Genomic DNA, 575,336 nt, shown 5'->3' on the forward strand with positions numbered 1-575,336 from the left:
AGAGGAGCCGAGGAGGAGAAACGCCTCGTGCGAACAGAGTCCATATCTTGGCGGAGTTCCTGACGCCTTTCGGAAAAACGCATGTCAATGCGAGTGGCTAGGTGAATAAGTTCATGTAGATTAGCAGGAATTTCTCGTGCGGCCAGAACATCTTTAATGTTGCTGGATAGGCCTTTTTTGAAGGTCGCGCAGAGGGCCTCATTATTCCAGGACAATTCTGAAGCAAGAGTACGGAATTGTACGGCATACTCGCCAACGGAAGAATTACCCTGGACCAGGTTCAACAGGGCAGTCTCAGCAGAAGAGGCTCGGGCAGGTTCCTCAAAGACACTTCGGATTTCCGAGAAGAAGGAGTGTACAGAGGCAGTGACGGGGTCATTGCGGTCCCAGAGCGGTGTGGCCCATGACAGGGCTTTTCCGGACAGAAGGCTGACTACGAAAGCCACTTTAGACCTTTCAGTGGGAAACAGGTCCGACATCATCTCCAGATGCAGGGAACACTGGGAAAGAAAGCCACGGCAAAACTTAGAGTCCCCATCAAATTTATCCGGCAAGGATAGGCGTAGCCCAGGAGCGGCCACTCGCTGCGGAGGAGGTGCAGGAGCTGGCGGCGGAGATGACTGCTGAAGCTGTGGTAGTAACTGTTGTAGCATAACGGTCAGTTGAGACAGCTGTTGGCCTTGTTGCGCTATCTGTTGTGACTGCTGGGCGACCACCGTGGTGAGGTCAGCGACAACTGGCAGAGGAACTTCAGCGGGATCCATGGCCGGATCTACTGTCACGATGCCGGCTGGCAGGTAGTGGATCCTCTGTGCCAGAGAGGGATTGGCGTGGACCGTGCTAGTGGACCGGTTCTAAGCCACTACTGGTTTTCACCAGAGCCCGCCGCAAAGCGGGATGGTCTTGCTGCGGCGGTAGTGACCAGGTCGTATCCACTAGCAACGGCTCACCTCTCTGGCTGCTGAAGATAGGCGCGGTACAAGGGAGTAGGCAGAAGCAAGGTCGGACGTAGCAGAAGGTCGGGGCAGGCAGCAAGGATCGTAGTCAGGGGCAACGGCAGAAGGTCTGGAAACACAGGCAAGGAACACACAAGGAACGCTTTCACTGGCACTAAGGCAACAAGATCCGGCAAGGGAGTGCAAGGGAAGTGAGGTAATATAGGGAAGTGCACAGGTGATTACCCTAATTGGAACCACTGCGCCAATCAGCGGCGCAGTGGCCCTTTAAATCGCAGAGACCCGGCGCGCGCGCGCCCTAGGGAGCGGGGCCGCGCGCGCCGGGACAGAACAGACGGGGAGCGAGTCAGGTAGGGGAGCCGGGGTGCGCATCGCGAGCGGGCGCTACCCGCATCGCGAATCGCATCCCGGCTGGCAGCGGGATCGCAGCGCCCCGGGTCAGAGGACGTGACCGGAGCGCTGCAGCGGAGAGAGAGAAGCGAGCGCTCCGGGGAGGAGCGGGGACCCGGAGCGCTCGGCGTAACAGTCAGCAGTTCCTGCAAGAGGAAGGCATTGATGCTATGGACTGGCCCGTCCGTTCCCCAGACCTGAATCTGATTGAGCACATCTGGGACATCATGTCTCGCTCCATCCACCAACGCCACGTTGCACCACAGACTGTCCAGGAGTTGGCGGATGCTTTAGTCCAGGTCTGGGAGGACATCCCTAAGGAGACCATCCTCCACCTCATCAGGAGCATGCCCAGGCATTGTAGGGAGGTCATACAGGCACACGGAGGCCACACACACTACTGAGCCTCATTGTGACTTATTTTAAGGACATTACATTAAAGTTGGATCAGCCTGTAGTGTGGTTTTCCACTTTGATTTTGAGTGTGACTCTATATCCAGACCTCCATGGGTTGATAAATTTGATTTCCATTGATCATTTTTGTGTGATTTTGTTGTCAGCGCATTCAACTATGTAAAGACGAAAGTATTTCATACGATTAGTTCATTCATTCAGATTTAGGATGTGTTATCTTAGTGTCCCCTTTATTTTTTTGAGCAGTGTATCTCTGTGGGAGAGCCGAATTGCTTTCCTGCAGGTAGGGGATACTTTTTTTTTTAATTTTCTAGGATGAGACATCTCCTTTATTGTGACCCCCATCATTTACTGCCTGAGGGGCTGTGTTCCTATAATGCAGAGTAAGCCACTATCACTCAGTTATATAACAATGACTCTATTGTATGGAATGCCCTATTGTATGGAATAGGGAACGCATGTTTAACTAGACGCACCATTGTTTGGGATAACTCCTTTATGGCTGAGTTCACACTAATATGGAGGAAAGTTCCGGTTCGACTGTTGGTCTGATGACCCGAACTAATGGCATTATAGCGATCTATAATGCTGCCGATTCAGGCAACAGAACAACAGTCGAACCAGAACCTACATCCCTATAACACTCCTGTGAACTCAGCCGTAAAGGAGTTATCCAGGATTAGAAAATTAGAGCTGATTTTTTATTTTTTTTAAACAGCACCACACCTGTCCTCAGGTTGTGTGTGGTATTACAGCTTGGCTCCATTGAAGTAAATTGGTTGCCATGGTAACCCATTGGCATCCTGCGTTTAGGGCTAATGGGATAACAGAAGTAATTGACTCCTCGGTCAGTCCCTTAAGGGACATTCCCATCTGGGACATTTAAAGCATAACCACAGGATGTCTGATCGATGTGAGTCTAACCTTGGGTTTTGCCCCATCTGCTTGTGGCCACCAATGGTGGTTGGGAAGCTGAGAAAAGCCGAGTGGGCTGTTTTACATAGTTTTGGTAACTGCTATACAGGTTAAAAAATGGCTTAGCTAGCGATACTACAATGTTTACACAACTTCCATTAATTTATTTCGGAGTTGTATAAAATAGTCATAGGTGAATGATTTCAGAGGAGGAATCTGCATCAGACATTTACAGCATATCCTGTGGATAATCCATAAATGTCCTGGATATGATGCAGTATTGGCAGTAGCATCTTAGGGGTTAAACAGTCCGTATCAGAGGTTGTTAAGGAGGACTGAGGGCTCTGCATTATAGCTGGGATCACGCAGACCGTTAGTTTTTCATGTTTTATAGTCTTTTGAAGGCATATACAAGAAGCTCTACATTGTTCTAATAACAGCCATGCTGCACTATATACGCAAAAACAAATCCCTGGAATGCTTTTTTAATGGGGTACTCCACTGTCCAGCGTTCGGAACATTTAGCTCCAAACACTGTGCACGCACTTTGGGGGTCGGCCACACCCCATCAATGCAAGTCTATGGGAGGGGACGTGGTGGCCATCATAGACTTCCATTGAGGGGGCAGGGTGTGATGTCACGCGCACAGCGTTCGGAACTAAATAACCTGAACGCTGGTCAGTGGAGTACCCCTTTAATACCTTGTGACATGGAGAATGTCACAGCTTTCTTATGGTTTAGTATAGGGTTACCACAACATAGGGCTATGGGACATGTAGTTTCGATCTGCAAACAAAGAACTGTCATACAGCTGCACACATGAGACTCAAGTAATGTATATTGTGTAGAAGCTGGTGCAAAACTCATAAATGTAATTTTACTACATATTTATTTTCTTTTTTTTTTATATGCAAGACAATAGGTATCTAAAATACATGTGATTTGAGATTCATTTGCCAGTGGAGATGAATCAGTGCACGTCATGTAATACTCTGTACATCCACCTCCTCTCCCTGGTAGTTGAGGTTCCAGGTATCCATTAGCAAGCCATTCTGGGTAGTAACACCTCAGTATAGAGCTTTGTATGCCTTATTCACACTGTGCAGTTTTTGGAATGAGTGTGTGTTCTGCCAGGTGCCAGGTCTGTGTTTCATCATTAGCATATATTCACATGTTGGGGTCTTATCCCTTCTTTTTGGCACCATTAGCAAAAGAAAACTGTTGCAAAACAGTAGTGCAGTGCTTTCCAAACTTAGTGCCGTGCCACAATAGTGTGCCAGTGCCAGTCCCCAGCTGCTGTTTACTGTTCTTAGGTGGTCTGCGATCTGTGATTGTGAACTGGCAGCCAGGACCTGCCAGTACCTGAAGAGTGACACCCCTGACATTGTGCCGAGGAGTGAAGCTGGAGGAATTGACATGTCAGACGTTAGCGGGGGCCACTGAGATGTAGTGGCCCAGCATGGGATCAAGTGGGAAAATAAAGTCATACAGGGGGGAAACAAGGTGGAGAATTAAGTGATACAGGGGGGGGGGAGGAAGTTACATGGGGGGGAACAAGTAGAAGAATGAAATTATACGGAGGGAGAATGATCTGGCACAAAGGGTGTTTTTTATAGAGGGGTAATGAAATGGCACAGGGAGGGATGAAGTGGCACAGCTGGGGTTCGAGGGGGAGAACAAAGTGACGCAGGTGGGGAATTGAATGGCACAGGAGTTGATCAAGGTGGGGGATGAATGGCACAAGGGGGAAATGAAATGGCACAGCCACACTTGTAATGCTAATACTGGATACTGGTATCACATTGTGCATCTTAGGACGCCCGGTACAATACGTGCAATTATCAGTATGGCACGGAGTGTGTCACCAAACTATGCATGTGTAATGTCCCAGTACAGGACATGGTCCAGCACTACACTTAGGCCCTGTCAGGTTGAGTCCCTCAATGACCTGGGGGCTCTCCTGCAGTGTCTCCTCTGCTGTTACTGTACTGTTATCTATTTTATGGATAGTCAGTATCCTAATGTATAGTCAGAATAAAGTTATGTATTTTGTGTATAAGGTGTTGAGGACCTGTGGAGGTCACATGATATGTACACATGATGTTATCGCATGATTACCCAGAGAGCACCAGTAAAACACATGACCTGCAGCTTGACCTATGGGCTTCTGGCTCAGCCCCCCTCTATATAAGGGGGCAGCCATTACAATCTCTCTCTTTCTGCCGAGGACAGCAAAGCACAGACTTCACAGATCCTGTGTCCAGTACACCTGAAGGCCACAAAGCACACCAGCCACATTGTCAGTAAGTCATCTCATCTATGTCTGCTGTCTCTACTAATGTCAAGACACTGATCAAGTCTATTCTAGTCTGCGTGGCTGAACTAAAGTCTATTACAATAACTACAAGTCCCAGCAAGTTGCATGGCCCTTTCAGAGTTACTGGTCTACTCACTTGGATTCTGGCCGAGCTGTAAAGACTATAACAAATATCTGACCTCAGTAAAGCCTCCGTTAAACCATAACCTGGTTGTGGACTCTCATTTCACTGCCTAGCCATTGGAATAGCAGAGATATTGTTTTGGTGGTTCCCGATACCCAAAAACCACACTGGCGTTATGAACATTAGGGGTTAATAACACCTTGCCCCTTGGGTTAATACCATTTGCCCAATCTACCTACGCCTCTACACCCCTTGGTCCCGCCATACATAATGGGTCACCACACATATATAAGGGTCACCGCACATATATAAGGGTCACCACACATACCGTGTTTCTCCGAAAATAAGACCGGGTCTTATATTAATTTTAGTCACAAAAAACACACTAGGGATTATTTTCCGGGTAGGGCATATTTTTTACGGCCGGCTCCTTACATGACAATGCGCTCAGCCTATCATCGGCAGAGGCGGGACATCGCTGCGGCCGGTGATAGGCTGAAGGCTCTGAGACGTCACAACACCAGGAAGCAGCTAGAGCATCGGAGAACAGTGAGGCCGGTTCCTTAGCAACGGGGGAACGGAGGACGAAGGTAAGTTAAAGTTTTTGTTTTTTTAATATTTGCAGCCCGGGCATTGCCTAGGTCAGTGTTCTTTAACCTGCGGACCTCCAGCTGTTGCAAAACTACAACTCCCAGCATGCCCGGACAGCCATTGGCTGTCCGGGCATGCTGGGAGTTGTAGTTTTGCAACAATTTATCAAAACCTGTGCAGGGGAAAATTTGCCCAGTTGCCCATAGCAACCAATCAGATCGCTTCTTTCATTTCTAACAACGCCTCTGAAAAATGAAAGAAGTGATCTGATTGGTTGCTATGGGCAACTGGGCAATTTTCCTCTGCACAGGTTTTGATAAATCTCCCCCAATATGACTGCAGAATGTTACTATTTATCATTGGTGTATCATGTGCCCAGTATCTAGATTCACTTGACACCTACTTCCCCTGGTAATAATATGTAATGTAGAACAAATAAACCCTGTTCTCCATTTGTGTAACAATGTCAGATGTTTGTCCCAGACTGACCCTCCCCCTCTCTGAAGCCTTCCTTTGAGAAGATAATAGATAATCCAACCACAAGCTGCTTTACTGCTCTTTGAGAATCAGCAAATCTCAATGTCTCCCAACCCCCCAGCTCTACAGGAACAACTGGATGTGTGGCCTTGTGTCTAGCACCTGTCAATGGCTGGATGGATGGATCAATCAATAGTTTGAGTGCAATGTTCACTAGGAGTATGTTCACATGGGTGGATTACCTGCGGAATTTCTGCAGCGTATTTGCTGCAGAAAATTGGTAGCGGATTTTGCTATCATTGATTTCAATGGGTCCAAAGGAAAATCTGCAAATCTGCCTCTATTGCTGATTTTCTGCTGACCCATTGAAGTCAATGGTAGCAAAATCTGCTGCAAATTATCCGCAGCAAATATGCTGCAGAAATTCCGCAGGTAATCCGCCTGTGTGAACGTACCTTTACGCAAGTGTATGGGTATATAGATGTTACGCCGAGCGCTCCGGGTCCCCGCTCCTCCCCGGAGCGCTCGCTACACTCTCACTCCCGCAGCGCCCCGGTCAGATCCACTGACCGGGTGCGCTGCGATACTGCCTCCAGCCGGGATGCGATTCGCGATGCGGGTGGCGCCCGCTCGCGATGCGCACCCCGGCTCCCTTACCTGACTCGCTCTCCGTCGGTCCTGTCCCGGCGCGCGCGGCCCCGCTCCCTAGGGCGCGCGCGCGCCGGGTCTCTGCGATTTAAAGGGCCACTGCGACGCTGATTGGCGCAGTGGTTCTAATCAGTGTGTTCACCTGTGCACTCCCTATGTATACCTCACTTCCCCTGCACTCCCTCGCCGGATCTTGTTGCCATTGTGCCAGTGAAAGCGTTCCCTTGTGTGTTCCTAGCCTGTGTTCCAGACCTCCTGCCGTTGCCCCTGACTACGATCCTTGCTGCCTGCCCCGACCTTCTGCTACGTCCGACCTTGCTTCTGTCTACTCCCTTGTACCGCGCCTATCTTCAGCAGTCAGAGAGGTTGAGCCGTTGCTAGTGGATACGACCTGGTCACTACCGCCGCAGCAAGTCCATCCCGCTTTGCGGCGGGCTCTGGTGAACACCAGTAGTGACTTAGAACCGGTCCACTAGCACGGTCCTCGCCAATCCCTCTCTGGCACAGAGGATCCACCTCCTGCCAGCCGGCATCGTGACAGTAGATCCGGCCATGGATCCCGCTGAAGTTCCTCTGCCAGTTGTCGCCGACCTCACCACGGTGGTCGCCCAGCAGTCACAACAGATAGCGCAACAAGGCCACCAGCTGTCTCAACTGACCGTGATGCTACAGCAGCTACTACCTCAGCTTCAGCAATCATCTCCTCCGCCAGCTCCTGCACCTCCTCCGCACCGAGTGGCCGCCTCAGGCCTACGACTATCCTTGCCGGATAAATTTGATGGGGACTCTAAGTTTTGCCGCGGCTTTCTTTCACAATGTTCCCTGCACTTGGAGATGATGTCGGACCAGTTTCCTACTGAAAGGTCTAAGGTGGCTTTCGTAGTCAGCCTTCTGTCTGGAAAAGCTCTGTCATGGGCCACACCGCTCTGGGACCGCAATGACCCCGTCACTGCCTCTGTACACTCCTTCTTCTCGGAAATTCGAAGTGTCTTTGAGGAACCTGCCCGAGCCTCTTCTGCTGAGACTGCCCTGCTGAACCTGGTCCAGGGTAATTCTTCCGTTGGCGAGTACGCCGTGCAATTCCGTACTCTTGCTTCAGAACTTTCCTGGAATAATGAGGCCCTCTGTGCGACCTTTAAAAAAGGCCTATCCAGCAACATTAAAGATGTTCTGGCCGCACGAGAAATTCCTGCTAACCTACATGAACTCATTCATCTTGCCACTCGCATTGACATGCGTTTTTCCGAAAGGCGTCAGGAGCTCCGCCAGGATATGGACTTTGTTCGCACGAGGCGTTTTTTCTCCCCGGCTCCTCTCTCCTCTGGTCCTCTGCAATCCGTTCCTGTGCCTCCCGCCGTGGAGGCTATGCAAGTTGACCGGTCTCGCCTGACACCTCAAGAGAGGACACGACGCCGCATGGAGAATCTCTGCCTGTACTGTGCCGGTACCGAACACTTCCTGAAGGATTGTCCTATCCGTCCTCCCCGCCTGGAAAGACGTACGCTGACTCCGCACAAAGGTGAAACAGTCCTTGATGTCAACTCTGCTTCTCCACGTCTTACTGTGCCTGTGCGGATATCTGCCTCTACCTTCTCCTTCTCCACTAAGGCCTTCTTGGATTCCGGATCTGCAGGAAACTTTATTTTGGCCTCTCTCATCAACAGGTTCAACATCCCAGTGACCAGTCTCGCCAGACCTCTCTACATCAATTGCGTTAACAATGAAAGATTGGACTGTGCCGTGCGTTACCGCACGGAACCCCTCCTAATGTGCATCGGACCTCATCACTAAAAAATTGAGTTTTTGGTCCTCTCCAATTGCACTTCCGAAATTCTCCTTGGACTACCCTGGCTTCAACACCATTCCCCAACCCTGGATTGGTCCACAGGGGAGATCAAGAGTTGGGGTACCTCTTGTTTCAAGGACTGCCTTAAACCGGTTACCAGTACTCCCTGCCGTGACCCTGTGGTTCCCCCTGTAACCGGTCTCCCTAAGGCCTATATGGACTTTGCTGATGTGTTTTGCAAAAAACAAGCTGAGACTCTTCCTCCTCACAGGCCTTATGACTGTCCTATTGACCTCCTCCCGGGCACTACTCCACCCCGGGGCAGAATTTATCCTCTGTCCGCCCCAGAGACTCTTGCTATGTCTGAGTACATCCAGGAAAATTTAAAAAAGGGCTTTATCCGCAAATGTCCAAAAAAGATGGCTCCCTACGCCCTTGCATTGACTACCGCGGTCTTAACAAAATCACGGTAAAGAACCGCTACCCTCTACCTCTTATCTCTGAACTCTTTGATCGCCTCCAAGGTGCCCACATCTTTACCAAACTGGACTTAAGAGGTGCTTATAATCTCATCCGCATCAGAGAGGGGGATGAATGGAAAACGGCATTTAACACTAGAGATGGACACTTTGAGTATCTGGTCATGCCCTTTGGCCTGTGCAACGCCCCTGCCGTCTTCCAAGACTTTGTTAATGAAATTTTTCGTGATCTCTTATATTCCTGTGTTGTTGTGTATCTGGACGATATCCTGATTTTTTCTGCCAACCTAGAAGAACACCGCCAGCATGTCCGCATGGTTCTTCAGAGACTTCGTGACAATCAACTTTATGCCAAGATGGAGAAATGTCTGTTTGAATGTCAATCTCTTCCTTTCCTAGGATACTTGGTCTCTGGCCAGGGACTACAAATGGATCCAGACAAACTCTCTGCCGTCTTAGATTGGCCACGCCCCTCCGGACTCCGTGCTATCCAACGTTTTTTGGGGTTCGCCAATTATTACAGACAATTTATTCCACATTTTTCCACCATTGTGGCTCCTATCGTGGCTTTAACCAAAAAGAATGCCAATCCTAAGTCATGGCCTCCTCAAGCGGAAGACGCCTTTAAACAGCTCAAGTCTGCCTTTTCTTCTGCTCCCGTGCTCTCCAGACCTGACCCATCTAAACCCTTCCTATTGGAGGTAGATGCCTCCTCAGTAGGAGCGGGAGCGGTCCTTCTACAAAAAAATTCTTCCGGGCATGCTGTTACTTGTGTTTTTTTTTCTAGGACCTTCTCTCCGGCGGAGAGGAACTACTCCATCGGGGATCGAGAGCTACTAGCCATTAAATTAGCACTTGAGGAATGGAGGCATCTGCTGGAGGGATCAAGATTTCCAGTTATTATTTACACCGATCACAAAAATCTCTCCTATCTCCAGTCTGCCCAACGGCTGAATCCTCGCCAGGCCAGGTGGTCTCTGTTCTTTGCCCGATTTAATTTTGAAATTCACTTTCGGCCTGCCGATAAGAACATCAGGGCCGATGCTCTCTCTCGTTCCTCGGATGCCTCGGAAGTAGAGCTCTCTCCGCAACACATCATTCCTCCTGACTGCCTGATCTCCACTTCTCCAGCCTCCATCAGGCAAACTCCTCCAGGGAAGACCTTCGTCACTCCACGCCAACGCCTCGGAATCCTCAAATGGGGTCACTCCTCCCATCTCGCAGGCCATGCGGGCATCAAGAAATCCATGCAACTCATCTCTCGTTTCTATTGGTGGCCGACTCTGGAGACGGATGTTGTTGATTTTGTGCGGGCCTGCACTGTCTGTGCCCGGGATAAGACTCCTCGCCAGAAGCCCGCTGGTCTTCTTCATCCTCTGCCTGTTCCCGAACAGCCTTGGTCTCTGATTGGTATGGACTTTATTACAGACTTACCCCCATCCCGTGGCAACACTGTTGTTTGGGTGGTCGTTGATCGATTCTCCAAGATGGCACATTTCATCCCTCTTCCTGGTCTCCCTTCAGCGCCTCAGTTGGGAAAACAATTTTTTGTACACATTTTTCGTCTTCACGGGTTGCCCACGCAGATCGTCTCGGACAGAGGCGTCCAATTCGTGTCAAAATTCTGGAGGGCTCTCTGTAAACAACTCAAGATTAAATTAAACTTTTCTTCTGCTTATCATCCTCAATCCAATGGGCAAGTAGAAAGAATTAACCAGGTCCTGGGTGATTATTTACGGCATTTTGTTTCCTCCCGCCAGGATGACTGGGCAGATCTTCTACCATGGGCCGAATTCTCGTATAACTTCAGAGTTTCTGAATCTTCTTCCAAATCCCCATTTTTCGTGGTGTACGGCCGTCACCCTCTTCCCCCCCTCCCTACTCCCTTACCCTCTGGTTTGCCCGCTGTGGATGAAATAACTCGTGATCTTTCCACCATATGGAAAGAGACCCAAAATTCTCTCTTACAGGCTTCATCACGCATGAAGAAGTTTGCTGATAAGAAAAGAAGAGCTCCCCCCATTTTTTCTCCCGGAGACAAGGTATGGCTCTCCGCTAAATATGTCCGCTTCCGTGTTCCCAGCTACAAATTGGGACCACGCTATCTTGGTCCTTTCAAAATTTTGTGCCAGATCAATCCTGTCTCTTATAAACTTCTTCTCCCTCCTTCTCTTCGTATTCCTAATGCCTTTCACGTTTCTCTTCTTAAACCACTCATCATCAACCGTTTCTCTCCTAAACTTATCTCTCCCACTCCTGTCTCCGGTTCTTCAGATATCTTTCCTGTAAAGGAGATACTGGCCTCCAAAAAGGTCAGAGGAAAAACCTTCTTTTTGGTTGACTGGGAGGGCTGTGGTCCTGAAGAGAGATCCTGGGAACCTGAGGACAATATCCTAGATAAAAGTCTGGTCCTCAGGTTCTCAGGCTCCAAGAAGAGGGGGAGACCCAAGGGGGGGGGTACTGTTACGCCGAGCGCTCCGGGTCCCCGCTCCTCCCCGGAGCGCTCGCTACACTCTCACTCCCGCAGCGCCCCGGTCAGATCCACTGACCGGGTGCGCTGCGATACTGCCTCCAGCCGGGATGCGATTCGCGATGCGGGTGGCGCCCGCTCGCGATGCGCACCCCGGCTCCCGTACCTGACTCGCTCTCCGTCGGTCCTGTCCCGGCGCGCGCGGCCCCGCTCCCTAGGGCGCGCGCGCGCCGGGTCTCTGCGATTTAAAGGGCCACTGCGACGCTGATTGGCGCAGTGGTTCTAATCAGTGTGTTCACCTGTGCACTCCCTATGTATACCTCACTTCCCCTGCACTCCCTCGCCGGATCTTGTTGCCATTGTGCCAGTGAAAGCGTTCCCTTGTGTGTTCCTAGCCTGTGTTCCAGACCTCCTGCCGTTGCCCCTGACTACGATCCTTGCTGCCTGCCCCGACCTTCTGCTACGTCCGACCTTGCTTCTGTCTACTCCCTTGTACCGCGCCTATCTTCAGCAGTCAGAGAGGTTGAGCCGTTGCTAGTGGATACGACCTGGTCACTACCGCCGCAGCAAGTCCATCCCGCTTTGCGGCGGGCTCTGGTGAACACCAGTAGTGACTTAGAACCGGTCCACTAGCACGGTCCTCGCCAATCCCTCTCTGGCACAGAGGATCCACCTCCTGCCAGCCGGCATCGTGACAATAGACTTCCACAATACAGATCTGAATACCATCAGTATATGATCTGTGTATGTGTACGGTAAATATTAATGAGCTGGCTTCACACAGGTGTATTACGATAGACAGGCCGGGACTTGTGGCCGCAAGGCTACGTTTCCACTCGATTTTATATGGCTAGGTTTCCACAAAGGTTTTTTTTCTGGCATTTTTAGGAATAGTGCCACTGCAGTTTTTGAACCAAAGTCAGAAGTGGATCCAGTACGAAGGCAAGGTATACATTATTACCTTATACGTCCTATTACTTTTGAATACACTTCTGGCTTTGGCTTAAAAATGCAGTGGCAGTTTTCCAAAAAACGCCAGAAAAAACCTGTGTGGAAACCGAACCTACCAGTGTTTTTTACCAAAAAAGGCAGGAAAAAATGCCAGAAAAACTGCCACTGCATACTGCCAGAAAAAAACATCTGCCACTGTGTTTTTTTCCACCCAAAAAAAAAATAATTGCAGCTGTTTGGATATTGTTGTGGTGCAACACTTCATTTCCCCTATTCCCAGGCTGTAAAAACTAAAACAACAAACTTTAACTCGCCTTCCTACGTTCCCCCGTTGTGCCGATATCGGCGTCCCGGTCCTCTGGTGCTGCTGGCTTCTTTCTGCTTCCTGGGCCCGGTGGCTCATACTGCACCCAGTGTATCGCCTGCCGCAGCGATGTCCTCCTAGGCCGGTGATAGGCTGAGCACAGGGAGAAGGCGGGGCCCAGGCCCCTTACATAACAGTGCGCTCAGCCTATCACCGGTCAAGGAGGACATCACTGCGGCAGGCGATACACTGGGCGCAGTATGAGTCACCGTGCCCAGGAAGCAGAAAGAAGCCAGCAGCACCGGAGGACCGGGACGCCGATATCGGTGCAACGGGGGAATGTAGTAAGATGAGTTAAAGTTACTTTTTTTTGTTTTTGCAGCCCAAGCACAGGGGAAATGAAGTGTTGCACCACAGTTCTCCTTTAAAAAAAAAATTAACAGGTGGAAACTTAGCCTAATACAGATACTAATACGCTGCAGTAATGCCCTCATGACAAGCCGGCCATAGACAGAAAATTATTCTTTTTAAAACATATGCAAAATAAAAAATACTGATGAAATGCTGCTGCAGTGCAGATCAAATGCAGATGCATCTGTATTTTAATCCCTTAGCATTGACTTCAATGGGCACATTCCATAGGCAAAATGGATTCAAGTAGCACATGCTGTGTTTTTACAATATGCATGTTTTTACAGCCATGTAAATAGCTACATAGATTAACAAAAACCAAACCAAAAATGCCAGAAAAACTACCACTGATTTTCCTTGCGTTTTTTCTGGTGTTTTTCCCTTTGAGTGACAACTGCATTTTTGGTCCCTTTGGCGTTTTTTTCTATTTTGTTGGGTACCAAAAACAAACAAAAAAAAAAATGCAGTAGGGATGGAAAAAGATGTATTAAAATAAATTTTTATTTTTTAAAACAACATTTTCATTAATTTTTAAACAGGGACCAATTTATGTAGGCGGGCAGGGACCTAAAAATGTAGCCAACAATAATAAAAATGTAGAAAGGGGCCATTTAAATGTAAAATCATATATCTTTTATAATAAATTTTGTTAAAATTTGTATTAGTAATATATTTTAATAATGTATTGCAAGAAGGAAGAAAGAGGCTGCACTCACCATGTAGACTTGAGCTGTGCTTTATTTACGGCAAATCATGGGGTACATTCAGTTCCTGTTCTAATAGACAGATCGCCCCGGGTATCACTCCTGACATCCGCTGTGATCGTCTTGTCTATTGCAGAGATGTGGAGCGGCTCTTTACAGCGCTAGCATCTCTGCTCTGAACTCCGGGCCACTCATTCATATTTTCCGCTCAGAGTGGTGATTGGACTGATGGTTGCAGCAAATTCCCGCTCTCAGTGGGAAATATGAATCAGTGATGCGAATTTATATTCACTTCACTGGCCGGCCGGAGTACAGAGCAGAGATGCGGAGCGCAGGAAAAAGCAGCACCGCATCTCAGGGATGAAGGACGATCGCAGCGGGTGTCAGGAGTGACACCTGCTGTGATCTGTCCTTAACTGCAGGTACTACAGCTCCCAACATGGAGCACATTCAGCACTATGCTGGGAGCTGTAGTACCTGCATTAATAGACAGATCGCAGCGTATGTCACTTCTGACACCTGTTGCTATCTGTCTATTAATGCAGGTACTACAGCTCCCAGCATGGAGCAGTCTGTGCTCCATGTTGGGAGCAATAGTACCTGCAGTTAAAGAAAGATCACAGCGGGTGTCACTTCTGATACCTGCTGCGATCCTCCTGTATAATGTATAGATGCGGCCGACCGCTCTTCTATGGTCCCCTGCACTGCCGTATATATACACCTATTCATATTTCCCGCAGAGAGCTGTGATTGGCTGGAACCATATGGCCAATCACAGCTCTCTGCGGGAAGTATATACGGCAGTGCAGGGGACCATAGAAGAGCGCCCGCCCGCATCTATACATTATACAGGAGGATCGCAACGGGTGTCACTTCTGACGATTTGTCAATTAGTACATGTACTACTACTCCCATCATCGAACAGTGTGTTCCATGCTGGGAGTAGTAGTACTACCTAAAAAAAAAATTTAAAATAAAGAAGAAAAAGTTAAAAACACACACACACACTTTATTCAACACATTATTAAAATACATTATTAATAAAAAGTTTAACAAAATTAATTATAACATATAATATTTTTACATTTAAATGACCGCTTTCTAAATTTTTATTATTGTCGGCTACAGTTTTAGTTCCCTGCCTGCCCACATAAATTGATCCCTGTTTCAAAATTCTTAAAACATTTTGTTATAAAAAAAGATACATTTTGTTAAATACTATTTTTTCCATCACTACTGTATCTTTTTTATTTTTTTTAATAGTACCCTACGAAATTTTATTTAAAGAAAGTGTATCTTTTTTGGATCGCTAAAGTCCAAAAAAGAATAATAAACGCCTACAAAAACTTCAGAGTTAAAACTCACATGGCGTTTTTCTTGGCGTTTTTTTTCTCTCCCATAGACTTCTATGGGAGAAAAACGCCAAGATTTTCCTTAAAAAAACGCCAAAGTCTCAACAAGAGGTCATTTTTGAAAAACTGCCAAGGAGCCAAAAATAGCTGAAAAACGCCAAAAGGATTTAAAAAATGCAAAACTGAAAAATGCCAAGTGGATATGGCATTTTGCAGTTCTCTATTGACTTGCAGCTAACGTCTGGCCGCAGCGTTTTTTCACCAAAAAAAGCCATGCGGCAGAATGGGCGTTTTTATTGGGGTTTTTGCCAAAAAAAATGAGGATAGAATTCCACTGAGTTTTTTTCCCACCACCAAAAATGCCAGGAAAAACTGCCAGAAAAACCTGCCACAGCTTTTTCCTGCGTTTTGGCAGTTTTTCTGGCATTTTCCCTGGTGTAGAAACAGACAGTTTTGTACCCTGTGGCAGTTTTCTCACTGTCTTCAGGTGCCAGTCTGCCAATCTGAGCGCCAAGTCGGCAGAGTGTAAGGAGATGAGGAGTGATGTACAGCATCCCTACTCACCTCTGCCGGCTGTATAGTATACAGGGGGGCATAGTGTACTCATGTATACTATACAGGAGCCGGGAATCCGGTCACTATACTGACAGGACTCCCTGCTCCTATAGCCCCTTTGGGCGCTATACACTATATACAGCTATCTATAAATAGCTGTATATAGTGTATACAGAAGAGACTCCCATACCTACATCACTCCCTGTCCCCGCCGGGTCTATGTAGCTCCACCCCTAGTGATGACATCAATAGGTGGCGGAGCTACAGACGGGAGCCAGGCTGGTAAGGGTGTGAGGCTCTGTTCACATTGTCCGTTTTGTATAATGTGAACAGAACCATCTTGCAGTGTCCTCCCAGACAGGGAGACTCCAGCTGTTGCAAAACTACAACTCCCAGCATGCTGGGAGTTGTAGTTCTGCAACAATTGTAGGCTCACTGGGAAGACATTGCACTTTGGGCGCTCTCCCCAGCAGAAAGCGCCAAAAATGTCCTAATCAATTTTTTGTGTTTCTTTTTTCTTCTCATTTCAGATCCATGTCTGCAGAGGATTGTGGTAGATTTGGTGGACTACTGCGGATGAACTGTATTTTTTTCTTTTAATAAAATGGCTAACGAAGGCTATGGGGGAGTGTTTTTTAAAATAACATTTTTCCAATATGTCGTGTTTTTTTTCTTAAAGTTTCAGGCTTAGTAGTGGAAGCAGTCTTATTGACAGAATCCATTACTAAGCCAGGGATTAGCGTTAGCCCCAAAAACAGCTAGCGCTAACCCCCCCCAATTATTACCCCGGTACCCACCGCCACAGGGGTTCTGGGAAGAGCTAGTACCGACAGGCCTGGAGCATAAAAAATGGCGCTCCTGGGCCTAGGCGGTAACAGGCTGGCATTATTTAGGCTGGGGAGGGCCAGTAACAATGGTCCTCGCCCACCCTGGTAACGTCAGGCTGTTGCTGCTTGATTGGTATCTGGCTGAGAATAAAAATATGGGGAACCCTATGTGTTTGTTTTTTTAATTTATTTATGAAAAAAAACTCATATGGTTCCCCGTATTTTTATTCACAGCCAGATACCAACCAAGCAACAACAGCCTGAGGTTACCAGGGTGGGCGAGGGCCATTGTTACTGGCTCTCCCCAGCCTAAATAACGCCAGCCTGTTACCGCCTAGGCCCAGGAGTGCCATTTTTGATGTTCCAGGCCTGTTGGAGTAAATAGTATTGTAACTCACAGCAGATTTCCCCCAATGGGTAGCCCACTGCAAGATACAAGCATGTGCGTATGTATTTTGCTGCAGATTTTCTGCAGTGGATTTTGCTACCCATTTAAGTCAATGGGAAGCAAAATCAGCTGCAGATATATGCACTTGTGAACATACCCTTAATTTTTTTTTCAGCATTATAAAACCTGAAGAGGAAAAATGCATTCTACGGTGCTGGGTCTCTTGCTGGAGATGCAGCATGAAGCTTCGTCTTCTATTGTTTAATTAGATAAGGTGGGAAAAATGGGCACTCAGAAGCTATTTAAGTGCAGAATTAACAAACATATAAAAGTGAAAATTATCGGGGATACACTTTAAGGGTACATTCACAAGGGCGTATTTCTTTTCAAACTCGCAGCATATTTCTCGCTGCAAGTTTGAAAAGGGGCAGGGTCTTCATAGGCTATCGGCAGCGGAAAATTTGCCCCAGACCCTATTGTCTTTAATGGGATCTTTGGCATATTTTCCACAGCGGAGATTCCACTGCTGATAATTTGCTGTGGATAGCCCGCGGAGACCCCACCCCTTTTCAAACTTGCAGTGGGAAATAAGCTGCCAGTTTGAAAAGAAATACGCCTGTGTGAACGTACCCTAAGAATTTAAAGGGGAATTTTACTGGCCAGCATTCAGAACATTTAGTTTCAAATGCTGTGTGTGCGCTGCGAGTGTTGGCCACGCCTCTCGTGACGTCACACCACGCGCCCTCAATGCAAGTCTATCGGAGGGGCATGGCGGTTATCACGCCCCCTCCTATAGACTTGCATTGAGAGAGTGTGGCATCACGAGGGTCGTGGCTGACCCCGCAGCACGCACACAACATTTGGAACTAAATGTTTTGAGTGCTGACCAATCAGATCGCTTCATTTTTAAAAAGGCCTCTAAAAAATAAAAGAAGTGATCTGACTGGTTGCCATGAGCAACTGGTAAACTTTTCCTCTAATCAAGTCTTGATGAATCTCCACCTAATCTTTACACAAAGTGTAGTAATTTTTTTATCACCATGTATTACATATTGTGCAATGGTTCTTTGTTATATCGAAGTCATTGTTAACCCTGTTACCATGAGGAACCCCTGAATGTTTGCATAACAGTTAAGCTGGCAAATATTATAAAGAATATGTAACCTTGCTCTTTTTGTAAACTCCAGGCAGGCTTTTATTTGTCTTTTACTAAGGAAAGGATTCCCTCTGCCATAATGCCCAGATAATTGGAGTGCTGCCACTTTCTAGAAGCTTCCCCATCTGCACACAGGATCTTTGCCACTTAGCTAAAGTAACTATTGTGTTTTTGGTCATCCCTCCAAAGCTAGGTTTCCACACATGTTTTTATTTCTGGCGTTTTTCGAAAAACTGCAGATGCAGCCAGAAGTGTATTAAACAAATTGTAAATATAAAGAAAGGACTTATACTTTTCCTTCCTACTTGATCCGTTTCTTACTTTGGCTCAAAAATTGCATTGGCAGTATTCCAAAAACGACCGGAAAAAAACCTGTGTGTAAACCTAGCCTTAACCAGGCCCTTCTATTCTTATTACTTAGTTTGGTGGGACAGGCAGCTATAAAATAGAACCACTTGTTCCGAAATACAAGTTATGGAGGTCACTGCTCTCTTGGGAAGTTTTAGTGCAGCAGTATTTTTTTTGTATCCCTCTACATCAAGCATGTCAAACTCAAAGGCTAACATGGCCCAAAAAAACAAGGCTTAAGTTTATATGGGCCGCATCCAAAAAAGGACGTAGTAACGCCGGCCCTTGAATTCTGGGAGCGTGACGTGACGTGAGCGAATGTCAATAAGAGGCCCCCACATTAGGTGCAGGAGAGTTCCCCCACATTAGGTTGGCAGTATAGTTCCCCACATTAGGTTGGCAGTATAGTTCCCCACATTAGGTTGGCAGTATAGTTCCCCCACATTAGGTTGGCAGTATAGTTCCCCACATTAGGTTGGCAGTATAGTTCCCCACATTAGGGTGGCAGTATAGTTCCCCACATTAGGTTGGCAGTATAGTTCCCCACATTAGGTTGGCAGTATAGTTCCCCACATTAGGTTGGCAGTATAGTTCCCCACATTAGGTTGGCAGTATAGTTCCCCACATTAGGTTGGCAGTATAGTTCCCCACATTAGGTTGGCAGTATAGTTCCCCCAAATTAGGTTGGCAGTATGTTCCCCACATTAGGTTGGCAGTATAGTTCCCCACATTAGGGTGGCAGTATAGTTCCCCACATTAGGTTGGCAGTATAGTTCCCCACATTAGGTTGGCAGTATAGTTCCCCACATTAGGTTGGCAGTATAGTTCCCCACATTAGGTTGGCAGTATAGTTCCCCACATTAGGTTGGCAGTATAGTTCCCCACATTAGGTTGGCAGTATAGTTCCCCCATATTAGGTTGGCAGTATGTTCCCCCACATTAGGTTGGCAGTATAGTTCACGTTCTTGTTATGTGGTAGACGGCAGAATAATGGGGAAAATTTGATTTTTTTAACACAAGGATCACAAATTGTGAAAAAGTGTAAGGGTCTCAATACTTTCAGAATGCATTATAGCTACTGGAACCAAGATAATGTAAAAAAATATATACATAAAGGAAACAATATTATGAATGAAGACTTTTGATAAGGGCTGCATCGAGCTAGGCCGGTACCACAGAAAGCGACGTAGCAGGGATCATGGGGAAATGAGGATTAGCTAGCTCCAAGGACACAGTCGTCTTAAGACTGCGAGCAGCTGGGGAGAGATCTACAAGCTTCCAGCATGAGACTGTACAACCACTGAGAGGTAGGAGATTTCACAAATATTTTATTTTAATCGTATATATTTAGAGCACAAACGATAAGGAGATCACATTTTATTGGATGATACAAACTGTGTCTGTATGCTGCTGAACTCCAACGCTCTTCATCCTCAAATCCTCCAACACAACGACTGAAGTATTTTTATGAAATTTATCATTCAAACCAGGTATTTCGGAAGTATTTTCTTCATAGTAGAAGTACAGGTAGGAGACATAATGCTACTTTCATGAGTAATTTTAATATAATGCAACTTGGAAAATGTATGTAAAGAAGTTCTTGTACAGAGAAGTTAAGTCGCAGTAGCTGTTATATAAAAATAGAAATCCAACATTTCTCTTCCTCGTAAAGTAACAAGAATATGCTCTTCTCCTTTTTGTTCTTCTTTTCCATAATATGGTTTGGTCAGAAACTACGATTTATTCAGTATGTAAAAGTTTTTTATGGTGGTGAGTAACAGACTAACTTGTGATCACAACACAACAGATATTGACAGCCTGTATTATATTAATGTACAAGTAAAGAATATCACAACATTTTATTGAGAGACACAGTATTACGACACCAGGGACGAACACCATCGATAGACGCCCCTGCACAAGTAAAGTACAATATATGGGCTGTTGGATTTCCAACTGTTAATTTGATGTAAGATTCCTTGTGATGTCACACAATAGATGTCACAATAACTGACAACTATTTAGCCAACTAAAATTCACTTGTCATCAAGTGAAAAGAAGATAGCGGAGCACTCACCAGGTCAGTAAAAGGCTTCTTTATTGATCATGTCGATCAGTTGGGATACATGCAGGGGAGGATGTAATGGACGCGGGGGTACAGGGAACAGCGACAGACCGTTTACATGCCAGAGCGCTAGCACCGGCCTGACGAAGCGCTCCGGCGCGTAAACGGTCCGTCGCTGTTCCCTGTACCCCCGCGTCCATTCCATCCTCCCCTGCATGTATCCTGATTGATCGACATGATCAATAAAGAAGCCTTTTACTGACCTGGTGAGTGCTCCACTATCTTCTTTTCACTTGATGTAATTTGCTGTTTATGCTTGGCGTGGTAGCACTGAAGAGGTTGAAGTTACTTGTTTCCAGGGACTGTGTGGATCAGGTGTCCATCCATTTGAGTTGTATGCAACGTAAGGAAAGGTGCTGAGACCTATCTTCTATGTGTATGTAAAATACACTTGTGATGTCACAGTGACCTAAAGAGGTTATCCAGCTATTAAAAACATATCCCCTATCCACAAGATAGGGCATAAGTGTCTGATTGCGAGGGCACTGGGACCCCTTTGCTATCTCCAAAACGGGGCCCGACTCTTCTCATTGAATGCTCTGGTCCCCAACTTTTTGAGACACACTGGTCTCGGCTGTGATGACCCACTCAGCCCCTCACCGACTGAGACAGGATACAACTGTGGCTGGTGATTGATTGAGCGGCTATCACTGTACATCTCAGTAGGTGGGGCCAAAGTGCTCAGTGTAAAGAGTTGGGCCCGTTCTGGAGATCGCGAGGGCGGGGGGTTTGTACCCCCTGTGAATAGACACTTATCCCCTATTCTGTGGAAAGGGGATCCATTTTTAAAAGCTAAAGGAACTGAAGGAAACACACTCTTGATGTCACTGTAGCTTAACTGACTGAAACCAACATGTGATGTCACAGAAGTTACCTTATGAAAACTCAGTTCTGATGTCACAGCAGATTACAGTTATGGAACCTACTTGTGATACCATAGCCACATTACTGATGAAAACACACACTTGATGTCCCAATAGCTTATATGCCTGAAACCCACTTAGGATGTCATAGAAGCTTACCTGCAGAAATGCAGTTATGATGTCACAGTAAGGTACCTGGCAAATTCCCTCTTGTGATGTCACAGCAGATTACTTAAAGGGGTACTCCCGCCCTAGACATCTTAACCCCTATCCAAGGATAGAGGATAAGATATCTGGTTGCGGGGGTCCGGCCACTGGGGACCCCCGCGATCTCTCCTGCAGCCCTTAGTCATCTGCAGAATGGAGCCGAAGTTTGCTCCGTGCCTGATGACTCACGGTACAGGGATCTGTGATTTGTGATGTCATGGCCCCACCCCCTTAAAGCAAGTCTATGTGAGGGGCGTGACGATGGCCCCTCCCCCTCCCATAGATTGCATGATTGCATTAAGGGGTGGGATGTGGTGTCATGAGGAGGCATCACAAACCACCAGTCCCTGTATCGTGAGTCATCAGGCACAGAGAAAACTTTGGCTCCATGCTGCAGATGACTAGGGTCTACAGGAGAGATCACGGGGGTCCCCAGCGGCCAGACCCCCCCAATCAGACATCTTATATCCTATCCTTGGATAGGGGATAAGATGTCTAGGGGCGGCGTACCCCTTTAATGGAAACACATCTGTGATTGCAAACCATCTGTAGCCTCATGGGAAGTAAAAATAGGGGAATTTTTCCCAGTGTCCACAAAAAAAGAAAAATGAATAGGGGGAGATTTATAAAAACATGTGCAGAGGAAAAGTGGAACAGTTGCCTATAGAAACCATCAGATTGCTTCTTTAATTTTAAGTTGGAGTAGCTTCTGTAGGTTATTGTGACTGTATTTATTATCATTTACAGTAAATTCTGCTAATGTGTTCACATCAGTATATATCACTCATAATCTTTATGATATATATATTTTTTTTTTTTTTTGTTTCACTATGACTGGCCATGATTTTCAGATATTTATAGGGAGATATATCAAAACCTGAGTAGAGGAAGAGTGGTGAGCTGCCCATAGCAACCAATCATTTCTTCTTTCATTTTTAGAGAGGCCTCTGATAAATAAGAGAAACTATCTGATTGGATACAATCAAAAGAAAAAAACTGTAGCCAGCTCTCCGCTTTTGTAGACCTTGAGACCTTGTAGACCTTTGTAGACCATGCACTCAATTAGAATCTGGAAGCCAGAAAAATGCCGAGCCGTATCCTCGGTATAGATGCAATGCAGGAGAAATTCCAAAACAGGAAAAAGTTTCCAGCTCCCAGGAAAAAATTATATTAAAAGTTCAAAATTTAATCAATCCATTTAAAAATCAGCATGAAAGAAAAAAACACCCAATGAGTCAAAAACACAACGCCAACGGCATTATCTTTTTCACTGTATCAGTTCCACTTCTGGTTCTGGTAAAAAATAGTGACCTAAATGAGGATAAAAATACCCTTTGTAAACATAGATAATTTCCCACTTGGTTTTCTTTCTGGCAGTTTTTGGAGATCTGCCACTGCAGCTTTTCAGCCAAAGCCAGAAGTGTATTCAAAAGGCATAGGACATATAAAGGAAGGAATTACACTTCTCCTCCCTTATGGATCCACTTCTGACATTGGCTCAAAAACTGCAGTGGCAGCTATCCAAAAACTGCCAGAAAAAAACCCAAGTGGAAACCTAGCCTAAAGGAGTACAAATGACCTACATCCCTGTTCTGTTGTTCTTACCCAGGGATCTCATTACTTGCTGGTTTACTCTCTGAACTGTGACCCTTCTGTTGCCAGGCAACAGAGCACACACTTTCCCACAATCCCCTGTGTCTACATACACAGTAAAGACTAACAACTGATATGCAGGTAAACGGAGCATGCTTACCTACCTCAAGGAATGCCCCAAGATGGTGGTAACCAAGGACAACGGCCAAACAAGTATCTATTCTAAGGCTATGTTGACACAATGGAAGTTTTGTGTGGAATTCCACAGGGAGATTTTCCATGCAGACATTAGCCCATGTGAACATAGCCTAACACCTAAAGATCTGTCCCACAATTAGAGAAAAACTATCTTATCACCTGGGTCTGACCTCTGAGGTCTCAGGTTATAGAGCAGCAGTTATGCTTGCGCATTACCACTCCATTCATTGTCTATGGCATCTGCTGGAGATAGCTCAATACAGTGCTTGCCTCTGGCAGCTGTCATATAGAATGGAGGGAGAGGTGGTCACATGTGTGCATTGCAGCTCCATTCTTATAGGAGACTTGGATACCCATTTATGAGGGGGGTTCCAGAGGTTGGAACTCCTGAGCGATTAGTTAACCCCTTAAGGACTCAGGGTTTTTCCGTTTTTGCACTTTCGTTTTTTCCTCCTTACCTTTTAAAAATCATAACCCTTTCAATTTTCCACCTAAAAATCCATATTATGGCTTATTTTTTGCGTTGCCAATTCTACTTTGCAGTAACATTAGTCATTTTACCCAAAAATGCACGGCGAAACGGAAAAAAAAATCATTGTGCGACAAAATCGAAAAAAAAACGCCATTTTGTAACTTTTGGGGGCTTCCGTTTCTACGCAGTGCATATTTCGGTAAAAATTACACCTTATCATTATTCTGTAGGTCCATACGGTTAAAATGATACCCTACTTATATAGGTTTGATTTTGTCGCACTTCTGGAAAAAATCATAACTACATGCAGGAAAATTTTTACGTTTAAAAATGTCATCTTCTGACCCCTATAACTTTTTTATTTTTCCACGTACGGGGCGGTATGAGGACTCATTTTTTGCGCCGTGATCTGAAGTTTTTATTGGTATGATTTTTGTTTTGATATGACTTTTTGATCACTTTTTATTCATTTTTTTATGTTATAAAAAGTTACCAAAATACGCTTTTTTGGACTTTGGAATTTTTTTGCGCGTACGCCATTGACCGTACGGCTTAATTAATGATATATTTTTATAGTTCGGACATTTACGCACGCGGCGATACCACATATGTTTATTTTTATTTTTTTTTACACTGTTTTATTTTTTTTATGGGAAAAGGGGGGTGATTCAAACTTTTATTAGGGAAGGGGTTAAATGACCTTTATTAACACTTTTTTTTAACTTTTTTTTTTGCAGTGTTATAGGTCCCATAGGGACCTATAACACTGCACACACTGATCTCTCATCCTGATCACAGGCGTGTATTAACACGCCTGTGATCAGCATTATCGGCGCTTGACTGCTCCTGCCTGGATCTCAGGCACGGAGCAGTCATTCGTCGATCGGACACCGAGGAGGCAGGTAAGAGCCCTCCCGGTGTCCGATCAGCTGTTCGGGACGCCGCGATTTCACCGCGGCGGTCCCGAACAGCCCGACTGAGCAGCCGGGATACTTTCAGTTTCACTTTAGAAGCGGCGGTCAGCTTTGACCGCCGCTTCTAAAGGGTTAATACCGCACATCGCCGCGATCGGCGATGTGTGGTATTAGCCGCGGGTCCCGGCCGTTGATTAGCGCCGGGACCCACGCGATATGATGCGGGATCGCGGCGCGATCCCGCTTCATATCGCGGGAGCCAGCGCAGGACGTAAATATACGTCCTGCGTCGTTAAGGGTTTAAAGGGGTACTCCGCCCCTGGACATCTTATCCACGTCCCAGCGACCAGACCCCTGCAATCAGACATCTTATCCCCTAGAGTACCCCTTTAACCCTATTCTGTAAAGCATACATACCTTCTAATGGTGGGACAACACTGTTAAGCTGCCCATACATTTTAGATCTCCCAATTCCCCCATACACAAGGCCTGGCCAATTGTGCATGTATCCTGAAAGAGAAGGAAAGGTGCTGTTAGATACCTCTGGCAGCAGCCTATTTCCCTGAGAACAAGAGGACCGGACATGCCGAAATTTAACATTCCCAATTGTATCTCTAAAGACCCTGAGAGTAAGGCCAAAACAAGGCAACCAATGCATGATTTTGACGGCATTGAATGTTACATTTCGGCCACATGTACAGTAGCTGACTGCTTGCATGGCTGAATCCTAAGTTTATGGGGATCTTTAAATGGGCACTGTCAGATACAAAAACTTTTGATATGTTGTAAAGCATTCAAAAAACAGTAGGTTATGCAATTGCTCTCTTTAGAACATTTTCAGTATTTCATACTGAAAAAGCCAGTCAAACAACTGCCCCCCCTGCCTGCTTGGACACATACTAGTCCTGCTGTGTCCGTGCTTCATCACCTATGTCATGGACACACTTCCTTGATTGACAGCTGTGAGTGCAGGGCTCACAGCTGGAGGAAAAACCCTCTCACTGTCAACTTGTTTCCCGCTACTTTCAGTGAGGAAAAGCTGGGAGTTGTAGTTTTGCTAATGCTAGGGGAGATGTGAGCAGACAGCATACTGAGGGAGGGGGCGGAGACCCGCACAGTGAGGCCACACCCCCTCCCTTTGAGAGAAATTCAGACTAGTAAGCTAAATTAAAAGTGTAAAAAAATAAATAAATAAAGGTGCTAGACCCATACAAATTAGATTTACATGGTCAGGATTAGGTACTGAGTGATATATAAAATTTTTTTTTTTTTTTTGTTGGATCTGACGGGTACGCTTTAAGCCTATTAAATAGGCAGAACCAGAGTATTGGCACAACCTGAGTTCTCTTGTCTGCTGTTGCATGATTGTCCATCAAAATGTAAGTGACTTAAGTCTTATTGTCACTGAAACACATAAATCAATGGCAGAAAAGTAAAACATTTTTTTTTTAATTTCTAGGAGGCATCATGAATGAAGTGTCGGTCCTTCGCCTGCCAGTAAAGGAGGATGTAAATGAAGTGATCCATGGCTTGGAAGGGGCAGCACTCAAACACAGTGATAGCCGTCTGCCTTTTCAGGTAATGGGAAATAATACCATAAGTAATATCTGTTTGAGCTTCTTTCCCATAATCACTCTGACTGCAAAATAAATGTGTATCAGTTGAAAAAAGATACTTTACCTCTACGAGTATCTTGAATTTGTTTTTACCCACATTGAAAATGATGTTGACTATCAAGGCTGCATTCTATCCTCACTGTTTCCTATGATGTCTTCACAAAAATAAGGTTCATATTAGAGCTTATGCAATGTCTGTCAGTCTATTAGGCTCTCTTTACATCTGGTTATGGATTGTTTTTTTAATGGAGGTCACAACGCAGGCGAGACATTCTCTATTACAGACACAAGGGTTCTGAGGTGGTGCCCAGTGTCTTGAAAGGAAGAATAGTGCACCATGCAGTCCTATGGCTTTTCTCAAATCTATGCTACTATGTGCATGTCTTCTCAGCAGGGAGAGGAGAATAGTCCACTAGCAACGCACCTCTGTCTGCAGTTTATCTCCCTTGAGAACAAAAAGACCAGGCACTGAAATTCAACATTGTAAACTCTTGCACAATCATCCACCCATACAAATATGCCAGTAATCCAGTTCCATTGAAATTATTTGTGTTGGTACCTTAAGAGGTGGTTATTTACATAATTGGGGAGAGTTTTTAAATCTTGTACAAAGGCAGTTTCCCCCTATGAACTAATCAGATTCCAGTTTTGGGCCCATTAAAATTAATCTTTCCTTGTCCATGCCTACTTCAAGCATTGAGTTAGCTTTAAATGGTCACTATCGTTTCAAAAAACTTCCCTCCTTGTGATAGCCTATGTGATTCCTAACACATCTGTAAATCAATTCATATTCCAAAAGGATTCTTTACCCTAGAAACACTTTTCTAAAGCCTTGGCCACTAAGTGTCTCTTTTTCCTGCAATCTTCTGTCCACTGCCTGTTGTTAGGGTTAAAGGGGTGCTCCGCCCCTAGACATCTTATCCCTTATCCAAAGGATAGGGAATAAGATGTCTGATCTCGGCTGCAGCACCCCGCTATCATTACTGCACAGAGCTAACTCGCTCCATGCGTAATGACGGGCAATACAAGGGCCGGAGCATAGACTTGTATTGAGAAGGGTACTGATGCGTCCACCATTACCTCAACACGTGTTTTGTTCCTCGTCAGGATCTCACATACAGGGCGAAATATAATCCCCCTCATAATTTTCAAAATCAAAATTTTTAAAAGTCTCATTTAGGCTAAGTTTCCACTTGGTTTTTATTGTGTCTTTTTTACAAAAAAAATGCCAAAACGCCCCCCCCCCCCCCATGGTGTTTTTTCATTGAAAAAACGCTGCAGCCAGATGTTAGCTGTAAATCAATGAGAAATTGCAAAATTATTTTTCCACTTTGCGTTTTTCAGTTTGGCATTTTTATAATCCTTTTGGCGTTGTTTTACTCTTTGATGGAGATACCTTTTTTAATAAAATTTTGTAGGGTATCATTAAAAAGAAATTATAAAAAAGATACAGTAGTAATGGAAAAAATTGTATTTATAGAAATGTATCTTTTTTATAACAAAATGTTATTAATTTTTAAACAGGGATCAATTTATGTGGGCGGGCAGGGCACTAAAAATGTAGCCGACAATGATAAAAATGTAGTGTGTGTGTTTTTCACTTTAGTGAATCAGTACTACTACTCGCAAGGGGGAGTAGTAGTACCTGAATTAATTGACAGATCGCCCCGGGTGTCCTTTCTGACACCCCTTGCGATCGTCCTGTATAATGTATAGATGCGGCCGGCTGTTCTTCTCTGGTCCCCTGCACTGCCGTATATATACACATATTCATATTTCCCGTAAAGAGCTGTGATTGGCCAGACAGTTCCAGCCAATCACAACTAACTCTATGTGGGAAATATGAATAGGTGTATATACATCAGTGCAGGGGACCAAAGAAAAGTGGCCGGTGTGAGGTGCAAATTTGCGCCTCGTGCAGACTTGCTTCTGCCCCTCCTCTCAGCTCTCCAAAGATTTCCGAAGTTAGAGCTGGGTGGGAGGGCAGAGCGAAGACAGAGCAGGTGGAGAGAGCAGGTACATGCCCCCCTCCCCTTCCTCTGCCTTCGGAGGACGCAGGTCTGCACAGGAGAAAGAACACAGAGCAGGGGAGAGAGGACGTACACGCCTCCCTCATCTCCCATCCCTGAGCTCTGCCTGTGTTCTCTGAACGGGAGGATGACAAAGTGCACAGGCTGTGGATTTATAGACTTTATGGCTGGGGACTAAAGCTGGGGATGATCTCGATGTGTGAAAGGGGGGGGGGGAATACTTCACAGACTGGTGATAATTCCTATAATGTGCTGTGTATAACTCTGCACGGGCTGTATATATATATTTGTGTACTGTGTATAACTCTGTACGGGCTGAACATATATTAGTGTGCTGTGTATAACACAGGTTTCTTTGAACTGCAAGGGGGAGGACGAACTGCACGTGCTGTTTTCTGATTTTTCATGGGGTGTTCATTAGTCCCATAAAGAGGACACAGAAATGAATGGGGTTTGTACAGGACATGAACATCACTGTATGAACCCTGTTCAGCGTTCATACAGGGACATAGAAATACACAGTATTCATACAGGGAAGCAGAAATGCACGGGGTTCATACAGGAAAGCAGAAAAGCACGGGGTTCATACAGGGACATAAAAATGCACGGGGTCCATACAGGGAAGCAGAAATGCACGGGGTCCATACAGGGAAGCAGAAATGCATGGGGTCCATACAGGGAAGCGGAAATGCACGGGGTTCATACAGGGAAGTAGAAAGGCACTGTAGGAAACACATGCGTAACCCACCCATATAAGCCTACCCTTAGGGTACGTTCACAGGAGCGGACCCACAGCGTATTTTACACTGCAGATCCGCCGTTGAAGAACCGCTGCATGGTGGCTTTACATGTGCCTGCTCGGAACGGCAATATGCAGCTTTGTGCGAGTTGTTGCGCATGCGTGGTGTCCTTTCACAAACCGCGGGTGCTCCCCCTGCTCCATGAGCTAGGCAGAGAGCAGCTGCAATGTGCGAGTATACTGTGCATGCGTGCTGCGACTCGCACATTGCAGTGTGTCTGCTCGTAGCTGCATATTGCCGCTTCGAGCACGCACATGTAAAGTCACCATTCAGGGGTCCTTCAGCGGCGGATCCGCAGCGTAAAATATACTGTGGGTCTGCTTGTGTGAACATACCCTAAGGGAGTACCTGCTGCTGGTTTGAGTGGTGGTTGGTGTTTTGCGGCAGATTTTTCACAGCAGAAAAACACCTGTGAAACATTAGCTGCAGAAACCCACAGCGAGAAACTGACGGGTAATCCATCCTTGTGAATGTATCGTTTATAGTAAATTGTTCCTAATGCTTTCTCCTCTCTGCACTTCTTTTAGATCTTCCCAGACCCTTGTGAAGAAGAAGAGGTCCCAGTGAAAATGAGAGGAAGATTGCCTTCCATTGTGGTGGAGCCAACAGATATAATAGATGTGGAAAGCGGTGAGCTGAGATGGCCACCAGAGTCTGCAAGAAGAGAAAGAGAGAAGGGTGAACATGATGGAGAAAAAGCAGAAGAAGGTATCTAATTTTATCAACTAAAAACCTATTGTCTCACTGCTGTAGGTCACATGTGTACATTGTTATTTCCCTAAGAATTTGACAAATGCTGTAGAAATGTTTTGTTAGCTTATAAATCAATCCTATATAATATGGCCTTCAAAGGTGGTCACCTTAAACTTAAAATTTTGATATTGGAATAGGACCTTGAAAGGATACTGAACTTAGTAGAAAGCTTATAATATTAAACTTAAAATATAAATGCTAATATAAATCACATACAGTAATGTATTTCCTACAAAGAAGGGAAAAAAAAAAAATGCCCACAAATCCGCAAACACAGTGGGGGAGATTTATCAAAACCTGTCCAGAGGAAAAGTTGCTGAGATGCCCATAGCAACCAATCAGATCACTTCTTTCATTTTTAAATAGGCCTATGAAAAATGAAAGAAGCGATCTGATTGGTTGCTATGGGCATCTCAGCAACTTTTCCTCTGGACAGGTTTTGATAAATCCCCCCCAGTGTTCTTTAAGAAATATTTTTTATTTATGAAAGGTGTACTGCAGTGTAGGACGATTTATCCCCTAGGGCAGTGATGGCGAACCTATGGCACGCGTGCTACAGGTGGCACGCCGAGCCCCCTCTGAGGGCACGTGGCCATAGTTCGCCATTAGCCCATTCGGGACATCCCTGTGTTCCGAAAGATCTTTTTGGGACACAAGGATGCCCCAGTTACCTTTCTGCGGCCCCACGTTAACTTTAAAATCGCAGGGGCCGCTGGGAGGTAGTGCAAGCAGGGACGTCACTGATGTCCCATGTGTGAGCCCATAGCAACAGCAGAGCGGAGCAATGCAGCGAGGAGGAGGACACACGTGCATGGTAAGTTACCTGTATGTACGTCATCTTCAGCGTTCCGACGACCGCTCCTCCGGTCCCGGGACCTACTGCTATGGCATGTAGGCCATAGCAGTAGACTGTGACCCCAGACCGGAGGAGCGGTTGTCGGAACACTGAAGTGGGGCAGTACAAAGGCATACAGCCTCCAGCCATACACTGTATATGGCTGAACGCTGTATGTCTGTGGGGGAGCTATCCTGCACATAATGTGGGGGGGAACTATACCGTACCCAATGTGGGGAACTATACTGTACCTAATGTGGGGGAACTATACTGCACCTAATGTGGGGGAACTATACTGCCAACCTAATGTGGGGGAACTATACTGCCAACCTAATGTGGGGGAACTATACTGCCAACCTAATGTGGGGGAACTATACTGCACCTAATGTGGGGGAACTATACTGCCAACCTAATGTGGGGGAACTACAACCTAATGTGGGGGGAACTATACTGCTCCTAATGTGGGGGAAGTATACTGCACCTCATGTGCGGGGAACTACAACTTAATGTGGGGGGACTTATACTGCCAGCCTAATGTGGGGGAATTGTGCTGCCAATCTAATGTGGGGGAACTATAAACAATAAATTAAAAAAATAAAAGTTTGGATCATTGAACTCTGCTGTTGTGTTCTTCTTTTAAATCAAAATATATTAATTAGTTATGGCAACTGTATGAGTTGTTTTTTCTAAACTTAAACCTCAGTATTCTGATTTAATTGCTGTGCTGGCACTTTGAGGGAAAAAAGTTGGCGTGCATTACGGTTTGGGCACTCAGGCTCAAAAAGGTTCGCCATCACTGCCCTAGGGGATAAGTGTCTAATCACGGGGGTCTGACCGCAGGGGGCCCCCCTGCGAGCTCCTGCACTGTGCTCCGGCTCTCCTTGCGCACAGAGCGGGAGTCAGCACGCAATCTTCATTCATCTCTTTGGGAGAGCCAGTATCTTCAGCTCCCCCATATGAATGGAGGGCACATGCCGAATCCTGCTCCGTGCACGAGGAGAGCTGGATGCAGGAGATCTCAAGAGTCCCAGCAGTCAGACCCCCTTGATCCTGTAGATACTGTGGGTATCAAAAGTTTGGGCACCCCAGGTAAAAATTTGTATTAATGTGCATAAAGAAGCCAAGGAAAGATGGAAAAATCTCCAAAAGGCATCAAATTACAGATTAGACATTCTTATAATATGTCAACAAAAGTTAGATTTTATTTCCATCATTTACACTTTCAAAATAACAGAAAACAAAAAAATGGCGTCTGCAAAAGTTTGGGCACCCTGCAGAATTTATAGCATGCACTGCCCCCTTTTCAAAGCTGAGACCTGCCAGTGACATGTATTGTTCTCAATCATCATCTGGAAAGACCAGGTGATGTCAATCTCAAAGGTTTTAAATGCCCAGACTCATCTGACCTTGCCCCAACAATCAGCACCATGGGTTCTTCTAAGCAGTTGTTTAGAAATCTGAAACTGAAAATAGTTGACGCCCACAAAGCTGGAGAAGGCTATAAGAAGATAGCAAAACGTTTTCAGTTGTCAATATTCTCTGTTCGGAATGTAATTAAGAAATTGCAGTAATCACGAACAGTGGAAGATAAAGCAAGATCTGGAAGACCAAGAAAAATATCAGACAGAACAGCTCGCAGGATTGTGAGAAAAACTATTCAAAACCCACATTTGACTGCACAATCCCTCCAGAAAGATCTGGCAGACACTGGAGTTGTGGTACACTATTCCACTATGAAGAGATCCTTGTACAAAAATGGTCTTCATGGAAGAGTCATCAGAAGAAAACCTCTTCTACGTCCTCACCACAAAAATTCAGCGTTTGAACTTTGCAAATGAACATATAGACAAACCTGATCGATTTTGGAAACAAGTTCTGTGGACCGATGAAATTGAACTTTTTGGCCGGAATGAGCAAAGGTACGTTTGGAAAAGAAGGAGAACAGAATTTAATGAAAAGAACCTCTGTCCAACTGTTAAGCATGGGGGTGGATCAATCATGCTTTGGGGTTGTATTGCAGCCAGTGGCACAGGGAACATCTCACGAGTAGAAGGAAAAATGGATTCAATAAAATTTCAGCAAATTTTGGATGCTAACTTGATGCCATCTGTGAAAAAGCTGAAGTTAAAGAGAGGATGGCTTCTACAAATGGATAATGATCCTAAACACACCTCAAAATCCACTGAAGGTTTTGCCATGGCCTTCACAATCTCCTGACCTCCACATAATTGAAAATCTATGGATAGACCTTAAAAGAGCAGTGTGTGACAGACAGCCCAGAAATCTCAAAGAACTGGAAGACTTTTGTAAGGAACAATGGGCAAGGATACCTCAAACAAGAATTGAAAGACTCTTGGCTGGCTACAAAATGCATTTACAAGCTGTGATGTTTGCCAAAGGGGGCAGTACAAGATATTAACTCTGCAGGGTGCCCAAACTTTTGCAAACGCCATTTTTTTTGTTTTCTGTTATTTTGAAAGTGTAAATGATGGAAATAAAATCTAACTTTTGGTGACATATAAGAATGTCTAATCTGTAATTTGATGCCTTTTGGAGATTTTTCCATCTTTCCTTGGCTTCTTTATGCACATTAATACAAATTTTTACCTGGGGTGCCCAAACTTTTGATCCCCACTGTAGGGGATAAATTGTCATACACTGCAGTACTCCTTTAAATTTATCACAAACATAACTTTAACCCCAACCCAAATTATTATTATTATATTTTTGCATAATTCATGAAATAAAAATGTAGGACACAAAGAAGAGGGACATGCAATAGACACTGCATGGGCTCATAATACTTGGAAGGTACATAGCAACTATTAAGTGCACATATGCTACTATGATATTATTGTAAACTATCAAACTCCCCATTGCTGCTCTCTATATAATAACCTTGCAAAAACAGTATCTCTCTATGTAAATCTCACATATGACTCATACAACTACCCCTCATTGTAAGGACCATATGTGAAATGCATATGGTGAACATATCGGTACAAACCAAAAGGATGAATTATACTCACCAATAATTCCTTTTCTGGGAGTCTCCACGAAAGCACCCATGAGATTAACTCCTCCTGATTGGGACTGGAAAAACACTGATCTTTCAAGGTCATTTTTTTGGATTTGAGCAGAAGGACGGAATTACAATTGTTACGCCGAGCGCTCCGGGTCCCTGCTCCTCCCCGGAGCGCTCACGGCGTCTCTCTCCCTGCAGCGCCCCGGTCGGTCCCGCTGACCGGGAGCGCTGCACTGACATGGCCGTCGGGGATGCGATTTGCACAGCGGGACGCGCCCGCTCGCGAATCGCATCCCAACTCACTTACCCGTCCCGGTCCCCTGCTGTCATGTGCTGGCGCGCGCGGCTCCGCTCTCTAGGGCGCGCGCGCGCCAGCTCTCTGAGGCTTAAAGGGCCAGTGCACCAATGATTGGTGCCTGGCCCAATTAGCTTAATTGGCTTCCACCTGCTCCCTGGCTATATCTGCTCACTGCCCCTGCACTCCCTTGCCGGATCTTGTTGCCTTGTGCCAGTGAAAGCGTTTAGTGTTGTCCAAAGCCTGTGTTACCTGAACTCCTGCTATCCATCTTGACTACGAACCTTGCCACCTGCCCCGACCTTCTGCTACGTCTGACCTTGCCTCTGCCTAGTCCTTCTGTCCCACGCCTTCTCAGCAGTCAGCGAGGTTGAGCCGTTGCTAGTGGATACGACCTGGTTGCTACTGCCGCAGCAAGACCATCCCACTTTGCGGCGGGCTCTGGTGAACACCAGTAGCCTCTTAGAACCGGTCCACCAGCACGGTCCACGCCAATCCCTCGCTGACACAGAGGATCCACTACCTGTAAGCCAAATCGTGACAGTAGATCCGGCCATGGATCCCGCTGAGGTGCCGCTGCCAAGTCTCGCTGACCTTACCACGGTGGTCGCTCAGCAATCGCAGCAGATTGCCCAACAAGGACAGCAGCTGTCGCAGTTGACCGCCACGTTACAGCAACTTCTGCCTCTGCTACAGCAGCAACCATCTCCTCCGCCAGCTCCTGCACCTCCTCCGCAGCGAGTGGCCGCTCCTAGCCTCCGCTTGTCCCTGCCGGACAAATTTGATGGGGACTCTAGACTCTGCCGTGGATTTCTGTCTCAATGTTCCCTGCACATGGAGATGTTGTCGGACTTGTTTCCTACAGAACGGTCTAAGGTGGCGTTCGTAGTGAGCCTTCTTTCAGGAAAGGCCTTGTCTTGGGCCACACCGCTCTGGGACCGCAATGATCCTGCCACAGCCACAGTCCAGTCCTTCTTCGCTGAAGTCCGTAGTGTCTTCGAGGAACCAGCCCGAGCTTCTTCTGCCGAGACTGCCCTGCTGAACCTGGTCCAGGGTAATTCTTCAGTGGGCGAGTACGCCATCCAATTTCGTACTCTTGCTTCCGAATTATCATGGAATAACGAGGCTCTCTGCGCGACCTTTAAAAAAGGCCTATCCAGTAGCATCAAGGATGTGCTGGCCGCACGAGAGATTCCTGCCAACCTGCAAGAACTTATCCATTTGGCCACCCGCATTGACATGCGTTTTTCTGAGAGACATCAGGAGCTCCGCCAGGAAAAAGACTTAGATCTCTGGGCACCTCTCCCACAGAATCCTTTGCAGTCTACGCCTGGGCCTCCCGCCGAGGAGGCCATGCAAGTGGATCGGTCTCGCCTGACCCAGGAAGAGAGGAATCGCCGTAGGGAAGAAAATCTTTGTCTGTACTGTGCCAGTACCGAGCATTTCTTGGTGGATTGCCCTATTCGTCCTCCACGTCTGGGGAACGCACGCACGCACCCAGCTCACGTGGGTGTGGCGTCTCTTGGTTCAAAGTCTGCTTCTCCACGTCTCACGGTGCCCGTGCGGATTTCTCCTTCAGCCAACTCCTCCCTCTTAGCCGTGGCCTGCTTGGACTCTGGTGCCTCTGGGAATTTCATTTTGGAGTCTTTGGTGAATAAATTCTGCATCCCGGTGACCCGTCTCGTCAAGCCGCTCTACATTTTTGCGGTCAACGGAGTCAGATTGGATTGCACCGTGCGTTACCGCACAGAACCCCTCTTGATGTGTATTGGACCCCATCACGAACTGATTGAGTTCTTCGTCCTTCCCAACTGCACCTCTGAGGTCCTCCTCGGTCTGCCATGGCTCCGGCTTCATTCTCCCACCCTTGACTGGACCACCGGGGACATCAAGAACTGGGACTCTGCTTGCCATAGGAAGTGCCTCTCCCCCCCTCCCAGTCCCGTCAGGCAAGCCTCAGTGCCTCCTCATGGCCCCCGTCCTGGTGACACACTGCCCCGTGCCAGGCTTCGCCCTCTGCCCTCCCTCCCCATTCCCACTCCTGCTGTACTGCCTGCCTTTGAGGAAACCCTCCATTCACTCCCGGTGTCCTCGTCCCAGGTAAAGCAGTTGTCGGACAAAAAAAGGGGGAGACCTAAGGGGGGGGGGGTACTGTTACGCCGAGCACTCCGGGTCCCTGCTCCTCCCCGGAGCGCTCACGGCGTGTCTCTCCCTGCAGCACCCCGGTCGGTCCCGCTGACCGGGAGCGCTGCACTGACATGGCCGTCGGGGATGCGATTCGCACAGCGGGACGCGCCCGCTCGCGAATCGCATCCCAACTCACTTACCCGTCCCGGTCCCCTGCTGTCATGTGCTGGCGCGCGCGGCTCCGCTCTCTAGGGCGCGCGCGCGCCAGCTCTCTGAGACTTAAAGGGCCAGTGCACCAATGATTGGTGCCTGGCCCAATTAGCTTAATTGGCTTCCACCTGCTCCCTGGCTATATCTGCTCACTGCCCCTGCACTCCCTTGCCGGATCTTGTTGCCTTGTGCCAGTGAAAGCGTTTAGTGTTGTCCAAAGCCTGTGTTACCTGAACTCCTGCTATTCATCTTGACTACGAACCTTGCCGCCTGCCCCGACCTTCTGCTACGTCTGACCTTGCCTCTGCCTAGTCCTTCTGTCCCACGCCTTCTCAGCAGTCAGCGAGGTTGAGCCGTTGCTAGTGGATACGACCTGGTTGCTACTGCCGCAGCAAGACCATCCCGCTTTGCGGCGGGCTCTGGTGAACACCAGTAGCCTCTTAGAACCGGTCCACCAGCACGGTCCACGCCAATCCCTCGCTGACACAGAGGATCCACTACCTGTAAGGCGAATCGTGACAACAATGTCCTGAGATCTATGAAAAGTAGACCCAACTTTAGGCAAAAAATTTGGTTCAAATTTAAAGGGGTACTCCTGTGGAAAACTTTTTTTTTTATCAACTGGTGCCAGAAAGTTAAACAGATTTGTAAATGACTTCTATTAAAAAATCTTAATCCTTCCAGTACTTATTAGCTGCTGAATACTACAGAGGAAATTATTTTCTTTTTGGAACACATAGCTCTCTGCTGACATCATGACCACAGTGCTCTCTGCTGACACCTCTGTCCATTTTAAGAACTGTCCAGAGTATGAGAAAATCCCCATAGAAAACATATGCTGCTCTGGTCAGCTCCTAAAATGGACAGAGGTGTCAGCAGAGAGCACTGTGTTCCAAAAAGAAAATAATTTCCTCTGTAGTATTCAGCAGCTAATAAGTACTGGAAGGTTAAGATTTTTTAATAGAAGTAATTTGCAAATATGTTTAACTTTCTGGCACCAGTTGATTTAAAAAAAAAAAAAAGTTTTCCACCGGAGTACCCCTTTAATATATGACTTTGTCATCCAAGATTCTAAGATAAAGTTCCTGAATAGAAAGTGCCTGGATTTCACCGATTCTTCTAGCTGTAGAGATGGCTACTAAGAGTGTATTTAGGCTCCACTGAGGACATATATTTAGTATTTTTGGTCTGAGACTAATAGTGGCTTTGATGAACCTTGAAATCCACATATTATCAGCTAGTTAAACCTGATAAAGAGCAATAAGGGCTGACACCAGTACTTTGAGGGTACTAGGGGAAAGGCCCAAGTCAAATCCATGCTGAAGGAAGTCTAACATTTTAGAAATAATTTTAGGGTGTCAATAGAAAAGTCATCCCCACACCAAGAAATATATTTCTTCCACACTTTAAAATAGGCTTTAGAAGTAGTAGTTTTACGGCTTGCTAGAAGCGTACTTACTACTCTCTCGGAGAACCCTTCCTTCAGCAGAATGGACTTTTCAATTTCCAAGCTGTCAAGCTGAGGTATTGAATCTGGTCGTGAAGAAACTGTCCCTGGGACAAAAGTTCTTTTTTGAGGGGAACCCTGATAGAGAGAACCACCCCTTCTTCGGCCAGTATGGAGCTACTAGGATAAGAGTGCAAGGACTGTTCATAAGCTTTTGAAGGACTCAGGAAATCAATGGAATGGGAGGAAATGCATAACCTATCTTGAATGTCCAATCCTAGGCTAGGGCATTGACTGCTAATGGACAGTTCCTTAGATTTAAGGAATAAAATAGATCTAATTTGTGATTCTACCTTGTAGCAAAGAGATCCACTTGTGGAACTCCCAATTGATTCGTTAACATTTTGAACCCCCAGAGAGCTAGGAGACCATTCCCCTGGATCTATTAGGTGTCTGCTTAGAAAGTCTGCTTCCAGATTCCAGGCCCCTTTGAGGTGTATTGCCATGATGGAATGTATATTGTTTTCTGCCCAAGAAAATATTTGTTTTGATATCGATTGGAGGGCAGTATGTCTTGGGCTTCCCTGATGGCGTATGTAAACTACTGCTGTGGTGTTGTCCGTATAGATAAAGATGTGACGATTTCTGCAATTTTTCTCCAACTCCTGAAGTGTCATCCAGATGGCCATAATTCCCTGAAATTCTAAAGTTTCTTTACTGTTTGAGAGTCCCACTTTCCTTGGACTGCCTGACCCTCTGAGTGAGCTCCTCATCCCCATGTACTTGCATCGGTTGTTATCAGCAGAGGATTAGTTTGAAACCAGTTCACTCCTTTCTCCAGGTTCTTTGGCTTTTGGCTGGAATTTTAGATGTAAGGGAATAACTACTCTTTTGTCTAATGTTAGTTGAGACCTGTTCCAAATGGATAATATCCATTTTTGAAGAGGCCTGGAATGAAACTGGGCCCAGGCTACAGAAGGGATGAAGGATGTCATATCGCCCAGAGTAGACATTGCTGTCCTGATCGAACAAGAGTGCAGGGTTAGAAACTGAGAAATTAGAGCTCGAAGATTTACCCTCTTGGAATCTGGAAGAAAAGAGGACTGGACTCTCGAGTCAAAATGTTGTCTAGATAAGGGATGATTAGAATTTACTCCGTCCTGAGAAGGGCCACCACTTCTACTATGACTTTGGTGAAAATGCGAGGGGCAGAAGACCGTCCGAATGGAAGACAGACAAACTGAAAGTGGCGCACACTGGACCCCCATCGGATGGCAAATCTCAAAAATTTTTGGGAATCTGAATGGCTGGGAAGATCATAATAAGCGTCCCTCAGATCGATAGTCGCCATAACGGCCCCCTCCTTTATTAACTGAACAGCAGACTTTACAGTTTCCATCTTGAACTTCCTTTAAACATCAAATTTGCTCAAAGGCTTTAGATTTATAATTGTATGATACTTCCCGTTGGGTTTAGAAACTAGAAACAGGGAACAATAATGACCTAGGCCCCTCTGAAGGAAAGGGACCTCCCGGATAGCCCCTAGGCTGAAAAGGTCCTGAATGCCATTGAGAATTGGTTTCTGGACTCTTGGAATGTGCTGAGTGATGACAAATCTTGGAGGGGGAGGTGATGACAACTAGATCTGGTAACCCTGAGATATGACCTCCCACTATCCAGGGATTGGGAATCAGAGACTCCCAAACTGGGACAAAATGGCAAAGCCTTGCCCCGACAGGCCTGGCGTCATTGTGGGTGAGGATTGGATGAGGTCTGGCTGGAATTAAGAAGGCCATTTCTGCCTCTGCCTCCTTTCTTATATGACCAATGCCCTGATTTTCCTCTACCTCCCCTGGAAGATTGGTCTGGCTGACTGAAGAGACAAAAAGAGAACAAAGTTTGTTTTTAGAAGTCATATCTTCAGACCAGGATCTTAACCACAGCACCCGGCTAGTAGTGTTAGACAAATCGTCAGCGCGGGCAGCTTATTTTACTGACTCAGCAGAAGCATCGGACAAGAAATTAGAAGCCATTTTTTGTAGAGGCAGGGACTCTAGAATCTGCTCTTTTGGAGTATCAGACTAAAGATGAAATTCCAGTAGATCTATCCAAACTCCAGGGGTTCTGGCCACACAAGTAGAGGCTACATTAGGTCTGAATATGGAAGCCGCAGCCTCCCAGGTCTTTTTTAATAAACTTTTTGCCTTTCTGTCCATAGGATTTTTCAATTGTGTGACATGTTCAAAAAGCAGAGAGGTATGTTTGGCTACTTTAGCAACTGGGACATCAACTTTCAGTATGGCGTCCCAAGTTCTGGAGTCTGAATCACTGAAAGGATAGCGTCTTTTCAGACCCTTAGGAATAATTGCATTTTTCTCCGGTCTTCCCCATTCATCCTTAATAATCTTATACAAATTAGGGTGAACAGGAAAAGAGCAAGTTTTCCTATCTCCTAACCCCCCAAACAGTTCATTCTGGATAGATTAGTCTCCTGAACTTCAAGATTTAAAGTAGTACGGATAGAAGTGAAGAATCTTCCTCCTCATGAGGATCTTCTACACATTCCCCTACTCTATTTCTGGGGGAACACTCTCTTCAGAATCAGAGAAGGCAACTGTCTTAGCTTTTTTGGCTGTTGAAATAGTAACTGTACTAGATGAAGTAGCCGGGACTAGTGTTGAGCGGCATAGGCCATATTCGAATTCGCGAATATTCGCGAATATATGGACGAATATTCGTCATATATTCGCGAATATTCGCATATTCCCGGTTTATTTTCGCATATGCGAAAATATGTGTATGCAAAATTAACATATGCGAAAATTCGCACATGCGAAAATTAGCATATGCGAATTTACGCATATGCGAATTTTCGCACGCCTGTCTCACACAGTAGTATTAGAGCGTTCTTTACACCACACAAGCTGGAAGCAGAGAGGGGTGATCACTGTGATGTGTACTGTGAAGAAAAAAAAAAACGAATATTCGTAATTACGAATATATAGCGCTATATTCGCGAAATTCGCGAATTCGCGAATATGCGATATTCGCGAATAATATTCGAATTGCGAATATTCGCGAGCAACACTAGCCGGGACAGGGGGTGGAGTAAAGAAGGCTAAAGCAGAATGAATCTCCGAGTGAACCATAGATTTTATTTCATGCTTAAGGGGGGGAACTCATCTCTAGCCACAGATTCAGTGTTGTACAGAGTGGTTCAGTTATATAGAAACCAATAGCAATCAATCAAACCATAGCAACCAATCAAATTGCTGTTTTCATTTTGTAGATGCCTTTTTAAAAAAGAAAAAAAAAAGAAAAGAAACAATCTGGTTGATATACTCCCCCAAAATTCTGTTGCATGGTAATTTCTGTTGCATGGTTCTGTCGCATGGTAATTTCTGTTGCATTGTAAATTCTGCCGCAGGCAGGTTTATTTATGTCGCAGGGTTTCTTCTACAGAAGTACAGATGTGAGAAGTGGGAATCCCAGCAGGGGTTTCCTTGACCTTCCAGTGAATATTCGACTTCGGCACTGGAGCGCTACACCGGCGTGGTGATGCAGGAGTCGGGTATAGATTCGTAATTGCTTTTTATTGAAAATCATAAGTGGCAATACATCTACGCGTTTCTGAGGGGCTCCCTCCTTCCTCAGGTCCGAGTTACAGTGTGTGGATACAGTACTTTATATATACATATTTCCATGAATACATGAACCCATTAAACATTTGAAGTTTGCCGGGTCTGAATGCCATTGGAGGCTGAGTTTGACGTCAGCCTCCAGGGTCTGTTGGTGGTGTATAGGAATGAATGGGCTAGATTTATAACATTGTGATTTTTGACCTATTGAAATCAATGGGCCCATTGTGGTCTATGAAGATCTTGTTGCAAACGGGTTAAAAAAGTAAACAGCAGGGTCCTGGTAGCAATGTAGATGGGAGACCCTGGTGTAGGTTCAATTTCCAGGTTGATGTACAGTGTTGGGATTATACTTTAATTAGGATAGACATGGGGGGAGATTTATGAAAACCTGTCCAGAGAAAAAGTTGCTGAGTTGCCCATAGCATCCAATCAGATCATATCTTTCATTTATAAAGAGGCCTGTGAAAAATGAAAGAAGCGATCTGATTGGTTGCTATGGGCAACTCAGTAACTTTTCCTCTGGGCAAGTTTCGATAAATCTCCCCCCATGATTTTTTGAACCGTGGGAATTAGATCATTTGGATACCACACGTTAACTCCGGTTTCAATTAACCTAGTTGCCCATTTATGGTATCCAATTGACCTAGTTAGGTTCAAACACTTTCTTAACTAACAATTGACCCATACATGTCTATCCTAATTAAAGTATAATCCCAATACTGTATATCAACCCGGGAATTGAACCCACACCAGGGTCTCCTATGCACATTGGGCCCATTGATTTCAATGGGCAAAAAATCACAATGTTATAGATCTAGCCCATTCATTCCTATACACCACCAATAGACCCCGGAGGCTGACATCATACTCAGCCTCAAATGGCATTTAGACCCGGCAAACTTCAAATGTTTAATGGGTTAATGTATTCATGGAAATATGTATATATAAAGTACTGTATCCACACACTGTAACTCGGACCTGAGGAAGGAGGGAGACACATATAGATAGATGTATTAAATGAGTATATATATATATATATATATATATATATATACACATGGTGGGCCATATCTATGGATACACCTTAATTAAATGTGAATGGTTGGTGATTGTAACTTCATGTTTGTGGCACATTAGTATATGTGAGGGGGGAAATTTTTCAAGATGGGTGGTGACCATGGTGGCCATTTTGAATCCAACTTTTGTTTTTTCAATAGGAAGAGGGTCATGTGACACATCAAACTTATTGGGAATTTCACAAGAAAAACAATGATGTGCTCGGTTTTAACGTAACTTTATTCTTTCATGAGTTATTTACAAGTTTCTGACCACTTATAAAATGTGTTCAATGTGCTGCCCATTGTGTTGGATTGTCAATGCAACCCTCTTCTCCCACTCTTCACACACTGATAGCAACACCGCAGGAGAAATGCTAGCACAGGCTTCCAGTATCCGTAGTTTCAGGTGCTGCAGGACAAAACAAAAAATGGAACAGGACCCTCAGTTTACACAGAAGATTTTGTTCAGTGATGAGGCAAACTTTTATGTGAATGGTGAAGTTAACAAACAAAATCACTGCTATTGGTATGACACTAACCCACATTGGATAGATCCCTCCAAGACTGTTGGAACACAAAAATTGATGGTATGGTGTGGTATATGGGGTACAAAGATAGTGGGGCCATTCTTCATCAATGGAAACCTCAAGGCCACTGGATATGTGAAATTGCTACATGATGATGTGTTTCCCTCTTTATGCACTGAAGCTGGCACGTTCCCTGAGTTTTTCCAGCAAGATGGTGCACCACCACAATATGGGTGTCAGGTCCGAGCATTCCTAGGTGAACAGTTTCCTGGAAAGTGGATTGGTCGTCATGGGCCAGTTGAATGGCCCTCAAGGTCTCCCCATCTGACCCCCTTAGACTTTTATCTTTGGGGTCATCTGAAGGCAATTGTCTATGCTGTGAAGATACGAGATGTGCAGCACCTGATACTACGGATACTGGAAGTCTGTGCTAGCATTTCTCCTGCGGTGTTGCTATCAGTGTGTGAAGAGCGGGAGACACAACACAATGGGCAGCACATTGAACACATTTTATAAGTGGTCAGAAACGTGTAAATAACTCATGAAAGAATAAGGTTACGTTAAAACCAAGCACATCATTGTTTTTCTTGTGAAATTCCCAATAAGTTTGATGTGTCACATGACCCTCTTCCTATTGAAAAAACAAAAGTTGGATTCAAAATGTCCGACTTCAAAATGGCAAGCATGGTCACCACCCATCTTGAAAAGTTTCCCCCCTCACATATACTAATGTGCCACAAACAGAAAGTTAATATCACCAACCATTCCAATTTTATTAAGGTGTATCCATATAAATGGCCCACCCTGTATATATATATATATATATATATATATGTGTGTGTATTATTATAATTTTTTCTTTTTTTTTTTTGGAATCGCCATCATTACTGAAACGATGGGAAACAAAGTGTTGAAAAGACTCATAAAAAATGTGTTAATAAAGCTAAAACCTTGCTTAAAAATTTAATTGTGCAAAAAAAATTAAAAATTACAAGTAAGAATTGCTTGAAAAAGAGGAGGCAGGCAAAGGAGCAAACAGCCAGAGAATTTACTCGACTTTCTGAAACTTTATACATGCTTTAAAGTGTCAGGTTTTCTTCCCAGATAATTCACATGAATTTCAGAGTGGTTTTAGGAAAAGACGAGTGATTTTGGCTGAAATGTAGGGAACACGGCCTTTTTCCCGAAAACAACGCCCATTTTGTAGGGTGTTGTTTTTCACTCTGAGTGATTCAGATTCTGTCGGGTTTTTTCTGTCGCACATTCTGTTGCACGTTCGGTGCGACAGAATTTAGGCGCAAAATCCGACAAAAAGAGTTGGAATCATGTTAGTAAATGAGGGCCATTGTGTGTGTTTGTGTGTGTATATATATATATATATATATATATACAGTACAGACCAAAAGTTTGGACACACCTTCTCATTCAAAAAGTTTTCTTTATTTTCATGACTATGAAAATTGTAGATTCACACTGAAGGCATCAAAACTATGAATTAACACATGTGGAATTATAGACATAACAAAAAAGTGTGAAACAACTGAAAATATGTCATATTCTAGGTGGAAAGTGTCCCCAAGTGCAGTCACAAAAACCATCAAGAGCTACAAAGCAATTGGCTCACATGCGGAAAGGAAGACCAAGAGTCACCTCTGCTGCGGAGGATAAGTTCATCCGAGTCACCAGCCTCAGAAATCGCAGGTTAACAGCAGCTCAGATTAGAGACCAGGTCAATGTCATACAGAGTTCTAGCAGCAGACACATCTCTAGAACAACTATTAAGAGGAGACTGTGTGAATCAGGCCTTCATGGTAGAATATCTGCTAGGAAACCACTGCTAAGGACAGGCAACAAGCAGAAGAGACTTGTTTGGGCTAAAGAACACAAGGAATGGACATTAGACCAATGGAAATCTGTGCTTTGGTCTGATGAGTCTGATGAGTCCAAATTTGAGATCTTTGGTTCCAACGATGTGCAAAGCAGAAAAGGTGAACGGATGGACTCTAAATGCCTGGTTCCCACCGTGAAGCATGGAGGAGGAGGTGTGATGGTGTGGGGTGCTTTGCTGGTGACACTGTTGGGGATTTAGTCAAAATGGAAGGCATACTGAACCAGCTTGGCTACCACAGCATCTTGCAGTGGCATGCTATTCCATCCGGTTTGCATTTAGTTGGACCATCATTTATTTTTCAACAGGACAATGACCCCAAACACACCTCCAGGCTGTGTAAGGGCTATTTGACCAAGAAGGAGAGTGATGGGGTGCTGTGCCTGATGACCTGGCCTCCACAGTCACCAGTCCTGAACCAAATGAAGGCAAAAGGGCCAACAAGTGCTAAGCATCTCTGGGAACTCCTTCAAGACTGTTGGAAGACCATTTCAGGTGACTACCTCTTGAAGCTCATCAAGAGAATGCCAAGAGTGTGCAAAAGCAGTAATCAAAGCAAAAGGTGGCTACTTTAAAGAACCAAGAATATGACATATTTTCAGTTGTTTCACACTTTTTTATGTCTATAATTCCACATGTGTTAATTCATAGTTTTGATGCCTTCAGTGTGAATGTACAATTTTCATAGTCATGAAAATAAAGAAAACTCTTTGAATGAGAAGGTGTGTCCAAACTTTTGGTCTGTACTGTGTATATATATTATATATATATAGTCATGGCCGTAAATGTTGGCACCCCTGATATTTTTAAAGAAAATTAAGTATTTCTCACAGAAAAGACTGCAGTAACACATGTTTTGCTATACACATGATTATTTCCTTTGTGTGTATTAAAACTAAACCCAAAAAAAGAGGAAAAAAAGCAAATTGGATATAATGTCACACCAAACTCCAAGAATGGGCTGGACAAAATTATTGGCACCCTTAACTTAATATTTGGTTGCACACCCTTTGGAAAAAAGAACTGAAATCAGTCGCTTCCTATAACCATCAATAAGATTCTTACACCTCTCAGCTGGAATGTTGGACCACTCTTCCTTTGCAAACTGCTCCAGGTCTCTCTTATTGGAAGGGCGCCTCTTCCCAACAGCAATTTTAAGATCTCTCCACAGGTGTTCAATGGGATTTAGATCTGGACTCATTGCTGCCACTTCAGAACTCTCCAACGCTTTGTTGCCATCCATTTCTGGGTGCTTTTTGATGTATGTTTGGGGTCATTGTCCTGCTGGAAGACCCAAGATCTTGGACGCAACCCAGCTTTTTGACACTGGGCTGTACAGTGCGACCCAAAATCCATTGGTTATCCTCAAATTTTATGATGCCTTGCACACATTCAAGGCACCCAGTCCCAGAGGCAGCATAACAACTCCAAAACATCATTGAACCTCCACCATATTTCACTGTAGGTACTGTGTTATTTTCTTTGTAGGCCTATTTCTGTTTTCAGTAAACAGTAGAATGTTGTGCTTTACCAAAAAGCTCTATCTTGGTCTCATCTGTCCACAAGACGTTTTCCCAAAAGGATTTTGGCTTACTCAAGTTCATTTTGTCAAAATGTAGTCTTGCTTTTTATGTCTTTGTGTCAGCAGTGGGGTCCTCCTGGGTCTCCTGCCATAGCGTTTCATTTAATTTAAATGTCGCCGGATAGTTCGTGCTGACACTGATGCTCCCTGAGCCTGCAGGACAGCTTCAATATCTTTGGAACTTGTTTGGGGCTGCTTATCCAACATCCGGACTATCCTGTGTTGACACCTTTCATCAATTTTTCTCTTCCATCCACGAAGAGGGAGATTAGCTACAGTACCATGGGTTGCAAACTTCTTGATAATGTTGCGCACTGTGGACAAAGGCAAATCTAGATCTCTGGAGATGGACTTGTAACCTTGAGATTGTTGATATTTTTCCACAATTTTGGTTCTCAAGTCCTCGGACAGTTCTCTTCTCCTCTTTCTGTTGTCCATGCTTAGTGTGGCACACACAGACACATAATGCAAAGACTAGGTGAACTTCTCTCATTTTTATCTGCTTTCAGGGGTGATTTTTATATTACCTACACCTGTTACCCCAGGTGAGTTTAAAGGAGCATCACCTGTTACCCCAGGTGAGTTTAAAGGAGCATCACATACTTGAAACAATCTTATTTATTCACAATTTTGAAAGGGTGCCAATAATTTTGTCCAGCCCATTTTTGAAGTTTGGTGTGACATTATGTCCAATTAGCTTTTTTCTTCCCTGGTTTAGTTCCAATACACACAAAGGGAATAAACATGTGTATAGCAAAACATGTGTCACTGCAATCCTTTTATGTGAGAATTACTTCATTTTCTTGAAAAATATCAGGGGTGCCAACATTTACGGCCATGACTGTATATATATTTGTATAATTGCCTATTGTGTGGCATGTTTGTAATGTACATACATTAAAGGGAACCAATCATCAGATTTTACCCTACATAACGCTTGGCAAAGCGTTATATAGGGTAAAATCTTTATTTTCACCATTCCCGGGGGATGCTCCTGCCCCCAGGGATGGTGAAGATATGAAGTTATAAACTAGTCACTGCCGCCGCCGTAAGTAGTCCCCTGGGCGGGGAGCTCTTCTCACCTACTCCCGTTCTTCGGCCGGGAGCGACGCCCCCTCCGCTTGATTGATGGGCAGCGTCATCGCTCTGCTCCGTCTGTTCAGTGAGCATCTTCTTGGAGAACTAGTCACAGATCTTCTTGGAGAACTAGCCACAGATCCTGAGTGGATGTAGACTGCACAAATCCTTCTCTTCACGTAATCTCAGACAGACTGGATGATGTGGAGATCAGGGCTCTGTTATCAGGGTTATATAATCACTTCCAATTTTCCTTGTCCTTCTTTAAATTGAAGATAGTTCTAAATGCCTTTGGTTGTATGTTTGAAGTCATTGTACTCCTGCTGAATAAATTTGGAGCCAATCAGATGCCTCTTTGTTGGTATTACTAAATAAGGGTCTGCCTCTATTTCTCAGTATTAAAGATACAATTAATCCTGACCCAATCCACACCTTCACATGTTGTAACGCAGCCCCAAACTTGCAAACACCCTAAACCAAGCTTTACCGAATACATGCATAAGCTCATCATTTGCTCCACTCTCCAGCCCTTCAGTTAACAAACTGTTTTACAGCCAAATATTTGAAGTAAAGGGTATGGCTTTTTGGACGCAATACTTGCATGAAGATCACTTCTAGCCAGACATCTCTGAACAGTAGATAGGTGTGCATAAGTCCCACAGATTTCTGCCACTTCTGAACTGATGGCACTGCTACATATTCCAATTGGTATGGTAAGTGAGCATGATGGGGAAGAATTAGCAAAACCTGTCCAGAGGAAAAGTTGATGAGTTGTCCATAGCAACCAATCTGAAGGCCTCTGAAAAATGAAAGAAGCGATCTGATTGGTTGCTATGGGCAACTCAGCAACTTTTTCTCTACACCGGTTTTGATAAATCTCCTCCGATGTGTCTTTCACCTGCTGGAATAAATTTAGCCGACCAGTGTGCCTACGGTCCACATGGTTGCCTGTTACTTTGTGCTTTTTCAAAAGAGCTTAAACAGCACATTTTCAAACCCCAATCTGCTTCAAAAATATTTGATATTCACAATCCGAAAAGAACCAATTATGTAAAATCTTAATATTTTATTGAACAGATATCAAAGCAGACATACATTTAAAAATAGAAAGGACATTAAAATGTAGGTGCTGTGGGTGACAAAAACAGAAGACTGGAGATGGTACAAAAGGTGCAACAATATATGGAATACGGGAACAGAAGCAAGATATGATAAGATTAGCTCTCTGAAAAGTCTGACAAAAGGATTTACATATGGAAAAGGATAGTACCATAAAGTAAGCCAGAGAGAAGGAATCATAACATAGAAAACATCCTATATGCTCAAAGCTGGAATGAAAAAGAGACAACAGCCAACAGAAACTACCCGCCATGCAAGTTACCACCTACCAACTCCAACCCCAACGTATGTTTCACGATATGCTTCATTCTATAACAAAAGGTTACGATGGTATATGGGTATTATTGATGTATATATAAAAATGCAACAAGCGCTGAAAGAGTTAAATTCTTGTAACATACCAGTGTATTTAACCCAGCTCAGACTCCACATCTGTGCGCATTATTAAGGGGTGTTCCCCGCAACGTAGCACGGCAGGCTGGAGCTGAGGCATTTGTCATCTTGCCCACTTGGGATGTAAACTATCGTACCCCATGCATCTCTATAAGAAATTGTGATGATTCTGAAAATAACATATGAATAAAAAGAAAAACTTCAAGAAGACCTGAACGTGTTGGTCGTGAGTAATTCATAAAAATGTTCTTGTGCAGCTGTATATGCTCGCCACATGCTATCCAGGTCAGTTGAATAGAGTTTGCAATGGTGGTGAACGATAGCACCACGTACTTGTGATGGACTTGGTATATATACATCAATAATACCCATATACCATTGTATCCGTTTGTTATTGAATGAAGCATTACGTGAAGCATACGTTGGGGTTGGAGTTGGTAGGTGGTAACTTGCATGGCGGGTATCATCTAAATTTGCTTGTGCAGCTGTATATGCCCGCTGCATGCTATCCAGGTCAGTTGAATAGAGTTTGAGTTATGCTTCATCAGGGGGCGTGTCTAAACCTCCATACAGCTGGTGCTGTGCTATGAAGGGGCGGGGAACGCTCCGGAAATGGTCCGGCTGCATCACATGACCTGGGAGGGTCACATGATGCACCAGCAGCTCCGTCAGAGAGCGGGGCAGGGCAGACTCTGCTCCGTCTCGATTACTGAGGGAGAATGAATGGCCAGATCACAGGGAAGGAGAGGCCGCCGGCGTGGAACTGCCTACATGTAAAACAGGAGGCCTCCCTATAGTAACTAATGGCAACAATGAGAAGACAAACACAAAACACAGAACAACTAGATGCAGGACAAAACATAAACACCCAATGAACATAGAAATGCAAAAACACATATAACCCTTAATGTGCCATTCCACAAAACACACTGTGTACCACACCCAGACAAAAATAAGATATGCGTGAATGAAAAAATGTGAGACTGTGAAGTACAATGCAGAATAAATAATAATAAAATATATACCAATAAAGAAGTGTATAGAATACATAAGAGTGAGTAAAGGAAAAGTGAATAAAATGAATGTGTGCTAGTGAGTGACCAGTAAAAGAGTGAAAAGTGCATGGTCAATAAATAGTGAAAAAGTGTGTGTTACGCCGAGCGCTCCGGGTCCCTGCTCCTCCCGGAGCGCTCGCGGCATTTTCCTCTTTGCAGCGCCCCGGTCAGACCCGATGACCGGGAGCGCTGCACTGACACCGCTCGCGAATCGCATCCCAAGCTACTCACCTGTCCCGGTCCCCGGCTGTCACGTCCTGGCGCGCGCGGCTCCGCTCTCTAGGGCGCGCGCGCGCCAGCTCTCTAGGATTTAAAGGGCCAGTGCACCACTGATTGGTGCCTGGCCCAATCACTGTAATTAGCTTCCACCTGCTCCTTGCTCATATAACCTCACTTCCCCTTCCCAGCATTGCCGTATCTTGTTGCCCTTATGCCTAGAGAAAGCGTTTCCTGTGTTTGCCATACCAGTGTTTCCAGACCTTCTGCTATCACCATTCACTACGAACCTTGCCGCCTGCCCTGACCTTCTGCAACGTCTGACCTCGCCTCTGTCTAGTCTTTCTGCCCCACACCTTCTCAGCAGTCAGCGAGGTTGAGCCGTTGCCGGTGGATGCGACCTGTTTGCTACCGCCGCAGCAAGACCATCCCGCTTTGCGGCGGGCTCTGGTGAATACCAGTAGCAACCTAGAACCGGTCCACCGGTACGGTCCACGTCAATCCCTCGCTGACACAGAGGATCCACATCCAGCCTGCCGAATCCTAACAGTGTGCAGGAGGAAAAAGTGTTGAAAGAAGGTGTATGGTAACATGAATGTAAATAATGGGAAAGTGCCAAGTGCTATATACTAATAATGCACATTGGCAATAAGTGGAGTGCAAACTATATATTTTTATTTCTTTAAGCAAGCGCTTACAAAGAAAGTGCATGGGTGCCACCCAGAATCAATTAAAGGGGTACTCCGGTGAAAACCTTTTTTCTTTTAAATAAACTGGTGGCAGAAAGTTAAACATATTTGTAAATTACTTCTATTAAAAAATCTTAATCCTTCCAGTACTTATTAGCTGCTGAATGCTACAGAGGAAATTCCTTTCTTTTTGGAACACTGATGACATCACGAACACAGTGCTCTCTGCTGACATCTCTGTCCATTTTAGAAACCATGCATAGCAGATGCATAGCAGATGTATGCTAAGGGCAGCATGGTGGCTCAGTGGTTAGCACTGCTGCCTTGCAGTGCTGGGGACTTGGGTTCTAATCCCACTAAGGACAACAATAAATAAAGCGTTATTATTATTATAATAATGTCAGCAGAGAGAACTGATGTCGTGATGTCATCAGAGAGCATTCCAAAAGGAAAAGAATTTCCTCTGTATTATTCAGCTGCTAATAAGTAAAGGAAGGATTAAGATATTTTAATAGAAGTAATTTACAAATATGTTTAACTTTCTGCCACCAGCTGATTTAAAAGAAAAAAGGTTTTCACCGGAGTACCCCTTTAAATATTAAAGAATAGCAGCAATGAAAAATAGGATTGGTGCAAATAATGCCAAGAAAACTGGGTTGTTTTAAGAAAGAGATAGAGTGTGGGAGTGCCATAGAGAAATGAGGAGTACAGTGGTGCCACAACAATTATGATAAAAAGTGCAGCCAAAATGTGTCACTTACAATGGTCAAATGGTAAAATTATGAATGAATAATAAAATACATGGTCATATGGCGAGAATTAAGTGCAAAAATTATCAAAAAGCAGCCTATAAATGATCAAAAAGCAGCATATAATTTGGAAATGCCATGGAAAAAAACGGGGTTGCATTGGCGCCACAGAAAACTGTAGTAAAAAGTGGCGCCAAATAGGCCACTCAATAGTAAAATACTGAATGAATAATGCAGTGCATAATAGTATGGCGAGAATCACAAAAAGTGAGTGAAAGTGCAGAAAACATCGAAGAGCAGCATGTCCAAAGGACAGTAGGTCCAAATGAAAGACAGCCACTGGACCATGGTAAAGTGACCATGATATTGTGTAAACCACTGAAGATAGTGGTAGACTAATAGATAACTATAACAGTAAATGGTTATATGGCGTGACTGGTCAAAAAACTGCATATGTGGCAAACTATTGATCCACAAGAAAAAATGTATAGTGGTGGATAGAACTGTTTTATTGTGTTACAAACCACTGTACGTAACAAAAGTAATGAAACCTCAAAAAATAAAATAAAATGTAATACATATTAAAATATAGTGTGTATATATATATATATATATATATATATATGTGTGTATATATAATGGCATTGAGTAACATGCATGGCAGCATAGAAAAGAGTATAAATTGATCTGTGCAGATAAGGAGGAAGATGTGCATCTTCATGGATGTAGGCTTATAAATCTAAAACCAAAGAAAAAGAAAAAAAGAAGGGTAAGTATTAAAAACAACATTAAATAAAACCAATAAACACCAACCCGAAGGAGGGAATTAAACACTAGATCAGGAGCGGAATAAATACAAAGTGTCTATATAGGTCAGTTATCTTATAGAAATGGCACAAAGCTGGCATGATCATTTAATCCATTCGGTCATAGTGTTTTGAGCCTGTAAATCCATTTGGTTTCAAGTTGTGCTAGTTTAATCTTCCAATTTCCTCCCCTGATACCCACAAAAATGTGGTCAATGCCCTTCACCTGTAAATCACTTGGATCGCTTCCATGATGGGTCTTAAAGTGTCGAAGAACTGTAGTCAGTCGAGATAGATCATCTTCCTCCTTGGCTGCCATAATTCCTAGGACATGTTCCCTTGTTCTCTTTAGTTCGCTGGTAGTCATCCCTACATAAATCAAACCACATGGGCAGGTAGCATGGTATATAACCCCCAATGTGTTACATGAGATAGTATGTCTAATATCAAAGGAACGTGTGCCATCAGAATTACAAAAAGTAGAATCTGAGCAGATATTGGGACAGGCAACACATTTCCCACAGGGGCGACAACCCCATTTCGGTTTGTCAGCTCCAAAGAGGTTAGTGGATTTTTTGCCCTTGTGATGGCTATGTACCAGCATATCTCTAAGATTAGCACTCCTTCTGAATGTAATAGATGGTTGTTTAGGAAGGCATAGTCTCAAAACCGGATCGGCTAGTAGAATATTCAAATTTTTAGACAGAATCTCCTTATCTTGGGGAACCTGTGCATGGTAAGATGAGATAAATCTTTCCTGATCGTCTTTGGAATTCCTAATTTTCGGTTGTAGCAGACTCCTCCTACTTGTATGTTTGTCCCTCAGATAAGCCCGGCGGGCGGATCCAGGTTTCTTTGTATCTTCTCTCAGAGAATCTATTCCAGAGTTCCATAGCACAATTTTCAAATGCCTCATCTGTGGAGCAGATATGTCTCAATCTCAAAAATTGTCCAGTGGGAATGACCTTAATGAAATTCTGGGGATATGATTGTGCGTGAAGTATGGAGTTGGTCGCAGTGGGTTTACGGAAGAGGTCGGACTGTACCCTTGTTCTTCTACGGCAAAGGAGATGTCCAGGAAGTCCATATGTTTCCTTCCAGCTTTGTAGGTGAGTCTAATGTTCAGATTATTTGTATTTAACGTTGTCATGAATGTCTGCAACTCCTTCAGCGATCCCTTCCAAACAAAAATGACATTGTCAATATACCGAGCCCACTTCTGTACTTTCTCAATACTAGGGGGAGGGTCTGTCAAAAATATAGATCTTTCCCATGCCCCTAAGAACAGGTTTGCATAAAATGGTGCACATGTCGCCCCATTGCGGTGCTTTGTATTTGTAAATAGTACACCTCTTTAAAGAGAAAAAAGTTATGGGTCAAGAAAAAAATTGAGGAGTTTAAGCACAAACTCACCCATTGTTCTGTGAATCCCGGACATCATCAGAAATTTACCTACAGCCCGAACTCCATCTTGTTGGCGAATGGATGTGTACAAGGACTCCACGTCGCTTGTTACAATCAACATATCGTCACCTAATTGGATATCCTCCAGTCTCCATAGGGCATCTGTGGTATCTTTTATGTAAGACAGCAGAGTTTCCACCAGGGGTCTGAGGATCAAATTAATAAGTTTACAAATAGGTTTGCACATATTATTACGCCCAGACACAATGGGTCTACCTGGTGGAGTTGCAGCTTGTTTGTGTACTTTGGGAAGTACAAAGTACGAAGTGGCAATCGTGGGACTGTCAATCATCAGATATTCCGTTGTTTGGAAGTGATGATGCCTTTGGAAGTGGCCTGTGATAAAATATAAGAAAGTTCCCCCTGAAATTTGCTTAAAGGGTTGAAAGTCAACTTTTTACAGCATGTTGTATCTTTCAACTGTCTATGAACCTTTTTCATAGAGATCAAGGGGCCATAGAACAACATTGCCCCCTTTGATTACAATGTCCGACATTGCTTGAAGTTGCTCGATGGCCAATTTCTCAGATTGCGAACAGTTGTAAAACTTCCGAAAGGATGACAACTGCTCGATGTCCCTTGATGTAACTTGAACAAATATGTCAATATTAGAGGACAGTGAAAGAGGGGGGAACTTACGTGAGCGTGCAGCCAGTGCGCTTGGAAACCACTCCGTGTTAGATGTATTCTGCTCTTCTGACAATTGTTCCAGTGCTTGTAATGCTAGAGTTTCTTCACGTGTGGAACAAAAAAATGCTGAAGACCGATTATTAATTTATTTTTTTAAATAAGTTTTGTTGCAAACAGTTGCATGTCTTTCAAGACCTCAAATGAGTCCACGCTGGAAGTAGGGGAGAAAGATAAACCTCGATTGAGTATTTTGATTTGGTCATCAGTGAGTACATGTTTAGATAGATTGATTACCTTGGATGCTCCTCGTTGTGTGTCCTCTACTGCTGCTCTTTCCATTCTGCTCCTCGTAGCGGGACCATGATATGAATCATAATTGTTTCTATGGTATCTCCGATGTGAGGAGACACTGAGGATGTATCTGACATAACTTCCTGAGACATCCCAGATGATACTGATGAACTGCGGATCCTATTGGTGGGGTTGTTAAACTTCCACTTGAATACTCGCTGGTTCTGGAAATCTAGAACATCTTTCTGAAATGTCTTCGTTTTTTGCTCTTGAATCTGCTTTTCCTCCACTATATACAGATCATTCATTTCTTTTTTTAACAAGTCGTTTTCATCTGGAGATAGTATATCTTGCAGTTGTTTACAACAACAAGATATTTGTTTTATTCCGCTCCTGATCTAGTGTTTAATTTCCTCCCTCGGGTGGGTGTTTATTGGTTTTATTGAATTTTTTTTTTTTAATACTTACCCTTCTTTCTTTTTTCTTTGGTTTTAGATTTATCAGCCTACGTCCATGAAGAAGCACATCTTCCTCCTTATCTGCACAGATCTATATATACTCTTTTCTATGCCGCCATGCATGTTACCCGATGCCAATATATATAATAAAATTCATATTTTTTTTTTTAGGTTTTATTATTTTTCTTACGTACAGTGGTTTGTACAACAATAAAACAGTTCTATCCGCCACTATACATTCTTTCTTGTGGATCAATAGTTTGCCACATATGCCGTTTTTTGACACTGTGTGCACTTTATTGCTTCTGGCCATTCACGCCATTTAACCATTTACTGTTATAGTTATCTACTAGTGTACCACTGTCTTCAGTGGTTTACACAATATCATGGTCACTTTACCTTGGTCCATTCATTTGGACCTACTGTCCTTTGGACATGCTGCTCTTCGATATTTTCTGGACTTTTACTCATTTTTGTGATTCTCGCCATACTATTATGCACTGCATTATTAATTCAGTACTTTACTATTTGATTATTGTGAGTGGCCTATTTGGCGCCACTTTTTACTACAGTTTTCTGTGGCGCCAATGTACCCCGGGTTTTTTCCATGGCATTCCCAAATGATATGCTGTTTTTTGATAATTTATATGCTGCTTTTTGAAAATGTTTGCACTTTATTCTCGCCATATGACCATGTATTGTATTATTCATTCATAATTTTACCATTTGACCATTGGCACATTTTGGCTGCACTTTTTATCATAATTGTTGTGGTGCCACTGTACACCTCGTTTCTCTATGGCACTCCTACACTCTCTCTTTCTTAATGCAACCCAGTTTTCTTGGCATCATTTGCACCAATCCTATTTTTCAATGCTGCTATTCTTTAATATTTAATTGATTCTGGGTGGCACCCATGCACTTTATTTGTAAGCGCTTGCTTAAAGAAATAAAAGTATATAGTTTTCTCTCCACTTATTGACGTTGTACATTATTAGTATATAGCACTTTGCACTTTCACATTATTTATATTCATGTTACCATGCACTTTCAACACTTTTTCACTATTCATTGACCATGCACTTTTCACTCTTTCACTGGTCACTCACTAGCACACATTCATTTTATTCACTTTTCCTTCACTCACTCTTATGTATTCTATACACTTCTTCAGTTATTTATTTTATTATTATTTATTCCGCATTGTACTTCACATTCTCACATTTTTTCATTTTTGTACCTAGAATATTTGATGTGTTTTGAAAGTAAAGGATGGTCACACTAAATATCAATTTAATTTAGATTTCTCTCCTGTTTTTTTTACTTAGCAATTTGTTTATTGATAAAAAATAATTAACACTTTTTTTTACTGCCCATTCCCCCCCCCCCCCCACCATCTGCTAAAACTTTTGTACCATACTGTATATAGATGTAAATCTATATGGACTAGTTACGATTTAAAATAAAGTCCTGACTTCCACAGGCTTGGCAAAACCTGTCTTTACCAAGGCTAGAAGTATTTTTTATAAGCTAATACCTCATTTAAAGGAGCTTTCTCAGGTGACTTATATTGAGTGAAGCTAACTCAACATATGAACAAAGTGGATGGAGTAGACGATGGCCTTCTCTCCCCCAACTCCAGCAATTCCATGTTTTAAACTAACCCAATTTTTTTTTAAAAATTTATTTTTCTCTGCAGCACACACCCTGTTTTTCAGAAATATGACACTTTATTAATCCAAAAATACCCCTACATGAACTATATTGCCACTGTATACATAAAAAAAGAATATTTGGCATATACTTTAGATAAATAGGACATGCTGGAAAACTGGGATGTAGACTACATAAAACAGTTAGGGTATGTTCACACTACGGATTTGTAGATAAATCTCTGCTCTCGGAATTCAGCGAGCAGAGATTCAGCCTGACAGCCGGCGGTAGACCGCACGGCACTGCGCCGTCACCATTGACGGCTATGCAGTGCTCGCGGACTTCCACGCAAAGAGTGAACATCTTCTTTCTTTGCGCGGAACACAATTCTGCAGTGTGAACGGGTCTCGGGGAAGACCCATTCACACAGATGCTAACATTCACAGTGCGGAATTTTACTCGCGGAATTCTGCTCACGGAATTTCGGAGTGTGAACATACCCTTAGTGTACATTAATTTCTACAATCAGCTTAAAAAGGTCATAGAATTACCCTTCTCAGTGTCAAGAGGTTACAGAAATGACTAAAGATGATGGAAAACAATGGTACATCTTATTATATTGTATGACTTGGTGGAAAAAGCACTTGGTATTCTAGATGGATAACATGACTGATTTCAAGCCAGGAGCAAATGACTGCTGGAGATATTTCTGCTGATTACTCTGTTGTGTGTCAACCATGTCCTTACTTCCTGCAGACTAAGGGAAACCTAATACTAACATGAACAGTCTTTGGCTTAACTTTACAGGGGTATGTGGTATCTGTCAGACTCATAACATGTTCACTTCGACAAGTTTATATCTGGTTGTTCCCTGGAACAAAAGTGTTTTTTTCCCCACTACCAATTGTTTGTGAACGTTGATGAAGATTTCACAAAAATATGCTTGTATTTTAAAAACTTAACTTATACTGTATGGCTGAAATAGTAGAAGAGATTTTAATGAACCAAAAATACCAACATATAAATTTGTTAAATGTATAACACCCCAACGGGTGTGGACCCACTGTGTTACCTTACTGGTTTGATTTAGGAGCAAACTAATTAACAGTATTAGCAATCAAATGATTGCTATAGATAGTGCCTTATGGGGACATAAAAAGTGTTTCAAAAAAAATTGAAAAATGAAAAAATAAAAAATAAAGTGAAAAAACCCCTCCCCCAATAAAAATGAAAATTGTCAGTTTTTCTCATTTTACCCCCAAAAAGAGTAAAAAAAAAATTATAAACATATTTGGTATGTCTGAACTATCAAAATATAATGTTAATTATCCCGTACGGTGAATGGCGTAAACGTAAAAAATAAAAAAAAAGTACAAAAATGCTGCTTTTTAGTCACATTTTATTCCCCAAAAAAATTATAAAAACTTATCTAAAAGTTTTATATACGCAAATGTGGTATCAATAAAAAGTACAGATGATGGCGCAAAAAATGAGCCCTCATACCGCCCTATATACAGAAAAATAAAGTTATAGGTGGTCAAAATAGGGCGATTTTAGATTACTGATTTTATACAAAAAGTTTTAGAATTTTTTTAAGCGGTACAAAAATATAAAAGTATCTAGCCATGGGTATCACTTTAATCGTATTGACCCACAGAATAAAGAACACATATCTTTTTACAGTAAAGTGTATAGTGTGAAAACAAAACCCTTCAAAATTGTGGTTTTCATTTACATTTAATTCCTAAAAAAAAATAATTTTTTGGGTTCGCAGTACATTTTACAGTAAAATGAGAGATTTCACTACAAAATACAATTGGTCATGCAAAAAACAAGCCCTTATATGGGTCTGTAGATGGAAATATAAAGGAGTTATGGATTTTAGGCAAGGAGGAAAAAAGGAAAACGCAAAAATAAAACTGGCCTGGTCCTTAAGGTGAAAATGGGCTTGGTCCTTAAAGGGTTGAAGGAGTACTTTGGGATATGAAAACTTATCCCCTATCCTAAGCATAGGGGATAAGTTTCAGATTAAGGGGGGGGGGTCCAATCTCCCGTACAGAGCCCCGACTCTACGGCCAAATAACGTGTGTCGACGATCGCACAAAGAGGCGGCCGACACCCCACCTCAATGCAGTTCTATGGCAGAGCTGGAGATTGCTGAATGCAGCACTCCAGCTCTCCCATAGAGTTTTACTGAGGGGGGAGCGTGTCAGCTGCCACTTCATCCAGTGGTCGAACACGCCGAAGGTCAAATCCTTCCTGCGGACTGCCAGGGCCCTGTACGGAGACCGCGGGGGTTCTCAGCAGTCGGACTCCCAGAAATCTGGAACTTATCCCCTATCCTTAGGATAGGGGATGTTTTCATATCCCGGAGTACTACTTTAGGCTGTGGAAATTAAAGGAGAATTAGCCTGCTATATCATCTATTGCTACTCTTCATGCCTCAAGGGCAAATCCAAAAGGAGTCATTTTTAAAATAGTAAAAAAAAAAAAAAAGAAAAGCTGAGGAATTGTAAGGTACAATTTATTGATTTAGAAGTAAGAACAGTGTGGGAAACCTAAAAGGCTATGAACATCTTTAAAAGTTTTTATTTTGTTTAATTCTTACTTTGTACTTATTGTACAAAAAAACATTTTCTTCATAGGTTTTTGGAAAATTGATAAAATTTTGTTCTACAGCTTCTGTAATTAGTGAAGTCCCTCAGAAAAGCAATGCTTTGATGGATTTCTTCTCAGCATTCTCATCTCTCCTGAGCAATCATCTAAGCTTCTCATCTTTAATGTAGTCATGAAGTAATGTAGAAATTCTATGAAGAGAACAAAGAAAGGCTGATAAGCCCATCAAATAATTGCTTCTCTGATGGACTTATAATAAAAGTTGGAAAACACAAACTTAACATTTTGAAACAATTGGTAAAATGTAAACCAATATAAACACCTATGGAGAAAGTATTTTTCTACTATAATAAGTACAAAGCACGGATAAAAAATATTTTTCAAAAGGTGTACATAACCTTTAAAGGGGTACTCCGATGAAAACCTTTTTTCTTTTAAATCAACTGGTGGCAGAAAGTTAAACATATTTGTAAATTACTTCTATTAAAAAATCTTAATCCTTCCTGTACTTATTAGCTGCTGAATACTACAGAGGAAATTATTTTCTTTTTGGAATGCTCTCTGATGACATCACAAGCACAGTTCTCTCTGCTGACGTTATTATAATAATAATAACACTTTATTTATTGTTGTCCTTAGTGGGATTTGAACCCAAGTCCCCAGCACTGCAAGGCAGCAGTGCTAACCACTGAGCCACCATGCTGCCCTTAGTATACATCTGCTATGCTAAAATGGACAGAGATGTCAGCAGAGAGCACTGTTCTCGTGATGTCATCAGTGTTCCAAAAAGAAAGGAATTTCCTCTGTAGCATTCAGCAGCTAATAAGTACTGGAAGGATTAAGATTTTCTTAATAGAAGTAATTTACAAATATGTTTAACTTTCTGCCACCAGTTGATTTAAAAGAAAAAAGGTTTTCACCGGAGTACCCCTTTAAGGAACTCCTTTTATTCCATAGTGACACTATATTTCACCACTGTGTCAAGTTTATAAGTCAGGATCTCTTTAAAGAAGGCAATAACAAAGTACTGCCGACGGCAACAGCATTTTCCTTGGCTTAAACGGGGGGATAATTATTTAGAGCAAAAATATAAAGCAGCTGCCTGAGCTGGAAATAATATTTTTCTAGACTTGATAGAATTGACATACAATTTATGGTATTTCTCAGGTTGTGCCATTACGGTGTTCTCATTGGCTTGTTTTAATTATTTCACTATTAGGATACAATAATTCCCTCCCTACGCTGTTTATAATACAGTATATATGTTCTGTTCCATAGCAACATCCTATGTCTGGTTGACATCATTTTGTAACCTCTCTATTTTCCTATCATTACAGAGGACAAGGATCAACCTCCAGTGATACCATCATGGTGGACTCGTGGAAACAGAATTACGGGTAAGAACCTGTTCTTTTTCTTCTAGATACAACAATAGCGAACAGGTCTGGCAATATTAAAGCACAATAATTTACCTTAAATGTTCATGCTACTGTATGACAATTATGTATGTCCCTCTGCCTTTCAGACAAAATAAAAGAGGCAACAGAAGACCCAGAACCTGAGCAGAAATAACATTTACAATACTGGCACCTTGGATCTTGCACTCCGCAAGAGGAATGGCGAATTCTAGAGACTGTAACAGATAGATAACTGACAGATAAGCATGGTCAGGTTTATACTACATTAAAAACAAGGGAATTTTACACCTGTAAATTAAAAGGTTAACAAAAACTAGATTTCATATGTCCTTTGCTTGTAATTTACTAATGTAAGTCTATGTAATGTAATAAATAACATAGTAAGTGAATGTATATTTTTAAGTTTTACATTGTGTCGATTGTATTTCATGTTTTACAAAATCTTTAAAGGGGTACTCCGCACCCCTAGACATCTTATCCCCTATCCAAAGGATAGGGGATAAGATGTCAGATCGCCGGGGCCCGCTGCTGGGGACCCCCAGGATCTCGGCTACAGCACCCACCTGTATGGCTTCCACCTCACACTGGCAGCGCTGGAGTCTATGGGAGGTCCGCCACGCCCCCTCCCATAGACTTGCATTGAGGGGGTGGGGCGTGATGTCACACTGGGCGGAGTCGTGACGTCACGCTCGTCCGCCATTGTGGTCGGGATCCGAAGCCTCCAGCATTGCCGGTGTGAGGTGGAAGCCGTACAGGTGGGTGCTGCTGCCGAGATCCCGGGGGTCCCCAGCAGCGAGACCCCGGCGATCTGACATCTTATCCCCTATCCTTTGGATAGGGGATATGATTCTAGGGGTGTGGAGTACCCCTTTAAATGACAGCTCCCAAGCTAACTCGGCCCACTCTCCCAATAGCTTGGAAGCCATAGATTGGAGACCAATGCTATATAAAACATTTTAAATGTAATTGACTAAATATAATTTTTGAACAAATACAATATGAATGTATTTAAACTGACAAATGTCTGTAGCGCATAACATTTACCCATATTATCAGCTACTTAACTCTTACCTTCAATTTTAACAGTCTACTCTGAGACATTATTTTACTAACATTTTGTGATATATCAGTTGTACATACCATAAATGCCCAATCATTGGGGCTTGAGCCACTAGGACACCCAATCCAATACTTTACTGAACAGGAGTGATCTGTGGACAATCTTTAAAAAAGTGGTCCAGTAAAAAAAAAAATAGGGGGTAAGTCTCAGATCACGAGAGTCTCACGGCTGGGATCCCCTGCGATCTTCTGCCTGGTGCCCCAGCTCTTCACCTGAATAAAGTGTGTCAACCACGGCATGAAGCGGTGGCTACACGAACGCTGTATCTCCAGTCGACAGAATTTATTCATGCAAGTAGCAGGGGCGCTGGGCAGCAGATCAGTGTTCGGACCGATCCCCGATCTGATACTTATCCCCTATCTGCATCTGCAGGATTTTTTAGACCGGATAACTCCTTTAAAGTCCACATTGAATTTGGCAACAGCCTCATATCAACAACAGTATGTCCAAATGTTATTGCCTATTTTAAGTCCTAAACTCTACTTTTCATATCCTCATGCCTTAGAGTTACAGCATTGAAGACAAATGTCCTTTTTCATGAGGTTCGATAACATGAGGCAAAGAGGTCATTGTGAATATTTATTTGAAATGTTCCCATGTTAGCCATATGCCTGTACAAAATAAAAAACATAGTAAATGAAAACTGTAATATACATGTACAAATGTTGTAACAAGTGTTAGGCTGGAATGCCACTAAGGATTCTCAACCAAAAATTATTTTAAATGATTTTTTCCTTGAAAAAAACGCTACGACCAGATGTAAGCTGCAGGTCAATAGGGAACTGCAAAATGCCATATGCCCTTGGCGTTTTTCAGTTTGGTGTTTTTTTTAATCCTTTTGGCGTTTTTCTGATATTTTGGACTTATGTTGAGACTTTGGTGTTTTTTCGGTAAAATCTTGATTTTTTTCCCCAAAGGGGTCTTCAGAAGTGAAAAAAACCACAAAAAAGAAGCCATGTGGGTTTTAACATTGCCGCTTTTGTGTGCGTTTTTTTTTCTTCTTTATTTAGCAATCTTAAAAAGGGATGAAGTTAGCTTTTTTTTTCATTACATTTTGCAGGTTACCATTAAAAAAAGAAAAAAGATGCAGTAGGGATTGAAAAAATTGTATGGAACGAAATTTATATTTTTTAGAACATCGTTTTTATTATTTTTCAATCAGGGACCAATTTATGTGTGCGGGCAGGGATATAAAAATGTAGCCCCAATATTAAAAATGGATAAAGGGGCCATGTAATTGTAAAACTAATAAATTTTTTACAATAATTTTGTAAAACTTTTTATTATAAATGTATTTTAATACAGTGATCCCTCAACTTACAATGGCCTCAACATACAATAGTTTCAACATACAATGGTCTTTTTTGGACCATTGTAACTTAAAACCAGACTCCACATCCAATGCTACAGACAGTCCAGATCTGTGAAACATGTCAATGGCGGGAAGAACTGAACAATTGGAACGGACATTTCACTGGTAAAACCCCTGTATTCTTAAACTGTATGCACTGACTGGCTGTCTGGTAGCGCCCCCGAAAGTACAGGGAGGTATTACATGTTCTGTACTACTCTTTACCTGTGCCAGGGATACCTGCTCCAGGTGAGGCAGCTCCATTTTACTTTTTGGACACTGTGTAGTGTACAGGACCCTGATGAAGCTCCTTTCCTCTACATAGACAATGATTTACAGCTCCCAGCAGATCTTTCTTAATTTTATATGTAAGGATTTGCTTTATCTATATTAGTTTTCTACTTATTTTTTAATCCTCACTTTTTCCTATTTTTGGATGACATTTTGGGGGCTTCAGAACTAATTACCAGGTTTCCATTGAGTTGTGGTCTCAACATACAATGGTTTTAACATACAATGGTCATCCTGGAACAAATTAATATTGTAACTTGAGGGACCACTTTAATTTCATTTTTAAACTGTGATTTATTTTAACTAATCTCAAACTTTATTTTCTATATGTCTGTCATTATTTAAGTACCTGTACTACTCCCAGAATGGAAAAAAAAAAACTCTGTTCCATGCTGGGATCTGTAGTACCTGCACTAAGAGACAGATCGCAGTGGGTGTCACTCCTGACACCTGTTGCGATCATCCTTTATAATCGGGAGAAGCACGCCTAACCTCTCCGCTTCCCCTCCCTCCAGCAGTGATGTGAAGTTTTCTTCACATCACAGATTCATATTTCTGGACGGCACTTTGCAGCGCATCGGTCCTCTGCTATGAACTCTGGCCGGCCAGTGATCTGAATAAAAATTCACATCACTGATTCAGAATTGCCACTCAGAGCGGTGATTGGCCAGGTCATCCCCAGCCAATCCCTGCTGTGAGTGGCAAATATGAATCAGTGATTTGAATTTCTATTCATAGTACAGGCCGGAGTTCATAGCAGAGATTGTGGAGCAGAGTGCCACCCGCTTCTCTGGATTATAAATCTAAATCGCAACGGGTCTCAAGTGTGAGAACCGGTGTGATCTATCCTTTAGTGCAGGTACTACAGCTCCCAGCATTTAACAGACTCTGTTCCATGCTGGGACTAGTAATAGTACCTAAATAATGATGGAAATATAGCTAATATTTAGCTAATAGCTAATAAAAAGTAGTTAAAAGTAGTTAAAATAAATCACAATTCATAACTTACATTATTAATAAGTTTTACAAAATTAATTTTAGGTGACTGTACTAAATAGACAGAAGTAGTTTAATAGTTAACAGCCATTGAATAAATGATCATCTGATGAACAATCATTGTGCTGGCACAACATTCTTTATTTGACAAAAAAATCTTTCATCCAAATACAGTATTGGCTAAAAAGCTAACTTATTTTTAGACAATAATAGTCGGCCAAAACAATTGTTCATTGTTACATTTCACCAATTGTTTTTATTATCTTTATCCTAACGTCTATGGGTACTTTTGTTTTAGTCCCATCGATTCACAAGAAAGACTGCTAAAATCTGAAGGATATCACTGAAACCTTTGTTACAACAGTTTGCACTCACCAAATGTATAATAAGGCCTTATTTCTCAGTCAAAGACACACGATGATTGCCATTGAATAAAGACTTTCTATTTGCTAAAACTAAAACAAGACAAATCATTTCATATTCACATCCAAATGGGAATGTTGCTATTTGAGTATCTGGCTTGCTGCTTTGTAATAATAAATCTAGGTTTCCATGTGGCACATTAAGGGCTCGTTCACACTGCAGAATTCATTCCTCTTTGGATCAGTACCCTTTCTGCTCCGTGGTAAATGAAGCAGAAATTATGAAACGTAGCAGAAATATGAATTATGTAATTATGAATAATCGGTACTTATTTTGCACAGAATTTACCACCGAAAATCAAAGTCCAATTGACTTATGGGCTTTTACTACTGTTTTCCGATCCTTGTCTGGGATTTTCGCCAGGAGATTATTCTGTGTGAACAGAGTCCCTGAAATCCCATTGAAGTCAATGGAAGTGGTGTGGTGCAAGGCGGAATGTGCACAGAATTCTTTATGGATTGCGCAGTGCTTTTCCATAGTGTGAACATACCCTTACTTGTTAATATGATAAGTTACATTTGACAGCAGTTACTAGAACAAATGCATGTTGTAAGATTATTTATGAATGACTATGATGACATCCTATGAAAACACATGTTATATATAGTTTTATTGTATACTATTTATATCTTAAAGAACTGCATCAACATCAATTACTAAATATATACTTCTGTTTTTGGAATCTCTTTCTGTGTATAGGAAATACCGTATTTATCGGGGTATACCACGCACCGGCCTATAACACGCACCCTCATTTTACCAAGGATATTTGGGTAAAAAAAGTTTTTTACCCAAATATCCATGGTAAAATGAGGGTGCATGTGTGCGCGTGTATACCCCGATACACCCCCAGGAAAGGCAGGGGGAGAGAGGCCGTCGCTGCCCGCTTCTCTCCCCCTGCCTTTCCTGGGGTCTAGAGCCCTGCCGCCGGCCCTTCTCTCCCCCTGGTTATCGGCGCCGCCGCCCGTTCTGTCCCCCTGACTATCGGCAGCAGGGCTCTAGACCCCAGGGAAGGCAGGGGGAGAGAAGCGGGCAGCGACGGCCTCTCTCCCCCTGCCTTTCCTGGGGGTGTATCGGCGCATAACACGCACATAGACTTTAGGCTAAAAATTTTTGCCTAAAAAGTGCGTGTTATACGCCGATAAATACGGTATTTGATAACATATCATGGTAGAGGTAGGGCAATTTGAAATTCTGCAAAACTGTGCTGTGTAATAGTACGCAAAACTGGCGCAGGAGACACATACTTTGGTGGTACAGCGTGTATCTTCTGACAGGAAAGCTGCAACAAATTTTACATCCCCTTTGCTTTCTTTATTTTGATAAAAGGACTCTATGAAGAGTTGCTGTATAAGCAATTCCAATCAATGGGGAGATTTATCAAAACCTGTGCAGAGGAAGAGTGGTGCAGTTGCCCATAGCAACCAATCAGATTGCTTCTTTCATTTTCCACAGGCCTCTAAAGAGGCCTGTGGAAAATGAAAGAAGCAATCTGATTGGTTGCTATGGGCAACTACACCACTCTTCCTCTGCACAGGTTTTGATAAATCTCCCCAAATGTGTATAGATGTAGTGTAAGTTCAATAAGGGTTAACAAATTCTTTTAGGCTATGTTTCCACCGAGTAAAAAATTACAGTCCTAAAATGAAGCTGTGTGAACAAAAATATAAATATTTTTTCCCCCTTTAAATACAAAAAGGAAAAATCTGGCAGAAAATTAGTCATATTTTTTGCATAGGATCCTATTGAATTCAATGAGAAACAGATCATTATTTACAGACGGTTTCATTTTATGGCTGTAATTTTTTTTTATCCATTCACAAGCCAAAATATGGCCACAAAATAGGCATACTTTGGGATGTAATTTGGGACCTATTTTTGGGACATAAATATACGATTCCAACAGCAAAATCAGCAGTTTTTTGTCGCAGTTACTTTTTTGCAAATTTTTAAATTAGACAATGTTCTAATAATTGTGTGGGTATGTCAGAACCAATAGTTTTTCTGCAGTGGTCATGAATTTATCAAGTGCAACTTTTAGGGACAAGTGGCACATTTTGTTGCACAGCCCTAAAAATGTTGCAAATCTACACACAGACCTGGCTAAGGGTGCTTTCATACCACGTTTTCAGCCTACGGCTGTCGAATCCGGCTGGGGGAGGGAAAAAGCGTGCGCTCCCGTACCCCATTCGGACCGGCGCTGAAATCCATTGACTCCGTTTGACTCCGATTGGCTCCTTTCTGCCCCGTATCCGGTTTTGTGACCGGACCGAAAACCATAGTATGCTACGGTTTTAGGTCCGGTCAGGAAACTGGATACGGGTCGATAATGAGCCAACCGGAGTCAAACGGTGACTCCGGTCGATTCATTAAAGTCAATGGATTTCAGCGCCGCTCCAGCTGGGGTACGGGAGCGCATGGTTTTCCCCTCCCCCAGCCAGATCCGGCAACCATAGGCTGAAAACGTGGTGTGAAAGCACCCTTACATAACTAGCTGTGGACAGCATTTGTAAACAATCACATATTTTCACACAATGGGTTTAAAAGACACAGAGGAGGAACTTTATGAAAACCTGTGCAGAGGAAAAGTTGACCAGTTGCCCATAGCAACCAATCAGATTTTTGAGAGGCCCTGCACAGGTTTTGATAAATCTCCCCAATTATATCCTTAGTGAAATTCATTGCTATATGTGTGGAAAAATCTCTATTCAATAGGTGGGAGATTTGATATTTGTGAATATCCTTTTAAATCCTTTTGCATTGTTTGTCCTGTTGAGATTTGTATAAATTATATGTAGAATAATTGCATTATAGTAGGATTTTGCATAACACATAGGCCCAGATTTAGCCTAAAACTCAATCACAGCTCAGCTTTCATATCTTAACAAGCTCTGGTAAAATGAAAGCTGAGCTGTGATTGGTTGCTGTTGGCAAAACCAGACAGTTTTGGTTTTGGGCAGATTAATAAATATAGGGCATAGAATGATACAAACAGATCAATGTGTGAAAAATATATAATATTGTAAATAATATTTTTAAGAATGATCTGTACACAAGTTATTCATATGTACTGCTGTCAGTGTTGCATTTCAAATAAAAAACGAGAAGATTCGGTAATCAAGTGTTCTATGTAAACTTATAAAGAGAAGAAAATCTGTTATATCTGTTCAGTGATACATTAACAAAGCAGCAGAGGAGCAAACTAGGATGTAACAGCACATGGATAATGTACACAGGGATGTCACGACAAACAATATACAGTCAGTGATGTTGTTGTATAGAGATTATGCACGCCTTAGGCTTAAATTGATGTTACAGTCAGGGCCGGCGCCACCTATAGGCCAGGTAGGCACCGAGACTCACATCCCAGTAGCCCTGAGAAAGCGCAGCTTTGAACTTTGTGTGTGCCTTTAAGAAGCACACTTACTTCTAAACACACTCCTGTAGAAACAGGATGGCGCAGCTTGGCTCCATCCAGTCACTGCAGACTGGGCTTCCTGTGCATGCACCAACTGTATGACATCTCTGTATGATGCTGCGTGCACAGAAAAAATAGGAGCTACGTGGAGAAGAGTGCCTGCAGCTTTGGGGAAACGATGAAGAGGTGAGGTGTTTTTTTTTCTTTTTCATTTGGCCGGCAGTATGGAGGCAATGGCTGGGGGCAATGTATGTGAGGGGGATATGTATGTGAGGAGGAAATGGCTGGAGGCAATGTATGTGAGGAGAAGCAGTCTCTGGGGGCAATGGCTGGAAGCAATGTATTATAAGGGGGCAATCTCTGGGGCAATGTATAAGAGGGGACAATGGCTGGGGGCAATGAATGTGAAGGAGCAATGTGAGACGGACATGGCTGGGGCAGTGTGAGGGGGCATCACTGGGGGCGATGTGAAGGGACATGGCTGGGGCCAATGATGGGACATGGCTGGGGCTAAGGGAAGGGACATGGCTGGGGCAACGTGAAGGAATATGGAGGGAACTGTGCTAGAACGAGGAGTCTAAAATGTTTGTCTGACAGATTCTGCAAAGACCAGTTGGGGTTAAGGAATTTTTCATGATGGTCCCGGCCAGATGAGGAAGAAAAAGAAAAATGACTCCGATCAAAGATGTCACCTACATGTAGCTGCAATCACTTATACGGTCTGCAGAGAATGTGAAGAGCTGTTATTTATATGGTCACTGTATATGGGAATATTGGGGGAGAGTTATCAAAACCTGTGCAGAGGAAGAGTGGTGCAATTGCCCATGGCGACCAGTCAGATTGCTTCTTTCATTTTAAAAGAGGCCTGTGAAAAATGAAAGAAGAAATCTGATTGGTTTCTATCAGCAACTGCACCACCCCTCCTCTACACAGTTTTTGAGAAATCTCCCCCATTGATCTCTCTATAGTAGATTTTATTAAGTAACAGTTTAGTGAAAAACAAAGGGTGCGACCAAGGGGCGGGGCTAAAGGGGCAGCAAAATTAGGTTTTGCCTAGGGTGGCAAAAATTCTTGCACTAGCCCTGGTTACAGTAGAGAGATAAGAGGGATATTAAACATATGATGCCCAGTAATGTCACAGAACAGAGACAATGAATATAACATGTGACAGTGCAGGCATAATAATAAACACAGTGATAACACAGTACAAGGATAATAATCACAGTGATGTCACAGTAGAGGGAAAATGTATGCAGTATGGTACAGATATTAGTGATGTCAAAGTACAGGAATGATAAACATAGTGATAACAGGGCCGGCGCAAGCCCAAGGAAGCTAAGGCAGCTGCCTTAGGGTGCTGGCGGGTAGAAAAATCTGTATTCCCAGCCACTGGCAGGGGATTCGAATCACAGGCCTAAAATGAGTGGCAATGCGGATTGTCAGTCATTACTGTACGGAAGCGGGGAACATGAATTTCCGCTCTTGTAAGTGCGCTGCTTTGCTCCCCATGTGCCCCCCCACATGTATTGCCATGACAATGTCATGATCATCAGATGCGAAACTCCAATTTTTAGTCGCATGACTCTTGTCACAACCAGAATAGTCATTGAGCCACAGCCTTAAATTCTTCCCGACACCCCATCAACACAATTTTGATTTGTTGCTAAGGTTTACTTCCTCCTCACCTTCTAAGACCCATACCTTTTTTATTTTGAGAGCGCCGTGGGATCCCGCCAGGACAGGTAAGCCAACACTGTCCTGCAACTTCCAAACTTTGTTCAATTTCATTACATAAGATTGTTGAAGTCTCTGTAAGCTATACGGAACTATATCCACTGGATTACAAATTGTGCAATATTGCATTCGAAATTTCTGCCTATCCTTTGGATTGCATAATATGGGGGGGCCAAGACCTCTCTCAGGACACCTGCTTTATCTCAACATAATAATATGCAGTGCATAGTGAAAGTATTCGGCCCCCTTGAACTTTTCGACGTTTCAGGCTTCAAACATAAAGATATAAAACTGTAATTTTTTGTGAAGAATCAACAACAAGTGGGACACAATCATGAAGTGGAACGAAATTTATTGGATTTTTCAAACTTTTTTAACAAATAAAAAACTGAAAAATTGGGCGTGCAAAATTATTCAGCCCCCTTAAGTTAATACTTTGTAGCGCCACCTTTTGCTGCGATTACAGCTGTAAGTCACTTGGGGTATGTCTCTATCAGTTTTGCACATCGAGAGACTGAAATTTTTGCCCATTCCTCCTTGCAAAACAGCTGGAGCTCAGTGAGGTTGGATGGAGAGCGTTTGTGAACAGCAGTTTTCAGTTCTTTCCACAGATTCTCGATTGGATTTAGGTCTGGACTTTGACTTGGCCATTCTAACACCTGGATATGTATATTTGTGAACCATTCCATTGTAGATTTTGCTTTATGTTTTGGATCATTGTCTTGTTGGAAGACAAATCTCCATCCCAGTCTCAGGTCTTTTGCAGACTCCATCAGGTTTTCTTCCAGAATGGTCCTTTATTTGGCTCAATCCATCTTCCCATCAATTTTAACCATCTTCCCTGTCCCTGCTGAAGAAAAGCAGGCCCAAACCATGATGCTGCCACCACCATGTTTGACAGTGGGGATGGTGTGTTCAGGGTGATGAGCTGTGTTGCTTTTAAGCCAAACATAATGTTTTGCGTTGTTGCCAAAAAGTTTGCTTTTGGTTTCATCTGACCAGAGCACCTTATTCCACATGTTTGGTGTGTCTCCCAGGTGGCTTGTGGCAAACTTCATACAACACTTTTTATGGATATCTTTAAGAAATGGCTTTCTTCTTGCCACTCTTCCATAAAGGCCAGATTTGTGCAGTATACAACTGATTGTTGTCCTATGGACAGAGTCTCCCACCTCAGCTGTAGATCTCTGCATTTCATCCAGAGTGATCATGGGCCTCTTGGCTGCATGTCTGATCAGTCTTCTCCTTGTATGAGCTAAAAGTTTAGAGGGATGGCCAGGTCTTCGTAGACTTGCAGTGGTCTGATACTCCTCCCATTTCAATATTATCACTTGCACAGTGCTCCTTGGGATGTTTAAAGCTTCAGAAATTGTTTTGTATCCAAATCCGGCTTTAAACTTCTCCACAACGGTATCTCGGACCTGCCTGGTGTGTTCCTTGTTCTTCATGATGCTTTCTGCGCTTTAAACGGACCTCTGAGACTATCACAGTGCAGGTGCAATTATACAGAGACTTGATTACACACAGGTGGATTCTATTTATCATCATTAGTCATTTAGGTCAACATTGGATCATTCAGAGATTCTCACTGAACTTCTGGAGAGAGTTTGCTGCACTGAAAGTAAAGGGGCTGAATAATTTTGCACGCCCAATTTTTCAGTTTTTTATTTGTTAAAGAAGTTTGAAATATCCAATAAATTTTGTTCCACTTCATGATTGTGTCCCACTTGTTGTTGATTCTTCACAAAAAATTACAGTTTTATATCTTTATGTTTGAAGCCTGAAAAGTGGCAAAAGGTCGAAAAGTTCAAGGGGGCCGAATACTTTCACTATGCACTGTACCAGTCACAGTAGCCTATTGTATAAACCACTGAACAATACAATAAGATATGAACACTTCCCTCAGAGCAAATGACAATTATACAACCTGTCAGGAGGAGGTACCTGGTGATCCATGTCACAATACATGCCTGCATACCTAGATGCCAGCAGGCGCCCGCTGGTACTTATGGGCAATCGCCGGGTCACATCCGCTCTGTCATACTATTCATGCGCATGCAAATATCCTTTCATCAAGTTTGCATCAATCACAGATTCAAAGCAAAATATACAGCACCACTACCAATTCCATACAAATTATCAGAGGCAGCCATAATTACATAGTACCTACATGTCACCATCTTATATAGTTCTAATATTTTACATTATTTCAACATATATTATTTAAAGGGTACCTCTCATCAAATAAACTTTTGATATATTTTAGATGAATGAATGTTGAATAACTTTCCAAAAGCATGTTAATGAAAAATATGCTTCTTTCTATTGTATTTTTCCCGATCAGTCCTGGCAGCAAGCATTTCTGACTCATGCTGGAGTCCTAAACACTCAGAGCTGCCAGCCTGCTTTGTTCACAGCCAAACAGGCTGTGAACAAAGCAGGCTGGCAGCTCTGAGTGTTTAGGACTCCAGCATGAGTCTGAAATGCTTGCTGCCAGGACTGGTAGGGAGACCCCTAGTGGTCATTTCTTCAAAGTGGAAAATTAAATAGAAAGAAGCATATTTTTTAATAATATGCAATTGTAAAGTTATTCTGCATACATTAATCTATAATATATCAAAAGTTTTTTTGATGAGAGGTACCCTTTAAACATTAAACCCATTAGTATTCATATAGAATCCACCACAATTCATGTATATATGTAAGATTCCAACATACATCACTTCAACATTAAATAATTCGACCCACCAGTATTTACATATGACATGCTGTAACGTACAGCGCTCCGGCCGGACATTCCGGCCGTGAGCGCACCTCTCCCTGCATGTTGGCCACCGGCATGGCTGGGATTCGCATCGCGGGACGCGCCCACATGTGAGTCCCAGCCCGTCACTCACCTCCATCCCCGGTCTCTGTCCCTCAGCTCCGGCGCGCGTGCCCCGCCTCCCAGCGCACGTGCCGGAGCTTTGAAATTTAAAGGGCCAGTGCACCCGTAATTAGTTTCACACCTGCACCACTGTTATAAGTTTTAACAACTCCCTATTACCCTTGTCGGATCTTTGTTTGCCTTGCGCCTTAGAGAAAGCAGTCTTAGTGTTTCCTTGCCGTGTACCAGACCTTAGTATTCCGTGATCTGACAGTGTTCCTAGCCGCCTGCCGACCTGGGTGCCGCCTGCCGCAGCAAGTCCAAGCCGCTTTGCGGCGGGCTTTGGTGAAAACCAGTGGCACCTTAGACTCCGCTCCCTGGCACGGCCTGCGTCATCTGCCTCACAGGACCAGCGGATCCACTACATCATCTGCTCCAGATTACCGTGGTGTTACAGATCTACTACTCCCTGGGTACCTGTCGTCTGCGGTGAGTCTAACACATGCTCAATCCATCTATATATATACTCTATGATAATGCATGGCCACCGGTTACATATGAATATATCTCATGTGTTCTTAATTCCTAAGCATCAATCTAACAGTATACCTCCTATGTTCTTAACTCTATACATATATGCAGCATACCAGTATTCCTCCTATGTTCTTACGTCCATACATATATGCATCAATATACTAGTATACCTTCTGTGTTCTTTAAGTATATATATATATATATATATATATAATCTTCAATAATACATATCCATCAAATAAACATCACTATATACCGCATGTTCTTGTTTAATGTAACCCCACATCAGAGCATACCTTATTCATTGCACAGTATTATGTACCATACCATTTTAGATATACTAACTCTTTAGCATATCATCATTATTTCTGAACATGACAAAATAATCAAAATTACCAATATACCTCTAATAGTGCACCCCCCACATATCAAAATATATCATAATTAATGCCCAATATAGTACCCATAATGTACCAAGCAATATATATATATATATATCATATTTTGTGTACATAACTACGTATATCATACCATCAAATATATCATATTTATGTGCATAGCTGTATATACCTTATCCTAATTTTGTGTGTCTTTATACACTGCTCAAAAAAATTAAGGGAACATTAAGATAACACATCCTGGATCTGAATGAACGAACTAATCGAAAAAAATACTTCGTCTTTACATAGTTGAATGTGCTGACAACAGAATCTCACAAAAATTATCAATGGAAAGTTTGGAAAATTTGAGTCACACTCAAAATCAAAGTGGAAAACCACACTACAGGCTGATCCAACTTTGATGTAATGTCCTTGAAACAAGTCAAAATGAGGCTCAGTAGTGTGTGTGGCCTCCACGTGCCCGTATGACCTCCCTACAATGCCTGGGCATGCTCCTGATGAGGTGGCGGAAGGTCTCCTGAGGGATGTCCTCCTAGACCTGGACTAAAGCATCCGCCAACTCCTAAACAGTCTGTGGTGCAACGTGGCGTTGGTGGATGGAGCGAGACATGATGTCCCAGATGTGCTCAATCTGATTCAGGTCTGGGGAACAGGCGGGCCAGTCCATACCATCAATGCCTTCCTCTTGCAGGAACTGCTGACACACTGCAGCCACATGAGGTCTAGCATTGTCTTGCATTAGGAGGAACCCAGGACCAACCAAACCGGAATATGGTCTCACAAGGGGTCTGAGGATCTCATCTCGGTACCTAATGGCAGTCAAGCTACCTCTGGCAAGCACATGGAGGGCTGTGTAGCCCCCCCAAAGAAATGCCACCCTACACCATTACTGACCCACCGCAAAACCGGTCATGCTGGAGGATGTTGCAGGCAGCAGAACGTTCTCAAAGGCGTCTCCAGACTCTGTCACATGTGGTCAGTGTGGACCTGCTTTCATCTGTGAAGAGCACAGGGCGCCAGTGGCAAATTTGCCAATCTTGGTGTTCTCTGGCAAATGCCAAACATCCTGCATGGTGTTGGGCTGTAAGCACAACCCCCACCTATGGAAGTCGGGCTCTCATACCACCCTCATGGAGTCTGTGTCTGACCGTTTGAGTGGATACATGCACATTTGTGGAGGGAATTTTGCGGGGCTCTGGCAGTGCTCCTCCTTGCACAAAGGCGGATATAGCGGTCCTGCTGCTAGGTTGTTGCGCTCCTACGGCCTCCTCCACGGCTCCTGATGTACTGATCTGTCTCCTGGTGGTGCCTCCATGCTCTGGACACTACGCTGACAGACACAGCAAACCTTCTTGCCAAAGCCCGCATTGATGTGCCATCCTGGATGAGCTGCACTATCTGAGCCACTTGTGTGGGTTGTAGACTCTGTCTCATTCTACCGCTAGAGTAAAAGCACCGCCAGCATTCAAAAGTGACCAGAAGCGGTCTGTGGTCACCACCTGCAGAACCACTCCTTTATTGGGGGTGTCTTGCTAATTGTCTATATTTTCCACCTGTTGTCTGTTCCATTTGCACAACAGCATGTGAAATTGATTGATAATCAGTGTTGCTTCCTGAGTGGACAGTGTGATCTCACAGAAGTGTCATTGACTTGGAGTTACATTGTGTTGTTTAAGTGTCCCCTTTATTTTTTTAAACAGTGTATATACCATACCATACATTGTGCTTAATTGCATGTACCTTATCTTTAAACATATATAACACACTAATTCTGTATACAATATCTTTAACCCTATATAGCACAGCTGTAAGCGCAGACCTCACATTTTTAGATAAATTCTAGTAGAACATTACATTATGGGTACTATATTACATTGGGCATTAATTTTGATATATTTTGATATGTGGGGTGCACTATTAGAAGTATATTGGTAATTTGGATTATTTTGTCATGTTAAGAAATAATGATAATATGCTAAAGAGTTAGTATCTGTATGCTTAGATATGTGTGACGGTATAGTATATGGATAATGGTATACCTAAGGGGTAATGTAATGGCACATGGCTAATGGTATGGTACATAATACTGTGAATAAGGTATGCTCTGATGTGGGGTTATATTAAACAAGAACATGCGATATATAGTGATGTTTATTTGTTTATTTGATGGATATGTATTATTGAAGATTATATATATATATATATATGTGGTGTCCCAGTACTGTATTTCATACTGTACCTTGTGTGCTGGGTCCCCAAAGTCAGAGTTCCTTGGTACCGTTGGGGTCCGCTTGCTGAGATAGTCCCTGATCTATCTAGTGTCTGCAGGACCTTAGGTCACATGACTAATGTTTCTACTGTGATGGCATGCTAAAGAACCTTCCAGGTCACGTGGGTAGTCACATGTTCTACCATAATCCTTTGTGTAAAGGACTGACAGTTGGGATGAACCAATCCGCTCAAGGGCAGGCCCCGCCCATATAAGGGAGCTGCCAGCCAATCCTCGCTCTCTTGGGTTCCAGACTAGCAAAGAGAGGAGATCCGTGCGACTTACAAGACAAAACCAGGCCTGAAGCCTAACAATCCCGCAACTTACTAATCGTGAGTTACTAAATCAAATCCCCGCTAAAGCTAGCGTGACTGGTGGACCTAAAACCAATCCTCTAAATCCAGCGGAACAGCGTAAATCAATCTACAGAGCTTATACTCACAAGGTCCCAACCAACTGTCAGGATCCTCATAGACTGTACATATGTAAAGAATGTTCCTGTTTCACCTCTGCATAAAATCTGCAGTAAAGTTTCCTACGGTTTTCTGAATCTCCGGTCGTGGACAATCATTTATTCCTCCCTATTGTTCTTGGGACGGGTGGCGATAGGACAAGTATATATTGAGGAGCCCTCACCCTGGTGACACTACAGTTAAGGGTTAAACGAGCACCCTTTCATCACTGCACAGCTACAACCCATATACCCTATACCCCCACAAGCTTACCACATATATATATATATATATATATATATATTAGGGATGCACCGATATATCGGCGGCCGATACATATCGGCCGAAAATAGCTATTTCGGCAAAATGCCGAAACAACAAAAAATGTGCCGATAATGACCACCTCCCCTGCCCGCCCACAGCACAAGTTACAAACACTGCCAGTGGCAGAGGCACTCGTGGGGGGTGCAGGGGGGGCCGGCCGCAACATCTGGGGGGGGGGGAGGGGGGGTTGCGCCCTCCGGGATAGGAATACTTCTTTTTATGTGCCCGGGCCGGCTCCCGTGTGTGGCTGCAGGCGGGGGCCGGCCAGAGCATATAAAAACTAATACTGTGTACTAAAAACCAGGGGGCCTCCAGCTGTTGTGAAACTACAACTCCCAGCATGCCCGGATCGGCAAAGTCTGTCCGGGCATGCTGGGAGTTGTAGTTTCACAACAGCTGGAGGCCCCCTGGTTTTTAGTATACAGTATTAGTTTTTATATGCTCTGGTCGGCCCCCGCCTGCAGCCACACACGGGAGCCGGTCCGGGCACATTAAAAGAAGTATTCCTAATCCTATCCCGGACATCCCTGTGTCCCGAAAAATCTTTTCGGGACATAAGGATGTCCGGCGGTCACTCACCATTCCCCGGCGTCCTCCTGCGATCCTCCCGTGATCCTCCTTCGGTCCTTCGCTTCTCCGCCTCTATGGTCGTACGCACGGGACGTCACTGACGTCCCGTGCGTACAACCATAGAGACGCAGGAGGACCGCAGGATCGTCGCAGGAGAACGCGCGTGACCGTGTCATCTTCTTCAGTGTTCCGGTCACCGCTCCTCCGGTCCCGGCACCTACTGCTATGGTCCATAGGCCATAGCAGTAGATGTGACCCCGGGCCGGAGGAGCGGTGACCGGAACACTGTGGGGGCAGCAGTACAGACATACAGCCTCCAGTTATACACTGTATATGGCTGGAAGCTGTATGTCTGTGGGGTGGGTGGAAGCTGCCTACTATTGTGGGGGAACTACTGACCTAATGTGGGGGGGAGCTGCCTAATATTGTGGGGTGGGGGGAGCTGCCTAATATTGTGAGGGGGGGCTGCCTAATATTGTGGGGGGGGAGCTGTCTAATATTGTTGGGGGGAGCTGCCTAATATTGTGGGGGGGGGAGCTGCCTAATATTGTGGGGGGGGGGGAGCTGCCTAATATTGTGGGGGGGGGGCTGCCTGATATTGTGGGGGAGCTGCCTAATATTGTTGGGGGGAGCTGCCTAATATTGTGGGGGGAGCTGCCTAATATTGCGGGGGGAGCTGCCTAATATTGTTGGGGGGAGCTGCCTGATATTGTTGGAGGGAGCTGCCTAATATTGTGGGGGGGAGCTGCCTACAAATGTGGGGGGAGCTGCCTAATATTGTGGGGGAACTGCCTACTATTGTGGGGAAACTGCTGACCTAATGTGGGGGGGAGCTGCCTACAAATGTGGGGGAGCTGCCTAATATTGTTGGGGGGAGCTGCCTAATATTGTGTGGGAACTGCCTACTATTGTTGGGGGGAGCTGCCTACTATTGTGGGGGAAATGCTGACCTAATGTGGGGGAGCTGCCTACTATTGTGAGGAACCTGCCTACTATTGTGGGGGAACTGCTGACCTAATGTGGGGGGGAGCTGCCTAAAAATGTGGGGGGAGCTGCCTAATATTGTTGGGGGGAGCTGCCTAATATTGTGTGGGAACTGCCTACTATTGTTGGGGGGAGCTGCCTACTATTGTGGGGAACCTGCCTACTATTGTGGGGGAGCTGCCTACTATTGTGGGGGAAATGCTGACCTAATTTGGGAACCTGCCTACTGTTGTGGGGGAGCTGCCTACTATTGTGGGGGAGCTGCCTACTATTGTGGGGGAGCTGCCTACTATTGTGGGGGAGCTGCCTACTAATGTGGGGGAACTCCTGACCTAATGTGGGGGAGCTGGCAATCTAATGTGGGGGAATCTAATCTAATGAGCGGAGCGCTGCATTTTACCAGAAGACGGGGAGAAGTCATTTTCGGTATCGGTTTCGGCCGGACATTTTTTTTTATTTCGGTTTCGTTTCTGAAATTTCCATTTCGGTGCACCTCTAATATATATATGTGGACTTGAAGAACACAGAAGGTATACTAGTATATTGATGAATATATGTATGGACGTAAGAATGTGTGTGGACTTAAAGAATACAGGAGATATACTGGTATATTGATGCATATATGTATGGACTTAAGAACATAGGAGGTATACTGTTAGATTGATGCATAGGAATTAAAGGGGTACTCCGGTAAAAAAAAACGTTATTTTTTATTTTTTCTTAAATCAACTGGTTTCAGAAAGTTAAACAGATTTGTAAATTAATTTTATAAAAAAATATTTGTCCTTCCAGTACTTATTAGCAGCTGTATGCTACAGAGGAAATTCTTCTTTTGAATTTCTTTTTTGTCTTGTCCGCAGTGCTCTCTGCTGACACCTGATGCCTGTATCAGGAACTGTCCAGAGCAGGAGAAAATCCCCATAGCAAACCTATACTGCTCTGGACAGTTCCTGACATGGACGGAGGTGTCAGCAGAGAGCACTGTGGACAAGACAAAAAGAAATTCAAAAAGAAAAGAATTTCATCTGTAGCATGCAGCTGCTAATAAGTACTGGAAGGACAACTATTTTTTAATAGAAGTAATTTACAAATTTGTTTAACTTTCTGGCACCAGTTCATAAAAAAAAAGTTTTCCATCGGAGTACCCCTTTAAGAACACATGAGATATATCGATATGTAACCGGTCATGCATTATCATAGAGTTTATATATATATATATATATATATATATATATATATATATTTGGATGGATTGGGGCATGTCATATGTAAACACTAGTGGGTCGAATTATATAATGTTGAAGTGATGTATGTTGGAATCTTACATATATTCTGCCTATGCAGAATTATAAAACTACATCCCTTCCCCTTATCCCCTTACACCCTTCCCTTCAATCCCCTGGTTGGACTTGATGGACGTATGTCTTTTTTCAACCATACGAACTATGTAACTAATATATACATGAATTGTGGTGGATTCTATATGAATACTAATGGGTTTAATGTTTAAATAATATATGTTGAAATAATGTAAAATATTAGAACTATATAAGATGGTGACATGTAGGTACTATGTAATTATGGCTGCCTCTGATAATTTGTATGGAATTGGTAGTGGTGCTGTAAATTTTGCTTTGAATGGGTTGGATTGGAATGCAGGAACGGATTGTATGGATGTTAGTGCGCAGGCACAAGGGGGGATCGAGGCGCAGGCGCATAAGTGGATTTATGTGAGTCCTGATGGATGCAAATGCGCAATAAGGATCTATTTGAGTTGTGATTGATGCTAGTGTGGTGTCCCGGTACCGTATTGCATACTGTACCTTGTATGGTGGTCCCCAAAGTCAGAGTAACTATGTTCAGGTAGTGTCCCCCAGGTGGGACAGCCCCTAGTCGCTTCTCTTCTACTCTAATGCTATAGTGTTTCTATATGTACATATTTAATAATAATGTGTATATTTAATGTAATGTATAGTATACTTACCTTGTTAGCGTCGCAGGACTTTCGGTCATGTGACCATGTCAATTCCTCTATGGTATGTTGGAGGACCTTTGGAGGTCCTTGGGTCACATGCTACCCATAATTCTGTGTGAAGGTGATTGACAGACGTATTGGACCAATTAGCTCTAGTCCAGCCCCTGCCCATTTAAGGGAGCTGTAGCCAATTATCGCTCTCTTGGGTTGCTGCTCTCGTGGATGCCGAACTAGCAGGACGGATCTGCGCAACTTTCAAAGACACGCTAGGCCAGAAAATCTACCGGCCTCAGCCTAAATTAAACCGTGAATTCTAAACTAATCCACGCTAAAGCTAGCGTGACTACTGGACCGCAACTAAATCCCCTAAATCCAGTGGAACAGCGCATATCAGTCTAAGGACTCTAAAATGCTTAAGGTCCCAACCTTTGTCAATCTCTGAGAGACTTTGAATTTATAGAGACTGTTCCGGTTATGAAGCTTGCATAAAATCTTCAGTAAAGTTCCAACTGTTTTCAGCAAACTCTCCGGTTGTGGACATTCAATTGTTCTATACCTCCCTATCTCTCTTGGGAAGGGTGGCGGTAGGACAAGCATTACAGAGGAGCCCTCACCCTGGCATCACGAATGGAAAGGGTTAACCAGACACCCTTTAGTCACCGCACAGCTACACCCCATATACCCTACTCTCCCAGGCTATCACACTAGTGTGCAGGCTGATTGATGCAAACTTGATGAAAGGATATGTGCATGCGCATGAATAGTATGACAGAGCGGATGTGAACCGGTGATTGCCAATAAGTACCAGCGGGCGCCTGCTGCCGTCTAGGTATGCAGGCATGTATTGTGAAATGGATCACCAGGTACCTCCTCCTGATAGTTATTTACTTGATTAGAGTGTATATATAAGGCAGAAGATGTTGAAAATGAGCACAACAACCCTGAGGAAGTTGCCGACAGGCAACGTAACGCGTGGGGTCTAGGGGGGCACCTGCATGGTCCATTCTCCATCTGCCATCCTCAACCTTGCTTTCCCAGCATCATATTGGTTGTATAATCGTCATTTGCTCTGAGGGAAGTGTTCATATCATATTGTATTGTCCAGTGGTTCATACAATAGGCTACTGTGACTGCTATATTATTATGTTGAGATAAAGCAGGTGTCCAGGGAGGGGTCTTGGTCCCACCCCTGTTTGTGTAGCGGCCTTTGTGCCTTTTAGATGTTAAAGGAGTAGTCCAGTGGTGAAAAACTTATCCCCTATCCTAAGGATAGGGGATAAGTTTGAGATCGCAGGGGGTCCGACCGCTGGGGACCCCTGCGATCTCTCTGTACGGGGGCCAGGCTCTCCGGCCAGATAGCGGGTGTCGACCACCGCACGAAGCAGCGGCCGACACGCCCCCTCAATACATCTCTATGGCAGAACCGGAGATTGCCGAAGGCAGCGCTGCCGGGCCCCGTACAGGAGATCGCGGGGGGCCCCAGCGGTCGGACCCCCCGTGTGATCGTGGGGCCCCAGAATGTGAAGACCAGGGCCCACAAGACAGCAGATCATTATCGGCACATCGGGGGAGCGGCGGAAGGTGAATTTTTATTATTACAGCCTAGACAGAATGCAAAAAAAATTAAAAATGGATAACCCCTTTAAGGCCCAGATCACACTACAGAAATTCTAGATGGATTCCGCTTGGAGCAGTTTCTCACTGATTTCAATGGAACAGTTCACACTGCGGAATCTATTTGTTCACTATCACTATCCACGGTTATTTCTAGGGTTAAATTCCACGCAAAATAAACACCATTTCTTGGTGGCACCGAGTCCACGAGTACAAGATGAATTATGCTCAACACTTTGTTTAAGTGTTCTATCTGTATACAGTGACCCCCCGACATACGATCATTTCAACATACGATGGCCTCTCAGAGGCCATCACATGTTGAAGGCAGCATCAACATACGATGCTTTTGTATGTCGGGGCCATCGCATAAACGGCTATCCGGCAGCGCAGACTGCTTCAGCTGCCACCGGATAGCTGTTTACGATGCCCCGTGTGCTGCGGTGATGATCACTTACCTGTCCTCGGGGCTCCGGCGCGTCCTCTTCGGGATCCCCTGCATCGTCGGCGCTCTCCATCGTCATCATCACGTCGCTGCGCACGCCGTCGCGTCATCCAATAGGAGCGGCGTGTGTAGTGACGTGATGGCGGCGACGGAGAGCGCGGATGCCAGGGAAGCAGAGGCCTTGCCGAAGCATCGGGGATGCGGCGACAGGGATGGACGGTGACATTTCGGGCAGCGGTGACGGTCCGGAGCGACGGAGACACGTTAGTACAACTTCCTCCAACAGTGGTCTACATCCTGCGGACCTCCAGATGTTGCAAAACTACAACACCCAGCATGCCCGGACAGCCGTTGGTTGTAGACCACTTTACATTGAACGGATCCCTCAACATGCGATGGTTTCAACAAATGATGGTCCGTTTGGAACGGATTACCATTATATGTTGAGGGACCACTGTACTGTGGTGACAGGAGTGTGTGTATATCGGGGGGCAGTTTTCTGGGAGCACACCCCCATTCTACCAGGGCAGGGTGAGGATCTAGCGCTGGGACCAGGATCTCGCACCATAATAAGAGCTCGTGTTGTGGAGACATTCCCGTACGTCACAATAAAGAGGGAACAGCGTAACACAACCGAACGAAAACTACAACTCCCGGCATTCCATTCTCTCCCACCAACGTCACTGCTGATCTCACGAGAAAAAAAACGTCACCAGCCGTCGCTATGGTAACGGAGTGACGTAGGAGCCAGTGACAGTGGAGATCTTAACCGGCATCTCTCCGAGGTCAGACTAGGGGAGTCCGGCCAAGCAGCGGCTCCTCCCAAGCAACACTCCGGTCTCTGTCAGCTTTCTCCCCGGATTTGTAGCGATGGCCGCCAAGTGCGCGGGACGCCTTACGGGTGTGGGGGCGCGCTCCCTGAGTGACTGGGTCGGGCTCCAGACATTCCAGGGGCTCCGGGGCTGCCGGGCGAGGGCGCAGCGTCATCCAATCAGGTGAGAGCAATTACGGGGGGCGCGTGTGGGTGCGGGCGGGGCCAGGGGGCAGTCACGTGAAGTTAGTAGTAAGAAAGTGTGAGGGTGGGGGTGTCCTACGGCGCCTGCCATGTGGGGGAGAACGGTACTTGGGGGACACGGGAGTAATATGGTGTATTGTGGACAGTCAGCTGGTAGCCGGATGTAAGAAGCACAGGAATGTGCGGGGCTATCAGCTGTGTTATTATCCCCCTCCCACCCCCTGGGCCTGTAATGGTCGCTTCCAGTAAAGAGTAGGTTTCTGTTTATGAAACCAAAACAAGTAGATTCCAATAAGTGAATCAGGGGGTGTTCCCTATTATCAGTGATGGTGACCTGTGTCAGTGTGGACAGCATTATATTCACTGGTTGTTTTTATAGGACACTTTATGAACAGTTCTCATCTAAAAGACGTAGATTGTTTATCTTTGGGATCTGTAGCGACCCTCCAAGCTGTAGCTCACTGGCTGTTGAAAAACTACAACTATCAGCATGCCCTGACACCCTATACCAGTGACCCCCAAGCCATGGCCCTCTACCAGTTGCATAACAACAACCTTAGGCCGCCATGGCATGCTGGGAGTTGTTGTTTTCCCTTTCTCTGCCCTATACAGTAGTTGGCCTTATTCTATGTAGCTGTTCTCACGTGTACCTTTCTATTTGCCCATATTTCTTTGCACCTTCCAGATATTTGGGCATGCTGTGTCCTCCCATAGGAATCTGCTGGGTTTGAGTAAAATACATCCATTGTATTGATCACAGAATATGCTTTTGGTGGACCACAGTATATAATGCATGTACATGACTGGGTCATACGCCTTTAGGTGCAGCGTATTCTACCATCCCCATTGTATTGATCACAGCATATTCTCCTGGACATCCGCAGTATATGATGCATGTACATGACTGGGTCATACGCCTTTAGGTGCAGCGTATTCTACCATCCCCATTGTATTGATCACAGAATATGCTTTTGGTGGACCACAGTATATAATGCATGTACATGACTGGGTCATACGCCTTTAGGTGCAGCGTATTCTACCATCCCCATTGTATTGATCACAGAATATGCTTTTGGTGGACCACAGTATATAATGCATGTACATGACTGGGTCATACGCCTTTAGGTGCAGCATATTCTATCCATCCCCATTGTATTGATCACAGAATATGCTTTTGGTGGACCACAGTATATAATGCATGTACATGACTGGGTCATACGCCTTTAGGTGCAGCGTATTCTACCATCCCCATTGTATTGATCACGGAATATTCTCCTGGACATCCGCAGTATATAATGCATGTACATGACTGGGTCATAAGCCTTTAGGTGCAGCATATTCTATCATCCCCATTGCCGTGTATCTGCTCAGTCCTCATTCTAGTGTGTATGTGAGCTTGTAAACCTACATATTTGTACAGAGATATAAGACACAGCCATGTGTATACAGTGGTCCCTCAAGGTACAATATTAATTGGTTCCAGGATGGCCATTGTATGTTGAAACCATTGTATGTTGAGACCATAACTCTATGGAACACTGGTAATTGGTTCTGAAGCCACCAAAATGTCATCCAAAAATAGGAAAAAGTGAGAATTAAAGAAAAATAAGTAGATAACTAATAAAGATAAAGCAAATCCTTACATATAAAAGTAAGAAAGAGCTGCTGGGAGCTGTAAATCACTGTCTATGTCAGTGTTTCCCAAGCAGGGAGCCTCCAGCTGTTGCAAAACTACAACTCCCAGCATGCCCGGACAGCCAAAGGCTGTCCGGGCATGCTGGGAGTTGTAGTTTTGCAACAGCTGGGGGCACCCCGCTTGGGAAGCACTGGTCTATGGAGAGGACAGGAGCTTCTTCAGGGTCCTGTACAGTACACGCAATGTCCTAAAAAAAAAAAAAAAAAAAAAAAAAAAAGCAATGGAGTTGCCATCACCTGGTGTCCAAAGGAGCAGCTAACCCTGGCCCAAAGAGTAGTACAGAACATGTAGTACCACCCTGTACTGTAGGGGGGCGCTACCAGACACCAGTCAGTGCATACACATACACAGTAATACAGGGGTTTTACAAGTGAATGCCCATTCTGATTGGTCGGTTCATTGACACGTTTCACAGATCTAGACTGTCCATAACATTGTATGTTGAGTCTGGATTCAACTTACAATGGTCCAGAAAAGACCATTGTATGTTGAAACTATTGTATGTTGAGGCCATTGTAAGTTGAGGGATCACTGTATACTGCAGACCACCAGGAATGTTTATTTGTAATGGGGGAGGGTGATGCTTCTAGCAGTGGATTGTCCTCTGGCACAACAAAGGATCGTGTGAATTGAAATACAATGTGGCCGATCATCTCCTCCCTCTACTTGGTGAGAGGCTTTCATGCAAATCCTAATTTAGGTGGGATTATTTGATGTTAATTGGCTCCAACTAGCTTTAGGGTGTGCAAAGAGAGAACCATGCAGAACACTGTAGATCCATGCAAAAATACGCACCCATAAGTGTAGACTCGGTATGTTCACATGTGTGTATTTTCTACTGCAGACATATTGTATGTCAGTTATAAAATCTGCAGCACAATACTCCTGAGCATACCTTTAGGGTACGTTCGCAAGGGTGGATGTGCAGAGAGTTTCCCGCTACGTGTTGGAGCCGTGGCAGGTGTTCTGCTGCAGATTTTCTGCTGTGGAAATTCTTTTGTGTAGTGATGTGTGGATTTGGAACACATCTGCCTGTGTAAATATACCCTTGGGCTATGTTCAGGTTTTTATTGCAATTAGACTGCGTTCACATCACGATTTCTCCATCTGACGGGTTGGACCACGATTTCAGACCTGAACAAAAATCGTGTGAAATCTGATCAAATGTGGATCAAATCTGATGTGGATCAAATCGGATGTGTGTACTGGATATGGTTTTTTAATGGAGGTCAATGGATCCGACTTTATATACGATTTCATACAATTTTAAGTTATAAAATCGTTTACTCAAGTCGGATGGAGAAATCGTGATGGGAAAGCAGCCTAATTGAATACAGAGCCAGGAGCGGATTATTACTAGAAGGCCCGTATAAAAAAGCCTAAGGCTTCTCCTCTTTCCAATTTCAATCAAAATTGTATTCAGTATTTGTAATTAACCCTAATGTGTGAACGCAGTCTTAGGCTTTACCTTTTATTCCATTATTTGACAGTTTTTACTGTAAGGAATAGTCTGAAAGGGAATAAAAACCATTGAATTATCTTCCACTACCCCCAAAAAATGATCTGGCCTGTATAAACAAATCGCCTCTGCATGTTGGGGGGATTGGTCATTGGACATATATTTGGTGATAACTGCACATTATTTATACCGCTGCCACATGTATTATCCTACTCAATAAATAAAAAAAGATATAATATATTTATATTTTTTTTATCTATCTATTTATAATATTTGTTATTGTTAACATTCCCACCTTAGGCTAAGTTCACATCATCGCTGTGCTCCGCCCCATTCTGGGTCCATTAGGCATCACCAGGTCCTGATAGATCCCATTGGCTTTGAATGGGATCAGTCGGGTGTCCTTTATCTTAGGAGAGTTAAAAGAGTAGTCCAGTGGTGACCCAGTGGTGAACAACTTATCCCCTATCCACACACTGACTGAACAAACATTTTTACCACATGATAAACTGACAAAAAAAAAAAATGGGGTAAGTAGGCAGAATTTGGGTAAAAATAGGCAGAATTTGGCACACGGGGACAAATGACAAGTTTTGGTACACGACCTGACTGGGCAAATTTATCAAGAAACTTGTGCCAACATCATAAATGTCTGAAGAACCACCAACTGCAAATCCACCAGTATTGGTTACGTCCCCCCATTGTTATGACTATGATTCCAGCATGGCATTGGTGTTGGGGGCCATGTTTGCTTTGTCTCTGCTTCTTTGTGCTTCATTGTTTTATAAGTGTATTGACCAGTCTTATGTAAAAGAGAAGCTGACATCATGGAGGATTAACTATTGTATGTTAGCCCATCCCTTAGGCTGGGTTCACACCACGTGTTTGCAATACAGTTCCTGTATACCAAATACAAAATAAAACAAAAATGTAGCCAGCACCTGAACCCAATACACGGGTGCACTCTGCTGTGGCAAGTACAAGACGTGTTAAAAAATTTTTTTTTTAAATGGCGGCTGTTAGCGCACTTTTTTATCAAACCAGGGTGCCTCCAGCTGTTGCCAAGCTACAACTCCCATGCTTCTAGGAGTTGTAATTGGGCAGCAGCTGGAGGCACTCTGGTTGGAATACACTGGCCTATAGATAAAAAGCTAGAATGGAGGTAAGACGCAGGCGATCCGGTGTGGACCTGGCTATACACCAGTATTTCCTGCCTTCAGGGACTCGCATTCATCAGCATCAGCTTTCATAAAAGGTAACATGAAGGTTACACTGTAAAAGCTACAGGAAAATTCCAGAAGCTCAGCTGACAATTTTTTCTTTTTTCTTGCCCATGTAGTCATTTTTATATAGAAGGTTTCTACAGTGTACATTTAGGATTACCTTGTGTTTAGATTTGCTGTACACCATACACACAGCAGAAGAACAGGCGCAATGTCGCATAGTATTTTGATCAGTATTTTATGCCAGAAGTAGAACATAAAGATTTGAACCTTATTTTAGTTTTGGATTTGCTGCTGGTTTTGGCTAAAAATAGTGATCAGAATACCATGAATAAACCCAAGTATAGGCCACTGCAGTTTTTTATGCAATTCAACCCCTTTAGCACACAGGACTTACATATTTATGTCCAGGCTGCACTAGGGGACTTTGAAGCAAGCTCAGAAGCTGTGCTCTCTTCAAAGCCGGTGAGTAATGGCTGCTGTCAGCAGCCAGGACTCACCACTACAGCCGGACATCAGCATTCAAGCTGATGTCTGGCATTAAAGGGGTATTCCAGGCCAAAACTTTCTTTTATATATCAACTGGCTCTGGAAAGTTAAACAGATTTGTAAATTACTTCTATTAAAAATTCTTAATCCTTCCAATAGTTATTAGCTTCTGAAGTTGAGTTGTTGTTGTTTTCTGTCTAACTGCTCTCTGATTACTCACGTCCTGGGAGCTGTGCAGTTCCTATGGGGATATTCTCCCATCATGCACAGCTTTCGAGACGTGACATCATCATTGAGCAGTTAGACAGAAAACTTCAGAAGCTAATAACTATTGGAAGGATTAAGATTTTTTTAATAGAAGTAATTTACAAATCTGTTTAACTTTCTGGAGGCAGTTGAGAGATATATATATATATATTGCCTGGAATACCCCTTTAACCTTTTAGTTCCCATAATCAAAGTGTTAAATGCATGTGCCAGTCAGTAAGTGAGGCTGATCAGGATCTCCACAGCACATTTGCGGGGTCCTGATCAGCAAAGATGGCGGCTGGTGGTCTCCAGCTTACCTCTGTGCTACTTACTAAATCTCATCCTGTATAGTCTGCCTCAGCCATGGTGTAAAAGAAATGTGCCAATAACACTGATTAATGCAATGGCATGGCATTGAACAATGAAGATCTTGTGTAATAGTCCCCTATGGGGCTATTAGTGCACAAAGGGGTCGGGGGACACCCCTGGTGCACCAAAGGAACTCTCATTACATATGACTATTTTTACCATTTATATGGCAGTGCCAGGAGGTTTGTGCAGTTGGCAATTTCTCTTTTTTTTCCATAAAAAGGGATAGATTTATAAAAAGAGTTTTTTGAGCAAAGCTCATTAAGAAATGAAAGCTGAGCTCCGGTTTTTATGTGCTACAAAGACAGTTTCTCCTTAAAGGGGTACCCCACATAGGAAATAAATGTTCTGAACACGGTTTTCTCGCTGCTGGGGTCTGCCACGCCCCCTCAATCCAAGTCTATGTGAGAGAGCGTGATGCCGTCACTCCCCCTCCCATTGACTTGCATTGAGGGGGCGTGACCATGACTTCACGAGGAGTGTGGCCGACCCCTGCAGCGCGAAAACAGCATCTGGAACATTTACTTTGGAACGCTGGCCAGTGGAGTACCCCTTTTTCTTTTTTGAATTTCAGGGGAGTACTCCTTTAAGGCACTTTGATAAATCTGCCCCCCTCCAAGATGCTATTTCCACCTCCAGACACTTGTGGTGTATCCATAGGGTATGATACTGGTCTTGCCTTATCCCTTAACTTCCATAGAAGCGACTGAAGAAAGTTGTGCGTATGTTCACCCTCTCTTTCTTCATTCATTCAAGGGTCAGGGAATCCTGGTTCTTGACATACTTTTGGTTTTTCCAGGTGTGGAACCCACATCAGTCAGACATTTTATGAAATGTCCATCGAACATGCAGTCAATATCTAAAATATAAATACTGCTTTAGGGTAGGCTCCAATGTAGTGTATTTGCTGCTGTGTATATTTCTACCCTCTGAAGTCAGTGGGTAGCAAAATCAGCTACAGAAAATATGCAGCATGTACTATGCAGCATTGTGTGTGACTCTACCCTTTAAGTGTACTTGTCATTTGCAAAAACTTCTTATATAATGTTGTTAATAACATTTATATGTATATTTGTAATATACATTGGTTGCAAAATGTCTAAATTTTTGGGTGAAAAAATGCTGTATCGTCCCTGCAGCTATTGCCAGACAAAATACAGTGACCCCCCCCCCCCCCCCCAACCTACGATGGCCCTGACATACGATAATTTCAACATGTGATGGCCTCTGAGAGGCAGCATCAACATACGATGCTTTTGTATGTCGGGGCCATCGCATAAATGGCTATCCTGCAGCGCAGACTGCTTCAGCTGCCACCGGATAGCCGTTTACGGTGCCCCGTGTGGTCCGCTGATGATCACTTACCTGTGCTCGGGGCTCCGGACCGTCCTCTTCGGGATCCCCTGCATCGTTGGCGCTCTCCTCCATCGTCATCACGTCGCTGCGCACGCCGTCCCGTCATCCAATAGGAGCGGCGTGCGTAACGACGTGATTGCGGCGACGGAGAGCGAGGATGCTGGGAAAGCGGAGGCCTTGCCGGAGCGTCGGGGGACACCCCAGGGACGCGGTGACAGCGACGGACGGTGACATCCCGGGCAGCGGTGACGAGCGGTGATGGTCCGGAGCGAAGGGGACAGGCGAGTACAACTTCATATACCAGGGGTCTACAACCTGTGGACCTCCAGATGTTGCAAAACTACAACACCCAGCATGCCCGGACAGCCAACGGCTGTAAAAAGTTTTTGCAAATGACGGGTACACTTTAACCCCTTAAGGACCAGGACATTTTACACCTTAGGACCAGAGCGTTTTTCGCAATTCTGACCACCGTCACTTTAAGCATTAATAACTCTAAGATGTTTTTACCGAATATTCTGATTCTGAGATTGTTTTTTTTCGTGACATTTTCTACTTTATTTTGGTGGTAAATTTTCGGCGTTACTTGCATCCTTTTTTTGTGAAAAATTCCCAAATTTCATGAAAATTTTCAATTTTTCTAACTTTGAAGCTCTCTGCTTGTAAGGAAAATGGATATTCCAAATACATTTTATTTTTCTTCACAAATACAATATGTCTACTTTATGTTGGCATCATAAAATGGACATATTTTTACTTTTTGAAAAAATTAGAGGGCTTCAAAGTATAGCAGCAATTTTAAAAAATGTCATGAAAATTGCAAAATCTGAAGGGGCAGATGTTACAGAACTACAACTCCCAGCATGCCTGGGCAGTCTAGGCATGCTGAGAGTTGTAGTTTTGCACCGTTTGGAGGGCTACAGTTTGGGCACCACTGTAACAGTGGTCCCCAAACGGTGACCCTCCAGATGTTGCAAAACTACAACTCCCAGCCTTTGTCTGTCTGGGCATGCTGGGAGTTGCAGTTCGGCCTTCCTAGTGGTTGCCACAGTAAAAATCACTTTACTTTCAGTTTCATTTCAACCCCCCCCCCCCCCCCCCATCCCCCCACTGTCGATTCCCTACCTGAGCCGGGATCTCCGGTGAATATCTGCGATGATTGCCGGGCCCCATGAGTCTTCTCCTCCAGGTACCGGCCTCCATGTTCTCCCCCCGTTCTGCCTTACATCCAGGGGTGGGCAGAATTCCATGGCAACCCACCGTCCTGACCAATGGCAGGGGATGGGAGGAGATCGCAGCATTGCGACCTCACTCCTACCCTGCAGGATGCTGGGGCCTGTCACTGACAGGTCCGAGCATCCCCATTTTCCGGGTGATCGGGTCACCAGAGACCCGATCAGCCCGGAATAGGAGAATTTAGATGCGATTTTCTGCGATCACCGACATGCGGGGGTCCCGGGACCCCCCTAGGCATTTGCACGGCATGCCTGCTGAACGATTTCAGCAGGCATGCCGTTCCGATCTCTGCCCGGCGAGCGGCAGGGACCGGAAAACGCCATGACGTTGTGGTACGTCATTGGTCCTTAAAGCCCAGGGTGCCATGACGTTCCACAACGTCATTGGTCCTTAAGAGGTTAAAGAAAAAACTGTCACCCTGACCACCCAATACAATAATTTATGTGTGGATGACCAGGAGTCCAAGGAGGAGTCCAAAATCGGTCCAGTGGTTCCTCTGATATTGCCCGTAGAAGTTCTGTTGCTCAATTGAGTTAATTGCGCACAGGAGGCGGGGCCCTGCTGGCTGGCCGCCCCCTGCTTCTTTCATCCTCCTTTACTGCCACCCTCCCCCTTATTATCATATTCAGAGACAACATCCTAGTGACCTATGTCATGTGAGTGCAGCGCTCAGAGCAAGGAGTGCATGCGCCGTTCTTTTACAGTTGCTCTCGCAAGATTGAGATCTCACGTGATTAGGACGTGAGGGCCGACTGTAAAATAATGGCGCATGCGCTCCTTTCTCTGAGCGCTGCACTTCTGTGTCATGTGACTGGCGTCACTAGGACGTTGAGTAGCTGATTATGATAGGGGGCTAGCAGTAGAGGAGTCTGAAAGAAGCAGGGGGCAAGCAGTCATGGGGGCCCCGCCTCCTGCACGCATATAACTCAATTGAGTAACAGAACTTCCCTGGGGAATATCAGAGGAACCACTGGACAGATTTTGGTAAGTGACCCCTCCTTGGACTCCTGGTCACCCGCACTATAAACCAGTGTATTGGGTTTAGTGTGAGTGGTGAGGTTGACAATTGCCCCACCCCCTGGGATTAATGTCCCCCATCAGTATTAAGGACATCCCTGTGTCCCAAAAGATCTTTTGGGGACACAAGGATGCCCTGGTTAACTCTCTGCGGCCCCACGTTAACTTTAAGGGTGCGTTCCCACAGGGCGTTCACTCATCTCTAATCATGACCTCTGACCGGAGGAGCGGTGGTCGGAGCACTGAAGTGGGGCAGTATACAGGCATACAGCCTCCAGCCATACACTGTATATGTCTGAAGGCTGTATATCTGTGGGGTCCACTGCCTACCTAATGTTGGGGGGGGGGGGGGGGGAATATATACTGCCAACCTAATGTGGGGGGGAAATATATACTGCCAACTTAATTGGGGGGGGGGGGGGGAGACTATGCTGCGTACTTATGGGGTAGTCCACTGCCCTAGTGTTCAGAACATTATGTTCTGAATGCTGGGTGCAGGCTGCAGGGGTTGACACGCCCCCTCCCATAGACTTGCATAGAGGGGGGTGTGGTGTGACATCAAGAGGGGCGTGGATGCGATGTTCCACCACGCCCCTCAATGAAAATCTTTGGGAGGGGGCGTGTCAACCACACAATACTCTGTGCCCCTCCCAAGAATAGACTCTGCATCCGCCCCTGGTGCATACACTGTACTCCTGTAAGCTATGGCATTGGTTGGCGTGGCGGCTGTGCCGGACTATGTAGTTTCTCTTACCTTTTCACATGGGTTTTATTGGTTTGGATGTTCAGACCCACACTAGAACAAACTGGGAGAAGCACAAAGCTTATCTCCCGATCACTCTGCTGTTAGCACTAGCGATTATTGCGGGTTATTTGTGACATATGAAATGACAGGGACACTTCAATACTACGGTAAGCTATAAAATGTAATAACACTTCTCAAGAGTACAGAAAAAACAGCGCCACTAAATCCACGATTATGGACCAAGGACAGCTCTGGGAGTCTCTGTTCAAAAACCTGCGGCGGTGCTAGGACAGAGAATCAATCGACTTCAGTATACATAGTACAATCAAAGAGAAAACGTAGCCTGCACTCACCGCACAGTACGGGTATCACGGCCTCGGATTCCGGACCTCCTCGGTGATGTGAGAGTAACAGCCGCTGCTGACAGCGCTCAGAAAAAGTTGTTGTTTTCTGTCTAACTGCTCAATGATGATGTCACGTCCCGGGAGCTGTGCATGATGGGAGAATATCCCCATAGGAACTGCACAGCTCTCAGGACGTGAGTCATCAGAGAGCAGTTAGACAGAAAACAACAACTCAACTTCAGAAGCTAATAACTATTGGAAGGATTAAGATTTTTTAATAGAAGTAATTTACAAATCTGTTTAACTTTCCTGGAGCCAGTTGAAATATATAAAAAAATAAAAAAAAAGTTTTGTCCGGGAATACCCCTTTAATCCTTCCAGTACTTATCAGCTGCTGCATGCTCCACAGGGGGTATTCCGGCCTTATACATCTTATCCCCTATCCAAAGCATAGGGGATAAGATGTATGATCGCAGGGCTCCTGCTGCTGGGTCAGCAGAGAGCACTGTGGTCAGACAGAAAGGAAATAAAAAAAATTAAATAAAAACTTCCTCTATAGTATACAGCAGCTAATGGATCTGGAAGGATTAAGATTTTTTAATTAGAAGTAATTTACAAATCTTTTTAACTTTCTGGCACCAGTTGAACAGTCTGACAGTGTGGCCCAAATAAAAAAATAAAAAAAGTTATTTACCCCTTCTCTTTGCATTTGTTGCATTTATTTTAGTTTACTTTTTACTTATCTTTGATGCCTTACAAGATTTACATCATTGAATGTATCGGTTGTGACATCTGCACCTTGGTTGTGCAAGAAGCCAAGGGGGTGTGCGACGTAGGTATGTAGCTTTCTAGCCTATTGACATGAGAGCTGTATTAACAGTGTACAGCTAAAAATTGAGCAATGATATTTGATAGCCAAACTAGCATTAAAAGGAGACCCGTGAACCCATGATACATCTGTCATCTGACTGAAGTGGGCACGATGCTGAGCTGTCTGCATGCAAACCAAATACATGGCATACAAACAGGGTAACAACACTGTGGAAAAATGTAGGAAATTAAATTAGCTGAATAATTTATAAATCATGATACATAAAGGAGGATTCTGCTTGGATTTCCTTGTTACATTTTTCATTTGGTTTGCATCAGAATCTATAGCAGAGCCCTGTGGGAAACTGTTTTCTTAAAGGGATATTATAGGATTTTTTTTTACATTTTATTTGACTATGCTACAGGGCTGTAAAATTTGTATAGTTCATAATAAAGTGTCTGTACCTGTGTGTAATGGTGATCTCGCAATTATGTGATCTTTGCCCAGAAGTTTATTTTTAACAGCATACAAAATGAGTATCATCTCAGGTTTTTCCAGGTTGCAGTGAGGCCCGAGACATTACATCATTAGTCAGATGATGACAGAGAGCCTGTCCTGCTTCAATGGGTGGATCGACCACTGTGTGTGTGTGTGTGTGTTTGTATAACTTGAGGCACCCTGGTTAGAAAACACTGGTCTATTGCATTGAAGGGAGCACAGGTGTGTTTCAATGGATGGGGTGGCTGATGTGTGGGGGAGAAAAATTGCCTCACCTACACAAGGAATTATGGGACTTGTAAATGGAGAGAGAGGGGCAACTCCTACAGTAAATGACCCGTTCACAAAAAGCTAGCCACAGTGTTATGATGATCTCACAACATAGCCGTTTAGCCCCAGGACAATCACAGATCCTTCCTTTCCCCACTAGAACTGGATGAAGAAGAAAGGCTTCCTAGTTGTGTTACCAGCCCTACAAGGCTCGGAGATATTTAAATTAGCACATTTTCTCAGCTGTGTGTATGTAAAGGAGGGGAAAAAAAATAAAATGTATATTATTTGATATTAACCCTTTAAAGGGGTACTCCGCCCCTAGACAAAGGATCCCCTATCCAAAGGATAGGGGATAAGATGTCAGATCGCTGCGGTCCCGCTGCTGGGGACCCCTGGGATCGCTGCTGCAGCACCCCGCTGTCATTACTGCACAGAGAGTTCGCTCTGCAAGTAATGACGGGCAATACAGGGGCCGGAGCATCGTTACGTCATGGCCCCACCCCTCGTGACATCACTGCCCGCCCCCTTAATGCAAGTATATGGCAGGGGCGTGACTACAGATACGCCCCCTCCCATAGACACGTATTGAGGGGGCGGGCCGTGACGTAACGAGGGGTGGAGCCGTGACGTAACGATGCTCCGGCCCCTGTATTGCCCGTCATTACTTGCAGAGCGAACTCTCTCTGTGCAGTAATGACAGCGGGGTGCTGCAGCAGCGATCCCAGGGGTCCCCAGCAGCGGGACCGCGGTGATCTGACATCTTATCCCCTATCCTTTGGATAGGGGATAAGATGTCTAAGGGCGGAGTACCCCTTTAAGGACCAAGCCCATTTTGGCCTTAAGGACCATGACTTTTTTTTGTTTTTGCACTTTAGATTCTTCTAAAAATCATACCTCTTTCATAAATTTTGCACCCACAGATGCATATAAGGGCACCTACACCTACACCTACAGACCCATATGATGACCTCAATTATTTTATAACAAAATCTACGGCGAAACAAATAAAATGCCAGTGCACTTTTCGATAAAAATGATACCTTATGTTTATTCTGTAGGTCCATACGGTTACAAGGATACCCAATTTATATAGGTTTTATTTTACTACTACCCCTTATAATAACTAGATACACCAAAATTAGTTCGCTTGAAAAAATATCCTCTTCCGACCCTTTAACTTTTTTATAAAAAATTTCCCGCATACGGGGCTATATGAGGGCTCTTTTTTTTTTTTTTTTTTTTCTTTTTTTTTTATTCTGTAGTTTTTATCTGTACCATTTTTGTTTTCATGGGAGTTATTGATTGCTTTTTATTACTTTTTTTTTTTGTTTTAATGGTATATAAAGTGCATTCAATAGCAATAGGTTACGCTCATGTATGAACTGAATTATTCAGAATGATTAAGGGGTTGTTCCCCCGCAACGTAGTGTGACAGGCTGGAGCTGAGGTATATGTCATCTTACCTGTTTGGGATGTAAACAATCGTACCCCATGTATTTTCGTGTATGTTTGAAGATAAATATCTAATGTGATCGGAAAGAAATCATGCAAATAAATAAGGCATCTGCAAGAAGACCTGAATATTTTGGTCATGAGAAATTCACTGACATTTATATTCCTTCATATAAGTGCATGCTTGCTTCATGCAATTCAGGTAAATTTAACGAAGATGGTATATAAAGTGACCAAAAAATTACCAATTTTGGACGTTTATGAATGCGGTGTTACTACATTTGATTGTTTATTTTTTAGTACATTATTTTTTAAAAATGGGGGAGGGAAGGGGGGTGATTCAAATTTTTATTAGGGAAGGGATTTATTAACTTTTATTTAACTCTTTAGTTCCTACAATGGGCTATAACATGCAATCTTGCGATTGCATACACTGTTTAATGCTGCTCTTTGGCTCAGCATTGATCAGTGTTATACTTGTTCTGCTGCTCTAGCCTGCCATGGCTGGGGACATCAGATCACCGATCAGGTAAGGGCTCTCCTGTCATCTACACAGCTGATTGGGACCTGCAGTTTCACAGAGGATATTCCAATCAGCTCTGCTGAGCTAACCGACAGTTAACTTCCGCATTTAGATGCCGCGATCAACTTTGATCTCAACGTCTAAAGGGTTAATGTCGGGCATCAGCCTGATCAGCCATGCTTGGCATTAATCGTGGGTCCTGGCTGCTGATGGCAAACAGGACCCACCAGGTATGAAGTGTGCTCCAACCTGGGTAATGGAACCAGGGCGTACAGGTATGCCCTTGGTCCTTAAAGGGGTACTCCAGCACTTAGACATCTTATCCCCTATCCAAAGGAGGGACCCCCGCGATCAGGCATCTTATCCCTATCCTTTAGATAGGGGATAAGATGTCTAAGCGCCGGAGTACCCCTTTAAGTACCAGGACTCAAGGGCGTACCTGTATGCTTTTCATCCTTAAGAGGTTAAAACCCCTGCCGCTAAAGGAAATAACACTGTAAATGGATGGGATACATTTGGCAGCAAAAGTGCTCTAAGAAAGGAGAATCAGTGAAGCTGGGCCGAGTTCATTTTCACCCAGGGCTCATTGATGTATGTGGGAAGCAATGGCTATCCATCTGGTCCAAACCAACAGAAGAGCTACTGTAGCTTTGTTGCTGATTATGAAGGAAAGGTGTTAGAACGAAAGCTTGCTGCATATGGATCTTCGTTTCTGCAAGACTGGTCAGAGCCCATGCTGATCCATGTCCACTGACAAATGTGCCTGCAATGGGCATATGAGCATCAGAACGGCACCTTGAGCAAAGGAAAAGGATGTGTAGCTTTCCTGGGTTAAAATAAAGAGGATGCACTGTGGTGAGAAGGCACAAGGGTTCCCGTTTCCTGCTCCTTTCGGCTACTTCCTGTGATGTGTGGTCTCTGTAGGAGACATCTAGGCTGAGGGGCGTCCCTGCTGTGGACTGACTGGGGGGGGTTCCTGCAGGGATATCACATCACATGAAACTGCAGTGAGCAGTGTGGACAAGGAGTCATTGGAATGACAGCAGTGGGGGATCAGGGTAGGGGAGTATGTGGTTTTATTTTATTTTTGTTTTTTAAAGCAGTATCTGAAAAATCATTGGCCTTCCCATGTATGTGTGTGTCTCTAGCTGAAAGGGTGATTGTGGGTGATTTTCTGTACAAAGAATGTGGTGAGCACTAGTGCCATTGTCCTTAGGGGGAGGCAGGACTAAGGATTGGGTTATCTTTGTGTTTCCTGCAGCTCTTTGTCCTCAGAACACTTGTGCCTGAGCTCCGAGGCATGGAACACAACCTGGTCATTTTGGTATTAGAGGAAGTCCTCGCGCTGTAATGCGTACATCTACAGTCGTAGGATTGTTAGGACTTGCAGTGCTGCCAAGCAAGGGCCTCTCTGGCAAACACCGCAGAGCTGGAAGTGAACTGGCAATAGACGACCTGACAGGTGGGGGGGAGGTGGGGGGACTCTCAGCATCTGCAACATGTTTAGCTGGAGATCTCTATTATAGAACTCACTTTAACAGTGCATTATGGGTGGAAACAATCCCTCCATTACAATATTACAGTAGAGAACAGTTCTGCCCTCAGGGAAGTTATTGTGATGTTCCTATCCACCCTGTAGAAAACAAAAAAAAGCTATTAAAGTACAGTGTAATATAAACTGTAGTCTACACCGACATAATCGCGCTACTGACTAGTCAGCAGGATGTAAGGGGATGGTGATCGGCTGCTGCATACTCGCCTATAGTCCCATAACCGGTCTTTACCATGAAACCTAGCCAGGGTCGTATCAAGGTGAGATGATCCTAATGACTGGTATTGTGCCATCTTATGCAATGCCCATTCCCTGACTTCACCCTGTGCTAATGTTTGCTACACAGTTTCTGTTTATTGCTTCTTGTATTCATGGGTTTAATGCATTAGATAATGCTCTGCGGCTCAAACCTATTTACCGTCTGGTCCATTTGTTTTGGTTACATGCCACACAGCCTTATGTTGGAGAACTTGTCAGTTGTGTAAGTGGTAAATCTGATCACCGTCCCTGCGGATAGTGTTCATGTTACCCTTTACTTTAAATATCCTCCTATATGGAACTCGGGGGATCACGAGAACTCCTTGTAATGTACACTGCTTACAGCCTCGTCCTATTTCATTACTTATACCCCTCCAATTAAAGGGGTACCCCGGCCGTGAGACATCGTATCCCCCATCCAAAGGATAGGGGATAAGATGTCTCACCACGGGGGTCCCGCCGCGGCGGGACCCCCGTGGTGAGACATCTTATCCCCTATCCTTTGGATGGGGGATAAGATGTCTCCGGGCCGGAGTACCCCTTTAAAGTGTACCTGTCATTTCATTGAACTTTTAGGAATGCAGTCCTGTGTGTGCACAGAAAACGTAGCACTATTTCTAGTCATTATATTGTATTCAGGCCCTGTAAATTTTTCACATTTTATTATAAAAATTAAATGTGTTTTTTTTTTTTTTTTTTTCCTCTCTCTTCCCTCATCATTTTGCACACGGAACCCCATAATGAGAATGTAAAAGCAGAATTTGAGAAATGTATGCCAATTTGTTAAAAAAAATCAAATAAAATGTTGCATGGTCAAAAGTATTCAGACCCTTTGCTATGACACATGAAATTTTAGTTCTGGGGCCTCCCATTTTTACTTATTTATTGTCCCTGAACTACTTGGGGGGAGCCTAGCCTCTATGATGTCTCTCATACCCTCCATGTTTACAGAGGCGGGATGCTACTCTTCTTCTGTCTGTATAGTACATCCTACAAAGCAGAAACAGCGGTATGGAGGGTATTATAGAGCTCTGGGGAACAGATCTGTGAATCAAGCCCAGGGGGGAGACCTAATAATTACCGTTAGCTAGTGTAATCTTTTTGTGGTCTCTCTGTGCTTATGCTCTCTAAAGTTACCCCCCCCCCCCATCTTCCCCCTCACCCTTTCCTTCTCTCTACACTTGTATTGGCAGCATGTAACCTAATCTCTTAGTGAGCTGCTATTTGCTCTTGTAAACACTGAATAGAAGTGAGCAGTTTCCAGAGTGAATGAAGGTTTAGTGGAGTGGGGGACAGGGAATAAGCTTGCTCAGAGGAGAAAGAAGCCTTTTTCCTCTAATAAGATACATCACAAAGAATGGGATTGGCAATTAAAGGGGTAGTCCAGTGGTGAACAACTTATCCCCTATCCTAAGGATAGGGGATAAGTTTGAGATCGCGGGGGTCCGACCGCTGGGGCCCCCTGCGATCTCCTGTACGGAGCCCCGACAGCCCGCGGGAAGGGGGCGTGTCGACCTCCGCACGAAGCGGCGGCCGACACGCACCCTCAATACAACTCTATGGCAGAGCCGAAGCGCTGCCTTCGGCAATCTCCGGCTCTGCCATAGAGATGTATTGAGGGGGCGTGTCGGCCACTGCTTCGTGCGGAGGTCGACACCCGCTATCTGGCCGGAGAGCCTGGCCCCCATACAGAGAGATCGCAGGGGACCCCAGCGGTCGGACCCCCTGCGATCTCAAACTTATCCCCTATCCTTAGGATAGGGGATACGTTTTTCACCACTGGACTACCCCTTTAATTCAATGAACTTGATCACCCACTCAATGATTTTAGATTTTTTTTCCAAAAAAAGCTGGGTGACTGCTTCCCTGTGAGTGTTGTAGCTGTTGGCCTTCAGCTTTCCAGGGCTGCTGAATGGTAAATGTTTCCCGTTGGGGTATAATACATAATTTTAGTTATTTCTCGCATTGTAGAATTACTAAGCAGATCTGCCTGTCATTTGGGCAACTGTGAATGTGTTATTTGATATCCTTCGATAAAGAGAGAGCGGAAGGCGGGAAATATATCCATCTTATTTATTAGCATGTTTGGCCTCTTAATCATTCATTAATCACAATTGCAATAAAAAAAAAACCTGAACGTGTGAACACAGCCTTACAAAGTTTCTTATAGTCTCTTGTACTATTCATTTATTCAGTTTGTTGAAATGACTGTGACCAGTTCAATGTGTAGTTGTGACAATCCATTATAAGTACATAGATGTTTTTAAAACGATATCTTTAAATGGCCACTCATTAAAAAATTTTTTTGCTATTGCACTCCTTATGGTAAATAAAAAAAATCTTTCTAATGTACTTGTACTTTGTTAAAAAGAAAAAAAAAAGTTTTCTATGTTTCATTTGTGTAAAAAAAAATAAAATAAATAAATTTAAAAAAGTCACTCGGTGTGTCTCCCCACTTGTCCAGAGCACATTTACACCCCCCCCCCCATATTTTGCTCAGACTTTTGACTTGGCACTGCTTGCCTGGCAGAAATCAGGAAATGCTGAGAGGGGTTGGGGGAGGGGGGTGCAGCCTTAGCCAATCTTACCTCATCGCACACTGAACTGCTCTGGGTTGTGTGTAGCAGAGTGAGGGAGGAAGTTCTCCCCTGTATGGCTTCAGATGATGTCATGCCTGCTGGGTAACGCCCCTTCCCAGTCTGTGAATATGACTTAGACTGAGAAGAAAATGCAGAGCAATATCACGGTAGGAAACTAAAAAATAATAAAAATTAAAGGCAGGGGGTGGTTTATCATGATGGGGGGCAGTGAACTGGGAGGATTATTAAATTTTAACAAGATCATGACAGGTACTCTTTAAGATCACATGCCCTCCAGCTGAAGCTGAAAACAGTTGTGGTGCCTACATGTAGGTGTTGGAGCCTTTTCTTCCAGCGTCAGCCCTGCGTTACATTGTGCCGGTGACAAAGGCTGGCCAAGATATTCCTTAGACCCACTTCTCATAGATGTCCATAAGAATAAACAGTTTTTGCGTCGGCTGAATGTCACCTCTTGTTCTCCTGACTCCTTTTGTACTCTTGCAGACATCTGTCGTCCTGCGGCATACTCATGACAAGAGCATCAAAGGGGATTTTGCAAGATGTCACCAACCCCTGTGTGCAGCATTGCCGAGGCTTCCTTGGATTTGGTGGGCCATTTACCAACAAGAGGAAAGAATACTCCGAGAGAAGAATCATAGGGTAAATAGATTATTGTTGCTTGTACATCTTTAATCACATCTTGAGCTCCCTGTATATGTTTCTCTTAAAAACAGGTGAGATGTCTTCCAGCCATTATCACAATTTTGAGGGAATCTGGAAGTTAAGGGGTACTCCGCCCCTAGACTTCTTATCCTCTATGCACAGGATAGGGGATAAGATGTCTGAACGCAGGGGGTCCCACCGCTGGGGACCCCCGCGATATCTTTGCTGCACCCGGCGTTTGCTTAGAGCGTCAGGTGCAGCGCCGGAGGCTCGTAATGTCACAGCCACACACCCTCAATGCAAGTCTATGGGAGGGGGAATGACTGACATCACTCCCCCTCCTATAGACTTGCATTGAGTGGCCGTGACGTCATGAGCCTCCAACCCGCATCACCAGTCATCCGGTATGGCGCGAAGTTCGCTTTGTGCACCGGATATCTGGGGTGCTGCAGCAGAGATCGTGGGGGTCCCCAGCAGCAGGAACCCTGCAGTCAGACATTTTATTGCCTATCCTTTGGATAGGGGATAAGATGTCTAGGGGTGGAGTACCCCTTTAAATCATTACTCTTTCCATGGTCAGGCAGCAGGATACGTTAAAACTTCCAGGGCAATCTTACAGCCCGAGACTTCATGTAATTTTGACAGATTCCGGAAGTCTATGGGATTTAGGGGAATCCTTTGCATTGCGGCAAGTCTTTGCCTACAAGCTAGTCCTTGAGGTTTAAACGTATCCTGCTGCTGGACGCCTGAATATCCTACAGCCAATATCATCTTGGTGAGTGATCCCTGAGGCTGGGACGTTAACATATATTTCTTCTACTGCCGGTTTACATAAATTCACATTAGCTTCAAACATTAGTGTAATCTTCCATCAAAGAGGGACTAGACGGTGCAGTTGTGCCTCCTAAATGGCGCACGAAACATCCACTAAGAGAGAATTGAGCCCTGTATTTGTGATGGCTCCTCCTGCCAGCAGTATGTGTTACTGGGAAGTTTGTCATATGATTCCTCTGTCTGCTTAAATAGCTGAGTGTTCTTTTACTGATGACCATTGAGAGTATGGGCTTATCTGTAATCAACAATCATGCCTCTAAGGGGAGACTAGTAAATATTCTGCTGTATAAAACCCTCTATTTAATGTACCTTTGTCTTTTAAGCACACAGAAAAAAAAAACACATAAGCAAGATGCACCAAAGAATTACTAAAGCTGGCCATACACTCATTCTACAAATATCTCTCTTGATCCCCCCCCCCCCCCCCCCCCCCGCATATAAGTTTTTGGCTTAGGATGGGTTTACCCCTCATTTTTGTCTTTCACTGTTTCCAGAACAATGTTTTTGAATGCAGCAAAATTAGAGGGATACTCTGGTAAAAAAAAAATATTTTTATTTAGTTATACAGATTTGTAAATTACTTCTATTAAAAAACATAACTACTGGAAGGATTAATCAGCTGCTGTATACTACAGAGGAAGTTGACAACAGTGCTCTCTGCTGACACCTCTGTCCATGTCAGGAACTGTCTAGAGCAGGATAGGTTTGCTATGGGGATTTGCTCCTACTCTGGACATTTCCTGACATGGACAGAGGTGTCAGCAGAGAGCACTGTGGTCAGACAGAAAAGAAATTCTAAAAGAAAAGAACTTCCTCTGTAGTATACAGCAGCTGATAGGTACTGGCAGGTTAAGATTTTTTTAATAGAAGTAATTTCTAGACTAGTAAGTCTAGTTAACTTTCTGGCACCAGTTGATTTGAAAAAATAAATAGTTTTCCACCGGAGTACCCCTTTAACTACACTATTGTGGACAAGTAAACTTACGGTATATGTTGCAGTCCTTTTCACTTCTCTGCCATTAAAAGGTTGAAGAATCGGGAAGCTCGTGTAAACATTGGATGTTTGGACACTCTTGCCAAAATTATTCGGGTCAGCTGGTGCATGTCTAATTTGTAGGCCAGCTTTATATTATGATATTTGTAGTAATGAATAGAGGGTCCTCAAACAATCAAGTGAATCCAGCACCTCATCAAATGAGAATTTTTTTTTTTTTTTTTTTATTGTGAATATTGCATACACGCAAGCTACTTCATTTCAGTATTTGCATGTATACATAATTCATGATATAAATGTCCGAAGTCTGACATGTTTTAGCTACTAAACCTTACTCATGGCCTCTCAAATGTAATGAGTAAGACTTATTAGTTGAAACGTGTCAGACTTCTAAAGTTTGTTTGTTTGAATGTATTGATTACAATAAGGCCTTGTTCGCACAGCGTAAAATGTGCACAATGTCCGTATAGAAAACACGGGTGGACATTCGGCACATTTGAATAATTCGGTGGGGGTTAGCACTGCACGGAAATGCATTGCATACTATGAGATTGCGCATTTCTGAGCAGTGATAACCCCCACCTGATTATTCAAGTGTGCCGAATCGGACGTCTATTCTTTTTGCAGCCTACGGAATCAGGATTTCTGCAGCAGAAACATCTTCCGCAGAAATTCCACAGTGTGAACAGAGCAGCAGAATCACAATAAAAATCAATGGGACTTTTTTGGTAAAAAAAAAAAAAGCATAATGAAATGTGGCTTACACATGACTCATACATTGACTTTTAATCATAACTACACTGCTCAAAAAAATAAAGAGAACACTAAAATAACACATCCTAGATCTGAATGAATGAACTAATCAATGAAATACTTTCGTCTTTACATAGCTGTATGTGCTGACAACAAAATCCCACAAATTATCAATGGAAATCAAATGTATGAACCCATGGAGGTCTGGATATGGAGTCACACTCAAAATCAAAGTGGAAAACCGCACTACAGGCTGATCCAACTTTGATGTAATGTCTTTAAAACAAGTCACAATGAGGCTCAGTAGTGTGTGTGTGTGTGTGTGTGTGTGTGTGTGTGTGTGGCCTCCACGTGCCCTTATGACCTCCCTACAATGCCTGGGCATGCTCCTGATGAGGTGGCCAATTACTGGACAGTCTTTTGTGCAACAGGGCATTGGTGGATGGAGAAAGACATGATGTCCCAGATGTGCTCAATCTTATTCAGGTCTGGGGAATGGGCAGGCCAGTCCATAGCCTCAATGCCTTCCTCTTGCAGGAACTGCTGACATACTCCAGCCACATGAGGTCAAGCATTGTCCAACTGCACCAGCATATGGTCTCACAAGGGGTCTGAGGATCTCATCTCTGTACCTAATGGCAGTCAGGCTACCTCTGGCAAGCACATGGAGGGCTGTGCGGCCCCCTCCCCACACCATTACTTACCCACCACCAAACCGGTCATGCTGGAGGATGTTGCAGGCAGCAGAAAGTTCTCCACAGCGTCTCCAGACTGTCACGTCTGTCACATGTGCTCAGTGTGAACCTGTTTTCATCTGTGAAGAGCACAGGGCGCCAGTGAAAAATTTGCCAATCTTGGTGTTCTCTAGCAAATTGTAAACGTCCTGCACGGAGTTGGGCTGTAAGCCCAACCCCCACCTGTGGACATCGGGCCTTCATACCACCCTCAAGGAGTTTGTTTCTGATCGTTTGAGTGGACACATGCACATTTGTGGCCTGCTGGAGGTAATTTTGCAGGGCTCTGGCAGTTCTCCTCCTGCTCCTCCTTGCACAAAGGCAGAGGTAGCGGTCCTGCTGCTGGGTTGTCGCCCTCCTACACGTCTCCTGATGTACTGGCCTGTCTTCTGGTAGAGCCTCCATGCTCTGGACACTACGCTGACAGACACAGCAAACCTTCTTGCCACAGCTCGCATTGATGTGCCATCCTGGATGAGCTGCACTACCTGAGCCACTTGTGTGGGTTGTAGACTCCGTCTTATGCTACCACTAGAGTGAAAGCACCGCCAGTATTCAAAAGTGACCAAAATATCAGCCAGGAAGCATAGGAACTGATAAGTGGTCTGTGGTCACCACATGCAGAACCACTCCTTTATTGGGGGTGTCTTGCTAATTGCCTATAACTTCCACCTGTTGTCTGTTTCATTTGCACAACAGCATGTGAAATTGATTGTCAATCAGTGTTGCTTCCTGAGTGGACAGTGTGATCTCACAGAAGTGTCATTGACTTGGAGTTACATTGTGTTGTTTGACCCCTTAAGGACCCGGGGTTTTTCCGTTTTTGCGCTTTAACTTTTTTCTTCCTTACCTTTAAAAAAATCATAACTTTCAATTTTGCAGCTAAAAATCCATATGATGGCTTATTTTTTGCGCAACCAATTATACTTTGCAGTGACATTAGTCATTTTACCCAAAAATCAACGACTAAACGGAAAAGAAAATAATAGTGTGACAAAATTGAAGAAAAAACACAATTTTGTAAGTTTTGGGGGCTTCCGTTTTTATGCAGTAAATTTTTTTCGGTAAAAATGACACCTTATCTTTATTCTGTAGGTCCATACGATTAAAATGATGCCCTACTTATATAGGTTTGATTTTGTCGTACTTCTGGAAAAAAAATCATAACTACATGCAGGAAAATGTATGCATTTAAAATTGTCATCTATATAACTTCATTTTTCCACGTACGGGGCGGTATGAGGGCTAATTTTTTGTGCCGTGACCTCAAGTTTTTAGCGGTGCTGTTTTTGTATTGATCTGACTTTTTTGATTGCTTTTTATTCAATTTTTCATGATATAAAAAGTGACCAAAAATACACTATTTTGGACTTTGGATTTTTTTTTGCGCGTACGCCATTGACCGTGCGGTTTAATTGATGAGATATTTTTATAATTCAGACATTTCCGCACGCGGCGATACCACATATGTTTATTTTTATTTACACTTTTTTAATGGGAAAAGAGGGGTGATTCAAACTTTTATTAGGGAAGGGGGTTAAATTATCACTTTTTTTTTTTTTTGCAGAGTTATAGCTCCCATAGAGGGCTATAACACTGCACACACTGATCTTTTACATTGATCAATGGTTTCTCATGGGAAACAGGTTAAAGGGGTATTCCAGGAAAAAAAAAATTATATATCAAAAGTTAAACAGATTTGTAAATGACTTCTATAAAAAAAAAAATCTTAATTCTTTCAGTACTTATGAGCTTCTGAAGTTAAGGTTGTTCTTTTCTGTCTAAGTGCTCTCTGATGACACCTGTCTCGGGAACCACCCAGTTTAGAAGAGGTTTGCTATGGGGATTTGCTTCTAAACTGGGGGTTCCCGAGACACGTGTCATCAGAGAGCACTTAGACTGAAAAGAACAACTCAACTTCATCAGCTCATAAGTACTGAAAGGATTAAGATTTTTTTAATAGAAGTAATTTACATATCTGTTTAACTTTCTGGAGCCAGTTGGGAAAAAAAAATAAACATTTTTTCCTGGATAACCCCTTTAAGGCTGGGATTACACTTGGCATTATTGTCAAAAATGTCTCAAAATAATGTAGCCAGATGTTGTTTGAGTCAATAGAGCAGTGTTTCCCAACCAGGGAGCCTCCAGCTGTTGCAAAACTACAACTCCCAGCATGCCCAGACAGCCGAAGGCTGTCTGGGCATGCTGGGAGTTGTAGTTTTGCAACAGCTGGAGGCACCCTGGTTGGGAAACACTGCAATAGAGAAATATGAAACGCTTTACTCACTGCAGGTTTTTGTTTTTGTTTTTTTTTTTGTATTTGACATGCTTCTATAGGGGAACAAAACAGCAGAAAAAGCTCTGTGTATTTTTTTATTTTATTTTTTTGTGTGGCAATTCTTCTGTAGAAATCTTTACTTGTAATGAGAAAAACGCAGCGGATAAACACCTATTCTATTACACAATGTTTTTGTGTGTGGGGTGGAGTCGCAACAAAAACAACATCTTGGGTATTAAAAATTGGGGGGCATTTTTTTTTTTTTTTTTTTTTCCTGGCTTAAAAAAAAAGCAGAACAAAAGTTGTGTAGTTTTGCCATCTGATTGGCTACTGTGCAGAACAATGAAGCATTACTCTTTCTTGGCCTATGCTCACATAACATTACCAGCCACAATGCAAGGGATAAAAGAAAAACAGGAAATGTGAACAGCTGGAGCCTTATCCGTCCTCCAGCAGCTCTTACTGGACAGACCCCGCTGTGTGGAGACCCTCCTGCCCCTAACATTCCTGGAACTGAGAAAACCTTACACCAGATGATTACATAAGCCTGATCATATGATGCTGAAAGTGAAAGTATGCTTTATATTGTGTGGTAAGAGGATGTATCTGGAGAGGACATGATCATAAGCCACCAGTCTTATTTGACTCTCTGTGGCACGTTGAGATGTAATGGTTTTATGTCATCTCCAATTGAAAACTTATTTCTTATGTACTGCATTAGGCAGGGTGTACACCTGAAAATTCACAAAAGGGGGTGTAGACTCTTTAACACATTACTTTTACTACAAAAGTCACACGGCCGTCTAGACCCGTCCCATTCTTCTCCCATCAAAAATAAAAACTGACTTAAAAAAAAAACAATAACTGATGCAAACGGATGTTATCCGTTTGTATCCGTTATTGTTTAGTTAATAAACAGAAAAAAAGATTTTTGTTCTGAGCATGCTCAGAAGTAAAAAAAATACAGATTGGAAAAACGGATGCAAACGGATGAAATTAAAGGTTCATCAGTTTTCCATAGACTTCAATGTTAAACTTACTGTATCCGTTTTTTGGACTGAAGAAAAAATACTGCATGTGCTGTTTTTTTTTTTTCTGCTGCCAAAAAAAATGGAAATGAGTGCAGACGTGTGCAAACGGATCTAAGCTGATTGTAAAAAAAAAAAAAAAAAATCCCATTGACATGAATGTGATTTTTTTATTTTACTTATTTTTATTTTTTTTTTTATAGCCATTTTTAATCCATTTACAGCCTGCAAGAACGGAACCGAAACTGGGATAAAAAAACTGGGACAGACGGCCGTGTGACTGCACCCATAACATTTCATACTCCACAAAACAAATACAGTCACTGGAGTCATACCACCCAATGAGTCTTTTATATGGACACACGCTGGTGACCTCAGTTACCATCAGTAACAGTCATTGAAAAAAAGGAGAGAATTAGAACAGCATACAAAATGACTGTTGTCTCTGATTTTTCCCAGCATGCAATGCGGCCCGAGACCTGACTCACTAGTCATCTGATGACAAGGAGCCTGTCTGCTTCAATGGGTGGAGAGATCGCTTGGTGGGAGAGAAAACCACACTGATTTGAATGGATGCAGCTCATTGATGTTTCAATGGGTGGGTGGCTGATGTGTGGGAGGGAGGAAAATGGAGTTCTGGTATTTTTAGGCAAAAGAAGAAAACTCAAACAAGAAATACCAGTTCACAAACCGCTAGCCACAGTGTTATGGTAATCTCCCTACATAGCCATTTAGTCCCAAGACAATCACAGATCCTTCCTAAGCACGTCCATTACTGTCTGGCAGGTACATACTAAAATCACCTTATGGTGGAGAACCCCTTTAATGGCTTGACTACATTTGGGCCATTTCCCACACACATACATACGAGTAAGGTTAGTATACCTGGCTGAAACGCATTACTGTTTTATCCGGTTGGTGCTTTAACCCCTTAAGGACGCTGGACAATTAAATTTTTACGTTTTCGTTTTTTCCTCCTCGCCTTGTAAAAATCATAACTCTTTTATATTTTCATCCACAGACTAGTATGAGGGCTTGTTTTTTGCGCGACCAGTTGTCCTTTGTAATGACATCACTCATTATATCATAAAATGTATGACGCAACCAAAAAACACTATTTTTGTGGGGAAATTAAAACGAAAAACGCAATTTTGCTAATTTTGGAAGGTTTTGTTTTCACGCCGTACAATTTATGGTAAAAATTACATGTGTTCTTTATTCTGAGGGTCAATACGATTAAAATGATACCCATTATTATATACTTTTATATTATTGTTGCGCTTAAAAAAAAATCACAAACTTTTTAACCAAATTAGTACGTTTATAATCCCTTTATTTTGATGACCTCTAACTTTTTTATTTTTCCGTATAAGTGGCGGTATGGGGGCTCATTTTTTGCGCCATGATCTGTACTTTTTTTTGATACCACATTTGCATATAAAAAACTTTTAATACATTTTTTATATATATTTTGTTTTAATAAAATGTATTAAAAAAGTAGGAATTTTGGACTTTTTTTTTTTTTTCGTTCACGCCGTTCACCGTACGGGATCATTAACATTTTATTTTAATAGTTCGGACATTTACGCACGCGGCGATACCAAATATGTCTATAAAAAATGTTTTTTACGCTTTTTGGGGGTAAAATAGGAAAAAACGGACGTTTTACTTTTTTATTGGGGGAGGGGATTTTTTCACTTTTTTTTTTACTTTTACATTTTTTTACATTTTTTTTTACACTTGAATAGTCCCCATAGGGGACTATTCATAGCAATACCATGATTGCTAATACTGATCTGTTCTATGTATAGGACATAGAACAGATCAGTATTTTCGGTCATCTCCTGCTCTGGTCTGCTCGATCACAGACCAGAGCAGGAGACGCCGGGAGCCGCACGGAGGAAGGAGAGGGGACCTCCATGCGGCGTTATGAATGATCGGATCCCCGCAGCAGCGCTGCGGGCGATCCGATCGTTCATTTAAATGGCGAACTGCCGCAGATGCCGGGATCTGTATTGATCCCGGCACCTGAGGGGTTAATGGCGGACGCCCGCGAGATCGCGGGCGTCGGCCATTGCCGGCGGGTCCCTGGCTGCGATCAGCAGCCGGGATTAGCCGCGCATGACACGGGCATCGCTCCGATGCCCGCGGTTATGCTTAGGACGTAAATGTACGTCCTGGTGCGTTAAGTACCACCTCACCAGGACGTACATTTACGTCCTGCGTCCTTAAGGGGTTAACCAAATTAGTACGTTTAAAATCCCCCTATTTTGAAGACCTATAACTTTTTTTCATTTTTCCGTATAAGCGGCGGTTTGAGGGCTCATTTTTTGCACTGTGATCTGTACCTTTTATTGATACCATATTTGCTTATATAAAACTTTAAATACTTGTTTTTTATTTAAAAAAAAATTGGGAATAAAATGTTATAAAAAAAGCAGCTATTTAGGACTTTTTTTTTTTTTCTTTTTACGTTCACGCCGTTCACTGTACGGTATCATTAACATTTTATTTTAATAGTTGGGATATTTACGCATGCGGCGATACCAAATATGTATATAAAATATATTTTTTTTTACACTTTTTGGGGTGAAATAGGGAAAATGGGACAATTTCCTTTTTTATTGGGGGAGGTGGTTTTTCAAATGTTTTTTAACTTTTATTTTTAACTTTTTTTGCTTTTATTTTTACACTTTAATAGTCCCCATAGCAATCATTCGATTGCTAATACTGTGCAGTGCTATGCATAGGACACAGCACTGCTCAGCATTATCGGTGATCTTCTGCTCTGGTCTGCTCGATCTCAGACCAGAGCAGAAGACCTCAGGAGACGGCCGGAGCCAGGTGAGGGGACCTCCGGCCGCCATGCTGGATGACCGGATCTCCGGCAGCGCTGCGGGCGATCCGATCATCCATTTAAAGTACCGCAATGCTGCAGATGCCATGATCTGTATAGATCGCGGTATCTGAGGGATTAATGGCTGACATCTGCGTGATCGCGGATGTCCGCCATTACGAGCGGGTCCCTGGCTGCTATCAGCAGCCGGGACCTGCCGTGCATGACGTGAGCATCGCGCCGATGCTCGCGGTTAAGCTTAGGACGTAAATGTATGTCCTGGTGCGTTAAGTACTTGCTCACCAGGACGTACATTTACGTCCTGCATCGTTAAGGGGTTAATGGAGAAGTCGATTTGTACGCGTTACAGCACTGGATCCATCCTTTCTTCTGCACACACACACACACACACACACACACACACACACACACACATACATACATACATACACACACACACACACACACACACACACACACACATACATACATACATACATACATACATACATACATACATACACTCAATGTCAGCTGTGCTTTTGAGTCCAAATAAATGTTGGCGCCCTTACCATCCGTTTCATGAGCTAGCTCTATTTACTTGCGTTCTAGATAAAAGATGACCTTACATTTTAGTGTTACATGGGCTCTTTGCGGCCGCATCGCACCAAAACTTTGTAGGTAAGAAAACCTTAGTACATGGCTTGGCCTGCTGCAAGTTAGAATCAAATGCTTTTACAGGCACAATAGAGATCTTAAAATCTTTGCTATAGTAAAGCCTATGCCACGTGATGCATTTAACTTTTTAGAACAAGTCAATGAGTTATGTGACATAGTTGAGAAAAAGCTACAATCTACAATTTGTGCATTCGATACATAGTCAGTGAATGTAACCTGTCACATGTCTGATGGTTTTCTTCAGGTATTCTATGCAGGAGATGTACGAAGTGGTGTCCAATGTGGAAGAATACAAACTGTTTGTGCCTTGGTGTAAAACATCCACAGTCATCTCCAAGCGTACTGGATATGCTAAAGCACAGCTGGAGGTTGGCTTCCCTCCTATCCTGGAACGGTACACCTCTATCCTCACCCTAGTGCGTCCTCATCTAGTCAAAGTAAGTGCATTATTTATGGAAAGGCCTTGTGTAAGCTATAGAAAAAACTGTGTAAATCATATAGCATTGAAGAACTATACAGAAACCTGTACACATTAGAGGGGTACTCCGCTGCCCCAGCGTTTGGAACGGGCGACGTGGGTCATAACGTCACGGCCACGTTCCTTGTGATGTCACGCCACGCCCCCTCCCATAGACTTGCATTGAGGGGGCATGGCCATGACATCACAACGCCCGCACCCAGCATTCTAGAGGAACGTTGGGTGCCACTCAGAGATTGTGGGGGTCCCAGCTGGTGTCAGAACGTTTAAACAGATTTGTAAGTTACTTATGTACTGGGAGGATTAAGATTTTTAAATATATCAGCTGCTGTATACTACAGAGGAAATACTTTTCTTTTTTAAATTATTATTTTTTTTTCTGTTTGACCACAGTGCTCTCTGCTGACACCTCTGTCCATATTAGGAACTGTCCAGAGCAAGATAGGTTTGCTATGGGGATTTGCTTGTACTCTGGACAGTTCCTGACATGGACAGAGCTGTCAGCAGAGAGCACTGTGGTCAGACAGAAAGGAAATTCAAAAATAAAAGAACTTTCTCTGTAGTATACAGCAGCTAAGTACGGAAAGGATTAAGATTTTTAAATAGAAGTAATTTACAAATCTGTTTTGAAGGAAAACTGTCATATGTTTTCTCCCACACTATCCACACGTACTGATGGATAGTGCCGGAGACGCTGAACATTTTGAGTCCTACCTTGCCCGGATGCGCTGCGCCATTCGTCCATTGTAGCAGTTTTTCTGTATATTTAAATTAGCTGCTAACTGGCACGGGCGGGGTTACTGCCTTCATCTGGCACTGTGACTTAACCGCTGCCCGGCCCACAGCACGGCTAATGAATATTCATATAATGTCTTACACTCTCCTTCTCATTCCGGCCGATACTGCGGATGTGCGGGATTTCCTACTATACCCGGAAGAGGTCTTCAGCGCTGCTTCATTATATTTCTAATAGATGGTCGGCATGAACATGCCTACAACCTTACTCCAGCACTGCTCCGGACTAATGAAGCAGCGCTGAAGACCGCTTCCGGGTATAGTAGGAAATCCTGCACATGCACAGTATCGGCCGGGATGAGAAGGAGAGTGTAAGACAAACATTATATGAATATTTATTAGCCGGGCGGTGCTGCGGGCCGGGCGGCGGTTACGTCACAGTGCCAGATGAAGGCAGTAACCCCGCCCGTGCCAGTTAGCAGCTAATTTAAATATACAGAAAAAGTGCTATAACAGGCGAACGGCGCAGCGCATCCGGGCAAGGTAGGACTCAAAATGTTCAGCGTCTCCTGCACTATCCATCGGTACCTGTCGATATTGCGGGAGAAAACGTATGACCGTTTTCCTTTTAACTTTCTGGCACTAGTTGATTTAAAAAATAAAAGTATTCCAGAGGAGTACCCCTTTTAAGCAGAGTGTGCATATGATCTCAATAGGTAAAAAGGAGAAAAAACTGCTGGTACACATACCTGATCCCTTGTCAGTAGATAAAGCCAACACATCTGTAATGTACTTTATACAGTCAGGTAGTTTTCCACTTTTATATAAATTAACTTTAGTGTGATCAGCCAACCTAATTTGTATGATATATTTTGTGACATTGATTCAGGATATGCCAGGGGATTATTTAAAAAAAATTTTTTTTAATTAATTGTACATTTTTAGTCTCCTAACGCATACTGAATGAATGTCGCCAGACACCTTATACAAATTAGGTTGGATGAAGCGGACTGTTTGGGTGACTGTATAATTGTATTTTCTTTCTATGGATTGAAATCTTAAAGGAAATCTCTTGCAAAAATTAAATTATCCCCCTATCCACAGTATATGTAGCTGATTGTGGGGGGTCCAACCACTGGGGCCCCCCGTGATCACTGGGACAGGACCAGTCGCTTAGTGAGGATCGTGTGCTGCAGCTGGGACGCTCTCCATTCATTTCTATGGGAGCGGCGAAAAGACCAGAGTACAGCTCTCGGCATCATTGGCGCTCCCATAGAAATTAATGGAGTATGTGCCGTCTACCAGTAGATTACACGGCTCCTCACTGAGAGCGCTGGGGTCCTGTCATGGAAATCCCAGGGGGCCCCAGTTGTTGAACGCCCCATGATCAGCTACTTATCCCCTATCCTGTGGATAGGGGATAAGTTTTTAAGGGTGCGGTCACTTGTGTCATAGTTTTATACAACGAACAGATCTGCAGCAAAATCTGGTGTATTTCCTACTCTGCAAGGTAAAGATTCAGGGGGAGATTTATGAAAACCTGTCCAAAGGAAAAGTTGCCCATAGCAACAAAACAGATCGCTTCTTTCATTTTTAACATGGCTTCTGCAAAATGAAAGAAGCAATCTGATTGGTTGCTATGGGCAGCTGGGCAACTTTTCCTCTGCACAGGTTTTGCTAAATCTCCCCCTCAGTGTGTACATTCAAATCCTAAAATCTGTCCTGAACCAAAGAACATCACAAGGTTGCAGAACTAATACAGTGAGTAGGGTCTTTAAACAAAAAGAAAGAAATTTGTTTTAAAAAAAAATGCCCCATTAATTAACACATATACGAAATGGGAAATAAAAGATATGTGTAACATTAGACCTGAAATGGTAAATTGAAGATATTGTTATATGCTCCATCGGGGAGATTTATCAAAACCTGTGCTGGGAAAAAGGTTGTCCAGTTGCCCATAGCAACCAATCAAATTGCTTCTTTCATTTTGCAGAGGCCTTGTTAAAAATGAAAGAAGCGATCTGATTGGTTGCTATGGGCAACTGGGCAACTTTTCCTCTACACAGGTTTTGATAAATCTCCCTCCATATTCCCAGGTATACAGAAATGTGTCCATATTGCATAATATGGGGGACATCCGTCTGCAGTATGATTTCATTGTCGCTCTCTTTACTCCACATGAATACATTATGGTCTCTGCCATCTTGGACATGGGCCAGATATATTTTAAAGGGTAAGGTAGATTTCAAGGTCACAAGATGTTGTAGGAGACTATATTACTTGAGATTGCTTCATGCCAGGAAAGTTGGAACCTGTGCCAGCTCACAAGCAAGTCTGTTCATAGTGTCTTGTGCATGGCGGTGTGATAAAGATATTCATTCTACTTTCAGGCTGTTTGTACGGACGGTCGTCTTTTCAACCATTTGGAGACCATTTGGCGCTTTAGTCCTGGCATCCCTGGCTATCCTCGTACCTGCACTGTAGACTTCTCGGTATGTAATGTATCTGGTAATAAATAATTTGAGAGGTATTAGAAACAAGGAAATCTCAGGAAAATGTTACTTTACTGGACCTTGTATTAATAATAATAATTTCAACATGCCCCATGCTTTTTGTTTTCGGGGCAGTAATCTGCTGCCAGACTGCTCTGACATGAGCTTATCCCCTTGTCTTTTATTGAGAACACATGAAAGCACAGTAAGAGTGCCGGTGTATTAAAGGGCAGCATTAGGAATAGCTATTGGAGGTCTATGGCCACCTTTAGGCTACTTACACACTGGTGGAATAGGCTGCAGATAGGTGTGTGGAAAGTCCCATTAACAATAAAGGGGTTGGCCACCTTTTTGTGTGTGTTTTTAAATAAATCACTGCTGTGATTATAAAGATAATATGGCTTTCTTCCTGCTCAGTCCTTTTGTGTCTCTGCCTGCAGCCGGACTGCTTATCAGCCATACATGGCCGCCTACGGAGGAGCAGGTGATGATACACGTCACTGAGCCGCCTACGCTCCTTTCTTAAAGGGGTATTCCGGCCAAATACATCGTATCCCCTATCCAAAGGATGGGGGATAAGATGTCTGATCGCGGGGGTCCCGCCGCTGGGACCACCCGTGATCTCTGCAGCACCTTTGGATAGGGAATAAGATGTATTTGGCTGGAATGCTCCTTTAAGCGCAGTGTACTGCCATGAAGGAGGCTCAGTGACGTGTATAGTCACATTCTCCTCCATGGGCCCCCATGTGACTATAAGCAGGCTGTGCAGAAAAACAGCGGGAGCGTAGCCAGGTGATGTAAGAGAAGGGGGCTGAAGGGTAGCCTCATACATGTGTAAGTATTATCTTTATAATCACAGCAGTGATTTTATAAAAAAAAAAAAAACTTAAAGATGGCCAACCTCTTTTATAGGATCAAGTCAAAATCCACAATAAATCTGCAGCGTTATGGATCTTGTAGAATCCTCAGCATATCGGACCTGTGTTCAGGTAGTCTTATGGGGAGGTTACAGGGGAGGGGTTTTGAAGACATTTAGCTCAGGTATGAGAAGGGAATGTACAGACAGTTGTGCATAATACCATTTATTGTTCTTGCAGCTAGTAGCTTAAGTCAGTCTGTACATATGATAGTGAATAAAGCCCATCCAAATAGATCTTTAGCTTTAAAGTGTACCTGTCGTCAACAAAAACTTTGTATAATGTAGATAATACAATTATATGTATATTTGTAATATAAATTGGTTAAAAAAGGTGTATATTTATGGGTGAAAAGTCCTGTCCCTGCAGCTATTGCCTGTGTGTCTCTGTGTGGAGTCCAAATACAGGAAGTGAGGACAGAAGAAGTAGGGCTCTGTCAATCATCCTCATGTGTGAGCCCGCTTGTCCTCGGTGCGCAGAGGCCCGCTTGTCCTCGGTGCGCAGAGGCCCGCTTGTCCACCCTCACTTCCTTTATTTGGACTCCTCATAGACACACAGGCAATAGCTACAGGGACAAAAAATATACATATAATGGTATTATCTACATTTTATATAAAAAGTTTTTGTTGATGGCAGGTACTTTGTTTTTGTAGCTTAGTTCTTAAATTTTGTTAACATCTGTGTCGGAGGTGCTATTGTTTATAAGTTCATCAGCTTCATCATTGCATGACAGACACCAACAGAGACTGATTGGCCCTATTGATTTAGACTAGTTTCACGCTGCACTATACAGCAGGATCTGCATAATGTAAGCACCGGGATAGGTCCCGGCACATATGTTATTTTGGCCTCTGTTGATATGCAGCACTGACCTCCATTCTATTCTGTATGGCAGATGTCCTTTTACTATGGGATCCTATGTATGACAGATGTGGTGTATGGCCAACATACTTCTGATGTATGCTAATTCATATCAGGGTCTCCTCCCTCACATGTACCTCTGCAGACACTGCATAATGAAGGATCCTTACAGGGGTTATCTATGATTAGAAAAATAAAGCCGATTTCTTCACAACGCAGCACCACACCTGTTCTCATATATAGGACTATGTTAGAAAATTTGATCTGATTGTATGAACCTCAAACTACCACATAGAATACTTCTCCTCAGGTTGTGCAGCTCAGTATCATTGAAGTGAATGGAACAGAGTTATAATACCACATATAATGAAAAAATAAAAATAAATACTAGCTCATAAGTCAGTGTTTCCCAACCAGTGCCCCTCCAGCTGTTGCAAAACTACAACTCCCAGCATGCCCGGACAGCCTTTGGCTGTCTGGGCATGCTGGGAGTTGTAGTTTTGCAACAGCTGGAGGCGCACTGGTTGGGAAAACACGGTCATAAGTCCATTGGGGGTCCTTTCTGGAATGGTGTTGCTCATTTTACTGGACTTTGACGAACAAGGACATTTGTGGGACATAGCCTTACAACATATTACAAAGTATATGAAAAAAGTAACTTATCTGGTACTTGAGAATGGGATGATACCGAAGTGTAATGTAAGGTTTTCTTAAATTTTTCTAGGAATGTTTGTATAGGCTGAAAGATGTCTACTAGAGATGAGCAAACTTACAGTAAATTCGATTCATCACGGACTTCTCGGCTCGACAGTTGATGACTTATCCTGCGTAAATGAGTTCAGCTTTCAGGTGCTCCGGTGGGTTGGAAAAGGTGGATACAGTCCTAGGAGACTCTTTCCTAGGACTGTATCCACCTTTTCCAGCCCACCGGAGCACCTGAAAGCTGAACTAATTTACGCAGGATAAGTAATCAACTGCCGAGCCGAGAAGTTCGTGACGAATCGAATTTACTGTAAGTTCGCTCATCTCTAATGTCTACATTAGTATATTCCAGGAAAAATACTATTATTTTATTTTTTTAACAACTGGCTCCAGAAAGTTAAACAGACTTGTAAATTACTAGGGCTGCAGCTAACGATTATTTTAATAATCAATTAGTTGTCGATTATTTTATCGATTAATTGGATAAAAAAAACGTCAAAATGCCCAAATAAGGGGTCCAGCTGATTCTACTTGAAGAATTATGTACAATGGCCATATTAAAAGTATTCTAGCATGTGATGTGACCAAACAGCTATTTTATTTTTATTTATTTTTTTAAGTTTACGCCGGTTGCTGTACAGGGTCATTATTAATGATCCTGTACAGAAACCAGAGTAAATTTGATACTGCTGCATGGGTAACTGTCTGAACTGTCAAAATAAAATGTTAATGATTTACTAACCTTTAATTTTAATAGTTCAGACAATTAGCCATGCGACACTATCAGATATGTAAAAAAAAGGAAAAAAAAAAAAATTTGTAATTTTTTTTTATTTTGTAACGATTTTTGTATAGCAATAGGAAAAGGTGGAGCTAATTTTTATTGGGGGGCGGTTTATTTACATTTAATTTGTTTTTACTTTACACTTTTTCCATAGCACTTCTATACACATGGGGGTATTTGCAAACTGCAGAGCATTGCACCCGACCCATGGATGCACTAGGATGCAATGCTCTGCACCCCCCCCCCCCCCCCCCCCCCCAAAATCATGTGTATATGTACTACATACACACTGTTTTACCCATGGGGGTATGTGCAGAGCATTGCACCCTTGTGTCTGCACAAACCCCCATGGGTAAAGCGGTGTGCACTGCTTACCGATATTCACATAGGGGTATAGGCAGAGCATTGCACCCCTGTGTCTGTAGTACAGACACTAGGATGCAATGCTCTTCACATACTACCATGTGTATAGCAGTGTGCATGTAATACACACTTACACTACTATACACATGGGGGTATGTGCAGAGCATTGCAGCCTAGTGTCTGTAGATGACACTAATGTGCAATTCTCTGCAGATATTTCCCATGTGTGTGTCGATAAGCAATGCGGCAGTAACAGGGGCTGGGTGCATTCAACTGCAGGAAACGGTCCTACCGGCGGTGTGAGGTGAGATTTCTGAACCCATGCAAAAAACCGAACCGCTCCTCCCCTTTGCTCTCCAAAGTTTTCCAGAGCTAGGAGGAGCGAAGGCAGAGCCCGAGCTTGCATGTCTGCAGGAGATAATTAAGCCACGCCCCTTAGGTTCGGAAATCTCACTTCACACCCCCCCACTCTGTGGCAGTAGTACGGAGTCCTCCACGGCAGGCTGAGGCTCCATAAGTGTAGAGTGTCCACAAGCGGCGGGGGAGGGGAGGAGTTCAGAGAAGCAGCCGCACACATGATTGGTGAGCAGTGGGTAGTGAAGGGTGGGACAGGGATTAGACTAACTTAACAGAGACTGCGGCGGTGCGGACTAGCGTCTGACCGCGCGCCCGCAGCAGTGTTATCACAGCCGGAACCCGGACAACGAAACGGCCGACTATTCGATAACGGGATTCGTCGACAATGAATCCCGTTATCAAATCTTATCGATGATGTCTGTTTACAAGTAATTTACAAGTCCGTTTAACTTTTTGGACCCAGTTGATATATAAAAAATGTTTTCCTTTTTAACTTCCCTTTTTGTTCCAATATCCACCTTTATGCCTCATGTCCCTATTTAAACATACATTTAATTTCTAATCTCTTTTCTCCAACCTCCAGATATCCTTTGAGTTTCGGTCCTTGCTGCATTCTCAGCTGGCCACTGTCTTTTTTGATGAAGTAGTGAAGCAGATGGTCGCAGCCTTTGAGAGACGGGCAGGGAAGACCTTCGGTCCCGAAACATCAATTCCCCGTGAACTGATGTTTCATGAAATACACCAGACATGATGCCCTCACCTCAGCTGTACTGTCTAGGGAGAGACCGTGACAATACATCAGCGCAAGCCAACCCAAAGTTCACACAATGAATACGGAACATGAGTCTCAAACTTTGTGCACTCACTGGGACTTAAGAGCTCAGAACCACATCTAGGTTATTTTTTTTTTTTTAACCCTATTTATTTAATTTCACATCTGATTGTGCTGAGAAATATATTGTATAAGTTATCAATAGTGTCCATTGGAGGTGGAGAGAGGCCAGTACGCTGCACCACCTGCCACCGAGTCATTTTTAACAGTGTGTTATCCTATTTTTGTTTTAAGATCTCAGATATGAAGAGATGGGTGCTGCATCCCTCTGCTCATTTATAGGGAAGGGACTTTTATCTTATCCTGTGCTAGTGGTAGCAATGATGAAAACTAGGCTTATATTCCTAAGTTACCGTGTTACAGTACGGCACCGCCGGCTCCTCACCACATACACCTTTTGTTTGTTGTTCATTCCTCTTGTTCACTGATCACCTGGGTCCTCTCCGTCACACGTGACCATTTCCATTCATTGTACCCAATAACTCATAATACTGTATGCATTCTGGGGATTTTCCTTTCCTAACGTGACATGATGGGATTGCAACCATCTTTTGGAAGACCGTATCTGATTTTGTGTGTCCACCAGAGAAAAGAAAACAGCAGTAGGTTTGAGAGTCACACCAGCCACCATGCTTTGTAAGCATACTATTCTATGCAAAGAAGTGTGATTTGGATTAGCAGGGTAACCCAGTAGATCCTTTGTGCCAAATGCCCAATAGCGCTCTATTATAAGGTATATATTTCTAAATGGGATTGGTGAAGAGAAGAGCGAGCGAATACAGAATGGATAGTGCCACAACTACTGCCATTGTCTTTAAAGGCCCTAATACAATATACATACATGGCATAACGTTTTGCTTTGATCCAATGAAAGGTTAGTGATGGTTGAGTGTATGTAAATGTTCATGCAAAGTTCCATGTGGGGAAAAAGTGAAGAACATTGAAGTTGACTCTTGGGTCTCCAAAAGCACAAAAAGATGGAAATCTGATCCTAGTGCAAGAGTTTACAAAAAAAAGTGCAATACTGCCCACCTACCACATTGCTGCTGTACGAACCAGGAGCATGTAATGAAAAAACCTACAGAAAAAAGTGCTGTGTATCAGAGATTTTATTGAACCACTTTTATTTTTATTTTTTATTTTTTTGCTGTTTTGTTGACAGGCGTCTGACTCCTTGCTGGAATCCATTTTCATTTTGTTATAATTCTCTGTTGCCTTTTACTGGGTGCAAAAAAACAGGGACCATGTGTATTGGTTATTGCTTAACGTACTGGGACCTCAGGAATAGAAAGCAGAGCCTTCTCTGTGTGAAACATGCTGTCTTCAACTCCCACCTATGTGCCGTGTTCTTATTGTCGTTCAGTACAACCTATATTACTACTTACTGGTAATATTGACTGACAAACATAACAAAATATAAATATATATATTGGAAAGGTGCAATCTTATGCTATAGATAGGTCATGATGTAATAGATCTTACCAGTCCCTAAATAGCTTGACATTTTACACAACTGCATAAGCCTTTCCCCACACCATAAACTCTCCTACAAACTGTACCTTGTAGCAATTCCTATTCAAGTGCCCATGATGGGATAGCAGAGTACAAGCTGTAACTATATTCAGGGTGCTGTTTGCTGTTATATCTGAAGTAGAGATGAGGGAAATTACAGTGACTCGATTCGTCACGAACTTCTCGGCTCGGCAGTTGCTGACTTTAGACTGTATAAATGAGTTCAGCTTTCAGGTGCTCCGGTGGGCTGGAGACTCTCTCCTAGGAATGTATCCACCTTTTCCAGCCACCGGAGCACCTGAAAGCTGAACTCATTTATGCAGGATAAAGTCATCAACTGCCGAGCCGAGAAGTTTGTGATTAATCGAATCACTGAAAGTTCACTTATCTCTAATCCTAAGAAGTCTTGTTTAGTTCTTCAGGAGTAGAAGTCATTACAGCCGGACTTCTTGAGGACTGAATTTTTCCCCCTGGGATGTCAGTAGCAGTTGTATGTGTTGCTGACTCTTGCAGTAGTTGGCAGTAAATATACCTGTATGATGTCACTAGTGAGCTGCCTATTATAAAGGGAAAAATACAGTGTTTTACAGAAACATCTGCTTTAATCTTGACTTTTTTTTTCTTCTATATTTTCTAATGTGTGTGAGTAGGTGTATTCAAGATTATTATAATACTTGGGTTGGTTTTGAGAGAGCAACAATATGTGTGGAACAAATCAGAAGAATTCCCCAATGATAAGCTTGTACCTGGGTGTTACATTGCTATGGTGCCAAAAGATCAGCTGTAATATGTGGGGAAGTCGGACATTAATAGTTCAAAGAAGCACTCCTTAAAAAAACAAAACACTTCATTACATATATAGACTCCCTGGCCCTTTTATTTGGTATACCTAGCTAATAGCAGATTGGGTGCTCTTTTGCCTTTATGGTTCATGGCATGCTTTCTACAAGGTGCTGAAAACATTCCTTCAGAGGGTGTGGTTTATATGGACATGACGACATCACGCAGTTCCTCCATATGGACAGGACGACATCACGCAGTTCCTCCATATGAACAGGACGACATCACGCAGTTCCTCCATATGGACAGGACGACATCACGCAGTTCCTCCATATGGACAGGACGACATCACGCAGTTCCTCCATATGGACAGGACGACATCACGCAGTTCCTCCATATGGACAGGACGACATCACGCAGTTCCTCCATATGGACAGGACGACATCACGCAGTTCCTCCATATGGACAGGACGACATCACGCAGTTCCTCCATATGGACAGGACGACATCACGCAGTTCCTCCATATGGACAGGACGACATCACGCAGTTCCTCCATATGGACATGACGACATCACGCAGTTCCTCCATATGGACATGACGACATCACGCAGTTCCTCCATATGGACATGACGACATCACGCAGTTCCTCCATATGGACATGACGACATCACGCAGTTCCTCCATATGGACATGACGACATCACGCAGTTCCTCCATATGGACAGGACGACATCACGCAGTTCCTCCATATGGACAGGACGACATCACGCAGTTCCTCCATATGGACAGGACGACATCACGCAGTTCCTCCATATGGACATGACGACATCACGCAGTTCCTCCATATGGATATGATGACATCATGCAGTTGCTGCAAATTTGTCAGCTGCTCATCCATGATAGGAATGACATGTAGGGGTACAGCTGGGCTGGGATATAAGAGATGACACTGCAGGAACCATGGTGGAGAGTGTGCATTATATGGTTAAATGGGCACTGTCAGATACAAAAACTTTCTATATGTTATACATCTTGGCAAAATATAAATTTTTTCCAATATACTTCATCAGAAAATGTTATTTAATTTTTATAGAAATCGTGGCTTAAACCGCCCACTAGGGGGTCCCCATACTTGCCGGGACACCAACAAATCCAGCTGGAGCGTCATGATGACGCATGGACACTGCTCTGCCTGCAGGAGCGCACAGTGGCCGAGAGTGAGCAAACAGTAAGTAAAGTCCGGGCGCAGTAGTTTTTATCACAATGGAGCTCCACTCCACAATGGCCGACGTCAGCTATTTTCCCCACAGTGCCCTCCTAGCAGATTACTGATGCTGTAAGTGCTAGGAGCTCAGGGGGAAAGATCCTGGTGTCGGCTGTTGCTGAGCTCCTGGGAACCCCGGCAGTGCTGCACGCCGCACATGTCAGCCCTCCACAGCTCATATCTCAACTGACCCCCTCACTGCCCATGTCTCTCCCCGCTGCTGCTCACCTGTGTTCAAGCTGTACACCCTAACCTCTCTGCCAGCCCCTTACATCTCCCCTAGCATTAGAAAAACTACAACTCCCAGCATGTCCTCACTGTCAGGGAATGCTTGGAGTTGTAGTTTTTCTAATACTAGGGGAGATAGTAAGGGAGGAGGCTGAGGCATGCACAGTGTGGCCACCCCCCCCCTTTTAGAGGAATTGAACCTAAGTGAGCAATGTAAAAGGTGTATTTTTAAAAGAAATAAAGGTGCTTGAAACAAACAAAAAAAATATGTATACAGCATTAGGTACTTACTAACAATTTTTTTATTTTTTTGCATCTACGCTTTAAAACGATAACACAAAGTTCTTTTATTTTTTTTTTTTCATCATTTTTTTAATAGTGCCAGCGAGAGAGAATAGTGTCAATGGGATTTTAATGGAAAACATGGATGTATGTGGTTCTCCACCACAAGATTATATATTTGCTTAAATATTGAATAACAGACCCTGCTCTATTATTGCAGGATTCCCATATAGATACATTTACATGAGTTTTCTAATGACAGCCATCACGCCTAGAGATGAGCGAACTTACAGTAAATTCGATTCATCATAAACTTCTCGGCTCGGCAGTTGGACTTCTTCATAAATGAGTTCAGCTTTCAGGTGCTCCGGTGGGCTGGAAAAGGTGGATACAGTCCTAGGAAAGAGTCTCCTAGGACTGTATCCACCTTTTCCAGCCCACCGGAGCACCTGAAAGCTGAACTCATTTATGCAGGAAAAGTCATCAACTGCCGAATCGAATTCACTGTAAGTTCGCTCATCTCTAATCACGCCCCCTCCCATAGACTTGCATTGAGGGGGTGTGGCTGACCTGTGCAGCACGCACGTGCGCACACAGCGTTCAGAACTAAAATGTTCCGATCGCCGACAATACTGGTCAGTGCAATGCCCTATGCATAGCTCTGTTCAGTATCTACAATAAAGTGTAAAAAAAAAAATAACAGTAAAGTAAAAAATAACAGTAAAGTAAAATATAAAAGTAAAAAGTAGAAGTAAAAAAAATTTAAGGGAAACTAAATGTGTAAAGTCCCTCCCCCAATAAAATTGTATAGTCCCTTTTTCCCATTTCACCCCCAAAAAGTGAAAAAAAGCAAAAAAAAAACAAAAAAACATCTTTGGGATCCCCTACGGTGAATAGCGTAAACATAAGAAAAAAAAAAAGGTCCAAACACTGCTTGTCACATCATATTAAAAATTTTTTTTTTTTATTTACTAAAAGTTTTATATGCAAATGTGGTACCAATAAAAAGTAAAGATCACGGTGCAAAAAAATGAGCCATCATACTGCCGCTTATATGGAAAAATGAAAAATTTATAGGTAGTCAAAATAGAGGGAGTTTAAATGTACTAAGGCTGGGTTCACACTACGTTTTGTCCCATACGGGAGCGCATACGGCAGGGGGGAGCTAAAAGCTCGCGCTCCCGTATGTGACCGTATGCGCTCCCGTATGTCATTCATTTCAATGAGCCGACCGGAGTGAAACGTTCGGGCCGGTCGGCTCATTTTTGCGCCGTATGCGCTTTTACAACCGGACCTAAAACCGTGGTTGACCACGGTTTTAGGTCCGGTTGTAAAAGCGCATACGGCGCAAAAATGAGCCGACCGGACCGAACGTTTCACTCCGGTCGGCTCATTGAAATGAATGACATACGGGAGCGCATACGGTCACATACGGGAGCGCGAGGTTTTAGCTCCCCCCTGCCGTATGCGCTCCCGTATGCGACAAAACGTAGTGTGAACCCAGCCTAATTTGGTTAAAAAGTTTGAGATTTTTTTTTTTTTAAGCGGTACAATAATAGAAAAGTTTGTAATCATGGGAATCATTTTAATCGTATTGACCCTCAGAATAAAGAACACAATTTTTACCGTAAATTGTACGGCGTGAAATCAAAACCTTCCAAAATTGGCAAAATTGCAGTTTTCTTATAAATTACCCCACACACAGTATTTTTTTGGTTGCGCCATACATTTTATGGTAAAATGAGTGATGTCATTACAAAGGACAACTGGTCATGCAAAAAACAAGCCCTCATACTAGTCTGTGGATGAAAATATAAGAGTTATGATTTTTAGAAGGCGAGGAGGAAAAAACAAAAATGCAAAAATAAAATTTGCTGAGTCCTTTAGGGGTTAAACCATGAGTCATCAGGGCGTCTACTAGTGGCTTCTGCCCGTCGTGGGCCTTGAGATATAGATCCTCCTATACTAAACATGGAGAGATCTATCAATCAAGGCTGATTGGGTGAGGAACGCCCTGATGACATGATTCAGGCAGCATGGAAGGAATGACATGTTCCCTATAGAGGACTATCCTGTCACTTGAATAAAAATGAATATGTTGCTTGGACCAGAGCTGCAGAGGGACTGAGGTTAGGAATGCCAGCTTGTCAATCAGTGGCCACAGCAGTGTCCCGTCAGTGCCAGTGGTTGGTAGGTCCTACACCGAGCACTTGTCTCTGAAGCAGAAAGACAGAAGATTGGGGGACTGGAGAGCGCTGCAGGGAATCTGTAATAAGAAAGGATGTTTTTTTTATTTATTTATTATTATTATTATTATTATTTTAAACAAACCCCAGCAATAATTTTTATTCAATCAGTATTTTGGATCAGTTTTAAAGTGTGAATGAGGCTTTAGTCCTGGCTACAGTTTATTTTATTTTATAAATCATCCCTGTAACAAATGGGTGACCCGTGAGGTAAAGGCGGCCAACATACATGTATTACAGCCCCAGCTCCTGCAGAGGGAGGGTATGGACTAAATTTGGATCTCAAAGCACTTCTGGACTGAAGGACACACTGTACAGAAATATGATATCGGGCAACTCCAGCCAAACCATCCTGAACTTTACAAGTGTCGCAATCCCTCATTCGAAAATCGAAAGTCACTTTATAAGTACAGTTATGTTATTGCTGTAGATACCTACCTTCACCATTGTCCACCAAACCACTGGAGAGATCACTTCCTCCATCTGCTAGATTCCCTATGATACACTTAGGGTGCGTTCACATGGCCGTCTGCCCCGTTTTTTTAAATCTCTTGTTTAGTTTCCGTTCTTGCAGGCTGTAAACGGATTAAAAACATTTTTTTTTAAATCCCATTCATGTCAATGGGATTTTTTATACAATCCGTTTACATCCGTTTGTACCCGTCCACTCATTTCCTTTTTTTGAAAGCAGAAAAAACGGCACATGCAGTATTTATTCTTCCGCCAATAAAACGGAAGAAAAAATAGATACAGTAAATTTTACAATTAAGTCTATGGAAAGCAAATGAGCATTTAAAGTCATCCATTTGCATCCGTTTTTTGATCAGTTTTTTTTTTACTTTTGAGCATGCTCCGAACAAAAAAAATTATTTTTTTTTATTTATTAACTGAGCAATAACGGATCCAAACAGACACAAATGGATAACATCTGTTTGGATCCGTTATTATATTTTGACAGGAGAAGAATGGGACGGGTCTAGACAGCCGTGTGAACACAGCCTTACAGTAAAATGCATTCATTAGGTAACCTGGTCAGCAGAACTGGAGTTTCACTGTGACGCAATAAACAGTCTGCATACGGGTAGATACACACACAGCATCTGTATTCTGCACAGATCTATTTTTACTGCAAAAGTTTTTCAAAAATTAAAAGGGGTACTCCGCTGCTCGGCGTTTGGAACAAATTGTTCCAAACGCCGGAGTCGGGAGCTTATGATGTCATAGTCCCGCCCCCTCATGAAGTCACATCCCGCCCCCTCAATGCAAGTCTATGGGAGGGGGCATGGTGCCTGCCACGCCCCCTCCCATAGACTTGCATTGATGGGGCGGGGTGTGACATCACAAGCACCCGGGGCCAGTGTTCGGAACAGTTTGTTCCAAACGCTGAGCAGCGGAGTACCCCTTTAAAGCAGCAATCTTTTTTTGAATTTTTTTTTTTTTTTTAAAGTATTTAAGTTTTGCATATAAAGATAAACATCGCCCCAAGGCGAAATAACATTTACAGAAAGAACAGCACCTCCCAAAGGTCCCAGAGTACCCCAACAATAAGGAGATCAGGTACACCAAAAGGGATCCACAAGGTACACAGGAGGCCCCGAGAGGGATCCAACATAGACAAACATCCATACACACTTCCCGGCACCATCCCCCATCCCCCCCCCCCCCAAAGCCTGGACACTTTAAGGAAGCAATCTGATTGGTTGCTATGGGCAACTGGGCAACTATTCCTCTACACTTTTTTTTTATAAATCTCCCCCCCTCCCAATGTCTCCATTATGAAGGTTTTTACCCATTTGCTCAAGCTTTGTTTGAGGCAACGTGCTAAGGCTATTTTTTAATCATCTGTTCACATGTTCTGTGCTTAGGGCTTTGCCTGGCAGTGAGGGTACCGCCAGGTAGCATGCCCTGCAGATACTGTTGTAATATTGACAGCCATGTGGTACAGTAAATAATAGACAGAGGCCGCCATGATCAAAATGTACAAAGAACCACCCAATTAAAAATGAAATTTCAGCAAAGATGCACATGTATGAGGCAAGACGACAAAATAGCTTGGCTTGTTGGGCCAACAGCTTTTCAACACCAAAATCCATGCCAAATTGGTGCAGATCATAATAAAGGAGTATTCTGAGTGTTTGTTTTTGTTTTTTTTTATTAATATCCTCAGCCTGGGGAGGTAGAAACAAACAAAAGACAAAATTCCACCTTTGTACCTTCATCACCACCGCATCCATTCTGCGGGTCTTGTTGTGTTTGGGGTTGTTGCGTTTACCGCCTGCTCAGCAAATCAACAGCTGTGGTTGTTGACTGGGGTTGGTGCATGCAATGCCAACTATATACGTTTCCCCCAGGATGAGCTCTTAAACGAAATAACCCTTTAATGCAGTCAAAAAACAAATGTATTTGAAATCTCCACTGCAGGTGAATTTAATGTCTTTTTAATGCAGTGTGCGGATAAAATTTCTAGGAATGTCATCCACTTTGCGCAAAATCCAGTGGATTACTGTAACAGCAAACACAATATTATCCACCCTGTATCCCCATAACTTTAGGGTGCATTCACATGTACTGCAGATTTCATGCTGCTAAAAAATGCGCCCAATCTGCCACCATTGTTGATTTTCTGGAAACCCATTGAAATCCGCATCAGACTGAATGTACCCTAAAAGTTAAAGGAGATATCCAGTCCAAAAAATTTATCCCCTATCCTATTTCAGATCGCGGAGGGTCCGCCCGCTGTGCCCCTCCCCCTGCGATCTCATGTACGGAGCCCCGGCAGCGGGGAGGGGGCGTTTACCACGGCACGAAGCGGTGGCCGACATGCCCCCCCTCAATACAGCGCTATGGCAGAGCCGGAGATTGCCAAAGGCAGCGCTCCGGCTCTGCCATAGAGTTGTATTGAGGGGGCGTGTCAGCCGCCGCATCGCGCCGTGGTTAACACGCCCCCTCCCCCCTGCCGGGGCTCCGTACAGGAGATCGCAGGGGGGAGGGGCACAGCGGGCGGACCCTCCGCGATCTGAAACTTATTTCAGCACTTGATATCTCCTTTAAAAGGGAACCTGTCATGAGATTTTACCATATAACATGTGGCAACGAGTTAAATGCTAAAATCTTCTTTCTCACCAACTCCCGGGAGACGTTTCTGCCCACAGAGATGGTGAAAATATGAAGTTAGAAAGTGTCCCCCGCTGGCCCTGTAAGTAGTCCGCTGGGCAGAGAGCTATACTTACCTAGTCACGTCTTCTCGCAGTAATCACCCCCCCCCTCCCTCAGCGTGATTGACCATCCTTATGACCGCTCTGTTCCCCAAGCAGACAGAGCTGAGTGAAGACGTGGACCGTGCTCGGCTGTCAATCACATTAAGGGGGCGTGATTACAGCCAGAGAAGACGGAACTAGGCGAGTATACCTCCCCGCCCAGGGGAATACTTACAGGGCCGGTGGGGGACATTTTTTAGCTTCATATCCTCAACATCCCTGCAGGCAGAAATGTGTCCCGGGGATGGAGAAGATAAAGATTTTACCATATACAATGGATTGCCACTTGAGATATATGGTAAAATCTCATGACTGGTTCCCTTTAATACAGCGGAAAAACACAACAGATTGTACCACTGTCACCCTAGAGCAGCTAATAATGGGGGAGATTTATCAAAACCTGCACAGAGGAAGAGCGGTGCAGTTACCCATAGCAACCAATAAGTTTCTTTCGTTTTTAAAAAGGCTTCAGAAAAATGAAACAATCTGATTTGTTGCTATGGGCGACTGCACAACTCTTCCTCTACGCAGTTTTTGATAAATCTCCCCCAATGTTCTGCACTTGCAGAGTTATAAAGTGTCTTATGCAGAATGGACAAACCTGTGCCGCAATATTGCAATTGTGGGTTTGTTTCCTTCGACCTTGAGCACATTCACACAGCAGGGAACAAGGGCATATCCTATTTTTGAAGAAATGTATAAAATTTGTCTTATTAGAAGAGGAGGATGACAACTAAACACAAGTAACTGGACAAGACATCCAAAGAGAACTGGATTGTTGTGGAATAAAAATAAGGATATTAAAACTGACAACACTCGTTAACGGATCATAATGTAAATCTGTGTTTCCCAACCAGTGTGCCTCCAGTTGTTGCAAACCTACAACTCCCAGCATGCCCGGACAGCCAAAGGCTGGGAGTTGTAGTTTTGCAACAGCTGGAGGCACCCTGGTTAGGAAACACTGAATGTGTGTGACATACTAATTTAAAGAATTATTGTCAAAAGTTTAGATCGCACCAGGTCAAACTCCTGAGACCGACTGAGATGACGACTTATAACTTTATGAAGTGCGCAGCAGCCCCACCTGACTCATTCACTTCATTATAGAAGTGGAATTCAACATCAAATCAACTCCCCTACCATAGCACTCCTGCCAGTTCCTCACCCAGAGCTGCTGCATTTCACAGCACACTATCGCATAGTGAGGTTGCAGCACCTACTATTCATTACCTATCTGCTCCTCTGCCTGTGACATACTCCCCTTCATCCCCACCATACCCCCTTCCCCTTCATCCCCACCATACCCCCTTCATCCCCACCATACCCCCTTCCCCTTCATCCCCACCATACCCCCTTCCCTTGAATACCCTGGTTGAACTTGGACGTATGTCTTTTTTCGACCATACTATGTAACTACGACATTTCTCAGAACAAAGCAGCTTGCTGTAAACTGATGTATATTGAAACGAATACAACATAAGCAATTGAGGAAAATCCCTTAAAAATATCAAGCAAACGCACACGTGATGTAGTTAATAAAAACATTTATTTTTGCATTTATACAGAACAACCTTAAGTCTATTGTGAATCTGAACATCCATCTGTAATTTGCACAGCGTTTGCTGGTACGTTCTGCCTGCACAGACAAGAGGGGGGCAGGAATATAACACAGAGGGCGGTGGAGGAGTGTATTATATATAGTTCAGCCTTACAGATTCCCTTTCTTTCTATATGTATATGGGCGATTTCCAGTGCTGCCGAGGAAGATGGCTTTGCCAGACGCGTTTTACCAGGTTTGGAGCAATTAGTGTGATCTTAGAGATGGTAGCAGCAGTAATACGAGATAATACCATATGACTTCCCACATTGCATCAGGAATCTGTTATTTCCAATCGCTACTTTCCTATTAACATAGTTGTAATAGCAATTCTAGCAAGAAACAGCTTCAAGCTGAAGCAGAAAATAATAAAAAAAACCTGGTATAGAAGCAGCTTAGAAAAGAATTCAGCAACTTGTACAATCCAGACATGGCTAGATATCTCTCAGTACGATACTGTGGGATTACTAAGGAAGCAAAGCAGCTTTTAAAGGGGTACTCCGCTGCTCAGCGTTTTGAACAAACTAATCCGAATGCTTGAGCCGGGAGCTAGTGATGTCATAGCCCCGCCCCCTCATGATGTCACACCCCGCCCCCTCAATCCAAGTCTATGGGAGGGGGCGTGACACCCCCTCCCATAGACTTGCATTGAGGGGGCGGGGCTATGACTTCACAAGCTGCCGGCTCCAGCATTCGGAATAGTTTGTTCCAAACGCTGAGCAGCGGAGTACCCCTTTAACTAGAAACAAAACTAAAGACCTGAAACACCTCCATCACAGTGGCTTTACCTTTTATCACGCACAAAAGAAAAATAAACATTCATGACGGATAATTTGGGGAAGGCAAGAATCTACACATAAAAAAACTAAACAAACCAAAATAAAAGAGTTATTTAAGAAAAGGACCAGAACCAGGAATAAAAGCTGCACATCCTCGCAGGAAACGTGTCTGCGAGACAGTTCTCGGTTCTCTAGTGAACTCAGAAGGGAACATTCTCTGATATAAAAACAATATAAAAATTCTTGAAAAGCAGCCAGCAGGGAGTCAGAGTTGCCCACGACAAATTTGTTTCCAATATATGTATTAGACATGCCTGGAACGGATGAGCTTCACAATTCACCGCACATGAACGGAGCAGCATTGTCAAGCTTTGTGTGTTTTTTTCTTCCCCCCAAATTCCCATTCAAAGAAAGGGCCTTAAAGATGTTAACGGATGAATGGTGTAAATTAAAGAAGGCAACACTAACTTACATAGTGTTTAGCCAAAAAAATTATGTAAAGATATGTTCCTTTGCTAGAACAATTGCAAAGGCCACTGCTTTTTCACAGTTTAACTAGCGCATTGCGTGCATCGAGTCCTGCAGGCTATACATTTACACAGCTGGTTTATAAATAAGTAAAATGGAGGGTACAAGTAACCACTGAATCACCAATCACAAGTCTGATCCCTACCGGCAGCACATGAACCCTTTCCTGGCGGAGAGCTGACCGTCTCCAGCAGGGAGGGAAGATGAACAGAATATGTTGTGAAGATAACGCGTTTCAGCATAAATAACCAGAAGAATTTTTCTTGTCAGCGCTGAGAAGACATGGGGTGCAAAGCAGTCTGTTGAAACGAAAGGTGAACTGTCTTTTACTTGGCTCTTCACCCAGAACGAGTGAAGCCTTCGGTTTTCCATTCTTATTAACCAGATTTTGTTGAGACTATCTGCATGAGGCCATCTGTGCTCATGGATTTAGGCCTCTCCAGAGGGAACCCAAGTGCACGGCTCCAGATGAGCTGAGATAGGACGCCCAACGCTCTTGACACACCAAAGAGGACTGTGTAGTAATTCATCTCCTTCATGCCATAATACTGTGGGAAAGTAAAAACAATCAGTTATAGGCAAAATGCATCACACTGTGGTATCACCCTTTATATAGAAGTGATACCCCCCACCAGGGTGACAGTGCCCGAGTCACGTAATGTCCACGGGGGGTGCCGCGACAACCTAATGGGCAAATGGCATCAGATTTTTTTTTTTTTAAATGTTCCGTCCAAAGCCCAGGAGGCAGAATTGCGCCCCAGAAGGAGGTCTCTGAACTGAAACAAATGTTGGAAGGGGGTTGGGCATCCCGGGACTTGTATGACCGCCTCACTGCCTTTGGTTGGTATTTAGATTTTATGACCTGTTTTCTGTGCTCTGATCTATTGCTCCATTTTCACAGCTACTGCACTATTGATCCCCTATATAGGATCTTTTTAGTAGCTTTTTCATATATATTTTACATTGTGTACAACAGAGTTCCCATCTTCTGTACATGCCTTATGCCTCTGCATTATCTCCACATTTATATGTCCCGGTAAAGCCCCCCACCTTTTTTCCATTCCTCCTGTTTTAGATGTTTTTATTGTATATTGCATATGTTCAAATAAAATCTATATCTTTTGCACTCTCTCTCGCTTAGGTAGCTCCATTTTTCTCATATTTGCATTTGCTAGGAGTCTATAGTTAGGCAGACTGTACCCCCAACATGTGAAAAGCCTAAAGGAAGACCGTATAAGCAGATCTACAGAGTGGCACAGAGATATGTGGGGACTGCTGCTGCCATCTTAACTGATCAGGCCACCACAAGCGCACAATGGAGAGTGGAGGTCCCAATTAGGCACCCAGAAGCACCAGCACATTAATTTTTAGATGCCTTTATAGCATTTATGTTACATGTTACTTAACTGGGTATAAAGCAAACTTCATACAGAATGACCAAGACCAGGGCTTACATGTACGCCCCATGTAGTTAAGAGGTTAATCTCAAGATGGTAACATGCTATAATTTTATGAGAAGGGAAACTCTCTTAAATGGCTTTATCACAAGAAGCATTTAATACCTAAAGACCACCAAAATGCTGTTCATTTTTTAACCACAATGTGCAATGTTTTTTGGATTTTTTTTTTATCATGTATTTCTTCCATGTGTCCCACTTTGTGGTGGTACTACTCTATGCTGCTTGGGGAAGAGGGGGGGGGGGGGGGAATGGGGGGTCCGCCCTTCTTTTTGCCCAGCAGAAGGAATCGTATTAGCTGTAGTGCTCAGCTACCCCAGCAGCTCTTATTTTTCCCTGAAATACAGAGAAGAAAAGCAATGCAAAGAAATCCAAGGCCGTAGCACCAGTAATTGAAGACTCCATCTTATAGAAAGAGCTGCAATGTATTGCTTCCCCAAGAAAGCCATTCATCTTGGCTGATCTGTAGACATGTGACGGTGGGGACAGTGACTGAGCATGTGTGTCCTTTAGCACTCCGATTACTAGGTGGATGGTGCACATTGCTATACACTATGAACATTTGGTGGCACCATACTAAGTAAATTTAAACAGCATGTACATGAAAACCTTTTTCTCATTGTTACGAGAAATAAGATAATGGTGGGATTAACAGCAAGCAAAATGTGGGAGAAAAAAACAAGTATATCATTACAGCTCACACAAAATACGAGTCTTTTTCCTTGCAATACATAGAACAAAGTGAAGACTGTTCCATAGAAAACATTTTTTTTGTTTGCCATATTCCTACCTGTAGGAGGACACCACTGTGAGCATCTACATTGGGCCAGGGGTTCTTGGCTTTTCCTTGCTCCAATAACACATTTGGTACAATCTTGTAGAGCTGAGCCACGAGCTTGAACATAGGATCATTGGGAAGATGCTTAAGGGCAAACTCCCTCTGACAAGTGTAGCGTGGGTCTGTCTTCCTGAGGACAGCATGACCGTAACCAGGAACCACCTGTCATGAACAATATTAAGTGTGAAACACGAATGATACTACTACAATGACAGGAGAATACAGCCTGCACCTACCCTGCCAGAATTCAGTGTATTCCAGATGTAGTCTCTGAGTTGCTCATCTGATACCTCTCCGCCCAAATCCTTCTGTAGGCTTGTTAACCAAACTAGTACTTCCTGCAAGAGAAACACTTTTCATAATCTGTACAGGGAAAAAACAAAGTTCACTTAAAGCAGATAAATGATAATCTACCGACCTGATTGGCCAATCCATGGAGAGGACCAGCAAGTCCATTCATCGCAGCAGAAAAAGAGAGGTAAGGATCAGACAAGGCACTGCCAACCAAATGACTGGTATGTGCACTTACATTTCCTCCTTCATGGTCACTGGAATTTAAAGAAAACAACTGTCAGTCAATGAAGAGAGAAGAAAAAATAAACCCAAAAAATAAGGCCCAAAATACTGTGTGTGAACAAGCATCAAAGTCAGCAGTAAGATATGCAAAAACACCAATACCCTCTAGTCAAAAATAGCAACTGTGATCCTAGCCTAATAAAACTAATGTAGCGTCCAACATTTATTGAGATTATTAAGAGATTAAGAGGGGGTATCCAGGTATGGAAAACCAGAGCTTGTTTATTCCAAAAACTACACCACACCTGCCTCCTGGCTGTGTGTGGTATTACAACTTGGCTTCATTCACTTCAATGGAATTGAGATGTAATACCACACAGCATGAGGAAGATGTGGTGCTCTTTTTTGAAGAAATGAGCTCTGTTCTTCTAATCCTGAATTAGACCTTTAAAAGGGGTTATCCAGGAAAAAAAGAATATATATCATATATATCTATCTATCTCTATCTCTATCTCTATCTCTATCTCTATCTCTATCTCTATCTCTATCTCTATCTCTCAACTGGCTCCAGAAAGTTAAAAAGATTTGTAAATTACTTCTATTAAAAAATCTTAATCCTTTCAGTACTTATGAGCTTCTGAAGTTAAGGTTGTTCTTTTCTGTCTAAATCCTCTCTGATGACACCTGTCTCGGGAAACGCCCAGTTTAGAAGAGGTTTGCTATGGGGATTTGCTTCTAAACTGGGCGGTTCCCGAGACACGTGTCATCAGAGAGCACTTAGAAAAAAACAACCTTAACTTCAAAAGCTCAAAAGTACTGAAAGGATTAAGATTTTTAATAGAAGTAATTTACAAATCTGTTTAACTTTCTAAAGCCAGTTGATATATATAAAAAAAAAGTTTTTCCCTGGTTAACCCCTTTAACCCCTTAACGACAATGGACGTAAATGTACGTCATGGTGACGTGGTACTTAGCGCACCATGACATACATTTACACGCCGACATGATCGCGAGCACCGGAGCAGTGCTCGCGTCATGCCCAGCAGGTCTCGGCTGCTATCAGCAGCCAGGGACCCGCCGGTAACCACGATCACGCGGATGTCCACCATTAACCCCTCCGATGCCGTGATCAATAGAGATCACGGCATCTGCAGCAGTGCGGTACTTTGAATGGATGATCGGATCGCCAGCAGAGCTGCCACTCCGATCATCCAGCGTGGTGGCCTGAGGTCCCCTCACCTACCTCCGGCCGTCTCCTGGGATCTTCTGCTCTGGTCTGAGATCGAGCAGACCAGAGCAGAAGATGACCGATAATACTGATCAGTGCTGTGTCCTATACATAGCACTGCACAGTATTAACAATCAATTGATTGCAATGAATAGTCCCCTATGGGGACATAAAAAGTGTAAAAATAAAAAATAAAGTTAAAAAATGTAAAAGTAAAAAAAAAAAAAAAAAAAATCCCCTACCCGTAATGACGGGCGATACAGGGGCCGGAGCAGCGTGACGTCATGGCTCCGCCCCTCATGACATCACGTCCCGTCCCCTTAATGCAAGTCTATGGCAGGGGGCGTGACGACCACCACGCCCCCTTCCCATAGACTTGTATTGACGGGGCGGGCCGTGACATCACGAGGGGCGGAGCCGTGACGTAACGATGGTCCGGCCCCTGTATTGCCCGTCACTACGTGCAGAGCGATCTCGCTCTGCGCAGTAATGATAGGGGGGTGCTGCAGCAGCGATCCCCGGGGTCCCCAGCAGCCTAGGGGCGGAGTACCCCTTTAAGGCCAAAATGGGCCAGGTCCTTAAGGGGGTTAAATAGCTACCCAGTGTCAACTAAGTGTGACCTTTCCAATCGCTGACAGCAGAGAGCAAGTGGATTAGCCAGATCCTGTGACTGCTACCTGGTGATCTTGTTCTTTCTTCACACAGCAGAACCGGAAGCATCAACTGATCCTGCTATGTGAACAGTACAAAACAAAGGAGAGGTGCTCCATGGTGCAGCAAACGCTTCGTGTGAACAGGCACTTACCTTCTGTAGCCTTCCCATCAACAACAACGCGATATTCCAAATTTCCAAACAAAAATGGGATAACTTGGGTGCTGAGAGAACTTCAAGATAACCGTGGACAGGTAAAGGTTTAATACCAAGCATGCAATGCGTTTCACAGGTCAACCCCACTTCTTCAGGCAGAAGCAGGATTGGCCCATAAAAAGTGCTGCATGCTGGGTATTAAACTTACCTCTCTACAGCTGTCTTGAAGTTTTCTTTGCACCCAAGTAGTCCCAAGTAAAAATAAAAAATATATATGTCAGTGTTTCCCAACAAGGGTGCCTCTCCAGCTGTTGCAAAACTACAACTCCCAGCATGCCCGGACAGCCTTTGGCTGTCCGGGCATGCTGGGAGTTGCAGTTTTGCAACAGCTGGAGGCACCCTTGTTGGGAAACACTACTGGCAAACTATGCTATATCTGTATCTGCTTCCATATAAATCCCAAGTACCTGTGGATGGTGAGATAGAGTCTCATGAGCTCTGTGAACTCGGGATCTGTGTATCCCAGCATATTGGTGAAATTGTAGGACCAGTCAAGGTTGGAATCAATGGCTCCAATGCTGCTTCCCTCACGGTAAAGGTTACGGTAGATCTTTGCTGCAATGCATGGAAGTTTTGCAATCAAGTCCATTGAGTCTTCATAGACCAACTTTAAAGAAGAAGAAAAATTAATACTGTATTAATAAAACAAGAACGCTGCAGAATGTTACATCATAAAGCTGGCCATACAGAGTCTGCAATCTGACCAATTTCCGCAGGATCAGATCGATTTAATCCCAGCTTGAAAATGTCCTGTGTAAGGCTGGGTTCCCACCACGTTTTTCAAATACGGTTACTGTATACGGTTTTCCGCTAAAAACATATGGCAAAAACCGTATGCAAACGTATACAACCGTATGACTCCAAATTAAAACGTATATGGTTTTTCCCCGTCCCTTTGCATCAGTTTTTGCCAACGGTTTTGCTATTTTGTTGGAATTAGTTTTCCAGCTATTTAATAAAGTTACTATTGTTCTATTGAAATTCCAATCTGCGCATGTGTCAACTCCAAAAACGGATTAGAAAAACCGTGTGCAACCGTATTCTGAAATTCTGTGTACGGTTCTCATAGACAACAATGTTAAAAGAACCGCATACGGTTCGCATACGGTTTTCTAACCGGAGGCAAAAACGTGGTCGACAGCGTTTTTGCCTACGGTTGAAAAATCAGCAAAACCGTATCCGAGGCAAAACGGATGCAACCGTACACAACATTTGGAATACGGTTTACAATGCATTCTCTATGCATACGGTTTCGGATACGGTCGTATACGTTTTTTGCAGAAAACTGTATACGGTTACCGTATTTGAAAAACGTGGTGTGAACCCAGCCTAAATGAGATTGGACTTGCTGGATTTGAACTTGCCAGATCATTCGGTCCTGTTGTCTCTCTCCTTGGGGAGAAAATCAAGCTAGCTCACCTTGCATACTTTCCTGTAAAAGCTAAGCAACTAGAAGTAGTATTTCAGCAGTTTAAAGGGGTACTCCAGAGGAAATTTTTTTTTTTTTTACTCAACTAGTGCCAGAAAGTTTAACAGATTTGTAAATAACTTGTATAAAAAAAAAAAAAAACCTCTATCCTTCCAGTACTACTTAGCTGCTATATACTACAGAGAAAGTTCTTTTCTTTTTGGATTTCTTCTTCTTTTCCGTCCACGGTGCTCTCTGCTGACACCTCTGTCCGTATCAGGAACTGTCCAGAACAGGAGCAAATCCCAATAGCAAACCTATGCTTCTCTGGACAGTTCCTGATCCAGACAGAGGTATCAGCAGAGAGCACAGTGGACAGAAAAAACAATGTAATCCAGAAAACAAAAAGCACTTTCTTTGTAATATACAGCCGCTAATAAGTACTGGAAGGATAAAGATTTTTTTAATAGAAGAAGTAATTTACAAATATCTAACTTTCTGGCACCAGTTGATCTAATAATAAATTTTTTTTTAAAAATAAGGTTTTCCACCGGAGTACCCCTTTAAACACTTTCCTCATAGACATAAACAAATACATGGCTGACCATGTTCATGATGAATCCTGGTGAAAAGGCAGTCAGTCAAACTAGTTTTTAGCTGACAAGAATCGTGTATTCCTATCTAGCTTAAAAGTAACCTGTTTTAAAAATCTTATCTGCAGGTATCATATTTAGGTCATGAGGCGCCGAGAAGATTAATATACTGAGTCTTTTTAGACAGAAAACTATATAACTAGTACATACCGTGTTTCCCCAAAACTACACCCTACCCCGAAAATAGGCCCTAGCTGTATTATCGGGGTTGGGCTGCAATATAAGCCCTACCCCGAAAATAAGACCTAGGCCAGTGGTCTTCAACCTGCAGACCTCCAGATGTTGCAAAACTACAACTCCCAGCATGCCCGGACAGCCAACGGCTGTCCGGGCATGATGGGAGTTGTAGTTTTGCAAAAGCTGCAGGTTGAAGACCACTAACCTAGACAATGCTCGGGCTGCAAATATTAAAAAACAAACTTAAAAACTTACCTTCGTCCTCCGTTTCCCCGTTGCTAAGGAACCGGCCTCTGGCAATGATAGGCTGAGCCCAGTGTGATGTAAGAAGCCGGCCGGCTTCTTACATGACAGTGGGCTCAGCCTATCATCGGCCGAGGCGGGACATCGCTGCGGCAGGTGATAGGCTGAAGGATCTGTGACGTCCCAACCCCAGGAAGCAGCGATAACAAGGGAGGGACCATGAGGCCGGTTCCTTAGCAACGGGGGAACGGAGGACGAGGGGGGGTGGTAGGTTGAAATAGCCAATAACTTATCCCCGAATCAAAATTAGTATATTTAAAATTGTACAATTTTGACCACCTATGACTTCCGTATACAGGGCTGTATGAGGGCTCATTTTTTGCGCTGTGATCTGTAGTTTTTTATCGGTACCACAATTGCGCAAGTGTGATATTAGTTACATTTTTGGAATATGACAAAAAAAAGCAGCAATTTTGTTTCTTTTTATGTTTACGTTGTTCACCGTATGAAATCATTAGAATTATATTTTGATAGTTCTGACATTTACGCACACGGCAATACCAAATATGTTTATTCATTTTTTTTTTTTAAGCTTTTGGGGGTAAAAATGGGAAAAAAAGAGGCCACTGAATTCTGTATTCACATTAAAAAAATAATTTGTTTATTTTTTTTACACTTATGTCTAGGGATGTCCCGATACCATATATATATATATTTTTTTTTAAGACCGAGTACGAGTACCAATACTTTAATTCTAGTACTCGCCGATACCAAGTATGAGTACTTTTATTTTAAAGGAAATCTGACCACAGGGTGACCCGGTTTCTGGCGCTGCTTACCGTATAATATGTGGGTTCCTTGTTGTGTACAATGGAGGCGGCTGCTGTAGTATGAGCCAAAATTTCTCTCTTCTCCATTGGGCAGAACAGGGAATTTGCATTGGCGGCGAGATCGATGTCTCCAGAGCGATTGCGCTGACGTCCACATGATGAGCAGCGGTAGAAACCAGGTCACCTGACATATCTACATATAAATTGAAGTTAGTGCAGGTGACTCTGCTGTAAGATTGCCTTAAATAGTAGGTAGTATCCCCTTGTAGGTAGTATGGATAGTTGCAGACATTAGTAGCAGCCCCCCTGAAGACCGCAGCACCCCCTCTTGCCCCCCCCTGTAGACAGTGGCCCCCCCCCCCCCTGTACCCCTTGTAGACAACAGGCCCCCCCCCCTTGTAGACGTTCCCTCTGCCCAAGGGCCCCCCCCCATGCCCCATTCCCTCCATCACAACCCCCCCCCCCCCCCCCCGCATACCCCGTTCCCTCCATCACAAACCCCCCGCCCGAATACCCCGTTCCCTCTTACTTACAGATACTGCAGAGTCCGGCAGCGGGCGTGCATGGGCAGCGACGACACGTGCGGGAGGAGTGGCCTCCCAGCCAGTGGCCGGGGAGCCAATGCGCTCGCTCCCATCTGTCTGATTGACAGGCAGGGAGCAAGAGCAGCCTAAATGAAAAAGGACTAAATGCCAGGCAAAAATCTGTCATTTTTCAGGCGTGACGTCACGGCAGGCTGCAGCCGGCCACTAGGAGGGAGATGCCCCTTTTGGGGGGCATGTCACATTTATGAAGCCCCTATGGTGCCAGAACAGCAGAAAACCCCCACCATGGCATACCATTTTGGAAACTACACCCCTCAAGGCATGTAACAAGGGGTCCAATGAGCCTTAACACCCCACAGGTGTTGGACGACTTTTTGTTAAAGTTTGATGTGTAAATGAAAAAAAAAATTTCTTCACTAAAGTGCAGTTTTTTCCCCAAATTTATCCTTTTTACAAAGGGTAATGGGAGGAAATGCCCCCCAAAATTTGTAACCCCATCTCTTCCGAGTATATAAATACCCCATGTTAGGACGTAAAATGCTCTGCGAGCGAACTACAATGCTCAGAAGAGAAGGAGTCACATTTAGCTTTTGGAAAGAAAATTTTGCTGAAATGGTGTTTGGGGGGCATGTCGCATTTAGGAAGCACCTAGGGTGCCAGAACAGCAAAAAAAAAAAAACACATGGCATACTATTTTGGACACTACACCCCTCAAGGAACGTAACAAGGGGTACAGTGAGTCTTAACACCTCACAGGTATTTCACAACTTTTTGTGAAAGTTGGATGTGTAAATGAAAAAACATTTTTTTCACTAAATGCTGTGTTTTCCCCAAATTTTACATTTTTACAAGGGGTAATAGGAGGAAATGACCACCAAAATTTGTAACCCCATTTCTTCTGAGTATAGAAATACCCCATGTGTGGATGTCAAGTACTCTGCTGGCGCACTACAATGCTCAGAAGAGGAGGAGCGCCATTGAGCTTTTTGAAAGAGAATTTGTTTGGAATGGAAGTCGGGGGCCATGTGCGTTTACAAAGCCCCCCGTGGTGCCAGAACCGTCAACCCCCCCCCCCCCCCCCCCCACATGTGACCCCATTTTGGAAACTACACCCCTCACAGAATTTAATAAGGGGTGCAGTGAGTATTTACACCCCACTGGCATTTGACAGATCTTTGGAACAGTGGGCTGTGCAAATGAAAACATTTTTCATTTTCACGGATCACTGTTCCAAAAATCTGTCAGACACCTGTGGTGCGTAAATGCTCACTGTACCCCTTATTACATTACATGAGGGGTGTAGTTTCCAAAACGGGGTCATATGTTGGGGGGGAGGGGGGTCCATTGTTCTGGCACTATGGGGGCTTTTAAACACACGTGGCCTTCAATTCCGGACAAATTTTCTCTTCAAAATCCTAATGGCGCTCCTCTTCTGAGCATTGTAGTGTGCCAGCAGAGCACTTTACATCCACACATGGGGTATTTTCTTACTCAGAAGAAATGGGGTTACAAATTTTGGGGGGCTTTTTTTCCTATTTTCCCTTGAGAAAATGAAAAATTTAGGGTAACACCAGCATTTTAGCGAAAAAAAATTTTTTCCCTCATTTTCCCATCCAACTATTTTGTCAAACACCTGTGGGGCGTAAATGCTCACTATACCCCTTGTTACGTTCCATGAGGGGTGTAGTTTCCAAAATGGGGTCACATGTGGGTATTTATTTTTTTGTGTTTATGGAAGAACCGCTGTAAAATCAGCCACCCCTGTGCAAATCACCAATTTAGGCCTCAAATGTACATGGTGCACTCTCACTCCTGAGCCTTGTTGTGCGTCCGCAGAAAATTTTACGCCCACATATGGGGTATTTCCGTACTCAGGAGAAATTGCGTTACAAATTTTGGGGGTCTTTTTTTGCTTTTACCGCTTGTCAAAATAAAAAGTATGGGGCAAAACCAGCATGTTAGTTTAACATTTTTTTTTTTTTTACACTAACAGGCTGGTGTAGACCCCAACTTTTCCTTTTCATAAGGGGTAAAAGGAAAAAAAGCCCCCCATATTTGTAGTGCAATTTCTCCCGAGTTCGGAAATACCCCATATGTGGCCCTAAACCTTGAAATACGACAGGGCTCCGAAGTGAGAGAGCGCCATGCGCATTTGAGGACTTCATGGGGATTGCATAAGGGGTGGACATTGGGTATCACTGGCGTAGAATACCCCTAACAGGGAGCCTCCAGCTGTTGCTAAACTCACAGCATGCCTGGACAGTCAGTGGCTGTCCGGAAATGCTGGGAGTTGGTGATTTGCAACAGCTGGAGGCTCCGTTTTGGAAACACTGCCGTACAATACGTTTTTCATTTTTATTGGGGGGGGGGGGGGTGTAAGAGGGTGTATATGTAGTGTTTTACTCTTTATTTTGTGGTAGTTTAGTGAAGTGTTTTTAGGGTACATTCACACTGGCGGGCATTTACAGTAAGTTTACCGCTAGGAGTTTGTGCTGCGGCGAAAAATTTGCCGCAGCCCAAACTTGAAGCAGAAAACTAACTGTAAACCTGCCTGTGTGAATGTACCCTGTACATTCACATGGGGGGGAAACCTCCAGCTGTTTCAAAACTACAACTCCCAGCATGTACTGACAGACCGTGCATGCTGGGAGTTGTACTTTTGCAACAGCTGGAGGCACACTGGTCGGAAAACCTTCAGTTACCTAACTCAGCATTTTCCAACACTACAACTCCCAGCATGTACTGATCGCCGAAGGGCATGCTGGGAAATTTAGTTATACTGGAGGTACACAACTACAACTCCCAGCATGCTGGGATTTGCAGTTTTGCAACAGCTGGAGAGCTATAGTTTATAGAGACCACTGCACAGTGATCTCCAAACTGTCGACCTCCAGATGTTGCAAAACTACAAATCCCAGCATGCTCAGACCGCAAGCTGCTATGTGGGCATGCTGGGAGTTGTAGTTTTGCAAGCTCTGGAGAGTGACAGTGTAGAGATCATTGTGCAGTGGTCTCAAACTGTAGCTCTCCAGCTGTTGCAAAACTACAAATCCCAGCATGCCTAAACAGCTCTCTGTGCATGCTGGGAGTTGTAGTTTTGCAACATCTGGAGGGCTACAGTTTAGAGACCACTCTATAGTGGTCTCAGACTGTAGCCCTCCAGATGTTGCCAAGCAACTCACCAGCTTCCGTTGGATCCACGGAGCTGCTTCGCCGTCCTCTTCTTCCGTCGATTGTCGCCCGCTGCCGTCGCCGATGGGTGAGTGGACTTTGGCGCCGGTCCTGTGTAGTTTCCTTGTTCTGCCCCACCTATTGTGGGTGGGCAGGACAGGGAAACCGAAAGTAAAGCCCCCGATCTGCTATTGGTCATCGCGTCTTTATGACCAATAGCAGGGATAGGAGGGGTGGCACCCCTGCCACCTCACTCCTATTGCTTCAGGGGGATCGTGGGTGTCTTGGACACCCGCGATCCCCCTTCTATTCCGGGTCATCGGGTCACCATAGACCCGAATCGGCGCAAATCGCAAGTGTGAATTCACTTGCGATTTGCGCCGATCGCCGACATGGGGGGGTCTGATGACCCCCCTGGGCATTTGCGCGGGGTGCCTGCTGATCGATATCAGCAGGCGGTCCGGTCCCCGCCCGGCATGCGGCGGGGACAGAAATTACCATGGGCATATGGATACGTCCTGGGGCCTTAAGTACCAGAAAGCCAGGGCGTATCCATACGCCCTAGGTCCTTAAAGGGTTAAGGTTAAAATGGGCTTCATCCTTAAGGGGTTAAGTGGCAAAAAAATAAATCTATTGATGCCAGAGCCTGCATTTACACCAAAGAGGGAAAGAATAAAGACTACTTTAACAAGGACACCGCGAAAAGGAATTTGTTCTAGTCTAGGCTAAAATTTTATACATCATGGATATTTTAAGAACTGACAAGGAAAAAGTGGACCCTCAAATATGTAGTGTACATCCTTTGCTTTGTGCATTGCTGTCTGGGTCACCAGAAAATGCTTTCCATATTTTACTGTTCTAGAAGGACATTGCATTCCATAAAACCTAAGCAAATTGTTGCCTATGAGAGAGAAACAAAGTTATCTGTAGGACAAACTTGTCTTCCTGCACGGCATGAAGGAGAGCGACACAAAGTACGTCAACCCTTGTGCCCAGCACGTACATCACATACTCTGCATGCCCTGAACTGAGCGACTACATACAAGCCAATGGGAGGGAATCTACCTCAGACTCCAAGGGCTGGATGACATTGAGAAGTCACATGAGCTTCCCTGGCTGCTTCACATTAACAAACAATAGTTTCTCTTTACCAACTGAGCTTTGCTATTCTAGAACAGGAAGCTAAAACAAGCTCAGCACAGGAATCTCTGCTCACCCTGCCATGCACTGGTGACAACCGCAGAGCTTGCTGTGTAAATGTGTGACAGACCTGTCAAAAAGCCAAGGACATTGATGGGTGGAGAGGGGACATGGAAATTCCTTGCCCCTCCTTCAAAAACAGACCTATAATGGTGGAGAAGGTGACACAAGGACACGTCTGATTTTATGCAGTGAAAAGGCCTTATATCCCATAACAAAAAGAGGTAAACAGCTAAGAATGAAACCATAGCGGTATATTTACATATATGCAGATACTGGATATCTCGCACAGCTTCCACAGATGGGCCATTTTCACGCAGAGTAAAATGTGCGGAACAAAAACACACCACACATAATGTAGTGTGTATGTATGCGTGTGCGTGCGTGCGTGTACGTGTGCGCATGTATGTATTAGGGATCGACCAATTATCGGGTTGGCCGATATCAGCCGATATTCACGATTTTGGACATTATCGGTATCCAGATAATGCCAACCCCCCCCCCCCCTCCGGAATATCGGTATAAGTTATCGGCCTGAAAGGTCACAGATTGTCGGTATCTGCCCTAAAAAAAAATTATATTGGTCGATCCCTATTGTGTGTGTGTGTGTGTGTGTGTGTGTGTGTGTGTGTGTGTGTGTGTGTGTGTGTGTGTGTGTGTGCGCGCGCGCGTATGTCTGTATATATACATATTTATATTCTTTTTTTCTCCAATAAAACATGGGCACAGTAGCCTGTGCTGTTCCGTACAGAAAAAAAATGAACCCTGAGAGAGACCATTCTAATGAAGGCCAAAATTACACTCCTTTGGCCTTTATAGAGGATAGATAGGTTTGCTGTGTGCATTGGGCGAGCCTTAGATTCTTCTGCTTGGTTATTGGTATAATTTAGGTGCAGCTGGGAGGGTTCATTAACCTAGAAAATACAGGCTGCCCCCTACAGGATTTTTTTGATATTACATAATGTCATTAGAACTGATTTTTACTTAGAACTACATTATTTTTCCTCCTCATTTCTAAATAAATGACAGCTCACCTCTTTGAATAAGTACTCAAAAAAAAATTATATTTGGTAGAATTCTTACCTCCCAGTATTTGGCCTTGTTAACGCCTTCAGCATAAGCCCGAGCAAAGTTGCTCTCGCTGTTTAGGGCGGTGATTGCTGCACTTAATTGAGACATGGGATGTAGATTGGTGGGAAAGTTGTCCAGCATAGTTACCACGTGGGAAGGTAGAGCAGCCCGCTTGGCCCATTCTTTAGAAAGCCAATTAACCTGTCAAACAGAAAAGATGCAACAGTGACATGAACAGATAGAATATATAACATCAGGTTTAACAAAAATAAAATAAATAAAAAAGTCTCCCACACAACAATGGGTTTGTAATATTACAGTTAAAAGAGAATTTCCACCTCGAGGTTATCCCCTATTCACTGGACAGGGAATATAACGCTGATAGGACAACACCATTTCCTATTCACACAGTGCACTTTAAGGTTATGTTCTCTTTATTCTGTAAGCTCATACGATTACAAGGATATCCAATTTATACGGGTTGTGTGTTAATTTACTACTTTAAAAAATGATAACTTTTGTAGGAAAATTTATATGCTTAAAATCAGCCTCTTACCCCTATAACACTATGAGGGCTGATTTTTGTGCTGTAGCTTTGATGGGTCTTTTTGCTCACTTTCTGCAATATGAAGTGACACAACAACTCTGGAATTTTTTTATGTCTATCCCCTTAAGGACTTAGGGTTTTTCAGTTTTTCCATTTTCGTTTTTTTCCTTACCTTTTAGAAATCATAACTAGAGATGAGCGAACTTACAGTAAATTCGATTCGTCATGAACTTCTCGGCTCGGCAGTTGATGACTTTTCCTGCATAAATTAGTTCAGCTTTCAGGTGCTCCCGTGGGCTGGAAAAGGTGGATACAGTCCTAGGAGACTCTTTCCTAGGACTGTATCAACCTTTTCCAGCCCATGGGAGCACCTGAAGGCTGAACTAATTTATGCAGGATAAGTCATCAACTGCCGAGCCGAGAAGTTCGTGACGAATCGAATTTACTGTAAGTTTGCTCATCTCTAATCATAACCCTTTCAAATTTTCCACCTAAAAATCCATATTATGGCTTATTTCTTGCATCACCAATTCTACTTTGCAGTGACATTAGTCATTTTACCCAAAAATCCACAGCGAAATGGAAAAAAAATTAATTGTGCGACAAAATCAAAGAAAAAAACGCCATTTTGTAACTTTTGGGGGCTTCCGTTTCTACGCAGTGCACATTTCGGTGAAAATGACACCTTATCTTTATTCTGTAGGTCCATACGGTTAAAATGATACCCTACTTATATAGGTTTAATTTTGTTGTACTTCTGGAAAAAATCATAATTACATGCAGGAAAATGTATACGTTTAAAAATGTCGTCTTCTGACCCCTATAACTTTTTTATTTTTCCATGTACAGGGCGGTATGAGGACTCATTTTTTGCGCCATGATCTGAAGTTTTTATTGATACCATTTTTGTAATGATTATAATGGTATAATGATTTGTAATGGTATAAAAAGTGACCAAAAATGCGCTTTTTTGGACTTTTTTTTTACGTGTATGCCATTGACCCTGCGGTTTAATTAACGATATATTTTTATAATTCGGACATTTACGCACGCGGCGATACCACATATGTTTTACTTTTATTTACTTGTTTACTGTTTATTTTTATTTACACTTATTTTTTTTAATGGGAAAAGGGGGGTGATTCAAATAAATGATATTTATTAAGACTTTTTTTAAACTTTTTTTGCAATGTTATAGGTCCCATAGGAACCTATAACACTGCACACACTGATCTCTCATCCTGATCACAGGCGTGTATTAACACGCCTGTGATCAGTGTTATCGGCGCTTGGAATCGCAACAAAGAAGCAGAGAAATAATCGGCAACTCACCGCGGCCAGCTGAGTAAATCTTCTTTTATTTCATACTCACAAAAGTATCAAATGGGAAGAGGGTAGTGGGGGGACACAGGATGGCGACCAAGCTCCGTTTCGCACGATGATCGTGCTTCCTCCGGCCTCCGGTTATCGGCGCTTGACTGCTCCTTCCTGGATCTCAGGCATGGAGCAGTCATTCGCCGATCGGACACCGAGGAGGCAGGTAAGGTCCCTCCCGGTGTCCTGTAATCTGTTTGGGACGCCGCAATTTCACCGCAGTGGTCCCGAACAGCCCGACTGAGCAGCCGGGATAGTTTCACTTTCGCTTCAAACGTGGTGGTCAGCTTTGATCGCCACGTCTGAGGGGTTAATACAGGGCATCACCGCGATCAGTTATGTCCTGTATTAGCCGCGGGTCCCGGCCGTTGATGGCCGCCGGGACCGACCCGATATGACGCGGGGTCACCGCGTGAACCCGCGGCATATCGTGGGAGCCGGCGGAGGAAGTAAATATACGTCCGTCGTTAAGGAGTTATGCCACTGACCATGCAGTTTAATTAAAGTTAGATTAATCTAGTTCGGACATCTTCGCATGCAGCAATGCCATTTTAATTTTTGCTTACACTTTTATTTTAATTTTAAAAAGGTGTGTGATAAAAATTTTCACATTTCTTTCACAATTTTTTAGTTCCCATAGAGAACTTTTACCTGCAATCTTGATTCATAAACTGAACAATGTTGCTCTACATTGATCAGTGTTATTGGCGCGCCATTTGTACAGGCTACTGAGACTGCCTGCAAATTTGGAGCCCTGATCAGATAATAGACCTCCAGCCGTCCTCCCAGATGATCGGACCCTGCAATTTTGCCGCAGAGGTCCTGGTCAGCATCCCTAAGCAACCGGCAGTTCAATTTTTTTTTTTTTTTTTTTGCAGCCCGGGCACAGGGGACAGGAAATGTGTTGCACCATAGTTCTCTTTTAATGCTTATTATCTAGTATTTTGTTTCTTTAACAAAAAAAACTGTATAAAAAGTTTTTGATAGTAACTATATACCTAAACCAACGATCCTGCCCAACCATACTCCCAAAACAGATTGCAGGATTACCATTGTGACTGCCAGCTGAAGTTCTCAAAACCTGTCCTGCAATGAACCTGAGGTTTCTACTGGAATCTTACCTGTTCTTGTGTGGGCACCTCCCCTGTGACTAAGAGCCAGAAAAGTCCCTCTGGTAGTGGCTCCTCACCTCCTGGTGCCTTAGGCAGCAGCTTCTGGCATTCAGGGATGCTGTAACCACGGAAGCGGATGCCCTAGAAACAAATGCATTTTTGAGTACAAGAAAAACCAGTCTCCGGGCAGATTCAGGGTTGTTCCAGATGTGCTATGATAAGACAGATATTCTACATGTTTTGGAGCTATCCACACCTCAAGGTTTACTGTATCTGAACATGTGAGAAACTCCCTAATCATTCTAGATATACCCCAGCACCTACACAGATCAAAATCTCACATCTTTGACATATCAATCTGGTTTTTTTTTCTATGAACTGACATTTTATTGATCGCACTGGTAAATCAGCAACTGAAGACTAGGTAGTCAGGAAATTACACTGCACCACACTGACAACTAAAGTCCCTTCATCCAGTAGAGAATAGATTTATGTGAATATTATAATGCAATTTGAAAAAGATGGCAGACATTGGGGAGAGAATATTCCAGTATACTTTGTTCTCAGCCAGATAAGCCTCTGCCGGAGGATTCTGGCACTGGCTCTCCCCTAGTTTACAGTGTTTTTACACATTCTAATTCTACTGGGGTAAATTGTACAGTCAATCTGTTTGTGCACATATTTTGGCATCCTTGGATACCAATGGTTGGTTTGCACTGCTTTGTTTTAACAAAACTTAACAAAAAACAAGAACAGATTTTTCCACAAATAAAAAAGGTAATACTGCAATACTTGCTCTGGCCATAAGTCTTACCTCATCAGGATCAAGCACAGATGTTTCATAGACTAATCCTTTCATGCCTCTCATGCCTCCATATACCTAGTAGACAGATACAGCAGAACAAGTAAATAATCAGGTTTGTGCCATAAACAGGTTTATTCTTATTGTTGCAGCCAACATTGGCCACACTAATATAATTTTGATGTGTTTTTATTATGGACTCGAATATATTGGAATGCAGTGGAATTTTCATGGATGGAATGGTGTAGGGTGTCTGCAGGACTGGCTTCAAGAATTGTGGTTGATGCAAACAGCTGATTAGACAATCATTTGCTTTCATCCTGTTTAAAGCCATACGATAAGCCTGGCACCTGAGTGATAAGAATGGAGGGGAGCTACAGTTCCTGTTGCCTCAAATAATAAGCCATGAAACCAGCCCCTGCCGTGTTGGATACAATGGACTGCAAATCATCCTGTCAGCCCACCAAGGTGTGGTTCTCAAGGAAACTTGGATATCTATCAACACAGTATGGGACAACAAAGAAGACCCCCCCCCCCCCCCCCCCACTCAAGAAGACATCAAAAGGACAAGAACTGATTGCAATGCAAATAAACTGTAACTGTTCTGATTGGCCATGGAGATATCTTGGGATGGGCAATGTATGGGTTATGTGTGTGGATGACTGCTATATATGTGTTACTTATAGGATGATGAGAGAGAGAGCACTTCCTTCCCCCTTCCTATCACCTTCCCCTCTTCCTTGCACCCCTATCCCTTAATTAGTCAGGTTCCCCCTTTGTATTTATATGTATATGTGTAGCTTGTAATAAACCCCCATAAAGATCCAGTTGTCCTCAATCAATTAGTAAGGCACCCCAAAAACAAAGCAGTTTCTACATTTGGCACCCCAGATGGGACTGTGATTTAAAATTCCACAGAGGATCCACAGGAAAGGAATCTGCTTTGATCCAAATTTCTAAGAGGAAAAGATCGAGAAACGAGGAATCTGGATCTTGGATACAAAGGAAATCCTGGTGAGTGTATTGTTTCATTTATGTTATTTGTAAGCTGATCCTAGCAAGTTTGGTGTAACTATTAATCAGGTTGTGTATGACATTTTATTGGTAGTGATTACTTATGGCTGTATAGGAAGTGTGACTTATTTTGTGTTTTTAGAAGTGAGTTTTACATTGAAGTAGGCCGAATATATGTTGTGAGAGACCATTGTTCTAGATAAGTTACTGGTCAGGTGAGGCCTAGGATTTGCTTGTTGGTGTAGGAGTGGTTGCATTGTTAGTTTTGTTTGTTGTATATTACTGTATTGTCAATATGGAACTTGTGGAGAAGTTTGTGGAGAAGCATGCCTCTGCTAAGTACCAGACATGTGTAGATGGGTCTCTGGGAGATCAGTTTTTGGCATTGAGGATGCAGTGCCAGGAGTATAATGGTAACATTGATTGTAAAAAGAATAGCAAGAAGTGGAAGAAAGAAAAGTTAGGTAATGAAATCTTATTGCTTATGAAAATTAAGGAGATAGCGGAAGAGAAGGAGACCAAGTGGCAGAATGAGAGGAGGCAGATGAAAGAGAGTTTAGATAAGATTGCAGAGTCTGTTCTTGAAATTTCTGCAGAGTCCAGTAATGAATTGGGACATTTAAAGGCAGAAATAGAGGAATTAACCGAAAGTAACAAAGGGCTGGTGGAGTTGGCAGAGAGGTATGAGCTTAAGGTTCGCTCTAACAGGTCCCATTTATTGTCTTTAGAGAATAAAATTAGTCAGATGGAGGTGATGATAGCTGATTTAGAAGGGCAGCTGTCTAAAGCAAGATCCCAGCTAGTCAGCCAAGAGCAGCACATTCGGTCCCTTACATTGCATAAATGTGAAGCAACAAATATCTGCACAATCTCATCTATAGATTGGGGCGAGGTAACAGGCATGGTAGCTGATAGTCCTCCAGCTTTGACCATCCAGGACAGACTCCATTTGTGTAAAGTTATTGGAGACTGTAATACTAGCGAATCACCCATAACTTTATCCAATAGGTTTGAAGCTGTAGTGAAGCAGTATCACCTAGATAACAAAGATGCCTGGTCTCTGCTCCGAGCTTGGCTTCCAGGGCCACTGGCAGCGCAGTTAACATGTGCCCACATAGATAATGACTGTAGAGGTGCAGAATTCAGGAGGAAGGAGCTGCAGCATGTTTTGGGTGGGCGAGACATTAGGGGTGAAGATGCCCTAAGAAAATTGCGGTTCAGGCGATGTGATGATCCGGTCATGTTTTGCAATGATTATCTCTCCCTATATAAGTGTGTTTATAACTGCCCAGAAATGTCTCAGGATGATACCAATTTCCTGTATTCCATGGCAAATAGATGTAACGTAGATTACAGCACGAGATTGGCGCTGAGAAATACCAGCTCCCATGAGAAATTTATCAATATTTTGAGGGACTGGTGTGAAGGGTCTGGAGACAGGAATGAGACACCCGAAAACATATCTGTTGTGTATAGACCTAGGAGGAAATGGTGGGTTAGATATTGTTACAAATGTGGGAGACCAGGACATATTAAAAGATATTGTGAGACATCTAATGTGTATTCTGAGCCTATAGACAATTCATCACAGCAGGAGGTTAGCAGCATTCAGCCTGAGGGGGAGAATACCACCCAGAATAAAGAGGTCACACAAAGGTGTGAAGAGATGGGTGATATGGAGACTAACCCTGTTACATTTGCATCAAAATCCCCAACAAAACAGTCGCCTAATGTGAATAAAGTAGAGACAAAGAAACAGAAAGACACATCCCCTTGTGAACAGCAAAAGGCAGGCAGTAATATCCCAATGTACAATCCATGGGGAAATCTGCCATTTTTGCTATTCTTGAGTTGGTCACAGATTGCTCTACCCCTATTGATTAATAGCACAGCACAGTGTGATAATATGTGTTGGTAAACATTGAGGAACTTTGTTGTGCTAGATATGGACATATTGGTATAGATATAAATGACAGAACTATATTTGTTTTACATGTGTGTTTTTGTATTCTAATTGTGTTTGTGTTTCCTTACAGACTGACCACCATTGTCATGTGATGTTGCAGCAAAGATACTAATCTCTATGCTTCTTCAACAGGTTATAAACTGTGAGATGTCAACAAATGAAACTGGTTATTATAGTAGATAATCTAGTGTATTTGGCCAATTCACTAATTTAAAGTCCACGTGGTTTTATCAATGAGCTCAAGTGTAGAGGGTCAATTGTTTGCAAACAATTATACAAATTAACATCCCATTGTGATGTGGAGGTGTTGTGCTAGACAAGTGTCTTTTAAGTGTCTTTTGTAGGTGTATGTTTGTTTGTTTTCTTATGTCTTTTTCCAAACAGATCACAGACTTCAATCATGAGCTGAAGATTGATAATTGAAATGTATGAAGAGCGACCACTACAAATCTGGGATTCCAGTGTGAATGCTATAGAATTGATTAGACCTTTACTCAGAATTACCTAAAGATGCATCATGAGATAGATAAAAGTTGAGTTAATCTATGATATGTTTTATGTTGTCTGTTTATGTCCTGTTCATTGTGTATCTTGTGTCGGCATTATGTTATTTCTTTTATGCTCCAGATGACCAGGAGTATGTTTTTTTCTATTAAGCATATATTTTTGCTTTTGAAACAGCTGTGTTCATTGCTTAGATTTTTTTATTTTTTTTTTGCTTTTTCCCTAAAATTATTTTTCTTCCAATGCATTCTACCTTTTATTTTTTGATTGGTACCATTTTGTTTTTTTCCTTTTGGTACCAAAGGGGCGTTCAAATGTTTATTGGTCCAAAAAAAAAGTTAATTGGTATTAAAGATTTTAATGATTTTTGTGAAACATTTTTCCCATTTGCATGCATTCGGGTTATATATAAGGGAATTGGTGTAACAAGCCCAATCAGGGATAAAGCGAGTGCAGCCATTTCAGGAGTTTACCTTGCTTGTTAAATCTAGGAAATGTCTTCCTCCCTGTCAGTTATTTAGGGATATGTCTTAATGTTAGACTAGAAAGAAGGAACCCAGCTTGGATCTGGTTATTAGGACACAATGAATGGAGGAGGCACTATATGGACCATGGGTCAGAATTTTTAGAATTATTAGGCAATCAGTGTACAGCAACTGCTTGACAGGTTCTTATGTAGGAAGTTTTGATGTTATGGCATATATTAAATTATACTGCTAAGAATCTGATACTGCTCTTGTTCTTTTGTTCCCAGGATCCTTTGTGAAGCAAATACAAGATTGGCATGTGCTGGTTCCTGGATGTGTGTATAAGCCATACATGTGATGGCAACTAAATTAATCCCTCTGTCGGTCAAAGATTTCTTCAAATAATCCTATTAACAATTAAAAAGCAATGGTCTATCTACTGGTCACCAAGAGAGATCAGCTGGTGCAAACATGGCAAAATACATTCAATGGAAAGTGCCAAAACATGATGTCATGGAACACATACCCATAAACTTAATTTGTTCAAAGAAATGAGAAACCCGATGGATACAGTTTCAGCTTGTCAGTTTGTTTTATACATGTAATCATGATATTGTCTTTTACTATTATGTATCTGTCAATGACACAGGTAGCTGTGTGTATAGGGGAACATGATATTTTATATAATTTATGTTGTTGGATACCCATTGATAGGAGTGTGAATGTGAGTGAATGGTGCGATGTTCATTTATGCCCAGTCTCTTCAAAATTGTTACCTCTACCAGTATGGCCCTGAGGAGGATCCAGAAGCTAAATGGACTTTTGTAATCTAGAGGACTGTGCAGAAGACTGTGGACTTCATTTTGGGTGTGGCTCAAGTGTTTGTGTGCCATTCAGGCCCAAAGGGGCGTATGTTGCAGCCAACATTGGCCACACTAATATAATTTTGATGTGTTTTTATTATGGACTCGAATATATTGGAATGCAGTGGAATTTTCATGGATGGAATGGTGTAGGGTGTCTGCAGGACTGGCTTCAAGAATTGTGGTTGATGCAAACAGCTGATTAGACAATCATTTGCTTTCATCCTGTTTAAAGCCATACGATAAGCCTGGCACCTGAGTGATAAGAATGGAGGGGAGCTACAGTTCCTGTTGCCTCAAATAATAAGCCATGAAACCAGCCCCTGCCGTGTTGGATACAATGGACTGCAAATCATCCTGTCAGCCCACCAAGGTGTGGTTCTCAAGGAAACTTGGATATCTATCAACACAGTATGGGACAACAAAGAAGACCCCCCCCCCCCCCCCCCACTCAAGAAGACATCAAAAGGACAAGAACTGATTGCAATGCAAATAAACTGTAACTGTTCTGATTGGCCATGGAGATATCTTGGGATGGGCAATGTATGGGTTATGTGTGTGGATGACTGCTATATATGTGTTACTTATAGGATGATGAGAGAGAGAGCACTTCCTTCCCCCTTCCTATCACCTTCCCCTCTTCCTTGCACCCCTATCCCTTAATTAGTCAGGTTCCCCCTTTGTATTTATATGTATATGTGTAGCTTGTAATAAACCCCCATAAAGATCCAGTTGTCCTCAATCAATTAGTAAGGCACCCCAAAAACAAAGCAGTTTCTACACTTATTATTAACTTTATTTTACTTTTTAAAGGGGAATCGGTCACACTGAAATGACAGTCCAAATCCAGGCATCATACTACAGAGCAGGACATTATACATATTACATTACATTTATATACACATAGTTTTGTGAAAAAAGTTCCCGGATAACTTTAGTCATGTAAATTTCTGCTCATTCACATGGGTGGTCCTAGTCAGTGCCTGCCCGCTATCTGTGCATAAGATTGCATACAGATTGCTGTCAATCACCATCCACATGACTATTTATCCCAGAATGATCAGAGATTTACATAAATAAGTTATCCTGAAACATTTCCCACAAAGTTATACATCAATCTGCTCAGCGCCTCCTGCTCCATTACATGACACCTGCAGAATACATTTTCAATGGGACAGGTTTTCTTTTACCCCTTCCTGCTATAGGGCGTATGCATACATCCAACACCCCTCATGTTCGCGCGCTGGGACGTATGCATACGTCCTAGCGATCTCCTGCACTGCCGCGTGCAGTCAAAGCCGGTAGTTCCGCCGCAGCTGCCGGTCCCGGCAGCTTGAACCCCATAGATGCCGCGATCAATCCTGATCACACATCTATGGTGTTGACTTTTATTTAAGAACAAAACGTTCTTAAATAAAAGTATGAAGTGTAAAAATTAAATAAATGCCCCTTTCCTTATAAAAGCCCTGTATTATCACCAAAAAAAGATCAAAAACACAAATCATATACATAATAGGTATTGCCATGTCCGTAATGACGTGTACTATAAAACTATAATGTAAATTATCCCGCACGGAGATCCACAAGGTATATGCCAAGATGCATCACAGGGCCTGTCCCGATTAGACCTTTTCCCAGAATGAAGCTGCCCCAGTTATCAGTTGCCGTAGGCATATGTTACCCTAAAATAAAGAATACAGGTATTTTTCTGGTGTCTCTTACCATGTCAACAGTGATCTGGCCAATAACAGTCTTCCCATATTGCTGTTTAAAGTTCTTGATTCTTGTTTGTTCTTTAGGAATAAGTTCTGACAGGACATCTTTTAGGTTCTTTAACAACAAAAAAAAGCTAGGCAGTAAATCCTGAACGTTTAGCAAGTTGGAGTTACCAATCACATTAAATAATGTGCCCAAGATCAACCCAACAGGAAAACAAAAGGCCCAGAACTTACCGTGGAAGAGCTGGCATGGCGAGCAGCAATCAGAACACAAGGGGAGTTCTGTTTGGAGAAGAAAGAAGAGATTGTGCCCATTATTCAGCTGTTTAGACAACAGAGAATGGAAATAACATGTCGCCTGCCAATGAGAGGACGAAACGCAGTCTAGGAAACCCAAGGGATGGGGAAGGCGTTCATACACCAATACATAAGGATTCTCTGAGGTGTTCGCAATACTTGATCAACTGCAGCATTTCCCAGGCTCTTGTTTTACCCAAACAATATAGGGTTTAAAAGACAAAACCACATTGGGGTTAATGGAAGGAAACCTGAGCTGGAGAGGCAACACCGGTTACCATGGGGAGTTACCTACAGGGTTTACCAGGCACCACATAATAAACACAACAATTATGGCATAAGAAACCAGCAGAAATCTAGTTAAAGTGTTATACATATAAAGGAGGCGCTGAAGCAGCAGCACTCTCTACCACACAAGATACAAACTAACCAGAAAAATCATGTAATCACTTATCTCTGGAATGTGCCATCACGTCATGATCAGTGGGGTCCGAGCTCTGCTGAATCTGAAGGGGGGGGGGTGGGGATTGTAATGGCAAAGACTGGGATGTTGTTACATTCTTAACACAGTCACTGAGCGGGAGCGGCTATGTGAGGGAAAAAATTGTTTTTTGCCCCTGAGGATAATTGACATACAGTGATCCCTCAACTTACAGTGGCATCAACATACAATAGTTTCAACATACAATGGTCTTTTCTGGACCATTGTAAGTTGAAACCAGACTCAACATACAATGCTACAGACAGTCCAGATCTATGAAACGTGTCAATGGCTGGAAGAACTGACCAATCAGAATGGACATTCACTGGTAAAATCCCTGTATTAGGCTGGGTTCACACTACGTTTTTGCCATACTGTTTTCAATCCGTTTTTCTAAAGAAAACCGTATGGCAAAAAAAACGGATGGCACAGTATGGAAAAAAGTAAACCGTATGCGTTTTTAAACAGTATACTGTTTTTAAAAGTGCATACAGTTCCGTCAGTTTTTATAGAAAAAAAAACCATGCATTTTTGAAAATGTTGTCCATTTTTAATAGGAGGGGTCTTGGGTGGGGACTTTAGGATTCAAATGCGCATGTGCAAAGTAAAAACGTATACGTTTTTCCCGTATGGAACCGTATACATGTGCGTTTCCCATTGCCGTCCATGTTAAAAAAAACGTATGCGGTTGCAGTACGATTTTTAAACCGGAGACAAAATCGGAGGTCCGCAGGTTGAAGACCACTGCACTAAAGTAACAAAAAAAAAACTACCCAAGTTGAAAATAAAATCCATGTCACATGGTGACTATAAACCCCACAAAAGAAAATAACTCATGTCGCTTGCTGATATACTGCAGGAGGGACTCCGAAATGGCTGCTCTACAGGGTAAAATACGCGTCCTCTGTGGCGGTAAGTTCTGTGTAAAAGGCGCTGTGAACAGCTGATTTCAACATTTGAGCCAAAATTACTAACAACTTGCACCAAATGATAAATTTGGCGCATGTCCACGAAAACCAAAGTGAAAAAAAAAAGGGTAAAAAGAAACTGTCAACAGGCAAAATTGATAAATACTTTTGATGTGAAACTGCTGTCACCAAGGTGTAGGTCACCTAACATTTATTTAAACAAATGAGCTGCCGGGGCGGTCTGCAGGCAACCACAAGCCATGGAAGCGTCCAGCACAGCTCCAAACACGCCTCCGGCTCAGAGACTTGACATTTCCCCATGAATGTGTTTTACCTCTGTTTGGACTGATGTCACAATAATAGTACAAATGCCTGACATACCATATGCTTCTCCAAAAAAAGCCAAACATCAGGCTTAGCTAAAGCCAATCTGGTTCTATCTGCAATAAGCAATAAAGAACCAGGAGGAGAACGGTGACATTATCTGATCACACACCCAAGGCACAAATGTATCCCAACACTTTTCATGCAGCATACCAGCATCATCAGGGTATTAGATAAGGGCGACGGAACAATAGGGCACTCTCTAATCTACAGGCAGTGTTCAGTTATGTTCACATTGGATAAGTACCCCATGTTTAGGGCATACTTCAGCAGAATGGTGGACAGACGAATACTGTAGTCTATCTGTGCAGGGTTGATCGAGTTCAATGGACTGAATGTAGTCTACTAGTGACTTAGTTTGATCCATTTAAAGGGGTACTTGAGGAAAATGTTTAAAAATCAACTGGTGCCAGAAAGTTAAACAAATTTGTAAATTACTTCTATTTAAAAATCTTAATCCTTCCAGTACTTATCAGCTGCTGTATGCTGCAGAGGAAGTTGTGTAGTTCTTTTCTGTCTGACCACACTGCTCTCTGCTGACACCTCTGTCCATGTCAGGAACTGTCCAGAGCAGGAGAAGTTTACTATGTCAGCAGAAAGCAATGTGGTCAGACAGAAAAGAACTACACAACTTCCTCTAGTGTACAGCAGCTAAGTACTGGAAGGATTAAGATTTTTTAATAGAAGTAATTAACTTTCTGGCACCAGTTCATTAAAAAAAAAAAATGTTTTCCAGCAGAGTAGTCTTAGGCTAGGATCACACTACGGGATCTCCGGGCATAACATTTCCGCCCGGAGATTCCAAGTGCGGCAAACACCGACTGAATCAGTCAGCGCTAGGACCGCACGGACACTGCTGTCTCCAATAGACTGCAATGTGCTCGGCGAGTATTTCAGCCTGAAGAATGAGCAGCGCCATTCTTCAGGCGGAAATTTTAAAGCGGATTTTCCGTTCACAAATTCTAAAGTGTGAATTTGTAAACGGAAACCCAGTCACTATACTATACATCTTAGTAAGCAGAATTTCTGACTGCAATTTCAAAGCAGAATTGCAGGCGGAAATACCATAGTGTAAACCTAGCCTAAGAGTTTATAGCAGTTTATAGAGTACATAGCATTCTAGGAATATAGCAATTGCCAGAACAGTCCGTAATGTACTATAGTCGCTTTTTTTTCCATTTCTATGGCAGTGGTCTCCAAACTGTGGGCCTCCAGCTGTTGCAGAACTACAACTTTCGTCATGCTGAAAGTTGTAGTTCTGCAACAGCTGGGGGTCCACAGTTTGGAGACTGTTTTATTGTAATTGTCCGGGTGTGTAGAACAACGACCATAAGATGTTTCTGTCTTATACAAGGGGTGACCTATAAAGGGAACAGCAGATACCTATGCCTTCTGTGGGGCAGGAGGTTGTAATACCAGAACATGTATACACACCCTTACATATGTCTGAGGGGCTGTAATCCCCACCATCTTGGTCAATAAAAAAAAAAAAAAAACCACACTAAAAGCCATATGAATTCCAGGGAACACGATACAATTCCCTTATACACTTGTGCAGGTACAAGACAAACCTTAACTTTTCATACATTTTATTTTCCCTTGTTAAACCTAAAAATAAAACCCACCCCTGCACGTGTCAGACAAAGGTGTAAAAATATACCAACGGCAACCTGGACTATGAAAAGACACGTGTGTCTGAACACCTCACCTATCACTTTATAGTGTCATCTTCCAAAGTGCATTGTCAGCACAACCTTTAGATATTTCACAACTACAGTCATAAAATAGCGCTGCAGCTCCTACATGACCAGGACATTATTACTTACAGCGGAGGCCCTTTAGATGGTACAAAACTACAACTCCCATCATGCTCTGACAGCTGCCATCACATTACCATACAGAAAGGCTGTGTGTCTAGGGAGAATTCCCAAGCAGAAATATAGTTGGGCGAGGATATAAACCAGTTGAAAAACTTTCTTAGTTATCTAATATTATAGAGGTAGCTGAGCCGGAAGCTCTGACTAGGTAGAATTATCATGCAGGAGTCTAGCAAAGTTGGGTGAGAATGAAGAGGGGAGCTATGAACAAGTTGTCACCCAAATTGCCCAGACTCCTGAATGGAAATTTGTCTTACCTATATGCTAATATAGAGGCAGGTGAGCCATGGTTGTGTGCCTAGGATAAAATTCTCAAACAGGGATCTAGGAAAGTTGGGTGAGAGGTAGAGGATATGAGTTGTCACTCAGACTTTATCAGACTCCTGATTAGCTGTTGCAAAACTAAAACTACCAGCATGCCTAGACGGAGTGTTCCAAACTGTGTGCCCCCAGCTGTTGCTAAACTACAACTGCCAGCATTCCCACACAGCCGTTGGTTGTCCGGGCATGCTGGGAGTAGTGGTTTTGCAACCGCAGGAAGTCATGGCTATAAGGGAGCAGTTGACCAGATATCACCCAGCTCTCCCAGGACTTACAGGTAGAAGATGATCTACCATTATTTGTTGTATGATACCATAGGATAGAGACAGTAATATGAAGACTGTGCAATACCTACCTACTGTCCCCCTATAACAACCCTCCCCAACTTCCAGCTGCCAGCGAGATGCTCAGGGCAGCCTTACATAGACACCCAGTCCTCTGCAGCGATAGATTTTTGCTCTCCTTATTGCACTTTTGTCCTGGCATGTGGTGCGGTAAGAGGTGGATGAAGGCGCTGGCTGCAGTTCGCTGCTAGCGGGAGGCCCCATGCAGCCCGGGTAGCATAACCCGCAGCGGGTTGGAGACTCTGCCCCCTCTGCCGCACTGTTTACATTTGCACAGATTTTCTTGGCAGGATGCAGGTCAAGGCGGCCTGAAGAGGGCTGACAAAAATCTAGGGACCACAATGACATTTTTAGTCACCATGGCGACCTGGTGTGTGGGATTTGTCGAGCCCTAATTTATGAGAAGTGCACGGAACAAGCTTGAAACCGTCTGTGGGTGTATGACTGCCCACAGGCTTCGATACAGATCCCATGTTCTTATTTATTTAAAAAGCAGCATTCATCGCAGAGCACTGTACACATTACAATTATTTAGTCATAGCTGTGACATCTAACGAAAAATAGATATACATAGTATGGGGCAGAGCATGATTGGAACTGCTCTACAAGAAGGACTGATCTGACTTCTTAATAGCTCAATATTGGGATTTTGTACCTATTCAAATACAGTGATCCCTCAACTTACAATGGCCTCAACATACAATAGTTTCAACATACAATGGTCTTTTCTGGACCATTGTAAGTTGAAATCAGACTCAACATACGATGTACGGACAGTACAGATCTGTGAAATATGTCAATAGCTGGAAGAACTGATCAATCAGAATGGATATTTCCCAGGTAAAACCCCTGTATTACTGAAGCGTATGCACTGACTGATGTCTGGTAGCGCCCCCTACAGTACAGGGAGGTATTACATGTTCTGTACTCTTTACCTGTACCAGGGTTAGCTGCTCCTTTGGACACCAGGTAAGGACGGCTCCATGTTACTTTTTTAGGACAGTGTGTGTACTGTACAAGACCCTGAAGAAGCTCCTGTCCTCTACATAGACCAGTGTTTCCCAAGCAGGGTGTCCCCAGCTGTTGCAAAACTACAACTCCCAGCATGCCCGGACAGCCTTTGGCTGTCCGGGCATGCTGGGAGTTGTAGTTTTGCAACAGCTGGAGGCTCCCTGCATGGGAAACACTGACATAGACAGTGATTACAGCTCCCAGCAGATCTTTCTTACTTTTATATGTAAGGATTTGTTTTATCTGTATTAGTTATCTACTTTTTTTTCTTTAATCCTCACTTTTTCCTATTTTTGGATGACATTTTGGGCCTTTAGAACCAATTACCAGTGTTCCATAGAGTTATGGTCTCAACATACAATGGTCTCAACATACAATGGTCGTCCTGGAACCGATTAATATTGTAACTTGAGGCAACACTGTACACACTATCATGAAAGGATCTTACAGAAATGTAAAAAAATAAATAAAAATAAAAATAAAAAAAAGGTCACAATATACTAATTATGCAACTATAACAGTCACTTTCTACTGGCAGGTAAAGTTTCCAAACAGATACAACACGTCACACCCACTGACCTAGAAACCAAAGGCTTGTCACAGAAGCTGCCCAAGACAACACCCATCCACATACAATGTGCTTCAGAACCAGTTTGGCCCTTGTTCACACTTTCAAAAGGAAGGAAAACGAAACATTTCCAGTTCTACTTCTCTAGATTAAGAATGCCCACCCCAGGAGGTCTCAGGACCCCCGCCTTCAGGCCATACATCTCAGGCACAAACTGGTTTCATAGATGCAACAGAAAAGATTATACAATTCCAATAACCCGGCATCCAGCGATCCCAGAACAACCAGACTAGCAGTAAGAATAGGAAAAAAGAAGACAGACTTGTCACATTACCCAATGCTTCTACCTAATGGAGGACGTAACACTAAACAGATAGAAGAGGAGTCTGTGTAACTGAAGATGTGTCTTCCCTGAAGAGTTTCTGATCATATGATACTGGTGCACGTGGAGTCATCCTAGAAAGCTACAGTACACTTCATATTCTAACCTATTGTTTCCCAACCAGGGTGCCTCCAGCTGTTGCAAAGCTACAACTCCCAGCATGCCCAGACAGCCGCATGCTGGGAGTTGTAGTTTTGCAGCAGCTGGAGGCGGCACCCTGGTTGGGAAACACTAACCACATGCAATGTACACAATCTGAATTCCTCAAATGCTGACAACCACTATGTTTGTGAACCCTGTAGCTGTTGTAGATAGTATTGGATATATACATTTCCCAGTACATAGGACAAGCACATGATCGCCTTATCTACCATCTCATTGATTGGACTGGAACTCGACCTTCAGGGCCAAGGACACGTCATTGAGTGAAGAACTGCTGGTCACTTACTCTAGGCCAGTGGTTCTCAACCTTTTTGTTGACTGTACCCCCAAAGGCTGAAAGTATATCTGCAGGTACCCCTCACGAGGAACTTATGCGCAAGGGGTACCTGCGGCCAAAAAGGAGTGTGCTTACTTTTATTCTAATGTGATAATTCCCTTCTGCCATTACCCCCCCCCCCCCCCCTCTCAGATCCCCTTATGCCATTGTTCTCCACTCCATCTTAATCCCCTTGTGCCATTATTACCAGATATGGCAAAAGGGAATCAGAGGGGGGGGGGGGGGGGGGGAGAATAATAGTAAAATAAACATGGAGGGGGGTGGGATAATCATTACCCCACCCCCAATCTTAATGCCCCTGTGCCAAAATTCCCCCTTTGCCATTATTTCTCTCCCCCCACCCATCCCCCTGGGCTAATATATATATCATCCCTCCCATACACTTAATTTTTACATTTTTTCCCCCATTACCCAGCTTGTTCGGGCACCGCTCCCAAAGTCCTGTTCCCGGAGTCCCATTCGGCAACGCACAGAAGGGTGACATCCTCCTGCGCTGTGCGGCATCTCTACGTGACGTCACATCTCCCCAGCAACCACACAGCTCCAATAAAGTAGCCGCAGACGCGATACTTTACTGAGAGCTGCCGCAGCCATTACCCACAATGCACTGACAAATACTGGCCAATGCATGGCCGGTATTTGTCAGCGCATTGCATAGCACCACACAATGGGTGGCGTACACCTAGGGGTATGGGTACCACAGGTTGGGAACCCCTGCTCTAGGCTACTCTGTCTTCTGCAGGTTATAGGTAGTGTAAGCAGGTCAATAGAAGTCAGTAAGTTCTGGAATAACCTTACAATATTTAGCAACATACAAAAAACATTCTCCTTCCTCTGTTACAGATATCTAGGCCATTCTCATGTGTACCTGTATGCGGCACTCTCCATACTATGATAAGGGGCTCTATCATGGTCTATAAAGTGGTCCACAGTGTACAGTGCTAGGCTGGAAAGAACTGAAGCAAACATTAGTGACAAGTGTCAGGGCCCAGTCACACAGCCCCAGGCACAGCCACTGCTAAATGTACAGAGATCTGCCGCAGCACCAGGCACAGCCACTGCTAAATGTACAGAGATCTGCCGCAGCCCCAGCCACTACTAAATGTACAGAGATCTGCCGCAGCCCCAGGCACAGCCACTGCTAAATGTACAGAGATCTGCCGCAGCACCAGGCACAGCCACTGCTAAATGTACAGAGATCTGCCGCAGCCCCAGGCACAGCCACTGCTAAATGTACAGAGATCTGCCGCAGCACCAGGCACAGCCACTGCTAAATGTACAGAGATCTGCCGCAGCCCCAGCCACTACTAAATGTACAGAGATCTGCCGCAGCCCCAGGCACAGCCACTGCTAAATGTACAGAGATCTGCCGCAGCACCAGGCACAGCCACTGCTAAATGTACAGAGATCTGCCACAGCCCCAGGCACAGCCACTGCTAAATGTACAGAGATCTGCCGCAGCCCCAGGCACAGCCACTGCTAAATGTACAGAGATCTGCCGCAGCCCCAGGCACAGCCACTGCAGACTGTACAGAGATCTGCTTGGTAAACTAGGAAGAGATTCAGCAGCATTGGGCAAGTTACAGCACCCCCTCCAACCAGCTGATCAGTGGGCATGCTGGGAGTCAGAAAAATCCCAAGATTACGAATCAGTAGAGTATCCGGTACTAGAAGCCCCGCCAATCATGAGAACATAGGTCGCCAATAACCCTGTGTAAATGAAGCGGTGGTCAAGCAGGGGGCACAGCTGTTACAATCACTAAGATACTGACAGAGACAGCAGAATACTGAACTATTTTGTGGATAGATCAAATGTTGTGATCTTAGGATAATCCCTTTAAAAGGAGATCTGTGGATTTGGGGGGGGGGGGGGGTCCTAGCGGTCAGAACCCCAGAGATCAGCTACTTATATCTTATGGTATGTGGATAAGTTAGTTTTGGCTGGTTTTCTCCTTTAAACAGATTCAAGTCTTTAGTTTTCGTTGTTTTCCTTTTCACTGATGACAAACAGAACTTTCGAATGATGAGGAATTAGAACAACTGATAGAATCTTATTAAAAGAAAGTTTAACTCTTCTGCTCTATCACCACCAAGCATTGAACACATCCTGTGGTGACATATTTCATCCAAAATTCAGGACCTCTGCAAAACCTGACGACAAGTTGACCAGTTGTCCATAGCAACAGAAACATAAAAGCAGCAATCTTCTTGGTTGCTATGGGCAACTAGTCAATGTTTCCTCTCCACATGTTTTGATAAATTTCCCCCCCCATAGTCTCCCAAATGTTGCTTTTGAGGCTTTAATTCATAGCGTGTCTTAAATGGGTATTCCCACAGCAGCATGTTAGATCGGTGGAGGTCCACGTACTGGGACCTCTGTCAATCTTTAAAATGCTGGTAAATTGTGTCCCTGAATGAATAGAGCAACCGGTACATGTGCAGTCAGGGAACCATTCATTCTTTGTGGAGCTTCCAAAGAGCAGATCATTTTAGCATTGGGCCCTGACCGATCCGTATGTTATTGCCTATACCAGTGTTAACCAACCAGCGTGCCTCCAGCTGTTGCTTAGAGTTGTAGTTTTGCAACATCTGGAGGCACGCAGGTTTGGAAAAACTGGTCTATACTGTGGATAGTGTATAACTTGCTAAAGAGAATCTTCCTTTAAAGAAGTCCTCAAAGTATTAATAGGTATTAAAGGAGAAGTCCAGAATATAAAAATTGTCCCCCATACTGCCAGCAGTAAAAAAAATAAAGATGTACATACCTTCCTCCTCTCCCCCGATGCCTCCGGTAATACTCTCCGGTCTCTGCCACGATCCTCTTCCTGGTTGCCGGTGGTCGGCAAGTCATTACTGGCCGCAATGAAGTCAGACTTGGCCGGGGATAGGCTGAGCGGCAGTATGAAAACGCTTCAGGACACAAAATTCTTCACTACACCGGCACCTGCTGCTGGGGCCGAAAACATCACACTGCCGCTCAGCCTATCGCCGACCGAGTCGGGACTTCGCTGCGGCTGGTGATTGGCTGAGCGCAGTAAGACTCTCCGACCACCGGCAACCAGGAAGAGGATCGCAGCGGAGACCAGAGCCGGTTACCGGAGGCACCGGGGGAGCGGAGGAAGGTATGTACAACTTAAAGTATGGGGGACAATTTTTATATGCTGGAGTTCTCCTTTAATTCATGATCGAATAACTGGCATTTTGCAATTAATACTAGAGATGAGCGAACTTACAGTAAATTTGATTCGTCATGAACTTCTCGGCTCGGCAGTTGATGACTTATCCTGCATAAATGAGTTCAGCTTTCAGGTGCTCCGGTGGGCTGGAAAAGGTGGATACAGTCCTAGGAGACTCTTTCCTAGGACTGTATCCACCTTTTCCAGCCCACCGGAGCACCGGAAAGCTGAACTAATTTATGCAGGATAAGTCATCAATCGCTGACCTGAGAAGTTCGTGACGAATCGAATTTACTGTAAGTTCGCTCATCTCTAATGTCAATTCTTTCTGTGGAGGGCGGAATCTGAAATTCTGCCGTGGGCACGGTGCAGCAGAATCCCATGAAAACAATGAGACTCTGCTGCAACAGACTTTTTCCACTAGATTCCACTGTGTGAATGAGGCCTGGCCAGCGATCCCTGACAATTCTCTGTGACTGAACCTTGACTAGCGCAAAGGGTTATGGTGCCTTATAGCAGTGCAGTTCCATTTACTTAGAAAGTGGCAAGGATCCAAGCTTACCCCACCCTCTCCTGACACTGACAGAAAATCTTCAGTATCAAAACCTTTCCTGACAAATAGAGTCACCGTTACCTATAGGAACCAATATAATTCCAACTTAGGTCTTCAGAGCAGATTATAGAGAACCTGAACAGCATGACCGCTGTTATTATAAGCATTTTGGAGAGTAGGTAAAGTTATTCAAAATTCTAGAAATTATTGTTTTATTCTTGCACACGTCATATGCATATTAGCCCCCCAGTTGTCATCGGGGCCTGGAGCAGGGCACTACTAGTCACAGCTCTCTGCAGACACGATTGACAGGAATGGAGGCTTCTACGTCACTAGCTTTGCCCGTCAATCACACCAGCAGAGCCGTGACTAGTTGGGCTCCGCTCCCGATGACAACTGGGGGCTAATTTGCTTATGGCATGCGTATTTCCGGAATAAATAACTAAACCTATGCTGCAAAACATGGTGGAGATGCTTGTAAGAGCTGTAAAGGGGTTCCAGTGTTTATATACACTAAATTCTGATGACAGGTTCCCTTATTATTAAAGGGGAACTCCGGCGCAGTTTGTTCCAAACGCTGAGCAGTGAACACTGGAGCCGGCGCCGGGAGCCCGTGACAGCATAGCCCCACCCCCTCATGATGTCACACCCCACCCTCTCAATGCAAGTGTATGGGAGGGGCCGTGACGGCCGTCACGCCCCCTCCGATGGACTTGCATTGAGAGGGTGGGGTGTGACGTCATGAGGGGGTGGGGCTATGCTGTCACAGGCTCCCGGCGCCGGCTCCAGTGTTCGGAACATTTTGTTCCAAACACTGAGCAGCAGAGTTCCCCTTTAAAGTAATTGCACTGGCTTTATGAAGTAGGGATCGACCGATATCGATTTTTTAGGGCAGATACCGATAATCTGTGGATGTTAAGGCCGATAGCCGATAACTTATACCAATATTCCGGTATAAGTTATTGTCTATTTACGGCTAATTAGCGGTGGTGGTCTCTGGCCGGGGCGGTGCGGTGGGGGGGGAGGGGGTCTCGGTACGGGGCATTATTGGCAAGGTAATTGCCGATAGCGATACCGTCCAAAATAGTGAATATCGGCGATATCAGCCAAACCAATAGGGATGTAAGAAAAAAATCGATTCTCGCGATAATCGCGATTTTTCATTTGCCGATACAGAATCGATTCAAAATATTTTTGAATCGATTCTTTTAGGGATGTGGAATTTCTAATAAAACGCACTTTATCTTACCTGCCAACGAGCCCCCGGAGCTCCGGTACAGGTGTTCGGTCCCCGGGCTGTATTCTTCTTACTTCCTGTTAGTCCGGCACGTCACATGGAGCTTCAGCCTATCACCAGCCGCAGCGATGTCCCGCCTCCGCTGGTGATAGGCTGAAGCTCCATGTGACGTGCCGGACTAACAGGAAGTAAGAAGAATACAGCCCGGGGACCGAACACCTGTACCGGAGCTCCGCGGGCTCGTTGGCAGGTAAGATAAAGTGCGTTTTATTTTATTTTGCAGCCCGGACGGAATAACATGAGAAAAGTGAGCACCGGAGTACTAGATCGCCGCTGTCAAAGCTGACAGCGGCGTCTATTGGGATCTATGAATGCTCCCAGGTGGGCGATATATCGCGATGTATCGTCACCTAGACGGTATCGCGATATATCGCGATATATCGAATCGCCACACTGGTATCGCGATTCGAATCGAATCGCCAAATTCTTGGCGATTCACACCCCTACAAACCAATAATCAGTCGATCCCTAGTATGAAGCAGGAAGGTCTTGCAGCCTAATCATGTTCTTTATGGACATTAGATATATCTCCTTTAAAAGGAACGTATCACATGGGTTTTTATTTGTTTCCTGAATAGAGCCAGATACTGAAACATGTTCTTTTTCTAAGGTGTTTATTTTTTTACTGTAATTTTTTGGCATATTATAACGGGGTGAGCCAACTTGTCTGAGCTGTTTTTATCAGCATTTAGACACATGCTATCTAGCGAGCCTCATGTACACGGAATCTCTATATACTGACGTCACCTTTTACTGTAATGCTGTACAGATCACTTTCCAGCTGCCTCCTCCTCCTCATTACAGACAGAACCAGAATTCTCTGCTTAGTTTTAGGCTATGTTCACACATCGGGAAATTCTGGGCGGAATTCGGCAGAGGGATTCTACCGATGAAGTCAACTGGATTCTGCTGTGCACACGGACGAATTCCTGTGCCTGATGTTTCTGGATTGGAAATTGAGATTTCTGTGTCTGCACAAAGAATGAACCTGTCTATTCTTTCTGCGGACTCCGCACAGAATACATAGCTGTCTATGAGATGGCGCATTCCTGTGTTGTCTTAGCGCTGCGGCCTTCGGAATGTCTGCACAGAGATATTCTGTAGTGTGAACATAGCCTTCGTATTTGACAATCTAGACCAGTGGTCTTCAACCTGCGGACCTCCAGATGTTGCAAAACAACAACTCCCAGCATGCCCAGACAGCCAACGGCTGTCCGGGCATGCTGGGAGTTGTAGTTTTGCAACATCTGGAGGTCCGCAGGTTGAAGACCACTGATCTAGACAGTAAAGTACCCCAAGATGTTTATGTAGCCCTGGCTTCCGGAGAGAACACGTGCTGTAGACTGCATGCACTCCATTCATTTGTTTGGGGGCGCCAAAGATGCCCTAGTGCTGTATTTTGGCATCTCTGGCACTGCCATAAAAAATAATAAAATGTGCGCAGTCAACCGCACGTGCTCTTGGAAGCCAGGGCCAAGTTCTAAGGATGGCGAGGGGCCTTGGTGATCGGAGTTTTCACTTGACAACCCATTCAAAAAGGAGCCTTTTACCAGTGCATACTCTATAGAGCAGCGTTTCCCAACCCATGGGGAGAATTGTAGTTTTGAAACAGCTGGAGAACCTCAGGTTGGGGAACACTGCTCTACAGGCCAGGCCTTCTGTGTTTAACCTGAATTTTCTGAGGTAAAAGCTTGCTAAAGGAATTTGGAAACCAGAAGACATAAACCTTGACTTTCCCCTCCCCCTACAGTAGATGGACTATTCCAGACATGCGAGGTATCAGATGACCTCTCCTTGCTCTGTGGAATAAGGAAGGGCACGACATGTTTAAACCTCCCCAACCCTCAGAACTCAGCATTTATTTACATATACAAAATGCCCTAACAATGCAAGAGGCCTAGACTCCCCAGTCCTCAACCATTAAAGGGGTACTCCACTGGAAAACTTTTTTTTAAATCAACTGATGACAAAGTTAAACAGATTTGTAAATTATTTCTATTAAAAAATCTTAGGCTAAGTTCCTAATTATTATTTTTTTTTGGGGGGGGTCGAAGAACGCAGAGAAAAACGCCAAATCTGCCGCAAGGCATTTTTTCGGCCAAAAACGCTGCGGCCAAAAACGCTGCGGCCAGAATATAGCTGTAAATCAATAAGAAATTGCTAAATTCTTTTCCCACTTGGCGTTTTACATTTTGGCTTTTTTTTTTTAATCCTTTTGCAGTTTTCTCTTTTTTTTTTTTTTTTTTTGAGTTTTTCAAAGTCGCAGCATGTTGACCATCTGGTGGGTTTTTTTTTCTCAAAACTGTGGCTTTTTTTCTCCCATAGCAGTTTATGGGAGTGGGAAAAAAAAACGCCATTAAAAACGCCATGTGTTTTGCATTTGGCGTTTTTTCACCTGTGGAACAAAAGGGGCTGGTGCCAGGAAGATGAGCAGCCGCCATTTTCTCTGGAGTTAGCCAAAAAGTTCAAAAAATCCAACTTTGAAAGGATGGAAAAACTGCCAAGGTGCCAAAAATGCAATTTCCAAACAAATGAGAAAACACATGGAAAACGCCAGAAAAAAAGCCAGATGCAGGCGGTTTTTTTTTATTTATTTTTTAAATGCAGGACAAAAAACAAATAGAAACTTGGCCTCAATCCTTTTAGTACTTATAGGCTTCTGTATGCTCCACAGGAAGTTATTTTCTTTTTTATTTAGAAAAAGAAAATTACTTCCTGTGGAACATACAGAAGCCTATAAGTACTAAAAGGATTAAGGGAGTAGTCCAGTGGTGACCCAGTGGTGAACAACTTATCCCCTATCCTAAGGATAGGGGATAAGTTTGAGATCGTGGGGGTCCGACCCCCTGGGGCCTCCCGCGATCTCCTGTACGGAGCCCCGACAGCTCGCGGGAAGGGGGCGTGTCAACCTCCGCACGAAGCGCTGCCTTCGGCAATCTCCGGCTCTGCCATTGAGATGTATTGAGGGGGCGTGTCGGCCGCCGCTTCGTGCGGAGGTCGACACCCGCTATCTGGCCGGAGAGCCTGGCCCCCGTACAGGAGATCACAGGGGGCCCCAGCGGTCAGACCCCCCGCGATCTCAAACTTATCCCCTATCCTTAGGGTATAAGTTTTTCACCACTGGACTACCCCTTTAAGATTTTTTTAATAGAAGTAATTCACAAATCTGTTTAGCTTTCTGGCACCAGTTTATTTAAAAATAAAAAATATCCCAGAGGAGTACCCCTTTAAAGAGCCGCACTGTACACACAGGACAGCAACAGGACGTGACCTTCCCATACTCATGAGTTATGTAGATCCAGCAGCCAAACCTGACAGATTGATCTAGTTGCGCCTCCTGTTGGTGAACATTCCCTGCAGAACATGGACACTATGGAGCTATTACTTGCTGTGATTTATAACCTGACATGCTTCGCCTGTGTGCATTGCGTCCTGCAGGGAGACTATGGCAGAACACAGGGTTCACAGGATTCCACCTCAGAGCTTTGTCTGTAGACTCCCTGGTAACCTGTGTGACACAGTCTCCTTGGTAAGGTGACCGGACAGAACATTACTTCACCTCCACTAACTAGAACCACATGTCTCCAGGCGTCCTGGAACTACTTACCCTTCACTGTCACAGTGCACTGAACTGTAACCATCAACTGACCTCTAACCCACTGAGCAGAGGAATCACATGGAACGTCCCGCTGGAATGTGTCCAGCTACAGGATTCCTCTACGACTCTAAAGTCCTGTTCACGTGGCACAATTTCCTACCGGAAACTGGTAGAAAAATTCTGCAGTGAAATTTTGTTGCAGCAGAGTCCCAATGTTTTCAATCGGATTCTGCTCCACCACACACACGGCAGAATTTACACACCAGAAACATCTGGCACGGAAATTCGAATTCGGGCCTCGGCAGTAAGAACAGACATGTGTTTTGGTGGATTCTGCATTGCCGTCTTTGAAGATGGCGTTATGTCCGAGCGGCCCTAGCGCCAGTGCCCGCTGTCTGCGAAATATCCGGGGGAAACTTTATGGGCACACATTCCACAAATAAATGCAATTTATTACATTATATGAATAATTTCCTCAGTGAAATCCTTTCTGCACCTGGAGCAGAAGTGATGCAGAGTTGGTGCTTACTTTTTTTTTTTTTTCTTACAAAAATGTAAAGTGCCCCTGATTTAAAGGGCCCATTCACACAGCAGAATATCCATCCAAAGAAATACAGAGTGGACACTCCATGTGAACCAGGTAGTGACTGGTCAGCGCTCGGACATGCGGCATCTCGATAGATGGCAATGCATATCCAACTGGATCCCGACGAAAATGTTAATTCATTCTATGGATTCTGGAATTTTAATTGCTGCTGCAGAAATTTAGCAGGGTGTACGATGCAGCAGAACAGCTGCACCGGAATTACCGTTCTTAGTGTATGTTCACACGGCGGAATTCTGCACGGACGTTCTGCTGCAGTGGGATTCTGCTGTACTGTTCACACCGCGGCAGATGTATCTGCCGCAGAAATCCCGATTCTGTGGTCCTCAAAAAAGAACAGACATGTCTATTCTTTTTAAAGGGGTTGTCCGCTGCCCTGTCTTCCGGACCTCCGCTCACAGCGTTCGGAAGTTTATTACTCCGGACGCTGTGTACGGGCTTCCGTGTTCGAGGCCGCACCCTCGTGACATCAGGCCCGCCTCCTCGGGGGGGTCGCAGTGGCCCCCCCCTTCCCGTAGACTTTCGTTCAGGGGGCGGGTGTGACGTTACAAGGGGGCGGCCTTGGACACGGAAGCCCGCACACAGCGTTCGGAGTAATGAACTTCCGGATGCTGCGAGCGGAGCTCCGGAAGGCAGGGCAGCGCACAACCCCTTTAACAGATTTCGCTCGAAAATGCATTGCCGTCTATGGGAAGACGCATTTCCGATGGGTCCTAGTGCCCGCCAGATTCTTCAAATGTACGGAGTGTCCACCCGTGTATTTCCCATAGGAAATGCAGATTGGCATAAAAAGCATCGATAATCAAAAACAAAACATAAAGACCCTTAAAAAAAAATGTAAATGTGCTTTCACACGTTATTACTAGCGGCAGATTTTTCCGCTGCGGAAACCCGCTACGAGTTACGCTACCATTCATTTGAATGGGTCCGCGGACAGGTTCCAAATCTGACACTATAGCGGCACTATGACACTATGGGTCTGTGGACCCATATAAATCAATGGCAGCATAACTCGTAGCGGGTTTCCGCAGCGGAAAAATCCGCTGCTAGTAATAGCGTGTGAACGCACCATAAGGTTAATTTTGCTAAGTCAAGCGCATTTTTCATCATTAATCTACAATACATAAAGATAATCTAATGTAGCCAATAACTGGGCGGGCATGCTGGGAGTTGTAGTTTAGCAACAGCTGGAGACACACTAAGGATAGTCTAATGCGGTGTTTTCAAAACAGTGTGCCACAAGCTTTTGCAAAACTACAACTCCCAGCATGCCCGGACAGCCAACGGCTGTCCGGGCATGCTGGGAGTTGTAGTTTTCCACACAATGGTTTAATGAGACAATATTCTGACATTCCCCCTGGAGGTTGGGAGATGAACCATCTATTTATATGGCTTCCTGGTGTATGTTTACACAGGACTCACATGAAGTGGGAAAAACCGCAGCATTCCAGTCCAGTGTGAACATAGCCCTCAGTGTGACAGGACACGGGCCGACCCTATAGACAGGACACGGGTTGACCCTATAGACAGGACACGGGCCGATCCTATAGACAGGACACGGGCCGATCCTATAGACAGGACACGGGCCGATCCTATAGACAGGACACGGGCCGATCCTATAGACAGGACACGGGCCGATCCTATAGACAGGACACGGGCCGATCCTATAGACAGGACATGTCTTCATCTATCAGGTCACATAGTGTCCGCTCAGAGCCCTGCAGAAATGACAGTGACTCGTATCCCTGATATACCGCCCATTATAAGATCCCCGCAGGGGGTTGTGGGACACACAGCGGCTCCTAAACTGGGGGAGCGCTAAAGAAAAAAGCCGGCCGGCACAGTACGGGGCTCCCCCGCACACCTGGCAGGGGTCTGGCGGCCGTAGTATGTCCCCCGTACCGCCCGCTCCTCATGCTCACCTTGGCCCCGAGGATACGAGCGCACAGGCGTCCGGCGGTGATGAGAGACATGTTGAGGGCGGCACGAGTTCGGTGTGTGTAACCGGGAAGGAGGCGGAGGCCGTGACTGGGCCCGGAGCACTGGCAGCGTCTGACTTAGACCGGCAAAGCCGAAGGCGCCTGAAAGGCCGGAGCCGGGACAAGGTTGAAAAGGAGGACTCAGGCTCCGCCTCCTGTCTAATGACGTCACGAGCGTCGACACCCTCACGCATGGCCGCCATCTTACGAGGGGCGCAGCCCTGACCTTTCTTCCTTTATTCAATCCCCTTACTCAGGGTCGTACCTCTAGCAATATGACGCTGGGGACGCATGCGCAGACGGTGGAAGGAGGCGGGCGCGAGCTTCCATTTTACGAGGCTCGAGTCACCGGGTGCGGGGGAGGGTGTACAGTACCAGGCTGGTTAGGTCATGTGACTAGCGATACAGTACAGCTGCTATAACATGTCAAAGCTCGGCTCCTGTTATAGGCCGGCCGCGCACATGTGATGCGTTGCGGAAGCTTTGATTGGCTGGTAAGAAAGCTGTGACTTTCTGCCATAGCTCTGTGTGTGAACTACACCTCCCATAGTGCCCTAAGAGCAACATTTTAATGTCACCTGGCCTGTTAGTTATATTAACCCTTTAGCTCCTTTTGTTTTTTGCACTTTTGTATTTCCCACCTAACGTTCTAAAAATCAGAACACTTTCAATTCTGCACATACAGACTCATATGAGGGCTTGTTTTTTGCGCCACCAATTGTACTTTGGAATGACATCAATCATTTCACCCAAAAATTTATGGCGAAACCAGAAAAAATTATTTGTGGGGCAAATTGGAAAAAAAAAACAACGCTATTTTGTAACTTTTGGGGGCTTCCGATTCTATGCAGTGCACTTTTCTGTAAAAATGATATTTATACTGTAGGTCCGTACCGTTAGAAGGATACCCAGCACATATAGTTTTTTATTTTATTTTACTACTTAAAGGGGTTCTCCACCATAAGGTGATTTTAGTATGTACCTGGCAGACAGTAATGGACATGCTTAGGAAGGATCTGCGCTTGTCTTGGGGCTAAATGGCTATGCTGTGAGATTACCATAATACTGTGGCTAGTGGTTTGTGAACTGGTATTTTCTGTTTGAGTTTTCTTTTTTTGACTACAAATCCCACAATTCCATTTTCCTCCCTCTCACACATCCACCCCACCCATTGAAACATAAATGAGCTGCATCCGTTCAAAAGTAGTACAACCAAAGCAGGTAGGGGGTCCAGCTCACAAAAATAGATAAAACTTAACTTTTACTTCACATAGGTAAAAAAATATGGACAACAAACAGGGAAAATAAAAACCTATAGGTGCATTAAAAACAAATGCCATGACATGTATAAAAACCTTTTCTCTTTTATTTATCATTTGCCATGACTAAGAACTCGTAAGTTCGAAACGCGTCAGCGTTTGTTTTTAATGCACCTATAGGTTTTTGTTTTCCCTGTTTGTCCATATTTTTTACCTATGTGAAGTAAAAGTTAAGTTTTATCTATTTTTGTGAGCTGGACCCCCTACCTGCTTTGGTTGTACTACCTTTTCTGGGATTCGGCCCGCTCTGTCCGAGCTCCAAGCTCCACTACAAAGGCACATGAAAGCCGCAATTCTATCTACTGATGTCCACAGTGAGTGGTGAGCTGAACAAAGTTTCTTTCTTTTTATCCATTCAAAAGACCTGTGGTTTTCAATCAGGGTGCCTATAGCTGTTGCATTAGTTGCAGATTGATCTCTCTCCCACCAAGCGATCCCTCCACCCATTGAAGCAGACAAGCTCCCTGTCATCAGCTGACTAGTGAGTCATGTCTCGGCCACATTGCAGCCTGGGAAAAATCTGAGACAACAGTAATTTTGTATGCTGGTAAAAAATAAATATTGGGGTGAAAATCACATAAGAATTGTGAGAAAACCGTCACACACAGGTACAGACACTATATTATGAACTACACTAACTTTACAGCCCCTGTAGCATAGTCAAATAAAAAAAAATCCTGGAATACCCCTTTAAAAAAATTATAACTACATGCACCAAAATTAGTATGTTTAAAATTGTCCGCTTCTGACCCCTATAACTTTTATTTTTCCGCTCTTCACATAACGGCCACGAACATAAATATACATCTGTGGTCGTTAAGGGGTTAAGGTCGCAGCGATCTTTCATCTTTGCCTCCTCCCTTTCTAATAGCCATAACACTTTCAATGTTGCACCATATAAGGCTAGGTTTCTACTTGGTTTTTTTTCTGGCAGTTTTTGGAGATCTGCCACTGCAGTTTTTGAGCCAAAGCCAGAAGTGTATTCAAAAGGAATAGGACATATAAAGGAAGGACTTACACTTCTCCTCCCTCATGGATCCACTTCTGACTTTGGCTCAAAAACTGCAGTGGCAGTATTCCAAAAACTGCCAGAAAAAAAACCCAAGTGGAAACTTAGCCTAAGGGCTTGTTTTTTGCACCTCCAATTGTTCTTTTGTAATGACATCACTCATTTTACCACAAAGCTTTATGGTGACAGATTGCCAATTTGCAACTTATGGGGACTTCTGTTTCTACACACTTTTTTGGTAAAAACAATATGTTATAATTATTCTGTAGGTCCATACGATGACAAAGATGCCCAATAGGTTTTATTTTACTACTACAAAATATTTAAAATTGTCCTATTCTTACCCCCTATAACTTTATTTTCCATATACGGGGCTGTATGAGGGCTTATCTTTTGCCCCACCATCTGTAGTTTTTATCAGTACCACTTTTAATATCTTTTTTTTTTCTGGGATATGATGGACCAAAAATCAGCATATTTGGACTTTGGTATTTTTTTCACATTTACATTGTTCCCCGTACAGCATCATTAACATAATATTTTAACAGGCTGGACATTTCCGCACGCGGTGATACTAAGTACCGTTTTTTTTTGCCGTATAAGACGCACTTTTTCTTCCCCAAAACTGGGGGGAAAAAGTCGGTGCGTCTTATACGGCGAATACACCCCTATCGCGGCGGTCCCTGCGGCCATCAACGGCCGGGACCCGCGGCTAATACAGGACAACACCGATCGCGGTGATGCCCTGTATTAACCCTTCAGACGCGGTGATCAAAGCTGACCGCCGCGTCTGAAGGGAAAGTGACACTAACCCGGCTGTTCAGTCGGGCTGTTCGGGACCGCCGTGATTTCACCGCGGCGGTCCTGAACAGCCTGACTGAATAACCAGGTTAGTGCTTACAGGACACCGGGGGGAACCTTACCTGCCTCCTCGGTGTTTTCTCTGTTCAGGGATCCCCTGTATGGCCGGCGCTCTCCTTCCTCGTCATCACGTCGTCGCGTACGTGCGTCGGCGTGCGTAACGACGTGATGGCGGCGACGGAGAGCGAGGATACCCGGCCGGCAGCAGAGACGTTCCGAAGCGACAGGGACACGGCGACAGCGATGGAGCAACATCCAGGGCAGCGGTGACGGGTCCGGAGCGGCGGGGACACATGAGTATTACCTCCTCCTGCAGTGGTCTTCAATCTGCGGACCTCCAGATGTTGCAAAACTACAACTCCCAGCATGCCCGGACAGCCAACGGCTGTCCGGGCATGCTGGGAGTTGTAGTTTTGCAACATCTGGAGGTCCGCAGGTTGAAGACCACTATTGGGTTCAAAATCTTTATTTTTTAAGATTTTGCCCCTAAAAATTGGGTGCGTCTTATACGCCGGTGCGTCCTATAGGGTGAAAAATACGGTAAGTTGATTTTTTTTGTAAAATGGGAAAAGAGGGGAATTTTTGTTTTTCATTTTTATTGGGGGAGGGGCTTATTCACATTTATTAAAACTTTTCTTTATTTTTTTTTACACTTTTTTAAGTCCCCACAGGGAACTATTTATTGAAATTTTTATATTGCAAATACTGATGAGTTCTATGCATAGCCTTGATAAGTGTTACCTGCAATCTATTTCTCTCCTCTGCTCGAAGGCCCACCAGAGAATAAGACCCCATGATGACGGCAGGAGGCAGTTAAGGAGACATCTAGACTGATTTGATCTTCACGGTAATGTTGCATTGCCGCAGATGCCCTGATCAATATTGATCACAGCATCTGAGGGGTTAAAGGAGTACCATTGTGCAGAACAAGTTATCCCCTATCCAAAGGATAGGAGATAAGTGTCTGATCACGGGGGTCCGACCAATCTCTTGCATGGCACCCCAGCACTCCCCAGGAACAGAGCGCGTCGGCCGCTGCTTTGTGCGGGGGGTCACCAGCCAGGGACCCGCTGGTAATGGCGGACATCAGCACAGAGCGGCGGCTGACACTCCCCCTCCATGTATCTCTATGGGAGAGCCGGAGATACAGAGTTCGGGCATCCCCGGCTCTCCCATAGAGATACAGATACATGGAGGGGGCGTGTCAGCTGCCGCTCCGTGCTGATGTCCGCCATTACCAGCGGGTCCCTAGTTGCTGATAGCAGCGGGGACCCATGGTCTATGATGCAAGCGGCGCGGTCTTAGGCAGGCTTTAGCAACCAATCACCAATTACATGGCTCAATGTAATGCACTACCATTACATTGATCTATGATAACCATTTACTGATGATTTATATTAGGTCCCTAGAGGGGGGCAAAATGAATGTCCCTTTTCAAATTTTTTAAAAATAAAACACTGTAAAAAAAAAACAAAAAAAAAAACGTACATGTATGTCCATAATTGTCCAACCTATTAAATTATTACATTCATGAGCCCACACGGTCAAGGGTGTAAACGCCAAAAAAAATAAAATTCCAAAAGCAAAAATTGCTGATTTCTGGTCACATCACATTCCAAAAATTTTATAAAAAGTGATCAAAAGGCCAGGTACAGTTAAAAACTACAAATGAATCCTAACACGGCTCCGTAGGTGGGAAAATAACGTTATAGGGGTAAAAAAAACGGCAATAAAAAACGTCAATAAACTGATTTAATTTTCACCGTAAAACGAAACATAAATTATCCACGTTTGGTATCATTGGAATCGTACTGACCCATAGAATTCATTTAGAATGTCAGTTTACTGTATTGGGAACTTTTTTTTATTTTTTTATTTTGTCCTACAAAAAACTAGTTTCTGGCTTTGTAATACATTCAATGATAAAATAAAGCGCGTCAAGGAAAAGTACAACTTGACCCAGAAAAAATAATCCCTAATACAACTTTATCATTGGAAAAATAAACAAGTTAAAGGGGTACTCCCGTGGAAAACTTTTTTTTTTAAATCAACTGGTGTCAGAAAGTTAAACAGATTTGTAAATTACTTCTATTAAAAAATCTTAATCCTTCCAGTACCTTTTAGTGGCTATATACTTCAGAGGAAATGCTTATATTTTTAGATTTCTCTGATGTCATGACCACAGTCCTCTCTGCTGACCTCTTCTGTCCATTTTAGGAACTGTCCAGAGCAGCATATATTTGCTATGGGGATTTTCTCCTGCTCTGGACAGTTCTTAAAGTGGTATTCCAGGAAAAAACTTTTTTTATATATATATCAACTGGCTCCAGAAAGTTAAACAGATTTGTAAATTACTTCTATTAAAAAATCTTAATCCTTTCAGTACTTATGAGCTTCTTAAGTTAAGGTTGTTCTTTTCTGTCTAAGTGCTCTCTGATGACACCTGTCTCGGGAAACGCCCAGTTTAGAAGCAAATCCCCATAGCAAACCTCTTCTAAACTGGGCGGTTCCCGAGACACGTGTCATCAGAGAGCACTTAGACAGAAAAGAACAACCTTAACTTCAGAAGCTCATAAGTACTGAAAGGATTAAACATTTTTAATAGAAGTAATTTACAAATCTGTTTAACTTCCTGGAGCCAGTTGATATATATATATATATATATATATATATATATATATAAAAAAAAGTTTTTTCCTGGATAACCCCTTTAAAATTCACAGCAGAGGTCAGCAAAGAGCACTGTAGTCATGACATCAGAGAAATCTAAAAAGAAAAGCATTTCCTATATAGTATACAGCCCCTAAAAAGTACTGGAAGGATTAAGATTTTTTAATAGAAGTAATTAACAAATTTTCTTTCTGGCACCAGTTGATATAAAAAAAAAAAGGTTTTCCACTGGAGTACCCCTTTAAGGGTCTTAATGAAAAGGTAGAAAACGTAAGCCACGAATCAAAATTTGAGGTATTGTGACGGGGTTAATTCTTGGTAACCATTCAATGTGCCTAAAGGCCCGCCCAAATACGACTGGTATGTTCATATGTTTACAGGCAACAGCTTGAATATATTATGTTTTGGCCATTTTACCAAGCAAGTCCCAAATAGACTTTTAAGTAATTCTAATAATTACAGGACGGTGCTTTGCATACTTACCACATAGTAATCCCATTCTGGCCTGAAAGAGTATAGGGCAGTGCGTCCCAACCAGGGTGCCTCCAGCTGTTGCAAGACTACAACTCCCAGCATGGCCGGTCAACCTTTGATTGTCCGGGCATGCTGGGAGTTGTAGTTTTGTAACAGCAGGAGACTTCCAGTTTGGGAAACACTGGTATATGGAGTGATTGGAAAGGGAAATAACACTGACATACATGGCACGTCTACTTTTTATGTTCTTTTTACAGACGTTTTATTCACCGCAGCAAAGCCGACATTTTATGCCTTTAGATATGGACGTTACCACCAAACAAGCGGAGAATTAGAAGTCATTTCTAGCCTGTCATGGTCCATCAAATCCTGTAACTCAGACACTGGACAAACTAGATCAGATGTGCATAGTTCCCATTAGTCTCTGAGGATAGTTTAACCTCTTAAGGACCCAGGGCGTACGGGGACGTCCCCGCACCCTGGGCCTTAAGGACCCAGGACGTCCCCGTACGTCCTGGCGTTTTGTAATAGGACCCTGTAAACTACAACTCCCAGCATGCCCAGACAGCCCTTGGCGTCTGGGCATGCTGGGAGTTGCAGTTTTGCAACATCTGGAGGACCACAGTTTTTGGACCACTGTGCCCTTCCAGATGTTGCAAAACTACACATCCTCAGCATGCCCTTACTGTCCAGGCATGCTGGGAGTTGTAGTGCTGTAACATCTGGCCCTTCAGATGTTGCAGAACTACAACTCCCAGCATGCATGGACAGTTTTGGCATACTGGGGGTTGTAGTTTTGCAACATCTGGAAGGGCACAGATTGGGAACCACTGTATTAGTGGTCTGCAAACTGTAGTCCTCCAGATGTTGCAAAACTACAAATCCAAGCATGCTGGGAGTTGTAGTTCGGCAACATCTGGCTCTAAAGATGTTGCCGAACTACTACTCACAGCATGCCTGAGAATGTTTGGAAGTTGTGGTTTTGCAACAGCTGGAGGCACACTGGTTGGGAAACATTGTTTCCTAACTCAGTGTTTCCCAACCCGTGTGCCTCCAGCTGTTGCAAAACCACAACTCCCAAACATTCTCAGGCATGCTGGGAGTAGTAGTTTTGCAACAACTGGAGGTCCCCCCCTGTGAATGTACAGGGTACATTCACATGGGCAGGGGGCTTACAGTGAGTATCGGGCTGCAAGTTTGCAATGCAGCTAATTTTGCGCGGTAGCTCAAACTCGCTGTAATCCCCCGCCCGTGTGACTGTACCCTAAAAACACTACACTACACTAACACAAAATAAAATAAAAAGTAAAAAACACTACATATACACATACCCCTACACAGCCCCCCTCCCCAATAAAAATGAAAAACGTCTGGTACACCACTGTTTCCAAAATGGAGCCTCCAGCTGTTGCAAAACAACAACTCCCAGTATTGCCGGACAGCCGTTGACTGTCCAGGCATGCTGGGAGTTTTTCAACAGCTGGAGGCACCCTGTTTGGGAATCACTGGCGTAGAATACCCCTATGTCCACCCCTATGCAAATCCCTAATTCAGGCCTCAAATGCACATGGCGCTCTCACTTTGGAGCCCTGTCGTATTTCAAGGCAACAGTTTAGGGCCACATATGGGGTATCGCCGTACTTGGGAGAAATTGCCTAACAAATCTTGGGGGTCTTTTTCTCCTTTCACCCCTTATGAAAAGGGGAAGTTGGGGTCTACACCAGCATGTTAGTGTAAAAAAAATAAACTTTTTACACTAACATGCTGGTGTTGCCCTATACTTTTCATTTTGACAAGAGGTAAAGGGGAAAAAAGCCCCCCAAAATTTGTAACGCAATTTCTCCCGAGTATAGAGATACCTCATATGTGGGCGCAAAGTGCTCTGGGGGCGCACAACAATACCCAGAAGGGAGAGTGCGCCATGTACATTTGAGGTGATTTGCACAGGGGTGGCTGATTGTTACAGCGGTTTTGACAAACGCAAAAAAAACAAAACCCCACATGTGACCCCATTTCGGAAACTACACCCCTCACGGAATGTAATGAGGGGTGCAGTGAGAATTTACACCCCACAGGTGTCTGACAGATCCTTGGAAGAGTGGGTTGTGCAAATTAAAAATGTTGTACAGACCACTGTTCCAAAGATATGACAGATACCAGTGGGGGGTAAATGCTCACTGTACCCCTTGTTACGTTCCTCAAGGGGTCTAGTTTCCAAAATGGTATGCCATGTGGGGGTTATTTTGCTGTCCTGGCACCATATGGGCTTCCTAAATGCGACATGCCCCCCGAGCAAAATTTGCTCTCAAAAAGTCAAATATGACTCCTTCTCTTCTGAGCATTGTAGTTCGCCCATAGTGCACTTCAGGTCAACTTATGGGGTACCTCCATACTCAGAAGAGATGGGGTTACAAATTTTGGGGGGTATTTTCTGCTATTAACCCTTGCAAAAATGTGAAATTTGGGATTTTTCACCAAGAAAGGATGCAAGATACCACAAAATTTTACCACTATGTTAAAGTAGAATATGTCACGAAAAAACAATCTCGGAATCAGAATGATAACTAAAAGCATTCCAGAGTTATTAATGTTTAAAGTGACAGTGGTCAGATGTGCAAAAAATGGCCGGGTCCTGAGGTGTAAAATGGCTGGGTCCTTAAGGGGTTAAAGGGGTACTCCCATGGAAAACTTTCTATATTTTTTTTTTTAAATCAACTGGTGCCAGAAAGTTAAACAGATTTGTAAATTACTTCTATTAAAAAATCATAATCTTTCCAGTACTTTTTAGGGTCTGTATACTAAAGAGGAAATGTTTTTTCTTTTTGGAACACAGAGCTCTCTGCTGACATCATGACCACAGTGCTCTCTGCTGACATCTCTGTCCATTTTAGGAACTGTCCAGAGCAGCGTATGTTTGCTATGGGGATTTTCTCCTACTCTGGACAGTTCTTAAAATGGACAGAGATGTCAGCAGAGAGCACTGTGCTCGCGATGTCAGCAGAGAGCTCTGTGTTCCAAAAAGAAAACCATTTCCTCTGTAGCATTCAGCAGCTAATAAGTACTGGAAGGATTAAGAATTTTTAATAGAAGTAATTTACAAATCTCGGCCTGACGAAGCACCAGTGGGCGTGATACGGTCCGTGGCCGGCGTCTGAGGCTCCCCTCGTTACACCTGCCGCCTCCCCGCCAAGGACACCCGGGACTGAGACCATCTTCAGACGACAACCTTCGCTCAAGTGTCACAGTGTGAGTGCTCCGTATCTGTTTCTCTACCACAGTTACTATATTCCATTGCTATTTTCCGATATACGTTGAGCACCTCCAGACACAAAGGGTTACCTCATACTCACAACTCCAGAGTGGAGGTTATATATCCACCTGCTAGTTGAGTGCACTGAGAACACTCACAATAGACTGAAAAACCGCATCACTAGTGCCGTCCCCATTAATTTTCTTTAAGATTGGATAATTTACAAATCTGTTTTTCTGGCACCAGTTGATTTAAAAAAAAAAAAAAAGTTTTCCATGGGAGTACCCCTTTAAGGGGCTTGTGAGTGCTGCCAGAAGATAAGGACAAAAACTGGGAACACTTTGAAGGACAACTATCCTCTGAGGCAGTGGTTTCCAAACAGTGTGTCTCCAGCTGTTGCAAAACTACAACTCCCAGCATGCCCGGACAGCCGCAGGCTATAGTGCTGGGAGTTGTATTTTTGCCAGATTCCATTATGAATCTGTGCATTCAGAAAAACAATGTCCTGTGCAGACTTGCAAAGGACCAGGAATTACATGATTTCTTTCTGTTCTACCAGGCAGAAATGGTAGAATCATGGTGAAGGTATGTGTTGTGCAGGCTGCATAGTAGGTAAAGGGGTACTCCAGTGGAAAACATTTTATTATTTTTTTTAAATCAACTGGTACCAGAAAGTTAAACAGGGAGTGTTTTTTTTTAAAGAAAGTAGCTGTATTTTTCTATTCCTGGACAACCCCTTTAACCCTTTCCCTTTCGGGCCATTTTTCATGTTTACACTTTAGTTTTTTCCTCCTAACCTTCTTAAAATCATAACACTTTCAATTTTACACCTACAGACCCATATGAGGGCTTGTTTTTACACAGGCTTCTGCGTCATACAGTGGGAGCCCGCAGTGGACTTACATATACGTCCATTTGCGGGAAAGGGTTAAGAAAACGGCTCCTAAATATCCCACCACTAGGGGTTCCCATACCTACTGGGACACCAATCAGTCCTGCAGCAGCATCAGGCTTGTCAATGAGTCATGGACAACAGATGACTCATGTACAAGGCTGCATGAGCAGACACACCAATCACCTCCCACCACCCTGAGAGGATTTCTAACACTGTGAGCTAATTAAAAGAGGGATTTAAAAAATAAAAAATAAATGTAGGTGATAGAGGGATCTAACAGGTACACTATAATAATAATAATAATAATTTTAAAAAAACGCAGAGAATGCCTTATTCTCTACTACAAACTTCTATTGTGACAAAACTGGATTTGTCAGGATCCAAATTTAACAGGACAAAAAGAATTCCGATAGAGCCCCCTCTCTCTTCCTACATGAAACATGAAATAGTTTAATTGCGTAATATTGTAGTGAATTTTAGTAGAAAAACAAGAGCATGTGAAAAGGCAAGTTTTGTATACAGCAATGGGCTGGATTCACACACAAACACAGGGCAGAATATATCACTTATATAAATGCTTTTAGGCACGCTTACAATATGAGAAGCATTACTATAGCACCTGTAAAACAAGGATTGGTCACACACAGTGGTATCTATAAGGGTGGCTTCTCACATAGTAATTTTAAACTATGGTCCCCCTGCCATCCCCAGGACATACGTATCTTTCTGCTTTGTTGACGGCAAACAATAAAAGAAGCAGCTTAAAGAAAATGATCTATCATATTTAGCAATATGCTCCATCACACAGTGTGCCACTGGCATAAATATGGCGTATGTTCTGGCGGTCTACTCTGGATTCATAGTCTAAGAAAAGAAATCAGAATGTGTCATCAGAGACTGACCTATTGTTTATATCCAAGTTATGTTAAATATAAAATAGTCTAGATAGGGTACAAGGTTTATTCTGGCATTTTTTAGCTGTGCTACTACTTCTGGCACCAATTTGGTAAATATCCTTGGTGCAAACAATAGACCGAATGGAAGGGTTGTATAAGAGGTAACATTTCGGATACTGACGATGGATTGGAATATGATAATAGGCATCCTGTAGGTCTATCGTTGATATCCACTGACCTTTCCCAAATAACTGGATGGTGGACTTCATCTTGAACTGAAGATAAGCAACAAATTTGTTGAGCGGCTTTAGCTGTATGATGGTTTGATAAGAACCAATGGATTTCTACACTAGGAATAGATAGGAATAATTTCCAATCACTTTTTCTGACAGTGAGACTGGAACCTAAGTTTCTATATCGATCCAAAAGAAAAATGTGGAGGCACTCGGATCTTCTGGGTCTTTCTTTATTCCAACAGGTCAGATAACAATGCCTGGCCCATGGCCAGGCATTGTTATCTGACCTGTTGGAATAAAGAAAGACCCAGAAGATCCGAGTGCCTCCGCATTTTTCTTTTCGATCAGATTGGAGCTGTTTCATGGATGAGCACCGGTAGTACATTGCTTCAAAAGGGTTCAAGTGTAGCGGTTGCAGTGCTGTTTTAGCCGGTCCGGAGAGGCAGTGCCCACAGTGAACTACGGTATCTGGATTTTTTGCAAGAAGTTTCTATATGTTGTTGTATATTCTTGAGGACTCAAGATGAAGGCTGTTACAGCAAACTACTTCAGAGGACGGGAGAACGCGCTTGACTCCAACTCCATGGCACAGCATTGTGGTTGTACACCAAACAATGGCTTTAGCTTATATTTACCTAAACAGTGCGAACTAGTGTGTATACAATGAAACAAAGCAGGAAATGTAACATTGCCCAAGATTAATGAGGTCCAGTTTACACACGTAAACAACTTGTTTCAATGTTAATAGGGGCAAAAATAGGGATGTAAAAAAAAAAGCAAACGGATAGATAGGACTTAGGCTGCATTCACACCTCGTTTTCAGCCTACGGTTGCCGGATCCGGCTGGGTGAGGGGAAAACCGTGCAATCCCGTACCCCAGCCAGACCGGCGCTGAAATCCATTTACTTTAATAAGCCGACCGGAATCAAACGGTGACTCCGGTGGGCTCATTTTTGACCCATATCCGGTTTTGTGACCGGACCTAAAACCATAGCATACCACGGTTTTAGTTCCGGTCAAGAAACCGCATACCGATGCTCATAGCAAATGTTTAAATACCCCCTTGTAATACTGAGGCTTGCATTGATCAGCATCAGAAGATTTCCTTTTTAGGGTAGGGTCACAGTGTATTTGATTTTGCGGATGCACTACTGCCCGTCCCTAGAGTGTGCCTCCAGCTGTGCCTGTGTGTCCTGCTCGCAGTAGCAATTCGCTGCTACGGGCAGACACAGAGTGAGCCGAGAGTCGCACGTGGATGCACAGCTCACCAGACATTGCGGACACTCCCCTTGCTCCCTGAGATAGGCTGAGAGTGGAAGCAATGTCTGGAGTACACCCTCTGTGGCGGCGGATTGCTGCTGCGAGCAGGACACACGGGCACAGCTGGAGGCACACTCTAGGGAGGGCAGTAGCGTCAAATACGCAGTGGACAGTATCCTGCTGTAGATTTCACAATGTAAACTAAATGAATACAGCTTCACATCCTGCGAATTAAATATGCGCAGCATACTGTACGTGTGAATACACCCAAAAGTTGTCTGAACCCACCACTGCTGATGGGTTAGGCAGACTAAGCCAGTGTTTCCCAACCAGGGTGCCTCCAGCTGTTGCAAAACTACAACTCCCAGCATTCCCGGACAGCCAAAGGCTGTCCGGGCATGCTGGGAGTTGTAGTTTTGCAACAGCTGGAGGCACCCTGGTTGGGAAACACTGGTCTGTATGGTGGCCTCTCGACTCAAACCCAAAGTTAAGACCATGTTTAAATGGAATTTTCTAGCGGAATTGGGGAAAAAAAATTAGTCAATTCCACTCTTCCAATGAGACTCTGCCGCACAGAGCACACAGCAGAATCTGCTTGGAAATGCATTGCAGTCTATGGAAATGTTGCATTTCCGAGGCGGTCCTATTGTTGGCATGTTCCATGCAGTGTCTGCTATTTGCGAAACGTCCGCTTAGGTTTTCTGGACTGGGTTGTTCTCTGAAGGATAAGCTGGTACCTGAACCGTCTGTCAGCAGAGAGAACTTCAGTTGAACAAATGATCATGTGTTATAAAGATTATATAGGGTTTAACCCACTTTTAGATAACACCGGATGAAATGCCTTTTTGGACTGTTTGGCATTCCCTGTTGGGACTCACTTTTCAATCAGCTAAAAAATAGGACTATGTGGGAACCCTGAAAGTTAGTGTAGGTATCCAGCTCACCCCTGTGTCCCATTGCGCACGGACCGATGCAGGCTCCACCGATGCAGATATCCAAGACAAAGAATAATGTCTAGCGCGAAACTCCCGTTCCAACAATGCAAGTTTATTAATATTCACCTCAGGTACATGGATGGTGTGAACAAAGGTGACGCGTTTCAGCCCCACAAATGGGCCTTAGTCATAACAAAGTATGACTAAGGCCCATTTGTAGGGCCGAAACGCGTCACCTGTGTTCACACTGTCCATGTACCTGAGGTGAATATTAATAAAATTGCATTGTTGGAACGGGAGTTTCACGCTAGACATTATTCTTTGTCTCTGATATGTGGGAACCCTGCCCAATAAGTCCTTTTATGTCTGTAGAGAGTGGTATAGTATTAGGAAAAAGAAAACAAACACAGTACATGCATACAGCACATGTTGACAAATAGTTTTTATATTAATGTAAAAAATATTTAAGAAACATGATGCACTAAGTCCCCATTCACATTCCATTTTTTTCTTCTTTTATGATTTTTTATGGACCATCTTAGAGGAAGAAGCAGCAGGTCAAAGTTCATCATGTGGTATGTGCACAGCATGATCACACAGATCTACAGAGAGGGGAAAAAAAGAACAATTACTCATCAGGCACATGAGTAACATTATTAACATGAAAAGGAGGAAGAGAGTGTCGTGAGGCGCGGTCAGCGGGGAAACACCCGGCACTTGCAACATCAACAATATACAGTAGTAGGAGCCTAGTACAACTTCTCTACGGTGCCAGAAGCGGCTGTGATTTTAAAAACCAGTTTGCTGGAACCAGGAAGAACAAGCGGGTTTCCACCTGTGTGTGTCAAACACAGAGAAAAATGTGCGACAGCCACAGATTGTTATTGTATTGTTTACCCTCTGACAAAGCTATGTGTCTCCAGAGTAGTGTTTCCCAATCAGAGTGCCTCCAGCTGTTGCAAAACTACAACTCCCAGCATGCCCGGACAGCCAACGGCTGTCCGGGCATGCTGGGAGTTGTAGTTTTGCAACAGCTGGAGGCACCCTGAATGGGAAACCCTGCCCTAAGCTCTTATTTCTCTTCCATGTGTATTCCTGCATGGTACAATCTCTACTTACATAACCGCGCACTGTCCTCCACTGTATGTATTTCTATGCTGGGGATCGCCCTTAGCAACAGACCACAAGGGCAGGATCTGCTCCCCCAGTATAAATGCACAACCGCATTTGGGGTTGAGCACCTCCAGCCATTTGATGTAATGAGCCTTGAACATTTTCTAGGCAGCATTATGGTAGCACCTGTGAGGCCATGCACCTTTATTAGCCAACTGAGGTGGGGCTTGCAGGTTGCCTCCCTCCTCTCATTGTACGTGTGCTCAGTCACGCTGGAGGGTACCTGGGAGGACTCTGTGAGCCGACCTGGTACTATCGTAATTGCCCACTGGCCCGTTTTGCTTATCACGCACAGGTAGGTTAGCGTTAGGTCCTGTGCCATTTGAGAAACCTTGGCGTTGGTGTGCGGGCTCAGGTATGTCCTTCATATAAGGATACACTGGCGAATGTCTCAATTTTAATGTCAGTGTTGAGGGATTAGCCAATGTCACTGTATACATCTACCACAGTAGTGCACCTAAATTCCTGTTTTGTATTGTTCTAATTGTTACACATCCACACCATTTATCTGGTGTAGGATTCTATTGTGGCACTTGTAGTCCGCTGCAGGCATCCTCCATTGTATGCATTTTTATGCTGGGGATCGTCCCTAGCAATGGACTACAAGGGCAGGATCTGCTCCCCCAGTATAAATGCACAACTGCATTTGGGGTTGAGCACCTCCAGCCATTTGAGACCATGTTTTTTGTTGTTGTTGTTGTTTAAATTACAAACATAGAAGTTACCAGTGACCTTCAGTATGTCACCTAATAGGCTTCTTATAAAGGCAGATGACGCCCATAAAAGTGCAGATCAATATCAAGTCTACTGGTGTGCGCTTACTTATATTTTCACAGCCAATCATTGGGAGGGAAAGGAACAATCGTTCAAACCCCTTTTCTCATAGAAATATATTGTTAACAGCATATTTCCTGTTTACTGCCCAATTTTATTTATTTATTATTATTTTTTTAAGGGAATGTATCATCAACAAATAATCCATTGTTTGGATCAAGTTTTTATGTTGAATATTTTTTTTAAAGAATTTTTTGTTGAATGATTTTCTTTGACTATCTATAGTAGAAAATAATTCTGAAAACTCGCAGTTCATTCTGATCACTAGGCCTAAAACTAAGCAGAGATGTCTGTCCCCATAATAATGTATATGAAATGAAAATGTAAAAAAAAAAAAAAAAAAATGTAAAAAATTTATAGAGAGAGATCGAGAGAGAGAGATCGAGAGAGAGAGAGAGATCGAGAGAGAGAGAGAGAGATCGAGAGAGAGAGATCGAGAGAGAGAGAGAGAGAGAGAGATCGAGAGAGAGAGAGAGATCGAGAGAGAGAGAGAGATCGAGAGAGAGATCGAGAGAGAGATCGAGAGAGATCGAGAGAGAGATCGAGAGAGAGATCGAGAGAGAGATCGAGAGAGAGATCGAGAGAGAGATCGAGAGAGAGATCGAGAGAGAGATCGAGAGAGAGATCGAGAGAGAGATCGAGAGAGAGATCGAGAGAGAGATCGAGAGAGATCGAGAGAGATCGAGAGAGATCGAGAGAGATCGAGAGAGATCGAGAGAGATCGAGAGAGATCGAGAGAGATCGAGAGAGATCGAGAGAGAGAGAGAGATCGAGAGAGAGAGATCGAGAGAGATCGAGAGATCGAGAGAGAGATCGAGAGAGAGAGAGAGAGAGATAGAGAGAGAGAGAGATAGAGAGAGAGAGAGATCGAGAGAGAGAGAGAGATCGAGAGAGAGAGATCGAGAGATCGAGAGAGAGATCGAGAGAGAGAGAGAGAGATCGAGAGAGAGAGAGAGAGATCGAGAGAGAGATCGAGAGAGAGATCGAGAGATCGAGAGAGAGATCGAGAGATCGAGAGAGAGAGATCGAGAGAGAGAGAGATCGAGAGAGAGAGATCAAGAGATCGAGAGATCAAGAGAGAGATATCATGAGAGAGAGAGAGATCGAGAGAGAGAGAGAGATCGAGAGAGAGAGAGAGATCGAGAGAGAGAGAGAGATCGAGAGAGAGAGAGATCGAGATCGAGAGAGATCGAGAGAGAGAGAGAGATCGAGAGAGAGATCGAGAGAGAGATCGAGAGAGAGATCGAGAGAGAGAGAGAGATCGAGAGAGAGATCGAGATCACAGGATAAGGGTAGATAAGTTCAAAGAAGACCACAGCACTCCAAGATCAAATTAAATTGTAGATAGCGTTTATTCCATCTAGTTCAAGGCAACGTTTCGGCTGCGTACCTGCAGCCTTTTTCAAGCCGATATAATATCTCTCTCTCTCTATCTATCTATATCTCTATTAGAGAAGCGAACTTACAGTAAATTCGATTCGTCACCAACTTCTCGGCTCAGCAGTTGATATCTTATCCTGCATAAATTTGTTCAGCTTTCCGGTGCTCCGGTGGGCTGGAAAAGGTGGCTACAGTCCTAGGAAAGAGTCTTCTAGGACTGTATCCACCTTTTCCAGCCCACGGGAGCACCGGAAAGCTGAACTCATTTATGCAGGATAAGTCATCAATCGCTGACCTGAGAAGTTCGTGACGAATCGAATTTACTGTAAGTTCGCTCATCTCTACTCTCTCTATAAAATTAAATCAAATTATTTACAGGACCAACATAAAGGATCAATATATTTTCAGGTCTATGATTCATTACCTGTCCGTTTACTGCAGAGTTTGTCCTTTACATTTTCTTTCTCATGAGAGAAGAATTCTATTAGCTCATCTTCGTATTCCTCAACTATGCGTTCACACTGAAAGCAGCAGAAGACACACGTCATGTTCATATCTAATTTTGCTTTAGAAATATTGTTGGCAACAGAAGCGACAAATTGACAGTAACACAGAAAGCTGTAAATAAAAGACAATGCAATAATTGTGGAGATGTCGTCATTTACCAAAGACCTCGGTCACCAGTTTCTGATTTGTGGTGTTCTGGCCGTAATTGCAGGAAGTAAATGCTATGTACACATTGGTAACCATCTTTTTATACTGATCCAATGCACAGACAATAAGATAAAGCAACTTTCCAAATAGTTTTTATTACAAGTTTTAATGATCGTATGTCCAGCTCATCAAGGCTATTTACAAAGTTTTGCAAATATTTATTTATATGTCCTCGTATTCCAAGTTTTAGGAACATTTAACCCTACATCAGTGTTTCTGAAGCGCGGTCCTCAAGTCCCCCCAACAGGTCATGTTTTTAGGATTTCCTTAGTCTTTCCCAGGTGATATAATTATGGTCAGTGAATCAGGCATCACCACAGTTATATCACCTGTGAAAGACTAAGGAAATCCAGAAAACATGACCTGTTGGGGGGACTTGAGGACCGCGCTTGAGAAACACTGCCCTTCATTATATACGCAGAAGTTTAAAGGGTGCCTGTAACGTAGAAACTCCTGTCCATTTTTTAGATTGGGTGGGGAAAGACGCAGTCCACGCAGAATAGTCAGACTGGCAACACCCAGCAAGTTCCCTGCATGAGACTTGCTAAAGGGGTTATCCAGGAAGGGGGAGGGGGTATTTAAGAGTGGCCATTGTACATTACATTAAAAAAAATAACTTTCCTTACCTCCAGCTGTGCCTCCGGTGTTCCACTCTGCTCCCAGGCTACGATTCTCTTCCTGTGAAAAAGAATGACACCTGGGCCTGAAGTGTTGTCAGGGCCCAAAGTATCATACTGCAGCTCAACCAATCACTGGCAGAGGTGAGACATCACTGTGTCCAATGATTGGCTAAGGCTGCATTCACATCTCGTTTTTGCAATACGGTTGCCGTATCCGGTTTCATTGAAAAAAACGTATTGAACCGTATATATAGACATTTAATTGTAAACCGTATGCCAACCGTAGCATCAGGTTGTGTACGTTTTGCATCATTTACGGGTTTATATGGTTTTTAACGGTACATCAAACCGTAGTCTACTACGATTGTGTGTCCCGGTCAAAAACCGTATCCAACCTGTATACGGTTATTTTAAAATGGAGTTCTATGGTAACCGTATTGAACCGTATGTGTGTATGGTTACATCCGGTTTGCACAATACTGTTTTTAATAATTCTTTTTTTTGGAAATTCAATAAAATAACTTTAAGAACTCCATTTAAAATGTTTTTTTCAAAGAAAACTTATTAAAACGTATGCAAACGGATACAGTTTAAAAACGTGAGGAGGCATATACGGTTGCATATGTTTTGGCCCGGTTTGGTGACATACGTTTTTTGTACAGAAACGGGATACGGGACCCGTATTGCAAAAACGAGATGTGAATGCAGCCTTAGTGGCAGTATGACCCTCTGGGCCCTGACATCACTCCAGACCCAAGTGTTAGGTTTTTTCACAGGAAGTGGATCGCAGCCGGGGACCAGAGTGGAACACAGTGAGGCACAGTGGAAGCACTGGAGGTAAGTTTAGTTTTTTGTTTTATTATATAATTTAGAACTCTTATAAACTGCCCCTCCAGTCATAACTCCAGTAATTAGAATTGGGCTTTCACACGCAATTCGGGCCGATTGCCTTTAAGTGTAAGGCTATATTCCAACTCCGTATTTTGAGCCTTATTATGGTCAATATTTTTACCAAAACCAGGAGTGGGTCTAAAACACAGAAAGAAGTGCAAACCTTTCCATTACAGTTTTCTCTGTGTTGGTTCCACTTGTGGTTTTGGTAAAATACTGACCAATCAAAGGACAAAAATCAACTAAAAAAAAGAAGTGGAAACATAGCCTGACACTGTATTGTAAATAAATCCAGTACATACATAGTAAGGGGAATTCCTCAAAACATTTAGACTGCTCTTTTGTCTAAATTTGACGCATGAAAAGTTGTAGGCTGGCCCAGTGCGACATTTTATTCAGAACTTCAAATTTCATTGCCATGTTCTTAATTGTATTAAAGTCCATGCACCAGTTAATACATTTGGTGAATGTCTGACACTTTCTTTGCGACATTTGCGGACTAATAATGGCCAAAACTCACATCAGATTTGATAAATCCCCTCATTGTGTGTATGCACTAGACTTCCTTCAAGAACAACCCATTACGCAATATAGTTCTTGTATATCCCACCATCTAACACACACACACCTGCCCCTGTCCCCAATGAGGTTCACAATCTAATTTTCCTATCAATGATACACACTATAAAATAATAAATTATATATTATATATATACACACACACACACACAGTAGAATCTCCCAATAGCGGACACTCACAGGGAATAAGTGTCCACTATTGAGAGATGTCAAAAATCTTTCTAAATGACGGAATACTGTCCTGTACTCACTCCAGAGTATAATTACTTATAAAACATGATAGAAAGCCATATTACAGTAGAATCTCCCAGTGCTGTTTAATCACTCCTTACCACCCCCTATATCATTTCATCCCCTCTTTATACCCTGTGCCACCTTATTCACCCTGTGCCTTGTGCCAAAATACCCCCTTTACCACATAATTTCCCCTTGATCCCCCCCCCCGTGCCATTTCACTTACCCTTTATTACCGTCTGTGTAAATTCATCAGCCCTCCCCCCCCACCCCTTTATGAAGTGGCACAAGGGGAGGGGAAGAAATGGCACAGGAGGTGGTAAAGAGGGGGTGATGAATTTGCACAGAGGTTAATAAAGGAGGAATGAAATAGCACAGGGAGGGATCAAGAGGAAATTATGTGGCACAGGGGGTAATAAAGCTAAGGATGATTTGGCACAGGGCAATAAAGTGGCACGCAGGGGATCAGGGAAGGAGGGGGGGGGGGTGAATTATGTGGCCGGCAGATGTACAAAAGCAGGAGACCACTGTTTAAACACCAGTCTTCTGCTTCTGTGTTGGGGCTTCTGCAGGGGGTGCAGCTGGTGCCCCTTACTGGGGTATTGGCTGTAACCCCTGAAGGCGGCCCTGTGTACAAGGTAGGGCCGGCACATAAGCCTGGTTGTCCTCTATTTGGAGTGTTTTGTCCCCTTTCAGGTGTGTCTGCACCTGCTATTGGGAGTGTCCCCTATTCGGAGGGTGCAAATACATTAAGTCTTATGGGACTCTGCTGGGGAATTAAAAACTCTCCACTATTGGGAGGTGTCCACTAAGGGAGATTTTAATATTATATATATATATTCCAAACAAAGAGGCTGCACGTCCCAACAAAAGCTTGTGTCCGGGTGCCTGCTGTGTCCAGTCCGGGTCAGGACCCCCAGTAGTAGTAATCCAAAAGACAGCAGCACTCCAATGGATGCATAAAGTGAGGTTTATTGTATACAAACATGAGCCTCATAGTCTATAGAACCAAAAAAGATATCCGCACTCACCGCAGGATTCGCAACTTGATCCTCCTATATAGAGCAGCCGGTGGGTCTCAGTGACCGGTGATGCAGAGCGTTCAGAGGCCATTACCGGCAATTTAGTGCACAAATCGCTTCTTCCGGTCTGTGGTGAGTGCGGATATATCTATTTTGTTTCTATAGACCGTATATGTGACGCACCTATCCTTTTTATTACCCTAGCACCACCGATGACTTATTGTAAATAAGAATGGTCTCCACTATCGCTATTTCATACAATACCTGGGCACTCCTTATACTGATAGTTATTTACCCTTTCATTACCTGCTATGACAGTAGTGCCAACTGGTTTAACACTATATACACTAGAGACACTATATATATATATATATATATATATATATATATATATATATATATATATATATATATATATATATATATATATATATATATTTATATTATTAGGAGTCAACTGTCTGATTTCTGTTGGCTGGAGGGATTTTATGGAGAATTCAGGCTTAACTATTTTCAGTTTCATGTGTAAAAATTTAGATACAGCCAAATGTGGTGACCTTGATCAAAAGTATTGCAGCGTATTTCCCGCTGTGCAGCAGATTTGCCCCGTGTGAAATACGATACATATATCCTATGTGTGACCCTGCCCTAAGGGTGTATTCACACGTACAGTATCTGCTGCATATTTGATGCTGCAGATTGCAATATAAAAGTAATTGAACACAGCGTCAAATCTGCAGCACATCCTGTATGTGTGAATAGACCGTTAAGAGAATACTCACATGGAAAGAGTATTTCCTGCTGATTCACGAGCCCACAGCATATTACTGTGGCAGTAAAGTTAATAGGATACATAGAAATATTGCTCACACACTGCAGAAAAATTAAATGCACAACAACGTCAAAGTTCATTGTAGTATACCTAGAGACAACTGAGCCATCACCACTCCAACACATCAATAGGTATAATATTAGGCACTGGATCTGCATAGACTGGTATTACCGTATACACTCTAGTATAAGCAGAGTTTTTCAGCACAATTTTTCGTGCTGAAAACGCCCCCCCCTCTGCTTATACTTGAGTGAACTCTCCGCCTGTCAATCCCTTCTCAGTAGTCTTCAACGTGCGGACCTCCAGATGTTGCAAAACTACAACTCCCAGCATGCCCGGACAGCCATTGGCTGTCCGGGCATGCTGGGAGTTATAGTTTTGAAACCTCTGGAGGTCCACAGGTTGAAGACCACTGCGGCCTCCGTCATCATCCAGACCCCCCTTTAGTTTTCTACTCACCTCCCCTCGGTGGGAAGGAAGGGTGAGATGGTCCGGCCCATCTATGCTTCAGGGACCGTCCTGTGGGGAGGGTTAGCCGTTCCGGGCTGTCCATTTTCACCGGGGGGGCCCTCTTCTCCGCGCTCGGCCCCAGGCTAGGGACGTTGCCTTGACGAAGACGCACAGGGATGCGCATGAACGTCCCTGTGCGTCGTCGTCAAGGCAACGTCACTAGTCCGGGGCCGGGCCCTGAGAAGAGGGCCCCCCCCCCCGGTGAAAATGGACAGCCCGGAACGACTAACCCTCCCCACCGGACGGTCCCTGCAGCATAGATGGGCCGGACCAGCACACCCTTCCTTCCCACCGAGGGGAGGCGAGTAGAAAACTAAAGGGGGTGTCTGGATGATGACGAAGGCCGCAGTGGTCTTCAACCTGCGGAACTCCAGAGGTTTCAAAACTACAACTCCCAGCATGCCAAGACAGCCAGGCATGCTGGGAGTTGTAGTTTTGCAACATCTGGAGGTCCGCAGGTTGAAGACCACTGATGAAGGGATTGACAGGCGGTGATGATGAAGGGGGGGGGGGATGACGACGGGGGTCTGGATGATGACATGGGGGGATGATGTATTTCCCACCCTAGGCTTATAGTAGAGTCAATAACTTTTCCTGGGTTTTTGGGGTGAAATTAGGGGCCTCGGCTTATATTCGGGTCGGCTTATACTCGAGTATATACGGTATGTAGGATTTAGAATTAGTCTGTTAGTAGGAAGGCAGCTGGGGTAAAGCGTATCACACAGCAACCCACCCATAACAATGTAACAAACTGCTGTACAGGGGTCCAGATAAATGAAAATGCTGTAAGGACAGGAAGAGAGAAAAAAAAGTTAGGAATTGTAAAGTACAAAGGTCTCTAATTTGAAATGAACAATTGTCATTTACTGATGAATTCTAACATTCTACTACAAATTATACTGAAGCGACAACAGTTTCTGCTCGTGACAACAAGGTTTTCAGATCACCGCCCGCTACTTTTATCTGTAGCTCCTGGACCATGCTCCGAGGTGGCTGCAGTTCCTCCTTCAGTCTCCATTTACCACTGATACCTTTAAGGTGCCCGTATCCTTTTAATAGCTGCACGGTCAAGGAAGAACAACTGGAGTAACATTACTTTAGTATCAAACTTTACATGTGCAAATAGCACGATCAACAAGATAGGCCATCAATCGTTGACTGGTGCAGACACTCGCAATACACAATGAATACACAACCCCCCCCCTCAATACATCTCTATGCACTCGGCAATCTCTAACTCTCCCATAGAGCTGCTTTGAGGGGACATGTCTGCTGCCGCTTCGTGCAGCGATTGGCATGTACCAATTGGATGGAGAGCCAGAGCCCCTTACAGGAGTTTGCGAGGGGGGTATCTCGGGACAGCAGTCGGACCCCCCATGATCTGACGCTTATCCCCTATTTTTAGGATAGGGGATACGTTTTTCTATCTTGGAGTACCGCTTTAACTCAATATTTAGAAGGGGTTGTCCCATATCCTGATTTCCACTTTTCTGCACATATCATGCCTGTGACTGTAGGTGGTTGGCCTCTGTGTAAATTGGAGTTACAGATAGCTACGTGGGGCTACGCCATTTGAACCTTTCCCATTAAAGTCAATGGGAGTTACATATATTGAGCAACTTTACTGATTTGGCTATTTTAAACTTTTCTGTTTACTGGCCACCACTGCAAACAGACAAAAGGCAGAAAAAGTGTAAGTAAGGAGATGGCACAGCCTCTTCAATCCTTCATGGGGAAGCCGTATGTATTCACTCCAGTGACAAATGCCCCGTTTTAGGATTGTACCCCAGTGGTCAGACCCTCACAAATCAGATCTTTATCACCTATCCTGTAGGCAGGCCAGAAGTTTAAATCTTAGGATAACTTCTCTAACTCTCCCCCAGTTCCAGCGATCCTTGCTGGTCCTGCACCGATGATATCATTCAATCACTGGCATCGGTTGACTTGAGCGATATGTGCAAGAAGAGCGGTATTTGGTTGCAGTAGTCACATAAATGATGGAGATGACTACATCACTGGAGCAGTCGTGATGGGGAATAATGGATGGAGTCTTTTTTTTTAAATTGTTTTATTTTAAAGAGTACCTCATGATCTTGATAAATTTATAATCCTCCCAGTTCACTGCCCCCATCATGATAAACCACCCCCTGCCTTTATTTATTTTTTTTGTTCTCTACCTTGATATTGCTCTGTATTTTCTGCTCAGTCTCACAGACTGGGAAGGGGCATTACCCAGCAGGCGTAACATCATCTGAAGCCATACAGGGGAGAACTTCCTCCCTCACTCTGCTACACAGAGCCCAGAGCAGTTCAGTGCGAGATGAGCTATGATTGGCTAAGGCTACACACACCCCTCAGCACTCCAGACTGAATTTCCTGATTTTGGATGTCTGCCAGGCCAGCAGGAGTCCAAAGTCTGTGCAAGAGATGGGGGAAAATGTGCTCTGGCTTTTTTAATCCCTTAACGACAATGGACGTAAATGTATGTCATGGTGCCATGGTACTGATACCAGCAGCCAGGGACCCGCCGTAATGGCGGACATCTGTGATCGCACGGATGTCCGCCATTAACCCCTCAGATGCCATGATCAATATAGATCACTGCATCTGCAGCAGTGCGGTACTTTAAATAGATGATCGGATCGCCTGCAGCGCTGCCACAGGGATCCCATCATCCAGCATGGCAGCCGGAGGTCCCCTCACCTGGCTCCGCCTGTCTCCCGGGGTCTTCTGCTCTGGTCTGAGATCGAGCAGACCAGAGCAAAAGAATATAGACTATTAAAGTGTAAAAAAAAAAAAAAAAAAAAAAAAAAGGAAAAATGTGAAAAATACCCTCCCACAAAAAAAGGTATAACTTAAGTTTTGCCCATTTTATCCCCAAAAAGCGTAAAAAAAAAAATTAATGCACATATTTGGTATCACCGCGTGTGTAAAAGGCTGAACTATTAAAATATATTGTTAATTATTCCATACGGTGAAAGGCGTAAACGTAAAAAAAAAAAAAAATCCTAAATTGCATCTTTTTTGTCACATTTTATTCTAAAAAAAAATTAAAGGAGAACTCCAGAACATAAAAATTGTCGCCCATACTGCCGGCAGTAAAAAAAAAATAAAGATGTACATACCTTCCTCCGCTCCCCCGGGGCCTTCGGTAACTGGCTCCGGCCTCCAGCATGATCCAATTCCTGGTTGCCGGTGGTCGGATAAATCATACTGCGCTCAGCCAATCACCGGCCGGCGATGGGCTGAGCGGCAGTGTGACGTTTTCGGCCCCGGCAACAGGTGCCGATGTAGTGAAGGATTTTGTGTCCTGAAGCGTTTTCACACTGCCGCTCAGCCTATCGCCGGCCGATTCGGGACTTCACTGCGGCTGGTGATTGACTGAGCGCAGTATGATTCATCCGACCACCGGCAACCAGGAAGTGGATCACGGCGGAGACCGGAGCCGGTTACCGGAGGCCCGGGGGAGCGGAGGAAGGTATGTACATCTTCATTTTTTTTTACTGCCGGCAGTATGGGCGACAATTTTTATATTCCGGAGTTCTCCTTTAATAAAAACATTTATAAAAAAGTAAAATCTAAGCAAATGTGGTACCGATAAAAACTACAGATCATGGTGCAAAAAATGAGCCCTCATACCGCCCCATATACAGAAGAATTAGGAAGTTATAGGTAGTCAAAATAGGGCAATTTCAAACATAATATTTTGTTAAAATAGTTAGTTTTTTTTAAGCGGTACAATTATAGAAAAGAATGTAATCATGGGTATCATTTTAATCGTATTGGCCCACATAATAAAGAAAACATGTCATTTTGACCATAAATTGTACAGCGTGAAAACAAAACCTTCCAAAATTTGCTAAATGGCGGTTTTCTTTTCAATTTTCCCACATAAATAATATTTGTTTGGTTGCGCCGTACATTTTATGGTAAAATAAGTGAAGTAATTACAAAGTACAATTGGTGACGCAAAAACAAGCCCTCATATGGGTCTGTGGATGGAAATATAAAAGTTATGATTTTTAGAAGGCGAGGAGGAAAAAATGAAAATGCAAAAATAAAATTGGTCTGGTCCTTAAAACATAGAAAACTTTTTTTTAAACAAAGTACATTAGAAAGATTTTTTTTTTTTTTTTTACCATAAGGAGTGCAATAGCAAAAATTTGATTTAATAAGAGTGCCCGTTTAAAGCATTTTCTGCCTTAGTGTAAGGTCACATGTACAGGATCTGTTACAGATTTTACTACCTATTGAAGTCAATGGGTAGCAAAATTAGCAGCAGAAAATCAGCACCAGGTCTTGTACCTGTAAGCATAACCTTAGTTGATCATTTCAAAGCCATATGCCACTCAAAATGGACAGTGGTGTCTGTACCCCCTTTGAGCCATGTTCACAACCATCCATGATGAGGTGTTACAGACTAAACACTGTGGTAGTTCTCTTCCCCTGACTAGCAGAACAGCAGCTGTAGGAATTCTATTTTTGGCTCTTTGATTCTGAAGTGCTGTCATTTTGTCAGGGAATACAAAATCACTAAGAAGGAAGCTCTGTAGTAGATTTTATTTGCGTAAAAAAGTTGCACGTACTTGAACACGTGCAACTTTTTTTGATCAAAAATGTATACTAACAACCTGTTAGTTTTTGATATTATGCTGAGAAGCAATCAGATCATTATACAAGATTGTAGATGTGCACCATGTCTGTTTTTCTACCCGAATTCAAACTTTTCTATACATGCTGTGACTTTTTGATTTTTGCTTATTCCAAAGCACATTTCTGAAATCTGCTCACATAGTAATTATTTTTTGTTTTTTACTCAGCAGTGGTCATGTATTTATCAAATGCGATAGTCGCTATTTATGGAGAAAAAAGTCCAACCTGGCTTACAGTAAGTACATACGTCCGCAGAAAAGGACATTACCACCCACTTTACAGTGGGGATCAAAAGTTTGGGCACCCCAGGTAAAAATTTGTATTAATGTGCATAAAGAAGCCAAGGAAAGATGGAAAAAATCTCCAAAAGGCATCAAATTACAGATTAGACATTCTTATAATATGTCAACAAAAGTTAGATTTTATTTCCATCATTTACACTTTCAAAATAACAGAAAACAAAAAAAAATGGCGTCTGCAAAAGTTTGGGCACCCTGCAGAGTTTATAGCATGCACTGCCCCCTTTGCAAAGCTGAGACCTGCCAGTGTCATGGATTGTTCTCAATCATCATCTGGGAAGACCAGGTTATGTCAATCTCTAAGGTTTTAAATGCCCAGACTCATCTGACCTTGCCCCAACAATCAGCACCATGGGTTCTTCTAAGCAGTTGTCTAGAAATCTGAAACTGAAAATAGTTGACGCTCACAAAGCTGGAGAAGGCTATAAGAAGATAGCAAAACGGTTTCAGATGTCAATATCCTCTGTTCGGAATGTAATTAAGAAATGGCAGTTGTCAGGAACAGTGGAAGTCAAAGCAAGATCTGGAAGACCAAGAAAAATATCAGAACAGTTCGCAGGATTGTGAGAAAAACAATTCAAAACCCACGTTTGACTGCACAATCCCTCCAGAAAGATCTGGCAGACACTGGAGTTGTGGTACACTATTCCACTATAAAGATATACTTTTACAAATATGGTCTTCAAGGAAGAGTCATCAGAAGAAAACTTCTTCTACGTCCTCACCACAAAAATCAGCGTTTGAACTTTGCAACTGAACATATAGGCAAGCCTGATGCATTTTGGAAACAAGTTCTGTGGACCAATGAGGTTACAATTGAACTTTTTGACCAGAATGAGCAAAGGTACGTTTGGAGAAGAAGGGGAACAGAATTTAATGAAAAGAACCTCTGTCCAACTGTTAAGCATGGGGGTGGATCAATCATGCTTTGGGGTTGTATTGCAGCCAGTGGCACAGGGAACATCTCACGAGTAGAAGGAAAAATGGATTCAATAAAATTTCAGCAAATTTTGGATGCTAACTTGATGCCATCTGTGAAAAAGTTGAAGTTAAAGAGAGGATGGCTTCTACAAATGGATAATGATCCTAAACACACCTTGAAATCCACGGGGGATTACATCATGGCCTTCAATATCTCCTGACCTCAACATAATTGAAAATCTATGGATAGACCTTAAAAGAGCAGTGCGTGACAGACAGCCCAGAAGTCTCAAAGAACTGGAAGACTTTTGTAAGGAAGAATGGGCAAAGATACCTCTAACAAGAATTGAAAGACTCTTGGCTTTTTGATCACTTTTTATTCATTTTTTATGGTATAAGTGACCAAAGATACGCTATTTTGGACTTTGGAATCCACACCACTGGACCACCAGGGATGGAATAAAGGCACCTTTAGATGCCGCTGTCAGCTTTGACAGCAGCGATCTAAAAAGGTTAGTAGCCGGCCGTGGCTATTAACGCTGGCCACCAGCTACAGGAATCACCTGGGGGCCGGCCGGTATGACGCGGGCTCGAGTTGGGAGCCCGCGTCATACCCCTTTAACGGCACATGGATGAGCATAGACACCCATGGTCGTTAACGGGTTAAGGTTGAAAATACACACTGCACAGCTTGTTAATTTTAGGACACGTACATGCTGGCGTACCCACTACATTTTAAAACTAATGTTGTGTTAAAATAGAATAAGGCACAAAATAATTGTGTAAGAATTTTTACAGATCTCGTAAATAACCCATATGTGGCACTAAAAGGTTTCCTTAAAAAAACGAAAAATCCATAGTAATACAGCTTCATGCACATTTTGGGGTGGGTAACGTACCGAGCCTTTTTTTTGTGGCTTCACTATTGCTTGTGCCTGTTTGTGCTGCGCTGTCTTCCTTCCTGACGTAAACTTCGGGCCTCAGCGAAGCGACGCAAGACTCCGCACACCAACGTCACAAAATGCGGGCTCAAAATTAAACAAAAAAGCCTCTAGAGTACAGATATTCATAATGCGGCATAGTATGTTTTTAATATTTTTTAATTTCTGAGGAGGGTGAATGGGTTGTTGTGGGATAGTAGGGAGTGCAGCTATTTAGTGCCAGGCAGGCCAGTCAGGGTGTCACCCGATGCGGTACGCCCCCCCTTCCCGTCACTCTCTAGCAACGCTACTGGTAACAAAGGGCAGACCAAGAACTTTGGCGATTAACATAAGGGAAAACTCTTCTGCTTTAAAAAATGCTTTTGTAAGCGGGTTTCCCAGGTTTTGCTTACATGCGATTTATTTCTCAAGGTCATGTGACTGTTTGATAAATAGGTCGCATGTAAGCAAAAGTAAATAAAAAAAAAATTGTCATTTAAAAGCCATACGTTTGAAAAGAATGATAAATCTCCTTTATGGTATAGGAAGGCTGGCATAGGGACTCATAAGGCAAACATAAATCTCGTGGACAGTTGTGTAACTCCTATGAATTCAATGGGATCGTAAATAGTTTTAATATCTTCTAAACATTTTTTTTAAATGACCCTGGGAAAGTGGTCGCTGAGTGGAGCCCCAAGGCTATTCTTGGACTACAGTAGGCTTGTCAGCACTTTACAGACATCCCAGACAGTGAATAGAGTGCACCCTGTCATTTCATTCATTTGGAGGAAAATTTACCTCCGGTTTCATAATTGGTGTGGGATAATCTTTTAAACATAACATAGAATGGAGATTGTATTCCTTAGACCAGTGTTTCCCAGTGTGCCTCCAGCTGTTGCAAAACTACAACTCCCAGCATGCCCGGACAGCCGAAGGCTGTCCGGGCATGCTGGGAGTTGTAGCTTTGAAACAGCTGGAGGCGCACTGGTTGGGAAACGCTGCCTCAGACACTAATGAGAATACTGATATGTATATAGTGCATTGCTACAAACTACAAACTATAGTCTGGCAGCCAATATGTTCTAACCTCAGCAAAGTGTATGTCTGCACGTAAAGACAAATGGACTAAGAACACAGAAGCCATATACCAGTTACTGTTTAGCAAGTCATATGCCCACGAAAAGCAGGCACCTTCTGTGAAAAAAACAAAAAACAAACTCTAATACATTACCTATTTAAATACCACATTTTTATAACACAGAACTCTTCAGGTCCCAAAGTACTGCTGAAGTAATAAATCAGCTATTTCAAGCATGTTAAAGAAGTGAAAATATAAAAAATAGATACATTTTAACTAAGGTTAAAATAATAAATATATTTCCACAGCTATAATTTGCATTCGTATTTAAATCGGCACTATCAGATTTAAAGTGTACCTGTCGTCAACAAAAACTTTTTACATATGTAGATAATTCAATTATATGTATATTTGCAATATACATTGGTAAAAAAGGAGATTTATTTTTTTTACACTTAACGTAAAAGCCCTCTTTCTCGAAGGATCCATTGGGGGACACAGACCGTGGGTGTATGCTGCTGTCTCTAGGAGGTATGACACTATGGCAACAAAGAAGTCGGCTCCCCCCAGCAGGATATACCCGCCTCCAGGCCCTGAGGTAATCAGTTTTTGTACCAGAGCAATAGGAGAGGACCGACAGGTCAAGGAAAAAACACGAACTGTCCAAGAACCAGACGAAAATATATAACTGAACACACCCTCGGACAGAGAACCAAAGAGAAACCCAAAAAGGGCGGGAGCTGTGTCCCCCCATGGATCATTCGAGAAAGAGATTTTACGGTTAGTGTTAAAAAAAATCTCCTTTTCTCTATCGGCTCCAGAGGCGGCTCTCTAATTAGGCGATTTAGGCGGCCGCCTAAGGCCTCGTGCTAAAAGGTGCCTCACGGCCGCCTAAATCGTATGGTTAGAGCAGTAATTTGGGCGACATTATTATTATTTTTTTTTTCAAATGTCCCTACCCGGCCTGCGCCCAGATGGGAAGGGAAGCCTGGGTGCGCACTGCGCACACAGCGTCCTCCTGCGTGACCCTCCCCCTCCCCTCCCCCTTGCAGTGCAGTGAGCCGAAAATGGTGCCAGACGGCGGAGCGAGTTGCATTTGCGCCGGACTGCCGTGGAACTGCAAGCTGCGCGGGCCGATGTGAGGTGAGATTTCCAAAAGTACCGTACCCTTTCCACCCCCCTGTTACCCCTTCTCAACAATGTCCAACCCCCCCCCCCACCGTCACCCAGGTCCACCCTCTGCACCCCCCCTGTCACACATGTCCACCCCCCCGTCATTTATGTCCGTCTTGTCTACCTCCCTGTCACCCATGTCCTACCCCCCCTGTCACCCATGTCTACCCCCCCCCCCCCCCCCATCACCCATGTCTAGCCCCCCTCAAACCCCCGCCCGTCCAGTGTTTCCCAACCAGGGTGCCTCCAGCTATTGCGAAACTACAACTCCCAGCATGCCCGGACAGCCCAAGTCTGTCCAGGCATGCTGGGAGTTATAGTTTTGCAACAGCTGGAGGCACCCTGGTTGGGAAACAACGATCCAGTCCATACTCATCCCACACCATGGCCAGTTAGGATGTCAGGTGTGTACACTGTCCGTAATAATGTTATAATAACATGTCCACCCCCCTGGTCACCCCTGTCCACGCCCCCTGGTCACCCCACTCCTCTACACCCCTCTGTACACTCCTCTGTCACCCATGTACACTCCTCTACACCCCTCTGTCACCCATGTACACTCCTCTACACCCCTCTGTCACCCATGTACACTCCTCTACACCCCTCTGTCACACATGTAAACTCCTCTACACCCCTCTGTCACCCATGTACACTCCTCTACACCCCTCTGTCACCCATGTACACTCCTCTACACCCCTCTGTCACCCATGTACACTCCTCTACACCCCTCTGTCACCCATGTGCACTCTTCTACACCCCTCTGTCACCCATGGAAAAAAAAAAAAAGTGCGGAGCCTAATAGGTTTGTTTTGCAGGTTTAACAGTGAAGAACTGTGGGTGGAAGAAATTGTCATGATGGCCCCGACCAAATGGAGAAGAGAAGGCAACTAAGCAAATTAGAGAAGACGTCATTGGTGAGTTGCTGTATAAAGCAGCACTTTAAACTACATACCCACTGATAAATAGATATAGTGCTTAGCGCTTTTTTTTTTTTATCGCGCTTGGGGGGCCTCAGATATATTTTTGCCTAAGGCCTCAAAAAGTCTAGAACCGCCTTTGATCGGCTCCATTGGGGGACACAGACTGTGGGACGTACCAAAGCCGTCCCTTGGGTGGGCAGATAGTCAGGCAGACTGCTGTTCCACTGCCGCCTGCAGCAGTTTACGGCCCAGACTAGCATCAGCCGATGCGAAGGTATGAACCCGGTAGAACCTTGAGAAAGTGTGCAAAGACGACCAAGTAGCCGCCTTGCAAATCTGCGAGGCCGAGGCTTTGTTCTGGAGAGCCCAGGATGCCCCAACAGAAACGGGTAGAATGAGCCAAAACCCTGAAGGGAGGAATCGTCCCCCTACAGCGATAGGCTTCCGAAATGGCAGACCGGATCCACCGAGAAGTGGTAGCCTTGGAAGCAGGTTGTCCCTTACGACGACCTTCCGTAAGGACGAAAAAGGAATCGCACTGACGAAACGAAGAAGAGATAGAGAGGTAATACCTAACAGCCCAAACCACATCCAGTTTGTGGAGTAAATGCTCCCTAGAATGAGAAGGAGCGGGATAAAAGGACGAAAAAAACAACGTCCTCATTGAGATGAAAGGCCGAAACAACCTTAGGCAAAAAGGAAGGATCTAGCCGGAAGACAACCTTGTCCTGGTGAAGCACCAGAAACTGAGAACGGCAGGAGAAAACTGCCAATTCAGACACTCTCCGAATGGAGTAGATAACAACAAGAAAACGCCACTTTCCAAGAAAGGAAGCGCAGGGACACCTCACCAAGGGGTTCAAAAGGTTCACCTTGGAGTACCCCCCAGAACCAGATTCAAGTCCCAAGGGGGAGAAGGTGACCGATAAGGAGGGGCAGCATGCGCCACTCCTTGAAGGAAGGTTCGGACATGAGAATTAGAAGCCAGAGGACGATGGAAAAGAAAGAAAGGGCCGAAACATGACCCTTAAGGGAACTGAGAGACAACCTCAGTTCCAATCCTGACTGCAAGAGAGAGAGAAGACAGGAAACCGAAAAGGTAACAGGACACACCAACTAAAATAAGACCGCCAGGTACGGTGGTAAATTTTTGCCGAGGCGGACTTATGAGCCTTGAGCATGGTGCGAATGACTTGGGAAGAGAAACTGCGGCTCTCAAAACCGCGGTCTCGACCGCCAAGCCGTCAAAGCAGAGACAGTAATAGGGGTGGCACAGGAGACCTGAGATAGGGGGTCTGGACGATAGGGAAGGCGCAACGTTAAGTCGTTCAGGAGCCTGACAATGACGACGTACCACGCCCGCCGGGCCCAGGCTGGGCCACTAGAATGGCGGAAACGTCCCACTGAGAGTTTCCTCAAGACCCCGAAAAGAGAAGAAAGGGAGGAAACAAATAAAGTAGGGCAAAGCCCGACCACCAAATAGACAAGGTAGGGCAAGGCTCGACCAAGAGAGGAACGCTTCGGTTGTGGCGGGACAAGCAGAGGTCCACGCCTGGAGCGCCCCAGGGGTTGCAGATCACAGCAAACACCCCTGGATGTAGGGACCAGTGCCTTGGACGACTGAGGACCGGCCGAGAAGATCACATCCCAGGGATGGCCAGACCGGGCAGTCCCTGAAAACACCTCCCCAGTCTGATAGACTGGCAGGGATGGACAGGAAGGAACACCTCCGAAAAAAATGAGGGGGTAAAACGAAGCCACTATAGAAGGGACCAACAAGACTGACGAGAGAGGACGATCAGCCGAGAGACAATGAAGACCTGTCACACCGGCAGAAAATCACCAGTTGAAGAGATCGGTGATGAAACTGGGCAAACGGCACGGCCTCCACGGCCGCTGCCAATCGACCCACGACATCCATGCAAAAGCGAATGGAAATTGGAGCAGGGAGCCGAAGGCATCAGACTAATGAAAAGAGTTAGCGGAGTCGAAAGCGGGTAGAGGCCACATCGAACTGGAGCCCCAGAAGAGCGGTTGGGCTTGTCCCAAATGACCATCCAACCAAAGTGAGACAAGATCTGAAGGTTGAGACTAAGACTCTCCAGGATCTGGGTCCTGGCTGGAGCTCAGATCAGGAGGTAGTCCAAATAAGGAATCACGGAAAAAAACCGTTGTCCGTAAAAAAAGCTATCACAGGCGCCAGGACTTTGGTAAAGGTCCGCGGAGAAGTGGCCAGACCGAAATGGATAGCCACAATAGAAAATTACCGTCCGGAACTGCAGAGCGGGGGATCCGCTGATGACCGGGAAACAATGAGAAGTGGAGGCAGGCATCCTTGATGTCCACTGAGGAACGAAAACTCCCCTTGAACCATGGACGCCAGCACCGAACGGAGAGACTCCATCGGGATGGGAACGCAAGATGCAGGCTGAGATACTCGAGAACCAAGACTGGGCGAACAGAAACGCCTTTCTTGGAGACCACAAAGAGGTTGGAATAAACCTTGAAAACGTTCCCCTGAAGTTGCATGTCCAGGCATCCTGGAGGGTAAGAGGCGACCAACCACCCGAGAGAGGTCGGCGGGTGCCTGATGGGGCCGCCAAACGGCCAGAACGGATAGCCGACCTCCAGGAGGAATGGGATTGGAAAGAGGAGCCCTCTTCCCATGAAGGCGCCTGGATGGACCCTTTGTTGGTACCCTTCATTGGTGCCAAAGGTCCGCAGAACCGGAAGGAGAACTTACGACGGAAAGCGGTTCTGTGAGTCTTACCAGAGGTAATAAAGAAGTCTTTTTTCGCCCGTCACCTCACTTCCTGAAGGTGGCGTCCGCATTCCAGGCTTAAAGCCACATGAAGGGACGGTGGCTACCAGGTATCTTGTGGTAAAGGCAGCACAGTGGCTGCACATGGAAGCAGAACACAGAAAAATCTCCGGCTGCAGAGCATCGGAGAGCTAGATTAAATAAATCCTCTGGAGGGATCTTGAAGACTACCCTGGCAGAGTTGGAAGACCATACTAAAAGGGCCTTTGACACCCAGTCAGAAGCAAAAGCAGGAAAAACCTGCTGCCTCAAGGGATTGCCAAAATATCAGAGACTGCCAAAATATCCACCTTCATGTCCGCTGGATTCTTGAAGTCAGCCGCATCAGCCAACAGCCGGGTACGTGCCTTAGAGAGGCGGGAGACCGGCGGATCCACAGTTGGAGAGGAGGTCCACCGAGCAATGAGGTCCTTGGCGAAGGAATACCATGCTTGAACATTCTTCGTTTCCTGAAACTTCTTGTCAGGGTGACTTCAGGCAGATACCCGCAGGCAGCTGAAAGTCTTGAGTGCCAGTCGGGCACAAAAAAGGAGACTTTTGGAGCCAAGTCCGAAGTTCCTGGGTCCTTTAGCTGGAAGGTGTCTCTTATGGCTGCAATTAATGAGTACACCACATCAGGCACATCTGTGCGGTCCTCTGAGTCAGAGGCCGAATCAGAAACTTCTTCAAGTTCTCCAGGTGAATGGGAACGTGCGAGGCGGCCCTGGAAGAGAGAGAGAGACTGACCTGGTACGCGGGTCTGGAGAGCCAGAGCGGGGACCCTGGGAGCATTCTCTAGAGGAGCGACGCTTGCTACAGGTCGGAGTAAACGTGTCTAAAATAGCATAAAATGATATCATTTATTTATAACATGATGTGAGGGCTGCGGCAGGGCCCTTGTCGCAGATTGGTCACTAGATAAAATGGTTACAATGGTATAAAATGCTAAAAATATAAAATATACACAGTGGTATTGCACTTTACTAATTGGACAATGAGACAATGAAAGTGGGGCAATGGGACAGTGCAAACAGTATCTGTTTAGTTATACTGTAAAGTCATATTATAAGAGCCAGGATTAATCCAGATGAAAGTACATAGCAAAAAAGTTGATAATCCAATAAGGCAAATTTTCGGTAGCTCTGGAGCCTCCCAGATTGGGGCCCACTATAAACGTTTTTAGGTGCAGAGATACAGGCGATGCCCCCTCTACCCCGACGGCACTGGGACTGAATGCAAGAGGGCAATCGCTATACAGTTCAGGCACTTAGTGCCTCTTACAGGCTACAGTGTGCACAGTCAGGTGAGTACAGCTGTGCTTGCGATCCGGATACACGTCCCTCTGTCCCAGGAGAAATGTAGGAGGGGTGATATGATCTGGTGCTGGGGGGTCGGAGATGATGGCTGGGAAGCAGCGTGTGGCAGCGCTGTGAAGCCTAGCGGTCGTAGCAGCATATGGCAACGCTGGAGGTATCCTCTCTACCCCGACGGCACGGGGAGCAGGTGAGAGAGTAGGTGAGGACCGGCAATGCGGTAATGATTGTCTCAAATGATGTGCAGGGTTGTCTCAACATCAGACGCGTTTCGGGGAACTGCGTCCCCTTTTTCAATGGTGGAGGTTCAGGAAGACTGTATATCAGTCTATAGGATATAGTCTGGGAGAGGGAGGGAACCCACGCTGGAGGGGCGGCCGAACCCACAGGGTCGGGAAGAACAACCGGGGTAGAGTAGCAGGGGGGGTCTGGGTGGAGCAGGCAGAACAAGTGGTTCAGCAGAACCAGACAGTTTAGAGTTACAGTATTGACAGAGTAAAGGAGTGGCTAACACTCCAGTTAACTGTTTAGAGGGAGGCCGTTCTGGGCCTCTCTCACCCAAGACTGTGTTCTATTTCACTGTGTTGCTTATACAGTCTGCTTATCTTACTGTTTCACATGCCTTGAGATCCTCATAGACCACAATGGGCCTATTTAAAAAATTGTAATGGCGCCCGCTCCTTGCCCCGAGTGCACATGCGAATGCATGTGCGCTTGAGGGGAACTGAGCGGACTAGACGCCGCCGGCAGCAGCCGCTGCCAAAAGTGAAAGTAAACCGGTGCTCAGAGCGCCCGCATAGAGAACACCATGGCTGTCAGACGCTTCAATGTAAAAACACACACACAGACGTTCCACACATACACACAGTATATATGAATAAAGTGTAGAGAGTTGTGCCCCATCCAAACTGCCACTGCTCCCACCAGTAATAAAGGACCCCCTGTCCAAACCAGCCCCATTAGACCCATGAGAAAAGTGGGCCAAAAACTGAGGGTCTCCAGCTGTTGCAAATCTGCACCTAAGGAGAAAGGGAAATATACTCACCTCAGTCAGAAGAACTTACCTCATGAAGTCTTCCTATGAAGTCTTCAGCCAGCTTTTATCACCTGCATCATGCCGGGCGACCATGTGCGAGCGAGGCGAGCAAGGAGATAGGGTGATCCGTAACCATGAGGTACAACCCCAGACGCTGACCGTTGGCGAGAGGGGGTGAACAGAGCATTTACGCAATGTCTGTGCCCCCTTAGTCGCAATGGGGAAACAGTGAGACGCAGTTCCTGCGTCCCCACCTGAAAACATGAAAGAAAATGGAATAAAAAAAAAACACATTCCCTAACTAGGAAAATAATAAAACATAAGACCTGGTCTGGAGAAATCCAGACCATGTCCACCTCCTTCAGACACTAAGCTTAAACTGATTACCTCAGGGCCTGGAGGCGGGTATATCCTGCTGGGAGGAGCCGACTTCTTTGTTGCCATAGTGTCATACCTCCTAGAGACAGCAGCATACACCCACGGTCTGTGTCCCCCAATGGAGCTGATAGAGAATAAATGTTTATATTTATGGGTGAAAAAGAGCCCCGCTTGTCCTCAGTGTACAGAGCCCCGCTTGTCCTCACTGCACAGAACCCTGCTTGTCCACCCTCACTTCCTGTATTTGGACTCCTCCTAGAAACGCACGGACAATAGCTGTAGCGACAAAAATATACATAGTTTTTTAACCAATGTATATTACAAATATACATATAATGGCAATCTACATTATATAAAAAGTTTTTGTTGATGACAGGTACACTTTAAAAACTTTTATACGTTGTACATCTTGACCAAACATTAACCTTTTTAATATACTGCAAAAGAAAATATTTCCTTTTTATAGAAATCGTGGCATATAAAAAAAATTTTTTTTAAGTAAGTGAGTGCGAGACTAGGACTCCTCCGTGCCCACTCCTGTCCTATCAGACTGCAGCATGAAAACAGAGAGAAGGGTTACAGAGCAAACTGCAGTGACTGAATTAAAGCGCAGCTGTCACTATTTTGTACCCCCATAAACTATTCCCAGGATGACAAAGTTGTTAACATTTACAATTCAGGCATACCTTTTGCTGATTTCTAGCAGCTTTGATCGAGCTAAAAAAAATAAATAAAATTTAAAAAAATAAAAGCTTTATAAGACAGTCAGCAACAGTCGGATAGGCTTGGCTATGGCCTGCGGCCACCACGCCTGTCCCCTGCATGTTAGCACTAGGATCGCAGTGTAACTGACACACAGGTCCCAGCACATAGACCCTTGTTCTTCTTACATGTGGGCAGCGAGTTTTCTACTATAGAAGAAAAAACAGTGCTCGCTCTCCTGACTTCTTAGAGTCCTCACTGGTGATGCAAAGCTGGCGGACAGTTTTCACAGCAAGCGCCCGCTCTCTCCGCTGCTGCTAGCATTACGCAGCACACTGGGGCCATCAGGAGCAAGCGCGCAAAGAGAGAGCAAGTGCTTGATGTGAAAACTGGCCACCCGCATTGCATCACCGGTGTGCACTCTAGGGAGTCAGTATAAAGTTTTGTTTTTTTTCTACAGTAGAAAACCCGCCACCCGCATGTAAGAAGAATAAGGGGCCTATGTGCTGGGACCTGTGTGTCAGTCACACAACGGTCCCAGCACTGACATACAGGTGTATGTGTATGCCTATCTGTCTTCTAAAGCATTTTTTTGCCTGATCAAAGCAGCTAGAAAGTAGCAAAAAGGTATGCCTTAATTGTAAATGTTAGCAACTTTGTCATCCTGGGAATAGTTTATGTGGGTACACATTAGTGACAGCTGCGCTTTAAGAGACCCAGCCCAGCAGACTCAGGTTGGAAGAGGAGTCATGCAGAGAGAGCACATGCCCCCTGCAAAACACAGATACATTTTCTGCACATTCGCAACTTTCACTGCGACATTTGGGCTCTAGAACTGTTGAAAATGTACAACGTCCTTTGTAAATGCCCCCACGGTGAGGAGACAGATAGTATATTTATGACTTAAGATTTTATTTTTACCACTTTTGGCCATCTCTCTCTTAATATCTATGGGAAAACAATGTTCAGAATTTCTGGCTTTTTTTTCTTTTGGCAGAACTATAAAATTAAAGATGAAATTCCAAATAGCTGGGTTCACACTACGTTTTTGCCATACTGTTTTCAATCCGTTTTTCTAAAGAAAACCGTATGGCAAAAAAAAGGATGGAACAGTATGGAAAAAAGTAAGGCTGGGTTCACACTACGTTTTGTCCCATACGGGAGCGCATACGGCAGGGGGGAGCTAAAACCTCGCGCTCCCGTATGTGACCGTATGCGCTCCCGTATGTCATTCATTTCAATGAGCCGACCGGAGTGAAACGTTCGGTCCGGTCGGCTCATTTTTGCGCCGTATGCGCTTTTACAACCGGACCTAAAACTGTGGTCAACCACGGTTTTAGGTCCGGTTGTAAAAGCGTATACAGCGCAAAAATGAGCCGACCGGACCGAACGTTTCACTCCGGTCGGCTCATTGAAATGAATGACATACGGGAGCGCATACGGTGACATACGGGAGCGCGAGCTTTTAGCTCCCCCCTGCCGTATGCGCTCCCGTATGGGACAAAACGTAGTGTGGACCCAGCCTAACAGAGGTGGCAATAAAATACTGGTGGAGGTGATACAGTGGTGTGGGGGAGTCACACCCTGGGTTATCTGATACCTGTGGATGAATGTTTAGACTGTATATCTTATCTAAGCATTGTGGCTGACCAAACTGCTTCTTTGATGGCAGCTGTTTACACTATGGCAGAAGGACAATGCAACACACCACTAAGGTTATATAACTGCTATGGGCAAACCAAAGGAGGTCCAACATGGAAAAGATTTGGGGTCTATAATAAAGTGACAATTTAGTGTATTGTTCTCTAGATGAGATTAGAGATAACCATATCCTAGTTAGGCAGCAGCCATGACAAGTCAGAGGAGACAAAAAACAGATGTATTACACTGTATCATTAGGCTTTGTCCCAGCAGTCTCACTTTGCTATAAGGCTGGGTTCACACCACGTTTTTCAAATATGGTTACCGTATACGGTTTTCCGCTAAAACACGTATTGGCAAAAACCGTATGCAACCGAATGACTCCAAATTAAAACGTATATGGTTTTTCCCCGTACGGTTCTATCAGTTTGCCTAAGTTTTTGCCAACGGTTTTGCTATTTTGTTGGAATTAGTTTTCCAGCAATTTAATAAAGTTACTATTGTTCTATTGAAATTCCAATCTGCGCATGTGTCAACTCCAAAAACGGATTAGAAAAACCGTGTGCAACCGTATTCTGAAATTCTGTGTACGGTTCTCATAGACAACAATGTTAAAAGAACCGCATACGGTTCGCATACGGTTTTCCAACCGGAGGCAAAAACGTGGTCGACAGCGTTTTTGCCTACGGTTGAAAAATCAGCAAAACCGTATCCGAGGCAAAACAGATGCAACCGTACACAACATTTGGAATACGGTTTACAATGCATTCTCTATGCATACGGTTTCGGATACGGTCGGATACGTTTTTTGCGGAAAACCGTATACGGTTACCGTATTTGAAAAACGTGGTGTGAACCCAGCCTAACCTAGCTTTTCCAGTGGCAGCATGGAACATCATTGAGTTGTATCCAAGCTTTACCAGTATCAGCAGCATTCTTAGACCGTATCACCACGGTGATAAGTTGTAGCCCAGCTTTCCCAGTCCCAGCAGCAGTCCCAGAACATATAGTCATTAAGCTGTAACCCAGCTTTCCCAGTAGCAGTAATTCACTGCTCTACTGGAAGGCTTCCTTTCATATACAGGGTCCCCTCCCCCGAGGTACATTTCAGCCAAATTAAATACATCACAGTCTATGGGTGCGTTCACACAGCTGTCTGTCCCCGTTTTGTTTCCTTTTTGCAGGCTGTAAACGGATTCAAACAGTCTAAAAAAAATTAAAAATCCCATTCATGTCAATGGGATTTTTTTTACAATCCGTTGCTGCACTAATTTCGTATTTATTTTTTTTTTGACGGCAGAAAAAACAGCAGATGCAGTATTTTTTTCTTCCGTCCAAAAAACAGAAGAAAAGATGGATACAGTAAATTTAACACTGAAGTCTATGGAACATGAGCCTTTAATGTCATCTGTTTGCATCCGTTTTTTGATCCGTTTTTACTTTTGAGCATGCTCAGAACGAAAAAAAAGGTTTTGTTTGTTTATTAACTGAACAAAAACAGATCAAAAGGGATAACATCCGTTTGCATTCGTTATTGTCCGTTTTTTTTAAGTCCGTTTTTAATATTGATGGGAGGAGAACGGAATGGGTCTAGACGGCCGTGTGAATGCAGCCTATGTTATAGGCCACATATGGATTTACAATTTCGCAGACTGCTTACCATCTCACACCCCTAACCGCCTAGCTGAGCTCCTGTAGTGCAGGGGGACTAAACAAGATTACATTGCAGTATTTGGAGTAAAACCTATATATCTCCCTGAATGGAAACCTCAATCTGTATGCAGACATTGGCCCCCAATTCCTATTGTGTGTTTGACTATTTTGGCGCACGATGTCTGCATCAGCACATACACCAAAATAACCAATCCAACCATTTTAACTCTTCAGATATCAGTGAAAACCTGAACAAGGGCCACCTGTCCTCACATTACCCCACCAGTTTTATAAGGGTTTCAGTGAATTAGCACCGTGAACTGGAACCTGGTTGAGTTTTGAAATCTCAAAAAAAATGTAAATAAATTTATATACTGTTATCAAATTTGTATTTATCGTATCAGTAACTCTAATTATACACTCCAATTAATTATTTTTGTATCCATAATTTTATCATGTTTGATGTTTTTTTTCCAAATGACATACCTGAATCTGAGGACAAAACCTGTGCAGAGTAGAAACTGAACAGTTTCCCATAGCAACCAATCAGATCGCTTCTTTCATTTTTAAAAAGGCCTCTGAAAAATGAAAGAAGCAATCTGATTGGTTGCTATGGACAACTCAGAACCTTTTCCTCTGCACAGGTTTTGATAAATCTTATTAATCATCTTATATATTTTTTTGGGGAAAAAAGCTCCACGTCGTTTTTTAAATGTCAATATACAATGTAACTTGTGGCATGGTTTGCTCAAGGCTCCTCAGGGATCTCCAATCACAGAGTGACAGCCAATGTACTTGGTCACACTGCAACAAAATTTGGGCTAGAATAGTAAATACAGTCAAAAACAGCAAGTTGGGAATGAAATTCAACTAAACAGAAAACCCAATTACAATAGTAAATCAGGGCCATTAAAGGGGTACTCCACTGGCCAGTGTTCCGAACATATAGTTCCAAAGGCTGTGTGCGTGCTGTAGGGGTCAGCCACGCCCCTCGTAACATCACACCACGCCCCCTCAATGCAAGTCTATGGGAGCGGGCGTGGCGGCCGCCACGCCCACTCCCATAGACTTGCATTGAGGGGGCGTGGCTGGCCAGTGAAGTACCCCTTTAAAGGAGAGGAAATGCTTTACTTTTTTAGATTTCTCTGATGTCATGACCACAGTGCTCTCTGCTGTCCATTTTAGGAACTGTCCAGAGCAGCATATGTTTGCTATGGGGATTTTCTCCTGCTCTGGACAGTTCCTAAAATGGACAGCAGAGGTCAGCAGAGAGCACCGTGGTCATGACATCAGAGAAATCTAAAAAGTAAAGCATTTCCTCTGTAGTATACAGTCCCTAAAAAGTACTGGAAGGATTAAGATTTTTTAGTAGAAGTAATTTACAAATCTGTTTCTGGCATCAGTTGAATAAAAAAAAAAAAAAAAAGTTTTCCATGGGAGTACCCCTTTAAGTCAGTAAGTAATGCTGGCAGAATGCATCCCTGAATGCAGTGAATGGCGTTAAAAAGGGCTATCCAGGCAGCAGAAAGGGTAATACCCTCAGAGAAGCCTTGAGCAAACGGCAAAGACCTTTCCAGCGCAACCTTGTAGTTATCTCAGAGACAGAGGGTGGGTACTGCAAGAGTTCACACTTATGTTCTATAAATCAATATAAACAAACCGTTGAACAGAACATAACATCCTAATTTAGGATCAGTACAAGACATAATACAGTCACTACGAGATAGGGAACTATATACAAGTTCAGTATTGACAAAAAAAATATATAAAAAAGTAATAAAATGCAGTATTATACCACTGTTTTTTGAGCATTTTTGTAATGATCATACCTAGAGAGCAGTAATAGTATACAGTGATTGTCACATTCACATACACAAAAAACAATAAACAAAAAACACACTCACTGTAAATTTCAAATCGGATATCACTTTTCTGTCAATGTTGGTGTTTGAGGCATCCATTCTTTTGCCGTCACGAGAAAGGACACGTACGTAGGTTTTCCGATGTGTTTCTGGGTCTATCTTCTCACCGTAATCTTTCATGTTTTCACAAACCTGTTCGAGCAGCTCCATAAGATGAGCTTCTGTTCGGGCGTAGGGCACCTAAATTTAGCAACAAACGTATAAAATTTTATTCGCAATAAGAATCAGATGCACATAATAGCACACATTTCGGGACGCAACCAGAGACAAAGCAAGATCAGTAATCATAACAAAATAACCAAAACAGTGGGCACAGAAATAAACAAAGAGGTAGGAAGAATGTATGAATATACATTTAATATGGTAAGAGATACTGGAAGATCGGATTGTTTGGCAAAAAGAAACAGAAAGGTGTAAAACAGTTTAGTGCTGTAGCTTTTAAGACGAGACGTGTGCGGCAAGGTAGCAGAAATATTGAGGACGCTAAATTTACTGTCTCACAATATTCCTTAGGTGGCCATACATATTTGATCGGTGTTTTTTGAACCAATGTCACAATAGGGCTGGGCGGTATACCGGTTCATAGCGAATACTGAAATTTTTGTGCTGCACGATATGAATTTTAACCCATACCGCAATACCGGTTTGGCCCCTCCCCCTCGGGAAAGAATGTATTATCAGCCCAGCACTGCGCTTGTCCCCACATCGGGGAACTAATCATATGTGACCCGCGAGCGCTGTTCTGCCCCCCCCCCAAAAAAATGTAATTATTAGCCCAGCCCAGCGCTGTCCCCATCAGGGTACTAATCACATGTCACCCGCATGCGCTGCCCTCCTCATCCTGTTTGTTGCGGCCGCCGGCGCTGACACTCTATACCAGTGGTTTCCAACCTGCGGATCTCCAGATGTTGCAAAACTACAACTCCCAGCATGCCCGGACAGCCGTTGGCTGTCCGGGCATGCTGGGAGTTGTAGTTTTGCAACATCTGGAGATCCGCAGGTTGGAAACCACTGCTCTATACTGTGCGGTATCCCTATGCCCAGGCTGCAAAAAATAAACAAAATTAACTTTAGCTTACCTCCCGTTAGTCCGGTACTGGCTTCACTTGTTTGCTGGGGATGGGAACGTCGGACAGCCGTCAGCCTATCACTGCCCGCAACTATGTTCTGCCTCGGCTTGTGATAGGTTGAGCCCACTGTCATGTAAGAAGCCGGCTTCTTACATGACAGTGGGCTCATCAGCCTATCACAGTCCGAGGCGGAACATCGCTGCGGCTGGTGATAGGCAGACGGCTGTCCGACGTTCCCAGCGTAAGGCCGACGTAGGTGCGTTAAGGTTTATTTTGTTTACCTTTTGCAGCCCGGCCAGCGACGGCGGCCGCAACAATCAGGACGAGGAGGGCAACGCATGCGGGTGACATGTGAGTATTTACCGATGTGGGCTGATAATTAAAATGGGGGGTATGGGGGCTAGGAAATATCGTTATATACCGTGGAACCGCCAAAAGTTTAAAAAATACTGCGATACACACATTTGGTCATACCGCCCAGCCCTATGTCACAATTTAATGACTATGGAAGCCTTCTGACTGTCCCCCTACAGCAGAGGTTAGAGATGAAAGAAAGGACTGGACTGTTATTTAGGCATCCCCCGTCCTTTCATTCAGAAGGGAGGATTCTGGCAGGGATGTATTACACAGGCAGACTGCTGCCCGAAGACACAAGCACTGATGGAGTAGATCAGGATTGTTTAGGGAGCCTACTACTGTGCAGGCAGGACACACAAATGGCGCTTTATCTTTAAATGATCACTGGACTTTTATATGGGAAAATATCGAACTATACAGCCGATAATTGTTCTGTGTAATATGGCCTTAATTCCCCTATCCCCATTCAGTATATCATGTATATAAGGCTTTATCTATCATTTTAAGACCTGAAAATAAGAGTTCAAACAACACCTAGTTTGAAAGAGTGCTGAGTACCTCTTGAGAAAGGGAAACTGAAACGATCGTATGGGTCGGGGCTTTGGCTGCTTTCCCACATGGGTAAGGTTATGTTATCATGCTTCTTATTGCTTATCATCCTTGTAGTTAGTGCGGACTATGTCTGCATTTACCCGGTACCTGTCACATATATATATATATATATATATATATATATATATATATATATATATATATATATATATATTATGCACTGGCATTTAATGTTAAACCTATATGATTTATCTATGTGTGGGGTTAACTAATTGTTACCCTAATAGGTACTATGTATTGATATAGGATATAATCTATCTATAGCAAAAAACATTGTAATTTTTGTATTACACTCATTATTGAGGAAAATAATATACATTGTAACTGTGATTTGTGCATAGGTAAATGTTATTATCCTTTTGTACTTTGATGATCTGCCCTTTATATACAAAATCTGAGCAACCATTTATTGCCCCTCTTTTTGTATTGGATACTCCTTTTTGTCTCTTGTCCATTGCTGCATAATACATGTTTTTAATGAAATGTGTGTTTAATAAAGATGTATACTCTTTCAAAATAGGTGTTGTTTGAACTCTTATTTTCATGTCTTAAATGTATATTTTGGAGTTCCCCTGTTGTTGACCGGATTTTTTCTGCACTCCCTGATGTTTTTGCAAAAGACTAGAACTGTGTTATTTATTTTTTTATCTATAATTTGCAGTTCTCCTAGAGCTGGTGGCCGGAGCTCCCTTCTCCCCCTCCATAGACTTGTATGGATTGTCTTGCAGACACAGGACAAAGTAATGCGCCCAGACTGTACTTTAAAATAAATAAAAAAGCCATAGCCTCTGTGTCTGGTCTCTGCCGCTGAAGCGGGAATTTTTTTTTAGCTGAATAACCAATTTAACACCTGCAATGTTGTACTTTGTTTTTATATGCAAGTGTTTATATTGCAAATCATTATAACATTATAGACACAAAACATATCATTCCTGCAATAAAAGTGTATAAGGAAAATTGGTCAACATGTATATTTAACCATGTGTGAAGATTTTACATATAAAGGACTATTATAAATAAAAGCTAGCTGTATTACTGATCGGTTAGTGCATTTACACTAAACAATTGTCATTCTGATCGCTTCAGAATGTGTGAAGTGTAACGATAATTGTTTCTATAAATGGCTTTTTAGCTCCATAGAAATATTTTAAAGGGGAATTCCGCTGCTCAGCGTTTGGAACAAACTGTTCCGAACGCTGGAGCCGGCGTTGGGAGCTTGTGATGTCATAGCCCTGCCCCCTCATATCACATCCCTCCCCTTCAATGCAAGTCTATGGGAGGGGGCGTGACGTCTGTCACGCCCCCTGCCATAGACTTGCATTGAGGGGGCGGAGTGTGACGTCATTAGGGGTTAGGGCCATGACGTCACAAGCTCCCGGCGCCAGCGTTTGGAACAGTTTGTTCCAAACGCTGAGCATCGGAGTACCCCTTTAAGCGTACAAGGTGTTACTCAATGGTATATAGACTAAGCCAGAATATTTTTCAATGTAAATGCCCCACAACTGATATACCTCTATTATAGATTGGGAGCCGTCAGGGTTTATTCTAAAGGATCCTTTCTGAATAGTCTTCTTGGGATCTACCTGTGAGATCTCCCACTCCAGTTCCTCCACAAGAGCCCGGCAAGCTGAAAAAGAAGACACAAGGCATTATTCCAAACGAGACTATAAAAGCAATACATTGGAAACATTGGGGGTAAATCATCATTCACTGTCTACTCTCCGGCCAGGTTTAGAACACAAATGTTGTGGTGATTTTGACATGTGTGGGACAAATTCATCAAATGTCGCACAACACTTGATAAATCTGTCGCAATGCCAAATCATGCTGACAGCTTGAAGGGGGCGTGTTGACCACCGCATGAAGCGGCGGCTGACACGCCCCCTCAATACAACTCTATGGCAGAGCCGGAGCGATGTCTTCAGCAATCTCCGGCTCTGCCATAGAGTAGTATTGAGGGAGCATGTCGGCCGCCGCTTTGTGTGGTGGTCAACACCCGCTACCTGGCCAGCGAGCCGGGGCCCCGTACAGGAGATCGCGGGGGGCCCCAGCAGTCAGACCACCCGCGATCTGAAACTTATCCCCTTTCCTTAGGATAGGGGATACGTTTTTCACCACTGGACTACTCCCTTTAACATTGAAGTCTATGGAAAACGGATGAGCCTTAAAGTCATCCGTTTGCATCCGTTTTTTTCAATCCCTTTTTACTTCTGAGCATGAACACCACAAGAACAGGGTTAAACCAATCATAAATTCCCCCATAGTTAAAAAAAAAATAAAAAATGCATAAAATGGTTTATCCAGCCTTACAAAACTGATCTATCCTCAGGACGGCCATCGATGTTGGATTGGCCTAGACTGGGGTATACTGTTGGAGTTGATGACTTGTCCTAAGGACAGGACATCCATTTTGTTAGGTTGAAGCTTACACCAGAAAAAGCTCCTAACACATGACAGAAGGCTGTAAGGTATTCCACAAAAAAACATAGTGGGATACGTTTCCCATAGGCTCCCGTTGTGTAAAGAAAGTGTACACTGCACATTATTACTTTCTGTGTACCTTTGTATAGAATACTCCGCTATGATACTGCATATTGTAGAACATAATCTATTCCAGCCCCACAGAGGAACAAGATCACTACTACAAGTGAATGCAGCCCTAGGAACATAATACTACTAGATGACCTATGGATGGAGGGTTAATTAAACACTTGTATATACCATTGACCACTGTGTGTTTACAGGAGCCCTTACTTGCCATCCACCATTTATTAAAACGTATCTTACATTGAAAGTCTTATAAAGTTAAAAACCTGGACGCACTGGTCTCATCATTATCAACAGAGAAAAATCTATTCAAAAACATGTAAATGCATTCAAGTGTATGTGTATCAAATTGTCGCTGCTGCAGTCCGCAACTACTTGCTGGAGACCTAGCAGATGATTTTAAAACTGAAAAGGGGTACTCCGCTGCTCAGCGTTTGGAACAAACTGTTCTGAACGCTGGAGCTCGTGACGTAATAGCCCCGCCCCTGCATGACGTTTCACCCCACCCCCTCAATGCAAGTCTATGGGAGGGGGAGGGGCTATGACACCACAAGCTTCCGGTGCCGACTCCAGCAGTTTGTTCCAAATGATGAGCAGTGGAGTACCCCTTTAAAGGGGTACTCCCGTGGAAAACTTTTTATTTATTTTTTTTAAATCAATTGGTGCCAGAAAGTTAAACAGATTTGTAAATTACTTCTATAAAAAAAATCTTAATCCTTCCAGTACTTATTAACTGCTGAAACTACAGAGGAAATTAATTTTCTTTTTGGAACACAGAGCTCTCTGCTGACATCACGAGCACAGTGCTCTCTGCTGACATCTCTGTCCAGAGCAACATATGTTTGCTATGGGGATTTTCTCTTACTCTGGACAGTTCTCAAAATGGACAGAGATGTCAGCAGAGAGCCCTGTGCTTGTGATGTCAGCAGAGAGCACTGTGTTCCAAAAAGAAAACCATTTCTTCTGTAGTATTCTGCAGCTAATAAGTACTGGAAGGATTAAGATTTTTTAACAGAAGTAATTAACAAATCTGTTTAACTTTCTGGCACCAGTTGATTTAAAAGAAAAAAAGGTTTTCCACGATAGTACCTCTAAGTTTTAAAATCATCTGCTAGGTCTCCAGCAAGTAGTAGTCATGTCTAGCCTAGCCCCTCAGAATCCACATTGCAATATAAAGTATATCCCAAGAACAAGTTCAAGCTAAATAAAAATGATTATTGTCATGTCATTTTGTGTGTTAAACTTGATATAGGATACAAAAGCAGAAATGTAATGTGATGTATGATCAGAATCTATAGCGCAGAAAGCGTACAAGCATGTTGCTTAATTTCAGACTCCTGAATTCTTTAAGTATATGTAGTATATGTAGCAGAGTCGGCTGAGGATCCTGTCACTAGCTGATGCTTTGGGTAGGAGTGCAGCATTATAGACTGAGCGTTGCCAGAAGTCAGGAAGATCCTGGCACCTCTGATGTACAAATTGACATGTAGGCTGCATCCAAAACTTACTGTGTCAAGGGTTGCACCCCCAGCCCCACGCCTCTGTAACACAACACACAGTTGTTAGGAGGCGCTATATCACATTAATATTAATGTGGCTGTCAGGATTCGAACATTTATTTTCAGTTCATGATACTCATCTATTAGTCAGCTGAAAAATTGCGCAACAGAGCATCTCATGTACTTTAGGATCCACTCTGTCTATGCATAACATGTACAGTCCATTGGTTACAGTAGGAATTGTGTTACGCTGTATTCTCCCTCACATGGTGCTGTATGAAAACTGAACACTTGCTTCTATGTTCGTGGCACTGCACTTGCCATCATATGGACTAGTCAGAAGTACTCACTAGACCCCTGCACCTCCAGCCATAACAAATTGGTCACGCTCTCCAGTAGTTTGTACAGAGAAATTTAAAGGGGTACTCCGCTGCTCAGCGTTTGGAACAAACTGTTCTGAACGCAGGAGCCGGGAGCTCGTGACGTCATAGCCCAGCCCCCTCATGAGGTCACACCCAGCCCCCTCAATGCAAGTCTATGGGAGAGGGCGTGACAGCCGCCACGCCCCCTCCCATAGACTTGCATTGAGGAGGTGGGGCATGATGTCATGAGGGGGCGTGGCTATGACGTCACAAGCTCCCAGCGCTGTCTCCAGCGTTCGGAACAGTTTGTTCCAAAGGCTGAGCAGTGGAGTACCCCTTTAACCCATGTCTTTTAGAGAGACACAACTCTCTATTTTTTTTTCATCCACTGAGCCATATGAGGGCTTGTTTTCTGCGGGGCCAAACATACTTTGCAATGACACCTTTCATTTTACCATAAAATGTACAGTAAAAATGACGTCACTTTTATTCTGTGGGTCAACATGATTACAAAGATACCCATGTTTACATGCTTGTCTATTATTAGGGTACGTTCACACGTACAGGATCTGATGCATATTTTGTGCAGCTGATCTGTTATCCACTAACTTCAATGGGTAGACAAATCAGGTGCACAAAATATGCAGCAGATCCTGTAAGTGTGAACATACTCTTATACTACTTGTAAAAACAGTCACTTTTTTGATAAAATAATTATACTTAAAATTGCCCTGTTATGGGCTCAATCAAATTTTTATTTTTTCCTATACGGGGCTGTATGAGGGCTCATTTTTTACGCTGTGATTTGTAGCAACATCTTTAACCTTGACCTTGCTGGGTTTCACTTTCTCCAGCCGGCAGTAATGTTTTAAAAAGGTACATTTACCTTTTACCCAGAATTTTAAGGAGTTTTTCTAAGATTACAACTTATCAGCATCTGACAGTTTGGGCTCCTCTGGTCATTCAAACTAAGGTCCTCTGTCCTCCTCTAGTGAATGGAGAGGCAGGCAAGTCTCTTATCACTATGGGTCTGCCAAAAGATAACCAAGCCCTGTACTTGTTTATTTCAGTCAGTCCCATACAGAGTAAATGCAGCCTTGGGGTACACAGATGAACAAGGGACCACCGTTCTTGTGGTTGGGGGGGGATGATACCCATCATATACCCACTACACAGGTGAAAGGTAAAATCTTTTTTTTTTTTTCACGGGAGAAGAACGGGACAGGTCTAGACGGCTGTGTGAACGCAGCATTATTCTTAGATTCCAAGGGTTCATTTACTTCAACTTTATCAACTTGTATTGTTTGTAGTCCCCCTCCCCCAATGAATGTGATATTCTATGTAAATGAGTGGGAGGAGGTAGATTAAGCAACATTCTAAGTGCAAGACATAAAAAAAAAAAAAAAAAATTATGGATTTTCGTGCAACAACCAGGTTGCCATACAGTGATTGCGGAAGTAATTTATTTGCAAAAAAAAAAAAAAACGGCTGCTGAAATACAGCGGCCGGCACTTCTCAGCACAGAACGTGTGCAAAACAGAGAAGATATAACCGCTTGTCTTCACTCTACTAGGAAGGTTTCTTACATTTGATAAATAATTATACAGCATTTCAGGCTCGTGTTTTCTTACCTGTCTGCACTAGATGTGGCCTCTACATCAGCCGTCAAACTTGCAGTTCTCCAGCTGTTGAGAAACTACAACCACCATCATGCCCTGAAAGCCGTTGGCATAGACACCAGTCAGAAATAATATAGGACACTGTACACCAACCAGTAGCTGACTACAACTCCCATGAGGTCAATGATGATTTAGATCACTGTTCCCAACCTGTTCTCCTGCCGCAGCCGTCAGCTGTCAGGGCATGATGGGAATTGTAGTTTTGCAAAAGCCTGAGAGCCACTGCTGTACACAGTAGACTCCTGAGCCTAGCAAAGTGTTTCCCAACCAGGGTGCCTCCAGCTGTTGCAAAACTACAACTCCCAGCATGCCTGGACAGTGTTTCCCAACCAGGGTGCCTCCAGCTGTTGCAAAACTACAACTCCCAGCATGCCTGGACAGTGTTTCCCAACCAGAGTGCCTCCAGCTGTTGCAAAACTACAACTCCCAGCATGCCTGGACAGCCTACGGCTGTCCAGGCATGCTGGGAGTTGTAGTTTTGCAACAGCTGGAGGCACCCTGGTTGGGAAACACTGGCCTAGCAGCTTCACCAGACCCTACACAGAACCTGTACTGTACACTAGTTTTATTTTACAAATATTCGGGCCCAGAACCAATGACGTCTCAAAGGCCGGGCAGACGCAGCTTTCCTGGATATTATTAGGAGCACAATGGCTTCATTCAGGAATCACATCTTACCTCCACAGTGCACATCCTGCCCTCTTCTGGCCAGAGAGCAACCAAAGTATGGAACCAACATTACAGCCAGCAGAAGACAGCGGGCTCTAGGGATCACCATCTCTATAGAGTGTCCACCGCAAAACCTGTGGATTGATCAAACACAATGAAGATGAGTGTTATGTAAACTAAAGAACAGGCAGAGTCATCTTTATCAGATTGTCACAGAAACACGAGAACAATGATTACAGAAGAGCAGAGGATTATGGGAAATCTTATACAAAACTGTGCTAAACCAAAAAGAAGAAAATTAAAATTGATTCCATAAGACCCTGGCAGGGAATATTTGTCATAATATTAAATACAAAAAAGTAGTCCCTATGTATTGTCTGGTGTTGAGTATATGTTCTTATAGATTATTGCAATTTACAGATAAGCTGTTACAGCTTTCATCCTGCCCGAATCACGAGCAATCGGTCGCCCCCAAAGGCTTCTCTCCCCCCCCCCCCCCCCCCCAGCCGGCCTTGACTGATAGATCTCTGTATATCCACAGAGCTGGTGGCGCAGGGAGAAGCTGGCAAGGACGACCGCTGGCAGCATGAATGTGATAGAAGGGGTACTTTAAAGGGGTACTCCGGTGGAAAACTTTTTATTTTATTTTATTTTTTATAAATGAACTGGTGCCAGAAAGTTAAACAGATTTGTAATTTACTTCTATTAAAAAATCTTTACCCTTCCAGTACTTATTAGCAGCTGTATGCTACAGAGGAAATTCTTTGCTTTTTGAATTTCTTTTTTGTGTTGTCCACAGTGCTCTCTGCTGACACCTCTGTCCGTGTCAGGAACTGTCCAGAGCAGCATAGGTTTGCTAAAGGGATTTTCTCCTGCTCTAGACAGTTCCTGATACGGACAGAGGTGTCAGCAGAGAGCACTATGGACAAGACAAAAAATAACTTAAAAAAATAGAATGAATTTCCTCTGTAGCATACAGCTGCTAAGAAGTACTAAAAGGATTAAGATTTTTTAATAGAAGTAATTTACAAATCTGTTTAACTTTCTGGCACCAGTTGATTTAAAAAAAAATGTTTTCCACCGGAGTACCCCTTTAACCCCATTTTTACACAGAGATTAGAATTTAATTTATATAATTTATTTTATTCATTTTAATTGTTTTATTTCTATTCGCTCAGTGTCAATGAATAGGGCCAATCCATGTATAAATCCACGACACAGGAAACTACACAATGCAGCATCTGAGGTTCTGCTGATTGGGATGACAAACCACAACCGATGTCATAAGAAGATTTCTCCAGGTTCAGAATATGGACCATCACCAATCCAATAGGTCTATAAAAATATTAGAAGGAAGGGGATACCCAGCACTCACCAGTAATGCACAGTAAATATTTATTATGCCATAGTCTAGCACAAGGATGCGTTTTGGCGTGGGAGCCTTCCTCAGCTGTCTGCCTATAGGCAGACAGCTGAGGAAGGCTCCCACGCCGAAACGCGTCCTTGTACTACATTATGACATAATAAAATTTACCCTACCTCGTGCACCACCGCAGATTCCACGGAAGTGCAGACATATCCCTATATGAAAAAATATTAGACATATTCTATAACTGGGGTACATTTGTTATTTGAGAGCAAGATGCGTAACAGCTCACCCCGTTGCAGGCACACGGAACAGACGTGGACTCTGTCCAGAAACTTGAAGAGAAAGGCAATGTCCAGCACTGGACTAAGGATCAATGCTTTATTAATACACCAGGATAGACATACAGGAAAATGATAAAAAGTGACATGTTTCGGCTTGCACTAGAAAGCCTTAGTCAAAAAAAAGTATGACTAAGGCTTTCTAGTGCAAGCCGAAACGTGTCACTTTTTATCATTTTCCTGTATGTCTATCCTGGCATATTAATAAAGAATTGTTCCTTAGTCCAGCGCTGGACATTGCCTTTCTCTTCCAATTTGCTATTTCAGTTTAAATTTTTTTTACATTTTTTTTATTATTCACCCCAAGACTGAACAATAAGGTAGTCATAAACATTAAAGGGGTCCTCCGGTGGAAAACTATTTTTTTCATATCAAGTGGCTCCTGCAAGTTAAACAGATTTGTAAATTACTTCTATTAAAAAATCTTGTATGCTTCACAGGAAGTTGAGTAGCTCTTTTCTGTCTGACCGCAGTGTCCTCTGCTGACACCTCTGTCTGTGTCAGGAACTGTCCAGAGTAGGAGCAAATCTCCTTAACAACCCTTTCCTACTTAGTTCTTTTCTGTCTGACATGGACAGAGGTGTCAGACAGAAAAGAACTAACCAACTTCCTCTTAGCATACAGCAGCTGATAAGTACTGGAAGGATTAAAGGGGTATTCCAGGCCAAAACTTTTTTTTAATATATCAACTGGCTCTGGAAAGTTAAACAGATTTGTAAATAACTTCTATTAAAAAATCTTAATCCTTCCAATAGTTATTAGCTTCTGAAGTTGAGTTGTTGTTTTCTGTCTAACTGCTCTCTGATGACTCACGTCCCGGGAGCTGTGCAGTTCCTATGGGGATATTCTCCCATAATGCACAGCTCCCGGGACGTGACATCATTGAGCAGTTAGACAGAAAACTTCAGAAGCTAATAACTATTGGAAGGATTAAGATTTTTTAATAGAAGTAATGTACAAATCTGTTAAACTTTCTGGCACCAGTTTTTTTTCACTTGAGCACCCCTTTAAAAAGGAAATGTAAGTCTACAGGACTTTCGGCAACTCTGTATACTGGAAGTCCCATAGACATTCATTTTAGATGTAAACTGCAGTTTAGCACTTCTGCTCCTTTATTCTAACAATCGGTGGGGGTCTCAGCACCTGGACCCCACCAATGCAAACTAGTTTATTAAAATTATAAGTACGGTCAAATTACAGCTATTTATCCTGACTTCCCCATAGGCATGCACATTTGGCCCATTGATAGCCATCAATTCATGGGGGTCAGACTCCCAGCCATCGATGAACTCTTTAAGGGACTACGGTGCTTATCCAAGTGCTCAAGCCTCTTAGATTTTTTACAAGTGCTCATACATACAATCGTCATACTGTTTCCATTATGTTCCCTACTATATTAGGGAAGTATTTTCCAACCAGTGTGTCTCCAGCTGTTGCAAAACTACAACTCCCAGCATGTCCGGACAGCGCCGCTCTCAGGATCTCCGGCCAGAAATTTCATGGTGCAAACCCACCTTAAAAGGGGTTATCCAGGAAAAAAAACAAAACTTTTTTTTTCTATATCAACTGGCTCCAGAAAGATAAACAGATTTGTAAATTACTAATATTAAAAAAATCTTAATCCTTTCAGTACTTATGAGTTGCTGAAGTTGAGTTGTTCTTTCTAAGTGCTCTCTGATGACACGTGTCTCAGGAACCGCCCAGTTTAGAAGCAAATCCCCATAGCAAACCTCTTATACTCTGTGCAGTTCCCGAGACAAGCAGAGATGTCAGCAGAGAGCACTGTTGCCAGACAGAAAACAACAACTCAACTTCAGCAGCTGATCATTATTGAAAGGATTAAGATTTTTTAATAGAAGTAATTTACATATCTGTTTAACTTTCTGGAGCCAGTTGATATAGAAAAAAAAAAAAAGTTTTTTCCTGAAATACCCCTTTAACCCCTTAACGACGCAGAACGTATATTTACGTCCTGCGCCGGCTCCCGCGATATGAAGCGGGATCGCGCCGCGATCCTGCATCATATCGCGTCGGTCCAGGCGCTCATCAACGGCCGGGACCCGCGGTTAATACCACACATCGCCTATCGCGGCAATGTGCGGTATTAACCCTTCAAAGCTGACCGCCGCTTCTAAAGTGAAACTGAAAGTGACCCGGCTGCTCAGTCGGGCTGTTCGGGACCGCCGCGGTGAAATCGCGGCGTCCCGAACAGCTGATCGGACACCGGGAGGGCTCTTACCTGCCTCCTCGGTGTCCGATCGACGAATGACTGCTCCGTGCCTGAGATCCAGGCAGGAGCAGTCAAGCGCCGATAATGCTGATCAGAGGCGTGTTAATACACGCCTGTGATCAGGATGAGAGATCAGTGTGTGCAGTGTTATAGGTCCCTATGGGACCTATAACACTGCATAAAAAATGTAAAAAAAAGTGTTAATAAAGGTCATTTAACCCCTTCCCTAATAAAAGTTTGAATCACCCCCCTTTTCCCATAAAAAAAATAAAACAGTGTAAAAAAAAAAAAAAAAAAAACATATGTGGTATCGCCGCGTGCGTAAATGTCCGAACTATAAAAATATATCATTAATTAAACCGCACGGTCAATGGCGTACGCGCAAAAAAATTCCAAAGTCCAAAAAAGCATATTTTGGTCACTTTTTACACCATTAAAAAAAAATGAATAAAAAGTGATCAAAAAGTCCGATGAAAACAAAAATCATACCAATAAAAACTTCAGATCACGGCGCAAAAAATGAGTCCTCATACCGCCCTGTACGTGGAAAAATAAAAAAGTTATAGGGGTCAGAAGATGACATTTTTAAACGTATAAATTTTCATGCATGTAGTTATGATTTTTTCCAGGAGTGCGACAAAATCAAACCTATATAAGTAGGGGATCATTTTAACCGTATGGACTTACAGAATAATTATAAGGTGTCATTTTTACCGAAATATGCACTGCGTAGAAACAGAAGCCCCCAAAATTACAAAATGGCGGTTTTTTTTCGATTTTGTCAAACAATTATTTTTTTTTCCGTTTCACCGTGCATTTTTGGGTAAAATGACTAATGTCACTGCAAAGTAGAATTGGCGACGCAAAAAATAAGCCATAATATGGATTTTTAGGTGGAAAATTGAAAGGGTTATGATTTTTAAAAGGTAAGGAGGAAAAAACGAAAGTGCAAAAACTGGAAAACCCTGCGTCCTTAAGGGGTTAAGCCTGCATTTCTCTGGCCTTGTTTTGATTGGTGGAGGTCTGAACACACAGACCCCGACTGACCAATAATTTTGGTATATCAAATAAATATATATATATATATATATATATATATATATATATATATATAATTATTATTATTATTATTTTTTTTTAAAGGACAGGTACCATTTAAGTGTGTTTGTTATAATGATCGGTGCGGGTCTGAACATCCAAGCACTGTCCAAATAAAACTTCACATACCCCTATGACCGGTCAAAAGTATTTATTTATTTAGCAAATGAGAGGGACTATTTAAAAAAGCAGCTGTGTTATGTATACCATACTGTGAATAGTGTAAAGAAATGCAAACAGGAGATGTAATTGCTTTTTTTTTTTTTTTTTTTTTATATATAAAATTCCCCACTTAAAATTAACCAATATTAATCAAAATGTAAAATGTTTCCCCCAAAAAGGACTGATTTGGAAAGAAAAAAATATATACAGTGATCCCTCAACTTACAATGGCCTCAACATACAATAGTTTCAACATACAATGGTCTTTTCTGGACCATTGTAACTTGAAACCAGACTCAACATACAATGTACAGACAGTCCAGATCTATGAAATGTGTCAATGGCTGGAAGAACTGATTAATCAGAATGGGCAATTTACTGGTAAAACACCTCTATTACTGAGGTGTATGCACTGACTGATGTCTAGTAGTGCCCCCTACAGTTCAGATAGGTATTACATGTTCTGTACTCCATGTTTTTTTTTTTTTAAGGACATTGCGTGTTCTGTACAGGACTCTGAAGAAGCTCCTGTCCTCTACATAGACCAGTGCTTCCCAAGCAGGGTGCCCCCAGCTGTTGCAAAACTACAACTCCCAGCATGCCCGGACAGCCTTTGGCTGTCCGGGCATGCTGGGAGTTGTAGTTTTGCAACAGCTGGAGGCTCCCTGCTTGGAAAATACTGACATAGACAGTGATTACAGCTCCCAGCAGATCTTTCTTACTTTTATATGTAAGGATTTGCTTTATCTATATTAGTTATCTACTTATTTTTCTTTAATCCTCACTTTTTCCTATTTTTGGATGACATTTTGGGGCTTTAGAACCAATTACCAGGTTTCCATAGAGTTCTGGTCTCAACTTACAATGGTTTCAACATACAATGGTCGTCCTGGAACCGATTAATATTGTAACTTGAGGGACCACTGTATAGCTATTTATTCGCTTTAACGTGCAAAAGTGATAAAGTGATAAAACATGATTGATGCTGCAGACCAGTTTGCAACCATCTGTTGCAAAACTACAACTCCCAGCATGCCCGGACAGCCAAAGGCTGTCCGGGCATGCTGGGAGTTGTAGTTTTGCAACAGCTGAAGGCACCCTGGTTGGGAAACACTTGACATATGTTCTCCAGCCTTATGGGGGTTGTTCATACACATCAGTGAGTTCAATATCTCTGAATGAGGAGATTTCAGACCAACAGGGCAGAATTTTTTGCAACAAGTCTGCCAAGTGTGAATTCAGGCATACAGCAGAAACGCAGCTTACTATTACAACCCTATATAAGTCACTGCAGCTGATACTATTATGGCATTCATCGTCCTAACCCGACTTTACTGTATGACTCTATAGCTCCCCAATAACAAACCCCCCCATCATCACCTCCACCCCGACCACCTAGCGGGTTACCGGCTCCTGTCCACATCGGCAGCTTCAGCAACACTGGCAGTAGTGAGGCCCCCGCCAAGGCTGCCCTGTCCGCCACCTTACTACACTGAGGAGAGCAGCCAGGATATTAACCGTTTAAAGTAGACGCCATTGCCTGTCACTCCACTGAACACAGTAATCATATTCAGTATATCTGTCTGGGGTAATTTACTAAGACATTACTTGTGATCAGGCACGCTGCGGACAGCTACAGCTACATCTCCCCCCGGGTAGGACCCCAGTCGCGTGGCGCGCCTTGGCACCTATTTCTCGAAAGACCTTGATTACGGCGTGGTCACATGACCATGACGTCGGCGAGCCATGTGACGGTTAAATGTCTCAAGCGGTGCCGTTTGTACTTTGACCTGTTACTTTCCAGCTGTTGTAAAACTATAACCACCTGACAACAAAGCATGATGGGAGTTGTAGTTTTGCAATAGCTGGAGAACCACAGGTTTTTTTTTAGTATTTCGCTATATAATTGGGGTATTTGAAGCCAATTTTTCCAGCCATTGCCTATAGCTGTGTCCCCCAATCTGTGTCGCTCCAGCTGCTGCAAAACTACAACTCCCATCATTCCCTGGCAGGGCATGCTGGTAGCTGTAGTTTTAAAACAGGTGGAGAGTTTCAGGTTGGTAACTTTTGCCTCATACAAAAAATAGTATGCTTAAAATCGTGCTCTTCAGACCCCTATACCTTTTTTTTATTTCTTCATATACGGGATTGTAGGAGCGCTTTTTATTTTTGTTGGGGGGGTGATCTCTAGTTTTTATTTGGACATTTTTTTCACATTATTTTATAAAAAGGGGGTAATCCCTTAAGGACATGCGCCGTAAATGTACGGCGCTGTATAGCACCTCTTAGCGCACAGGGCTATGCGCTCGCTTCCCGCCTGTCAGCAGCAGCGGACCCGCTGGTAATGACGGACATCAGCGATCGCGCTGATGTCTGCCATTAATCCCTCAGGTCCTTTGATCAATACAGATCACGGCATCTGCGGCAGTGCGGCACTTATAATGGCTGATCTGATCACTGCCGCACAGATCAGATAAGCCAAGATGGCGGACGGAGGTCCCCTCACCTGCCTCTGTCCGTCTCACGGGGTCTTTTGCACTGATCTGCCTTCCAGCAGACCAGAGCAGAAAATCGCCGATAATACTGATCAGTGCTATGCCCTATGCATAGCACTGAACAGTATTAGCAATCTAATGACTGCTATAAATAGTCCCCTATTAGGACTAAAAAAGTGTAAAATGAATGTAAAAAAGAAAGAAAAAAAGAAAATCCCCTCCTTCAATAAAGTTTTAAATCACCCTTTTTCCCCATATTAATACATAAAAGCGTAAAAAAATGATAAATAATAAACATATTTGGTATCGTTGCATGCGTAAATGTCTGAACTATAAATATATAATGTTAATGATCCCCTACGGCGAATGGCGTAAACGTAAAAAAAAAAAGTAAACAATTCAGCTTTTTTTGTCACATCAAACTGCAATTTTGTTTTTAATAAAAAGCGATCAAAAAGTCACATATACACAAATCTGGTACCAAAACAAACTACAGATCATGGCGCAAAAAATTAGCCCTGACACATCCCTTAATACGGAAAAATAAGAAAGTTATAGGTGGTCAAAATAGGGCAATTTTGAAAAAAAAGTTTGAGATTTTTTAAAAGCAGTACAATAATAGAAATGTATGTAACATGGGTATCATTTTAATCGTATTGACCCAGAGTATAAAGAAAACATGTATTTTTTACCGTAAAGTGTACAGCGCGAAAACGAAACCCCCCAAATTAGAAAAATTATGATTTTCATTAAAATTTCCTTACACAAATTTTTTTTTGGGGGGGGGGGGGGGGGTTTACCATACATTTTAGGGTATAATGAGTGATGTCATTACAAAGTAAAACTGGTCATGCAAAAAACAAGCCCTCATATGGGTCTGAGAACGGAAATATAAGAGTTATAAATTTTAGAAGGTGAGGAGGAAAAAACTAAAATGCAAAAATAAAATTGGCTGCGTCCTTAAGGTGAAAATGGGCTGAGTCCTAAAGGGGTTAAACTTTTATTAGGGGGAGGGGTTAAACACATTTATCCCTATTTTTTAAGTCCCCATAGTGGACTATTACATGGAATCGTTCAATTCAATCAGTGTTCTCTGCGCTCTGCTGCTCTGGCCTGCCATCATTGAATGGTATGGTGGAAGGTGGGGACCCCGAAATTACTCTTCAGTGGTCCTGATCAATATAATGGAGCAGGGGGCCCTTTTTGATCCCTACCTGATAAAGCGACATACCTACCTGAAGGGGGACTACCTACTTAAAGGAATACTGTAGTGCAAAATCACTTATCCCCATAAGTGATCGCGGGGGTCTAACTGCTGGGACAACCCCCCCCATCTCTTGTATGAGCCCCCAGCAGACGGCATGAAGGCAATGTTCGGTCTCTGCATGACACGGCTGCTGAAATGCCCCCTCCATGTATCTATGGGGGGGCGAGTCAGACGCTGCGTCGTGCAGACAAGCCCCCATTTGTGCCAGGGCCCCTTACAAAAGATCAGGGGGAGGGGTTTCCCAGCGGTCAGGATAAGTTATTTTGCACTGCAGTATTCTATTAATGGGGCAGACTTACTTATCAGGGACCGTATACACCTAATGGGGTGACATACTGGTCTGCCTATCAAGTTTTTATTGATTATAGACCTTATTTACATACTATTTGGGTTAAAATTATTTTGTACCAGGACAAGTGAATTTTTATGAGGGACAAGTAGATTCTGCTCCGTTTTAGTCCCTTGGACAAGTAGTTTTTTTTTTAAATTTCCACACCCCTGTGGATGACATCACAATTCCGCTCCATAGCCGCCCCCCTTCCTAGGACGCAACCATACGTCATGGGGAGAAGAGGGGTTAAAAAAAAATAAAAAATGAAAGCTGTAATCTGATAGGTTGCACCACTGTTCCTTTGCCCATCGTTTGATAAATCTCGCCCATAGAGTTTTTTGCAACCATGCTTTGTAAGGGAAAAAAAAAACTTTGATGAGGCTGTTTCTATGCAACTTATTTAAAAAAAATTTTTTTTTTACACTCCCCCTCATTTTGCACTCTTTTTTTTTAACTAGTGGGATTTAGCATAGGCGTTTTAATATGGAGCTTTTTTTTTCTCATTACAAGTCATTAAATTTTTCTTGGTCTTTTTTTTTTTCTCCCATAGAAGTCTTTTATATGTCCAAAGTACAACACTTCAAGAAGTGATGCAAGTTTACTGGACATTGTTTTTTATAATTGCATTTTCAGGCTTCGTAGTGGCAGCCGTCTTGTAGACGGAATCCATTACTAAGCCGGGCTTAGCGTTCGCCCCACAAACAGCTAGCCCCTAAATATTACCCCGATACTGGGAAAAGCCGTTACCAAACAGGCCCGGAGCATCAAATATGGTGCTCCTGGGTCTAGGCGGTAAAAGGCTGGCATTATTTAGGCTGAGGATGGCAGGTAACAATGGTCCTCGCCCACCCTGGTAACCTCAACCTTTTTATTGGAAAAAAAAAATAAAAATGCTGGTCATCATCACATTCCACCAAATCTGATGTAGTCATTCACGTATCTGAAATTAGGGGAAAAAAAATGTTAGTACTTTTTTGGCGCTCTTCTATAGGGGGTGCGCCCATACTGCAGTGTGTTCCTAAATAGGGAGCCTCCAATTGTTAATGTCTGCATACTGTATACACAGTCATCTATAGATGGCTGTATATACAGGATAGCGCACAAAGACTTAACCAAGAACTGCTCAGCAGCAGCGTGGCTTAACTCTTTCCAAGCTGCACTCCTGTTTAGTATACATGGGAACACTATGCACCCCTGTATACTATATGGCCCGGGGAGGTGAATAGTTATGCTATACATCACTCCTGACCTCCTTACACTCTGTAGGACGGGACCCTAAAAAAAACCCCAAAAACTGCCAAAATGCTGGAAAAAGCTGTGGCAGTTTTTCTGGGGTTTTTGCTGGTGGACAAAAAACATCTATGGAATCCGCGCCTCAAAGCAACAGAACAAAATACCAGTATCCAGGACACACCACTTTTCCTGTGAGGTGCAGCTCAGGTGTACAAATAGAACTGTGTGGAGATTTAGAACTTTGCACAAAATTTATCATGCGCCTTGCACAAGTATGGTGAATTGCACCAAATTTAGACCGAAAAAAAACCCATCTACCTACACCAATGGTTCTCTGGAATGCTATCCCTCAATACCTCAGACTCAACAACAACATCCATAGTTTCAAACGTGGCCTAAAAACACATCTCTTCAGACAGGCCTATAACAGTCTCTAATTGGCCTCAACATATCCCCAACATATCCCCACACCTCGTTTGAATAGTTATTGTGTAATTTTATGTCTGATACTTGTCTTTGTTTGTACCCCATAATTGTAAGCGCTGCGGAATCTGTAGGAGTTATATAAATAAATAAAACATGTCCCCCATTGACTCTGGTGAAACGATGCTGTCTAAGTGTCTTGTGACCCATAAGTTCATGGTTGTATGATCACTCACCAATAGGGATTACAGATGTTGCATAACAGCACGTCCGTACAGCCAAAGGTTAGTAGTTGTAGTTTTGCACTAGCTAGCGGCCCACTGGTTGGGAAACACTGGGTTAACCCGCTTAAGGGTACGTTCACACGTGCAGATTTTCGCAGCGTATTTAGCTGCGTATCCGCTGGTGAAGGCCCCGCTGTATGCTGGCTTTACATGTGCCTGCTGGTAGCGGCAATACACCGCTACCAGCAGACACAGTGCAGAGATGTGTGCGGCCTACTCCCACATCGCGGCCACTCTCCCTGCTCTGAGCTAGGCAGAGAGCTCCCGCAATGTGAGAGTATACTGCGACTCGCACATCGCAGTGTGCCTGCTGGTAGCGGCGTATTGCTACTACGAGCAGGCACATGTGAAGACAGCATAGAGCAGGCCTTCACCAGCGGATTTGCAGCGTAAAATAAAAAAAATGAACGGGGTGCAGTGCGGTCCGGCAGAGGCCAAATTTTTTTTTTTTTTTATTATTATTTTTATTATTATTATTATTTTATTATTATTATTATTCTCCCACCGGATCTGGCTGCCATACCCCCATATGGTGTGAATGCAGCCTTACTCTATATACCCCCAATACCAGTAAATGTCAGTATGAACTTACAGATGTGTCAGTGTTACAGCTTATCACAATGGAGGCACAGTGTATTGTGAATCTGGCCATACACCAAAGGGGGTGGCATAAATAAAGATATATGATCATTGCTCAACATGCATATTTCAGAATATACTCTATTAAAAAAGTGACAAGTTAAAAATGTTATATTTGTACTTGCGCTGCCAAAGAGGGAAAACAACATTAAAAAAAAAAAAAAACAGCCAGTTATTTCCAAACGCCAATTTTGATTGCAGTTTGTTCATGTGATGCAATTTCATCCAAATAAATATACCTCCTCATGCCCAGCAGCAGCACATACAGGTCTGGGGTATAATTGATGGTCTGATCAGATGACATTTTATATTGGGAAGAGACTAGCTGGAATGACATAGGTCTCTGCCAGTTCATTTCCCCATCAGGGTAGGATTACATGTTAAATGGGACAGTCATAAATATGAATTTCCTGGTCATCTCCAGCAGAGGCTATTTTTGATCCGTTCCTGTTGTACCGTACACCCCAAACCTAAGAAGAAAAAGCAAATCAGTCATTTTTACAAAATACTTGGATCTACTTATAAAGGACAGATATTTTGCAAAGAATCAATAGTCCACAGCAAGCAGATTCCAACTTTTCAGAGAATAACAGGACTATAAACACGAGAATATATTTTATTGAGAGAGTAGTAGATTCTTAAAGTGTACCTGTCAGATCCCACAAAAAAAATAAAAATTATGTTACTCAATACCTCATCCACATATAATTTTTATGTCTCTATCACCAATATCTCAAACAAATTGCATATGACAGCTGCTCAATATCTTCTTCATCTTCCCAGAGGGAGGTGGGTGTGTCCCTCTCTTGCCTGCACTGTGAGGACTCATCCCCCTCCCTCCCTCACTCTGCTGACTCACATGCAATATGGTGAGTGTATAACTTACATCTTGCTAAATTAGTGCAAAGGTTTAGTGCTAAAAGTACAGTGGTTTCCTATGTAATTCAGGTGTATCATCCTTTGCCAGTCCTGTAATCCTGGGACTTTTAGTTTTGGAATAGTTGGAGGTACAGTGTTTAGATAACTCTTTTGCAACAGTGTTGCCTACAGCTTTTGCAAAACTACAACTTCCAGCATGCCCAGACATCCTTTGACTGTCCAGGCATTATTGGACTTGTAGTATTGCAACAGCTGGAGGCACATGTTTGGTAAAATTCTGTTGCAGCAGTGTTGCTGCAGGTTGTGTTCCTCCTGCAGCCTTGTCAATCAGCCATCTTGTGTCCATGACCCTTGGACATGCTCATGCTGCTGTGGAACTCAGTGTCCCAGGAGGTATGGGGACCCCTAGTGGTTTTCTTTAATTCAATATGGAATTTTTTTTATTACCTACGTTTTTATAGCCGACAGTGACCATTTAAAACAAATGTCCAGCAGATGTGGTTGGTCATTCCACAGTAAGTGAATAAAAACCTGCCTGGAATAAACATTTATACCAAGATAACAAAAAAGGAAATATAAAAAAAAAGGCAGACAACATGGACCAGGTAGTCTTTTTCTGCCAACAATCTTCTAAGTTTCTAATACTTTGCTGCTATGAGCAACCAATCTATTATTTCTTCTACAAGCACATCAGTTATTAGGAACTACTGTTTATTTTTTATTAAAGGAGATCTCCGGCACAAAATAACTTATCCCCTAGCCACAGGATAGGTGATAAGTAGCTGATCTTGGGGGGGTCAGACCGCTGGGGCCCCACGCGATCACCAGTATGGGACCTGGCGCTCAGTGAGGAGCACAAGCTGCCTACCTTCCCATGGGAATGCATGGAGCATGTGCCATCTACTGGTAAAGAACACGAGCTCCTCACTGAGAGCACAAGAATCCCGTCCCAATAATTGCAAACAAAAAAGACAAAAACAACTGCTTTGTTACCTGTTCTTGGTGATCAAAGAAAGTATGAACACAAGTTCTGCTGGCAACATCCCACACTTTTACACTTTTGTCAGAAGAGCTAAAAGAGATGACAGATGCTTTAATATGTCAAAGTCACAGATCCCTTACACTGACGTTCTATATACATTCCACCATACTTCCTACCTAGAGACAAAGTGAGCATCATCAGGAGAGAAAGCCACAGTCAGCACCCAGGAGCCGTGTCCACTGAGTGTTCCGGCCAAACTGGCGTGTTGTCTAAGGAAAGAAATACAAACAGAACACTTTGTCTTACTGTTCTTTATATTTTATGTATGCAACTTATCGTATTTTTCGCCCTATAGGACACACCAGCGTATAAGACGCACCCAATTTATAGGTGCAAAATCAAAAAAAATAAAGATTTTGAACCCAATAGTGGTCTTCAACCTGCAGACCTCCAGATGTTACAAAACTACAACTCCCAGCATGCCCGGACAGCCAACGGCTGTCCGGGCATGCTGGGAGTTGTAGTTTTGTAACATCTGGAGGTCCACAGGTTGAAGACCACTGTATGGGAGGTAATACTCACGTGTCCCCGCCGCTCCGGACCCTTCACCGCTGCCCTGGATGTCGCTACATCGCTGTCGCCGTGTCCCCGTCGCTCCGGAACGTCTCTGCTGCCGGCCGGGTATCCTTGCTCTCCGTCGCCGCCATCACATCATTACGCACGCCGACGCACGTACACGACGACGTGATGACGAGGAAGGAGAGCGCCGGCCATACAGGGGATCCCTGAACGGAGAAGACACCGAGGAGGCAAGTAAGGTCCCCCCCGGTGTCCTGTAAACACTGACCCGGCTATTCAGTCGGGCTGTTCGGGACCGCCGCAGTGAAATCGCGGCGGTCCCGAACAGCCCGACTGAACAGCCGGGTTAGTGTCACTTTCCCTTCAGTCGCGGCGGTCAGCTTTGATCGCCGCGTCTGAAGGGTTAATACAGGGCATCACCGCGATCGGTGATGTCCTGTATTAGCCGCGGGTCCCGGCCGTTGATGGCCGCAGGGACCGGCGCGATAGGGGTGTATTCGATGTATAAGACGCACCGACTTTTTCCCCAAAGTTTTGGGGAAGAAAAAGTGCGTCTTATACGGCGAAAAATACGGTAAGTCTTACTAACAAAATGAACAAACTTTATTTCAAAATCAGATAAGCACAGCAACAAATTATAGAACATTACCGATTCTAAAATTTAACTTTGGGGCTTTATTTATTTATATTTAACCACAACAGGGAAGTCAGTAAGCCAAACTCCTATTTCCAACACTGACTCTGGTTCAATTGCCAACTACTTCATGAATGAGACTTATAAATATTGAGTAAGGCTGCATTCACATCTCGTTTTTGCAATACGTAGCTGGTTTTAGAGAAAGAAAAACTTATTGCAAACTGTATGTAGAGACACTTCATAGAAAACCGCATGCCAATAGTAGCATCCGGTTGTGTACGTTTTGCATCATTTACTGTTTTGTCCGTTTTTTTCCCGTACACAAAACTGTAGTCTACTACGATTTTATGTCCGGGTGAAAAACCAGATACAACCCGTATCCTTTTTTTTTTTAAAATGGTGGTCTATGGGAACCGTACGTGCATACGGTTCCATCCGGTTTGCACAATACGGTTTTGCAGTTTTCACATGCGCAGTGCACACCTAAAGTTCTTCCCACAAATAGAACAAGAAGAACATTATTTTTTAATTAAGTACAAATATAAAACCGTTTTTTTTTTTTTTTTTTTTTTACGTATTAAACCGCATCAAACTGTATACCGTACTGAGGTATACACGGTTCAGTCCGGTTTTGAGACTTTTTTGTTTGTTTGTTTTTTACAAAAGACCTGATACGGGAACCATATTGCAAAAACGAGATGTGAATGCAGCCTTACTGCAGTAAAATGATATCAGGACTTTTAATGAGCTAAAAACCTGTTACGATCATGATGCCCAAACCAAGGGCAGCATAAAAGACTGACTGGCTCCCTATTTACACTGAATCATGATTGACGTTATATGACTGTGCAAATTCAGAGTAATCATAACTAAGTTTATTCGGAAACTGTGCTTTAAATGGGCACTGTCCGATACAAAAACTTTTGATATGTTGTAAAGCATGTATAACCAATAGGTTTTGCAATTGTTTTCATTAGAACATTTTCTGTATTTCATACTGAAAAAGCCAGTCAAACAACTGCCCCCCCCGCCTGCTTGGACACATACTAGTCCTGCTGTGTCCATGCATCATGTCATGGACACACTTCCTTGATTTACAGGCTGGTTTTTCAAAACGCCCGACAAAACCTAGTTTGGCATTCTTTGCACAGAAATCGTGGCGTTTTTCTCCCATAGAAGTCTATGGGAGAGCAAAAACACCAAGAAAAACGCAATGTCTGTTTTAACTTTGGCGTTTTTGCTGGCGGTTTTTATTCTTTTTTTGGACTTTAGCGATCCAAAAAAGTGATGGAGATACCTTTTTTTTTTTAATTATAATTTCGTAGGGTACTATTAAAAAATAAATAAAAAGATACAGAAGTGATGGAAAAATTGTTTATTACAACATTTTTATAAATTTTTAAACACGGATCAGTTTATGTGGGCGGGTAAAGCACTAAAAATGTAGCAGACAATAAAAATGTAGTGTGTGTTTTTCCCTTTTTTTTTTTTAAACATTTTTTTTTTTAGGTAGTACTACTACTCCAAGCATGGAACACACTGTTCTATGATGGGAGTAGTAGTACCTGTGCTAATTGACAGATCGCCTGTTGCGATCCTTCTGTATAATTAATAAATGCGGCCAGCCGCTCTTCTATGATCCCTTGCACCGACGTATATATATACACACCTATTCATATTTCCAGCAGAGAGCTGTGATTGGCCAGATGGTTCAAGCCAATCACAGCTGTCTGTGGAAAATATGAATAGGTGTATATATACGGCCGTGCAGAGGACCATAGAAGAGCGGCCGCCCGCATCTATACATTATACAGGAGGATCGCAGTGGGTGTCAGGAGTGATACTCGCTGTGATCTGTCTATTAATGCAGGTACTACAGCTCCCAGCATGGAGCAGAGTGTGCTCCATGCTGGGAGTAGTAGTACTTGTAGTTAAGGACACATCATAGCAGATTTCACTCCTGACACCCGCTGAGATCGTCCTATCTATTGCAGAGATGGAGCGGCTGTATACAGCGCTCACATCTCTGCACTATACTCCGGGCCGGTCAGTGATGTGACTAGAACATCACTCATTCATATTTCCCTCAGAGCTGTGATTGGCTGCCACCATCCGGCCAATCACCCCTCTGGGCGGAAAATATGAATGTGTGATATTCTATTCACATCACCGGCCGGAGTACAGAGCAGAGATGCGAGCGCTGTATAGAGCCGCATCTCAGCTATATTAAGGACGATCACATCGGGTGTCACGAATGACACCTGGGGCAATATATCTATTAGTACAGGTCCTACTCCCATCATGCAACAGTGTATTCCATGCTGGGAGTAGTAGTACTACCTAAAAAAATAAAATAAAATGAATAAAAAATAGGAGAGAAGTTAAACACACACTTTATAGAAAAAAAAAAAAAAAGGAACAGTGGTCCCTCAACATACGATGGTAATTCGTTCCAAACGAGCCATCGTTTGTCGAAGCCATCGTATGTTGAGGGATTCGTGCAATGTAAAGTATAGGAAGCTGTACTCACCTGTCCCGGCCGCTTGCGATGGTGTCCCCGCCTTTCCCGATGGTGACCCCGGGCCTCCGCTGTCTTCTCCGGACCTCTGCTGTCTTCCGCAAGGCCTTACTGGGCCTGCATAGCGATGTCATTACGCCGCTGCGTACGCCATTCCTATTGGAGGACGTGCGCAGTAGTGTATTGACGTCATCGGAGAGGGCCGAGAAGACACCGGAAGACCAGCGCTGGACCCGGAGGGCACCCCGGATCATCGTGGAGGGGTAAGTAATACTTACCGCACCACACGGGGAACATTAAGCTGCTATCCGGCAGCAGCTTAAGCATTTTGCGCTGCCGGATAGCACTTAATGCGATGGCCCCGACATAAAAAAGCATCGTATGTCGATGCTGTCCAACATGCGATGGCCTCTGAGAGGCCATCGTATGTCGATCTGATCATATGTCGGGGCCATCGTAGGCCTGGGCCATTGTCGGAGGGTCACTGTATTAAAATTTCGTTATAAGAAAAAAAAAAAACTAATACATTTTTTTTTACATCCCTAATGCATCTTTTTTTTTGGTACCCAACAAATTTTGTACAAAAAAATGGGCCAAGAAAGGCAAATTCCATACAAGTTTAAAAACGCCAGAAAAAACGCCAAAACGCTGGGAAAACTGTGGCAGTTTTTCTAGCGTTTTCTGGTGTTTTAAGCCCCCCCCCCCCCAAAAAAAAATAAATTAATAAATAGGGCAAAAACCTCAGTGGAATTCAAGCCTAAAGCCAGAAGCAGAGTTGGTATATTTTTTTTACCAATTCCACAGCCCTGTTTGCAATTTCATAATTTTAAAAGCACCTCCACAGGTAAGATTTCAGCAAGAGACAGAATCCTTAAAGAAAACAAAATGTTATATACACTAGGGATGTAAGAAAAAAATCGATTCTCGCGATAATCGCGATTTTTCATTTGCCGATACAGAATCGATTCAAAATATTTTTGAATCGATTCTTTTAGGGATGTGGAATTTTTAATAAAACGCACTTTTCTTACCTGCCAACGAGCCCGCGGAGCTCCGGTACAGGTGTTGGGTCCCCGGGCTGTATTCTTCTTACTTCCTGTTAGTCCGGCACGTCACATGGAGCTTCAGCCTATCACCAGCCGCAGCGATGTCCCGCCTCCGCTGGTGATAGGCTGAAGCTCCATGTGACGTGCCGGACTAACAGGAAGTAAGAAGAATACAGCCCGGGGACCGAACACCTGTACCGGAGCTCCGGGGGCTCGTTGGCAGGTAAGATAAAGTGCGTTTTATTTTATTTTGCAGCCCGGACGGGATAACATGAGAAAAGTGAGCACCGGAGTACTAGATCGCCGCTGTCAAAGCTGACAGCGGCGTCTATTGGGATCTATGAATGCTCCCAGGTGGGCGATATATCGCGATGTATCGTCACCTAGACGGTATCGCGATATATCGCGATATATCGAATCGCCACACTGGTATCGCGATTCGAATCGAATCGCCAAATTCTTGGCGATTCACACCCCTAATATACACACACTGAATACACTTATTTAAATGTAAATAACATTTTTGTTTCAGGCTATAGAAAGCAGCAACTCACACGTCATAGATTTTGATATATCCATCATCAGAACCTGTAACTAGCAGCTGAGAATCTGGGGAGAACGTCAATGATCTGATTGGCATAGCATGACCTGGAGGGGGAATAGAATAATAGATACATCAAGATCTTCTCAGTTAAAAATTAGAAGAAATGCAAAAAAAAAAAAAAAAAAACACAGATATATATTATTAGGGAAATGAAAAACATCTTAGAATTCTGACAAACCCTTTAAAACTGGGGCTCATTGATGCATCTGTATTCAATGTCTTTTGTACTGATACCAAAGCAAAATTCATTTTCACTTATACAACTTATTTTTTTTTTAAGTTTCTGACCACTCTTTTGACTAAGAGCATATTTGATTTGGTTTGATTTCCTTACACTACAATACTGCAAAATAATAATGCACAAATAGTAATAACACATTTACTTTATGTATTTTTTGCAACATCCGATATAACACCAGAAAATATAACAAAAAATAGTAGCTGTGGACATAAAACTCAATGAGGGATCCATGGATGCATAGAAAGCAGTGATGGGACCTTTTCCTAAACAATATGGAAAAGGTGCTTTCGGGAGCACTGTCTTACCGACACTCACATTAACACCTAACACAGGGGACCCTGGCATAATCGGAGCCAGGGCATAGCAATACTTGTGTCCTACTGCAAACAGGGCAAAGGGGGGAGGCTCCTGCTGCAGGCAGTTATCTTACAGCCAAATGCAGAAGGAGGGAGAGACATTGCTCACACACAATTCTTGTTGAATGTCTCAGTTTAAATAGCAATATGAAACAATGTTCAATATGAGAAAAATATTAGTGAAGAAACTATTAATTATGTTTTGTTTTTATTGATAAGAGAGCCTTTTACCTTCCAACGTGTGGAGAAGCTTCCCAGTGGCAATATCAAAGATATTGATGATCCCATCTATGGCACCACTAGCCAGATACTTTCCATCTGGGCTCTGTAGTTTAAAAAAAAGGGAGGAGGAGTCAAAAGAGTCAAACAACATTTGTCAAGCCAGCATAAGGCCCCATTCACACCAGTGTGTCAAAATCTGTATATTGTATCACTGTATGAGGGCTAAAAACCAGGAGTGGGGCCAGATCCCAAGAGATGCAGATCTACTGCTGCTTTCAGTTTACAAATACAAAAGCAAAATACTTTTGCACTTGTTTCCTAAATGTAATCTTAATGAGGGACATTTATCAATGTTTGCTTATGTATTCTTTTTTTTTCTTTACTTTTTTTTGCTTATGTGCGACTTATTTATCAACTGCTTTCAGCCTGTTTATAATTTTCTTTCACATAAGCAATTTTTCCTTTTTTATTTTGGTAGTAGCTTTTTCTGCTCCTTGTTTGAGCTGGAGTAAATTTAGTCAATTTTTACCCCTGTTGCGACTTTTTTTTGCGCAGTTGCGACTGTGGCAGTTAATAAATACCTGACTACCCGTAGTCCATTTTAACCCCTTAAGGACTCAGGGTTTTTCCACTTTCGTTTTTTCCTCCTTACCTTTTAAAAATCATAACCCTTTCAATTTTCCACCTAAAAATCCATATTATGGCTTATTTTTTGCGTCGCCAGCTCTACTTTGCAGTGACATTAGTCATTTTACCCAAAAATGCACGGCGAAACGCTAAAAAGAGATCATTGTGCGACAAAATAGAAGAAAAAACGCCATTTTGTAACTTTTGGGGGCTTCCGTTTCTACACAGTACATTTTTCGGTAAAAATTACACCTTATTATTCTGTAGGTCCATATGGTTAAAATGATACCCTACTTATATAGGTTTGATTTTGTCGCACTTCTGGAAAAAATCATAACTACATGCAGGAAAATTTATACGTTTAAAAATGTCCTATTCTGACCCCTATAACTATTTTATTTTTCCATGTACAGGGCGGTATGAGGGCTCATTTTGAAGTTTTTATCGGTATGATTTTTGTTTTGAGCGGACTTTTTCACTTTTTATTCATTTTTTAATGGTATAAAAAGTGACCAAAATACGCTTTTTTGGACTTTGGAATTTTTTTGCGCGTACGCCATTGACCGTGCGGTTTAATTAATGATATATTTTTATAGTTCGGACATTTACGCACGCGGCGATACCACATGTTTGTTTATTTATTTTTTTTTACACTGTTTTATTTTTTTTTATGGGAAAAGGGGGGTGATTGAAACTTTTATTAGGGAAGGGGTTAAATGACCTTTATTAACAGGGACCTATAACACTGCACACACTGATCTCCTATGCTGATCACTGGCGTGTATTAACGATTTCACCGCGGCGGTCCCGAACAGCCCGACTGAGCAGCCGGATCACTTTCACTTTAGAAGCGGCGGCTTTGACCGCCGCTTCTAAAGGGTTCATACCGCACATTGCCGCGATCGGCGATGTGTGGTATTAGCCGCGGGTCCCGGCCATTGATGAGCGACGGGACCGACGCAGGACGTAAATATACGTCCTGCGTCGTTAAGGGGTTAAAATTACTACTACGTAGTTAATTTTTGGAAAACTTGCTTTTCTCGCTTTCTAGTCAAAATGTCGCACAAAAAAAATCACGTAGTCGCAGTTGCGACAATTTTGCCACAATTATAGTAAAGAAAACCTGACTAAACCCGTTGATAAATGTCCATAAATAAACTTACATAAGCAATACTAAGGATGAATTTGCCTCTGGTGTCCAGGGAGTATTCTTTCTTTCCAGTCTCTACACCAAAGATGTTCACTTTTCCAACATGACTTCCAGTAGCCAAATGCTGAGAGTCCGGTGAAAAGGCAACAGACCAAGCATCCACTACGGAAACATAGCTGTTAGTCAATATATCTGTGCATGGAAGCCAATGTTCATCTTCTTACATGGAGTAAAAACACACCCATAAAGAAATGCTACTATGTGATTTAAATGTTATAGAGAAGAAACTAGAATCTTAGTGTTCATACCTGGTCCAGCATCGATGGAGCGGATCTGCTTGCCAGACTCAAGGTCCCATAGTCGGATGTGAGCATCTAAAGAACTAGAGGCGGCAATATTACCATTGGGACACACATCCACAGATACCACTCCTAGCTGGTGGCCTTCAAGTGTCCATTGTAGGTCTAAGCGCTCATCAGTCCTGTGGGAGGAAGAATCAATATCTAACAATACTTTTTGGTGACCAGGGCATTTAAGGTTTTTTCAGACAAAACCACATCTGTGCTAAGTTAACCAAAGAACATAAAATCAGACCAGTAAACTATCAGGGAAAAGAAAATACACACATACTGAGGGGGAATGAGAATTAAAGGGGTACTCCGCCCCTAGACATCTTATCCCCTATCCAAAGGATAGGGGATAAGATGTCAGATCGCCACGGTCCCGCTGCTGGGGAGCCCCGGGATCCCCGCTGCGGCACCCCGCTATCATTACAGCACAGAGCGAGTTCGCTCTGCCCATAATGACGGGCAATACAGGGGCCGGAGCATCGTTACGTCACGGCCCACCCCTTTCAATACAAGTCTATGGGAGGGGGCGTGACGACCGCCACGCCCCCTCCCATAGACTTGTATTGAAAGGGGTGGGCCGTGACGTCACGAGGGGCGGAGCCATGACGTCAGGCTGCTCCGTCCCCTGTATTGCCCGTCATTATGTGCAGAGCGAACTCGCTCTGTGCTGTAATGATAGCGGGGTGCCGCAGCGGGGATCCCGGGGCTCCCCAGCAGCGGGACCGCGGCAATCTGACATCTTATCCCCTATCCTTTGGATAGGGGATAAGATGTCTAGGGGCGGAGACTTTTCTCTTTGTAGCAACAAAGCAGATCAGATTTAAAAAATTTTAACCACAGCCGGCGGAAAAAAATACCATCTTAAATCCCCAACAAATCAACTGTTGTGTCAGATCCGCTGTGTGTTTATTACAGATTTTCTTCACCGACTTCAAAGCTGAAATTACCACCCCCCCCCCCCCCCCCATCTGCTGGTTCTGCATCAAATCTGCAACTGTGTATGCCAAAAACAATTACTTATTTTAAAATATTAGCACATCTGTCCTCAAATCTGCAGCAAAACTACAGCGTATCCCTATATTTCAGAAGAAAACTGAAGGGAAAATAAAAAACAAAAAAATAAAAAACATACCATATAAAAAGGTGGTTTACGAAAATAGGATCAGGCCAAAAAAAAAAAATATATATATATACTTAAATATCTAAAAGGGAATCTATGATGCTCAGGGCTGAAATGTCAAGAAGGCTGTGCACACCCATTCTCCCTCCTTGCCTTGTCTGATTGACTTACATGGCTCAGTGCTGGGAAAAATAAAAAGAAAACTCCAGTGGTAAAATGAAGTATTCTGCTATACCTGTCTCACTTGCTGGAGCACTTATTTGATAGCTGCTGCTTTTTAAAGAGAACCTACCACATTATAGAATGCAGTCCAATCTGTAGGGTATTCTCGAGAAGACTGATATACAACGTGGTAGAACATAGTTTACAGTATAACTTTAATTTGACTGAGCTAAATCTTGCTCACTCCTGGCTTAGGAGTCCAGTGGATTGCTGATTGACAGCTTTTGCTATACAAATTAGCATACAGAGAAAACTGTCAATCACTAAGTAGGTCCACCCACTGGACTCCTAAGCGCAGATTGCTAAGAGATTGTGATCCATGATATTAAAGTTATAATGAATCTTTCTCATTCAGCAATATATAGCCCCTGTGCCAAAGTTACAATATTTCTTGTCTACGGGTCTGGGGATCATGGCGGAGTACAGCTACTGGCTATTTCTGGCAGCCCGCCTAGACAATGAAGGAGATGGCAGTGGGCACATGACTGCTACTGAATTCTATTGGGAGCTTAAAAGGGAATCGGTCAGGTCCATTTTCTGTTAAGAGCTGCAGATACCGCTGTATATGAAATTGTCTTTCCTGATGGTGGTTGCCAAACTTATAAAATTGCCTTTTCATTGCTCAGTAAAGTGTCAAAGAGGCGGTGCCAAAGTGCTCAAAAGCCAGAACCTGGCGGCACACCTCTTCACTTGTCCTCCCCTCCCAGCTATCCGTGGCAAGCAAAGAGGCTGTGGCAGTTTCTCCCACTTGGCTGAGAAGTAAAAAAAGCAACTTTAAAAATTGGCAACCACTGCCAGCTCCACAAAAGGTACAGATTAGCTATCAGCAGCAAATACAGCTGACTGATTCCCTTTCAGGACTCCCGTTTTTGAGATCGTGGTGAATCCCAGTGGACCATGCTTAATCATTACTTACCATTTCCAAACTTTCACCAAATCATCTAGGGAACCACTAATCACTGTTTCTGTTCCATCATTTTTATTCTTCCCCCATGCAACAGACCATACGGCATCATTATGGGCTGAAAAACAAAATAAAAATTATATATAAATTAGAAAAGTACTAACGTACTAAAACTTATGATTAAAAGAGTTCTCTCATCACATCACGTGGAACACCACTGGCTGACTAGACAGTTCCTGCTGCGTCAACACCTCACAGTATTAAGGAAGCATCGCTGACCAGGAGATGTTGGCTCAGGGCAGATATGTATTGCTTCTTTCTTACATAGCCCTGGGACACGTTCTACATTTTTTTCTGAGGCTGTAATATCCCTTTAAGTAGGCTTGTTGCATCGGCAGAGTACAGCGCACAAGCAATGATTTAAAGGAGAGATACACAAGGCTGGGCTTTGTGGCATTGTTGTTTTGCAGCACCGAAGTCATCAGTTCAAATCCAAGCAAGGAGAACATCTGCATGGAGTCTGTCTGTTCTTTCCACATTTGCCTTGGTGATCTCTAGTTTCCTCCATCACTGACTGGTTAACTGGCCTTAGTGTGTCTGAGATGGGAAATTAGTTTGAGATTCAGTGGGACAGGGACAATCTCTGTACAGCACTTAATGATATTTTGAGCTATATAAAACAAGTAAAATAAAAATGGCAGAACATATTACTATATGAGCGGTTCTGTTGTGACCAATCTTTTTTAGAACATGTCTGGATTACTCCTTTACTAGGAGGCGGCTTACCTTGGTCTTGCTTGTAGAGGATACTATACTGTTAAAAGATAAAAGGAAAAATCTAAATCAGTCAAATAACACTGAGGCTGTTGTGTAACTATTAGTCTCAGTACAATACACTAACGGAGCTAAAGGAAGCTGGAGGTCAGAGAGGGCCATTCAATTCAAAGGGGTTTTGGGCACCCCCAAAATCAGTCACAAGTGATTCATAATGTTAAAAAAATATATATATTAGAATATATCCATCTATATATCTATCTGACTACTTAGGACCTCCACTGCCACTTGAGTAAGTGCACTGCTGCTACAGTATCCATCTATGGGACTTATGAGTTCAGTGCTGCCCTATGTCTAACAGTCCCTTAGAAATTGGACAGACTTGAATTCTAGATTGTCAATCTAGTCAACAAGCATGACATGGCATCACCTGTTTTCCAGATCAGTAGGGGTCGCATCATCCACGTAAGTATCCTAACTAATTTACTTCAGATCCTGCGCATTAAATAGGCCCAGGATACTGAACATGTGACTAGACCCTTAAACACCCTCACTAACAACATTTATCTCCTATCCACAGCCCTGTGCGAATGGAGCCAGTGTACCTGCTTAAGTGCTGCTCTATTAAAGGGGTATTCCGGGCAAAGGACATGAATGGAGGGGCGTGGCATGACGTCACGTCCTCATTCCCAGAGGTTTCCGGAACTGAAGACGCAGCCCCGCATAGAATGCAGGTGCTGCAGGGAAATTTTGGGAGGTTCCAGCAGCAGACCCCCTGCTATCAGACATCTTAACCCCTATCCTTTGGATAGGGGCTAAAAAATGTTTGCCCGGAATACCCCTTTAACTGTGTAAGGCTACATTCACACTACTGTTGCCCCCTTTCAGAGAGAACAGCAGGAGAAAGATGGTGCAAGCACTATTTCTTCCCCGCTATTCTCCCTGGCGGTCCTGACGGCCGTCACACTACCATGGCATAACGGTAGTGTGGAAGCAGCCTAAGGCAGTGTTTTCCAACCAGGGTGCCTCCAGCTGTTGCAAAACTAGAACTCCCAGCATTCCCATACAGTCAGCACAATAGACAGTAATAAAGTCACACTGGTTACTGGTGGATCACGGTCCTCATGATGGGTGGAGGTTTATGTCCTGCGCAGGGGTGATAGAACTTATGTTGGAATACTTATTTAAAAGGCAGGGAATGGGCGCAACATAAAAGCGTGCACATGATATGGGGGGTGATTGTTTTTGCTGTTCCCCATTCCCAGGCTAAGAGACGTATCCTGGACCCTCCAGCTCTAGAACACGTGACATGGAGGCTGTTCTGGGATAATATGTACAGCGGCCTTACCTGGGTGCTCATGTCCACATAGATCAGACTAAACCACCTGAAAGACACAAGACGGAGGCCGGTTACTACCCTTCTCACACAGCACGCACGCTCAGCTCCTGCACTCCCATCCCACCTATTGTATCCTTCCCGTTGCTATAGGCAGTTTACAAGTTCCAGCGCTGACATAGATGTCGCCGCTTGATGACGTCAGCACGGAACTTACAGAACGATGGAAGAGAGCGCGCGCTAATCATGTGACTCCAATCTGCGGCTACTGGAATGGCATGAGTGGACAAATCATGTGACCGAGGAGGAGGCGGGGCTTAGTGCTGACACTGCTCTGTGCTGGAAAGATAGGGGGCGCACTGATCCTCTAAAGCAGTGTTCTCTAACCAGTGTGCCTGCAGCTATGCGGACATGGGAGTTGTAGTTTCGCAACAGCTGGAGGCACACTGGTTGGGAAACACTGCTGTGAAGAAGCAGAAGTTTTGTTTAGATCAGTTAAACAATCTTCATCATTCCTTACTGGAAGTTGTAGTTTTACAACAGCTGGCGGCACCCTGTTGGGAAACACTGATCGATCGATCTATGTTATATCTATCTATATCTATCTATCTCATGATCTATCTATCTAATCTCATATCTATCTCATATCAATCTATCTAATATATATCTATCTATATCTATTATCTATCTATCTATCTATCTATCTCATGATCTATCTATCTAATCTCATCTATCTATCTATCTAATATATATCTATCTATATCTATTATCTATCTATCTATCTAATCTCATCTATCTCTATCTATCTATCTCATATCTATCTATCTATCTATCTAATATATATCTATCTATCTCTTATATCTATCTAATCTATATCTATCTCCTATCTATCTCCTATCTATCTTATATCTATCTAATCTATCTCCTATCTATCTATCTCATATCTATCTGTCTATCCCACAGCTGCAAGCATCTTTTGTTCATTTACTTTCAGCATATTTAGACAGTTTCTTTACCCCCCCTCTCACCGCACGATGGGGACACATTTTTCCGCATATCACCCCATCACTTAGGGTGCGTTCAGACTACGCAATTCCCACGGAATTCTGCGGGCGGAATTTTGCTAGTGGAATTACGCTAACGGAATTACGCGCGGTGAACTTTTGCGTCAGTGTGAATGGGTTTTCGCTAGACCTGTTCACATTGAGCAATTTCCATGGCAGAAAATTCCGCTGCTGAAATTGTTCCGCACAGAGAATAAACATGTTCATTCTTTGTGCTGAATTCCGTGAGCACTAAATAGCCATCAATGGTGACGGCGCAGTGCCACGGGGTCCTAATGCCGCCGACGGCTGCCAGGCTTAATCTCCGCTCACTGAATTCCGCGAGCGGAGAATTAGCGCGCATTCCGCTGTGTAAACACGCCACAGCTTTTCTCCCTTTCTTCCACCTGTCCGCACCGCACATCTACCACCTGCCCGTCAGCTGTTGCAAGACTATAACCCCCGGCATGTTCTGACTGTAAGGGCATGTTGGAAATTGTAGTCTTGCAACAGCTAGCGGGCAGGTGGTAGATGTGCAGTACATGTGCAGGGTGGTAGATGTGCAGTACGTGTGCAGGGTGGTAGATGTGCAGTACATGTGCAGGGTGGTAGATGTGCAGTACATGTGCAGGGTGGTAGATGTGCGGTACATGTGCAGGGTGGTAGATGTGCGGTACATGTGCAGGGTGGTAGATGTGCGGTACATGTTCAGGGTGGTAGATGTGCGGTACATGTGCAGGGTGGTAGATGTGCGGTACATGTGCAGGGTGGTAGATGTGCAGTACATGTGCAGGGTGGTAGATGTGCGGTACATGTGCAGGGTGGTAGATGTGCGGTACATGTGCAGGGTGGTAGATGTGCGGTACATGTGCAGGGTGGTAGATGTGCAGTACATGTGCAGGGTGGTAGATGTGCAGTACATGTGCAGGGTGGTAGATGTGCAGTACATGTGCAGGGTGGTAAATGTGCAGTACATGTGCAGGGTGGTAGATGTGCAGTACATGTGCAGGGTGGTAGATGTGCAGTACATGTGCAGGATGGTAAATGTGCAGTACATGTGCAGGGTGGTAGATGTGCAGTACATGTGCAGGGTGGTAGATGTGCAGTACATGTGCAGGATGGTAGATGTGCGGTACATGTGCAGGATGGTAGATGTGCGGTACATGTGCAGGGTGGTAGATGTGCAGTACATGTGCAGGGTGGTAGATGTGCAGTACATGTGCAGGATGGTAGATGTGCAGTACATGTGCAGGGTGGTAGATGTGCAGTACATGTGCAGGGTGGTAGATGTGCAGTACATGTGCAGGGTGGTAGATGTGCAGTACATGTGCAGGGTGGTAGATGTGCAGTACATGTGCAGGGTGGTAGATGTGCAGTACATGTGCAGGGTGGTAGATGTGCAGTACATGTGCAGGGTGGTAAATGTGCAGTACATGTGCAGGGTGGTAGATGTGCAGTACATGTGCAGGGTGGTAGATGTGCGGTACATGTGCAGGGTGGTAGATGTGCAGTACATGTGCAGGATGGTAAATGTGCAGTACATGTGCAGGGTGGTAGATGTGCAGTACATGTGCAGGGTGGTAGATGTGCAGTACATGTGCAGGATGGTAGATGTGCGGTACATGTGCAGGGTGGTAGATGTGCGGTACATGTGCAGGGTGGTAGATGTGCGGTACATGTGCAGGGTGGTAGATGTGCGGTACATGTGCAGGGTGGTAGATGTGCGGTACATGTGCAGGGTGGTAGATGTGCGGTACATGTGCAGGATGGTAGATGTGCGGTACATGTGCAGGGTAGTAGATGTGCAGTACATGTGCAGGATGGTAAATGTGCAGTACATGTGCAGGATGGTAAATGTGCAGTACATGTGCAGGGTGGTAGATGTGCAGTACATGTGCAGGGTGGTAGATGTGCAGTACATGTGCAGGGTGGTAGACGTGCGGTACATGTGCAGGGTGGTAGATGTGCGGTACGTGTGCAGGGTGGTAGATGTGCGGTACATGTGCAGGGTGGTAGATGTGCGGTACATGTGCAGGGTGGTAGATGTGCGGTACATGTGCAGGGTGGTAGATGTGCAGTACATGTGCAGGGTGGTAGATGTGCGGTACATGTGCAGGGTGGTAGATGTGCGGTACATGTGCAGGGTGGTAGATGTGCGGTACATGTGCAGGGTGGTAGATGTGCGGTACATGTGCAGGGTGGTAGATGTGCGGTACATGTGCAGGGTGGTAGATGTGCAGTACATGTGCAGGGTGGTAGATGTGCAGTACATGTGCAGGGTGGTAAATGTGCAGTACATGTGCAGGGTGGTAGATGTGCAGTACATGTGCAGGGTGGTAGATGTGCAGTACATGTGCAGGATGGTAAATGTGCAGTACATGTGCAGGGTGGTAGATGTGCAGTACATGTGCAGGGTGGTAGATGTGCAGTACATGTGCAGGATGGTAGATGTGCGGTACATGTGCAGGGTGGTAGATGTGCGGTACATGTGCAGGGTGGTAGATGTGCGGTACATGTGCAGGGTGGTAGATGTGCGGTACATGTGCAGGGTGGTAGATGTGCGGTACATGTGCAGGGTGGTAGATGTGCGGTACATGTGCAGGATGGTAGATGTGCAGTACATGTGCAGGGTGGTAGATGTGCAGTACATGTGCAGGATGGTAAATGTGCAGTACATGTGCAGGATGGTAAATGTGCAGTACATGTGCAGGGTGGTAGATGTGCAGTACATGTGCAGGGTGGTAGATGTGCAGTACATGTGCAGGGTGGTAGATGTGCGGTACATGTGCAGGGTGGTAGATGTGCGGTACGTGTGCAGGGTGGTAGATGTGCGGTACATGTGCAGGGTGGTAGATGTGCAGTACATGTGCAGGGTGGTAGATGTGCAGTACATGTGCAGGGTGGTAGATGTGCAGTACATGTGCAGGGTGGTAGATGTGCGGTACATGTGCAGGGTGGTAGATGTGCGGTACATGTGCAGGGTGGTAGATGTGCGGTACATGTGCAGGGTGGTAGATGTGCGGTACATGTGCAGGGTGGTAGATGTGCGGTACATGTGCAGGGTGGTAGATGTGCGGTACATGTGCAGGGTGGTAGATGTGCAGTACATGTGCAGGGTGGTAGATGTGCGGTACATGTGCAGGGTGGTAGATGTGCGGTACATGTGCAGGGTGGTAGATGTGCGGTACATGTGCAGGATGGTAGATGTGCGGTACATGTGCAGGATGGTAGATGTGCAGTACATGTGCAGGGTGGTAGATGTGCAGTACATGTGCAGGGTGGTAGATGTGCAGTACATGTGCAGGGTGGTAGATGTGCAATACATGTGCAGGGTGGTAGATGTGCAGTACATGTGCAGGGTGGTAGATGTGCAGTACATGTGCAGGGTGGTAGATGTGCAGTACATGTGCAGGGTGGTAGATGTGCAGTACATGTGCAGGGTGGTAGATGTGCGGCGCGGGTGGGAAACATTTTTTTCCATTTGCACTGCCCACTGTTCCAAGGATCTGTTAAACGCCAGTGGGGTGTAAATGCTCACTGCACCTCTTATTACATTCTGTGAGTGGTGTAGTTTCCAAATGGGGTCACATGTGGGGGTCCACTGTTCTGGCACCACGGGGGGCTTTGTAAATGTACCTGGCCCCCGACTTCCATTCCAAACAAATTCTCTCTCGAAAAGCCCAATGGCGCTCCTTCTCTTCTGAGCCTTGTAGTTCACTCGCAGAGCACTTTATATCCACATATGGGGTATTTCCATACTCAGAAGAAATGGGGTCACACATTTTGGGGGGGATTTTTCTCCTATTTCCCCTTGTGAAAATGAAAAAATTGGGGTAACTCCAGCATTTTAGTGAAAAAAAATCAAATTTTTTATTTTCATGTCCCACTTAACGACGCTCGTTAATCACCTCTGGGATGTTAAGGCTCACTATACACCTTATTACGTTCCTTGTGGGGTGTACTTTCCCAAATAGTATGCCATGTGGGGGGAGTTTGCTGTTCTGGCACCATGGGGGCTTTCTAAATGCGACATTCCCCCCAAAAACCATGACAGCGAAATTTGCTCTCCAAAAGCACAATGTTGCTCCTTCCCTTCTGAGCCCTCTACTGCGACCACAAAGCACTTTACATCCACATATGAGGTATTTCCTTAATCAAGAAAAATGGGGTCACACATTTTGGGGGATATTTTCTCCTATCACACCTTATGAAAAGGAAAAATTTGGGGTAAAACCAGCATTTTAGTGAAAAAAAATAAAATTTTTCATTTTCAAGACCCACTTTAAGGAAAGTTCTTCAACCACCTGTGGGGTATTAAGGCTCATTTCACCCCTTGTTACATTCCTTGAGGGGTGTCGTTTCCCAAATAGTATGCCATGTGGGGTGGTTTTGCTGTTCTGGCATCATGGGGGCTTCCTAAATGCGACATGCCCCCCAAAAAAACATTTCAGCAAAATTCGCTCTCCAAAATCCCACTGTCGCTCCTTCCCTTCTAAGCCCTGTAGAGCACTTTACATCCACATATGTATATTCTCACTCATGAGGAATTTGTCTTTTTCACCTTTAACCCCTTGTAAAAAAAAAAATGGGGCTACAAGAATACAAGAACACGGTGTAAAAAAATTTTGATTTTGAATTTTCTCCTCTATTTTGCTGCTATTCCTGTGAAACACCTAAATGGGTTAACAAACTTTCTGAATGCCATTTTGAATACTTTGAGGGGTGCAGTTTTCCTAATGGGGTCCATTATGGGGGATTTCTAACATAAAGACCCTAAAAATTAACTTCAAAACTGAACTGGTCCCTGAAGAATACCGATTTTGAAATTTTCCTGAAAAATAAGAAAATTGATGCTAAACGTTGATGCCCTCTGATGTCTTCAAAAAGTAAAAACATGTCAACTTTATGATGCCAACATACAGTAGACATATTGTATATGGAAATCAATATTTAATTTATTTGGTATGTCCATTTTCCTTACAAGCAGAGAGCTTCAAAGTTTGAAAAATGAAAATTTCATGAAATTCTGGAATTTTTCACCAAGAAATGATGCAAGTATCAACGAAAATTTACCACTATCTTAAAGTAGAATATGTCACGAATAAACAATTTCGGAATTAAATTCATAAGTAAAAGCATCCCAGAGTTATTAATGCTTAAAGTGACAGAGGTCAGATTTGCAAAAAATGCTCTGGTCCTTAGGGTCAAATTGGGCTCTGTCCCCAAGGGGTTAAACACGGTTATACAGGCTGTGCACTCACTACTTTACATTGTAGCAGAGGGTCATTTCTTCAGTGTTGTCACATGACAAGGCATAATAAAATAGCTATGAAAAAGAAAAACATTGTTAATAGGGATTATTGTGGATGATGTTCCTATAAAAACAAAAAAAACAACAACAAAAAAATGATGATCCCTTCTTGGATCAATGTAGATGTAGTTTAGGCTCTGTTCACATCAGTGTCCTTGTAACACTCACGGTAGTGGTCGTAGCGCTGCTGGATGTGAATCCTCCAACCTGTGTGGCAGATGACATGGGCCGTATCGGGGAGTCTAAGGTGCCGATTCACCAGAGCCCGCCAGGTTCACCAGAGCCCGCCACAAGGCAGGATGGGCTTGCTGCGGCAGGCAACACCCAGGTCGCTACCCCAGATACGACTCGGCCACTCGGCAAGATGAGGTATAGAAGGATGAGGCACAGGCGTGGTCAGACTTAGCAGAAGGTCAGGGCAGGCGGCAAAGGTGGGTGGTCAAATAATGAAGCGGAAGGGTCAAATACACGGGCAAGGCAACAGACAATAGGAATACTTAATCTAAGATAAGATCCGGCAGGGAAGTGTGGGAGGTGCAGGGACTTATAGAGTAGTGTCAGGTGTTACACATAATGATGGGCGTACTGGCCCTTTAAATTTCAGAGCTCCGGTGACACAGTGGAGGAGGCGGCAGAGGACCATGGTAAGTGACGGGCTGGGAGGCACAGCCCGTGATGCAAATGGCCGGAGCGCATTATGTAACAGTCCTGACTTTATATCAGATGTTTTTGATTATTTTATGGTAACTCGGGAGGTTTCTGGGTAATTGCAGAGAACCCAGGAAAATTACAGGCTGATAGAAAGTTAGAAACATTCAACGTCATCATTTATTCTGATGACATTCTAAGAATAGAAACATTTTAATCTAGGAATTAGATTACTAGAAGCACTCATTTGTGTCCATTGGCTGTTGGTTGATTTCTCTTGTTCACCCCCTAATAAAGAGACAAAAGGCATAAAGGACATATTATATACAAGTTTGGCAAGAGACTAAATTGTCTTTGCGGCCCTGGAAAACAGTAATTAGAGCTGACATTTATGGGTATGTGATTATATACTGTATGTTTTCTTAGGCCCTTGGTGCAAAATGCTGTATTTTCTGGAGCCAGAGCCATGTAGTAATCAGAAAGCATCATAAATGTAAAGCACTAAAAATGGTGATGGGTTTATTACAGTTGAGCAATACAATCCTTCAGATGCCATCACACCCGCATTGTGATTGTGAGGCACTTAATGGGTCTGCCACATGTTTAACCCCTTAAAGGGGTTGTCCAGGAAAAAACTTTTTTATATATATCAACTGGCTCCAGAAAGTTAAACAGATTTGTAAATTACTTCTATTAAAAAATCTTAATCCTTTCAGTACTTATGAGCTGCTGAAGTTGAGTTGTTCTTTTCTAAGATGACACCTGTCTCGGGAAGTTTAGAAGCAAATCCCCATAGCAAACCTGTTCTACTCTGTGCAGTTCCCGAGACAAGCAGAGATGTCAGCAGAGAGCACTGTTGCCAGACAGAAAACAACAATTCAACTTCAGCAGCTGATAATTATTGAAAGGATTAAGATTTTTTAATAGAAGTAATTCACAAATCTGTTTAACTTTCTGGAGCCAGTTGATATAAGAAGCCCCCTATAGGAGCTATAATATTGCATAAGAAAAGTGTAAAAAAATCATTAACCCTTTCAATTATCCCTTCCCCTAATAAAAGTTTGAATCACCCGGCATTTCCAAGAATAAAAAAAAAAACTGTGTAAATAAAAATAAGCATATGTGGTATCGCCATGTGTGGAAATGTCCGAGTTATAAAAATATACCGCTTTTTAAACCGCACGTTCAATGGCGTACGCGCAAAAAAATTACAAAGTCCAAAATAGCGCATTTTTGATCACTTTTTATACCACAAAAAGGTGAATAAAAAGTGATGAAAAAGTCTGATCAGAACAAAAATGGTACCAGTAAAAACTTCAGATCATGGCGCAAAAAATGAGCTCTCATAGCGCCCTGAACACAGGAAAAGAAAAAAGTTATAGGGCTCAGAAAATGACAATTTTAAACGTATAAATTTTCCTGCATGTATTCATGATTTTTTTCAAAATACAAAATCAAACCTATATAAGTAGGGGATCATTTTAACCGTATGGACCTACAGAATAAAGATAAGGTGTCATTTATGCCAAAAAATGTACTGCGTAAAAACGGAAGCCCACAAATCTTATAAAACAGTGTTTTTTCATCAATTTTGTCGCACATTGATTTTTCTTTCCTGTTTCACCGTAGATTTTTGGGTAAAATGTCTAATGTCACTACAAAGTAGAATTAATGATGCAAAAAATAAGCCATAATATAGAATTTTAGGTGAAAATTTTAAAGAGTTATTATTTTTTAAAGTTAAGGAGGAAAAAATAGAAAATGAAAAAACGGAAAAAGCCCGGGTCCTTAAAGGGTTAAGGACGCAGGGTTTTTCAGTTTTTGCATTTTCGTTTTTTCCTCATCACCTTTTAATAATCATAACACTTTCAATTTTGCACCTATGGACCCATATGAGGGCTTATTTTTTGCACCAACAATTGTCCTTTATAATGACATCAATCATTTCAGCACAAAATTTACAGCGAAAGCAGAAAAAAAATATTTGTGGGGCAAAAATTAAAAACGCCATTTTGTAACTTTTGGGGTCTTCTGATTCTATGCAGTACACTTTTTGGTAAAAAATGACACCATATCTTTATTCTGTAGGTCCATACGGTTACAAGGATACCTAATTTATATAAGTTTTATTTTATTTTACTACTTAAAAAATATTATAACTACATGCACCAAAATTAGTATGTGTAAAATTGTCATCTTCTGACCCCTATAACTTTTTTTTAATTTTTCTGTATATGGAGATATATGAGGGCTCATTTTTTGCGCCATCATCTGAAGTTTTTATCTGTACCCATTTTTGTTTTGATGGGACTTTTTGATTGCCTTTTATACTTTTTTTATGGTATACAAAATGAACCAAAAATACACAAATTTGGACTTTGTAATTTTTTACGTGTACGCCCTTAACCATGCGGTTTAATTAACATTATATATTCATATTTCAGATCATTTATGCACGTGGGGATACCACATATGTTTATTTTTATTTATATTTTATTTTTTTTATGGGAAAAGGGGGTGATTCAAACTTTTATTAGGGAAGGGGTTAAATCACATTAACTATTTTTTTACACTTTTTTTTTTTGCAATGTTATAGCCACCATAGGGGACTATAACATGCAATACCTTGACTGCAGACACTGATCAGTGCAAAGCCATAGCATTACATTGATCAGTGTTATCGGTGCTCTGCTGCTCCAGCCTGGATCTCAGGCATGGAGCAGCAGATTGACGATCATGCGGGAGACAAGGTAAGCATCCTCCCGCTGTCCTCTCAGATGTTCGGGATGCTGCAATTTCAACGCGGTGGTCCCGAACAGCCCACTGAGCTAATCGGTAACGCTTTTCCTACTAGCTGCGGGTCCTGGTTCCTGATAGCAAATGGGACCTGCTGGGTATGAAGCACGCTCAGCTCCTGAGCGTGCTTTACATAACGGGAGCCGGCCACGAGTGTAAGTTTACGCTCATGGTCGTTAAGGGGTTAAAGTGGTACTCTGGTGGAAAACATTTTTTTTTAAATCAACTCCTGCCAGAAAGTTAAACAGATATTTCAATTACTTTTATTAAAAAATCTTAATCCTTCCATTACTTATCAGATGCTGTATACTGCAGAGGAAGTTGAGTTGTTCTTTTCAGTCTGACCACAGTGCTCTCTGTTGACACCTCTGTCCATGTCAGGAACTGTCCAGAGTAGGAGAAAATCCCTATAGCTAACCTATCCTGCTTTGGACAGTTCCTGACATGGTCAGAGAGGTGGCAGCAGAGAGCACTGTGGTCATACAAAAAAGAACAATTCAATTTCCCCTGTAGTATACAGCAGCTGATAAGTACTGGAAGGATTAAGATTTTTTTGTAGTAATTTACAAATTTGTTTAACTTTCTGGAGCCAGTTGATATGAAAAAATAATAATTTTTTTCCACCGGAGTACCCCTTTAAGTTTTATAGAAAGTGCAACTTGCACTAGTAAGTGCAAAAACAAACAAAAAGAAGCCTTAATAAAGCGCTGTTGACAGTAGAAACATAGAATGTGTGAGCACATGAAAACCTTTTGGCCCATCTAGTCTGCCCAATATTCTATGAATAGTCCCCGGCCCTATCTTATATGAAGGATAGCCTTATGCTTATCCCTATCTTATATGAAGGATAGCCTTATGTCTATCACTATCTTATATGAAGGATAGCCTTATACCGATGCCTATCTTATATGAAGGATAGCCTTATGTCTATCCCTATCTTATATGAAGGATAGCCTTATGCCTATCCCTATCTTATATGAAGGATAGCCTTATGTCTATCTCTATCTTATATGAAGGATAGCCTTATGTCTATCTCTATCTTATATGAAGGATAACCTTATGCCTATCCCTATCTTATATGAAGGATAGCCTTATGCTTATCCCATGTATGCTTAAACTCCTTCACTGTATTTGCAGCAACCACTTCTGCAGGAAGGCTATTCCATGCATCCACTACTCTCTCAGTAAAGAAATACTTCCTGATATTACTGCAGAAACCTTTACCCCTCTAATATAAAACTATGTCCTATTGTGGAAGTTTTTTTCTTTTAAATCTCCTCTCCTCCTTTACCGTGTTGATTCCCTTTATGTATATAAAAGTTTCTAATTTATCCCCTCTGTCTCTTCTTTTTTTCAAGCTATATATATATATATATATATATATATATATATATATATATATATATATTAAAGGGGTACTCCGGTGGAAAACATTTATTTTTTCATATCAACTGGTGCTAGAAAGTTAGACCGATTTGTAAATGACTTCTATTGAAAAATCTTGATCCTGTCAGTACTTATCAGCTGCTGTATACCAAAGAGTAAGTTGAGTTGTTCTTTTCTGTCTGACCACAGTGCTCTCTGCTGACACCTCTGTCCATGTCAGGAACTGTCTAGAGTAGAAGCAAATCCCCATAGCAAACCTCTCCTGCTCCAGACAGTTCCTGGCACGGACAGAGGTGTCAGCAGAGAGTACTGGGGTTAGACTGAAAAGAACAAGTCATCTTCCTTTGTAGTATACAGCAGCTGTTAAGTACTGGAAGGCTTAAGATTTTTTAATAAAAGTTATTTAAAAATCTCTAACTTTCTGGCACCAGTTGATTAAATTTTTTTTTTTCCCCTTTAAGGTCCTTTAACTTTTCCTGGTAAGTTTAACCTTTCCTGGTACTAGTTTAGTAGCTCTTCTTTGAAGTCTGTCTAAAGTGTCTATATCCTTTTGGAGACTCGATCATCAGTACTGTGCACAATACTCCAAGTGAGGTCTCACCATTGCTCTGTAGAACGGCATGAGCACTTTTCTCTTTCTTCTGCTAATACCTCTTCCTATACATCTATATTCACTTCCCTCTTTCTACTACTAAAACCTCTCCCTATACACCCATGAGCATTTCACTATTGTAACCATCCAGGATGTGGATCCACTGACCTGTGAGGCAGATGACTTGGGCCGTATCGGGTAGCGGAGTCTAAGGTGCCGCTGGTCTTCACCAGAGCCCACCGCAAGGCAGGATGGGCTTGCTGTGGCAGGCGGCACCCAGGTCGCTACCCCCGATATGACTCAACCACACAGGTAGCTGGGCAAAGCAAGGTACAGTAGGATGAGGTAGAGGTGTAGTCGGACTTAGCAGAAGGTCAAGGCAGGCGGAAAAGTGGCGTAGTCAGGAAACGTAGCGGAAGGGTCTAATACACAGGCAAACAACAGACTTGGGAACGCTTAATCTCAGGCTATGGGGCACTGAAGATCTGTCAGGGAAGAGGGGGAGGTGCAGGAACTTATATAGTGGGGACAGGTGTAAGACATAATTATGGGGGTACTGGCCCTTTAAATTTCAGAGCTCCAGCGCGTGCGATCCCTAAGGGAGGGGGACGCGTGCGCCGGAGCTGAGACACAGCGGAGGCAGCAGGGGAGCGAGGAGGTGAGTGACGGGCTGGGAATCGCATACAGTCGCGTTCCGGGATACGAATCCCAGCCCCGCTGGCAGTAGCAGGAGACTGGGCCATAGCAGAGGCAGGCGAGAAGCAGGGAAGTGAGCGCTAACAGTCGGAGCGCCGCACCGGAGCGCTCACCGTGACACTTATTTCCTCTGCTAATACCTCTCCTTACACACCCATGAGCCCTTCCCTCTTTTCTCTGCTAATACCTCTTCCTATACACCCATGAGCACTTACCGCTCTACTGCTAATACCTCTCTCTATACACCCAAGCATTCTGCTAGCATTTCTTGCGGCTCTATGACATTGTCTGCCTAAATTTAATTCTTCTGGAATAATGACCCTTAAACCCGATTCCTCAAATACTGCGGTTAGGACTGACAAATTCTAGACTGTACCCTTGGGTTTTTACCCTCAGGTCCATTATCTTAAACTTATCCACTCTTCTAGTTTACATACATCATTTGCCATTTGGTGTATCCTTCCAGGAACATCAACCCTGTTAAAAATCTATGTCATCAAGTAAAGAAATAAAAAGTTATGACTCTAAGAATATGGGGGGAGGTTTATTATTGCTTTTAGAGCAGTTTTTTTGTCTATGTTTTGGCGCAGTCCAGTATATTTTGTGACTTTGGTGCGTCTTTCGATTATAGACAATTTCAGTCTTTTTGCCTACCCGTAGACCTCTTTCTTTTTCACCATGCAGTGGTCATGTATTTATTATGTGCGACTTTTCACAAAAGTCGCTATTTTTACCTACCAGTAGACATGAGAAGCCTATCTACCTTTTGCAATTTAGCTGTAACCTTTAACCTCTTGGGGATGACGGCGTACCTTGACGCCCTTGTCCCGCTCCCCTTCTATACACGCCCTGAGGAGCTGAGCGCGGGTCATTGCTGGGTGGTCCTGGCGGCTGTCTGCCACCAGGACCCATGTCTATTGCTGGACTTCACCGATCATGGGGATGCCCGGCATTAACCCCTTAGACGCTGTAATTAAATTTGATTGCGGCGTCTATGATGCAATTCTCATCCAGATCATCAGCCATATTATCACTTGCCATGCTGAGCAAAAGATCACAAGCTGCCGAGGTGGAAGGTCTGGCCTGATCCCTCGACATCCCTGCCTTTGCCATAGCCTCCTGAGCTGGCACACTAGTGGCTGAAGAGCAAAATAAATAAAAACTCCTAACCCGCCAAATTGAGGACCCGGGAAAGTGTCAGCGTCTACAAAAAATTTATGTGGTAGAGCTTTTCTCGCCACAGCAGAGCTGCGCAAAATTCATCATCCTGCTGCACATTCTTGATAAATAAGACGCACGCTATTCAAACCTACCGCCCAAATAAATGCGGGAAAATAGCTCTACCATAGACATTCTTTGATAAATCTACCCCATGGAGTCACAAAACATAGTGGAACTGCTCCCCCCATAAAAAAAAAAAAAAATAAAACTTTTAAAATGGTTCTAGTACAAAGTGAAACTTGCTGAAAAAATCCTGGAATAAACATTTGGATAGAATACAGTAACCCCTCTAGATACGATGGCCTCGACATATGTTATTTTCAACATACGATGGCCTCTCAAAGGCAGTATCGACATGCAATACTTTTTGTCGGGCCATCATGAAAATAAACGGTTCTCCGGCGGCGCTGGTTGCTGCAGCTGCTGCTGGGCCGCCGCGCCGGGCTGTTTCAATTGCGGAGGAGCGGAGCTTCAAATATCCCGGGTATGTCATGTGACGTTACATCGTCACATGCAGGAGCGGACATATAACATGTGCAACATGTTCAACTGCACAGGGGCCCAGCGTGAGAGGGGGCCCGTCGGCGGCAGGCCCCCTCTCATGCTGGGTCGGCCCTACCATGGGACCTGAATGATGCAGGCGGCATTTGTATCTCTCGTGCAGGGCCGCCATTAGGGGGGTACAGCCCAGTGGCGTTGCGACCCGGGTGCGGGGGGTGCGGCCCGCACCGGGTGACACCAACCTAATGGGGTGACACCAAGACGCTCCGCAGCATCCACACCCCCTCCCCAGCTACACTGACACCCCCCTACTGTGCCCAACCGGCCTCCCATCCGTCAGCACCCCCCCCCCCCCCTGTGCTGTGTGTGCGGTGCGCCCGTCCGTTAGCAACCCCCCCCCCCTTTCAGTGCGCCCGTCCGTCATCACGCCCCCCCCCCCTCACCTTCACCAGTACTGTGCCCGGCCTCCGCTCCCACGTCTGCGCCGGCCTGACGTCACACCGCATGGCCGCGCAGGGGGACGTCAGTTACGTCACTCGCATTGCGCCCGGTGAGAAGGATCGCTGCGCTGGATGGGTGAGTGTGTATGTCTGTCTGTCTGTCGCTATCTATGTTTGTGTGTGTGACTCTGTGTGTGTGTGTGTGTGACTGTGTGTGTGTTTGTGTGACTCTCTGAGTGTGTGTGTGACTCTGTGTATTTGTGTGACTCTGTGTGTGACTGTGTGTTTGTGTGACTCTGTGTGTGTGTGTGACTCTGTGTGTGTGTGACTCTCTGACTGTGTGTGTGTGTTTGTGTGTGTGTCTCTCTGTGTTGTATGTGTTGTTTTTTGTGTGTGTGTGTGTGTGTGTGGGGGGGGGAGACTTTGAAGCATTGTGGGGAACCTGCGGCCTAATGTGCTGAGTCTATGCTACCTAATGTGGGGAGTCTATGCTACCTAATGTGCGGAGTATATGCTACCTAATGTGCGGAGTCTATGATACCTAATGTGCGGAGTCTATGATACCTAATGTGCGGAGTCTATGCTACCTAATGTGGGGAGTCTATGCTAGCTAATGTGGGGAATCTGTGCTACTGAATGTTGGGAAACTGCTACCTAATTGGGGAATCTGTGCTACCTAATATGGGGAAATTGATACCTAATATGGGGTAACTGGTACCTACCTAATGTGGGGAAACTGGTACCAAATGTGGGGAATCTATGCTGCCTAATGTGGGGAAAAGATGCTACCTAATGTGGGGAAACTGCTACCTACCTAATGTGGGGGAACTGCTGCCTACCTAATGCTCCCCCCCCCTGGCAGTAGCACCCTCATCATCCGCCAGCAACTACCCCCCCCCCCCCCCCAGCAGCACCTCCATCAGCAGATCCTGATGGTGGATGATGGCGATGCTCCTGCCAGGAGGATGATCCTGCCGATGGATGATGGGGGTGATACTGCCAGGGGGGATGGCCAGTAGCACCCTCATCATCCTTTAGCAACACCCCCCCCCCCCCCCCCAGTAGTAGCACCCCGATCATCCACTAGCAACACCACCAATACCCCCCTCCCGTGGTAATAGCATCAGCTAATGGATGTTGAGGGGTGTTACTGCGGTTGTGGTATTATATTCAGAGGGTGCACTGTATGGCAACGTTATATTCAGAGGGCGTAGTTTGTGGTAGTGTTATATTCATAGGGCACAGTGGGTGGTAGTATTATATTCAGAGGGCGCAGTTTGTGGTAGTATTATATTCAGAGGGCGCAGTTTGTGGTAGTATTATATTCAGAGGGTGCAGTGGGTGGTAGTATTATATTCAGAGGGCGCAGTTTGTGGTAGTATTATTAGAGATGAGCGAACTTACAGTAAATTTGATTCGTCACGAACTTGTCGGCTCAGCAGTTGATGACTTATCCTGCGTAAATTAGTTCAGCCTTCAGGTGCTCCGGTGGGCTGGAAAAGGTGGATACAGTCCTAGGAAAGAGTCTCCTAGGACTGTATCCACCTTTTCCAGCCCACCGGAGCACCGGAAAGCTGAACTAATTTATGCAGGAAAAGCCATCAACTGCCGAGCCGAGAAGTTTGTGACTAGTTGAATTTACTGTAGTTTGCTCATCTCTAAGTATTATATTCAGAGGGCGCAGTGGGTGGTAGTAATATATTCAGAGTGTACAGTATGTGTTGGTATTATATTCAGAGGGTACAGTATGTGATAGTATTATATTCAGGGGTACAGTATGTGATAGTATTATATTCAGGGGTACAGTATGTGGCAGATTAATATTCAGAGGGTACAGTATATGGTAGTATTATATTCAGAGGGTACAGTATATGGTAGTATTATATTCAGAGGGTACAGTATGTGATAGTATTATATTCAGGGGTACAGTATGTGGCAGATTTATATTCAGAGTGTACAGTATGTGTTGGTATTATATTCAGAATGTACAGTGTGTGGTATTATTATATTCAGTGGGTATGGTGTATGGAAGGTTTATAATCAAAGAGTATAGTGTATAGTAGTATTATATTTAGAGGATACAATGTCTGGCAGGTTTATAATAATAATTGTTTTCATATAGAGGATGAGAATGCGCTGACATAGTGAGGAGACGTCTGGGCGTCACATTCTACAGAAATAAGTTTTAGCTGGACCAGGCGGTATGTACCATCTGAATTAGATAAGGGAAGACTATAGAGAAGACGTCACTGATATCATTGTACATTCTCCTCTCTGTGTCCTATCAGAGCTGTAGTCGCTTGTCAGTTCTACAGTTATGGTAAGTGAAACTACAACTCCCAGCATAACCTCACCACTGCATAAAGGGGTACTCTACTGGCAAAATTTTTTTTTTAATCAACTGGTGCTACAAAGTTAAACAGATTTGTAAATTACTTCTATTTAAAAATCTTAATCCTTCCAGTACTTATTAGCTGCTGTATAAGCGATTCACAGGAAGTTATTTTCTTTTTTAATTTCTTTTCTGTCTGACCACAGTGCTCTGTGCTGACACCTCTGTCCATGTCAAGAACTGTCCATAGTAGGAGCAAATCCCCATAGCAAACCTATCCTGCTCTGGACAGTTCCTGACATGGACAGAGGTGTCAGCAAATAGCACTGTGGTCAGATTGGAAAGAACTACGCAACTTCCTGTGGAGCATACACCAGCTTATAAGTACTGTAAGTATTAAGATTTTAAATAGAAGTAATTTAAAAATCTGTTTAACTTTCTGGCACCAGTTGATATAAAAGTAAATGTTTTCCAGTGGAGTACCCCTTTAAGTAATTCTGGGAGCTGTATATTTAAATGGTGAAAACTTCTTTAACACTTTCCTATTCTGTGGCAACTGGTATATCTGATTATTATACTGGAATTTCTCACAATGCGCTACAACAGTGATGTCTGTCACAACAGGCTAAAAACTTACTGAGGGGGGGGGGAGGTATGGGGTGACACCATTTTCTACTGCACCGGGTGACACCAACCCTAGCAACGCCACTGGTACAGCCAGTACTCCAGTAAGGGGCCCCATCTCCCAGCAGCACCCCCCTGCAGCAGCCCCAGCACTGAATACTGCTGTTTAAGCAGCAGCCTCCTGCTTTCACTGGCAGCTGCAAAATACTTCCTGCCATCTGTCCTCTCCTCTCTGGATAAGGCTCTTACAGACGACAGCAGCACAATGGAGGATAACTGCCGAACATCGGGCTGTGTATGGGAGGCAGAGGACCTTTGGTGATGTCATTACCATGTGATCAGTCACATGGGTGGGAGGAGCCTGACTAATATGCAATGGAGGCCCAGGAAGAAGTTCCTGTATAGGGGAATGTGTATCATGTGAAGGTAACCTATACTACATACTCACACACAAATTACTATGTCTGTGTTTTCCAAACAGTGTGCCTCCAGCTGTTACAAAACTACAACTCCCAGTATGCCTAGAAAGCCAACAGCTGTCTGGGCATGCTGGGAGTTGTAGTTTTACAACAGCTGGAGATACATTGTTTGGAAAACACTGCACTATATAATTCCCACACACTGCATTTAGCACTCCCACCACATTTATTGATTTAAGAATCAATAAATAAATGTCCAAACTATTCCAATATAACGTTAATTATCCCACACGGTCAATGGCATAATTGTTAAAAAATACCAAAGTCCACAATTGCTAATTTTTAGTAATTTCATATACCATTAAAAAAAAATTAACAAAAAAGCGATCGAAAAGTCGCATCAAAACAAAAATGGGACCAGTAAAAACTACGGGTCAAAGCTCAAAAGATGAGCCCTCAGACATCCCAGTATATGGAGAAATGCTAAAGTTATAGGGGTCAGAAGAGGAGGATTTTCAGTATACTACTTTTTGTATAAACGGAAGCCCCCAAAAGTTGCAAAATGGCGTTTTTTTTACTGTGTATTTCATGGTAGCATGATTGATGCCATTACAAAGTAAAATTGGTGGCTCAAAAAGTAACAAGCGTCATATAGGTCTGAAAGTGTAAAATGAAAAGTATTCTGGCTGTAATACACAAGTGGTATAAATATCATGACTGAGCCCCCTGTGACCGACCACCACTGCTGCCACAATATCTGGCGGATCTGGACTGAGCCGACTGTAACTGTAAGGGTAAAACTCCAAAACAAAACAAAAAAAGGGTCCACATATCGCTAAAAGTTTATTTTGTTAGCACCAACCAAATTATAAACCTGTATATGAGGCATCAGGAGAAAACCACAAGTAATCACAGAGGCCACAACACATGAAATTCACAGATAATGGGGGAGATTTATCAAATCCTGTGCAGAGGGAAAGTGGAGCAGTTGCCCATAGCAACCAGATTGTTCCTTTTTTTTTTTTTTTTTTTTTAAAGGCATCTGAAAAATTTAAGAAACGATCTACAACTGCTCCACTTTCCCTCTGCACAGGATCTGATAATTCTTCCCCATTATCTCTGAATAAAGTGGCGGGGGGGGGGGGGATAAAGTGGCAGGGGGGATCGGGGGAGGAATAAAGTGGCAGGGGGGGGATCGGGGGAGGAATAAAGTGGCAGGGGGGATCGGGGGAGGAATAAAGTGGCAGGGGGGGGGGGGATTGGGGGAGGAATAAAGTGGCAGGGGGGATCGGGGGAGGAATAAAGTGGCAGGGGGATCAGAGAGTGGAAATAAAGTGGCAGGGGAGGATCAGGGGGGGGGCAAATGACATAGCACAGTGGGGAGTGGTTGAAATGGCAGAGGAGGTTGATCAAGGGGGAGAATGCATGGGGGTAGCAGCCCAATTTGTAATGCTGATACTGGTATCAGGTTATACGTCGTAGGACATGCAACGCGATATGTGCAATTGGCGGTACTGTGAGGGGTGTCCAGGGGGCCCAGGCCTGAGCTGTGTAAGGGGCCCAAAAATTTCTGATGGCAGCCCTGCTCTTGTGTCCCGACGCCCGGGACATGCAGTCCCGGGGCGCCGGGCAGAGGATTTCTGCTAATGGCTACTTACATCTGCCTGCGGGTCACTGGATGCGGGTACTTCCTGGCGGAGGTGCGCGTAGTGTCGTCATTGCAAGCGCTGCGCCGCTACGCCGACTTCCTGCGCGGCACATGCGATGACGTGCACACATCACTTATAGCGCGCACCTCCAAGAAGTCCCCACATCCCGCGACCCGCCAGCAGATGTAAGTATGCTGCCAGTGCCTGATGTGGGGGCTCTAAATATCTGCTGCCTAAAGGGGATCTAAAGCTATGCTGCCTAAAGGGGGGCTCTAAATCTACAACATAGATTTAGAGCCCCCCTTTAGGCAGCATAGATTTAGATCCCCTTTAGGCAGCAGATATTTAGAGCCCCCCTTTAGGCAGCATAGCTTAAAGGAGGGCTCTAAATCTATTCTGCCTAAAGGGGGGCTCTAAATCTATGCTGCCTAAAGGGGGGCTCTAAAGCTATGCTGCCTAAAGGGGGGCTCTAAAACTATGCTGCCTAAAGGGGGGCTCTAAAACTATGCTGCCTAAAGGGGGGCTCTAAATCTATGCTGTAGATATAGGGCTCCCCTTTAGGCAGCATAGATTTAGATCCCCCTTTAGGCAGCATAGATTTAGAGCCCCCCTTTAGGCAGCATAGATTTAGATCCCCTTTAGGCAGCAGAGCCTAAGGGGGGGCTCTAAATCTATGCTGCTTAATGGGGGATCTAAATCTATGCTGCCTAAAGGGGGGCTCTAAATCTATGCTGCCTAAAGGGGATCTAAATCTATGCTGCCTAAAGGGGAGCCCTATATCTACAGCATAGATTTAGAGCCCCCCTTTAGGCAGCATAGATTTGGAGCCCCCCTTTAGGCAGCATAGATTTATTTGCATTTATATGTTCATCTGTGTTGGGGGTGGAGGGGGGGGGGGGGGGGGGGGCCCAGGCACATTTTTTGCACAGGGGCCCTCTGCTGTCTGTGTCCGCCCTTGGTCACATGCCATTGTCGCGTTACACATAGATTCACTTCGTGACTGTCTGCTGCGGGCCGAGTGGTGAGTCCTCTCTGCGCATTAACCCCCATGCACATTAACCCCCGAATCCCTTAACCTGTTAACGACTGGAGCCCGCGCCATACCGGCCGGCCCTCAGCTGATTCCTGCAGCAATCGCCGCGGCCGGCTATTAACCCTTTAGATCGCCGCTGTCAAAGCTGACAGAGGCATCTAAAGGAAGCTGTGAACGCTTCCTGGTGGTCCAGTGGGGTGGATCGCCCCCCCCTCTGCTTCCATGCTGCCGGCTGCTGTGCTCTGAATGATAAAGCCTGGCAGGGCCAGGCTTTATCAATCGAGCACAGAGCACACAGATCAATATGGTTCCATGCAACCATAATGCTCTGTATGAGGAACCCAATGATTCCTCCTAAAAGTGTAAAAAAAAAAACACATTAACCCCTTCCTTCCAAATTTCATATAAAAAATATATAAGCATAATAAAAATAAAGATATGTGGTATCGCCGCGTGCGTAAATGTCCGACCTATAAAATATATCATTAATTAAACCACATGGTCAATGGCGTACATGCAAAAAAAATTCCAATGTCCAAAATAGCATATTTCTGGTCACTTTTTATACCATAAAAAATTATAAAAAGTGATCAAAAAGTCTGATCAAAACAAAAATGGTACCGATAAAACTTTAGATCACGACTCAGGAACCAATTACCAGTTTTCCATAGAGATATGTACTCAACCTATGATGGTCTCGGGGCTCCGGAACCAATTACCAGTTTTCCATAGACATATGTACTCAACATATGATGGTTTCAACATACAATGGTCCTCCCAGAACCAATTACCATCATATGTTGAGGCACCACTGTAATGTAAAATTTTTTTAAAAGGGATGAAAAAACATTCAAAACAGTTGCTTACTCAAAAGGGAAGGTACATTCAGAAAATAATCTATTGTTGAAATCATGTTTTTATGTTAGACAAAATTTTCTATAATTTTTTGTGAGTTTTTTTCTAATTTCTCATTTTGCTATCTATATGATATATAAAATAATATAGAAGTCTTGCTAAGACTTCCTTTTCTGTACAGATCACTTTCCAACACTGTCCTCCTTATCATCACATTTTATCATCCCCTCCATGTAAAATGATCTCTGGACAGGTTCCAGAGTATTCCCAGAAACCTCATCCATTCATGTCACTGGGGGAGCACCAAACTATTGTTGTCTATATTCATCGGGCCTACTGTAAAATGCATATGTAAAATGCATGTGATATTACTGCTGTAGTACCTAAAAATTTCCAGTAGATGGTGGACTACAATCACAAATGAACTAAGCAATTTTACTGAAGGCAAAATTGTTACATAGTTACATAGTTAGTACGGTCGAATGTCCATCAAGTTCAACCAGGGAATTGAAGGGTAGGGGTGTGGCGTGATATTGGGGAAGGGATGGGATTTTATATTTCTTCATAAGCATTAATGATATTTTGTTCCAGGAATGTATCTAATCCTGTTTTAAAGCTGTTAATTTTTCCTGCTGTGACCAGTTCCTGAGGTAGACTGTTCCATAAGTTCACAGTTCTCATGGTAAAGAAGGTGTGTCGCCCCTTGAGACTAAACTTTTTTTTCTCCAGACGGAGGGAGTGCCCCCTCGTCCTTTGGGGGGGTTTGACCTGGAACAGTTTTTCTCCATATTTTTTGTATGGGCCATTAATATACTTATATACGTTTATCATATCCCCCCTTAAACGTCTCTTCTCAGGACTAAACATCAGCAGCCATTTTAGGAGAGATGATTCAGCATTGGTTGAGACACAGGTCACATGATTTTGACATCACACAGGTGTTGTGCACCAGAGGGAGAATGTGCTGAGGAGGAGCTGAGAGACCTTGCTTAACAGAGAACAGCACCCGCTCGGAGAGAAAGACCTGCAAGCAGAATTCGAGAGACAAGCACAAAGTCCAGATATCTGGTGAATGCAGTGAGAGAACACTGCAACTGGACTGGCCTGGTTATGGATGTTGTGAGGGTAAGGCTGCTTTCACACTATTAAGTTTACCCGTTAATAAATGTACGTTATAATGTATTGTTAACGGACGTTTAATAATGGATGCTAACGGCTATTCATCCATTAAGACCCGTTATAACATCCGTCATGTACGGACGTTTTAACACCTCTGCTTACAGACTTCCACAGCCAGGACTACTACTACTCCCATCATGGAACAGACTTGTTTCCATGATGGGAGTAGTAGTTCCTCGGCTGCGGGAGTCTGCTGGTGGCTGGGGAGGTTACATTAGTGTTTGTTCTACTACAGAGTTTGTTCCATGATGGGGGTTGTAGTACAAGGGCTGAGGGATTGATCGTACTTGGTCTCACTTCTGACACCCTATCCGATCAGAAGTTATTAAGCAGGGGAGCGGGTGGGATGGTCCGCAACCCTGCGATCACGATATATTTTTTACTTTCATTTTTATTTTCCCCGCGGGGAGCCCTGAATGGTCGGTACTGAGGAGCCATTCAGGGATCCCAGTGGGGTTTTTAAAATGGACAATGTTTTTAAAGAATACATTGTGATCGCAGGGTTGCGGAGTATGCCGCCTGCTCCCCGGCTTAATAACTTCTGATCGCATCGGGTGTCAGAAGTGAGACCCGGTGAGATCAATCCCTCAGCCCCTGTACTACAACCCCCGTCATGGAACAGAGTAGTAGTAGTACAAACAGTAATGTAACCTCCCCAGCCACAGGCAGACTCCTGCAGTGGGGAATTACTACTCCCATCATGGAAACAAGTCTGTTCCATATGGGAGTAGTAGTAGTCCCTCAGCACTGCAGGAGTCTGCTGATGTCACTTCTGAGCATGCTCAGTAAAAATAACGTCAGTTATAATAATGGGCATTAACGGTTGTATTTACTAAAGTCTGTTGGCCATAGACTTCAATGTTAAATATAACGTCCGTTAATTTACCCGTTTCTTGTGACGGGCGAAAAATTTGTGCAACAACTAATGCCCTTTAGTCATGATGGGCTATAACGGGTGATAAAGGGTAAACGAAAAAACCCATTGACTTGAATGGGGTTGTTTACAGGGCATTAATAATTATTTTTCAAACGTATGTTTATTAACGGGTGAACTTCATAGTGTGAAAGCAGCCTAAGCCTAAAGCCCTCTCTCCCCTGTCCCACAACAGGGCACCCCTAAGAATCTAACCAGGAGTTTACCTTTCTACATTACTGACAATCTCTGCAAATGACTACAATATGTGATTACAACAGGCTATAGGACTTTGTACAAGGTATGGCTTTAGTTTATTACAGTTTTTCCAGTGCAAAACAAATGTACAGGTAATAAACAGCTTGCTTTACATGCACAAAATATATATATCTAAAAGAAGAAAAACACTTCATTAGATATCCACAAATAGAATAAATTCCCATTCAAGATGCATACATACGGAGTGGCGCTTTGCTGCCCTCTAGATTTAGAGAAGAGCACAACAGTTTAATTCAGCTACCGTAACAACCTTTGCAAAGTTTTGTACCCAAGATAGTGTAATGCCACCCATAGGTAACAATGTATGGTGGATTCTTCCAACTAATGCTTACAGAAGCCTCCTAAAGCCAAATGTTGGGGTTAAAAGAGGATTCGCCATGTAAGATTTTTTTTTTTTTTTTTTAAATAAGTCACTGCAAGAATTGCCTCCCCGTTCCTGTTGAAATAAACAAGCATGCTGGGATGAGCTGAGTTGCATGAGCTACATGTTTCTGGAAGATATCTGTAGGTCAAAAGTCTATCTTGTGTGTATGGCCAGCTTTAGGTAGAAGTGATGATATTTATTATGTAATTACTTTATAGTCTCTATCTTCAAAAATGCTTCAACCAAGATGAGTCTGAGAGTTGATATGGTCACAAGTTCATTCTTAAATTCTGAGATGATTTTGGCCTCCAAGGTTCTCCGCAGAGACATCTATCAATGTTCATTCTGGCTTCTTGTAGACCATCCCCATGTTGTGCTCTATGTGAGTGTCACCGAGTCGGCACTCACTGGTCTCCGATTCCTCCGCTCTGAAGGCAGCTCTGCAGATAGGACACAAGTGACAGGTTCAGGTGCTGTTGGCTGCTCTTCGACAGGAAGAAATGGTCTTCATCAGGATAAATCTAGGAGCAAGAGAAAAAAAAAAGAACTTATTTTAGAACCCTCCTGTATGCAACTGGGTATAAAAAACATGGCTGGACCATTGTATCAATAAAGCACTTTCTGCCTTTTGTCTCAGCCCCATCCCTCATAGTCTGTAAGCTCTCACATGCAGGGCCCTCACTCCTCCTGGCTGAATATTTAGTGTGTTATATTGTAATGTCTGATACTTGTCTTTACTTTTACACCGGAATCTGTTGGCGCTATATAAATAAAATAATTATTATTAAAGGGGTATTCCAGGAAAAAATTTTTTATACCCTATCCAAAGGATAGGGGATAAGGTGTCTGATCGCGGGGGCCCCGCTGCTGAGACCCCCCGCGATCTCCCTGCAGCACCCGCATTCTATATGGGTGCTGAATCTCCAGTTTCGGAAACCTGTAGGTTTCCAGGACTGGGGACGTGATGTCACACCACGCCCCCGCCATTCATGTCTATGGGAGGGGACATGACAGCCGTCATGCCCCCTCCTATAGACATGAATGGAGGGGGCTTGGCGTGACGTCACGTCCCCAGTCCCAGAAACCCAGAGGCTTCTGAAACTAGAGACGCAGTCCCCGCATAGAATGCGGCTGCTGCAGGGAGATCGTGGAGGGTCTTAGCAGCGGGGCCCCCGCGATCAGAAACCTTATCCCCTATCCTTTGGATAGGGGATACATTTTTTTGCCCGGAATACCCCTTTAATATTATTATTATTATTACCACCAGTATTTCTTGAGTCTTCACGGAACCTCACCTGGTCATACCTTGTATTTCTCATGGGCAGGACACCTTCTACTTACTTAAAAAAATTCTGCACATTCTCAAATAAAAGGACCTCTTTTTTTTAAAGGGGTACTCCGGTGGAAAACTTTTTTTTTGTTTTTTAATCGACTGGTGCCAGAAAGTGAAACAAATTTGTAAATTACTTCTGCTCTCTGCAGACATCATGAGCACAGTGCTCTCTGCTGACATCTCTGTCCATTTTAAGAACTGTCCAAGGTGGGTGCTGAATGCAAGATTGCGGGGGTATAGGATAGGGGATTAGATGTCTTAGGGCCGGAGTACCCCTATAAAATTAAAGTAATTCAATTTCAAACCTATGCGTCATGGTAACAGACTACAAACAAACCCCTCTGTAGTCTGATCCTGCAGTCATACTGCCACCTATCTGTCTCACCAACTTACAGTCTATAGCTCAAAAGTATAAGGGGACAGATGGATGGAATATCACTGCAATATTAGACTACTGGTTTGTTTGTTCTTTCTTACTTTGTAGAGACAGGTCTGAATAGAAGTTTTAAGACAATATGATAGGAATTCTTTATAATTAAGAATATTTGCAAAGTTGCTATATTTTTAATGCTGGAGGCAATAGAACAATGGAAACAAATTGGATTTGAAAGTGTACAGAACAAACAAAGCTCAAACAGAAATAGGCACTGCACTGCACTATATTTGAAAGTGTACATAGTCTTTAGATCAGGGTGCCAGGTCACCATGGCGACTGAGAATTTCGTCCTGGCATCTACCTCTAGCCCAACTGCTTCCTGTGCCCACATCATACCTGGCAGGTGACACCTGCTGGAAATGACAGACACCGGAGGACACTGGTGTGACAGACTGACTCCGCCAAAAGTGACTTCTCCTTCCGGATGACAAGCCCCAGCATATCACAGGCAATATCCCCAGGCAGAACTAGAGATTATTGAATCCTTGTACCCAAAGAACCAGGCAACACCAGTCTACATGTATAAAATCAGAACTCTTTATTGTGGAACAAGTGTCTTCTTTTATAGGAAGGACATCACAGGGGAAGGGTCAGTAAAGACAATACAGGTGACAGGGAGTCTGGGAGATAATCCAATAAAGGTGGTTAGCTCCCCATATACAGTGCCTTGAGGTGTGCAGAAGTTGGACTGTGTGCAAAAAGGAGAAGCATGTGTAGAATTAGTGTATTGTACAAAAGGTGAACCGTGTGCAAAAAGTGGACCATGTGCAAAATGTGAACCATGTGCAAAAGGTGTATTGTGTAAAGGAGGTGGACAGTGTGCAAAAGGTCGACAGTGTGCAAAAGGTAGACCATGTGCAAAAATGTGTATTGTGCACAGAAAGTGGACCGTGTGCAGAAAGTGTATGAAAACAGTAAATAAAAGTATTTTAACTCTGAGCTTTAAGTCACTGGACAACATCAACTGAGGGGTACAATTTCACATAAGTATTCTATGCTAAATATGGATCAGCAGCATATCAGTATTAACAGTCATAGGCGTGCACAGCACAGCCTATTGCATTGGGATGTGCACCCTTAAGCACAAACTCACGCCGCGTGTGTGCGTATATATATATATATATATATATATATATATATATATATATATCTCTTTCTGAATTGCACTCAGTAAACCAGCCCAGGTCAGTTGCTCTGTGTGAACAATATGTAGTATCATGCAAGTTTAAAACAATAAATCAGAACAATCTGTATTTGAATCTGAACTCAGTAGGTAGCCATTTGCCCCTTTAATATGTGACACAGATGGGTCTGACTGAGGCTGAACGAATGAGTAAATGAAATAAAAATGCAGCATGAAGGCAGAAGAAATAAACTCTGTGTACATGGCTGAGGAAAAAAAAAAATCTGAAAACTATATATAAAATAAACAAACAATAGCTGTTTTCATGGCCGCGTCGCCCTCACCCTTGCGTTTCCGTGACTCCGCCTCCACGTGAGGTCATGGAATGCACCACGCATGCTACAGGGGAGGTCTGGAGGAGGAGCATGTCTGTCCTAGCAGGGCCGGTTTTAGGCTTAGCGTGGCCCTGGGCAAAATCAAAAGTGGGACCCCAAAAGTCGTAATAGTGCACTAACCAGATTTACAAATTTTTGGTCACGTCAAATACCATAAAAAATATCTAAAAAGCAATTGAAAAGTCCCATCAAAACAAAAATGGTACCGATAAAAACTACAAATCACAGCGCAAAAATGACCCTCATATTTCTCCATAAACAGAAAAATAAGAGTTATAGGGATCAGACTAATAGAATTTTATATTTTTGTATAGTTCCCCCACATTAGTCAGTGACGTCCCTGCGTGCGCTACCTCCTACGTCCCTGCGTTGTTAAAGTTAACGCGGGGACGCAGAAAGGTAACCGGGACATCCTTGTGTCCCAAAAAAGATCTTTCGGGACACAGGGATGTCCCGAATGTGATGGGGCCCCCTGCTGGCTGCTCAGTGGCGGATCCCCCCCAGGATCCGCCACTGAGCATCCAGCAGGTGATAGAGCCTCAAGTTTGAGCCTTGGTTAGGGTCTGCCCAGGCACCCCCGACACACCCTGTGTGCACGCCTATGTTTACAGTATAGATAATGTAGGATTTGTGTATGTATTGTGTGGTGTCCCGGTACAGGACATGTCCTGACCCTTTTGTCTGGAGTCCCCTCAGCCAGAGTCCCTCCATGTTAATGGAGTCCGCCTCTTAATATTGTGATATTTAATGTATATATTGATATATTTAATCCGTATAGGATACCTATGTATAGGACCTTAGAGGTCACATGCCTTTAAAATATGTTCTGCTATGGTTTAAGGACCTTTGGGTCATGTGATATACCCAGGGTTCCATGAGTCAGGACTGACAGGTTTGGCTGACCAATGAGCTTTGTCCTTCCCTCTTGATATATAAGGGGCTGCTGCCACTAAATTCTTGCTCTTAGTTCCGGATTATCAGAGAAAGCACATCTCAGCACATTCATCAATTCAAGCTAGGCCTGAAGCCTTATCTTCCGCAGCCACTAAACCGTGATTCATCCAACTCAAAACTACTTAAATCTTGTGTGACTACTGCAACTCAATTATCTTCAAGTCAGTAGCACAGTGGCTAGCAAACCAAAGCTCACTGTATTCCAAAGTCCCAGCAAACCTGTGAGCAACCTGAACTACCTCCTCCAAACAAAGACTGTTTTGTTAACTGCAGTTGCATAAAATATGCAGTAAACTTTATTCCGGTTTCATCAGATATTTGCTGTGGACATTCAATTATTTCTCCCTACCGTTTCTGGGACGGTTGGAGGTAGGACATAAAAGAAGCCCCGCAGTGCGACCTCTTCAGTCTGGAGATGGAAGCAAGGAGTACAGACATGGTGGAGCACAGTGCTACATGTGAGGAGAGTATCAAGATGGCACCCAAACAGCGAAAAATTGCCGCGGCGCAACTTTTTCAAGACTTGGCCGATCGCTTGCAGCAGTTGTCCATCAGCGCCGAGGGAACCTACAACCTACCACCGCTGCCTGAGGACGACAAGTCGTCGGCTATCCCGAAAGGTGGATAACCTGGGACATCGCACGCGGCATCACCGGTGAGACTGTCCCCTCACCATCGGATATGGGGGGTCCTGGGCCGAGATCCCAACGGAGGAATCAGATGTGTGTACCCCGGCGGAAGCCGCGTTGTACTCTTCATCCAGCCCAGAGCCAGAGACCCCCTTGTCCCGGGTCACCCTGCCGAGTGCACGCCCGCGCTCACCCCCTTTTCCGAAGTGGGTATTTGGTGATGAGCCTGAGCTGATCGAGTACATGTGGGACCATGTTCTTCCCCTGCCAGGGAAGTCCCATCCACCGGTTCCCACAGCGCAGAGAGAAAGGGCCCGCAGGGAGGCTGAAATTAATGACATCATGGAAAAATTGAGAGCTGAGCACAGGGAGCGGTATGGGCCAAAGTATCTCCCCTATGAAGTGAGGGAAGAGCAGCAATGTGAAACTAAAAAGTTGGAGGCCCTATATATAAGGAAGTTGGGCTACCCCCGAGAGGGTGAAGCACCTTTAGAGCGCCGACGCGCCTCTGTGCTGAAGTTTGATAAGACCAAAGGTTTTGGTACCCTCCTGGATTGCAAGCATGGAGGGACCATCCTAGTGAACAGGAGGGCTGTGCAGAGGGACTATCTACCCAAGAGATATCACTCCCTGGAGCGAGGGGAGATTGTCAAATATACCCCTGTTCAGAGTCTGCGGGGTGAATGGGCTGCAGCAGTCACGAGGCCCAAGAACCCTACCCAACTTCCTTTCACCTATTTTCCGGCGGATGACTGGGAGGTAGACCCACATGGTATTCGGCCGATGAGGCTGCCTAGCAACGACGAGGAAGAAGAGGGATTCAAAACCCCCATCATGCATCTCAAGTATCTGCAATCAAACTCTGATGTCTCAGCGTCTGAAGATGTGCCCAGGCCTACTCCCCCTGAGGAGGTTTGGCCTAATCAGTGGGCACCAACCTCAAAAGTGCCCAGGCCTACTCCCCCCTGAGGAGGTTTGACCTAACCAGCGGGCACCAACCTCAGCAGTGCCTAGGCCTACTCCATGCCCGGAGGTTTGGCCTGACCCGCAGGCACCAACAAAAGTGCCGCGGCCTTCTCCGCTTAAGGAGGTGAGGCTGGATCAACCGGCACCAACAGGAGTTCCAGCGGCCTCAGCAGCGGTCATTTACTTTGTCGTGAGTGTGAATCCCTCCGTTTCCCATTCTACGCTTACAAATGTTTTGTGGGACACTGCAATTCACCCTCTAAGAGAGTCCCCACCTCGCTCTCCTTGTTATATGTCTGAGAGGAGAAATAATCCTGACAGGCGAGTGTGGGGATACAGAAGAAATCCCTTATAAAGTCTTTTTGAGCTGCTGTTTTTGTTTGTCATTAACTCTCTGGTACCCAGTACCTTTGTTTTTCAACAGACTACGCTGTTTGTAACCTGTTAAAGAAAAGTGCCTGGCAGGACTATGCCATGAAAGTTCTGGTTCAGCAATGCAGCCACTAAGCTTTTGCCCGGCCCCTTGGCCGAGAGACTCCTGGTTCAGGGAGATTCGTAAGTGTGTGCCCGACCTTGGTACAGCCGTGTTAAAATATGGACTCATAACACAGGTGGACTGTTGATCCTTGTGTGTCTGTTTAATGTAAATATTCCTAAAGTAATATATTTTGTGTACAACAGCGTACACCTTATTGTCAGGAGAAAAGTACCTGAAATATCTTTATGTTCTGCTGTTATGATGTGTAAAATAAAATGTCAGTTGACATCAAATGTCAACACTGTGTAGAGTGTTATTGTATAAAAGTGTCTCCTGTACACCAAATGCATATTTTCTTCAGGTGTTATAGTGGTCACTTTAAGGTACCCTCCCAGCTCCTCTGGGAGTAACATTACTACTACCTCTCACTTGCACCCACTGAAACATTCCTATCAGATATCAAAACTGACTGCACTCATAAAATATATTGTACACATAGTACATCTCATAGCTCATTAGTGTAGTCTCCAATAAACTTCAGTACACAATTCCAAAACATATCTCACAAAAACAACAAAAAAGTATTTCTTAGGGACTGTAACATGCTATAACTCAGTTCCATACCACTGTTTATGTACTAACATGTGTTTTCTTTTGTCCTATACGTGTTCAGGATGCTCTACCTGGCCAGAAGATGCTCCTGTAGCTCACTTAAATTCACGTATCCTGAAAGGTAACAGTATGTAAGTGTTATCTAGACAGAGTTCTAGGGGTAAGAGTGTAATACCAATAGACCCTAGTAGCTAAGGCATTGGTCAGAAAGCCTCAGGCAAACCAATCCGAACCAAGTGTATAACTCCGATAATGAATATGTGGTATAATAAATAGTTGTTATATGTCAACAAGCAAACAAATGGTGGGATCTGTTAAAATATGTAGTAGCATTATTGTCAGTCAATATACATACTTCTAGTTATATATTAGCCTATTTGTCAGTCAAGAAAATAAAAAATAATAAAATATCAGTCAAATGTTGTTTGGTATTACATTTCATGCATAGTCAATAGATGCATAATAAAGTAAAGTAAAATGTAGATATCAAAAGGATCTCTAGATAAGGTTATACTATCCTGGTCGTGATCCAATCCCCAACAATCCTGTTTATATTGATTTTAGAGCTTGTATGGACATTCTATAATGCACAAGGACTCTTTGTCTTTTCATCTACAGCCTGATTAAGGACATTTGCAAATATGCACTGGACTGTTTTGGACTTTATCATTCTGTCCCTCTGTCTTTGGGGACCTTCGTCAAGGATGACTTATTTTAAGTAAGGGGATTTGTGGTGTCCCGGTACAGGACATGTCTTGTCCCTTTTGTCTGGAGTCCCCTCAGCCAGAGTCCCTCCATGATATTGGAGGGCTAACCCCTAGTCGCCTCTTAATATTGTGATATTTAATGTATATATTTATATAGTTAATTCGTATAGGATACCTATGTATAGGACCTTAGAGGTCATGTGCCTTTAATATATGTTATGCTATGGTTGAAGGACCTTTGGGTCATGTGATATACCCAGGGTTCCATGTGTCAGGACTGACAGGTTTGGCTGACCAATGAGCTCTCTTGATATATAAGGGGCTGCTGCCACTAAATTCTCGCTCTTAGTTCCGGATTATCAGAGAAAGCACATCTCAGCACTTTCATCAATTCAAGCTAGGCCTGAAGCCTTATCTTCCGCAGCCATTAAACCGTGAGTCATCCAACTCAAAACTACTAAAATCCTGTGTGACTACTGCAACTTAATTATCTTTAAACGAGTAGCACAGTGGCTAGCAAACCAAAGCTCATTGTATTCAGAACTCCCAGCAAACCTGTGAGGAACCTGAACTACGGTCCTCTATACAAAGACTGTTTTGTTACCTGCAGTTGCATAAAATATGCAGTAAAGTTTATTCCGGTTTCATCAGATATCTGCTGTGGACATTATTTCTCCCTACCGTTTCTGGGACTGTTGGCGGTAGGACCATTTATCTATGGAAACTTCATCCTGGCATCACGACAACATAGGATTAATACCAGCATACCCTACACTATTACCTGCACCACCTAGGCACCACAATTGTGTTTATCCTTTATTTTCTTATGCTACAAACTGTGTATTTATGTATTTTATTTTCTCCTCTCAAGAAATAGTTTTGAACGATCAGCATAGACTTCAGTGTATCTACACATGTAGACTTACCCTGCTAGTGACATTGGATCCAGCCTGGATCAGACGGTTCAGGAGTTCAGCTGTATGCTGGAAGTGCACTTTGGCTTTTAAAAGATACAGAAGGAAATAGATGGTTATTAAACAATATCAAAATCACACTTTGTATAAAAAAATGACATTTCGAACCAGAGAAGAGCAGAAACAGTTTAAATTTATAAAATATGTATTAATAATTCCAGCCCAGTCATCACTTATTAATAAACAATAACCTGGAAGCACAGAAAATCATATAGTATTACAATATTATAAACAGAAATACATTATAAAGATTTGGTAGATCTGACTGCATGCATACCTATTTACTGTTTCCCAAATGTAGCATTCAAGTTATGGTCCCTAAACTGGACTGAAATTCACATCTTTTCATGTTTTACAATTTATCATGAAATGAAATATTTATCAGGTGCTCTCATATTCAGTAATAACTTTTTGGCCCAATGGTGAGTAGGCATGCAGAGCAAAATGCATTGCAGATCATTTCCAGGCAATCTTATTAAAATGTCAGAATATATTTTATGCAAACGGATTGTATTCCGCACAGACATATCATCAACAACACATTATTAGCTTTTGCAAACAAACGGAGGCCCTTGGCCATCAGACTCCCTCCTAGAATAGGCCATCAGTTTTGTTCAATCATTTGGTTTTATGCCATAAGCTATTTATCAATTATATTGGAATTTCATCATGAAGCTTTTTTTTTTTTTAGCCTTTTTATTTTAATTTATTTATTTTGCAATACAGATTTGTGCACAATAAGGCTGACTTCACAAAAGCTTAAAGGGGTACTCCGCTGCTCAGCATTTGGAACAAACTGTTCTGAACGCTGGAGCCGGGAGCTTGTGACGTCATAGCCTGGCCCCATCATGATGTCACGCCCCGCCCCCTCAATGCAAGTCTATGGGAGGGGGCGTGACAGTCATCACGCCCCCTCCCATAGACTTGCATTGAGGGGGTCGGGCATGATGTCATAAGGGGCGGGGCTATTACATCACAAGCTCCCGACACCGGCTCCAGCATTCGAAACAGTTTGTTCCAAACGCTGAGCAGCGGAGTACCCCTTTAAGCTGAGAGCAAGTCCTGGCCTGACCGCGGATCTGATGACCTGAACTGACAGCTGCTAGTGTGAACCCAGACTTAGTGGGTGGAGATTTATCAAAACCTGACTAGAGTAAAAGTTGCTGAGTTCTCCATAGCAACCTATCAGATCACTTCTTTCATTTCTGAAAAGGCCTCTGAAAAATGAAAGAAGCGATCTGATTGGTTGCTATGGGCAACTCAGCAACTTTTCCTTTGGACAGGTTTTGATAAATCTCCCCCAGTGTGCCTAAAGAGAACCTGCCGCTAGGTAAAACTTTATTAAACGAACAGGAACACATAATACCTCTTACAATACTGTGCCCGACTGTGTCCTGGGTAGTTCAAGCCGATTCTGCAATGTTCAGAAAATTGACTTGGAGCCATGTAGCTATTCATTTGGGTGGGCAACTTCCGAGAACTAGTCACAGTCTCACGGTTGTAATCACGCCAATGAGATGTGACTGACAAGCCAGAGGGGCCCACATCATCCACTTGGAGTTCTGGGGAATGACGTAGAACACTCAATGGCTTGCCAGTTACGTGTCAGTAGGCATGTCTACAGCCATAGACCGTGACTAGTTCTCTGACGTTGCCCACCTCAAAGAATAGTTACAGGGCATTAGCATACAGCGCGGGACAGTTTAAAAGTCAATTTTATGATTGGGTTATGCTCTCTGGAAAAAGGTCAGGAGCAGTATTATAAGGGGTGTTGTGTGTTCCTGTTGGTTTAATAAAGTTTTACCTTGAAATTGCTAATGGTATTTAACAAAACTTTTTACATGTCACAGAGACATGTTTAAAGTTTTGATTGATCAGGGTCTGAATGGTCAGACCTCCACTGATTGTTAGAATGAGCAGAACATGCGTACACCTCTGTGCTCTTCACTTCTTGGATTGCTGGGATCCAGTTGCACTAGACTGGCTCCATCCCGTTGATTCCTATTTTTCAGACTGTAAAGCTCATGCATTTTCCATTATGACGTTGCTGTTTAGCTCTAGAGCATTCTACATTAGTCTTTCTCACAGGCTTTGGCCATCCATCATGCATACCAGAAGGGTTATTTACTGAAAGCACAAATGGGCAGTAACCCACAGCAGGCAGATATACATTATTTTCTTTATACTTGATTGTTCAGTATAAAATGGTGATGGATTTGTGTAAATAGGTATCCTCAATGTGTGTGCATTCCTGATCTGTAAGAAACACATGCCATGTATTATAATGCATTTCAAATGAAGTGGACCAACATGCACCTGTTCATTCCATGGAGGGTGTCTCACCATCTGCAGTGCCATGGACCAGTAGAAATCGCTGGTCCCGTAGCCTGTGAATGTTATTCAATACAGAGGCCACCTAGCAAGACAGACACAAAAAAGAGAAAAGATAATGGCCACTTGCATGCGATAATGAATCTTTTTTCTCCAGACAACTGCAATATATGTTTCAGACGTGAGGTCGGTTATTAAGGGCACTGTTGACGAATATCAAAAAGAATATCTAAAAAACACATAAGCATAAAGCCTTTTACTGGGAGTATGCTATCAATTTAAAAACCTCCGTGTGGATAGGGAGGGGTGCATGGCTAACATATACCCACTTAGAGGCTTAAAAGGGTACTCCGCTGCTCAGCGTTTGGAACAAAATGTTCAGAATGCTGGAGCCAGTGCTTGGAGCTCGTGACATCATAGCCACACCCCCTCATTACATCACACTCCGCCCCCTCAATGCAAGTCTATGGGAAGGGCCGTGATGGCTGTCACGCCCCCTCCCATAGACTTGCATTGAGGGGTGGGGCGTGATGTCATGAGGGGGCGGGGCTATGACATCACAAGCTCCCAGCGCCGGCTCCAGCGTTCGGAACAGTTTGTTCCAAACACTGAGCAGCGGAGTACCCCTTAAATGCCCAGAAGAGGAGAATAGAGTGAGAGTGTTAGGTTCCCATCTGAAAATGAGGCCTCCCCTGCATGGTGAAATGGGGACACTTTTTGATTTTACTTTTGTTATCAAATATAGAGTGCTGCTGCACATTTTTTTTTGTGTAAAAAGTATATCTAAAAATAATATATAATAATTTTTTTCTACATATGCTCCTAATCTCAGTATACATACCATGTAAGCTGAACCTTCTTGTGATGGCATCCCCAGGTAACGCTCTGAAAGTACTGCCGCTGCATCGCAAAAATGGAATTACTATGTCATTAGTTCATATAAACTCCAAAAATTAAAAAGAAAATGCTGCTATATACTTATGGCACCCATTGGTTTTCTCTTATCTCCCTTTCATATCAGTCACATATTGTGTCCAGTGCCAGTATGGAAATATCACCTATAGTGCACTGATCCTTAGAGCCCAATTACATGGGGTGATTATTGGCTAAATAGGACCATATAAGATGTAATATAAGATGTGCTGCCAACAATGATAGAAATAAGGAGCCAAACAAACATCCACAGATGGTTGGTGCATCCCTGGCCACATAATAATCCACCTATAAACTGATCTTCTTGATCAGCATTCGCATTGGGAACAGATCTGCCTGTGCACTACCACCCTTAGTGGCTACCCTGCATAATAGCAGGAATCACTCTGCCAACACAAGGATCCAGGTCAGGGAACTGAGCATATGTGACCACCAGCATCAAACACAATCTGTGACCACCAGCATCAAACAGGAATCTGTAGATACAGGAGCATTTCAAAGATTCCTGTCTATAGATTATTATAATTTAGTAAATGAATATTAAAAAGGTTATCTACCTTTAAAAAGGATTGATGGTCTATTACTGGGTAGTGTTGCTCGTGAATATTCGCAATGCGAATTTTATTTGCGAATATCGTATATTCGCGAATTCACGAATATTCGCGAATATAGCACTATATATTCGTAATTACGAATATTCGTTTTATTTTTTTTATTTTTATTTTTTCACAGTACACATCACAGTGATCATCCTTCTCTGCTTCCAGCTTGTGTGGTGTAAAGAAGACTCTAATACTACTGTGCGAATTTTCGTATATGCGAAAATTTGTATATGCGAATTTTCGCTTATGCTGATTTTGTATATGTTAATTTTCGCATTCGCGAATTTTCGCTTGTGCGAAAATATAAATATTACGAATATGCAAATATTCGCGAATATATGACGAATATTCGGCCATATATTCGCGAATATTCGCAAATTCGAATATGGCCTATGCCGCTCAACACTATTACTGGGATAGGCCATCAACATTAGATTGGTGAAAGCCTGACTATGATCAGCTAAAAGTACATCAGGTACATCGATTAGGGTATAAATACATACGGCACATGGCCAATGATCAGCAGTACAAAATATATAAAACAGGTGGCATCTATGTCAGAAAGACGTCTGCTCAATTATAGAGGGAGAGCATCAATAATTATCTGTGGGTCCCAAGAGGGACACCTACTTGTCCATGAAGGCCAGTCATGGATGCTAGATTTTAATGTTCCATACTTTTTATAGAGACTGTGATCTGTAATGCAATGTTGTGTTCATAGTGTGAACAGGATGCAATGCGAAGCTGTAAAAACAGCTTTTAAATTCACATTCTCTATCAATAGAAAACCACAAGGAACAGCATGTCTGCATAATTTTTTTTATCATTGGGGGCGACCACAGGACCCAACCCTAGCACTTAGGCTAAGTTTCCTCTTGGGTTTTTTTCTGGCAGTTTTTGAGCCAAAGCCAGAATTGTATTCAAAAGGAATAGGACATATAAATGAAGGACTTACACTTCTCCTCCCTTATGGATCCATGTCTGACTTTGGCTCAAAAACTTCAGTGGCAGTATTCCAAAAACTGCCAGAAAAAAAAAACAAGTGGAAACTTAAAGGGGTACTCCGGTGAAAAACTTTTTTTTAATTTATTTTTTTAAATCAACTGGTGCCAGAAAGTTAAACATATTTGTAAATTTTTTTCTATTAAAAAATCTTAATCCTTCCTGTACTTATTAGCTGCTGAATACTACAGAGGAAATTCTTTTCTTTTTGAAACACAGAGCTGTCTGCTGAATCACGAGCACAGTGCTCTCTGCTGACATCTCTGTCCATTTTTAGGAACTGTCCAGGGTAAAAGGATATCCCCATAGCAAACATATGCTGTTCTGGACAGTTCATAAAATGGACAGAGATGTCAGCAGAGAGCACTGTGCTCGTGATGTCAGCAGACAGTTCTGTGTTTCAAAAGGAAAAGAATTTCCGCTGTAGTATTCAGCAGCTAATAAGTACAGGAAGGATTAAGATTTTTTAATAGAAGTAATTTACAAATCAGTTTAACTTTCTGGCACCAGTTGATTAAAAAAAAAAAAGTTTTTCACCAAAGTACCCCTTTAACCTTATACTTGTGAACTTATGCCTTTAAAGGGGTACTCCGGTGCTTAGACATCTTATCCCCTATCCAAAGGATAAGATGCCTGATCGTGGGAGTCCCGCCGCTGGGGACCCGCAGGATCATGCACGCGTGTTCGCTCCGGGACTGATTACTGGCGACTACAGGGCGGGCGGCGTGTGACGTCATGCCCCCACCCCCGTGTGATGTCACGCCCCCTCCCGTAGGCTTGCATTGAGGGGCGGAGGGTGACATCACACGGGGGCGTGACGTCACACGCTGCCCGCCCTGTAGTCGCTGGTAATCAGTCCCGGAGCGAACACGCTCCGGGGACTGATTACAAACGGGGTGCCACGTGCATGATCCCGCGGGTACCCAGCGGCGGGACTCCCGCGATCAGGCATCTTATCCCCTATCCTTTGGATAGGGGATAACATGTCTAAGCACCGGATTACCCCTTTAAACAATGTTTTTTTTTTTTTTTTTTTTTTTAAAGTGTTAAAGTTGTATGTATCCCCTGGACAAGAGCAGTGCTCTGGGTGGAATAACATAAAAAAAAAAAAAAAAAAAGAAGAAGAAACAAAGACAGCTAAAATATTACAGTTTTATTTTTTTTAATGAATGGTGTAATGTTTATATGTTTGTGTCACAATTCTGCAAGGATTAACAGTATAGCATGGGACTCCATGGTTTCTCCTTGAAGAGTGCACCAAAAGGCTTGTGGAGACTACTAAGGGCCCTATTATCTGGTAGATCAGCACTTGTTTACTGAGCCTATACAAGAATCTTGTAAATATTTCACACATATTAAGTAGGACAGACTTAAAACATACAGCAAAAGGCATGCATCCTGCACTATACATGACATGTCTGTACTACATTATGCAACTATCAAGTGGGGAGAGCTGCACAAACAATCGCACAATCATTTATGCAGCCCTCTGCTCGCATGACTTATTAGCCGCATATCCCCTATTACACGGGGAGATTTGTAGCCGACAAGCGATTATTTGTTAGCAGGTCAGAACAAAGTGATCAGCTGACGAACAAAAGTTTGCTTGTTTGTCACATTATCACTGGTGCTACTATGCCTTTTTGGTCAGTAATCACTCCATGTAAAAGGGCCCCTATAGACCATTCATGGACAACTGGGAATTTTGTGAAAAGAATATGAAAAGTATCTCTCACAGAAAGAAAAGAGATTCCTCTCTGGTCTCTGTGGTGTCCCGGTACAGGACCTTGTCCTGTTCCTGTCTTAAGTCCCCTCAGGAAGAGTCCCTACAGTCCATAGGGCTCTCCTGTAGGACTTCACCCCTTACTCATCGGTTCCTGCCTCATATAAATTCATTGTAAGTGTATTGTACATATTGTTCAGTGTATATAAAGAATGTACAAATGTATAAAATGTATAGTACCTTCCTGGGTCATGTGATACTGTCATGTGATGTACCCAGAGTTCACAGGGTACAGGACCTCCAGGCTTGGCAATCAATGGGATTAGTCCAGCCCCCCTAGTATATAAGGGGCTGTAGTCTCTAAATTCACTCTCTTATCCAGTGGCGTTGCGACCCGGGTGCGGGGGGTGCAGCCCACATCGGGTGACACCAACCTAATGGGGTGACACCAAGACGCTCCGCAGCAACCCTCCCCCCCCCCAGCTACACCGACACCCCCCGTCTGTACCCGACCGGCAGCACCACCCATCCCCCCCCCTTCACCTGCGTTGTGCGCCCGTCCGACAGCAAACCCCCCCCCCCGGCATTCACTTGTGCTGTGCGCCCGTCAGCACCCCCCCGCCCCCGCCCTTCATCTCCGCTGTGCGCCCGTCCGTCAGCTGCCCCCCCCCGGCCTTCATCGCCGCTGTGCGCCCGTCCGTCAGCACCACCGCATGGGACGTCAGTGACGTCACTCGCAGGGCGCCAGGAGAGAAGGAGCGCTGCGCTGGATGGGTGAGTGTGTGTGTCTGTCTGTCGCTATCTCTGTCTGTGTGTGACTGTCTGTGTGTGACTCTGTGTGTGTGTCTGTCTGTCGCTATCTCTGTCTGTGTGTGACTGTCTGTGTGTGACTCTGTGTGTGTGTGTGTGTGTATGTATGTGACTGTGTGGGACTCTGTGTGTGTGTGTATGTATGTGACTGTGTGTGACTCTGTGCGTGTGTGTGTGTGTATGTGACTGTGTGTGTGTGTTGCAGGGGGACCCAGGAGCGCTACACCCCTGCCCAAAATCATTTCTTGTATTGGAATTATGTAGGAGGCCTTCTGGTGTGCCAAGTATGCCTTATTTTCTGTGTGTGACTCTGTGTGTGACTGTGTGACTCTGTGTGTGTGACTGTGTGTGTGTGTGTGTGTGACTGTGTGTGACTATGTGACTCTGTGTGTGTGTGACTCTGTGTGTGTGACTGTGACTCTGTGTGTGTGCCTGTCTGTGTTGTAAGTGTTTTTTGTGTGTGTGTGTGTGTGTGTGGGGGGGGGGGGGGGGTTAAACAGCGATCTAATGTGGGGAGACTTTGACCCATTGTGGGGAACCTGCGGCCTAATGGTGGGTAACTACTACCAAATGTGTGGAGTCTATGCTACCTAATGTGGGGAAACTGCTACCTAATGTGGGGAATCTGTGCTACCAAATGTGGGGAGTCTATGCTACCTAATGTGGGAATCTGTGCTACCGAATGGGGGGAATCTATGCTACCTAATGTGGGGAAACTGCTACCTAATGTGGGGAATCTGTGCTACCTAATGTGGGGAAATTGCTACCTAATGTGGGGGAACACGTACCAAATGTGGGGAATCTATGCTGCCTAATGTGGGGAAAATATGCTACCTAATGTGGGGGAACTGCTGCCTACCTAAAGTGGGGGAACTGCTGCCTACCTAATGCTCCCCCCTGGCAGTAGCACCCTCATCATCCACCAGCAACACCCCCCCCCCCAGCAGTAGCACCTCCATCAGCAGATCCTGATGGTGGATGAGAGCGGTGCTCCTGCCAGGAGGATGATCCTGCGGATGGATGATGGGGGTGATACTGCCAGGGGGGGATGGCCAGTTGCACCCTCATCATCCTCCAGCAACACCCCCCCCCCAGTAGTAGCACCCCCATCATCCACTAGCAACACCACCAAAACCCCCCTCCCGTGGTAATAGCATCAGCTAACGAATGTTGAGGGGTATTACTGCGGTTGTGGTATTATATTCAGAGGGTGCACTGTATGGCAACGTTAAATTCAGAGGGCGCAGTTTGTGGTAGTATTATATTCAGAGGGTACAGTGGGTGGTAATATTATATTCAGGGGTACAGTGTGTGGCGGTTTTATATTCAGAGGTACAGTATGTGGTAGATTTATATTCAGAGGGTACAGTATGTGATGGTATTATATTCATAATGTACAGTGTGGTAGTATTATATTCAGAGGGTACAGTGTGTGGCGGTATTATATTCAGGGGTACAGTATGTGGCAGATTTATATTCAGAGTGTACAGTATGTGTTGGCATAATATTCAGAATGTACAGTGTGTGGTAGTATTATATTCAGTGGGTATGGTGTATGGAAGGTTTATAATCAAAGAGTATAGTGTATAGTAGTATTATATTTAGAGGATACAGTGTCTGGCAGGTTTATATTGTTTTAATACTTGTTTTCATATAGAGGATGAGAATGCGCTGACATAGTGAGGAGACATCTGGGCGTCACATTCTACAGACAGAAGTTTTAGCTGGAACAAGTCCTGGCGGTATGTACCATCTGAATTAGATAAGTGAAGACTATAGAGAAAACGTCACCTGTAGTCACTGATGTCATTGTACATTCTCCTCTCTATGTCCTATCAGAGCTGTAGTCACTTGTAAATTCTACAGTTATGGTGAGTGAAACTACAACTTCCAGCATAACCTTACCACTGCATAAAGGGGTACTCTACTGGAAAACATTTATTTTTTTATCAATTGGTGCTACAAAGTTAAACAGATTTGTAAATTACTTCTATTTAAAAATCTTAATCCTTCCAGTACTTATTAGCTGCTGTATAAGTGATTCACAGGAAGTTCTTTTCTTTTTTAATTTATTTTCTGTCTGACCACAGTGCTTTGTGCTGACACCTTTGTCCATGTCAAGAACTGTCCATAGTAGGAGCAAATCCCCATAGCAAACCTATCCTGCTCTGGACAGTTCCTGACATGGACAGAGGTGTCAGCAAATAGCACTGTGGTCAGACTGGAAAGAACTACACAAATTCCTGTGGAGCATACAGCAGCTGATAAGTACTGTAAGGATTAAGATTTTAAATAGAAGTAATTAAAAAATCTGTTTAACTTTCTGGCACCAGTTGATATAAAAGTAAATGTTTTCCAGTGGAGTACCCCTTTAAGTAATTCTGGGAGCTGTATATTTAAATGGTGAAAACTTCTTTAACACTTTCCTATTCTGTGGCAACTGGTATATCTGATTATTGTACTGGAATTTCTCACAATGCGCTACAACAGTGGTGTCTGTCACAACAGGCTAAAAACTTACTGAGGGGGGGGGGAGGTATGGGGGTGACACCATTTTCTACCGCACCGGGTGACACCAACCCTAGCAACGCCACTGCTCTTATCTCCTGAATCCAAAGCAAGCACAATCAGCATATATACTAAATTCATCTCATCTAGGCCAAAGCCTCAGGAATCTGAAGCCACTAAAAACGTGAGTTGCCAAGCTCTATCTACAATTCTAGTGACTACTATTCAACTCAAGCATATTATTAGTAGCACAGTGGCCTGCATAAATCTCAATACTACAAGTCCCAGCAAGCCTGCGAGGTATCCTGCATCCCGGTTGCCTCTAGAGAAACAGCATAATTGTAAAGACTGTTCTATAAGAAGTTTAAGTAAAAGTTCCAGTTATCTCATAATTCCTGCTGTGGACATTCCATTAGTTCCTGACGTTTCTGGGTTGGTTGTCGGCAGGGCCTTATACAGAAAACAACCACATTCTGACGTCACGACAAATCAGGGGTTAATAACACCTTGCCCCACAGGGTTAATACCACCGCACCCTGCTACATCATTGCAACACCCCAGACACCACATCTCCAATAGATGGCACCTTAGAGCGAGCTCTTTTCCTTCTGTGAGAGATACTTTTCATTGTAGATTGTTGTTGTATTAATGTATTTAGCTGTACAATAACAAAATCCAATACAATAAAAAATACAATACAATACAATACAAAAAAAAATACAATAAAAAAAGCCAATATGGTTAATGTGCTTTTAAAGATCAATAATGCACTGTGTAAAGGTTTAGTTAATCTGTAATCTGTCAGTCTTTTCTAATCGATACTTACAGTATAGGTGGAAACTTGTTATAGGTGCAACTGCTACACCACAAGCAAACAGCTCTTCAGGCAGTGATAGCAGCTTGAGAGCCAAAAACCCACCATAAGCCTAAAAAACAATAATATAAAAGATTCAATAATTCACTTAGTTTTTTTGTTTGAACATTTAAAGGGGTACTCTGCTGCTCAGTATTTGGAACAAACTGTTCCGAATGCTGTAGCCGGCGCCGGCAGCTTGTAATGTCATAGCCCCACTCCCTCATAATGTCACGCTCCGCCCCCTCAATGCAAGTCTATGGGAGGGGGCGTGACAGTGTCACGCCCCCTCCCATAGACTTGCTTTGAGGGGGAGGGGCTGTGGCGTCACAAGCTCCCGGTGCCGGCTCCAGCGTTCAGAACAGTATGTTCCAAATGCTGAGCAGCAGAGTACCCCTTTAAAGAAATCACTCTGCCAACCAGTGATGGACAGAGATAACGCACTTCTGCCAAGAGATTGGATGACTGAGTTGCGGAGGGGTATAATATTTATTCAATACAAGGCAAAGCGTTTTGAATCTGTACTGGATTCTTCATCAGGCAATTAACTAGAATGGGACAACACTGGGTGTCATCTGAATTAGAGATGAGCGAATTTCCAGTAATTCGATTCATCACAAACTTCTCGGCTCGGCAGTTGATGACTTATCCTGCATAAATTAGTTCAACTTTCAGGTGCTCCCGTGGGCTTGAAAAGGTGGATACAGTCCTAGGACACCCCCTTCTAGGACTGTATCCACCTTTCCCAGCCCACCGGAGCACCTGAAAGCTGAACTAATTTATGCAGGCTAAAGTTATCAACTGCCGAGCCGAGAAGTTCATGACGAATCAAATTACTGTAAATTCGCTCATCTCTAATGTGAATCAATCCAACATACGTCATCTCCATTGATGGCAATGAATTTCCGATGTGGAATTTTCTAGCAAAAAAAAATTCCAACAGTATCCATAATGCAGCAGAATCCCAACGGAAAATACATAGTATGAATAGGCTGTTAATAAAAGTATGTCGATGCAAGGAAGAGTAGATATACACATTAAGAGGTTACAGCACATAAACACGATAGACCCTTAGAACCTGATTGCTGGGAGTTGGAAGAAAAAAACAAAAAAACCCTCTGCTTTTTAAATAAAAGTTATATATACACATACAAAAACCCACCAACATAATATAATAATAACACTACATAACAACAGCTGGTCCAACTGCCCTTTTCTTATGGTTAATGCTACATAATATAAAACAATATACATAACACAAAATACATAACACAATACACCAACAAATAAATAATATAAAACAATATACATAACACAGTATACATACAAATATAATAAATGTGCCTCACAAATATACCTACAAAAACCCTAAAATAAATCCTACACTAAAACTGTGCCCTCTCCCACACCACCCCTCCTGTACATGGGTCAGTCCACAACCGTTCATACAGTTCTTAAGTCCAGTCCTTAACTGACCCATGTCAGGTGCCATAAGATACAAAACCCCACCACCCACAAATACACCCTCCCCACCTAGCACTCCAACCAACCAACTAAATACAACCTTATATACAAGACCACAACCGAATTTAGGCCCAAGTTCAGTGCCTGTAAGCCCTTCATACCACATCAGCAGAAAACAAAACAAAAAGCTATGGTGCACATGCAACAGCCCACCACCAGGGAGAAGGATGGCAGATCTGATACACTGAAGAAATTTTAACTCTTTCCCTAACTCCCCCTACTATTCTCCCTAATTCTATCCCTTCATTAAAGCTAACCCTACTATCACCCTATCCCTATCCCTGTATGCCTGTCCCTAACCAAAATAAAGGTACTCTACCAAAAAGGTCTAGTACCTAGGGTACATGAAAAGAAAACCCTCTCCAGAGAGAAGCCCTACTGGTATCAAGACTGCCATACTCCAAAGACCTGATCTTCCCGAGGTCACCGGTGATGTTCCTACAGACCTCCACCTCGGAGAGGACTTTCTGTTGGGTGGACACTAAACACCGTGCATTCCACGTGTGATACTTAACCACTAAGCTGACTAAAAATAAAGTGCCCCGATCTCGGTCACTGAGGGTCCTGAATGCCCCATAAGGCCAGCAAGTTGACTCCAGCTGATAGAAGCGCCCACCCGGTTCTAGACCCCTACGTTAAAGGGACAATGAAGCAGGAAGTGGTCCATGCTTTCCAGCGTGTCCACACACTCTTCTCGGGGACACCCCCGGTCATAAGAGTTCCTGTACTTCAGGTTGTCCCTTACACCTAGCTTCCCCTGAAAGCAGCACCAGGCCAAGTCCCCAAACTTCTGGGGGATCCTTTTCAAGTTTAAATGATACAACCCCACCCTCAGATCCCGACCTGGGCAGTCCCTGAGCATCAGAGGCTTCTGGAAGTGGGTCAACAGAACCCGTTTGTCAAGGAAACGCCTTGACTGGGTCCTGATCTCCCACACTCCCAGACCCCACCGACATAACGCCTTCAGAGTCGGGGTAGCGTAAGCCGGAAGATATCCATGGGGCGTAGAGAGGTCCTTCACTTGCCCTCCTCTCTCCCATTCCTTGAAGAAAGGCCGAAACCACTCCCTGCAGGAGAGTACCCACGGAGAAGCCCTCTCCTTCCAGAGGTTTGAGATGTTAGCTTTCAAGAAGGTGTTGGTTAAGAACACCACGGGGTTTATCATAGATAAACCTCCTAGCCTCCTCGTGCGGTACGTAACCTCCCTCTTGACTAGGTTCAACCTGTTCCCCATAACAGTTGGAAAAACAGGCTGTAAACCCTAGAGTAGTAAGCCTCTGGCAAGATACATACGCTGCCCAGATAGATAAACAAGGGGAGCAGGTACGATTTGATCAGGTGTACCCTTTCCCTGAGGGTCATAGACCAACCCTTCCACTGGTTCACCCTCCGAGTGGCATCCTGGAGCTTACCGTCCCAGTTTTTGGTGGGATAATCATCCTGGCCGAATGTGATGCCCAGAATTTTTGCTGAGTCTTGGGGCCCTGGGAGGGTGTCCGGGAGATCAAACGTGGGATCCCCCCCATCCCAGCCAGAGACTTTCACACTTATCCTGGTTGATCTTGGACCCGGATGCCTCCGAGTAGTGGTCCACCTCCGACATCACCACATCGACCTCCTCCCTCAAAGAGACGAAAATAGTGACATTATCAGCGTACGCCACCACTTTCTGGGTGACATCCAGCTCTGCCAGACTCATCCTGACTCCCGCCAAGGGCCCACAATCTACCCTCCGGACGAAGGGATCAATCGCTAACACGTATAAAAGCGGGCTCAAAGGACAACCCTGACGGACTCTGGACCCCACCTCAAAAGAGCGGCCAGACCACCCATTCACCAGCGGGAAACTCTCTGCCCCTGCATATAAGATATAAGCCGATTTACAAAAGTACTCGGTAAGCCATATTTCAGGAGGATGGACCAGAGGTACTCGTGGTTCACCCGATCAAATGCTTTGGCCTGATCCAAGGACAGTAAGTACCCCTTCCAGAGACCCGCACTACTCCGCACTACACTGCCTCCCTGACACTGAGGACAGCACTTAAGGTGCTTCGGCCTGGAACAGAGCAGTGCTGAGCCCCCGAAAGGAGCCGGGGTGCAAACTTCACCAACCGATTAAACAGTATCTTGGCCAGAAGCTTCCTGTCCGTATTGAGAAGAGCTATGGGCCTCCAATTTTCAATCCGGCTAGGATCTTTACCTTTTGAGAGAAGAATCAGGGCTGACCTCCTCATTGACTTTGGCAGAGTGCCCGAGGAGAGACACTCATTGAATACCTTGGTCAAGAGGGGAGCTAAAAACTCCTTAAAGGTCCTGTACCACTCGGATGTTAAGCCATCCGGACCTGGCGACTTCTTGGGGGCGAGACCCTCGATCGCCAGTCTCACTTCCTCTTCCCTGATATCTTCTGCCAAAACATCAAGAGAGGGGTCTACCTCTGGCTCAGGAATGGTTTCAGCCAGGAAAGCCGACATCCTGTCTCGATCTAGATCCTTCCTCCCCAAGAGGTGCAAGTAGAAGGATCTGACGACCTCCAGGATCCCTGATCTGGACCGATTCAGGGATCCCGTACTATCAACCAGTCCTGAGAATACTTTACTACTCACTGACGTCTTGCAGTTCCTGTAAGGGTCGGGCGAGCGGTACTTTCCGTAATCCCTCTCAAAAACCAAAGATGCGTGCCTATCGTACTGACACCTCATCAGCAAGGACTTCACTCTGGAGATATCATCACGACTACCTCCAGTAGAGACAAGAAGCTCGAGTTTCCTCCTCAGACCCTGATACAAGTGATACCTGTTCAGGGACCTGAGGCTCGAGAGCTGGCGGAAGAACCCCGCAACCCGCTTCTTGAATATCTCCCACCAGAAAATCCTCAAAGGACTGTCTTATCTCCGCTTCCTCCAGGAGGGACGAATTCAAATAAAACCTGTCTATCTTAGACCTGCTGCTGCTACCTCGATGATAGGTGAAACCCGCATGGCCTGAGGGGCTCCGGATGTGGGCATCCTCTAGGCGAGCTTCCCTAACTATATTATTAAGGGCCACACTGTCGCAATCCAGCGGACCATTGGAGCCTCTCCTAATTTGGGACCTCGTGACATTATTGAAGTCCCCTCCAAAGATCACCTGCCGGCTTTTAAAAAGGAAGGGATTAATCCTCATAAAAAGATTTTTACGGCCCAGCTTAGTTTGTGGGGCATAGATGTTTGTGAGCCGGAGCTCTTGTCCCTTCATGAGGACATCTAAGATCAGGCACCTCCCCATTTCTAACTCAATAACCCGTCTGCATTCAACCGGAGCGGTAAAAAGGACCGCCACCCCACTATACGGCTCAGCCACAAGAGACCAGTGGGAGGGCCCGCGCCTCCACTCTCTTCTGGCTTTCACCAGAGAGGCTAGATCTGACAACCTGGTCTCCTGTAAAAAGAAAATATCGGCTTCAACACAGCCGAGAAAATCGAAGGCTGCAAATCTAGCCGGATCAGACTTTATACTGGCACAATTAATAGATGCCAACGTCAGTGAGGTGAGTGACGCCATCATGGGTGATTGAGTTAGACGGCTACACCTTTTTCCCCTTCTTTTTCGCTCCCTCATCCCCTGAAGAAGAGGAAAAGGCAGGACCACTTTTGGACCTTTTCTTAGACTCTAATTGGTCCATGTGGTCCCCGTCTCCGTCCGGCCCCAGTCTAGCCCTGCCCTCCGAGAAAGGTGCCTCTGCAGGACAGGGCCCAGTTCCCCCCAGAGGCTCTCTCACCCTAGGCACCCCACCCTCACCTTCCCCCTCCAAGGAGGGGGAGGAGATGGTATCGAGGACAAGGTACCGGTTTGACAGGTCAATCAGAGGGGGGGCAGTCAGGCTTCCGTTTTGGACCTGGTCCGTAGTACAAGGCTTAACAGAGGGCTCTTCTTTCTCCCTTTCCTTTTGCCCTTGTCTTTCTTTTTTTGGCCTTTCCCCACTCTCCTCATCCACACTTTCATAGTGGGAGGAATCGGAAGGGTCGGCCATATTGCCTTCGTCTCTGTGCAGCCTCCTTATCTCCTCATCCAGCACGTTCTCCCCCAGGGCTTCAGTGGTTACAGGACCAGCTTCAAGAGCAGGGGCCGGAGCTACCCCAGTCACCTGGGCACTCTCTAGCTCCCTACTCCTCCTACAATTTTCCTCCCGCCTTAGTTTGGCGGGGGCCCTTTTTCCTCGTCACTAGCCCTATTATGCCCCCATCCCTGCTCGTACCCTCCCCAGCCGGGGTAACTTCACAGCTCTCCCTGGCCGGAGTGGCCGCAGCACGGGCGAAGGCGCTCGGACAACGGCTGAAAGGGTGCCCAAGGACACCACACAGGTGGCACCGGATCTCCCCCCAGCAGCGACATGAGCATAGCTCCTAGGAGCAGTCACTACCGGGGGGGGGGGGGGAAGCCGAACCAGACTCAGACCCAGGACCACCATTCACACCACTACACCCACCGACATTCACACCACAATTCTCATCATCCATACCAGAATTTGTATTCATACCACCACTACTCCCACCATCATTCACTCCACTAACACTCCCACATGCACTCTTCTCATTCACAACACTACCACACCCATCATCCTCACATCCTACACTCGCGTCCTGCCTAATGTATCCTGGGCTGGCTGGGACCTGTAGTACTGTCTTTTTTGCTGGCTTAGCTGTTGCTGGGGTCGACTCTGATGGCTCCTCCTCCATGGACGATGTTACTGCCTAAGCCTGGGGCTGCCCCTCCGAGCGCACGCCAGCTCCTCCCACAACACCATCACCATGTCTGCCCAACTGCACGGGCTCTGCGGCTGGCACTGGTGCTCGGACACTCTCCACCCTCACAGGAGAGTGCCCCGCAGCACCCACAGAACACACAGACCGACCGTTTTCCGCTCCCGACGCCCGGACACTCCCCCCCCCTCACAGAGGAGTGCCCTGCAGCGCCGTTAATGTTCAAGGCACTCAGGGAACCGCCCCCCAAGCACACAGACATATCACTTATCTGGACACTCCCCCCCCCCCTCACAGGGAAGTGCCCCGCAGTGCCAGCAAAACCCGGGGAACCGCTCCCCGAGCAAACAGTAGCATAGCTTGCCCCGCAGTGCCTGGACATGCCCCCCACCACCCTGGGGCGGTCCCGCAGCACCAGGGCTGCCCACCTTAAGCCCAATAGGACTTGCTGGCTCTTAAGCGTCCTCTGCCATCTTGGACACCATGCTGTTCCCCCCTTTCTGGCCCCGCTTCACCACAGAAACGGGGACTGGCAATTTGGGGAGCCCAGCAGTCTGAACCAACTTTACAGCTGGCTCAGACTGCTGGAAAGGACGAAACACTTAAGTCACAGTCTCCTGAACCTTCTGCCTTTTCTTCCTTTTCTTTACCAGATCATCTTTACCGAGATCCTCACCAAAGGCAAACAAATCCATACGGGTAGGGGACTCCTGCTGTATAATGGCTTGCAGCAAACCTCCACTGGCCAGCTCCTCCTCACCGCTCTCCTCTGTCTCCCCATCACTGGAGGGTAGCGCCACCTGGGCGGGCTCAGGGTAGCTATCTTGGGGGGGCTGGGGGTCACACACACTAGGGGTGGCATCCATTTCACTTCCCACAGCCGACTCTCCGCCATCTTCCTCCCCTACTTCCTCCTCCTCCTCACTGCCCTCCTGAGGGCAGCCTGCACCATATTTCCTCTCTTTGAATTTCACATCATTAATCAGTTTTTCTTTTAGGAATCCTGCCCCCTCAGAGATTTTTCTTTTGGCCTCCTCCACCTCCGCCACCTCTATATTCAGAGCCCGCACCCATGCAGTGAACTTCTGCCTCTTACCTGTAGAGGCCTGGTCAGCCTGGTAGCGGGCAAATCTCAGGTCCTCAGCTTCCTGCCCAGCTCTTCATACTCTGCCATCTTGGTTTGTATCCTTGAGCCATAGGTCGCCAATGACTCCCTTGGTCCCTGTGCCCCCATTGCTGGGGTTCCGGGGTAGCAGAAGGACCGCTGGTCTTTGCTGTTGCCTTATGTCCCTCTGATCCGGTCGGGGGAGTGGGCTCCACATTTCTGAGGGCCCTGCTGGAACGTCTCACCCTGACCTTGAATCCGGCTGTAGACACTTTCTTCCCTCCTCTCGCCAGCCGGGAACAAGAGGTAGAAGCCCGAGGCTCCATGCAGGAAAGCCCTCCCAGGGAGCCTGCCACGCTCCTGGGAAAGCCTGATGTAAAAACCTGCTTCTCTGCCTGGAAGTCTGGAGAGCAAAAGGAGCCACACCCGACAGCTGCACACACTGAAACCACAGGATGTGCTCTCTGCTGACACCTCTGTCCATGTCAGGAACTGTCCAGAGTAGTAGAGGTTTGCAATTGGGATTTGTTCCTGCTCTGGACAGTTCCTGACATGGACAGAGGTGTCAGCAGAGAGCACTGTGGTCAGACAGAACGGAATTTCATAACTTCCTGTGTAGTATACAGCAGCTGATAAGTATTGGAAGGATTGAGGCTTTTAAATAGAAGTAATTTACAAATCTGTTTAACTTTTTGGCACCAGTTGATAAAAAAAAAAAAAATATTCCACTGGCGTACCCCTTTATGCTCTTTACACTGCAGCAACTATATATATGATAAATAGGACATCATCATGCACTGCTATCATTCATATAAATGAGCCTTCCCCTTCATTCTCTGTAAATCATAATCCACAGCAGTGCCGTCTTGAATTTATTATCCATACCGAGAACTTTTATTTCCCTTTATTTAAAGAGGGTGGAAGGAGTAGTGCATTGTTGATCTTCCTGCTTCTACCCTGTGAATAATGTAATTGAGCACTCAAGATGAGGCCAACGGAGAACAAAGACATGTTTTATAACTGGAGGGAGAATAATCAATGGATATTGGTCTTACAACAAGTGGAACCCAATGAAATTATTATCTGGTTACGAGATGCACAAGCAGCGAGTATTTTAATATAATTTGGCCAGGCGCTCCCGGTGTGGTCGTTTTGTGTGATCTGTTTACAAACTCGCAGGTTGAATTGAATGGGAGGATAGTGTCATGGGCTTATGGGTTATGTGTACCCCAAAACACCATCACAGCAATCAGGGGCAGCACTGGAACCATTACAACATGTAGCAGGCCTCAACCTCTGCCTTGTGGATCATGTGAACATTTTTAGGATTGCAGAAGGGAGGTGGAGGCTTGTTGTGACTGTAGCTCGAATAACAGCTCCTTGTCCTGACTCCTCCAGCCGATCTGCTCAGCTGTGTGTGCATGTGTTCAATGAGAAACCACTGCCATAAATAACTAAGAGTCCAATATTCAGACTCAACATAAGATACTTATAGCTGACATTGGTTCTAGTAAATAAGATTAATAGTCTGCAGTCAGTAAGAGTCAGATATCCAGCTACCTAGTTACTCTGTATAAAATAAGTACCGTATTTATCGGGGTATACCACGCACCGGCCTATAACATGCACCCTCATTTTACCAAGGATATTTGGGTAAAAAAGTTTTTTACCCAAATATCCTTGGTAAAATGAGGGTGCATGTGTGTGCATGTGTATACCCTGATGTTTCTGACCCCACAGAATCCCCCAGGAAAGGCAGGGGGAGAGAGGCCGTCGCTGCCCGCTTCTCTCCCCCTGCCTTTCCTGGGGTCTAGAGCCCTGCTTCTCTCCCCCTGGCTATCGGCGCTGGTGCCCCATTGCCGGCGCCACGACCACATTGCCTCCCCCCATCCCCGGTTTTATAATTACCTGTTGCCGGGGTTGGGTCTGCGCTGCTTATGGCTCCGGTGTCGCATATCCTGTGTTGTTGCTATGCGCTGCGAGGCGCAGTGACATCTTCAATGCGACGTCACTCGTCATTAAGTAGCGCAGTGCATAGCAACGACGCAGGAGATCGGCACCGTAGCCAGAAGCAGCGCAGACCTGACCCCGGCAACAGGTAATTATAAAACCGGGGATGGGGAGAGGCAATGGGGCAGCGGCGCCGATAGCGAGGGGGAGAGAAGCGGCGGCAGAAGGGCTATAGACCCCAGGGAAGGCAGGGGGAGAGAAGCGGGCAGCGACGGCCTCTCTCCCCCTGCCTTTCCTGGGGGCTTCTGCGGGGGGCAGAAAAACCGTGGGGCAGCCCATCTCTGGACCCCAGGATAGGCAGGGGCAGAGAAGCCGGCAGCAACGGCAGGTCTCTGGACCTGCAAAAGCCGTTGCAGTTCATTGATTTAAAGCACCCGCTTTAAATCATTGAACTGCAGCGGCTTATCGCCGTATAACACGCAGATAGACTTCAGGCTAAAAATTTTAGCCTAAAAAATGCGTGTTATACGCCGATAAATACGGTATTAAAGGGAACTCTGCTGGAAATAAAATATTTTTCAATCAACTGGTGCCAGAAAGTTATATAGATTTGTAAATTACTTCTCTTTAACAATCTTAATCCTCCCAGCACTTATCAGGTGCTGTATACTACAGAGGAAGTTGTGTAGTTCTTTTAAATCTGACCACAGTGCTCTCTGCTGCCACCTCTGTTGATGTCAGGAACTGTCCAGAGCAGGAGAGGTTTTCTATGGGGATTTGCTCCTACTCTGGACAGTTCCTGACACGGACAGAGGTGTCAGCAGAGAGCACTGTGGTCAGACTGGAAAGAACTTCACAACTTCCTCTGTTTAAAGTATTTTTTTAATTTAATTTTTAAACATACAATTACATGTAAGAATATTAGTGGTCGTATCCCAGCCTTGTTAAACAGTTAAGTGTAAAGGTTACATCATCTTAACAGAGAGTACCCCTTAAACTCCTCATGCACAAGGCCAATACATATTTTCTCTAGTAGCATACAAGTGTTTTGGGTGACACCCTATGTTTGTTGCTTTGTTGTTTCATGGTATAATAGCAGCATATAATATACCCAATTGTTTGTAGGAAAGAAATAGATCAATAAATATTCTAGTTTTGTACTTATTAAGGTGCAAAAAAAATTCTCAATAGGCTTCTTTTTTTACTTATTTTTTTTTTTTAAGTTTAAATTACTAATGAAAACCATTAACACCCTACCCAACACCCCCTTCCTCCCACATACGCAAACATAAAACCAAAACACCAGTGTAAAGGTATCCATAGCCTTTTTATAGGTTATGTATAACACAGAGTGGTAAGACAACTGAATGTATAAGGCTTAAAGGGGTACTCCAGCCCTAGACTTCTTATCCCCTATCCAAAGGATAAGGAATAAGATGTCTGATCGCGGGGGTCCCCGCGGGACTCCCCGCGATCTCTGTGCAGCACCCGGCGTTCTGAACATTCCCGTTCCCGTGGGGTATGGGTGGTGGGGACATAAGATGTCTAGGAGCGGAGTACCCCTTTAAGCTGCCTATATGCTTACAATAGCTTGTTTTTTCAACAGCTATTTCTTTCATCTCACTGTGGCTTAAGGGGGTATTCCAGGCAAAACCTTTTTTTATATATATCAACTGGCTCCGGAAAGTTAAACAGATTTGTAAATTACTTCTATTAAAAAATCTTAATCCTTCCAATAGTTATTAGCTTCTGAAGTTTTCTGTCTAACTGCTCAATGATGATGTCACGTCCCGGGAGCTGTGCATGATGGGAGAATATCCCCATAGGAGCTGCACAGCTCCCGGGACGTGAGTCATCAGAGAGCAGTTAGACAGAAAACAACAACTCAACTTCAGAAGCTAATAACTATCGGAAGGATTAATATTTTTTAATAGAAGTAATTTACAAATCTGTTTAACTTTCCGGAGCCAGTTGATATATATATATAAAAAAAAGTTTTGGCCTGGAATACCCCTTTAACTATCATGAGACTATTCATGGTATTCAGAATATTGGGCAGACTAGATAAAACAATATTATTGTTTTTGCAATTGAAGTACACGGTTCAGGCATTATGTAGAAAAAAATTCCAGCATGTTCTAACAATGCTCTGTTTCCAGATATTTCATATGAATGTGGATCAGTAAATCTCAGTCACTTCAATGTAATATATGTCTGTTTTTCCATAGGTGAAAGCACTGCAGATAAAGTACCGCAATGTCTACATCATAGGGGGTATTTATCAATTTTGCCTATTGACAGTTTCTTTTTACCCTTTTTTTTCACTTTGGTTTTCGTGGACATGAACCAAATTTATCATTTGGTGCAAGTTGTTAGTAATTGTGGCTCAAATGTTGAAATCAGCCGTTCACAGCGCCTTTTACACAGAACTTACCGCCACAGAGGACGCGTATTTTACCCTGTAGAGCAGCCATTTCGGAGTCCCTCCTGTAGTATATCAGCAAGCGACATGAGTTATTTTCTTTTGTGGGGTTTCTAGTCACCATGTGAAATGGATTTTATTTTTAACTTGAGTAGTTTTTTTTTTTTTGTTACTTTAGTGCAGTGGTCTTCAACCTGCGGACCTCCAGATGTTGCAAAACTACAATTCCCAGCATGCCCGGACAGCCGTTGGCTGTCCGGGCATGCTGGGAGTTGTAGTTTTGCAACATCTGGAGGTCTGCAGGTTGGAGACCACTGCTTTAGTGCTTACCTTTCCTGAACCTGTGCGGCCATGTCCAATGCTGGCTCAACGGAGGGTGAAGGTCCCTCAGAGATAACTATGTAGCAGGATAGTATTGCGCAGCCCCGGAGGCGTCGCTGCATTCACAAAAGAAATTTTTAATGTATTTTGACGCCTTTACATTTTCTGACATTGCTATGTGTGTTTTCCATGTGCAAAATTTCTTGGCGGTGATATGCGCCCAAAAAAACCCTAAAGGCGTAAAATTGCGCCAATGATCGATTGGCGCAAATAATGAATTACTGACTAAAGTTAAAATCACACACAGGACCGTGTGATTTTGAGAAAGTTGTACAAATGACAGTGGAGAAGATGCGCCAAAAGTTACATGAAAAAAACACATAAATCCTTTGATAAATACCCCCCCATGTGTACATTAGGCCCCTTACACACAGCCTGATGATTGGGCTAACAAACGTTCCTATGACAAATGGTTGTTCCTGATCAATGTCCTGTATAAACATCAGTGATCATTGAATAATAAAGCACATGCTCATTTGTATCCCTATTAAACCTTTTAACAAATAAAAATCATTATTTGTAAGCAGCACATCTCATGTAAACAGGGAATTTGCTGCCTATTAGAGATGAGCGAACTTACAGTAAATTCGATTCGTCATGAACTTCTCAGCTCGGCGGTTGCTGACTTTTCCTGCATAAATTTAGTTCAGCTTTCCGGTGCTCCAGTGGGCTGAAAAAGGTTTATACATTCCTAGGAAAGAGTCTCCTAGGACTGTATCCACCTTTTCCAGCCCATGGGAGCACCTGACGGCTGAACTAATTTATGCAGGAAAAGTCATCAACTGCCGAGCCGAGAAGTACGTGACGAATCAGCAGGCGCTGATCGACTTTCTTTATTTCTGACTGGTGCTTGTAAATCTATTTGACACATGAAGTTAGAAAAATGAAACTTAAATTATTATTATAATATGGAAATACTTGATTAAATCCATGTTCTAAAAGCTTAAATCTGTGTTTGGGGTAATGTAAGTTAAAGGGGTTATCCAGGCCAAAACTTTTTTTTATATATCAACTGGCTCCGGAAAGTTAAACAGATTTGTAAATTACTTCTACCGTATATACTTGAGTATAAGCCGAGTTTTTCAGCACGATTTTTCGTGCTGAAAACACCCCCCCCCTCGGCTTATACTCGAGTGAACTCCCCCACCCGCAGTGGTCTTCAACCTGCGGACCTCCAGAGGTTTCAAAACTACAACTCCCAGCAAGCCCGGGCAGCCATCGGCTGTCCGGGCTTGCTGGGAGTTGTAGTTTTGAAACCTCCGGAGGTCCGCAGGTTGAAGACCACTGCGGCCTTCGACATCATCCAGCCCCCTCTCACCCCCCTTTAGTTCTGAGTACTCACCTCCGCTCGGCGCTGGTCCGGTGCTGCAGGTCTGTCCGGAGAGGAGGTGGTCCGGTGGGATAGTGGTTCCGGGCTGCTATCTTCACCGGGGAGGCCTCGTCTAAGCGCTTCGGGTCCGGCCTCAGAATAGTCACGTTGCCTTGACAACGACGCAGAGGTGCGTTCATTGCCAACGTACTTCTGCGTCGTTGTCAAGGCAACGCCTCTATTCCGGGCCGGAAGCGCGGAGAAGAGGCGCCCCCGGTGAAGATAGCAGCCCGGACCACCTCCTCACCGGACAGCCCTGCAGGACCGGACCAGCGCCGAGCAGAGGTGAGTACTCAGAACTAAAGGGGGGTGAGAGGGGGCTGGATGATGTCGAAGGCCGCAGTGGTCTTCAACCTGCGGACCTCCGGAGGTTTCAAAACTACAACTCCCAGCAAGCCCGGACAGCCGATGGCTGCCCGGGCTTGCTGGGAGTTGTAGTTTTGAAACCTCTGGAGGTCCGCAGGTTGAAGACCACTGAGGGCGAATGATGAGAAGAGGATGATGAAGGGGGGGGGGGGGTGTGGGATGATGACAAGGGGATGATGAAGGGGGGATGTGTGGGATGATAAGGGGATGATTAAGGGGGGATGTGCGGGATGATAAGGGCATGATGAAGGGGGGATGTGTGGGATGATAAGGGGATGATGAAGGGGGGATGTGTGGGATGATAAGGGGATGATGAAGGGGGGATGTGTGGGATGATAAGGGGATGATGAAGGGGGGATGTGTGGGATGATGACAAGGGGATGATGATGAGGATGTTAATGACGGGGGTCTGGATGATGACAGGGGGGGATGATGTATTTCCCACCCTAGGCTTATACTCGAGTCAATAACTTTTCCTGGGATTTTGGGTTGAAATTAGGGGTCTCGGCTTATACTCGGGTCGGCTTATACTCGAGTATATACGGTATTTAAAAAATCTTAATCCTTCCAATAGTTATTAGCTTCTGAAGTTGAGTTGTTGTTTTCTGTCTAACTGCTCTCTGATGACTCACATCCCGGGAGCTGTGCATGATGGGAGAATATCCCCATAGGAACTGCACAGCTCCCGGGACGTGACATCATCATTGAGCAGTTAGACTTTCCTATTTTATAACAAAAAAAGTTAAAATATTTTTTTACATATTTGATATTGCCAAATGGGTTACTGTCTGAACTATCAAAATTAAAATGCTGGTGAGTCATTAACATTTTTTTTTTTTACCCCACCAGGACGAAGGGCGTAAAGGTACGCCCTTGCATACTGGTACTTAAGGACTGAGGGCGTACCTGTACGTCATTTAAAAATCTTAATCCTTCTAGTACTTATCAGCTGCTGTATGCTCCAGAGGGAGTTCTTTTCTCTTTGAATTTATTTTCTGTCTGACCACAGTGCTCTCTGCTGACACCTCTGTCCATGTCAGAAACTGTCCAGAGCAGGAGAGGAGAGGTTTGCTATGGGGATTTGCTCCTACTCTGGATAGTTCCCAAAATGTACAGAGGTGTCAGCAGAGGTCAGACAGAAAGGAAATTTAAAAAATAAAAAATAAGTAATGGAAGGATTAAGATTTTTTATTAGAAGTTATTTACAACTTTCTGGCAACAGTTGCCAATTTTGACCTTAAAGGGGTATTCCAGGCAAAACCTTTTTCTATATATATCAACTGGCTCCGGAAAGTTAAACAGATTTGTAAATTACTTCTATTAAAAAATCTTAATCCTTCCAATAGTTATTAGCTTCTGAAGTTGAGTTGTTGTTTTCTGTCTAACTGCTCTCTGATGACTCACATCCCGGGAGCTGTGCATGATGGGAGAATATCCCCATAGGAACTGCACAGCTCCCGGGACGTGACATCATCATTGAGCAGTTAGACAGAAAACTTCAGAAGCTAATAACTATTGGAAGGATTAAGATTTTTTAATAGAAGTAATTTACAAATCTGTTTAACTTTCCGGAGCCAGTTGATATATATAAAAAAAAGGTTTTGCCTGGAATACCCCTTTAAAGGGGTACTCTGGTGGAAATTATTATTTTTTTAAATCAACTGGTGTCAGAAAGTTAAACAGATTTGTAAATTACTTCTATTTAAAAATCTTAATCCTTCCAGTACTTATCAGCTGCTGTATACTACAGAGGAAGTTCTTTTCTTTTTGAATTCCTTTTCTGTCAGACCACAGTGCTCTCTGCTGACACCTCTGTCTATGTCAGGAACTGTCCAGAGCAGGAGAGGTTTGCTATGGGGATTTGCTCCTGCTCTGGACAGTTCCTGATGTGGATAGAGGTGTCAACAGTTGTCAGACTAGAATGAACTACATAATTTTCTCTGTAACATACAGCAGCTGATAAGTACTGGAAGGATTAATATTTTGAAATAGAAGTAATTTAGAAATCTGTTTATCTTTTTGGCACCAGTTGATTTTAAAAAATAGTTTTCCACCGGAGTACCCCTTTAACATACATTACTACCCATTTTTTTTTTGTTTTACTGCCAGTACAGCGTTCAATGAGGTTTCACAACAGTGTAAGATTTATTAAAACCTATGCAGAAGAAAAGTGGAGCAGTTGCCCATAGCAACCAAGCAGTTTGCTTTGCTTGCTGAAAAATAGAAGTAGCGATTGGTTGCTATGAGCAACTGCTCCACTTTTCTTCTGCATAGGTTTTAATAAATCTCCCTCAGGCTAAGTTCCCACTTGGTTTTTTTTCTGGCAGTTTTTGGAGATCTGCCACTGCAGTTTTTGAGCCAAAGCCAGAAATGTATTTAAAATGAATAGGACATATAAAGGAAGGACTTACACTTCTCCTCCCTTATGGATCCACTTCTGACTTTGGCTCAAAAACTGCAGTGGCAGTATTCCAAAAACTGCCAGAAAAAACCCAAGTGGAAACTTAGCCTCACAGTATCTAAATAGTGATCAAAGTGCAAATTTTCAGATTCTCTGTGTGGATAAATAACAAATGTATGGGTGTGGTCCAGTTTCGGAGGTCCCAGCTGTACACAGGCACTTTTGCTAATCCCCCCTGTGCAGTGGAGGTGGCAGCCGGTCCACAGAGCTTCCCTGCCTCCATCCTCTTCTCCCATATGCCCGCCCACCTTGTACTCGTATGAGCAAAGGGTCTATGAATATTTATGAGGCGGGTGGGCATATGAAAGCAGATTGATCTAAGCAGTGTGAGCCACTGTGATAAATCTGGAAAATTATTCGACTATCTATTCTGAGGTTACACTGTCTAAGAATTAGACACTACAGCAGAATCTCCCATTAGCGGGCACTTACAGGGGAAAAAAAAGTGTCCACTATTGGGAAAAAACCCTTTTTAAAAGACTGAATATTGTATTCACTCCAGAGTGTACCGTATTTTTCGCCGTATAAGACGCACTTTTTCTTCCCCCAAAACTGGGGGGGAAAAGTTGATGCGTCTTATACGGCGAATACACATTAAAACCCTGTCCTATCAGTTCCGTCCCGGAGGCCATCAACGGCCGGGACCCGTGGCTAATACAGGACATCACCGATCGCGGTGATTCCCTGTATTAACCCTTCAGACGTGGCGATCAAAGCTGATCGCCGCGTCTGAAAGGAAAGTGACACTAACCCGGCTGCACTGGGAGGGACCTTACCTGCCTCCTCGGTGTCTGCTCCGTGCCGGGATCCCCTGCATGGCCGGCGCTCTCCTTCATTGTCAACACGTCGTTGCGCACGCAGTCCCATCATCCAATAGGAGCGGCGTGCGTAGCGACATGATGGTGGCGACGGAAAGCAAGGATAACAGGCAGCAGAGACGTTCCGGAGCGACGGGGACACCCCGGGGACGCGGCGACAGCGATGGAGGGCGACATCCAGGGCAGCGGTGATGAGCGGTGACGGGTCCAGAGCGGCGGCGACATGTGAGTATTACCTCCTATACCAGTGGTCTTCAACCTGTGGACCTCCAGATGTTGCAAAACTACAACTCCCCGCATGCCCGGACAGCCAACGGCTGTCCGGGCATGCTGGGAGTTGTAGTTTTGCAACATCTGGAGGTCCGCAGGTTGAAGATCACTGTCCTATACTTAACATTGTATTCTAGATTTTCCTCCTTTAAAATTGGGTGCGTCTTATATGCCGGAGCGTCCTATATGGCGAAAAAATACGATAATTACTATAAAACACGATAAAAAGCTATATTTTAAAGAAACAATGTTGCACTGTAATAAGGCTTTTTTATTTATTTTTTATTTTTTTAAACTCAACATTTTAATCAATTATTTAGAAAAAGTAATGATTTATTATGCTTGCACCTTCACTGCAACGTCCACTTTTTCCTCCAGCGTTTATCGCTTTCGCGCAGTGGGTGGGATTGGGGGGCATGGTTGACCTTTTTAGCAAATCTAGGCAAGTGTTTTACCAAAATAACCGTCAATGTAATTTTTTTCCAGTAATTTAAAATGATAAGGTTTTACAGTAAACTACCAAGACTTTTGCCTGCAAATTTTTTACTGGTAAAATGCAATAAAAAATGTCAAAGCAAAAAACTGCATTGCAGTACCAGCACCGATTAGACAGACATACTTTTCCAACTTCCAGCATACGAATGACCCATGAAATAGAAGGTTTAGTGTATTCGACAGCAGACAAGATTTACTTACCTTTCCATATACTCCAATGCGATTTTGGTCAACAAATGGCAACTTCTTCAATTGCCTAAAAAAAATAAAAAAAAGTGCTTGGTGAAGTCTAGAGTGAATCAAACCTTCTCAAATCTGCTGCATTGATCCCCCTGTCCTACGATCATTATTATACAGAATTATGGGATATCTAATTTACTGAAGACTCTGCTTTATTATAAATGTGTGCATTACATCTCTAATCTGATAATATGGGAGATAAATAAAAAATAAACGTATAACACAGTATAAAACACAGGGATAAGAGAGAAGGTTCTTCTCATCAGCTTCTAAAGCTACAGCTCAGTAAGGTTATCGAAATGTGCTGCATCAAAGCTTGCCAAATAAACTGAGAATACTGCCACTAAGGGAAAATGTATGTAAATAGGTTAATACTTGGCTTAAAGATAGAAGACGAAGTGTCATTAAGAGAAGCCATTCTGAGTTGAAAACAGTAATCGCTGAGGGTCCCCTGGGCTCAGCATTGTGGACTATGGCTTTGATAATGTGTACTGATCTTTTAGGGGACCTAAAGGGAATGTACAGCCTAGATTTTGTTATTACCGATTAGAGCCAGATAACAAAATGTTTTTCTTTTTTAACATGTTTCTATTCTCCGGTGATAATTTTTTATTAGATTTTTTCTTTTATATTATTATGGTGGCAGCCATCTTGCCTGACCTGCTTTTACCAGCATTTAAAGATATGCTTTGCAGCAAACTACAGTAACCCCCCGACCTGCGATGGCCCCGACATATGATAAAATCGACATACGATGGCCTCTCAGAGGCCATCGCATGTCGATGTCAGCATCGACACACGATGCTTTTATATGTCGGGGCCATCGCATTAACTGCTATCCGACAGCGCAAAATACTTAAGCTGCTGTCGGATAGCAGTTTAAGCATCCCGGGCAGGTTTGCCTACCTATTCCCGCTGCTCTGGGTCCACTTCGCGATCCTCTGGCGCCTTCTGCATCTTCTCCAGGGTCCGGGCCTCGCTTTCCGGCGTCGTTATTACGTCACTACGCGCGCAGCGCTGGCGCAGCAGCGTAATAACGTCACCAGAAAGCGAGGCCCGGACCCTGCAGGAGATGCGGAAGAAGCCAGAGGATCGCGAAGAAGACACTGGAGCAGCGGGAAAGCATCGGGAGCCCCCGGGACAGCATCGGGAGCGGTGAGGACTTGGTCCGGAGTGGCGGGGACAGGTGAGTACAGCTTCCTATACTTTACATTGCACGGATCCCTCAGCATCCGATGGATTCAACAAACGATGGCTCGTTTGGAACAAATTACCATCGTATGTTGAGGGACCACTGTATTTCACTATATATCTGCCTGTGATGATAAGGAGGACACTCCTGGAAAGTCATCTGCACAGAACATGAAGCCTTAGACTAGGTTTCCACTTGGTTTTTTTTCTGGCAGTTTTTGGATATCTGCCACTGCAGTTTTTGAGCCAAAGTCAGAAGTGGATCCATAAGGGAGGAGAAGTATAAGTCCTTCCTTTATATGTCCTATTCCTTTCGAATACACTTCTGGTTTTGGCTCAAAACCTGCAGTGACAGTTTTCCAAAAACTGCCAGAAAAAAACCCAAGGGGAGACCTAGCCTTAGCTTATAGCATTACGGCAATATGAAATGTTACAACTCACCATCGCAGCTGACTGAAATTTTTGGCACGTCCGGACAACATGTCAATAGTTTTATTAAATAACAGTAACATTTTAATATTAGGCCTAGTGGCCAGACTGAAATTTGCAAGGTTTCAGGATTATTTTATACTATAAAAAAATCATCAAGTATTCTTTAAAAATATGTTTAGCATAAAAACTTGATTTAAACAATAGGTTATTTTTTGATTACACATTTGCTTTAAGAACAATAATAATATAGTATTGTAATAGTATAAGTAATATAGAAAATATGGGACAATAGATCTAATTGCTGTGTATCGGTTTAATCGTGCTTACATTTATTTTTATTCTACGTTAGTGGTGTCTTTTTGTAGTTTTCTTCATTAAATCTCCCAATACATAAAGTAACATTATCCATAGACCCCAATCACCAAACAGAGGCCAGAAAGAGAAGTGACCAAGAACTCAATAGTCACTTTGGCTGAGCTCCAAAGGTCCTGTATGCAGAGGGGAGAAACTTCCAGGAGGTCAACCACTACTGCAGCCTCCACCAATATGGGCTTTATGGCCGATTGCCCAGAAAGAACTCTACTCTCAGTAAAATACACATGAAAGTCTTTCTTCAGTGTGCAAAAAGCACGTACAGGATTTTCAGACTGTGAGAAAGAAGATTTTCTAGTCTGATGAAATCAAGATTTAAATTTTTGGCCTCAGTTCTAAGAATTGTGTCTGAAGGACGACCTTGCCAATACCATCTTTACAGTAAAGCATGATGATGGCAGCATCATACTGTGTTGTTTTTCAGTGGATAGGACAGGGAGACTGATCAGTAAGCAACATAGGAGGGGCTTATGGACAACTCTGTGAATGTTCATGAGTGGTCCACCCTGACTTGAACCCAATAGAACATACAGTGATCCCTCAACATACGATGGTAATTCGTTCCAAATGAACCATCGTTAGTTGAAACCATTGTATGTTGAGGGATCTGGCAATCATAAGTATAGGAAGTTATACTCACCTGTCCCCGCCGCTCCAGACCGTCACCGCTGCCCTGGATGTTGCCCTCCATCGCTGTCACCGCGTCCCCGGGGTGTCCCCGCCGCTCCGGACCATCACTACTGCCCAGGATCGTCACTCTTCATCACCATCATCACGTCGCTGCACACGCCGCTCCTATTGGATGACGGGGTGGCATGCGAGGTGACGTGATGACGACGAAGGAGAGCGACGGCCATGCAGGGGATCCTAAAGAGAACGATCCGGAGCGCCGGGGACAGGTGAGTGATCATCACCATAGCACATGGGGCACCTTAAATGGCTATCCGGTGGCAGCTGAAGCAGTCTGCGCTGCCGGATAGCCGTTTATGCGATGGCCCCGACATACAAAAGCATCACGTATTGATGCTGCTTTCAACATGCGATGGCCTCTGAGAGGCCATCGTATGTTGAAATTGTCGTATGTCGGGGCCATCGTAGGTCGGGGGTCACTGTATCTGGAGAGACCTATTAATGACTTCCACTGACAGTCCATAAACAACCTGACAGAGCTTGAGTAGATCTTGAGAAAACAATGGCAGAAAAACTCCAAATCCTGGTGTGTAAACCTTGTGGTATCATCCCCAAGAAGACTGGAGGCTGTAATCTCTGCCAAAGGGGCTTCAACTAAGTACTGAGTAAGGGGTCTGAATACTTATATCAATGCAATATTTAAGTTTTTGCATTTGCATTCCTTTTTTTTTATTTTGTCATTATGGGGTATTGAGTGCAGAATAACGAGGAAATTTTTTTTTTTTTTATCTTAACACAAAGCCGCAACATAAAAAAAAGGTCTCAAAACTTTCAAAATGCATTGTATATAAAGCTGTACAGATTTGTCTAATTTTCCAGTGCAATCATGTGGAATTGGTTTATGCCGCACTAAAGATGTTTTGCGTCTAGAGGTAAATATGTATTAAAGATGTATTGTCTCTAGTGCTGTAGAACGGTCCATATGTCGGCACACAGCACTTGCGGCTCCATATTATAGAATTACACAGACCCCCCCCCCATGTGCTGTGTTCATGAGACCTAGGTCAACTCTGATCTTGTTGCCAATCAGATAGTAAAGCCATGTTTTACATACAACTATTGGCGCAAATCCAGTACAAGAAATCTACAGCAAATACTGAAGAATACATAAGTCATGCAGCAAAATGTCTTCAGATTTTTAAATCATGCTTTTTTATTTTTTAAATCTGAATTTAATACAATATTTCTGCTCAGTGAGTAATGAATATTAGTGCTATTGTAAAATTAGCCATTAGAATAGCATAATAATATCAGATAATATCCTATAAGAGTGAATTAAATATACTGTATAAAACAGACATACTGCACCACAGGGATGTAATCTTTTGCATCAACAGAGCCAAGTTTCCGGTCAGTTTCATGAAGCAAATTCAGTCCTTGATTTTTGGATCCCCGGCCATCAAAATGGGCCACAATTATATGGAATGAGCTGACAAGCGCTGACTCCCATCCAAGCGAGAACTCCTCTGTGACCTGCTGTGAACCTGGAGTTTCGGGTCTATAAGGGAAGAGGATGTATAGCGTTATGGTTTGGGAAAATAAACTCATTCCTTATATACACCAGAAGAATTTTTTTTTGTAAATGTCTAGTGTATAAAGCCATAAGTAGTTTTGGGCAATTTATTTAAAGTCTTTTATATAAAACAAAGTACAGCTTTTAACTTCAGGAATAAAAAATACAAAATAAATCCTAGGTACACTACAAGTAGGTTTTGAACACTGGCGCTTATGGGATTACTGGCAGCTGCTAAGACACACACTAGTGGTTCCCTGCTGAGCCACTAAGTAGTAAGAATAATAATAAAACAAAATATATTTGTGGTGTTAGCGCTAATATGTATGATTGATACTGTGGTTATAGATATCCTGTGGTACTGAGAATGGTACACAGGCTGTTAGTGCTATAGTTACATTAGCCTTATATTTTTAATTATGCAGAGAGATGTGCCTTGCTGTTACGTGAGACGGTGAAAATAATGAATTTGAATGTATCCTCACTTATTTCGTTGGTGTGGCAGTACGAAGATTTTTGCCTTCAGCTTCAAGCCTTTGATGTGATCGTTGTTCTCGTGTTCGATGCGATGTCTGAAGTGGCGCGTGCCAGAAGACTGCCCTGGCCGGTGGCATCTGCAACTGGCAGTTCGCACTCCGGTGGGATAGTTTGAATGACCTACGGCTGATAGTGACGTCACTACAGTACCCAGTATGGGTCAATCTAACGCATTTCAGAAATGGCGATTTCCTTCCTCAGAGATCTTGCGTTAGATTGACCCATACTGGGTACTGTAGTGATGTCACTATCAGCTGTAGGTCATTCAAACTATCCCACCGGAGCGCGAACTACCAATTCTAGACGCTGCCAATCGGGGCAGTCTCCTTCAGACATCGCATCGAACACGAGAACAATGATCACATCAAAGGCTGGAAGTTGAAGACAAAAATCTTCGTACTGCCACACCAACAAAGTAAGTGAGGATATATTCAAATACATTATTTTCACTGTCTCACGTAACAGCAAGGCACATCTCTCTGCATAATTAAAAATATAAGGCTAATGTAACTATAGCACTAACAGCCTGTGTACCATTCTCAGTACCACAGTATATCTATAATCACAGTATCAATCATACATATTAGCGCTGACACCACAAATATATTTTGTTTTACAAAATAAATCCTGCTTGTCAAAGTGCTCACTAACACAGTATTCCCTAACTTTACAGATGACATGCTACTAGTCCCCCTACTAAAACAATAGGCATCCAATGTGTTACTCAGTTGAGACTTGAAGATTTGAGATGCAAATCTCAGGATTTAAACTCAAATCAAAGCTCCAGTTTCCTTACATATTCCCCTACAGACTTTACTTTTTTTTGTAAGACTAGTAATGAGCAGTCTTCAGCACCTGTGCTGATTTCAACCAAGCTAAAAACCTGGACTGGCTAGGAGGTAAATGACCAGCCCCACTACAAAACCTGCCTGTCATTTCATAGAATCCAGGCCCATAACCAGACCCTTAGCAGCTATGGTCAGCTAGGAATTTCAAACTATTCCTGGATTTCTCATATCTACCCCAGCTTTCCTTGGATGAAATGTGAAATTGCTTGTGTCTCATGGACATAAGGGGGAAACCTTGCAGAAGTATAGCAATCCCTGACCACCATTCCTGTCCCTATTTCACATTATGCAAAGCATTTCTATGACTTATGCTAAGTACACCTGAAGATATAATAACTCTCTATAATTCTATGGAAAGTGATTGTTAGCTACATAAGATATGCTAGTCATTATAAAAATTACTTACAGCCATAGAACCAAAGGGTACTCAGAATCTTCATATCCTGATGGAAGAGTCAGGCGGACAGGAAGATCTGGAAGGTAGGAAATTTAATGATAGGTACTTAGCCTTTTGCACATAGTGTGGGAGATTTACTAAACAGTTAACCAGAAATTGCACCCAAAACATGGACTTAATGCCATTTTTGACTCCTATTACAAACAAATGAAAAACATAAAAAGTGTATAGAAAAAGAGACATGGCTGAAAGGAGTAATACAATGTAAGGGAATGCAGCTCTATTACATTGTTTTTCATTCAAGTAAATTGGGCAGCAGTTCCCTTTATTTCATGATCAATGAAGGTCCCAGAGGATGGATTCCCACCAATCATATTCTAGTGATATATCATCACTTTATGGTGGAAAAAACCTTTACTATCTAACATCACTACAAATTGACACCATAAAAGTCCATAAATTTCAAAAATACTTTGCCCTCTTAAACTTTTGGTACCATTTATTTTTAGCTAAATTTTGACTGTCTATTGACAACTGTCTGTAGCTGCCCCCATCTTGTACATCAAATGTATCTGTTATCAAGTGGCTTTGTCTACAACAAAGGCCCTAAAGAAACATTTGTGATGTCCTTATACACACAGAGCAGTATTTGATCATATCAATTATACCGGTTATGTGTTTTATCTAAATGAAATGTTTCATAGTGGCAATATGACATCAAACTTTATATTAAGATTTACTCTGTAGATTACATCAGGGAATGGTTGTGCTTAACCCCTTAAGGACTCAGGGTTTTTCCGTTTTTGCACTTTCGTTTTTTCCTCCTTACCTTTTAAAAATCATAACCCTCTCAATTTTCCACCTAAAAATCCATATTATGGCTTATTTTTTGCGTCACTAATTCTACTTTCCAGTGACATTAGTCATTTTACCCAAAAATTCACGGCGAAACGGAAAAAAAAAATCATTGTGCGACAAAATCGAAGAAAAAACGCCATTTTGTAACTTTTGGGGGCTTCCGTTTCTACGCAGTGCATATTTCGGTAAAAATGACACCTTATCATTATTCTGTAGGTCCACACGGTTAAAATGATACCCTACTTATATAGGTTGGATATTGTCGTACTTCTGGAAAACATGCAGGAAAATTTATACGTTTAAAAATGTCATCTTCTGACCCCTATAACTTTTTTATTTTTCCACATACAGGGTGGTATGAGGGCTCATTTTTTGCGCCGTGATCTGAAGTTTTTAACGGTATGATTTTTGTTTTGATCTGACTTTTTGATCACTTTTTATTCATTTTTTAATGGTATAAAAAGTGACCAAAATACGCTTTTTTGGACTTTGTTTTTTTTTTGCGCGTACACCATTGACCGTGCGGTTTAATTAATGATATATTTTTATAGTTCGGACATTTACGCACGCGGCGATACCACATATGTTTATTTTTTATTTTATTTACACTGTTTTATTTTTTTTATGGGAAAAGGGGGGTGATTCAAACTTTTATTAGGGAAGGGGTTAAATGACCTTTATTAACACTTTTTTTTTAACTTTTACTGATCTCCTATGCTGATCACTGGCGTGTATTAACACGCCTGTGATCAGTCTTATCGGCGCTTGACTGCTCCTGCCTGGATCTCAGGCACGGAGCAGTCATTCGGGGATCGGACACCGAGGAGGCAGGTAAGGGCCCTCCCGGTGTCCTGTAAACTGTTCGGGACGCGGCGGTCCCGAACAGCCCGACTGAATAGCTGGGATACTTTCGCTTTAGAAGCGGCGGTCAGCTTTGACCGCCGCTTCTAAAGGGTTAATACCACACATTGCCGCGATCGGCGATGTGTGGTATTAGCCGCGGGTCCTGGCCGTTGATGAGCGCCGGGACCGATGCGATGTGATGCGGGGTCGCAGCGTGACCCTGCTTCATATCGCGGGAGCCGGCGCAGGACGTAAATATACGTCCTGTGTCGTTAAGGGGTTAAAGGGGTACTCCGGTGGAAAACATATATTTTTTTCAAATCAACTGGTGTCAGAAAGTTATACAGATTCGTAAATTTACTTCTTCTAAAAAATATTAACCCTTCCAGTACTTCTCAGCTGCTGTATACTAAAGAGGAAGTTGAGTAGTTCTTTTCTGTCTGACCACAGGGCTCTCTGCTGACATCTCTCTCCATGTCAGGTACTGTCCGGAGCAGGAGAGGTTTGCTATGGGGATTTGCTCCTGCTCTGGACAGTTCCTGACATGGACAGAGGTGTCAGCAGAGAACACTGTGGCCAGACAGAAAAGAACAACTCAACTTCCTCTGTAGTATACAGCAGCTAAGTACTGGAAGGATTAAGATTTTTTTTTAATAGAAGTAATTTACAAATCTGTTTAAAGAGTACCTGTCATCAAACCATATTTTCTAAACCTATCTCAGATTATATTCCCTAAATACTCCTAACACTCCTCCTGCTTTAAAAAACTCTGTATCATCCAATTCCCCTTGCTCACATAGTGTGAGCTCCTGGCTGGAGAAAGTGGGCATTCCCCAGCAGGCGTGACATTACTGAAGCCTGTGAGAGCTGTGCCTCGCCATGCCCCACATGCACTTCCTGAGTTTGGTCTCCTGCAAAACTGTTTGACTTGCGTCAGGGAACATAACAGAGCCACCTAGTGGGACGCACCAAGACCTGGTGGGTCTCAAGGGTACATCCCATACAAGTAGTAGAATACAAATAAAAGAAGATCTCCAACACCATTTTAGCTGCTTGGAGGAGATGTCCAGCCAATGACTTTTTGTAACTGGATAGAGCTAAGGGGACATGTAAAGAAGAATGGCCTCAGGTGTACTACTAGGAACAGAAACCCCTGTGACCCCTGCAATATAACCTTAAGCACCATTTCCCAAAATGAGGTGAGTTTAGGACAATCCCACCATATTTGTAATATCATACCCACAGCACCACCACAATGCCAACAGGTGTCTGGCACGGAACGGTTACCATCTATGAATGGCAGTTGCCGCTTTGTTCCAATGTGACTAGATCTTAAAGCTAGCCTTCTGAGCTTTTGTTGCAATAACCACCTTGTGAGTTAGAAAAAAAGCACTTGGTTTACCAGAAAAATTGTTTGCCAGAAAAAATTGTTTACATAGCTCAGTAAGGTGGGAGAAATTCATTTTTAGCATGTATGATTAGCAAGTATGTTGTTAATATCATGCCTGATGTATTATTTACAGAACATTTTACTTACCATAGTTATCAATATGGATAGACCTGTATAAGATCTCCGGCATGTCCTTCTCAGAAAGAGACGTTTTCAGTACTTGGTTGTCCTCCAGCATCTGAAAATCTATAAATTTAACATTTAACTGAAACTTTGTATCGTGTACATGGAGATACTGTACGTGATGGATTTTTACTTGTCAATAAAGGTAGCTTGGAAGACTGGCCTGTCATGGACAGCCTATCGCACTTACCTTTTGGGTTGTGGGTTTGGTGCACAGATACCTGAGGAACTCCAGGACCTTTGGGGCAAATAATCATTTTTTAATCATAACATATATTGTATGTATCTTTAATGCGAAATGGAAATACATTGAATTATACTAAAAATACTGGGCATGCAACGAGTATAAGGCTGTTCACACAGGGCAGTTAGCTGCATTTGATACCTCATTTTTGCAAAGTAAGTTATGTGCAAAGGGATGAAAAGTATGTAAGGAAAGGCCTGTATGTCTCTTTGATTCATAATAGGGATTTAAGAGATATTATTGTCACCAAATATGTCTACAAAAACCTAAGGAAAACATTGATTGACTAACTGTAGTCTCAGTGGTCCCTGAATACCCCATTTTCACATCAAGCTTAAGTCCTGTTTAAAAATTCTCATCTCATAGCATCTTTATATGTAAATCTTACAACTATTTGTAAACTTGGCTAATGCTGAAGAAAACAAACTAGTTGCTCCATTCTCCCAGTTATTTGGGCCTCTGTGTGGATATTTACCAGTATGAGATAATGTCTGATCACAATGGGGGAGATTTATCAAAACCAGTGCAGAGGAAGAGTGGTGCAGTTGCCCATAGCAACCAATCAGATTGCTTCTTTCATTTTCCACAGGCCTCTTTAGAGGCCTGTGGAAAATGAAAGAAGCAATCTGATTGGTTGCTATGGGCAACTGCACCACTCTTCCTCTGCACAGGTTTTGAAAAATCTCCCCCAATGTCCATAAATAACCAATTGCACAAGGCTAAAGTACTTGATCAGGTTCACTAATCCTTCTCAGATACCCTAGAATGCTTATTCCTGTCACAATCTGCAAACACTACTTCCCAACACCTCACAGGATGGTTTTGACTGAATTCTGAGCTTCAAAATCAGATGGTAGACGATCAGCATTTTAATGGCTTCAATGGGTGGATTCTATTTGGCCATGAGCTAAGTGATCATAGACAATTATAACCAGTTACCTTTACAGAACAGGATGAAGAAGTTGCTTCCAGGACTAAATTCCACATCCACAAAATGGCAGCCTGGGATTAGGTCACAAGTCAAACATGTGTGGTTAAGAGAACCTGATGTTTCCACGCTGCATTAAAACGAGGAAATACACTATGTCAATTTTACCTTATCTATACGCATATACATTGGTTTGCCATGTACTTTAAAGGGGTACTTTGCTGCCCCATCGTTCAGAACATTTTGTGGGTGGTGACGTCGTGACCACGCCCCTTGTGGTGTCACATGACCGCCATGCACCCTCCCATAGACTGGCATTGAGGGGGCGTGGTGTGACATCACGAGGGGCATGGGCGTGACGTCATGACCCCCCTGCCAGCGGCACCCAGTGTTCTATAAGAACGACGGGTGCTACATAGATTGCGGGGGTCCCAGCTGCGGCGCCCCCACAATCAGACATCTCATCTTAGGGTATAAGATGTCTAGGGACAGAGTACCCCTTTTAAGGAGATACTAACCTGCTTTTTGTCCTCCTATATAGTACTATAATATTGCTTCCTTATGAATAGAATGTAAACTCTTGAACAACTATGTATATACCTCGTAGCATGTTGTTTTTTTTGGCACATACATGACAATAGAAACGTAGGCTATGTTCCCACTACAAAGACCTCTATGGGCCATAAAGATTGTCCTTTTGATATCCACTAGACCACTATACATCTGCATACCTTTTTCTCGCCTGTAGTGTTTTAGTTTACAGTCAGCTATTGAAAAAAATTATACTTTGGTGGCCTTTGGGTGTTCAATACTTAGGCTAGGGCTATGTAGCAACTTCTGGACGAGTGACATCGGATCATAAAGTCTCGCTGCTGAAAATCTTAACTAAACCTAGTGAATATGTTTGTGGAACCCACCTACATATGGTGGGGGGAATCTGGGAGGGACAAAAGAAAACTGTGGCTTTTTATTTCTTACCTGTAAAGGTGTCTTGTTCTGGGTTTGTCTTCAGTGCTCAGGAAATAACTGGTATATACAGAATACACAGTAGAGATGAAAGGTCAGAACAAAGTCATTTTGAAGAAAATTGCATTAAGGTTTTCTTATAATCTAATAGAAAGACCTTATATATCGATTGCGGATCTTGTTCCTTGCTAACTGGGGATAGATCAAATAGCATAAAAGGTTCAATTATCTTAGCAGGTCTATTAGATCATGTAGCGTGGGTTGTCTAAGCCATAACATTAGGGATAATCACAAACAATATTGTGACAGTACATATGGGATGACTTGCTTGCATTGTATAAAGACACAATTGCTTATCCTGTGGAGGACAGAGGTCAGGAAGAATGAAAGCATTTTATAAACTGTGTTATATACTGCATCCTGGAGGCTTCTGTCTATAGGCAATTCTTTTGTATGCAAGGACAAAGATCTATAGGCCAATGTATGTATAAGGGGCAATGGTTTACATGGAGATCTATGACATATTAAGTATTATTTTGATAAAAAAAATAATTATGCCTATATGTATGACTGAATTTCAACAACTGGATCGGTTTCAATATTCATCCTTATTTTCCAAAATAATATCCTCATCCAACATGTCTTCAACTTTCCCTCTGTTGCCCATCCTATATGGACATGTTATGACATTTGTGATGTTTGTACCCATCTCTTCCATTGCAATAGCTCTATACCGTTATAAAAATGGAGAATGGATGGGTTCTTAAAGGGGTTTTTGCATGAAAAATATCATAATTTTATAATATCCACAGGATAGTTATAAATGTATGATCACTGAGGGCCCTACTAAGCCATAGAATGGGGGCCCTGAGCCCCTGTAACTCCTCACTGCAGGATTATGATTGGAGTAGTGATCCTGCATGTGCCCTGCCTCTCCATTTACTGTCTATGGAGCTGACCAATAAAGAACAGCGGTCGGCTCCTGCCACTGGTTGTATCAATGGCACTTGCATGTGTGACCACCATTTCATTCATTCTCCTTCAATCTCCTTGTTATTGGGGTTGACAGGCGTTGTTTTGTGAGATTCCCTTTAAACCTCATAATCTCCTATTAGTCATTCCACAGTTTCACTAGTAACTCACACTGTTTTGTTGTCTGTATTGTAGGCCACAATCCTCGTGACATCCCATTCCCCAGAAGTCAACATTTGTAAAGAGTTTTCTTTTCCCCCCAGCTGCAGTAAAAATAAAAGGACATTAGTTACTTACACACTACTTAATTGTGATTAGGGGATCTAATGTAGTGGAAAACAACAGTCAATGAGAAGGAAAACCAGCCATAGAGAAGGAAGCATTAAAGGAGTACTCCGGAGCTAACCTTTTATGGGGGAATTGGAGCATGAGGCAAAGTTATTTAACATTCTAATATACTCACGTTTTCCATATGGTCTTCTTCCCGGTCTTCTCCTCGCTTTTCTCTCCGGCCGGAAGCTGGGTCTTTTGATGACGCTCGACCTGTATTTCTTCTTGATCCGCCGCCATCTTCGCCCGGTGACTCATCGCTCCCATGAGTCACTGCGGGCTGCGCCGGCCTCCCCGCCCGGAGTCGGCTACTCCCCCAAAGTTAATTTATTCTGCGCATGCGCAGTACTACACAAATAGCGTAGGGCTAACGCTAGGCTCCTATCGCTGCATACGTTAGCCCTACGCTATTTGCGTAGTGCTGCGGCATTCTTGTGACACCGCTAGTGCAGTGTTTCCCAACCAGGGTGCCTCCAACTGTTGTGAAACTACAACTCCCAGCATGCCCGGACAGCCTTCGGCGGTCCGGGCTTGTTGGGAGTTGAAGTTTTGCAACAGCTGGAGGCACCCTGGTTGGGAAACACTGCGCTAGTGGGCACATGGATCAGTGGGCTAGTGGGCACATGGATGGGTGGATCAGTGGGCTAGTGGGCACATTGAGAGGGCTGATGAGCTGGGAGGGGGAGGATGGGAGGAGATAACCACAAGGGAAGGAGCTGTAGGCCTCACTTTATTATAATTTATTATAATTTCCTGGGGGGGGGGGGGGGGAGAGGAGGGGGAGAGAGCAGCAGCAAACAGCAAGCTGGAGCAGGGAGTCATGGGAAATGTAGTCTTCATGACATGGCTGCTTACTGCTACAGGTGGCAACTACAAGAGAATGGCTGGGCCAAATTTGACAAATGAGGTATCGTTGGAAAGGTCTTTGAAAGAGCTATCAGATGAGGTAAACTTTTTTTTTAAGTACCAGCGCTCTGGAGTACTCCTTTAAAGGACAAAACACTTGTCGTATAACTATCCTTATAATTCAATACAAGAGGATCTATTTAATGTACCTGTCACTGTAAATTAAAGAAGCACTCCTGGATTTTTGTTTTTGCTTTTAAAGTGCAGCACAGGCTATTAAAAGGGTTGTGATATCTCCTTACCTCCGCTTTTTCTGTCTCCTCCTGTCTGTTTGCTGTGGCCGAAGGTGATCATGAAAGATGAAAGCAGCAAAGTGGAGAAGTTCCTCGATTTGCATAACTCTCATTGACAATAATAGGAGTTCCACTAATGGCATAGCCCCCATGCACTACTCTGATTGCGTAACTCCAGGAGTTGCACCGTTTGCACAACTCCCATTAAAGTCAATGGGTGTTTTGCAAACTGCGTATCTTCCCTACTTTGGCTGCTTTCGGCTTTCCTCACCACATCTGGCCGCTGCAAACAGGCATTAGATGGCCCGAAAAAGTGGATGTTAGGAAATGGAACAACCCCTTTAACCTCTGCTCTGCGCCCTGTGCCTGGTCCCGGTATAAAACAACTAATGGCAGCCGGGACCCTGGACTAATAGCGTGTGGCACCGATCATTGTGCCGCGCTATTAACCCTTTAGACGCGGCGTTCAAAGTTGATCGCTGCGTCCCTAAGGGGGTTAAAGAATAATGTAGACTTTTTTGTGTTCACCTGTTTTAGTTGATGTGGTAGGCATGGGTTTTTAGCCACACTGTTTTTAATTTCATACCTTAAATAATTTTGTAATGTTGCGTGAATATTCTGCGTGAATAGTCTGGCTATGCAGAAAAAGGGGGAGGAGTCTCATCACTGCAATTCCTCCTCGTTTAGCCCAGTGTCTGCAGGAGGGATATAACTGTTAGTGGGAGTTAACACTCTTTTGCTTGTCTGCCTCCTAGTGGCAGCAGATAAGCCGAGGGTGATCATTTATATACGGTATATCCCAAGGACAAGAAATTACAATTTAGCTATTTCTGTAGATTCTTCCTGTAGCTGGGAGTGAAGGTAAGTATTATAGGTATTAACCAATACATAAACTGTACATGAAGCACATTTTGTTCAGGGCAGGGCATGTGAGTATGAACTATTTTTTGCTTCTATATCATCCAGAGCCCAAATTTATATTTTTTTCTGGGGCAGGACAACCCCTTTAATCCAACTGTCATATAACACACTGAGTTTCCTTTTCAGACTAATAATTTAGGATTTTAAATATACTATGATGACCTTACTCATATGTAATCGTTACCTGTGTGGAAAACATGGCAATATGGACATACTCCCCTTGTCCTCCTTGCTTCACTGGCACCAGGAGGAAAGTAAAATCTACAGAAAACACAGGGGCAGCCTGCAAAAAGATCAGAGTACTGAGGTAAAACAAAGAGACAGAGCCACAGAGAAGAATCTTCTTTAGCAATTTTAAGAAAATAACATAATGTAGTGTAGGAAATTCTGCAATCGTTTTAGCCTAGAAGAAAGTAGGACATCTAAGATCTTTCTCAGATTTTCTATGCACCGGATGCAGCATTAAACTAATTAAAATGGTGCCACAGGGATAACATTGTAGCACTACAGCAGCTTGCCTTTGGAGGTTGGATTATTAGAAACATGCTTATTTTTCAACTACAAAAAAACAAAGCACTTTTATAATGAAATCTCTTCTCTTATTCTGGCTTCTTTGGGGAGTAATTTAAAAGAAGATGTATTGAGGGTTTTCCAAGCCAAGTATGGATGAGACACATCAATATGTTCTCATATGTATAGCTGAGCGCACAAGAGATTTTCTCATATAGAAAATGATGATTTATATTAATGGGTTTGTCCCACAAAGGCAAACAATACAAAGCCAGCTCAGCAGTGGGATGCCGACATACATTTTAGCTGCAGTAATTGAATGGATGATCATGTATTATGTGGACAGGCTGGGGTTACTACGGCAAGAGTTTGTGTGTGGCTTTCCTTTCCAACTTATAGTGTCAGGTCTAAGTGAAGGATCTTCCAAGGCATCCATATGCCTCAATATGGTGTGCAGACCTCCCATCAACAATTCACTGATTTAGACATAGTCAGATTGTTTATGCATATAAGGCGACCCTTAATAAAGAGACTTTTATTATATGTTCGCTTCAAGTGTTTGAAGTTTTTGCTCAGAGATTTAGCACTTAGGTTTAAATTTAAGAGTATGGGAAAATGGGAGAAGGATGTGGGAATTCAGAAAGACGCCCAGTGGAAGCAATTTCTGAATAGTACGCAAGAAATATATTTGAACGAGAATCACAAGCTGGTCCAATTCAGAATTGTGCATAGGTTGCTTTACTCCCCTGAGGATTTCAGTAGGTTTGGGAGATGTCAGTTCATTGGTTGTCCGAAAGGCCAGGTTCTTAACACAGATCTGATTCATATGTTCTGGCTATGCAAGGGAATACAAGAATTTTGGATAGAAATCCGTAATGTAATTGAGATTAAGACAGAGGTGGCCCTGGATGTGGAGGTTGGAACTCTACTGTCAGATACGCTCCTCACAATGATGATTCAAAAGAATTTAATTAAAAGAAGTTCTTGGGGAGACTGTTGATTGAGAGAAATCAGAAGAACCTCCAATGGTGATAGCGTGGGAGAAAGAGGTGGAAAAGGACAGTCCAACAATGTGCAAGCCCTGGGCAAATGGGGTACGATTTGGAATCAGTGGCCAGGTTGAGATCTGTGTGTTCAGTGAGGTTTTGAGGCGGGGCAACGTGTTGACGTAACTGTGAAGCGTGGCTCTGTCTCCAAACCTCACTGAACACACGGCTGCTGCCGGGTTGCCCTGTGTGTCAGCTAACAGAAGAATACACAGCGATTTCCCAATGTGCAGTGGATTTTGTGACCCTACCCATATAGTAAATTTTCTCCATTATCGTAGTAACACAATGGATACACAGCACAAATGTTAATCCAGCCTTACATTTATTTTTTTTATTTTTTTATTTTTTCAATCATTTTAATATGATTTCTAGGGGATCAAAAAACCCAGAGATGTCTTTACCTGAATGCTTGTCCACACATCCGAGGACGTTCTGTACTTCTAAACATACAATAAGTAATAGCATTATTATCTTGAAGGGGTGCTGATGGGGTGAGCATGATGGCAATGTGTGAAGATACTTATGCTTCTGCTGACAATGAAGCATCTCTTGAAAACTATGAGATCTGTAACAGACAAGGCTGCATTGTCCTCTTGTGTTAGAGATGACATAAGGGATTGCTGTTCTGAAGATGGGTGATCACTGGGTGATAATGAAAATAATTTGTAATTGTTATCATGGAACAAATGAAGACATTTCACTAACTACATGAAAGAATGGGCATGGCATTAGTAAAACACTTAATAATAACATTTAATGTTCTCCTCTTAGCTTAATGTAGACACGGACATACCTAAAGCTATTACAAACGTGGATAGTCTAGGATTGTTCGGTAGGATCAAGCCTTGTGGCTGGGTGTTTTGGCTGTAATAGGAATCCTAAGATGTGCCCATATTATGGCTGTCTGACAATAGCCTTATATGGAAATTCTTATCATGGTTATTAATAAAGTTATGACTGTAGCTATAATGGTCATCAACTAGATGTAAACACTTGAATTTTAATAGATCAGGCAATTGTTTCACTGGGCTTTCTGCCACACCAGAGAATCCCAGATTCTCTGGATCAAATCCCAGATTAAGTTACACCCATGTGTGCAAAAACTGCACTGTGTGAACCAAATCTTTCGGCACAATTTTGAAAACCACAACAATGTTTCGGAATTCTTTCGTCTTTCTTATAGATTTAACCCATTGCACTGCAATTCTTTTGCCAAATCCACACGAGCCTGAATTGCCATAAATTTGAGGCCATTTCTCAAAAAACTATTGGAAATGTAGCCTTCCAGTGATGAACTAAAACTGTCTAAAGGTGGAGCTCTTTATCTGTAAACACAACCCTACACTTTTTAATAAATTATTCAAGTCCTTCGATTCACTTGTGTCTCCTTCCTGTTTTCCAGGAACAATATAACATTTTATAGTATGTTTGTATAATTTATAGCTGCCATTGGTTTTATAGAAAATGACTACAATGGAAGATATCATAGAGATGAAATAAAGCAGTGCTCATAAAACTTTCAGTGTTTACTGAAATTTTTGGATATAGAACATAAAAAATGTATCCAGAATTGATAAGTTTGTAATGAACCATGTGTGGGAACTGCCCCGGCAGAACATTTTGTGGTCCGGTTGCTGTTTCATGTTACGGTGACTGTAAAAAATTAAATCCAGATGAATGTTTTCTTCTCATTCTTCTTTGCCTGATGCTCTAATAATACATAGACATGCACTATTAAAATGAATGCAGCACTGTATATTGCTCTTAGGCTAGGTTTCCACTAGCTTTTTTCCAGCAAAAGGTCGAGAAATGGCAAAAAAGCAGCAGCCAAATATTAGCTGAAATTGGCAGTTTTGTAAAATCGAAGCTTGCTGAGACCATGTTTAAAAAAAAAAAAAAAAATCTCTAAAAAAATAAAAACGCCATAAAATATCATGCGGGTTTGGCATTGGCCTTTTTTCTGGAATTTTTTCCCTCTATTTTTTTAATAAAAGAATCACATGACTAAGGCTAAGTTTCCACTTTTAATACATTTTTAATACATTTTTAAACAGGGATCTATTGTGAGTGGGCAGGGCACTAAAAATGTAGCTGACAATAATAAAAATGTAGTGCGTGTGTGTGTGTTTCCCTTTTTAAAAAAAAATTATTTAGGTAGGACTACTACTCCCAGCATAAAAAACACTGTTCTATGATGGTAGTAGTAATACCTGTACTAATTGACAGATTGCTGTGTCACTTCTGACACCCGTTGCGATCCTCCTGTATAATGTATAGATGCAGCCACTCTTCTATGGTCGGCTGCACTGCCGTATATATACACATATTCATATTTCCCGCATAGAGCTGTGATTGGCCAGATGGTTTCAGCCAATCACAAGTCTCTGTGGGAAATATGGTGTATATACACGTCAGTGCAGGGGACCATAGAAGACCGGCCGGCCACCCGCATCTATACATTATACAGGAGGATCACAGCGGTGACACTCGCTGTGATCTTTCTATTAATGCAGGTACTACAGCTCCTGCAGTTAAGGACAGATCACAGCGGGTGTCACTCCTGACACCCGCTGCAATCATCCTTCATCCCTTAGATGCGGAGTGGCTTACTCTGCGCTCACCTCTCTGCTCTGTACTCCGGCCGCCCACTCACTCATTCATATTCCCCGCAGAGGGCGGGGATTGGCTGCTACCATCCGGCCAATCCCCACTCTGGGTGGAAAATACCAATGAATGATGAGAATTTCTATTCACATTACTGCCCAGAGTATAATGCAGAGATGCGAGCGCTGTATAGAGCCACTCCGCATCTCTGCTATATTATGGACAATCGCATCTGCTGTCAGGAGTGATACCTGGGGAGATCTGTCTATTAGTACAGGAACTACTACTCCCATAATGGAACAGTGAGTCCATGCTGAGAGTAGTAGTACCACCTTAAAAATATTTAAAAAAAAAGAAGGAAAAAAAAGTAAAAAACACACACACTACATTTTTATTATTGTCGGCTATATTTTTAGTGCCCTGCCCACCTACATAACCCCTTAAGGACTCAGCCCATTTTGGCCTTAAGGACTTAATTTTTACGTTTTCATTTTTTCCTCCTCGCCTTCTAAAAATCATAACTCTTATATTTTCATCCACAGACTAGTATGAGGGCTTGTTTTTTGCGCGACCAGTTGTCCTTTGCAATGACATAACTGATTATATCATAAAATGTATGGCGCAACCAAAAAACACTATTTTTGTGGGGAAATTAAAAAGAAAAACGCAATTTTGCTAATTTTGGAAGGTTTCCTTTTCACGCCATACAATTTATGGTAAAAATGACTTGTTCTTTATTCTGAGGGTCAATAGGATTAAAATGATACCCATTATTACATACTTTTCTATTGTTGTGCTTAAAAAAATCACAAACTTTTTAACCAAATTAGTACGTTTATAATCCCTTTAATTTTTTGTGCCATGATCTGTACTTTTTTTTTATACCACATTTGCATATAAAAAACTTTTAATACATTTTTTATAATTTTTTTTTAATAAAATGTAATTTTGGACTTTTTTTTTATTTTATTTTTTCACGCTGTTCACCGTACGGGATCATTAACATTTTATTTTAATAGTTCGGACATTTACGCACGCGGCGATACCAAATATGTCTATAAAATTTATTTTTTACGCTTTTTGGGGGTAAAATAGGAAAAAACGGACGTTTTACTTTTTATTGGGGGAGGGGATTTTTCACTTTTTTTTTACTTTTACTTTTACATTTTTTGAAATTTTTTTTTACACTTGAATAGTCCCCATAGGGGACTATTCATAGCAATACCATGATTGCTAATACTGATCTGTTCTATGTATAGGACATAGAACAGATCAGTGTTATCGGCGATCTTCTGCTCTGGTCTGCTCGATCTCAGACCAGAGCAGGAGATGCCGGGAGCCGGAAGGAGGAAGGTGAGGGGACCTCCGTGCTGCATTCTGAATGATCGGATCCCCGCAGTCGCGCTGCGGGCGATCCGATCATTCATTGAAATCGCGCACTGCCGCAGATGCCGGGATCTGTATTGATCCCGGCACCTGAGGGGTTAATTGCGGACGCCCGCGAGATCGCGGGCGTCGGCCATTGCCGGCGAGTCCCTGGCTGCGATCAGCAGCCGGGATCAGCCGCGCATGACACGGGCATCGCTCCGAGGCCCGCGGTTATGCACAGGACGTAAATGTACGTCCTGGTGCGTTAAGTACCACCGCACCAGGACGTACATTTACATCCTGCGTCCTTAAGGGGTTAAATTGATCCCTGTTTAAAAATTTATAAAACATTTTTTTTATAAAAATATAAATTTCGTTAAATAATTTTACCATTTTTTTCATCACTACTGCATTCTTATTTTTATTTTTTGGTACCTAGCAAATTTAGAAAAAAGGGGCCAAAAATGCAATTTCCACTCAAATGCAAAAACGCCAGAAAAAACGCCAGACGTGAGAAATTGCACTGATGTTTTTTCTGGCATTTAAAAAAAAATGCAGGAAAAAAAAAAAATAAGTGGAAACTTAGCCTAAAATCAGTTTTTAAAAAAAAACTAACAAAAACTGCATCTTTGGAGTGCAAAATAACAGGGCAGTTTTTTTTTTCATGTCGAAGAAACACACACCTTCAAAAGGTTTTGTTCCTTTTGCATTTAAACTCTATCACCTCCAATGACGTCAATGTGTAAATATACAGCAGGTTTTAAAATTGCATTTTTTGGGGAGACTGCACCTGCAATTTTGTTTAGGTAAAGCCATAAGTGGATTCTTCAGGAAGGAAAAGTATACATTCTTGTCTTATTGTTCCCATTTTTTCTCCTTTATGCTTTGGCTCAAAAAAGGTGAACGAGAACATGGCCACAAGAACTGTAGCATTTTCCCTAAAAGCACCACCCTAGATTAACTATTGCAAATGTGTCAGAATTCTAAAATTATTTGCACCCAAAAAAAAAAACTAAATCTAAAAATTTAGTTTTAGACGCTTTTTTATGCAATTTTCTGCTGGTTCTGAAAAAGGGCAAGCCTCTGTTTAAAATGGGTTGGGGGTTATGTATATGGGATGTAGCCGAAATACATCAAAAGAACACCAAAATTTTGGTTTACTATTCTGTTTTAAAGTAAGGTAAAAGTTGGTCTAAACTCATACTAGACAGTTTTGAGATACGCCACATATTACAAACAGCCTGCCCTATTTCAAGAGTAGACTATGGGCCAGATTTATCAATCTGGCTGAAACTAAAATGGTGGGATTTTGCCCATAATAGTCACAGCCCAGTTTTTATTTTACCAGAGCTCATTAAGATATGAAAGCTGAGCTGTGATTGGTTGCAGTTTTGGTTTCAGAAAGACTGATATGTTTAAATATGACAGTCTATTGAAGGGGGCATTCACACCACGCTGGATCATGTGGGAGAATTTCCAAACTATTTGCCACCGTATCTCTGCTAGACCGGTGCCTTACCCTTATTCAATTCAATGAGCTGAATGGAGTCAGCTAGGGACTCCTCTGGTCGGGAAATTTTCCAACCATATCCAGCTTTTGGCCCGGACTGAAAACCTTAGCAAACCACAGTATTCAGTCTGGTCAAAAGCTAGATGCAGTCCGAAAATCACCCGACCAGAGGAGTCATTAGTTGACGCTGTATCCAGCCACTGGAGGCTCAATTCTCCCACTGTATCCAGCTGTATCCAGCCACTGGAGGCTCAATTCTCCCACTGTATCCAGCCACTGGAGGCTCAATTCTCCCGCTGTATCCAGCCACTGGAGGCTCAATTCTCCCGCTGTATCCAGCCACTGAAGGCTCAATTCTCCCGCTGTATCCAGCCACTGGAGGCTCAATTCTCCCACTGTATCCAGCCACTGGAGGCTCAATTCTCCCGCTGTATCCAGCTGTATCCAGCCACTGGGTGCTCAATTCTCCCGCTGTATGCAGCCACTGGAGGCTCAATTCTCCCGCTGTATCCAGCCACTGGAGGCTCAATTCTCCCCCTGTATCCAGCCACTGGAGGCTCAATTCTCCCGCTGTATCCAGCCACTGGAGGCTCAAAACTTGGTGTGAATGCTCCCTAAGTAAAGACAGTTTTAGTAAATTCAGATCACCGGGAGTGACCCCAGCCTAAGCAAGTCTGAAAAAGGAGTATGCATCTGCCACTTTGAGAATAAATCAAAGAATAAAGAAATAACATACAAGTCTGTTAGGTGATTTCTGCCAGATATATTGTATTTTGCCCTCCTACTTAGAGGTTACATAGGTGCATAATTGTTAATAGACATGAAATAAGCACCCACCTCCACACAGGAACCAGTAGTTGCATCACAAATGGTGAGAAGTGACAGATTTTGTGGGCGGTTCAGCCATTGCACGGCAAGTTGAATGTTAGTTACCCACATTACCAGGGTGATATAGAACTCCCTAGAAGGAAAAGACGAGATCAATCAGCACTAAAAGCAGAATGGTAAGAAAGATTCCAGTGGATGCCATTGTCTTTAAGCAATTAGAAATGTTGTGCTTACTAAATTAGTAATGTACACTATACACAGGTTCAATGGAGATGTGCATTGTTGCATAATGACCACCAGGGAATGGGGTTTGTTGTATAATGGGCCACAAAGGGATTGGATTATTGAATAATTGCCACAATGAGTTACATTCTTTAATGCATTGTCAATACATGTTAAAGGTTGCCCCAGCAACATACATTGGTCACCACGGAATGACCGCTAGAGTATTTTATCTAACAAGAAGTGAAATGTTATCGTTTCTATAAGGACTGATCATTAATCCACAATGAAAAATAAAGAAAGAAACTGAAAAATGGGAGTGAATTTTCATTACTGTCCTATAGTTTGGATAAAACGTGTGACCCTTGGCTAGTTAAGGCTTGGTTTATATTAGGAAAGTTGGTTTATGTTGGGATACTGGCAGAGAGTTATGATACCATACCTGCAGCATGCCTATTTACTTTAAAAAGGGTTATCCAGGGATAGGAAAACAGAGCTAATTTCTTCCAAAAAGAGCACCACACTTGTCCTCAGGTTGTTTGTGGTATTACAACTTGGCAGCATGCACTTGCATTTTCGCTTTTCCTCATAGGCTTTTAAGAGCCATACACAGAGCCAATTGTACTTTATAATGACATTTTACAGGGAAAATTGGAAAAAACAAACAAAGAAAACCCAGCAATTTTGTAGCCTGTGTGGTTTTAGTTTTTATGCAAAGCACTTTTTGGGGACAAATTACATAATAGCCCTGATCTATGAAAATTTGTGAGAGAAAAACTGGAGAGATTTTATCATAATGAGCTCAGGTAAAGTGAAAGCTGAGCTGTGATTGGTTGTTATGCGAAATTCTTTCCATTTTTTTTCATTTTCATAAATGAGGGCCATTATCTTTATTCTGTGGGTCAATATGATTAAAGCAATACCCATGTTTATATGATTTCTATTATTGCACTGCTTTTAAAAAAGGCCAGTGATTGGGAGTGGCGCAGTGTGTCACCCCTCCCCCAGCAAAACACTAAGTGCAAGATGATTGTGGTGGTGTTGAAGGTTTACATGACTCTACTATGCATGTTGCATAGTATACTATGCAGCAGGCTTAAAGGGGTACTCCAGTGCAAACAGCTTATCCCCTATCTAAAGGGTAGCGGGGGACCCCCGTGTTCTCCGATGCGGCACCCCGTCATTCGGCGCTCCGTGCTCGATGACTGGCGATGCGGCCGCCATGCCCCCTCTATTAACTTCTATGGGACGAGGCATGACGGCTACGTCATAGCTGTCACGCCTCCTCCCATTGACATGAATGGAGGGAGCGTGGCGTGACATCACGAAAGCGGAAGCTGCAAGCTTCCCCATTTCTGACGGTGCCGTTGCTGTCACAGATATTGTGGGGGTCCCCAGCGGCGGGACCCGCGTAATCTAACATCTTATCCACTATAAGATAAGATTTTTAAGAACCCTTTAAGAACCTTTAAGAACGTGAATTTAAATGCCACTGAGGCTCCCTTGGAGGTCTCTGCACCAGCCCCAAGGCATTTCTTTCTTCACTGCTTCTCTCACAAAATGATATATAATAAAATATATATGAAAAGACTCTGGAGATAGTTGAAACTTTGCTGCTGTTCACATTGTGGAAGAAAACCTTTTCATGCTTTTCACTACTAGAGAGTACAATAGCAAATTGTAAAAGTTTTTCTTAAGCTATATTCCATTTACCCCATGTTTTGCAAATTCAAAATCACGAGTTTGTTTCGGCTTAGTTCGACTCGAACCGGCAATAAAATAAGCCCCTAAACACGGCCATAGATTTGCCGGCCACCATGTTCCCTCCCATAGACTTGCATTGAGGGGGCGTGGCGTGACGTCACGAGGGAGCGTGGCCGAGCGCAGCATACACACAGCCGGCCAGTGGAGTACCCCTTTATGGGGTTAAGGACCAGGCCAATTTTCATTTTTGCATTTTCTTCCTCCTCTGCTTCTAAAAATCATAACACATTCAATTTTGCCCCTACAGACACATATAAGGGCCCCCTACCCGGAGTAATATGTAAACAGGTCCCGACAAGTCTTCGTAGCAGAATGTCTTATAGTAAAAAAAACTGCCAGTAATGTATTATTTTGTAAAGCTTTATTAATAGAAGTAATCATATATTCAAACACGTTTCAAAGAATTGTTTCAACTTCATTTATAGGAATAAATACATTTTATATAGGTATTAAAATATATATCAAAATAGTACCTCTCACAAAAAAATTCCCACACTCTGAGCAGTCTCTTGACTATTAGTTAAATACATTCCAGCTGTTAATTAGAGCACGGGGCTCATAGTATAACAGCCATATGTCAGGTATACATTTCATAGTAAAAAGGACGGGGGTGCAACAGGGAGAAATTTCTTTAGGTCACAGAGAGGCAGTGATTATATCACATTATATAGAAACTGTTACGCCGAGCGCTCCGGGTCCCCGCTCCTCCCCGGAGCGCTCGCTTCACTCTCCCCGCTGCAGCGCTCCGGTCACGTCCTCTGACCCGGGGCGCTGCGATTCCGCTGCCAGCCGGGATGCGATCCGCGATGCGGGTAGCGCCCGCTCGCGATGCGCACCCCGGCTCCCCTACCTGACTCGCTCTCCGTCTGTTCTGTCCCTAGGGCGCGCGCGCGCCGGGTCTCTGCGATTTAAAGGGCCACTGCGCCGCTGATTGGCGCAGTGGTTCCAATTAGTGTGTTCACCTGTGCACTTCCCTATATCACCTCACTTCCCCTGCACTCCCTTGCCGGATCTTGTTGCCATTGTGCCAGTGAAAGCGTTCCTTGTGTGTTCCTAGCCTGTGTTCCAGACCTTCTGCCGTTGCCCCTGACTACGATCCTTGCTGCCTGCCCCGACCTTCTGCTACGTCCGACCTTGCTTCTGCCTACTCCCTTGTACCGCGCCTATCTTCAGCAGCCAGAGAGGTGAGCCGTTGCTAGTGGATACGACCTGGTCACTACCGCCGCAGCAAGACCATCCCGCTTTGCGGCGGGCTCTGGTGAAAACCAGTAGTGGCTTAGAACCGGTCCACTAGCACGGTCCACGCCAATCCCTCTCTGGCACAGAGGATCCACTACCTGCCAGCCGGCATCGTGACAGTAGATCCGGCCATGGATCCCGCTGAAGTTCCTCTGCCAGTTGTCGCTGACCTCACCACGGTGGTCGCCCAGCAGTCACAACAGATAGCGCAACAAGGCCAACAGCTGTCTCAACTGACCGTTATGCTACAACAGTTACTACCACAGCTTCAGCAGTCATCTCCTCCGCCAGCTCCTGCACCTCCTCCGCAGCGAGTGGCCGCTCCTGGGATACGCTTATCCTTGCCGGATAAATTTGATGGGGACTCTAAGTTTTGCCGTGGCTTTCTTTCCCAATGTTCCCTGCATCTGGAGATGATGTCGGACCTGTTTCCCACTGAAAGGTCTAAGGTGGCTTTCGTAGTCAGCCTTCTGTCCGGAAAAGCCCTGTCATGGGCCACACCGCTCTGGGACCGCAATGACCCCGTCACTGCCTCTGTACACTCCTTCTTCTCGGAAATTCGAAGTGTCTTTGAGGAACCTGCCCGAGCCTCTTCTGCTGAGACTGCCCTGTTGAACCTGGTCCAGGGTAATTCTTCCGTTGGCGAGTATGCCGTACAATTCCGTACTCTTGCTTCAGAATTGTCCTGGAATAATGAGGCCCTCTGCGCGACCTTCAAAAAAGGCCTATCCAGCAACATTAAAGATGTTCTGGCCGCACGAGAAATTCCTGCTAATCTACATGAACTTATTCACCTAGCCACTCGCATTGACATGCGTTTTTCCGAAAGGCGTCAGGAACTCCGCCAAGATATGGACTCTGTTCGCACGAGGCGTTTCTTCTCCTCGGCTCCTCTCTCCTCTGGTCCCCTGCAATCTGTTCCTGTGCCTCCCGCCGTGGAGGCTATGCAGGTCGACCGGTCTCGCCTGACACCTCAAGAGAGGACACGACGCCGTATGGAGAACCTCTGCCTGTACTGTGCCAGTACCGAACACTTCCTGAGGGATTGTCCTATCCGTCCTCCCCGCCTGGAAAGACGTACGCCGACTCCGCACAAAGGTGAGACAGTCCTTGATGTCTACTCTGCTTCTCCACGTCTTACGGTGCCTGTGCGGATGTCTGCCTCTGCCTTCTCCTTCTCTACAGCGGCCTTCTTGGACTCTGGATCTGCAGGAAATTTTATTTTGGCCTCTCTCGTCAACAGGTTCAACATCCCCGTGACCAGTCTCGCCAGACCCCTCTACATCAATTGTGTAAATAATGAAAGATTGGACTGTACCATACGTTTCCGCACGGAGCCCCTTCTTATGAGCATCGGATCTCATCATGAGAGGATTTAACTTTTGGTCCTCCCCAATTGCACCTCGGAAATTCTCCTTGGACTTCCCTGGCTTCAACTTCATTCCCCAACCCTGGATTGGTCCACTGGGGAGATCAAGAGTTGGGGGTCCTCTTGTTCCAAGAACTGTCTAAAACCGGTTCCCAGTAACCCTTGCCGTAACTCTGTGGTTCCTCCAGTAACCGGTCTCCCTAAGGCCTATATGGACTTCGCTGATGTTTTCTGCAAAAAACAAGCTGAGACTCTACCTCCTCACAGGCCTTATGATTGCCCTATCGACCTCCTCCCGGGCACTTCTCCACCCCGGGGCAGAATTTATCCTCTCTCTGCCCCAGAGACTCTTGCCATGTCCGAATACGTCCAGGAGAATCTAAAAAAGGGCTTTATCCGTAAATCCTCCTCTCCTGCCGGAGCCGGATTTTTCTTTGTGTCCAAAAAAGATGGCTCCCTACGTCCTTGCATTGACTACCGCGGTCTTAATAAAATCACGGTTAAGAACCGCTACCCCTTACCCCTCATCTCTGAACTCTTTGATCGCCTCCAAGGTGCCCACATCTTTACTAAATTGGACTTAAGAGGCGCCTATAACCTCATCCGCATCAGAGAGGGGGACGAGTGGAAAACGGCATTTAACACCAGAGATGGACACTTTGAGTATCTGGTCATGCCCTTTGGCCTGTGCAACGCCCCTGCCGTCTTCCAAGACTTTGTCAATGAAATTTTTCGTGATCTGTTATACTCCTGTGTTCTTGTATATCTGGACGATATCCTAATTTTTTCTGCCAATCTAGAAGAACACCGCCAGCATGTCCGTATGGTTCTTCAGAGACTTCGTGACAACCAACTCTACGCCAAAATTGAGAAATGTCTGTTTGAATGCCAATCTCTTCCTTTTCTAGGATATTTGGTCTCTGGCCAGGGACTACAGATGGATCCAGACAAACTCTCTGCCGTCTTAGATTGGCCACGCCCCTCCGGACTCCGTGCTATCCAACGCTTTTTGGGGTTCGCCAATTATTACAGGCAATTTATTCCACATTTTTCTACCATTGTGGCTCCTATCGTGGCTCTAACCAAAAAAAATGCTGATCCCAAGTCCTGGCCTCCTCAAGCAGAAGACGCCTTTAAACGACTCAAGTCTGCCTTTTCTTCGGCTCCCGTCCTCTCCAGACCTGACCCTTCCAAACCCTTCCTATTGGAGGTTGATGCCTCCTCAGTGGGAGCTGGAGCTGTTCTTCTACAAAAAAATTCTTCCGGGCATGCTGTCACTTGTGGTTTTTTCTCTAGGACCTTCTCTCCAGCGGAGAGGAACTACTCCATCGGGGATCGAGAGCTTCTAGCCATTAAATTAGCACTTGAGGAATGGAGGCATCTGCTGGAGGGATCAAGTTCTCCTGTTATTATCTACACCGACCACAAGAACCTCTCCTACCTCCAGTCTGCCCAACGGCTGAATCCTCGCCAGGCCCGGTGGTCTCTGTTCTTTGCCCGATTTAATTTTGAGATTCACTTTCGTCCTGCCGATAAGAACATTAGGGCCGATGCTCTCTCTCGTTCCTCGGATGCCTCAGAAGTTGAACTCTCTCCGCAACACATCATTCCACCTGACTGCCTGATCTCCACTTCTCCTGCCTCCATCAGACAGACTCCTCCAGGAAAGACCTTTGTTTCTCCTCGCCAACGCCTCGGAATCCTCAAATGGGGTCACTCCTCCCATCTCGCAGGTCATGCGGGTATCAAGAAATCTGTGCAACTCATCTCCCGCTTCTATTGGTGGCCGACTCTGGAGACGGATGTTGTGGACTTTGTGCGAGCCTGCACTATCTGTGCCCGGGATAAGACTCCTCGCCAGAAGCCCGCTGGTTTTCTTCATCCTCTGCCTGTCCCCGAACAGCCTTGGTCTCTGATTGGTATGGATTTTATTACTGATTTACCCCCTTCCCGTGGCAACACTGTTATTTGGGTGGTCGTTGATCGATTCTCCAAAATGGCACATTTCATCCCTCTTCCTGGTCTTCCTTCTGCGCCTCAGTTGGCTAAACAATTTTTTGTACACATTTTTCGTCTTCACGGGTTGCCTACGCAGATTGTCTCGGATAGAGGCGTCCAATTCGTGTCTAAATTCTGGAGGGCTCTCTGTAAACAACTCAAGATTAAATTAAATTTTTCTTCTGCATATCATCCCCAGTCCAATGGACAAGTAGAAAGAATTAACCAGATCTTGGGTGATTATTTGCGACATTTTGTTTCCTCCCGCCAGGATGACTGGGCAGACCTCCTCCCATGGGCCGAATTCTCGTATAACTTCAGGGTCTCTGAGTCTTCCTCCAAATCCCCATTTTTTGTGGTGTACGGCCGTCACCCTCTTCCCCCCCTCCCTACTCCCTTGCCCTCTGGTCTGCCCGCTGTGGATGAAATTTCTCGTGACCTTTCCATCATATGGAGAGAGACCCAAAATTCTCTCTTACAGGCTTCTTCACGCATGAAGAAGTTCGCGGATAAGAAAAGAAGAGCTCCTCCCGTTTTTTCCCCTGGAGACAAGGTATGGCTCTCCGCTAAATATGTCCGCTTCCGTGTCCCTAGCTACAAGTTGGGACCACGCTATCTTGGTCCTTTCAAAATTTTGTGTCAAATTAATCCTGTCTCTTATAAACTTCTTCTTCCTCCTTCTCTTCGTATCCCTAATGCCTTTCACGTCTCTCTTCTCAAACCACTCATCCTCAACCGTTTTTCTCCCAAATCTGTTCCTCCCACTCCTGTTTCCGGCTCCTCGGACATCTTCTCGGTCAAGGAAATCTTAGCTGCCAAAAAGGTCAGAGGAAAAAAATTTTTTTTAGTGGACTGGGAGGGTTGTGGTCCTGAAGAGAGATCCTGGGAACCTGAAGACAACATCCTAGACAAAAGTCTGCTCCTCAGGTTCTCAGGCTCTAAGAAGAGGGGGAGACCCAAGGGGGGGGGTACTGTTACGCCGAGCGCTCCGGGTCCCCGCTCCTCCCCGGAGCGCTCGCTTCACTCTCCCCGCTGCAGCGCTCCGGTCACGTCCTCTGACCCGGGGCGCTGCGATTCCGCTGCCAGCCGGGATGCGATCCGCGATGCGGGTAGCGCCCGCTCGCGATGCGCACCCCGGCTCCCCTACCTGACTCGCTCTCCGTCTGTTCTGTCCCGGCGCGCGCGGCCCCGCTCCCTAGGGCGCGCGCGCGCCGGGTCTCTGCGATTTAAAGGGCCACTGCGCCGCTGATTGGCGCAGTGGTTCCAATTAGTGTGTTCACCTGTGCACTTCCCTATATCACCTCACTTCCCCTGCACTCCCTTGCCGGATCTTGTTGCCATTGTGCCAGTGAAAGCGTTCCTTGTGTGTTCCTAGCCTGTGTTCCAGACCTTCTGCCGTTGCCCCTGACTACGATCCTTGCTGCCTGCCCCGACCTTCTGCTACGTCCGACCTTGCTTCTGCCTACTCCCTTGTACCGCGCCTATCTTCAGCAGCCAGAGAGGTGAGCCGTTGCTAATGGATACGACCTGGTCACTACCACCGCAGCAAGACCATCCCGCTTTGCGGCGGGCTCTGGTGAAAACCAGTAGTGGCTTAGAACCGGTCCACTAGCACGGTCCACGCCAATCCCTCTCTGGCACAGAGGATCCACTACCTGCCAGCCGGCATCGTGACAGAAACAGATGCACAGAATGTTATATAAATGTATAGCCCATGTGAAAGCCTGCATAGCTTCACCCCCTTTGTCACACATTCACTGTTGTTACATGTTGTTTGCTAAATAGAAGTGAATGTCAGTTAAATGCATTCCAGCTGTTTGAGCGTTTCTATATTTGTAGGGATAAATACATTTTATATAGTTTTTGAAACCTATATCAAACACATTTCATAGAATAAGATGTTTAGTTTTGTACATTTGTAAGGTTAAATACAGTTTACAGGAATAAAGAGCTGTAGCAGAGTGAAAGGCAAAAACGATAGCTGTATGTAATTATATGGATTTTAGTCTAACAGCTAAATTCTTTCCATGTGTATATGGTAGATAAATATTTACATAGAAACTATTCTGCTAACATCTTTTCAGGTGAGTATTTATACCTCCTAATATTGTGACCCATCAGCCATACAATTAATAACACTGCCTAATATTGTGTCCCCACAGCTATAATATTAATACCAAAGCCTAATATCCCCTTAAGGACGCAGGGTTTTTCAGTTTTTGCATTTTCTTTTTTTCCTCCTTACATTTTAAAAATCATAACCCTTTCAATTTTCCACCTAAAAAATCATTGTGCGACAAAATCGAAGAAAAAATGCCATTTTGTAAATTTTGGGGGCTTCCGTTTCTACTCATATTTCCATAAAAATGACACCTTTTCCTTATTCTGTAGGTCCATACGGTTAAAATGGTACCCTACTTATATAGGTTTAATTTTGTCTTACTTCTGGAAAAAATCATAACTATATGCAGGAAAATGTATCTGTTTAAAAATGTCCTCTTCTGACCCCTATAACTTTTGTATTTTTCCACGTACAGGGAGGTATGATGGCTCATTTTTTGTGCCGTGATCTGAAGTTTTTATCGGTATCATTTTTGTATTCAAAAATGATCACTTGATCACTTTTTATTTATTTTTTAATGGTATAAAAAGTGACCAAAAATACGCTTTTTTTTGGACTGTGGAAATTTTTTACGTGTACGCCATTGACCGTGCAGTTTAATTAAATATATATTTTTATAGTTCGGACATTTACGCACGCAGCGATACCACATATGTTTATTTTTATTTACACAGTTTTATTACTTTAATGGGAAAAGGGGGGGGGGGGTGATTCAAACTTTTATTAGGGAAGGGGTTAAATGATCTTTATTAACACTATTTTTTAAACTTTTTTTTGCAGTGTTATAGCCCCCATAGGGGCCTATAACATTACATACACTGATCTTTTACACAGATCACTGGCATGTATTAACACGCCTGTGATCAGTGTTATCGGCGCTTGACTGCTCCTGCCTGGATCTCAGGCATGGAGCAGTCATTCGCCGATCAGACACCGAGGAGGCAGGTAGGGTCCCTCCCGGTGTCCTGTAAGCTGTTCGGGATGCCGCGGTGATCCCGAACAGCCTAACTGAGCAGCTGGGATAGTTTCACTTTCGCTTCAGAAGCGATGGTGAGCTTTGATCACCGCATCTGAAGGGTTAATACAGGGCATCACCGCGATCGGTGATGTCCTGTATTAGCCGCAGGTCCCGGCAGTTGATGGCCGCCAGGACCGACCCGATATGACGCAGGGTCACCGCGTGACCCTGCGGCATATCGCGGGAGCCGGCGCAGGACGTAAATATATGTCCTTCGTCATTAAGGAGTTAAGTGCCATCAGCCATAATATTAATACCACTGCATAATATTGTGTCTCTAGGTTGAACTAGACGACCTCTTGTCTTTTTTCAACCTTACGAACTGTTACTATGTTTCCCTTTGAAGCATTCTGGGTTTTGTTTTCTTTCTTTGTAAACTGTGATATTCTCAAAGTTTACAACTTATAGTTACAGTTATTTTACACAGCTCTATAAGTGGTTACACAGCTCTTTAGGTACTGTATACATGACAAAGATTCAGGAAAATATTACCCCCAATAATATACATTGCAACCAGGTATTGTTCCAAATGTAAGGAAAAGAAATATATCAAACCAAGCTGTATAAATGGAGTTTTCCAGCAGAAGCACATTTTTACTGTACAGAAGCCATACATTACACAGAGTAGTGAAACGGGGTACAGGCAGGTTTTTTCTATTATTCCCTTAAAAACTGTGCAAAAGCAGCGTACGGACAGCTGTATAAACAAAACGGTTTCCAACAGGCAATCCCCCTATTTCTCACATTAGACACTCCTAAAAGTAACATAGCTGTGTATGTAGGGGCTATATCAATGAATAGAGACGCCTCTATGTAAGGGATCTTGAATTATTTTAGTGTGGGATCTAAAACAGATCGTTTATAGTATCGTACATTGCATAACATAAAAACCACACCTAATATTGTGTTTCATCAGACAGAACATTAATATGACCTCATAATATTGTGCCCCATCAGCCATAACATGAATACCACCACCTTAAATCCATGCATATATTGTATAAACAAACTATTCAGCTGTATTGATGGATTAACACTCACATTTCAGAAGACAGGAACCCCGGTGGATGTGGATCCGCTGGACCTGTGTGGCAGATGACTCTGACCGTACCAGGGAGCGGAGTCAAAGGTGACGCTGGTTTTCACCAGAGCCCGCTGCAAAGCAGGATGGACTTGCTGCAGCAGGCGCCACCCAGGTCGCTATCCCTGGCATGGCTCGACCACACCGGCGGCTGCGGAGATGCGAGGCACAGGAGAGATAAGGCAGCTCGTAGTCAGGATAGCAGAAGGTCAGGGCAGGCGGCACAGTTGCATAGTCAGGAACATAGCAAATGGTCAGTAGGCAGGCAGCAAGGAGAAAGGTCAGGTAACAGAGCAAAGGATCAGATACACAGCAAGGCAATAACAGGAATGCTTTCTCTCCGGCTCAAGGCAACAAAGATCCGACAGGGAAGTGAGGAGGGTGGAGAAATTTATCAATGAGCCACAGGTGAATTACACTAATGAGTGAACTGGCCCTTTAAATCTTAAAGCACCAGCATGCACGCATCCTAGGGGACGGAAACACGCGTGTCGGAGCGGAGAGAGGCAGAGGCGGGGGCAGGAGAAACCCCCGGTGAGTGACGGACTGGGGCTCGCATGTGGGCACGTCTCGAGATGCGAGTCCCAGCCCCGTCGGCAGCAGCAGGTAACGGGACCATGCACTCACGGCCAGCGTGTGCGGCCGGAGCGCATAACGTAACAGTGACTTCACTATAGAATGTGAGCTTGTATAGTTCTTAGAGATGAGATCCAGGCCTCAGATTTATTTTGTCTATGTTACTTACTTGCGTTCTCTAACAGCCCTTTTATTGTATAAAATTAAGATTTCTATTAAATGAATGGGACCCTGTTCGTGTAAATGCTTTGACTCAGAAGCCTAAAATACATCTACTCTATTATTTACTATGTATTCATACATGTCCTGTTATTATTATTACTGTCACAGATAATAAATGAAATTATTTATGTATTATAATTATATAACATCATCAATATAGTATTTTCTTTTAGTTTATATGTTAGTAATATTTGTATGATTGGATATATTTATTTTCCTTACATTTGGAACAATACCTGGTTGCAATGTATATTATATACATCACAACCAGGTATTGTTCCAAATAACACACTAAAATGATCAAGACCCCTTACTTAGTTGCGTCTATATTCATTGATATAGCCCCTACACTGCTATGTTACTTTTAGTATTGTCTAATGTGGGAAATAGGGGGCTTTGTTTATACAATTGGTCTGGGATAAGGCTATGTACGCTGCTTTTGTACAGTTTTTAAGGGTGTAATAGTAAAAACCTGCCTGTACCCTGTTTCACTACTCTGTAGAATGTGTGGCTTCTGTTTGGATATCTTTCTTTTCCTTATACTTGGTTGCAATGTATATTATTGGGGGTAATATTTTCCTAAATCTTTGTCATGTATTCAGTACCTAAAGCACTTATAGAGCGGTGTAAAATAACTGTAACTTTAAGTTGTGAACTTTGAGAATATCATGGTTTACAAAGAACGAAAACAAAACTCAGAATGCTCTAAAGGAAAACATAGTAACAGTTTGTAAGGTTGAAAAAAGACGAGAGTCCATCGAGTTCAACCTAGAGACACGATATTAGGTGGTGGTATTAATATTATGCAATGTACGATACTATAAATGATTTTTGTTAGATCCCACACTAAAATAATTCAAGAGCCCTTACATAGAGGTATCTATATTCATTGATATAGCCCCTACATACACAGCTATGTTACTTTTAGGAGTGTCTAATGTGAGAAATATGGGCATAGCCTGTTGGAAAATGCTTTGTTTATACAGATTGGTTTGGATATATTTATTTTCCTTACATTTGGAACAATACCTGGTTGCAATGTATATTATTGAGGGTAATATTTTCCTAAATCTTTGTCATGTATACAGTACCTAAATCACTTCTAGAGCAGTGTAAAATAACTGTAACTGTAAGTTGTGAACTTTGAGAATATCATGGTTTACAAAGAAAGAAAAACAAAACCCAGAATGCTCCATGTTATGCCAGCGCTCCAGCCGGACTTGCCGGCCGTGAGCGCTCTCTGTCCCCGCTGTTGGCTGGGCTGAGATTTGCATTGCGGGACGCGCCCGCATGTGAATCTCAGCCCATCATTCACTATCCTCGGTGTCTGCTTCCTGGTGTTCCTGCAGCCCTGGCGCGTGCCTCCGCCTTCTAGGGCACGCGTGCGCCGGAGCTCTTACTCTTAGAGGGCCAGTACCCAATTAATTAAAGTGCCTGCACCTGTCCCCTGGTCCATAAGTATCTGCTCCTCCCTGGTTTCCCTGCCGGATCTTTGGTTGTCTTAGCCATTGTGAAGTCCTGTGTCCCAGTTACTGTGTCTCTGTTCCTAGCTTACGTCCTATCCTGTACCTGTGTTCCTGCCCTGACCTGCTGCCATCCTGCCCCATCCTGCCAGTCTCCTTCTGTACCATGCCACCCCCCCAGCTACCTGTGTGGATGAGTCGTGCCAGGGGTTACGACCTGGGTGCCACCTGCCGCAGCAAGACCATCGTGCTTTAGGCTTTGCGGCGGGCTCTGGTGAAAACCAGTGGCACCTTAGACTCCACTCCCTGGCATGACTCAAGTCTCCATCCACACAGGCCCAGAGGATCCACCACCTGCCATGATTCCTAACACTCCAAAGGTTGATAAAAGACAAGAGGCCGTCGAGTTCAACCTAGAGACAAAATATTAGGCAGTGGTATTAATATTATGGCTGATGGGACAGAATATTAGTTTTATTAATATTATAGCTGCTGGGACACAATAGTTGTTATTAATTTAATGGCTGATGCGTCACAATATTAGGCATTGTTATTCATTTTATGGCTGATGGGTCATTAATACTTAAATCTAACATATACACACTTTTCAGTGTATTCTTTGATTAAAAATCACCTGAAAAGATGTTAGCAGAATAGTTTCTATGTAAATATTTATGTTACGCCTAGCGCTCCGGGTCCCCGCTCCTCCCCGGAGCGCTTACGGCGTCTCTCTCTCCGCAGCGCCCCGGTCGGTCCCGCTGACCGGGAGCGCTGCACTGTCATGGCCGTCGGGGATGCGATTCGCACAGCGGGACGCGCCCGCTCGCGAATCGCATCCCAGGTCACTTACCCGTTCCGGTCCCCTGCTGTCATGTGCTGGCGCGCGCGGCTCCGCTCTCTAGGGCGCGCGCGCGCCAGCTCCCTGAGACTTAAAGGGCCAGTGCACCAATGATTGGTGCCTGGCCCAATTAGCTTAATTGGCTTCCACCTGCTCCCAGACTATATCTGATCTCTGCCCCTGCACTCCCCTGCCGGATCTTGTTGCCTTAGAGCCTAGTGAAAGCGTTACTGTGTTTGTCCATACTGTGTACTTGACCTCCTGCTATTACCTTATTGACTACGATCCTTGCTGCCTGCCCCAACCTTCTGCTACGTCCGACCTTGCTTCTGTCTACTCCCTTGTACCGCGCCTATCTTCAGCAGTCAGAGAGGTTGAGCCGTTGCTAGTGGATACGACCTGGTCACTACCGCCGCAGCAAGACCTTCCCGCTTTGCGGCGGGCTCTGGTGAACACCAGTAGTGACTTAGAACCGGTCCACTAGCACGGTCCACGTCAATCCCTCTCTGGCACAGAGGATCCACCTCCTGCCAGCCGGCATCGTGACAGTAGATCCGGCCATGGATCCCGCTGAGGTTCCCCTGCCAGCTATCTCTGATCTCACCACGGTGGTCGCCCAGCAATCCCGACAGATCGCCCATCTAACCCACCAGCTGTCGGAAGTGTCCACCATGGTGCAGCAACTTCAGTCGCAACTTCTGCCTCTGCTACAGCAGCAACCATCTCCTCCGCCAGCTCCTGCACCCCTTCCGCAGCGAGTGGCCACTCCTAGCCTCCGCCTGTCCCTGCCGGACAAATTTGATGGGGACTCTAAGTTTTGCCGTGGCTTTCTTTCGCAATGTTCCCTGCACTTGGAGATGATGTCGGACCAGTTTCCTACTGAAAGGTCTAAGGTGGCTTTCGTAGTCAGCCTTCTGTCTGGAAAAGCCCTGTCATGGGCCACACCGCTCTGGGACCGCGATGACCCCGTCACTGCCTCTGTACACTCCTTCTTCTCGGAAATTCGAAGTGTCTTTGAGGAACCTGCCCGAGCCTCTTCTGCTGAGACTGCCCTGCTGAACCTGGTCCAGGGTAATTCTTCCGTTGGCGAGTACGCCATACAATTCCGTACTCTTGCTTCTGAACTATCCTGGAATAATGAGGCCCTCTGCGCGACCTTTAAAAAAGGCCTATCCAGCAACATTAAAGATGTTCTGGCCGCACGAGAAATTCCTGCTAACCTGCATGAACTCATTCATCTAGCCACTCGCATTGACATGCGTTTTTCTGAGAGACATCAAGAGCTCCGCCAGGAAAAAGACTTAGATCTCTGGGCACCTCTCCCACAGTCTCCGTTGCAATCTACGCCTAGGCCTCCCGCCGAGGAGGCCATGCAAGTGGATCGGTCTCGCCTGACCCAGGAGGAGAGGAATCGCCGTAGGGAAGAAAATCTTTGTCTGTACTGTGCCAGTACCGAACATTTCTTGGTGGATTGCCCTATCCGTCCTCCACGTCTGGGAGACGCACGCTCGCACCCAGCTCTCGTGGGTGTGGCGTCTCTTGATTCAAAGTCGGCTTCTCCACGTCTCACGGTGCCCGTGCGGATTTCTCCTTCAGCCTACTCCTCCCTCTCAGCCGTGGCCTGCCTGGACTCTGGTGCCTCTGGGAATTTTATTCGGGAGTCCTTGGTGAATAAATTCCGCATCCCGGTGACCCGTCTCGTCAAGCCACTCTACATTTCCGCGGTCAACGGAGTCAGGTTGGATTGCACCGTGCGTTACCGCACGGAGCCCCTCCTAATGTGCATCGGACCTCATCACGAAAAAATTGAGTTTTTGGTCCTCTCCAATTGCACTTCCGAAATTCTCCTTGGACTACCCTGGCTTCAACACCATTCCCCAACCCTGGATTGGTCCACAGGGGAGATCAAGAGCTGGGGTACCTCTTGTTTCAAGGACTGCCTTAAACCGGTTCCCAGTACTCCCTGCCGTGACCCTGTGGTTCCCCCTGTATCCGGTCTCCCTAAGGTCTTTATGGACTCTGCCTGCCATAAGAAGTGCCTCTCCCCCCCTCCCAGTCCAGTCAGGCAAGCCTCGGTGCCTCCTCATGGCCCCCGTCCTGGTGTCACACTGCCCCGTGCCAGGCCTCGCCCTCTGCCCTCCCTCCCCATTCCCACTCCTGCTGTACTGCCTGCCGTTGAGGAATCCCTCCATTCTTTCCCGGTGTCCTCATCCCAGGGGAGGCAGTTACCGGACAAAGAGAAGGGGAGACCTAAGGGGGGGTACTGTTACGCCTAGCGCTCCGGGTCCCCGCTCCTCCCCGGAGCGCTTACGGCGTCTCTCTCTCCGCAGCGCCCCGGTCGGTCCCGCTGACCGGGAGCGCTGCACTGTCATGGCCGTCGGGGATGCGATTCGCACAGCGGGACGCGCCCGCTCGCGAATCGCATCCCAGGTCACTTACCCGTTCCGGTCCCCTGCTGTCATGTGCTGGCGCGCGCGGCTCCGCTCTCTAGGGCGCTCGCGCCAGCTCCCTGAGACTTAAAGGGCCAGTGCACCAATGATTGGTGCCTGGCCCAATTAGCTTAATTGGCTTCCACCTGCTCCCAGACTATATCTGATCTCTGCCCCTGCACTCCCCTGCCGGATCTTGTTGCCTTAGAGCCTAGTGAAAGCGTTACTGTGTTTGTCCATACTGTGTACTTGACCTCCTGCTATTACCTTATTGACTACGATCCTTGCTGCCTGCCCCGACCTTCTGCTACGTCCGACCTTGCTTCTGTCTACTCCCTTGTACCGCGCCTATCTTCAGCAGTCAGAGAGGTTGAGCCGTTGCTAGTGGATACGACCTGGTCACTACCGCTGCAGCAAGACCATCCCGCTTTGCGGCGGGCTCTGGTGAACACCAGTAGTGACTTAGAACCGGTCCACTAGCACGGTCCACGCCAATCCCTCTCTGGCACAGAGGATCCACCTCCTGCCAGCCGGCATCGTGACAATTTATCTTCCATATACACATGGAAGAATTTAGACTAGAATCCATATAATTACATACAGCTATCGTTTATGCCCTTCACTCTGCTACAGCTCTTTATTCCTGTAAATTGTATTTAACCTTACAAATGTACAAAAGAAAACATCTTGTTCTATGAAATTTTTTGATATATGTTTTAAAAACTATATAAAATGCATTTATCCCTACAAATGTAGAAACACTCAAACTGCTGGAATGCATTTAACTTCCATTTGGGAAACTATGTGTAATGTCAGTGAATGTGGGAGAAAAGGGGGTGGGGGGGGGGGGGCAAAGATATGCAGGCTTTGACATGGGGCTATAAGTTTATTGAAATTTTTCCCCCATTGCACCCCATCCATTTTACTATGAAATGTATACCATGGCATATTGCTGTTATACTATGAGCCCCATGCTATAATTAACAATAGCTGGAATGTATTTAACTGACAGTCAAGAGACTTTGAGCCTGTGGGAATTTTTTGTGAGAGGTACTATTTTGGTATATGTTTTAATAACTATATAAAATGTATTTATCCCTATAAAGGTAGAAACAATTCTTTGAAACGTGTTTAAATATATGATTACTTCTATTAATAAAGCTTTCTAAAATGATACAATACTGGCTGTTTTTTTTTACTATAAGACATTCTGCTACGCAGACTTGTCGGGACCTGTTTACATATTACTTGGGTTGGGGGGGCTACACACTATAAGTATTCACATCCATTTAGGAGACTACATGAGTGAATGTGAAAGAAACAGGGGCGAAGCTATGCAGGGAATGGTGCATTCTGCTATGCAGACTTGTCACGACATGTTTACATATTACTCAGGGGGCCGCACACTATAAACATTCACATTCATTTAGGAGACTAAATGCGTGAATGTGTGAGAAAGGGTGGGCAAAGCTATGTAGGGAAGGGGGCATGGCCTAGTGATGGGTAGGAGGCATGGCCTAGTGATGATCTGTTAGAAAAGGGGGCATTGCACCTATCACTTTACTTCCGATGGGCGGTTTGACAAAAGGTATCCCCCAGAAAAGGGGGCGTGGCACCCGTCACTTTACTTCCGGTGGGGGGTTTGACCAAAGGTATCCCCCCTCACTACTAATGTAGACTAAAAAAAACACTACAGTGCCTTAGTGTCCTCAGTTTCTGTGTGGTAATACAACTCTAAATTCATGTCAGTGGAGCTGATTTGCAATGCCACACACAACCTGAGGACAAGAGTGGTGCTATTTCTGCAAGAAAGCAGCTATCTTTTTTTCATGCCAGATAATTCCTTTAGTCCTAAATAAGTACACTAGACACCAGGTTTGGTCCATTTCCTGAACATATATTTTCTCTGAAAAGTGTGGCCTACAAAATAAAAATACACATTTGGAAACAAACCAAATGTAGTCACTAGCAGAGAAGAGAGCACAATGGAGATCAAAACTGCTTTAAAAAAACTATACGCGATACATTACAAGAACAGCAATTAATATTTTCCTGTTCGCTCAAAGCAAACATCTGGTCCCTGCATGAAGCAAAACTTTGCATTCAATCATTAACCTCTTCCCCCGAAAGCAATTTCTGGCAGATTTTATAACTCTTCGTCTTCTAAGAGCCATCATTTTTTTTTTCCATCTACAGAGCCACATGAGGGCTGGATTTTTGGAAGACCATTTGTACCTTTTTAAAATCACCATTGATTTTACCCTAAAATGTACTGGGAAACCGAAAAAAAAGGTATTTGTGGGCTGACACTGAAAAAGAACCCTGCAATTTACAAAATTATGATGGATTTCGTTCTTATACCATTCACCTGGAGTAAAACTCATGTTATCTTTATCCTGCATGTCCCTACAATTACAGTGAAACCCATTTTATATCATTTTTGTAATTTTTTTTACTTCTTTACAAAAACTCAAACTTAAAGGGGTACTCTGCCCCTAGACATCTTATCCCCTATCCAAAGGATAGGGGATAAGATGTTAGATCGCCGCGGTGCCGCTGCTGGGGAGCCCCGGGATTCCAGCTGCGGCACTGCACTATCATTACAGCACAGAGCGAGTTCGCTCTGTGCGTAATGACGGGCGATACAGGGGACGGAGCCGCGTGACGTCATGGCTCCGCCCCTCGTGACATCACGGCCCATCCCCTTAATGCAAGTCTATGGCAGGGGGCTTGACGACCGCCGCGCCCCCTCCCATAGACTTGTATTGAAAGGGGCGGGCTGTGACATCACGAGGGGCGGAGCCGTGACGTAACGATGCTCCGGCCCCTGTATTACACGTCATTACGTGCAGAGCGAACTCGTTTTGTGCTGTAATGATAGCGCAGTGCTGCAGCGGGGATCCCGGGGATCCCCAGCAGCGGCACCGTGGTGATCAGACATCTTATCCCCTAACCTTTGGATAGAGGATAAGATGTTTAGGGGCGGAGTACCCCTTTAAGCAAAATATATACATAAAAATGTTTTGAATCACCATATACTGATTCATATAATCTCTTTTTTAAATCTACGGTGATATCTGAGGGCTCGTTCGGTGATCTGAAGTTTTTATTGTTGTTACCGTTTTGGGGTAGATAAGACTTTTTAATAATTAGTAAAATACAAAACATATGTATGATATGCTTCGTACTTTACTAATTATTAAAAAGTCTTATCTACCCCAAAATGGTAGCAACAGTAAAAACTTCAGATCCCCGAACCAGCCCTCAAATATCACCCTAGATTAAAAAATCTCACCGGTCGCTTCTTTACTGGCGGTCCCCAAATGCTGACGAAGCGCCAAGAGGCATGATACGGTCATCTGAACTTCCCCATTAACATTGATCTCCTCCCTGCTTCCATATGAAGATGACAGCATTCGGTGACAGCCAGTAAAGAAGCGATCGGGTGAGTGCTCCATATGATATGTTTCGGATTTTACTACTGTCAATGGACTATACTCTCCACGTAGAGCACCACTGAAGGTCCTTAAGAATTGAGTGATTAATGCATCCTATGTGTTTGGTAACTCAGTACTATTGCAGGAATATTAGCAGTGCCAGTTTGTTTTTCTCTTGGGTGGTATAATACTTTTAAATTAAATTTTTATTCAATTTTTTATGGAACATGATATGACAAAAACAAAACAAAAAAAACAGCATTTGGTATTTTTCTTTATCTACACTTAACCATAATTTTCATTACTTATAATTATTATTTAAATGGGGCGGGTGCAGCTGTGCTTGGGGAGAAGATGGCTAGAAGGGTGGAGGAGTGTTTAAACTAGGTACTGGGGGGGGGGGGGGGGAGCCTACAACATAGAGGGGGAAGATAGTGTAGATAGAGAGTGGGGACTTATTAATGTATCTGGGGGTGGTGCGGAGGGAGGGGTTAGAATAGTTAATAGGGATAGGCTTCAAAGGAAGAAAAACCATATGCCATTGAATTGCATGTTGACTAATGCCAGAAGTCTGACCAATAAAACTGAGGAACTGGAGTGGATGATATCTGAGGAGGATTATGACATAGTGGGTATAACAGAGACTTGGTTGGACGATACCTGTGACTGGGAGGTCAACATACAGGGTTATAGTCTATTCAGGAAGGATCAGACAAAACGGAAAGCAGGAGGAGTTTGTCTTTATGTAAAGTCAAGGCCGCACTGCAGGAGGATATACGGGAGGGAAATGATAATGTAGAGTCATTATGGGTAGAAATATATGGAGATAAAAATAATAAAATTCTGATAGGGGTTTGCTATAAGTCACCAAACATAATGGAAGAAGCAGAAGATCAATTAATGAAGCAAATAAACAAGGCAGAAAATCAGAATGAGGTGACAAATCGCCAGGTCCAGATGGCATATATCCCCGTGTTCTAAAGGAATTAAGTACTGTAATAGACAGACCCCTATTTTTAATATTAATGGACTCTATAGTAACAGGGACTGTTCCCCAGGACTGGCGGATGGCAAATGTTGTGCCAATATTTAAAAAGGGGACAAAAGATGACCGCAGAAATTATAGGACTGTTAGTTTAACCTCTGTTGTATGTAAATTGTTTGATGGTTTTCTAAGAGATGCTATTTTGGAGTATATTGATAAAAATAAATGTATGACACCATATCAGCATGGCTTTATGAGGGATCGGTCCTGTCAAACTAACCTGATCAGCTTTTATGAGGAGGTGAGCTCCAGACTGGACCAAGGGGAATAGCTGGATGTCGCATACCTGGATTTTTACAAAGCATTTGATATGGTGCCACATAAACGGTTGGTGCATTAAATGAGAAGGATTGGGCTGGGGGAGAATGTGTGTAAGTGGGTAAGTAACTGGCTCAGTAATAGGAAACAGAGGGTGGTTATTAATGGTACCTATTCTGATTGGGTGACTGTTACTAATGGGGTACCACAGGGGTCAGTCTTGGGTCCTGTTCTATTTAATATATTTATTAATGACCTTGTTGAGGGGGTGAATAGTAAAGTAGCAATCTTTGCAGATGATACTAAACTCTGTAATACGGTAAACACAATAGAGGACAGGGCACTGTTACAAATGCATCTGGATAGGTTGGAGGTTTGGGCTGGGAAGTGGCAGATGAGGTTTAACACTGATAAATGTAAGGTACTGCACATGGGGAGGAAAAATCGGGGCTGGGATTATGTATTAAATGGGAGCACACTTGGGACGTCTGACGTGGAAAAGGACTTGGGAGTTTTAGTTAACAGTAAATTTAGCTGTAGTGACCAGTGTCGGGCAGCTGTTGTCAACGCAAATAAAATCATGGGGTGCATCAATAGGGGCATAGATGCCCACGACAAGGAAATAATTCTATCGCTGTACAAATGACTAGTCAGACCACACATAGAATACTGTGAACAAGAAAGATATAGTGGAGCTGGAGAGGGTTCAAAGACGGGCAACCAGAGTAATATGGGGAATGGGAGGACTACAGTACCCAGAAAGATTATCAGAATTAGGGTTATTTAGTTTAGAAAAAAAGAAGGCTTAGGGGTGACCTAATAACTATGTATAAATATATCAGGGGACAGTACAGAGATCTCTTCCATGATCTATTTATACCCAGGACTGTATCTATAACAAGGGGGCCTCCTCTACATCTAAAGGAAAGAAGGTTTCTACACCAGCACAGACGGGGGTTCTTTACTGTAAGAGCAGTGAGACTGTGGAATTCTCTCCCGGAGGAGGTGGTCATGGTGAACTCTGTAAAAGAATTTAGAAGGGGTCTGGATGCATTTTTGGAGAGTAAGAACATTGCTGGTTATGTATATTAGATTTATAGGGACAGAACATTGACCCAGGGATTTATTCTGACTGCCATACTTGGAGCCGGGAAGGAATTTTAACCTCTAGTATGAGTTTTTTTTGCCTTCCCCTGGATAAACTCAGTAGGGACTCATTAGGGATATAGGTTGAAATTGATGGACTCTGGTCTTTTTTTTTTAACCTTATAAACTATGTTACTATGTTATTTATAATTATTAATATTTATTACATTATTTAAATTTCATTATTATTCTAATATTTTTTAATACACTTCTGCACACAGTGATACCAAATATGTTTTTTTTTTTTTTTTGTTAACATTTTTTTTTTGACATTTTTTCATGGGGGTATCTTTTTATACAAATGCTTTAACTTTTTTTTTTCATATGCAATTACTAGATTGCATAAACTAATCAAGTATTTTAGGTTCCTTCCGCTCTCCCCAATATTTGAATTAATGTAGTAGTCCCCCTGTAAGTAAATAAAGATAAGTGCATATAAAAAAAACTTTATTCTACATTAGAAAATTGCATTTCTAGAATTATGTTTTAACATCTGTAACATTTTTATTAAAAGATGCCTTGACAAATGCTAAGAATTGCCTTACCTGTACTCAAACGCATCAGGACGAATGATCTCCATGGTGTGTGATGGGCCGTGCAGATTGACAACAAAGACCTTCACTTCAGGAATCGGTTGTCCAGCCTATAAGTGTTGAATACAATATCTGGTGACTGAATAGGGAAGATGCTTACTATACATAACATAATCTGTGAACTTAACTATGCCGTAATACACACTAAGTATATTGACTGTAGGTATTGTAGCCTTTACCCCTGCTGCTTTAAACACCTGGATTCAGAAAAAAAATCAGTATATACCTACCTTTGTATATGTGGTTATAATTCTTGCTGGAGTTTTGTATACCCTCTATGTAGTCCCATTCAAGTAAATGGGATATTGCTGCAGTAACGTACATCGCCACCACCAAAGCTATGTTAACACATAGTATTTGCTCAGTATTTTTAACCAAAACCAGGAGTGGAGCCAACACAGAAAAAGGTGCAAATCTTTCCATTTGAGATTTTTCTGTGTTGGTTCTACTCCTGGTTTTATTTAAAATTACAGAGCAAAATGTTGACCGAAATACTATGTGTGAATTAGCCCTATAGTATGACAAAGTCCGACTAAGATTTCACCAGATTTATTTCAGTGACTCAGGCTGTTAAAAAATCTGGTACATCTTACACTGTCTATTCTAAGTCTGCACCACCTTTTAGGTGGTATAGTTAACAGCAAGAATATTTTGGTGCACAATATTGATTTGTTGGTGCAAATTAAAGCCCTGTACCACAGCTTTTGAAAAAAAAATTGATGCACATTGCATAAACAAGGTAAAATTCATTTTCACACAATCTGGCTCAAATTATTACCATGAAATACAGTGAGCTCAGTAAGCAATCTTAGGTTGAGAATAGGTAGCCCCCATATGTACAGGGCAAGACAACAGAGATTGTATAGTGCATATGATTGCTTTCTGTAATCTTGCTTCATTTTAAGCTAACAAAATAAAAGGCATTCCCACTAGTATGTACTGATATTCTTTGCAAACACATTCTTTGAAGCAATGTATGTCAGTACTGATGTGCATTACAGTGGGGATCAAAAGTTTGGGCACCCCAGGTAAAAATTTGTATTAATGTGCATAAAGAAGCCAAGGAAAGATGGAAAAATCTCCAAAAGGCATCAAATTACAGATTAGACATTTTTATAATATGTCAACAAAAGTTAGATCTTATTTTCATAATTTACACTTTCAAAATAACAGAAAACAAAAAAAATGGCATCTGCAAAAGTTTGGGCAACCTGCAGAGTTAATATCTTCTACTGCCCCCTTTGGCAAGTATCACAGCTTGTAAACGCTTTTTATAGCAAGCCAAGAGTCTTTCAATTCTTGTTTGAGGTATTTTTGCCCATTCTTCCTTACAAAAGTCTTCCTGTTCTTTGAGATTTCTGGGCTGTCTGTCACGCACTGCTCTTTTAAGTTCTATCCAAAGATTTTCAATTATGTTGAGGTCAGGAGATTGTGAAGGCCATGGCAAAACCTTCAGTTTACGCCTCTTGATGTAATCCCCCGTAGATTTCAAGGTGTGTTTAGGATCATTATCCATTTGTAGAAGCCATCCTCTCTTTGACTTCAGCTTTTTCACAGATGGCATCAAGTTAGCATCCAAAATTTGCTGAAATTTTGTTGAATCCATTTTTCCTTCTACTCGTTCCCTGTGCCACTGGCTGCAATACAACCCTAAAGCATGATTGATCCACCCCATGCTTAACAGTTGGACAGTGGTTCTTTTCATTAAATTCTGTTCCCCTTCTCCAAATGCACCTTTGCTCATTCCGGCCAAAAAGTTAAATTTTAACTTCATCGGTCCACAGAACTTGTTTCCAAAATGCATCAGGCTTGTCTATATGTTCATTTGCAAAGTTCAAATGCTGATTTTTGTGGTGAGGACGTAGAAGAGGTTTTCTTCTGATGACTCTTCCATGAAGACCATATTTGTACAAGTATCTCTTTATAGTGGAATAGTGTACCACAACTCCAGTGTCTGCCAGATGTTTCTGGAGGGATTGTGCAGTCAAACGTGGGTTTTGAATTGTTTTTCTCACAATCCCGTGAGCTGTTCTGTCTGATATTTTTCTTGGTCTTCCAGATCTTGCTTTAACTTCCACTGTTCCTGATGACTGCCATTTCTTAATTACATTCCAAACAGAGGATATTGGCATCTGATAACGTTTTGCTATCTTCTTATAGCCTTCTCTAGCTTTGTGAGCGTAAACTATTTTCAGTTTCAGATTTCTAGACAACTGCTTAGAAGAACCCATGGTGCTGATCGTTGGGGCAAGGTTAGATGAGTCTGGGCATTTATAACCTTTGAGATTGACATCAACTGGTCTTCCCAGATGATGATTGAGAACAATCCATGACACTGGCAGGTCTCAGCTTTGCAAAAGGGGCAGTGCATGCTATAAATTCTGCAGGGTGCCCAAACTTTTGCAGATGCCATTTTATTGTTTTCTGTTATTTTGAAAGTGTAAATGATGGAAATAAAATCTAACTTTTGTAGACATATTATAAGAATGTCTAATCTGTAATTTGATACCTTTTGGAGATTTTTCCATCTTTCCTTGGCTTCTTTATGCACATTAATACAAATTTTTACCTGGGGTGCCCAAACTTTTGATCCCCACTGTATTACCCAGGAATTGGCAAGAAAGTTAATGTTTCTTCTGAGAATTTCTCCAGTGCTATAAACTTCATAAAAGTAATAATCCAGCAAATGGATCACTTTAATAATAAAAAAAACAATTCTCAAATAAATGCCAATGACAGGCATGATTTTTATTCGGTTGTATTCTTGGGATGGTAGAAACATAGAATGTGTCGGCAGATAAGAACCATTTGGCCCATCTAGTCTGCCCAATAATCTGAATACTATGAATAGTCCCTGGCCCTACCTTAGTCCTTGGCCCTATCAGGAGTTCAGATTTAACAATTTCACTAGATAATATGAGCTATTTCTTTATGGAACTGATGGGAGTGATGTGTGATACTGTCTGCACCAAGTTGAAGAAGTGTCTAATGGTTTTTTGATGGATCAAGTACAGCAATTATGGGGCACATAATGTTCTACTTATTAATTAAATGGGCACTGTCACAAATGATCGGTCAAGGTCTGAGTGTCTGACCCCAGACCGATCACTAGAAAGAACTGGAAGAAGAGTGCACTAAGCAAGACAAACTTCCAATGTATTCCTATGCAATTGTCTTGGTCAGTTGTGATTTTCTCCCAGATCTATTTAGCACTCAGACCCTTAGACAAGAATTACAACTTTTGATGTGTCTTTAGGACATGTCAAAAGTTTTTTTTAAGCAACAGGTACGCTTTAAATGGGTATTCCAGGATTTTTTAAAGTGACCTCACACTTACAAACAAGGAATTCTGGGACTTGTAGTTGGGGGGAAGGAACTTCAACAGGAAATAGCTAGTCAACAAAAATAAATCAGCAGCGTTATAGTAAACTCACAACATAGCCATTTAACCCCAAGACAAGCAAGAATCCTTCCTAAGCATGTCCTTTAGTGTCTGCCAGGTACGTACTAAAATCACCTTATGGTGGATAACCCATTTAAGGTTACCAAGGGTATTGTATTGGTGGGAGGGCCTAGACGCATACAAAGATATAACCCTTAAAATATATGTGTACATTTTAAATAGCAAACCTATTATAGGGAAATGCAACACCAATTTCCTTAGATATATTTATATACTTGCAAGTATTAGCATGTAATGATTATGTATTGTGTCTACTGAGTTGACAGGTAAAATGCTGCAGAGAGTTCCTGCTGTGTTTTTATGATGACAATGGCCCAGATTTATTAGACTGTGTGAGAGAAAAAATTGAGTGATTTTCCCACAGCAACCAATCACAGCTCAGCTTTCACTTTACCAGAGCTTGTTAGCTGAGCTGTGATTGGCTGCTCTGAGAAAATCACAACATTTTTTCTCTCACACAGTTTGATAAATCTGGGCCAATCTCTCTTGTAAAATGAGCTAAACCAATGGCAAGCATAGTCGTGATGTTTATTTAGTGTACGGCTGCATTCACACCACGTTTTCGCAATACAGTTCCCGTATACGTTTTCAATGTGAAAACCGTACGGAACCGTATTGAAAACCGTATGTGTCATATACCATGGCAAAATATGTATCCATGTTGCAGGGTGATTGTTGTCATTTGTGATATTTGTCCTGTAAAATGTCCATTTGTATGTACATCTTGTAAATTCAATTACCCTTACCTGTGAGTTTAGCATTTCAACAATAATTAATTCTCTTTGATCAGGGCACCATGGAGCCTACATGTCTATCCAGCCTGGGTATAGGTGTGACTAATCCTAGCAGGGGGTTCATTAACACAGCTGCTCTATGACAGGAAAGGTAACACCATTTTAGCCAGCAAGGCACCAGCCTGGGTGTCAATAGATGAAAGAGATGTATGAAGTTGACCCAATTGGAAAATCCTATATTTTTCCATATTAAATATGGGGGTCAGGGAAGTGCCCTATTATATATGGTTGGATTCTCCATCATATTACCTTTAAAATTAGTCCTCACATGACCCTTGTGTGTTGATCCCTGCCCGATCTGCCCGCACTGGTAAACTGTACACAATAAGGGGGTCATGCGATACATACTTTTTATGATTATTTTCGGTCTAGTGTAGACAAATAGTGATTTTAGAGATAACCCTTCCACCCGCACGTCTCGGTTCGTGACAGCATGCATTGACTCTCCATTGAAAACCGTATGCCAAAAGATGCATCAGGTTGTGTCTGTTTTGCATCCTGTATGGTTTTGTCAGTTTTTTTTTAAAACTAAACTGTATTAAACGTATACGTTTTTTTTAAAACATGGGAGTAAATGGGAACCATACAGAACCGTATGTGTATAAGGTTCCATCCGGTTTTCACCATATGGTTTTTGACTTTGCAGTTTTTTTCTTGGAATTTCAATCAAACAAGTGAAACTTTATTCAAAATGTAGTGAAAAGTTAAAACGTATACGTTTTTTCTTACAAAACGGATGCAACCGGACATCATTTTGCCAACCATATATAGTTTTTAACTGTATACGGGTTGAAATTTGTACACACGTTTTGATACAGTTTAGTCAGGTTTTGAGGAATCAGTTTTTCATCAAAAACCTGAGACGGAAACTGTATTGCAAAAACGTGGTGTGAATGCAGCCTAAGTTTACCTTTCCTTACCTTAGTGTAAGTTTATAAGTGTATATGTGCAAGAAAAACTAGATGTACTCCGTGAAGGGTGACTTCTCCAGATGGCATGCTTCAGCACCTTTGTTGCTATAAAGAGTTTTATAAATACATTTTTTTTTATTTTTAAAACAAAATCATTTTTAAAATTGACTGGTGCCAGAAAGTTAAACAGATTTGTAAATTACTTCTATTCTTATTCCTTCCAGTACTTATCAGCTGCTGTATACTACAGAGGAAGTTGTGTAGTTCTTTTCTGTCTGACCACAGTGCTATCTGCTGACATCTCTGTCTGTGTCAGGAACTGTTGAGAGCAGGAGAGGTTTGCTATGGGGATTTGCTTTTACTGTGGACAGTTCCTGATATGGACAGAGGTGTCAGCAGAGAACACTGTGGTCAGACAGAAAAGAACAACTCAATTTCCTTTAGAACATACAGCAGCTGATAAGTACTGGAAGGGCTACAAATTTTTAATTGGCCCCACCAGTTTCATTAGTATGTTGAACCACAATTCAAAAGCAATGTCTAATTTTTTTTTTCCAGTAAATTTTTATTCATTATTACTTTTGTCAAGTTATTTCAGGGAGCATTGTGGGGTTTCCCGTCTTTATCTGAAGGACACCAGCAATTTTGCCTTGTCTGTGTATCCTATAAAAATATAAACCAAGGACAACCCAAACAACAATTCATATCCCACTAATATTGTGTGTCATTAAAGGAGTACTCCAGGATATGAAACTTATCTGCTATCCTAAGGAAACCTTTTTTTTTTTTTGCAATGAATTACATGACCCAGTATATGCTTTTTGAATTTCCATTTTGTTTGCAGCCTTTGTTCAATACAAACATCAAGTTAATTTCATGATTAGGGCTCGGTTCACACTTAGTACTTTGGTCAATGTGATGGACTGACCAGGGACCTCTCAGTGTCCTCCTCCGCCAAGAGCAACTTCTCCTTCCAGACGACAAGCCCCAGCATACCACAAGCAATATCCCTAGGCAGAACTAGAGATTATTGCATCCTCGTACCCAAAGAACCAGGCAACACCTGTCTTCAGGTATAAAAATCAATCTCTCTTTATTGGGGAACAATTTTCAAAACTCTTCACATCCAAAATTTTGGCGCGAAAAAGTTTACATCAGACAGTGTTTTTCATGAGAATTATTCAAGGTTTATTCTAGTCACACCAGTTTTGCAAAAGTGGGCGTGGTTATGTAAATGTCATGTTTTACATGATATTTTAAAAAGGGTGAGAGTCCAGTTTACATAAAAAACTGTCACACATATTTTTGCTTGTGAAGAAATCACAGAAATGGTTATTTTTTTTTTCTTTTTGTTTAGCTTTTTCTTTAGTTATTTTTTTTTTGGAAAAGGTGTTATTTAAAAAGTACCTGTCACCAAATAAAACTTTTAATATAGTGTTCCTTGTGTAATTAACAGACACTTTCCCATTCATTTGCATTTAAAATTATCAACATAAATATCAGAAAATTATCAGAAAAAAATGGTCACTTGGTGGCTCTGTTCTGTTCCCTGTCACAATTAGTACAGTGAGTTTGGTCTCCTCATGGCCTGGTTGGAGACCAAACTCAGGAACGGATTCTGCTGGGGATTCAGACGCTGAGTGCACTGAAGGTACAAAAGGTTCATATGGTCTGTGTAGATACTGAATGGATGAGTAGAGCCTTCGAGTAGGTGACACCATTGATCCAAGGTGAGCTTAATGGCCAATAGTTCACAATCTCCAATGGAATAATTCCTCTCAACAGACAAAAAGGTCTTGGAGAAAAAAACACAAGTCACGGTTTTACCAACAGAGGTCTTTTGGGTAAGAATAGCTCCAGCTGCTACCATAGAGGCATCTACTTCGAGGAAGAAGTTTTTTTCTAGGTCAGGTCTTGATAAAACTGGAGCAGAGGCAAACGCCGATTTCAATCAGGAGAAGTTTTTTTCGGCCTCAGGAGGCCAGGATTTGGGGTCACTGTTCTTCTTAATAAGAGCCAATATCAGAGCAACCAAGGAGTAGAAGTGTGGAATAAACTGCCGATAATAATTGGCAAACCCCAGAAAGCATTGTATAGCACGTAGGCCAGAAGGTCGAGGCCAGTTAAGAACCAAACACAACTTATCAGGGTCCATTTGGAGGCCTTGATTGGAGACTATATTTCCAAGAAATGGAAGACTTGTCTTCTAGAAGAGGCATTTCTCAAGTTTTGTCTAGAGACGATTGTCCCTTAGGCGTCGTAGGACCTGTCGCACATGTGTGCGATGAAGCTCCAAGTTGGGTGAGAAGATCAGGATATCATCCAGATACACCATGACACGTGTAGAGAAGATCACAGAAGATGTAATTGACAAATTCTTGGAAAATGGCTGGGGCGTTACAGAGACCAAATGGTATCACAAGGTACTCGAGGTGCCCATCACGTGTATTAAAGGCCGTCTTCCATTTGTCTCCTTCCCGAATTCTGATGAGGTTGTATGCTCTTCACAGGTCCAACTTGGAGAAAACCTTGGCACCCCACAGGCGATCAAAGAGCTCAGAAATCAAAGGTAAGGGGTACCAGTTTTTGATTGTGATCTTATTAAGTCCTTGGTAATCAATACAAGGATGGAGAGACCCGTCCTTCTTTTCTACAAAGAAGAATCCAGCACCAGCAGGGGATGAGGACTTCCGGGTGAAGCCCTTCTGGAGATTCTCCTTTATGTATTGTGCCATGGCTTGCGTTTCAGGAACTTACAAGGGATTGATTCTTCCCCGAAGAGGCGTAGTCCCTGGCAGAAGGTCAATCGGGCAATCATAAGGCCGATGTGGAGGAAGACTCTCAGCCTGCTTTTCACAGAAGACATCAGAATAGTCCTGATAAGGAAGAGGAAGACCTGGCAGGGAAGGAGATGGCAAGACACTCTTGGGTAGTGGAGTCGCCAGACAGTGGTTCTGGCAGTGGGATCCCCAGCGGGTGATCTCACCAGTTTGTCAGTCTAGAGCCGGGGTGTGATGTTGTAGCCAAAGGAGACCGAGATGAAGCTCTAAAGTGAGGAAGCACACAGAACTCGATCTTCTCCTTGTGAAAAACTCCTCCTTGCAACAAAAGTGGTTCAGTGCGTTATTGTATCGCACAGTTAAGGCATTCTCCGTTGATGGAGGAAATGTACAAAGGCTTAACGAGCCGTGTGACCGGGAGATGGTATTCATGGACCAGGGATTTGATAAAGTTTCCAGCAGATCCTGAAACCAGGAAGGCTGTGGCGTGGAATGATGCTCCGATAAGGATATAGACTTGAACCAGTAAGGTCAGTTGAGGAGAGGTGGAATTCACACTTAGGGACGCCTCTCCCCCATTTCCTAGGTGCGTGCATTTCCCGAACATGGAGGTCGCAAAGGACAATCTTTGAGGAAATGCTCCGGGCTGGCACAGTAGAGACACAAATTTTCATTTAGTCGGCAGAACCTCTCCTGCAGGATTAGACGGCATGATCAACCTGTGTAGCTTTTTCTGCTGAGGGCAAAGAAGGTGGTTGAGGTGGCCGCTGAAACACAGGTGCCAAACGGAATGGATGACGTGTCCGAACTGGTTCACGTTCTTTGCGAAGTTCCTCCTGCCTCTTGGCAAATTGCACATCTATTCGAGTGAATAACTGAATGAGGTCACTCAGGGAAGTTGGAGGATCCCGTGCAGCGGGAGCATCCTTCACTCTACTGGAAAGTCCTTTTTAAAGGTAGCACACAGGGCCTCATCATTCCCAGCCAATTCACAGGCAAGGGTGCGGAACTGGAACGCCTAGTCACCAACAGTAGAGTCCCCTTGGCGAAGGTTTAAAATTGCGGTTTCGGCCGAGGAGGCCCGTGCAGGCTCCTCCAAAAACACTGCTGAAAGCTGAGAGGAAGGCTTGCAAGTTGGAAGATACAGGATCAATTTGGGCCAAGAGAGGAGTAGCCAGGGCTTTCCCAGAGAGTAGACTGACCACAAATGCCACCTTAGCTCGCTCAGTGGGGAACTGGCCAGTAATTCCAGATGCATTGAACACTGAGTCACAAACCCTCTGCACAATTTTGGATCTCCTTCATACCTGGTCGGCAGGGACAGACGTAGCTTGGAGCCGACGGAGACCATGGAAGCTGCAGACACCGAAGGAGCCACAGGAACAGGTTGAGGCTGCTTCAGCTGTTGAACAGAGAGGAGCTGATGCATCATGGCGGATAATTGATTCAACTGTTGTGCTTGATGAGCTAGCTGCTGCGACTGTTGAGCTACGACGGTGGTGAGGTCAGCCATGTTAGGCAAAGGAACCTCAGCGGGATCCATGGCCGGATCTTACTGTAACGGCAGTGGTGAAGAGGATCCGCTGAGCCTGTGTGGATGATGGCATGGGCCGTACCAGGGAGCGGATTCTAAGGTGTCGGTGGTTTCCTCCAGAGCACACCGCAGAGCGGGATAAACTTGCTGCAGCAGGCAGCACCCAGGTCGCTACCCCTGATACGACTCCTCCACACCGGCTGCCGAGGTGAAGCGTGGCATAGGAAGGAAAAGGCAAACTCTTAGTCAGAGAAAGGCAAGAAGGTCAGGACTGGCGGCACTGGAGCATGGTCAGGAAACGTAGCAAGGTGGTCAGGTACACAGTAAGGCAGAACACAAGTATGGAACGCTTTCTCTAAGGCTGTGAGGCACAAAGATCCGGCAGGGGTTAAAGGAAGTGCAGACATATATAGGGGCAGGAAACAACAAGGACAAATTAGTGGCATACTGGCCCTTTAAATTTCAGAGAGCCGGCGCGCGCACCCTGAGAGGCGGGGATGCACGTGCCGGCAGGCAGAAAGAACAGAGGAGACACGGGGAGGATGGGGAAGGTAACGGGCAGTGGGCTGGGTGAGATCGCATCGTGGGATGTGAATTGCAGCGCAGACCGCACCGTGCAGCGGAGAAGGAGTGTGTCTGCACCCACCATGTCTGGCCGCGGCACGACTCCTAACAGTAATCATAGAATATTACATGAGATGCTTCCGACATAATTTTCCGGGATGTAAAATTTGGCACCAAATTCTGCAATTTTGGTGGAAAAATCCAATATGGCGGCAACAAAAAAAATTTTATGCCAAAATTGGCACGGAAATGAACTTTCACATATTTTCATATTTTTAAAGCAGCACAAGAGACCTTTGAAAATGTGAGGAGAAAAAAACAAATGTGTAATTAATATCGCTGGAACAGAAATTACAGTAGCTTTTGAAAATCTCCCCCTTATGTTAATCTCAACTCCAAAACAGACCGCCTAAATATAGTCAACCACCAGACCTCTAATGTAATTGAACTCCAGATCAAACATAAAAACCATTCAGCCCGACAATACAGGCTCAGCCTTGGGCAACTATGCACAAGGTTCTGATGCCATTCAGTATCATGACACTCTGTGCACTAATGCAATGGGATTAATTCTGGGGGATTATACAGAATGGGCTGTAGTTTAACAAGAGGCAGGAGAGAGGAAGGTAAGTATCCAAAATATAATATCCAACATTTATTAAATGTAGAGAGGCTTATGCTGTATCCCCACCCTAGGTCAACTGGGTAAAGACTAGAAAGCGACAGGGTGAGGAAGGCTATAAATAGGGTGGCTCCTCGTAAACCCTCGTAAAAAACCCTCGTAAAAAGTGAATTGACACATCTGCCCACTGTGTACAGCACTATGGAGGGAAAAGTGGTAGTAGTATGAAACAGGAATGTACATCTTCTCTGCCGCAGCTAAAGTATGAGGGAAATGCAAAACAAGAATGTCATTATTTCTCATTGGCGTCAAGGCCAGGAAAATGTTTTACATAAATCAATAACTGATGGTGACATTTATAACAGTCAAAGCGAAACAAGAAGACATGCAAAATGGCTGTAGTAAAGTTTATTTGCAGATCTATATGCTAATGTCTACCTTAATAATCACTTGGCGGGTAATTAACATGCGCTCCACACCTTGCGGTACTTCACTTTCTCTGGATTAGTAAGACATTCTTCCAAGGACAAGTGATATGATGTAACCCAGATTTGATTAAAGGGCACATAGACCCAGACTGAGGTGCAGAAGTGGCCTTGGAGGACATTGAATCACAACTGATTGATTTTAACTCTCACATTAAGCTGAAGCCTATAATCATGCATTCAGTTTCATGCAATCTTGTAGCCCGCAGCTGTTGAATTGGTTGTGCTATGAACTGTAGGAGAGGCATAGTTGGACTCTCTATGAATACAATTTAAACTTAAAGGGGTTATCCAGGAAAAAACTTTTTTATATATATCAACTGGCTCCAGAAAGTTAAACAGATTTGTAAATTACTTCTATTAAAAAATCTTAATCCTTTCAGTACTTATGAGCTTCTGAAGTTAAGGTTGTTCTTTTCTGTCTAAGTGCTCTCTGATGACACGTGTCTCGGGAACCGCTCAGTTTAGAAGAGGTTTGCTATGGGGATTTGCTTCTAAACTGGGCGTTTCCCGAGACGCGTGTCATCAGAGAGGACTTAGACAGAAAAGAACTACCTTAACTTCAGAAGCTAATAAGTTTTTACCTGGATAACCCCTTTAAACCCTGCATATGTACATATTATAAAATGTTAAGAAATGTGTTTTTAAGGTGCATACATACATATATTCATACATTGGTGGACAGTGTTGAGGTTTGTAAGGTGTGTGTTTTTAGTAATACATTCCTATAAGGGATAACAAGGGGATGGCACAACTGACATCTCCTCAAAGTCATATATATTCCATTCCAGTTTTCACAAACCAAAAGTGTACCTGTCATTATACGAATTTTTTTTTTACATGTCTCAGGGAACCTTATCAATCTTTAGTTATGGCCAGGAGAATTGTGGGGCTGAGTGCTGCACTACCCACCTCTCTGCAATCTCTGTCTCACTACACAGGACAAGCACCATAGACCTATCTTGAGACTGTAGGAAGCTGGGTAGTGAAGCACTCAGCCAGGCTATATCTTAAGATTGTGGGGGTTTAAACACTCAGAGGGAAATTTATCAATGTTGGTGTAGGTAGAATTTTTTTGTAGATTGTTTTGGATGGTCTAAAATTGGTGCAATTGCACCAAATCTAACATACTTGTGCAAGGCACATGATAAATTTTGTGCAAAGTCCTAAATCTCCACACAGTTCTATTTGTACACCTGAGCTGCACCTCACAGGAAAAGTGGACACTTGTATTTTGTTCTATTGCTTTGAGGCTCAGATTCCATTTTTCCACCAGAAAAAACGCCAGAAAAACTGTCACAGCTTTTTCCTGCATTTTGTCAGTTTTTCTAGCGTTTTTGCTGGTGTACGGAAACAGTAATTTTTGTACCCTGAGGTAATTTTTTCACTGCCTTCAGGGTACCACTCCATGGGTCAGATGCTGAGCGCCTGGTCCACAGAGTGTAAGGAGGTGAGGAGTGATGTATAGCATATACAGGGTGCAGAGCATCACTACTTACCTCAGCCGGATGTATAGTATACAGGGGTGCATAGTGTACCCATGTATACTATACAGGAGCCCAGCAAGGAAAGTGTTAACCCATGCTGCTGCTGAGCAGTTCTGGGTTAAGTCTTTGTGCGCTATCCTGTATATACAGCTGTCTATAGATGACTGTATATAGAGGATACAGTAGGCACACGTCAACAATTGGAGGAACACACTGCAATATGGGCGCACTCCCCAGGGGAGAGTGCCAAAAATGTACTAACCTTTTTTTGTTTTCTTCGCATTTCAGATATGTGAATGGGGAGGACTACGTCAGATTCGGTGGATTGCGACGATGACCAGTATTTTTTTTTATATCAATAAAAGGTATAACAAATGCTGTGGGGGAGTGTTTTTTTTTTAAATAAAATGTTTTTTTTCAATGTGTTGTGTTTTTTATAATTGAATTTTCAGACTTAGTAGTGGAAGCCGTCTTGTAGACAGAATCCATTTCTATGCCAAGGCTTAGCATTAGCCTCAAAAACAGCTAGCACTAAGTCCCAACTATTACTCCGGTACCCACCTCCACAGGGGTGCCGGGAAGAGCCGGTACCAACAGGCCCGGCACGTCAAATATGGCGCTCATGGGCCTAAGCAGTAACAGGCTGGTGTTAATTAGGCTGGGGAGGGCCAGTAACAATGGTCCTCGCCCACCCTGGTAACATCAGGCTGTTGCTACTTGGTTGGTATCTGGCTGATACTGAAAATAGGGGGAACCACGCCTAGGGTTACCCCTATTTTCAGTATCAGCCAGATACCAACCAAGCAGCAACAGCCTGACATTCCCAGGGTGGTCGTGGACTAGGGCTGCACGATATATCGCAAAAGCAATTGAATCGCTATTTTTTTTTTCAATATAGCGATATGGCCCCCCGAGAAAACTTGCGATTATCTGTTGGCGCCGTCTCTGTGCTGCTGCGGGCGGGGGCCGGCCAGAGCAGGTAAAAACTAATTTAAATACAAAAAATCAGTGTTTCCCAACCAGGGTGCCTCTAGTTGTTGCAAAACTACAACTCCCAGTATGCCTGTACCGGCAAAGGCTGTCCGGGCATGCTGTTAGTAATAGTTTCACAACAGCTGGAGGCACCCTGGTAGAAAAACACTGAGCTAAGTAAAAGGGCACAGGGAGAAAAATAAAAGAAAAACCTTCTGCTCACCTACTCCTGGTCCTTGCAGATGCTCCATGCGGTCCGGTGTCTCCTCTTTACCATACAAGTAGTAGGACCTTTCCCTTTTCAGCCACTGGACACAGCTGTGTCACGTGTCAAGCCAGTGATTGGCTGATAGGGAAAGGTCTTTTTCGGCTGCAAACACACTGGGTTTCCCGGAACCAGTGGGAGATTTGAAAAACGTCCGGGAAACCCAGTGTATTGCTGCAGTACAAAAAGCTACCTACAGGGGGTAGAATGTGACAGGAGGGGGGATAATGTGACAGAGGGGATATTGTGACAGAGGGGATAATGTGACAGGGGGGGGTGTGTGATAAGGGGGATAATGTGACAGGGGGGAATGTGACGGTGGAGGGGGAAGATGACGGGGAAGAATGTGACAGGGGGGAGATGTGATATGGGGGAGAATGTGACAGGGGGGAATGTGACAGAGGGTGGAAATGTGATGGGGTGGAATGTGACAGGGGAGGGGGAATGTGACAGGGGGGGGAATGTGACAGGGTGGAATGTGACAGGGGAGGGGGAATGTGACGGGAGGGGAATGTGACAAGGGAGGGGGAATGTGACAGGGGGATGTGATGGGAGGGGAAGAATGTGATGGACGGGGGGGAATGTGACTGGGGGGGAAAATGATACAGGGGAGGGTGGAATGTGACGGACGGGGGGGGGAGGAATGTGACAGGGGGAGTGGGGAATGTGACAGGGGAGAATGTGACGGGGAGTGGGGAATGTGATAGGGGAGGGGGGAATATGACAGGGGGGAGAATGTGACAAGGGGAGGGGAGAATGTGACGGGGGAGGGGATAATGTGACAGGGGATAATGTGACAGGGGGAGGGATGCAACAAGGGGGGGAATGTGACAGGGAGGGTTATGTGAAAGGGAAGGGATAATGTGACAGTGGGGGAATGAGATGGGGAATAATGTGACGGGGGGGGAATGTGAGGGGGAGGGGGGAAAGGTGACGGAGGGAATGTGACAGTGGGGGGGAGAATGTGACAGGGGGAGATGTGATATGGGGGGGGAATGTGACAGAGGGGGGGTATGTAAAGGGGGGAATGTGACAGGGGAGGGGGAATGTGATGGGGGGGGAATGTGACAAGGGAGAGGGAATGTGATGGGGGGATGTGACGGGAGGGGGGAATGTGACGGGGGGAGAATGTGATGGGGGGGAGAATGTGACAGGGGGAGGGGGGAAATGTGAAAGGGGGAGGGGAGGAATGTGGCAGGGGGGATAATGTGACGGGGAGTGGGGAATGTGACAGGGGGAGGGGGAATGTGACAGGGGGAGGGGGGAATGTTACAGGGGGGAGATTGTGACGGGGGAGGGGAGAATGTTGCAGAGGGGATAGTGTGACGGGGGAGGGATGTGACAAGGGGGGAAATGTGACAGTGGGGGATAATGTGACAGGGGGAAGGGATAATGTGACAGGGGGTGGGGATAATGTGACAGGGTGGCGGAATGTGACGAGAATGTGACAGGGGGGAAGAATGTGACAGGGGGAGATGTGATATGGGGGAGAATGTGACAGGGGGGAATGTGACAGGGAGGAGATGTGATATGGGGGAGAATGTGACAGGGGGGGAATGTGACAGAGGTGGGGAATGTGACGGGAGGGGGAGGGATGTGACAAGGGAGGGGGAATGTGACGGGAGAGGGGGTAATGTGAGGGACGGGGGGAATGTGACTTGGGGGGAGAATGTGACAGGGGAAGGGGAGGAATGTGACAGGGGGAGAATGTGACGGGGAGTGGGGAATATGACAGGGGGAGGGGGAATGTGACGGGGAGAATGTGAAGGGGGAGAATGTGACGGGGGGAATGTGACGGGGGAGAATGTGACGGGGAGTGGGGAATGTGACAGGGGAGGGGGGATGTGATGGGGGAATGTGACAAGGGAGAGGGAATGTGATGGGGGGATGTGACGGGAGGGGGGAATGTGACGGGGGAGAATATGACAGGGGGATGGGGGAATGTGACGGGGGGGGGGAGAATGTGACAGGGGGAGGGGGGAAATGTGAAAGGGGGAGGGGAGGAATGTGACAGGGGGGATAATGTGAAGGGGAGTGGGGAATGTGACAGGGGGAGGGGGAATGTGACAGGGGGAGGGGGAATGTCACAGGGGGGGAGATTGTGACGGGGGAGGGGAGAATGTTACAGGGGGAGGGGATAATGTGACAGAGGGGAAAGTGTGACGGGGGAGGGATGTGAAAAGGGGGGGAATGTGGCAGTGGGGGATAATTTGACAGGGGGAAGGGATAATGTGACAGGGGCGGGGATAATGTGACAGGGTGGCGGAATGTGACGGGGGAATGTGACAGGGGGGGACGAATGTGACAGGGGGAGATGTGATATGGGGGAGAATGTGACAGGGAGGAGATGTGATATGTGGGGGAATGTGACAGGGGGAATGTGACAGAGGTGGGGAATGTGACGGGGGGGGATGTGACAAGGGAGGGGGAATGTGACGGACGGGGGGGAATGTGACTGGGGGGGAGAATGTGACAGGGGGAGGGGAGGAATGTGACAGGGGGGGGGAGAATGTGACAGGGAGTGGAGAATGTGACGGGGGAGGGGAGAATGTGACAGGGGAGAATGTGACGGGGGAGGGGAGAATGTGATTGGGGAGGGGAGAATGTGACGGGGGGAGGGGAGAATGTGAAGGGGGGAGAATGTGATGGGGGGAATGTGACGGGGAAAATGTGACGGGGGGAGAATGTGACGGGGAGTGGGGAATGTGACAGGGGAGGGGGGAATGTGACAGGGGGGAGATTATGATTGGGGGAGGGGAGAATGTTACAGGGGGAGTGGATAATGTGACAGATTGGATAGTGTGATAGGAGGAGGGATGTGACAAGGGGGGGAATGTGACAAGGGGGATAATGTGACAGGGGAAGAGATAATGTGACAGGGGGTGGGGATAATGTGACAGGGTGGGGGAATGTGATGGGGGAATGTGACAGGGGGAGAAGAATGTGACAGGGGAGATGTGATATGGGGGAGAATGTGACAGGGGGAATGTGACAGGGATGAGATGTGATATGGGGGAGAATGTGACAGGGGGTGGAATGTGACAGAGGGGGGGGGATGTGACAGGGGAGGGGGAATGTGACGGGAGGGGGGATGAGACAAGGGAGGGGGAGTGTGACGGGAGGGGGGGGAATGTGACAGATGGGGGGAATGTGACTGGGGGGAGAATGTTCCACCCCTGGGGCGGTGAGTACCGGGGTAATAATTGGAGGTTAGCGCTAGCTGTTTTGGGGCTGGCCCGGCTTAGTAATGGATTCCGTCTACAAGACGACTTCCACTACTAAGCCTCAAAACATTGAATTTTTATTTTATTTAAATAAACACCCCCCCCCCACAGCCCTCTTTAACCATTTTATTGAAATTTTTAAAAACGCCGGTCATCGTCGCAGTCCACCGAATATGACGTAGTCCTCCGCGTTCATGTCTCTGAAAAGAAAAACACGAAAAATGGGTTAGTAAATTTTTTGTTGCTAAACTACAACTCCCAACATTGGGGGGGGGGGCTGTAGTTAAGCAACAGCTGGAGTCTCTCTGTTTGGGAACACACTGACAGAAAGGCTCTGTTCCCATTATGCAAAACGCATAATGATAACAGAGTCAGGCCTGGACGTGTAGCTCCACCCCTAATGATGTCATCACTAGGGGGGGGGGAGCAGTAATGGTCGCGGGGGGGTCTTAGGAGTGAGACCCCCTTTTGATCTGTCCCTCTGCCATGGTAGTAGTTGCAGTACCACAGCACTGAGCGATGGTACTTGCACATCCCCTGGCTGCGAGACTCTTTTGGGGCTTTTAGGATTACTACTCCCATCATGGACAGACTCTGGCCATGTTGGGAGTTATAGTCCAGAGGCTGAGGGGCAGATCGCACAGGATCATTCTCCAGAGCCCCGCTGCGATCTGCATATATTAAGTTAACATGCCGGCGGCACATGCAGATCCACTGTATACGCTGCCACAATTCATAATCCCCACCGCTGGGAGATGGGAGCTCTGATTGGTGAAAAGCTATTCACCAATCAGAGCTCCCATCTCCCGATGGTAGAAAACAGAAGAGAAAAAAGACGGGGCGCTCTCTCGTAGGACAGGAAATGGGGGGGGGGAAGAAGTTGAGGGGTAAAAGTGGGGAGTGGTGTAGAGCGCTCCTGCTGAATAAGGACAGACTCCACATGTTGCACAGGACTATTTATTAGAAAATAAAGGACTAAATAAAGGAATAAAGAAATAAAGGAATAAAGAAATGAAGGAATAAAGAAATAAAGAAATACATTTTCTAATAAATAGTCCTGTGCTACACGTGGAGTCTGTCCTCATTCAGCAGGAGCGCTCTACACCACTCCCCACTTTTACCCGCCTTTTCTCCATCTCCCAGTGGTGGGGATTATGAATTATGATAGCTGTATACAGGAGCCGGGAGCCGGCGAGGAGCGCAGTGGAGCCGCATGTGCCTCTGGCATGTTAACTGAATATATGCGGATCACAGCGGGTCTCTGGAGAATGACCAAGTGTGATCTGCCCCTCAGGCTCTGGACTATAACGGAGTCTGTCCATGATGGGAGTAGTAGTCCTAACTGTCCCAAAAGAGTCCCACAGCCGGGGAATGTGCAAGTGCCATGGGACAATGCGACAGACTCTGATGGGAGTTATAGTCCAGGCACTGAGGGGCAGATCGCAGCAGGTCATTCTCCAGAGACCCACTGCAATCAGCATTTATTAACTGTACAAACCAAAGGCACATGCGGCTCCACTGCGCTCTGCGCCGGCTCCTATATACAGCTCTAACAATTCATAATCCCCGCCTCCGGGAGATGGGAGCTCTGATTGGTGAATAGCTATTCACCAATCAGAGCTCCCGTCTCCCGGCGGCGGAGATCATGAAATGCGTCCCTCTGATTGGTGAATAGCTAATTCACCAATCAGAGCTCTCGACAGCGAGGGATTATGAAATGCGTCCCTCTGATTGGTGAATAGCTATTCACCAATCAGATCTCCCTTCTCCCGGCAGCGGGGATTATGAATCATGACAGCTGTATACAAGAGCCGGTGGGGAGCGCAGTGTAGCCGCATGTGCCTCCGGCTTGTGCAGTTAATAAATGCAGATTGCAGCGGGTCTCTGGAGAATTACCTGCTGCGATCTGCCCCTCGCACTATAACTCCCATCATGGGCAGAGTCTGTCCAAGATGGGAGTAGTAGTCCTAATTGTCCCAAAAGAGTCCCGCAGCCGGGGGATGTGCAAGTGCTGTCCCTCAGAGCTGTGGTACTACAACTACTCCCATCATAGGACAGACTCTGTCCCATGATGGGAATAGTTGTAGTTTAGCAGTGTTGAGGGACGGCTCCTGCATCCCCCCGGCTGTCTCGGTAGAACACTTTCCTATGTGTCCTTTTTGATGGTGTATTTTTGCGTAAAAAAAAAGGATTTGCGCAAAAAAAATGTGTCTAAACAAGAAAAAAAAACGGACATGATAAATTAGTATCCATTGCAAAATGCATTCCACAATACACAAAAAATAGAGTACTTGCTTTTTGCCCTATCAAAAAAGACGCACAAAAAATAACTCACTGCGCAAAAATTTGCACTACATATAGAAAAGATAAAGCTTCCACCACTAATGATAAATTACCCCCACAGACCCTATTAATCACTTGTAAACTATGTTTGGTTTATTAAAGTGAATATGAGCACCAGGAATTTAATACAGTTTTCTTTTACTTTTGTTTTTGAAGGAATTTTGATGTATGACGTGAATGAAGCACTTAAACGTGACGCCAATGGCACCTTAGGCTGGGTCCACACTACGTTTTGTCCCATACGGGAGCGCATACGGCAGGGGGGAGCTAAAAGCTCACGCTCCCGTATGTCACCGTATGCGCTCCCGTATGTCATTCATTTCAATGAGCCGACCGGAGTGAAACGTTCGGTCCGGTCGGCTCATTTTTGCGCCGTATGCGCTTTTACAACCGGACCTAAAACTGTGGTCAACCACGGTTTTAGGTCCGGTTGTAAAAGCGCATACGGCGCAAAAATGAGCCGACCGGACCGAACTTTTCACTCCGGTCGGCTCATTGAAATGAATGACATACGGGAGCGCATACGGTAACATACGGGAGCGCAAGCTTTTAGCTCCCCCCTGCCGTATGCGCTCCCGTATGGGACAAAACGTAGTGTGGACCCAGCCTTACTCAGAAGATGATAATCTTGAAACATGTTTTCAAACGTGATTGAAAATACAGAAGCAAAGATGACACAATGACAATCCTAGGCACCTACCTTAGGATAGGCATAGCGTGCACATATTGAGTAATCAGCCCCAACAAAGTATGGCAGCTCCATCTTAGGTACAAGAGTGTTGTTGATAGTCAGATAGGCAAGTCTTGTCCCATCTGGAGACCACCAGTGAGCAGCATAGCTATGAAGTACTTCCTCTGCAACACAAACACATTGAACACTATTGGGCAATACTAGCCGGTTACACACTTCAACATTTTAAAGGGGTACTCAGGTGGAAAACTTTTTTTTTTTTTTAAATCAACTGGTGCCAGAAAGTTAAACAGATTTGTAAATGACTTCTATTAAAAAATCTTAATCCTTCCAGTACTTATTAACTGCTGAATATTACAGAGGAAATTATTTTCTTTCTGAAACACAGCGCTCTCTGCTGACATCACAAGCACAGTGCTCTCTGCTGACATCTCTGTCCATTTTAGGAACTGTCCAGAGCAGCATATGTTTGCTATGGGGATTTTCTCCTACTCTGGACAGTTCTTAAAGTGGACAGAGATGTCAGCAGAGAGCCCTGTGCTCGTGATGTCAGCAGAGAGCTCTGTGTTCCAAAAAGAAAATAATTTTCTCTGTAGTATTCAGCGGCTAATAAGTACTGGAAGGATTAAGATTTTTTAATAGAAGTAATTTACAATCTGTCTAACTTTCTGGCACCAGTTGATTTAAATAAATAAAAAAAGTTTTCCACCGGAGTACCCCTTTAAATGGTCTAATAATAATGCAGGAAGACGATAACTAGTCAATATATTAATAGGACTTGACCATGTAAAGGAATAGGAAAACAAATGTTCAGTTGTTAAAGGCTTAGGCTACATTCACACTACAATTTGGGCATACAGCGGGGAAATTTCCACCGTAGTACCCATTTAATGCTGAGCCACATTGGCTGCGGAAGAGGAGAACACATTATCCCTTTTAGGAGCAAGATGCTGAACACTGCTGTGGGTTAGTCAGCACAGCATGACAGTACCACTGCCACTACAATCACTTTGTCATGTAAAGAGATCATTGCATGCTTTATAAAACTCAGCTTTCATTTAAAAAAAAGCCATACAGTTTTGTGTACTTCTCCTCTTCCGCATACAAACATTTTGCTGCAGTAACATATGCACTGCCATGCCCTTTGGACTAAGCCAAGCAGAATTAGTAGAAAACAGCAGTTAACCTGCCCCAGGCGATTAACCGTTGCCTGGTACTAGATGCAGTCTGCCTGACATTCCAGAAAGCTGCACCTATGTCATGCTGAAAAGAGAGGAGACATCTATACCTTTTACCATGGACAGCTTCTAGGCTCATCAATGTTTGCTTATGTATTCTTTTTTTTAGTAATTTTTTCCTTACTTTTTTTTGCTTATGTGCGACGTATTTATCAACTGGTTTCAGCCTGTTGATAATTTTCTTTCACGTAAGCAATTTTTCCTTTTTTACTTTGGTAGTAGCTTTTTCTGCTCCATGTTTGAGCTGGAGTAAATTTAGTCAATTTTTAACGCTGTTGCGACTTTTTTTTGCGCAGTTGCACCCTAAGGGTGCATTCCCACATGGCGTATTTTGCTGCGTATTTGCTGCGTATTTGGTGCTGCGTATTTTCCTACCCATTGACTTCAACAGGGAAAATAAAATACGCAGCAGCAAATACGCAGCAAATACGCCATGTGGGAACGTACCCTAAAGCTAAGTTTCCACTTGTTTTTTTTCTGGCAGTTTTTGGAAAACTGCCACTGCAGTTTTTGAGCCAAAGCCAGAAGTGTATTCAAAAGGAATAGGACATATAAAGGAAGGCATTACACATATCCTCCCTTATGGATCCACTTCTGACTTTGGCTCAAAAACTGTAGTGGCAGTATTCCAAAAACTGCCAGAAAAAAAAGTGGAAAGTTAGCCTAAAGGTACATTCACACAAATAGGATCTGCTGGATATTTTGTGCAACTGATTTTGCTACCCATTGAAGTTAATGGGGAGTAAAATCAGCTGCATACGCGTGAACACAGTTTCCAATTAGAAATGCATTGGCTTTTTACATGGAAGGATGCATCTTATAAAGCCTGACCTTGGTACGTCCAGTCAGAGATCCCATTGAGCACTCTTTCTGGATCTCCAGTTGAAGTAAGCCGAAGTGCTGGACCAGAAGCCACCTCTTGATAATATATATCATTTTCATAGATGAACACCTGGAATCAAACATTAAAATGACATATAGATACAAAGCAACAGTAGAACTGTTCAGAAATGATTTTGTACACCTTTATTACATCTCTGTGATATAATAAACAAAGGAAATCATGGTGTCGCTATGCAGTATTATGCATTAAAAAAAAATAATATCGGAGAAGTGGTTTTCCTAAAGCCGGCTCATAATGGAGAGATCTGCAAAGTTACCAAGAGCCAAGTAGAAGTGAATGGATATCTAATTATATAGTGCACAATATAGAACTATCCGTCTTTTGTCCACATGATAATCAGTTAATAGAAAAGAGATTTTAGACTATTTTCATCTTCAGGCCCCATATTAAAGTCTACACTGAGTCTGTTTTATATCCCAGCCGCATTCACAAAACTACAGAGAAGCCTCAACAAGCTGTTGACAGACACATACCAATTGACAGACACATACCATTTGGAGCAAACTGTTCAGAATGCTGGAGCCAGCACCGGGAGCTTGTGATGTCAATGCCCCGCCCCATCATGATGTCACGCCCCCCTCAATGCAAGTGTATGGGAGGGGGTGTGACAGCCGTCACGCCCCCCTCCCATAGACTTGCATTGAGGGGGCAGGGTGTAACATAATGAGGAGGCGGGGCTATGACATCATGAGCTCCCCGCGCCGACTCCAGTGTTCGGAACAGTTTGTTCCAAACGCTGAGCAGCGGAGTACCCCTTTAAATGTCTGATTGCTTGTAATAGGTCACAGGTTATCTTGCATTATCACAGAAATGTGATTATTTTGGTCATGGCTGGACAGTAGTCTATGACTTTATTTCCATTAGAAAAGTATTGTAAATAATGCAGTAGGATTGTAAGGATCTTTTGGATGAGGTTACTTTAAGGTTATTGATATAAAGGATATACTTGGGTAGCAAGATACAACATGAGATTTCAGCCATCTGTTACTTAAATCGGCCATGCAGTGTTGTAGCGATTAACAGACTAATGTCAGGCATACCTTTGTTTGTTTCTTTGGTTGCTCTATTTTAAGAAATAACAATTTTAATTCCCTCCACACATGTTCCTCCTCCTCCTCATGGCCCTTCCTCTTGTCCGCAGCTGCCCTATGTAGTTTGCATGCACATGAACGGTTAATGTGTAGTACAGCACATGCACTGTGAGTCTGCTATTGTTTCTCCACCTCTCAGACTTACCGCATGTGTGCTGTAATAAACATTTATGGCAAACTACTCAGGACCATCACGGGCAGGAAAGGCCTTATGTGCCAGTCACCAGGAGGAATGGAAAATATGTAAGCAATATGTCCGAGACTGGATATAAAAAAAAAAACAAGCAAAGAAAGCACCCAAAATTGCATTAAAAAGTGGTCTTCTATGGGATAGACCACTATGGATAATGCATACTTTATAGTGGGCTAAAATCCATAACACGAAGTCTGTTCTGGATAAAGGGGTCTTCTCAAAAAGTGTAAATATACGGTATATATATATCAGTGAATGTTGTAGATATTATATAGGCATGGCATGTGGCTGTTATGGAGGGAACGGGGTCCTTCTCTCCCAAATAATTCTATTCTTAGTAGTAGTCAAGAATAATAGACTGCCCAAAAGGTCATGGAAAACAGAAGGTCATTTAGGGTGGTACAACCCGTCGCTGTGACAGGAGGCTCCATTTTGATCAATGCTATGTGGCTCCCCTACACAGCCACTATGTAAAATAGAATATTTTAATTGATTTGTTAATAACATCTTGTTAGCAAGCACATACAATCACCATTATTGCAATCTATAAGCACCATACTTAAAGGGGTACTCCGCCCCTAGACATCTTATCCCCTATCCAAAGGATAGGTGTCACGATTCGGCTGGCTGGAGGGGGATCCTCTGTGCCAGAGAGGGATTGGCGTGGACCGTGTTAGTGGACCGGTTCTAAGTTGCTACTGGTATTCACCAGAGCCCGCCGAAAAAGCGGGTTGGTCTTGCAGCGGCGGTAGCAACCAGGTCGTATCCACCAGCAACGGCTCAACCTCTCTGACTGCTGAAGATAGGCGCGGTACAAGGGAGTAGACAAGAGCAAGGTCGGACGTAGCAGAAGGTCAGGGCAGGCAGCAAGGATCGTAGTCAGGGGCAACGGCAGGAGGTCTGGAACACAGGCTAGGAACACACAAGGAAACGCTTTCACTGGCACAATGGCAACAAGATCCGGCGAGGGAGTGCAGGGGAAGTGAGGTATAAGTAGGGAGTGCACAGGTGAACACACTGATTAAGCCTGCTGCGCCAATCAGTGGCGCAGTGGCCCTTTAAATTGCAGAGACCCGGCGCGCACGCACCCTAAGGAGCGGGGCCGCGCGCGCCGGGACAAGACAGACGGGGAACGAGTCAGGTACGGGAGTCGGGATGCGCATCGCGAGCGGGCGCCTCCCGCATCGCGAATCGCATCCCGGCTGAGAGAGATATTGCAGCGCACCCGGTCAGCAGGTCTGACCGGGGCGCTGCAAATGCGAGGAGCGGGGACCCGGAGCGCTCGGCGTAACAGTACCCCCCCCCTTGGGTCTCCCCCTCTTCTTGGAGCCTGAGAACCTGAGGATAAGACTTTTGTCTAGGATGTTGTCCTCAGGTTCCCAGGATCTCTCTTCTGGGCCACAGCCTTCCCAATCCACCCCAAAAATTTTTTTTCCTCTGACCGTCTTGGAGGCCAGAATCTCCTTCACGGAGAAGACGTCAGAAGAACCGGAAACAGGAGTGGGAGAAACAAGTTTGGGAGAGAAGCGGTTAATGATGAGTGGTTTAAGGAGAGAGACATGGAAGGCATTGGGAATACGAAGAGAAGGAGGAAGAAGGAGTTTGTAAGAGACAGGGTTAATCTGGCACAAGACTTTGAAAGGACCAAGATAGCGTGGTCCCAGTTTGTAACTATGGACACGAAAGCGGACATATTTAGCGGAGAGCCATACCTTGTCTCCGGGAGCAAAAATGGGGGGAGTTCTTCTTTTCTTATCGGCAAATCTTTTCATCCGGGATGAAGCCTGTAAAAGAGAATTTTGGGTCTCTTTCCAAATGGTGGAAAGATCATGAGTCACTTCATCCACAGCGGGCAAACCAGAGGGCAAGGGAGTAGGGAGGGGGGGAAGAGGGTGACGGCCGTACACCACGAAAAATGGGGACTTAGCAGAAGATTCGGAGACTCTGAAGTTGTATGAGAATTCGGCCCATGGTAGAAGATCTGCCCAGTCATCCTGGCGGGAGGAAACAAAATGCCGTAAATAGTCACCCAGGACCTGATTAATTCTTTCTACTTGCCCATTGGATTGGGGATGATAAGAAGAAGAGAAGTTTAATTTGATCTTGAGCTGTTTACAGAGGGCCCTCCAGAATTTAGACACGAATTGGACGCCTCTATCCGAGACGATATGCGTGGGCAAACCGTGAAGGCGAAAAATGTGTACAAAAAATTGCTTTGCCAACTGAGGCGCTGAAGGAAGACCAGGAAGAGGAATAAAATGTGCCATCTTGGAAAATCGATCAACGACCACCCAAACAACTGTGTTGCCATGGGATGAGGGCAAGTCTGTAATAAAGTCCATACCAATCTGTGACCAAGGCTGTTCGGGGACAGGCAGAGGATGAAGGAGGCCAGCAGGCTTCTGGCGAGGAGTCTTATCCCGGGCACAGACAGTACAGGCCCGCACAAAATCAACAACATCTGTCTCCAGAGTCGGCCACCAATAAAAACGAGAGATGAGTTGCAAGGATTTTTTGATGCCCGCATGGCCTGCGAGGTGGGAGGAGTGTCCCCATTTGAGAATCCCGAGACGCTGGCGTGGAGAAACGAAGGTCTTCCCTGGAGGAGTTTGCCTGATGGAGGCTGGAGAAGTGGAGATCAGACAGTCAGGAGGAATGATGTGTTGCGGAGAGACCTCTACTTCAGAGGCATCAGAAGAACGAGAGAGGGCATCGGCCCTAATGTTCTTGTCAGCAGGGCGAAAATGAATTTCAAATTTAAAACGGGCAAAGAACAACGACCACCTGGCCTGGCGAGGGTTCAGTCGTTGGGCAGACTGGAGATAGGAGAGATTCTTGTGATCAGTGTATATGATAACTGGAAATTTTGATCCCTCCAGCAGGTGCCTCCATTCCTCAAGCGCCAATTTAATGGCCAGTAGTTCTCGATCCCCGATGGAGTAGTTTCTCTCCTCCGGAGAGAAGGTCCTAGAAAAAAACCCACAAGTAACAGCATGCCCGGAAGAATTTTTTTGTAGAAGGACAGCTCCAGCTCCCACTGAGGAGGCATCTACCTCCAATAGGAAGGGTTTAGATGGGTCAGGTCTGGAGAGCACGGGCGCAGAAGAAAAGGCAGACTTGAGATGTTTAAATGCGTCTTCCACTTGGGGAGACCAGGACTTGGGATTGGCATTTTTCTTGGTTAAAGCCGCGATAGGAGCCACAATAGTGGAAAAGTGTGGAATAAATTGTCTGTAATAATTGGCGAACCCCAAAAAACGTTGGATAGCACGGAGTCCGGAGGGGCGTGGCCAATCTAAGACGGCAGAGAGTTTATCTGGGTCCATTTGTAGTCCCTGGCCAGAGACCAAGTATCCTAGGAAAGGAAGAGATTGACATTCAAAGAGACATTTCTCCATTTTGGCATAAAGTTGATTGTGCCGAAGTCTCTGAAGAACCATGCGGACATGCTGGCGGTGTTCTTCTAAGTTGGCAGAAAAAATCAGAATATCGTCCAGATAAACCACAACACAGGAATATAGGAGATCACGAAAAATTTCATTAACAAAGTCTTGGAAGACGGCAGGGGCGTTGCACAGGCCAAAGGGCATGACCAGATACTCAAAGTGTCCATCTCTGGTGTTAAATGCAGTCTTCCATTCGTCCCCCTCCCTGATGCGGATGAGATTATAAGCCCCTCTTAAGTCCAGTTTGGTAAAGATGTGGGCACCTTGTAGGCGATCAAAGAGTTCCGAGATAAGAGGTAAGGGGTAGCGTTTTTTTACCGTGATTTTATTAAGTCCGCGGTAATCAATGCAAGGACGTAGGGAGCCATCTTTTTTGGACACAAAAAAAAATCCAGCTCCGGCAGGAGATAAGGACTTGCGGATAAACCCCTTTTTTAAATTTTCCTGGATGTACTCTGACATGGCAAGAGTCTCTGGAGCAGACAGAGGATAGATTCTGCCCCGGGGTGGAGTAGTACCCGGGAGGAGGTCAATAGGACAGTCATAAGGCCTGTGAGGAGGTAAAGTCTCAGCTTGCTTTTTGCAAAAAACGTCAGCATAGTCCATATAAGCCTTAGGAAGACCGGATACAGGGGGAACCACAGGGTCACGGCAGGGAGTACTGGGAACCGGTTTAAGACAGTCCTTGTGACAAGAAGTACCCCAGTTCTTGATTTCTCCTGTGGACCAATCAAGGGTTGGGGAATGGCGTTGAAGCCACGGTAATCCAAGAAGAATTTCAGAAGTGCAGTTGGAGAGGACCAAAAATTAAATTTTTTCGTGATGAGGTCCGATGCACATTAGGAGAGGTTCCGTGCGGTAACGCGCGGTACAGTCCAATCTTTCATTGTTAACAGAATTGATGTAGAGGGGTCTGGCGAGACTGGTCACCGGGATGTTGAACCTGTTGATGAGAGAGGCCAAAATAAAATTTCCTGCAGATCCGGAATCCAAGAAGGCCATAGCAGAGAAGGAGAAGGTAGAGGAAGATATCCGCACAGGCACAGTAAGGCGTGGAGAAGCAGAGTTGACATCAAGAACTGTCTCACCTTTGTGCGGAGTCAGCGTACGTCTTTCCAGGCGGGGAGGACGGATAGGACAATCCTTCAAGAAGTGTTCGGTACCGGCACAGTACAGGCACAGATTCTCCATGCGGAGTCGTGTCCTCTCTTGAGGTGTCAAGCGAGACCGGTCAACTTGCATAGCCTCCACGGCGGGAGGCACAGGAACAGATTGCAGAGGACCAGAGGAGAGAGGAGCCGGGGAGAGAAACCGCCTCGTGCGAACACAGTCCATATCCTGGCGGAGCTCCTGACGCCTTTCGGAAAAACGCATGTCAATGCAGGTGGCAAGATGAATAAGTTCATGCAGGTTAGCAGGAATTTCTCGTGCGGCCAGCACATCTTTAATGTTGCTGGATAGGCCTTTTTTAAAGGTCGCGCAGAGGGCCTCATTATTCCAGGATAATTCGGAGGCAAGAGTATGGAATTGGATGGCGTACTCGCCAACAGAAGAATTACCCTGGACCAGGTTCAGCAGGGCAGTCTCAGCAGAAGAGGCTCGGGCAGGTTCCTCAAAGACACTTCGAATCTCCGTGAAGAAGGAGTGTACAGAGGCAGTGACAGGGTCATTGTGGTCCCAGAGCGGTGTGGCCCATGACTGAGCTTTCCCAGACAGAAGGCTGACTACGAAAGCCACCTTAGACCTTTCAGTAGGAAACTGGTCCGACATCATCTCCAAGTGCAGGGAACATTGCGAAAGAAAGCCACGGCAAAACTTAGGGTTCCCATCAAATTTATCCGGCAAGGATAATCGTAGGCCGGAAGCGGCCACTCGCTGCGGAGGAGGTGCAGGAGCTGGCGGAGGAGATTGTTGCTGGAGCTGTGGTAATAGCTGCTGTAGCATCATGGTCAGTTGAGACAGCTGGTGGCCTTGTTGCGCTATCTGTTGCGACTGCTGGGCGACCACCGTGGTGAGGTCGGCGACAACTGGCAGTGGGACTTCAGCGGGATCCATGGCCGGATCTACTGTCACGATTCGGCTGGCTGGAGGTGGATCCTCTGTGCCAGAGAGGGATTGGCGTGGACCGTGTTGGTGGACCGGTTCTAAGTTGCTACTGGTATTCACCAGAGCCCGCCGCAAAGCGGGATGGTCTTGCAGCGGCGGTAGCAACCAGGTCGTATCCACCAACAATGGCTCAACCTCTCTGACTGCTGAAGATAGGCGCGGTACAAGGGAGTAGACAAGAGCAAGGTCGGACGTAGCAGAAGGTCAGGGCAGGCAGCAAGGATCGTAGTCAGGGGCAACGGCAGGAGGTCTGGAACACAGGCTAGGAACACACAAGGAAACGCTTTCACTGGCACAATGGCAACAAGATCCGGCGAGGGAGTGCAGGGGAAGTGAGGTATAAGTAGGGAGTGCACAGGTGAACACACTGATTAAGTCTGCTGCGCCGTTGATCCCTTGTCGCGAACTCTCTTGCCTTTTTCTTAGTTGCAGTCTCGTTGGGATCTCCCCTCGTCTGAGCATTTTCATTATTTACAGCTATAGCATTTTATGTCCTCCACGCTCGGTTCCCTTGTGGTGTCCTTGCCTACAGGCTTTGAAAGGCTGTGTCGTGGTGGACCTCAGGCGAGGGGTCTTCTCTCCGATATTTACTCTTTGCTTACCCGGCCTATGGGGGATGTCCAGGTATCCCACCGATATATGTCTCGTTGGGAGGAAGCGCTTAATAGGTCTATTACCCTTCCTCAGTGGAAAATAATATGGGAGAGGGCCTCTAGGGCATCCATATGTACTGCTTACAAGGAGACTCAATACAAACTGATTATGGGTTGGTACCATACCCCGGAGTTATTGAATAGACTGAATCCCAGTGTCCCCCCCCAGTGCTGGCGATGTGGGGTGGGTTTGGGTAAGTTGTTTCATATTTTTTGGTCTTGCCCGCTCATCACGGGATATTGGGAGTTAGTGAGTCGCTTACTTTCGGATGTTTTTGGAGTATCGGTCCCTCCTAACCCTCAGGTCTATCTTTTGCACCTCTTGCACTCGGCTCTACCCAAGAGGTTGTTTAAACTGGCTATGCACATTTTTTTGGCGGCTAAGACCTTAGTTGCTAAATGCTGGAAGAGGACTCTTCCTCCCTCTGAGTCAGACCTACTCTCCCGTATTAGTGAAATACGCTCTCTAGAATACCTCACAGCCTCTCTGAATAATACTATCCCCACCTTCCTTTCAGTTTGGGAGCCGTGGGATCGTTTCTCTGACAGGCAACCTCCTTAAGGCGCTACCGAAAACTCTCCCTATCCCCCCCCCTTCCCTCCCTTCCTTCCTTCTCCCCTAATGTGTTTGTGCTTTGGTGTCTTTGTCTCCTTCTGTCTTCTGTTTGTCTTCTCTCTCGGTCCTTCATGTTGGAGAATTTTTCAGTTCTCTCCTTTGAGTAATTCACTATATGGCTTCTTATCTTCTGTATATTTGCTGGGTTGATGGTTTGTCTGCAGTCGGGGCTAATTGTCCCGATGTACAACTGTTTTATTTGTCCTGCTCTCTATATTGGATTGTTACTTACCCCTATTGTGATTGTGCTGGGCTGCGCCCCGGACTCTGATTTGCCTAAGTCTCAGCGGACTCCTGTTTTCTTTTGTGAAAATCTTTAATAAAAATTACAGTTGGAAAAAAAAAAGTCTGCTGCGCCAATCAGTGGCGCAGTGGCCCTTTAAATTGCAGAGACACGGCGCGCGCGCGCCCTAAGGAGCGGGGCCGCGCGCGCCGGGACAAGACACACGGGGAACGAGTCAGGTATGGGAGCCGGGATGCGCATCGCGAGCGGGCGCCTCCCGCATCGCGAATCGCATCCCGGCTGAGAGAGATATTGCAGCGCACCTGGTCAGCAGGTCTGACCGGGGTGCTGCAAATGCGAGGATGCTGCGAGCGCTCCGGGGAGGAGCGGGGACCCGGAGCGCTCGGCGTAACAATAGGAAATAAGATGTCAGATTGCCTGGGTCCCACTGCTGGGGACCCCCGGGATTGCCGCTGCGGCACCCCACTGTCATTACTGCACAGAGCTAGTTCGTTCTGCACGTAATGACGGGCAGTACAGGGGCCGGAGCATCGTAACATCACGGCTCCGCCCCTCATGAAGTCACGGCCCGCCCCCCTCAATAAGAGTCTATGGGAGGCGGCGTGGTGGTCGTCACGCCCCTGACATAGACTTGTATTAAGGGGGCGGGCTGTGATGTCACGAGGGGCGGAGCCATGACGTCACACTGCTCCGTCCCCTGTACCGTCGGTCATTGAGCACAGTTACGCAGAGTGAACTTGCTCTGTGCAGTAATGACAGCGAGGTGCCGCAGCGGCAATCCCGGGGGTCCCCAGCAGCGGGACCGCGGCAATCTGACATCTTATCCCCTATCCTTTGGATAGGGGATAAGATGTCTAGGGGCGGTGTACCCCTTTAATATGGCATATATTGATTAAGTTCAGCATAGTATAACCAGAAAAGATTTTTCATTCACAACAGAAAACCTTTTTATTTTTCTAAGAGGCATCAGTGGTCAGTATTGTTGCCTTGCAGCACGGAGGTCCTCCTGAGATATACTTTCAGCAGGAAAATCAATTGCATGGAGTTTGTTTGTTCAGGTTTCCTTCAGGTTCCCAGTTTCTTCCCTATAAATCATAGGTTAACTGGCTTTCTATGGAAATGGTGCTAGTGTGTGTCTCTAAGATAGTAAAATAGGAATGTAAGTCTATTTGTCTCATGTAGGTTTTAACAATCTCTGAACACTGCCATGGAATATTTTGGTTCTGGATAACAATGAGGGAATAGAAGTAAAATGTAATTTTCAAATTCTATGGACAAAAAATGATAACCTACTTGCTGATATCCCTACTAGAGATGAGTGAACTTTTGAAAAATTCGATTCGGCCGATTCGCTGAATCTATATTAAAACGGCTATTTCTGGACTACAGAGAGCCTCAATAGGGGTGTAGAACACTTATCTTTGTTTTAACACGCATATGGAGTGTACTTGGGGTAGTGAAATAATACTGTTATTCAGAATGACATGCAGATTACAGGCATTGCTCTTAGAATCACTGCCGCAGTGTGGCACAATGACAGAGCCCTGAGGTGGCATCAGTATGAGGAGATAATATAGTGGCTGAATGACACAGCGTGGAGGTGTTGGCAACATGAAGAGACCATGCAATGGCTAAATGACATAGCATGGAGGTGTTGGCAGCATGAGGAGGCCATATAGTGGCTGAATGACACAGTGTGGAGGTGGCATCAGTATGAGGAGACCATATCTTGGCAGAATGACACAGCATGGAGGTGTTGGCAGCATGAGGAGACCATATACTGGCTGAATGAAAAAGCTTGGATGTGGCTGAAGCATGAGGAGACATATAGTGTCTGAATTACACAGCGTGGAGGTGTTGTCAGCATGAGGAGACAATATAGTGGCTGAATGACACAGCGTGGAGGTGTTGGCAGCATGAGGAGACCATATAGTGGCTGAATGACACAGCTTGGATGTGGCTGAAGCATGAGGAGACCATGTAGTGTCTGAATGGCACAGCCTGGAGTTGGCAGCAGCATGAGTAGACACTAGGGCTTCACAATACCTAAGATTAAAAGACGAATTTTGAAATTTAAATTGAAATTTAGGGTAGCTACTGCTACCATAAAAAATGTTTAGGCCCAGACCCAGGCCCAGCAGCATCAGTAAACCATATATTGGCTGAATGACACAGCCTGCAGTTGGCTGAAGCATAAGGAGACCATTTAGTGTCTGAATGGCACAGCCTGGAGTTGGCAGCAGCTTGAGGAGACACTAGGGCTTCACAATACTTAAGATTAAAAGACGAATTTTGAAATTTAAATTTAAGATTTAGGATAGCTAGTGCTACCATCAAATTTTTTTAGGCCCAGACCCAGCGGCATCAGTAAACCATATATTGGCTGAATGACACAGATTGGAGTTGGATGAAGCATCAGGAGACCATATAGTATCTGAATGACACAGCCTGGAGTTGGCTGAAGCATCAGGAGACCATATAGTGTCTGAATGGCACAGCCTGGAATTGCCAGAAGCATGAGGAGACCATAGAAATTTAAGATTTTTAAATTTAAATGTAAGATTTTTAAATTTAAGATTTTGACATTGAAATTAAGGATTTTGAAATTGAAATGTCATTACTCTGCCTGACATACTTATTGTGTCTGTGAGGGGAGTACAATATGTTTTACTACGCTTAAAACAGTATTTGTCTAGAACTGCAGCAGGTGTGTACTATTGGCTGTCCTTTCACAGTATATAGACCCTTGACAGATTAACAGGAACAAAATAGTACACTACTTAGATGTAGGTATGTGGTATGCACTTATGAGGGCAGAAAAATGTGCTACAGTACGCTTAAAAATACTTATTTTTACCTGTGTCCCAGATTCCTTTATAATTAGAAAATGTCAGAATACCACCTGACATTCAAAATAAGAAAATTATACATACGTTCTCTGAAAAAAAAAGATCCTTCATTAGATGATAGTTTGAGTATTGTTTGTTCCAGTGACATTAGCACATCGGAGGAACAGGAAAATATGATACAACTTAATTCTGCTACTGAAGAACCACAACAACGAATGAACGACTTTAAGCCTACTGGACTGAGGAACTTCAAAATGGTAAATCTACCACCTGGGATAGTCAGTCAATTCCAAAAGTCAGTGGTCAGTATCCACAGTTCCCTTTTTCTGATAGTCCTTGGCAATATTCCTTTTATTACTGGAATCAACATGGCAATAATGCTGGGAGAGTAACTCAAGGATACCCACATGTTTCCTACAATACACAGTCAATATATGGAGACCATATAGTGGCTGAATGACACAGCCTGGAGGGGGCTGAAGCATGAGGAGACCATATAGTGTCTGAATGGCACAGCCTGGAGTTGGCTGGAGCATGAGGAGACCATATAGTTGCTGAATGACTCAGCCTGGAGCTAGAAGCAGGATAGGGGAGAAACTAGGGCTTCACAATCCCTAAGATTAAAAGATGAATTTTTAAATCTAAATTGAAGATGTAGGGTAGCTAGTCCTACCATAAAAAATGTTTAGGCCCAGGCCCAGCAGCATCAGTAAACCATATATTGGCTGAATGACACTGCCTGGAGTTGGCTGAAGCATGAGGAGACCATATAGTGTCTGAATGGCACAGCCTGGCGTTGGCAGAAGCATGAGGAGACCATTGAAATTTAAGTTTTTTAAATAGAAATGTAAGATTTTTAACTTGAAATAAAGGATTTTGAAATCGAAATTTTTAGTGTCCCGGGCCCTGGCAAGTGGGTACAAAGGACCAAATCTAACAGGGAGTCACATGGCAGCACTATGACAGAGCCCGGAGGTGGCATCAGTATGAGGAGAAAATATAGTGGCTGAATGGCACAGCCTGGAGTTGGCTGAAGCATGAGAAGAGACCATATAGTGGCTGAATAACTGCCTTGAGTTTCTGGCAGCATGGGGAGACCATATAGTGTCTGAATGGTGCAGGCTGGAGGTGGCTGAAGCATGAGGAGACCATATAGTGGCTGAATGTCACAGCCTGGAGTTTGTGGCAGCATGAAGAGAGGAGACAATAGGGCCTCACAATCTCTAAAAATAAAAGATGAATTTTGTAATTTCCATTGAAAATGTATGGTACCTAGTGCTACATTAAACATATATAGGTAATGTCCTAGGCCCAGCAGCATCACTAAACCATTTTGTTGCGGAATGACACAGACTGGAGCTGGCTGAAGCATGAGGAGACCATATAGTGGCTGAATGACACAGCCTGGAGTTGGCTGAATCATGAGAAGAGACCATATAGTGGCTGAATGACACAGCCTGGAGGTGGCAGTAGCAGCATCAGGAGTCCTGAAAGTGACACGGTGACAGAGTGGTGTGGTGGGTGGTATTACCAGTACCCGGTGATGAAGGTGGGTGAAAAAAGGTCTGATGCAGAGAAATGTTTGTAACTGGGGAGCAGCGCCTTAAATCTGTTTGGCCCTATTTATATTTGTGAAGTGTTGGTGTGGCACCATGGTCAATCTACTCTCATGCATCAGGCATTGGTGGTTAGAAATCCTGGCTGGTCATATATTCGCTAAATTTGCATGTTCGTAATATTCGCGTTTATTTTCACATATGCGAAAATTCGTGTATGCGAAAACGTTTCTATGCGAAACTTAGCATATAAAAAAATTTGCATATGTGAAAATTAGCTTATGCAAATTTCGCATATGCGAAAATTCACACGCCAGTCTCATACAGTAGTATTAGAGCCTTCTTTACACCACACAAGCTGGAAGCAGAGAGGGGGGATCACTGTGATGTGTACTGTGGAAAAAAAAAAAGAATATTCGTAATTACGAATATATAGTGCTATATTCGCGAATATTCTCGAATTCGCGAATATGCGATATTAGCGAATAAAATTCGCATTGCGAATATTCGTGAGCAACACTAGCTGGAAGAAGACATCATGGCGGTCTGAGTCGGACGGGGAAGAAAAGGAAAGAGGACGACGCTGATCAGAAAAGACGTGACTTGTGAGTTCCTTCATGTAGCTGTAATCACTTATATGGGGTATATATCCTGTGTACAGCTGGTATATAATCTCTATATGGTCCTGTATATATAATCTTTTTTGCGCGCATAAGGTGGGGGGGGGGGCCTCCATGTCTATTTTGCTTGGGGCCCCCAAATTCATTCAAACGGCCCTGATGCTGAAGAAAGTAACTGGGAGGTTTATGGCTGCAGTAAAAATCCTTTTCAGTGAAAAAAACACTGCTCTCTGTCCACCAGAACGCTGACGTGACTAGGATGTGAAACGCTGCTGGAATTAGCTTTTCTGTGTAACACACACACACAGCGATGTCCGTCCTATCTCTATGCAGTGTAATAAATGATTTGACGAGCTGCAAAATGGCTGCCAATTATATAGGGCTGTGACATCACAGGGGTAACTGGCTGCTGATAGGCGGCATCCTGCATGTGATTCTGGGTCATCCTGCCTACTTCACTTCCCGCCTTGCCTTCCCACCTCCCCAGCGTCCCTTGCCCCATGTATTGACATGTGGATACACCATTTTAGATGCCCTGGAACGCTGTAAAATGGAGTTAAATGAAACGATTAGCGCGATAGAATCGCGGCAATATTCGCATTTGTTGCAAAGTGAATATTTCATGAAATGCATAACGAATTCGGGTTCGTCAGCTTCGATTTGCTCATCTCTAATCCCTACCTATTGTCACAGATTTCTAAACATTTAAAGCACAATGGTAGCCGTTTTCATATTGACTTACCAGTTGGCTCCCATGTGGTCCCCAGTCGGCATATTGCAGATCTGTATTATTTTTTCCAGGTGGGTTGATATTCCATAGTTTCCTGTAAATGATAATAAAGATTATTGTTAGTACCAGAACTGCTATTATCATTCTTTCGGTATATATTTTGTGTAGAATTACATGGTTTGTTATATTTAAAGGGGTATTCCAGTGTTACATGCTAGTTGTGGTTGCAGATTTGTGAGAATATTTTCCTGGAACTGTAATAATGTTTGGAATATCTCAGAACATGGCCCGTTCCCTAAATATTCATGCTGGTCATGATATTACTTTATTGCTACAATTTGTCCAATCTCTTATAAGAAGGGATTGAAGGATTTTGTGCGTGTGGAATGGTGCCAGGAATACGGAAATGAAACATGTTGATAAAACCAGGACATCTAAACTCTTCATCCTTAGGATCTGCAAGATTTGTAACTATAAGATTTGTAACGTTTCTATTCTCTTCTGACATTTATCTCATCCGACCAACTATTCTCTTCACTGCAGCGTGTTCTGTAATTGAATATTACTTGGGTGTAGGCCAGTCCAAGAATTTCAACGTGATTCAGTTACATTATCATTAACTGTACTTGTGCCTCTCAGCAACCAGCCTTGTAAATATTTAAGCACTAGTAGGGACATTTTTCATCATTGTATGCATAGTCTCCATGGTATTAAAATACTATAGTGCTGCAGATATTGTCACCATGAGCACTTAGGAATAGCGCCAGCATTCATACTTATTGACAATTGTGAAGCCCCTGCGCCATATACAACCGTGTTGGGAAAAACAAGCAGGGCTATAGAGCATCACAGCATGTGAGTCAAATACAAAAAAATCACAGGCACTTTTTAAGACCAGCAATAGTTTCTACCATGCCTTGTTTATTGACAGGACAGATTTATGACAGATTTAAAAGGGTACCCCGAAGCTCAGCATTTAGAACAATCTGTTCTGAATGCTGGAATCCGAACCGGGAGCTTGTGACGTCATGGCCCTGCCCCCTCATTTTATTCCTGGTAGAGGAATAAAATGAGCCGTGTTATTATGAGATGGTGGAAAATCGGTGATGAAAACCATGGCGATATGGGACCAAGGAGTCTCCATAATGGGTAAAGACTGTAAGATTCCTGCAGGTCTCTTTCGAGGAGTTTTGTCACGGGCACAAGTGTCTCTCCCAATATTTCTTCAATTCAAGCCACATTTTTCTATACAGTTGACAATATACTTCTAGACACACAGAATCTATTCAGTATTTTAATCCTATTCATGTAGTCCATTAAAAGGAATCTGTCAGCTACAAATCACTTTCCAAACTTTGCTGGCACTGTTTGATAGCTAAAACCAAAAGTCCCCTTGGACATACACTTTTATAACTGTAAATCTTCAAATTGGTATCATTATGTCCACTTTCTAACTTTTTTGGGCCCCCTGAGGAAGAGACGAAGACGAAGTTGCGGCTGTAGGAGTAGCGGTGGCGATCAGGAGTACCTTCTAATGGGTGAGACACTTTATTATTATCATTAACATGACTAATCTATGCATAGACTGAATAGAGACTGCTTGCATAGTTATAGATACAGGAGGTTACTATAAAGGTAGGATGTTAAAGCACCCTTAGTTGGGGCACAGCATAACTTATATTTAACCCCACGTAAGCTGGAATTGATGTGGCATATATCACTAATGGGTATGCATAGTTGTGTGGCAGAACGGATTGCAAGCCTTTGAGTAATACGCTGTCTAGTGTTCCTATATTATATAGCACTTTATTTCAGTTGTTTCATCTATATGCTTAGTCTACCCTTGTGCTCATTAGCATGCGGGCACGTCCCGCAATGCGAATCCCAGCCCTGCCGGCAGCAGCAGATAATGTGACCATGCGCTCACGGCCAGCATGTGCAGCCGGAGCACATAACGTAACAATACGCACCCCTTTGGTCTCCCCCTCCTTTTACGATTCAGAAAACTCCTGAGAAGGTCACAGTCCAGGATATTCTCCTCAGCTCCTATGATCTCTCCTCAGGACCGTAATCCTCCCAGTCGACCAGAAAAAATTGTTGTCACGATTCGGCTTCCAGGTAGTGGATCCTCTGTGTCAGCGAGGGATTGGCGTGGACCGTGCTAGTGGACCGGTTCTAAGAGGCTACTGGTTTTCACCAGAGCCCGCCGCAAAGCGGGATGGTCTTGCTGCGGCAGTAGCAACCAGGTCGTATCCACTAGCAACGGCTCTACCTCGCTGACTGCTGAGAAGGCGTGGGACAGAAGGACTAGGCAGAGGCAAGGTCAGACGTAGCAGAAGGTCGGGGGCAGGCGGCAAGGTTCGTAGTCAGGATGGGTAGCAGAAGTTCAGGTACACAGGCTTTGGACACACTAAACGCTTTCACTGGCACAAGGCAACAAGATCCGGCAAGGGAGTGCATGGGAGGAGGTCAGATAAAGGCAGGGAGCAGATGGAAGCCAATTAAGCTAATTGGGCCAGGCACCAATCATTGGTGCACTGGCCCTTTAAGTCTCAGAGAGCTGGCGCGCGCGCGCCCTAGAGAGCGGAGCCGCGCGCGCCAGCACATGACAGCAGGGGACCGGGACGGGTAAGTGACCTGGGATGCGATTCGCGAGCGGGCGCGTCCCGCTGTGCGAATCGCATCCCCAACGGCCATGACAGTGCAGCGCTCCCGGTCAGCGGGACTGACCGGGGCGCTGCAGGGAGAAAGACGCCGTGAGCGCTCCGGGGAGGAGCGGGGACCCGGAGCGCTAGGCGTAACAGTACCCCCCCCCCTTAGGTCTCCCCTTCTGTTTGTCCGGTAACTGCCTCCCCTGGGATGAGGACAACGGGAAAGAATGGAGGGTTTCCTCAACGGAAGGCAGTACAGCAGGTGTGGGGATGGGGAGGGAGGGCAGAGGGCGAGGCCTGGCACGGGGCAGTGTGACACCAGGACGGGGGCCATGGGGAGGCACAGAGGCTTGCCTGACGGGACTGGGAGGGGGGGAGAGGCACTTCCTGTGGCAGGCAGAGTCCCAGTTCCTGATCTCCCCGGTGGTCCAATCAATGGTGGGGGAATGAAGCCGGAGCCAAGGCAGACCGAGGAGGACCTCAGAGGTACAGTTGGGGAGAATGAAGAACTCAATCCTCTCAAGGTGGGGTCCAATAGACATGAGGAGGGGCTCTGTGCGGTAACGCACGGTGCAGTCCAATCTGGCTCCGTTGACCGCGGAAATGTAGAGCGGCTTGACGAGACGGGTCACCGGGATGCTGAATTTATTAACAAACGACTCCAAAATAAAATTTCCAGAGGCACCGGAGTCCAAGCAGGCCACGGCTGAGAGGGAGGCGTTGGCTGAAGAAGAAATCCGCACGGGTACCGTGAGACGTGGAGGAGCAGACTTGGAACCAAGAGACGCCACACCCACGTGAGCTGGGTGCGTGCGTGCGTTTCCCAGGCGTGGAGGACGGATAGGGCAATCCACCAAGAAATGCTCGGTACTGGCACAGTAAAGACAGAGATTTTCTTCCCTACGGCGATTCCTCTCTTCCTGGGTCAGGCGAGACCGATCCACTTGCATGGCCTCCTCGGCGGGAGGCCCAGGCGAAGACTGCAAAGGATGCTGTGGGAGAGGTGCCCAGAGATCTAAGTCTTTTTCCTGGCGGAGCTCTTGGTGTCGCTCAGAAAAACGCATGTCAATGCGGGTAGCCAAATGGATGAGTTCTTGGAGGTTGGCAGGAATCTCTCGTGCGGCCAGCACATCCTTGATGCGACTGGATAGGCCTTTTTTAAAGGTCGCGCAGAGAGCCTCATTATTCCAGGATAGTTCAGAAGCAAAAGTACGGAATTGTATGGCGTACTCGCCAACGGAAGAATTACCCTGGACCAGGTTCAACAGGGCAGTCTCGGCAGAAGAAGCTCGGGCTGGCTCCTCGAAGACACTCCGGAGTTCAGCGAAGAAGGCCTGGACTGTGGCTGTGGCAGGATCATTGCGGTCCCAGAGCGGTGTGGCCCAAGACAAGGCCTTTCCTGAAAGAAGGCTTACTACGAACGCCACCTTAGACCGTTCTGAAGGAAACAAGTCCGACAACATCTCCATATGCAGGGAACACTGAGACAAAAATCCACGGCAGAGTTTAGAGTCCCCATCAAATTTGTCCGGCAGGGACAAGCGGAGGTTAGGAGCGGCCACTCGCTGCGGAGGAGGTGCAGGAGCTGGCGGAGGAGATGGTTGCTGCTGTAGCAGAGGCAGAAGTTGCTGTAACATGGCGGTCACCTGCGACAGCTGCTGTCCTTGTTGGGCAATCTGCTGCGATTGCTGAGCGACCACCGTGGGAAGATCAGCGAGACTTGGCAGCGGCACCTCAGCGGGATCCATGGCCGGATCTACTGTCACGATTCGGCTTCCAGGTAGTGGATCCTCTGTGTCAGCGAGGGATTGGCGTGGACCGTGCTAGTGGACCGGTTCTAAGAGGCTACTGGTTTTCACCAGAGCCCGCCGCAAAGCGGGATGGTCTTGCTGCGGCAGTAGCAACCAGGTCGTATCCACTAGCAACGGCTCTACCTCGCTGACTGCTGAGAAGGCGTGGGACAGAAGGACTAGGCAGAGGCAAGGTCAGACGTAGCAGAAGGTCGGGGGCAGGCGGCAAGGTTCGTAGTCAGGATGGGTAGCAGAAGTTCAGGTACACAGGCTTTGGACACACTAAACGCTTTCACTGGCACAAGGCAACAAGATCCGGCAAGGGAGTGCATGGGAGGAGGTCAGATAAAGGCAGGGAGCAGATGGAAGCCAATTAAGCTAATTGGGCCAGGCACCAATCATTGGTGCACTGGCCCTTTAAGTCTCAGAGAGCTGGCGCGCGCGCGCCCTAGAGAGCGGAGCCGCGCGCGCCAGCACATGACAGCAGGGGACCAGGACGGGTAAGTGACCTGGGATGCGATTCGCGAGCGGGCGCGTCCCGCTGTGCGAATCGCATCCCCAACGGCCATGACAGTGCAGCGCTCCCGGTCAGCGGGACTGACCGGGGCGCTGCAGGGAGAAAGACGCCGTGAGCGCTCCGGGGAGGAGCGGGGACCCGGAGCGCTAGGCGTAACAATTGTTTACCTCTCACGGTTTTAGTGGCAAGAATCTCTTTAACTTTGTAGACATCAGAAGAGCCAGAGACAGGTGTGGGGACAAGATTCTTTTGAGAAAACCGGTTTATGACAAGAGGCTTGAGGAGAGAGACGTGTAAGGAATTGGGAATACGTAATGTAGCAGGTAGACGGAGTTTGAAGAAGACAGAATTAATTTTTTGTAGAATCTGGAAGGGACCAAGGTAGCGAGGACCGAGCTTGTAACAGGGTATTTTGAAGCGGATGTACTTGGATGAAAGCCACAACATGTCACCTGGAGAGAAGGACGGAGGAGGTCTTCTACTCTTATCAGCTAGCGCTTTCATGCGTGAAAAAGCCTGGGATAACAACTGTCGGGTCTGTTGCCAGATGGTGTAGAACTCACGGACCAGCTCATCAACAGCAGGCACACAGGAGGAAACTGAGAGAGGAAGAGGAGAACAGAGATGGAGTCCGTAGACAACAAAAAGGGAGACGACCTCGTGGAATCGGAATCCTTATGATTATATGAGAATTCAGCCCAGGGGAGAAGGTCGACCCATTCTTCTTGGGAAGCTGTAACAAAACGCCGAAGATGAGTCTCAAGAATTTGATTAATCCTCTCCACCTTACCGTTGGACTGAATGTGGTAGGCTGAGAAGAAGTCCAGATTGATGTCCGAAAGGTTACAAAGGGCTCGCCAGAACTTAGAGACAAACTGCACACCACGATCCGAAACGATATGCTGAGGAAGCCCATGTAAATGAAAGACATGCAACAAGAAGTACTTCGCCAGCTGTGGGGCAGAAGGAAGACCTGGTAAAGGAATAAAATGAGCCATCATGGAAAACCGATCTACAACAACACAAATGACAGTGTTATTATGAGTTGGTGGCAAATTGATGATGAAATCCATGGTGTTATGAGACCAAGGAGTCTCCGGAAATGGGTAAAGGCTGTAAGAGTCCTGCAGGTCTCGGTCGAGGAGTTTTGTCACAGGCACAAGTTTCACAGGAACAAACAAAATCAGAAACATCAAGATGGGGAAACCAGTAGTGCCGGGAGATTAGGAGTAGAGTCTTGCATATAACAGGATGACCTGCTGTCAAGGAAGAATGACCCCATTTCAGTACCTTGCGTCTCAATCTGGCGGGCCCAAAGGATTTTCCCGGAGGAACTTGCTGAATTTCAGCAGGAGCGTCAGGAATCAAACAAGTCAGGAGGAATAATATGCCTAGTAGTGGAGTCCAAACCAATGACGTCCGAAGACCTGGATAGAGCATCTTCCCTGATGTTCTTATCTGCTGGACGGAAGTGGATGAAGAAGTTGAACCTAGAAAAGAACAGTGACCACCTTGCCTGGCGGGGGTTCAAACGCTGAGCAGACTAAAGGTATAAAAGATTCTTATGGTCAGAGTAGATGCTGACCGGATGAGAAGAACCTTCCAATAAATGTTGCCATTCCTCCAAAGCTAGCTTGATACCGAGGAGTTCACGATCTCCAATGGAGTAAATCCTCTCAGCAGGAGAGAAGGTCTTGGCGAGGAACCCACAAGTTACAGTCTTGCCCTTGGCGTTTTTCTGAGTAAGAATGGCACCCGCTCCAATAGATGAGGCATCAACCTCCAAAGCAAAGGGCCTCTCCAGATCTGGTCTTGTAAGCACAGGAGCAGAGGCAAATGCAGACTTTAAACAGGAGAAGGCCTCTTCAGCCTGAGGCCAAGACTTAGGATTAGAAGTCTTCTTAATGAGAGCCACGATTGGAGCAACCAAGGACAAAAAATGTTGGATAAATTGATGATAATAGCTAGCGAATCCTAGAAAGCATTGAATAGCACGTAGGCCCGAAGGACAAGGCCAAACCAATACTGCAGATGATTTATCTGGATCCATCTGCAGGCACCGATGAGAGACAATGTAGCCAAGAAACGGAAGACTAGACTTCTTGAACAGGCATTTCTCCAGTTTGGCGTAGAGATGATTCTAGTCGCTGAAGAACCAGACGAACATGAGTACGATGAGTACACAGGTGTAGAGAAGATCACGGAAGATATCAGTGACCAACTCTTGGAAAACGGCTGAGGCATTGCAGAGACCAAAAGGCATTACGAGATACTCAAAATGTCCATCATGAGTATTGAAGCCCGTTTTCCATTCATCTCCCTTGCGGATACGAATGAGGTTATACGCTCCACGTAAGTCCAACTTGGAGAAAACCTTTGCACCACGTAGACGGTCAAAAAGTTCTGAGATAAGAGGTAGTGGGTAACGGTTCTTGACCGTGATTTTGTTAAGTCCCCTGTAGTCAATGCATGGACGGAGTGAGCCATCCTTCTTCCCTACAAAGAAGAAACCAGCTCCAGCAGGAGAAGAGGAACTTCGGATAAATCCCTTTTGAAGATTATCCTGAATATACTCAGCCATAGCTTTGGTCTCAGGAACAGATAGAGGGTATATCCTCCCACGAGGAGGAGTTGTACCATGCAGAAGATCTGTAGGGCAGTCGTAAGAACAATATGGAGGCAGAGACTCAGCCTGTTTCTTGCAGAATACATCAGAGAAATCTTGGTAAGGTGGCTGCAGGCCAAGTAAAGGAGGAAGACGAGAAACAACTTTAGGCTGAACAGGTTGGAGGCAAAGATTTTGACAGGATTGTCCCCAGCAAATTATTTTGCCAGTTCTCCAATCCAGTTGCAGAAAATGGCATTGCAGCCAAAGAAGGCCAAGAAGAATCTCTGAAGTACATTGTGGCAGAACATAGAATTCAATCTTTTCTTTATGCAATACACCCACTTGCATGACAAGAGATTCAGTATGGAAGTGAACAATACAGTCCAGATTTTGTCCATTAACAAAAGCTATTTGGCAAAGCTATTTGTTTGTATACACACATTGTTCATACATTGTCTGCTTCATGGAGGTGTTGTTTTAATCAAATGCAGCAATTGCAAAATAGTGCTGCCTCGCTGTATCTGCCTGTCCCTCCAAGCCAGGGAATAAGTTATCAGACTAAGATAAAACAAGCCAGAAGTGAGCCCCTGTAGAGTAAGGAAAGGTAATGCAATCTCTGCTCCTCAGATAACCTCTTTAAAACATACCTCTGATGATGGTCCCCTAGGCAAGATATCTGTTTACATTTCGTGACATCTTTGTAGCCCAAGACTTACCTTGAGATTATTGTTTGTGATCAGGAGATGCATTTGCCAGAAGACCCATACAAGTCTATCTGTCTTCCAGCAAATCTTCTGATTGCAATAGTCTTGGTGCAAATCTTGGGCTAAGAAGGTACCACATAATTCTCCCGTGGAATTTATTTATTTATTTTTTTAAATCAACTTGTGCCAGAAAGTTAAACAGATTTGTAAATTACTTCTTTTAAAAAATCTTAATCCTTCCAATACATTTTATGGGCTGTATTCTACAGAGGAAATGCTTTTCTTTTTGGATTTCTCTGATGTCATGACCACAGTGCTCTCTGCTGACCTCTGTTGTCCATTTTAGGAACTGTCCTGAGCAGCATGTTTGCTATGGGGATTTTCTCCTGCTCCGGACAGTTCCAAAAATGGACAGCAGAGGTCAGCAGAAAGCACTGTGGTCATGACATCAGAGAAATCCAAAAAGAAAAGCATTTCTTCTGTAGTATATAGCACCTAAAAAGTACTGGAAGGGTTAAGATTTTTTAATAGAAGTAATTTACAAATCTGATTAACTTTCTGGCACCTGCTGATTTAAAAAAAAAAAAAAAAGTTTTCCATGGGAGCAGCTGGGACCATCATCGAAGGTATGCTTTAAGTGAAAAAGAGAAGTGCAGACATTTGTTTATATTCATGTGTCAGAAATGAATGCTGTAAGTGTTACTATATTATTTATTGACTATGCTGACAGAACATCAGTTCAATTCTGAGAATCAAAAGTGACAATGAATATGGCTGCACTTTCTGCCTTTCTTTTGTTGAAAATTATGCAAGATTGTTAAAAAAAATCTAAATATGTAAACATTTTTTTTTGTGTTTCTACATTGATTTGCCAGAAGTGTTCTAAGAATTTGTCATGCGCAACATGTCCCTTATTACAACATCCTATCTTATTTCTTATCTGAGATATTTTCCATCATTTCAATTATCATTACACATCTGTGCATGGATCATGTGCATCAGCCATATGTCCAGTACATTTTGCACTATATCTTTTATAACAACGGTCTGCAAAATGAAACTCTTTCTAATATTTAGTATACCTGCATAATCTTACCTGCTCCTGAGATTGTATATAGTATATGATGCAATGTAGGACACTCCTGTAATCTGCAATATATGAAAATTCCAGAGACAAAAAATAAAGTGAGCTTCTGTTAATAACAGTTATTGGGGGGATATTCAAAGAATTTAGCACCACTCTTTTTTGCTTTAGTTGCGCCACATTTGCTAAAAATGTGGCGCACACTATTAGGGCCACATATTCAGATATTTAGCACCCGATTTAGCATCCTGTTTGCCAATATTTAAAAAAGGGGTGAGGATAGGGCCTATTATCACCCTATTTTCAAAGTTTCAGCACAACTTTTTGGCACAATTTTGGCAGTAAATACCAAGTTAACCTGGTATTAAATGATGTGCTATTTTTTGTTTTCTTATGGGAGTGGCACAAATATGCCCCACATTTTCAAAAGCCATGCCCCACTTCTGAAAATCTAGCGTAATAACACTATTAGTGTCCCTAATAAAACAGCACTGTTTACACAAGTCTTTGAATAGTCCCCCCATTGTTTTTAATTTCAGAAATAACTTGACAGGCAAAATAAAAGTAGCCAAATTTACTGGCTAGGTGTAAAACGGTGTTCTGTGCAGTAGTCCCTCGTGGCTCATTATCAATAAGTTTAAACTAATCTCCCATAGGGAGATGGTTTGCACACAGGGATGGTGGTAGGACCGTATACCCTTCTGGACACAGGGGTGGTGACAGGAGCGTATACCCTTCTGTCTGACCACAGTGCTCTCTGTTGACACCTCTGTCCATGTCAGGAACTGTTCAGATCATTATAGGTTTGCTATGGGGATTTGCTCCTGCTCTGGACATGTCAGTTCCTGACATGGACAGAGGTGTCAGCAGAGAGCACTGTGGTCAGACTGGAAAGCAATTCAAAAAGAAAAAAACTTCATCTGGAGCATACAGATGAGACCCGATCCGATCAGATGTTATTAAGCAGGGGAGCGGGCGGCATGTTCCGATCCCCTGCAATGTACAGTAAACTTTCAATTTTAAATTCCGGGACCGAGGAGCCAATCAGGGCTCCTGGCAGGGTTTTAATATAGAAGCGCTGTGGTGGGCAAAGATGTATAGAATTGCTGTGGTGGGTATATATCTGGCCCCTCCAGCGTTTCTATATATCTTTCCCCCTGCTGCGCTATATCAAACTTAGTGCCCGCTGCATTTGAATAAATGTACTGCCCCCCCAGCGCTATTATATATCTATACTGACCCCCGCTGCGCATATACTGACCCCCGCTGCGCATATTTATATATATACTGACCAACCCCCCCAGCTGCGCATATTAATATTCATATTTTCTCCCTCCCCTGGCTGCCAATGAATGAAAACTCTATTAGCGGCGGAGCGGAAGGCTGCTGCCTGCTCACGCTGCTAAGAGTTTGTCATTCATAGCGGGCAGCAGCTGCATATCATGCTGTGGGGGTCAGACATATGGATATATGTCTGACCCTCACATCATACATATACAAATGCCGGCTCACCGCTATGAATGACAAGTAAAGCAGTGCAGGGAGGCTCGCGCTGCTGCTCCTAATAGCTTACTTGTCATTCATAGCGGTGAGCCGGCATTTGTATATGTATCATGTGAGGGTCAGACATATATCCATATGTCTGACCCCCACAGCATGATATGCAGCTGCTGCCCGCTATGAATGACAAACTCTTAGCAGCGTGAGCGGGCAGCAGCCTTCCGCTCCGCCTCTAATAGAGTTTTCATTCATTGGCAGCCAGGGGAGGGAGAGCATGAATATTAATATGCGCAGCTGGGGGGGGGTGAGTATATATATAAATATGCGCAGCAGGGGTCAGTATAGATATATAATAGCGCTGGGGGGGCAGTACATTAAAGCGCAGCATGCACTAAGTTTGATATAGCAGGGGGAAAGATATATAGAAACGCTGGAGGGGCCAGATATATACCCCCCCCCCCCCCCCCCTGCGATTCTATACATCTTTGCCCACCACAGCGCTTCTATATTAAAACCCTGCCAGGAGCCCTGATTGGCTCCTCGGTCCCGGAATTTAAAAATGAAAGTTTACTGTATATTGCAGGGGATCGGAACATGCCGGCCGCTCCCCTGCTTAATAACATCTGATCGGATCGGGTCTCAGAAGTGAGACCCGGTGCGATCAATCCCTCAGCTCCTCTACTACTACCCCCAACATGGAACAGACCCTGTTCCATGATGGTGGTAGTAGTAAAACCACTAATGTAGTCAGAATTTGCAGAGACTTTTTCCTGTCCCACAGAATACATTTTGTACGACAGAAAGAAAGGGAAATTGGGCGACAGATTAGTAAATAGCATCAGAAAAAAAAGGAGTAAAGGACTTGCAAAAACACAAACCGACACTCCACTCTTAGTAAATGAGGGCCAGTGTTTTCCAACCTGTGAGCCTCCAGCTGTTGCAAAACTGCAACTCCCAACATGCATGGTCTGTCTGTGCATGCTGGGAGTTATAGTTTTGCAACAGCTGGAGGCGCACAGGTTGGGAAACACCGAGTTAGGAAAAAGACAATGTTTCCCAACCAGTGAGCCTCCAGTTGTTGCAAAACTACAGCTCCCAGCATACCCAGACAGCCGAAGGGCATGTTAGGAATTGTAGTTATGCAACAACTGGAGGAGAACATTTTGGAGACCACTGTGTAGTAGTGTCCAAACTATAGCCCTACAGATGTTGCAAAACTACAACTCCAAGCATGCTTAGACTGCCCAGGCCTGGGCAGTCTGGGTATGCTTGGAGTTGTAGTTTCGCAACATCTGGAGCGCTACAGTTTTGACACCACTGTATAGTGGTCTCCAAACTGTGCTCTTCAAGAAGTTGCAAAACCACAACTCCCAGCATGCTGAGACTGTCCAGGCATGCTGGGAGTTGTAGTTTGGCAACATCTGAAGGGACAGATGTTACAGAACTATAACTCCCAGCATACCTGGGCAGTCTGGGCATGCTTGGAGTTTTAGTTTTGCAACATCTGGAGGGCTACAGCTTGGGCACCACTATATAGTGATCTCCAAACTGTCGCCCTCCAGATGTTGAAAAACTACAACTCCCAGCATGCCCAGACAGCCTTTGGCTGTCTGGGCATGCTGGGAGTTGTAGTTTGGCAACTCCTAGAAGGCAGCAGTGAAGATCACGTACCACTGATCTTCACTGCTGCCTCCACCGCTGCCTCTGCCGCTGCCTCCGCCGCTGCCTCCGATCCCGCCGCAATCGCTGGTCCCACCGCCTCCTCGTGGACTCCTGTACCCACCGCCATCTTCTCCCTGCTCTGCCCCGACATCCAGGGGCGAGCAGAGCGGGGATTTCAACTTTAACCCTCTTGTCCCCAACTGACATTGGTCGGTTAGTCCTAACCGACCAATGGCAGGGGATAGGAGGAGGTGGCACCACTACCACCTCGCTCCTATCCTTCAGGATGATTTGGGATGTCTCCGACATCTCCGATCATCCCTATTTTCCGGTATATCGGGTCACCAGAGACCCGATCAGCCCGGAATCTCTGCAAATCGACGATCTGAATTGATCGCCGACATGGCCCCCCCCAGACATTGTCACGGGATGCCTGCTGAATGATTTCAGCAGGCATTCCAGTCCGGTCTCCAACCGGCCAGCGGCGGGGACCGAAATTCCCACGGCGTACCCATACGCCCTCAGTCCTTAAGAACTCTAAAACGGACACCCTCAGTCCTTAAGGGGTTAAAGACAGGAGAGCAGGTGACGCTCACAAAATGTGGTGGTATTATTACGTTCTGAAACTGTGTAAGGGAAAGCAAACATTCTTGAGTATAATTAAGTTATATAATTTGAGACAGGCTCTAATTGTTAGATACTTAGCAATGACAAATTTCCCATATTCATCTTCACAGAAGAATTTGTTATCTGAATTGATTAGCAATTATAAGGAGAATCTTCGCGGCTCCTCTGGGCTGTCATTGCCACCCATGCTCCAGGGAGCTCATATATCACACTTCAGCTTCTGCAGTATATAAGCTTTCCTGCAGATTCAGCACAAGTTCATAAATCATAAATGTTTCATTGACATCCACTAATGCATTTAATCACAGTCTGGCACACGAGGTAAAGCAGTGGGTCCGAAACATTTTTCTTGCTACTGTTAACTTGTATTATTCAAAAACTACAAGGAAACCAGAATAAGGGCAGTGTTTATTATAATGGATCCACACAAATGACTGACCATAAGAATAGCTTAACAAATGACAGCTAACAGCTATTTTACATAAACACTCATGTTCAGCTTGTCAAAGTATTCATGTTTATTTTAATAGAGAGAAGAAAAAAATGTAACCATATAGTAATTCCCCCCATATACAGGACCATATTTAGATTTCAATGGGGTCTGCAGGTGACAAAGTAGTCTGGAGAAGTACTGAGGCCTCAGAAATAAACTGAGGGGTCTGGGGCAGTTCTGAGGTCTGGGCCTCTGATGATAAATTCACCTCTCAATCACATACCAGGATTGTAATGCATTGCACAAGACTCCCCCCAACAACCCATGAAGAAAGAAAACTAAGATAACTGTCATAATGTGCATTATTTGCTGTTCACTTGTACAGCCCTTCTGCTTCCTCAGGGGTGTGGCTGTGTCTCTCCGTTGGTTCAGTGATCACTGACAACAACTGGGAGGGGATTAGCCAGCCTCTGTCCCTAACTCTGTTGTGCCGTCCTTGTGTGCATCCCCTCCGCTGGGAACTAACACATTTACCTAGCAAGTCCAGTGGGTAGAAGGGAAGGATATTTAATAAATAAAATACAGTAAAATGTTTCCTGACGGGGTTAGCAACGTCCCTATGTGTCACCCAGCTTACAGGTGTCACCCGATGTAGGCCGCACCACCCTAGCAACGCCACTGTGTCAGTTGTTGAGCCACTTTACGGCAAAAAAAAAAAAACAGATTCCTTTCAGACAACAACAAAAAAACAACAAGATTTTTTTGGAGCCTCTAAACACACAGTTACACATACAACACGATTCATACCTTTTGGCTTTCTAAAACCAGGAGTAAATGCTGTAGATCTGGGGATAGCTTTGAGCTGGTCATCTGCAGAGACATCTTCCAAAATAAAAGAACACTAATAAAAGGATATTATATTTAGGACTAGAGATAATTTTTTTAATATATAGACACATTTGGTACATGTAAGACAACAAAGCCATATTTCCTATGTAAATCCCTGTTTTACTGATCATAGGCGATACAGCATTGGGACTGCCAGGGATCATACATTTATCACCTATTCTGTGGTGTACGTGAACAATTTTTCTACACCACTAATTTGTGTGGTGGTAAAGTGAACATACCCCAAATTTGTAAAATGTTGCATGGCATGTGACAAATATAGGGGTAATGCAATTTTTTTGACAGGTCTAGGCTGATTTGTGTAGATTTGTGAGGGCTTGATAAATTCATCCCACATGATAAATTAATCCACTGCAAAAAGTTAACCATACTATGACATAGCTAAACAATTTAAGAAAAAACATGTACAGTAAAAGTCACAACAGTAATTGCAACAAATCAAGCCCACAAAAAACAGGGAAAAACCAATGATAAATCCCCCCTAAGTATATTATTTTGAGACTGATTTAAGAAAATTATTTGTATGTATCCTGTCCTTTGGAGCCTCTAATATTTTTATGGGGAGATATTTCTTATGAGAAGTTTCTATATCATTTGGATAGATGTTCTTTTCTTTCAGCTGTTGCTCTAAAGTTATTGGGCAGAATTCATACATTAATCTGCACACCTTTTTGTCATTATACCTTCTCCTTCATGGAATATTCTAGTATATTTTTTGTGAAACTCTCTGTGCACATGCTGAAATAATTTTGCCTTACAACAATTAGATTGATTCAGATATTGGTCAAGTGCAACTTTTTGGTAAATAGGTGTATTATGAGAATACTTACATAGGTGATATTACTCAGTAGGATGGTGGTTTTTTTTGTTTCTAAATTCTCTCTAACTAAATTACCATCTCTAGTTTCTTGAATTATTTCTGAATCTGAAAAAAAGAAAAAGTCATAAACTACTATGACATCTTTATGGTGGAATAGAAAAATATGCCATACCTAGAGTATGTATAATATTTAATGCACCTGAAAAACTCCGGAAACAACTTTTACTATTTACTATTTCAGTCAGCATCTGGCTAAAGCATTTCTGTACAAATAGGTACAAAAAAGGCAGGAAAAATTTAAACCACCCTCCTTACATAGAATTTTTTATTATTATTCTTCTGAATGTATTCTAGGCAATTCATATCCCTTAGGCTAATGATCCCACTAAAAGAAAACATGAAACCAAAGATGAATCATAAATAATATCTTTTTAATCTACTGAAATATTCACAGTTCATATTTAATTTTATTGTGGTAAATATAAGCTAAGCTTTTTACCAACAACTAGTGCGCAAATTTAATTTAAAGGGAAATTTTACATTTTAGAATTAAATAATTTAGTAAATTAGCAAATACTTTACTTAAATTTTATATCCTATAACCATATGCTTTACAATGGTGTAGGCAGTAAAATAGCTCTATTTTGCTGTCTGACATGGCCAATAAGCATAGTTCTAAAGGTCCCCATATATAAAAACCAGGTTTTCAGAGGGAGGCGGTGACTCTTCTCTGAGGTTGGGAAAAGGAATAAGCATGTAGAGATAAGCCTCCCCCAGAGGGGCTGGTTGTGGTTTACTCCCCTTCCCTCATTAAAAACACATGACCGCTCAGCTGTACTGAGAATGTGTATAGGGCAATCGGGAGGATGAGCTGTCAGTCGCATGCTCTGTATTCCAGGTGCATGGACCCCTTTTGTGTGTAAGGGTATATTCACACTGAGGAATGGGAGAAGAATGTATTCAAGTTATTTCCAATTCTGCCTTGAATGAAAGGAATTTCGCACTGAAGAATTTCCACTAGCAGAATTCCGATGCTGAATTCCACGAGAAGATTGAACATTCTTCTGGAGGAATCCGCTTGAAAAAGCCCATTAAAGTCAATAGAACTTTTTTTTTCCTGTTGAAATCAGTTTTGGGCTGAATTGAAGCGGAATTGGAAATGGCTGAACTTCCTCCCCAACATAATTTGCGCCTCCTCCTGAATTCTGCTTTCATTCCGTTCAATTTCCCAGCAAGCTGAAAATGGCAGATTTCAACATTTTACGGACCAAAATGATTCCTCTTCAATTCCTTAGTGTGAACATACCCTAAGGCTGTGTTCACACTTTGGAATTTGCAGCTGGACAAAAATCATCTGGAGATTTCAAGTCCTGCCATGTCTGCGAAGTGGACGGCAATGTCTGTGGAGTGGAAATCCACCAGAATATTGAACAAGTTCAATGTTCTGGCCAGATTTTTCGAGTGAATTTTTTGGGTGGAAAGTCTGCCTTGATAACTCAACAGTGTGCACTGTGCGGTGGAATCTCATTGCTGAACTGGAAACAAATTCTGCTCGGATATTATGAAGTATGAACCCTGCCTAACTGTCATCAAAGCGACCCAGTGGAATTCTTATTATAAATATTTTGTGTGCGAGAAACCATTTTTATTAAATTAGTACATCATAGGATTTGCAAAGCTGCTAAACTTTTCATGTAGACTGTGGAAAACTGTAAAATATTATTTAAATGACATGTTCCTTGTACTTACCACTTGCCCAGAACAAGTTGGGTACGTGGACATGGTAGTCTGGATTCTCAAGGTCAGATAATGTCAAGTATAACTTTTCAGGCTGTCTTGAAATATCTGTCATGTGACAACACAGATAAGCAGTTAGCATATCACAGTGTATATGCTGAAAATATTTCTACTTGATTGAACTTAATGGACAGTTGTCTTTTACTTAACTGCACTATTTAATTTTGACATTTGTACACATGGAGATAATATTACATAAATAAGTATCACATAACTAACAACGAGTACACAGAATTCTCTGCTCCATTATTTATAGTGTAATAAGACTAATATAAGGAAAGATAAATTACCACAAATATAATTGGTGGAATGAAGGAATTATGGAAACATGAAGGAATAATAGAGGAATGCTAATCGTAGCCATACACAAACTACTTAGCGCTAAGAAAATTATATCAGGGCATCTCAAAACTTCCTGCTGCTAGTGACTCCGATTTGGTGATTTTTCGCCCACATCTGGTTTGTGGCCCGGACTGAAAACTGTGGTCTGCTGCGGTTTTCAGTCCAAGCCAAAAACCACATATCGTCGGAAAATGAGCCCACCGGAGTCAATAGCTAACTAAATAAATTTCATTGAATTGGGTACAGAATGGGTCTGGCAGAGATACAGCAGCAGGCAGTTTTAATATTCTCCCATCGCATCTGGCTGTCGGAGACTGAAAACATGGTAAGAATGCATCCTTAGACACATTTAAGATTATTTGGCGACTTGCTTGACAAAAAAGCTTACCAGTAACGCTATGTTCACACACCAAAATTTCCATGCGGAGTTCAGCATTGGAATTCCGCATGGGGATTCCGCAGCAGCTGAGTCCAATTGAATTCATTGGGAGTCTTCTGTGCTGTTCACATTCAAATTTTAAATTTCAGTGTCCACAGAAAGAATGGACATGTCATGGAAATGCAGAGAGTGCATTCCCGAGCAGTCCTAACGCCGGCATGTCATGCCGGCACTTGCAGTCTGCAGAATGTCTACACAGATTTTCTCTGTTGACATTCTGAAATACAAATATAGCCTAAATGGGTGTAACTTCACTAAAAATGAGCTGTCTCTAAACTGTGATGCAGAATGCCAGAATTTTGGTGTACAAATTTTATGTGAAATATATGTCATTAAAGTTTAGGCAGTCTAAAGACAGATTTTTAAACAGGCAGTTATACAAGTCTCCATAGCAGAAAATAAAAGTCTGGCACTACAGCAAGGGTAGTTCTGCGGTGTTCACTCGTGTAAAACACATGCTACATGCTAGTGGTGCTCTGCACTACATGAGATGCGTGGAATTCCTGTATAAATAGTAAATGAATGCAGCACTCACCACTTGCTGGAACTTCTTTAAAGGGGTACTCTGCCCCTAGACATCTTATCCCCTATCCAAAGGATAGGGGATAAGATGTCTGATCACGGGGGTCCCGCCGCTGGGGACCCCCGCATTCTACCATGCGGCACCCACCTGTAACGGCTTCCAGAACTCCTGGAGGCCCTCAGGCTAATACCATCCCGACCACGGGAACGGAAGATCGTGACGTCACGTTTCCACCCCCGTGTGATGTCACACCCCGCCCCCTCAATGCGAGTCTATGTCTGGCCCCCTCCCATAGACTTGCATTGAGGGGGCGGGGTGTGACTTCACACGGGGCGGAGTCGTGACGTCACGATCTTTCGTTCCCGTGGTCGGGATGGTATTAGCCTGAGGGCCTCCAGCAGTGCCGGAAGCCGTTACAGGTGGGTGCCGCATGGTAGAATGCGGTAGTCCCCAGCGGCTGGACCCCCGCGATCAGACATCTTATCCCCTATCATTTGGATAGGGGATAAGATGTCTAGGGGCGGAGTACCCCTTTAATTCAAACACGTAATTGCAGGTAACGGGATACGGCGGGCAGCCAACATGGGCACCTCTGGGACAGCCGTTTTGTGCATTTCAGTGAGCGGTGAGTTGAAGAAGTGCGCATAGACACACAAAACAGCTGTCCCAGAGTTGCCCCTATATGTCTGAATGCCGCTCCCCATTACCTATAATTTTGAGCTCTGTTTGGATTAAAGAAGCGATGATTCATCTGTTATGCTTTTTATACGTTCACTGTTATAAGTCTGGCACATCCTTAGATTGTCAAATTCCTGCTGTAAAGGGGGAGGGGGGGGGATTAAGTAGTGCTCACAGTAAGATTTCATTTAAAGAGTTTTTCCTGTGAGTAAATATATCACAATATTATTTTAAAATACTTAAGCAAAATAATATTTGCTCAAATATACTCTTGGGGGCCAGCTATCTTGCCTGAGCCTCTGTTCTGAGCTCAGAAAGAGAAGATCCATTGTGGCATAGAAATTTTAAATAAAACACCAATTGCTTATGAAAATGTGTTTAACCCTTAAGGACCAAGCCCATTCTTACCTTAAGGACCAGAGCCTTTTTTTGCAAATCTGACCACTGTCACTTTAATTTATTTAAACATTAATAATAGAGATGAGTGAATTTTTGAAAAAAAAACCAATCAGCCGATTCGCCAAATTTACAAAAAAAATTTGTTTGGGTCCGAATTTTTTTTAAGCAAATCACACTTAAAAACGATTATTTCTGGCCCACAGAGAGCCTCTATAGGGGTGTAAAACACTTTGCCTCGCTGTCTGACGCATTGGAGTGTGCTGGGTTAGTGAAATAATACTGTTATTCAGTATGACATGCAGATCAGAGGCGTCACTATTAGAATCACTGTCACAATGATAGAACCTGGAGGTGGCATCAGTATGAGGAGACCATATAGTGGCTGAATGACACAGTGTGGAGGTGGCAGCAACATGAGGAGACCATATAGTGGCTGAATGACACAGTGTGGAGATGGCGGCAGCATGAGGAGACCATATAGTGCCTGAATGACCCAGTGTGGAGGTGGCAGCAGTACGAGGAGACCATATAGTCCCTGAAAGACGCAACAGGGAGGTGGCGGTATCATGAGGATACCATATAGTGGCTGAATGACACAGCGTAGAGGTGGCGGCAGCATGTGGAGACCATATAATGGCTGACTGACACAGCATGGAGTTGGCGGCAGCATGAGGTGACCACATAGTGGCTTAATGACACAGCCTGGAGGTGGCGGAAGCATGAGGAGACCATATAGTGCCTGAATGAGACAGCGTGGAGGTGGCAGCAGCATGAGGAGACCATATAGTGGCTGAATGATACAGCGTGGAAGTGGCGGCAGCATGGGGAGAACATGTAGTGGCTGAACGACAGCCTGGAGTTGGCGGCAGCATGAGGAGACCATATAGTGGCTAAATGACACAGACTGGAGTTGGCGGCAGCATGAGGAGAACATTTAGTGGCTGAATGACACAGCATGGAGGTGGCGGAAGCATGAGGAGACCTTATAGTGCCTGAATGACACGGCGTGGAGGGGGCGGCAGCATGAGGAGACCATATAGTGGCTGAGTGAAACAGCCTGGAGTTAGCAGCAGCATGAAGAGTGCATATAGTGGCTGAATGACACAGCCTGAAGTTTGCGGCAGCATGAGGAGACCATATAGTGTCAGAATGAGACAGCGTGGAGGTGGCAGCTGCAGCATCAGGAGACCTGAAAGTGACCCGGTGACAGAGTGGTGGCGGCAGCATGAGGAGATCATCTAGTGGCTGAATGAAACAGTCTGGAGTTGGCGGCAGCATGAGGAGACCATATAATGGCTGAATGATACAGCATGGAGTTGGCGGCAGTATGAGGTGACCACAAAGTGGCTTAATGACACAGCCTGGAGGTGGCGGAAGCATGAGGAGACCTTATAGTGCCTGAATGACACGGCGTGGAGGGGGCGGCAGCATGAGGAGACCATATAGTGGCTGAATGACACAGCGTGGAGGTGGCGGCAGCATGAGGAGAACATATAGTGGCTGAATTACACAGCCTGGAGTTTGCGGCAGCATGAGGAGACCATATAGTGGCATAATTAGACAGCCTCGAGGTGGCAGCAGTATCAGGAGTCCTGAAAGTGACCTGGTGACAGAGTGGTGGCGGCAGCATGAGGAGATCATATAGTGGCTGAGTGAAACAGCCTGGAGTTAGCAGCAGCATGAAGAGTGCATATAGTGGCTGAATGACACAGCCTGAAGTTTGCGGCTGCATGAGGAGACCATATAGTGGCAGAATGAGACAGCATGGAGGTGGCAGCTGCAGCATCAGGAGACCTGAAAGTGACCCGGTGACAGAGTGGTGGCGGCAGCATGAGGAGATCATATAGTGGCTGAATTAAACAGCCTGGAGTTGGCGGCAGCATGAGGAGACCATATAATGGCTGAATGACACAGCATGGAGTTGGCGGCAGCATGAGGTTACCACAAAGTGGCTTAATGACACAGCCTGGAGGTGGCGGAAGCATGAGGAGACCATATAGTGCCTGAATGACATAGTGTGGAGGTGGCAGCAGCATGAGGAGACTATATAGTGGCTGAATGACACAGCGTGGAGGTGGCAGCAACATGAGGCAAACATGAAGGGGCTGAACGACAGCCTGGAGTTGGCGGCAGCATGAGGAGACCATATAGTGGCTAAATGACACAGACTGGAGTTGGCGGCAGCATGAGGAGACCATATAGTGGCTAAATGACACAGACTGGAGTTGGCGGCAGCATGAGGAAAACATATAGTGGCTGAATGACACAGCGTGAAGGTGGCGGAAGCATGGGGAGACCATATAGTGCCTGAATGACATAGCGTGGAGGTGGCGGCAGCATGAGGAGACCATATAGTGGCTGAATGACACAGGGTGGAGGTGGCGGCTGCATGAGAAGAACATATAGTGGCTGAATGACACAGCCTGGAGTTTGCAGCAGCATGAGGAGACCATATAGTGGCAGAATGAGACAGCCTGGAGGTTGCAGCAGCAGCATCAGGAGACCTGAAAGTGACCCGGTGACAGAGTGGTGGCGGCAGCATGAGCAGATCATATAGTGGCTGAATGAAACAGCCTGGAGTTGGCGGCAGCATGAGGAGACCATATAATGGCTGAATGACACAGCATGGAGTTGGCGGCAGCATGAGGAGACAATATAGTGGCTGAATGACACAGCATGGAGTTGGCGGCAGCATGAGGCGAACATGAAGGGGCTGAACGACAGCCTGGAGATGGCGGCAGCATGAGGAGACCATATAATGGCTGAATGACACAGCATGGAGTTGGCGGCAGCATGAGGTGACCACATAGTGGCTTAATGACACAGCCTGGAGGTGGCGGAAGCATGAGGAGACCATATAGTGCCTGAATGACATAGTGTGGAGGTGGCGGCAGCATGAGGCGAACATGAAGGGGCTGAACGACAGCCTGGAGTTGGCGGCAGCATGAGGAGACCATATAGTGGCTAAATGACACAGACTGGAGTTGGCGGCAGCATGAGGAGAACATATAGTGGCTGAATGACACAGCGTGGAGGTGGCGGGAGCATGAGGAGACCATATAGTGGCTGAATTACACAGCTTGGAGTTTGCGGCTGCATGAGGAGACCATATAGTGGCAGAATGAGACAGCCTGGAGGTGGCAGCAGCATCAGGAGACCTGAAAGTGACCCGGTGACAGAGTGGTGGCGGCAGCATGCGGAGATCATATAGTGGCTGAATGAAACAGCCTGGAGTTGGCGGCAGCTTGAGGAGACCATATAATGGCTGAATGACACAGCATGGAGTTGGCGGCAGCATGAGGTGACCATATAGTGCCTGAATGACACAGCGTGGAGGTGGCAGCAGCATGAGGAGACCATATAGTGGCTGAATGACACAGCGTGGAGGTGGCGGCAGCATGAGGTGAACTTGAAGGGGCTGAACGACAGCCTGGAGTTGGCGGCAGCATGAGGAGACCATATAGTGGCTAAATGACACAGACTGGAGTTGGCGGCAGCATGAGGAGAACATATAGTGGCTGAATGACACAGCGTGGAGGTGGCGGGAGCATGAGGATAATATATAGTGCCGGAATGACATAGCGTGGAGGTGGCGGCAGCATGAGGAGACCATATAGTGGCTGAATGACACAGCGTGGAGGTGGCGGAAGCATGAGGAGACCATATAGTGCCTGAATGACATAGCGTGGAGGTGGCGGCAGCATGAGGAGACCATATAGTGGCTAAATGACACAGACTGGAGTTGGCGGCAGCATGAGGAGAACATATAGTGGCTGAATGACACAGCGTGGAGGTGGCGGGAGCATGAGGATAATATATAGTGCCGGAATGACATAGCGTGGAGGTGGCGGCAGCATGAGGAGACCATATAGTGGCTGAATGACACAGCGTGGAGGTGGCGGAAGCATGAGGAGACCATATAGTGCCTGAATGACATAGCGTGGAGGTGGCGGCAGCATGAGGAGACCATATAGTGGCTGAATGACACAGCCTGGAGTTTGCTGCTGCATGAGGAGACCATATAGTGGCAGAATGAGACAGCCTGGAGGTGGCAGCAGCATCAGGAGACCTGAAAGTGACCCAGTGACAGAGTGGTGGCGGCAGCATGAGGAGATCATATAGTGGCTGAATGAAACAGCCTGGAGTTGGCGGCAGCATGAGGAGACCATATAATGGCTGAATGACACAGCATGAGTTCGCGGCAGAATGAGGTGACCACATAGTGGCTTAATGACACAGCCTGGAGGTGGCGGAAGCATGAGGAGACCATATAGTGCCTGAATGACACACCGTGGAGGTGGCAGCAGCATGAGGAGACTATATAGTGGCTGAATGACACAGGGTGGAGGTGGCAGCAACATGAGGCGAACATGAAGGGGCTTAACGACAGCCTGGAGTTGGCGGCAGCATGAGGAGACCATATAGTGGCTAAATGACACAGACTGGAGTTGGCAGCAGCACGAGGAGAACATATAGTGGCTGAATGACACAGCGTGGAGGTGGCGGAAGCATGAGGAGACCATATAGTGGCTGAATGACATAGCGTGGAGGTGGCGGCAGCATGAGGAGACCATATAGTGGCTGAATGACACAGCCTGGAGTTTGCGGCAGCATGAGGAGACCATATAGTGGCAGAATGAGACAGCCTGGAGGTGGCAGCAGCAGCATCAGGAGTCCTGAAAGTTACCCGGTGACCCGGAGAGTGGTGCGGTGGGTGGCAATAGCAGTTGGCGGCAGCATAAGGAGAACATATAGTGGCTGAATGACACAGCCTGGAGGAGGCAGCAGCAGGAGGAGAACATATGGTGGCAGAATGAGACAGCCTGGAGCTGGCAGCAGCAGCATCAGGAGTCCTGAAAGTTACCCGGTGACCCGGAGAGTGGTGCGGTGGGTGGCAATAGCAGTACTCGGTGACGAAGGTGGGTGAAAAAAGGAGAACTTGGCATCAGGCGTGTGGCCTCAGGTGGGTGGCAGGATAAGAATAGTAGCTGAGGCAGGTAGGCAGAAGAAAACGGTCTCTTTTGTAAAAGTGTTAGTGTACACAAGTGGGTATTGCAGATATGCATTTAATAATATGCTTAGGATAAAATATATGGACCCAATTTTTTTTTTAAATCAAACAAAAGGAAAGGGGTGCAAAAAACACGATGTGCCACCTACACCACCAAGTATTGATGTGATGCAAAGACCTCTAAAAGGTGCAAGGGAGCAACATATGGTCCATTGTAATTAGTGGGGTAAAAACTTCCCCTGTAAGGCCCTATTCTCGCATTATTAATTCCCTTCTTGGCAAGTGTTACTCGCCATATAAAGGGCGGCCCCACACAGGAACCTCTCCCTATTTCCACGTACAAACACTGCCATTTCCCAGGGTTTTTAGGTGGAAATAGGGATTGGTTCCTGTGTGGGGCCGCCCTTTTTAAGACGAGTAACACTTTCCTCGAAAAAGTGGATGGGAACAACGTATTGTCCAGTGGGGGTTAAAACTTCCCATGCAAGGCCCTACTCTAACCCTATTAATTCCCTTTTTGGCAAATGTTACCAACCCTAAAAAGGGCGGCCCCACACAGGTAGCTCTCTCTATTCCCACCTAGAAACCCTGGGAAATGGCAGTGGTTGTAGGGGAAAATAGGGAGAGGTTCCTGTGTGGGGCCGCCCTTTTTAGGGCGAGTAACACTTGCCAAGAAGGGAATTAATAATGCGAGAGTAGGGTCCTACAGGGGAAGTTTTTACCCCCACCGGTTACTATGGACCATATGTTGTTCTCTTCCATCTTTTAGAGGTCTTTGCATCACATCAATATTTGTTGGTGTAGGTGACACATGGTGTTTTTTGCACACCTTTCCTTTTGTTTGATTTAAAAAAAATTTGGGGTACATATATTTTATCCCAAGAATATTATTAAAAGTTAATTTTTAAGTAATGCATATCCTTAATACTTACTAGTGGTCTGATACGGAGGAATATGTTTAGCACTATCCATATTTGTGCAATGTTGGTGTGGCACCATGGTCAGTCTACTGTGATACATCAGGCATTGGTGGGTGGAAATCCTGGCTGATCCATGCCTGATTCATCTTCACAAAGGTCAGTCTCTCCACATTTTCCGTGGACAGACAAGTTCTCCTTGGGGTTACTATGGCCCGTGCCGCGCGAAACATCCGCTCTGATGGCACACTACTGGCTGGGCAGGACAGCTTTTCCAGGGCAAACTCTGCTAGTTGCGGCCACAAATCAAGTTTGGCTGCCCAGAAGTCCAGCGGATCTTCAAGGTGTGTTGGCATGGGAATGTCAAGGTATGCCACCACCTGCTGGTTTAGATCCTGCTCCAGGTCTACCTGCTGCTGATGAGTTGCTTCACTATGCGGGTGAAGAAAGCTACTCATCAGTGACTGTAAACTCAGGCTACTGCTGATGGAGCAAGTACTGCTCCTATTACCCCACCTCTCCCCAGCAGCCGTGGCAGTGGAAGGTGAGCGCAGAGAGCCCCCCGTGTCAGACCTGCGAGAGGATGGACGATGGCACAGATAGGCATCGGCCAACTGACAATGTAGGATGTCTCTGTAGTAGGTCAGTGGGTGTAAAAAAGGCCCCCATTTTGTGTCAGTAGCAAGGGTCCATTAAGGCGGAGAGCCAGAAGTCCTCCCTGATTGGTGACAATTCGGCGGTCACTACACAAGAAAGTGAGCATGCATTGTGCCATTTGTGCAAGTGACTTGGAGGGACTCCTTGCCTCCATCTCCACTGCATACTGCCACGGTGTGTCTGGGTCCTCTGTCTCGCCTTTCTCATAACCCTCTAGCTGCTCCTGCTCCTCCTCTCCTGTCAGATGACTAGAAAAACCGCCCATCTCGCAAAACCTAAACTGTGCTCCACTGTGCCCCTTCTCCTCCAGTTCAGCCCCTAAAGGGCTCATGTGGCCATGAGATGTAGGCGCCAAGTCTCCAGTGCCCTGACCAGCCATTGTTTCCAACACGTGTTGTAGTAGATGAAGCAATGGAATGACATTGTTCATCCCATAATCCTGGCGACTGACTAGCATTGTGGCTTCCTCAAAGGGCAAGTGTCACGTATAAGCTGCCACTGGTTGACATTGAAGTTACACAGGGGAGTCCCCCTATCCGCTTGGATCATGAAGAAATCGGTGATGGCTTTTCTCTGTTCGTATTGTCGGTCCAACATATGGAGGGTAGAATTCCAACGTGTGAAAAAGTCACAAATCAGACTATGTTGGGGGATATCGTTCTGATGCTGCAACTCAAGGAGGGTGTGCTTTGTAGTGTATGAGTGGCTGAAGTGCATGCAAAGTTTCCTTCCCATTGTTAGGATGTCTTGCTGATGGGGGGGAACACTTCAGGAACCGCTTGACAACCAGATTGAACACGTGTGGCATTCAGGGAGCATGGTTCAGGCTTCCTTGTCGCATCACTGACAAGATGTTCTTCCCGTTATCAGTCACCATGGTTCCCATTGCCAGTTTTCGTGTAGTAAGCCATGATTTGATTTCTTGATGAATGACTTGTAGCATTTCTTCTCCTGTGTGACTCCATTCACCAAGGCAAACCATGTGAAGAACAGCGTGATACCGCCATACCCTACACACATGGTATGCTGGAGGGGCACTGAGACTTGTCCGTGCAGTGGAGGCAGAGGACACGGTGGAGGATGAGCAAGCGAAGTCGCACACTGTCACAGGACCAACGCCCTGAGAGCATGGAGGTGGAAGCGGCGTGACTTGTCCAAGTTGCTGTTGTGGCTGTGCAGGAACCACATTCACCCAGTTGGCCATGAAGTTCTGTTCCACAAAATTGTGCAGGGTTGGTACTGCCTTCTTCGCAAAGAAACGGCGTCTTGGGACTCTCCACCTCGGCTCGGCACAAGCCATCAGTTCTGTGAAAGGTGAAAGCATCAAACACATATGAGTAGAGATGAGCAAACTTTTGAAAAATTCGATTCAGCCAATTTGCCTAATTTTTCTAAAAAATTAGTTTCGATCCGAATTTATTCGCAGCAAATCTATATTAAAAACAGCTATTTCTGGACTACAGAGAGCCCCAATAGGGGTTTAGAACCCTTTGCTTTGTCCTAACACGCATATGGAGTGTGCTGGGGTAGTGAAATAATACTGTTATTCAGAATGACATGCAGATTACAGGCATCACTTTTAGAATCACTGCCGAAGAGCAGGACAATGACAGAGCCTGGAGGTGGCATCAGTATGAGGAGACCATATAGTGGCTGTATGACACAGCATGGAGGTGTTGGCAGCATGAGGAGACCATTCAGCGGCTGAATGATACAGTGTGGAGGTGTTGGCAGCATGAGGAGACCATACAGTGGCTAAATGACACAGCGTGGAGGTGTTGGCAGCATGAGGAGACCATATAGTGGCTGAATGAAAAATCTTGGATGTGGCTGAAGCATGAGGAGACCATATAGTGGCTGAAAGACACAGCGTGGAGGTGTTGGCAGCATGAGGAGACCATATAGTGTCTGAATGACACAGCGTGGAGGTGTTGGCTGCATGAGGAGACCATATAGTGTCTGAATGGCACAGCCTGGAGTTGGCAGCAGGATGAGGAGACACTAGGGCTTCTCAATACCTAAGATTAAAAGACGAATTTTGAAATTTAAATTGAAGATTTAGGGTAGCTAGTGCTACCGTAAAAAAACTTTTTAGGCCCAGACCCAGGCCCAGCAGCTTCAGTAAACCATATATTGGCTGAATGACACAGCCTGGAGTTGGCTTAAACATCAGGAGACCATATAGTGTTTGAATGGCACAGCCTTTAGTTGGCAGCAGGATGAGGAGACACTAGGGCTTCACAATACCTAAGATTAAAAGATGAATTTTTAAAATTAAATTGGAGATTTAGGGTAGCTAGTGCTCAAGAAAATTTTTTTAGGCCCTGACCCAGGCCCAACAGCATCAGCAAACCATATATTCTGAATGACACAGCCTGGAGTAGGATGAAGCATCAGGAGACCATATAGTGTCTGAATGGCACAGACTGGAGTTGGCACCAGCATTAGAAGACACTAGGGCTTCACAATACCTAAGATATAGTGTCTGAATGGCACAGCCTGGAGTTGGCAGGAGCATAAGGAGACCATTGAAATTTAAAATTTTAAAATTTAAGATTTTGAAATTGAGGTTTTTGAAATTGAAGTTTTAGTGTCCCGGGCCCCGGGGTGTAGGTACAAAGGACCAAATTTAACAAGGAGTCCAATGTCACATAGCAGCACAATGACAAAACCTGGAGGTTGTATCAGTATGAGGAGACCATGTAGTGTCTGAATGGGACAGCCTGGAGTTGGCTGAAGCATAAGGAGACCATATAGTGGCAGAATGGCACAGCCTGGAGGTGGCTGGTGCATGAGGATACCATATAGTGGCTAAATGAGACAGCCTGGAGGTGGCAGCAGAAGCATCAGAAGTCCTGAAAGTGAGCCTAATGCAGAGGAATTTCTGAAACTGGGGACCAGCACCTTAATATTGTTTTGCAGTATCCATGGCAGCATAATCAGAGAGCCTGGAGCTGGTAGCATCAGCATGAGGACACCAAAGAGCAGCACAATTAGAGAGCCTGGAGGTGGCAGCATCAGCATGAAGAGAGACCATAGAGAAGCACAATTAGAGAGCCTGGAGGTGGCAGCATCAACATGAGGATACCATATGGTGGCACAATGACAGTGCCTGGAGGTGGTAGCATCGGCATGAGGAGACCATATGGTGGCACAATGACAGAGTGTGGAGGAAGTAGCATAAGCATGAGGAGACCATAGATCAGCACAATGAAAGAGCCTGGAGGTGGCAGCATCAGCATGAGGAGACCATAGAGCAGCACAATTAGAGAGCTTGGAGGTGGCAGCATCAGCGTGAAGAGACCATATGGCAGCACAATGACAGAGCCTGGAGGGGGTAGCATTAGCATGAGAAGACCATAGAGCAGCACAATGAGAGAGCCTGGAGGTGGCAGCATCAGCATGAGGAGACCATATGGCAGCACAATGACAGAGCCAAGAGGTGGCAGCAGCAGCATGAGGGCCATGCCAAGTGAGGGTTGAGTCTGAGGAACCCACCGACTGTTTACTGGGGTTGTCGGATGTCACTCAGGATGAAGTGAATGACCGAGTGAACCGATCAATCACGGCTGCTGGGTTGCTGGTCGAGACACGACTGCTAGCTGACACTGGGAGCTCAGACCTCTCGCTGCAACTCCGGTTGCCACACATCCCTACTCTGCTGCGACCTCTGCCTGCACCTGATGAATTTAGGCCTCTGCCACTTCACTGTGCACATCCTGGCACTACTCTGCCTGACATACTTATTGCATATACTAGGGGAGTACAAAACGCTTCACTACGCTTAAAACAGTATTTGCCTAGAACAGCAGCAGGTGTGTACTATTAGCTGTCCTTTCACAGTATATAGGCCCCTGACAGATTAACAGGTAAAAAATAGTACACTATTTTGATGTATGTATGTGGTATGCACTTATGAGGGCAGAAAAATGTACTACAGTACATATGTTTATTTTTATTTACACAGATTATTTCTTTTTTATGGGAAAAGGGGGGTGATTCTAACTTTTATTAGGGAAGGGGTTAAATCACATTTATTAACACTCTATTTTCACTTTTTTTTTTTTTTTTGCAATTTTATAGCCCCATAGGGGACTAGAACATTGCACACACTGATTTCCTACACTGATCAGTGCATTGATCAGTGTTATCACCGCTCGACTGCTCCTGCCTAGATTTCAGGCACAGAGCAGTCATTCGGTGATCGGACAGCAAGGAGGCAGGTAGGGATCCTCCTCGCGTCCTGCAAAATGTTTGGGACACCGCGATTTCACCGCAGCGGTCCCGAATAGCATCACTGAGCTAACCGGCAATGTTTACTTTAGTTTTAGATCAAGTTTAGATCAAGTTTGATCACTGCAGGGTTAAAGGGTTAATGTCAGACATCAGCCCGATTGGCGATATCCGGCATTAGCCATGAGTCCTGGTTACATAGTGCGCTCTCACTCCTGAGCCCTGTTGCGCACAGGGGAGGCAACCATCCAGCTGTTGCAAAACTATAACTTCCAGCAAGCACTGACAGACCGTGCATGCTGGGAGTTGTTCTTTTGCAACAGCTGGAGGCACACTAGTTGGAAAACTGAGTTTTCCATCCAGTGTGCCTCTAGCTGCTGCAAAACTACAACTCCCAGCATGTACTGATCACCGAAGGGCGAAGTTGTAGTTATTCAACAGCTGGAGGCACGCAACAACAACTCCCAGCATGCGGAGACTGCTGTTTGCTGTTTGTGCATGCTTGGAGTTATAGTTATTCAAGATTTTAAAGACCACAGTTTAGAGACCACCGCACAGTGATTTTCAAACTGTGGCCCTCCAGATGTTGCAAAACAACAAATCCCATCAGCTGTCTTGGACAGCCCCGATCATGTTTATTTTCAGGGTCATCGCAGACCCGTATGACCCAGAATCGCCGCAGATCGCCGGTCAATGCAGCGATCATCGACATGGGGGGGTCTCAGGACCCCCCCAGGCATTGGCATGCAGGCATCCGTTTCCGTTCACTGCCCGGTTACCACCAGTGAACGGAAACACCGAGGGCGTACAGGTACACCCTTGGTCCTTAAGTCCCAGGATGCGACCCTTGGTCCTGGTGGGGTTAAGCTATTAAACATAAAAATACAACTATATTTAAACTATTTTTCCAATTATAGTATTATTCACCTCTTCTTCATCCCATGCGAGTGACTGAACTGTCATCTTCACTTCAGTTATGGGTTCTGTTAACTGCTGTGGTATTAACATACTGTATCCAGCTGTGTCTCTACTACTCTGAACGCCATGTCAGATTGCCGAGGCAACTAGCACCCGATGATGACATCAGGCATTTAAAGGGATACTCCACAACTTCTAAACTTATCTCCTATCAGCAGGATAGGGGATAAGTGTCAGATCACAGGGGGATCTGACCTCTGGGACCGTCCCACCACCCCTCCACAAGGGATGTTCAGAACAGGGACCCATCTCTCCATTAAAAAATCTTAATCCTTTCAGTGCTTATTAGCTATTGAAGTTGAGTAGTGTTTTTTTGTCTAAGTGCCCTCTGATGACACGTGTCTTGGAAACCGCCCAGTTTAGAAGCAAATCTCCATAGCAAACCTCTTCTAAACTGTGCAGTTCCCGAGACAAGCAGAGATGTCAGCAGAGAGCACTGCTGCCAGACAGAAAACAACAACTCAACTTCGGCAGCTGATAATTATTGAAAGGATTAAGATTTTTTAATAGAAGTAATTTACAAATCTGTTTAACTTTCTGGAGCCAGTTGATATATATATATATATATATATATATATATATATATATATATATATAAAGTTTTTTCCTGGAATACCCAAAAGATAAAAGATAAAAAAGATATGTACAGTATATGGCTACCCCTCTGATTTTACAAACTCCCTTCAAGAGACTCTGAAACTTTTTGAAATGTTTCTCCCTGATTGGAAAAGCCCTTGTATAATGAAATATTAAGGTATGATGTTCCTTACCTGGAGAGAGCAGGAATATCGCTAACAGGACAAGTGACATTACCACAGATATCACCAACATTGCCAGTCCAATGCCACGCCAGTTACGGGGTGAGGCATCAGAAGAACCCATGCCCTGGTGAAGAAAACAAAACATTAAATTCTAAAGATAATCCACTGTGTTTTTTTTCTTAATATCAGAAAGAATACTACTAATTTGTATGGGAGTGCCTAAAATATCAACTAAGTATTACATTTACAAAGAATATGTCCAACAATAAACCTAATAGGGCTTATCATAGTAGTAGATACAAACGTGGATACAAAGAAGGATACAAACAAGTTACAAACTGTTATCTTGTCTGTAAAAATGATGCATATGAAAATTCTAATAGAAAATTTAAAATAAAATATCTAGGGCCAAGCACATCCCTGCCCAAGGCTTATGATCTGTGATACATTATTGACACTAATGGATTTACATGTTAAATACACCAAGAAAGGCTAAGGGTAGGGTCACACGTCCCATTTTTTGCTGTGTATTTGCTGCTGGAGTATATCCCTACCCATTGAAGGCAAAATATGCAGCTGATTTTGTTACCCATTGACTTCAAAGGGTAAGAAAATATGCAGCAGCAAAGACGGAGCCAAATACAGCACATGTGACCCTACACTAAATGTGCATTTTTCCCAAGTTAGCAGGCCTAATACACAACAGATTGTTGGACAATCCTTTCATCTAAGTTTTCTCTTATGTGTGTAGACAGCTTAAAGGGGTTATCTGGTCTTATAAAATCAATGGCCTAGGCTCTGAATAGACCATCAATATTGCACGTCTTGATAAAGAGCTCAGTCCGAGCTAGAAACGCATTGAAAATACTTTTTAAACCAACTTTTTATGTCTTTCCTGACGGAATAAAGATAACTTTTTATTGGGAGAAGCGCCTGGCTTTGGAGAAAATTTCTTTTTTTTAATCGTCTATTTTACTACTGTCTGCCGACCTCCTTGGATGTTCGGGTTCTCCTGGGCTGCTGACCCACTATTGATGCGCTGTTGTAGATGTTATGCTCTGAGCATAACCAACTCTGGTGAGCATATATGTGTTGAAAACTCTGCCTTTAATGTTTTTGATAATACACTAGGATCGCACTCCTCTGTTCTTTTTGTCTCTTCAGTACACTCATCAATATTACATCGGCAGGGGTCCAACTCCCAGTATTCCTGCGGATTGTCTGTTTGAAGAGACTGAAGTTGCAGCCTTGTTTACTGACGCTCATCTTTGCAATCCTTATATTATTACTATTGGCAGTGCAAGAAACTGCAGCATTGTCCCCACTACTAAAAATATGGCAACTGCAAGGATCAGCAGCAGAAAATGTTGAAAAAGCTGCGGCACAAACACCATGGCTGCACCCCCGCCGATCTACTATTGTTGGCCTATCTGGGGGATAGACGAGATAAACCCTTTAAAGAGATACTCTTTGTAGCTGCTTTCATGTAACTGATAAAGGTTATGGATGTGGAACATTCATCAATTAACTCAGAATTAGAGATGAGCGAACTTACAGTGATTTGATTCATCACGAACTTCTCGGCTCGGCAGTTGCTGACTTTAGCCTGCATAAATTAGTTCAGCTTTCAGGTGTTCCGGTGGCTGGAAAAGGTGGATACAGTCCTAAAAGAGAGTCTCCAGCCCACCGGAGCACCTGAAAGCTGAACTCATTTATACAGGCTAAAGTCACCAAATGCCAAGTCGAGAAGTTCGTGACCAATCGAATTACTGTAAATTCACTCATCTCTACTCAGAATATAATTAGCATTTTTTTTTAAACCCTCAGTCCTTTTAAGTGCTTTAATATTATAAAACTGGTTAATCTATTCACATTGACACTTAATAGCCGCTACTACTCAGACTACTACATTTTTAATTAAAGGTTCTATCTGAAAGTATATTACCAGATAGCTTTATGGCCTGGACATTAAGTACATATTCCTTAGTGTTTTATGACATTAACATAAAAACTTTTTCTGATCACACATTTCTTTTACCCCCTTTAGAACCAAGACAATTTAGCCTGTAAGCCCATGGAAAACTTTTTTTTTTTTTTTTTTTTTTTAAATGAACTGGTGCCAGAAAGTTAAACAGTTTTGTAAATTACTTCTATTAAAAAATCTTAATCCTTCCAGTACTTTTTAGGGGCTATATACTACAGAAGAAATGCTTTTCTTTTTGGATTTCTCTGATGTCACGACCACAGTGCTCTCTGCTGACCTCTGCTGTCCATTTTTGGAACTGTCCAGAGCAGGAGAAAATACCCATAGCAAACATATGCTGCTCAGGACAGTTCCTAAAATGGACAGCAGAGGTCAGCAGAGAGCGCTATGGTCGGGACATCAGAGAAATCCAAAAAGAAAAGCATTTCCTCTGTAGTATACAGCCCCTAAAATGTACTGGAAGGTTTAAGATTTTAATAGAAGTAATTTACAAATCTAAAAGAAATTGGGGTATGTGCAGCTCACAATATAAATTAGTCGAGGCTAAATGGAAAGTATTTACACCAAAAAATACCAGTATAAAATAATATATAAAGATAAAGAGGGGGGTACCAAATGCCTCTAGACTAATACCATAAAATGGTACATGATGATGAAATTTCAGAAAAAATAAAGTCGGACTGCGCTTCACTTTAAATGATGTACAAATTTTATATAAAATATTACAAATGAGACATAAAATAAATAATGCAAATCTAATACATAAATGCCTCCTATCACAGGGCCCTTGTGGGGAGGTATGGTATTGAAATACAAAAAAATATTATATTAAAAAAAGTATTTAAAAAATGGCATGTACATTGTATTCTACCGCTATCCCAATATTGTGCAAACCGACATAATAAGGTACACTCCGTTCTCATATGGTTTAGAACAGTTCGCAAAATGGTATAATTACCAACTCCTAAAGGTGATTTTTGGCTGGACGTCCGAGAGATAGGTGTTGTAGAGGCTGTGTCCAGCGCTAGTATGCGCTTACGGTGACGGGCCCGGATGCCACAGGCCAAGGAGAAATCACCGGTCACGGAATGATTCCGGAGATGGATGCAGGCTCGGAGACAGATGTCGTGGAGGCTGTGTCCAGCGCTGGCATGCGCTTGCGGTGACGGGCCCGGTTGCCGCAGGCCAAGGAGAAGTCACCGGTCACGGAGTGGCTCCGGGGATGTAAGCACACTCGGAGATAGATGGATCTTACTCCGGAAGTGAAGGAAAGCCTCGTGGAGGATCTCTCGGCGTCTGGTGGAATGGCGGATGGAATGCAGCCAGGTGTGGAAACAGCAGATGACAAAGTTGTATCCGAGGTAAGTGATAGCGGTTTGTGGATTGCGGTGGTCATGCGGTAAATATTTCTTTCTCTAGATGCGTTTCAGGGTACTTTATATATGATAAATAGGTATAGTTGAAAAACAACTAAGGACCAGTCCTCAAGGTGTATCAGAAATATTAGCATATGATCCAGATAGTAAATATAATATTTTTAATGATATAAGTCACAGGTATATAAATGTCACTAATACCTGTCCCTGCAGGGCCCTTGCAAGGGACATAGAAATCAGTGCATGTAATTCAGTGCATAAGTAAAATACAAATACTCATAAAAAAATATATATATATATTAAAAAATATTAAAAACTTGCATCCATATGAAAAAATATTAAAAATATTGTGCTAACAGTAGTTCAATGTTCTCATGATAGAGTTCCAGTAGCTAAGTACACAGTTCAATTGTTTGCGATCCTTGTGTGGAATAGACAATAGCAATCGTTGGTGGTACAGTATGCATCACATTTATAAGAATAACGATACGAGGTCTGGTGCACGGCACCACTCACCACTCCTGAAGCCGTCTATGGGGCTGGTTGTACGGGCTGACACGGAGATGTCAGGTCTCCGGAGGTGCCCGGTGTCTTAGTAGCAGCGCAGATCTCCTTCTCCTGTAGTCCTCGGCTGGCACGGGTGGCACCGGCCTCTCTGGTGTGCCGTGGATTGCTGGTTGGTCCAAGGAGACGGCGACAATGGCAATAGTTTAGCAGCAATGATAGTGTAGTAGCAGCGGTGGGAGTAGGTGCGGCGTGCCTCGTGTGAACTGAGCGCTGAGGCACGCCGCACCTACTCCCACCGCTGCTACTACACTATCATTGCTGCTAAACTATTGCCATTGTCGCCGTCTCCTTGGACCAACCAGCAATCCACGGCACACCAGAGAGGCCGGTGCCACCCGTGCCAGCCGAGGACTACAGGAGAAGGAGATCTGCGCTGCTACTAAGACACCGGGCACCTCCGGAGACCTGACATCTCCGTGTCAGCCCGTACAACCAGCCCCATAGACGGCTTCAGGAGTGGTGAGTGGTGCCGTGCACCAGACCTCGTATCGTTATTCTTATAAATGTGATACATACTGTACCACCAACGATTGCTATTGTCTATTCCACACAAGGATCGCAAACAATTGAACTGTGTACTTAGCTACTGGAACTCTATCATGAGAACATTGAACTACTGTTAGCACAATATTTTTAATATTTTTTCATATGGATGCAAGTTTTTAATATTTTTTAATATATATATATATATTTTTTTATGAGTATTTGTATTTTACTTATGCAATGATTTCTATGTCCCTTGCAAGGGCCCTGCAGGGACAGGTATTAGTGACATTTATATACCTGTGACTTATATCATTAAAAATATTATATTTACTATCTGGATCATATGCTAATATTTCTGATGCACCTTGAGGACTGGTCCTTAGTTGTTTTTCAACTATATCTATTTATTATTTTCCATAGGCCCTTGGGTGAGGGCAACACCAGTTAACCTCAGGTTCAAGTATCTTCTTTATTACTGAGTGAGCTACACTATCTTTCCTAATTTTACTTTATATATGACCCTTTCCTCAGTAGAGATGCTGAGGAAAGGGTCATATATAAAGTACCCTGAAACGCATCTAGAGAAAGAAATATTTACCGCATGACCACCCCAATCCACAAACCGCTATCACTTACCTCCGATACAACTTTGTCATCTGCTGTTTCCACACCTGGCTGCATTCCATCCGCCATTCCACCAGACGCCGAGAGATCCTCCACGAGGCTTTCCTTAGCTTCCGGAGTAAGATCCATCTATCTCCGAGTGTACTTCCATCCCCGGAGCCACTCCGCGACCGGTGACTTCTCCTTGGCCTGCGGCAACCGGGCCCGTCACCGCAAGCGCATGCCAGCGCTGGACACAGCCTCCACGACATCTGTCTCCGAGCCTGCATCCATCTCCGGAATCATTCCGTGACCGGTGATTTCTCCTTGGCCTGTGGCATCCGGGCCCGTCACCGTAAGCGCATACTAGCGCTGGACACAGCCTCTACAACACCTATCTCTCGGACGTCCAGCCAAAAATCACCTTTAGGAGTTGGTAATTATACCATTTTGCGAACTGTTCTAAACCATATGAGAACGGAGTGTACCTTATTATGTCGGTTTGCACAATATTGGGATAGCGGTAGAATACAATGTACATGCCATTTTTTAAATACTTTTTTTAATATAATATTTTTTGTATTTCAATACCATACCTCCCCACAAGGGCCCTGTGATAGGAGGCATTTATGTATTAGATTTGCATTATTTATTTTATGTCTCATTTGTAATATTTTATATTAAATTTGTACATCATTTAAAGTGAAGCACAGTCCGACTTTATTTTTTCTGTAATTTCATCATCATGTACCATTTTATGGTATTAGTCTAGAGGCAATTGGTACCCCCCTCTTTATCCTTAATTTACAAATCTGTTTAACTTTCTGGCACCAGTTGATTTAAAAAAAAAAAAAGTACAAGCCTGTTTGTTACGCCGAGCGCTCCGGGTCCCCGCTCCTCCCCGGAGCGCTCGCTTCACTCTCTCCGCTGCAGCGCTCCGGTCACGTCCTCTGACCCGGGGCGCTGCGATCCCGCTGCCAGCCGGGATGCGATTCGCGATGCGGGTAGCGCCCGCTCGCGATGCGCACCCCGGCTCCCCTACCTGACTCGCTCCCCGTCTGTTCTGTCCCGGCGCGCGCGGCCCCGCTCCCTAGGGCGCGCGCGCGCCGGGTCTCTGCGATTTAAAGGGCCACTGCGCCGCTGATTGGCGCAGTGGTTCCAATTAGGGTAATCACCTGTGCACTTCCCTATATTACCTCACTTCCCTTGCACTCCCTTGCCGGATCTTGTTGCCTTAGTGCCAGTGAAAGCGTTCCTTGTGTGTTCCTTGCCTGTGTTTCCAGACCTTCTGCCGTTGCCCCTGACTACGATCCTTGCTGCCTGCCCCGACCTTCTGCTACGTCCGACCTTGCTTCTGCCTACTCCCTTGTACCGCGCCTATCTTCAGCAGCCAGAGAGGTGAGCCGTTGCTAGTGGATACGACCTGGTCACTACCGCCGCAGCAAGACCATCCCGCTTTGCGGCGGGCTCTGGTGAAAACCAGTAGTGGCTTAGAACCGGTCCACTAGCACGGTCCACGCCAATCCCTCTCTGGCACAGAGGATCCACTACCTGCCAGCCGGCATCGTGACAGTAGATCCGGCCATGGATCCCGCTGAAGTTCCTCTGCCAGTTGTCGCTGACCTCACCACGGTGGTCGCCCAGCAGTCACAACTGATAGCGCAACAAGGCCAACAGCTGTCTCAACTGACCGTTATGCTACAACAGTTACTACCACAGCTTCAGCAGTCATCTCCGCCGCCAGCTCCTGCACCTCCTCCGCAGCGAGTGGCCGCTCCTGGGCTACGCCTATCCTTGCCGGATAAATTTGATGGGGACTCTAAGTTTTGCCGTGGCTTTCTTTCCCAATGTTCCCTGCATCTGGAGATGATGTCGGACCTGTTTCCCACTGAAAGGTCTAAGGTGGCTTTCGTAGTCAGCCTTCTGTCCGGAAAAGCCCTGTCATGGGCCACACCGCTCTGGGACCGCAATGACCCCGTCACTGCCTCTGTACACTCCTTCTTCTCGGAAATCCGAAGTGTCTTTGAGGAACCTGCCCGAGCCTCTTCTTCTGAGACTGCCCTGTTGAACCTGGTCCAGGGTAATTCTTCCGTTGGCGAGTATGCCGTACAATTCCGTACTCTTGCTTCAGAATTGTCCTGGAATAATGAGGCCCTCTGCGCGACCTTCAAAAAAGGCCTATCCAGCAACATTAAAGATGTTCTGGCCGCACGAGAAATTCCTGCTAATCTACATGAACTTATTCACCTAGCCACTCGCATTGACATGCGTTTTTCCGAAAGGCGTCAGGAACTCCGCCAAGATATGGACTCTGTTCGCACGAGGCGTTTCTCCTCCTCGGCTCCTCTCTCCTCTGGTCCCCTGCAATCTGTTCTTGTGCCTTCCGCCGTGGAGGCTATGCAGGTCGACCGGTCTCGCCTGACACCTCAAGAGAGGACACGACGCCGTATGGAGAACCTCTGCCTGTACTGTGCTAGTACCGAACACTTCCTGAGGGATTGTCCTATCCGTCCTCCCCGCCTGGAAAGACGTACGCTGACTCCGCACAAAGGTGAGACAGTCCTTGATGTCTACTCTGCTTCTCCACGTCTTACAGTGCCTGTGCGGATGTCTGCCTCTGCCTTCTCCTTCCCTGCTGTGGCCTTCTTGGACTCTGGATCTGCAGGAAATTTTATTTTGGCCTCTCTCGTCAACAGGTTCAACATCCCGGTGATCAGTCTCGCCAGACCCCTCTACATCAATTGTGTAAATAATGAAAGATTGGACTGTACCATACGTTTCCGCACGGAGCCCCTTCTTATGAGCATCGGATCTCATCATGAGAGGATTGAACTTTTGGTCCTCCCCAATTGCACCTCAGAAATTCTCCTTGGACTTCCCTGGCTTCAACTTCATTCCCCAACCCTGGATTGGTCCACTGGGGAGATCAAGAGTTGGGGGTCCTCTTGTTCCAAAAACTGTCTAAAACCGGTTCCCAATAACCCTTGCCGTAACTCTGTGGTTCCTCCAGTAACCGGTCTCCCTAAGGCCTATATGGACTTCGCGGATGTTTTCTGCAAAAAACAAGCTGAGACTCTACCTCCTCACAGGCCTTATGATTGCCCTATCGACCTCCTCCCGGGCACTACTCCACCCCGGGGCAGAATTTATCCTCTCTCTGCCCCAGAGACTCTTGCCATGTCCGAATACGTCCAGGAGAATCTAAAAAAGGGCTTTATCCGTAAATCCTCCTCTCCTGCCGGAGCCGGATTTTTCTTTGTGTCCAAAAAAGATGGCTCCCTACGTCCTTGCATTGACTACCGCGGTCTTAATAAAATCACGGTTAAGAACCGCTACCCCTTACCCCTCATCTCTGAACTCTTTGATCGCCTCCAAGGTGCCCACATCTCCCGCTTCTATTGGTGGCCGACTCTGGAGACGGATGTTGGGGACTTTGTGCGAGCCTGCACTATCTGTGCCCGGGATAAGACTCCTCGCCAGAAGCCCGCTGGTTTTCTTCATCCTCTGCCTGTCCCCGAACAGCCTTGGTCTCTGATTGGTATGGATTTTATTACTGATTTACCCCCTTCCCGTGGCAACACTGTTATTTGGGTGGTCGTTGATCGATTCTCCAAAATGGCACATTTCATCCCTCTTCCTGGTCTTCCTTCTGCGCCTCAGTTGGCTAAACAATTTTTTGTACACATTTTTCGTCTTCACGGGTTGCCTACGCAGATTGTCTCGGATAGAGGTGTCCAATTCGTGTCTAAATTCTGGAGGGCTCTCTGTAAACAACTCAAGATTAAATTAAATTTTTCCTCTGCATATCATCCCCAGTCCAATGGACAAGTAGAAAGAATTAACCAGATCTTGGGTGATTATTTGCGACATTTTGTTTCCTCCCGCCAGGATGACTGGGCAGATCTCCTTCCATGGGCCGAATTCTCGTATAACTTCAGGGTCTCTGAATCTTCCTCCAAATCCCCATTTTTCGTGGTGTACGGCCGTCACCCTCTTCCCCCCCCTCCCTACCCCCTTGCCCTCTGGTCTGCCCGCTGTGGATGAAATTTCTCGTGACCTTTCCATTATATGGAGAGAGACCCAAAATTCTCTCTTACAGGCTTCTTCACGCATGAAGAGGTTCGCGGATAAGAAAAGAAGAGCTCCCCCCGTTTTTTCCCCTGGAGACAAGGTATGGCTCTCCGCTAAATATGTCCGCTTCCGTGTCCCTAGCTACAAGTTGGGACCACGCTATCTTGGTCCTTTCAAAATTTTGTGTCAAATTAATCCTGTCTCTTATAAACTTCTTCTTCCTCCTTCTCTTCGTATCCCTAATGCCTTTCACGTCTCTCTTCTCAAACCACTCATCCTCAACCGTTTTTCTCCCAAATCTGTTCCTCCCACTCCTGTTTCCGGCTCCTCGGACGTCTTCTCGGTCAAGGAAATTTTGGCTGCCAAAAAGGTCAGAGGGAAAAATTTTTTTTTAGTAGACTGGGAGGGTTGTGGTCCTGAAGAGAGATCCTGGGAACCTGAGGACAACATCCTTGACAAAAGTCTGCTCCTCAGGTTCTCAGGCTCCAAGAAGAGGGGGAGACCCAAGGGGGGGGGGTACTGTTACGCCGAGCGCTCCGGGTCCCCGCTCCTCCCCGGAGCGCTCGCTTCACTCTCTCCGCTGCAGCGCTCCGGTCACGTCCTCTGACCCGGGGCGCTGCGATCCCGCTGCCAGCCGGGATGCGATTCGCGATGCGGGTAGCGCCCGCTCGCGATGCGCACCCCGGCTCCCCTACCTGACTCGCTCCCCGTCTGTTCTGTCCCGGCGCGCGCGGCCCCGCTCCCTAGGGCGCGCGCGCGCCGGGTCTCTGCGATTTAAAGGGCCACTGCGCCGCTGATTGGCGCAGTGGTTCCAATTAGGGTAATCACCTGTGCACTTCCCTATATTACCTCACTTCCCTTGCACTCCCTTGCCGGATCTTGTTGCCTTAGTGCCAGTGAAAGCGTTCCTTGTGTGTTCCTTGCCTGTGTTTCCAGACCTTCTGCCGTTGCCCCTGACTACGATCCTTGCTGCCTGCCCCGACCTTCTGCTACGTCCGACCTTGCTTCTGCCTACTCCCTTGTACCGCGCCTATCTTCAGCAGCCAGAGAGGTGAGCCGTTGCTAGTGGATACGACCTGGTCACTACCGCCGCAGCAAGACCATCCCGCTTTGCGGCGGGCTCTGGTGAAAACCAGTAGTGGCTTAGAACCGGTCCACTAGCACGGTCCACGCCAATCCCTCTCTGGCACAGAGGATCCACTACCTGCCAGCCGGCATCGTGACACTGTTTTTATAAATCGGTGATATATGACTTTATTAGAGAATAACTCACAATAATTCTGTAATTCTGATATTGTTTTTTGTCAAAAGTTGTACCACATGTACATAGTAAAAGTAAGCTGATATAATTTGTGTTTTTGTTAGATGAAATTTAAAGGAAAAAAAAGATTCTTTGCTATTTTAACACTTATAGGTTGCATATATTTATACATACTGAGCAAATAGTTTATGAAACTTATACTTTCATATGTCTTCTTTATTTTGACAGCATTTTACTATTTTACTTGAAATTTTGAAAATTGTGGAGATTTGAAAAGTACATCTTTTTTTTATTTAACTGTTTATTTATTGTTTTAGCAATTAAAAAAATGTTTTTAATACAGCAAAAAAGGAAGAAAAGGAGAAAAACCCAATAGAAACAAGGGTAAAAAAAATTAAGTAAAATACAATTCCAGTAAAGACATGTTATAGGATACCAAGAATCTTATATCATTAAAGCTGCAAACTATGTCTAGGTCTCAATAGGTTTTTGCGTCGATGTTATAAAGACTATCTACAATCTTGTATATAGTAGCTCATTAATATTTTCTTTAAACAGTCTATCCATACTTCTGAATTATGACATCCATAGTTTTACTATTTAGTTCAACAGACATATCCCTAGATGAACACAAAATCTCGTACTATTCACGTTATCAAGTGAACATATAGTAGAGAGAGCATTATATTTAATTCCTGCTAGATTCTCAGAAAATAAATAATAAGGGATGGAAAAGACAAAGGGGAGAGAAAAAAAATAAAAAATAAAAAAACATTCACATGGGCAGGGGGCTTACAGTGAGTATCAGGCTGCAAGTTTGCGATGCAGCAAATTTTGCGCGGCAGCTCAAACTCGCAGCGGGAAACTCGCTGTAATCCCCCACCCATGTGACTGCACCCTAAAAACACTACACTACCACAAAATAAAAAGTTAAAAAACACTACATATACACATACCCCTCCCCAATAAAAATGAAAAACGTCTGGTACGCCACTGTTTCCAAAATGGAGCCTCCAGCTGTTGCAAAACAACAACTCCCAGTATTGCCAGACGGCCGTTGACTGTCCAAGTATGCTGGGAGTTTTGCAACAGCTGGAGGCACCCTGTTTGGGAATCACTGGCGTAGAATACCCCTATGTCCACCCCTATGCAAATCCCTAATTCTGGCCTCAAATGCGCATGGCGCTCTCACTTTGGAGCCCTGTCGTATTTCAAGGCAACAATTTAGGGCCACATATGGGGTATCGCCGTACTCGGGAGAAATTGCCTAACAAATTTTGGGGGGCTTTTGCTCCTTTCACCCCTTATGAAAAGGTGAAGTTGGGGTCTACACCAGCATTTTAGTGTAAAAAAAAAAATGTTTTCACTAACATGCTGGTGTTGCCCTATACTTTTCATTTTGACAAGAGGTAAAAGGGAAAAAAGCCCCCAAAAATTTGTAATGCAATTTCTCCCGACAACGGAGATACCCCATATGTGGGCGCAAAGTGCTCTGGGGGCGCACAACAAGGCCCAGAAGAGAGAGTGCACCATGTACATTTGAGGTGATTTGCACAGGGGTGGTTGATTGTCACAGCGGTTTTGACAAACGCAAAAAAAAAACAAAAAACACATGTGACCCCATTTTGGAAACTGCACCCCTCACGGAATGTAATGAGGGGTGCAGTGAGAATTTACCCCCCACTGGTGTCTGACAGATCTTTGGAACAGTGGTCTGTGCAAATTAAAAATTTTGTACAGCCCACTGTTCCAAAGATCTGACAGACACCAATGGGGGGTAAATGCTCACTGTACCCCTTGTTACGTTCCTCAAGGGGTCTAGATTCCAAAATGGTAGGCCATGTGGGGGTTATTTTGCTGTCCTGGCACCATAGGGGCTTCCTAAATGCGACATGCCCCCGAGCAAAATTTACTCTCAAAAAGCCAAATATGACTCCTTCTCTTCTGAGCATTGTAGTTCGCCCGTAGTGCACTTCAGGTCAACTTATGGGGTACCTCCATACTCAAAAGAGATGAGGTTACAAATTTTGGGGGGTATTTTCTGCTATTAACCCTTGCAAAAATGTGAAATTTGGGGGGAAACACATTTTAGTGAAATTTTTTTTTTTTTTTTACATATGCAAAAGTAGTGAAACACCTGTGGGGTATTAAGGCTCACTTTATTCCTTGTTACGTTCCTCAAGGGGTCTAGTTTCCAAAATGGTATGCCATGTGTTTTTTTTTTTTTTTGCTGTTCTGGCATCATAGGGGCTTCCTAAATGCAACATGCCCCCCAAAAACCATTTCAGAAAAACGTACTCTCCAAAATCCCCTTGTCACTCCTTCGCTTCAGAGCCCTCTACTGCGCCCGCCAAACACTTTACATAGACATATGAGGTATGTGCTTACTCGAGAGAAATTGGGCTACAAATATAAGTATACATTTTCTCCTTTTACCCCTTGTAAAAATTAAAAAATTGGGTCTACAAGAACATGCGAGTGTAAAAAATGAAGATTGAGAATTTTCTCCTTCACTTTGCTGCTATTCCTGTGAAACACCTAAAGGGTTAAAACGCTGACTGAATGTCATTTTGAATACTTTGGGGGGTGCAGTTTTTATAATGGGGTCATTTGTGTGGTATTTCTAAGATGAAGACCCTTCAAATCCACTTCAAACCTGAACTGGTCCCTGAAAAATAGTGATTTTGGAAATTTTGTGAAAAATTGGAAAATTGCTGCTGAACTTTGAAGCCCTCTGGTGTCTTCCAAAAGTAAAAACACGTCAATTTTATGATGCAAACATAAAGTGGACATATTGTATATGTGAATAAAAAAAAATGATTTGGAATATCCATTTTCCTTACAAGCAGAGAGCTTCAAAGTTAGAAAAATGCAAAATTTTCAAATTTTTCATTACATTTTTGGATTTTTCACCAAGAAAAGATGCAAGTTACCACAAAATTTTACCACTATGTTAAAGTAGAATATGTCACGAAAAAACAATCTCGGAATCAGAATGATAACTAAAAGCATTCCAGAGTTATTAATGTTTAACCCCTTAAGGACCATTTTGGCCTTAAGGACTCAGACAATTTAATTTTTACGTTTTCATTTTTTCCTCCTCGCCTTCTAAAAATCATAACTCTTTTATATTTTCATCCACAGACTAGTATGAGGGCTGTTTTTTTGCGCGACCAGTTGTCCTTTGTAATGACATCACTCATTATATCATAAAATGTATGGCGCAACCAAAAAACACTATTTTTGTGGGGAAATTAAAACGAAAAACGCAATTTTGCTAATTTTGGAAGGTTTTGTTTTCACGCCGTACAATTTATGGTAAAAATGACGTGTGTTCTTTATTCTGAGGGTCAATACGATTAAAATGATACCCATTATTATATACTTTTATATTATTGTTGCGCTTAATAAAAATCACAAACTTTTTAACCAAATTAGTACGTTTATAATCCCTTTATTTTGATGACCTCTAACTTTTTTATTTTTCCGTATAATTGGCGGTATGGGGGCTCATTTTTTGCGCCATGATCTGTACTTTTTTTTGATACCACATTTGCATATAAAAAACTTTTAATACATTTTTTATAATTATTTTTTAAATAAAATGTATTAAAAAAGTAGGAATTTTGGACTTTTTTTTTTTTCGTTCACACCGTTCACCGTACGGGATCATTAACATTTTATTTAAATAGTTCGGACATTTACGCATGCGGCGATACCAAATATGTCTATAAAAAATGTTTTTTACGCTTTTTGGGGGTAAAATAGGAAAAAACTGACGTTTTACTTTTTTATTGGGGGAGGAGATTTTTCACTTTTTTTTTACTTTTACTTTTACATTTTTTTACATTTTTTTTTACACTTGAATAGTCCCCATAGGGGACTATTCATAGCAATACCATGATTGCTAATACTGATCTGTTCTATGTATAGGACATAGAACAGATCAGTATTATCGGTCATCTCCTGCTCTGGTCTGCTCGATCACAGACCAGAGCAGGAGGCGCCGGGAGCCGGACGGAGGAAGGTGAGGGGACCTCCGTCCGGCGTTCTGAATGATCGGATCCCCGCAGCAGCGCTGCGGGCGATCCGATCGTTCATTTAAATTGCGAACTGCCGCAGATGCCGGGATCTGTATTGATCCCGGCACCTGAGGGGTTAATGGCGGACGCCCGCGAGATCGCGGGCATCGGCCATTGCCGGCGGGTCCCTGGCTGCGATCAGCAGCCGGGATCAGCTGCGCATGACACGGGCATCGCTCCGATGCCCGCGGTTATGCTTAGGACGTAAATGTACGTCCTGGTGCGTTAAGTACCACCTCACCAGGACGTATATTTACGTCCTGCGTCCTTAAGGGGTTAAAGTGACAGTGGTCAGATGTGCAAAAAATGGCCGGGTCCTAAGGTGTAAAAGGGCTGGGCCCTTAAGGGGTTAAAGGGGTAATCCCGTGGAAAACTTTTTTTTTTTTTAATCAACTGGTGCCAGAAAGTTAAACAGATTCGTAAATTACTTCCATTAAAAAATCTTAATCCTTCCTGTACATTTTAGGGGCTATATACAACAGAGGAAATGCTTTACTTTTTAGATTTCTCTGATGTCATGACCACAGTGCTCTCTGCTGACCTCTGCTGTTCATTTTAGGAACTGTCCAGAGCAGCATATGTTTGCTATGGGGATTTTCTCCTGCTCTGGACAGTTCCTAAAATGGACAGCAGGGGTCAGCAGAGAGCACTGTGGTCGTGACATCAGAGAAATCTAAAAAGTAAAGCATTTCCTCTGTAGTATATATCCCCTAAAAAGTACTGGAAGCATTAAGATTTTTTTTATGGAAGTAATTTACGAATCTGTTTAACTTTCTGGCACCAGTTGATTTAAAAAAAAAAAAAGTTTTCCACGGGAGTACCCCTTTAATCACCTACAAACAAGCAAGATTTCTTTTTCTCACAGACCTGTAACAACTTCTTTAAGAGTCCCCTTTGTCCTCCACTCGTTACCTGTATTAATGGCACCTGTTTGAACATGTTATCAGAATAAAAGACACCTGTCCACAACCTCAAACAGTCACACTCCAAACTCCATTATGGCCAAGACTAAAGAGCTGTCGAAGGACACCAGAAACAAAATTGTAGACCTGCACCAGGCTGGGAAGACTGAATCTGCAATAGGCAAGCAGCTTGGTGTGAAGAAATCAACTGTGGGAGCAATTATTAGAAAATGGAAGACATACAAGACCACTGATAATCTCCCTTGATCTCACCCCGTGGTGTCAAAATGATCACAAGAATGGTGAGCAAAAATCCCAGAACCACACGGGGGGGGGGGGGGGGGGGGGACCTAGTGAATGACCTGCAGAGAGCTGGGACCAAAGTTACAAAGGCTACCATAAGTAACACACCACGCCGCTAGGGACTCAAATCATGCAGTGCCAGACGTGTGTTCCTGCTTAAGCCAGTACATGTCCGGGCCTGTCTGAAGTTTGCTAGAGAGCATTTGGATGATCCAGAAGAGTATTGGAAGAATGTCATAAGGTCAGATGAAACCAAAGTAGAACTTTTTGGTAAGAAAAAGTTGTGTTTGGAGGAGAAAGAAGACCGAGTTGCATCCAAAGAGCACCATACCTACTGTGAAGCATGGGGGTGGAAACATCATGCTTTGGGACAGTTTTTCTGCTAAGAGACCAGGACGACTGATCCATGTGAAGGAAAGAATGAATGGGGCCATGTATAGTGAGATTTTGAGTGAAAACCTCCTCAGCAAGGGCATTGAAGATGAAACGTGGCTGGGTCTTTCAGCATGACAATGATCACAAACACACCTCCCAGGCAATGAAGGAGTGGCTTTAAAAGAAGCATTTCAAGGTCCTGGAGTGGTCTAGCCAGTCTCCAGATCTCAACACCATTGAAAACCTTTGGATTGAGTTGAAAGTCCACGTTGCTTAGCAACAGCCCGTAAACATCACTGCTCTAGAGCAGATCTGCATGGAGGAATGGGCCAAAATACCAGCAACAGTGTGTGAAAACCTTGTGAAGACTTACAGAAAACATTTGGCCTCTGTCATTGCCAACAAAGGGTATATAACAAAGTATTGAGATTAACTTTTGTTATTGACCAAATACTTATTTTCCATAATAATTTGCAAATAAATTCTTTAAAAATCAGACAATGTGATTTTTGGATAAATTTTTCTCATTATGTCTCTCATAGTTGAGGTATACCTATGATGACAATTACAGGCCTCTCTCATCCTTTTAAGTGGGAGAACTTGCACAATTGGTGGCTGACTAAATACTTTTTTGCCCCACTGTATTTTTTTGCACATCACTTCTGATAATGCAAGAAATGCATTGAGGCCTTTTTGTGTTGATGATATTAGCATAAGTCAGTATCAAATATTTATATTTTTTTCACATATGCATCATTTGTGGGATATCATTTTAAATATCTTCTGAAATGAAAGAAATGCACCCTAAATTCTACTATGCTGCTTGTCCCATGTTGGGGAGTACCCCCGCTTAGGCCACATTTTGTTGCTTGGCCACATAGTGGGACCCAAAAGAATTGTGCCATTTGGCTTTCAAGATATCATTATACAAATTAAAGGGGTTATCCAGGAAATTTTTTATATATATATATATATATATATATATATATATATATATATATATCTCAACTGTCTCCAGAAAGTTAAATAGATTTGTAAATTACTTCTATTAAAAAATCTTAATCCCTTCAGTACTTATGAGCTTCTGAAGATAAGGTTGTTCTTTTCTGTCTAAGTGCTCTCTGATGACACGTGTCTCGGGAACCGCCCAGTTTAGAAGCAAATCCCCATAGCAAACCTCTTCTACTCTGTGCAGTTCCCGAGACACGTGTCATCAGAGAGCACTTAGACAGAAAAGAACAACCTTAACTTCAGAAGCTCATAAGTACTGAAAGGATTAAGATTTTTTAATAGAAGTAATTTACAAATCTGTTTAACTTTCTGGAGACAGTTGATATATAAATATATATACCCAATTTTCAAAACTACACCTATAAAATATTCACCTAGGGCAAAAGTGAGTATGTTTAGCCCTTATTGTGTCTTATTGTGTGGAAAAAATTAGAAATTAGCTTTTTTTTCACAAATGCTTTATTTGTGGGACATCATTTTGGTACATCACTTTTGAAATGGAGGAAATGTGCCCCATATTTTGTTAGTCTGTTCGTCCAATGTTGGGCAGTAGAAAAACCACTGACTCCTGGGCTGAAGCCCGGAGAAACTCACACTCCTATATATTGTGCCCACCTATAACATTTAACTTTTATTTATTGTCAGAAAAAACCCTATAAACAGTGAGTTAAAGGGGTATTCCAGGCCAAAACTTTTCTATATATATCAACTGGCTCCGGAAAGTTAAACAGATTTGTAAATTACTTCTATAAAAAAAATCTTAATCCTTCCAACAGTTATTAGCTTCTGAAGTTGAGTTGTTGTTTTCTGTCTAACTGCTCTCTGATGACTCAAGTCCCGGGAGCAGTGCAGTTCCTATGGTGATATTCTCCCATCATGCACAGCTCCCAGGACGTGACATCATCATTGAGCAGTTAGACAGAAGACTTCAGAAGCTAATAACTATTGGAAGGATTAAGATTTTTAAATAGAAGTAATATACAAATCTGTTTAACTTTCCAGAGCCAGTTGATATATATAAAAAAAAGTTTTGGCCTGGAATACCCCTTTAAAATCATGCTGTGACTGTGCTATTATCAATGTCAGATGTTTATCACAGGGTTGCTCCCTGTCTTAATAGAACAAACGGTGCTGCAGACACCTTTTTATGGCACCATCACAGTGTATGATTAAAAGTTTTTACTTTGCCACCCTCAACATGTTTCGCCATAACAACGGTGTTGTCAAGAGGCTGAAAATTGGCAAATGGCCGCCTGTCCCATCCAGCACTTCTGTGTGTAGTCAGCCAATAGTGCTTATTCTAACATCTCTTTTATGTTAACCACCAATCAGGTCCATATCTAAAAACGTGCAGGTTCCAGCTCCCGAATGATAAAAGTCCAAATTTTATTTCACATAATTAAAATGGATGAAAACTAAAAGTGATTTAAAAGCAAAGCAGAAATGTATGCTACAAGTATCTCTTATACACTGTGAGTAATGAACAAATACATGCTTGAATGTGGGAACGCCTTCCAGTGATGAAAATTCCTGGGGTGGAACACATTTGACATATTTGACCAGGTGAGTATCACATATTATTATAAAGAAGGCATATTTGTATAAGTTTCAACATGAAACCACGTTAGGAAATGTGTATGTGTGCATCTACCAATACAGCCTACATGTGTTATATAATTCAATTACATACATACCGTATATACTCGAGTATAAGCCGACCCGAATATAATCCGAGGCCCCTAATTTCACCCCAAAAACCCAGGAAAAGTTATTGACTCGACTATAAGCCTAGGGTGGGAAATACATCATCCCCCCATGTAATCATCCAGACCCCCATCATCATCTCCCCCTTCATCATCACCGCCTGTCAATCCCTTCATCAGTGGTCTTCAACCTGCGGACCTCCAGATGTTGCAAAACTACAACTCCCAGCATGCCCGGACAGCCATCGGCTGTCCAGGCATGCTGGGAGTTGTAGTTTTTAAACCTCTGGAGGTCCGCAGGTTGAAGACCACTGCGGCCTTCATCATCATCCAGACCCCCCTTTTGTTTTGTACTCACCTCCCCTCGGCGGGAAGTTAGGGTGAGCTGGTCCAGGCCATCTATGCTGCAAGGACCGTCCGGTGGGGATGGTTAGTCATTGCGGGCTGTCCATTTTCACTGGGGTGCCCTCTTCTCCGCGCTTCGGGCCTGCCACAGACTAGTGACGTTGCCTTGACGAGGACCCACAGGGACGTTGCACATGAACGTCCCTGTGCGTCATCGTCAAGGCAACATCACTAGTCCAGGGCTGGGCCCGAAGCGCGGAGAAGAGGCCCCCCCGGTGAAAATGGACAGCCTGCAATGACTAACCCTCCCCACCGGACGGTCCCTGCAGCATAGATGGCCTGGACCAGCTCACCCTAACTTCCCGCCGAGGGGCGGTGAGTATAAAACAAAAGGGGGGTCTGGATGATGACGAAGGCCGCAGTGGTCTTCAACCTGCAGACCTCCAGAGGTTTCAAAACTACAACACCCAGCATGCCCGGACAGCCGATGGCTGTCCGGGCAAGCTGGGAGTTGTAGTTTTGCAACATCAGGAGGTCCGCAGGTTGAAGACCACTGAGAAGGGATTGACAGGCGGAGAGTTCACTCGAGTATAAGCCGAGGGGGGCATTTTCAGCACGAAAAATCGTGCTGAAAAACTCGGCTTATACTCGAGTATATACGGTATATACGAGAATTTTCGGGACCAAAGAACGTGTCACATAACATCAATGTGAACATTAGAAAGTGCACATAGATGCAACAGACATGTAATACTCTATGGGGGAGATTTATCAATGTCGGTGTGAGGTAGGAATCATGTAAACCATGTCAGTGCTTTCTATGTTTTGCATGTCTGTGCCAACTTTATTAACCGTGCACAAGCTTGTTGATAAATTTTGCTCAAACATAGACATTCCTTCATGTTTCTACCGTCTGACACATTGGTACGTACACTCCTCGGTGTTCTATATTTGCGCAAAATCTGTTGCCTTTGTGCAAAGTTTTAATATCTAAACAAAAAATGCACAATAGTAAATTAGTGTGTAAAGCATTTTTCTTTCTACGGTATACGAGCACATAGAGAACATTGGAAAATATTCTATCAAAAAAGACTCACAAAAAAGACGCAATGAGAGTCACTGCGCAAATTTTGTGCCCAAAAAAAATTCACAAGAAAAAGGGGTAAACTCAATGATAAATGTCCCCCTATGTAACTAGAACCACAACTTTACATCAATTGAAAAAACTCATAGCAATGACAATTAAATGATAGAGCATTGTACACACAATGCGTCAGGATTAAATAAACTTAAAATAAAAGCTTTTAAGTAGAGGTGAGCGAACTTACAGTAAATTCGATTCGTCACAAATTTCTCAGCTCGGCGGTTGCTGACTTTTCCTGCATAAATTAGTTCAGCTTTCCGGTGCTCCGGTGGGCTGGAAAAGGTGGATACATTCCTAGGAAAGAGTCTCCTAGGACTGTATCCACCTTTTCCAGCCCACGGGAGCACCTGAAAGCTGAACTAAATTATGCAGGAAAAGGCAGCAACTGTCGAGCCGAGAAGTTTGTGACGAATCGAATTTACTGTAAGTACGCTCATCTCTACTTTTAAGCCTTTTTCACTGCCATTAAATAAATGGACTCAGTTGTATATCAATGAGCACTTCTTTGTTGAAATTATTTAGCCCATATATGTCTGTGTAAATAAAACGGAGTGCTTCTCCGCTGGGGTTGCTCAGCCAAAATATATCAGTATTGACTATAGTTCAGACCTAATGGAGAGTGTGATTGTAGCCTTAAAATCCAAAACGCTTCGCTCATTAAAACTTTACATTGCCAGTCTCCTCCTCTTGGTTGCGGGAGAAACTTTTTGATGCCCATGACAGATAAACTAGAAGTGTCACCTTGATGAGCTTCCATGATATGCCTTGATAATCCTGACATGCCTCTAATGTTACCAGAGGATGCATGTAGATGTTCATAAATACAGCGTTTACGTTTTCTTACTGTGCATCCGATATATTGTAAGTTACAAATATATTATGTGAGTAGTGTTACAATTTATGAATGACTTAATATAGTAACTTTGTTGTATAGTAATTGATTTAAATGTATCGGATTTACACATGACATAGGTTACATCTGTTCTGGAAGCATCTGAAATTCCCTTGTGTTTGGAGCCACGTTTGACTAATATTTTTACGTAATGTCAAGTAATCACTGGGACATAGGGACATGCTTAGGAAGGATCTGTGCTTGTCTTTGGGCTATATGGCTGTGCTGTGAGTCCACCATAATGCTGTTGCTTTCTTTTTGTGAAATGGCTATTTCCTGTTGGATTTTCTTCCCTCCAACTACAAGTCCCAGGGTCCCTTGTTTGTAGGCATGAGGTCCCTTTTCTCCCTCCCACACATCAGCCACCCCATCCACTGCAGCACACCGGAGCTCCCTTGCATGTCTGCTCTGTTTGAAACTACAATTCCCTGCAGCCCTTTGGAGAATGATCTCCCTCCCACCCAGTGGTCACTTCACCCATTGACAGGCTCCCTTTCAACACCTGACTAGTGATGTAATGTCTCAGGCCGCACTGTAACCTTGGAGAGACAACTCTCATTTTGTATGCTACCAAAATTAACATCAGGGCAAAGATCACATAAGAATTGCGAGACCATCCATCAGACACAGGTACAGACACTATATTATGAATTATACTAACTTTACAGCCTCTGCAGCACAGTCAAATAAAAAAAAAAAAAATCTCAGAATACCCCATTAAGGCCCTTTTACCCAGAGCAAGGGTAGCAAGCACCAATCTCTATGATCGGTGCTCATTTGCTAAGCCTTTGCTACCCCTTCCCTCTCGGGCCATTTTTCATTTTTGCATGTTTGTTTTTTCCTCTTCACCTTCTAAAGATCAAAACACTTTCAATTTCCCCCCTACAGACCCATATGAGGGCTTGTTTTTTGCGCCACCAATTTTACTTTGTAATACCATTAATCTTTTTATCACAAAATCTATGGCGAAACCAGAAAAAAAATATTTGTGGGGCAAAATCAAATAAAAAAAATGTTGTAAATTTTTTGGGCTTCCGATTCTACGTAGTGCACTTTTCAGTACAAATGACACCTTAGCTTTATTCTGTAGGTCCATACGGTTACAAGGATACCTTATTTGTATATGTTTTACATAAAATAATTATAACTACATGCACCAAAAGGAGTATGTTTAAGGACTCAGCCCATTTTCACCTTAAAGCGTACCCGTCAGATCCAACTAAAAAACTTTTTTTTAAATATATCACTCAGTACCTAATCCTGACCATGTATATCTAATTTTTATGTGTCTAGCACCTTTATTTTATTTTTTTTATTACACTTTTAATTTAGCTCACTAGTCTTAAAGGGTACCTCTCATCAAATAAACTTTTGATATATTTTAGATTAATGAATGTTGAATAACTTTCCAATAGCATGTTAATGAAAAATATGCTTCTTTCTATTGTATTTTTCCCGATCAGTCCCGTCAGCAAGCATTTCTGACTCATGCTGGAGTCCTAAACACTCAGAGCTGCCAGCCTGCTTTGTTCACAGCCAAACAGGCTGTGAACAAAGCAGGCTGGCAGCTCTGAGTGTTCTCCTTTGTGAACAAAGCAGACTGGCAGCTCGTAGTGTTTAGGACTCCAGCATGAGTCTGAAATGCTTGCTGCCAGGACTGGTAGGGAGACCCCTAGTGGTCATTTCTTTCTTCAAAGTGGAAAATTAAATAGAAAGAAGCATATTTTTTAATAACATGAAATTGTAAAGTTATTCTGCATACATTAATCTATAATATATCAAAAGTTTTTTTGATGAGAGGTACCCTTTAATTCCTCTCAAAGGAATTCCTCTCACTGTGCAGGTCTCCACCCCTCCCTCAGTATGCTGTCTGCTCACATCACCCCTAGCATTAGCAAAACTACAACTCCCATCTTGTCCTCACTGACCATAGCGGGACACAAGATGACAGTGGGAGGATTTTTCCTCCAGCTGTGAGCCCTGCGCTAACAGCTGTCAATCAAGGAAGTGAGTCCATGACGCATGGACACAACAGGACTAGTATGTGTCCAAGCAGGCAGGGGGTGCAGTTGTTTGACTGGCTTTTTCAGTATGAAATACTGAAAATTTTCTAATGAAAGCAATTGCAAAACCCATTGGTTTTGCATGCTTTACAACATATCAACATTTTTTGTATCTAACAGTGCTCATTTAAGGAGTCTTCTCTGCAATTCTGACCACTGTCACTTTATGCATTAAAAGGGTACTCCGACGCTAAGACATCTTATCCCCTATCCAAAGGATAGGGGATAAGATGCCTGATCATGGGGGTCCCGCCGCTGGGGACCCTCGTGATCTTCCATTGAGGGTGTGGAGCGTGATGTCACACGGGGGTGGAGCTGTGACGTCACTATGCTCCGACCCCGTGATCGCTAGTAATCAGACCCGGAGCGAGCACAGTTGTCACACCCCCTCCATAGGCTTGCATTGAGGGGGCGGAGCATGAAGTCACATGGGGGCGGAGACGTGACATCACTATGCTCTGTCCCCGTGATCGCTAGTAATCAGACCCGGAGCGAGCACGCTCCGGGGGCTGATTCTAACGGGGTGCGGCGTGGAAGATCACGGGGGTCCCCAGTGGTGGGACCCCCCCAATCCTTTGGAAAGAGGAAAAGATGTCTTAGCGCCGGAGTACCCCTTTAATAACTCTGAGAGGCTTTAACCTTTGATTCTGATTCCGAGAATGTTTTTTTTGTGACATATTCTACTTTTAACATAGTGGTAAATTTCCGTTGTTACTTGCATCTTCCCCAAATTTCATGAACATTTTGAAAATTCAAAATCTTAATTTTTTTACACTCGCATGTTCTTGTAGAGCCATTTTTGGAATTTTTACAAGGGGTAAAAGGAGAGAAATCCCCCCAAAATTTGTAACCCAAATTCTCTTGAGTATGGAAATACCTCATATGTGGATGTAAAGTGTTCTGCGGGCGCAGTAGAGGGCTCAGAAGGGAAGGAGCGACAATGGGATTTTGAAGAGTGAAATTTTCTGAAATGTTTTTTGGGAGGGCATCGCATGTAAGAAGCCGAAGCCCCTATGGTGCCAGAACCACCGATAAAGTCGGATGTGTAAATGAAATTTGTTTTCCATTAAAATGCTGTTTTTTCCTCAAATTTTACATTTTTACAAGGGGTAATAGGAGAAATACCCCATGGAAATAGTATGGAAATACCCCATGTGTAGATGTATGGAAATACCCCATGTGTAGATGTCAAATGCTCTACAATGCTCTGAAGAGAAGGAGTCACATTTGGCTTTTGGAAAGCAAATTTAGCTGAAATGGTTTTTGCGGGGCATGTCGCATTTATGAAGCCCTATGGTGCCAGAGCAGTAAAAAAAAAAAAAAAAACGAACGACGGCATACTATTTTGGAAACTACACCCTTCAATAAACATAGCAAGGGGTACAGTGAGCCTTAAAACCCCTTACAAGAGGTAATAGGAGAAAATGCCCTCCAAAATTTGTAACACCATTTCTTCTGAGTATGGAAATACCCCATGTGTGGATGTAAAGTGCTCTGCGGGCGAACTAAAATGCTCAGAAGAGGAGGAGCGCCATTGAGCTTTTGGAGAGAGAACTTGTTTGGAATGGAAGTCAGGGGCCATGTGCATTTACAAAGCCCCCATGGTGCCCCACATGTGACCACATTTTGAAAACTACACCCCTCACAGAATTTAATAAGGGGTGTAGTGAGCATGTACACCCCACTGGCGTTTGACAGATCTTTGGAACAGTAGGCTGTGCAAATGAAAATTGTAATTTTTCATTTTCACGGACCACTGTTCCAAAAATCTGTCAGACACCTGTGGGGTGTAAATGCTGACTGCACCCCTTATTACATTACATGAGGGGTGTAGTTTCCAAAATGAGGTCACATCTGGGGGGGATCCATTGTTCTGGCACCATGGGTGCTTTGCAACTGCGCTCACTTTACATCCACACATGGGGTATGGTCTCACTATGAAGAAATGGGGTCACAAATTTTGGGGGGCTTTTTTCCTATTTTCCCTTGTGAAAATGAAAAATTTAGGGTAACACCAGCATTTTATTGAAAACTTTTTTTTTCTTTTCATTTTCCCATCCAACTTTAACAAAAATTCATCAAACACCTGTGGGATGTTAAGACTCACTATACCCCATTCTGAGGGGTGTATTTTCCAAACGCGGGTATTTTTTTTTTGTGCGTTTATGTCAGAACTGCTGTAAAATCAGCCACCCCTGTGCAAATCACCAATTTAGGCCTCAAATATACATAGTGCGCTCTCTGTGCTGAGCCTTGTTGTGCATCTGCAGAGCATTTTACATCCACGTATGGGGTATTTCCGTACTCCGGAGAAATTGCGTTACAAATTTTGTGGGTCTTTTTTTCTTTTACCTCTTGTGAAAATGAAAAGTATGGGGCAACACCAGCATGTTAGTGTAAATGTTTTTATTGTTTTACACTAACAGGCTGGTGTAGACCTCAACTTTTCCTTTTCATACGGGGTAAAAGGAGAAAATCCCCCAAAAAATCGTAACGCAATTGCTCCCGAGTACGGAAATACCCCATATATGGCCCTAAACTGTTTCCTTGAAATACAACAGGGGTCCGAAGTGAGAGAGCCATGTGCATTTAAGGCCTAAATTAGGGATTTGCATTGGGGCGGACCCAGATGCAAGCGTTAGGCCCTATTCACATGGCAGAATTTCCTCAAGCGGAATTCCGCTTGAGGAATTCCTCCTCAAATGAAAGTTTAATACACTTCTATGGGAGTTCACACCCCCATTCACACTTCTGCAGAATTTCCGCTTGGATTCCGCTCCAATTCAGCACAAAATCCTCAAAAGCGGTAGTGGAATTGGGGCGGATGAGCGGAAATTCTACCATGTGAATAGGGCCTTACAATTGCCTCCGCTACCAAAAATATTCTACACCAGTGACTCCCAAACAGGGTGCCCCCAGCTGTTGCTAAACTACCAGCAGGCCTGCAACAGCTGGAGGCACCATTTTGGAAACACTGCTGTACGAGATGTTTTTTATTGTTATTGGGGGGGGGGGACAGTGTAAGGGGGTGTATATGTGGTGTTTTACCATTTATTTTGTTTTAGGGTACATTTGCACTCGCAGGGGGTTTACAGCGAGTTTCCCGCTGGGAGTATGAGCTGGGGCAGAAAATTTGTTGCAGCTCAAACTTGAAGCAGGAAACTCACTGTAAACCCCTGTCCCTGTGAATGTACCCTGTACGTTCACATGGGGGGGGGGGGGGGGACATTTAGCTGTTGCAAAACTACAACTCCCAGCATACACTGAAGAATGCACAATAACCCTTTGTTCAGTAGGTATAAGCTTATAAAATTTATAAGGTATAAAACAAAGGGAGGGTGGAACTAGCCCTCCACTGTGCTCACTCCTGTCCTATCAGACTGCAGCATGAAAACAGAGAGGAGGGGGTTACAGAGCAGTCTACAGTGACTGGATGAAGAAACCAGCACATCACAGCATACTTAGGGATGAAGATGAGTCATGCAGAGTAAGGATACACCCCCTCCAGAGCACAGAATGACAAACCAAGTGAGTAACAGAAGAAAGGTATTTGTGAGAAAAATATAGGGGCTAGACATATTAAAATTATATGAACATGATCAGGATTAGTAAAATATAACATTTTGTTTATTTTGTGGGCTTTAATAGGTACTGTACATGATCAGGATTAGGTACTGAATAACATAAAATTTAGCAGTTTTTTTTTGTGAGCTATGACAGGTACAGCTTAAACCTCTACAGCAATTCACCATTAGTTATGAGCTATGAAATATATTAGTTTAGTCCCTAACTTTTAGTCTAATAGACAATAGGATGCTGCTAGCTTCTTTTAATATAGCAATTTGCCCTAATGCCTGCTGGACCTTATGCAGCTGCATAGGTTTCATCCAGAGTAGTATTTACCAACCAGGATGCCCCCTGCCGTTGCAAAACTACATCTTCCACCATGCTGGGAGTTGTAGTTTTACAGCAGCTGGAGATACACTGGTTAGGAAACACTCATCTACAGTATACTTGCCACTGGATCTTATAGATATTTGTTAAGGAGTCTGCCTTTGCTTCCTTTAAGCCTACCACCACATGTCCTTGTCTATGACCGTTACGACTTTTATGCACTCTGTCCATGCACAGCGACCATGACCAGAATACACTAATGAGAATATAGAAGAAAATTCCCAGTCCTGAACAAAGCAATGGGACTCCCGGGGTTACATGTAAACACAAGCAAAAATTATGTTTTTTTATTTATTAATAACGTCTAGAAACTGTATTGGCACACATGCTGCATACTGCTTCCTCGAGGGACTCGTAAAATGACAAAGAGAATATACTGCAAGCTGCACACTTTTCATGATAAAAAGTATTGGAGCAGTTCCCAGGGAGCTACATGTGTAGAATGCAGTCCTCTAATGTGCGCTGGAGCTGGTGAAGAGAATTAATGTTCCGTTGTTTTATTCTCTCACTTTTTACTTTGCTATTCCTCCGCTTGCTCAAGATAAGAGCAATATTGTAGACCCTCATTTAACTCCAGTTCCAATCTCAACTTGCAATATTTTGCAAAGCAAAAGCAATAGGAAGGATTTATGAAACAAAGTTCTGTTGCCAACTGTGGCATAAAACTAAAATAAATGGCGCATGGAACATTTATGTGTTTCAGACATATTTGGCATCTACCTCGACAGTTCTAAAAATTGCATTTAAAGGTGTGAATACAAGACATGGCCTGTAGCTTTTGGGACCAGACATGCTTCTGTAGAGCTCCATAGCCAACCAAGCTTTTATGCTTGTAACATTTCTTACTGCCATGCAAGTAAGCCAAACTTGTCATGCCGGGCTGCTACCTAGGTGTCTTTACTACATGACTGGAGCCATTATGGTTACATAGCTACATTACTCCTTGCCTCTACAAGACACTGCTGTGGTCCTTTGCTTAACTTATGACCAAATTGTTTGACATTGACCCTCCTTCATCTCTTTATCTCTCTTGCTCATTCTTTTTTTCTCGAAACCTGGTACTGGCCCTATTAGGTATTTTCCTATTCATGGTTCAACAGTTGACTATGTCCCAATGTTATGCACCTTGTTATGTTACATGATCTCTTGCCTACACTGCTATATGTTCTGTTGGCCTTCTATTTTTTTTTTGTATTGTATGAAGTCCATTCAATAAAGCTGAATTTAAAAAAAATGTTGTGAGAAGGATGGTAGGTAAAAACAAACATTAGATTAATTGAATGAAATCTTTAGCAAGGATTGAAAAAAAAATATGATTTTGTTAAATAAACAGAAAGGTACATAGATAGAGAGATTATATTGTGTACTCCTGTATTAAATGGTTAATTTAGAATTGTCCCAGTAATTGAATGTCTCCATCTGATGACTTCTAGGAAGTGACTACGGCTGCTAAGAGAAATGTGCTGTGTATTGACAACCTGCCATGGACAGTTGGATTTACTGATCACTATAAATTATGCCTGTCTCCCACGCCTTACTCAGCTTTTCCTTTCTCAGGCAAAACACATCTTGAAACACATTTGTAGAACATATGCAGGTTAGTTTAGATTCAATTTCATATTATTGAACTACAAAGCTCCTTAACGGAGTTGTAGAGGGGAAAAAAAACCTGCTGAATGGCCGCAGGTCCTGTTGGTGGTCATGTCTAATTGGTTGGACATTAGATGCCTCTTCTCCTGCTGTTCCATCTGTCCCCTCACCACAGCATCCTTCTCTGGCTGAACAGTGTTGCCGGGTTGCCAAGGCAATCAATAGTCAAAGATGATGTCAGGCTAGGCGGCCGATTTAAAGGTGGAATTATCCAGCCCTGTATTGCTTGGTAATTCAGGTACATACTTTTTTGCTCTGTTTTTTCAAGTCTGAATAGCTCTTGCACTTTACTACTGATCTTGAACTCATTCTTGTTCGTGAATATGCTTCTGTCTAGCCAATTTGATACTACACCTGGTACTTGCTACTGCTGTTTTTGACTAAGGATTTCACTCCTAGCTAATCTCTTAGCTTGCTGCATTCTGCCTGCTTCCCTGGCAATGAATTCTAGCTCCGTTCTTGACCGTGCCACACTTCCGACGGTGCTTCCACTGGCAACTCAGGACTTTTCTCAGGACCAAGACCTTTGGATTCCAAAGAGAACTTTACTGACTGCGCCTTTGACAAGAAACTTCAGATTTCTCTCTTGTCCCCACAGCAGCCTCTGCGTCCCACCTCTGCCAATGGTACACCAATTCTGCAGTGTTATGTATGTCAAAAAAATTGCTCTGGTAACCTTTCAAGTTTTATTTATAGATTTAGGAGAAACTTTATTTCGGGGACTGGACTATCTAGCTTTATTGGTCTACTGCTCCTTAGATTACCATACCTCAGCCTTAATTCTTCATTACTAGACTGGCCTACTGGTCGGATTGTGCAATGGGGACCCTACTGTTCCTGGCACTGCCTTCTAGATCCAGGGCATTCTTGGTTGAATGGTTGATTTTCCTTCTGACCTAAATCATATTAGGACTTCATAGATGTATTCTCCAAGTAAAAAGCAGAGACCCTCCTGGAAGATCACTTCTTTGATTGTGACATTCCTCTTATTCTATGTGTAATGCCACTGATTGGAAAGCACCTGCGTACTGGCTCTTACCTGCAACAGGTGACATTCTCTGTGTCATGTCTTTGCTGTGCACCCTGGTCTTTCCCCTCCGGATTCTCTCCTGCCTCTTCTGTCAGTGCTGCAGTTTCCCTCCTGGCCCTCAAGGGTTGTGTGCGAGCACTGGCTGAAACTTATAGGGCCAGTGTGCGTTTCCTATTGGATCCTCCTCCAATCCCTGCCAGGAACCACCTAAAAGAAAACACTCTTCCCTTCCTGTGGTGTCTGAACAATATTGAAGATTTACTACAGTGAAGGTTCCAGCTTGTATTGTTCCTGTGTACCAGTTTCCTGACTTGTTCCTGATGCCATCTCTAGCCTTATCCCTCTGTACCTGCCTGCCTCTCCTGGAAGAGAGTCGGATCCATGACCATGCCTCTGCCTTCTAGCAGCTCTATTCATCTAGCTGCCCCTGTGTTATACAGCTCTGCTGTTCTAAAACACCTAGCCAGTCTTGCCTCTACAGATTTTGCTGCTGTTCTAATTCCATCTGATGTCAGCTTGCCTCATCTGTCTGTGTCCCTGGTGCTTGGCACTTAACCGGGACCACTCTTTTGGTAGTGACCTGGGGAATACTTAGATTCCACTCCCAAGTTTGGCTCAAAGCCAAACTGGTAATTGGCACAGCGGGTCCACACCCATTGGGGCGTTACACTAAGTCATGATCCTCCCAGGAAAGTTTAACCTATAATTAGGAAAATTTTCATCTGTTCTTCAACTACTGGAGCTAGATCCTCTTTTTTAAAATAGCAAAAAAGGGATAGATTGCTTAAACTTTACATAGATTATCAAGGCATGTCATTTTGGTCATTTTCTACATTTCTTTAGGTATCTACATTCCTGAAGTGGCTTCAACCGGAGGGTCTCTTATCTCTTCAAAGATTCTAAAGAACTGTGGAATTGCTCCTAGGATAGGAACTGTTTGGTCTGTTCCAGGTGCTGAGTTGAATTAACCATGCCACCTTCTGTTGAAAGCTTTTACATTCTCTCTGAATTCCCAAATATCTCTTTCTTGTGCTTTCTGGTCATCAACAGGTTTTCCTCTAAGTTTTAGAAATTTTCAGCTTTTGCATCCTCTACAGATTTTGAGGTAGAGGAAGTAAATCCTGGATTGTGTGCGGATTTGAGGGAAATGGTATTATTTCATTAGAAAGGATATGGCCTGAAACATGGTTTTCTAAAAAAAAAAAAAAGGTGTTAATGCCCCACTGCTCATTCGAGGATTCAATTTTAAATATTGCCAAAAGCTTTACAGAATCTCTTTCATTTTACTTGTTAAAAATGAAAAAAGTGATCTGATTGGTTGCTATGAGCCACATTTCCTCTGGACAGGTTTTGATAAATCTGCCCCATTGTCCTGCCATGTGTTGCTTGATAACTGAGGTTCTTTCTTCATGGCTTTTGTGCCTTTGAATTGTTGTTACTATTGACTGTTGAGTGAAATTTCAAACTCAGCCTTTTTTTTTTAAATTTATATTCTACCTATCTGTCTGGACACTTTGACTGGTACATGCAGTGCTACCACTGCACTGACTCTTAACTAACTCAGTTCTGCTTATATTTTGGCTTGTTACATCCTTTCTGCTTTTCTGGTGACAAATATCTGGCCCTGTTCCTGACCACACTACAGCTCCAACACTGCTACCACAACCAATCTGTGACTATCCTGGAGACCGAAACCTGGAATTTATCCTGCAGCAAAGGTCACACCTCCTTGTGGTTAAGGTTGAAAACCATAAGATTCTTTGGACTCAGTTTCCAGTGGGAACTGTGTTCTATGTTTCCTGACCTGTTTAGTGTTTGACATTCAGTTCATCTGTTCATCCCCTGCATCTCCCGGTTTCTGCTATATACTTATTCCATATCTAGTCTTGTTCATTTATTCATATCTGCTACAGGGGACGCAGCTATAGGGGGTGCAGAGGTAGCAGTCACGCGGTGGCTTTGGTGCCTAAGGGGGCCCCAAAGCACATCTGTCCAATGGGAGACCAGTATTATAATAGGCACCTGGGGCCCTGTTACAGATTTTGCATCAGGGCCCAGAAACTACGCCTCTGAGTACTGTTTATTCTTAAAATTAATACATTTGTTTCATGCTGCTCTACAGCTGTCCAGGACGTCAGCAGAAAAGTACAGCCTGCTGTGTTAACCCTTTAAAGGTCAAAAGTTACCACATTTGATGCTAGAAAGCACAGTATATGTCTGTGTGTACTTGCACATTTAAAAAGAAAAAAGGCATCTTGGTTGTGACGACAAATGCTGGCAACGAGATGTTTTGAGTGGATGTGTGCACTGGTTTTGTAGTGCTATTAACTTTTTGTCTAATGAGAAAAGTATATGAAAAGATCCCCATACAATTTAGTTAAAAGTCAGGCCAATGCCAGCATAGTCAAAGTTGAACATTCATGTGCATGTGGCAGACTTTTAACTGACAGCTATTGAAAGTCTTTGGGCACCTTAAGGCTATGTTCACATGGCAAAATTTCCATGCGGAATTCTGCGAAAGTCTGACCCACAGGAAATGACAGTGCCTAATGTGTCAGAACAGGATGTCAGTTTTGGGTTCTGACTTCCTTTAGACTTCAGGATGAAATCATCAATTACCAGATCCCCTCCCATTTTCTCTCAAATCCCTTCTCACCCTTCCAAGTCCATCTGCTATTCTCTCTATTGGGTCAGAATATATAGTAGTTATACACCTCTTCTGAGGCTGTGTTCATAGATTGCAATTCTTGCTGCATTTTTTTTCTTTTTTTCACCATGATTTTCCCAAAAATCGCAGTGAGAAAGGTGCTATTCTACCACAATTGTGCAAATTATGGTAAAAATACGTAATTTCCTTGTGGAAATTCAGCACAGAAATTCCATAGTGTAAGCATACTCTAATGGTGAGTTGCCAATTGCTTTTCCTCCTGACATTAGCTTGTATACACTTTTTTGGATGAGTGCCAATAGGTTTCCTAGTACTGGAAGCAATTGTTAGGAACCAGGAAAGGTGACTGCTAAAGGCGAAGCCTAGTTCTGCGTTTGAGTGACACATTGGCATCATAACACTCTCACAGACTCATTATACCTATGGCTCTAACAAGTTTTTCTCACTTCTCACTCCTCTTTTTGGTCCCAACACAAACTTACACCACCCAATATATCAGTTACATGGTATCTGTATTTTTCTCAGGCTTCCAACAGGCAACCATCAGCTTACTCCTCAGTGGCTTTACTCAGGTCCTCTCTTTCTCAGCAGATAATTCTTTCATGTGTCCTTTTCATGTCTATGTACACACTTACAGGGTGTTCTCTTTTATGATGGCATCTTACATACACATCAACTCAAGGCCCCTAGAACATTGGCTCATTTCTTATTGACACTTCCATGTCCAAAACATGAAATCCAAGCATCTCATTCCTGGTGCCATTTTCTCAAACAGAAGATTGTGGCACCACCACATTTAGCAGTCTGAAAGCTCATACCCATTGTGCTGGGCAGGTGCACAGACCTTGTGGGACACAACACAAAAGTATAATACAATAACATGTTACATGGCATACATAAGCATTATTCTTCTTCTAAAGGCACACCCATTAAAGGAACATTATGCAAGGGGGGCAAGTATGGGTTATGTGAAGTTTACCCCCTCCCTCCTTACAAGTCACTGCACACTGGACAGAAACACAAACATCGCACTAAAATATACTCATGCATACCCTTATAAAAGAGCAATAAGCTACCGGCAGAGCATTTATACTGTAAACTGAATCTCACACCATGTAAAGGGAGCTATTCATGCTGATTAATTTCTCCACAGCTCTGCAAATGTCTGGCTATGACTGCAATTGCAGAAAAGAACTCAGTGATAAATTCACCTTTATCCAGACGCTATAAAATAAAATAAGGAAAGTGCACAAAGCATGACACACAGCCATGCCATTACAAATTGCAATCTTCAGAATGAAAACTGAGCAGAGAATTTACAGTCACCAGTAGATCTCACATATCTTGGTGACATCCTGCCATCTGGCTGTAAGGAGCCGTACATAAAAGACATTATGGTGTCTGACAGTTGGCTATACAGTAGTATGCTGCAACAGGATACTGCTAACTTACAGGTTGTTTATAAAAGAAGAAGAGGAACAAAGAGAGTCTATTGGCTGTGCATGGTGCAGAGATGTAGATACATTCAGTACATACAGTATATGTATTAGCACTGGCACGCATAGTGTCCTGGGGAAGGCTGCAGTAAAATAGGAGGTATTTGCCCCAGTTATAAAAGGGTAAGTCTAAGTCGGGTAGAATGTGATGCGGAGTTCCCTTATTCTAGTACTAGAAGGTAAATTCTATACTTATAGAGAAAGCATAATCAATAACAGAAAGCACAATAGCTCAAGGAATAAATCAATCACATATATAAACCTGAGGATTCTAGTGGTCATTTAAGGCTAATGCATGACACGGAAGTTATTCGTAAATATGAACGGTGCACCCCATGTAGAAGTGATATAGCAGACATGCAGTTAGCAACATCAGCCACACATCTGTCCTCGTGTTGCAGCTTAGACTATCACTGTTCATTTAAGTCTTTAGTCATCTCAAATGCATCCCTCTACATAGGTCATGGAATATATACTGACCAGCTCCGTCCCGAGATTTTGTTGAGTGCTGACAATCATTGTGCGGGGAAGCGGCAACCTCTTTGTTATGGAGTTGAAGTGGAGTATGTCTTCGCTCCCTCAGCAGTGCAGTGAATGGGGATGCCTCAGCACAACTCAGTGTGTGTCTCCCGCAGCCAGAGAAAGCCAATCTTCTATTGACCAAGGAAATTAATCAGAAAGACAGCAAAAAAAATCCTGACTCTCAGCGAAATAACTGGTAGGAAAAAGGAGGATGTGGGGAGCTGAACTGGCGTTAGAAGAAGGAAAGCTTCAAGGGAACGACTTCACCCAACCTATATAATAGTTATGGAGAAGAAGAGCGAGTGTATGATAAAATCTTCAAAACTAAAAATATTTCAATATCGATTATGAGTCCTCATGTAGATATTTACAATAAAGGTGTATAGATTCCATTCATTTAAAATTTATAAACACATTGTACATTAACCGGGCAACATAATACGGAACCTATACAGTGATCCCTCAACTTACAATGGCCTCAACATACAATAGTTTCAACATACAATGTCTTTTTCTGGACCATCGTAACTTGAAACCAGATTCAACATACAATGTACAGACAGATCTGTGAAACGTGTCACAACTGGAGGAACTGACTGATCAGAATGAGCATTTACTGGTAAATCACCTCTATTACTGAAGTGCCTGCACTGACTGGTGTCTGGTAGCGCCCCCTACAGTACAGGGAGGAACTCCAAGTTCTGTACTACTCCTTACCTGTGCCAGGGTTAGCTGCTCTTTTGGACACCAAGTAAGGGCGGCTCCATTTGGGACACTGCGTGTACTGTATAGGACCCTGAAGAAGCTCCTGTCCTCTACATAAACCATTCTTTCCCAACCAGGGTGCCTCCAGTTGTTGCAAAACTACAACTGCCAGCATGCCCGGCTGTCCGGGCATGCTGGAAGTTGTAGTTTTGCAACAGCTGGAGGCCCCCTGGTTAGGAAACACTGACATAGACAGTGATTACAACTCCCAGTAGCTCTTTCTTAATTTTATATGTAAGGATTTGCTTTATCTCTATTAGTTATCAACTTATTTTTCTTTATTCCTCACTTTTTACTATTTTTGGATGACATTTTGGGGCTTCAGAACCAATTACCAGGTTTCCATAGAGTTATGGTCTCAACATACAATGGTTTCAACATACAATGGTCGTCCTGGAACCGATTAATATTGTAACTTGAGGGACCACTGTATATTTGATATTTCCTTTACAATGCTCAAAATGCATGTCAACAGCACCTCACAAAAGTCACAGATATTTAACTCTGATGAATACATCTCATAAGAATGTGTCATTTTCTTTATCCATAAAAGTTATGGGCTATTTTAAACCAAGCTGTCTTCATGTTTTATGGAATAGGTTTAAAGGGGTATTCTGCTGCTCAGCATTTGGAACAAAATGTTCCAAACGCTTAGAGCCAGCACTGTGGACTCATGATGTCACGGCCCCACCCCCTCATGACGTCACACCCCGCCCCCTCAATGCAAGTTTGTTCCAAAAGCTGAGCAGTGGAGTACCCCTTTAAAGAAATTCTGCAGTGTAAGGGTCTATTCACATGGCAGAATTTCCGCTTGCGGAATTCCGCCTCAAATGAAAGCCCAATTGACTTCTATGGGATTCCACACTTCTGAATTTCCGCACCAATTCCACACAAAATCCGCACAAGCCCAAAACCACCCAAGGAAATGGAATTGGTGCGGAAATTCTGCCCGTGTGAATAGACCCTAAGACAACTTATCCGCAGTATAGGGGATAAGTTTCTAATCATAGGGAGGTCTGACCACTGGGACCCCCCACAACGTCCTGCGTGGCGCCCCGGCTCTCCCATAGACGGTGCTGTGTTGACCCCTTCACAAAGTGGAAACCAACACCTCCCATCCATGCAGCTCTATCTTGTTTGTGTATCTCCGGCTCTCCCATAGAGATACGTGGCGACCACCACTTCCCTGCGAGGGTTGAAAGTCTCCTTGCACGGAGCAGAGATCGCTCCGTGCACAAAGAGAGCAGGGTGCTGGGTAGGAGATTGCGGGGGTCCCAGTGGTCAAACCCCCTCACCTCCCCCCCCCCCCCCCCCCCCCCCGATTAGACACTTATCCCCTATCTTGCAGATAGGGGATAAGTTGTCCTACACTGCAGTTCTCCTTTAAATATGTGTTTACACATAAATGGAGACAAGTGCTAAACTTTAAGAAGATAAAATGGTAGATAAGCAATTTGCAGGCAAAGCAACAGAATTTCCATTAATAGCACCATGTCTTGTTCGCACATGAACAAGACATGGTAGGAAGAGAATGCTGAGGTGGCATTTCTCTGCAGCTTCAAACATTGGAACTGATAATTGGGAATTACATATAACAAGCAGCACTAGCATGCAGGGTGGTTACCCATCTATGCAAAACTGTAACCCATTCAATCCCTCTGTGTATTTTAGTCCTCTGCTTCCTCTAAGCTATCAACAGATATAATCTAAGACAGTGTTTTCCAAACAGTATGTTGGGAGTTATAGTTTTGCAACAGCTGGTGACACAATGTTTGGAAAATGCTGCTCTTAGAAGAATATCCCACAACATAACTACACCACTATTTTCCACACAAATCCTTAAAGCCCCATCTCATTGTAGGAGATGAGCTCCATAGACTTATAATGGAGCCTGATTCCGATGGATTGAGCTAGGAAATGAAGCATGCTGTAGCATACTTCTCCCAACTATATCTAAAGATCAGTGGGGTCTCAGCACTGGGACCCAGACTGATGAAAACTTTTGACATGTGTGAGTGACAGTAAAACTTTAAAGGCTATAGACAAGTTTAAGTTTAAATTTTGTATTATTGCTTGCTACTTATTATGAAGCAGTCAAGTTTCTCTATAGGTATTTTATTAGAAAAATTCTGCTTAGTTTCTGTTCTATAGCCTCTTTGCTTTGACATATAGTGTTATCAGCTGTGCTCTCTGGCCTGATTCATGATCAGATAAAATTTGACCTTTGATCAGGTCATCCTGGGCGCCATCTTTACCATTCATTTGTATAATCATTCAGACCATCATCTCCAGTTCCAGTCACCAAATGGTGAGTTGCCATTATGTGCTTGTTACTTTCTGATATAAAAACGTAGAAATGGAGCAGCACAACCAAAAAAGGAGGAGGTGGATGTGGGTGCCAGCGGTCCGTTGTCCCAGGTAATGGGCCAAAAATAGACAGCAATTCAAAAAGTAATCCGCAGCACTCCAAAGTAAGGTGCAAAAAAGCGATGGATTTACTAGCCTGGCGGCCACCAGGCTAACAAATCCATCGCTTTTTTGCACCTTACTTTGGAGTGCTGCGGATTACTTTTTGAATTACTTTCTGATATTGATATGTGCTTGTATGCTTTTTATTGCGATTGCTTTCTGTTGACTCTATGCTGCTGTAATATAAGTCCTGGGATATCTGAGTACTGGGAGCCACAGTTATGACCTATATTGCAAGAACGAGGATAAGACTGAACAAACTTGTTAATAAAAATTTGTACTATAAACACCAGTGGACAATACATTTTGGATTCCCAGAGGAAGGGAGAACAAACCAACAGGCCACTGGTAAGCATTTGTATGGACTCCAATCCACAATAGACAACAGGAAAACAGTAAACCAGTGGACAGAAAAGTTGTATCCAATGGATATTTCCATTAGGGTGATCATTGTAGCCATAAAACAAAACACAGACAAAAACCACCCTAACTGTAGGGGGACTACTGTAAATATGCACCTATGTACTCCCGGGGTATATGTTATGGGCCTGATATATACTGCTAACCCAGCAAGCTAACTACACATACCAAAAACTGAAAAAAGCTGTAGCAGACCATGTAATCAAAAAAGTCACTTTATTATTAAAAATACACATACAACAAATGACACAAGAGGAATGGCAAACTGATAAATAGGACATTTCCTGGGTAAAGTGCAAGCTTGTGCTCCAAATACCTATTTTAAAGGTATATGTAAAGTGGCTAGTGCCATACGGTATTATGTAAATCACTGGAGCAATGTATACATGCAAATAGCACAGAGCAGTAAAGAGAAATAAAAAATATATGAAGGCAAAACAACAAGGCTATATCAATGGTGCAGGCAGTAATAGTAAATGCTGAAGATATATTGCATAGGTGCATGTAATACAAGCTAAGGTCATACCAACAACAGAAATAAGTAAGCAGCGTGTCCAGGAGACGTCCACCCCTATGACCGTTTCAGACCAAATGTCCTTCTCCCAGAAGAAGGACATTTGGTCCGAAACGGTCGTAGGGGTGATTACATGGTCTGCTACAGCTTTTTTCAGTTTTTGGTATGTGTGATCATTGTAGCCGACTGAAAGAACCCTTCTTCCCATCGGGCAGGAATCCTTAATGTTGCATATCGACGACCTCAGGAGCGAAACTCACATTTACCTATTGTACTGCTGATAGTGATAATTTTTATGGTCAGTGAAGATCACCTGTTAATGATAAAAGTCATAATTTTTCATTTTTCTTTCTTTCACACTTGGCAGTTTCTATTATCGTTATACTGTTTAAGCTGGAGGTATATGGAGACTGTATAGGATAGCTTGCCAAATGTAACTACATACTAAAGCTTCAATCATGTAGAAAAGTTGGACTTGCATTCAACTAAGCACTTTCCCACTCTGCCCCTCCCACAGCCCCTCCCATAGACATGCATTGAGGGGGCGGGGCATGATGCCACATGGGCGCGGGGTCGTGACATCACTATACGCGTCGTTATGCTTCACGCTTGGAGCCTCCAGCGCTGCAGAGAGCTCACAAAGGTGGGTGCAGAATTACAGAATGAGGAGGTCCCCTGTGGGGGGACCCCCGCAATCAGACATCTTATCTTACATAAAAGATGTGTTAGGGCTGGAGTACCCCTTTAAAACTGGTAGCCTAAGGCTATGTTCACACAGCAGAATTTCAAAGCTAAATTCCGACTAAAAATTCAGCTCGGATATTCCGCACATTATTTAGTGCACATTATGCTCAATGGGGATTTCACTGTCCCATCCACACAGCAGTATTTCCGCAGCGGACATTCCACTGTGGAAATTTCACATGGAATTCTGTTCAGAGCCCATTTGAAGTTAATGGGACTCTGAAATTAAGCGGAATCTGTGTTTTAAAAATGCAGAAATACTGCTGGAATTCTGCTCAAAGTCCGTGAAACTTCGAAATTTTTAGCAAAATTGGAGCGGTATGGCAGATATTCCGCTGTGTAAACATAGCCTTGGCAATGTTACTTTAAACAGAGAAAGTAATAAATGACTAAAGCCCTCTGACAGCTCACACTATAGAGCTGCTTTATGTTGAGTCAAGGGAGAGAAAATGCCCTTGAATGCTACACAATTTATTTAGTAGGCAAGATTACAATGACATATGCATATACATAGCATCTCCCACATATCCTACAAGCATATGCAATTTGATCAGATAATAGCACTGTCTTTTATAGTGTAAATTGTCCATTGTAACATAGTTCAGCCAATGGAGAGAGAAAAAACCATATACGTAGTATAGTGTGCTGGTGAGAGGCCACTCGCATGAGTGTAAGCAAAACTTAGAAGGAGTACATCTTGTAAGAAAAGCAAAAAATCCTCATAACAAAGCAAAGTATAATTGTTTCATTCTCCTTTAAGAATCAACTTGATATTAAACCCAGGAAAGATGGTAGAAATTCATTTCATTTAACATTTCTCACCCTTTTGATAATTATATTATCACACAAATGTATTAATTTTATTAGCACATCACACATATATATTGATTGTTTTGCATTTCTCATCTTACTAACATCCTACCTATCCGAAACTGACCCCTTTAGACAGATTGAAGAACAACACCTACATAGGAGACTATACCTCTAAGGGGTAAGTAATGTTTAGATAATTTTTAGATATTCTCTTTCACGTTGATGACAAAGGCTTTTTACATTCCAATTTATACAGGAAACCCACATCTACAAATGCACTGCTACATGCCAACTCTTCACATCCCACCAAATTGATTCGAAGCATCCCTATTGGGCAGTTCCTTCGGGCTCGCAGAATCTGTTCATCCATGGAAGCATTTGAGATACAGGCGAAGGACCTTAGCCAACGATTTCGCGAACGAGGCTATGATGAAGTATGTATCAAGAGAGCATACAAACGTGCCAAATACTCGGATAGAGACTCCCTACTACAACTGAAACGAGCACGCATCGACGACAACCAGGTGAGATTTATCACGAAATACAACTCACAATCAGGACATATACGCCAGATTCTGTTGAAATATTGGGATATACTTACTGTGGATCCTGTTCTCAGATTATACCTAAAACCACACCCGTCCATTACATATAAAAGAGCACCTAATCTTAGAGATGCTCTAGTTCAGAGCCACTATGGGGGCAAGATACCTCATAAAATATTTGGATCACGTGGCCCAAAATGGGGATGTAAACCATGTGGCTCATGTGTGGCATGTTGTAGTGTAGTGGCGGATACACAATTCTGTGACTCGAAAAAAACTAGAGAATACAAGATCACTCATACTATCTCATGCAATACGGCTGGCGTTATATATCATGCTACCTGCCCTTGTGGTTTGATTTATATAGGTCTCACCACAAGGGAATTCAAGAAGAGAATTCGTGAACACGTCCTGGGCATCCGGTCAGCTCAAAATGAAGAAGATGAAACTGCATTGACTACAATACCCCGTCACTTCAAGTCCTTTCACTCCTGCGACCCTTCTGGTCTCCAATTCCGAGGTATTGACCGAATCTTTCCTGGCCAACGTGGGGGAAATTGGAAAAAATTATTGGCCCAAAGGGAGGTCTTTTGGATTTTTAAGTTAAAAACCACTTATCCCCTTGGTCTTAATGACTCACTCAGCTTTTCCCCTTTTTTGTGACCCCCCTATTCCTTAACTATATCCGATATACCTCATATGAGGTAGTTTTGATTACATTGTCCTCATCCGTTCTTCATCTATAGTAGAGTTCTTTGATGTTAAATTATTTTTTCACCCTGATCCGTCCCTTCGTTTGTGACCGTCCTAGGTTAGGCTCTCACAGATTTTTTATTCTTGGTTTTTAATCTAAGTTTTATATTAGTTCTCATCTTTCTCTCTTTTTTTCTTTTTTTGTTTCCTTTCTTGCAGAGTCGTCTCCTGCGCTTTTGAGCCACCTTTAAGCCTTCTTCCATGAAGTCATCTGTTATGCATTATGCACTAGCACCTTATATTGCCCATATATAGCCGTCAAGCCACTCTATTTATGTATCATCGATTTTTGTACTGATCTGCATTTACTTTACTTTTTCCCCACTCCATGTTTCCAGTATTCCGTCTTCCTACCCAAGTATTGCCAGACCTTTTTTTATTTTTCAATTTCTCCTCTTGTTTTTTATTGTACTTTTTAAGATATGTCACTTGCTCTTATAATGTTTGTTTCTATATTCTAACCATTATTTGTTATACATATATATATATATATATACATAGATGGATATATTTTTATATATATTTTTTAAAAAACATAAATTATTTAAGTGCACTGTCCACGTTTTTTATTGCACTATTATGCATTGCACTGTCCACAGTTTATCGTACTATATATTATTGCACTGTTCACAGTCCATTATTACACCATTATATATTGCACTGTCCACAGTCCATCATTACACTTATCATTGCACTCTTCTTAGTCTATTATTGCACTATCATTTATGGCACTGTCCTTAGTCCATTATTGCACTACCATCTATTGCACTGCCCGCTGTCTATTATTGCACTATCATTTATTGCACTGTTCACAGTCCACTATTGCACTCTCCACCATTCACCCAATTTTAACTTACCATCACTATTTTTCACTATTCTCACCAATAACACTTTAACATATTTTTATATTTAATTATTGTCTTTATCATTTTATTATTTCATTATTTATTATGTATCATTGCATCATTCCATTAAATGTACTAATTTATTTTTCCCATCTTGTCAGCATCCATTTACTCACATCTATCTTATTCACTGCACAATTTCTCTTTGGGTTCAATAGGTCACTATCTATTATTATTTTTCTTTTCCTTTATGTGCACGTGTGATGTGCTGTGTTTTGTGTTTTCACTCACTTTTGCTCACTTCCCCCACTTTCGCATCACTTGCCCCTATCTTCTTTGCGCCTGCGCGCTTTTCTCTTCACTTTTTCGTTTGTGCCGGCTTATTCGGTCTGCGCCTGCGCTCTCTCGCTAGGGATCCCGGTCATGTGGTCTACGCACCACATGATCGCATCCGATTGCGATTGAACCCAGTGCGCGTGCGCACACGCTTCTGAAGCCCGGTCACATGATCACATTGATCATGTGACTCGTCTCCTCACCAGAAGTACGCCACCGGCGTCCCGGATACAGCAGCTCTGGCGGTCATTTGCTACAGGTATAACTGGATATAGCCTAATCTTATGGGCGGGCTCATCTTCTAAGTTGCATTGATTGGGGAAATAGATGTCAATCCCGATGGGAGAGTTGGTATTGGCTATGATGCGGCATATAAGGCCAGTAAGAAGGTAGGATAGCCACACCCCCTGAGGAAGCCATTCAGTGGTGAAACGATCGTTGGGGTTGGTAGGTAAGGTCTGGCATACTTGTTCTCTCTGGTCCCTGGGTTTGATCCTTTGTGTCTACTCTTTCCCTGCCCCTGTGCTTGCGTTTAGCAGCCATCTGGTGCGTTCCCTGTTTGACTCATACTCTTTTTGCCTTATGACCTAGCATTTATATCCATTATCAGTACTTCTCTATACCTAGTTCCAGTCCTTACCTACCCATCTGCAGTATTCTCTGGTGCCTTGTTTTTATTTTGTATTTATGCTATTGTCTTTTAACTAATGATATACTTTAATAAAGATTTTGTTAATTTTCTCTTATCTATTGCTTAGTTATTTATCTGTGCATAATTCTTTTTGCAATTTTTTTGCAATTTTTTTGGTGGCACAGATTGAAGAACACAGATTATACAGATAAGCCATATAAACCATGGGATGTTATACACATCCATTCCTCTCTGCCTATTAGCGGTCAGTTAAACATTCACAAAGCTTTATTGATAAAACACACATATGTATGCTAACTAAATAGATTACTGACAGCGGCCAAAGATGCGCCACAACTCAGGCCCAGGCTAGGTCATGGGACCCATGCACTGGATGACAAACTTGAATTTTGCAAAGCCCAAACTGCTATGGTGCAACTGTGGGACCATCGTTCAGAGATGATGTCTTTCACCTGGCTTTCAGAATAGCTGGAAGGTCTGCAGGAAAGTCAGGTAGTTGAGCTGGGCTATCAGACGGTCATCTCTGAGGCTGTGATGTCATCTGTCAGGGAGTGGATTTATCCACTTCTTTACTGCCACGAGAAATACAAAACATTAACATTTTCCAAGTAATTAAACACAGAAATATTAATCCTATAACTACCACTATGAGTTATGAGGTCTGGAAGCATATTATTAAACCAACCACCAATAGAACCCATCCGGGAAAATAGATTCCACCCCTCCTTAGATATGTCTCTAGCTTTTAGCTGAAGTTCTTTTACTTTATTCATGTCTGCCTCGATGGAGTCATGTGAATCTTCAATCCAAGAACAACACTCCTCCCCTATAACAGTGCAGCTCCCACCCTCTATGGCTAGTACATAATCCAAGGCCATTCTATTTTGAAGAGCTACCTTTCTGACCTGGGCTAGTTCTTCATTAAGGGCATGTATAGAACTTGTAGTCTCATTGATAATCCCATCCATAATGCTAGCATTCATCCCAATCCCATCCATAATGCTAGCATATTTAACTTATTTGCTAACTCAACTCCTCATCCTGGCCACATCCAGGCTTCATCCACAGCTGAAAACAATTCTCACTTATGTCTGTTTCCTCCAGAAAATGTTTCAAATAATGAAATATTTGAGCGTGCACCAATGGTTGGTACAACTCTTCCTATAGTACAGTCACCCCATGCTACCATAGGAAGCCATGAATAGGCCCGGTTGCCACAGATGTAATGGAGTCCCTGCTTTAGGACTCTAGTAATTATCTTATCATGATTTCCCAGACACTTTTGAAACCATACCATATTACAGTACAACTGAGTGTTACAGATCCAGTCATCCCATCTGTCTGTGCAGGACAGGCACACCTGGGGGCACAAAAAGCTTTAACAGTTGAACAAAAATATAAACTATTACAGCCACCATCTTTCATATCACATGGCATCTCTCTGTATTCCATATTAAATATCAGGGTGGCATTTTTACAATTTTTTTCTCCAACATATATATTGGACAAACTAACAAGTCTACCTTTAATTTTGGCTTTGTGATTCACGTATATTGGACCTAGACATATTGTGGGTGTAGAAACAATACCAGCAATTTCTATATATGTATCCTGGTCTGAGATTTGGATCCCTTCAGGACTCCTATAGTTCATATATTTAACTTCCTTTCCTATTCTTTTGACTCAGGCAAGGCATATCGTACTATTAACCTTTATCGTTCGGCTATCTCCTTTCATCATTTTCCCATTGAATCTATTCCTGTGGGTAAAATCCTTTTATATGGAAACTTTTAAGAGGTATTTGTCTCAAGAGACCTTCTCTTGCCCAATATCAATCTACCTGGGATGTTAATTCTCTTCTAAACCTTTTTGTCCTCTATCTTTGAAATTTCTTTAGTTTAAACTTACTTCTCTTCTTTGCTTAATTTCTATGAAAAGAGTTTCTGATGTTAAGGCACTTGTACAATTCAACGGTGTACAATTTAACATCTTCAAATGTACTAAAACGAATCTATCTTTAGTTTTCTATCCTTCTTTTCCACATAATGACAAATTATGTGTGGTACGTTGCTTAAAATCTTATGAACAACGAACTTCTTCGCTTAGATCTCTATCCTCTTCACAACTTCTAATCTCATATTGCAATATTTACCAGTATCTACCCCTAATTTTGCTAAATGGATCAAACAATCCATGTCAATGGCTGGCATAGATATTTCCATTTTTGATGCTCACTCTACTAGAGGAGCTATGTCCACTAAGTTATTTCAATCTGGCGGTTCTTTATCAGACATCCTTAAAACTGCGAATTGGTCTTCGGAATCCACATTTAAGACATTCTATTTTAAACCTGATCCTCGTGTCTCTATGATAATTCTCTAATTATCTAATTTAATGTTGTTATTTTATATTACTATTATATATTCTTATTGTTATATATTATTATAAGCTTTGAACTTGCAATAATGTGAAGTCTCCGTCTTTCAATAAAATTGGAGATTTTCCTAGTCCTAATGACGGAAAATATGGATTTTATTAAAGACAGGAGACGAACATTATCCCTCCCATTTTCCCATCCCTGTTAATATTTAATTTAGATATTCTTTATTTGTTTTCTCTTCCCGCATACTGATGTCATCATGATGCCTTCTATCATTTCTGCATTAATCTACGTTTTCATCTAGTTTGATATCTCCTTTCATAGATTTTACTTAGAACTTCATCTACCTTCTTAAACCCAGTTATTCCAGATGTTATTCATTACTTCATTCACCTAGGAGTTATGGACTGATAAAGAATCTTAATTATATATCTCTACCATCAAAGAAAGAGGGATTACTATTGGCAACAGCATTTTATATCAACTAAATCCTAATCCGATTGGCAGTTACTGTGATATAGCATGTTTGGCTGTACCATTCCATTCAAGTTTTTTCTCTGTTATATTTTAACTATTTGTTTGCTGCTATTCTATAAAAAGCAAGAGTGCAATGCAATAATGTTCTTCTCCTGTCTGTAATAAAATCCCTATTTTCCGTCATTAGGACTATAGGACTAGGAAAATCTCCAATTAATCTGCAACAGTTTCAGCATTTCTGCAAACACTTGTCCAGTAAAGTGAGTCCCTCGGTCAGACTCTAATGTCTCAGGTAGGACATATATAAACACAATTTCAGATATCAACTTCTTTGCTGTCACACTTGCTGTTGCCTTTGTAACAGGCAACGCCTCCACCCGAGAAGAGAACATGTCTACACACACCAGAACGTACTCATAGACACCACATTTGGGCAGCTGGATGTAGTCTATTTGTAGTCTCTGGAATGGGTAGTCAGGTTTTACAAGATGTTTCATTTCCACCTTTGTCATTTTACCTGGATTGTACTTGGCACAGATCATCAGATCATACACTTTTTACACCACTAAGTTTCAAATTGTGAGAATCCTGGTGCTAACCAAAATTTGTTTATACTAGCAATCATTCCCCCTTTGAAAACATGGGAAGGGAGATGAGATAAACTCGCCAAAATGGGATACAGGACTGGGGGTGCACACAATCCACCATCCCCATATTTCCAAACATCATTGTCCGGTCTGCAACCAGCCTCTCTCTCCACTTGCTCACATCCATTGTCACATTCTCTGTGGTTGTAGAAGGCAGCTGGAGAAGCATTAGAGCTGTTCTCTTAGCTGTTTCATCTGCTCTATTGTTACCCATAGTGATAGGGTCTATAGCTCACTGATGTGCTTGGCATTTCATCACAGCTATGGCTTTAGGTAACCTTACTTTTTGTAATAGATCTTGTATGAGATCTGCATGTTTCACCGCTTTTCCAATAGAGCTCAGGAAACCTCTGTGGGCCCAAAGAAAACCAAAATCACGGAGAATTCCATGGGAGTAGCGTGAATCAGTATAGATATTCAAAGTCTTACCTTCTGCCAATTCACATGTCGTGATCAGGGCAAGCTACTACTGCAAAACCTGCAGCAAATCCTCTCAGTTTTCTGCAGCCTTGACCCATCTACATAGAGTCATTTCTGCATTGAGAATGGGATAATCCAGGACAGGATTAGGAGGAGTGTAGTAAAGTTCCATCTCCTGCTCACAGCTCATGTCCTGGATGTTGTTCACAGTCATGATCATGAAGTGGCAAAAGGGTAGCTGAGTTTAAAACATTACACCTGAGTATGGTGATGTTAGATGGAGCCAACAAGGAAATCTCATATTTAGTCAGTCTGGCAGCAGATAAATGTCTGGTGGTCAGGCTATGGAGGACGGCTTGTACAACATGAGTAACCATGAGGAATAACTGGTTCCCAAGAACTATGTCAGGTGTTTTCTCAACTAAGATGGCTGCCGCAGCCACTGGTTTTACACATGCAGCTCCAGCTGAGATCACAGAATCCAGTTTGGCACTGATGTACCCCACTGGCTTCTGTTTACCCCCATATTTCTGGGTGAGTACTCCTGAAGCCTGTTTTTCCTGTTTGTGACAGAACAGATAAAAGGGCTTGGTGTAGTTTGGGAGTGCAAGTGAAGGAGCACTGAGTGTGGCAGCTTTTAGCTCGTCCACAGCCTGTTTTTCCTTGTCAGACAGTTGTATGCGTCTAGCCTGAGTGGTCAAAGCCTACAAGGCATATTTGGTTTCCACTGCCTGCAGTACCCGACTAGTCCCAAGGAGGCTCTGTGGGTATGGTGCCTTCTGTATCACAGAGACCCTATCCACAGTAATGTGTTTAGAGCCCCGTGACATGCAGTGGCCCAGAAAACTGTAGTTTACTGGGGGATACCTTGCATCCCTCAGTGCTCAAGTGGGAAAGCAGTGAAATAGTGGCACTGATGCACAGCTTTTTGGAGGTAGCTGCTAACAAGAGATCATCCACCTAATGTACAACAGTCACTCCATCCAGTGCTTGCCACCGATCTAAAACTTGTTTCGTGACTTGGCCAAAGATGGTGAAGAGACAATTCCCTGTTTCAACCTTGTCCAAGCATATTGTTGTCCCTCAAAAGTGAAGGCAAACTAATACTGGTATTCAGGGTGGACAGGTACACAAAAGTAAGCATCAACCAGGTCAAGTATGCTGAACCATGAGGCAGCTGTAGGAATTTCACCTAAAATAGTGTGAGGATTTGGAACAAGCGGAACATGAATACTTTTATTCATGGCTCGCAGGTCATGGACTAAGCGAAACTGATCAGGCCTTCCTGGTTTAGCCACAGGATACAAAGGTGTATTTACAGGTGATTTTATAGGAATCAGCATCCCCTGACTCACAAAGGCTTTGATTTGGACTCTTACACCATTCATTTGTTTCATGCTGAGAGGATACTGAGGAATCCTGGGTAATTTTACTCTTTGGTGACTCAGTACAAGAGTTGCACCCCTGTACCCTAGCTGCCCTGTCTGGCAGACTCCATACAGTGACCCCTGGGGCCCCGCTGCACCTTAAACACTGTACCTCCAACTATTCCAAAACTACAAGACCTAGCATTAAATGACTGGCAAAGGATGACACACAGGAATGACATAGAAACATATATAAAATGTTTGGATAAAAAACACTGTATTTTTAGCACTTAACCTCTGCACTAATTTAGGAAGATGTAAGTTATACACTCACCATATTATCTTTGGTGGTAGAGTATAGGCAATCTCCAATAACCATTGTGTGTGTGTGCGCGCGCATGTATAGCATAAAATCAGAGAGGAAAGGGTTACAGAGCCGGGCTGCCAGGCTCGCTCCCAAGAGCAGTCAGTCAGCAGAGTGAGGGAGGGGGAGGAGTCATCACGGTGCAGGCAAATGGAAAAGAAAAATACATTGAGTGTCTGTAATGTGCTATTTTTTTAGTGAAATATTCATGATATAGACATAAAATGTTCATGATCAGGATTAAGTACTGAGTAACATATAATAGTTTTTTGTTTTTTTTCTTGGGATCTGACAGGTACGCTTTTTGTGGCCATGCAAGGCCTTCTAGAAAAACCTGCCCATAGGAATTACTTTGAATGCAAAAACAAACATCCCCAATACACTCTGTAATTTCTTCAATAGGACCTTACATCTTTGCAATATATTTTGAGGAATGGTCAACATTCTAACACTTGTATTAGCTGCTAAACTGAACTGCATAGCCTGAGTATAAATCAAAATCCCTAAAAATTCAAGACAAGTGCAAGGTAAAACTGTTTTCCAAAGCCAACTGTATTCCAAAATAATCTAAAAAAGAAAGGAAAAAAACAGTCCATAGTGCAAACTACTAGGTGGTAGGAAAATGCACAATGTAAATATGCGCTTACCACAGAAAGTTGTGCCAACCATGCACAACAATGGAATGGGCATAAATTATGTCACACAGCTCTCCTGTTGCCGATTCTGCTTCAGAAACAGTAACTAAGACCAGATATTCCTCCTCAAAGCTGACCGCTGCTTCTAAAGTAAAAGTGACCCGGCTGCTCAGTCGGGCTGTTCGGGACCGCCGCGGTGAAATCGCGGCGTCCCGAACAGCTGACAGGACACCGGGAGGGCCCTTACCTGCCTCCTCGGTGTCCGATCGGCGAATGACTGCTCCGTGCCTGAGATCCAGGCAGGAGCAGTCAAGCGCCGATAACACTGATCACAGGCGTGTTAATACACGCCTGTGATCTGTGTAAAAGATCAGTGTGTGCAGTGTAAAAAAAAAGTATTAATAAAGGTCATTTTACCCCTTCCCTAATAAAAGTTTGAATCACCCCCCTTTTCCCATAAAAAAAATAAAACAGTGTAAAAAATAAATAAAAATAAACATATGTGGTATCGCCGCGTGCGTAAATGTCCAAACTATAAAAATATATCATTAATTAAACCGCACGGTCAATGGCGTACGGGCAAAATTCCAAAGTCCAAAAAAGCGTATTTTGGTCACTTTTTATACCATTAAAAAATGAATAAAAAGTGATCAAAAAGTCCGTTCAAAACAAAAATCATACCGATAAAAACTTCAGAACACGGCGCAAAAAATTAGTCCTCATACCGCCCCGTACGTGGAAAAATAAAAAAAGTTATAGGGGTCAGAAGATGACATTTTTAAACGTATAAATTTTCCTGCATGTAGTTATGATTTTTTCCAGAAGTGCGACAAAATCAAACCTATATAAGTAGAGTATCATTTTAACCGTATGGACCTACAGAATAATGATAAGGTGTAATTTTTACCGAAATATGCACTGCGTAGAAACGGAAGCCCCCAAAAGTTACAAAATGGCGTTTTTTCTTCGATTTTGTCGCACAATGATTTTTTTTCAGTTTCAACGTAAAATGACTAATGTCACTGCAAAGTAGAATTGGCGACGCAAAAAATAAGCCATAATATGGATTTTTAGGTGGAAAATTGAAAGGGTTATGATTTTTAAAAGGTAAGGAGGAAAAAACCAAAGTGCAAAAACGGAAAAACCCTGAGTCCTTAAGGGGTTAAAAGGCGCTGGAGAAAAGATTACATTCAGCTGATATTCGTTTATTACCCACAATGCAACATGTTTCTTGGTGCTTGCTGACCACTTCCTCAGGCAACATGAAACACATTTATCTGGTTGTGAAATCTGCATAAAACAATCTAATAACTCATGATACTCTAATGAGCCCACCCTACTGAAAAAACTAAAAATCATCCAAATCATACAACAGGCCTCCCCAGAAAATCCCAACCTGACCAGCTATTCCATATAAAAGGAAAAGGATTACAGTAAAAGAATGACAGGGAGAGGCCCATTGGTAAAGGTTTATCAAAATAAAAGAACCCGTTACACTGAAACCCAGTGAACTGAAACCTGACTCACAAACTGGTGACAATCTAAACACACATTTGACGTCCGCTTTGACCAGCAGCGCTTCCTGCAACAACCACAAAGCTTTATAAAAAGCACAATTCCACTGTATATTCAGCTTTATTCACAGACATTCCAGGGAAAACTTCAGTGGGTAAGAGAAATGATTAATAAAGTGATATGCATTAGGCTCACGTATAGGAACTTAACCCTGTGGTGACAAGTGGGAATAGGGGAAAGCAGGTAAAGCAAAAAGGCTCCACTTATCTCTTGTTCCCTATAAATCTTCTCCTGTACCAAATCCATATTCATAAGCACCACCTTCTAATTCTTCAGCCAACAGCAACTCTCACCTTTAAACTCCAGACAAAAAATCCTTTAGAAAAACCCCTAATAGCTCAGCCATGGGTAGCAGCTTAGCAATGATTTTTTTTTTTTTTTAAAGATTTACCGTAGTCCATGCTCTTGAAAAATGACTCCTTAGGGGAGGGTGACTGCTGATTAGGCTGACTGTCTTTATATGAAATCATGAGGACAAGACTGACCCACTGCAGTGGGCACACCCATGCCTATATTTACAATTAGCCTGCCATCTACATTGGGACTAATTGAACGCAAAACATACCCCTTTATGAAAGCTAGAACACACTGGATTAGAAAACTGCCTTGTACTCTGTGGGATCATAAGGGTTATCCAAAACCCTATACCCTTTTAAAGGGGTACTCTGCTGCTAGACATCTTATCCTCTATCCAAAGGATAGGGGATAAGATGTCTGATTATGTGGGGTGGGGAAGTCTGGCCACTGGGACCACCCCCCACCACCCCCCATTTCTCGGGCGAATTCTCTCCCAATACTAAAGCAAAAATACAAAATGCTTGTAACCAATTATTGAAATATTTAATCACTGTCGGCCTTTTCCTTTCATCATCCCTATTATTCTCTCTCTTTTTTTTTATCAGCCTTATCCGGCTGCTCCTGAAAGGACGGCAGCAAAGAATACACATGAGTAAATTCGCCATGCCAAATTTTCTTCTAAAGCTAAGTGATAACCCAAAAATTAAATTTCACACATCATAGCCTCTTTAAAGGGGTACTCTGGTGGAAAAATTATTTTTTAAATCAACTGGTGCCACAAAGTTAAACAGATTTGTAAATTACTTCTATTTAAAAAGCTTAATCCTTCCAGTACTTTGCTGTATACTCCATCGGAAGTTATTTTCTTTTTGAATTTCTTCTCTGTCTGACCACAGTGCTCTCTGCTGACACCTCTGTCCGTATCAGGAACTGTCTAGAGCAGGAGAGGTTTGCTTTGAGGATTTGCTTGTACTCCGTACAATTCCTGACATGGACAGAGGTGTCAGGAAAGAGAACTGTGGTCAGACAGAAAAGAACTCCAAAAAGAAATACAACTTCCTGTGGAGCATACATCAGCTGATAAGTACTGGAAGGATTAAGCTTTTTAAATAGAAGTAATTTACAAATCTGTTTAACTTTGTGGCACCAGTTGACTTTAAAAAATGTGTTTTACTCCAGAGTACCCCTTTAAGGCATATCTCAGGAACTGACTTAGCCTAAACTTGGATAATTTGCTTTTTCAGCTGTGCACCTGGCACCTCATCACCATGCATCGGGCTTGAACCACTGTACTCTGCAATGGCTCCTACTTTTCCGGCACTATAGTATCTTATTCCTCTGGCATGCCCCTGGGAAAGACCCTTTGTGCTGCTGGCTAATCTTCTTTCTGCAGGAACATCGCCGCCTCTTCCTGTCCAGTGACCTCCTCTTCAAGGCAGTACTGGAGCCAGGCTTCCCTGCCAGAAGATACTGCCTCCTTTAAAGGGGTACTCTGCTGGAAAACTTTTTTTTTTCTCAACTGGTGCAAGAAAGTTAAACAGATTTGTAAATTGCTTCTATTTAAAAATCTTAATCCTTCCAGTACTTATTATCTGCTATTTGCTCCACAGGAATTTCCTGTCTGACTACAGTGCTCTCTGCTGACACCTCTGTCCATTTTAGGAACTGCCCAGAGTAGGAGAAAATCCCCATAGCAAACCTATCATGCTTTGGACAGTTCCTGACATGGACAGAGGTGTCAGCAGAGAACACTGTGGTCAGACAGAAAGGAAATCCAAAAAGAAAAGAACTTCCTCGGGAGCATACAGCAGCTGATAAGTACTAGAAGGATTAAGATTTTTAAGTAATTTACAAATCTGTTTAACTTTCTGGCACCAGTTGATTTAAAGAATTTTTTTTCCAGCGGAGTACCCCCTTAACAGCTGGATATAGAGCTCTTTTGCTCAGGCTGATCTTGACCTGAAGACTAAACTTCCAATGATCTGCTTTCCTTCTTAATTAAAGACAATGGGAGTGATATATCAAAACTAGTGCAAAGGAGGAGATGCTCGGAGCAACTGATTCATTTTCTTTCATAAGGGCCCCTAAAAAATTTGAGATTTATTCTAAATAGTTGCTATGGGCAGCTCATTTAATTCCTTTATAATACTTGTGATTCTTATCAATCGTCTTTGTAAATCATTAAAACTAATGCAGCTTCATAAAAGCTTCTACTGTAATTATTTCCGTTGTAATTCTATGTGGCATTCTGTGTAATTCTATGTGGCATGTTCAACACAGATGATCTTGTTTGTGCATTTAGAGGATGTGCGCTGGTTTTATTTCACTATTTCTATGTATACAAATATTCAGCTTCTCAAGGGTGTTAATCTACGAGCCCAAGCAGGGATGATTTTCGGATAGTTTGATTTATTGTGCTTTTTCGGTATAATTCCCTTGATAATTGAGGATTTTTCCTTGTCTTGGGTTGTGTGCACTTATCACTTTTCTAAATGAGGCAGGTTAATGATGCAAACAAAGTCATTTTTCAGCGTACAGCACTGTTAAGGGAATTTCTTCCAATGTGCCTTGTACATTTTATTAGCACTTCTCTATTTGAAATGCAAAGAGTAAACCAGAAGATATGAGCATACAAAGCATCTAATGAAACATTCTGATCTGCAGATTGTAACTATTTTGCTCCACCTAATAGAATTACACAGTGACCATGAGATGTAATGAAATTCTCCTAGAACAGGGGTCGGCAACCCGCGGCTCCGGAGCCGCATGAGGCTCTTTTACTCCTTTGCCGCGGCTCCGCGAGTTTGTCCCAGGTCCCGGTCCCCCTCATTCCGGGACAGTGCAGTGTCCCGGAATTATCTGAGCCCTTGAGCCACCGTCGGTTTACTTACCTGCCCTGGTGCCATCGGAGCGGAGTCTCTTCTTCCGGGGCCGCGCGGATCCTCACTGTCATGTGACAATGTAACGTCACATGACAGTGACGTCGCCGGCCTGCGCCTCAGTCGAGGAGCGCCGCCGGGAGAGGAAGACGCCACGCGAGGAGCTGGTGAGTATGTAAAGTACATTACTCACTTGACAGCGGGGAGTTAACCCCTCACCCCACAGCAGCGTTAATGCTGCCGCGGGGTGAGGGGTTAATGCTACCGCTGCCATGGGGTGAGGGGTAACTTAACCCCTCACCCCATGGCAGCGGCAGCGTTATCGCTGGAGCGGAGTGAGAGGTTAACGCTGCCATGGGGTAGGGGGTAACTTAACCCCTCACCCCATGGCAGCGGCAGCGTTATCGCTGCCGCGGGGTGAGAGGTTAACGCTGCCGCTGCCATGGGGTGTGGGGTAACTTAACCCCTCACCTCATGGCAGCGGCAGCATTATCGCTGCCACGGGGTGAGAGGTTAACACTGCCGCTGCCATGGGGTGAGGGGTTAAGTTACCCCTCACCCCATGGCAGCAGTAGCGTTAACCCCTCACCCCGCGGCAGCATTAACCCCCCTCTCCCCAGTGCATTAACCCCCTTCTCCCCAGCCCACCCCAGGCCTGGGCCCCAAAAAAGCCCACCCCAGGCCTGGGCCCCAAAAAAGCCCACCCCAGGCCTGGGCCCAAAAAAAGCCCACCCCAGGCCTGGGCCCAAAAAAAGCCCACCTCAGGCCTGGGCCCAAAAAAAGCCCACCCCAGGCCTGGGCCCCAAAAAAGCCCACCCCAGGCCTGGGCCCAAAAAAAGCCCACCCCAAAAATATATTTTACATTGTTAAGTGAAAGTCCTTTTTTTCTTCAGATTGACAGCTGACTGCACCATCCTGTATACAGTAACCCCCCGACCTACGATGGCCCCGACATATGATAAAATCGACATACGATGGCCTCTCAGAGGCCATCGCATGTCGATGTCAGCATCGACATACGATGCTTTTATATGTCGGGGCCATCACATTAACTGCTATCCGACAGCGCAAAATGCTTAAGCTGCTGTCGGATAGCAGTTTAAGCATCCCTGGCAGGTTCGCTTACCTATTCCCGCTGCTTCGGGTCCACTTCGCGATCCTCCGGTGTCTTGCGCATCTTCTCCAGGGTCCGGGCCTCGCTTTCCGGCGTCGTTATTACGTCACTACGCACGCCGCGCCGGCGCAGCAGCGTAATAACATCACCAGGAAGCGAGGCCCGGACCCTGCAGAAGATGAGGAAGAAGCCGGAGGATCGCGAAGAAGACGCCGGAGCAGCGGGACAGCATCGAGAGCCCCTGGGACAGCATCGGGAGCGGTGAGGACCTGGTCCGGAGCGACGGGGACAGGTGAGTACAGCTTCCTATACTTTACATTGCACGGATCCCTCAACATACGATGGATTCGACAAACGATGGGTCGTTTGGAACGAATTACCATCGTATGTTGAGGGACCACTGTATATAGCATTATGGTAAGAAACAATATAAGCAGTGTTATATTTGTTTTAAATGTCGCAATGGTTTTGCGGCTCCCAGTTTTTTTCTTTTCTTCGGAAACAGGTCCAAGTGGCTCTTTTTGTCTTAAAGGTTGCAGACACCTGTCCTAGAACAAACCTTCCCACACGTGTCCTAAACTGCGCAATGATCCTTCATTAGAATCCCTTGCATTGTATGTGTAGAAATTTGCTTGTCATTAGAAAGGCTCGAAGATGACATAGGAAGAGGTATAATTATGGGGGAAGGTATGGTAGCAGTCACACCCGGGCCCCAGTACTCAAACTGCCCTTTACCATGCAAGCGGATACCTGTATATAAATGGCACATGGTAGGTTGGGGGTCACTGTTACAGAGTTTGCATTAGAGCCAAGTAGCTTTAAATAGACACTGCCATTTGGACAAACTTTGCATAGATCAATAGTACAAGCCAATATAAGACACTTTGTTTTATATCTTATTAGACAAAACACTTATTTATACTGTTATCAAACTGTTTCCTTCCCCACCCTCTCCTGCTGCTCAAATCTTCTTTGAAACTTAGCTCAGCTTGTCCTGTATCTGCAATACAAATCTGTAAAGGGTCAGGGGGAGGGTCCATCCACCAACTCTGGAAGAACTGTAAATTATAGATGAAGCCTGCAGAGCAAAAATCTGCTAAAAAATATCATACACAATGTATATTCTGGCAGACCAGAGAAGTAGATCACAGATAGTACTGATCAGTGTTATGCCTAAAGTATGTATAGCACTGAACAGTATTAGCAATTGAGTGATTGCTATAAATAGTCCCCTATGGAAATAAAAAATGTAAAATAAATAGTGAAAAAGTCCCCCCCACTAAAAATGTTAATCACACCCTTACCCATTTTACAAAAAAATTTAACAAAAAAGTTAACATAAGGGTAAACGGTGTAAACATAAAAAAAAAAAATCCAAAATTGCTACTTTTTGGTCACATCACATCCCAAGAAAATTAAATAGAAAGTGATCACAAAGTCACATACAGTGGGGCAAAAAAGTATTTAGTCAGCCACCAATTGTGCAAGTTCTCCCACTTAAAAAGAAGAGAGGCCTGTAATTTCCATCATAGGTATAACTCAACTATGAGAGACATAATAAGAAAAAAAAAAACATAAAATCACATTGGCCCTCATTTACTATTCTAAACCCGACTTGTTTTGTCGGGTTTTTTTGGTGCATCTTTGTCTGCGACATGTCGCAGACATCGTGCGCCAGTCCGCGACACGATGTGACATTTTTCCCGACGGACCCGATGTGGATTCTCCCAAACACGAAAAAGGGGCGTAATCCCACATTTCTGAGCTTTCCCACGTATTTATAAAGGTTTCCAATCCGAATACCGTATATACTCGAGTATAAGCCGAGTTTTTCAGCACGATTTTTCGTGCTGAAAACACCCCCCTCAGCTTATACTCGAGTGAACTCTCCGCTCTAAGTGGTCTTCAACCTGCGGACTTCCAGATGTTTCAAAACTACAACTCCCACAACTCATCATCACCGCCTGTCATCATCCCCTTGTCATCATCCCACCCCCCCTTCATCATCACCGCTTGTCAATGTCTGATTACAGTGGTTTTCAACCTGCGGACCTCCAGATGTTCCAAAATGTTGTAGTTTTGAAACATTTGGAGGTCCGCAGGTTGAAGACCACTGTGACCTTCGTCATCATCCAGACCCCCCCCCTTTTGTTTTGTACTCACCTCCCCTCGGCTGGACGTTAGGGTGAGCTGGTCCAGGCCATCTGTGCTTCAGGGACCGTCCGGTGGGGAGGGATAGTCGTTCCGGGCTGTCCATCTTCACCGGGGGGCCTCTTCTCCGTGCTTCGGGCCCGGCCCCGGAATAGTGACGTTGCCTTGACGACGACGCACAGGGATGTTCATGAGCAACGTCCCTGTGCGTCGTCGTCAAGGCATCGTCTCTATTCCGGGCCCAGAGCGCTGAGAAGAGGCACCCCCGGTGAAGATGGACAGCCCTGAACGACTATCCCTCCCCACCGGACGGTCCTGCAGCACAGATGGCCCGGACCAGCTCACCCTAACGTCCCGCCGAGGGGAGGTGAGTACAAAACTAAAGGGGGGTCTGGATGATGACGAAGGCCGCAGTGGTCTTCAACCTGCGGACCTCCAGATGTTTCAAAATTACAACTCCCAGCATGCCCAGAGTTTTGAACATCTGGAGGTCCACAGGTTGAAGACCACTGTAATCAGACATTGACAGGTGGTGATGATGAAGGGGGGGTGGGATGATGACAAGGGGATGATGACAAGCGGTGATGATGAAGGGGTGTGTGTGGGATGATGACAGGGTAATGATGACAGGCGGTGATGATGAAGGGGGGTGTGGGATGATGACAGGGTAATGATGACAGGCGGTGATGATGAAGGGGGGGTGGGATGATGACAGGGTAATGATGACAGGCGGTGATGATGAAGGGGGGGGTGTGGGATGATGACAGGGGTGATGATGAAGGGGTGTGGGATGATGACAGGGGTGATGATGACAGGGTAATGATGAAGGGGGGATGATGTACAGGGTGATGATGATGAGGGTGTTAATGACGGGGGTCTGGATGATGACAGGGGGGGATGATGTATTTTCCACCCTAGGCTTATAGTCGAGTCAATAACTTTTCCTGGGTTTTTGGGGTGAAATTAGGGGCCTCGGCTTATATTTGGGTCGGCTTATACTCGAGTATATACGGTATGTTGAATTGTTGTGGATTTTTTCCCGACAACTCAGAGGAGTTGGAAACCAAAACCAACCAAATCCACGTGCGACAAACAGGATGCGACATAATAATAATAATAAATACCAGGGGAAAAAAGCAGTCGGGTAAGAAAGCAAGATAGACTTACAACCCGATTTTCTAAGTAAATGAGGGCCATTGTCTGATTTTTAAAGAATCTATTTGCAAATTATGGTGGAAAATAAGTATTTTGTCACCTACATACAAGCAAGATTTCTGGCTCTCACAGACCTGTAACTTCTTCTTTAAAGGGGTACTCCGGCCCTAAGACATCTTATCCCCTATCCTTTGGATAGGGGATAAGATGTCTGATCGCGGGGGTCCCGACGCTGGGGACCGCCACAATCTCTCATGCAGCACCAACCTGTGTGAGCTGCTCGCCCTGCCCCTCAATGCAAGTCTATGGGAGGGGGTGTGACACGTGTCTCGCCCCCTCCCATAGACTTGCATTGAGGGGTGGGGCGAGATGTCACGATACTCCGGCCCTGTAGTTGTGAGGCTTCAGACTCAGAGCCTCTAGTGGCTGCGTGCAGCTCACACAGGTTGGGGCTGCATGAGAGTTTGTTTCCCTCCAATAGACTTGCATTGAGGGGGCGGGGCGTGATGTCACACAGGGCGGAGTCGTGACGTCACGATACTCCAGCCCCGTAGTTGTGAGGCTTCAGAATCGGAGCCTCCAGCTCTCATGCAGCACCCACCTCACACAGGTGGGTGCTGCATGAGATATTGTGGGGGTCTCCAGTGGCAGGATCCCTGTGATCAGACATCTTATCCCCTCCTTTGAATAGGGGATAAGATGTCTTAGAGTTGGAGTACTCCTTTAAGAGTCTCCTCTGTCCTCCACTCATTACCTGTATTAATGGCTCCTGTTTGAAGTGGTTGTCAGAATAAAAGACACCTGTCCACAACCTCAAACAGTCATACTCCAAACTCCAATATGGCCAAGACAAAAGAGCTGTCGAAGGACACCAGAAACAAAATTGTAGACCTGCACCAGGCGGTGGGACACCCACGATCAGATATCTTATTCCCTAGCCTTTGGATAAGATGTCTAGGGGCAGAGTACCCCTTTAACCCGTTAAGGACACAGGGCGTAACGGTACACCCCGTACCCGAGTCCTTAAGGACTGAGGGTGTACTTGTACGCCCTGATCCCGCTAACGGGGTTTAAACCGCTCTCACGAACGGTGAACGGGTTAAACCCCATGGGTTCCGGTTGCTACGGGCAGCCAGAACCCACAGCTAATGTCAGGCACCCACGCATTAACCCATTAGATGCTGTGATCAAAGTTGATTGCGGCATCTAAACTGAAAGTGAAACTATCCCGGCAGCTCAGCGGAGCTGATCGGGACTATCGCAACAGAATCACGATGTCCTAATCCGCTTACTGGACGACCGGTGGGTCCTTACCAGCCTCCTTGTCGTCTGATCGGCGATCTACTTCTCCATGCATGCGCAGCAGGCTAGAGCAGCAGAGCGCCGGTAACACTGATCAATGCTATGCTATGACATAGCATTGAACAGTGTATGCAATCAAAGGACTGCATGGTATAGCCCCCTAAGGGGGGCAAAAAAAAGGAATAAGTGTTTAAAAAAATAAGAGAATAAATGTGAATATGCTCCCCCCCTAATGAAAATTTAAATCACCCCCCTTTTCCTATTTTTTAAATAAAATAATGTAATAATAATTAAAAAAATCATATGTGGTACCGCCGAACTATTAAAATATAAGGTTAGCTAAACTGCACTGTCTATGGCGTACACGTAAAAAAATAATTGTGAATTTTTGGTCACTTCATATACCATGAAAATATTAATATATAATGGTCAAAAAGTCTCATCAAAACAAAAATGATACCGATAAAAACTACAGACCACGGCGCAAAAAATTTGCCCTAATATAGCCCACGTGGAAAAATAAAAAAGTTATAGGGGTCAGAACATGACAATTTTAACCTGTTGGGGACGAAGGGCGTATGCATACGCCCTTGCGTCCTGGTACTTAACCCCTTAAGGACCAGGCCATTTTACACCTTAGGACCGGAGCGTTTTTTGAACATCTGACCACTGTCACTTTAAACATTAATAACTCTGGAATGCTTTTACCTATCATTCTGATTCCGAGATTGTTTTTTCGTGACATATTCTACTTTATGTTATTGGTAAAATTTTGTCGATACTTGCATCGTTTCATAGTGAAAAATTTCAAAATTTGCTGAAAAAATTGAAATTTTGCATTTTTCGAACTTTGAAGCTCTCTGCTTGTAAGGAAAATGGATATTCCAAATAAAAAAAAAAATTATTCACAAATACAATATGTCTACTTTATGTTTGCATCATAAAATTAATGAGTTTTTACTTTTGGAAGACACCAGAGGGCTTCAAAGTTCAGCAGCAATTTTCCAATTTTTCACAAAATTTTCAAACTCACTATTTTTCAGGGACCAGTTCAGGTTTGAAGTGGATTTGAAGGGTCTTCATATTAGAAATACCCCACAAATGACCCCATTATAAAAACTGCACCCCCCAAAGTATTCAAAATGACATTCAGACAGCATTTTAACCCTTTAGGTGTTTCACAGGAATAGCAGCAAAGTGAAGGAGAAAATTCACCATCTTCATTTTTTACACTCGCATGTTCTTGTAGACCCAATTTTTGAATTTTTACAAGGGGTAAAAAGAGAAAATGTATACTTATATTTGTAGCCCAATTTCTCTCGAGTAAGCACATACCTCATATGTCTATGTAAAGTGTTCGGCGGGCGCAGTAGAGGGCTCAGAAGCGAAGGAGCGACAAGGGAATTTTGGAGAGTACGTTTTTCTGAAATGGTTTTTGGGGGGCATGTTGCATTTAGGAAGCCCCTATGGTATCAGAACAGCAAAAAATCCCCACATGGCATACCATTTTGGAAACTAGACCCCTTGGGAAACGTAACAAGGGGTAAAGTGAACCTTAATACCGCACAGGTGTTTCACGACTTTTGCATATGTAAAAAAAAAAAAAAAATTTTTTCACTAATATGTGTGTTTCCCCCCAAATTTCACATTTTTGCAAGGGTTAAAAGCAGAAAATACCCCCCAAAATTTGTAACCCCATCTCTTCTGAGTATGGAGGTACCCCATACGTGGACCTGAAGTGCACTACGGGCAAACTACAATGCTCACAAGAGAAGGAGTCATACTTGGCTTTTGGAGAGCAAATTTTGGTCGGGGGGCATGTCGCATTTAGGAAGCCCCTATGGTGCCACAACAGCAAAAAACCCTCACGTGGCATACCATTTTGGAAACTAGACCCCTTGAGGAACGTAACAAGGAATAAAGTGAGCCTTAATACCCCACAGGGGTTTCACGACTTTTGCATATGTAAAAAAATATATATTTTTTTCACTAAAATGTGTGTTTCCCCCCAAATTTCACATTTTTGCAAGGGTTAATAGCAGAAAATACCCCCCAAAATTTGTAACCCCATCTCTTCTGAGTATGAAGGTACCCCATAAGTGGACCTGAAGTGCACTACGGGCGAACTACAATGCTCAGAAGAGAAGGAGTCATATTTGGCTTTTGGAGAGCAAATTTTGCTCGGGGGGCATGTCGCATTTAGGAAGCCCCTATGGTGCCAGGACAGCAAAATAACCCCCACATGGCATACCATTTTGGAAACTAGACCCCTTGAGGAACGTAACAAGGTGTACAGTGAGCATTTACCCCCCCACTGGTGTCTGTCAGAACTTTGGAACAGTGGGCTGTACAAAATTTTTAATTTGCACAGCCCACTCTTCCAAAGATCTGTCAGACACCAGTGGGGGGTAAATTCTCACTGCACCCCTCATTATATTCCGCGAGGGGTGTAGTTTCCGAAATGGGGTCACATGTGGGGTTTTTTTTTTTTTGCGTTTGTCAAAACCGCTGTAACAATCAGCCACCCCTGTGCAAATCACCTCAAATGTACATGGTGCACTCTCCCTTCTGGGCCTTGTTGTGCGCCCCCAGAGAAGTTTGCGCCCACATATGGGGTATCTCCGTAGTCGGGAGAAATTGCATTACAAATTTTGGGGGGCGTTTTTCCCTTTTACCTCTTGTCAAAATGAAAAGTAAAGGGCAACACCAGCGTGTTAGTGTAAAAAATTTATTTTTTTAGAATAACACGCTGTTGTAGACCCCAACTTCACCTTTTCATAAGGGGTTAAAGGAGAAAAATCCCCCCAAAATTTGTTAGGCAATTTCTCCCGAGTACGGCAATACCCCATATGTGACCCTAAACTGTTGCCTTGAAATACGACAGGGCTCCAAAGTGAGAGAGCGCCATGCGCATTTGAGGCCTGAATTAGGGATTGCATAGGGGTGGACATAGGGGTATTCTACGCCAGTGATTCCCAAACAGGGTGCCTCCAGCTGTTGCAAAACTCCCAGCATGCCTGGACAGTCAACGGCTGTCCAGCAATACTGGGAGTTGTTGTTTTGCAACAGCTGGAGGCTCCATTTTGGAAACAGTGGCGTACCGGACGTTTTTCATTTTTATTGGGAGGGGGGGGGCTGTGTAGGGGTATGTGTATATGTAGTGTTTTTTACTTTTATTTTATTTTGTGTTAGTGTAGTGTAGTGTTTTTAGGGTACAGTCACATGGGCGGGGGATTACAGCGAGTTCCCGCTGCGAGTTTGAGCTGCCGCGCAAAATTAGCTGCATCGCAAACTTGCAGCCTGATACTCACTGTAAGCCCCCTGCCCATGTGAATGTACCCTGTACATTCACAAGGGGGGGACCTCCAGCTGTTACAAAACTACAACTCCCAGCATGCACAGTTTATCAGTGCATGCTGGTAGTTATAGTTTTGCAACAGCTGGAGGCACACGGTTGGGAAACACTGAGTTAGGAAACAGACAATGTTTCCCAACCAGTGTGCCTCCAGTTGTTGCAAAACCACAACTCCCAAACATTCTCAGGAATGCTGGGAGTAGTAGTTCGGCAACATCTTTAGAGCCAGATGTTGCCGAACTACAACTCCCAGCATGCTGGGAGTTGTAGTTTTGCAACATCTGGAGGACTACAGTTTGCAGACCACTAATACAGTGGTTCCCAATCTGTGCCCTTCCAGATGTTGCAAAACTAGAACTCCCAGTATGCCAAAACTGTCCAGGCATGCTGGGAGTTGTAGTTCTGCAACATCTGAAGGGTCAGATGTTACAGAACTACAACTCCCAGCATGCCTGGACAGTAAGGGCATGCTGAGGATGTGTAGTTTTGCAACATCTGGAAGGGCACAGTGGTCTCCAAACTGTGGACCTCCAGATGTTGCAAAACTGCAACTCCCAGCATGCCCAGATGCCAAGGGCTGTCTGGGCATGCTGGGAGTTGTAGTATACACGGTCCCATTACAGCAATGCATGTCGCTTTACGGCGACGTGCATTGCTGTAAAGGGCCCGACCGCGGCTGAAGATCTACTCACCTGTCGCCGCCGCCGCCATCTTCCTCGCCGGGATCCGGGTCTTCAGGGACGAGGTAAGTACCGGGGCCGGTCCCCTGCACTCCCCCGTCCCCCGCCTCGTCCTCCGGTCTTCCTCCCGTCCTCTCCGGACTTTCAGGGGCCGGGCAGGACGGGAGGAAGTAACCGCCCCCCCTCCTGCGATTGGTCAGTTAACTAACCGACGGATCGCAGGGGATCGGAGGAGGTGGCAGGTTTGCCACCTCGCTCCGATACTTCAGCATGGTCCTGGCTGTCTGTGACAGCCGGGATCATGCGAAATTACCGGGTGGTCGGGTCCCAGAGACCCGATCAGCCTGGTATCGCCGCAGATCGCAAGGGCGATTTCCCTTGCGATTTGCGGCGATCGCCGACATGGGGGGCCTACATGGCCCCCCTCGGCGTTTGCCCTGGATGCCTGCTGAAGGATTTCAGCAGGCATCCAGTTCCGATCTCTGCCCGGCGAGCGGCAGAGACCGGAAATACAACAGGACGTTCTCTAACGTCCTTGGGCATTAAAGCCCAGGTAGTGAGGACGTTAGAGAACGTCCTATGTCCTTAACAGGTTAAGGACGAAGGGCGTATCCATACGCCCGTGGGAATTTCGGCCCCCGCCGCGCGCCGGGCGGGGACCGGGCCGGGGTGACTGCTGATATCTATCAGCAGTCACCCCGTGCAAATGCCCAGGGGGGTCATTAGACCCCCCCATGTCGGCGATCGGCGCAAATCGCAAGTGAATTCACACTTGCGATTTGCGCCGATTCCGGGTCATTACGGGTCTATGGTGACCCGGTGACCCGGAATAGAAGGGGGATCGCGGGTGTCTAAGACACCCACGATCCCCCTAAAGCGATAGGAGTGAGGTGGCAGAGTTGCCACCCCTCCTATCTCTGCTATTGGTGATCTAGACGCGACCACCAATAGCAGATCAGGGGCGGAGGGGTTTACTTTCGTTTTCCCCGTCCTGCCCTCCCACAAAAGGCGGGGCAGAACGGGGAAAACGAAGAGGAGCGGGCGCCGGAGTCCACTTACCCCTCCGGAGGCAGCGGAGCGACGGGGATCGGCGGCGGCGACGGAGATCTGCGGCGGCTTGCGGCAGAAGAGGACGGCTCCCGGATGCGACGGAAGCCGGTGAGTAGTTGCATAGCAACATCTAGAGGGCTACAGTCTGAGACCACTATAGTGGTCTCTAGACTGTAGCCCTCCAGATGTTGCAAAACTACAACTCCCAGCATGCCCAGACAGCTGTTTGCTGTGTGGGCATGCTGGAATTTGTAGTTTTGCAACAACTGCACAGTGATCTCTATACTGCCCTCTAGATCTTGCAAAACTACTACTCCTAGCATGCCCACACAGCTGTTTGCTGTCTGGGCATGCTGGGAGTTGTAGTATTGCAACACAGTTTGGAGATCACTGTTCAGTGGTCTCTAAATTGTAGCACTCCAGATGTTGCAAAACTACAAATTCCAGCATGCCCACACAGAAAACAGCTGTCTGGGCATGCTGGGAGTTGTAGTTGCGTACCTCCAGCTGTTACATAACTACATCTCCCAGCATGCCCTTCTGTGATCAGACATGCTGGGAATTGTAGTTTTGCAACAGCTGGAGGCACACTGGTTGGAAAATACTGAGTTAGGTAACAGAACCCAACTCAGTATTTTCCAACCAGTGTGCCTCCAGCTGTTTCAAAACTACAACTCCCAGCATGTACTGACAGACCGTGCATGCTGGGAGTTGTAGTTTTGCAACAGCTGGAGGCTCACTGGTTGGAAAATACTGAGTTAGGTAACAGAACCTAACTGAAGGTTTTCCAACCAGTGTGCATCCAGCTGTTGCAAACCTACAACTCCCAGCATGTACTGACAGACCGTGCATGCTGGGAGTTGTAGTTTTGAAACAGCTGGAGGTTTGCCCCCCCCCCCATGTGAACGTACAGGGTACATTCACACGGGCGGGTTTACAGCAAGTTTCCTGCTTCAAGTATGAGCTGCAGCAAATTTTTCGCCGCAGCGCAAATTCCTAGCGGGAAACTCACCGTAACCCGCCAGTGTGAATGTACCCTAAAAACACTACACTAACACCTAATAAAGAGTAAAACACTGCATATACACCCCCTTACACTGTCCCCCCCCCCCAATAAAAATGAAAAACGTATTGTACAGCAGTGTTTCCAAAACGGAGCCTCCAGCTGTTGCAAAACTACAACTCCCAGCATTTCCGGACAGCCACTGATTGTCCAGGCATGCTGGGAGTTTAGCAACAGCTGGAGACACCCTGTTTGGGAATCACTGGCGTAGAATACCCCTATGTCCACCCCTATGCAATCCCTAATTTAGTCCTCAAATGCGCATGGCGCTCTCTCACTTTGGAGCCCTGTCGTATTTCAAGGAAACTGTTTAGGGCCACATATGGGGTATTTCCGTACTCGGGAGAAATTACACTACAAATTTTGGGAGGCTTTTTCTCCTTTTACCCCTTATGAAAAGGAAAAGTTGGGGTTTACACCAGCCTGTTAGTGTAAAAAAAAAAATTTTTTTACACTAACATGCTGGTGTTGCCCTTTACTTTTTATTTTCACAAGAGGTAAAAGGAAAAAAAGACCCCCAAAATTTGTAACGCAATTTCTCCTGAGTACGGACATACCCCATATGTGGGCGTAAAATGCTCTGCGGACGCACAACAAGGCTCAGGAGTGAGAGCGCACCATGTACATTTGAGGCCTACATTGGTTATTTGCACAGGGGTGGCTGATTTTACAGCGGTTCTGACATAAATGCAAAAAAATAAATACCCACATGTGACCCCATTTTGGAAACTACACCCCTCACGGAATGTAATAAGGGGTACAGTGAGCATTTACGCCCCACAGGGGTCTGACAGATTTTTGGGACAGTGGTCCGTGAAAATGAAAAATTTAATTTTTTTGTTTGCACAGCCCACTGTTCCAAAGATCTGTCAAACACCAGTGGGGTGTAAATGCTCACTGTACCCCTTATTACATTCCGTGAGGGGTGTAGTTTCCAAAATGGGGTCACATGTGGGGGGGGTCCACTGTTCTGGCACCACGGGAGGCTTTGTAAATGCACATGGCCCCCGACTTCCATTCCAAACAAATTCTCTCTCTAAAAGCTCAATGGCGCTCCTTCTCTTCTGAGCATTGTCGTTCGCTCGCAGTGCACTTGACGTCCAAACATGGGGTATTTCCATACTCAGAAGAAATGGGGTTACAAATTTTGGGGGGCATTTTCTCCTACTATCCTTTGTAAAAAAGTAACATTTGGGGAAAAATCAGCATTTTAGTGGAAAAATATTTTTTTTTCATTTACACATCCGACTTTAACAAAAAGTTGTCAAACACCTGTGGGGTGTTAAGGCTCACCGTACCCCTTGTTACGTTCCTTGAGGGGTGTCGTTTCCATAATAGTGTGCGATGTGGGTTTTTTTGCTGTCCTGGCACCATAGGGGCTTCCTAAATGGGACATGCCCCCCAAAAACCATTTCAGAAAAACTCACTCTCCTAAATCCCATTGTTGCTCCTTCGCTTCTGAGCCCTCTACTGCGCCCGCCGAACACTTGACATACACATATGAGGTATTTACTTACTCGAGAGAAATTGGGTTACAAATTTTGAGAGGATTTTTTTCCTTTTACCCCTTGTAAAAATTCAAAAACTGGGTCTACAAGAACATGCCAGTGTAAAAAATGAAGATTTTGAATTTTCTCCTTCACTTTGCTGCTATTCCTGTGAAACACCTAAAGGGTTAACACCCTTACTGAATGTCATTTTGAATACTTTGAGGGGTGCAGTTTTTATAATGGGGTCATTTATCGGGTATTTCTAACCAGAAGACCCTTCAAATCCACATCAAACCTGAACTGGTCCCTGAAAAATTCCGATTTTGAAAATTTTGCGAAAAATTGGAAAATTGTTGCTGAACTTTGAAGCCCTCTGATGTCTTCCAAAAGTAAAAACTCATCAATTTTATGATACAAACATAAAGTAGACATATTGTATATGTGAATCAATATATAATTTATTTGGAATATCCATATTCCTTATAAGCAGAGAGCTTCAAAGTTATAAAAATGCAAAATTTTCAAATTTTTCATGAAATTTTCAAATTTTTCACCAAGAAAGGATGCAAGTATCGCCGAAAATTTACCACTAACATAAAGTAGAATATGTCACGAAAAAACAATCTCGAAATCAAATTTATAAGTAAAAGCATTCCAGAGTTATTAATGCTTAAAGTGACAGTGGTCAGATTTGCAAAAAATGCTCCCGTCCTTAGGGTCATAATGGGCTCCGTCCCCAAGGGGTTAAACATACTAATTTTGGTGCATGTAGTTATAATTTTTTTAAAGTAGTAAAATAAATAAAACCTACATAAATTGGCTATCCCTGTAACCGTATGGACCTACAGAATAAAGATAATGGGGGAGATTTATCAATCAGCTTAAAACCTTGTTTGGTTTCTCCCACAACCAATCACAGCTCAACTTTTTAATCTTAACAAGCTATTGTAAAGTAAAAGTTGAGCTGTGATTGGGTGCTATGGGAAAAAACAGACAATTAGGGTTTTAGGCTGATTGATAAATCATGGCCAATGATTTGTGCACTGCGTAGAAACGGAAGCCCTAAAAATTAGCAAAATGGAGTTTTTTCTTTTCATTTCACGCTACAAATAAAAAATTTTTTGCTGCAGATTATGTTATAAAACAATTGGTGATGCAAAAAAAAAACAAGCCCATATATGGCTCTGTAGGTGCAACATTGAACACGTTATGATTTTTAGAAGATGAGGAGAAAAAAATGAAAGTGCAAAACATAAAAGTCCTTAAAGGGGTATTCCAGGAAAAGATTTTTTTATATATATCAACTGGCTCCAGAAAGTTAAACAGATTTGTAAATTACTTCTATTAAAAAATCTTAATCCTTTCAGTACTTATGAGCTTCTGAAGTTAAGGTTGTTCTTTTCTATCTAAGTGCTCTCTTATGATATGTGTCTCGGGAACTACCCAGTTTAGAAGAAAATCCCCATAGCAAACCTCTTCTAAACTGGGCGTTTCCCGAGACAGGTGTCATCAGAGAGCACTTAGAGAGAAAAGAACAACCTAAACTTCAGAAGCTCATAAGTACTGAAAGGATTAAGATGTTTTAATAGAAGTAATTTACAAATCTGTTTAACTTTCTGGAGCCAGTTGATATATAAAAAAAAGTTTTTTCCTGGATAACCCCTTTAAGGTGAAAATGGGCTGAGTCCTTAAGGGGTTAAAGCAACACAATAATAGAAAGGCATGTAGCCCAGGGTATCATTTTAATTGTACTGACCCACAAAATAAAGAAAACATGCCAGTTTTACCATAATGTACAGCATAAAAACAAAACCCTCCAAAACTTCCAAAATTGCAGTTTTCTTTTAAATTTTACCACACAATTAATATTTTCTTGGTTTTGCCATTTATTTTATTGTAATATGAGTGGTGTCATTACAAAATATAATTGGTCGTACAATAAAAAAGCCCTCATATGGGTCTGTGGATAGAAAAAAAGAGAGTTATGGCTCTTAGAAAGTGAGGAGGAAAAAACTAAAATGCAAAAATTAAAATTGTCTATGTCCTAAGGGCCAAAATTAACTGTGTCCTTAAAGGAGTATTCCTATGCCCCAGCGTTCTGAACATTTTGTTCAGAATACTTGGAGCGGGCTGCCGTGATCTTGACGTCACGGCCACACCCCCTTGTAACGTCACACCACGCCCCTACATTCATGTCTATGTAAGGGTGTGTATCAGTCATCACGCCCCCTCCCATAGACATGAATGGAGGGGTGTGGCATGATGTCATGAGGGGGCGTGGCCATGAAAACCACTGTCGCCAGAACGTGGTGTTTAGAATGCTGTTTGCTGTGGGAAATCACAGGGGTCCCACCGCTGGGCCCCCCACGATCAGACAATCTTTTCCCTATCTTTTGGATAGGGAATAAGATGTCTAGCAGCGGAGTACCCCTATAAGATGTTAATATCCTTTTTGCTATTTACTCTGTTTTCATGTTAAAATCTCTAGATTCTAAAAATTTATTTTCCTGTGTTAATTTAAGGTGTACTTGTCATTTTAGGTGAGATGTATATGTGCATTAGGGGCAGCACAATTTCTGACCATTATATGACTTGTACATTACATTTTTCTTTTGATTAACACCCTGCAGGCTCCATCTGTGTCAGCTTTCCCAAATCTCAGCGACAGAGTAGATGCAGATTAGCCTGTATGATGGCTCCCATACACACAATAAACAAAGAACCCTGCTTCCCTACCTCTCTGTAACAAACCCTCAGATGTTGTAGCTGCATACAGAGCAGTACTAAATAGCCTTACTGTAGAGACAGTAAGTCTGCAAACTCTGTGTCTGTGTTCCTAGCTACACTCCCTTCTCCCCACTGGACCCTCTCTATAGACTTATGGGCAGTGTAAGTGATCCCAGTGCAGCTAAAAACCTGTCTCTTCATTCTGCTGAAGACAGATTTTCACATAGTGATGAGCTGATAAATCATGAGAGGGGAGGAAGAAAGCAACCTTGAAAGTATACAACATGTTACACTGTTACATTTTTGTTTATGAAGACATTTTAACTTATATTCTCTCTGTGGAATATTGATCCTCTGAAAATCTGTCATTAGTTGCATGTAAGCATTTCTACTGCCGAATACAAGTAAATAAATACATGATCACACATACATAATAAAACGTCTTTCCTTATGTCATCAAAATCTTCTAAAATATAAATCTAGGAATCTTAGAAAATGTATAAAGGAGTCCTTATAGGTAATATATTATTGTAATAAACAATGCACATAGGGGACCTTTTACACGGGCTAATGGGCTGCACAGAACAAGCGCCAATCCTATTTATTGGTGCTCGCTTGCTGAGCTTGTACAAGGCCTGATTAATTGTGCGGTTCGCTGGATATTTAGTGCGGCAAATGAAATTCATCATTGTAGGCCGCACATCACCTGTTTACACAGGGCTGCCACTTCTTTATAGTAATAGGTAGAGGTCACAGCACTCACAATCCCCCCAGTTTGTGGCATATCCTAGCAATATGCAGCCAATGTCTATCCTGAGACAACTCTCTCTAATGAGTACCTATCATCATCCTAACTCTCCCTAATTCCCCATCCCCATCTGTCCCTAACTCTACCCCTAAATCTATCCCTGTTCTTTTTTTTGTTCAAAACCCCCTAAAAATACCTTTTTATTGATGTCTTTGGTAGCTCAGTTGGCTGCCCTGTGCCAGTTGAGGAAGTGGACGTGTCCCAGCAGGCGCGACATCATCTGATGCCTGCCGGGGCTCGCAAGGCAGACCCGATCCTTGAGCAGCGCTCCATTGACTCGGGGCCAGCGCACGCAGGCTCTCCTTGTCAGGGGGCAGAGCCTGGGTACACGGCCGGCCGAGTCAGGAGTGCGCCCTGCTGATGAACGAGCACATCGCTTGTTCCCGCCTGTCTCATTGTCAGGTGGGGAGCTGCACTGAGCTCACCTGTGTCCTGCCTTCTGTCTGTGTTTTCGAACTCATGCCGGCAGACTCAAAGCCTCTAGACTAATACCATAAATGGTACATGATGGTTAATTATAGAAATAAAAGGAAATATCTCCGTTTAGGAACTTACGTCAACAGTTCCGTCACTATATCGGCGAAACCCGGCCGTTACAAAACCCCTGATGGCCGTGACTAAATTGCATTGCAGCCTATGGGGTTTTGTAACTGCCCGTTTGCACCCGCATATGTCCTTAATTCATTACGGGCATTATACAGTGACGGGACATCGTGGCTGAAAAATTACTGCATGCAGTAATTTTTCCGCCACGATTTCCCGTCACTGTATCACGTTAGTAATGAATTACGGGCATATACGGGTGCAAACGGGCAGTTACAAAACCCCATAGGCTGTAATGCGATTTAGTCACAGCCGTCAGGGGTTTTGTAATGGCCGGGTTTCGCCGATATAGTGACGGAACTGGTGACGGATGTTCCTAAACGGAACTATTTCATAGTAAAAAAAAAAAACAATAAAGGATGCAAAAATTTTAATACAAACCAATTCAAAAGATATTCATTAAGGCTAGATCTACACTTTATCAAAAGTTTTTTTGATAATAGGTACCCCTGAAGGAAATCCAATAAATCATGTTGAGATACAGATAGTTGTAGTAATTTTGACATTAACACAACGCCTCTAGTACATTATCAGTTATACCTAGTGGTCTGCAGACAATTGTTCCGGATGCATTGATCATAAAAAATCTAATCTCATTATTCACTTATTTGTGCATGGAAAGTTGCAGGTATTAATTAAACAACATTATAGCAAATAGAATAACTTGTGTTGACTGGATGCAGTAGTTTGGAAGGCTTTATGTATTGGTTTATTATATATAGAAGCTCCTAGAAATATTACAAAACCTAAAAGATTCTGTTTGCAATTTTATTTCAACGGTATTTAATGGTTTTTCCTACAAAGAGTGGATTTATATATAAATGCATGGTGTGCTCCCTCTAGTGGACAAGATTGTGTGCAGCCGGTAATGTTATTAGATCCAGTGCACAACTCACTTAACCCCTTAAAGGGGTATTCCAGGAAAAAACTTTTTTTAATATATCAACTGGCTCCAGAAAGTTAAACAGATTTGTAAGATAGAAAAAGGTACCAAAAGCCTCTAGACTAATACCATAAATGGTACATGATGGTTAATTATAGAAATAAAATAAAATCGGACTGTGCTTTACTTTAAATTATGAAAAATAATTTATTATAAAATAATTTTGTAAAGATGAGACATTAATATAAAACATAAATAAAGAACATAAATGAATACCTCCTTACACAGGGCCCTTGTGGGGAGGTAATGTGGAATAATATAAAGTAATAAAACATTAAAATCCGCTTATATGGTTAGATCTTCCGCTAATCCGACATTGTATAAACCGGCATAGTCCCCATTTTATAAAGTGCACTCCGTATTCATATATGTTGTAGAATTTCAAGATTTTAAAGACAACTCATATAGTTGTATAGTTACCAGCTCCCATAGATGGAAAAAAGTTATTGATATAATAGTATGGCTGGACGTCCGAGAGGCAGATGATAAATACTGTGGAGGCTGTGTCCAGCGCTGGCATGCCCTGCGGCGATGAGCCTGGTTGCCACAGGCCTAGGAGAAGTCGCCGGTCATGGAGATAGATTGATTACTCTGGAGGTGGAGGCAAACTCGGAGACGGATGGATCTGCTCCGGGGACAAAGCAAAGCCTCGTGGAGGGCCTCTCGGCGTCTGACGTTAGCAAAGCAGGTAGATACAGCCAGGTGTAGATGCAGGATTTGGCAGAGCTTTGGAGGAGTGGTATCAGAGATAGGGAGATGCGGTTGGTGGATTGCGGTAGTCGTGCGGCAATGGTCTCTTTCTCTAGACGCGTTTCAGGGTACTTTATAAACTACCCTTTCCTCAGTAGTTACTGAGTTACGTCAGACGCCGAGAGGCCCTCCACGAGGCTTTGCTTTGTCCCCGGAGCAGATCCATCCATCTCCGAGTTTGCCTCCACCTCCGGAGTAATCCATCTTTTTCTGTGACCGGCGACTTCTCCTAGGCCTGTGGCAACCGGGCCCATCGCCGCAGCGCATGCCAGCGCTGGACACAACCTCCACAGTATTTGTCATCTGCCTCTCGAACGTCCAGCCATACTATTATATCAATAACTTTTTTCCATCTATGGGAGCTGGTAACTATACAACTATATGAGTTGTCATTAAAATCTTGAAATTCTACAACATATATGAATACGGAGTGCACTTTATAAAAAGGGAACTATGCCGGTTTATATAATCTCGGATTAGCGGAAGATCTAGCCATAAAAGCGGATTTGAATGTTTTATTGCTTTATATTATTCCACATTACCTCCCCACAAGGGACCTGTGTAAGGAGGTATTCATTTATGTTCTTTATTTATGTTTTATATTAATGTCTCATCTTTACAAAATTATTTTATAATAAATAATTTTTCATCATTTAAAGTGAAGCACAGTCCAATTTTATTTTATTTCTATAATTAACCATCATGTACCATTTATGGTATTGGTCTAGAGGCTTTTGGTACCTTTTTCTTTTTTACAAATTATTTTACATTTGTACTTTTTTTGGTGTAAGTACATTCCATATAGAAAGTAGAAAAAAGTGGTCCCTATATAGGATTGAGGTGCCTTAATAAAATGTAACTTTTAATAGTTAATCGCTTAAAAATATTATCTTTATCAAATGATAGTGCTCAAATAGTGCAACCAAACAAATATATATATATACCAAGCAAATCAACGCTAGAGAGCTAGTTGGCTAGCGTATGGCGTTCATATATCAGCCTCGTGTCACGATAAAGGCTGTAGCAATTAGTACTTGTCAACATGCCACCATATCAAAACTGATACTATAAGAACAGAATAACTGCATATTAAATATATTGTTTTAGAGTCCCTTGTCCCAACGCGTTTCCATGGGTGGAACTGGTAAATAACTTTGTTCCCACCACTTCATCAGGGGACTAGAAATCAACTTCATATATTACAAGTATCCAAATAGTAATATGGAGAACAGATACATTGTACTCCAAATAATATACAGGAATATGGTGTATCACTGCCTGTGTCTCTCTAATAGCTTAAAGCGATCAGTTATCCACCGTTTGTTCCTCTCAGGGTCCTGGTCGCAACCTAGAATAAACACAAAAATCTCCCTTAGCAACATGTTGTAACTCACCAGGAATCATGCCTGACAGGGATTTAGGGCTTGTACTCACGATTATGTGTGGATACTGGGCTAGCTTGAGAGACCACCGGGTGCTGTAAAGGCAATATGCCTACATTAGATATCTATAGAGACGTCATACAGACAAGTGTGTAGTATGGAGACCATAGTATTATTCCAGATGTACTTACAGTTTGTTGATAGAGATGCACGCAAAAAACGCTGCAATGGCAGGGAGTGCAGGAGCGGTGTGCGGAGCTAGTGCGTGTATGGTGAACACGCCGGCGTCTACCTGAAGCCCGCGCGCACCTTTTTTACGTCACCGGAGGGCGCTCCCTATGACGCCATCAATAGGGGCGCTGCCTCCCTGTCAATCATTAGAACTCCGTTCCTAAGATTGGAACATGTTCAGACGTCGGGTGTGGTAGCTACCAGAGGTACAGTCAATAAAATAAATTATTATATTAACGAAATTCCTGACTTAGGCTAATGGTAAGACTAATATCTATGGGCAATCTGATCTCCGCAGGAGCATATGTCAGGTTAATAAAACCTACATATGTAAACCATCTCCTTATCTAAAAGGATTCAAGTGCCAGCTTTTACATAGTATAACTGCCAATAAACCTTTTTGTAATTATTCATAAGAAAAAAATTATTTATAGAAAGGAATATGTCTTGTATCTAAGTCTTATAATTTCATGCTTATAAAACATTTAGCTAACAGGAGTGTTAGTATAACATGTAATGTTAGTATACTCAGGCTAGAGGCTGGGGCACACATGTGAAACATAAGACAAGGGGGGGGAAGAGGGGGGAAGCTACCAATGGAGCATCATCTGGAGCTATCTTTTGGGGTCCTAACATAGGAATGGCGAGACATCAGTAAAGGGCATTATGAGATTTCATAACTGTGGATTAAAAGGTTCAGGCAGTAATTATTACTGCAAATGGTATATATTGGGAATAGTGGCTCACTATATAAAGAAAGAGGGGTGGGATGCCCTATCAGGAGGTGAAAAGAAATATGTATGGTACAGGGCCTAGTGAAGCCTATATATTCCCTGTTCCGACCTATTCTGTTTTACCTATACCTAGTCGGCATGGACGCCCTAAAAAGGGAGGTACCGGATTCACAGGAACCTCCTATATGCCCTACTTAGCCCTAGCTATAATGGTGGCTTCTCGATGAAGAGGCCCACTGGGATCTTCCCTCTCTACCTCATACTGCCACCTCTGTGAAATAGACAGATAGTGAGCCAGCTCCTCCATGCATAATTAAATAAAACAGGTATAGGACAGTTGCTCATTTAGACCTCCTGGGGCCATAGTTTGGAGTCTATAGATCCATCTGCACTCACGTTGCAGTATGGCTCTATCCCAATCTCCGCCCCTCTGTGATGGTTTGACCAAATCAATGCCAATAAATTTAATTACTGATGCGTCGCCATTGTGTCTTAAGTTGATATGGTTAGCTACAGGGTTATTCCTGTTATTGCGGACATCTCCCACATGCTCCAGTACTCTGCGTCTAAACTCTCGTATTGTCTTTCCCACATACCTCTCTCCACAAATACAATTAGCCAAATATATCACCCCTTTTGAGCTGCAGTTCACGAAGTGCCTAATAGATTTCTGTGTCCCTGATGGGATATCATCAAAGGTTTTGGTCTTTAGTACAAAAGTACAGGCTCGACAATGGCCACATTGGTAGCATCCCACAGTTCTTCCCACATCTAGCCAGGTCTGTGGTGTGGTGGTTGAGAGATGGCTATGAACTACTTTATCACCTACGCTTTGACCTTTACGGTAAGTAATCAGAGGTCTTGGGCCTATCACTTCTCTGAAATCAGGGTCCATTTTTAATATGTCCCAGTGCCGCTCTATGATGTTTCTCACTTCTTGGAACATATTATCAAAGGTACCTATTATACGTGTGAAACTGTTCCCCTCATTTTTGGGTCTCGGTACCAAAAGGGATGTCCTGTCCTGAGACAGGGCATATTTATATGCTCTCCTCAGAATGTGATCTGGATAACCACGTTGATGGAATTGATTTCGCAAGTCTCTCGCCTGGTGTTGGAATTCTTCCCTGGTGGAACAGTTCCTCCTGAGACGGAGATACTGCCCCCGCGGAATGCCCCTTTTGAGGGGCTCCGGGTGGCAGCTCTCCCATCTCAGGAGGCTGTTCGTGGCGGTAGTTTTTCTAAATACAGTGGTGTACAGACTGCCTCGTAAATTCTTACTTATCAAGACATCCAAGAAAGCTAGTTTCTGTTCCTGGATCTCATACGTGAAATTCAAACCAATTTGATTCTGGTTTAGATGACATACAAACTTATCAAAAGTTTCTTTAGTGTCAGACCATAATACAAGAATGTCATCGATATATCTAGACCAGAAAATGGCCTGATTTGACAAAGTCTCCTGCTCACCCACAAATGCAATGATTTCCTCCCACCAGCCTAGGGTCAAATTTGCATACGATGGGGCACATGGGCTCACCATCGCAGTGCCCCTAAGCTGGTGGAAGTACCGCCCCTTAAATAAAAAATAATTGTGGGTGAGCGTGAAGGAGAGGAGATCAAGGATAAATTGGTTATGTATCTGATGTTGTAGGCCACGTGACGACAAAAAGTGGGCTACCGCTCCCAAATTGCCTAAGTACTTTGTCAAGGTATATACCAATGTTCTGCCCAAGGCCCCCAATTCCCGCCACTATGGGGCGGCCTCGAAGGGGGACTACCCCCTTGTGGATCTTTGGGAGTGCATAGAAGGTAGGTATAGTGGGGGTCCTGGGCAGCATAAAGTCATATTCCTCTTGTGATACAATATTAGCAAGTTTAGCTGCATCTAGAAGATGTTTTAATTCACTGTAATATAGCCGCGTGGGATTACTGGGAAGAATCTCATACGTCTGGGAGTCATTCAATAGTTGAAAACACATCTCTTCGTATTGATTAAGATCTAAAAGTACAACATTTCCCCCTTTGTCTGAGGGTTTTATGATGACGTTTTTATCCCCTTCCAGGTGGTCCAAAGCCCTCCTCTCATTGTAAGAGAGATTAGGTCGTGGTCGAATGGACAACCTGGAAATGGATCTGAAATCTCTGGTGACCAAATCTGTAAAAACATCGATACAGGAAAGATCATTGGTAGGGGGGGGTCTGACGATTTTTTATCTTACAGTCAGTATATGGACCCTGGCCTGGTATCCGTTCATTATCTGTAAGTAGCGCTGCAAGGTCTCTTGTAACTTGCAGGTCATCAACCGTTACACCCTGTTCTCTGGCTAATCTTCTATCCCTCACTTTGAAAAATTTATGCCACGCCAATTTGGGTGCATACAGATGTATGTCTTTTGTCCACACAAACGAATCATAATTTGTTGTAGGGACAAAAGAAAGACCCTTACGCAAGATATTCAGTTCTGATGGTGCAAGGGTGTGATGAGACAGATTGATGACCTGTGAGGACTGTTCTAGGCCGGGTACCTGCCTCGATATGGTCGCTTTCTTAGTTGGTATGGATCCTTGGGTAGCTCTAAAAAACCTGATGAAGAGGATTGTGATGAATAAGACTGTCCTGAATTTGTATAAGTTTGAGTCGGTGTCTGATTTTGTGGTGGTATACCCATATTCCTTCCTCCTCCCCATGTCTGTTGTTGCTGGTTACGGTAATCCTGTGGGGGGGAGGTCTATGATAGGTGTTTCTGGGTTTATAAGGACCCCTTGGACGACGACCCCTTTGTGATGGACGCCCCCTAACTGTCCATACTATATTTCTCTCTGTCTCCGATATGTCCGTGTCAGATGTGGAGAGGTCTGTTTCGGTGTCCCTCTGTATCTGTTTAGTTAATACAGAGTATAATTTATTCTCCCTGAAGTCCTGCAAATCACGAACGTATTGTGAATGCTTGCGTTCTTTCAGGAAGAATTGGAAGCGCTCAATGGTCGCTTGTAATTGGGTCTCCTTAGAGGTAAATTCGGGGTCTGATTTGAATTTTAGTACTATTTCTTTCTGCTCAGCTAATTTTTTAGCAGCCAACTCTAGATGTATTTTCTCCTCCTCTAATAGAGTTGTCAAAAATTCTAGGGAACACTTGGTTGCCGATTCTTCCCACTTTTTTAACACCGTAGTGGAGTGGAGTCGCTGAGCCGGAAGAATTAGTACCAGTAGTCCGCGAGGGACTATGTTGTTTTTAATATAATTTTCAAAGCTCTGGACTTCCCAGAAAGAATTAATGAATGATTTATGACAGTTTTGCAGTTCTCTAAATGCAGAGCGGAGTGAAGGGGATGGTTTAGGTTGTGAGAAAACTTTCTCAGAAAAAATATCTTTGGCTTCCGTTAGCCAGTCCTCATAGTTAACTGTCCCTGTTACAAAATTAGCCATATCAGGAGGAACACTCTTTAGAGTAGATAGAATGTATAAAATAGGAGGCTATACATGAACCCTAATTAGATAATACCTCACGGCAAGAAAGTAGAAAGTAGAAAAAAGTGGTCCCTATATAGGATTGAGGTGCTTTAATAAAATGTAACTTTTAATAGTTAATCGCTTAAAAATATTATCTTTATCAAATGATAGTGCTCAAATAGTGCAACCAAACAAATATATATATATACCAAGCAAATCAACGCTAGAGAGCTAGTTGGCTAGTGTATGGTGCTCATATATCAGCCTCGTGTCACGATAAAGGCTGTAACAATTAGTACTTTTCAACATGCCACCATATCAAAACTGATACTATAAGAACAGAATAACTGCATTTTAAATATATTGTTTTAGAGTCCCTTGTCCCAAAGCGTTTCCATGGGTGAAACTGGTAAATAACTTTGTTCCCACCACTTCATCAGGGGACTAGAAATCAACTTCATATATTACAAGTATCCAAATAGTAATATGGAGAACAGATACATTGTACTCCAAATAATATACAAGAATATGGTGCATCACTGCCTGTGTCTCTCTAATAGCTTAAAGCGATCAGTTATCCACCGTTTGTTCCCCTCAGGGTCCTGGTCGCAACCTAGAATAAACACAAAAATCTCCCTTAGCAACATGTTGTAACTCACCAGGAATCATGCCTGACAGGGATTTAGGGCTTGTACTCACGATCATGTGTGGATACTGGGCTAGCTTGAGAGACCACCGGGTGCTGTATAGGCAATATGCCTACATTAGATATCTATAGAGACGTCATACAGACAAGTGTGTAGTATGGAGACCATAGCATTATTCCAGATGTACTTACAGTTTGTTGATAGAGATGCACGCAAAAAACGCTGCAATGGCAGCGAGTGCCGGAGCGGTGTCCGGAGCTAGTGCGTGTATGGTGAACACGCCGGCGTCTACCTGAAGCCTGCGCGCACCTTTTTTTACGTCACCGGAGGGCGCTCCCTATGACGCCGTCAATAGGGGCGCTGCCTCCCTGTCAATCATTAAAACTCCGTTCCTAAGATTGGAACATGTTCAGACGTCGGGTGCGGTAGCTACCAGAGGTACAGTCAATAAAATAAATTATTATATTAACGAAATTCCTGACTTAGGCTAATGGTAAGACTAATATCTATGGGCAATCTGATCTTGGGCAGAACGTTGGTATATACCTTGACAAAGTACTTAGGCAATTTGTCAGCTCCCTACCCTCCTACACTCGTGACACTCTTGATTTATTGGGTAAACTTGAAGACCTCACAATAGAGGGGGAGACTTTACTGGCCTCAATTGATGTGGAGGCTTTATATTCTTCAATCCCCCACACCATGGATTGGGAGCGGTAGCCCACTTTTTGTCGTCACGTGGCCTACAACATCAGATACATAACCAATTTATTCTTGATCTCCTCTCCTTCATGCTCACCCACAATTATTTTTTATTTAAGGGGCGGTACTTCCACCAGCTTAGGGGCACTGCGATGGTGAGCCCATGTGCCCCATCGTATGCAAATTTGACCCTAGGCTGGTGGGAGGAAACCATCGCATTTGTGGGTGAGCAGGAGACTTTGTCAAATCAGGCCATTTTCTGGTCTAGATATATCGATGACATTCTTGTATTATGGTCTGACACTAAAGAAACTTTTGTTAAGTTTGTATGTCATCTAAACCAGAATCAAATTGGTTTGAATTTCACGTATGAGATCCAGGAACAGAAACTAGCTTTCTTGGATGTATTGATAAGTAAGAATTTACGAGGCAGTCCAAGAATTCCAACACCAGGCGAGAGACTTGCGAAATCGATTCCATCAACGTGGTTATCCAGATCACATTCTGAGGAGAGCATATAAATATGCCCTGTCTCAGGACAGGACATCCCTTTTGGTACCGAGACCCAAAAATGAGGGGAACAGTTTCACACGTATAATAGGTACCTTTGATAATATGTCCAGAGAAGTGAGAAACATCATAGAGCAGCACTGGGACATATTAAAAATGCACCCTGATCTCAGAGAAGTGATAGGCCCAAGACCTCTGATTACTTACCGTAAAGGTCAAAGCGTAGGTGATAAAGTAGTTCATAGCCATCTCTCAACCACCACACCACAGACCTGGCTAGATGTGGGAACAACTGTGGGATGCTACCAATGTGGCCATTGTCGAGCCTGTACTTTTGTACTAAAGACCAAAACCTTTGATGATATCACATCAGGGACACAGAAATCTATTAGGCACTTCGTGAACTGCAGCTCAAAAGGGGTGATATATTTGGATAATTGTATTTGTGGAGAAAGGTATGTGGGAAAGACAATACGAGAGTTTAGACGCAGAGTACTGGAGCATGTGGGAGATGTCCGCAATAACAGGAATACCCCTGTAGCTAACCATATCAACTTAAGACACAATGGCGACGCATCAGTAATTAAATTTATTGGCATTGATTTGGTCAAACCATCACAGAGGGGCGGAGATTGGGATAGAGCCATACTGCAACGTGAGTGCAGATGGATCTATAGACTCCAAACTATGGCCCCAGGAGGTCTAAATGAGCAACTGTCCTATACCTGTTTTATTTAATTATGCATGGAGGAGCTGGCTCACTATCTGTCTATTTCACAGAGGTGGCAGTATGAGGTAGAGAGGGAAGATCCCAGTGGGCCTCTTCATCTAGAAGCCACCATTATAGTTAGGGCTAAGTAGGGCATATAGGAGGTTCCTGTGAATCCGGTACCGCCCTTTTTAGGGCGTCCATGCCGACTAGGTATAGGTAAAACAGAATAGGTCGGAACAGGGAATATATAGGCTTTACTAGGCCCTGTAATATACATATTTCTTTTCACCTCCTGATAGGGCATCCCACCCCTCTTTCTTTATATAGTGAGCCACTATTCCCAATATATACCGTTTGCAGTAATAATTACTGCCTGAACCTTTTAATCCACAGTTATGAAATCTCATAATGCCCTTTACTGATGTCTCGCCATTCCTATGTTAGGACCCCAAAAGATAGCTCCAGATGATGCTCCATTGGTAGCTTCCCCCCTCTTCCCCCCCCCCTTGTCTTATGTTTCACATGTGTGCCCCAGCCTCTAGCCTGAGTATACTAACATTACATGTCATACTAACACTCCTGTTAGCTAAATGTTTTATAAGCATGAAAATATAAGACTTAGATACAAGACATATTCCTTTCTATAAATAATTTTTTTCTTATGAATAATTACAAAAAGGTTTATTGTCAGTTATACTATGTAAAAGCTGGCACTTGAATCCTTTTAGATAAGGAGATGGTTTACATATGTAGGTTTTATTACCTGACATATGCTCCTGCGGAGATCAGATTGCCCATAGATATTAGTCTTACCATTAGCCTAAGTCAGGAATTTCGTTAATATAATAATTTATTTTATTGACTGTACCTCTGGTAGCTACCGCACCCGACGTCTGAACATGTTCCAATCTTAGGAACGGAGTTCTAATGATTGACAGGGAGGCAGCGCCCCAATTGACGGCGTCAAAGGGAGCGCCCTCCGGTGACGTAAAAAAGGTGCGCGCGGGCTTCAGGTAGACGCCGGCGTGTTCACCATACACGCACTAGCTCCGCACACCGCTCCGGCACTCCCTGCCATTGCAGCGTTTTTTGCGTGCATCTCTATCAACAAACTGTAAGTACATCTGGAATAATACTATGGTCTCCATACTACACACTTGTCTGTATGACGTCTCTATAGATATCTAATGTAGGCATATTGCCTTTACAGCACCCGGTGGTCTCTCAAGCTAGCCCAGTATCCACACATAATCGTGAGTACAAGCCCTAAATCCCTGTCAGGCATGATTCCTGGTGAGTTACAACATGTTGCTAAGGGAGATTTTTGTGTTTATTCTAGGTTGCGCCCAGGACCCTGAGGGGAACAAACGGTGGATAACTGATCGCTTTAAGCTATTAGAGAGACACAGGCAGTGATGCACCATATTCTTGTATATTATTTGGAGTACAATGTATCTGTTCTCCATATTACTATTTGGATACTTGTAATATATGAAGTTGATTTCTAGTCCCCTGATGAAGTGGTGGGAACAAAGTTATTTACCAGTTCCACCCATGGAAACGCGTTGGGACAAAGGACTCTAAAACAATATATTTAATATGCAGTTATTCTGTTCTTATAGTATCAGTTTTGATATGGTGGCATGTTGACAAGTACTAATTGCTACAGCCTTTATCGTGACACGAGGCTGATATATGAGCGCCATACGCTAGCCAACTAGCTCTCTAGCGTTGATTTGCTTGGTATATATATATATTTGTTTGGTTGCACTATTTGAGCACTATCATTTGATAAAGATAATATTTTTAAGCGATTAACTATTAAAAGTTACATTTTATTAAGGCACCTCAATCCTATATAGGGACCACTTTTTCCTACTTTCTACTTTCTTGCCGTGAGGTATTATCTAATTAGGGTTCATGTATAGCCTCCTATTTTATACATTCTATCTACTACATTCCATATAGCCTCGACTAATTTATTCTGTAAGCTGCACATACCCAAATTTTTAGATTTGTAAATTACTTCTATAAAAAAATCTTAATCCTTTCAGTACTTTTTAGCTGCTGAAGTTGAGTTGTTCTTTTCTGTCTAAGTGCTCTCTGATGACACATCTCGGGAACTGTCCAAAGTAGAAGCAAATCCCCATAGCAAACGTAATCTACTCTGTGCAGTTCCCGAGACAAGCAGAGATGTCAGCAGAGAGCACTATGGCCAGACAGAAAAGAACAATTCAACTTCAGCAGCTGATAATTATTGGAAGGATTAAAGGGGTTGTCCACTATAAGGTGATTTTAGTATGCACCTGGCAGGCAGTAATGGACATGCTTTGGAAGGATCTGCGCTTGTCTTGGGGCTAAATGGCTATGTTGTGAGATTACCATAACACTGTGGCTAGCTTCTTGTGAACTGGTATTTCCTGTTTGACTTTTCTTTTTTTGACTACAAATCCCACAATTCCATTTCCCTCCCTCCCACACATCAACCACCCCACCCATTGAAAAATTAATGAGCTGCATCCATTCAAAAGACCTGTGGTTTTCAATCAAGGTGCCTACAGCTGTTGCATTAGTTGCCGGTTGATCCCTCTACCACCAAGTGATCGCTCCACCCATTGAAGCAGACAGGGTCCCTGTCATCAGCTGACTAGTGAGTCAGGTCCCGGCTGCATTGCAACCTGGGAAAAATCTGAGACAACTGAGTAATTTTGTATGCTGCTAAAAATAAATATTGGGTTGAAAATCACAGAAGAATTGTGAGAAAACCGTCACACACAGGTACAGACACTATTTTATGAACTACACTAACTTTACAGCCACTGCAGCATAGTCAAATAAAACAAATCCTGAAATGCCCCTTTAAGATTTTTTAATAGAAGTAATTTACAAATCTGTTTAACTTTTTGGAGCCAGTTGATACATAAAAAAAGTTTTCCTGGAATACCCCTTTAAGGACACAGCCCATTTTGACTTTAAGGACACAGCCAATTAAATTTTTGCGTTTTTTCCTCCTCGTCTTCTAAAATCCATAACTCTTTTATATTTCCATTCACAGACCCATATGAGGGCTTGTTTTTTGCATGACCAGTTGCACTTTGTAATTACATCACTTATTTTACCCTAAAATGTATGGTAAACCTCCCCCCTCCACGCCCAAAATAAAAATTTTGTGTAAGGAAATTTAAACAAAAATCTTAATTGTGCAAATTTGGGGGGTTTCCTTTTACGCTGTACACTTTACGGTAAAAATGACATGTTTTCTTTATTCTCTGGGTCAATACAATTAAAATGATATCCATGGTTACATACATTTCTATTATTGTACTGCTTTTAAAAAAATCTCAAACTTTTTTTTTTTTTTTACAAAATCAGTAAGTTTAAAATTGCCCTACTTTGACCACCTATAACTTTCTTATTTTTTCGTCTTCAGGGATGTGTGAGGGCGCATATGTGACTTTTTGATTGCTTTTTATGAAATTTTTTTTGCAGTTTGATGTGACAAAAAAGCTGAAATTTGGGACTTTTTTTGTTACGTTTACGCCGTTCGCCATAAGGGATCATTAACATTATATTTTTATAGTTCGGACATGTACGCACGCGACGATATCAAATATGTTTATTATTGTTTTTTTACTCTTTTGTGTATTCATTTGGAGAAAATGGGTGATTTAAAACATTATTGGGGGAGGGACTTTTTATTTCACTTTTTTTTACATTTATTTTACCCTTTTATAGTCCTCATTGGGGACTATTTATAGCAATCATTAGATTACTAATACTGTTCAGTGCTATGCATAGGGCATAGCACTGATCAGTATTATCGGTGATCTTCTGCTCTGGTCTGCTGGAAGGCAGATCAGTGCAGAAGACCCCGGAAGATGGATGGAGGCAGGTGAGGGGACTTTTGTCCGCCATCTTTAATGATCTGATCCCTGCGGCAGTGCCGAGGGCGATCAAATCAGCCATTCAAAGTACTGCATTGCCGCAGATGCCGTGATCTGTATTGATCACGGCATCTGAGGGGTTAATGGCAGACATCAGCATGATGGCTGATGTCTGCCATTACCGGTGGGTCAGCGGCTGCTGACAGCTGCCACGACCCGCCGGGAATGAAGCTGCTGCACCCCACTATCATTACTGCACAGAGCGAGTTCGCTCTGTGCGTAATGAGGGGCGATACAGGGGACGGAGCAGAGTGACGTCATGGCTATGCCCCTCGTGACAGCACGGCCTGCCCCCTTAATGCAAGTCTATGGCAGGGGGTGGGACGACCGCCACGCCCCTCCCATAGACTTGTAATGAGGGGGTGGGCCGTGACGTAAGGGGCGGAGCTGTGATGTAACGATTCTCCGGCCCCTGTATTGCGAACTCGCTCTGTGCAGTAATGATAGCGGGGTGCCGCAGCGCCGATCCCGGGGGTCCCCAGCAGCGGGACCCCGGCCATCTGACATCTTATCCCCTATCCTTTGGATAGGGGATAAGATGTCTAGGGGCGAAGTAACCCTTTAAGGGGTTAAAGGGGTACTCCCGTGGAAAACAATTAATTTGAAATCAACTGCTGCCAGAAAGTTAAACAGCTTTGTAAATGAACGTGAAGAGAAAAGGTAATAGTTCTCTAGTAAGATGCTTATATATATATATATATATATATGTTACGCCGAGCGCTCCGGGTCCCCGCTCCTCCCCGGAGCGCTCGCTACACTCTCCTCACTGCAGCGCTCCGGTCGGTTCCACGGACCCGGGGCGCTGCGATACCGCCTCCGGCCGGGATGCGATTCGCGATGCGGGTAGCGCCCGCTCGCGATGCGCACCCCGGCTCCCGTACCTGACTCGCTCTCCGTCAGTTCTGTCCCGGCGCGCGCGGCCCCGCTCCCTAGGGCGCGCGCGCGCCGGGTCTTTGCGATTTAAAGGGCCACTGCGCCGCTGATTGGCACAGTGGTTCCAATTAGTGTTTACACCTGTGCACTTCCCTATATCACCTCACTTCCCCTTCACTCCCTCGCCGGATCTTGTTGCCATCGTGCCAGTGAAAGCGTTTCCTTGTGTGTTCCTAGCCTGTGTTCCAGACCTCCTGCCGTTGCCCCTGACTACGATCCTTGCTGCCTGCCCCGACCTTCTGCTACGTCCGACCTTGCTTCTGTCTACTCCCTTGTACCGCGCCTATCTTCAGCAGCCAGAGAGGTTGAGCCGTTGCTAGGGGATACGACCTGGTCACTACCGCCGCAGCAAGACCATCCCGCTTTGCGGCGGGCTCTGGTGAAAACCAGTAGTGACTTAGAACCGATCCACTAGCACGGTCCACGCCAATCCCTCTCTGGCACAGAGGATCCACTACCTGCCAGCCGGCATCGTGACAATATATATATATATATATAGTGTATAGGAGCTTGTTGTGTGCAATGAATCAGATATATTACTTGTATATACAGTATTGATGTTGTATCCAATCAGTAGAAAAATATAAATCAAATTACATTATTAAAATATACACATTTAGTATATGATCATAACCTCAAGCTGTCTGCAGGGCCCTTGCAGAAGCTCACTGTATTTAAACGTAAATAAAAATATTTCATACAAAAACATAAAAATAATAACAAACGTATAAAACAGAATATAGTACTGCCACTTAAGTCACTTAAAAATGAGTCAAAGCTTATCTAAGGGGATATTGCAAAGGTGTGCTATTTATAGCTCCTGAAAGATAAGTAGAAAATCTTGTTTTCTGATTCTGGGAAAGCAGGGTGATGTTACAATTAGATGCTGTGCATCCGTTGGTGGTATATTAGAATCCTGTAGTGGAAAAAAGGTGATAGGTACTATGCCCCGTACTGTAGATGGTATGTCCTATTTGATATTGTATATCCGTTGGTGGTACAGTAATAACCTATGAGGGAAACCTGTTGGAGGAAAACATTGCGTGCAGTGCACTGCTTACCGATCCCAATGTTCGGTCCCCCAGCGCTCTCTCACACTTACCTGCCTATGGTTCTAGTCAGATAGTGGTATCGCCTGTCCTGGTTGGCGAGCCTGGGGAGAGAGAGATCGCTGTGTGATGTGCAGAGTCGGAGAAGTCCTGAAGATGCTGCAGGCGGCGTCTTCTACGTGGGTTTAGCACGCCAGGTGCTAAAGTCCTGTTTTTATGTTGGGTGGGTCTAGATGTATGTACGGTATACAGATACATATATCCAAGGATGGACAGAATATTACATGAAATATAGCATTATAATGTATAGTCAGGTATAAATGTATAATTAAATGGGCACTCTCATTAAAACATTCTAATACACTTTGTTTAAAAAAAAAAAAGTTTTCTGTTTTATTTGTGCTTAAAAATGCTCAAGAGCACATTTTCCCCCATCTCAGACACAGACTTTGGACCGAAGTCTAAACACAGGAAGTGCAGCCTGGAGTGCTGAGGGGGGGGGGGGGGGTCCAGCTTTATCCAATCATAGCTCCTCTCACACTTAACTGCCATATGTTGTTGGAACTCCAGGCTGCACTTCCTGTGTTTAGATTTCGGTCCTAAGTCTGTGTATGAGATGGGGGAAAATGTGCTCTTGAGCTTTTTTAAGCACAAATAAAACATAGAAAGCTTCATTTTTTTTAACCAAAGTATATTAGAAATATTTTTTATTTACCATAAGGAGTGCAATAGCAAACATTTTATTAATGAGAGTGACCATTTAAGTATATAGTTAATGGAGTGAGACGTATCTTTTAGAGGGTATAGGTACAGTATATGAAAGTAAAAATTTTACAGTGTGTATAATGTAGAGGAAAATGAATACGGGGACGGTGGACTCTTGTGCGGGAGGAGTCAAGGCACTGGGTATGCAGTCTGGCTCTTGATTCCTCTTGCAGCTTGGGGTCAGTCTCCAAGATAAAAAAAACTAAAATTTCTAACACTGCGTTTAGCCCTTTCGGGATTAATGTGTCCATTTGATAGATCATCTTAGATTCTGAAATAGACATTTTTTAAATAAAATTTCCTCCTCTCCAGTCTGGGTGACTAGACTGGAGGGCTGCATAGCTGGTCCCTCTGATATGGCTGTTATGGCTTGTAATGTGCAGACAGTGAGTGTTTTTCAAACCCCCTTTGTGCCCTGTAATGTGTTTTTTCAGGGTTCTTGATGTCCGACCAATGAACTGTTTCTTACAGGGGCATTGAATAATGTAGATCATATTTTTGCTATTGCAGGTTAAAAGTTCTTTGATGGTGTAAACTGTATTGTTTGAATTTGATGTCACTGTTTCTGTTTTGTTGGGGAAGGTGGTGATCTTACAGTAATTAAATTGCATGCATCTGAAAAAAACTTTTGCATCTGATAACGTTGATTGGTGGTTATGTTGATGTATGTTTTTTGTGGTTTTTGTTGTGGGAGCAATTTTGAGACCTAGTAGTGCCTTAAAGGAGTATTCCGATGCAGGAACACTTATTCCCTATCCAACTGCTAGGACCCCCCACAATCTCCTTCCCGGCACTGTGGCACTCTTCAACGTGGCGTTTCGCCCCCCTATGAAGAGGCAGCCTACATGTCCCCTACCCGAATGCTGTATCTCCAGCTCTCCCATAGAGATACACGGAGAACACCCTGTTCCAGGGGACTGCCAATGTGACATGCAGGAGATTGTGGGGAGTCCCAGTGGTCAGATCCCCCCACCCCCGATTAGACACTTATCCCCTATCCTTTAGATAGGGGATAAGTGTTTCTGCACCGGAGAACTTCTACAAAAATATAAAATACACAATATTCACATGTATAATTCCCTGCTGCTGCCCCTTGAAAGGTTTCCAGGTCCCTGCTGCTCATCTTTTTCTTGTGATCTCTTGATACTCAGGAAATGCTAGGCCACAGTGACAACCCTCCCCAGCCATTAGTTCCCATTTTACAGCCAGTCAGGAATTACCTGCTCAGACAATATCTGAGGAGTAGCAGAGCAGAGCTCTTAGGGCTACTGTAAGGGTAAGAATAGGAACCCAGAGCCTCAAAACAGATCCAGATAATATCACATAGACCTAATTCTCACCCTCATATATCCCCTAACTGACAGAGGATGTATTACTGTGTGACATATGAGTAATGTGACATTTGGCACACATTGTTGTAATACCTGAGCTTACACACATTTTTCTGATTAGAAAAACACCTCACAACATTTACTAAAAGTTGATCTCCCAATACTGCCCCAAATCAGCATTTTTTTTTTTACTACGGTAGCTCTTCAGAAGGATCAAATTAGCTTACACCCACATGCATTATTGAGCCTTGGGTGGCCATCATGTTGCTGGTTCACTGGTTATCTTTCCTTAAAGCATTAATCCACCATCGGACTTTAGTACTTATCTGTCACACAGTAATGGGCATGCTTAGGAAGGATCTGTGCTTGTCTTGGGGCTAAATGGCCGTGTTGGGAGTCCACCATAAAGCTGCTGCTTTTTTTTTTTGTGAAATTGCTATTTCCTGTTGGAGTTCCCTCCCTACAACTACAAGTCTCAGGATCCCTTGTTTGTAAGTGTGAGTTCACTTTTCTCCCTCCCACACATCAGTCACTCGTCCCTTTTCAGCACACCTGAGCTATGCGTGCTGTTCATTAAACTACAAGTAGACAGCCTCCATTTCAAAACCTGACTAGTGATGTAATGTCTCGAGCTGCACTGCAATCTGGGAAAACCTGAGACAACATTAATTTTGTATGCTGCTAAAAAATAAACATTGGGGAAAGATCACATAATCACATAAGAATTGGGAGACCATCCATCAAACACAGGTACAGACACTATATTATGAACTATACCAACTTTACAGCCTCTGTGGCATAGTCAAATGAAAAAAATCCTGGAATACCCCTTTAACCCCTTAAGGATCAAGCCCACTTTGACCATTTCATTTTTCCCTCCTCCCCTTCTAAAAATCATAATGCCTTCAATTTTGTACCTACAGACCCATATAAAGGCTTGTTTTTTGTGCCACCAATTATACTTAATAATGACATCAATCATGTAATAACAAAATCTACTGCACAGCCAAAAAAAAGCCCCCAAAAGTTACAAAATGCCATTTTGTAACTTTTGGGGGCTTCTGTTTCTACACAGTGCAATTTTCGGTAAAAATGACACCATATCTTTATACTGTAGGTCCATATGGTCACAAGGATACATAATGTATGCAGGTTTTGTTTTATTTTACTACTTTAAAAAAATTATAACTACATGCACCAAAATTAGTATGTTTAAAATTGTCATCTTCTGACTCCTATAACTATTTTTCTGCATATGGGGCTATATGAGGGCTCATTTTTTGCACCGTGGTCTGTAGTTTTTATCACTACCATTTTTGTTTTGATAGGACTTTTTGATCGCTTTTTATTCATTTTTTATGGTATATGTAGTATGCACTCGGTGATACCACATATGATTATTTTTATTTCATTATTTTATTTAAAAAATGGGAAAAAGGGGGTGATTCCCTTTTATTAAAAGGGGGTTTATTGACTTTTATTTTTACACTTAATTATTATATTTTTTTAGCCCCCATAGGGAGCTATAACATGCAATCTTCTGATTGCTTACATTGATCAATGCTATGCCATAGCATATCATTGATCAGTGGTCTCAGCACACTGCTGCTCTAGCCTGCATAGCAGGCTAGGAGCAGAAGAACCCAGATCGGACGCAGAAGAGGCAGGTGAGGACCCTCCCGGCATTCACTCATCTGATCAGGACCTGCGATGTCGCCACGGATGTCCCAATCAGCTCCACTGGGCTAACCGGCATTGTTATCCCCGCACTTTAGATGCCGCAATCAACTTTGATTGCGGCATCTAAAGGGTTAATGCCGGGCATCGGCCTGATCGGCAGTGCCGAGAATGGTTTAAACCCGGTAAATGGGACTCAAGATGTACAGGTACGCCCTGGGTCCTTAAGTACCAGGACGTCAGGGGGTACCTGTACGCCCTGTGTCCTGGACGGGTTAAACCATTTTTTGTAGGTACTAACCACTACATATCAGGAACAATGTGCAAGACCTGCTGGTTTGGCAATGCTCTGACCCACTTATATATCCATTTTATTTTGGCTTTGTCAGAGTTGCTCAAGTCTTCATCTTTCTTGATTTTTCTCACTTCCAACACATCAGCTTTAAGAACTGATTGTGCACTTGCTGTCTTATATATTCCACCCTTGACACAAGAGAAGAAATATTATTCACTGGCTTTAATGTCATGGTTGATCGATGTATATGGAAAGATAGGAGTAGAATCATCAGCCGATGATTAATTACAACAAATCATATGCAGCCCATGAGTTTATGTGTTTTGTTGCTATTTGCTTTATTGTATATGATAAAAATCCATTTAGTAATTTGGCATGGGAATTGTGTAAATACAGTACACAGCATAGGAGGTGCCAGGTGCAACTATGCAAATATCTGTTTTCTTTACTGAATCTATCCACACCTGTCTGCTGCTCTTTAGCCATGAACCAACTGGATTTTGTATTAAAGGGGACTGTCCACTTTACTCACATCAGGGGGAATGTAATAATGTGTATATCAAGTTCTTTTACGTTTCAAAGTCTGGTCTAGACTAGAGTGAGATTGCTAAAAAAAAATGCCACAATTTTAAATGTTCTCATTTAATAAATTAGCAACCACTACAACAGTGAAAGCTCTTTAGACTTCAACCACACTACTTATAGAAAAACGTATGCGTAAAAGTTGTTAAATTTCTGCACACCCATTGTGCAAAAATCTGTGACAATTTAAGAAAAATTGGGTAAACAATGATAAATTCCCCCCTATGAGATTACTGTATAGGAAACCCCAGATCATGTGAAACCAGCACCCGTACATGCTAAACAAGTATAGCCGTAGCTTTTCATGCAATTAAATCTTCACTAATTCTTCCTGATTAAAGTAAAATTTTGTAATGAAAGGCGCCTTGGTTTTAAACTGACTTAAACCTTTGACACACTTAGTATTTCCAGACATAAGTTGTACTGCCTCATTCATCCTTTTTTAACTCTCCGTACAGTCACTACCTCAGCCCATAGCTCATGTGAGCTTCTCACAACCTGATCCCATGATGAAACACAACCATGTGACACTGCTGTGGTCAACATTCCTCAGAACAAGTTACTGCATAAAACTGTTCAAACTAACTCATACGCTTGTATAACGAAAATGTGACTTTATAAACAATGTTAAAATATGGTAATGTTATGTTCATTATGTTTCCTTTTCTCTTAAAACTTTTCAAGACTGGGGCTACATAGAGACTAAGGCCAGAATTACATTTCTATTCATGCAATGTAGTCAGCTAATGACATCAACCCCAGGAAATCATGGAGGGGGGGGAGGTGGAGATAGAGGTGTCTGATAATGACAAAATTACCCCCAGTTATAACCACACTTAAAAAGTTGGTACTGTGGGCAGCGGATGCGGCTCCAGGATTGGATACAAAACTACTTTCTATACTTACATAAGGAGTCAGGTGCAGGCAGGGATCGGGCACTAGAGGTATAATGTCTCCTTAGTGCACGACGCCTTGCTATGCTGACTAGAGATTAGCAAATTTACAGTAAATTCGATTCGTCACGAACTTCTCGGCTCGGCAGTTGATAACTTATTCTGCATAAATTAGTTCAGCTTTCAGGTGCTCCTGTGGGCTGGAAAAGGTGGATACAGTCCTAGGAAAGAGTCTCCTAGGACTGTATCCACCTTTTCCAGCCCACGGGAGCACCTGAAAGCTGAACTAATTTATGCAGGATAAATCATCAACTGCCGAGCCGAGAAGTTTGTGACGAATCGAATTTATTGTAAATTCGCTCATCTCTAATGCTGACTCCACCTCTCCCATTAAAGAGGCACTCCGCTGCTCAGCATTTGGAACAAACTGTTCCGAACGCTGGGGCCGGCGCCAGGAGCTTGTGAAGTCATAGCCCCGCCCCCTCATGACATCACGCCCCGCTCCCTCAATGCAAGTCTATGGGAGGGGGCGTGACAGCCGTTGCACCCCCTCCCATAGACTTGCATTGAGGGGGCAGGGTATGATGTCACGAGGGGGCGGGGCTATGACGTCACAAGCTCCCGACGCCACAGCTCCAGCGTTCGGAACAGTTTGTTCAAAACACTGAGCAGCGGAGTACCCCTTTAAGTTTTTTTCTACCAAAGAGAACTGGGTCTTTAACCACCATAAGAATATTATTAAAATATGTCTTTATTAGCCACAATTAATAATCCTTTACAAACGCCCCCTCCCATAGACTTGCATTGAGGGGACGGGCGTGACGTCACACGGGGGTGGAGTCCTGACGTCACAGACTTCCGTTCCCGTAGTTGCGACTCAGACCCTCCAGCGCTTCCGCACAAAAAACAGGTGGGTGCCGCATGCAATACTGCGGGGGTCCCCAGTGGCGGGACCCCCGAGATCAGACATCTTATCCCCTATCGTTTGGATAGGGGATAGGATGTCTAGGGTGGGAGTACCCTTTTAAGACTGTAAACAGACACAGCATTTTTCTAAAAAAAATATTAAAAAAACTAGCCACATGATGTTTTTTGGGGGCAAAAATGTGGACGGATATTAGCTGGGATTCAATAAGGAAATATGAATTCCAAACCAACATGGCATTTTTTATTTGCCTTTTTATATCCTTTGATAATGTTTTTAGGCATAGTGCCAGTTTTTTTTAAAGAAGAAGTTTTTTTAAAGAAGTTTTCCTTTCATAGACTTCTATAGGTAAAAAAGGACCTGACACTTAAAGGGGTACTCCTGTGGAAAACAAATGTTTTCAAATCAACTAGTGGGAGAAAGTTATACAGATTTGTAAGTTACTTCCATTTAAAAATGTAAAGCCTTCTAGCACTTATCAGCTGCTGTATGCTCCAGTGGAAGTTATGTATTTCTTTCCAGTTTGGCCACAGTGCTCTCTGCTGCCACCTCTGTCTTTGTCAGGAACTGTCCAGAGTGGAAGCCCAGCCGCATAGCAAACCTCTCCTGCTCTGGACAGTTCCTGACACAAACATAGGTGTCAGCAGAGAGCACTGTGGTCAGACTGGAAAGAACTACACAACTTCGTCTTTAGTATACAACAGCTGATAAGTATTAAAAGAATTAAGATTTTTATATAGAAGGAATTTACAAATCTGTATAACCTTCTGGCTCAAGTTGATTTAAAAACATTTGTTTTCCCCCAGAGTACCCCTTTAATTTTACAGCCACAACAATTACAGACATAAAATTAATATTTGTGTGTGCAAACAGCCATTTCAATAGAACGTAATGAAAACAAATGGCTGTTTTTTGGGTTAATAATGTGTGTGCACCTAGCCTCAGAGTAAACTCTTCCTTTCAGCAGTGAGGATTATAATTGAGAAAATGCCGCTAACAATCATTCACACCACTGATCATTCCTTACTTTGACAAGAGCAAAGTTTTGTGCAAAGCTCTCAATTTCTGCATAAAAAAAAATGTTTGCAACAATTTTTTGCCAAACCATAAACAAAAATATGAATTCCTCTCCTTATTTTTATAATTTACTCCTTCTACAAACGACAGTGAAATTATGAAATGATGTGGAAAGAAAACTACAGACTTCCTCAAATACGTAGTGTTAAACATCATGAGATGTTATCAATCGGGTCTTCGTCAAGTCCTAAAATTAGATAAATGTAATCTCATGTGACATATAACCGACAATGATTTTAGCATGAAATTACTTATATAACAAAAACAAACTAAAGGTCAGTAAGTTAGGAAGAGAAATGCCTTTCACATTCTTAAAAGTGATCTGCAGATGGACCCCATTGTGGTTACATCTGTGATCGGGGACAGCGGCTGAGTTCACAGGATTTGTTAATTATTTTTATTTAAAAATCTTATTTCTTTTAGTACTTATCAGCTGCTGTATGCTTCAGAGGAAGTTGTGTAGTTCTTCCTAGTCTGACTACAGTGCTCTCTGCTGACACCTCTGTCCATTTCAGGAACTGTCCGAAGCAGGAGAGGTTTGCTATGGGGGATTTGCTCCTGCTCTGGACAGTTCCTGACATGGAAAGAGGTGGAAGCAGAGAGCACTGTGGTCAGACAGAAAAGAACAACTCGACTTCCTCTGGAGCATACAGCATCTGATAAGTACTGGAAGGATTAAGATTTTTAAACAGAAGTAATTTACAGATCTGTTTAACTTTCTGCCACCAGTTCTTTTGAAAACTATTTTTTCCTCTGGAGTACCCCTTTTAAATAATAAAATGTTATAATGGGAACATAAGCATAATTTAGAAATGTACAAGTTATATCAACTTCCTATGACAAATTGTTTTGAATACATAAAAAAATCTATATAATTCTAAGTGGCAATGACTTACATAGAATATCTATACATTTTATCTACACCCTTGTAAACACTGATATATCTGCTCTCTTGATAGCAAAATGACTGTCTTATCTTAATTGATGCTAATTATCATTGCATAATGAATCTTTACAGATCCTCGCCTACCAAACCCAGTTATATAGGTATAGCCTTGTCCTATGGGAATGAGTATGTAAAAGCTAAGTAGGAAAAAGGGAAAATTAAGACCAAGAAAAACAGGTAACTGGATCAAATGTAGGAGGTTGCTTCAAAGGACCCCTATGCAAGGTGGCCATAATGTGTGGTTTGCTGGATTTCACCATTTATGGTACAAACACATGTAACCTACCGTATATACTCGAGTATAAGCCGATCCGAATATAAGCCGAGGCCCCTAATTTCACCCCAAAAACCCAGGAAAAGTTATTGACCTGACTATAAGCCTAGGGTGGGAAATATATCATCCCCCTTGTCATCATCCAGACCCCCGTCATTAACATCCTCATCATCATCATCACCCAGTCATCATCCCCCCTTCATCATCACCGCCTGTCATCATTACCCTGTCATCATCCCCCCTTCATCATCACCGCCTGTCATCATCCCCCTTCATCATTACCGCCTGTCATCATCCCCCTTCATCATTACCGCCTGTCATCATCCCCCCCTTCATCATTACCCTGTCATCATCCCCCCTTCATCATCACCCCTTGTCATCATCCCCCCTTCATCATTACCCTGTCATCATCCCCCCTTCATCATTACCGCCTGTCATCATCCCCCCCTTCATCATTACCCTGTCATCATCCCCCTCTTCATCATTACCGCCTGTCATCATCCCCCCTTCATCATTACCCTGTCATCATCCCCCCCTTCATCATTACCGCCTGCCATCATCCCCCCCTTCATCATTACCCTATCACCCCCCCCTTCATCATCCCCCCTTCATCATCCCCGCCTGTCATCATCCCCCTGTCATCATCCCACCCCACCCCCCTTCATCATCACCGCTTTTCAATGTCTGAACAGTGGTCTTCAAGCTGCGGACCTCAAGATGTTTCAAAACTACAACTCCCAGCATGCCCGGGCATGCTGGGAGTTGTATTTTTGAAACATCTGGAGGTCTGCAGGTTGAAGAACACTGTGGCCTTCTTCATCAGTCCCCCCCCCCTTTAGTTTTGTACTCACCTCCCCTCGGCGGGACGGCGGCGGTCCGGGCCATCTGTGCTGCAGGGACCGTCTGGTGGGGAGGGATAGTCGTTCCTGGCTGTCCATCTTCACCGGGGAGGGGGGGGGGGCCTCTTCTCCGCGCTTCGGGCCCGGAATAGTGACGGTGCCTTGACGACGACGCACAGGGACGTTGCATGAACGTCCCTGTGCGTCGTCGTCAAGGCATCGCCCCTATTCCGGGGCCGGGCCCGAAGCGCAGAGAAGAGGCCCCCCCGGTGAAGATGGACAGCCGGGAACGACTATCCCTCCCCACCGGACGGTCCCTGCAGCACAGATGGCCTGGACCAGCTCACCCTAACGTCCCTCCGAGGGGAGGGGAGTACAAAAATAAAGGGGGGGGGGAATGATGATGAAGGCTGCAGTGGTCTTCAACCTGCGGACCTCAAGAGGTTTCAAAACTACAACTCTCAGCATGCTGGGAGTTGTAGTTTTGAGACATCTGGAGGTCCGCAGGTTAAAGACCACTGAGGGCGGAGAGTTCACTCGAGTATAAGCCGAGGGGGGTGTTTTCAGCACAAAAAATCGTGCTGAAAAACTCGGCTTATACTCGAGTATATACGGTATGTGCTTCAGATCAATTGCAGAGGAAAATCCACAGCATATCCACACTGATATGCAAAAAGAAAAAATTGAAAAAAATTTGATGTGAATATTGATACAGGTTGTCGACTGTATTATATGAGTGACAATTAAAATAAAAAAAAACTGTTGGGACATTTATCGCCATTTCATGTGCGCCAAAGCAATTTTTTGTGACTACAAATAATCTTGCAGAAGTAAATTTCAGTTTTCATGAATTTATCAAGAGCAAATGTTACAAAAAAAAAGTCAAAGACCCATCCAAAACATCACAAATCTACACATCCCAAACCTGGTTTACAAAACTGCCTTTGGAGACACTTTACAAAAAAAAAAGTCCCACAGAAAGTCGCAACTGCAACTTTTTGTGCAGAAAAGTCAGAGAAGAGGAGGAATCATATAAAATGGTGTTCTGAAGGGATTATTATAATTTTTTTTTTTTTGCTTATGTGCATCAAATTTATCAACCCCCTGTGATAGTATGATAAATAGTCATACATAAGCAAAACCAAAGCAAAATAAATAAATAAATGAGGGGAATTTATCAAGGGATTTACACAGGATTTTTGGTGTATATTTGGCGCAAAAAAGGGTTCTGCGTAAATTCTCACAATCCAGCTGTTTTACACGAGGTCTGTTTTGTACTTAGCTGTAGGCAGAGATTTACTAACTGTGGCAAAAAAAAAGTTACAAACGGACTAAATAGTCGCAAATCTACACCCAAAAATTTGGGCTTACAAAAAGCACCGTAAGTCCCGCCCACATCTATCACCCGCCGCCCGCATCTATCACTGGTTGCCTGCATACCACCCACCACCCGCTGTTGTAAGACTACAACTCCCAGCATGCCCTCACAGTGAGGACATGCTGGGAGTTGTAGTCTTGCAGTAGCTAGCTGGCGGGTGTTAAATGCGGCCGTGCTGCGGATGGTATATACGGGCGGCAAGTGGTATATGGGGGGACCATGTGGTGGTGGCATACTGCGGTCAGTGGGTGTCTGAGGGGGGCAGCGGGTGATAGATGCAGGTAGTGGGGAGCGGAGCCGGCCGGGAATCATGAATATAATACTATGGCATTGTCATTTCATTTTCCCCACCTGAAGCTGTGATTGGCTGAGGGGTCTCGGCAAATCATAGCTTCAGGAGGGAAATATGAAAATACAGTGCTGTAGTTTCATATTCATGGTAGCCGGCCGGGGAGCGGAGTGTTTGTCACCTATGCTGCAGGACTACAAATCCCAGCATGCCCTTACAGTAAGGACATGCTGGGAGTTGTAGTTGTGTGGTGAATGCAGGTGACAAGCGCTCTGCTCCCTGTCTGGTTCACAGAAATATGAAACTACGACACTGTAGTTTCATATTTCCCTCCTGAAGCTGGGATTGGCCGGCATATGAAATGAAAATGCTGCAGTATTATATTCAAGGTTCCCGGCCGGCTCCACTCCCCACCGCCCCCATCTATCACCCGCTGCCCCCTGCATACACCCACTGCCCGCAGTATGCCACCACCACGTGCCCCCTCCCCCATAAACCACCTGCGCACCACACAACTACAACTTGCTGTAAGGGCATGCTGGGGGGTGGGATATGTGGCAGTGGGTGACAAGCTTGCCTGTCACCCGCCCGCACATTTCCCACCAGCCCACGCCTAACAACTACAACTCCCAGCATGCCTTTACAGTGAGGACATGCTGGGAGCTGTAGTCATGCGGCGCAGGTGGGTGGGAGATAAGCGGGCTTCCCTGGCTGTTGCTAAACTATAACTCCCATGATGGGAGTTGTAGTTTAGGAACAGGGTGCCTCCAGCTGTTGCTAAATTGGAGGCTCGCTGTTGCTAAATTTCAACTCTGGTCAAGGGATGGGGGTTGTACTTTAGCAACTGCTGGAGGCACCATAAATGTATTAACATGTTTTTCGTGTTCTTTTCTTCTCATTTCAGATCCGTGTATGCCGAGGACTTCTTCAGATTCGGTTGATTACGTCGTTGACCAGTGTTTTTTTTGTTTAACATTACTAAAATGGTTAATGAGGGCTTGTGGGGGAGTGTTTTTTGGAACAAATTTTTTTTTTTCAATGTGTGGTGGTTTTTTTTTTTTAGTTTTCTTAACAGGATTAGTAGTGGAAGCTGTCTAATAGATGGAATCCATTACTAAGCAGGGCTTAGCATTGGCCACAAAAACAGCTAGCGCTAACCCCCAAATATTACCCTGGTACCCAACGCCACAGGGGTGCTGGCAAGAGTCGGTACCAACAGGCCCAGAACATCAAAAATGGCGCTCTTGAGCCTAGGCGGTAACAGGCTGGTGTTATTTAGGCTGGGGAGGGCCAGTAACAATGGTCTTCGCCCACCCTGGTTATGTCTGGCTGGTTGGTATCATGCTGTGAATGAAAATACGGAGAACCCTATGCATTTTTTTTATTATTATTTATGCAAAAAATGTGTGTGGTTCCTGGTATTTTCATTCTCAGCCAGATACCAACCAAGCAGCAACAACCTGACGTTACCAGGGTGGGCGAGAACCAATGTTACCTGCCGATACCTGCCCTCACTCTGAGACTGCCACTCTCGAGAATACTGGCCGCATATTGTCAGTAAGTGAACTATATCCCAACTTACAGGTACTATTGAATACTATCGAATATACCAACTATATTGTAAACTACCGCTCCCTGAACCTATCACACTGCAATTTACCTGTTAGGATTCGGCAGGCTGGATGTGGATCCTCTGTGTCAGCGAGGGATTGGCGTGGGCCGTGTCGGTGGACCGGTTCTAGGTTGCTACTGGTTTTCACCAGAGCCCGCCGCAAAGCGGGATGGTCTTGCTGCGGCGGTAGCAACCAGGTCGTATCCACCGGCAATGGCTCAACCTCGCTGACTGCTGAGAAGGCGTGGGACAGAAGGACTAGGCAGAGGCAAGGTCAGACGTAGCAGAAGGTCGGGGCAGGCGGCAAGGTTCGTAGTCAATAGCAATGGCAAGAGGTCAGGTACACTGGTAAGGCAAACACTGTAACGCTTTCTCTGGCACAAAGGCAACAAGATCCGGCAAGGAAGTGCATGGGAAGTGAGGTATATATGGACAGGGAGCAGGTGGAAGCTAATTAGACTGATTGGGCCATGCACCAATCATTGGTGCACTGGCCCTTTAAATCTTAGAGAGCTGGCGCGTGCGCCCTAAGGAGCGGAGCCGCGCACGCCAGGACGTGAGAGCCGGGGACCGGGACAGGTGAGTGACTTGGGATGCGATTCACGAGCAGGCGCGTCCCGCTATGCGAATCGCATCCCCGCTGGCAGTGTCAGTGCAGCGCTCCCGGTCAGCGGGTCTGACCGGGGCGCTGCAGAGAGAGAAACGCCGCGAGCGCTCCGGGGAGGAGCAGGGACCCGGAGCGCTCGGCGTAACATTACCGTGACTATCCTTTGAGGACTGGTAATATAATATCTATTATATATGTATTTTCTATGTCATGAGATTACCATAACACTGTGGCTAGCTTTTTGTGAACTGGTATTTCCTGTTTGACTTTGACATAATTCCATTTTGCTCCCTCCCACACATCAGCCATCCCACCCATTGAAACATAAATGAGCTGCATCCATTCAAAGACCTGTGGTTTTCAATCAGGGTGCCTACAGCTGTTGCATTAGTTGCAGATTGATCTCTCTCCCACCAAGCGATCGCTCCACCCATTGAAGTAGACAGGCTCCCTGTCATCAGCTGACTAGTGAGTCAGATCGCGGCCACATTGCAGCCTGGGAAATATCTGAGACAACAGTCATTTTGTATGCTGGTAAAAATAAATATAGGGGTCAAAATCACAGAATTGTGAGAAAACCGTCACACACAGGTACAGACACTATATTATGAACTACACTAATTTTACAGCCCCTATAGCATAGTCAAATAAAAAAAAAATCCTGGAATACCCCTTTAAAGGGGTAGTCCAGTGGTGAAAAACTTATCCCCTATCCTAAGGATAGGGGATAAGTTTGAGATCGCGGGGGGTCCGACCGCTGGGGCCCCCCGCGATCTCTCTGTACGGGGCCCCCTCTCTCTTCCGAGATAGCGGGTGTCGACCCCCGCACGAGGCGGCGGCCGACACGCCCCCTCAATACATCTCAATGGCAGAGCCCGAGATTGCCGAAGGCAGCGCTTCGGCTCTGCCATAGAGTTGTATTGAGGGGGCGTGTCGGCCGCCGCTTCGTGCGGAGGTCGACACGCCCCCTTCCCGCGGGCTGTCGGAGCTCCGTACAGGAGATCGCGGGGGGCCCCAGGGGTCGGACCCCCCGCGATCTACAACTTATCCCCTATCCTTAAGATAGGGGATAAGTTGTAAACCACTGAGTCACCACTGGACTACTCCTTTAATGAGCTCTGGTAAAGTGAAAGCTGAGCTTTGATTAGTTGTTATGGAGGCCTGGGATAAATGAAAGAAGCAACCTGATTGGTTGCTATGGGCAACTGCACCACTCTTCCTCTAGACAGGTTTTGATAAATCTCCCCCCCCTGTGTTTTTTGTAGTGTTGTTTGGTAAATTCACCAGTGATTTTTTTGGGTTGAAAAAAGGCTTCAGCTGGAAGTCAAAAGAAAATTAGAAAACACTATTGCTACAATGCTTTTATGTGCCATTTTTTTCCCTTGGTGTGCATGTTTATTGGGTTACTGGCAGTTTTTTTTTTGTTTGTTTTTTAACGCAGCAAAAAAACTTTTAATAAAAAATATTTTTTTTTTTCCAGAGAATGTGCCACTCTCCCACTGATAACAATAGATAACAAACACCCAACTACTTAGCTCCCCCGCTCCCCTGGTGCAGCAGCTGTCATATCTTCCAGTCACTGCTCCTCTGCTGTTTTTCCTACTTTTCCAATATGCTCTGTGATTGGCTGAGCTGGGAGTGGTGTGTCATCGGAAGAAAAAAAGAACAACACAGGGGCAGTGACCAAAAGATCTGACAGCTACAGTGCTTGGGGAGCGGGTGAGGTAAGTATGCAGGCGTTTAAAGAGAACCTGTGGTCAGGTGGGCGTGACGTTCAATTTATGAATATTTAGAATATGAATATGAGACTCAGGGGCGTAAATCAGGCTCATGGGTGTGAAAATGGGTCTGATGTGAACTAGGCTTAGGTGGTGTAAATATGAGGGGGTATAAAAAAAAACAACAATAAAAAAACAGTGTTGGGTACCAGAGGCTACAAAATTACATTTAAAAACTCTAATTGGATTTTTTCTAAATATTGACCAAAGGTCCTCTTTAAAGTATAAAGTGGTGTCACTCTTTGTAACTTAGTCCTAGATCAATAAAATTTAGGGGTTGAGGAATGATAGAAATTTCTATGTCAGGCATTAAAATTTGAGATACATTGCCAAAATAAAAAATAATTACATATAACATTCATTCATTTAATGAGCACCAACATATTCTGCAGCACTGTACAGAACATGTCAGAAAAAGCATAATAAAATCCTAGACTTGTGAATAATGAGTACGGATACCCTAAAATAACACTGGTGCGGTGCGATTTTAGTGAAATTTAGCTCGAGCATTTTTTCAATTTGCTATTTTAATACTTCCCCTTTTAATATTATGAACCAATACTTCCTGCTTTCTTCTACAGTTTCTTCTTTTGAAAGATTGTTTAACTGAAACCTTCTTATCACTCAAAATACGTTTACTGAGTGATACTTTTACTTTTATGTCCTCCTAATACTAGGCATATATTGTCTCCTGTTCCATCCACTGCATGCCTGACATCTTTAATTATTACAGAGTATTTACCAACCAGAGTGCCTCCAGGAGTTGCAAAACTACAACCCCCAGCATGCCTGGACAGCCAAAGGCTGATTGGGAAACACTGAAATATGGGAACAAAACTGACGTGGATATAGACATGTCAAGAATAAGGATGTGTAGATAGGCTTTACATATTTGCTTACTAAATGCAGAAAAATGTCATATTTAAAGTCATGGATATGCACCACATACTGTATATATTAGTACAATGTGTCTGCATACCACTGCATCCCCTATAGTTACGTTCCTGGTTGTTAGTGCCAGACGGGTTGGTCTGAGTATTTCAAAAACTGTGGATCTACTGGGATTTTGAAGCACAACCGTCTCTAGGGTTTACAGAGAAGAGTCTGAAAAAGAAAATATATCCAGTGAGCAGCAGGTGTGTGGATGAAAATGCCTTGTTGAGGACAATGGGTAGACTGGTTTAAGATGCCAAAAAGGCAACAGTAGTTAAAAAAAAACACTCGTTACAACTAGGGGTGTCCCGATACCGATACTAGTATCGGTATTGGGGCCGATACTCGGTATTTGCATGGTATCGGGGACTCGTCTAATGTCCCCGATACCATAGCCGATACCTGGTGGAGTGCTCCGCTGCTTCTCTGATCCGCATCATGCCGCAGCCCTGCTCCGCCGTCCCCTTTACTGCCGCTGCTCCGTTCTGCTGTGTGAATCATGTGGTCTTATGGAGGAGCATGTGACACTCACGTCACTCCACCTCCACTCCTTCGCCCAGCGTATTGCTACAGAGGAAGCAGAGTGATGTGTATGTCACATGCTCCTCCATAAGACCACATGATGCAGACGGCAGAACGGAGCAGCGGCAGTAAAGGGAACGGGACAGCGGAGTGGCAACAGGCAAGTAAGCAACTACAAGTGGGGTCCTCCTGGCTTCAAGGGAGGTCTTTCTGGCCAAAAGGGGGGTCCTGCTGGCTAAATGGGAGGTCCTGCTGGCGGCAAGGGGGGTCCTGCTGGCTGCAAGGGGGGTCCTGCTGGCTGCAAGGGGGGTCCTGCTGGCTGCAAGGCAGGTCCTGCTGGCTGCAAGGGGGACCCTGCTGGCTACGGGAGGGCTGATACAAATGTCTGCAGGGGGCTGTGGTCTATAGGGTGGGCTGCTGTCTAATGTCTGCAACTATCTATACTACTTACAAGGGGATACTACCTACTATTAAAGACAATCTTACGGCAGAGTCACCTGCACTAACTTCAATTTATAGGTAGATAGTGCAGGTCACCCGGTTTCTATTGCTGCTCACCATGTGGTCAATGGGGGATCGGACCGGATGCCTGCTGAAATCATTCAGGAGGCATCCCGTGCAAACGCCCAGGGGGGTCATTAGACCCCCCATGTTGGCGATCGCGGCAAATCGCAAGTGAATTCACACTTGTGATTTGCGTGATTCCGGGTCATTACGGGTCTATGGTGACCCGGAATATAAGGGGGATGGCGGTTGTCTAAGACACCCACGATCCCCCTGAAGGCATAGGAGTGAGTTGGCAGGGGTGCCACCCCTCCTATCCCTGCTATTGGTGGTCTAGACACGACCACCAATAGCAGATCGGTGGGCGGGGGGGGTTTACTTTCGTTTTCCCCGTCCTACCCACCCACAATAGGCGGGGCAGAACGGGGAACAGAAAGAGACCGGCGCCGAAGATCCACTTACCGATCCAGGCGGGCATCGGAGGCAGCGGGCGATGGAGATCGGCGGGCGGCGATGACGTGCGGCTGGATCCGACGGAAGCCGGTGAGTTGCCTAGCAACATCTGGAGGGTACAGTTTGAGACCATTATACAGTGGTCTTTAACTGTAGTCCTCCAGATGTTGCAAAACTACAACTCCGAGCATGCCCAGACAGCTGTTTGGGCATGCTGGAATATGTAGTTTTGCAACAGCTGGAGAGCTACAGTTAGAGACCACTATACAGTGATCTCCAAACTGTATTCCTCCAGATCTTGCAAAACTACAACTCCTAGCATGCCCAAACAGCTGTTTGCTGGCTGGGCTTGCTGGGATTTGTAGTTTTGCAACAGCTGGAGGACCACAGTTTGGTGATCACTTTGCAGTGTTCTCTAAAACTGTAGCCCTCCAGATGTTGCAAAACTGCAAATCCCAGCATGCCCACACAGAGATGGGGTTTAAATTTTGGGGGGCATTTTGTCCTATTACCCCAGTCAGTGATCCAGCAACTGATTCCTCCTCCAGTATAGCAAGAAATCCCAGGAGGAGGTCAGTGTTCAGTTTATTTATGTAGACAACAAAAGGAGGGTTTTCAATAGCCACTCCCATAGTACAGAGCCACGCCCATACATACAGTACAGAGCCACGCCCATACATACAGTCAGCATTAGGTTACAAGGTGATTCAGCCTACAGAAGATATGACAACACATGAATCTATGCCATATCGCACAATATGAAGGCAATGTGACAACTTAATATTTCCACGACAATAGTGGCTTCCTAAATGGGACATGCCCCCAAAAAACCATTTCAGCAAAATTTGCTTTTCAAAAGCCAAATGTGACTCCTTCTCTTCTGAGCATTGTAGTTCGCCCGCAAAGCATTTTACGTCCTAACATGGGGTATTTCCATACTCAGAAGAGATGGGGTTACAAATTTTGGGGGGCATTTTGTCCTATTATCCCTTGCATAAAATTTTAATTTGAGGGAAAACTAGCATTTTAGTGAAAAAAAATAAAAATCATTTACCATCCAACTTTATCGGAAAGTCGTCAAACACCTGTGGGGAGTTAATGCTCACTGGAACCCTTGTTACGTGCCTTAAGGGGTGTAGTTTCCAAAATAGTATGCCATGTTTTTTTTTTGTTTTTTTTTGCTGTTCTGGAACTATAGGGGCTTCCTAAATGTGACATGCCCCCCAAAAACCATTTCAGAAAAACTCACTCTCCAAAATCCCACTGTTGCTCGTTCCCTTCTGAGCTCTCTACTGCGCCCGCCGAACACTTGACATACACATATGAGGTATTTTCTTACTCGAGAAAAATTAGGTTACACATTTTAGGAAGATTTCTCTCCTTTTACCCATTGTAAAAATTCAATAACTGGGTCTACAAGAACATGCGAGTGTAAAAAATGAAGATTTTGAATTTTCTCCTTCAATTTGCTGCTATTCCTGTGAAACACCGAAAGGATTAACAAACCTTTTGAATGTAATTTTGAATACTTTGAGGGGTGTGGTTTTTATAATGGGGTCATTTGTGGGGTATTTCTAATATGAAGGCCCTTCAAATCCACTTCAAAACAGAACTGGTCCCTGAAAAATTTCGATTTACAAAATTTTGTGAAAAATTGGAAAATTGCTGCTATACTTTGAAGCCCTCTGGTGTCTTCCAAAAGTAAAAACATGTCAACTTTATGATGGAAACATAAAGTAGACATATTGTATATGTGAATCAATATAGAATTTATTTGGAATATTCATTTTCCTTGTAAGCAGAGAGCTTCAAAGTAAAAAAAAAAATATGCAAAATTTTCAATTTTTTCATCAAATTTGGGAATTTTTCCCCAAGAAATTATGCAAATCGACAAAATTTTACCACTAACATAAAGTAGAATATGTCACGAAAAAACAGTCTCGGAATCAGAATGAAAGGTAAAAGCATCCCAGAGTTATTAATGCTTAAAGTGAAAGTGGTCAGATGTGCAAAAAATGGCCGTGTCCTACAGTGAAAATTGGCTGGGTCCTTAAGAGGTTAAATCCAACCGTCGACCCATTGAAACATAAATGAGCTGCATCCAGTCAAAAGACCTGTGGTTTTCAATCAGGGTGCCTACAGCTGTTGCATTAGTTGCTGATTGATCTCGCTCCCACCAAGCGATCGCTCCACCAATTGAAGCAGACAGGCTCCCTGTCATCAGCTGACTAGTGAAGTCAGGTCTCGGCTGCATTGCAACCTGGGAAAAATCTGAGACAACAGTCATTTTGTATGCTGTTAAAAATAAATATTGGAGTGAAAATCACATAAGAATTGTGAGAAAACCATCACACACAGGTACAGACACTATATTATGAACTACACTAACTTTACAGCCCCTGTAGCATAGTCAAATAAAAATAAAATCCTGGAATACCCCTTTAACAAGAATAGTATGGGACATTATGGACAAGGCAGGAGATATGCAGCTGTGTAGGGCTAGTAGTAGTAGAGGCAATACAGTATAAAACATGATGACAAAAAAGTAATGTGTAGCTGTGTAGGACTAGTAGTAATAGTAATAAAGTAGTAGTACAGTATGATATATAATAAACAAGGTAGGAGACGTGCAGCTGTTTAGGGGGAGTAGTAGAAGCAGCAGCACAGTATGGATGATGGATAGTGCAGATGTATGGCTCTGGTGAGCTAGTATTAGAGTAGTACAGCATGGAACATGCCTTCCTCAGTCCCTACTGAGTTGATCCAGAGGAAGGCAAAAAACCCTCATACTAGAGGTAAAAATTCCTTCCCGACTCCAAACATATGTGACTGTGTAGGGCTAGTAGAAGGATTAGCAGCAGCACAGTATAGATGATGGATAGTGCAGATGTATGACTGTGGAGGGCTCGTATTAGAGTAGTACAACATAAATGTAGCCGTAAAAATAAATGTAGCCCGAAAAATTGTAACCCCAATAATTCAAAAAATCCCATTAGCCCCAATAACTCAATAACTACAATAAGCCCCATTAACTCAAAAAATTCCATTAGCCCCAATAACTTAAATAACAACGTTAGACCCAATAACTCAAAAAATCCCATTAGCCCCAATAACTTAAATAGTACAATTAGCCCTTATAACTCAAATAATAACATTAACCCCAATAACTCAGAAAATCCCATTAGTGAGACTATATGTGTAAAACTTAATGGAAATGTAAAGTGTATGTTCACAAATGCCAGAAGCCTAGCAAATAAAATTGGGGAGCTTGAGGCCATGATACTGGAGGAACATATTGATATAGTTGGGGTCACTGAGACATGGCTGGACTCCTCGCATGACTGGGCTGTTAATCTGCAGGGGTTTACATTGTTTCGCAAGGATAGAATGAACAGAAAAGGTGGTGGAGTCTGTCTGTATGTAAGAAGTGGTATGAAAGTCAGTGTGAACGATGCCATAGTGTGTGATGATTTTGAGGATGTGGAATCATTGTGGGTAGAATTACAAAAGGAGGGAAATACTGAAAAAATAGTATTTGGTGTAATCTACAGACCCCCTAATATCACTGAATATCGGCTGCATAAACAAATAGAGAGGGCTGCCCGGGCAGGTACAGTGGTAATCAGGGGCGTACCTAGAGCATTTGGCACCCGGGGCGGACCCTTTGTTTGGCACCCCCCCCCCACACACACACACACGCACCCCCCCCCTTAATTACACCCCCTCCCTCCCCTCCCCCCAAGAGCGGACTGACAACACTCGGGGCCCCCGGACCAAAAAAAGGCAAGGTCCCCTGCTAGGCTCTGCAGCTCGTCAATCTTCTGCCATGCTCCTATTGCACCCAAATCCCACACACAATAAACTAAAATTTATATATATAAGAAACACTTTAACGTAGGTAAATTTCCATGACCAATAATACTGGTATACAAGGAGTTAATATATACCACCACACAATAACTGGATAATACCGCCATAATGTACTGAATAAAACCGCTATATACAGACCAGTATACTATAAAGGATCTGTATAGAATATAAGTGATTATATACTGGACCATATGGCGGTAGATATCAGCTGTACACAGGATGTATATACCATATAAGTGATTACAGTTACATTTTGGGACTCACAATTACATCTTTTCTGATCAGCGGCGTCCTCTTTCCTTTTCTTCTCCGTCCGGATAAGACCGCCATGTGGATCTCTTAACATCTGCAGGAAAAACATGTCAGACTCTGCATATATTCAGTGCCCTCCTCTACACAATCTTCCCATCTATAGGCCCACAATCTGTAATAATGCCCTCCTTGGTGTCCTGCACAGTAAAAGGGCAGGTAGGTAGGTAGCCAGGTAACCCCCTCTTTCCCATAGGTATATGCAGAGTTACACCCCCCCCTCTTTCCCATAGGTATATGCAGAGCTACACCCCCCCTCTTTCCCATAGGTATATGCAGAGCTACACCCCCCCCCCCTCTTTCCCATAGGTATATTTAGGGCTGGGCGGTATACCGGTTCATACCGAATACCAAATTTTTTGGGCTGCACGATATGGATTTTCCCCCATACCGCAATACCGGTTGGGCCCCTCCCCCTCGGGAATGTATTATCAGCCTAGCACAGCGCTGTCCCCGGGGAACTAATCCTATGTTACCCGTCAGCACTGTTCTGCTCCCCCCAATTAATGATCAGCCCAGCGGGGTACTACTCACATATGTCAAGCACTGCCCTCCTCCTCTTTGTTGGGGGCCGCCGGGCGCCGGAACTCTATACTGTACGCCAGTGGTCTCCAACCTGCAGACCTCCAGATGTTGCAAAACTACAACTCCCAGCATTCCCGGACAGCCGGCGATGGAACTCTCTGTACGCCAGTGGTCTCCAACCTGCGGACCTCCAGTTGTTGCAAAACTACAACTCCCAGCATGCCCGGACAGCCAACGGCTGTCCGGGCATGCTGGGAGTTGTAGTTTTGCAACAGCTGGAGGTCTGCAGGTTTGAGACCACTGCTGTATGCTGTATACCTATGCCCGGGCTGCAAAAGATACAGAAAATAAACTTAACTCACCCACGTCGGCCGCATGCTGGGGACGGGAATGCCGGACAGCCGTCAGCCTATCACCGGCCAGAGCGATACCCCGCCTTGGCCAGTGATAGGCTGAGCCCACTGTCATGTATGAAGCCGGCTTCTTACATGACAGTGGGCTCAGCCTATCACTGGCAGGGTCGGGGCATCGCTCTGGCCGGTGATAGGCTGACGGCTGTCCGGCGTCCGACGTGGGTGAGTTAAGTTTATTTTCTGTATCTTTTGCAGCCCGGGCATAGGTATACAGCGTACAGCAGTGGTCTCAAACCTGCGGACCTCCAGCTGTTGCAAAACTACAACTCCTAGCATGCCCGGACAGCCATTCTGGGAGTTGTAGTTTTGCAACAACTGGAGGTCCGCAGGTTGGAGACCACTGGCGTACAGTGAGTTCCATCGCCGGAGCCCCCAACAAAGAGGAGGAGGGCAGTGCTTGACATATGTGAGTAGTACCCCGCTGGGCTGATCATTAATTGGGGGGAGCAGAATAGCGCTGGCGGGTCACATGATTTTGGGGGGGGAAATACCGTTATATACCGTGGAACCGCCGTAAGTAAAAAAAAATACCGTGATACACATATATGGTCATACCGCCCAGCCCTAGGTATATGCAGAGCACCCCCCTCTCCCCCCTTCCCTATAGGTATATGCAGAGCACCCCCCTCCCCCCTTCCCTATAGGTAAATGCAGAGCACCCCCCCCTCTCCCCCCTTCCCTATAGGTATATGCAGAGCACCCCCCTCCCCTATAGGTATATGCAGAGCACCCCCCCTCCCCCCTTCCCTATAGGTAAATGCACAGCACCCCCCCTCTCCCCTATAGGTAAATGGAGAGCACCCCCCCTCTCCCCCTTCCCTTTAGGTAGATGCAGATCACCCCCCCTCTCCCCCCCTTCCCTATAGGTAAATGCAGAGCACCCCCCCTCCCTATAGGTAAATGCAGAGCACCCCCTCCCCCCTTCCCTATAGGTATATGCAGAGCACCCCCCCTTCCCTATAGGTAAATGCAGAGCACCCCCCCGTCCCTCTAGGTAAATGGAGAGCACACCCCCTCTCCCTCCCTTCCCTTTACGTGAATGCAGAGCACCCCCCTCCCCCCTTCCCTATAGGTAAATGCAGAGCACCCCCCTCCCTCTCCCCCCCTTCCCTATAGGTAAATGCAGAGCACCCCCCTCTCCCCCCCTTCCCTATAGGTAAATACAGAGCACCCCCCCTCTCCCCCCTTCCCTATAGGTAAATGTAGAGCCCCCCCTCTCCCCCCTTTCCTATAGGTAAATGCAGAGAACCCCCCTCCCTCTCCCCCCCCTTCCCTATAGGTAAATGCAGAGCACCCCCTCCCCCTCTCTTCCCTATAGGTAAATGCAGAGCACCCCCCCCTTTCCTATAGGTAAATGCAGAGCGCACCCCCCCTCTCCCCCCCCCCTTCCCTATAGGTAAATGCAGAGCACCCCCCCTTTCCTATAGGTAAATGCAGAGTGCACCCCCCCTCTCCCCCCCCCCTTCCCTATAGGTAAATGCGAAAAAAAAAGGATGCTCACCTGACGTCCCCCGCATCTTCTCCCCTCCACAGTACAGGCGCCGATGAGTGACGTCACCGGCGCCTGTACTGCGTGCTGCGTGGGGGCGGAGGTCACGTCTCCTCTGTGTAGCTGCAGATGCGGCACACACAGAGGGGACGCCTTCTCCTGTATGTGCGTGTATCGCGCATACAGGAGAATGTAGCGCTGTCAGCTGAGGATCTGGGACGAGTGTCCCGGACCTCAGCAGCGGCGGCGGCGGGTCAGTCCGCCCCTGGCACCCCCCTTGAGAATGGCACCCGGGGCGGATCGCCCCCCCCTGCCCCCCCCCCCCCCCCCCTTGGTACGCCACTGGTGGTAATAATGGGAGATTTTAACTATCCAGATATAGATTGGGGCCGGGGGCTGGCTAAAACTACAAAGGGGAGAAAATTCCTAAATTTATTGCAGGATAATTTTACGGGCCAGTTTGTGGAGGACCCAACAAGAAGTGATGCCTTGTTGGATCTGATCATTTCCAACAACGCAGAGCTGGTTGGTAATGTAACTGTGAGGGAAAACCTTGGTAATAGCGACCACAATATAGTTACTTTTGACTTAAAATGTAAAAAACAAAGACAGACGGGGAAAGCAAAAACATATAACTTTAAAAAGGCAAACTTCCCTGGGCTGAGAGCTGCACTACAGGACATAGACTGGGGGGAGGTGTTCTCAAATACTGATACAGAAGGTAAATGGGACATCTTTAAATCAACTCTAAATAACTATGCAGCTAAATATATACCAAAGGGGAACAAATATAAACGATTAAAACTAAATCCTACATGGCTGACAAATTGTCACGATGCCGGCTGGCAGGTAGTGGATCCTCTGTGCCAGAGAGGGATTGGCGTGGACCGTGCTAGTGGACCGGTTCTAAGCCACTACTGGTTTTCACCAGAGCCCGCCGCAAAGCGGGATGGTCTTGCTGCGGCGGTAGTGACCAGGTCGTATCCACTAGCAACGGCTCACCTCTCTGGCTGCTGAAGATAGGCGCGGTACAAGGGAGTAGGCAAAAGCAAGGTCGGACGTAGCAGAAGGTCGGGGCAGGCAGCAAGGATCGTAGTCAGGGGCAACGGCAGAAGGTCTGGAATCACAGGCAAGGAACACACAAGGAACGCTTTCACTGGCACTAAGGCAACAAGATCCGGCGAGGGAGTGAAGGGGAAGTGAGGTGATATAGGGGAGTGCACAGGTGTAAAGACTAATTGGAACCACTGCGCCAATCAGCGGCGCAGTGGCCCTTTAAATCGCAGAGACCCGGCGCGCGCGCGCCCTAGGGAGCGGGGACGCGCGCGCCGGGACAGAACAGACGGAGAGCGAGTCAGGTAGGGGAGCCGGGGTGCGCATCGCGAGCGGGCGCTACCCGCATCGCGAATCGCATCCCGGCTGGCAGCGGAATCGCAGCGCCCCGGGTCAGAGGACGTGACCGGAGCGCTGCCGCGGGGAGAGTGAAGCGAGCGCTCCGGGGAGGAGCGGGGACCCGGAGCGCTCGGCGTAACAGTACCCCCCCCCTTGGGTCTCCCCCTCTTCTTAGAGCCTGGGAACCTGAGGAGCAGACTTTTGTCTAGGATGTTGTCCTCAGGTTCCCAGGATCTCTCTTCAGGACCACAACCCTCCCAGTCCACTAAAAAAAAATTTTTCCCTCTGACCTTTTTGGCAGCTAAAATTTCTTTGACCGAGAAGATGTCCGAGGAGCCGGAAACAGGAGTGGGAGGAACAGATTTGGGAGAAAAACGGTTGAGGATGAGTGGTTTGAGAAGAGAGACGTGAAAGGCATTAGGGATACGAAGAGAGGGAGGAAGAAGAAGTTTATAAGAGACAGGATTAATTTGACACAAAATTTTGAAAGGACCAAGATAGCGTGGTCCCAACTTGTAGCTAGGGACACGGAAGCGGACATATTTAGCGGAGAGCCATACCTTGTCTCCAGGGGAAAAAACGGGGGGAGCTCTTCTTTTCTTATCCGCGAACTTCTTCATGCGTGATGAAGCCTGTAAGAGAGAATTTTGGGTCTCTCTCCATATGATGGAAAGGTCACGAGAAATTTCATCCACAGCGGGCAGACCAGAGGGCAAGGGAGTAGGGAGGGGGGGAAGAGGGTGACGGCCGTACACCACGAAAAATGGGGATTTGGAGGAAGACTCAGAGACCCTGAAGTTATACGAGAATTCGGCCCATGGGAGGAGATCTGCCCAGTCATCCTGGCGGGAGGAAACAAAATGTCGCAAATAATCACCCAAGATCTGGTTAATCCTTTCTACTTGTCCATTGGACTGGGGATGATATGCAGAAGAAAAATTTAATTTAATCTTGAGTTGTTTACAGAGAGCCCTCCAGAATTTAGACACGAATTGGACGCCTCTATCCGAGACAATCTGCGTAGGCAATCCGTGAAGACGAAAAATGTGTACAAAAAATTGTTTAGCCAACTGAGGCGCAGAAGGAAGACCAGGAAGAGGGATGAAATGTGCCATTTTGGAGAATCGATCAACGACCACCCAAATAACAGTGTTGCCACGGGAAGGGGGTAAATCAGTAATAAAATCCATACCAATCAGAGACCAAGGCTGTTCGGGGACAGGCAGAGGATGAAGAAAACCAGCGGGCTTCTGGCGAGGAGTCTTATCCCGGGCACAGATAGTGCAGGCTCGCACAAAGTCCACAACATCCGTCTCCAGAGTCGGCCACCAATAGAAGCGGGAGATGAGTTGCACAGATTTCTTGATACCCGCATGACCTGCGAGATGGGAGGAGTGACCCCATTTGAGGATTCCGAGGCGTTGGCGAGGAGAAACAAAGGTCTTTCCTGGAGGAGTCTGCCTGATGGAGGCAGGAGAAGTGGAGATCAGGCAGTCAGGTGGAATGATGTGTTGCGGAGAGAGTTCAACTTCTGAGGCATCCGAGGAACGAGAGAGAGCATCGGCCCTAATGTTCTTATCGGCAGGACGAAAGTGAATCTCAAAATTAAATCGGGCAAAGAACAGAGACCACCGGGCCTGGCGAGGATTCAGCCGTTGGGCAGACTGGAGGTAGGAGAGGTTCTTGTGGTCGGTGTAGATAATAACAGGAGAACTTGATCCCTCCAGCAGATGCCTCCATTCCTCAAGTGCTAATTTAATGGCTAGAAGCTCTCGATCCCCGATGGAGTAGTTCCTCTCCGCTGGAGAGAAGGTCCTAGAGAAAAAACCACAAGTGACAGCATGCCCGGAAGAATTTTTTTGTAGAAGAACAGCTCCAGCTCCCACTGAGGAGGCATCAACCTCCAATAGGAAGGGTTTGGAAGGGTCAGGTCTGGAGAGGACGGGAGCCGAAGAAAAGGCAGACTTGAGTCGTTTAAAGGCGTCTTCTGCTTGAGGAGGCCAGGACTTGGGATCAGCATTTTTTTTGGTTAAAGCCACGATAGGAGCCACAATGGTAGAAAAATGTGGAATAAATTGCCTGTAATAATTGGCGAACCCCAAAAAGCGTTGGATAGCACGGAGTCCGGAGGGGCGTGGCCAATCTAAGACGGCAGAGAGTTTGTCTGGATCCATCTGTAGTCCCTGGCCAGAGACCAAATATCCTAGAAAAGGAAGAGATTGGCATTCAAACAGACATTTCTCAATTTTGGCATAGAGTTGGTTGTCACGAAGTCTCTGAAGAACCATACGGACATGCTGGCGGTGTTCTTCTAGATTGGCAGAAAAAATTAGGATATCGTCCAGATATACAACAACACAGGAGTATAACAGATCACGAAAAATTTCATTGACAAAGTCTTGGAAGACGGCAGGGGCGTTGCACAGTCCAAAGGGCATGACCAGATACTCAAAGTGTCCATCTCTGGTGTTAAATGCCGTTTTCCACTCGTCCCCCTCTCTGATGCGGATGAGGTTATAGGCGCCTCTTAAGTCCAATTTAGTGAAGATGTGGGCACCTTGGAGGCGATCAAAGAGTTCAGAGATGAGGGGTAAGGGGTAGCGGTTCTTAACCGTGATTTTATTAAGACCGCGGTAGTCAATGCAAGGACGAAGGGAGCCATCCTTTTTGGACACAAAGAAAAATCCGGCTCCGGCAGGAGAGGAGGATTTACGGATAAAGCCCTTTTTTAGATTCTCCTGGACGTATTCGGACATGGCAAGAGTCTCTGGGGCAGAGAGAGGATAAATTCTGCCCCGGGGTGGAGTAGTGCCCGGGAGGAGGTCGATAGGGCAATCATAAGGCCTGTGAGGAGGTAGAGTCTCAGCTTGTTTTTTGCAGAAAACATCCGCGAAGTCCATATAGGCCTTAGGGAGACCGGTTACTGGAGGAACCACAGAGTTACGGCAAGGGTTACTGGGAACCGGTTTTAGACAGTTCTTGGAACAAGAGGACCCCCAACTCTTGATCTCCCCAGTGGACCAATCCAGGGTAGGGGAATGAAGTTGAAGCCAGGGAAGACCAAGGAGAATTTCCGAGGTGCAATTGGGGAGGACCAAAAGTTCAATCCTCTCATGATGAGATCTGATGCTCATAAGAAGGGGCTCCGTGCGGAAACGTATGGTACAGTCCAATCTTTCATTATTTACACAATTGATGTAGAGGGGTCTGGCGAGACTGGTCACCGGGATGTTGAACCTGTTGACGAGAGAGGCCAAAATAAAATTTCCTGCAGATCCAGAGTCCAAGAAGGCCACTGTAGAGAAGGAGAAGGCAGAGGCAGACATCCGCACAGGCACAGTAAGACGTGGAGAAGCAGAGTAGACATCAAGGACTGTCTCACTTTTGTGCGGAGTCAGCGTACGTCTTTCCAGGCGGGGAGGACGGATAGGACAATCTCTCAGGAAGTGTTCGGTACTAGCACAGTACAGGCAGAGGTTCTCCATACGGCGTCGTGTCCTCTCTTGAGGTGTCAGGCGAGACCGGTCGACCTGCATAGCCTCCACGGCGGGAGGCACAGGAACAGATTGCAGGGGACCAGAGGAGAGAGGAGCTGAGGAGGAGAAACGCCTCGTGCGAACAGAGTCCATATCTTGGCGGAGTTCCTGACGCCTTTCGGAAAAACGCATGTCAATGCGAGTGGCTAGGTGAATAAGTTCATGTAGATTAGCAGGAATTTCTCGTGCGGCCAGAACATCTTTAATGTTGCTGGATAGGCCTTTTTTGAAGGTCGCGCAGAGGGCCTCATTATTCCAGGACAATTCTGAAGCAAGAGTACGGAATTGTACGGCATACTCGCCAACGGAAGAATTACCCTGGACCAGGTTCAACAGGGCAGTCTCAGCAGAAGAGGCTCGGGCAGGTTCCTCAAAGACACTTCGGATTTCCGAGAAGAAGGAGTGTACAGAGGCAGTGACGGGGTCATTGCGGTCCCAGAGCGGTGTGGCCCATGACAGGGCTTTTCCGGACAGAAGGCTGACTACGAAAGCCACCTTAGACCTTTCAGTGGGAAACAGGTCCGACATCATCTCCAGATGCAGGGAACATTGGGAAAGAAAGCCACGGCAAAACTTAGAGTCCCCATCAAATTTATCCGGCAAGGATAAGCGTATCCCAGGAGCGGCCACTCGCTGCGGAGGAGGTGCAGGAGCTGGCGGAGGAGATGACTGCTGAAGCTGTGGTAGTAACTGTTGTAGCATAACGGTCAGTTGAGACAGCTGTTGGCCTTGTTGCGCTATCTGTTGTGACTGCTGGGCGACCACCGTGGTGAGGTCAGCGACAACTGGCAGAGGAACTTCAGCGGGATCCATGGCCGGATCTACTGTCACGATGCCGGCTGGCAGGTAGTGGATCCTCTGTGCCAGAGAGGGATTGGCGTGGACCGTGCTAGTGGACCGGTTCTAAGCCACTACTGGTTTTCACCAGAGCCCGCCGCAAAGCGGGATGGTCTTGCTGCGGCGGTAGTGACCAGGTCGTATCCACTAGCAACGGCTCACCTCTCTGGCTGCTGAAGATAGGCGCGGTACAAGGGAGTAGGCAAAAGCAAGGTCGGACGTAGCAGAAGGTCGGGGCAGGCAGCAAGGATCGTAGTCAGGGGCAACGGCAGAAGGTCTGGAATCACAGGCAAGGAACACACAAGGAACGCTTTCACTGGCACTAAGGCAACAAGATCCGGCGAGGGAGTGAAGGGGAAGTGAGGTGATATAGGGGAGTGCACAGGTGTAAAGACTAATTGGAACCACTGCGCCAATCAGCGGCGCAGTGGCCCTTTAAATCGCAGAGACCCGGCGCGCGCGCGCCCTAGGGAGCGGGGCCGCGCGCGCCGGGACAGAACAGACGGAGAGCGAGTCAGGTAGGGGAGCCGGGGTGCGCATCGCGAGCGGGCGCTACCCGCATCGCGAATCGCATCCCGGCTGGCAGCGGAATCGCAGCGCCCCGGGTCAGAGGACGTGACCGGAGCGCTGCCGCGGGGAGAGTGAAGCGAGCGCTCCGGGGAGGAGCGGGGACCCGGAGCGCTCGGCGTAACAGTACCCCCCCCCTTGGGTCTCCCCCTCTTCTTAGAGCCTGGGAACCTGAGGAGCAGACTTTTGTCTAGGATGTTGTCCTCAGGTTCCCAGGATCTCTCTTCAGGACCACAACCCTCCCAGTCCACTAAAAAAAAATTTTTCCCTCTGACCTTTTTGGCAGCTAAAATTTCTTTGACCGAGAAGATGTCCGAGGAGCCGGAAACAGGAGTGGGAGGAACAGATTTGGGAGAAAAACGGTTGAGGATGAGTGGTTTGAGAAGAGAGACGTGAAAGGCATTAGGGATACGAAGAGAGGGAGGAAGAAGAAGTTTATAAGAGACAGGATTAATTTGACACAAAATTTTGAAAGGACCAAGATAGCGTGGTCCCAACTTGTAGCTAGGGACACGGAAGCGGACATATTTAGCGGAGAGCCATACCTTGTCTCCAGGGGAAAAAACGGGGGGAGCTCTTCTTTTCGGGGAGGAGCGGGGACCCGGAGCGCTCGGCGTAACACAAATGATGTTAAAAGAGCAAAAAAACAACAAAAAAATAGCCTTCAAAAAATTCAAATCTGATGGGTCAGCTAGAACATTTAAACAGTACAAGGAGCTTAATAAAATCTGTAAAAATGTAATAAAAACTGCAAAAATTCTAAATGAGAGACAGGTGGCCAAAGAAAGCAAAGCTAATCCTAAATATTTTTTTAGATATATAAATACAAAAAAAAAAGGACAGAGCATGTAGGAACCCTTAATAAAGATAATGGGGAGGTTGTCACGGGCGATCAAGAGAAGGCGGAGCTACTGAATGGGTTCTTTAGTTCTGTATATACTATGAAAGAAGGAGGAGCTGACATTGGCCAGGTCAGTGCTGGTAACACATCATGTAATGTACTGAACTGGCTTAACCCCTTAACGACGCAGGACGTATATTTACGTCCTGCGCCGGCTCCCGCGATATGAAGCGGGATCGCGCCGCGATCCTGCATCATATCGCGTCGGTCCCGGCGCTCATCAACGGCCGGGACCCGCGGTTAATACCAAACATCGCCGATTGCGGCGATGTGCGGTATTAACCCTTTAGAAGCGGCGGTAAAAGCTGACCACCGCTTCTAAAGTGAAACTGAAAGTGACCCGGCTGCTCAATCGGGCTGTTCGGGACCGCCGCGGTGAAATCGCGGCGTTCCGAACAGCTGACCGGACACCGGGAGGGCCCTTACCTGCCTCCTCGGTGTCCGATCGAGGAATGACTGCTCCGTGCCTGAGATCCAGGCAGGAGTAGTCAAGCGCCGATAATGCTGATCCCAGGCGTGTTAATACACACCAGTGATCAGCATAGGAGATCAGTGTGTGCAGTGTTATAGGTCCCTATGGGGGCTATAACACTGCAAAAAAAATGTAAAAAAAAAGTGTTAATAAAGGTCATTTAACCCCTTCCCTAATAAAAGTTTGAATCACCCCCCTTTTCCCATAAAAAAATAAAACAGTGTAAAAAAAAAAAAAATAAACATATGTGGTATCGCCGCGTGCGTAAATGTCCGAACTATAAAAATATATCATTAATTAAACCGCACGGTCAATAGCGTACGCGCAAAAAAATTCCAAAGTCCAAAAAAGCTTATTTTGGTCACTTTTTATACCATTAAAAAAATGAATAAAAAGTGATCAAAAAGTCCGATCAAAACAAAAATCATACCGATAAAAACTTCAGATCACGGTGCAAAAAATGAGTCCTCATACCGCCCTGTACGTGGAAAAAAAAAAAGTTATAGGGGTCAGAAGATGACATTTTTAAATGTATAAATTTTCCTGCATGTAGTTATGATTTTTTCCAGAAGTGCGACAAAATCAAACCTATATAAGTAGGGTATCATTTTAACCGTATGGACCTACAGAATAAAGATAAGGTGTAATTTTTACCGAAATATGCACTGCGTAGAAACGGAATCCCCCAAAAGTTACAAAATGGCGTTTTTTTTCCGATTTTGGCGCACAATGATTTTTTTTTCCATTTCGCCGTGCATTTTTGGGTAAAATGACTAATGTCACTGCAAAGTAGAATTGGCGACGCAAAAAATAAGCCATAATATGGATTTTTAGGTGGAAAATTGAAAGGGTAATGATTTTTAAAAGGTAAGGAGGAAAAAATGAAAGTGCAAAAACGGAAAAACCCTGAGTCCTTAAGGGGTTAATGTAGAAATGGTACAAGGTAAATTAAGTAAAGTAAATGTAAGCAAATCTCCAGGACCGGATGGACTACACCCAAGAGTTCTTAGAGAGGTAAGTTCAGTAATATCTGTACCCTTGTTCATGATATTTAGAGATTCTCTGGTGTCTGGTATTGTGCCAAGGGACTGGCGCAAGGCGAATGTGGTACCAATCTTCAAGAAGGGCCCTAGGTCTTCGCCAGGCAATTATAGACCGGTAAGTTTAACGTGCATTGTGGGTAAATTGTTTGAAGGACTTATATGGGATTACATACAGGAATACATAGGGGATAATTGTATTATAAGTGATAGCCAGCATGGGTTTACTAAGGATAGAAGTTGTCAAACCAATCTAATTTGCTTTTATGAAGAGGTGAGTAGAAGCCTTGACAGAGGAATGGCTGTGGATATAGTGTTTCTGGATTTTGCTAAAGCATTTGATACTGTCCCTCATAGACGTCTGACAGGTAAGTTAAGGTCTTTGGGCTTGGAAACTTTAGTTTGTAACTGGATTGAACACTGGCTCATGGATCGTACCCATAGAGTGGTGGCCAATAATTCGTACTCTGATAGGTCCACGATTATTAGTGGTGTACACCAAGGTTCTGTACTGGGCCTGCTGTTGTTTAAATTATTTATCAATGATATAGAGGATGGTATTAGCAGCTCTGTTTCTATCTTTGCAGATGACACCAAGCTTTGTAGCACAGTACAGTCTATAGAGGATGTGCATAAGTTACAAGATGACTTGGATAGACTAAGTGTCTGGGCATCCACTTGGCAAATGAGGTTTAATGTGGATAAATGTAAAGTTATGCATCTGGCTGCAAATAACATGCATGCGTCATATGTCTTAGGGGGATTAAACTGGCAGAGTCACTGGTAGAGAAGGATCTGGGTGTTCTTGTAGATCACAGACTTCAGAATAGCATGCAATGTCAGGCTGCTGCTTCCAAAGCCAGCAGGATATTGTCATGTATCAAAAGAGGTATGGACTCAAGGGACAGGGATATAATACTCCCCCTTTATAAAGCATTGGTACGGCCTCACCTGGAATATGTTGTTCAGTTTTGGTCACCTGTCCATAAAAGGGACATCGCGGAGCTGGAAAGGGTGCAGAGACGTGCGACTAAACTAATAAGGGGCATGGAACATTTTAGCTACGAGGAACAATTAAAGGAGTTACAATTGTTTAGTCCTGAGAAGAGACATTTAAGGGGGGATATGATAAACGTATATAAGTATATAAATGGCCCATACAAAAAATATGGAGAAAAACTGTTCCAGGTTAAACCCCCCCAAAGGACGAGGGGGCACTCTCTCCGTCTGGAGAAGAAAAGGTTTAGTCTAAAGGGGCGACACGCCTTCTTTACCATAAGAACTGTGAATTTATGGAACAGTCTACCTCAGGAACTGGCAACAGCAGGAACAATTAATAGCTTTAAAACAGGGTTAGATACATTCTTGAAACAAAATAACATTAATGCTTATGCAGAATTATAAAACTACATCCCTTTCCCTTATCCCCTTACACCCTTCCCTTCTATTCCCTGGTTGAACTTGATGGACGTATGTCTTTTTTCAACCATACTAACTATGCAACTGTGTAACATGGAACATGCCTTCCTCAGTCCCTACTGAGTTGATCCAGAGGAAGGCAAAAAACCCTCATACTAGAGGTAAAAATTCCTTCCCGACTCCAAATATGGCAGTCAGAATAAATCCCTGGATCAACATTCTGTCCCTATAAATCTAGTATACATAACCAGCTATGTTATTTCACTTCAAAAATTCATCCAGGCTCCTTTTGAACTCTTTTACTGAATTCACCATGACTACCTCCTCTGTAAGAGAGTACCACAGTTTCACTGCCCTTAAAGTAAAGAACCCCCATCTGTTCTGGTATAAAAACCTTCTTTCCTCTAAACGTAGAGGATGCCCCCTTGTTATAGATACAGTTCTGGGTATAAATAGGTCATGGAAGAGATCTCTGTACTGTCCCCTGATATATTTATACATAGTTATTAGGTCGCCCCTAAGCCGTGTTTTTTCTAAACTAAATAAACCCAATTCTCATAATCTTTCTGGGTACGGTAGTCCTCCCATTCCCCTTATTACTCCATCTGTCCATCTTTGAACCCTCTCCAGCTCCACTGTATCTTTCTTGTACCCTTGTGCCCTGTACACAGTATTCCATGTGTGGTCTGACTAGTGATTTGTACAGCGGTAGAATTATTTCCTTGTTGTGCACCTCGTTATTTTATTTGCTTTGGCAGCAGCTGTCCGACACTGGTCATTACACCTAAATTTACTGTTAACTAAGACTCCTAAGTCCATTTCCACATCAGTTGTCCGAAGTGGTCTCCCATTTAATACGTAATCCCAGCCCGGATTTTTCCTCCCCATGTGTATTACTGATTTGGATGCGTTCCAAGTGACCGCTCTAGGTTGATGTCTTGAGCTAAATTAGATAAATGCGTGCACGGAGAAAACATACGCTGACTCTCTCATTGGGGCAAAGCAGTTCTGATTTATTATATAGCATATACACAAGATATATTCTTCAGTAGGGCGTAGCACATTGTCTAAGCATTCTAATTCGTTAGCAGACTACTGGATATCCGAGATGGCCTTACGACCTTAGTCCATAAGGTGTTTGACTCCTTGGCTGATGCAGTGGTTTAGGAAAACCAAGTTGGAGTTTCAGCCGGAGTCCGCCAGGAAAGTCAAGAGTACAGTGGTGGTGTCGAGGCAGACTGCCTGGTTGGGAGCACAGAGTTAACAGGCCATCTATGTATTGTAGGACCTCCACTTCTGGGTGTTGGGCTTACCATGGCCTTGCTGAAGGATGAAGGGCTATTTTGGGCCCCTTGTGGCATCACTGTCCAAGTGTGTTGGCCTCCATCATGGCTAAAGGCAAACAGAAACTGGCTGTCTTTTGCCAGAGAGATTGAGAAGTAGGCGTTGGCCAAATCGATCACAGTGAAGATAGCTGCAGTAGGAGGAATGCTTGCTAGCAAGGTATAAGGTTTGGTTTACATGGGGACATTTTTGGTATGTGTTACGCCGAGCACTCCGGGTCCTCGCTCCTCCCCGGAGCGCTCACAGCGTTCTCCTGTTCGCAGCGCCCCGGTCAGACCCGCTGACCGGGTGCGCAGCGATAATGTCCCTAGCCGGGATGCGATTCGCGATGCGGGACGTGCCCGCTCACGGTGCGCATCCCGACCCGCTTACCAGACTCGCTCGCTGTCTGTGCTGCCCCAGCGTGCGCGGCCCCGCTCCCTAGGGCGCGTGCGCGCTGGGTCTTTGCGATTTAAAGGGCCGGTGCGCCACTGATTGGCGCATGGGTTTTAATTAGTTCTTCACCTGTGCACTTCCCTATATTACCTCACTTCCCCTGCACTTCCTTGCCGGATCTTGTTGCCATTGTGCCAGTGAAAGCGTTCCTTGTGTGTTCCTAGCCTGTGTTCCAGACCTCTTGCCGTTGCCCCTGACTACGATCCTTGCTGCTTGCCCTGACCTTCTGCTACGTCCGACCCTGCTCTTGTCTAATCCCTTGTACCGCGCCTATCTCAGCAGTCAGAGAGGTTGAGCCGTTGCCGGTGGATACGACCTGGTTGCTACCGCCGCTGCAAGTCCATCCCGCTTTGCGGCGGGCTCTGGTGAAAACCAGTAGCAACTTAGAACTAGTCCACCGACATGGTCCACGCCAATCCCTCTCTGACACAGAGGATCCACCTCCAGCCTGCCGAATCCTGACAGTATGATTTCTCCACTTTCAAGTAGAGACGTGACTTGCTTAGAGATGGCCATGAGTTGTTGGACAGACAGCAGGTACTGTGGCTTGTGAGGTAGGACATTTGGATTTTTCAATGTCACATGGACTGGCGGTACCTACATGTGGCCAATGTCATGTGGACCGGTGGTCTACAGATGGGCTGGAACAGTTGAGATGTTGGAGCAAGGATGTGATAGCAGGATCTGAGGAGATGGCCATGAGAAGGCAGGTTTCCTCTGGGTCCATTATTGAGCTGACAGAGCCATCTTCTTGGAATTGTATGTTAGCCCAGACTTTCTCCAAGAGATCAGTACCCAGTAGGTTGAAAGGACAGGTGCGGCTGATTCCAAACTTTGGTAGAGTACTAGAGGGTAGGAGAAGCTACAGCGATGTAACCGGGAGAGGGTGTGTAATAGAGTTGTGCTGAACAGCCCACTCAAGCCCTGTACAAGGAAGCTGCATATCAATAAGCCAGGAGGGAGGTATGGCCAGATAACATAGAATGCTGCTGGCTGCACCAGTGTTGACCAGGAAGGGAATGAGAAGAAGGAGTTTTTAGGGCCATACACACAGTTTCCCTTCCTGTCACTGGCTCGCCGGCTTCCTATGCTGTTGTGGATGGAGGTCTCTGTTTGTTGGACTCATCCTGCTCAGCTTTGTGGGCGGACCATAGGTGACGACTGGAGCAGTTCCCCTTTATGTGGCCAGGTTTGCCACACCCATAACAGCGTCTGCCTGGGGCGGATCCTCAGGACTTTCAGTCATGACTGCCAGCACAGCCATCTTTGGCTTCTTAGTGGAGACTTCCAATCCCTTTGCTGTCTGAACCAGGGCTTGCATATCTAGCATTCTCCGTTCAGGGCGGCAAGTGGTCAGGATTTATTACAGGGTAGAGAAAGATTGGATTGATGGGGGGCAGGGGGGGGGGGTTGGCCCAAGGGAGATTAGGGGGCCAGCCTGGGGCGCTGGCCATGCCAGGGACAGTACTCATGATAGTGTGGCAGTGTGAGCATGAAGCTCCACAGAAGAAACAAGTCTCTCGGAGGGAGGGATTCTGTTGATAAGTAGTGTTGCTCGCGAATATTCGCAATTCGAATTTTATTCGCGAATATCGCATATTCGCGAATTCGCGAATATCGCATATTCGCGAATTTGCGAATATTCGCGAATATAGCACTATATATTCGTAATTAGAATATTCGTTTTTTTTTTTTTTTTTTTCACAGTACACATCACAGTGATCATCCCTCTCTGCTTCCAGCTTGTGTGGTGTAAAGAAGGCTCTAATACTACTGTGTGATACTGGTATGTGAATTTTCGCATATGTGAAAATTTGCATATGCTAATTTTCGCATTTGCGAATTTTTGCTTATGCTAATTTTTGTATATGCTAATTTCCGCATATGTAAATTTTCACATAAGCGAATTTTCGCATATGCGCAAATAAAACGAGAATATTACGAATATGCGAATATGCGCGAATATATGACGAATATTCGTCCATATATTCGCGAATATTCGCGAATTCGAATATGGCCTATGCCGCTCAACACTATTGATTAGGTACACTACACACCCATCCCCCTCTTCTTTGCCGGCATCATTATAGAGCTGTGGCTGCCCGTGCCCCAACTCTATCTTACAGAAATAATGTTTACATTCTTCATCATTAAGGGGACCAGCCTGGGGCGCTGTCCATGCCAGGGACAGTACTCATAATAGTGTGGCAGTGTGAGCATGAAGCTCCACAGAAGAAACAAGTCTCTCGGAGGGAGGAATTCTGTTGATCAGGTACACTACACACCCATCCCCCTCTTCTTTGCCGGCGACATTATAGGGCTGTGACTGCCCGTGCCCCAACTCTATCTTACAGAAATAATCCAAGAGAAGAGAAAGAAATCGGCAACTCACCATTCAGCTGGTATGTTCTTCTTTTATTAAAGCATACTCACATGAATATAACAAAGGGAGAGGGTAGTGGGGGGATAGTGATTAGTGTTGAGCGGCATAGGCCATATTCGAATTCGCGAATATTCGCGAATATATGGACGAATATTCGTCATATTCGCGAATATTCGCATAATCGTAATATTCTCGTTTTATTTTCGCATATGTGAATATTCGCGTGTGCGAAAATTAACATATGCGAAAATTTGCATATACAAAAAATAGCATAAGCGAAAATTCGCACAGGGACGAAGCGGGTAGCGAAACGGCGTAGGGGTTGTGTGTGATCTCAGATGTGAGTATAACGTGGTGACTCTGGATGCACTGTGGCAGCGTGTTTATCCTCTTTTCCCTTCCGAGGGCTGGTGTATTATCCTAGTGCAGTGATGTTGTTGTTGATGTACTTGTTAATCTTTTCAGGTCTCATATCAACACACCTTTTTCTCTAGGTTTCTCAGGCTCCCACAGTGCACCAATAGATCACCTGTACACGTTTTCTCTCTCTTCTCTTATTATCATTTATTTTTTGTTTGCCTTTTCTATGTGTGCCTTATGTCGCAGTGCTGTTCTGCAGTATATGTTTAACTGGTAATGGCAAACCTTTAAGAGAATAGTCTTTATTAGATCATTACACATTTTTCTGGCTATTGCTGATTCTCAATATTTATGTTTTTTATTTTATTATTATCTATGTTTAATAAAGCTTGTTATTTTATTTATATTTTCACGTCTGGTGCATTTATTTGATAGGAGGTATTCTTATATGAACTGTTACTTACAGAAATAATGTTTACATACTTCATCATAAATTTGTTGCCACACACGGACCGTGTCTAATAAATCATCATCTTTTAGTTTGCCTCGCTTATCTAGGAGACTCTGCCACGTCACTAAATTGAGTATGCCTCCCTTAGTTATTTCAAAACACTTTTCCAACTTTGGAATCTGATTCACAAGCCTTTTTCCATGCTTGTTTGCCACCTACTGCACGGGAGTGCAATATCCCTTCGGCACATTTAATTTATTGCCCATTTCTTGTACCTACTGGCGACTTCTCTCTCAGCTCCCTATGTGTATTGTAACTGTGATTTCTAGACACCTGCCTATCTCTACTGCTGCTGTCTTCTCCTCCCTCATCTGTCCTTGAATCAGACACCGGGCTGACTTCAATACAGGAATATAAGAAGCGCCTCACATCACAGAAGTTTCAATATCACATAGTAGTAAGATATAAGACAAAATTCACAGAAGATCAACCTGCTCTCAGACTGGGGTTCTTACTCTAGCCCCTCGAAGATGCACTCTGCTGGCCGTGCCTCCCACACCAGACTAACCTTAACAACGGGACACTATCAGAGGTAAGATTACTGATTTTCTTACTCTGATTTACAGGCTGCAGTCTCAGTGTCTGTTGAAAGGTTATCCTGTCCTCCGGCGTGCGGGGATGCTTGGTCAGGGGTGACCACCTCGAGCCCCACGTTGGGCGCCAACTGTTTTGGATGCGTTGATGTCCTAAGCCAAATTAGATAAATACGAGCACGGAGAAAACATACGCTGACTCTCTCATTGGGTCAAAGCAGTTCTCTGATTTATTGTATAGTGTACACACACAAGATATATCCTTCAGTAGAGCGTAGCACATTGTTTAAGCATTCTAATTGGTTAGTAGACTACTTTACGTAAGCATTGCATCATATACTCTCTGTGCCAAAAGAGGATGGTCACACAGGGTGTAATACAGGATGTAATCTCCATTTTAGAAGAATTATCTTCATTTTACATATATCCATAACATTACCTTACATTTATCAGTGTTGATCCTCATCTGCCACTTTCCAGCCCAAGTCGCCAACCTATCCAGATTCATTTGTAACGGTGCACTGTCCTCTATTGTGTTAATCACTTAACAGAGTTTAGTATCATCTGTGAAGATTGCTACTTCACTAAGGTAATTAATAAATATATTAAAATCGAATAGGACCCAAAACTGACCCCTGTGGTACCCCCCTAGTAACAGTCACCCAATCAGAATAAGTACTATTAATAACCACCCTGTTTCCTATCACTGAGCCAGTTACTTAGATACTTACACACATTCTTCCCCAGCCCAAGCATTCTCATTTTATGCACCAACCTTTCATGTGGCACCATATCAAATGCTTTGGAAAAATCGATATGCAACATCCAGCGATTCCCCCTGGTCCAGTCTGGAGCTCACCTCCTCATAAAAGCTGATCAGGTTAGTTTGACAGGACTGATCCCTCATAAAGCCATGCTGATACGGGGTCATACATTTATTTTTATCAAGATACTCCAAAATAGCATCTCTTAGAAAACCCTCAAACAATTTACATAGAATGGAGGTTAAACTTTCAGGCCTAAAATTCACGGGGTCACCTTTTGACCCCTTTTTAACCCCTTAATGACAAAGGATGTAAATGTACGTCCTGGTGATGCGGTACTTAATGTCCTAAGCATAACCGCGGGCATCGGAGCGATGTCCGGATCATGCGCGGCAGGTCCCGGCTGTTGATCGCAGCCAGGGACCCGCCGGTAATGGCGGACATCTGCGATCCCGCGGATGTCCACCATTAACCCCTCAGATGCCGTGATCAATACCGATCACGGCATCTGCAGCATCGCGGTCACTTAATTGGATGATCGGATCGCCCGCAGCGCTGCCGCGGCGATCCGATCATCCAGCACGGCAGCCGGAGGTCCCCTCACCGGCCTCCGCTGTCTTCCGGGAGTCTTCTGCTCTGATCTGCCTTCCCACAGACCAGAGCAGAAGATGACCGATATCCCTGATCAGTGCTATGTCCTATACATACATCTGAACAGGAATAGCAATCAAATGATTGCTTTAAATAGTCCCCTATGGGGACTATTAAAATAAAAGTGAAAAAAAGTGAAAAAATAAAGTTAAAAAAATGTGAAAACCCCCCTCCCCCAATAAAAACGTAAATTTTCCCTATTTCCCCCCAAAAAGTGTTAAAAAATATTTTATATACATATTTGGTATCGCTGCATGCGTAAATATCTGAACTATTAAAATAAAATGTTAATGATACCGTACGGTGAACAGCGTTAACGTAAAAAAAAAAGTCCAAAATAGCTGCTTTTTCATAACATTTTATTCCCCAAAAAATTTATAAAAAATGTATTAAAAGTTTTATATAAGCAAGTATGGTATCAATAAAAAGTACAGATCACGGTGCAAAAAATGAGCCCTCATACCGCCGCTTATACAGAAAAATGAAAAAGTTATAGGTCTTCAAAATAGGGGGATCTTAAACGTACTAATTTGAGTAAAAAGTTTGTGGGGTTTTTTAAGCGCAACAGTAATAGAAAAGTATGTTATCACGGGTATCATTTTAATCTTATTGACCCAAAGAATAAAGAAGAAATGTCACTTTTACCATAAATTGTACGGCGTGAAAACGAAACCTTCCAAAATTAGCAAAATTGCGGTTTTCTTTTCAATTTCCCCACACAAATAGTATTTTTTTGGTTGTGCCATACATTTTATGGTAAAGTGAGTGATGGCATTACAACGGACAACTGGTTGCGCAAAAAACAAGCCCTCATACTAGTCTGTGGAAGAAAATATAAAAGAGTTATGATTTTTTGAAGGTGAGGAGGAAAAAATGAAAACGTAAAAATAAAATTTTCTGCGTCCTTAAGGCCCAAATGGGCTGCGTCCTTATGGGGTTAAATATTGGCACCACAATTGCTATGCGCCAGTCCTGGGGAACAGTCCCTGTTACTATAGAGTCCCTGAATATTAAAAATAGGGGTCTGTCTATTATATTACTTTAAGGGGTACTCCGGTGGAAAACTTTTTTTTTTTAAATCAACTGGTGCCAGAAAGTTAAACAGATTTGTAAATTACTTCTCTTAAAAAATCTTAATCCTTCAAGTACTTATTAGCTGCTGAATACTACAGAAGACATTCTTTTCTTTTTGGGACACAGAGCTCTCTGCTGACATCACAAGCACAGTGCTCTCTGCTGATATCTTTGTCCATTTTAACCCCTTAAGGACCCGGGCTTTTTCCGTTTTTTCATTTTCAATTTTTCCTCCTTAACTTTCAAAAATCATAACTCTTCACCTAAAATTCTATATGATGGCTTATTTTTTGCATCACTAATTCTACTTTGTAATGACATTAGTCATTTTACCCAAAAATCGACGGTGAAACGGGAAAAAAAATCAATGTGCGACAAAATTGATGAAAAAACACTATTTTGTAAGTTTTGGGGGCTTCCGTTTTTACGCAGTACATTTTTCGGCAAAAATGATACCTTATCTTTATTCTGTAGGTCCATAAGGTTAAAATGATACCCAACCTCTATAGGTTTGATTTTGTATCACTTCAGAAAAAAATCATGAATACATGCAGGAAAATGTATGCGTTTAAAATGGTCATCTTCTGACCCCTATAACTTTTCTATTTTTCTGTGTTCAGGGCGCTATGAGGGCTCATTGTTTTGCGCCGTGATCTGAGGTTTTTAGCGGTACCATTTTTGTTCTGATCAGACTTTTTCCTAACTTTTTATTCACTTTTTTGTGGTATAAAAAGTGATCAAAAATGCGCTATTTTGGACTTTGGAATTTTTTTGCGCGTATGCCATTGAACGAGCGGTTTAAAAAGCGGTATTTTTTTTAATTCGGACATTTCCGCACGCAGAGATACCACATATGTTTATTTTTATTATTATTTACACTGTGTTTTTTTTTATGCTTGGAAATGCCGGGTGATTCAAACTTTTATTAGGGGAAGGGATAATTGAAAGGGTTAATGATTTTTTTTTACACTTTTTTATGCAATATTATAGGTCCTATAGGGGGGGCTATAACATTGCATTTACTGATCTTTTACACTGAATGATCCATCTCCATAGGAATGGATCAATCAGTGTTTTCGGCGATTAAATGCTCAAGCCAGGATCTCAGGCTTGAAGCATTCATTCGGCGATCGGACAGCACAGGAGAAGGTAAGAAGACCTCCTCCTGTGCTACAGCTGTTCGGGATGCCGCGATTATACCGCAGCGATCCCGAACAGCTCCCTGAGCTAACCGGAAACTTTCACTTCCGTTTTTAGCGCGCTATTAGAGGCGGGTCCCGGCTTCACTATGACGCCGGGCCTGCCGCGATTTGATGCGGGGTCACCGTGTGACCCCGTGTTATATCGCATGACCGGGACCCAGGACGTACCCATACGACCTGGGTCCTTAAGAGGTTAAGAACTGTCCAGAGAAGGAGAAAATCCCCATAGCACACATATGCTGCTCTGGACAGTTCCTAAAATGGAGAGATGTCAGCAGAGAGCACTGTGCTCATGATTAAGCAGAGAGCTCTGTGTTCCAATAAAGAAAATAATTTCTTCTGTAGTATTCAGCAGATAATAAGTACTGGAAAGATTAAGATTTTATTAATAGAAGTAATTTACAAATCTGTTTAACTTTCTGGCACCAGTTGATTAAAAAAAAAAAAAGTTTTCCACCGGAGTACCCCTTTAACTTCCTTAGAACACAGGGGTGAATGCCATCTGGACCTGGTGATTTGTCTATTTAGATTTTTTGTAGGCGGCACTGTGCTTCTTCCTGGGTTAGACAGGTTACCTGTACTGGGGAGTTTTCCTTATCTCGCTGTATTTCACCTGGCATTTCATTTTCCTCTGTGAATTGCCTTTTCCTGATCCCCGTCTACAATTTCATCCTCATCACTTTTTAAAGGGCCAACATTTTCATTTTTAACCTTTTTACTATTTATATAGCTAAAGAACATTTTGGAGTTAGTTTTACTCTCCTTGGCAATGAGTCTTTCTGTAGTAGTATCTGCAGATATGGCAGCAGTACAGTATACAGCATAGAAGATGATGGGTAGCTATGTAGGGGTGATAGTATCTGCAGATATGGTGGCAGTAATGTATACAGTATAGAAGTTGAGGGGTAGCTATACAGGGGTAGTAGCTGCAGATATGGCAGCAGTACAGTATAGAAGATGATGGGTAGCTATGTAGGGGTAGTAATATTTGTATTTGTAGATATGGTAGTTAAGTATACAGTATATAAGGTGACGTGTAGCAATAGCATTTGTAGATATGATAGTACAGTATTTAGTATATAAACTGATGCGTAGCTATGTATGGATAGTATTATTTGTAGATATGGTAGTACAGTATACAGTATATAAGGTGATGTGTAGCGGTAGTAGTATTTGTAGATATGGTAGTAAAGTATACAGTATATAAGGTGATGTGTAGCTATTTAGCGGTAGTAGTATTTGTAGATATGGTAGTACAGTATATAAGGTGATGTGTAGCTATTTAGCGGTAGTAGTATTTGTAGATATGGTAGTATACAGTATATAAGGTGATTTGTATCTGTGTAAGAGTTGTAGCTGCAGATATAGTAGTACAGTATATAAGGTGATGTGTAGCTGTGTAGCGGTAGTAGTATTTGTAGATATGGTAGTACAGTATACAGTATAAGGTGATGTGTAGCTGTGTAGCAGTAGTAGTATTTGTAGACATGGTAGTACAGTATACAGTATAGAAGATGATGTGTAGCTATGTAGGGGTGATAGTATCTGCAGATATGGTGGCAGTAATGTATACAGTATAGAAGTTGAGCGGTAGCTATACAGGGGTAGTAGCTGCAGATATGGCAGCAGTAAAGTATAGAAGATGATGGGTAGCTATGTAGGGGTAGTAATATTTGTATTTGTAGATATGGTAGTTAAGTATACAGTATATAAGGTGATGTGTAGCGATAGCATTTGTAGATATGGTAGTACAGTATTTAGTATATAAAGTGATGCTTAGCTGTGTATGGATAGTATTATTTGTAGATATGGTAGCACAGTATACAGTATATAAGGTGATGTGTAGCGGTAGTAGTATTTGTAGATATGGTAGTACAGTATATAAGGTGATGTGTAGCTATTTAGCGGTAGTAGTATTTGTAGATATGGTAGTACAGTATACAGTATATAAGGTTATATGTAGCTGTGTAGGAGTTGTAGCTGCAGATATAGTAGTACAGTATACAGTATATAAGGTGATGTGTAGCTGTGTAGCGATAGTAGTATTTGTAGATATGGCAGTACAGTATAAGGTGATGTGTAGCGGTAGTAGTATTTGTAGATATGGTAGTACACTATACAGTTTATAAGGTGATGTGTAGCTATGTAGCGGTAGTAGTATTTGTAGATATGGTAGTACAATATACAGTATAGAAGGTGATGTGTAGCTATGTAGCGGTAGTAGTATTTGTAGATATGGTAGTACAATATACAGTATATAAGGTGATGTGTAGCTATGTAGCGGTAGTAGTATTTGTAGATATGGTAGTACAGTATATAAGGTGATGTGTAGCTATTTAGCGGTAGTAGTATTTGTAGATATGGTAGTACAGTATACAGTATATAAGGTGATGTGTAACTGTAGCGGTAGTAGTATTTGTAGATATGGTAGTACACTATACAGTATAAAAGGTGATGTGTAACTGTTGCGTTAGTAGTATTTGTAGATATGGTAGTACAGTAAACAGTATATAAGGTGATGTGTAACTATGTAGCGGTAGTAGTATTTGTACATATGGTAGTACAGTATATAAGGTGATGTGTAGCTATTTAGCGGGAGTAGTATTTGTAGATATGGTAGTATACAGTATATAAGGTTATTTGTAGCTGTGTAGGAGTTGTAGCTGCAGATATAGTAGTACAGTATACAGTATATAAGGTGATGTGTAGCTGTGTAGCGATAGTAGTATTTGTAGATATGGCAGTACAGTATAAGGTGATGTGTAGCGGTAGTAGTATTTGTAGATATGGTAGTACACTATACAGTTTATAAGGTGATGTGTAGCTATGTAGCGGTAGTAGTATTTGTAAATATGGTAGTACAATAATACAGTATAGAAGGTGATGTGTAGCTATGTAGCGGTAGTAGTATTTGTAGATATGGTAGTACAATATACAGTATATAAGGTGATGTGTAGCTATGTAGCGGTAGTAGTATTTGTAGATATGGTAGTACAGTATATAAGGTGATGTGTAGCTATTTAGCGGTAGTAGTATTTGTAGATATGGTAGTACAGTATACAGTATATAAGGTGATGTGTAACTGTAGCGGTAGTAGTATTTGTAGATATGGTAGTACACTATACAGTATAAAAGGTGATGTGTAACTGTTGCGTTAGGAGTATTTGTAGATATGGTAGTACAGTATACAGTATATAAGGTGATGTGTAGCTATGTAGCGGCAGTAGTATTTGTAGATATGGTAGTACAGTATATAAGGTGATGTGTAGCTATTTAGCGGTAGTAGTATTTGTAGATATGGTAGTATACAGTATATAAGGTTATTTGTAGCTGTGTAGGAGTTGTAGCTGCAGATATAGTAGTACAGTATACAGTATATAAGGTGATGTGTAGCTGTGTAGCGATAGTAGTATTTGTAGATATGGTAGTACAATATACAGTATAGAAGGTGATGTGTAGCTATGTAGCGGTAGTAGTATTTGTAGATATGGTAGTACAATATGCAGTATATAAGGTGATGTGTAGCTATGTAGCGGTAGTAGTATTTGTAGATATGGTAGTACAGTATATAAGGTGATGTGTAGCTATTTAGCGGTAGTAGTATTTGTAGATATGGTAGTACAGTATACAGTATATAAGGTGATGTGTAACTGTAGCGGTAGTAGTATTTGTAGATATGGTAGTACACTATACAGTATAAAAGGTGATGTGTAACTGTTGCGTTAGTAGTATTTGTAGATATGGTAGTACAGTATACAGTATATAAGGTGATGTGTAGCTATGTAGCGGTAGTAGTATTTGTAGATATGGTAGTACAGTATATAAGGTGATGTGTAGCTATTTAGCGGTAGTAGTATTTGTAGATATGGTAGTATACAGTATATAAGGTTATTTGTAGCTGTGTAGGAGTTGTAGCTGCAGATATAGTAGTACAGTATACAGTATATAAGGTGATGTGTAGCTATGTAGCGGTAGTAGTATTTGTAGATATGGTAGTACAGTATAAGGTGATGTGTAGCGGTAGTAGTATTTGTAGATATGGTAGTACACTATACAGTTTATAAGGTGATGTGTAGCTATGTAGCGGTAGTAGTATTTGTAGATATGGTAGTACAATATACAGTATAGAAGGTGATGTGTAGCTATGTAGCGGTAGTAGTATTTGTAGATATGGTAGTACAATATACAGTATATAAGGTGATGTGTAGCTATGTAGCGGTAGTAGTATTTGTAGATATGATAGTACAGTATATAAGGTGATGTGTAGCTATTTAGCGGTAGTAGTATTTGTAGATATGGTAGTACAGTATACAGTATATAAGGTGATGTGTAACTGTAGCGGTAGTAGTATTTGTAGATATGGTAGTACACTATACAGTATAAAAGGTGATGTGTAACTGTTGCGTTAGGAGTATTTGTAGATATGGTAGTACAGTATACAGTATATAAGGTGATGTGTAGCTATGTAGCGGCAGTGGATGAAGAGGAGGGACAGCACCGATCAAATCAGCATGTGCAGGTGATCATCCGGGAATGCCAACCCGGAAAGGCATACAGAAATTCAGAGTGGATACAGCACCAAATAGCTGAGGACTCAGGCTGGTAGATGGAGCAAGACTTTATTTGCCATCCATGTGCAACGTTTCGGCAATAAACTGCCTTTTTCAAGCATGAAAAAGGCAGTTTATTGCCGAAACGTTGCACATGGATGGCAAATAAAGTCTTGCTCCATCTACCAGCCTGAGTCCTCAGCTATTTGGTGCTGTATCCACTCTGAATTTCTGTATGTAGCGGCAGTAGTATTTGTAGATATGGTAGTACAGTATATAAGGTGATGTGTAGCTATTTAGCGGTAGTAGTATTTGTAGATATGGTAGTATACAGTATATAAGGTTATTTGTAGCTGTGTAGGAGTTGTAGCTGCAGATATAGTAGTACAGTATACAGTATATAAGGTGATGTGTAGCTGTGTAGCGATAGTAGTATTTGTAGATATGGTAGTACAATATACAGTATAGAAGGTGATGTGTAGCTATGTAGCGGTAGTAGTATTTGTAGATATGGTAGTACAATATGCAGTATATAAGGTGATGTGTAGCTATGTAGCGGTAGTAGTATTTGTAGATATGGTAGTACAGTATATAAGGTGATGTGTAGCTATTTAGCGGTAGTAGTATTTGTAGATATGGTAGTACAGTATACAGTATATAAGGTGATGTGTAACTGTTGCGTTAGTAGTATTTGTAGATATGGTAGTACAGTATACAGTATATAAGGTGATGTGTAGCTATGTAGCGGTAGTAGTATTTGTAGATATGGTAGTACAGTATATAAGGTGATGTGTAGCTATTTAGCGGTAGTAGTATTTGTAGATATGGTAGTATACAGTATATAAGGTTATTTGTAGCTGTGTAGGAGTTGTAGCTGCAGATATAGTAGTACAGTATACAGTATATAAGGTGATGTGTAGCTGTGTAGCGATAGTAGTATTTGTTAGACATGTGCAATTCGGTTCGGCACGAATGTCTAAATTAACGAATTTTACCGTTTTCGTGCATTCGGACCGATCCGAATGCACGAAAACATATTTTGAACATTCCCGAATAGCCACGATAATACGAATAGCAAAGTAACGAATACATTCGTTATTTCCCGACCATAATGCTGTAAATAACGAATGCATTCGTTATCTGTAAACGAACGTGAAGAATTCATTCTGATAACAAATATAATAAGGATATAGATAGTTCATTTTTCGGATACATTCGTATTCGGGTACATTCGGTAAATCTTTTTATTCTTTTTTGGACTTTAGCGATCCTAAAAAATTATGGAGATACCTTTTTTATAAAAATTTCGTAGGGTATCATAAAAAAATCATAATAAAAAAGATACAGTGGTGATGGAAAAAATTGTATCTAATTAAATGTATCATTTTTATTATGAAATGTTTATTCATTTTTAAACAGGGATCAATTTATGTGAGCGGGTAAAGCACTAAAAATGTAGCCGACAATAATGAAAATGTAGTGTGTGCGTGTTTTTCACTTTTTTTTAAAACATTTTTTAGGTAGTACTACTACTCCCAGCATGGAACACACTCTTCCATGATGGGAGTAGTAGTTACCTGTACTAATTGACAGATTGCAGGGGTCCCTTGCGATCCTCTTGTATAATGTATAGATGCGCCGGCTGCTCTTCTATGGTCCCCTGCACTCACGTATATGTACACATATTCATATTTCCCGCAGAGCTGTGATTGGCCAGATGGTTCCAGCCAATCACAGCTCTCTGTGAGAAATAGGAATATGTGTATATATACGGCCCTGCAGGGGACCATAGAAGAGCAGCCGCCGCTTTCATACATTATACTGGAGGATCACAGCGGGTGTCAGGAGTGATGCCTGCAGTGATCTTTCCTTTACTACAAGTACTAATACTCCCAACATGGAGCACACTCTGCTCCATGCTGGGAACTGTAGTACCTGTATTAATAGACAGATCGCAGCGGTTACACTCGCTGCCATATGTCTATTAATGCAGGTACTACAGCTCCCAGCATGGAGCAGAGTGTGCTCCATGTTGGGAGTATTAGTACCTGCAGTAAGGGACAGATCCCAGGGATGTCACTCCTCCTGACACCCGCTGCGATCGTCCTTATGTGAATGTCGGGATCAGCTGTTCTCAGGGCTACAGAGCCGGGAGAACAGCTGACGCTGAGCTGTAGGTATACATCGTATATCTACTGCCCAGCAAGAACTTACAGTGAGCTTGCAATGTGTATACAGTATACACATTGCTGGCTCACTTAACCCCTTGCTGAGCTGTGCGCTATGCGCAAGCCCAGCAAGGGAAGAGTTAACTTACACTGCTGGACAGTGTAGGTTAACCCTTTGGGCGGTATACACTATATACAGCTATCTATAGATAGCTGTATACAGTGTATACAGAAGACGAAGTCCAGCTTACTTCCCTCGAGTCCCGGGCGGGGTTCGTGTAGCTCCGCCCCCTAGTGATGACGTCATTAGGGGGCGGAGCTACAGAAGGGAACAAGGCTAATTAATCTGAAGCTCTGTTCACATTGTACGTTATGTATAATGTGAACAGACCCTTCTGGCAGTGTCTACCCAGACAGGGAGACTCCAGCTGTTGCTAAACTACAACTCCCAGCATGCCCAGACAGCCAAAGGCTGTCTGGGCATGCTGGGAGTTATAGTTTTGCACCAATTGGTGGCTCCCTGTTTGGGTAGACATTGCATCATGGGTGCTCTCCCCAGCGGACAGCGCCAAAAATGTCATAACCAATTTTTTGTGTTTTTTTCTTCTCGTTTCAGATCCGTGTATGCAGAGGATTACTGCGGATTCGATGGATTACGGCGGATTATTTATTTTTTCCTTTAATAAAATGGTTAACGAGGGCTGTGGGGGAGTGTTTTTTTAAATAAAATAATTTTTCCAATGTGTTGTGTTTTTTTTTTTTATTGAATTTTCAAGGTTAGTAGTGGACGCTGTCTTATTGACGGAATCCATTACTAGGCCAGGGCTTAGTGCTAGCCCCAAAAACAGCTAGCGCTAACCCCCAATTATTACCCCGGTACCCACCGCCACAGGGGTGCCGGGAAGAGCCGGTACCAACAGGCCCGGAGCGTCAAAAATGGCGCTCCTGGACCTAGGCGGTAACAGGCTGGCGTTATTTAGGCTGGGGAGGGCCAGTAACAATGGTCCTCGCCCACCCTGGTAACGTCAGGCTGTTGCTGTTTGGTTGGTATCTGGCTGAGAATGAAAATACAGGGAACCCTATGCGTTTTTTTTTAATTTTTTTATTTAAATTAAAAAAAAAAAACGCATAGGGTTCCCCGTATTTTCATTCTCAGCACAATACCAACCAAACAGCAACAGCCTGACGTTACCAGGGTGGGCGAGGACCATTGTTACTGGCCCTCCCCAGCCTAAATAACGCCAGCCTGTTACCGCCTAGGTCCAGGAGCGCCATTTTTGACGCTCCGGGCCTGTTGGTACCGGCTCTTCCCGGCACCCCTGTGGCGGTGGGTACCGGGGTAATAATTGGGGGTTAGCGCTAGCTGTTTTTGGGGCTAGCACTAAGCCCTGGCCTAGTAATGGATTCCGTCAATAAGACAGCGTCCACTACTAACCTTGAAAATTCAATAAAAAAAAAAAACACAACACATTGGAAAAATTATTTTATTTAAAAAAACACTCCCCCACAGCCCTCGTTAACCATTTTATTAAAGGAAAAAATAAATAATCCGCCGTAATCCATCGAATCCGCAGTAATCCTCTGCATACACGGATCTGAAACGAGAAGAAAAAAACACAAAAAATTGGTTATGACATTTTTGGCGCTGTCCGCTGGGGAGAGCACCCATGATGCAATGTCTACCCAAACAGGGAGCCACCAATTGGTGCAAAACTATAACTCCCAGCATGCCCAGACAGCCTTTGGCTGTCTGGGCATGCTGGGAGTTGTAGTTTAGCAACAGCTGGAGTCTCCCTGTCTGGGTAGACACTGCCAGAAGGGTCTGTTCACATTATACAAAACGTACAATGTGAACAGAGCTTCAGATAAACTAGCCTTGTTCCCTTCTGTAGCTCCGCCCCCTAATGACGTCACCACTAGGGGGCGGAGCTACACGAACCCGGCCCGGGACTCGAGGGAAGTAAGCTGGACTTCGTCTTCTGTATACACTGTATACAGCTATCTATAGATAGCTGTATAAAGTGTATACCGCACAAAGGGTTAACCTACACTGTCCAGCAGTGTAAGTTAACTCTTCCCTTGCTGGGCTTGCGCATAGCGCACAGCTCAGCAAGGGGTTAAGTGAGCCAGCAATGTGTATACTGTATACACATTGCAGGCTCACTGTAAGTTCTTGCTGGGCAGTAGATATACGATGTATACCTACGGCTCAGCGTCAGCTGTTCTCCCGGCTCTGTAGCCCTGAGAACAGCTGATCCCGACATTCACATAAGGACGATCGCAGCGGGTGTCAGGAGGAGTGACATCCCTGGGATCTGTCCCTTACTGCAGGTACTAATACTCCCAACATGGAGCACACTCTGCTCCATGCTGGGAGCTGTAGTACCTGCATTAATAGACATATGGCAGCGAGTGTAACCGCTGCGATCTGTCTATTAATACAGGTACTACAGTTCCCAGCATGGAGCAGAGTGTGCTCCATGTTGGGAGTATTAGTACTTGTAGTAAAGGAAAGATCACTGCAGGCATCACTCCTGACACCCGCTGTGATCCTCCAGTATAATGTATGAAAGCGGCGGCTGCTCTTCTATGGTCCCCTGCAGGGCCGTATATATACACATATTCCTATTTCTCACAGAGAGCTGTGATTGGCTGGAACCATCTGGCCAATCACAGCTCTGCGGGAAATATGAATATGTGTACATATACGTGAGTGCAGGGGACCATAGAAGAGCAGCCGGCGCATCTATACATTATACAAGAGGATCGCAAGGGACCCCTGCAATCTGTCAATTAGTACAGGTAACTACTACTCCCATCATGGAAGAGTGTGTTCCATGCTGGGAGTAGTAGTACTACCTAAAAAATGTTTTAAAAAAAAGTGAAAAACACGCACACACTACATTTTCATTATTGTCGGCTACATTTTTAGTGCTTTACCCGCTCACATAAATTGATCCCTGTTTAAAAATGAATAAACATTTCATAATAAAAAAGATACATTTCGTTAGATACAATTTTTTTCATCACCACTGTATCTTTTTTATTATGATTTTTTTATGATACCCTGCGAAATTTTAATAAAAAAGGTATCTCCATTATTTATTAGGATCGCTAAAGTCCAAAAAAAGACTAAAAAGATTTACCGAATGTACCCGAATACCGAATGTATCCGAAAAAAACAACACGAATACCCGAATACCGAATGTATCCGAAAAATCTAAACCGAAAATATTGCCGAACCGAAATTTTTTTCCAAAACGAAAAAACGAAACGAAATTAAACGAAAATTTTTCTAGTGCACAAGTCTAGTATTTGTAGATATGGTAGTACAATATACAGTATAGAAGGTGATGTGTAGCTATGTAGCGGTAGTAGTATTTGTAGATATGGTAGTACAATATGCAGTATATAAGGTGATGTGTAGCTATGTAGCGGTAGTAGTATTTGTAGATATGGTAGTACAGTATATAAGGTGATGTGTAGCTATTTAGCGGTAGTAGTATTTGTAGATATGGTAGTACAGTATATAAGGTGATGTGTAGCTATTTAGCGGTAGTAGTATTTGTAGATATGGTAGTATACAGTATATAAGGTTATTTGTAGCTGTGTAGGAGTTGTAGCTGCAGATATAGTAGTACAGTATACAGTATATAAGGTGATGTGTAGCTGTGTAGCGATAGTAGTATTTGTAGATATGGTAGTACAATATACAGTATAGAAGGTGATGTGTAGCTATGTAGCGGTAGTAGTATTTGTAGATATGGTAGTACAATATGCAGTATATAAGGTGATGTGTAGCTATGTAGCGGTAGTAGTATTTGTAGATATGGTAGTACAGTATATAAGGTGATGTGTAGTTATTTAGCGGTAGTAGTATTTGTAGATATGGTAGTACAGTATACAGTATATAAGGTGATGTGTAACTGTTGCGTTAGTAGTATTTGTAGATATGGTAGTACAGTATACAGTATATAAGGTGATGTGTAGCTATGTAGCGGTAGTAGTATTTGTAGATATGGTAGTACAGTATATAAGGTGATGTGTAGCTATTTAGCGGTAGTAGTATTTGTAGATATGCTAGTATACAGTATATAAGGTTATTTGTAGCTGTGTAGGAGTTGTAGCTGCAGATATAGTAGTACAGTATACAGTATATAAGGTGATGTGTAGCTATGTAGCGGTAGTAGTATTTGTAGATATGGTAGTACAGTATATAAGGTGATGTGTAGCTATTTAGCGGTTGTAGTATTTGTAGATATGGCAGTACAGTATACAGTATATAAGGTGATGTGTAGCTATGTAGCGGTAGTAGTATTTGTAGACGAGGCCGGATGAAGCGCATTCCTATGCGTGAAACCGCCGGCAGTCGCCTCTGATCGCTCCACTGTCCATGTCCTCCGTGTTCGAGCCGTGACCCGAGATGGGAGCAGGATTACCGGGATTTAAGCGGTGAGTGCAGGGCACCTTTGTTCTTTGTTTACTGGTATTTGTAGATATGGTAGTACAGTATATAAGGTGATGTGTAGCTATTTAGCGGTAGTAGTATTTTTAGATATGGTAGAACATTATACAGTATAAAAGGGGATGTGTAACTTTGTAGCGGTAGTAGTATTTGTAGATATGGTAGTACAGTATACAGTATATAAGGTGATGTGTAGCTATGTAGCGGTAGTAGTATTTGTAGATATGGTAGTACAGTATAAAAGGTGATGTGTAGCTATTTAGCGGTAGTAGTATTTTTAGATATGGTAGAACATTATACAGTATAAAAGGGGATGTGTAACTATGTAGCGGTAGTAGTATTTGTAGATATGGTAGTACAGTATACAGTATATAAGGTGATGTGTAGCTATGTAGCGGTAGTAGTATTTGTAGATATGGTAGTACAGTATAAAAGGTGATGTGTAGCTATTTAGCGGTAGTAGTATTTTTAGATATGGTAGAACATTATACAGTATAAAAGGGGATGTGTAACTATGTAGCGGTAGTAGTATTATTAGATATGGTAGAACACTATACAGTATAAAAGGGGATGTGTAGCTATGTAGCAGTAGTAGTATTTTTAGATATGGTAAAACACTATATAGTATATAAGGTGATGTGTAACTGTAGCGGTAGTAGTATTTGTAGATATGGTAGTACAGTATACAGTATATATACGGTGATGTGTAGCTATGTAGCGGTAGTAGTATTTGTAGATATGGTA

The 575,336-nt window shown here is 43.9% G+C and overlaps 6 protein-coding genes across 16 annotated transcripts; 2 read left to right on the forward strand and 4 right to left on the reverse strand.

The window, feature by feature from the left end:
- The first annotated feature begins 19,696 nt into the window (after positions 1–19,696).
- On the forward strand, positions 19,697–61,888 carry LOC130358639 (protein LBH-like). 6 transcript variants are annotated; one of them, XM_056562159.1, is made up of 6 exons: positions 20,016–20,090; positions 20,294–20,333; positions 26,395–26,513; positions 29,909–30,089; positions 61,323–61,382; positions 61,511–61,888. In XM_056562159.1, the coding sequence occupies exons 1-6, from the start codon at positions 20,031–20,033 to the stop codon at positions 61,555–61,557; spliced, it is 507 nt and encodes a 168-aa protein (XP_056418134.1). In that variant the 5' UTR covers positions 20,016–20,030; the 3' UTR covers positions 61,558–61,888. The 6 variants fall into 6 exon arrangements, with proteins under 6 accessions (XP_056418137.1, XP_056418138.1, XP_056418134.1 ...); XM_056562162.1 differs by lacking the exons at positions 20,016–20,090; positions 20,294–20,333 and adding an exon at positions 19,697–19,870 and having other exon boundaries at positions 61,511–61,886; XM_056562163.1 differs by lacking the exon at positions 20,294–20,333 and having other exon boundaries at positions 20,010–20,090; positions 61,511–61,886.
- Positions 61,889–83,889: 22,001 nt separating this feature from the next.
- LOC130358640 (coenzyme Q-binding protein COQ10 homolog A, mitochondrial) lies at positions 83,890–123,690 on the forward strand. The gene is made up of 5 exons (XM_056562166.1): positions 83,890–84,165; positions 102,819–102,974; positions 113,357–113,549; positions 116,716–116,817; positions 121,385–123,690. The coding sequence occupies exons 1-5, from the start codon at positions 84,041–84,043 to the stop codon at positions 121,550–121,552; spliced, it is 744 nt and encodes a 247-aa protein (XP_056418141.1). The 5' UTR covers positions 83,890–84,040; the 3' UTR covers positions 121,553–123,690.
- Positions 123,691–132,729: 9,039 nt separating this feature from the next.
- On the reverse strand, positions 132,730–177,140 carry CS (citrate synthase). The gene is made up of 11 exons (XM_056562167.1): positions 176,901–177,140; positions 158,913–158,960; positions 158,683–158,790; positions 152,159–152,224; positions 151,354–151,485; positions 148,324–148,512; positions 139,421–139,620; positions 136,820–136,949; positions 136,638–136,739; positions 136,354–136,563; positions 132,730–134,654 (listed from the first exon to the last, which is right to left on the reverse strand). Exons 1-11 carry the CDS (start codon positions 176,949–176,951, stop codon positions 134,484–134,486), a joined length of 1,407 nt encoding a protein of 468 aa, XP_056418142.1. The 5' UTR covers positions 176,952–177,140; the 3' UTR covers positions 132,730–134,483.
- A 14,040-nt stretch (positions 177,141–191,180) lies between these two features.
- Positions 191,181–236,710, reverse strand: CNPY2 (canopy FGF signaling regulator 2). 3 transcript variants are annotated; one of them, XM_056562169.1, is made up of 6 exons: positions 236,561–236,710; positions 229,765–229,889; positions 224,511–224,626; positions 220,943–221,140; positions 194,574–194,670; positions 191,181–191,364 (listed from the first exon to the last, which is right to left on the reverse strand). In XM_056562169.1, exons 2-6 carry the CDS (start codon positions 229,862–229,864, stop codon positions 191,321–191,323), a joined length of 555 nt encoding a protein of 184 aa, XP_056418144.1. In that variant the 5' UTR covers positions 229,865–229,889; positions 236,561–236,710; the 3' UTR covers positions 191,181–191,320. The 3 variants fall into 3 exon arrangements, with proteins under 3 accessions (XP_056418144.1, XP_056418145.1, XP_056418143.1); XM_056562170.1 differs by lacking the exon at positions 236,561–236,710 and adding an exon at positions 236,360–236,489; XM_056562168.1 differs by lacking the exon at positions 236,561–236,710 and adding an exon at positions 236,333–236,480.
- A 1,519-nt stretch (positions 236,711–238,229) lies between these two features.
- On the reverse strand, positions 238,230–256,434 carry SKIC8 (SKI8 subunit of superkiller complex). The gene is made up of 11 exons (XM_056562171.1): positions 256,299–256,434; positions 256,184–256,220; positions 254,848–254,875; positions 254,074–254,179; positions 251,774–251,946; positions 251,479–251,627; positions 249,698–249,791; positions 248,820–248,913; positions 243,662–243,754; positions 243,497–243,575; positions 238,230–242,094 (listed from the first exon to the last, which is right to left on the reverse strand). Exons 2-11 carry the CDS (start codon positions 256,193–256,195, stop codon positions 242,005–242,007), a joined length of 918 nt encoding a protein of 305 aa, XP_056418146.1. The 5' UTR covers positions 256,196–256,220; positions 256,299–256,434; the 3' UTR covers positions 238,230–242,004.
- Positions 256,435–280,084: 23,650 nt separating this feature from the next.
- LOC130358644 (inactive dipeptidyl peptidase 10-like) lies at positions 280,085–466,613 on the reverse strand. 4 transcript variants are annotated; one of them, XM_056562173.1, is made up of 26 exons: positions 466,275–466,613; positions 431,838–431,952; positions 416,843–416,938; positions 415,104–415,198; positions 414,172–414,246; positions 409,155–409,207; positions 399,801–399,882; positions 385,612–385,732; positions 383,552–383,706; positions 363,360–363,457; positions 340,597–340,720; positions 334,679–334,717; positions 332,903–333,001; positions 330,500–330,591; positions 329,369–329,416; positions 328,402–328,520; positions 327,409–327,456; positions 327,183–327,281; positions 323,954–324,020; positions 321,953–322,147; positions 317,926–317,980; positions 299,795–299,894; positions 292,232–292,290; positions 291,403–291,475; positions 289,012–289,085; positions 280,085–280,973 (listed from the first exon to the last, which is right to left on the reverse strand). In XM_056562173.1, the coding sequence occupies exons 1-26, from the start codon at positions 466,311–466,313 to the stop codon at positions 280,857–280,859; spliced, it is 2,337 nt and encodes a 778-aa protein (XP_056418148.1). In that variant the 5' UTR covers positions 466,314–466,613; the 3' UTR covers positions 280,085–280,856. The 4 variants fall into 4 exon arrangements, 3 of the variants coding, with proteins under 3 accessions (XP_056418148.1, XP_056418147.1, XP_056418149.1); XM_056562172.1 differs by having other exon boundaries at positions 409,141–409,207; positions 414,172–414,265; XR_008889594.1 differs by having other exon boundaries at positions 280,910–280,973; positions 291,376–291,475; positions 409,141–409,207; positions 414,172–414,265.
- Between the last annotated feature and the right edge of the window lie 108,723 nt (positions 466,614–575,336).

Source organism: Hyla sarda, chromosome 2 (assembly GCF_029499605.1).
Source record: "Hyla sarda isolate aHylSar1 chromosome 2, aHylSar1.hap1, whole genome shotgun sequence".
Classification (NCBI taxonomy): domain Eukaryota; kingdom Metazoa; phylum Chordata; class Amphibia; order Anura; family Hylidae; genus Hyla; species Hyla sarda.

Coding starts and splice junctions, on each gene's coding strand:
- LOC130358639 (XM_056562159.1), top strand. CDS start 20,031: ATGAAATTTATCATTCAAACCAGGTATTTCGGAAGTATTTTCTTCATA. Junction 20,091..20,293: donor TCTTCATAGTAGAAGTACAG/GTAGGAGACATA, acceptor TGGTTTGGTCAG/AAACTACGATTTATTCAGTA. Junction 20,334..26,394: donor TGTAAAAGTTTTTTATGGTG/GTGAGTAACAGA, acceptor TTTAATTTCTAG/GAGGCATCATGAATGAAGTG.
- LOC130358640 (XM_056562166.1), top strand. CDS start 84,041: ATGGCCGCCAAGTGCGCGGGACGCCTTACGGGTGTGGGGGCGCGCTCC. Junction 102,975..113,356: donor TCCGAGAGAAGAATCATAGG/GTAAATAGATTA, acceptor GGTTTTCTTCAG/GTATTCTATGCAGGAGATGT. Junction 116,818..121,384: donor CCTGCACTGTAGACTTCTCG/GTATGTAATGTA, acceptor TCCAACCTCCAG/ATATCCTTTGAGTTTCGGTC.
- CS (XM_056562167.1), bottom strand. CDS start 176,951: ATGTCTCTCATCACCGCCGGACGCCTGTGCGCTCGTATCCTCGGGGCC. Junction 158,791..158,912: donor GCCATGCCAGCTCTTCCACG/GTAAGTTCTGGG, acceptor TTGTTGTTAAAG/AACCTAAAAGATGTCCTGTC. Junction 136,740..136,819: donor TCCATGGATTGGCCAATCAG/GTCGGTAGATTA, acceptor TTTCTCTTGCAG/GAAGTACTAGTTTGGTTAAC.
- CNPY2 (XM_056562169.1), bottom strand. CDS start 229,864: ATGGTGATCCCTAGAGCCCGCTGTCTTCTGCTGGCTGTAATGTTGGTT. Junction 194,671..220,942: donor TATCCGATTTGAAATTTACA/GTGAGTGTGTTT, acceptor TGCTGCTTTCAG/TGTGAACGCATAGTTGAGGA. Junction 191,365..194,573: donor ACTCTGCAGTAAACGGACAG/GTAATGAATCAT, acceptor CCCTCTCTGTAG/ATCTGTGTGATCATGCTGTG.
- SKIC8 (XM_056562171.1), bottom strand. Junction 251,628..251,773: donor CTCCATCGATGCTGGACCAG/GTATGAACACTA, acceptor ATGTTTCCGTAG/TGGATGCTTGGTCTGTTGCC. Junction 243,576..243,661: donor GATGCTCACTTTGTCTCTAG/GTAGGAAGTATG, acceptor CATCTCTTTTAG/CTCTTCTGACAAAAGTGTAA.
- LOC130358644 (XM_056562172.1), bottom strand. CDS start 466,313: ATGATTGTCAGCACTCAACAAAATCTCGGGACGGAGCTG. Junction 383,707..385,611: donor CTCTGACTGGACGTACCAAG/GTCAGGCTTTAT, acceptor TTTGTGTTGCAG/AGGAAGTACTTCATAGCTAT. Junction 329,417..330,499: donor AATACAGACAACAAAACAGT/GTGAGTTACTAG, acceptor TGTATATACCAG/TTATTTCCTGAGCACTGAAG.